General features: G+C 41.7%; 7 protein-coding genes across 15 annotated transcripts; 2 read left to right on the top strand and 5 right to left on the bottom strand.

The window, feature by feature from the left end:
- Positions 1 to 206: 206 nt before the first annotated feature.
- OSTC (oligosaccharyltransferase complex non-catalytic subunit) lies at positions 207 to 4,624 on the bottom strand. Its single transcript, XM_068403407.1, has 4 exons — positions 4,358 to 4,624; positions 4,008 to 4,101; positions 2,160 to 2,357; positions 207 to 850 (listed from the first exon to the last, which is right to left on the bottom strand). Exons 1-4 carry the CDS (start codon positions 4,494 to 4,496, stop codon positions 832 to 834), a joined length of 450 nt encoding a protein of 149 aa, XP_068259508.1. The 5' UTR covers positions 4,497 to 4,624; the 3' UTR covers positions 207 to 831.
- Positions 4,625 to 8,458: 3,834 nt separating this feature from the next.
- Positions 8,459 to 191,065, bottom strand: RPL34 (ribosomal protein L34). 4 transcript variants are annotated; one of them, XM_068403311.1, is made up of 5 exons: positions 191,055 to 191,065; positions 11,713 to 11,788; positions 11,515 to 11,614; positions 10,649 to 10,752; positions 8,459 to 8,585 (listed from the first exon to the last, which is right to left on the bottom strand). In XM_068403311.1, the coding sequence occupies exons 2-5, from the start codon at positions 11,775 to 11,777 to the stop codon at positions 8,501 to 8,503; spliced, it is 354 nt and encodes a 117-aa protein (XP_068259412.1). In that variant the 5' UTR covers positions 11,778 to 11,788; positions 191,055 to 191,065; the 3' UTR covers positions 8,459 to 8,500. The 4 variants fall into 4 exon arrangements, with proteins under 4 accessions (XP_068259412.1, XP_068259409.1, XP_068259410.1 ...); XM_068403308.1 differs by lacking the exon at positions 191,055 to 191,065 and adding an exon at positions 12,793 to 12,802; XM_068403309.1 differs by lacking the exon at positions 191,055 to 191,065 and adding an exon at positions 12,663 to 12,689 and having other exon boundaries at positions 11,713 to 11,786.
- Positions 191,066 to 194,463: 3,398 nt separating this feature from the next.
- On the top strand, positions 194,464 to 263,852 carry LEF1 (lymphoid enhancer binding factor 1). 2 transcript variants are annotated; one of them, XM_068402753.1, is made up of 11 exons: positions 194,464 to 194,673; positions 195,547 to 195,610; positions 197,093 to 197,226; positions 235,223 to 235,355; positions 239,369 to 239,459; positions 241,700 to 241,783; positions 243,661 to 243,783; positions 244,507 to 244,669; positions 247,327 to 247,434; positions 251,267 to 251,315; positions 263,773 to 263,852. In XM_068402753.1, exons 1-11 carry the CDS (start codon positions 194,464 to 194,466, stop codon positions 263,850 to 263,852), a joined length of 1,239 nt encoding a protein of 412 aa, XP_068258854.1. The 2 variants fall into 2 exon arrangements, with proteins under 2 accessions (XP_068258854.1, XP_068258855.1); XM_068402754.1 differs by lacking the exon at positions 241,700 to 241,783.
- A 14,473-nt stretch (positions 263,853 to 278,325) lies between these two features.
- Positions 278,326 to 304,760, bottom strand: HADH (hydroxyacyl-CoA dehydrogenase). Its single transcript, XM_068404124.1, has 8 exons — positions 304,564 to 304,760; positions 293,809 to 293,937; positions 292,142 to 292,299; positions 288,275 to 288,401; positions 285,343 to 285,432; positions 283,724 to 283,796; positions 280,658 to 280,774; positions 278,326 to 279,614 (listed from the first exon to the last, which is right to left on the bottom strand). The coding sequence occupies exons 1-8, from the start codon at positions 304,690 to 304,692 to the stop codon at positions 279,496 to 279,498; spliced, it is 942 nt and encodes a 313-aa protein (XP_068260225.1). The 5' UTR covers positions 304,693 to 304,760; the 3' UTR covers positions 278,326 to 279,495.
- A 4,330-nt stretch (positions 304,761 to 309,090) lies between these two features.
- Positions 309,091 to 320,197, bottom strand: CYP2U1 (cytochrome P450 family 2 subfamily U member 1). Its single transcript, XM_068402996.1, has 5 exons — positions 319,774 to 320,197; positions 316,225 to 316,857; positions 310,892 to 311,053; positions 309,731 to 309,898; positions 309,091 to 309,306 (listed from the first exon to the last, which is right to left on the bottom strand). Exons 1-5 carry the CDS (start codon positions 320,195 to 320,197, stop codon positions 309,128 to 309,130), a joined length of 1,566 nt encoding a protein of 521 aa, XP_068259097.1. The 3' UTR covers positions 309,091 to 309,127.
- Positions 320,198 to 321,036: 839 nt separating this feature from the next.
- Positions 321,037 to 363,737, bottom strand: SGMS2 (sphingomyelin synthase 2). Of its 4 annotated transcripts, none has more exons than XM_068402789.1 (6): positions 363,695 to 363,737; positions 339,834 to 340,495; positions 338,928 to 339,045; positions 336,945 to 337,098; positions 332,987 to 333,153; positions 321,037 to 332,156 (listed from the first exon to the last, which is right to left on the bottom strand). In XM_068402789.1, exons 2-6 carry the CDS (start codon positions 340,286 to 340,288, stop codon positions 331,953 to 331,955), a joined length of 1,098 nt encoding a protein of 365 aa, XP_068258890.1. In that variant the 5' UTR covers positions 340,289 to 340,495; positions 363,695 to 363,737; the 3' UTR covers positions 321,037 to 331,952. The 4 variants fall into 4 exon arrangements, with proteins under 4 accessions (XP_068258890.1, XP_068258891.1, XP_068258889.1 ...); XM_068402790.1 differs by lacking the exon at positions 363,695 to 363,737 and adding an exon at positions 363,494 to 363,523; XM_068402788.1 differs by lacking the exon at positions 363,695 to 363,737 and adding an exon at positions 359,378 to 359,880.
- Positions 363,738 to 400,585: 36,848 nt separating this feature from the next.
- Positions 400,586 to 450,508, top strand: PAPSS1 (3'-phosphoadenosine 5'-phosphosulfate synthase 1). Of its 2 annotated transcripts, none has more exons than XM_068403087.1 (12): positions 400,586 to 400,794; positions 407,761 to 407,875; positions 411,380 to 411,615; positions 412,958 to 413,096; positions 417,263 to 417,381; positions 425,237 to 425,350; positions 427,303 to 427,414; positions 430,477 to 430,682; positions 432,929 to 433,064; positions 434,525 to 434,793; positions 438,373 to 438,602; positions 449,547 to 450,508. In XM_068403087.1, exons 1-12 carry the CDS (start codon positions 400,735 to 400,737, stop codon positions 449,683 to 449,685), a joined length of 1,875 nt encoding a protein of 624 aa, XP_068259188.1. In that variant the 5' UTR covers positions 400,586 to 400,734; the 3' UTR covers positions 449,686 to 450,508. The 2 variants fall into 2 exon arrangements, with proteins under 2 accessions (XP_068259188.1, XP_068259190.1); XM_068403089.1 differs by lacking the exon at positions 400,586 to 400,794 and adding an exon at positions 401,702 to 401,766.
- The last annotated feature ends 37,079 nt before the right edge of the window (positions 450,509 to 487,587 follow it).

The raw sequence follows: 487,587 nt of genomic DNA, 5'->3' as shown, positions 1-487,587 counted from the left end.
TGATAACAGTATGTCATTTGGATACAGTACAAGTTCATGGAAAATATGAGGTTTCTCATCCCTGATACTTTAAAAAAGAATCATTATCCAATAGTGAAAAATAAAGCTGAAATTATGTGGTCATGGTATGGTATGGCATCTCAAGCCTGGATGTAGAACAGGCCTTGCACACAAGAAAAAGCTTCAGAAACTGCATAGAATTCAAATAATTTTGTAGAAAATAAGTTTTATTTGGCTCCTTTCGTACACTTTTTCAAAAAGAAATGCACATTCATACAGTTTGCCTTTCCCAGTGCATGCCTGGATTTGCTCACATAGAGCCATTAATATCAAGGCAAAAGGTGCCTTTGAAATCATTTCAGACACATTGTATTTTGACTGTAAAGCATCCAAAGTTACTATTTTCTAACTATAAATTGGAAAGAAACGTTCCAGGTGTTTTTTCGATTCACACATATAACTGTCCCACAGAGGGAAGAGGAGGCAGACCTGCAACAAAGAACTGTCTAGCCAATGGCTAATACTCATTTCAGGTAGAGCTAAAGATAGGTTCTCTGTTCCGTACTGAGTTGGGATATAAAAGAAGAACCCAGCTAGGTAACTTCCTCTTTTTGAAAGCTCCAAAACAGAAATGATCAAACATTGCTTTAAAACTACAAATCAGCCATTGGTAGTGAGAGCTTGTTTGCAGAGAAAGCACTCTTTCCCTGGTTGTTTCTCATGGCCAGGTCTCTTTCCTGTTGATGGTGATGATGGAATTTGTATCTTCTTAAACACTTCACGAAGAGGAATAAATTCAGCTCATCAGGCTTCCATACAGCACAAGAGGTATTAACCCATCAAGTAGCCCCTACAGAAAAAAATTTAAGTTAGAAAAAAAAGTTAGCAAACACAGGCAGCACTCCTCAAAAATCAAGAGACGTAGCGTCTTAAAACAAGAACTTCAGACTGCCAAAAACTCTGCTGATCAAGGCTATTTAAAACAGTAAATCCTGTCCAAAGTACAAACTGGCCAGCTTAACTACATGCTCCTTCCTCAGTTGATTTTCTTCAAAGAACACTGAAAATGGATTAGCCTGTTTTCAGCCCAGCTTCAGTAATTGTTTGGAATTCTTGAAGCCCAGATTACACCCAAGGAAAGGTTCTTTATTTGTACCCTTTACACAAACTACCAGTGTTAAAATATTCAGTATAACCCAACATTTTCTGGTGCTCAACACAACTCTAGTCTCTTTTTCTCTTCCTTTCTCTGAAGTCCTGTTTCTTTAATGAGTTTAAGAAAGAGAACCGTTAAGACATCTGTGTATTCAATGAAACAAGAAAATACATAGCACGGATTAAGCAAAAAAATAGAGAGCAGGTCCCTATCCAGTTACCTGCTGCCAGGGAACCCATCACTTCTGTGTTAAGAAACATAATTTTTAACTACACTGAAGATGTTAAAAAAATATTTAAGAAAGGAGGAACGACTGTCATTGTTAAGTCAACACCTCATGGAGCTACTCCGGAAATTACCTACCAGTACCTCCAAACATCAGGCTTCAGCTATTCTAAATGAAATAGATGGACTGAGAAATAAAGAGGGGGAAAAAAATCGAAAATCCTGCATTTGGATTTTGCATAGCCTGAAAGCTCCATATCTTTCCTACTTTTTGATCTGTGAATACAGATGTATTAAAATGTCACATATATTGTATGCTTCAATGTTATGTTCAGTTTTCCAGCAACGAAAAAACCTGAGACATCAGCTTTACTTTAGGACTGCTTTGGATGTTTCTGCACACTTGTCATCACTGTCATCAGTTCTAGTTATGATCTCTCACGTACACTGTCACTATAAAGAACTCATTTGCCTTTCTTCAAGTTCTTTGACACTCCTCAGTTACCTTGTAATTACTTTTACCTGACCCGTACATACTCAGTCTACCTTAAAATTCATTGTAAGTCAGACTCACTAATCACATCTTACAGTAGGTGGCCCCAAAAGCATCCCACCTCATTCAAGGTAGCTCGTTCCAAAAAAGCATTGAAAAAAGCAACTTATAGCCAAGCTGCAGATCTTTAGCATACCTCGTTGTATTTTCTGCACTCTTAAACTTAACATAGGCACACACGAGCCACAAAAGAGAGAAAAGCTGAAAGAGTATTAAATCACTTACGGCAATTTCATCCTCATGAAAACTCTGGCCATGAAGAAGCTCAAAAGCACGCTGACAAATCCAATAAAGAGCAAAAGAAACCTATTCAGCTTGGGGATATTTGGTGCATTGGATCGATCCAGAATTATGAATCCTAGGCCGCCCATTGTGAAGAGGAAGCTGGACGCGAGCCCCTCCATAATATATTGCCCATTTACTCTAAAGAAAAAAGAAGAGGGGAAAGGGAAGAAGAGTCAGCAAAAGATTAGTTTTAAAGAATCTATTTACATTTCAAACCCCATCTACTCAACCTGCTGTACCTGTACAAATATACAGGATGATTAACTTTGATGGCTGACTTTCTAACAAAAAGTAGGTATGGAAACTGATGTTATGCAATTACATCAAGGCTTTAATACGTAATTTATCTCCAGGACTGACAGTCTGCAAGGTGACCAGTCAAGCATACTAGGGTTTTTATACATAATAGTGTATACTAACGGCTACCACACAAGCTCATCAGTTTTCAGAAATATCTAGTCCAAAGTCGCACCTGGTTTCGTAGATGGAACCATGACCCCTGGGCCCCTGAGCTTTCCAACTCTTATTTCCATCCCAATGTTTAGGCAGCAGTGCCCGAATCTTCATCTTGCTACAAAACCCACTATGTCAGCGCATGAAGCACATCTACTGGTTCTAGCACACAGCAAAAGCAGTTCTTGCCTGCAGTATGTTTTGCTACCAGCTCACTGAGTCTGCACATAGACTGTGGGGACCCAGCCCAAAAGTGCGCCCCAGGGCTCTCTGTCAGTCCACACTGCTGGATTTCCTTCTTACAAAGCTTGGACTGAGAGAGGGGAAGCCAAGATGTAGAGAGAATATTGCACCTGGATCATGAGTCTCCTGCTTCCCACAGTCACTGAACCTTTTTCCTATCCTTGCATTAGCAATACTAGCAACTTCATAAAAGTGGCATGGATGAAGCTAATATGGATGCTAATACAGAAATGAAGATTATTGTTATCATCTCATATTCTGAAAACAAACAATTTCATCTTCTTTCATGTTATTTTCACTGAATTGTACTAAAGTGCTATCAACTCCCTGCAGTAGCCCGATTCATCTACATTGCAGCAATTCAAGCCAGTCTGAGACATACGCCACATCTAGTCCAAGGCAAAATCTGTATACAAAGCATGTCACAGACCTCACAGATTTAAAGAACTTTTTTGGTATTTGACAAATAACATTATTTGTTTCCATGCCAAAACAAAAACAAACAAACAAACAAAAAAATCCCTCCACCCCAAAAAAGTTACGAATGTAGATTGAACACTCTTCAGACCAATCTGTGACTAAGCAATCTCTAGCTTACTTTCAGTAAAAGAAGCGAAAGACTCAAAGAAGACACCGTTGTTACACACTTGTAATTATTTTTCCCACTCTCTGACACAAGTATCCCCATTACATTAGAGTTTAAAAGGCCAGAACTGAAAGCTCCACAAACATTATGTATGCTGCTATGAAATACGAACAAATGTGCCCACACCCACTATAAAACTCAACTTTAACAGTAAGGGTTTGGAAGAGAGATAAGTACTGCCAGCTCCAAACTTAATCCTACCAGACTTTCCATTTTTAAAAGCTTTAGAAGGACTGAGCTTTTCTATTTCCAGTGATTTCAATGCTTGGTTTTTTTTTTTAACATTTGCAAGCCAGGGACAGATATAGAACAGATCCTAACTTGCACAGAGAGCTGAAAAAAAAAAAAAGCAGATGCACAGCTCTGTAAGACAGGATTATTCACTTGTGCTTATTCATTTGCAGCACCTCGCTGGCGGGGGCAGAGCCCCGCTCCTACCCTTCTACCTGTACGCCAAGAAGGCCACCGGCCGCTGATGCCCGTGTTCGTCTGTCATCGACCCCACGCTGGGAGGTTCCACAATCACGTCGTAGATAATCCCTGTACGGAGAAGAGCAAGCATCGCCTTTGACTCATGAGCAGCAAACAGCGAGAACTACTTTAACACCTCAGGGACGCTCAGAGTCGGACGAGGTTCGTGTTTTAGGACAGATGTGGAGCCGGACAAGGGGTCAGCGTCAGCAGCGGCGGCTCCGCTACGCGGGGCAGGGGCCAGCAGCGCGCTCCGCACAGGGCGGGCTCCTCCGTAAGCGGGGTCTCCCACCCCCACCGCCCGCCCCACCAGTCCCGGCCTCACCTCCCGTGATGAGGAAGTAGGACACCACCACCAGCGCGTAAACCGTCATGGCCGAGGGCATGTGCACCCAGCTCGGCCGCTTCAGCTTGATGTTGGGGCACTCGAGCACGGCGAAGGGCAGGCGGTACAGCGTCTCCATGGCGGCGGTGCGGTGCGGCCCGGTCCGGCCCGGCCCAAGGGACAGCCGCGGCGCCCCTGCTCCCTGCCCGGCTCGCCCCGCCGCGGCCGCCCTCCACCACCGGACACGAAGGCGGAAACGGAAATTGTCTGCCGCGTCCTGACAGGCCTTAACTAGAAAATTTTTAAAAAGCCAACGTAAACGAAAAGCACACAAAAGTGACACCAGGCGGCAATAACAGACAAAAAGCAGACATTTTTATTCTGCACGAAAACTTCTGGAAACGCAGACCGCCGCCGCCGGGGGAATCTATCTGTCTTACTCACCTGCCAGGACCCTGCAGCCCTGACGTGTCGGTGCTGGGTAACGGCGAGGCGCTTGGGGCGGGGGCATGGGCGGGGCAAGCTGGGCGGGCCCCGCCCCCGGGCTGCGCAGCCACGTGGCCGCCCCGCCGGGTCCCGCCGCGCTGCGGGGCTAACGGCCGCGGACACGCGTGTGCGCCTACGGGTACACAGGCGCTCGCCCCCCGCCTCGCCTATGGAATACCCGCTACGGGCCGGGGCAACACGGGCTCTGCAGCCGCCCTCGAGCACTGCGGCGGAAGGAAAGCCCACATCCCGCGAGTGAGCTTGCACCGGCGGGCAGGGGAGACACGGGCCCGAGGACCGGAAAAGATCCAGAGTGGGTCTCACCCGAGTACCCGGGTTTGCAGGGGAGTGGGGCCGGGCTGCCCCTTGTCTGCCCAGCGGGATGTGGTGTCCATCCTGGCCTGCAGCTGGAGGAGACCCCAACAGCTGCACACTGAGACAGGGCGGGGGGAAGGACATCAGAGCAGTAACTGCTGAGAGCGAGCGGGGTACCTGGGTGCGCACAGACCGCCCAAGCGGGGTACCTGGGTGCGCACAGACCATCTGACACACTCCTGCAAGTGCTCAAACACCTCATTGGCCCAGGCCAGCAGCAGGGCCAACCTGCCACTGTCCTCAGCTCAGCTGAGGCTCAATATGGAAAGAAGCACCCAGGCAACATGTAAGGGAAAAAAATTCCCCATTTTGAGTGGAAACTTGTCTAGTTCCTCTTGCTTCATGAACAGGGATGGGGGGAGCCTTTCTCAAGCAGTTCCTGTCTTCTCTATAACTTTACTTGAGCTGAGGCCAAGTCTCCTGACAGCACGGGAAGTGTTTCCTTCAGAAAAGGCACCTGACAGCCAGGGAGTCAATCAGAGCATTAGCTGAAAAGAAGTAACAGGTCCATTAAAAAAAAAAAACCAAACACACACCCATACATAGGAAGACTGATGCCTTTCAGCAGACACAATTTAACACCGGAGAGAGGCAGTAAAAACCATCTTAATTCCAACCTTTCACTCCAGGTTACGCGTTTAAAAGCGCACGCTCCAGCTGAATATTCCCTGCCTCACTGAGCCGCCCAGCCTCCTACCCACTGCCCAGAGGGAGGGCACCGGCCCCCATGAGGGCTGTCATGCCCCTAACGACTGCCCCCACACCTATGGTGCAGCCATTTGGTCGGAGCATTACCTTTCAAAACTGTCTGAAAAAAAAAAATTAAAGGCTTTATTACCATTTCACTGACACTGCCTAATAACCGCTTCTATTTCTGCCTACAGTGGTGACACCACTTCTCCTCACTCATACCTCAGTTGCCTTGCAGTGCAATCATGTCATTATAATTAGCTGTTTTCAGTCCTAGCCCTCCTACTTGGAAAAATCTCCCTCTCCGTGAGATTTGCCTGTGACATTTCTCCTAATCATTCCAGAAGTATTCTCTCTCCATCTTGCCTCCTTTCCAAAAGACCCAGAGAAAACTCACAGCTTTTAATATAAAACAAGAGCACTTTTGAGGCAGGTTAGACCCACCTGCCCTACTTTCGGCTTCAGCTTTAAAACCATTTTTCCAGCATGCCAAAGTACTGAAGTTTGTACTAGCACAGTAAGGCAACAACTAATAGAATTTTAACCTTGTAAACTAACTACAGTAATAGCAACTAAAAATGTCAGGGAACTAACATTAGTCTTAGAACCTTCTCTCATTAGCTACAGCCTTTAGAACAAGTTTTAGCATAACCCAAGCTGAGGAGAAAGAAATGCTTCATACTTAAAGCTACACAAGTGAGCCACAATATTTATCCATTTTGAGAATACGGACAGAAATATTTTAACAACTTGGGACACTGTGAAGAAATTCTTGGCAGGGTACATCTCCTTACACCCTGTGTCATGTGAAGTCAGTTAGCCTGCATCATCACAGCCATCTCCTGCCATCACACCCAGGAAGCACCAACACCCAAGGTACTAGCTCACTGCCGCCAAAAGGGCAGGTCTTCTCATCAATGCACTTTTCTGTGACATGTTTCTTGGCTGACTGTACAGCCTGGAAAGCTTCAGAGGTAGGCACGGTGTGAACACACAGCATACAGTCAGGAGGAGGAATTTGCACACCTCTCGGAGCCACAGCCTGAGCAGTCTCTACAAGTGATCTTAAAAAACCTCTTCAAATGGCATCCTCACCATTCCCGGTAAGCCTGTAATCACTCAGTAATTATTTCTCCTCCTTCTTTATTCTGGTGGTGGGCTCACTACTTTTTGAAAAAATAGTTATTGGTAAAAAGAGACACCCACTTCTTGTCAGTTGAAGAGTAGTTCCAAAATTCAGAGCTGGGGGTGAAGAATACCACTGCACTCACAAGTAATGCAAGAGTTATCCTGTGTTAGAGCACTCCTGAGTAGCATTAGAGGCACATTTACAGTTGTCTTTACACAACAGAATGAAGCAAAGCATCAAAACAAGCCCATTTCCACCTTTTACAATTGCTCTTTACATTATCATTACATCCTCAGCAATAAAGAAACAGAACTTTGCTTCAAGTTCCAATACCAGAGACCTGAATTGCTACTCTAAAACCTAATTCTGGAAGCCATTAAAGGTCTATCCAGCTGGGCCCTGGAGCTCTGCTTGTGTGCTATCTGTAACTGCTGACCCAGGAAGTACCTAACAAACACACAGAACACAGCAGCTGCTGCTCTCTTCCAGGAGATCCAGATGTAGCAGTAACCTGTCTGGTGGATACAGCACTCGCTTCAAGAAGTCAGACTGTTGCCCCCACCCTCAGGCTCGAGTAACAGTAACTATAGCACATACTATTAAAAAAAAAAAAAATCTACCTTAGGCCTATACTAGCTCTCCTCTTCATCTGACATTCTCTCTTCCAGTCTTTAAAGTCTTCGTTTGCCTTTCTTTTTCAGATTCCCAACTTTCTTCTGAGCCAAGTCCTCTGATGACTTCATACACAGCTGTTGCCATGTGTCTTGATTTAGCCCACACTCAGGGCTGAACAGTAACAGTTCTCTCTCACCCAATGTCCCTTCCCCAAACGAGGAAGGGAATTGGGAAAAGGAAGGAGACTCATGGGTTAGAAGTTAAGCAGATTTAATAAAATAAAGAAACCAATAACAACAGAAAACACACAAAATTATATGTATCTATAGAGCACTTGCAAGTTGCTCCAGGAACAAGGGAGGAGAGAACAGAGGAGAGCAAAAAGAGTCCCACCTCTCCTCAGCAAGCCCTCCCTTTTATAGTGAACTTGATGTTAATGACATAGAACACACCTGTGGGCCAGCCTGGGTCAGCTGCACTGTATTTAACCGCTAAGGGCCTTGATCACCATGGCTGGCCACAAACTGAAACCAAATCCCAATGAAACCAAGACACCATGGAAAAAAAAACAACCTGCATTGCTCAGAGTTGCTCCAATCCCTCTACAGGATTGTGAGACAGAGCTGTGAGTCCTGTTTAACCAGACCTCCTTCCACCTGCTTGACTCCCCTTGACTGCAGGCAGCACAGAACACAGCATCCTGACTTACAGGGTTTGTTGCACCAAAACCAAATTCTGCGTTATACAAGCTGTGAGAAGCAGCTCCTACCAGCTTTGACTAGCACGAGGAATGACAGGACACAAGAAAAGTGGAGCTTTCATTTATTTGGCTGAAACTGCAAATAGATTCACTTTGACTTCTGGCTCTGTGCTTGTGCCTTCAACACTTTCACAACAATCTTCTGCTCCTCAATAAGAAAAGCTCGTTTGATTCTGGAAAGGAAAAACAACAACTTTAGGACATGTATCCACTTAAGTGAAAACACAAAAATAAGACAAAGTCACAATTAGTTTTGCTGTCTCCAACAGTCACTGTACACATGATGTTAGTTCCACAATTACACACAAAGACAAACCATTGATGTTCTTGTCAACATCAAAAGACGGGGACAGTGACACTGCATGAATGTAGAGGTTTGGGGAAGAAGGCCTAGCGTGCATGCAAATTTAGGGTGAGTGGCTTGTAGGCAAGGTAATACCTGATGGCTGAACACTGGAAAAGTTACCACCTTCATTAACTTCAAAGGCAAAAAGCAAAACTCCTCACTAGCAAACTCATTTAGCTGTTCTTAAAGTCAGAACTGGTGAGAACATGGACCCGTTGGAGGGAGTCCGTAGGAGGGCCACGAAGATGATCAGAGGCCTGGAGCACCTCTCCTATGAAGAGAGGTTGAGAGAGTTGGGGCTCTTCAGCCTGGAGAAGAGAAGGCTCCAGTGAGACCTTCTAGCAGCCTTCCAGTACCTGAAGGGGGCCTACAGGAAAGCTGGAGAGGGGCTTTTTACAAGGGCAAGTAGTGACAGAACGAGGGATAATGGTTTTAAACCGGAAGAGGGTAGATTTAGATTAATATTAGGAAGAAATTCTTTACTGTGAGGGTGGTGAGACACTGGAACAGGTTGCCCAGCGAAACTGTGGATGCCCCCTCCCTGGCAGTGTTCAAGGCCAGGTTGGATGGGGCTTTGAGCAACCTGGTCTAGTGGAAAGGTGTCCCTGCCTGTGGCAGGGGGGCTGGAACTAGATGATCTTTAAGATCCCTTCCAACCCCAACCATTCTATGATTCTATGAAGCCAGCTGTGGTCAGTTCTCTTCCTTAGAACTACAGAAAACTTTATGTGAGTCCAGTTATGAAAACAAGAACAGCTCCCCTCCCAGGATTAAAGATTCTTTGCACATCAACAGAGAAAACCCTGACAGGTCAAGTCATGCCTAAGTACGAGCATTTCTGGAAGACACCTAGAGCCACCATGCAGATGGACCTACGTGATGGTACTCACACATCAACAACCCATTTGACAATTTCAAGTTAAAAGCACAAATATACCACACACTTTTCTACCTTGAAACATTAAAACACCATTCCATATGCATTTGGTATATAGAGCTACTGCCACAGTACACAAAACCTACCGAAGATGCCTAAATAGATGCAGGAGAAAACTTGCCAATTACATGGAAGGAGGTGACTGTATTTTTTGTTTTAGGCAGAATAAATTATACATTAAAAACAACCTACCAAGCTCATGAAGTGTTTGGGAAAACTCAAAAAGAAACTGGCTTTTAACACAGAAAAGTTATGCTACAGATCTGCAGCTGTAACAACCTGTCTTCAGCAGCACCTAATGCGACTGAACTTACAACTCAAAAAAAAAAATGCTGCACTACATACGAAAAAACTGGCATTAGATTGCTAATTCCGGAGATCTGCTTTGATTACCATTCATAGAGATGACGTATTCTCTGTAACACACATTTTTTCCTCAAACTTGCCAAGGAAGTATAGTATGTACAATCGTTACCCAACAAAACAATTCAGTGAGGCCCATCAAAGGTCATCTTAAAGCTTAACCACAATAAAGATACTTAACATGAAACAAATTAATATCTTTTAATCCCCAAACACCACAAAGAAGCCAAAAGCTCAACTGATCTTACACGAGCATCTTTGCATTAGACAAAAGAATAGGACAACAGAAGAGAAAACCTTTACTATGAGGGTTCAATTACCATTTAGCACCAAAGCAACAGTGCAGTAAGAAAACATGCAGAACATAAGCTCTCTACAAAGGAGCTCCACATGAAGTAACTAGCTCAAATCCAAGGGACAAAATCGCACACATCATTGCTAATGTGCCTCGTGCTTACCCCCTCCATTTTATTACACTAATGTCAGACAAGAGTCTTCAAAGTTTTTGCCCACATTGTGAAAACACAACGAGATGTAAAAATCTCGTATGAAGTAACCTCAAGAATAAAGTTAACTTTCTGTAAGCTTACCTGTCACGGACACACTTCGCACACATGGAACCACCATAAGCTCTGCTAACATGCTTCTTCGTTTTTGACAGCCTCATAAGAACTTTAGGACGCACAGCACGAACCTACAGAAAGCAAAAATGAGAAGTGTATCATAAGACAATAATTTAGGATAACAGCCATATCAAGACAATTCACTTTGATAGTTTAAAAAAGCAGCAACACCTGAAGTTGACTATTCAAGATGCAAAAAAGTGATGGAAGTCGCGGTTTGTTGTATGTGCCATCTTCAGCATTCCTAAGCTGATCTTTTCATTCTACCACAGGGGTTCACCAATCCATTAGTTAAAAAAATTGTTTATAAAAGAGATTGTTTTCCCAAGAGCAGGAACTGTTCAAAGATTGACATTACTCAAGCATTCCTATCACTGTTAAGAGCAACGGTGTTACACCCAGAAAACAGTTTGGAGAAAAATATGTTAAAAACATTCATTCCTTTTTTCTAAAACTGAAAGTCAAACCTGGCTTACGGTTTTTTTTTTGAAAGCCCAACTAATAGGTCCAATTTAGACTTTCAAACCTGTTACAGAATCACCTCGGTCTAGCTCTTAAAATTTCCATCAGTTACATCTTATAAAACAAGAGGGTTCAGATATAACAGCAATGAGAACCACAAGCATTAAAAACGCACTTACTCTCTAAGCTTTCAAAGCTTACTTTACCAGTTAAACTTTACAACATTTGGATAAGAATACTTTAAAAAAGAAAGTTGTTCAAACAAGAATTCATCAATAAACAGGCAGATTATACTAATTGAAAAGGCTCTTTGTACTGAAAATCACTGCTGTAAAAAAAAAAAATCTTATGCCAGTAAGGCTAATACTTACACCACGAAGTCTGCCTGGGCATATACCACATGCTGACTTTGGTGCCTTTCCCACTTTCTTAGTGTAAAGGTAAACAATCCTGTTCCCGGGTGTTCGGGACCTAAGTACAGCAGAAAAATATTCAGTTAATGTAACAATCAAAACTTAAACTTAGCTTTCTTAAACAGTAAGTTTTCTTAGAAACTATGTCTTACTTACAGTCTGGTCTTGTTGGAAGCTGTGTTGTAGGACAACCTACGGCGGTAGGTCAGGCGCTGAACCATTTTTTACACCTAAAGTAGTCAAAACCAAAGCAGCACTAGTTTAAGGTCTCGATGTCCACGTGGAAGTTCACATATCACAGCATCACCGGCACTTAAGCACTAAGCTAGATCTGAATCAGCAGCTGCTGAGTCTGTATTAGTATTAACAAAATTAAAGCATTTCCTCATCAATGACAACCAACACAACTTCATTTAAAAAACCAAAACAAAACAAAACACGTGACAGTGGATAGAACGTGATTTGCAATCAAGATTCATCCGAGCTAACTTAAATGCAGTTCAACATCCTGGTCTTGCTTGTATGATGTCATGCTCCTCTAGAAAAGCGTTTAAAGCTTTACCAGCTGCATATTTTCTAGTCAAGGTAAGCTTCGCTGGCAAGGCTGAAAACTGAGCTGAAGCAAATGCTATCTTTTCCTATCTCATCTGACAGCAAACCGCATCAGCCACACTCTAAGCCCAGACCGGAGACTTCTGCGGGCCCAGCACAAGGCGATGAGGGCAGCTACACCCGCAATGCTCCGCTTCTGCGGGGAGCAACGCCCCAGCGAGGCGCTGGCCGCCTTCAGAGCTCCTCAGGGCCACCCCCGCCGCCGGGACTGGCACCCCTCGGGCGCTGGGCCGGGGACAGGCGGAGCCCAGCGCCGCAGGCCCCGGCACCGGCTCGCTGCGGCCCGGGAGACGCGGGCCCCTCTCGGGAGCCCCGCCGCGGAGGCACAGCCCCTCCGCCGCGCAGCTCTGCCCCCGCCGCCAGCCCGAGCGCGGGCAGCAGGGCCGCCGGTCCCTCACCACAGCCCCCCGGGGTCCCTGGCCACCCCCACCGCCCGCCGGGCCGCGGATGAGGGCGGATGGGTGCTGACGGCCCTCAGCCACCCGTCGCCATACCTGGCGCCGCCGGACCCGGAAAAGGAAGCGGAAAGGCACGGGTCAACATTGAAATAGTGGCTCTCTTGAACCCGGAAGAAATAGCGGCGCCTGCGCGCTGCACCTCGTCTCCTGGTCGCAGTGGGGCGTGGGCGCCGCCATGTTGTACGGCAGCGGAGGTGCATGGGTGGCGCCATGTTGTACGGCTGAAGCGAGGCGGGCGCCGCTCAGCGGCAGGAGCGGGGCAGCCCCGGCGGGCGGGGGCAGTGGCGGGGCTGGAGGGGGGGAACTGGGGCGGGGGGACGTGGTGAAGCGCGACAAGGTCCCCTCTGCTGCAGATGCCTCACTTTTCCCAGGGATTCTATGCACATGCTCTCTCCCTCTACCACCACTTTTTTTAATTTTTTGTTTGTTTTACTGAAAAACTATTTTTCTAAAAGATCGGGTTCTTCCCTCAGAAAGAACATTTTGTTCTTCATTATGGTAGTTACACAGCTGTAGGCCCATACGCCATTTCTCAGTCTGCTCTTCTAAGCTCTGAGTTACAAGTCACTCATACACTTTGGCTTTTCCACGCCAAACAAGCAGACAACACACCTGGAAACTGTGTAGCGGCAGAACTTACGCGGGGAAAAGGCTGGTCCCCGCTGAAGACTGCGCCCCTTCTCCTGCCAGCCTCAGCGGGGGTAGGGTTGCACCGTCCCCCTTTTTGCAGCATTCATGTTGTTCAAGCACACCTTGCCCTGAGCACCGAAGTGCTGCCCTCGCTGCGCTCCCTTCCTCTCGAGAGGCCCTCGCTGCCGCCCAACACCCGCCTTCCCGGGCGCCACACCAGCCTGATGGGCTGATCCCGAAACTGGGCTCTGTGGAGAGCAGTGCAATACCAACACTTCCCTAACACCTCCACGCTCTGCCGGCAGCTGCACTGGCAGTCTTGGACAGAAAATCCTCTTGCCTGTTAACCAAGGCAAGTACTCTCTCTCACGTGCTCCTGAGTAGGCACTCAGGCAGGAATTTGAGGACATAAAACTTTCTCTGCTGGTCAGGTCAAAGGTCCACCTGATCCAAAATCCCATTTCCAAGCCATAGGTACCTAGGAAAAGCATAGGGGAAACAGGACACGGCTAGTTGATCTTTTCCCTTAATACATCCTCCCCATGTTAAGCAGTCGGCATCTTACAAGCTTCCTGAGATGGGTCATGTTTTCTGACTTTCGTATTTAATAGTTTCTGGTAGATCCCCGAGAAAAGAAAAGGAAGGAAACTGAAAGAACTAAGGGAGCGTAAGATGGCTTCTCAGCAGCCAGAAACAGCGTTCCAGTGGTGCCAGATCTGCTGAATCTGCAGTTATTAAAAAATAAACACACAAAAGCTACCTTTATCAGCCCCTTGCAATTGCATTAAGCACCGGTTTTGTGGGAAGGAAAGGAGGAACGCTCGCTGGAAGGAGCCTCCTTGGATTACACTTCTCCCAGACATTTGTTTCAGCTGCCATCCCATGTACGCAACTCCCTGGCAAGCTGAGAATCACACTGACAAGCAGAGCTGGCCTCTCTGATCTGAAATCAGCAGCTGGCTGGCAATATGAAGGCCCCTGCTACCCACTGTGGCCTCCCTAATGGATCCTGCTCCCACCCCGCCACGTGGCACTGACGCACCAAAGGCCAAGAGATATTAAAGCACGTTTCCATCCCTTCCACTCCCCAGCCTCTGCTGCCAGTGGTGGTCCCGCTCTGCCCCACAAAGTCCGTCCCCTCCTTCTCGCGGCGCGCATGAACGCGTCGTGGCTGCTTCCGCAACTGATGCTGACTGTTACGGGCAAAGTCTTTGTATAGCATCAATGGGAAATCGCCACCTGCAAGGAGCCCAGGATCGGGCCCAGTGGCGGTAAGCCCCGAAATGCTCTTGTGCACCACTGGCCTGAGCAATGTTCTGCAGTGATAACCAGTGACCTGCGCATTAAATGTGTAAGATGCTGCTGCCATTGTTAGTGGCTTCAGCTTTGCTTTTGGAGAGTGGCGGGTGCTCAGAAAGCTTTGATGTGTGCTCCTGGCCTTATTTAAGGATTTGTAACTCACAGTTCATTGTACTGCAGCCTCCCTGTTTTCAATCTATAATTATTATTTTGCTTAATTATTGACTCTTTTTAAGTGCAAATTATGGACACCAGAATTTTTCTAATTCATGAAAGAAGAGAAAATACGTATGAACTAGATTTTAGGGTATATTTAAAATAGGAGCATATTTCAGGCTACAAGTAAATTTCAGAGCAATTAGAGTATTTAATATGAACTTTCTAGGCCCAGAACCCTGAGGGGAATAAGAAAGCCAATTAAATTAGATTAAATAATCATGCCTAAATATAAAAGCGTAACAGAACCCAATTGTTAAAGAACAACACTATTAAATTATGATGGGATAGTTTAGTTTAGATGTTGTCAGTGCAACAGGTTACTATTTTATTATTGAACAACAGTATCAGTATTTTTCTGAACTTACCCAATTTGGGCTCTAAACTCAACTGGTGTAAATTTTAGGAGCTTTCAATTAAATTCCAGTTGTTTGCTTCTGCTGATGCGCTGGCCTAGTTTTTCAAATATTTTCAGTTTATTTTGTAAGAGGCACAGGGCTGTCAGGCAAATGGCTCGCCAGAGCATCTCAAAATGTTAGCTTTATGACCACTGGTTTAATGCTATCTAATGTGGGGATAAGATTTGAAGCAGGAGCTCACTAAGCCCATTTTGTACAGATTGGTGCTAGTCAAGTGATTCTCCCATGTCCTCTGCTTCTCCTACCTCTTCACAGGACCGAACCATCTCTTTTGGGAGCAGTTATTTCCCATGTCCGACATGTCTCATTAACTCTTTCTGCACTTTCTTCTTGTCTTGAATACAACAAAGGGGCATGGATTAGCAAACACACAAAACATTGACTTGGAAAAGTAACAGTGGCATCCTACAAAACCCTTTTTTTTCCCTTCTAGGATGTCAGTGGAAGCATAGGGCCTGAGGATGTGGGCTTTTTTCCTTAAGAAAACTGGAGGTTGGCTTCCAGGGTGTATTTGCTTATGGGCAATGTATAACTGGAAACCTCTTTTCCACCAGAGATGATTAGGAAGATAATCATCTCTGATGGCAGATTAGTAATGTGGTACATTTTGCACAGATCATCAAGTTGTCACCATATTCTGTTTACTGCACCAGAAGAACGCTTTGTTCACAGTTTAAGACTGGTTCTTGACATGTTGACCATCCTTGCTTTCTTTTCCACATGGTCTTTTTCTTATCTCTCTTTTTCTGAAAGTCCCTACCTATGTGCACAACTGTTCACTTGGTTGCATGGGAAGTTCCACCAGAATGAGAGTGCCCAAATAAGTAAGGCTCGATAAACGTGGCTGGACCCTTGGAAAGCATCCCCCTTTACTTTCATACCCTCCTGTCCCACTTCCAGGGATCTCCCAGGCCCCATGAGGACTCTGCTGCTCCATCAACCTCTCTTCACAAATCCTTCTAAGGCTCTCCTGCACCATAAGCTTCAACTAAAAAATGAGAGATTGTTTTCACTCATATTCACTTGCTTTTGTACTGACCTAGGCTGGCAAATTCTAAGACGCATGGGAAGGCAAGCGAACCTGTGTGCAAGCACATGCTGGGTACTGCAGAGAGGACAAAAAAGTGATAGCTGAGGGATATACTGCTTCCATTAAGCCACAGCCACAATACCATTTATACGAACAGCGGATGGATATGTGGTTTAGAAAAGTCTCATTGAAATCAGAATCCAGCCTCAGGTGCTGCTTGGATACAGCCAGCAGGATTCGGTCTGTAAATGATGGAAGGAAGCAAGAAACCTTGGAAGAGTACTAGCAACTGCCAGAAAAGGCAGAAAGAAGAGGTCCTGTGGTCCACTGTCTCTCCAGAGCTACTTTTTTCCTTAAAAATCACATTCCCTTTCCTCATTAACTATGTGGCATGCGTCACAACCTGATTATATTCATTTATATCAACATAACCTTCCACAACACGGACCTGTGCAAATTACATTATGAGAAACTGTAGTTCATTTCCATTTCAGTGGAGCTTGTTAAACAAGCAAAATTATTTTGTAGCAAAGGGAAAAACAATTTAGCGTAATGCACTCCTGGCATAGGAAGTACATAACATCGTATTTGGGTTGAAACTTTTTCTGTCAGAAATGTCATAACCCTGTAAGAAAGAGAATTAAAATCCCGTTATTTTAATTTACATCTAGCCATGAGATAAGTAAAGTTATCATTGAAATTCTAATTAAATGGGATGATTGACTAAGGTAGGACATCAAAGAAGAGACGTGAATATGATAAGTCAAAGTCTTATTAATTAGTCCGCGTGGAAGAAATTCCAGGGACGTCAAGCTGAGGCTGCTGCAAGGAGAAAAAAAGCAGACAAGAAAATGTGTGTTTCTTTGAAGTTAGGAACCGAGATAGTGATGGAGGTAATTGTGTCTGACTGGATCCAGTAATGAAGAGCCGTAAATCAGACCTCGGAATCGGAGGAAAGATTCTAGTAACGAATGTGGCTGCCCCCCTGCTGCGAAGAAACAGAATGCAGAGCTGACTAATTGACCCAGTCTATCTCCCAGTAGCTCTCTGTTATTATTTATTAATTTTTAATTTCTGAATTATTTACGTTCTGGGAAATTATTTTTGACAGCCTGTTAGGCGTGCCAAAGTTAATGGAGGATGAAAGGACCGGTACTAGAATTAGCAGGGATGTAGTCACAGGCTACTGAATTTAATGATTTTGGAAGGGAAAATTGATTTCACACAGCATGTCACTTCATACTACTTTAGGGATACACCAGCTATTTGATTAATTGAGGAATAACCAACTCAAAGTATATTTGAAGTGTAAATGAATCACAGTGCTCAGCTGTTTATTTTTCCCCTTTTCTGATGAGAACACTCAGTTTGCTTAAAGTTGCTGATTAAAACCAATACAGGTAGGCCCCATACTCACACCTGCTTACTTTCTCCTGCCTTAGAAAAAAAAAAATAATAATCCCACCATCTGGAGGAGATGTGCAATCCTCCATCTCACTCGGGATGGAGTTCGTCCTTCCTACACAACGCCTAATTAAACAGGTTTTGTGCGCACTCCCCCTCCCGATGCGGGAAGTGTTTAAGAGGGAGCAGGGTGCCCAGCCTGCGGGCAGAGCACGCAGCTGAGATGTGCATTCTGCACGGTGGCGGCTCATGGCTGCTGTTCATCCAGTCCCCGAGATGAAGTAGGGGTCCCTGGCCTATGACACCTCCCGGGTCAGTCCTCCTGGTGCAGCGGTGTTATGTCAGTCCACCCATCTATGGTGTGGAGCAATGAAAAATAAAGGAGTTCTGCACAGCTCTTCCAGGCTGTGAAAACTGTATGTCATCCTTGGTGTCAAATGCAAGGTAAATCCTGTCTGCTGATCACGTCTAAGCCTTCTGGCCATCCAGCATTAAGGGCACGGAGGCAATCTTTTCCCAGCAATGTGCGTAATGCTGTAGGCAGCTCACATCTCCAGAAAGACTCACACTGGAAATGTCCCCAGAGCTGCTCGGGATTGTCACCTCGCTGCTCCTTCCCCCGACAACAGCTGCCTGAGGTGAGGGGTATGACCATGTTTCTCCTGACTTACGGGAAGGATGTGCCTCCCAGTGTCCTGCGCCCAGGATCAAAGGGGCAAAGCACCCTTGCTGACACGGTTGCCTACGGCTGACAGGGGTAAATCACTTCATTAATGGCAGTTTAATCAGCCGTGTGGGCACTGATGGTGGTTACCATGATTTTGGGTGTCCGTAATGTATTGTCTTTGTGTGGCTCAGTGTGATTTCCCAAACACCTTGACAATCGAATTACCTAAGTGCTAGTCCTAACTGGTCTAAGGCCATCTTTCCCAGTTTTAAAATAAGAGTAATTAATGTTACTATTTAATAAAATCTCAGGGATTGTACGAAAAGAATTAGTGTGCAATTTCTTATTTGCAGAAGTTTTGGGAGAGTAGTAAACACCAAATACTAGGAGTAGCTGCTCCTTTCCGCAGAGCTGCTTACCACAAGAAATGACTCAAAAACATCTGCCATAAATTGATATGGATCCCATGAACAGGTGAGAAAGGTACAGGCTAGACTCCATTTTGAGTTCAATAAACAGTGAAACTCCTTTAAATTGACTGGGACCAAACTATTGAGTGAGAGGTTAAGTGTAAAAGGGATCTGGCGTTTTGCACGTTTTGCTGTTGCTTTGTTCTTTAAAGTAGGAAGGGCTACCTACTACGGCAAATGTTGACCATACCGGCATGACGGGAGAGGTAAAGAATAATGAAAGGTCAATCATGCATCAGTGTACCTTTCAAAAATGTATTCGTGTTCATGATTTAAAGATACATAAAGAGGTACAAGAAGGTTTTGCTGCTTAGGTTCTCTAAGGGGTTTATAATTCATTCAAACATCTCTCTAGGTTATTTTTCTGCGCTCTTCAGGAGCACTAGGAACATTTCTTTGTGTTGTTTTACTGATGGGAACATGCAAGGCTAGCCTGGGTTTTTCTGTTACCTTTTGGGTTATATCAGTGGCAATTCGCTATGGAAGGAGGATCAGCTACAACAGGGTGTTAAAGGAGATGTGTGACCTGTGACCTCTGCACCAGGCACTGCTACTTCATCACTTTTTTTCAGCATGTGCAGACTGGACTGGATCCTAGAACAAAAGCCTGAAGCAAAAACTATTTTTTCTGGGTCTCCCGAATCTGTGAGAGATCTTTAGTTTTATTTTGTGATTGTTATTAAAACTTTCTAAAGAACAAATACTGTGCATGCTGTTGATAAACAACACAAAATACAATTTTCGAGATTGCACTTTTTGCCTGTAATAAAATTATATCACTGAAACTACACTCACTGCCATGCAATTCTGAAGAGTTCAATTCGCCAGTGGCAGAATCGAGTGCCCCGAATTCCATAGAAAATGTTTTATATATTTAGATGATGGCTTAGCAAGCAGCGAGCCATATCTTCAGGTGTTACAGAACAATTAGGCAATTTATGCTACTTGAAGATCTGCCTTACAGTTTTAAAATGGTCAATGGAAAACCAAATACCTTCTACAGCACATGTAGAAACTAACCCTAAAATATTTACATTCAACAAATGCAACTAAGTATTTGGATGAAGATGATTTAGCGTGCTCTGCTGTTCTAAACTGGAATGAATCCATCACAGAGCTGGCTTCTCCCTGTTTCAATATTAAAACAAAACGGGTATGCTTGCAGTGCAGCACCCTGGGAATTCAGTTCAGAAGTCCAATTAACAACAACTAATTCCCCATACTGCCTATTTACCCCTAAGTGTTGGCTAGATATAGTAAGTCATGCATTTTGCATTTAAGCTTTTAATGCCCAGAGGATAACAAAAATCTATCCTGATCACTTTTTATTTTCATCATATGAAGACAGAAGAAATCATCCCCCCTTCCACCTTCAGTTAAGTGTATCCATATCTCAGTGCTAGGTCTATGAAAGGAGCTGTCTCCTGCCTTCTCCCTGTGCCTCCCTACCCTACTTTCCATAAATGCCTTCCTTCTTCAAGAAGACAGGGAGGTAACAATCCCTTTGGATGTGTTTTCTGTATAGATAAGTACATCTTAAAACAACGCAGAATTATTCACCTTCGAACGATCTACTACTCATTCACTGGACCAAGTTTACTACCCTTTAGACTGTCACACAGTGTTGTATGCAGCGTATGCTCCCCTCACACTGGTTTTCACTACAGAAGCTATCAAAGTAGTGCCCTGCTGTGAACGTATTTTAAAAGCTATAACTGTAACATACTGTAAATGGTAATGACCATCCTATAATCTATAAAGATTAGGCAAATACTTTCAGTAATTAGAATGATCTTCTGCAACTCAATTTTGCTTACAATGTAAGTCAGATTTGAACCAAATTCTCCAAAGATAAAAGTCCAGCACGTTGCTATACACTTTAAATGCAAAAGGAAGAGAAGCAGAGAGAGAGAACACGCACGTGTGCACATGAGGCTTTGGATATTCCTCACTAGGTACAACCTAAACTGTACATTAAAATCAGGCACATACTAAAATATCTAGCTACCTGTCCAGATACACTTTTACTGGTGTTTAACAGAAAAAATTGAGGCCTAGAGGTGCCCATATACATCTGTATTTATGAAGTTTTGCAACAAAGAAATAATGCCATATAACACAAGATCGCTGTGATTGAAGGGAATTTGGAAGAAAAAAGAAGTGTTTTTAGAAGAAAACAACAGAGCATATTAAAACATAAAGCATATCACACTGCTTGATAGCAACACAAAATGTGATGCTGTGCTGAAAAAAATGCCTAGATCAATGTTAGGTAGCTGTGCCTGCAGAGCAGCAGGCTACTGTACAGAAAGCTGCCTACAAAATATTTCTGCAACACTGTACTTTGCTGTGCATGGCAAAAACCCCAGAAGGTGTTATTTTTTCATGAAGCTGTGATGAACTTGGCTTATGCTTGGGGTCAGACTGGCTGCTCCTTACAGGTGTTTTTGGGTTGCATATTTGCAGATTCAAGGCCAAATTTTCTGAGGGGCTCACAGCCAGCTTTCCAAGTGCTCAGCTGCCAAGCTGCAAGCCAGGCTTCTCACAGGTCCAGGAATCAGAACGACTGAACAGGAACTGAGCTCTTATGAACATCCCAGACTAACTGGCTGATTTCTCTCTTAGCAGATATGCCTGTGACAGAAGCTGGGACAGCTGATTGCAGTATTTCTGACATACTCGGATGTGAATTTTAGTACCTGCCTGTACAGAGCTGGCAGGTGCAAGGGGCCTCCTCTGAACTTCTGAGGAAAAGTGTCGGCTGCATCTCATTCTTGAGCAGATTTTTAGATCACTCTGCACCCTCCTCCCTGCGAGCAGCAAAAAGAGCAAAAGTCTGACAGGCTTATCCCGAAACAGGGCTCTGTGGAGAGCAGCACAATACCCACATTTGTGTAACACCCCATGGTCAAACTTCCCGCTCACTGGGAAGCAGAGGAGGACGGCGGCACTAATGATTCTCTCCCTTCTAAAGCCTCTAGATTTTAAGTGCTTTGAGGAGACTGAAGATAAGCATTAAATTTTGATTAAAGGGACGCTGCCAGCTTACATTAAGCTTAGAATTTAGGGTTTTGTAACAGGCAGGCATAGGATGGGAGCTTGCATTTTGAGTGTAAATATTTCTTTGCAACAGGGCAAGACAAGTATCTTATCTTTGAGGTGAGAAGAGAAGGTATCAAAAATTAACTTGATTAGAAACAAAAGTAACATGGTCCACTCTAGTTTTGCTGCTGAGGAAGAAAGAAATGCAGATGGGAGGTACGATGCAGCTTCCCAAATGTATTACAGCTCACCAGTTAAGTTTGGTGTGTAAGAAGCATGTTTGTTTGTTTCTTTGTTGTTTAATGTGGTTTTAACAGTTATAAAAAGCCACAGTAACGTCCTATTTTAAAGAACTGACTAGGGACTACAGTGAAAGGAAAGGTTACTGCAGGTAAGCTGGCACAGGGACTAAGCTGCACCTAGTAAATGCTTTCGTGTCTGCTTTTACTTTATAGTGAATACATATAGGTGAAACTATCTTGTGTTTAATGTATGGTCCACTGCAGCTGACAAGGGAGTAGCTAATTACTTTCAGCGATCAGAGAGATTTCCTGCAACTCATTGTGCCTGTGATGGGAGCCAGATCTGAACCAAATTTTCCAAGGGGAGAGCCTAAAAGACAGCATCTCACTGTAGCTTTTATGTATACTAACTCTATAGAAAGAGTATTACCCAGAAATGCTCATCCTCAGAGAAATGATGGGAATGTGAATCCAGATCTTCATCTGATAAAAACCAGCTCCCTGAACAGAGCCATGCTGATTTATAATAGCCAAAGGTCTGACCCCACATCCCAACACGAATTAGCTGCAGCCACAGAAATCTTCTGCAGCAAAGATATAGCTCAGTTTGGTCTTGGCTCGACCAAAAGCTGGGTTTCTGCTGCAGATTTCTCTGCTCTCTTTGCAATAGTCACTTGAACAAGCCTTTCAAGGGAACAGGCCAAAGAAATCAAAGTGAAAGGCAACGATGGCTGTGATTTTCATTTTGTTCTTCATAGAGCACAAAAGAGCAAAGCAGACCTCAGATAACCAGCCCTGTGGCTTCAGATACATTTTGAGTGCCTTGCCCCAGGGTCCGTGCAGCAGGTGAGAGGTGCTTCCCAAAGCTGTAGCATTAAGTATACATGGTGTGTAACAGGAAGGATGAAATAAGACCATGCTACTGCACTGGAGATGGCAGAGTATGGAAGAGAGCTGGAACACAAATTGAAAACTACTTGTTAAACAAGGTTAATTTGTTCTCCTTCCACAGTGTAAAATGGCTTCAAACACTTCTAAACTAGGTCATTTGACTGCTCAAGAAATACATGGTGCTAGGCAGCTGTCTTTAGCAACAAGTTTATTGGAGAGTTTGATTGCATCCCAAAAGCATGCTAGATATTTCTGACCATATCAAAGAAAGCTCAACTATATTATCAAGGCACACTAATGAGGCAGTTTGTTTAATTGAAATACTTTAAGTTTCCATGTAGTACAGCATGAAAAAATCATTATTTTCAGTAGATGAGCTACTCGTTAGCTGAAAATCTAAGTTACAAAATATCACAGTGTGAGATAATAAATACATTGTAAAATGCATTAAATCCAGGTTATTAAAAGGAATTTCTATTTAAAATATATAGCCATGTAATTTGAGCATACTTCCTAGTGTTAGGAATCAGGTTTGGTTCTTTGAAAAATATAGCCCAACCCAAAGGACCTCATCATGCTCTCATTGCAATCACTGTCAAAACTCTGACCCTTTATAGCCTGGGTAAATGATTATTCTGTATCACAGTTCTGTAGTAATGGGTTTTGTGTGTAGCAGCTAGAAGTTTTCGGACTCATCTAAAGGGTTCAATTTTGACCTTGAATTCATCACTTCTCTGTTTGATGCAAACATTAGCAGCAAGTCAGGAAGCACTTTATAGCTTGTATTTTTAGGGGCAATTGTTTACCTAAAAGTGTAAGACTTGAAGAATTTGTGAGTTTTATGTAAGAGCATGCATCTTCATGGGGCATCTCCCATGTCTTTGGTGAGAAGCTGTTTAAGAACTGTACTGATCTCCTCAAGAGGCTGCAATTTGAGTCCATGATGAGTTTCGGTGAAAAAGGAAAAATGGCTGGAAGGGACCTCTGGAGCTCATCCAGTCCAACCCCTCTGCTCAAAGCAGGGTCAGCTGGAGCAGTTTGCCCAGGACTGTGTTGAGTTGGGTTTTGAATATCTATCTCCAGGGATGGTGACTCCACAACCTCTCTGAGCAACCTGTTCCAGTGTTTGACCACCTTCATAGTAAATAAGTTTTATCTTATGTTTAAATTGAATTTCCTGTATTTCAGTATTTCCTGTATTTTTGGCTCTGTGTTCCTTACTCCCCCTCGCTCAATACTTATACATATTGATAAGATTCCCCTCGAGCCTTCTCTTCTTGAGGCTAAACAAGCTCAGGGTCCTAATCTGCATACCAAGAGCTCTTCCTGATCACTACCATATAAACATTGATCTGAGATGAGCAGGAAATAGTATTTTGGTTACTGATTCACAGATGGGCTTGGTCCGTGTGAGAAACAGAGTAAGGTAAGACTCTGGTGCAACTATTGTTTGTGTAGTTTTACAGCGGGGCCAGGTCTTATCCTTCTTCCCTGCACACACACACTGCTCTCCATCTTTTCTATGTTTTAGGCTAATGAGGGTATTTTGCCCTCAATTATCATATCAGTGGTTCATTCCTAACTTATTGCTATACATACGCCAAGGGATCTTCTGCCTCCTCTCACTTGTGCTTTCTCTCCCTCTCATCCTTTGCTGAAGGATTAGTCCATCAACACTGTGAAGGTGTCCTTACAGCATTACTCTGTCACTAATCTAGCTGGCACAGGTCACCACGGTTGTGCAGAAACAGCCTCAAGGTTTAGCAGCCACATCTTAATTCCTGAGAAGTCCTGGGCATGAATTCAAGTTGCCTCCACATGTTGGCATCCAGTGATGTTGACACATCTTCACAGCTATTGCTCTCCCTGCCAGCTAGAGTCGAATCAGTGACACTGAACTGTGCCACCAAGAGCACATGGACATGGGAGGAGATACAGCAGGACTGCTGAAAGATCGCCTTAGCCAGCAAGCCAGCCAGCGATTCAGGAGAGCATAAAGATTACAGATGGTGCAATAATCTCACAACTGGCCAAATTTGGAGCAATACTTATATGGAGATGAGCATATATTAAAGGCTGCCAGTGTGACAGCAGAGAGGGCCAATATCGAGACTTGCCCAGGAATGGGCACGCTGCCCCCACATAGCCACCTGCTGAGCTCATTCATGCCAGAAATGCAAGTAATCCTGGCAAGGCAGGTGCCTAGGGGGATCAAGTTCTTACTCAAAAACAAAAAAGAAATGCAAAACCCCAAGCCCAGGCCACCTTCATACACCTGGCAAGAGCCCCTCTGGAGTCAGCCTGCAGACTGTAAACTCCAGAGGTTAGAGCGCAAGGGATGAGAGCCGCACACCACACTCCTGCCTCTTCCCTCAGTTATGAAAACAGACTTTTCTTCCTTCGCAGAGACAAAGTTGCACATCTTTGAGTTATCTCTTGCTCCTCCCATTTTGTGTGGGTTTTGTTAAGCATTTTTAGAAGCCTTTGTTTTTTTTTCTTACTGGGGCCAACAGGGATGCGGCTTGCAGATTAGTACTACTGTTAGCTCCCTTTAATAGGGCTTTTCTTACCCCACTTAAGTAGAATAAAGAAACTTCATTTGTTAGCTTAAAAAAAAATCAAGACTTTAATTCTTGATTATTGCTCTCAAGAGAACCCAGTTGGAGTTCTCTCATCCTCACTGATCAAGTCTGAAATTTTTTTGTTTGCTATTCAATTTCATTTGCTTTCATCATTTCAGAGCACTAACAGTCTTTCAGCCCCGCTGAAACAGAGGATGGGGCTTTGACGATATTGCGGTGAAGTCCCTGTAGCAATGGAAAACCGCTACATAGCATTTAGCTATGTACTCTCCCTTCCATAAAACCTGCATTTGCATTGAATTAAAATTAACCTGCTGACTATTTTAATCATAATAATAAATATTCCGTATGGCTCACCTCCTTTTATATTATTTATTTGTTGTAGAAAGGCTGTCAGTCAATTTCTCTGATTTCAGACCAGAGGGAGATTTTGTCTCAGGCCACTGTAAAAATCTTTCTGATTACTAAACTGCTGTAGATCACCACCTGGATCCACTGCTAAAATTATATCCATGGAATGAAGCTTACTTATGCTACTTATAAACCCGCTCTGATGTTTTATAAATGGCATTTTTTTCTTAAGAGATCCCAAGGATGAGTTTGCAACGGAGATCAGTGTAGAAAGCAAGACCGCAAAGCAGTTTTCCAGTTAGCATACAATCCATCCAGGCCCTTTCTCTGGTTGCTTGTGCTTACCATCTCCTAAGTGAGGAGAGGCCAGAGCAGGCTTTTAATGAGTAAAACCTTTCCTAGATTTGCTCTGTGAGTGCTCCTTGAGGGTGAATGTTACCCAAGCTGTTAACCCTTGCGTAGGGAGAAAGCTGTTGTGATAAACTGATTGAGTATAAGTCACTGTTGGACCATTCCCAGTAAGAGCAACATAACACCTATCTAACAGCTATCAGCTTTGTTCTTCAGGATCCTTGTGATTTTCTGTATGGGCAAAACCCCTGTTTCCAGAGAGGGTCTGAGTAAGACAGCAAGGCCCTGAAGTAGTCTTATCTGCTCAGCCTCTGCTGCTTTTCAGCTTAGTTTCTGTGCTCAGAGTGCTCGTCTGTGTTCCTAGGTTTCTCTTAGGTGTTTCATGGCTCACATGCCTGAAGAAAGTCATCAGCATCAGTTTGGGGGCATTAAATGTGTTTACCTGTCAGAAACAACACAAAATACGTGTTCCTTCAACCACAGCTGGCAGAGAGAAGGAGACTCTCTGATGAAGACTTGAAGGCAGGAGTGCACCCAGCAGGTAGTCCTTTGCTGAAGAGAAAACAGGCACACTGCTCCTTCTAGTGAGGAGCAGTACGTGGCTCCACCTCCGTCCAGCTGATACCACCCAAATGCTCCAGATTTTCAGTGCTCAAGGTCTGCAGCCAGCTTGTTGTTTCTCTTTGGAGGGCTGGACTGTGGGAAGAGCGCTCTCTGCACCTTGCCAGTGCATGGGAACAACTGCAATTTGAAACTTATACATACTTTTTTACCCCAAGCAGTTTCCAATTAATGTGCAGATGGAAACCACATAGATGGTCTGTGGGAGAGAATCCTTACTTGGCAAAGGACGGATTATTGCTTTTATGAAATGCGGTAAGAGCTGTAGCAGAGTGCCTTGTTTTTTAAGATCCCAGCTCCCTGTTCAGGGAGCTCAGATTTGTACCAAAGGACTTATGTTGCTGGAATGTAAACCTGTCAATTCATGGAACTGGGATGCAGAAGACAGACAGGAAAAAACAACTTCTGTAAAAATTACACTATTTTGTATAAAAGGGAGGGAAAAGTAAATTTTGCAGGGGGGAGCTGTCACAGTTTAGCTGTCAGGGGCAGGACAGAACTTAGAAACATCCGTTGGCAACTAGAAAAATAGTGAGGACATGAGGAAAGCCCAAAAAAGTGCACCTTCCCTCACTCTTATTTGGAATCAGCATCCAGAATAGGTGGCATTTGCTTGCAAATTCATTTTCAAGTCCTCACAGCTTTATCTAGAACACGTAATTTTTCAGCCTTAAACTCCACAATGAAGAAGATGTTACAGTGGGACACTTTCACTTCAAATAATGTTAGGTCCTGCAGTGTACCTGTGTGAATCCCCTGCCATCCCTTACGTAGCTGGAAGTGCTACACATCTCTGAGTATAAAAATTTTTATTTTGAAAGGACAAGAGGAGACTGGAGAATCCTAGTTTTAGGCACCTTGGATTTAAACACTTTAGACTTTAATTTTTTCTCAAATTTTCCAGTCTGTAAAACAAAAACAAGTTCAATCTTTGCTCGCCTGTTGTGATTTTTGAGATAATTACCTGCACATAATTACTTTGCAAATAATTACTTTGTAAACAATAACTTGTAAAGCCTTTAGACATCTTCGGATGACAAATGATAGCAAAATACAGGACATTATCATCTTTTCTACTTTTTTCTCTTAATATCACTGTAACTCATTCTGTTCCTCTACATTTTTCCACGAATACTGCCAAAGAAGGAATGATATTGCCAAGGAATCACATTGCCAGAGAGTGTTTTTAAAGTCAAGAGGCAGATTTTCTTCTCAGTTCTTTTTTTATTAGATGAATGCATTGTCATTCTAGTTTCCAAGCATGACTAGTACGGCTAATTGCTCTTTCATCCACTGAAATTTCAGCTGAAAGTAAAGGTCCTTTGCCATATCGTATGCGGAACACTTTGTATGCGGAACCTATAGGGCAGCTTCCACGTGGCATCGTGATGTCCCAGATGGGTTATTTTGGGTTATCAAAACAGGTCGGTTATTAATTGGATTATTAATATAACAGGTTCTTCCTAAGCATATCCAGGGGATTGGATGGTTAATCCATGACTATTTTGCCTTCATGTATGGAACCTGCAAATAATGCATATAGTAAATAGGTCAAAAAGCACACTAATAAGCTTTTCAAATGAAAATGCCTTCTGAATTGAACATAGGGGCTAAAAAAAGTTATGATTTTCGTGGTGACAAAACTCTAAACTGAATTGTGTTGTGTTGTGAATAACTGCAGTCTAGATTTTCTTCTGCAGATGGACCCATCCTCAATAGAGGGCAGTAGAGGATGAAAATGTAACTGTTGATCAATTCACTTTGTTGTGTTCAGATCAATTTTCTGATATTCTTTTAACTGGCTTTAAAATGGACTTTTTTATCTTGAAAAAGGAGGAAGTAAGAGTGTTGGCCATCTGGGAGACACACTACCAACACCCAGATGTTAGCATCCTTCTGTATCATTTACTCGATCGACGCAACATCAAGTCGTGCTGGGTGGGTGGGTGGGGGAAAGAAAGCATGGGAAGAAGGGAAGTTAGGGTTTTCCTGGAAGGGGAAAATCACTGGTCCTGTGCCTTCACAAGGGAAAAATCCTAGCATTGCTTCATGAGTGCACTCTATTAGCTTGTAGCGGTGCTGGGAAATAGCACTAAATTATCTCAGTGGAAACAAATGAAAAGGTAGAAACTTCCCTGTGCGTGTGTCAGTATAATTATTCTGCCAGAAACAGTAGCAGACTTCAACTACCTAGAGGCTTTGCTTACAGCTGGTAAACTCTGTTGGCTTCAGCTGGGTGCTGGGAGGAGATGGCACTGCCCCTTGCAAGCAGGTGGGAGCTCTGGCAGCAGTAGCCTTTGGCCTTGGCAGGGTGACCGCTGTTCTCAGGGCACAGAGAGCAAGGCACTGAGATAGAGCTGGGAGAGGAAGCCAAAGCCTGACTGAGGGAAGAGCTGGAACATCAAGGAGCTGGGGCACAGCTGGGATGGGAAAGGCCAAGGTGGAGCAAAAGCAGGGCAAAGCTTTGAGCAGCCATCTGAAGGTATTCAAGTCTAGACCTAAATACCATGCTGGAGACCATGTCTTTTGCTTGAATCTGCAAGCACCTCTGTGGGGAGGCCTTGGCACATGTTAGGCTCTGTTGGGTACAAGGCTAGGCCTGCATATATGCTTGGTTGTTTTATGATGCATGTCACAAAAGCATAATTTGGTGCCAAGTGTTACAAACAGCATGGTCCTTTCCACAACGTTCACCGGGCAAGGCAATGATGGGATGTAAACACACTTGTAACATTTAACACAAGTCTACCTTTTTCTACCTGCCAAGCATGGATATGTTTGGCATCTCAGTGTCCTCTTCTCCATCTCCCAGCTTGCTCCCACAGCTTCATTCCCTGCTTTGCCAGGGCCCTTCCCATCACCGCTGTCCCAGATCTGCTGATTCTCTTAGTTCTGCCACAGACAGCTCCAGCGCTGATGGCCACATTACCCTCTCTGTACTATCACCATGTCATGCCTGATCTATCGTCCCTGACCATGCCATCTTCGGTTAGATCCCCACCACTCCGTTAGCTATCATGAAAGACCCAGGTATTTTAATCAGCTATAGTAATTAAAGCTTGCTAAAAATCAGGTAGGTTCTTACATAATGTAGCTTTCTGCCTCTTCTCCTTGTTCCGATACAGAACAGCAGACAGCGCCTGAGGTAGCCCACAGTGCTACCTCAGTACAGGCCGTACATTCAAGTTCCTCTTCCTCAGTATTGACTGAGAAATGCAGCAAGTCTACTCCAGCTGACAACAAAAAGCAAGAGTCTGCTCAAAGAGAAGGACAGGGAGGAAGAGTCTGTTGTGAATTTAACTGGGGAGTTCAAAGAATTTGAGGTTTCAAGGGGAAGGTCTTTTTGGTCCAGAACATGTTATGCAGAAGCCAGAAATCTTGGATCTGAACTCAGTTTAGAGGCAGATTATGAAAGGCCCTTGGAAGACAGATAAGAAGGAGAGGGAAAGAGTTGCTTCAAAAGGATGAGAAACAGGATATCCATATAGAAGAGTTTCCAGTGGGATCTGACAGCAACATAAGGTGGGGTAGAGTGAGAGTGAGTCCTAATCCCCTAAATCTCTCACAGCAGTCACCACAGCTGGGCACCTTTCCATAAGAAGCAAACAAGCAAATAAACAGAAAGGCAGAGCCACCACTCAGGGAAGATTTTTTTGGATGGGCATCTGTCTGCATCAGCCAGAATTCTTCTGGTCCTTCTTTTCCATAATATCCTATGTACGAAGCTTACATGGGCTGCACTTAAAAAAAAAAAACCACAATCTTTCCCTAAATAGCTCACTCTTCTGTAAATGCCAATATCAAGATGGCCAGAAGGTTCACTAGGGAGAGAAGCAAGACATTGCTGTCTTCCCACTCCCCGGTGGCTGAGCTCCACTGCCTTATAGCTAACCTGCTGCAGCAGCTCTGTTCAAAGCTGAAAAACTCCCACTGGTGATGCTAGTACACTTGGGTCCCAGCGATGAGGGCTGCTTTCTGCAGATGTATCGGTGCAGCCAGCTCAACAGCACATTTTTCCGGGAGGCTATAAGACTGGTTGGGACAGTAAATAATTAGCTTTTCTGCCTTTGGCTATAGAAATTATTATGAATTTTTAAGCAATGATAGTGATTGAAGCCATTTCTGTTTGCTTTCTTTTAGTTGTGTTGCAAAGTTTGGCTTCAAGAAGAAAAATACCCTCAGAGGAGGTTGACAGACAGGTGGGAAAATACAAAGATGCCAAGAGATCAGAGGTAAGTCAGTAAGCATTAAAAGCTGGGGGAGGTCTTGATAAAAGGGGGTGGTTTTCATAACAAAGGAATTATCTTTCTTGTTCAGTCCTTCCTTTATCTGATAACAGGCTATTCCCCAAGAAAGGTGGCTCCTGGAAAGTCAGTTTCAAGCAGAAGTTGAACATGAAAGTTCATTTTTTGGCAGAAGTTACTTTCTCTTTAATTTATTTATTTTTGTAAATTTATCTTAACCCTTTTTTTTTTAATTAACAGGATGCTGAAAGATACAGTGGAGAGGAGTTGTCTCTATTAAGCCTCAGATAGGATTTAATCTCAGAATTATATTACCTCCCCCATGGCCTGCTCAAGGCTGCCTGGTTATGCCTCCTCTGCTGACAGCAGTTCTGCCTGCAGGACTTGTTCTCTCTGTCAGACTGGCAGTAAAGGGTCCCCTGATGCCACATATTGCCATGTTGGCTCTTGATCAACCTACTTGGTACAGCAATGAACCTGGAGGTACTTCAGGTGTTGCATACATGTCTCATACTTATTAACTTTATGTTTTGCCTTGTCAACTGAAATTAATATTGATAATAATAAATACATTAGCAATTAATTATAAATTAATTATTATTCCCTGGAAAATGCTTCTAAGGTAAAAACATGGGAGGACATTTTCTGAAGGTTCCCCGTTTACCTCCTCTATTGCCTAAACATATTAACCTTGCAATTTTCTAGGGGTTTTAAAATACTTACTGAAACATTCAGGTTTTTTGAGCTGCTCCTCCACTTTGTCCTTAGCCCACCATCTGGCTGTGCCAGAAAGCACATTTCCCCAGCTTGGATGTAATCTCGCTGTTATATAGGCACAGCAAATACCACACCTGCTGCTGTTGCAAACGGGACTGCAAATCAGACCATGCAATGGTTGTTGATGTGCACCAAGGAGCCCAATACTGTCACATCAGATGAACGTACATTGAAAACTTCCTCAAGGTGGCAGTGAGGGCCCAGAACAATTGGCCTAAGGTGTGATGGCTCCTAAAATATGCAACTCTATTATCGCACCATGGCACATGAGCCGTTTGTCCTGCTGGAAAGACTGGAATTGGTTGTGACTGCAGATTGGGCATTTCTTTCAAACCAGTGGGAGAAGCTGAACAAGGCTCCTCCAAGTCCTGCAAGAGGCAGATCAAGAAATATTTCCCAAAAGGATTTTCTGCCTCATGGAGGAAAGTTAAGAGGCTGAACAAAGAGGAAGGAATTGGAGCTTCTGCTAAACAGAGTAGCTGTAAGACTTTAAAATGCTGTTCCCAAAATGATCACATCACTGTCCAGCTGCCACAAAGAAGACATAATTTCTTACTGTTCAAGTGGCATCAGGGTGACTGCAGTGACCAATTAGAAAATGCAACTACATGTTTACCCAGTCAAAACCATTTCCCTTCAAAGTCCTCCTTCAAGAATTTATAAAGACATAAGGCTTGGAAAGAATCTCCTGCAATCACCTTGTCCCACACCTTCCTGTTAGCCAGGATCAGGTTTAGCTACCTCCTCCCTGTAAGGTGTTAGTCTAACCTGTTCTCAAATCTGCCAGTGAAAGGCCTCAACATCCAGAGAAAACCTAATTCCCAAAGTGTAGCTCAAAATTTCTTTGCTGCTTATGTTGATTTATTTTTGTCCTTCTCACAGTGGCCATGGAGAACAAATGATGGCTGTCCTCTTTAAAGCGACTGTTTACATATTGGAAAACTCATACGTTTTCCCCCATAGTCTTTTTCCTCTAGACTAAACAAACACAGTTTCTTCAACATTTCCTGATCACTCATGTTTTATAAACCTTTTATCATTCCTGTTGCTTTCTTCTGGACAGTCTCCAATTTATCTACATCCTCAGTTCTGCTAGGCCTTGCTTAGCCACGGCTGACTGTCCCTAAGAAAAATGCCACACTTCTGACTGAGACATTAGATATCTGTTTCCAGATTCAGCATTTTTCCATGGTAGGCATAAGCATTTTAGCTTCTGTTAGTACCAATAAAAATATATAAAATAAAACAAACAAACCAAAACAAAGTCTAGTATTCTTGAAGGTGATAGGTCAATTTTGCACTTCAGTAGCTGTTGTCTTTATAAAACACTTACAGGTGTTCCTTCACACTTTCTCCACCTAGCAGCATGGCTACTGAGGCAGTCAGGGTCCTTGCAGTTAGCAACCCTTGTAGAAGAGCCTCTTACAAGGCAGTGTAATTAAAGTCAGCATTCAAAGCATTTCAAATAATCAAAAGACTAACCAGCCCCTGAATAGAGGCAGAATCAAAGAGCCTGGTGTGGAAAGAAACCCAGTGACCCTGAAGGCATAAGCAACCAACCCAAAGAGATTAAATGCCAACTGAGGGAAATGGGGGAGGAACTAATGACATCAACAGTGGAATAACAAACAAATTGAGGAGACTTCAAAAAGTGAATAACTGGGCTACTAAATTACATATGTTTTGTAAGTATTTGAGATAAGGAGAAGTCTGTGTGGTTAGAGTGCCCAGGCTTGGTTTAATTCCCCACCATGGAAGTCATTGGGTGTTTCCTCCTTGGTATCTATCAGTCATGGCTACCAGCAAGCACTTGTGTAGTTTTGCATGGTCTCACACTCACAGTCAAATCAGAAACTTTCTTGTCTTCTCACTAAGCTTGAAAAAGGGATTGTGCACTCAAAAGCTCACCTGTATCAGCTACAAACCTCATCACATCAGTATCCTTAAGCCATGATAACTGCTATCACGAAGCTTGCAACTTTTGCTTGTAGGTTGTTTACTCAAGAGGCACACTCAACTCAGGAGCAGTTTCATTTCCAAAGATTTCTTTTCCTTCTGTGGGCTGACTGAGGTTGCACAAAATGCTCAGCAAAATACAGAGTCAGCAGCTCATCTCTGATCAGAGCTTTTATTGAGGAAACCTCATTGACTTCAACTTCCAAATACATGGATCCCTTCTGTCTGTTCACTAAACTAAACAACAGCTTTATCACCCATACATTGGTTCCTTTTGTGTTTCTAATAACTTTAGGAAAGAAGTAGAAACTCCACGTTGTCTGCATCATGGAGTTCTTTTAAATGGTAGAACTGGGAGCAAATCATCCTAAGGGTGAGACCAGCAAAAAAAGAATTTGGTGCAATTAATTTAGCAAGATTTCAGCCTGATGTTTGTTTAACCAATGTGGATGAGAGCAAAATTCCCCCACAGCCCCTTTTAAACACCTCAACTAAGAAAATAAGCTTGAGTGTGGTAAAGAGCATGTTGATATCCCAAGGGACCAGAGAAAGTGCAGCAACAGAGCGCCTTATACAGAAGGGGGAGTGTTAAGCATATTTAAACCAAACATTTCTTTCCCTTTCCTTTGGGATAAAACTATTTCCCATAGAAACTAAGGCTGTGCCCCTACATGTGTAGCCCGGGGAGAGATGCTTTGATGTGAAAGAGAATCCTGGTAAAGTACCGGATGCAGAAGCCAGTGTGGAAATAGGAGGGACTTCCAGAAGAAGGAAAAAGCATTGTCCCAGAGGGGCTTCCATCACCCCCCCCAGGTTGTCACTCAGACTGTCTGGCTAGTTTCCTCCTGAGAGTCACTTTGCCATAAGGAAAGTCTTGTCTTAGACATGGGGCAAAAGTTTTTTTTTTCCCTTACTTCAGACAGCTGACAAAATGAAAATGTGAGATTTTATGGCATAATCTAGATAAAAAAAATAAAGCGAATATTTCATGAGTTATAAACCAAACTCTGCTTTCATGTGTACCACAGAAAACTTGGAGAAGCCATAAGTATTTCAGAAAAGCAGGAGTGCCACAAATTGGATTTAATCTAGGGAAAAGGAAACAGTGATTTAGCTATGTAAGTTTTTTGGAGGAAAACAAAGAAAGGAATGTGAGTATTGGCATTGAATTCTTAGGAGTGTGTGCACTCATATGCTGTTGGAACTACACAGTAGGATGAAGTGAACCTTCACACAAAGCACAGAGGTTTGCTTTAGGTTATTGGTAGGACAGTCTCAAAGGCACATGGTGTGGGGAATCTGTGTGTAAACACCTACCTGTTATTGCAGGACTGACAGCCCATGGGGAGCCTGTTCTAGAAAAAAAAAATCTATGGTGCTTTTTCCATCTTGTTCTTTAAAAGAACCCAACATTACTCTCTCCTTTCTTCACTCCTCACTGAGATTAGGGCTAGTCGCGGCCCTAAACTCCAACAGTGAGCTTACACAGAGAGCACTGCTAGTGCCATCGCATGACATACAAAGAGCAGAAGTCCTCCTGCATGCTCATGAGCAGATTCTGATCATGTGGAGTCTGTTCAGCAGCAGCAAAAGAGAGTATGAAACATGATAACTTGTTATTGTACAATAAGTCCCTCCCCACCCTCCAAGTATTCACCATTATCAAGGTTCTTGTTGGTGCTGGTTCTGAAACAGCTGATAGGCAACTGAAGTATGACTTGATCAGAAGGCCCTATCTAGGCAAATGGCCTTATGATGGTAATGGGTGAGTTTTGTTTCTGTAAGTATTTCAGCACAAGGCTCACAGATAATAAACCATGTCATCATTTCTTTGTATGCTCTGGCTTGCGATGACACATCAAGTGGGGCATTCTGCAACAAAGAGTTTGTCAGCACTCCTACTAGAAAGCTGTGAAGGTTTAACACTGCATCCCAGAGTAAAATCCGACACATTGTTTTACACCCAGAACAATGTATTTGTTTAACTACTTAACTGAATTTGTTGAGTTATTTCTTTGGTGACTAGAGAGTACTTCCTATCAGTGATCTCCAAGGCTAATGATTCAGGTATACTTGTTAGTAAATTAGCACTTAGTGCCTATCTCACATAGATGAAGTACACTCCCTATCTTCAACATCTTCTTGTACTGACTGTCTACTAAATAGATTACTGCTCTACTTGATGTTCTTAAAGCTAAACAGAATATTGGCATATGGATCTCTAAAGCACCAACACCTCTGCCTGAAGATATGGGGAGCTGAAGGAGGTCAGAACTCCTGAAAATCGAGCTGCAGGATCAGCATCACAGCTAAATCTTCAACGCCACAGCAAATCTTCAGCATCACAGCTAAATCTGATCAACATTTCCGTGGATGTCCAGTTGGCAACTCAAAGTCCTTTGAAATAGAACCCAGAGGTGGAGGAAGATCCAAGCCCTCCTGTACAAGGACTGGTTTCCTCTCTCTCTTTAATGGGAGTAAAAGTATTTTGCTCTTGCAGAGGGAGCCCTGCGGTGTATTTAATTAATGCTCATTATGAACTCCGAGAGGAGCTTGAGACATAAATATTATTATAGCTTCAAAGCCTAGGGGATCACTCAGGTTTTACTTAACTCTCTTACACTGGCAGAGTTCTTACTGACCTCCAGAAAATCCAAGTAGATAGAATAAAGTCTTCAGCATTTGGCCCATAATGTACCTGTGTCTCATTCCTGGGCTGGACTTTGCTCTAACCCATCCTACGTTCTTTGAGCCTCATCTATTCATTGTCTTGAGCAGCCATTCAGAGGTGTTACTCCACCAGTAATGGTTCTCATACAAATGCTTGCTCACTATCAAACAGTCTGGCCCTATTAATAATAACTTTAAAGGGAACAGAGAAAGAGGAGATGAGAAGTAGATTCTGTTTAATAAGATTTTTCTTTCACCCAAGTTTTATGTTCTTTTCTTTTATCTTTTTATCAAGGCAACTGTATTCTGAAAAGCCTCAGGGTACAATAAACAACAGAAGGTGATGCAATGGCTGCTCGTTATTGCTTGATGGGTGAATCATCCTACTAGCTGTTATCTGCGTTATTGGAATAGATCACTCGAAGGCTGCATTGAACATGGGCCACAAAGTGTAACACTGTACTAATGTCATGATGTGACATGTCAGCCTCTGTTTCTAGACGAGTTTCCTTTCAATTGTGCATAGATAAAATCATAAGAAAGGGTGACCATGGGGTATATAAGAATTATACCTGGGCCTTATTTTTATCAAAGCTCAGTTGGTACCGACTGGCCAAATCCTGCAGCCCATGCTCACGCCAGTGAGCAGCTGTTCAGGCAAAAAATTCCACTGATTCAGCAGGGCATCTCAAGCGAGCGAGTGCTCCCTTTTCAGAATTAGTACTGAGGTTTTTCCTACCCCACCCTGCTGTTTTACACAAAATGCCACATCCTACGTAGTTTTTAGGTATACCAGGGTACTCTTTTTTTTTTCTGGGTTTTATGAATATTGTATTACTGGGACCAAACTGAGAATGCAATGTTTCCACAAGCAATATCTGATCATTAAAAAATGCCAATGTAAGCATACTCTACCAAAAGCAAAATGACCTCTTTTATCTTCCTCATAACACAATGCCTAGTCTACATCAGGACCTCATGTATATAATTAAGATCCTAAAACCTGACCTGCCTGGCAGAGGAGGCTGTTCTGTTTGTATCCGAGGTCCTCTAACCAAATGACACTTTTGATGTACGAAGCCTAACTCTTGGTGTTAACTACAGAATTTAGCATCTGTGATATGCTTTTGCTTTGGGTATTTAATGATACTGACCTATTGTCTTACATCTGGACTCCATGAAAACACTTCAGTCCTTCAGGAAGCAGGCACAGAGGCAGCACAGAAAATTTGTGACTTTAGGAAGTGCCTCTGCCAAGCTGTCTCTAGTTAGCCCCTGCAAACCAGATCTTGTTTACTCCACAGTGTTTCGCAGCATTTTCTCCCCACGTTTCTTGCAAGTCTATGTACGTCATTTCCAAACCCAAAGATTTCAGTGTCTGAACTAACAACTGTAGTACCGTCAGCTGTCCCCTGGGAGTGGGACATGGCTATAATCAGACCACATAGTGCCTAGAGCAGAAAGAGATGCTTATACTTTATGCTGAGTTACCTGTGCAGAAGAAGACATCAGGACAGGGTGGGCTGCAATAAAGTTATATTATTGTTTAGAAATAAAACAAAAACCACAGTATTCACATAAGGACATCTTCCGCCTTTGCACTGGGGAAGAGATATGTAACAGCAAAGGGGTCTAAAAGCCTTTGTTAGGCATGTCACCGATGAAGGAATTCAAGGTGACAAACGTACAGTTGCCTGGCCAGAACCAGCCATGCGGTGGTAGAGCAACGCAGGGTCACAGCACTAAGGCTGTAGCAACCTCAGGCAGTACAGCAGCCCACAGGTAAAAGAGATGGCTGTCCCAGCACCAGCAGATCTCCCCATGCAGCCATCCAGACTAGGCTAGCAGAAAAGCCCAGGATGGGGTTAGGAGTGGTTGCTTGAAGCTCTGTTGGCCTCCTGTTCCCTCCTTGTGAATCACATGTCCTTAAAGGAGCAGCACAAAGTCCTAGCAGTAGCCTCAGTACCTACTTAAATATCAACATCCTTTACGAGTCTCACAGACAAATGAAGTTTGTCTAATCCCCCACCCCAGGCAGAAACACAATGGAGTAGTAAATAGAGGGGGATATGGTGATCATCTTCATTTGTATGGTACACCATAAACTATATTTGGAGGCCAGAATCTGGCTGTGAGCGTATGCCTACTACTAAGCTCATCTCAGCTGCATGTTTTGAAGACCAATTTGCCTCTTACATTTTGATTTGTTGTGCAGTGGAGAAAGAAATTTTTCAGAGATAAGCCCTTTCAACCTTTTGCCATTAACATTTATCATTGTCTTTTGATTTAAAAGATTTACAATGATGGCAATGAATGCTCAGGCGTTAGAAACAAGCGATGCCACTAAATTTTTACAAAACAGACCAGAAAGAGACATTGCCGTGATTTCTGTTCAGCTACACTTTCTTTACGAAGGAATGTTTACAAGATGAAAGAAGTAACTGTTATTGTAAAGTACTCTCCATTTTGAATCCAGAAAATACAGGAAGCCGAGCAGTCTCTTTGTTCATCCATCTACTGCTGCTGATGGAGACAAAGCAAGTCATGCATCTACATAGTCTTATGTTGATTTTGCTTTTCTTAGACAAAAGCTTTTCTAAGGGGTGGGGTTGGTCAACAAGAACGGAGGAAAAGGGATTTGCAGCTACAGCTGTGCTGCCTTCTGCGTGCCCTTGGTCAGCTTTCATCTATTTCATTGCTGTATACATTAGGCTATGGCGAAATCAGTCCAGAGAGAGAGGGAAGGAAATCGCAGTATAATGCCGACATCCTGGGAGAAACCTTGCCCATGGAGATTAGGAGCAGCAAAGACCCCCTAACCCAATACACCATCCAGCCTCACCAACTGCCGTGTGTTGGTTGTTAGTTAAACACAAAAAGAGATATTGATTGTTGATTCCCCCCCTCTGTTTTTTATGAAATTTCATATGGAAAATTGGAAAGCTGTTGACCAGCTCTATGGCTGGAGAAAATATTTCTGAAAATGCAGCCAAAGGTTTTCCTTGTTAATTTTTAAGAGTTCAAAGGTTAATCGAGACTTCAACCTATGATAAATTTCTATCAATTCTATTTTAAACCTATGGGTTTAAAATCTTCTGGAAGAAAATTTAAGAAAGATGAGTAGATTTGGTGGCAATTTGAGAAAGAAAGTGAAATCTCACTTGCTCAGAACAGTCATATGCTAGAGAGGTATTTATTTTTCCTAAATTTCAGCATTTTTTACATCTACTTGAAAAATAAAATAAAGTAGAATGAATTGTACAAATTGCATTGTATTTACATTAAATATAGCTTTAGAGTCTTCTAAGAGAAAAGGATTTTGCCCTTCTGGATTTTGCATTGTTACACTTCAATTAAGGGTAATAATATCAAGCTAAGGAGACTCATAGTCATGGGCTAAATCTTCAGCAGCTGGAAATCAGCACGACTTAGCAGAAGTCAGTACTATAGATGAGGTCTTCACACCATGTACTATTTCTCTCTTTGGTGCCTACTTGAGCTAAAAGGTGGAGTAGCTATATATGTTGTGCGGTAGGCAAAAGAAAAAGGCTAAAAGCAGAATGAGGCAAATTAATTGCATAACAAGAAAAGACAGGAAAGTCCCATGAAAACAGAAGCAATGCAATGCTGTCCCTGCGCTCACTGACCTGAGTCCGGAGACATGTGTTAACAGCACACACCACAGCCCGAGGCAGAAAAATGTGATGTGGTTGACAAAACTGTGGCATGACTAAAGATAGAGCATGTGAATTGTATTTATGTACTAGTCTCTGAAGTGGAGAGCATATTGTCAAGCAGCCTGAGGGAACTGTATCATATGCAGCTCCGTGTGCAGCATAGTATAGTTGTATCCCATTAAGATGCTAGTACCGGAATATATTAAATATCCTCTTGGAGGCTAAGGGTCCAATCCTCCTGCACTGAAATCAATACAATTTTTACAATTTATTTTTAATGAGAAGAGAACCAAACCCTTTCAGCTGTTACTCATCTGAAGGATTCACGTGCATACACAGCAATCAGTAAGACTAGCAGAGAGCTATGTGACTTGCACTCCCAAAAATGCCCTTCCGTAGTCACATCAGAATGACTAGGGGTAGGCTTGCATGGTATATGGGGACAGACCTATGACTGCTCTGCCTCTACACTGCCCAAAAGCCAAGCAATCCATTCACTGAGCCAAAGCTATCAAACGCTGTCTTTCAGAGTAACTAGGCCAGCCTAGAGCAGAGAAACTTGTTTTTGGATTGTACACGTAGATGTATCCCAAAAGACAGTGGCATTGTATAGTCTGCTGTTACAGAAGCCATCACCTGCTATCTTCTTTCCTTCCCTCCACAACTTCTTTCTTTCCTTTTTTTTTTTTTAGCTTCATAGCTCACCTCCAGCTAAACAACTTGAGTATATGATTTTGTTTCCAGCTCTCTCAGGAAATATACAGAGTCAGAGAAATAATCAGAGCTTTAGTACACCGGCTTCCTGCTCTGCTTCTTGGGGAGAACAGGCTGGGTCCTGTTCTGCCTTCCCCTGGGCAAACAGAGAGGACTTTGCTGATGCTGGTGGAGCTAAACAAAGGTAAAACATCACAAACCAAGAAAGACTCACCCACAGAGGGGATCCTGGGCTAAAAATAAGCGGTAGTTTCTTAAAAAGCGAGCTGTTGGATTACATAGGAGTTTCCTTTAAGCGCAATACACGCTTAAGCTTTCCATTTGAAGTGAACTTGAAAATATAACTCAATGCATCCTGAGGCTCAGAAGCCCTGTTGGCAAATTTAAAAAAAAACAAAAATCCCACAATGCGTGTATATGTGGTGGCACATGACCAAGTGCTGGAGGTGGGCAAGTGGTCCTCTTCACAGGTGGTGGTGTCCTGCACCGTAGCTCTGCTTCAAAAGAGAGGCTAGGGAAGGAGCCAGTTCTGGGTCCTGCCGGACTTAGACCTCAGTGAGCCCCTCGGGAGACTGCTACAGCAGAACACACTGCTTCTGGCCACAGCACAGCAGGCAGGGACTGTGCTGTTTATTATATTGTCTTACTGCATTGCTACAGGGACATCTCCAGCTCTACATAGGTAAACCAGGATAAATTTCATGTGCAGGCTACGGGAGCAGATTTTAGGTGACTGCTTGTTAATCTCATCCCCTTAACCATCCATCATTCCATGCATCCCAATAGTAGCCCATAAAGGTGAGGCCACTTTGAGATTTTCATTGCACAGGCAGGCATTGTCATCTACTTGGAAAGAAGCAATCTGAGTTTTACGTGAAGTGCTGCACAGCAGTAGCAGGTTCAGCTTCTTACCAAGAAATCAGTTACTTCACAGTGGCTCTGGTATCTCTGGCTGCAGCCAGTTGTCTGAAGCAGAGAACTAAACCAAATTACCATACCTCAGATTGGTTTTTCTCTTGTCTACTTTGTAAAGACCTTACGGCAGTTTTCTTAACAGCTGAATATGCTACACTCAAGAACTTTACAAACAGGGGCAGGAAAATATGAACAGTTTGTACAGTCTGTTCAAATGGAGGCAGCTGCTTGTTCCTGCTGAGTCAATGGACAATTTCTACAACCCCACTGACGAACTTCCCCTTTTTAATTTGCTGATAGCATAAACCAAGCATAGACCCAGTGTGTAACAGGGCATGACTGAATAAAGAAAAGCTGGGTAGCATGTGGGCCAGTTACTGCATATGCTTCCTCTGCCCTGCCAGGGTTCAGAGGAAGGGCTTTGTCTCAGCCAGGCTTGAGGAAAGGTAGCAGATTGCACACAAGGCTTTCTCCTTGTTGGAGTGGTGGAAGGTGGAAGATGAATCTATGCAATAGGGGTACATGGAAAGCACACCTATCTGCAACTGCCTGCCATAACAGCCTTCATGCATGAAGTTATAGGACTAGGACGTACAAGACAGGTCATCTGAAGTATAGGTGCACTTATCCTCTCACCATTCACACCTCTGCTCCTGGGAAGAACAGGGAGGACTGGGTAGAGCTTAGGACCTGGCTCAGGAGAGCTGACTCCAAGAAGACCCTGGCTGGGCGCAGTGCGAGTGGACTGCAGTTCCTCACAGCCCACCTCCAAACCTGCCTGGAGCTGTTGCTGTTGCTGACAATCTGTGGTCTGGCTCCTCAATCTTTGCAAAGAACAACAGACTGCTCCATTTCTGCTACATAGTGATAGTGAACACACATTGTTTGCCCACAGTCTCCATAGTCTTGGAGATCCACTGCAAGGTCTCAGACAGGATCGTACCACTGTAGCCTGGATGTCTTGGTTTTATTGACATCCACACTTTTGAGATACCTTCTGAGAGGTGGATATATTGCCTGTAATTCAAGCAGATACAAAACCTGTAGCATGCTACGGAGATCACAGGAAGAAATGCAGCATAGAGGGGTCTCAAGATTTTGAGCTTTTGTCTGTGAAGCAGCAAAGGCCAAAACCCAGCACTTCAAGTCAGAAATGGCTTCGATTTATCAAGACAACTAAAGGACAAGAAACCACTGAGGTAAAGAGAATGGCTGACCTGAGAGCCTGCAGTGTCATGGGAAGTCCTCCAGTTTCCAAATGACAACAACAGGAAGGGATCACCTGTAAACAAATGCTGACCCACAGCATTAGAAAGCGTGGAGTGATGCCCTGGGTTCAACATCGCAGCAGGGTGACAAGACCTGCAGACTGAAAATGTTCACATTCAGACTCCCTGCTTAACACTAAATTCTCCTGAGCTACTGTTGGAGTGAAAAGTGTTTCATCCCCAGCTGGTGACATCAGCTGGATCTTCCCAACACTGAAGCAAAATATTGTCTGGATGCTCCCAACATAAAAGTGAAATATTTTCTAAATATTTCCATCTTTTCTGTGTCATTAGCAATACTTTTAAAATATTCACACTAATTTGATTCCAAAGAGACAAAATCATTCCTGAGTTATCCCTATCAGACATGTTTATTCTAGAAAGAATCCCTTTTCCCCTGTGTTTCTTAAATTTCCAGCTTCTAAGTTACACAGATTGCTATGAACTTTCTTAAGGTTTTTTTGACCCATCTCTCATATCTTCTTTAGGGTTTTTTTTTGTTTGTTTGTTTGAGTAATCATTGTTTTTACTTGCAGGTATTTTCTTTAAAACCAGTAGAATCCTCTTTTCCAAATGTGCAATTCTGGCTTTTGGCCACTTCAGAAAATGTTTCTACCCAGTTGTCAATTACAATTTTTACTTCCTTTTAAAAATTCTTTCCTCCAGCTGATTTGGCCCATAACCGTTCAGGAGAGGCACCCTCTATCCTCTCTCAGCGCTACTGATGGGGCTGGAAATACCGATGGGAAGCTTTGCTTTGTCATGCCACATTAAAATAAGCAGTGGTGTCCAGGCCACCAGGAACAGCTGGGCCTCCAGCCAGCTGGGGTTTCAACGCGTGTTTGAATGATGATGGAGAGGCCTCCATTTGAAGAATGTTTCTTGTGGCTTCCTATATATCTTACCTTTCCTCAGTGTAGTAAGAGAACAGACAACTGTATCAGACCACAAATATTTAATAAACAGCATTTTTGTCCACTAGAGTTGTGGCATTTTTAAAAAACAAGCATGCTTATATTTTGCATCAAAACACTGACTGTGATCTTGATGCTTGACTTTGTGGGATGCTGTTTCAACTAGGACTGAGCACAGAGGGCAGGTTTCAATTTGTTAAGCTCACACATAAGAAAACTGCTCCTACCACATCAGATCTCTGGCAGTACAGACTGTATCATACATCTAAGTGAGGAAGCAGAGGATGAGTCGGACTTTGCTTCTACAAATTGAGCTGTGCAGATGGCATAGTATTTACAAAGAGGCAGGAATATTGTCTTTTGATCTCAGTAGGAGGGTGGGGACAGAGGAGTGGGAAATGTGATATTACCCACAATCTGGGGAAAGTTTCAAATCTCTGGCTCAAACAGGCAGAATATTTGCTGCTGGGTTTCTGTTTTTATCCTTCTAATCACTGATATTAGCTCCTGATGCCCCTTTTTTATTCTCAATGAGTTTGTAGCAATTTATAAAGCAAAGTTTAAGATACGTTGGAAGATGTGCAAACTCAGTTCTTAAATTATAAACTCTACTAAAAAGAACCTTCCAAAAGCACTAGTCAATGAAACGTATTTTGCTAATGTTAAGAGTTCCTTTTCATGAATAACGGTCTTAAAAACCTAGAGCAGAGCAAAATTTCTGATAGGATAAATAGGAGATTTTTTTGGACTTGGCCAAAAATTTATGAATCAGCGATGCTGATTTAACTTAGTAAAAAGCAATAGATTTAAGATATGAATTTGATAAAACATCTGTTGGAAGAAGCATATACCGTCTCCACTCGGTTCAACTATACAATGAAATAGCCATGTTGAAGTCAGTAATATTACAGAGAAAATTACAACAAGAGTGGCAGGGATCATTTTATGCAGTTTTGTAATCTGTTGAAATTAGCATCCTGAAACAAAGTCAGACTGATAAATAAAGAAAACAAACAAACAAACAAAATCTCTGCATAGGGACAGATTCTTTTTTATGAAAAATACTGCTTTATATCTTCTTTTATTTTGATTGAAAACCTGAAAACAATTTCAAGAGCAAAAAAACCCTTATTTTTACTAGTTTTAAAACCCCTGAAATTTCCCAAGAAATTTTGAGATTTTTTTGTTTCTATTTCTTGTCAAATACTGTAGTGAAAATATCTTCTGATCTCAATATAGAACCTAGTAGTTTAAAAGAAGAGTTTGTTTATGTGTGCGTGTGTATCTCAGAGAAAGAAGGAAGCAACTTCTGAGAGCAATGCCGATTACTCAGCGGATGAGTAATTCCCACGCCCCACTAACATAAGAGCAAACTGAGAAGACTTGTGCTTGGCCCCCAGAGCAAGGTAGACAGGTGTTGCACTTTTTCATTACATATTTCCAGTCCTACCAGCTGTATCTACATTGTCATGGAAGAGAACATGATTTTTTTTCCTAACTCACACTGCAAAAGGTAGACGATAACTTAAAAGCGACCTCACTTGATTTATAGGGTCTCAAACCTTTTGGTCACATTCGTCACTTAAGAAAAAAGTCATTTAACTTCTGTGTAAAGTAACATGTTAGAAAGAGAGAGGGAAAGCAGGTTTTCATGTGGCACAAAGCCCTTTACATTTAAAGCAGAAGAAAACCTCATCAGTATTCAACATTTCTTCTGTGTGTACTGTAAACAGGATGATATTTATATAGCAAATCAGCAGAAGAGGTGGCAAAAGTTAAAGAACAGTGTGTGAAATGTTACCAGAAAGCCCATTCATATAGATAAAATAGGATGGATGAGCCAACTTTGTGGGGTTTTTGCATTAATTGGCAGTGACACTAGATACAAGGCTCAGAGACCAGTGTTGACTCTTCTAAAAGTTTGAATAATTAATCCAAATTCTCAAACAAGGAAGCTTTACACATGACCTGAACTTAGAACATACGAAAAATCCTGCATGCAAGTGTCTCTGGGTCCTGAATATTTTTGTAAAGGATTTCTCAATGAGTGAGAAACTAAGTAAGTGAAAGATGCATGAAAGCATTAGCAAATTGCAAAAACCTGCAATGTGTATTTATGGTGCAGAACGTCTCATTCTTTATGGAAAATAATAAACCAATTTTGATCTCTTGGGCTGGAACGCCTATCTGGGGATGATTCTCTCTTTCTCTTCACTGACTACAGAGGGAGCCAAGTTTCCTCAGTTAGGCAGCTCAGGTAGGTGCCTGAACTTTTGTGGCTTAAATAACTCTAAAGTTTCTAATGTGAAGAGCATAAGCAAACCAAAAGGCTGATTCCCTTCAATTTTACAATAATTTTGGTGAAACAACCTTTCTGGGTGGCAGCCAGGTCTTCAGTTATTCTGTTTCTCCTCTAAATGTGTTTCAGTGTTTTCAGCTCAGAATTTTGTATACTTGTCCTGTGCCTAACAAGAGCAATAGAAAAGACAATATCCTAATGTAGGCAGCAGCAGCAAGCAAAAGTCGTTACACAGGGTGAATATAGTAAATTAAAAGCAATGTAAGTATCAGCTAAAGCTGATTTTTGACCACAAATCTGAGAAAGTGGTAAATCTGTATTTATCTGGGGAGGCAGTTACTAAAGTTTCTGTGCTTGCTTTTCTCCAGGTGTACAGCTTCCAGGAGAGTATTAAGGATATTCTGCATGCAGGAAGCCATTTCTGAAGGGCATCAACAGAGGGACCATCGTGGTGGCAAACACCTCAGGCTGTGGCATTCTACATCTTCATGGAAAGCTCTGCTAGAGGAGACCTGCACTGCGTCATAATTGCCAAGAACTGTACAAGTTGCCAGTCAGCCACATCCTGGCGAGGAAGGACAAATGGGGCAGCCCCATTCCCAAACAACCAGAGGATCCCAACCCCCAAGACCACATAGGCTGCAAGTGTTACAAGACCAAATGCTCCAGACCTCTTGGGATATGGTGAAAGACGAATACCTCATCTGTCTCTCTCCTTAGTAGCACTTTGAATTCATACACTGGGGTGAGATCACGTTTGAGGAAACTGCAAAACCTGATGCAGTGAGTGCTTTGCTCCCAAGAAAGGAAGACATTTGGTGGACTGTTAACTATTTGCTGGACAGTTAACTATGTAGTTGACCTCGCTGCAAATAGGAATAATCACAGACTGATAATATTGATGTGGCTTCTTCCTAGATTTCTTGAGAGAGACAACTTTGTCACTCAGTTCCTTTAAATTTCACAATATTTTTCAGTGGTACAAAACTTTTTGATGGAAGTGAGGCTTTGTGAGAGCAAAGAACCTACTTAGATGTGAAACTTCTTTTCAACAAAAAGCACAATCAAAAATTAGCATACATCCACTGATATTTCAGACCTTCTGGCTCTGCATATTAATGACATAACAGTTTGTCACTAATTTCTGAGATGCTCTATGATAGTATGACTGACTCTGCATGAATAGTAAGAGTTCCCACCCAAGTACAGACCAATGTGACACAAAAAAGTGGTAAGAACCTGGTTCATACAGATTTTGACATCATGATTACATCAGAAAAGAAACACGTGTCACTGACAACACAAACTGTAGGAGGTCGACAAGATGCATGTGCCTAGGAAGAATGCTTGGTAGACATATTCGTATCAAACTTTACCCCATCAGTTTGCTGAGAATGAAAATTCAAAATTACATTTAGCCTTCTGTTGTGCGGAAGTTAACCAGAAGAAATATTATGTCAAAATCTATGCTCATGAAATAGAGTTGAGCATCCACCTGGTCTAATCAGGTACCATTCCTGCTGCTCATACTGTCTTGCCTGCAATTTGAAACACTGTGTATTTGGGAAAAGAGGTTAGTTTAACAAAGCCTTAAAGAAAAACTTTGGGAATAGTGACATCAGCGTCATCATCACAGAGTTCACCTTGCTGTACCTGCAGACTCTTAACAATTCTGCTTTCCTCTGGACTTTCTCATAAAGGTAAAGCAAGGTTGCCCACAGCCAAAAGCAAGCAATTCCAGGTCATGCTGTTCCATATGGCTGCATCAGACCTATTTCCATTTGACTAGCACTTCTGGCATTGTAAAAAGTAACGTGGGAAATCCCTGTTTTGAAGTAATGTGGAATCAGAGATAAGTGGCTCTGCAAAAACCTGAGGCTGGTGAGGTGAATTTGGATTAAGACCACAACCAAAATATTTTTGAAGCTGTTTTTTTCTGTAAAGATGAAGACGTGCACACATGTATATCATAATTATGCTTGACATCTGTTTACTATTTTGGTCTTCATACCTGTATGTGCATCTTTACAGACATTAGCAATTATACTACTTGCTATAGCAATGAACCAATGTGGGTGTGTGCAAAGGGGTAACTGATAGTATCTTTTCTGACAACATAAGTGTTCAGAGGATGTGGAAAAAATAAAAAGAAATTAGGTAACAATTGTGCACTAAACACCTCAATGCTCAGGGAGATGTAATGTTCCTGTAGACGGAGGAAAGCCCACCTAAGACAAAAGAGAGCTGCTGCAATTGCAAGCCCACAACAGCATGGGGCTCTGTCAGCGTTGGGTCTGAGCACTTATTTCTGCTGTCGACAAGCTACTGAAGAATTTCAAATGTGTTCCAGCTCACAGCCCTCCAGAAGAAGAAAGAGGCTTCTCTGCACGTATAATTACTCTTCTATTAATATTTCTTTCTTCCACTCAGGCCTGTGATTTATTTGGCTTATTTTTAAGGTAACCATGGATGCAATGCCCAGTGAACAGACTCTTTCCCTAAGTAGCTCTTTCAATCTATTGTTTACATTTCCTTGGATATGTTCTGAAGAACATAGTCAGTTCTGAAGAACTAGGTCAAACAGAAATTGGGCAGACCAAAAGCAGAGGAAGAGAGAGGACATCCCAGTCATTCCACATTTACCGGGGATTCAGAAGGGAGAAACCCGGAAACTAATTCTAGTTCCCTTGAAGGGTGGCAGGTGGGGCATGGGCAATAAAACATCTAGCAAAGCCAATGGAAGAAAAGATTTCCACTGATTTCAAAGGTTTGCACCAGGTCTTTGGTGGAATGGCTCATTGCCTTCAATTCCAGTTGGAGGAAGCAGAGAAGGCACCCCTGCAAAGGCACCAGAGGAGGAGAGGACCTCAAAAGAGAAAGTGCGTTGAGAACAAAGTGGCAGCAAGCTGGTGGGAAGGGAGCTGCAGGGGCTGTTCAAAGATGAAGGCTTGCGCACCTTTCATAATTTGGAATAAAATCTTATGATCCAGACAGACATATTTAAATAATTCTGACTCATCTGACAGCAAATACACCTCCATGGCAACTCCCTAAACCTAGCTAATCTAGAGAAACACCCAAGGAATATGTTTGGAAATGTTGTTAACTTAGTGGCATCCAGCTCAGTTCTCAATACACTGGAGCCCACTTAAACAAGGAAAGAGCTCTTGAAAGAAGCAACTTGTTCAAAGAATTGATTTCTTTTTGCTCCTGAAGATACACAGAAAATAACAAAATTGTGGAAGCATGGAAAAAATAAAATCCCCGTTGAAGAAATAAACCAATTAATAGAAAGAGAAGACTGAAGTGATTCTGCCAGTATGATCTGATCAAGCAGGGGGTTTTATAAAAATAATGAGGGCCAGTTCTTCACTGCTTTACGTGGATCTATCACAACCAACCACTGAAAAAAAACAAAAGTCATATAATGGCAAGACAGCACGCTTCTCACCCCTCATCCAGAGAACCCCAGCAAAATTCCCGTGCCCTGGGAAGACACGCAAGGAGCAGCTGCATCTGCAACCCCCCAGAGCTCAACAGGCTAGGAAAATCTCGAAGCAGGAGGGAAGGAGGCCACCGTAAAAATCTTTCTACCCTCAGCCCCTTTTAAACACTTTGAAAATTAAATAGATCCAGCCCAAGTCTACTGCTGACCGACCCTGTGGCCATGCAACTCACCAGCAGTCTTAACGTTCCTGCTGGGGTGGGATCTCCCCATCTCACTCATGTTCAGCGGGATGTGGACACAGATCCCAAGGAGTGAACTGGCGATGTTCTTTCCTCTCACATCCTCTGCGTTTTTTGTTATGCCTTTGCCCTGCTGGTGCCTTGCCTATTCAGGCTTCACAGGTGGATGGTCCCTCTATGCTCCCTGCCAGGGCAGAGCCTCACCCAAGCCTGCTGTCCCCACCGACTGCAGGCATGAGCACTGCGTGCACAGTTAAGGTGCATTAACCTCTGCCTGCTGGGTGAGCTCCTGCTGCAGCCACCACAAAACAAACACACAAGCAAATGGGCACAACGGGACGGAGGGATGCCTCCGTATTGCTGTGCTGCACCGACCAAAACCAGCTAAGTTTCAGAAAGAAGATTTTAAGCAAATAAGTCTTCCCTTTCAGACAGACGTGCCTAAAATATGACCCAACGTGGTGGGTTTTCTCATCACCCTCTGGTCTGTACTCTAACAGCCCAGAAAGAACTAGCCCTGTAAAACCAAAGCAGCTTCACTAAGAGTCAGTGGGTTTGGTTTGGGTTTGTAGTGCTATAATCCAAAGCAGTTCTAGTCTGTCTAGGTATTCGATATATCTTAACTCTCTAAACACTTACTCCCTCTATCTCATAGCATATCATATATAAATAGTGTGTTTCCTAAAAAGGCATGAAAAAAGCAAAGAAGCTCCTATCTCTTATACTTTTTCCCTGCAAAGCTAAATTGATAATGAGAATGAATTATGAATGCCTTTCAGTTCAGCTTCAAAAATACGAGGACAAAATTCCCCTTCAATAAGTGTCAATTAATATGGACATGCATGTATTCATTAGAAAACATAGTTCATCAAGATAGAGAGATAATATCGTGATTTATGCATTTAAGTAATAAAATATCTTTTCCTTTGAAAACAGGAAAAGAAGAGAGGCACAGATATTGCACAACTCTTCTACTTATTTTTGGACGTGGTGATGGGCTGATTTTTTTTTTTGTGGATTACCCAGCTCACTGAATTTTTACATCGTCTGGGACATGCTAAACATAGTAACACAATTTTTAATGCCAGCACCTTTGCCTATAAAGCTAATAAAACAGGGCCAGGGACCTTTTATGGCCTAACTACACGGTGTAGCACTTGCCAGAGTCTTTTGTAGGCTTCACAGATACCCTGCAGTCTAATACACAATTACTATTTTTCATGTGTTTATTTCAGTTCAAAGTGAGTGCAACAATGTGTTGCAGCTTACCAGATTTCATAGCAAGATGCTGAGGTTATATGTTGCATGCCCTGGGGTAGGTAGGCATGAGGGGGCCTCCTGAGGGTGCAAACCCTGGGAGGACAGTATTGTGGGTGGAGGTAAGCAAACTACAGACGCTGCAAGGAGCCAAATGGCATGGTGTTCCTCATACTCACAGCTGGGAATAGTCCTCGGGTACACTTTTCCTTGGCTCGTGTCAGGAGTGTGATAATAATTAGGCAGCAAAGGCAATCTGTGGTCCAGCTTGCTCCCTGGCCCTGTTTTATTTAGCTGCCTAGATGTACATATGATTTCATTGATACAGCACTCACAGAGACAAGAATCAGACCCTGCCTGGGAAGATCCTGCTGATAAAGACTGGAGACACATTCCCTCCTGGATCAAGATTAAAGAGACCCTTCGGGAGCTGGTTATAAATTCCTGACTCTCAGGTTGCTGCTATTTCCTGAACTAAGCTAGAGGAGTGCTATACTAGTTGGCTGTGGGTTATGGGGTATTTAGCATCACATATGGATTGGGGAAAGTGGTGATGAGCCTACCTTCTCACCACTCTGATGCATCCACTGATCCCCTTATTTTGGTGCTGGGTGAAATGGAGCTGGAGTAGCTGTACTGGCCAAGGAGCTCCACCTTCCTCCAGAGTGCAAATGGCAACTAAGCAGGTGTTGTTCCAGTTTCCATCTGTTATATTGCGAAGGGGTGCAGAGCTGGGGCAAGGAAACACGATGTTTCTCTAGATACGGTGCATTTGATTCTTAATACAGTTTCTAGAATAGTCATAATCGTGCAGTGTTCTGTGATTTTAGTGCTTTTGGGTATTAACATTTCTGAGGTCTCAGTGTGAGTCTCAATTATTGAAATGGCCAAGATTCTGGCAAGAAACCACAGGGAGGAAATCAGTTCTGTGCGGAAGATGCCAGGAGGCAAATGTTATTTACATAGAGTGCAGAACTACAGAAATATAACAGTATGTAAATTTCTTGACAGATGCCCTGTCTGGCAGCTGCTCAGATTCAGTTTTCACCCTCAGCCAGATCTGCAAAAACACAGACCAGTAATCCAGGGTAGATGTGATTTGGTAGAAATTCTGTGTGACAACTTACAACTCCCCAAACTACTACTGAATTTACAAAGAAATAGCAGGTCAGGGAACTGATAATGTCTGTGGGCCTGAAATAGGCAAGGTCCCTAAACATATGAGAAACCTCAGTGAAGTCAGAGAGATTGCTGCCTCTGTAACAAGATTATTTGCCTGACTCTCCAACACAAGACTATGCTGAGGAAGGTATGGCCTATTAACAGGGCTGGGGTGCTAAACCAGGGTACAAATCTGAGAACTATTTGAGACCTAATCCAGTAGTGAAACTAAGATCACGTCTGCTTGGTGCCCTCCAAAACATGAATTCGGATAGGTGTGCATCTGACATGGCAGCTGATGCTACCAGGCATGGTCACTGCCAATGCAGCAGAGACCCAGTGTGGAGCCTGCCTCAGATAGCAGGTGAGAGCTAAGGCATGTCTGTGGGGACGTTTGACTTGTTCACAACTGTATCTGTTCAGCAGTTAAACTTAAGCGCTTGTTTCTAATAATACACACTGAAAACTGAAATTTTATGAGACTTGGAAGAAAATTCTGAATTGTTCCTTTCTTAGGAGATGCAGCACAGAAAAGTGGCAGAATTGCAGTTTAAGGTGGTGGGTTTTTACAAGTTTTTAATCCTATCCTGAGGGCCTTTGAGTGTACTTAACCCAGGACCCAGTTATGACCAGTCTATTAGAAGACATCTTCATGTTATTAACAGGCTGACATGGTTCACTGGGAAGTTCTCTTTGAGCTACAACTAAAAATTCAACACACTAGTTGATTAGCAACCAGTGATTTAGGGGAAAGACATTTCTACTTTCACTCACCAGCAGGTCTCTGAGCTCTGCCTTACGCAAATACGCAGTGACTCTTATTTTTCTTTGAAACCAGCAGCTTCCTGCAGTGGAACATCAGTGTGATGATTTTGTGCACTCCTATCACGAGATGCTGGGCACACGGCCCGTGTCAAACGTCCCCATGGAGGCGTACTCCTAGCACCTACGTCCTATCCTGTCACAAGCCAGGCGAACTGCTCCCTCACATCTTTAAGCAACCTCTCACACCGCTATAGAAGCATCCTGCCCCAATCTGTTTCCCTCATCTCCCCTTCCCACCGGCCAAATGTTACTTTTTAACTCTAAATCAACCCTCCCTGCTCTGGCCAGGGCACACACAGCACAGCTCCCCGGGAACGCAGGCACAGCCTTCAGCTCAGTGTGCAGGGAGCAGGCCGGTAAAGCCGTGCGGAAAGCAATTCCGACATGAAGTAGCAAAACTTTATCAGAAGATCAGAGTTCAGGATTTCTTGGCCATTTGCCTTTATTTAGGGATTATTTATGCCTCCTATTAACCTTACTCAGCCATGGCACGTGTTAGACAGATGGGAAAGCCTAAGCACAAATAAGCTCAGCGGTTCTCCCAGCTCGCGCAGAAGAGCAGTAAAAGCCAAGAGGAAGCACTCGTGAGCCCTGCTATCTACATCTCCCTGGTCAAGCAGAGCGGATACCAACACAGGCTGGAAAAACTACAGTCAACGCAGAGGAACATATCCATGCTTTTTAGTAAGCCCAGCGGTGCGTCCCCCTGAGTCTCCAGCCCCCCTGGGGGGGTCCTGCTAGGCGGTGCTGGGGAGATGGAGAGAGTCCAGCCACTGGGGTGGCAGCCAGCACCCCCTGCACCCCTCCTTGGCTGCTGCTCTGAAAGCATCCCCTCCGGAATGCCTGCCTGGTGATAACAGAACCCCTTTCATATCTACTAGGCAAACACGGGCCAAGGTGGGTAAACACCATGAGCAGACTCATCTTTCTGCTCGATGCTGAGACGGTAAAAGCCCTGTTACGTGAAATAGGAGCTGCTGAGCTCTTTTCCTGGTCATCTCTTCAACAACAAAGCGGCTTTTGAAACACATGGGTTACAGGTTTGGGAAAAAAAAAAAAAATTACAAACCAGGCATCTGACTTGCCCTTTTGCAATAAATGTACAACTCAGTATCACCTGTAAAATCAATGACCTGCCTGCGCTAACCTGAACATTTATAAATGCAAAAAAGCATGTCTCTTATGTAAGGCTAAGAAATCATGCACACACATGAATAGTCCCTTGTAAAAATAAATAATTAAAAAGGCTGTGTCAGGATACTAAATGAATTTTCCTTTTCAGTTAAGACCTTTATATTTAGTTGTGTAAAAGTCCTCTTGGCAGCCTGTATATATCCTGTTTAAACAGGAGCTTGTACTCAATCACACTTCTTTTTTTGTTCTTTTTTTTTGGAACCCTATTCCCACTTAAGCCCCGGACAAAAAATATTGAGAAAGCAGAAAACAGGAATGAAGTCATCTTTGTTTCAACTTTTCCTGTCTCTTTTTAAAAAGTAAAAAAAAAAAAAAAACTTAAAAAAAAAGTACCTGATGAATGAGCAATCCTTACGTGTCATGGGAGAAGAGCTAAATGACCTACGGACTCGGGGACTATCGCCTGCTTTAGAACTCTTCTAAAGGCTGGGTGATGAAATGATATGAAGTTACTGAAGTAACTTTGTCAAAAAGAAAAATTTTTTATATGCTTTCAGTAAAGATCATTATTTTGTTAAACCACTAATTTACACAGACGTTCATAACACTAAACTCAAGTCCATTAGAAAATTGTTTCTTTCTCAAAGTCCAAAACAACTTTCAAGGGATGCTCTTCTTACCACTGCAGCCAGGAGAAAACCCAGACACTGTGAGTGCTGTGCTGTTTTCCTGCTGTGGCAGTCACAGTGTCAGGACCTCAGTGTCAGGACACCAGTGTGGGAGGCATTAGGGAGAGGAGGAGTAAGAAGAGAGAATACACAGAGCAACTGTGAAGAAAAAGGAGCAAGCTGGAGATGGAGAAGGTAGCTGGACATTCAGTGGGGGTTGCACGGCATTTCTCTGCGTGGAAGTCTTGGGCCTGAGTTTATTTACAGGGGGCAGGAAAAGTGGACTCGTATGTGTAGCACATGGGAGAGTGGTGGGGTGAGAAGAGCGTAGAAGCAAGCATGCTGAGCTGTGTCTGGACTGTGAGCATTTCATCCAAACTGCTATATTGTTGAGACTCTTGAGCAATAAAGCAAATTTTCATTCTAATTAAGGATTCAAGGGTTTTAGAACAATCACCAGAAGAGAGAAAAAAAGGCAAATCCTCAGAGAACTTGGTAATGAATAACAAAAACCATTCTTGTACATTGTCTAAAATGAATGGCATTCAGTATAACTGCAGAGAGAGGATTTAATGCTACAGTCCACTGTAGTGTTCTCTGTTAGTAGATGTGGGACGGCCCACGACCAACAGCAATGCTTAGCCCAGGACAATGTCTTCTGGCCAATATGTACCATAGATTATGCTTGGTATGCCTTATTGTAGTCGCTGGGGTGGCAAACATTGGAAGGGGCAGAGCCTGAGAGCAATTACCAACTGCTTAAAGCTTTTAGAGTGGGTTCACTTGCGCAACGTGAATCATATCGGCCATATGCAGGATGCTTCTCTGAGGACATTTGTAGCAGTGCATCAGCCCAGCCTGCAAAGCCACTGTGATGGTACAAGGGAACTAAACCCTGGGGAGCAAAAGAGGATCAGGTTGGAAGCTCAAGGATAAAGCACACATTGGAGGAGGAGGAGAAGCAGATATGTACACTTTGTAACTTCACTGTAGTCAGAGACGGGGTAAATCTGCTCAAGGTTCGTACGTAAGCTAAGTACAGGATGGAAAAAACGGTTTGGAGCAGTGTGGCAAAACTTACTGTGTTTACAACTCTTATTGAACTCTTTTAGGGGCAGAGCTACAAGACACAAAGACTGTACCTAAGATCATCCCCAGCTACTTTCTGGCCCACACTCCTACGACTCCTCTCGGTGGGTTTCATGCTTACCTTTCACTGCGATATGAAGTGAGAACACACCTGAGGCACTAACAGTGTCCCAGGTCCCTAGTTGAGACAATGTCAGTCAACAGAGCAGTGGATGGGAAGCCCTGGGCAAACTCTAAAGGCTGAATATGACGTCTCTCTGCACTCTCCATCACTTTAGCACCCAGGGGAGCAAAGAGAGCCGCCCCGGCACTAGCCCACGTCACCCCGCAGCTGAGAGCCTGCTCTGGCCAGCCCGTGCCAGCACCGTACCACCCTGGGCCATGTGCCGCTGCCTTCACCTGCCAGCCCTGCCAAAAGTGCTCTCATACCATGTACAGTTCAAGAGCTCAGATTAGTTATCGTTGCTCTAGTACGAAGGGCTCTGGCTTAGGACTCAGGAGGCTTAAATTCATTTGTCAGGTTAAGTACAGACTCTGTGTGCAACCTTGAGTAAGGTCTTTAATCTGCCTGAGTGCGGGCATCCTTTGGAAAGGGGCCTTAATTCTTCCCTAATCCCTCAGGGATCGGGAAATAAAATTGGTAAATAACAGAGCTGGGCTCCACTACTGACAGGATGGCTGGCACAGCTCTCCTGGCTGTACTGAGTTCCCTTTCTAACTACCTGCCGTACGTGTTGCAGACCTGGGGTGCTCACAGTTAGTATTTTCATGAAACAGAATATAAAATCAGAGGGAAGCAGCAGCTGCAGGGGAATTTTATGTCCCCTGAATAACACACCTTTACTCACCCTTCACCAACTTGAAGCAGTCACTAGGGAACCGTGCTCTCAAATTATATTTAATGCCTAAACTCAGTCTGATTGCTTAGATGCTGACAGCGCTTGGGTACTATCATTCACTCCACAGGCACACGTGGAAACTCTGATAACGATGTAGAAAATACCAATACCAGAGCAAGGCTGCTTTAGTGGTTCTTCCCAGAAAGAAAGTAAAAACTGAAGAAGACAGCGGGTCCCTCTTCCACCTAAGCACGTTTAGGTTGCCTCTTCCTTCTCTTTAACCTTCGCCTGCCTCCTTTTTAATATTTCCCTTTCACAAGTTTTCTGCACGCAGGTCTGCAGTTTTCCTTCCTGCTGAGCTACAAACCCGCTGCTGCTTTATTCCTCTGCTCGGCGCTTCCCTGCCCTGGCTTGGAGCACGTAGGCTTCATCCCCTTGATGATCAGCTGAGGAGCAGATGGAGGATCAGAAGAGCGGGATGGCTGCTTTATGAGGCACACCCGCAGCAGCACTGATGGAGACAACCAAAGAGCGACCACAAACTGGGATTTCAAATGCTGCAATATTCAAATCTGGGATACTGGGGAAGGTCAAAGCCATAGGTCATGGAGATCATGTAATTTCGGATTATTCTCAGCTTTCGTTTAAAGCTAAGTTTCCAGCTTTCGTTTAAAGCTAAGTTTCTAGTGTTCATATTCTCAGACAAAAGCTTGGAAATGGGAACCACCAAGGGCTTGAACATCAAAGGGTGAATAAAAGAATCCAGAACTGATTTTTTTTTTTTTTAAATCTCATGATCTTGCCATCTACCTCACATTATATTGGAGGGTAGCTCAGGATTTTTGAGCATGAAAGTCTGGCAGGACTACAGATGCCTCAAAATCTTAATGAATTGAGGCCATGGTCGTCTTTTGAGAAGGCTGCTCCCTTGCAACTAAGACAATGCCAGCGTTTTGCAGAATAGTTTGGTCCTCCCCGTGCAACCTTGCACTGGTAAGCATTGCTATCACTGGCAATTGCAGACATGGATACCTTCTTTTTTTATCCTACTTAAACAGGAGAGGTACATTTTAAGTCCAAAGTGACTTCCGCATCACCACTCAAGGTGGTGAAGACTGTAGGCTCATGAAGATGCCCAGAGGACATCTTCCAGGCTTGCTTTCAGGACCAGCACAGCTTCTAAAAGGACAAGAGTCCCACATAGTTGCAACCATATGTTGAACATAGTGAAGGCATATGGAGCTAATTATGTAAATAAACAACTCAGCCCATGATGATTCTAAATAATGCAAAACATAAAGAGGCAAAACACTAATGTTCTAACTAATGAAAATAGATTCTTAGGGTGATTAATTTACAATAAAAAGAAACTGCATATGTCAAAAATGGTACGTCATCATATGATTTAATATAATCAGGCGCAGCTGCATTGCTCTTGATGTTCGTTAACAATGGTCTTGTTCACCTCCTCGTGTATCTGTACCACAATATTAAAAGAGAAGAAAACTGCAAAGCAGAGCCAGCAAACACTTGCGAGAAAAGTATTTTTAAAGCATCTCTCAACAAATATTTACTAACCTTTGGGATTTTTGAATGCTGGAGTTTGTGTCAGGAAAGAAGCATATGCTGATATCCTCAAAAACAACACAAGTGGTCAACAGTCTCTGTACAAAAGGGAATAGCTCAATACAATAGGCCACTGTTGCTGTGGCTCTCAGCATTGTTTACCTCTGACAGAGCTTCCAAGTACAAACCACTTCAAACAAACTACAGTAAGACTTTAAACTGAATCCACCCAACAGGTTAATAAAACAAATATTGATTTGGTTTGAGAGTCATTACAGTAAACAAACCCTTTTGGATTAAAAGAGTTCCTTTGTTCAAGCAATATTGTCCAGAGCCTTCAAGCAACATAATACAATCTTAACTTAAATCCTCAGGCAATATTTCGCAGTGTTTGCCCTCAAATCTGCCTTTATTTGTAGCATATGTATAAATAAAGATACATGAAGATAGATGGGCAAGTATTTCATGCACGCAAAGAAAAGAAATCATGTCAAATTAAAAAATATGCTGGCAATTCTGACAATTAAGAGCAAACAAAAGTTTTCAAGTGCATATAATGATTTATACACCTAAATCTTATTCCAAAAAGTGCAACTTGTAGACACTTTTAGCTTCACTGCTCTAGTATCACCATCTCTGCAATGCAGACAAAAATCACATGAGCATGCAAATGCCCTTTCACAAGGTCTCCCACAACAGATCCGATGGACTAGGAAAGCATTTTGACATGGTCCAGCACAGGAGAGGCAACCCAGATGCTTAAGAGCACGGGCAGAAACAGCAAGGATGCAGTAACACAGGAAAGGTTTGCAGAGAATTATTGCCCCAGGTGCAGACTGATCTGGACCACTCAGACCTTATTGGCTGGTTACTTGACAGGGAGTGAAGACATCTAAATGGCTTTAGATCCTCACTCCACTTTCAAAAGCAGCTTGGGTGCCTAGAAACCTTTGTCAAGAGATGACATAGAACAAAAGGAGTGACCAGGATCTCCAGCTCCGCCACCTTTTGCAAATGCTTCAAGATGCAGATTGAGAACATCAAGCCATATTTAGGCACTTATCTTCCAAAAATAATAGATCCACTACATGATTTTGAAACTTTCATCCACAATCATATCAGATTTATTCCTGTAAGTAACCGAGCAGGCTACAAATTCAAACATAACCAGCCATGTGCATTTTCTTTTATTCCTGCAAACTTCTCTCTTTAAATGCAAAACACACATTAGAAACATAAGCATACACAGAGTGACCAGTTATCAGGTTTCAGTAACGTTATCCTAGCCTAGTAATGCCAAATCAGGGAATGGTTTACATTTGTCACAGAAGTGTGAAAATCAAAGGGAACAGTAAAAAGTATAAATACTGTCAGAACTTAACAAAGATGTTCAATATTCTCATGCAAATGGATAAGCCCAGTAGTGCTGACAACGTCTGCAAACCTGATTCAACCTGTGGACCAGGCTCACGGTGCGTTTGGGTTTATATGATACTCAGAGAGAAATGGCAAAAAAGCAATTAAATAGCGGAAGAGGGTGGTTATCCAGACATTTGAGTGAATGACGGTGCAAAAGCTTTAAACAGCATTCACTGCTTCTCATTATCTCCATACACACATCATTTAAATAATCATTTATTCTCTGTTCCTGGCCATGTAAAGCAAGTTGTGCTAAGTACATCAGCCCAGAGCAGACAGCTGGCCACTGCATGACTGCAAGGTGGGTACAAACTTTCTTGCACCCTGGATTTCTTCCTGGGCATCCAAACAAACCCCATCTAGCTTTTTCTCACTAATTCACAACATTTAGGTAATACTCGACAGAGAATTCTCAACAGAGCCCAGTCAGCAATGAAGACTGATGTGGCACTACAGTGAGTCCCTCTAACATGAGATATAGTTTCTAAGTGTCAGGGTAAGTTATTAAGAAACTACACAATCACTGAATGAAAGTTCAATGCATACCCAGTGCTCAGCATCTGCCTTAGCTTAAGGGCACAGCATTCTGCAAATCTTGTAAAATCAGGTGGTTGATCTGATAAGGTACTCGGCATCGCTGGGGCTCTCCCTATCTGGGGACAGAATCAAACCCTGTGAGCTTTGCTCAGAGTATCTCACTCACAGCTAGACTTCTTTGCTGGAAGAGTTATGCAATCTTAGCTTACATCTTATCACCAGCAGCACAACAGTCAGACTTCAGGGTTTGTTGTCTCGCAGGCATCCACTTTATTCTCATTGCTGGGTAGCAGCATTAGACACACAGCCTCAGAGTGAAAGAACAACAGGGAGGGAATGAGTGATAAGGAGCAGAAAGAGCTTGCAGAGTTAGCACCTGCACAGCAGACTTATGCTGAAGCTCACTTCATTGATGTGGGGCATTTCTTGCATCTGGAGCGTAATGATTAAGAGAATAAAATACATGTTCCACCACACTGAATGCCAGAAGTAACTGTCATGTTCACTCATGCTGCACTACCGAGAAGATAATATAGACTATTAATTAGGTTTGGGTAGAACAAAACATATTTGAAGAGATGATTCAAAAGACCAATGAAAGGCAGAGAGAAAATTTCTAAAATGGAGAATGGTATTATATATCCTTATAGAGGATATATATCCTTAATGAGTGAGAGGATCAATTAAGTGCTCCATCTTTTTACAATCGAGACAGGAGCTTCTTTAACAAGTCTCTGTCTGTGTCCAAATACAAACACATACACTGAAGCTTTTGCAGACTTTGGCACTCAAACTCCCTAAAGTTGTGGTTATTCTGTTCTAACCTTCTCTGTCCTTCATCACAGTGCTCAATAAACTACTTCAAGTTCTGAACCATTCACTACATTCCTTGATGACCAAAAATAGCTGAAATGCCCTTCGGTGAGGAGAGGGACCCCCCTTGCCTTGCCCTGCACCACTCCCACGTACCATTCCCAGATACGCGATCTGTCAAAGGTGGATCCTCAGCAATGCAGCGTTCTCCCCCACTCTTACTCTACATACTGCCAAGTCCTTCATGCTGTCTCTGCCTGTAGCTGAAACCCTGGCTGCAGTTATACCACAATTCATCTCCAAATTTTTAGAAAACACTACGATATTTTGAAAACAGAAACATATTTGCATAACCAGAAAATACTACGGAACTAGTTCTGTCTGCTGCTTTGCCTATGCTTGTCCTTCCAGTTTCCAGGCACTGGTTTCAGTGGGGATCTGAAGTGAAAATCTAAAGCAGGGGCTCTTTAACAGAATTGAACTTTATTGTCCTGATTTTTCCAAACCATGTCAAACCATCAAAAAACCAATGCTGAACAAACACAAACCTAGACCCCTGCGTAGCCATGAGAAACTGATAACCAGAGGAACTGAAAAGCATCAGAATAAAACATGAGGTTACATGTCAATAACAGAAAACAATGCATTGCACATAAATTTAGGATTTTTTCTTTCGTTACACATAGGAAAATAAAAAAATCTTTATTTTGATCAGATATGGAAATAAAGCGATTAAAAGAATCAGACGAGTGATTTGTAATTGGTCTCCAGACTGTACCTCTTCCTTTAGTAAAGTGCATGCAAGTGAATAAAACTGCATGGATGGATGTTATTAGCTGCAGCTTTCCTTCCTGACTCTGGGATTAGAGGAATACTTTAACCTTGACACATTCATCTTACACTCATAAAGCTCCACTCTTAACAGTCCCTTCCCCTTTCCTCTTCACTTGTCTGGTTCTGGTACATAATTTTCTAAATTAGAAGCTACTGTTCTGTCTTAAAAAGCAAAGGAATTCTCGCTTATCTTTGGTAGCAAGAGCGTGGAGAAATTCAAGATGTTTTTTTATTAATACATCCTAAAAGTCTATTGCAGATGGCAGAAATATGGCAAAAGCAGAGGTTTGTATAAATAAGGCTCTTGAGAGGATGCATTAGGCTGTCCTTTAAACATATGAAAGGAAAAATAGAAGGAGCATGGGTTTGTTTATCAGCTACCTGTTACTTATATATTAGTGAGAAATTGTATTTCTTTGAAACTTCCTTTACGCTAGAGAAGTTTGCGATGAGATTTTTCAAAAGCACTCAGCACTGCTCCAGCTCTGCGCTGAGCGGCGTGCACGAATACTGCACCCGCTGCTGTTCCCGAAGGCAGAACTGAGCCATTATGGAGCATTTGTGAGCAGTCCATAGCGAGGGGAATAACTGCCATGCGCAGCTGCTGGCACACCTATCATCCACAGACAGGACGAAAAGGGGAAATAAATACTTATTCAGAGGGCTGGGGAAAATGAAAGTGCAAGGAAGTTTTTGTATGTGTGTGTGGAAGGGGGTGATATTTAGCAAAACATTTGAAAATTAATTGCAGAATAAAAGAATATACCTCAAAGGTACACACTTCCTCAGTACACTGATTTATTGTAATTACAGAGCTTACCCTTACCTTTCTTCTTTATCCAGCCACATATTTGAGTTGTTTTAGATTAAAGTATAGCTCTTGTTAATCATGGCATTTAGTTCTCAAATCATAATTGGCGTCTGGTGCTAAGCTCCTATAACTCTTCTTGTCACTGTTTCAAGGGGGCCTGCTTGATTTGCCTGAGGTAAACGAAAATGGAAAGTACCGTCTTATTTGAGTAATGTGAGACACTTCTTGTGGCTTTAATGATTAAATACTGTACTGCTTATGTGGGGGGTACAGATGGGGGTGGGGGGTGACAATGGGCAGTCCCTACCTGCCAAGAGCTAATCAAGGTAGATGCTCCCATAATACTTTTAAGGGGTTTTATTACATCCTTTAAACAGATGAAAGTAATACTGCTTAGAATAAACAAACACCACTAGACATTGGATAAAAATCATTACAGTGAGCTACTGAGAACTTTCCTGCTACATCTTCCTTTAACATAAAAATCTCATAGGAGTGTGGTAGACAGAAACTTTTACCCCACCTAATCAAAATTTTCTCCTACCTTTTGGGAAATGCATCAGGGAGAAAAGCTGAAGAAACGACTTTGTGGGTATTTGGGAGGAGAGCAACTGACGACTGGCAGGTGCAGACCCGAACTGTCTGTCACATCCTGTTGTAAAAAAGAAATAAAACCACAATACCCAAAAGTGATGCATACAATCTTGCCCAAGGCTTTTCTTCAGGTGCTTTAGGTATTGTCTGGTAACTCTTCTTCAGATCAAGATAAATGGGTATCTTCAAATTAGACTCCAAAGCGGTATTTCAGCATCAGCCAGATTTACAAGACACTTAGGTAAAAAAATTTCTAAATTTGTTCTCCCAGTGGCAATTTACCTCAATAAGCATTTTCTCCCACAATTTCCCATTAAATTAAACAATTAGCCTGTTTTGTAGCTTTGAGGGCCTACTCTTTCTGCATAAATAAAGCATGTGCTTCTTCTGCTTCTATTTCCTCTGTTGGCAACATCCCCCACACTTTTTCTGTGCACCAACTTATCGGTATGGAGAGATGGTTAGGCAGTCTAGATAGCTGGTAAGTAAAGTCACTCCTGTGCTTTTCCCTAAGAAATGCATACCCAGAAGTGGTTGTTGCACACCACCTGTGTTTTCACAGTAGCTTTTTCTTCTTTTTAATGGATCTTCTTTCAGTGTTTAAAGATAACTAGATTGGTGGCCGTATGTTTGCTACATAGTTGTCCTGTGCCAGGCAGGAACCAAACCAGTTCACCTCACATTTACATGCAGAGGTTTTCCTGCTTTTGCTCCATCACAGTTTTGTGACTGAAAGGAGGTGACAGAAGCCCATGGTAGGTCCCTCTTCCTTTCATGGAAATGCTGAACCTGGCAGTTCCCTCCTTGCCTTTGGGCTTCCCTTTGGAAGGTGAGAGGTTAAAATCTCTCTCTCTAGCCTTTGGCTCTTGATGGCAAAGATCAATGTGACAAATTATGTCTAAATGTTTCTAGTCAGAAGGAGATTTCCAGAAGGCATTTCGAGCAGGCTCACACTTGAATTGCTCTAGTTTCAAAGAAGCAATAATCAATTCTTTGGTGCACAGTCTTTCCACATTGCCCTCAGGTGAACATATGTTTTGTACGCATTATAAGAGCACCTTAGTTTTGTGTGGCATTAATGCCTATCTATCTGAGATGCTCTGTTTCTTGTTCACACCAAAGGAAATCAAAAATCATATTGTATCCTGTTCCTTCCTGTCTTTCTTTATCCAGGGGAATGCAGGACAGCCATTCATTCACTACTGTAACTCCATAGTCCTGACAATGAAAAAGTTATATTTGCTTGCTGCTTCAAGTCTGTGCAATCTTTTTTGTAAATATGCCATCAAATTTCTGATAATCAGGACTAGATCCTGCTGAGGAATAGGGACAAGCAGCAAGACTTCTGGAGCCACTGAGAGGTGAACGGAGTCTTCAACCAGCAAGCACTTGCAATAAAAGCCCTGCCACTGCAGGAGACAAATGAAAGTGTCCTCCTGCAATTTGAGATGACAGCTCTGGGACACACTGAGGAATTCAAGCCGTATCATGGGATTGTTATGCATGACTTTTATATCATCTTGAAGCCAACTAGATAGGCAGTCCCAATCAGAAACAGACTATTCCCTTTGTAGTTCTGTGGGACTAAGACATTTGTCATCATAATGTTGCTCATAGTTCCCGCTTTGCCTCACATGCAGAGAGACAGTGAAATTGTAGTCTTGCTGAAGGCACATTTCTTGCCTACTACATCATTAGTCACTGGCCACAGATTTCAGTTTCACAAGCAAAATCAGTGAGATAATGAGGCCGTTGTCACCTGTGTTGCCTATTGGACTGCATCATATACGTGAACAATGAAACTTTAGCAACTTGTTGAGAAATTGCCTCCTCTGGAGATGGCAAGATGAGGGGGAGATGGAAGGAGATTTTTGTATCTCCTTCCTATGTGCAATTTACTTCACAGTCACCCAGGAAAAGGCCTTTTGCACTGAATGAACACAAATATGCATAAAGGAAATTCGTATTTTGGAAACCCCTACAAGCACACTTTGTCACCACAGTTTTCTTTGAGAAACTCACTGGAACTTTGGGAACTCAGCCACATCAGTTTCATCAATCAAGACCGATCACCCAAGTCTCTGCTCAGACTGGGGAGGACATCTGTGGTAGTCTTTATTTAGCAAGATACTCATTCCAAGACAGTGAGAATCATTTCTGGAAGGAAAAAGAAACATCGGAAACACAGAAGTCTGCTGATCCAAGGGCAACAACCATTCTTATTTTCTTCATCAAGAAGATGAGGAGACTTTTCCTACATGTCCATAGCAATGACGTGTACTGGTTAATGAAAAGCGCTGCAAAATGGAAGTCAGATCCAGCTGAGGGGTGACAATTGCCAATGGAGATACCTTAAATCTCCTTTTAGCATCATCCTGTATAGCAGGGTCCTAAATAGCATCCTAAAATACCTTTTAGCATCATCCTGTATAGTAGGGTCAATACCACCCTGTCCTGTCTCTGAGATTACAGGGGTCATGACAGCAACACCTTCAGAAGTTGCAAGGTGAAGTTTTCACTATGGCTCTGTTCAAAGAGGAATTCCTCCAGCAAGAACCTCCTTGCAGCCCAGAGTCCCCAAGAACAAACTTTAATTCCATCAAGTACTTTCTGAAAATGAGGATTTTATCAAGGAGGACTAGCACTCTTCCACTACAGTATCTTGCCTGTGCTGGTTCATGCAGAGCACCTCTTCCCCTTCAGCCAAAGACTGACAAAGAACTTGAGCATCTCGGCAAAGAAGCCCAAGAGCAAGCCTCACAAAGAAACATGCTACATAAGTCATACCAAGTTATAAGCCAAATGGTGTCATGCAATATGTGGTAATCATAAGTGCACTAATACCAATCTTAAGCGTACCTCCTATCAGCATCTGCTGTAAATCGGCTATGCACTGTTATTGCTGAGGAAAACTTGTCATGAAATTAGACCTAACTCAAGCATACAAATAGCTGATCATTGACAAGGACATCACAGGACATCAAGTGATGGTATTTAGGGAGAGCAGGTAATGCTAACCACTTTCTGTGGTCCCTTTCCCTCTTACCCTTCCAGGATTGTGCTAGAGGATATACCTTTGCCTGTTCCTTTTAATATCTGTTTATAGACTTCTTGTCTGTGAACCTGTCTAATCATTTTTTGAACCTGCTGATGCGGTGCCTCCAAAACATCCTGGATAAGAAAGTCCAAAAGTTCATCACCTGCCTTATCAAGGATTACTTCATGTCTTTTAAATGATCTCCTACTAGTTTCACAAAGTGCTTCCTAGTTCTACTATTACAGGATTTGCTGAGTAACAGTTCATCATTTAGTTTATACATCATCTTCATGTGATACAGACCTCAATCGTATCCCCCTTCAGCATTGTTGTTTCCAAACTGAAGAGTCTCAGCATTTTTAATCTCTCCTTATAAGAGAATTGCTCTCTTGCCTCGATCATTTTAGTGATTGTTTTCTGGGCATTCTCTAACTCCCCTATATGCTTCTTCAGATGCGGAGAGCAGAACTGTGCCCAGTTTTCAAGATGTGGACACACAAGTTTTACAAAGGAGCAAAATGCAGTCTTGTTCACAATATCATTTCTGCTGATGCTCATGATTTTGTTGACTTTTTATCTGCTTCAGCACATTAAGCCAAGAATTTCAGGGAACCACTAGTAATGACTTCAAGATTTCTATTATGAGTGATAACTTACAGGTCAGAGTCCAGCATAGTGTAGGCCTGGATAAGATCACTTTTTCCTGAATGAATTACCTCACATTTACCTAAAGCGAAGTGTATCCACCACCTTTTTGTTCATTCAGTTTTACGAGGTTCTTTGGATGCTCTTCACCATTGGTGTGGCATTTGATTTCCCAAAACTGCTTATTCAAAAATTAGCGATTTCAGTCTTTACTCACTGTTCTGTCATTGATGAAGATTTGGAATCAAACTGATCCCAATATTGATCCCAAAAGCATGCTACTGCTGACTTCTCTCCATCACAAAGAGTGGCCACTAAGTGACTCTCTGTTTCCTAACCCTTAATCAGTTTCAGTTTGGAAATGAATCTTTCCTCTATCCCTGAAGCTATTTTGTCTTCAAAAAGTTCTAGTGTGGAACGTCATCAAGGACCTTCTGAAAATTCTTTTTCAGTGGATTATGTTTATCCATGTACTCTTATCAATGTGACCTTATTCTTGAAGACTGACTCTACCATCTTGGTGGGGAGTCAGGTATCTCCAATTGGAATTTCTGCTGCATCCATAATTTTACAATGAATTCTGAAAAATCTGCTTTGCAGATATTCTTCAGCAATGTTTCTGTCAGGGAGGGTCCCATATTTTCTGAATAAATTCAAGAAATGTGGAGACTATTAAGAAACCAAGTATCTAAGTTATAAACGAAAAATGAAAAATTGGTGGGGCTAGGACCATCCTTCTTGGATTCCTGCATCATTGCAGCTGGCATCTGTCTCACAGATACTGATAGGGACAATCCATTAAGCCTCTGTGCCAAAACCTAGACAGGAATTTTAAGCGTTCCTTGGATTGCTCAGTTTCCACCACAGCTTTCTACCACAGAAAAAGGAAACAAGTGCTGAACTTCACCACCTTTTCTTCATGGGAGTTTCATGGCAATAGACCTGCCAGGATGTAGTGGCCTCCAAAAATATTTGACAAGTTACATGTAACTCTGTGCTTACTCACAGCAACAGAGACCATTTCTGGTTATTTGTGAAAAGTTGCCTTACTGCCTTGATGTAATTCTATCATGCATAGGAATGAAGCCCCTAATGCCTCATTCAAGGGATTTAATAGCAACAGATACAATTATGCATGAATTACAGAGAAGAGTTTCCTACTGTTGCAGGAATCAAAATTTTCCATAGTTAACATATACAGTTGTCCATTTGAGATTTGTGTAGGCCACAAGTCACTCTTGTGGTCCTCTTAAAATATTTCTTGTTACGTCCATATGAATGCAGAAGTGATATTTTGCTAAAACTTATAATTTTTGCAAGCCAGTAAGAACTCCTAACACAAGTGTACTGAGCAAACTGCTGCTGCAGATGTGGTCCCAGACTGTGCTATTTCACTGTCATTGCAAGGTTTCACACAGAATCACAGAATCACAGAATGTTAGGGATTGGAAGGGACCTCGAAAGATCATCTAGTCCAATCCCCCTGCCGGGGCAGGATTGCCTAGACCATATCACACAGGAACGCGTCCAGGCGGGTTTTAAATGTCTCCAGAGAAGGAGACTCCACAACCTCCCTGGGCAGCCTGTTCCAGTGTTCAGTCACCCTTACAGTAAAGAAGTTTTTCCTCAAATTTAAGTGGAACCTCCTGTGCTCCAGCTTGCACCCATTGCCCCTTGTCCTGTCAAGGGATGTCACTGAGAAGAGCCTGGCTCCATCCTCTTGACACTTGCCCTTTACATATTTATAAACATTAATGAGGTCACCCCTCAGTCTCCTCTTCTCTAAGCTAAAGAGACCCAGCTCCCTCAGCCTCTCCTCATAAGGGAGATGTTCCACTCCCTTAATCATCTTCGTGGCTCTGCGCTGGACTCTCTCTAGCAGTTCCCTGTCCTTCTTGAACTGAGGGGCCCAGAACTGGACACAATACTCCTGATGCGGCCTCACCAGGGCAGAGTAGAGGGGGAGGAGAACCTCTCTCGACCTGCTGACCACACCCCTTCTAATACACCCCAGGATGCCATTGGCCTTCTTGGCCACAAGGGCACACTGCTGGCTCATGGTCATCCTGTTGTCCACTAGGACCCCCAGGTCCCTTTCCCCTACGCTGGTCTCCAACAGCTCTGTCCCCAACTTGTACTGGTACATGGGGTTGTTCTTGCCCAGATGCAGGACTCTACACTTGCCCTTGTTATATTTCATTAAATTTCTCCCCGCCCAACTCTCCAGCCTGTCCAGGTCTCTCTGAATGGCTGTGCAGCCTTCCGGTGTGTCAGCCACTCCTCCCAGTTTTGTGTCATCAGCGAACTTGCTGACAGCGCACTCTAATCCCTCATCCAAGTCATTAATGAATATATTGAATAGAACTGGTCCCAGAACCGACCCTTGCGGGACTCCGCTAGACACAGACCTCTGTGGAGGACCTGCTGCTGGAATATTTCCTTGGTTTGTCTGTTCATCCTGACCAGGTAGCAAGACTGACTGCCAAGGAGCGAACACTGCCCTGTGTTTTCAACTGACATTAGTGGACAGCCAGCTAAGAAATTGCCTAAAAAGTTCAATCCATTTTTAACATGGCAAAATGAGCTGCCTGCTTGTAATGCATGGGGACACGATCCTGTTATTCTCAAGCAGAGTGGCTAACACTTTTGCTATCTTAATACATGTCCAAGAAAACACGGGCATGAAAGTGCTGGCCTGATGTTATATCTGATGGCCCAGAACTGACACCAACTGAGAAAGTCCTAGAGGAGTTAACCACTTGCCAAGATCCTTAACATAACCAAAAGCTCCAATATTATTTCTTTTAAAAATGCTCACAAAACCCTGATCCATATCCGATACTGACTATGTCTTGGAAATCACTTTTAAACTTTACCTAGACAAGGCTTCAGGTGATTTTGCTGTCCTCACAAACAGCTAGTGCAACTGTCTCTGCTCTTTCTCAACTATGAAGCAACAGACTTTTGGATACTGTCACGTCTGACCCTAGGATCTCCTTTTAACTCTGGTGATTTTAAGAGCTTCACCAAAAGCACACTAATTTGAGCTGTCACTATCATGCTGTGCTGTCTCCAAGCACATGGTTTGGTTGAATGTAAGGTGCAACCAGCCAAAGATTTAATCCTTTCAAGCTGTTATTAAGGGACACTGGCTGATGAAGCTTGCGGGGTTCCTCATTGTTCTGCATGTCACTCCTCATCTGACTATTGCACACAGCCCCCTGAAGCTGTCCCATTGGACAAGTTATCAAATCATGACTCACTCGTCGCAACCCCAATCTATATGAAGGATTGCAATACAAGCAGGAACAGGTTTTGGATTAATCTCTGACATCATCTACCTGGCATTCCTTTGCACTATGAGAGCGTATTTGCTCAAAGCTACGGAGCTGTGCCAAAGGCAGCCCCTTCTGTTATCAAGGCCACTGCACTTGACTCATTGGAAGTGCAGATTGCCAAAGGACAAGTTGGAACTGCTGTGTCAACCGCTTGACAAGACACCTGTTCTTCAGTTCTTCAGGGGCCTCTCTCCAGAGCCTGGGACTATTACCATATTCACAACTATAGTCCAAGCTCAGCAAAATCTTTACTCAAGTGTGTAATACTTCTTTCTTGCTCAGGGTTCATAGTGAGTCACAGACCTCACCACTCCTAAGAGGAAAGAGAGAAGACCACAGAGGAGTTAAATGTGTTTCCTTCAGATAGATAATTATATCACCTACAACATGCACAGAGGGCTTCATTGTTTCATGCAGTCTGAACACCTACTAGAGTTTGTTGTGTTGTACGTGGAGGATGCTGTTCCTTGTTTGTGCAAAAGGAATTCATGCCATGACCTGTTTCTCTACTTCTCCATTCAAGCAGAACCCAGAAAGATGCCGGGGGTGGGAGGGGGGGCGCTGTCTGTGGTGGTGTTTTATTCCTATCACTGAGAAGTTACATTCACATACCAGAAGCTGCTCCTAGCCTGTGTGTTCTGCTCCACAAACACAACAGTGTACATGCAGGAATCCACTGGCTCAAACATACGCAGAAAGCTGTTTTAGGGACAGCTTCTCTTTGCTTTACCCATGAATGACTTCTTAGTGGGATTATTCCACATGAATAAGGAAGGGTTATCTGGTCTGTAAGACCTGCTTTCTTTTGAGTCGTGCAAGGGAAACAGTGGAAACTCTATTGTTGAGTCAGATAAAACTAGAACAGACAAGTTGCTATGGTCAAGGCTGTGCCACTTAGACACAACCCTCTAGTGGGAGTTCCGTAGAAGGCTCTCTTGCTAGGGGCATTTTCCCTTCCAAGGCTTCACAGTTACTAATCCTGGTAAAGGATTGTCTCTGTCTCCCTGTGCAGCTGGCCAGCCAGACCAGGACAGAAGACAGCCTACTAGCTGCTTCTTATACCCCTTGGAGTGCTGAGCTCCCCGTGAGGAGCAGGCAGGGAATAGCCACCCTCCTCCTCCCATAAAGAACAAGTAGCATTGCAAGGGGACGAAGTTTTTATTCATCCCCATCCATTCCAGATAACCATGTATAGAAGAGGAAGAAGTGAGCCCTAAGAAGAGCATGGAAAAAAAGCTAAAGCCCTAGGCTCCTGCAGAAGGGACGGAGGCTAGGTGATGTACTGGGCAATTGTTTTCCGACTCTAATTCAAACAACATCGGCTTCAGTCGGCTGTCTAGCACCCTCACCCTCTTGGCTTTCGTTCTGCCTCCTTGCTCCTATCACAGGCCTTTGTGGTTTCAAAGAACAGCTTATCAGGCCGTATCTATTTTCTTTCTGAATGTGTCACAATCTCCTTCAATTAACCACTTCAGTTTCAAGGATCAGTCATACATTCACCACATACACAGACTTTGCTTTTTTCGTGACTAATCGCAGGCAGCATGCCCCTAAATGCTGACACCAGTATAATTTGTATAATAGGCACATGCAGAATTGTGCCCCACGCTTGTCCATACACCAGTGCAAACACTTTTCCCTGGGCTTATGGTAAGTTGGACTATGATGGTTTCAACACCAAGAAACGGGCCAGTTGTTGTCCTCAGCAGCCTGGTGGACCTGAGAGCCAGCCTGCAGGGAACAGTTTAAAGCAGCAGCGACAGCAAGGAGTTAAAAAACATTAAGCTCATTCTAAAGCCCTAGCTAAAGGGCTGGTGTATATTTGGGTTTGAATTAGTCACTTGACCTCTGTTTGTTTTATTCATCCCAGCTGGAGAACTGGGCATAAAAACAGACCCTTGCTGCAAATATATAGCAGATTAAAGGAGGGAAAATAGAGCACACTAAGAGGAAGAACAAAATCCAGCCCACGATATTTTCATCAGTATAACAACTGTGGGCTTCAGGTACAGTTTTAAGTGTCTCTCTGACTTAGGATACAGTTTCTCAAGCAACAGGGGTTACTGCAGATACTTGACCAGCATACACAAGGCAATCACGTGCAGAGGTACTAAATATTTCACCCTAGTCTTCCGGCTTACTCTGCGTTCAAACCTGAATCCCAACAATGTTAATGCAGGTCCAGATACACCATAGCCCAAGAAGCTAGGATGAAATGTGTAGCTCTGCTGGATACATCTACTTTTTGATCCTGGAAATTTTGTCAAGGTAGAATTTGAGAACTTTGGAAATTTGTCTGGGATTTCTAGATCTCCTACATCCCCCTCAGAGCAACACACCTCCTCCAGCGCTTTTTGGATACAAGTATTGTTGTCACAGAGCCATTGTTGGAACATACCAGATGTTTCTTGACCTAACTGTGCCTATTGTGAAAAACTGGACCCACGGCTTGCTTAGGAAATTCAGCTAAATCTGACTGACTGCATGTGCACTCCTCCACGTACTTCAGCTGTGATATACATGAGCCACAGCCAGAGACTCTTCTCTTATGAGATCTCGAGCCTCATTAGCTCTGGCTCAGTAGACATAACTATGGTAAAATACGACCTACAGAGCCAGATGTGGTCTCACTCTACTGCGTGCTGTCTTGCCTCAAGTTACCTCATATCAAGTCAGCTGGAGTATTTCTGCACCTAGGATGTACGTGTATCCCTAAGGACAAAAGGGCATTTGCAAAAGTATCTTCAAAGCTGTGGAAATTTCTCTCCTCTGCCTGCTGACCTTTGGATAACTAAAATAAGATCCCAAATCCTTTCTAGACAGTCAGCTTTCCCTGCAGTAAGGTTTTAAGAGATTTGTTTTGAAATCTGGAAAGCTTTGTCAGTTGGCGAACACAAACAGTGTGAGATCAAAAATGATACACAAATGTACTGAAGGATAGCTGGAGAAATTCCATTCAGAAGCAAAAACAAAGATGTAATGGAAGATTAATTCATGCAATATAGTTTATATCCACTTTTCATCTTTTCAAGGAGGTGAGCTTACCCTTGGTATTTTTCTTTTACTGCCATCTTCCTGTTTGGTCAGCACATGCGCTCACCTGTCTCTGTATATAGTATTGCTGTGGTAGCTGGGCAGAATTTGAGACCTCCAGAAGCCCTGTAGCCTTTTCAAGATTTGCAAGTCCAGTCTTTCCAGAGCAGGGACATGCATGTCCCAACAGTTTGTTCTGGGGTTTTGCTTTTATTCAAAGAGGTCGGATGAATTCAAATAAATAAATTTAAAAAATTATTAAACAAATATTCGGTGCAACTGTTATTGGGACATGTCATTATACTTAACTCTAAATAAACTTAGTTCTGACTGACCTCAGGATCTCTTTGAAGTCGATGACACACTGCTTACAACTGAACACTTGCTAATGCTGAAGAAGTAAAATCTGTCTCTGTGCAGTGGATCAGTATGTGGACCTAGCATCATTCAGAGTCCTCCTGAAGCCTACTCAGAAGGCTGACATGGAGTTTAGCCAAAGCTGATCCCCTGCACGAGGGAGAGTGCATCAACAACACTATCCGTAACAAAGACAGATAAAAACAAACTGGCAGGCAGACATCAAGTAAGGCTGAGAACTGATTTTTCTGTTTCTTTTGCACCAACATACAATGCCCTGATCCTGGCAAGCAACACGTGGTGCTATGGCACTGGAATACATATTACTAACATCAAAATCCTTTGTCTAAGAAAAAACAAGTATGGAATTCTTACTCATATGCGCGCAACAAAATTTTAAAGTTATAGCATAATAAAGTTACAGCAAGTCCTAACTGTTGAAAACCACCTTTTATATTTAATACAAAATAATTTTCTTATTACGTATGATGAAATTCAGGTAATCTGAGAAACCTAGAAAAGGATTCTTGAATTTCTCTCCCTCAGGCTACTCATAAACAAAATGATGTACAATTTTGGAAACTTTATTTCAGAATCATTACAGACCTTCATTTGTAAGAGCTGTTCGAAGGCAAATTCCAGCTGAAAACTTAGAAGCCTTCTTTTTGGCAAACTTTGTTTCAGAAGCTCTTTTCCTTCTACCACAGCTTTACCTATCCAGATATAAAACAATCTGCCAGGCATTGCCTTTACCTGGTGTATTCACACCTTTTTACAATTTACACTATGAGAGGACAGAAATAGAGCAAGACTATTATGGGTAGTATAAGAAGGACACATCTTTCAAGGAGTCTGCAGCTCTTGCAGACAGGTGGCAATGACTACAGAGCAGCCCACCAGTGCATGTGATTTGGGTGACTGCATACAAGTACGTGCACTCTGTTACTGGGTTTACACATGCAGAAGGAAGACATTTTCATAGATACATCTACTGAACCCATACCAGAAAATTTAGCCTCAAAATTTAGCCTCCCTGGCTAGGGAGGAAAACAAAAATCAATGTTTTTTTCAACTTTTGTTTTTAAAATTTTATGTTCAGAATAACGGATGATAATGCAACTTAAACATTGAAGTAACCTATTCCATGAAGCTTAACTGCACCTGATTTCTGTCAAGTTACAATGGTATCATTAATAACAGGTTAAAAATGGCAACTTACTCAGAGCCACTGTTGCTTTGCATTTGGAAACCCCATATTCAGCAAAAAACAACTCCAGCATGTATGCAAGTCTAGTCTTGAATTTCTCTGCTGAGTCAACCATGAAGGACCAATAAACACTCACTGGGAGGCAGACTCCAGACCACTATGGCTCAGTTACAACTCAAAAGAATAATTCTTTCTTCTCTTTCCCCCTTTATTACAGGTCTCACTGACAAGTTAGCCTGGAGTGCCCGTCCGGGTTACCACCCCCAGCTCTGGCCCCATCCTGTCCACACGGGTAACCCAGCAGCGCAGGAATCCGTTTCCAAAATCCTGCAGTTTTCATCACAAAGGAACCAACATGATCAGAACATGGTGGTAGAAATCCCTTATCAGCGCTGTTAATCTTAACAGTTCTTAGAGTGATTCAGGAGCAGCCCAAGACCAAGAAGGGCAGATAGCTTGGGCCAGTGACAACACCTGCTCCCCAGTCTGAATTGTCCCCATCATTCTATCACTCTCCTGAGATTTGTAACCATCCATCTTTCCCTCAAGCCTACATACATCTGAGGTGATCCTGTTCTCACATCAGCTAAACTTCAAGCAAGATCCATTGAGGCCACATAAAAACAAGACCTGATGATTAAGGGAACACAACCTATTGCATCTGTGTTGGGGTAAATGACAGGAACCTCTTCCACCTCTTCTTCCATGGTAGCTTTACCAAAGTGCAACTCCTAAAATCCAAGGCACAGAGTCTAATGCATCTATTTCCAAAGCCATGGCATTTTAAACATAATGATTTCCCTAAACTTCAATCAATCACGAAAAATTACAAGCAAATATAAACAAGATAAATATGGCCCTGGATTGCCTCCAGAGGCCTGTGGTACACTGCAGGCAGAGGATAATGCAATTAAATATGGGCAGCCTGCCGACTACTCACTGTCGGTTTTGTCCGGATGTGAGCTGAAGAAGTTTGCCCTACTGCAAACATTTGTTTTACAGTGGTACAACTTAATTGAGCTCGGAAAGCTTCCACAGGCATTAACAATGGCTTACCTCACTAATGAGTAGGGATAATATGACCATTTTGACTCAGTGGGCAAAATCCACCCTCGTATCCATTTTGTACCCTTACAAGTGAAGGAGGCACTTACGGATATGTGTGCTTGAGGGGAAAAAAGTGATAAAATAGGCTGAAAATGTTTCCTTGTGTTGAAAACGTACTGCTGTGAAGAACAACTCATCTCTATGGTAAATGATACATGATACATGGAATATACTGGTGTAATTTGCCCAAAAATCAATGGGGAACCTCCTCTACACTGCTGACGCTCACCCCCTTTCTGAAGTTGCTAGTCAACTATGTCAGAGGAGATTTAGCCCAGGGAATCACAAAAGGGCTACTGAATTATCCTTTTGCAACAGGCCAGTTCGTACTCAGTGAAAGAAGCCACCTTTTGTTTCCTGACATCTTTCTTGTTGCCAAGGCAAGAAAGGGGGAGCCAAGCACTCTGGCACCAACATACTCAATTGACTTCTGAAAGCAGAGCAGGAATAGTTTCAGCAAAGGTTATTTGCTGGGTGGTGCTGTTTCTTTCTTTGGGTTATGAGGCAGCATTTTGATTTGAATGGGAAAACAAACTAATACATTGCCCAAGCCCCTTCTTCTGCCTGGGAATACAGACACTCTGCCCACAAGGTTTATCCCACACTAAGTCTGGAAGCCTCTTTTGAGGAAGCCCCATGTTAAAAGTATTGGCAGTTACTGCAAAAATGGAATGATGATACTCTGTCTTCCTGCATTTCATATTGCAAGATCTAGTTTAAAATACGCTGCCTAGAACAGCTGCAAAATACAGGGCAGGTATGAGCAGTCCGTGTGGAACAGTAAGCCAAATGAGATGGAATAGTTGCTTATCTGCTCTACAAAATCGAATCAAAATGCCTTCCTTAAAAAATCCCATGAAGGATGACAATTCCAGATAGTGGCTCAAGCTCCCTGAAGTATGACATTTTGCAAGACTATGGCTGGGTTTTGAAAAAAAAAACACCATGTTTGTCTCTCAGAAGGTCTTTTAACAATGCTCAGTCTTGAACACAGACAATGAAGGCGGGCATAGGAAGGAGACTTGGCTTGAGCTCAGGATTCCCTGGTGGTTGGGACTTTGGGGTTATTTTCATTCTGTCTGACTTGTACACTGTAATTGCACTGGGGCTGCAGATGACAAATTAACTTTTTTTTGGCCACTGTTTACAGGTATTTGTTTGGATTCAGGGGGTGATTCTTTTGCACACAAGGATGTGTCAAGCATGTGTGAACACTGAATTTAATAAGATTAGCATTAAGCAATGCACCTGGGAGATGACATAGCCTGCAGCCCATTGCCTGTAAAAAGAGGCTTCTGGAAAGCCATGTCTGTGTTATGTATAGAATATGGCATAAGGTTCACACATAAAATGCATCCTTAACAATACTGCCAAGACATATTTGGAATGAACAGTCATGTTTTCTCCCAAATGGGCAGACAGTTCAAAGCTAATTTGCTCGCCAGCATCACTCAAGAAGAACCTCCTTCTGTTTATATTTGTACATAAGAGATAGCAAGAACAGATAATGTCAGCACCTGGTTTGCTCCTGACTCTCCCAAGTGACTTCCCACATGACTCGTTTGGGTGGAGGATGGCAAGCAAACCATCAGTAAGATCCCTACAGGTGGGTGCAAAACCAAACAGCAGCCTTTTTACTCTTATACAAAAAAGGCGACCCACGTACAACTTTTACCTTGAATAACTGAAATAGGAAGACATTTGACTTTGTTTAGCCTCTCACAGGCAAGGAAGCTTTGCCCCCAGCTAAGGCCAGGGCTGGGGCCCTCTTGAGACCTCCTTGAGGCAGTAGCATCATGGGCAAGTAGAGTAGCAAGGCAAACCTATACATTGGGTCCCAGAGTAAAAAACATACCTGGCAGAAGGCCTTGGAGCATTTGGAGCAGGCAGGTCCAGATCAGAAGCCAAATGCCATTCCTGATTCTGTATCAAGTTTTAGAAAGAGCCTTTAGCAAGTTACTCTACCTGCATCTGCTACTTATGCACATATATACACACAAGAACAGCCATACCACATCTGGCTAGCAGCCTGACTTTGACAGTAGCCAACATCATCAGATATTTAAAAAAGAGTATAGCTACCCAGCATGGGAAGCTGACGCTTTTCTGGAGTACTTACCTAACCTCCGACACCTAGGATACACCCACGTTGCTGGCTAAACGCTGACTTCAGCAGCCTATCATACATTCCATTTGACACGTTTCTTGGTCGCTCTCCCAGCCTAGGACGCATGACGTAGAAGATCAAAAAGTTGCAGCAACCACGACTACACAGAGTACAAGCAAAAGGCATCCTTGGGGTTGATGCAGCAGGGCACTAAGTAGCTTTGAGATTAGAAAGGGAGAATAAGATGTGGCATAAAGCTCACTGTTTTCCATTGCCTTCCCAAAACCACACATGTCCAGCATTAAGTGTAACTGACTGAAATGAGAATTGATCTTTATTAGGTATTTCTTCCCCTATACTTCAAATAGGAATTTAATTCAGTAACTTAGGTGCTTTTAGTAAGTGCATGCTGCTGAGCCTCATCAGGACACCTGTATCTATCTAGGCATTCAAGAGTAGAGATAAGAAAGAGCGCGCCAAGGAAAAAAATGTTGTTTCCCAAATTGTCAAGAAACGTTCTGTTCAAATTTTGACGAAGGCTCAGTTCGGCTTTGTTTGAACACGCTGGTGATAATGGATGCTTCCTGCAACAGTGGGAACAACACTTCTCGTGAATTTAGACATGTATTTTTCCTTGCAATGATGACTTCTTTCAAGTCCCACAAAACTGGGGACTGCCATGCTTACTGTCTTAGAAGGTGATGACAGTTTTGTATTACATACTCATGCTACAGCAGCATATTCAGGCCTCAGCTGGACCCTTTGAGCTCAATACTACAGAGAAAAAGAGTAAATGATAGTTCCTGCCTGCCACAAACATCTTAGTAAGATCCAGCCTCTCCAGTTGTGCCTACTCGAGAGACAAGGGAAGGGCACATATTATGGGATCTCCTCTGCACATGCTTCTCACAAATTGTTGTACATACAATTTTCACAGATACGTTGCAGTAACTTTTCCTGCAGGAAAGAGAGACCAGGGTGGGTTGCTAGAATGAGAACAGCTCCTGCAGTTTGTCCCTGGTGCTGCATTTCACAAGAGTCCCAGTACACAGCTGTGGCTGAGTGAATTTTCATGGTTCATTTCTCATGGCCCAACAACTGTAATTTGGGCACCCTAGTCTAAGGCATCAGGAGTGACAAGAACAAAAAGATCTGTGCCATGGCAGAGGGATGGAAGAACAATAAGCCACTTCAGTATAAACTGGCAGTATACTTAGTCTACGTGGATGAGTATAAATCCAGATAACAGCAGCAGGGATCTTAACTCATCTACATGGATGAGTATAAATCCAGATAACAGCAGCAGGGATCTTAACTCATCACCAAACTATTACAAAAGGGCAATCTTATTTCCTCTCACCATCTTGTCTAATATTTCATTGTTTGCTCACTTCAGGGCTACTCACATGGGTTTCCAGGTTAGTAGACTAGGAGGGAAAAAAAAAGCTTCCCACAGAATATTGTTGTTGTTGTTGATAAATGAAGAAAGAGAAAAAACTAAGCACAAAGTTATAAGTCACCTGAATGCACTTAAGCCAGATGTAGAATTAAGGAACAGGCACTGACACGCACTCATGAGAAAATACAAAGTTGCTTTAGCCTCTCTTAAAAAGCAATGCTGCAGGGCAGTGGGAGTAAGGGGAGTTTAAAAAATAAAAAGAGAATGGGGGAGGGGGGAGGCTTCTTAACATATAAATCGTAGTGTCAAAATCCTTTTATCTTTTGGCGCCCAAATCTCTCATCTGCCTTAACAACTGCTAAACAAGTCACCAGCAATTCTTTGTGAATTTTTAATTGGTGTTTTCACAACCTTATTCTTGATATTTCTAAGAGAAATTAGCAGATGTTAACAAGAAGAGTTTTGCAGAGAAAAACCTCTCAGATAGGCTAGGGGTGAGCCTGAAAAAGAGCTGCATGTCCTCTACCTTAGCACTGGCTGCAACAAAAACTCCACGCTTTCGGCAGCTTCAGAGTATACTCTCCAGGACTGGAAAAGGTAGGCTGAAATTGCCTACGTTTGTGCGAGCATTAGGTTTTACGTACCAAGTCTGTGAGACTCGGTTAGCAGCATCTGGTCTCTAGTTCGCACATGGCGAGGTCACAGCAAGACAGACGTTTAACCCTTTTCCCTGGTGACAACACAAAACTGTTTTATATCGCTAGAACATGAAGGAAGAAGTGAAAACTTTAAGATGGGTAGTAAGTAGTCTGTAACAGGGTTCCAAAGGCTACATTTTCTGATCTGCCAGAAAGCTCCTTGAAGAGGGAGGTGCTTAGGTATGGAGTTGGAAATAGTTCATCAGATGGGTTGCAAATAGATAGGCAACACTTCCGTTAGTAAATCCTTCAAAAATTGCATTTCATTCAAAAGCCAGGGAACAAAACTTGACAAGATTCACACTTTCATTTCAAAGATGCCAAAAGTGTTTTGTTCAACATTTTTAAAACAAAATTTTCAATTGTCATTGTGCAATGCCATTTTCATTTAAAGGTTGATCTATGTAAGACTAGGAAAGAAAGCTAAACAGTTCAAAACTGAAATAAAACCTTTTGTTTGCAGCTGAATAAAATTGTCCAGGTTGACTCTTAACACAAATTTTCTCATTTTGCTGTTTGACCAAAAGAAGGAAAATATATGGTTTTGCTTGAGCTAACCCAATTTTAAGTCAGTCACTGAAACAAAATATCCATTATTGACCCAACTCGGCTAACGACTAAACCTCCTGTTGCTAGAACATCTTGGGTGCAAGAGAGTTTTAAGAAAAAGGGAGGGTGTGCAGTCAGTACATTTTTGAGGCTGGTGCTTTTTCCAAATACCGTATGGCTGAGCAGAAGTGTGAAAGGAGCCATTAAGCAGTTCACCATGCATGAGCCAGGGCTGGATTATGGCAGCTAGAAACTCGGCTCATCATGTTACTGTTTAAACTTCCCTGTTTCCCACTTTTACATTACAAACTCAAACAGTAAATTCCTCAGGACAGCAAGCAATGTTTTATTTTGTGTCTGGGCAGTATATACGTGGTCTATAGCAAAGGCTCCGCTGTACAAATCTGTACTGCCACAGGAAGAACAATTTTATCTCCCTTCCCTCAATGAAAATACAACTTTAAACAAAAGCAAAATCTTCGTTTTTTTACAAGTTGCACCTTCTAGCTCTCTAAAATGGAAGAGGACGCCCAAGTCTGCACTACTGAAGGCAGACACTATCAACCTGAGCCTGGACACACCTACTAGGTCTTAGAGTGGACTCTGGTCTTAGGAGAGGTAGAACAAAGACCCCAGCAAGAAAGTGTCCTCTTAGTCCGAGTGGGGTGTGGGAATTTCACAGGAGGGTGACTGCTGCTTGTCAGCTGTATCAGGAGCTACAGTGTCATCGCAGGCACACATAGTGCAGGATTAAGTTTCTATCTATCTCCTTTACTAATACATAGTCTCAAGTTGCAAATTATCCTCCCTGGGTCACAACCTTTCCATGAAAGCCCACGACAGGAACATTCAAAGTTGACCACAGGTTGTCATAAAAATAAGCTCTGGGATTGAAGAGGTATAAATCAGCTAAATAATTGGACCTATCTCATTTGGATTTCTTAGGCCTAGCTAGAATCTCTGAAACCACCGAATTTTGCAGAGGTGTTTTGGGCATGGTCAGTGAAAATCTAACTAGATAGGCTGTGATTTTCACCAGGTACCTATCACAGCTGCACCATCAAACCTCACTGAGTAAATCTGATTCTGAACAGTTAGTAATCCCTAAATCAACCAGCTTTCCCTCCCCTCACCCCCTACTCTTATCCAAGCTGTGCCTTAAATGGGCTCAAGAGAACCAAAAATAAATGTATTTGTAAAGTTTTTCTTCTTTTTCTTCATGCCAGATTGAGAGGAGGGAAAAAAAAGCATCCTGAAATATGAAAGAGCCTTTCTGTTTCTTACACATCTGTAGCTTATTAAGAAGACTATCATAACTGAAGGCACTCTGACCAAGCAACGCCAGGTTTCCTCTGGTAGGGCATGAGTAGCCTGTGGTATCAGAGGTTGACAAGATGCCAGGAATCACCAGCAAACCGGCAGCAAGAGTAGTAGCCAGCATGGTGTGAAGTGTGCTCTTCGGTGCAAACGCTCCTGGAGGACTGAGAAATTGCCCAAGAAGTCCAAGTCATTTGAAGAGATTGTGGTATGTTAGAACCCACAGAAAAATGTTTCTCCAATGCATTATTTATTGCTTTTCTGTATTTATATAATACCCAGCTTCCTGAGAGTAATTTGTTTTGGATTGTGTAACACTGGGCAGAACATCAAACGTATGTTAATCAGTGGTAATAAAACACTAAGTTTTATGGTCACTGAGGTATTAAATATTGCTAATAAATTACAGGGCTAGCATTTTAAATGAGCTATAATTTGGAGAAGAGCAGTAACACCATGTCTGAAAGCATTAATTGTCATTGCCCGACTTCCTAATTATAAAGAGTTTCAAATATGTTTTTAAACCAATATATCACTCTCTGTTATGCATGCAATGAAATACAGCTGCATTTGAAAAGCTTCAATAGTGCTAAGTACTTCACCCCTTCAAAGCACTCTACGGACATGAAAACACAGTACCTCTGTGAAACAGTTAATTATTACTATCCCCATTTTGTACACGGGGGAAGCAGAAGTGCAGAGAGGTTAAAAGTCTCCACTGAGACCACCCAGCTTGTCAGAGGCAGGGTTTGCATCAACAGGGGACACATACTCTCCAGTCTCACAGCGCAAGGAACAGGCAGTACTCCCTTTCCACAGACACAGCCCGACTGTGCAGCGGCAGCAATCCAGTCATAGCAATGGCATCCTGTCCCCACATTGTGTTTCTTCTTCTTGTGGACTGGCAGGGACTGGAAGAAGCAAGAGGCACTGATCTTTTCCTGGGATAATTCATAGAGAGGGAAATGGTGTTGTGTATGACAGTTTCTTCTGCTTTCCACGTGCTAGGACACATTTTAAAAGTAACATTTTTGTGAACTGCTGTCCTATCCGTTCACCATGGGATTGCATCGTCCCAACCTCCAGGACAAGTCATGCCTGTCACTTGAAATGACATTGCTGGTGCAGCACATGACGCATGTGGCACACAGGAACACCGCGGTGTTTTCCGGCATGCTGGTATAAGCATAAAGCCCAGATGGATCTGACAACTGTTCTGCTGCGGGCTTTTCTTAACTGAGGAGTGAGTCGTGCTCACTCCTCATGCACGCCATGAGTCGTGCTGGCAGGTGTGCTGCTAGTGAGGTGATCCAGGCGGTCTGGAATGGGCCTTGTACAGGGGTCACAAGACATTACCCTTAAACCAGGTAACAGCCCCACTAGTGGGATGGTCCTTACGGAGAATTGCACGAGGGTCAGGTTTCAAAGCAAAGCACTTTAGGAAAGCGAGAGCTGGGGAAGCCTGCCACACCCTTTCAAAAAACAGGGCTTACACTCATCTGCAGAGGACTGCTAGCCAAAAGGGCCGCAGACAGGCCACACACAGTAGGTTTGAGGAGCCTGGCAGCACTCAAGGATGAACACTGTTTGGCCTTTGCCTTCCATTCACCTTGTTTTAGCCCCGCTCCCTCTCAGTATGGAAAATATGAGCCATCTTTCTTCTATTACTGTCCATTAAATTATCCCCAAGCAGGCCCAACAAACAAGCCTCGTGCTGAAGTGCCCTCATCTGTACCCATGCCTCGAGCCTGCAGGGCACTTTCAGACAGCTCCAGGCACTTCGTTGCTGCTCACCAGACCATATGTTTTGAGGCAAGAGAGCACAAGAACAGCTAGCCCTGACTCACCTGTAAGACACAGGGGCTACAATCAAACATGCAATGTGACAGCAAGTCTGCAGGTGGGGAATGGCTCACATAACCCAGGATGGCTGTGTCTCATCCAGCATGGCCACGTCTGGGTGAGGGTGGGAGGACAGCTCGTGCTTGCCAACACAGCCCCCCTGGGAGCTGTAGGACGGGTTTGCTCTGCCGAGCTGCCTGCTGCACCCCTTCGGGCTGCTCCGCCAGCCCTGCTGCTCCTGCAGCTCTGCTACCTCCCTCCAAAACATGGAGGGGCACACAGCCCGGCTGTACATCCAGGTAGCTCCCTGCTCACCGCAGAGGGGGAGAGCAAGCCCTCACCTCACCCAGGGTTGGGCATTGGGTCCTGGTGTGGTGTAGGAGGCCACCGGCCCTGGCAGAAAACCTCTTGCTGATGTGGCAGGGCAATGAAAAGGCTGAATGCCGAGCCTGCGCTGCAGGGTTTCCAACGAGGCACGCAGAGCATAAGGACATGGTATTTGGCAGCAGGAGCCTGCTCCTCTGCTTTGTGGGCTCTTTGCTGGCTGCCTTGTGCCTCCTGACGCAGGCGCACTGCGTGTGGCACAGCCCAGACCGCCCTGGGGGCACCGAGGGGGCCCACTGGCCCCAGTGTCCCCTCCCTGGCACTGCCATTAATAACAGCGCTCCCGCTGCTCCAGGGCTCTGGTGCCACCACAGGGTGACCTGTCAAGGAGTCTGGCCTGCGGGATGAAGCAAAAGGACACAGCTAAAAAAGACATCTTTACTCCAGCAAGGCACTTGCTTTGCTGCCAAAAAAGAAAATTATTTAATTTCTCAGGACAAAAGGGAGCTGAAAATTGGGATGGGAAGAAAGACAGAACAGAAATAATGCAAATCAAAGCACATTGAGACATTTCACAATAGTATAGTAAGAAAGCATGAAGAGCATTCACAAACACGCAGGCACAGCCATCAGACGTGTCCCAGCCTCAAAATCAGAGATGACACAAAAATTGCATTTAAGGAAGAAACATTTATCAAATGAGGAGTTAGGTGGAAACTTCTGTGAGGGAAGATCCCTAAGCTTCCTTCAGAAAAGATATGCAAGCTCCTAAGATGTTTCCAATTTTTTTTCCTAGCCCTCTTATCTCCTGTTCCTTGCACAGACTTATTAAAGAAAATACAGCCTAGTATGTTGGTTTATAGTACTCTGAGCAATTCTGACACTAATGATCAATGGGGCCATGTGTCGAAAGATTATATTTTTAGTTTTAAAACCCATTTAAAGTAATGAAGAAGTTGTAGTCCATCCTGCCCTGTATTTCCCTGATCTTTTAACTGCTGATGACCATTGTATACTCTGTTAAAACACTGGCACCCACTTGGAAAAGTTCTGCAGGTGTTTCTTGCAAAGTCCTCCTCGGTTTTCTTGTGCAGCCAGAGCAGTGAACAGGATACGGACTCAGGTCGTAGTAACTGGGCTTGGATTTACAACAACGAATTCGAATGCTTTCCCAGAAGGCTGCAGCCTCAGCTGCACTACACAGCTGAACAGTAGTAGAGCACATCTGATTGCAAACAACTTAAAGCAGGGCATGAGCAATGCTTTGCTATCCATGTATCCTGCCAGCATGGGCAAGACCTAAAATCTTTGGGTAGCTTCTTCTGTCTGGTGGTCTGTTGCTTGCTCACTTGTGGCTGGATCTGCCGCTTCTCAGCTCAAAGAGACTTCAGAGGAACAGGGTCGGAGTGTGGTAGGGTAGCAAAATAAAGCCCATTGAATGCTCTGCTTGGGCTTGTGCTTACTGCCGTATTGACAGTGAGTCTAGTCATAGGCACAGAAACTGCCCTAGCAAACCAGCTTCATTTGAAGGGTCCTCACAGGCATGTGTTTCCTTGAATATTAAAATCCTGAAGATATTTTTCTCCCATAGGCCACCCTAAAACATATTTATTAAAGCTGATTTTGGAAACTACAAAACACATCAGTTCCACTACAGACCAGAACCACTTCCACATCAAAGCAATCCAATTCTTTTGCCAGATTCATAAAGTCTCAATTCTTATCCCTCCTGAAAACCAAAACACCACAAATATTTACTTTTCTGTCCAACACACACCTCGTTTCCTGCTCGAGTATTGCAGGCAACACCACTTTAGTCATGCAGCAAACAGACACGACTTCCTTTTTGCTCCCTCCCTCTTGCTCTCCCTTTGGTCCCTCTGGCTCCAGATTCAAGCATATCCAGCCATTTCACTTGCTCTCTTGCTGCCAAAAACTGCACATAAAATTCCTCTCTCATTCAGTCCGACCTGTTTCTCCTGAGTGGAATAGAAAGCGCCGAAGGGCCACTGAGGATGGGACTTTAGTACCTCTACCATTGGACACCATTAGTGACCTTGCCTCTGATGTTAACTGTTGTGAACAGAAGACACAGAAACAGTAAAATAATTTTGTCATGCTACTATGTAAGTCCCCTACCAAAAATTGATACTGCTGTTTTATAGCAAGCTCCGTAACCATCCTACATCACTCCTCAGCAGTTGGGGAACTGACATTGGGATCAAATTTGAACTGCCCCATAATTCAAAATGTACTTTGAAATGTTCAAGTCCAGCTCCCTACTCTTCTGATCTCAAAAGAAGAGGAGATGCATTTGGGCTTCTCTTTTCATAGCATTTTCTCTTGGCTTTGCACAGATTATTTCATTCATTTCTTGAATATTTATCTGGTCCCATTCTGGAAATACTTAAGACAGGCTTTCTGTCCATCCATTTTGTTCTCTTCACTACATGTCCTCACTAGATAATTGAGTGTCCACTGCTGGTTCAAACACTCCTGAAGAACTAAAGATGGAACTGCTTGAAACTTTCACTGTATACTCCAAGGGGACACACACACCTGTATATTTCAGTAATATGCCTGTATTTCTTGCAGCCTAAGACAAGGCTTGCAACTAGCAAGGATTAACCAACAATGCTTAAAAGCATACATGCATACTCCAAAATGGTGGCTATTAGAGATTTAATCAGAAATAATTTGAGAAGGAGAATCCCACATTTGGATTATTTATCACAAGGTGGGAGTTGGACTCAATGATCCATATGGGTCCCTTCCAACTCGAGATATTCTATGAAGTCATAAGAAAACTAGACTGTCAAATGTAAGAAGAGAAAGTTTTGGGAGTTTTCCCGTGATTATTGTTGTGAGGAAACCTTCTTGGTATCCACATGTTCAGCTTTTCTGTCCCACTTTATCCACAGTTCTCAGACAGTGCTAGTCTGTGCCATGCCCTAAAGGAGAAAAGTGCCAAAACCAGCACTGTAAAGCACGCAAATGCCTGAATAAAAATACTATAAGGATAAGAAAGCTATATTGGATTAATTTTAGTCTAATTTGAAATGTAGAGAGGTGCAAGGAGGAAAGAGAAACAGCTTTATCTAAAGTATTTATATGATCCCCAATACTGGAGCATCTTAATTCTTTACAATCTCTAATGTATTTATGCTAACAGTGCACTTGCGAGGGAGGGAAGTATTATCTTCTGCATTTTACAGATGAGGAACAGGGATTCAGGTTCTTAAAAATTATTTAGGAGTCAAACTCTCACTATTTCAGCTGAAGTTGGGTTCCTAAGTACTTCTGAAATCACAGTCCAAAGCAGATACAATATGCACAAGTAACCATGGGGTTAGGGACCTAACATCCTCTGAACTCAGCCACCCAGATGCCATGCAGAGCATGAAGTACGAGTCCCTCAGCACACTGCTCCCTACCCAGTTCTGCACTCCCTGTTCCTGCAGATGATTACTCCTGGTGCTGTGTTGTTCCTCTTCCTTGTCCCTGATGAAAATCGTCCTGCTCCCTTCAGACTGTGTCGCCAGTTCGTCAAGATCATTTGGACTCCAAAGCTCGTCTCTGAAGCACTTGGCTTACTGTCATTGCGGTAAGGACTCTCTCTACTCCATCACCTAACTGCCTGCTGTTAGTAATGAAAGCCATCAAGCAGAACGAGACTCATCTCAAATCTCAGCTATGCTTTAAATATTCTTTCATTTGACAGGGAACTGATCAACATTCCCTGAGAAAGTTTTGCCCACATTCGTTCATAGCATCATCTTGAGGCAATGACATTTATGCCCCCAAGAATGTCAAACACCTTACTAAAGTCAAGGTAAATTCAAATGGTTGTTCCTCTTACAAGGCATGTTATCTGGACTTAAGAGGAAATCAGATCAGTTTGACGTGATTTTGAGACAGAGCATGAGTAAACCTATGCTGTGCAAGCACTTATGGACCAGAAGAAGTTAACAGAGGAAGTCTATAGTAATAACAATGGGAGTCAACATCTGGGGACCCTAAATAGTCCCTGTCTTCTCCTAGAAATAGAAAAAAAAGTTTCTGAAGAACATTCACGTTGCTGCTTTCTCCCATAATTTGTTGACCTATGGTCAAATATATATACCTTCTCTTGTAATTCAGCCACAGACAAATCATTTATTTTTCCCAGGCCTTAATCCCTTTGTACTCTACAATCAAGCTAATACCTGCCTTTCAGGATTGCTAAGTAAGGCTTTGGTATTCTCCATTCAGTGTTTACAATAACTTCACGAAAGACATCCGGTAAAACTACTCTTTTTTTAATATCTGGGAGCAAAGTCACTCAAATGTAGACGCAACATGTCACTAAAATTACTCTTAAGGGAAGATTGATAATCTGCCTACTAAGTTACTCTACCTTCCTTCAGTATGTGCCATTCCGTTCAGTCTCTGGCATGCTCAACGCACATCGTGCAGATGTGCTTGTAGAAATGAATTTTTTCCATATTCAGTTCATTAGACCTAGGCAAACTGTTTTCTACTTTGGTCTTAGATTTTTGCTTTCCTCCACTGGTTCTGATGGCTCTCACACAGACTGCAGCGACAAAACTGTCAGCAGTTTGTAAGGCGGCCAAACCCTTTCAGATGTTGTGTACAAGTTTCAGAGCTGTTTTCAGATTTACTTCCTTTCTTGTTTCCTTGCAGATAAACCTTTGATGCCACTGAGTAGATTTGGACATCAGATACACAATCAGCATGTGGGACAATTTCCCTGCAAACTGGCCACATTCAGTCATGACTACTCTGTTGGATCTCCAGAGATCAAAATGAAATGCATCCAAAGCCTGTATTGTTTTTCTACGCCCTAGACTGTTACAGCAAAGTAGTCTTGGAGTCAAACTTCCTTAAAGTTGACAGGACACCAGACTAAGTCATCTGGGCACCAGACTGCATCCAGCTCCACTAGCTGGAGAAGAAGACGACAAATCTTTTTAATTTATCATAGGAGAGATTAAAAGGTGCTGATCAAAGTGTAAGCACTATCATCATTGTCTGGACTACTATGAATATTTCACTTAAGCTGCCACTCACTGGCACCTGAATATAACTCCTTTTTATTTCCTCTCTCTGAATACGCCTGCTCTATGCAATACACAAAAAGCAGAATTTGTACCAGGCCATAGGGTCTTTTGATTTATTTTTTGGTTTGATTTTTTTGTAAGAATACTAATTTAGAGAGTGGAGAGTTACAGCCTGTGTTTCTTACAGTCAATGGACAGGGGCTTCCTCTTTGCTCCAGTGCACTTTTTGGCCCATGCTCTTGCTTGGCAGGCAGGAGGGATTGGGAGATGCTCTGCTTTCAGGGCAGTGAGGAGGCTTGGCTCCCTCAAAGAGAAACCGCTACAGTCTGGGCCAGGACACATCCTACAGGAGGCCCTCACTGCCCTCCTGGCTGGAGGCAGTGGTGGAAGAGAGAAGGTCTACAGGGAGGAAAGGGAGGGGAAACCCTTTAATCACCCAAGCAAGAAGCAGTAAGGGCTATGGGGAATGGGATATCATGTCTTTACTGACTGTAGCTATTTTTCTTTAGTGATATGAACATATGTATGGCAAACACCATAAAGTATAGAGCAGAGACTGGAACAGCAAAGTGCTGTGCAAGGTATAGACAGGTGCAGTTCCTGTAGGAGACAGAAGGCTCAAGCCTGCAATCCCCGGTAGGACTCCAACAGGAGCACACAGTCAGGTGTAAGGAAGGCCAGGATGTTCAGGAAGCTTTCTTTATACCAGGCATAAAATAGAGAAGCAGATATAGCTGAGATTTGGGTATAAAGGCTTGACCTTCCCATGATCTTCTGTACTCTCATAGTTATTTCCAGCTCTTCAAGTTATTGCGCATCAAGAAGAAAAGCAGGTGCAACGATACAACAGCCAGAGCCACAACTAGAACAAAGCCTCAAAGAGGGAAGAGCTGGACCAGCATCTTCATGAGGAGTGGCTTTGAAGGGGGAAATATTTAAGCCACCTCATTTTGAAACTAGTTTCTCTCGGTTTGTTTGAAACATTTTACTAGCTTGAGAGATTCCTCGATTCCTGGGTTAAGAGGTTAGCAAAATTTACTCCAGCTTTCTTTTTTTATAATACAGCAGCGTGACATGAGAAACTGAGAACAAATCTTCTATAATTATGACAGGGAACCTCCTCAAACTCGTCAGGTTTTAAAAGCAAATATATGTTTAAGCACAATCACAGTATTTCAGGAAAATTTTAAAAGCTTTAATCAGAAGGAAAAGGTAAAGGCACTTTTATTTCAGGTGTAGTTCAAGCATCATCCATCTTCCTTCCCTTCCATAAAGGCAAACATTCTCAAGTTACCAGTTTTGAAAGATTTTTCCAAGTCTCCATTTTCCTTGGAGCTTAACGCTGTCTTTAATCAAGACTTCCTCCAGAAGCTCTACAGCTTATTCTACAGTCCTTTTAATCAGCATTATTTCTAGCTGTTCACTTTTCCATCCTTAGTAGTAGAAAGCAAGAATTATTTTCAAATTTATGATTGCATCAAAAATAATTTTAATTTTATATTATTTCTTTTTTTCATGCCAACTCAGTTAAATATTCCTAGCAAATACTGTAACCAAAGTTCAGCTACTAAGACTCTTTCCAGGAGGAAAGCTCTTCCAGTTCCTTTGCTGTAAGGATTTGTGGACAGGATTTTTTAGAAGGGAAAAAAAATTAACTCCTGAACCAGCTCCAGGTTGAAACTTAGTGATAGCTCTCTGGGAAATAGCAGTCAAAAACTCAAGGTTCCGAATAAACTAAAAAAGCATATAAATCCTACACACATTTGTTTAAGGGTAAATAAAATTAAATTGGTATAAGCTCCAGGAAAGGGAGCAAGAAACAGATGCGTTGAGTGCCTGGTAGAAATATTTGAAATACTATGAAACTTGTCCTAAGTTAATAAAACAGAGGAGTTTCTACAGTAAAGTGTCAGGGAAGTTTAATCATGACAAGTACAGTAGAATAAAGATAAACTATAAGCAATGCTGAATACAAAAAATGAGCAACGAGAGTGTTTGAAGCTACTTATGGTGAGGACAAGAGGTGGCCTCCCACGCCGCAGCCCCTGCGCCTGCCCTGAGCAGGTTGTCCTGTTTCAGAGCTGCATCTCAGAGGGACTGGAGTGAAACACCCTCCTGCCTCGTACCTGCAGCCCCATCCTGCTGAGGCTGCTGCCACAGTTTTCAGAGGTAGACAAGCCCTCATTAACCCTTTCCAGGCTGCTGCTGCCCTTCTGAATAAACCTATTATGAGCAGAGAAAATTGCATTTTTTTCCTGGACTCACTTTTAAATACTGTTAGTAAATTCAGTAATGTCTTGAGGATATTAAAACAATAACCAGTTGGAGACATGATAGTGATTTCCTGCTGTGCCTTCCTCTTCAGGAATCGTCAGCTGCTGACAATATTAATTCACTTGCTAATGTGGAAAAGACAATGTAGAGCCTTTTAAACAGATTTTTGAGCAAAACTGTGCGGAACACAGAAGGTATTTATGAAAATTAGAGTTTGGGGTGAATTTAGAGAAAAATCAGTGTGGAATCCCCACCAACAGCAGCTGTACATGGTCAGGCTGATAGACAAATTAGCGAGCTGGGGAGACTGTGTTTCCTAGAAGTAAAGTATAGCATCTTCCTCCTGTTCAGATAGGAAGAAAAGCTGAAAAGAGTTCAGCTGTCTTGTTTGGTCGTATCCATGCACTGTTACTTTTTTGTGTTACAACAGGAATATGTTACTCAAATATGAAGGAACACACCAAAATAATTGACAGATAACAAAGGGCAAGGAAGAATAAAACATACAAAGAGGTTTAGAAGAACGGTGTATGTTTTCTATCCTAAATGTCACTTATATCAAAACACAAGGAGATTTCAGAAAAGGATCTGAAGGACAGACAGGTGACGGAAGGGTTCAAGGAAAGTTTCCTGAATTTAAGTGATGGCCAGGGTACGTACAGGGAGGAGGAAGCAAAACAAATAGGGAAGATGACAAGCACAATCTGGTGATAGCTGTTGTCATGAAGCTGGGCTGAGTGGGTTCATGAGGCAGATTTTCTGAGGAGACAGTGAAGAAAGAGCTGCAGATCAAGGAAAGACTGAAGTGGAGGGAAGCAATGGCTGAGGTCACTTAAGAGAGCAGACAGCAGAGAGAGGATGCTGAGAGTGACAAAAAAGTGATAGACATTAACGGATTGGAGGTCTCAAGAGGGCAGGGTGAGGCAAGGGGCAGAGGGTAAATATGCTTTGTTGAAAGAAATGGAGAGGTGAGAGAGAAAGCGGTGCTCAAACGGATCAGAGAAGGACCAGTGTTTTGGGAAAACAGGAGCAAGGCTCTTTCAATGAGTGGGAGTGCTGCTCTGGGCTTGTAAGTCAAGTGAGGGGGTGAGGGAAAGGAGACAAGAGGCTAAGAGGTCGGGTAGGACATCAGTGAAGCAGGCAAAGTCAGCTTCAGATGAGATTCTAAAGAAAAAGCAGCTATCATTACAACTAGAGGGGCAGCGAGAGAGCAGCCATGACTCAGGGAGGATGCCTTGCTAGTACCTCCCTGCCATGGAAGAGGGTGGCCAAGGCTCTTAGACACAAACTGCAGGAATACTGCAGGGCCTTTACAAAATCTGGCAGGTCTTTTAGATCCCAGCCTCTCCCCACCCACACCCCACCGAAATGAATAGCTCCACTCATTTTGGCCAGGGTATTGATTTCAGAGTCTTCTCTAAGATGGAAATTCATCGAGGTCTCTTTTCCTTCGCTAAGCCATTTGCTGAGGGTTGCTCCGAGATCAGAGTGTGCCTCCTCCTGACCCCAGGGAGAGAGAGAGCCCAGCCCAGAGTGCTGGTGAGGCTGGTGAAAAAGTCACTAATCAGCAAATTAGCCCCCACCCACAAAGGCCAGCACCGCAGAGCCCTCCTCCTTCTTGCCAGCACAGACAATACGGCAAGGACCCACTATCCTTCCCTCTGCTCCAACGAGTCTGCACTTAGTTTAGACAAATCAAGGATCTTCAGTGTAGCCTGTATTTTTAGGGTATGAACATTCACATTTAAAACTCCTGCAGCAATTTGACATCAGTTTTTGATCTAACACCGCATGTCTTTGTGGAAGGAGCTGATACAACTGCCTTGAGATTATTATCATGGCACTGTGAGCAAAGCGGTAACGGTTTGACAGCTAAGTGCTTTTTGAGCACAGACTACTTTTTTGCTCTCATTTGGGGCATATCTAGCACAATACAGTCTGTCCAGCATGGAGGAGGACAACAATAACATAACATAAATAACAGCCATTCTGCTGAGATGCTAACTGCTCTTTATAGCCTGCATGCAAAAAATACACTTTGAATGTGTAATGTTTTTAACTTAAGACACCACAGGATTAAATGTACTAAAATAGATACTTCATACTACAGACAGCTGTTGCCAGCTGGGCCCTTTGAATAGAATTTCTAACAAAACTGGCCTTATGAAAATAAAAGAGGGTCATTAGTACCATCCCAGAGAGCAAATAGAAAATAATTTTCCATTCTGTCATCTTTTTGCTTCCTCTTAGTTGTTAGAGCAATTACATACAGTTTCCAGTGGTTCTAATAACCCCCTAAATGTTACACAATCCACATCTTCCTCCAACAGGTTGATGGTTCACTGGATGTTATTTCCGTGGGGTGTTTTGAGTCTGAGTGTTAGGCAGCTCAATTCAATAACAGCATCAGCTCTAGAACTGAAAGCAAAGGGTCAAGTGACCCTGGCAAAGCAATCAGCTTAATGAATCAATGTTTGTACAAAGCTTCTGAAGAAATAACGTGCTATAGAAGTGCCAAGAACACTATATGTAGGTTTTCTTCCTCCTAGTCCTTTTGCTTGCAGGGAAGTACGGATGATACATGACTCATTTTGAACTTTTGAATGAAATAGGTGTGACTCCTTTCTGGAAGGAGCAGGTAGCAGCTTTGTCCTCCAAACCCCCAAAAACAAGTTCACATACAGAACTGACTCTCAGCATTCTTTCTACTCTGAATCTCTCTCTACTATCCATAAGTTTACTTTTTACTGTACATAAAAAGTCTATATTTTTTTGCTATACATAAAACAACTTTTCATCAATTTTAAGCAAAGTAAAATGCCAAATGACAGACACAAGAATAAAGAACAGCCCAGGTGCCTACGCATGAAAGCAGAATGATTTAATAAAAATTCCTGCTGTTTTTTGGGGGGCATGTTGATCAGACTTTCAACCAATCTCAAAGAAGTTTTAAGACTTGTCTTAATGAGGCTCACGAGAGGTCTCTTGGTAGTTTTCAGTGTATGCATTACCAGCTTTATACAGTTACAAGCAATGAAAAAAAAAAAGAAAAAAAGGCACTGCAGGAAGGTAGATAGTAAGAGCTGGAGGATTTTCCATTCAGGCAGTCAGTATGTAGGTTCCTGTAGACAGCAGTCATATTTGTACTGGACGCTAAGCCCATCTAGGCTTTAATGTGTCTGAAGAGGCTAACAATTATAAGAGCTGGACTCCAACCCATCTTAAACTGAGCTACACTGAGAACGCAAATGCATGAGTCACAGTATCTTTGGGGGATTGCACAGAGCTGACCTGATTAGGCTGAGGATAAAAGAACAACCCGCAATAACACACTCCATGTTACAGATGCTGCAGAAAACCGCCAGCAAAGCACACATGCATTCTCTGACCAAGGCTGGCACGCTTCCTCTTCTAAAAGACAAATTTGCCCTGGCATCATACATATTGAATGAGGGCTACCTCACTGGGCTACAACAAAGATGTCAGTGCATATCACCCAGCCTTGTTACATGTCATTGCTCATTACCTAGCACAGGAGTGAGGTATACATGACTTTACAAGGGCCTTGTGCCCTTCTCTTCACATCATGGAGACAAAACTTGCAACCTGCTCTGCTTACATCTTGTTAAGATCAGCAGTGAGTAGATTCACACTGTATGTGGATAACTCCTGAAACTGACCTCCATCTTGCAACATAAACAGTGTGTGCTCCTTAGATTTCTAACTAGCTCACATTTCCGATAATTATTACCAGGTAGAAACGTATTTTATAATTGAAGGCAGGATTAACTTTTACCGATACTTGAAAATCAGAATTTAATAGAGAATGATATTCCCTATTTCAGACCACAGTTTAATTTTACAAACATGGACTTGTATTTAAAGAACCCACTTCAAAGGAGTCCTTTCAGTAAGTCTTTACTGGAATAACAATAGGATTGGATAATAGGACCCCTAGGTGTTACTGCATCATCCAGACTAGCACTAGATGAAAACGCAGACCAAATGTTCAGAAGACCTGACTGGCCAGATCGTTAGCTCATACCTTTCACATCCATTCTTTCTGAGATATATTATGAAAATAAAATTACTGAAATAAGTAGAAAGGAGATGAGAGAAGATGTAAACAGGGCTGGCAATGACCAATCATTAGTTAAAGTGAAACAAATTTTATTTTCAGAAACTTCTGCATCAATAGGATCCCTAAAGGAACACAATTTCCTGTCTTCCAACTTTATTCTCCAAGAGACCAAGAGATAAACACCATTTTCAAAAGAGACCAGAGAGCTGTGTGGCTGGCAAGAATCACAACAGCAAGAGTTAAAAATGAAATATCATTGTTACAATAAACAGACAGTTGGAGGGAGTACAAACCTTCCACGTTTTACGGAATAAGCCAACTTCTAAATTGTGATGTTAGAAAAAAAATCTCTACTGTCTATTTATCCTATAAACGTCTCTGTAAAGGTGTTTGCCAAAGCCTTCTGGAGGCAGTTCAGTACAGTTGAGCAGAACTGGCTGTTAAAATCACAGGTGGTTCCCAAACTAGTTTTTAAAACCCCTATTAGTCACAGAAGCGCACCTCTAATTGTGTCCATTCTCCTCCTCCTTTCCTCTTTCTCCCATCAGGCTCAGACCCAGAAGACCTTGGCTCTACCATCATCCTACACTCCTCATCCCACTTCTGGGACTTGTTGATGATGTGGCAGAACATCCTCAGGATTTGAAACATCTTCTGTATTTCACATCCCGGTTGATGGCAGAGAAAGGATACAAGAACAGGGGGTGGCTGAGCACCAAAGCTCTTGTGCTGCAGGGACATGGTCATGCTAGGAAGGCTGCAGACAAGCACATAATTTACAGCTGGTGTGAAGGCTACCAGAGTGGGGCATACCAAAACCATCTCACCCTCCAATCCAAAGTGTCACACTTCAGGTAAGAGCACAAATTAAATAATTTAAAAAAAACAAAACAACCACCAAACAAAAAACAACAACAAAAAAAAGCAAGAAACTGAAAACCTCATAAATCTCTTTACCACATAAAAGCTGAGGATAGAGAGAAAGTTAGGCAGAATGCCAGCTTCCTGCCACTTTTCAAACAAAGCATGTTGCACCTTTAGTTTGGACGTTCATAAATAGATTCAAATTGTTGATACTTCAGAGGCCAGTGAGCAGGAACAAGGAAATTTCTTTTTAAACTCTAATGACTATTCAACAGCGAGACTGCTGTGTTGGCAGCAGGTAAATAGTAGACTTTGGGAGACCACTTCTGGCCTCCCTCCCAATATTAGTGTCTGCTGTAAGCAGCAGCTTATACTGAAAGAGACATCTCTTTTTATATCTGCATGGATATTGAGGCAAGCTATTAACTTAATTCTTTCTTAAATTAGCTAAAAGATTAGCTAAGCCCTTATTTCACAATTGCCATGGAAATATATCCTACTACCTAAGCATGAGGGACATTGGCATCCAAGTTTGGGGATACGGAGGGCTAGTGGAAAATATTTAACACAGTCTTCTCCAGTGACTGTGTCTTGAAGAAAAACAAGTGCAGCCTCTACTGAGGACAGAAGATTAGAAAAACCACACTTATCAGAAGATGCTTCCCAGCCCTTTGTGGTTTCATATTCATATTTCTTACTCTTCAGTTCGCATTCTCTGCAACCAAGGAAAATCAGAGATGGGAAGAAAAGTGAGTATTGACATTTTTCAAGTGATCCCCAAAAGATGGTATATAAGAATGGAACATTTCATTAAACCGTCGTCACAATTCCTAGTTAGTTTGAGTATTCCTCCTGCCTGCCACCTCCAGTGCTGGTAAGCATATAATTTTGCACAGACACATCCAGCTGGCTTGGCTCACAAGTGGTCTGCATCACTGCGCATTAGCAGGCTGGTCTTACACAGCCCAAGCTCTGCATAGCCAGAACAGCTGCTGCCTAAAGGAGAGAGTAGGGTCTAGTACTCAAGATACCGGTTCAATTCCCTCTCCCTAACAAGTTACTTCATTATTCTGTCCTGCCATTCTCCACCTGAGAAATAATCCTCTTCTACTACATGGAAGCGTTGTAAGTATAAATAGAGACTGGTAGGCACTCAGATATTAGAAGAGCAGGAGGCATGCAAATCTCTAAGACGTAGTTGGCAGAGCAGAAGCAAATCTATAATGACTTTGTGAAGCGCTCTTGGGTCCTAAAGCTTAGGCTTAACTGCAGCAACTGCCCTTTGTGTATCTTCAGAACATGGTTTTCTGAATTTGCTGAAGACTTCAGGGAAGAATTTGGGTTTAATTCAAAGAACATGTCTGCTTAAACCTTGCTTCTGGGTGGAGTAATCAGAGGGGGGTTCAGTTATTTTATTTCTCCCATAACATAAATTATGTGAGGCTAATGTGTCAGTCTTAGAAGTTCCTCCATCTGGAGATGGGACTTCTGCCAATTATGTCATAATTTTTCTTGCCTGAAGTGCCTCATATTCATTGTATAGGAATCAAAATCCTAAGCACTTCAGGTGGTGAGTAGATTTCCCTGTGACAATGAAGTATATTTTATTTTAGATTTTAGGCCAGCTTCCTGCCACTTCATAACAAAAATATGATTAATGATACATAAAATCCATATTTTAGGATAGAAATAAATTGGGCCATTGCAGCATTTCTGTCTATCTGTAAAATTCTATTCTGTCATTACTTGACAACATAATTTTACAGAATAAAACAACGCTTTGTACTTAGGGAATTTCACTTCTGGGTTAAAATATATTTTTACTGCAAAATGGTGTAGGAAAGGCTTGAATTTAGGAAAAGATTAATAGATTAGATAAGCTCTTTCTAAAAGGATATGCCAAGAGACTTTCTACAGATGGAATTTTAGTAGGCATAATCTTACTTTAAATAAAAAAATAAATAAATGGATGAATAGAGTTTTATGAGGGACTATGAAGAGCAGATTTTTTTGGTGAATAGGAAAATACAGAGTTTTAGCAATTACAATGATTTCACAGAAATCTACAGTAAAGGAAATCATTAAAACATTATATCAGCCAAATATGTTTGACGAGTATGCATACATATAATAAAAAATACTTAGGACTTGATGAAGAGATTTTTACCCAGACATCTCAAAGAGCTTTCTGAAGATGGGAAATATCATTTTGCAAGAGAGCAAGGAGGCAGAAACCAGTGAAGTGACCTTTCAAGGGATCTGCTTGGTCAAAGAATAGCGGATGGAAAAGAGTTGTCCTAACTTACAGTCTAGCCTTATACATTGGATTTACCATACAGCTTACACTGAATACACAGTGTTCAGTGTGCGGAGCACCTGAATTCACAGTAATTCAGCACCTGAATTACACAGTATTCAGTGTGTGGAATTTTTTTGGCCACAAAACACTGATAGATTGCAATATAGAGACTCTTACCCTGGTTTCCAACTAATACTGCCTTTTCTGGGATTTGAAGCTGCTTCATTTTGCTGGAGGAATACTTCACATTCATAGGGAAAAAGGAGCGACTAATGAATGGTGATGAAAGGACAACAAATGAGCTTGCTTTGGGGAGCTTACTTTCGCCAGCCTTTGGACGGCCCTTCCAACTCTATTTCACACGATTTGATGGGATCACAGCAAGATTGACAGTTTCCTTTAGAATCAAACTCTGAAAGTGACAGCTCTCTGGACAGACTGCAATGCAGATGAACAATGCATGAAAACCATAAGTTGTTGCAAGGCTTTGCAATTTATCCTGTGACATATCCATTGCATTTCTCTTTGCTTCTCATGTTTCTCTTTTCTTGCTTCTCCTCTTCCCCTTTTGCCATCCCACTCTGTTATTTTCTTCCCTTTCTCAGCAGAAGATGCCCAGAGCCTAAGCCCAAAGGCAGCAGCCACATTGTGCTTGGTTAACCGGCAGCAATGGAAACCCACAGCCATTACCAGATTCAGCTGCAATCAGTAGCTTCTTCCTTCAAGCAGTAGCCCAGCAACTCAGGCACCCAGGGTGGGTGAGTGCAGCACCCTCATGCGAGATGAGGAAATTTGGATATTATTAACTGGTAGCATCGCTCCTAGAGCTGACTAGGCTACAAACTTAACACGCTCTCCTAAGCCGTAAGGCAGTGGTCTAACTACTACAATAGTTCTTCCAGATGTAATCAGAAGCCAAACTACAAATTCAGGCTAAGACCATGTGATTTTTCCACTTAATTTTGAACCCAATTGTGAACATACTGCCTCTCTTGTCATTCACTGTTAAGCAGGTTGTCCTCATCCACAGGTAATTTTGAGGTAACCTCCTGAACTATGACAAAGATTTTCAGTGCAGCAGAGACAAGGTAGTAAAACTGAAAATGCCACTGGAAGATTCAAGAAAGGAACTTGACTATCACATTCACAATCTTTCAAACATTGGCTATAATAAACTTTTTGGGGCTTAGGTTTTAGAGATGCCAATATTGCAAAAGATTTCTACCCATATGTGCATTAGAAGAACAAAAATAACTTTATAAAAACAAAATTTAAAAAAAAAAATGGCTATTTCAGGTTGAGAGTGTCCTTAAATCTTTTACTGGATAGAGAACTTAACAAGGTATTGTTAGAGACACCTACAGTCCTAACATCTCTTGCCTCTGCTCATACGCTGCTATACAGGGTCCTGGCAACCCTACAGCACTTTCACAGTGAGGTGTGAACTTCTTAAACCTTAACGCTGCATTGTAATTCTCATACTATACTCTAGTAAAACAATTACATGAGATCAAGAGTTTTCTAATACAGGCAATGCAAGCTGATGCCTTATGAAGGTACAATAAGCCTTGCGGTGAACTGGGCTGGGCAAAATATCAGCAGTAAAACATGGCCTCAGGTGTCATTACACATTTCAGAGTCAGCACTAACAAAAGGGACTATTGATCCTATTTCATATCCAAATTCAACGTTCTGGTGGGAAACGGGATGAAATTCTGTCGCCTGAGTTATGTTTTAATCAGTTTTGGGTGAATTTGGTAATTCCGTGCAAACTGAAACCAAGCTGAACACTAGGATGCTTTGCTGCCAACCCAGGCTTCTCACATTGCTCCAAATGGTCTGGTATCACAAGCGTAAATCACAGTTTTAACTGTAAATGGGAGGAAAATAAAAACGTAATAGGACATGAGTGTGCATGGGTAATAGCCTTGCAAAACTGAAAGGCAGCATACTAAGACTTCCATTTAAAAATATGCAAGTTTTCACTGACTCCAGTTGGTCGATCAGGTTGTGGAGTGGAACAGATGTCTGCCAAGCTTCTGGTCCCTGGCATTTCTGGTTTGCCAAACAAAACCAAGAAAAAGCAGTTGGAAGAGAGCAAAAGTTACTCAGCAACATTTATGCAGGGATTTCCACCTGGCAGTGGAACAGGGGAACCTGAGCTTACACATTCGGAAACAGCTCCAAAACCGCAAAGTGATTATTTATCAAGTTTGGCTGAAAAAAAACCAGAGGAAATCTGATGGCTTAGCTACACTTGCAAAATTCTTTTCCAGGTACCAAAACAGTTATATGAGCAGTTGGTGTTAGAAGACTTGTACCCTTCACATTAGCAGACAATCTTCTATCATCTTCTGACTGTATTCAAGAACCCGGCTCTAGCCAATGGGCACAAGGACAATTAAACATTTTGCTTGTATTGTACCTAAGCTCAAGTCCTAACTTGGCCTTGAATCTTAGCATAGGCTGATGTATATCCCAACCCCATAATTATCACCTGCCATGTTCTATTCTACTCTCTTTCTTTTTTCTGAATAGGAGAAGGAGACAAGAAGTCAGGAAAAGGGTTGTTTATAAAGAAACAGGAAAAAAATATCTTTTATAACCTAGGATGCTTATGGAACCCAGTAACTTTAATAAATTATACTCCTTACATGCCAGGATTACTGAGCAAATGAGAAGGCAGAATGGCATTTTGTGTTTATCTGTCTATTTCCTCTTACTTTTGGATTGTACGATAAAGCCCTGTGTCAGGCCAAAGCTACTGTACCCATCACAACATATCAGCAGCTGTGACTCAGTCAGAACACATTACATGCAGGAAGAGAAAGATGCAAAGATAAGATATTAGGACTGGAATCAATACAGGATTCTCTTTTACATATCCCAACAGTCTCATTAACTTCAAAGCAGCTGATATGAATGTAATTAAAGAGCAGAACAAACAGCAAAAGGGGAAAAAAAAACACAGGGCCCTGTTTCAAGATCCTCGCTAGAATGGCATAGCAAAGGCTGTACCATAAATCACAGGATACACTCTGTCAAACCTAGCAGAATTTTTTAAAAACAAATAATAGTGACATTTTAAACAACGCAAATTGTATAAACGCAGGCATCTGCAGTTTAAACACAAATAAGCACTGCCACGAGGGAGTAACATTAAACAACAACAAAGAAGTTCGTGGTGCTCTAATGTGCAAAACCCAAATTACAGCCGGCTGGTAGAACTAAACCTGTATGCTACTCACACAAAATAATCCTGTAAAAAAGGAGAACCAAATGCACCCTGATGGACCTGGCTACTGGAGACTTGGCAAGTTGTCTTTGCATGGTAACAACCAGAAAAGACACCACAACGCAGTGCTGAAACGCACACCGTTGCTAACGATTAACGCTAACTGTTAACCTGTTGGGCTGTTGTCAGGTTTGCAGGCTAATGTGTAAAATAAAATGAGAATGCTTTGGTGTCCCAGGGGTTGTCCCAGTCATGCTTAGAGAACACGGGTGTCCACGGGACAAAATCTAACCCCAAGGGCAGTAAATGGCAGCAACTGCAAAGAAGACGCTGGGCTGGTTGTATGTGCTTTCCACTTGCAGCGGGTAATGTGCTTGGCTGGGCAGTGTCTCACTTGGCTGGGAACCTGCACTGCTGCTGACCACAACGTCCCAGCCTGTGCAGAAACAGGACGGCTCAGTTCCCAGGCACCTCGAAGTTGACAGTGACACCTTGACAACAGGCAAAGCGCAGCTACAGAAAAAGGTGCAGAAGACTGGGGGAAAAAATGTCTTCTGGCAGTTTTCATGAGCTCTAAATTCCTAAATCCTCCCCCTCCTACTCACCCCACAAATATGAATCAAGGGATCAATGGATCAATGGGATAATCATATGGAATGTCTTTAATGGAGCGTCAGCCCCTATTTCTTACATACATTGCTGAATGCTCCTACCAAGTGCTAAATTAATATTTACGGTAGTGCTAATTGAAGTCACATTTCTGCGTGTGCTGCGTGCTGTTAGGCAGGAGCAGATTTCTTTTGCTGGAGATTAAAACTTCAGTAATGTCTTTTTGTGCTTATACCAGTTTAATGCAAAAGCAAAACATAATTATAGGAGGCTGTTAATGGATTAGATGGCCAGTGTTGCTGTCTAGCTGTGTTCCAGTTTTTCCTCTGTTGGCTTTGTACTGTCTGTTGTCATGTCCTAATTATCTGTTCCTTTTTCAGTTGGCAGTTTTAATAGTTTGGGGGTATTACTCAAACCCAAATTAATTTGTGATTTTGAGGAATTGCTTAAAGAGTAGGAGTTTTATCTGGAACTTGATATGGCAATAAAATTTTTATCAGATGCAAAAGAGAAACATTTTTTTTGGCTGACTTTCACTGCCATGAAACTATTCACATTGATCAGCAAGAGCAGAGAAAGCTCTGGTATTGCAAAATAAAACAAGAACTTCTGAAAGTGCTTGGCAGCTGATTTGTTTCCTCATGGCCTATCATCACTAGCTACCATCTACTGTAATTTCTGAGGGTAGAAAGCCATGGCACTTTCCAAAAAATTGGAGAGAGCATCTGCTGAGGTCTTAACTGACATTTGAAATGTTGATAATGATAAGTAAGTTCCAGAATACAAGGGAAGAAATCTGGCATTAAAATCTCAGGATCTTCATTCATGCAGCCAATGAATTAATAAATAATACTACTGCATAGCATCTATACAGTGACAAATCCTGCTACATGCTGCAAACCTGCATGTCCCTTTAGAGCACTGGACCATTAAATGCCATGCAGCCATTCTTCCTAATTTGTGCACTGTGTTGTCCCCATCCACAAAAATATACAATGAAAAATAATTAGTCATAGAAACCTACTGCAAGCATTCTAAGGAGAAAATAATCAATGAACGCACTTCCTAATAGAAACTGGGAAAACATGGTGTTTCCAGAATCTAATGTTCCAGGTGCACCAGCTTGCAGCATGCTCTATGTTTACAGGGAAGCAGGCTGCACTGAAGAGTTTATTGCAACAGTCCAGTACCACCTTTTAAAGTGGAAAACATCCTCTGTATTCTCTCTTGAAAACCATCTCTTGGGGAAAAGGGGGTCAGAAAGGGGAAGAGAGAAGGAGATGAAGGCAAAACAAACACAGAAAGAGTTAATTTCAAACCAATCAAATTCCATTTTCTTCCCCTGTATCAGAAATCTCTTTTATTCCAGTGCTGAATTCATTTTCAAAGACATGCCGATCTTTTTGAGGGGAATTCCACACCTTACAGCTGTGCAATCTGCCCTGCAGTGTATGCCTTGCTCGCCCACCTGCTTTCTGCAAAACACCCCGAACTTCCCAGCGCTGAGGCTGTGCCAGTAGAGCTGTGCTTTATACTTGGCCCGATCTCCGGCAAAGATGATGCCTAGCCCATTAGCTTTTAAAGTGAAAGTGGTAAAGTTCAAAACCGCCTAAGAATGAGCTAGCAGAACTATTGTTACCTTGCAGAGTGTTGTATTGTATTATGTATGGTTGTCTGTTAATAATGCATGGTTTTATACAGTTAAAAAGCAGTTTCATTAAACAGTTTCATTTTAAGAATAATTTGTTAAGAATGCAGCTTCTGAAAAAGGCTAAATTCTTGTTCCATATCCAAAGTCTAACCCACATGCTGAGAATAAAGGAACAGTCATATTTGAAACACATAATACAATTCGTGCTTTGAAACATCGTGTAAGTCTAGCCTTAAGTACTTCCCATTTGACAGCTATTTTATTTTTGCCTGCTTTTGTTTTCTTCTTCATTTGTGTTGATTCAACAGTATATAGTAAAATTTTAATTTCATCTCTTGCTGCGCATTCAGATGCCAACGAGTTGAACTCCACCCATTTAAAAGCTCATTTACTGGGGCAAAATTATGTCCCTTTGTTCTCACCAGGGCAAATGTAGTTTTATTATCGTGGAAGATTAAAAGACCTGACCTTTGGCACTGAGAAATATTGTGGTAACTCCTACAACTCCTGACTTAAATACTCTGTAGTATGGTCCCTTGGTAGCTGGCAGAGCACTAAAACGTATACTGTATCTGGCAGGGGTGTTTATTTTCAGCTTTCATCTTAACGTGTGCATTAGCTACTGAATTGACTGTATTGTTGGTAGAACAATGGGTCAAGTCCGACCTGGTGGATCCTATCTGATGGGCAGGTATATCAATGGGAAAGCACACATTCATTCTAACACCACCATCGAGATGAAGTCAGAGGCACGCTATTCCTTCTCCCTTGTTGGTGGAATTAAGCCATTCCCTCCTTGTGATGACAGCTAATGCACAACTGGCTCCAGGAGCACTTGCATTGTCACTGGGGAGAAAAACATGTTCAACACCCTGCCAAAATGGGGGGAGCAAGAACGCCTATAAAGAACACAGTCCCCATATACACAGACAAAAGATGGCGAGTGGAAAAAAATATCATTTTACCTGAGAAAGGCTGAGCAGCCTTTTTTTTCTTTCTTTTTTTTCTTTTTTTTTCTGTTTTTTTTTTTTTAACAGAAATCACAGTCCTTCCCAGATTCAGCCAATTGCTGCAGTGAGAGCAAACAGCATGGTCAACCTGCACCACTTTGTTATAAATGTTGTGATATTTGACATCTTTCAACGCCTCCTCCTTAGATTCCCTTAGTTATGAGACACTCTCTTCTTCACTCTAGAACAACTGCAATGACTTTCTAACCCTCGTGGTCACAGAAGTGACCTCAAGAACAGCTCCCAGGGTGACAATAAGGTTCCCACTGTGGATGTTCACCACACAGCCCTCCGGAACAGGGACCAGAGGGTCTTCCAATGCGTATCCCCTTTACAGTGCTGGAAAATAATACAGTCCAAGAAAATGGAAGACTGTCAATAGCAACACTTCACCAGGCAAAAAAATACCAATAACTGCCAGCTGCATCAGCAGGAGATGCCAGCATCTAATACCAGCCATTATCACCAGCAAGTTTTACGTAATCCATGCCAGAGGTCACAGAATCTGAAGCCAGCCCAACCTTTCTACTGCAAATGTATGGAAAAATACAGCTGGTGTTTCTATATGACAATTTTACTTAGAAGAACTTTTAATTACGTTACAAGAAATTTTAAGAAATCAAACCTTTTTCCTTCTTCCTCCCCCATTTGGACAAAAGAGCAACAGGAGAATAAGGCGGGGCTAAAAGAGAAAAGACTGATTTTCTGAACCAGACTGAATTTTCAAGGCCAGTATACTAGGGAAAGCATTTGTTTGCTTATGAACTCTGAAAGTGCAATAGATTAAAGCACAGAAGCATGGTTCTTCCTTATGTTCACAGCCTCTTTCCAATGCCTTTTTACAGTCATCTAAAAGACAAGGTACAATTTCTGTTCCTATATGCAGACCACTGAAGAAGTAGTCATGACTGAGCATTAGGAAAAGCTATGTTTTAAAATGCATATTTCAATTCCATTTACAGGTGATAACTTTTAAGGAGAGAGATTTTTGAGAAGTTTATTCATAAAATGAAATTTTAACCTTCTATCAGATGATTCTAAATTCTCTGTTTCTTTTTTTTGGCATCTCTATCATGAAAACCATGTTAACTGCACTCCAAAAAAATCCCGTTTCTTCTAAATTTTCTCTCCCATGTGTCTAGATTACCCCTCTTCTTGACCTCCCAAAACAAAATCATGAATGTCCCCTTACTAAACTTCTCCCATAAATACAGCTACTTTGAGATAAAAAGAAGTACTTCAGAATAATGTAGGGCAGGATTTTTCAGTTTGCTTTTTTTTCTCTTTTCTAAACGTCAGAATCTCATAATGGCCTTTCAACAAAAGACAACAGCAATAATCTTTCCCCCTGGCTGAAGATCCAGTGGGCAATACTGGCCACAGAGAGACACATACAGGACACATCTGAACCAAACTTCATGGTAGGGTTCTCACTGAAGCCCTATCGTAGTTCAATACTTCATGGTGGTAAGGCACAAAATACTCACAAACAACATGAATTCATTGAACAGTTATGGGAAATTTTAAGACACTAGATAACTTAGAGAAATAGCTACAACAAAATCCTCTTATTTTATATAATTTTGATCAAACTAAAGTAGCTCAGTTGAACAAGCATTCTTGTAAAACTGGAATGGGTCCCCTTTCTCACACAACAATACTCCCCTTAGTTTTGCTTCCATGGGAATGGTACCAGCTTTTTTTTTAAAAAAAAAAAAAGAAATTGCGTAGTCTGTAGATGTTTCTCAATTAAGAATACATGTTCCAATGCTTAATTACCCTCTGTGTTAGAAATACACACATTTTCTCTAGCTAAAATGATTTGCTTCAATTTCCAGCAATTACATCCTTTCCCAAACAGAATATATTTCCAAACTTTGTACTACATCAGGTCCTGGCAGACTCTGACCGAGATTATTCTTATTATTTACCTTTAGGTAAACTAGAATGAGTGAGTTTCAGATTTCCTACACACTCTGCAAGACTTTTTCTCCTTGAGCAATCACATCTCTTCCCCAATTTGTCTCCAACTTATCATTATTTTCTTTGAGTTGCCAATGGCAGAGTGTGACACTCAGTCCTAACCACAGAATTCCCACTTATATTTGCTATGACATTCTCTGCTTGTATTTTAAGTTTCCTTGCTCATATCTCCAACAATGGCTAACATCTTAAAAGGATGTCATTAAGTCAAATGGATGGTGGTACACTGGGAAATTGTTTTCTGCTGTTTATCTAAAAATTTTCCACCACGTTCTGTACTCACTGCTTCTCAGGTATAGTATCCCATTCTGTCATCATAGCTTTAAATATTTGTCCCTTCCTGTTCGATCCTATCTTGATTGTATAAACATTCAAATAATTAAGTTTCCCTTACCTTATCAATTCATGCAGAAAGGTCTATATCACTGGCCTCTTCATAATCCTTAGTTCTTCAAGTCCCGTGTCACTTGCAAAGGTAATCAGCGAGGATCTCCTGTGCTCCTTTGGGTCATCACTAAATATCTTAAATAGTGTAGAGTAGAAAGGAAATGGACAGAGTAACTATTCCAGTTACCATAGGCCTCAAAATGCAAAGTTGCAGAACCTCACTAGGCAGATAGATAACCACAAAAAAGCTTCAAATCATCCTTTGTAAATAGCGCATAGATATAATGCCATACTCTTAGCATCTGATCTAAAAACTTCTCCTAGGAAAAGCAGCCTTGGAAAAAGTCCATAGACTTGTCTCTGGTGTTTGGGTGTGATTGATAGATTTTCTCAGTATATTCAACCTGATATAAATGAGTGGGCACAAGGTTTCACAAGACAAAGTTTAAAGGTCTCCAAAAGTACAAGGAGTGCTATGGCATCAGGGAAGCACCTGAATTTGAAACATACACATAAAAATTTAAAATGGCACAGAACATATCATGTAAATACAAGTACACTTGCTGAATATTTATTATTGCGTGTTGATAGAATAATAGCATTGATATAAGAAATGTGAAAATGAAGGTCTGCAAGATGCACAAAGAACTGAAGTTCTAATTTAGTTGCCCTTGTTAATAACTTGTACTTTTCTTTCCTGGTCCTCTCTGCACAGGAAGACATGCACACTACATTAATTAGACATGTAAAAGACATTTCAAGACTGCCAACTTAACTACTTTGGGCAGTATTCCACCAGATTTCCAGACAATTAGCAGCTGGAACATCTGGAAATCTCCAACAAATGGCCACCAACCACGCAAAAATCAACTCCATATCACACAAGCGTCTGATGCATCCCAGGAGTTCAGAGGGACAGACATAACAGGAGGCACTTGAGTCTCCTGGAGTGCATGCACAGTGACTCTGGACACACTGGAGAAGCTGCACAGGCATCGGTCATGTATGTGTGCACGTGCTCACAGAGAGATGTCAGATTTGCTGTTCTGGGGCTTTAGAAGGCTGGAAGTTATGATATGGCAACCGTTTGTTTCATTGCTGAGATTTACAATATCATTCAGACTGTATCTTCCTATCCTCTAGGATCTCCAGAGCACCCACCTCAGTGGGAAGAGAACTGAACTTTTGTGTGTGTAATTATTTATCTTGTGGTGTCAAAGATCAAGTCTAAGGGACTCAAAACCAAAACCTGAATCTGTTTCTTTCCTTTCTTCCACTGGCCTAGAGGTTTTGTATCCTTGAAGACATCAGGAAGCAGGTAAATACAACTTGTATCCAATTGCCTTAACCATTGAAAAGGTAAGTCTGAGTGATGATACAAAATCCCGGTATTTTCCCAGCTGGATTCAGTATCCTGGCTGAGGTTTTCAAATCCTGATGCCCAGAGTTAGGCCCCTAAAATTTTTATGCACACTGCCTCATCTAAGTGCTGAACACCCAAACGTTGTTGCATGATGGTGCCTTTCCCAGTTAAACAGCCTGCTGTGTAAATAGTAAGTCTCCACGGTTCAGAGCTTACAGAGCTGGCTACTGGCTCTCACGCTATAACATTGCCTGAACCCTGTGCCTTTGCCTCCAGCTTGTTCCTGATACTGTATTACGGCACAAGAACTATGCACAAGCCCTCAGCAACTTGCTGTCTCAAAAGGAAAGGCATTCCTACAACCAATTAATCTGCCAAAAAAAAGCCAAAGGAGTCACATCTCTGACTAAAAGGGCTTTCCACTTCAAGCCTTGTTCCACAATTCAGTTCAGCTGACAAATGCAGAGACGAGGATTTCTCAGCTGAGCAGTTTCCAGTAAGGGATGACCCGCCCCTATTGTTAGGAAAACTGGGAATAGAGAAGCAATCCCCCAAAAAGGATACGACTCAGGGGGCACCATTGGGACACAGCACTGTGAAAAAGCTACCACTTGCCTACAAGAAGAGAGTCAGCATCATGCAGGATCAATTGCCGGTATTCCCAGAGTCAGCGTGCAGGGGCTGAGCATGACACAAAATTCTGGTGACACAGAGAAAAAGTACAGCCCCTCTGCCCTGACAGCCCCATGGGAACATTGCCTTGTACCACACTTGAAACAGTAGCTAGTGAAAAGGGGAGAAAGGAGAGTCTGCGGTGCCAACCTTGTGGTGCATTTACACCACAGGTTGCAATGCAGTTGAGTGGTGTCAGAGAGGACACGAAGGCTGCACAAAATGCTATAAATATAACGAGAAAAACATATAGACATGTGCTGAGTTCTGTCCGTATCCAAATCCAAACATTTACCACCCTGTTTATCCAATTACCATCCCATTTAGCTGAGCAGTGCTTAACTGAAATTCTTCAAGGTTAAGGCCCCAGGAAGAGTTGCTTTCCCAGTCAATTCTTTGATTGCCTTTACCTCCATCTCTCCAAATACCCTGGATGCCCCCAAACCATTTGGGATAAGTAAACTCATGCTGAGTTTTCTGTCTGTCTAGTTCATTCACTACTTAAGCAAGGAAAAAAAAACCCAACCTTTGCTTGTTCAGCTAGCTTAATATTGAGGTTAGGCAGTGATGTCCTTCTGCCATGAATATGCAAAAATTAATCCAATTTGCATGGGAACATTTAAGCAGCAAATATTTATTCATGATTGGGAGGGAACTGATCCAAGTATGTAAACTAAAGGTAGACATTAAAAAAAACCAGCATAAACATTGATCACTGTAACTTTCCTACAATTAGCTGCCAGGTATAATTAATTTGTGCTTCCAGTCATATTAAATCAGTAACAAGCATAAAATGTTTGAAATAAAGAAATAATTCAAATAAAATGCAATTAGGGAGATCCAGTTATTTCAATCTAGGCAAAGTGACCCTCACTCTAATAGCCCGATAGTTAATGAAGCTGACTTTAAAAGAATTCCTTTTTCTCCCCATGAACATTATCTTTATTTTTTCCTAAGCTTCATACTGAAGTTTCAAAATTTAATAAAATATGCTACACAGTCTGGAGGAGTAAAAAGCAAGAGATATGTCAGCAACAGAAATGGCAGACTTCTTGTTAGCAGTCTGCCAACTAAGGGAGTCATATGCTGGGTTATTGTTAAACTGAAGGAGAAGGAGATAAAAAACACATAGGCATGTATTTTTACACACTTTCAGTTGAGTATTGTGGAAGGTTGTGTTCCTTAGCTGAAACCATTCCTACTCTGACTAAGGATAAGATTTCAAGGGAGAGGCAAAATTGCCAGAATGCATTTTTTTACTAGAAGACATATTCCTAGTTTAGTATGGAGGATCTTTACTTCCAAGAGAGATCTCTGTTTTTCAAAAAAGATTCCTGGTTGGGGGCTTAAGATTGTGTTTGGTCAAAAACAGCTCAGAAGGATCAGTCAAAGTCAGCATCTCACTGTCTTGATGCTTTTCTGCTCAAGGCTCCCAAGAGGATTGCTGTGAACAGGGAGCACAGGAACATTGCTGTGAAAGCCTGTGTTACTTCCACAGCAGCTCTGAGCATTTGTGTGTAGGTGAACCATAAGCATTTTAGCAGTGACTGAGGACATGGACAAATGAATGCATCATTAATTAGCCCTTCTTTAGTTTGTTAGTGTTCCTCTGCTAGAGATTTGTAGCCTCTCCATCACAGCCATGAAAGTGGACTGTATGAATGTTCCTCATCTATGTCTCAAGCAAGGCTGGTTCTTTGACGGACAGTAGAGTTGGTTTGAGCTAAGCTCAGAAACTTGTCACCCAAATAGATGAGAAGCATTCATCTGATCTGATAGGGCCTCATTTCCATTGATCACCACATCAGGTTTAGGCAGCCGATAGGCAAACAAATGTTGGTGCATGAGTGGGAACAAAGATAAAAAATGAGAGCTTAATTAAAAAGAGACAAAATAATCTCACTAGCTTTTATGCTCATCTGATGCCCTGTTACCAAAATATTTAAGCACCTAGTAATTTATGCATCTATCATCTTGTGGAGAAAATACACTTTTATTCATTCTGTCTGTGCAGAGGTAAAAAGAGGATAGGATTTCAGCATGGCTGCACTTCTGAATCAGCAACTAAGATATTGGTAATTTGGTTCTGAGAAAGAAGAAATAAAAGAAAAAGAACTCCTGGAACAGGTGCAGTTAAAGGACACAGTGACTCTTTTCTTATTACTTCCACCCTGTTTTAGCAAAGAAGAACCTTGCATATTGTTTGTAAGTAAGCAAGACTCATGCAACAGAGAGAGGATGTCTTTTGCAATCTCAGAAAAACACAGCTTCAGAACCAACCAAGGCAGAGATGGCTGTACAAACGCACGTGGAAGGCAGGCAAAACCAGACTCTACTCTAGCAACTCTGCTCCTCACTATCCCTCAGTCCTGAAATGAGCAGTTGACCTCCATCTTACAAACCCCTCTAAGTGTTTCTGAACATAAGCTGGGAAAACAAGCACAAAAAGAAACTCCTTCAGCCTGTAGGAGTGATGGCATAAGTAGCCAAGGCACAGGATATTCAGAAGATTTTCTCAAGCTGTGACAGGACTTTCTCTATTAGCTGCTGACCAGGGACTTACTCTAATCCTTACACAAGCTTCACTCTTTCTTTACGGTGAGGGTGACCGAACACTGGAACGGGCTGCCCAGAGAGGTTGCGGAGTCTCCTTCTCTGGAGACATTCAAAACCCGCCTGGACGCGTTCCTGTGTGATATGGTCTAGGCAATCCTGCCCCGGCAGGGGGATTGGACTAGATGATCTTTCGAGGTCCCTTCCAATCCCTAACATTCTGTGATTCTGTGATTTCCATTGGTCTACATCACAGAATCAACTAGGTTGGAAGAGACCTCTGGGATCATCGAGCCCAACCTTTGACCTAACACCACTGTGTCAACCAGACCATGGCACTAAGTGCCACATCTAGTCTTTTCTTAAACACCTCCATGGATGGTGACTCCACCACCTCCCCGGGTAACCCATTCCAATGCCTCATAACCCTTTCTGTGAAGAAACTTTTCCTACTGTCTACCCTGAACCTCCCCTGGCACAGCTTGAGGCTATGTCAAGGGCAAGTGTAGAGTCCTGCATCTGGGCAAGAACAACCTCATGTATGAGTACAAGTTGGGGACAGACCTGCTGGAGAGCAGCATAGGGGAAAGGAACCTGGGGGTCCTAGTGGACAGCACGATGACCATGAGCCAGCAATGTGCCCTTGTGGCCAAGAGGCCAATGGCATCCTGGGGTGTATTAGAAGGGGTGTGGTTAGTAGATCAAGAGAGGTTCTCCTCCCCCTCTACTCTGCCCTGGTGAGGCCACATCTGGAATATTTTGTCCAGTTCTGGGCCCCTCAGTTCAAGAAGGACAGGGAACTACTAGAGAGAGTCCAGCGCAGAGCCACAAAGATGATTAAGGGAGTGGAACATCTCCCTTATGAGGAGAGGCTGAGGGAGCTGGGTCTCTTTAGCTTAGAGAAGAGGAGACTGAGGGGTGACCTCATTAATGTTTATAAATATGTAAAGGGCAAGTGTCAAGAGGATGGAGCCAGGCTCTTCTCAGTGACATCCCTTGACAGGACAAGGGGCAACAGGTGCAAGCTGGAACACAGGAGGTTCCACATAAATATGAGGAAAAACTTCTTTACAGTGAGGGTAACTGAACACTGGAACAGGCTGCCCAGGGAGGTTGTGGAGTCTCCTTCTCTGGAGACATTCAAAACCCGCCTGGATGTGTTTCTATGTGATATGATCTAGGTAATCCTGCTCTGGCAGGGGGATTGGACTAGATGATCTTTCGAGGTCCCTTCCAATCCCTAACATTCTGTGATTCTGTGATTCTATGTCCTTTAGTCCTGTTGCTAGTTGCCCGGGAGAAGAGGCCAATCCCCATCCCGCTACAACCTCCTTTCAGGTAGTTGTAGAGAGTGATAAGGTCTCCCGTCGGCCTCCTTTTCTCCAGGCTAAACAATCCCAGTTCCTCCAGCTGCTCCTCATAGGACATACCCTCCAGACCCTTCACCAGCTTCGTTGCCCTCCTCTGCACTCACTCCAGCACTTCGATGGTTTTCTTGAAGTGTGGGGCCCAGAATGGGACACAGTACTCGAGGTGCGACCTCACCAGTGCTGAGTACAGGGGGGACAATCAGTTCCCTAGTCCTGCTGGTCACACTATTCCTGATACAAGCCAGGATGCTGTTGGCCTTCTTGGCCACCTGGACACACTGCTGGCTCATGTTCAGATGGCTGTCCACCAATATCCCCAGGTCCTTTTCCACTGGGCCGCTTTCCAGCCACTCTTCCCCCAGCCTGTAGTGCGTATGGGGTTGTTATGGCCAAAGTGTAGGGCCCGGCACTTGGCCTTGTTGAACTTCGTATCATTGGTCTCAGCCCATCTATGTAACCTCTCCAGATCCCTCTGCAGAGCCTTCCTACCCTCAGGCAGACCAACACTCCCACACAACTTAGTGTCATCTGTGAATTTACTGAGGGTGCACTCGATACCCTCATCCAGATCATCAATAAAGATATTAAACAGGACTGGGCCCAGTACTGAGCCCTGGGGGACACCACTAGTGACCAGAAGCCAACTGGATGTGGTACCATTCACCACCACTCTCTGGGCCTGGCCATACAGCCAGTTCTTAACCCAGAGAAGAGTGCACCTGTCCAAGCTGTGGGCTGCCAGCTTATCCAGGAGAATGCTGTGGGAGACAGTATCAAAGGCTTTGCCGAAGTCCAAGTATACTACTTCCACAACCTTTCCCTTGCCCACTAGGCAGGTCACTTGGTGATAAAAAGAGACCAGGTTGGTCAGGCAGGACCTGCCTTTCCTAAACCCATGCTGACTGGACCTGATTCCCTGGTTGTCCTCTAGGTGCTGTGTAATTACACTCAAGATGATCTGTTCCATGACCTTGCTAGACACCAAGGTCAGGCTGACAGGCCTGTAGTTCCCAGGATCCTTCTTCCAGCCCTTCTTGTGGATGGGCATCACATTGCCCAGCCTCCAGTCATCTGGGACCTCCCTGGTTAGCCAGGACTGATAATAAATAATGGAGAGCAGCTTAGCAAGCTCTTCCGCCAACTCCCTCAGTACCCTTGGGTGGATACCGTCAGGTCCCATAGACTTGTGAGCATCCAAGGGGCACAGCAGGTCACTAACTACTTCTCTTGAATTACAGGGGGTCTATTCTGCTCCCCATCCCTGTCTACTGGCTCAGGGGGGCAGTTGCCCTGAGGATAACTAGTCTTACTGTGAAAGACTGAGGCAAAAAAGGCATTAAGCACCTCAGCCTTTTCCTCATCCCTGGTCACAATATTCCCCCCCTCATCCAATAAGGATGGAGATATTCGCTTGATCTCCTTTTGTTGCTTATGTATTTATAAAAACAGTTTTTATTATCTTTTACTGCAGTGACCAGATTGAGTTCTAGCTGAGCTTTTGCCTTTCTAATTTTCTTTCTACATGACCTAGCAACATCCTTGTACTCTTCCTGAGTTGCCTGCCCCTTTTTCCAAAAATCATAAACCTTCTTTTTTTCCCTAAGTTCCTGCAAAATCTCCCTGTTCAACCAAGCTGGAGTTCTTCCCCCACGGCTCATCTTTCAGCTCGTGGGGATGGCCTGCTCCTGCGCCCTTAAGATTTCTTTCTTAAAGTAAGTCCGGCATTCCTGGACCCCTTTGTTATCAAGAACTATTTCCCATGGGACTCTCTGAACCAGTGTCCCAAATAGGCCAAAGGCCACCCTCTGGAAGTCCACGGTAGAGGTTTTGTTGACCCCTGTCCTTCCTTCCCCAAGAATCGAAAACTGTATCATTTCATGGTCGCTGTGCCCAAGATGGCCTCCAACCATCACATCTCCCAGCAGACCTTCTCTGTTGTAAACAGCAGCTCTAGTGGGGCACCTCCCCTGGTGGGCTCACTAACCAGTTGTGTTAGGAATTTATCTTCCACACACTCCAGGAACCTCCTAGACTGCCTCCTTTCCGCTGAGTTGAGTTTCCAGCAGACATCCGGCAAATTAAAGTCTCCTACTAGAACAAGGGCTAGCGATCGTGAAACATCAGCCAGCTGCTTGTAGAATAGTTCATCTGCCTCTTCATCCTGGTTGGGTGGTCTATAACAGACTCCCACCAGGTAATCTGCCTTGCTGGCCTTCCCCCTGATTCTTACCCATAGGCACTCAACCTTATCATCACTATCCTTAAGCTCTATACAATCAAAACACTCCCTAATGTAAAGGACCACCTCACCTCCTCTCTTTCCTCTCCTGTCTGTTCTAAAAAGCTTGTAGCCCCATTTCTATCTGCTTCACCACTATGCTTTTGCTCCTCCTCTTAATGGTTCCTTCCATCCACACAACCTCTTCCTCACCAAACCCACCTACAAAAATACTTTTATTAAATAACATAAATTCAATAGAGAACTAAGCAAGATTATCTGTCAAAAAATAATTTATTTATTAAAGAACAGGCATTCATTTGCTCCATTAGGTTGCAATGGGTTATGCTCTATCCTATTGCCCATGCTGGGTCTGGTTTTTTCTGCTTGGGTTGCAAATACTGAGGACTACCTTTCCTAAATACCAGTTCAGTACTCAGGAACAGTAAAAAAAAAAAATGCTAACAGAATATTAGGAATTGCCACACTTCCTAGCAAAGAACATCGTTATGTCATGATGTATGCCACCTATAAATCCATGGTTTGCCCATACTTTATGTGCCCTGTGCCATGCTATGCCCTCATTGCAAAAACAATAGGTTCAACAGCTCAGACAAGGATAACAAGGATGAACCCAAGTGAAGAATCAGGGTGGCTTCTACCTTGAAGTCAGTGGGAAAGAAACTGGATCTTCAGAGCCTCTGTAACTTTTTTCTGAGCTTTGCTTGCCCTTGACACAGAGCACGAACATGCAGGTACCAGCACCAAGTCCAGCATCACAAGTTTACTGCATCTTGCACAGAAGCCTTCAGTGGACATTTCCCCAGCTGTCCTTAAAGCAATAGAGATGGACATGGTGTGCTCAGGCTGAGTGCACAAGCAGCATGCAGGAGAAAGTTAGAAGGTGCTGACACCCCACCTGACCTGTGATTTCGCTTGTGAGGTGAGTGGTGAGAAGTTATTGCGCAGTAGTGAGATTCAGCCTTCCTTTTCCCCAACAAGACCGAACAAAGTAGACCATCTATGTTAGAGATGTAACTTAGAGAAAATTACCAGGTCCTTTACAAGGTAACAGTTACTTTTTTCCTGTTTTCCAATGAATAACAATTAAATAGTCTCATCTTGTTAATGTTAGCTTCAGAATAAATATCCCATTACTATTCTTGTTTTGTACAATACTGCTCTCTTAAACCTTCCTTGTATCTTATATATAAAATATATAAATATATAAAATATATATCTGCACATGCATACGCAAAGACACAAGTTTGCTGCAAAATATTCTGTCAAGATCCCCAGTGGTGAAAAAGCATTAGAGCCACCACTGTATGCAATTGAAGGGACAGCTGAGCAGGCTCAGACTTATCAGCCTGCTTGGCTGATAAGTCTTGACTTACCAGACAACTTGGACAGGTGATACACGACAGAGGTCAGCAAATTAAAGTGTGTCTTCAAAAAGACAGATAAAAATTGATTGTATGTTGTGTCTTCCAGCATGAGAGCTAAGGGACACCCAATGAAACTTGCAAGAGCAAGGCTCAGGAAAAATAAAAGATGACAATTCTGTTTGCTGCAGAACTCCCTGCAAAAGGATATTGTGGATGGAAACAGTTTGCATGGGCTGACAGGGAACCTGTACAAGAACCTTGGAGAGACAGACATTTAAGCTTATTAAATAGAAAAAACCCTGCACATCAGGTTTATGAGATGTTGGGAATTGGGAGAGTACCTGGAGGAAGTATATTTCTTTCCTTATTTTCAGTCTTCCCTGTGCATCTGCTTGTAACCACCTGGATAGAGGCCACCCTTAGATCAAGCCAGGGCAGACGTTCTCAGGCTCTTGAATTTTGCATCTCTCACAAGAGGACCTATTTTGGGTTTGTGTTTATGTAGTGCCCTAACAACTAGTCATGCAGCAGTCAGTAGATGAGCATAAATTTTAACTTGGACCTCTCAAGCCTAGAACTCATGTTTCAACCACACCAGAGCTATCCTCTCTGATACAGAGCATACTGCTGTATCAAGTCTTTTTCTGGAGGACAAAGTATCCTGAGATGTGGCTCACAGATCCAACAGTTCACAGATTTACAGTACATTAACTATGGTCATGGGAAAATGTTGGGTTTATCTTCTATAAAGAGGGTCTTGTGTAATATGTAAATGCCACGAGGGATTAGCACAAGAAATTATTTTTGCAGCGTGTGAAAGTGTGCTGTGCCAATTCTCAGAAGGTCCAGCTCCAGCCAAGCCTCTTGTCAGACCCAGAGGCAATTGCACAGCTCTCAGTGCCATTGCCCTTTAGAGATGGGCAGGACCGGCTGAGAAGTCAGAGAGAAACATATGCAAAAACAGTAATTTACAATAGATAGTTTCATGCCCATTTTATCTGAACTAGCTCTGACAGAAAATAGTTCAAGCAGAAAATCCCCTTTTTTGATAACATAATATTTTACAGATACTCTATCCTTATAGAAAAGTCATACAAACTTCAAATCAGATGAAAGTTCATACACTTCCATAAAAATGGCTTTCATCACCTATAAAGCAGGAAGAATTTTATGTGTATTTTCATTATTCTGGGGCAGAGGTCTATGGAAAGGAAATAGCATTTTAATTCAAGTGGTTCAAAAAACCAGAACTCTAAATATTTTCCTGATTGTGTTACATGAGATTCTATATGAAGACAGTAGCATTTTTCAGACTGTGAAATAATTAAAGTAAGAGGAAATGAGCTGCTTATGAATAGCTTTTAAAAGTATATGCAACACTATCACAGCGTACATGAAATCATGTAGGCTCTCTGAGACTGATTGTAATGGGGTAATAGTTTTACCATGTTTGTCAATATACATGAGCTAATACTTTTTTCTAAAAGTACAAGTTTACCTGATGCACCTATTATGCAAATAACTTTCTCTTGGTATATTCTGATGAGTTAATTCTTATTGTTAGCTGTGGGAAGAACCATCTAATACACAGTCACATAAAGACCATGAGGCCTTTGTGAATATTGTTTTTTTGAGCCTGTTATGTATTCTGCACTTTATATAGCAAAGTAATATAAAGAGACTAGAAGATGCAGCCAGGTTAGGAATGAGCTTTTTATTATCTATGCACAAATGTGCCAGGGTAAGCTAAGTATACTTGCAAAGTTTGGACTCTTTTTGGTCAAAATATGGAAAGGAATGGCTGAGAGTAGACTGAGAAGTTATTTGAAGCAGAATCACCCTTTTTCATTTGCTAGAACAAAGGTTTTTAAGGACTGGCTTAAATGGGTCCCAGGCTGCCTATTCATTCCCAAAACAATGATGTAGCGGTTCTCCAAATTTAATCACCTGCTACCTGTTCATATTTATAAGTTGGGTTTGAGGTCTATAAAATGGTGTACTATGGATCAAACATTTCCCAAATGAAAAAATCCTAATCAGAAGAGTCAACCCTTTTGTATATTTGAAGTTACCAATGCATGCTAAAGGCTCCAAATAATTATGAAAGAGAGAGGAAAGTCCAGCAGACCACAAATGGCACAGAAGAAACTTGCAGGATTAGACACGGTTTAAATAACATTGTTGAAAACATACAGTAGGGTTTAAATAAAAAGCAAAATGTAGTGTGCATAAGAACTTGAACAGGAAGTGGACTGAAAAACAACTACAAGCAAAGAGGGAAATGAACAAGTCTATTTGATCTTTCCAGCTGACTTAAATGCGAACACTAAAAAAAATAAAAATAGTGACAACTAATTTGTGATGTAAAATTATTCCTGTTTTAATTAAAATAAATGAATGTGATTAATTATCTAGGTTGGGAGATGTGTCTACCCAGACAGAATTCCTCACTCAGACCCATTGAGGGGAAGCAGGTGGATCAGGCTGACCTAAATTTGGTTTAGTGTTGGAAACTAAGGGTAAGATTTTCAAAGCTGTTCAAGGGGTTTCAACTACATCCCACGTTCCTGGTTTCTTGGTTACAACCTCTAGAGCATTGCAATGACTTTTCTTCTACCTGTACTATTTTTTCCTGCTGCAATACATCAGGTAAAGTCCATATGACATGATTTTATTTGGGTTGTCTACTTTTCCTGTAAACATTAATGACTTTTTACAGAGTAAGTTGAGGGTCAGAAGTTACTCTTATGCTACTGCCCGCCATATTTTTTTGATTCGATCCTCAGTGTCCTTTTGAAAGTTCATGAAATGGGAGCAGGACAGCTTTCATTTCTCCTGGGTATATTCCCTACCCTGTATTAAAAATTCTAATACAGAGCTGCTGCTCTGGTTATGGAATAATAGCATTTCTGATATACTAAACAAAGACAGCAGACTTTCCAAGACTTTTTTTTTTATGTAATATCCTGGCCTGCCAAGTGGCCCAGCACATGGTGTATACAGATGCACTAGAAGACAGACAACTTTCATACCATAAATTCCTTTGCTGCTCTTCTGCTGTGAATGACAACAACATTTTCCACTCATTTCAGTGGCAATGATTCCAGCCTTATCAAAGATTGACAGTCCAGTTACTCAAGGCTTAACAGCAGTTTGCATTTTAGGATAACTTTTTCTGACCCTCTTTTCCTTTTTGCTTCTTCACTCCCTCCCCCCCCACCACTTACTTTTTTTAAGAAGCAATTTGCTTTCTGCCATTTGCTTTCTCAGCAGGGCTGTTATCAGCACTAGTCACTAAGGGAGGACAGCTGGTGAGGGAGAGAAAAAGTCAGAACCTTAAGAAAATAACCATGGATTTAAATATGTGAGCCTGCGCTGTAAATTGTTTTGTTATGCAATTCATATCAAACTCACTCCATAAGTCAGGAGTATAGCCTGCAGCATGTAAAGTTCATAGAAACAGTCAAATAAGACCAAGAAGCACCCACTCGTACAGATAAAGCAAACGAAGAGACCATTTGTTGTAGAGCAGCATTTGTAATTCTGAGAACTGGCCCTGCATTCTGAAGCAGATAAAGTGGTTTGCCAAAAAAAAAAAAGATGAGACTCACAGCTGGAGGAAACACAGGTGTCAAAGTCTGTTGTTGCTGCTTTTGTTGTGGCTCAAAACAGGCAGGCACACTTGATATGCAAGACAGACAAAAAAGAGATACTTGAGCAAATTCAGCCCAGGACTAAATTGGGTTCAGCAGCCAGGTGTGTTGTATTTTCCTTTTACTTACGTTTTGTGTGATGAAGTCTTTCCTGGTGAAGACAACCCAGATAGTGCAATGCAAGACAAAGATCTGGACCACTGGTTTCAACCTGTCTTCAGCAGCAGTTTCAGAACCGGCTTTAGTCAGAATTGCACTTACACTGGAGCTGAATTTGGCTCCATGCAAGGAAACATTTTAAAACCCTTCTGCTGGTTTAGCTGCCTGGGTATTATCTTGTTGGCTTCCTCTAATATATTCAGCAGCAAAGTTTCAAACTGAAGACAGCAGTCTGAAGGGGAGCTAGAGCTTACTGAAATCGCTACCCAAAAATCAGCTTGTCCCACTTACAAACCATTTGACACCACCACTGATTTTCCCCTCTGGTTCAAGCCCATACTAACTAGCAGACCTTGGCAGCTGCCTCTGTTCTTTCCTATTAAAAAACTCAGACATGACACCGGTTTTAGAGGAGAAAGTGGCAGGGAATCAGACTCTGCACTGGCATTCCAATGGTTTAATTGAAGATGAACACTTTGTTCAACTCTTGCCCCTTTCCCTGGGGTGGCCAGCATTGCTTCAAATGCCTGATGACTTAAATGGTGACAGCTGCAGGACACAGATTCATGTATCACAAGCTGTGTGCAACAGGAGATAACTGAAGGGCAGAACTTCAAAGCCACTGGTTGTAACCACCCGGACAGCACAGGGCTGCTGCCACTGCCAGCTGGTAGCTCCGAGCTCAAATGTGGGGATGTGGCCTTGCAAGCAACTGGACATTTGCCATATCTTGGAGGTGCTGTATGCATCCCAGAGAGAGGCCAGAAGACAGAGGTGAGGATAGTGCTGACTGCTTTAACATTTCTGTTGGGGTTGTTCGGCTACTCCAAAAACTTATGGCAGTACATCAATGTGTGGGGTTTTTCTCCTCTTTCAAGGAAAGGACTGCAATTAAGGTGAGGAAGAATTGAGCTGATTTTAGCTTGCTTCCTCCAGCACACCAGCTTCAAGCAATGTTTTGAAACTTTTGTGAAATAAGAACAAACACAGTTTAAATATTATTTCTTGGTACTTGAAGAGTATCTCACAATTATTCCACCTTCACAGGAAACTATCCACATCCTGATCCACATCAAAAGCCTCAGGTGGTATTGTCTGAGAAAGACATAGTGGCCTTTAACACTAATTTGGATGCATAGTTTATTTTCTGACTCATGCAGGAGAATCTAGTGTAGAAGACAATTCAGTGAATTCAAGTGAGAATGGTCTTTTAACTGAGGGATGTGTGAGCACAAAGGCCTTGCGCCTTATTTCTGCTGCCAATATCTGACATGGCATTGGCTGAGCTGCATGGTGTGACTGCAGTCTGGACTCAATGAGTCAATTTCAGACATGCTAAATGGGTCAATTTTAGACATGCCAAAACTCTGACCCACACACTAACCACTTCAGAAAGCAATAGAGCCAGTGTCACCAATTCACCATTTCAACCAAGCTTTACCAAATGCATAAATGGAGGAAAAGAGGAAAAGATTAAGCAAAATTCCTGCCCTTTGCTCACCCCTTTCATATTAGAACAGCCTCACTAACGTTAATTAGATCCAAAGAGGGACTCTGGCAACCAGAAAGAAATAGTGCAAGGCACTATATATTACTGGTTGTATGGTGGCAGGGTGAAAGAGCACATTGGACTGTCTGACCATGCTCAGAAAATGCCTTCATGGGGCTTGCCAGATCACTTTCCATGTTTCACTTGTTGCATATGAGATTTAGATCTCCTAACCCACATGCATTTTATGTTTCTGCAAGTTGGCACCAAGCCACTCTCTTGCTCTGTGACCTTTCGTGCTAGCTTCACGTGGCAAAAAGGGCCTCAGGAAAGGAGGCAATGATGCTCTGCAGCTAGAAATAGTTGAGCCCTACCTCAAAGGAGCTGGGTTGGAAAGCACACATTCCCCGACTGCAGCCTTATGCTCAAGTCCTTCCACCCCAAGACCAAGCCCATGAAGACAAATGTTAAGCAGCCTTCATCCTCGCTGCTGGAGCACAAAGGGACTACTGCAGGATGGAGAACTGACATTATGAACGCATTTTAACCGGAGAGACACAATCTTATGGTCTTATTTCCTTCCAAACTTCTGTTTGAGCTCACATCATTAACAATCATCCAGTGTTCCAAATTAAGAGCAAATGAAGGTATAACCACCAGAACTGATGGACTAGTGCTGTTGGATGTTCTGCTTAATTTACTAATCCCCTTTTTTTTCTTCCCCTGCTGAAAACAATAGGTTAATTCACTCAACTACATCGGGCCTGTAGCATTGTGGTCCAGGTGGAAGAGGTTCTCGGGAGTTTTCCACAGGTTCTTCACTTTGCAAACTATTTAAGCCTAATTTCTGCAGGAAACCACACAGCTTTATATCAGAGATACTATATAACAATGGACTGGCACTGATGCCACATTTTTTTGTGATCTAAAGATGGATGCTCTGGATAAGCACACCTGTATCATAATTTCTGTCACACTACACTTCAACCACTTCTCATCCATGCAACATACTGGGCAACTCTGTTTACTTATGATGTTTAAACTCAGTAAAACACTCTTCAGCGGGTGTAGCTGTCATAACTCATTAATGGATAGATTATAGCAGATCTGTCAATAGAAAATGAAATCCTTTCACTATTTCTGTCTGGTTAGGAAGACTTCTTTATTCAGGTAGTAAAGAACTATGATTGGATCATAGGCACCAAGAGTCCTCATCACAAAATCAGCATAAGTGATTTGGGTGAATGACACATTACTAGTGGAGCTTGAAGAACACAGATCTGCTGCACAGTACAAGGCACATTGGACTAAGTTTGTTTATCTCTTGCAAGGTGAAATTTTGCCTCCAATTACATGCATACAATGCTATTAATTTAGACAGCAGCTGGCCCACTAGCCTCATACTAACTGCTCAGGAACCTGTAGTGTGAAAAAACTTGTGCCTTGAGAGCACCACACACCTCAAGCCACAGAAGTGCACTACAGCAATAGGAGAAGCAGAGAAAGCCATGCAAAGATTTTTCATGACAAGGCAAGATATCTGGGAAGGAAACATCCCTGTGCTGCTGCTTTTGTCTTTCCAAAGAAATTTCCAACTGTCAGCTGTCTGCCAAATTCCACAAGGCTGGAAGCAAGCTGGTAACTGTACCACTACCACAACACTTGAGGCAAGACCTTATTTAAAACCTTACTATGATGAAGAAAATCCATCTACCAGTATTGATCACCAGTACACCAGCAAGTTCTGATTCTCAGTATGAGCAGCAGAAATTTGAAGGCATACTAGAAATTTTGAAGTGTGCTTGCTCACTTCTAGAACAGTGACAATGCAATGAGGAATAGTAAAAGAATGACTGCTGTACTTGCAAATGTTTTTCTGTCTTTTAAATATCTCTTTCATTCAACTGATGAGTAGGTACAGAATCCTTTTGGCCTCATGTGCTATGACACTGAAAAGATTTTTTTTCTTTAAAAGTGAGAGTTAGAGACCCAAATTTCAGAGAGCAAATTATGAGAAAAATGTATCTTTCAACCATGATTTTAAGGCAACTTATGATTGGGAGTAATTGGATCTGGTCATAATGCAAGCTACTGTAAGTACACATCATTCTGCATTCTGTCCTCAGGCAGCCATATCAGTAGGGAGGCATGGTACAGCTTATTTATTCTAACCTGCTTTGTTGTTTTATGTAGCATAGAGATCATTAAGAAAGAAGTTTTTCAGATACAGAAAAACATAACCCACATCTTTAATGACCTCTCTATCTCAGTTCCCTACTGCATACGCAGCTAATTATTTTTCACTTGCACATTTCCTGGGCCTTTCTTCATTCTGGTCAGTCAAGAAAACCTAAGAGCTACTATAAAAGCTGACCACTCCTCTAAATGTTCTGGTACCTGGGGAGAAGATGTACTATGCATCCAACCTTCTTCTGCTCTTAACCTTTGAAAGTTTTGAAGACAATGGAACGGAGCTGGCATCTCCTCTAAAATCAGACTTTCCTGTTTGGATTTGGATTCCAACCCAAGACAGGAAGAGCAGAAGAAACTACTCCTGGGATTTCTGAGCTGCACCTGGCTATGCCTCCTTTGGCATTCATTCCATACATGCAAATGAAGAGGACAGAACATGAGACAGAGAAGGCTCTTTCAGAGCAGGGGGGAATTTTGCAAGCGTTTGGGGGAATAAAAGTAAATCAGAAGCATTATAACTCTGTCAATAATGCATTATACTTGAAAGGGCCTGGGTATATCTATCACTTAGCAAGTTACAGTCTCCCTTTTAGGGGAGTTTATGAATATAAAACCCTTACCTGATTTGATGGACCAGTGCTTTCAAGCTAGTCAGCACCTGCTCTCAAACTTGATATACTCTCAAACTGTTTTAAGTGAAGCCAAAGGATCAAGACTTAATTAGCAGTGAAATACTTATACTGATCGGTTTGCTCCACATCTCCTGAGGGACATAGATTTGACTCTATCTGGAATCCCCACCCTACCCTCAGCTGCTCGTTAGGAGGTTTGCTTTTTGTCGTTTGGCAGACACCTACCTGTCGCGCGCCGCGATGGAAGAGTGCTTTTGGCAGCGGAGGCTGCACAGCTCCAGGAGCAGGGGAGGCAAGTCGTAGCAGCTTCGTCTGTTACGAGCGCTTCAGGTCTGCCAAGCCAAACAAGACAAGGTGACATGCTTTTCTTGCTGCTCCTCAGCAGACAGACTCATTAGTTATTTGTTGGTCCCATGAGTGTTTTTTCTTTTTTTTTTTCCTGCAGGGATAACAGTCATTCAGGTGTAACACTTCAGTTAAAAGGCTTTCCTTCTCTGGCAGTCACAGCAGTGAGAGTCACACCTCGGCTTAGGAAGAGAGCTTTGCTTCCAGTAGAAGCGCAGAGGTGAAGGTGTAGCTATTACAAGTGGGATTTTCCCAGGTGGTATCAGATGCCCAGTTCAGTCTCCCACAAGGCCTGAGCAAATGCTTTAGCATCTCAGGCAATACAAAGGTACAAAGTATTGTTATAAAGGAATGACACTGCAAGAATTCAGGCCATAAGGGTCTTAACACCTCTGCTGAACAGAGTCTATTACTAACAGAAAGAAAAAAACTCCACCACAGCCGAGACCAGCTGGGCCCTGATGTCTTGCTCACTTGCTGTGGCAATAACTCTCTTTTTTTGGTCACTCAGATAACACAAAGCTAACCTTGTCATTCCCTTAATTTTTGCAAATCTCTAAACACATCTGTCTAAATATCCATGACCTAGAGGGGAAAAATAATATATTTATAATACAAAATAGGTGCCAAATCTAACTCATCAGTCTCTGCTGGGATTCCTGAGAGTCTTGGGAGGTGGGACCTCGAGCAGTTTATTTTGGCGTCATTCTCAGCTAGGGAATCTTTTGATGGCAGTGACTCTGGAAGGGACCTATGCTTTGAGAAGAAAGCAGGGTAAGCATTAATGTGAGAGCAGAAGAAAGTCTTATAGTACAAAAGCAGGGAAAAAATTATAAAATTCATCTGACTTTCAGTGTTTTTCATTCCAGGAGAGTAAGGCGGTAAGTAAAGGAATAAAACACTGTTTAAAGATGTGAGAAAGTCCTTCTTATCTAGGTAATCCCTTTGACTACATAGGATTGCCCTTAAAACAATTTAGGTGTTCTGTCCCTCCTTCCCTTCAGTCTCCAGATGGAAGGAAACTGTCCCAATCTAGTGGTACTATCTTTGAGATATTTTCCTTTGAATAGAAATGTTTCCATGGCTAATATCATGCTACTTGCACTGCCTCTTGTAGCTGTGCCCCAAGATTCAGCCCCAGAAACAAGAGAAAGAGAAAAGTGATCCTGTAATTGGAAAGTTCATTTACCTTTTGTCTTCTGTATTCATTTTATAGTCCCAATGTTTTTTAGTACACTATGTGATCAGACAAGAGGGCCTAAGGTCTTGCTAAAGTTCAGTTTTCCTTTCTCAAACATACAACCAACCAAGTAATCAAGGTAACTATCAGTTATTATCTTTTTCAAGTTGTAGTTGTGACTAGGGTATCAAGAAAAGAACAGGGCAAAAGGTTTTTTGGCTGTGGTTTCTTATCTTCCCACAGCTATTTTTAACATCAGGCCAATATTTTTAGCTTTGTCTGGAAAAAGGGAAAAAAAAAAAGAGAGAGAGAGAAAATAAAGTTGTTGCTAGATTTATGAGTCTTCCAGAGTAGCTGGAGAGCTGTCATTCAGGCACTAGGCTGGACTGTGGCAGAGCTGAGTCCCATCTCTGCCTTTGCCTGGACAGCGTATGAGCCAGTGTTAGCCAGGTGTTAACCTACCTGCCAGGCTGTCTGCCCGGGGTCAGGCTGTCTCAGTCTCTCCTGCTCCATCTGTTATGTTTTACATAGAACAAATCACTCATTAGGGCTCAGAGTAACTTCATCGCTAAACGGTTAGAGGAGTCATGGGGGAAGCAAAACAGGATTGCAGTCCCTGCTCCAGGAGACATTTACACTCTTAAATTAAGTAGTCAGTGTAACGCAGCCTGAAGCACAGATCTCATTTCTCCTAGGTGAGTGCACTAAGCCACAAAATCATTCTCTCCATGGCCTCCAAAATATTTCAAGTATTTTCCCAATAAAAGTAGAAAAAAAAGAGGAGTTAAGAACTTCTCTCTCCTCCATCTAAAGCCCTAATATCTGAGTGATATCAATTCAAATGTCCTCAAGGTAAGGAAGGAATGTAATCCTGGCCTCCCACATACAGAATAAGTGCCCTAATCACTGAGTTCTTGGATGAAAGAGACTGCATCTACTTTGTCATCTCCTCTCCTTAAAAGCGCCATAAAACAAAATGTTACATCTGACATTGAGTATTTTGTCCTGAATGAGAAAAATCCATTCACATCCTAGTAGAAAAAAAAAATTTACTCAGCTGAAGTTAAATTTTTGTTCAAACTTTCGTTAAAACTTTCGTTAAAACTTTCAGTTAAACTGAGCTGAATTTCTTCTCTAGTTTTTCCCATTTAGTTGCCAATCCAACCTGTAATATCAGTGATTCACACAGGCATAGCCCAAATCCTTGTTAATCAGTGAGATGATTTCACTAAAACCTTCTGTAAATTATCTGTTTGAAAAGCCAACACATTTCTGTGTGGAATATCCAGCCCTCCTTTCTTAGGGACTGCTGTTTGAACACGGGAATTGAAAAAAAAGTAGTTCTTGATTGAATCTTGTCTTGTGCAGTCTCAGCTTGTAAGGAATTTTGTTTAATTAAATTGGCTATAAATATATATAAGTATGCATATACATGTGTGTGTACGCAGTTTGCTTTAAAAGGGAGAGACCAGCTAGGAGACCACCTGTTTTCCCTGCTTCCCACTGCTGGAACCAGGTTCTCACTGTTGTGCAGTCCTCATATGGATTGCTTGCACATGGTTCACTAGGGAACTGGGTTAAACCCCGGTCCCACCAGCCAGCTGGACTTGTACCATTAAGTATACCATGTCCAGGATTTCAACTGTCATGCTGGAAAACACATAAGTCTCTTTTTGAGAGATATGAGTTACTCCTTCACATTTTGTCTTTTATTTTTAGCATCTTCATCACAGCCTCTCATCTGCTTCTGCTGTTCAGCGACCCTACCTAGGATATGTCTCAATTATTCTCTGGCACTGACCAATCCAGCAAAACACTGAAATCCTCAGCCCACACTTCTAGATTCACCCACTGGAATGGCATCTTCAGAAAGATTGTTATTTATTCATAACCAGGCCAAAGGCTCTTGCTGTAGATATTGACAACATCCATCTCATTAGAAGTTTTGGACTTGGATATTGAAAGTTGCTGAAAACATTCTCAGTTATTAATTCAGGCAGGAATAGGGACTGGGACAATCAGTACCAGGACAAATACATGGGAAAACTTGCCTTTTTATGGCCTGATTTATAATCCTCCAGCTCTTATAGGAGTGGAGAGAATCTGGAAAGTCTTGAAAAATCTGCATCCTTTCCCAAAAACAAAGGAGGGTTTCTGAAAGAAGACTGGTATTTTTCTTGGTGTCCTCGGGTAGCCAAAACTAAAAGGAATTACTCAGCACTTAAAACAATTCGCCACAGTTTACAATGACTAAAAAGAACGAACTCGAGCTTATTGAAAATAGAACTTTCATTCAAAACCCTTTTCATCATTTAAAATACAAAAGAGAAGAAAAATGAAAAAGTTTCCTGTCCTTTCAGGAAGGTCGGAGCTCCAGGCAGGGACCTGACAACCCCATGGGCAGGCTGGTGGGAATCTGGGATGCCAGACACGCCAGCAAGCCTTCCTCCCCATCTGTCAATGAGCTCAATAGGTTCCCAAAAAACTGTTTGATTTTACCCAGCCAGCCCCTCCTCACAGCAAAGTGTTAAGTTTTAACATTTGGGCTGAATTTTTGAACCACTCTTGCTTCCCAAGTGCCCATTTCCACGTTCCTTACCTACCCCAGCTTCTCATGGGACATAGGAGACATTATACGGGGCTGGTAGATGCAATTCTGTGTGTTACTAGTACCTTTCAATACCACAAAACAGTACAGATGTGGTTCAAGGGGATGTTAGGTAGTTTATCTACGTTGTATTTTGGTGGCAGAAAAAATTAGAAATGTTATTGCATACATAGTCAATGAAATACGTTTTTCCTGAAAGGAATTATCTTTTATTTATCTAGAGACCTCGGTCAATATCTGGTTCAGGCTGTGCCTAGCACAACAGGTACGTGTGTGCGTGCAAGCAGATAGAGACTTGTTTGCATGTAAACAGAGCTGCAGCCTCTGCCCTGAAGAGCCTACATTCTTTTAAAGCTTTTAACATCCTTCATCACACCTATCGCATAACTCTCCCTCTTAGCATCCTGCTGACCTCTGCAAACTCACGAGAGCTAACCTGCTTCTTTACACCTGCTTGCTGTGATGACTTGTCCCTGTAGGACTGCTGTATCGGGCACAGATGAGGTCGGCGTGCTGTGGACCTCAGCAAACACAAAGACACCGGTGAGCTTGGGGTGTTACCAGAAAGACCTTTGAAACCTGCAGACAGGTCTGCCACTTTTTCCTAACCATACCTCCCTGTGGCCGATGGTTATTCACTATTTAGGCCCATTCAGCAGCAGAACTAAAACACAGAGGCAGTAAATCCCACTGCAATCCTCTCCATATACAACACACTTTATTATAACAGAATAAGGGGTTCATCTCTGCTGGACCAGATCAAGTTGGCCAGTGTTAAGTATCACATTCTGGATTCAAATCCCTGTTAAACCCTCTGCTTACGCTTGTGGTTTACATTATTTTTATAACTGTCTTCAGAAATGAAAGACAGCAGCAGTTCACACATAGCAGCAACAGCATCAGCAGCTTTTAAAGGCCAACTCCATAGATTAAAGGGTGATACACTGAGCACCGAAATCCCACCACCCCAGTGTCTACTGATTAGGTTGGGAGAAAAGCTGAGTGACAAACATGTTTCCAATCTGCCTAGCCCATGCAGTGAAATGGAGCAATCTGGCCTGAAAAGGGATTTAGACTTTTGTTGTGCACAAGGGGAGAAAAAGCTGATTTAAATCCATCAACAAAGCTCTCCCTCTTGGTGATCTCGGAGATAAGGAACAGAGTCTGGACACAGTTCATATCCTACCTCTCACCAGGCCTCACACTTCCACTCAAAGACAAAAGCTGGCAGATGAGGGCAAACGATGCTGCCTTGCTATTGAGCTGCCTGCTCACATAAAAACATGTTGTACAATGCATGGAGCCTGCCTGGGGCATTTGATCTAGCAGTTTTTAAAGGGTTTTTAAAGTTTTTAAAGGGTAAGTGAATCGCCAGACCATAGGAAGAGAAATACATGGCTTTTAGTTCATCAAGACCATTGCTATTAATTAATGTGTATAGCACTGCATGTGTAAAAAGGATCTTTACAGACAGAAAGGTCTTGCTCCAACCTGCTTACAGCCAGGTGTACATAGACAGGCATTTACACCATAGAATAACAGCCTACAGCTGGTACAAGTGGGGCACGCAAAGAAGAGACATGGCAAAATAAAAAAAAAAAAAAAAAAAGGAAAAGGAAATAAGGTTTCTAAGACAGAGCTATTAGATCCCCTTACAAGGAAAGCAGATCACATGGTTTCCTTTATCCTGGTTATTTAATATATGTCATCCCTGTGCATTTCAATGTGACTGCCATAAGGAGTGAGCCATTACATTCTCTGTTTATCTCTTGTCATAAGGACTTAGGATGAGGTGATAACCCATTTTTCTGAAACCTCTCTCAGACCCTTGGAAAAAAAAAAAAAGATTTTGCCTTGTTGTATCCAAAAGAGATGAAAAGATTAAAAAAAATACAATTCTGGTTGCCTATAAGCATATGCCCTTTGCTAATCTTTAATTGTACATTTTTTAAAATAAAAGTAAAATGAAACAGCCATGCAGGGATGCATGCTGGGAAAGTCAATCCGTGCAAAAAGCAGAGGCTTGTTTTCTTGTGGCAGAAATGCAGATTGTGCCCTACGACAGTTGTGAAGAACACTGACAAAATGGTTGCTGGAAAACAGCAGCAGCCATCACCTCCATTACTCTACAGACTCCCCTCGCCATAGGCATTAGTGCAGAGCTTCCTAGTTCACAATGATTAAAACAGACTTCAGCAAGCCCTTATTGCTACCATCTTTGGAGAGCAGTATTCAGATGCAGATTGCCTTAAATCCCATCAACCCATTCAGGCGATTGTACGCCAAGTGCGTCTGCCTCTGCGTGTGTGTATGCGTGTGTGTGTTTAGATGCATTTATACACATACACAATTCTCACTATGCGCTCACCTTCTCTCCACCCTCTCGTTCAGAAAGAGCAAAAATTGCCAAAGATGAGAATGTGTGTTTTCCAGGCTACTTTGTCAGATGTTCGTGTGTGCATCTTATAAATATTTCATACCAAATATTTAACATTATTCTTTCCCCAATCGGATCAGCTTTGAAATGCTCCTCAAAGTGAATTCTCCCCTAACAATGGCTTGACGCAAAAGCCTTTTTTCCTCTCTTAAGAAGAGGAGGCTGCACATGGTCTGCTACCATAGCAGCATGAATAGTTCTTATTTAATGGAAAATAAAAGATACTTTACATTAATTCAGTGGGGGATGGAAAGCTGGGCACATGCGTACCTTGTGCTTCAAACATGGAGGAGCATCATACCTTGACCTCCCCTCTCCTGGTCCCATGATTATTACCCAGCTTGCATTAGAACCGTAATGGGAAGTGACAAGTTTATGTAAATGATCCACACAAGGATTTTGCTCTTGTAAAACAGAGCAGTTACTCTGGGCTTTCTAATTATTTCATGCCTTGTGGTTCTGTGATGGGGTAGAGATGACTATTACTTGAAAAGTATATTGTGATTGACAAGCCACTGTCCCCCTGGAACTCATTAAGGCCTGTGCTTTGCAAGAGGGGGTAGAAAACCCTACCAGGCACACCACGCACACACTCACACACCCGCACACACACACACATCCTTACCCCAGTGCCAGTTGTTCTTTCAGATCATTTGTTGGGATTTTTGCGCTGGTAGAGAAAAGCATAATCTGCATGTATCTCAAACAAGTACCTCCTCCTGGCTACAAATTGACCAATTATCCTCTGCTTTCCCATTTTTATTTTAAAATCTGTAAGATTAGCAGCAACACACCTGTCAAACATGCAGCAGTCTTTGGATTTTAGCTCACTGGATGGAAAAGTCAGTTGTTGCACAGGATGCTATTCAACAGAACGAGGAGCAGAGAGGGGCTGGCACAGGGGACAAGGGCTACCACAACAGCTACCACCAGTGAATTTCTGCTGCTATGCGATTTGCGCCAAGTGCCTTCCAGTATGTACGTGGGACCGTTCTGCTGCCACTGCATGACCTGTTTGTCTGTCTTAATTGATTTTTCTGGCCTTCAAACTTGAAAACAAAATGACAATTTATTTGGCAAAAGTAGAGCCCCTGTCTTTTGAAACGTACACTGCACTCCAATCACGGAGAGGGGAAAAATCCTATTCAGGCAGCTGCATTAATGTTTCCCATTGCAGAAGTGGTTTTGAATTCTGCTGCTGGTTTGTGATGTAACACAGTTTAGCATAAAATCAATTCATTGTTAACTCCATTGTGGTTGGATCTTATGGGCATGCAGCATTTCTTACTTTTAGTTACGTTTGATTTGATTGAAGTAAATCGTCCAGAGATACTTATAAAAGGCACATGGCCCACTTCAATTCTTCCATTAGAAAACACTAACACTTTGATTGCCTCAGTCTTTGCAAACTATTTAAAAAAAAAAACCAACCAACTTTTCAGTTTACCAGTTTCAGTTTAACCAGGAGTTGCGTATTTAATTCACAACCTTCCCAGCAACCCTCTCGACTATGTCTGCAAAAATTCAGCAGGGGAAATTTATGATTTTACTATTATGTTCCATAATAGCATTGCATTGAAATAACAGCAACCCATCATCTCTAATACTTTTGTTGTGTCTAATTTTTTAGTAGATTTCCCCCAAAAACATCTGGGTCATGGATATTCAATAAACACACCAACTCCTCAAGATCCAAATCCTCAAGCTTAGGCCAAAAGCTGTATATCATTGATCATCAATCAGCATAAAGACAGAAATACATGAAGAGAGAAGCGGAAAAAAGGGAGGAAGACATAGAAGCGTCTCTGTGTCAGATACATTTTGGAGCAGTGAAAAGTGAATACACCAGGGACTGAGGAGGATTTTCAGGCACACTGAGCATTGGCTTGATTTGTCTTCGTTGAGATGGCTCCTATGTTATGAGTCTCATAAACACAGACATAGGTTAGTGCAAGGATTGTCAAGCTCTGCCTTTTGAGTATGTTCAGTTTGCAAGCAGCTCAAGTGTACTCTCAGGCTGAGGATGAATCACATGGCCAGGAACAAAGCTCAGGAATCACGTAACTCCTGTGCCAGTCTGAAATTGCAGCTGTAGAAGGAAGTGAGTTAGCAGGGAGGGCAGAGGCCAGTATTGCTCACTTTCTCTGGCATGCGGGTTTATGCCCTCTGTTCCTGCTTTTGCAGTGAGAGGCCACAATCATGTCCTGCTGGTGAACTGCACCCACTGCTTCCCCTTCCTTGGCTCTCCAAGATACAAGTCTGATGGCTCTCAGCCACTTGAGAAATTTGGCATGTGGCTCATTGGGAGAGGAAAGTTGCTGACCCTTGTTCAGTGTGCTCAGCTGGTGCATATCTCCTTTGAGTCAGAGTTCTTGGGAGTGACAGGAGGAACCTCATTTGACATCTCATCTGATTTGGAGGCCAGCAGCTAGAAAATACATAGTTTTACATGTAAGCTGATCAAGCACAAACTGAGGGACTCATTTTGTGTAAAGCAGAACTGTCCACTAATCATTCAGCACCAGCACAGTACTTTTCTACTAAGCGAATTTTATCTTATCTCTGTTCAACCCATTCAAGTTAACACTCCAGCAATAGCTCACTCTCTCTTTGAGTATCCTTCAGAGGCAGCAGTGGAGAGCTACTGGTTTTTCTTTTGGAACATTTGTATAGCAGCTGAGAATCTATTGTGTATGCATCATCAATAGCACAAAATACATGGGCTGCAGGTAAGCCTTCTGCTATGATTTCCATCCACAACTGGATTACAGGCCAGTTCTTAAATACCTGTTCTGAGACCCAAACTGAAAACAGAGGACTCCTTGAAACCGAATCTTTTGGGAGTTTGGACCTTCCTGGCTCCAGGGGATAAGCAGACACTTTTTCAGTTTTATTGAGAACCTTTTGTCACTGCTGTAACCATTAGCCTCTGACTGCAAAGATGTAGAAAGAGTGATGAGTAAAATATTTTAACAGACAAAAGCACCATAGTCACTTCTACAGACACTATCAAAAATGTGACAGATAGAAAAAGAGCTTAACAACAATTTGAAGAAAGCAAGCTCGACTAAGTTCACCAAGCAACTTAGAATAGGTCATTTACACTGAAAGGGCATTGAAAGGAACTGGCCAAAATCTATCAATTATGGTCATATTCACTGTGCCTTTATTTTAACAGCCCAATTGCTCTAATGAGGTTTCATTATCATTTGTAATCACGACATAAAGACTGAGCTCTGGGAACTCTTGATCATGAACTTGTAGCATCAGCCACAGCCACTAACTCTGTGGAAAACCAAACAGAGAAGAAACTAACAGTTTATTCAGAAAACATCTTGGAGAGTTTAGTCGTAAAGAAAGATTCAAAGAGGCTGAACCATTTGCTTCAGTGCTGGTGGTAATTGGGCATATTATGTTACACAGGAGAACTGTTGTCAATGAAAGGCATGACATAAGTGCCTACAGCCTATGCTTCACCGAGTCTATATGATTATCTATGGAAAAAGTTAAGATGGCTCAGTTCAAGTAAGTACACTAGTACAAATATTTATGTAAACTGTGCCTTTAAAATCATCTCAGTTAAAACTCAAGCTAGCATACTTCTGGCATGTTTATCTAGTCTTAGTGGAAGCGTCTGACCTTTACGTCGCTTTATGTGGATAATGCAAACTGCTGTTAATGACATACTTTAAGTTAAATTCTGCTTATTTTGGAACAGAGCAAGTCATATTGTGGAAGTCACATATTATACCTTCTCAGACTGGTCAAGACACAAACCCTGCTTTTTCCTGGAAAAAAGTGCGCTATTTTACTAAGTGCATCTGTAGATGCATAAGTATATATGCATGTATAGATTTATATTAGATAACTATTTTTATATATTAAACTATACGTCTATAACTAGATAAGATATTTAAGGTCTTTAGACCTGGCTACTTCAAGTTATGCAAGTTTGATGATCTTCCATAGGTTTTGAAGCTTGGGAATTTGACTTCCTTTTTCGATATTTAAGCAAACTGAAGGACTCATAACATAGGGAAAACTTCATTCTCTCAATTCCATAAAACTGGGTTGAAAGCCTCCCCAAGCTATTTCTACTTGTATTTTTTCTCATGTGCTTTTTCTGGTTTCTGAATTCCAGAAATAATAATCACAGCACATGCAAAAAAAACCTGAAGGCAGCAGAGCAAAATTTGATGTCAGCTCAGGAGGGCTGCACCCTTCAAAAACCACAGAGAACATGGCAGGGCTGCAAGGCTGAGGTGGTCAAAGCCTCTGCCTCTTGGAGGGGAAAGCTAAACTACTTCCGAGAGCTCAAACCATCCACACAGCACCACCATGAGACACAGTCACAGGAAGAATTTTAAACTTGAACTATCCAGTTCATTTAAATACATTATTAACAGCAGAGGCCACAGCTAAATGCATCAATAATCTAAACTCTACCTAGACATAACAAAACAAATTCTGTCAGCTTCATTTGCTGAAGGTTAGATGAGTTCAGTGTGAAATACAACTGCATCCTGAAGGTCTCAGTAAAGAACATTCACAAAATACCAGCCTAAGCACTTGAGAGCACAACAGAGATTGTTCCATTTCATCACAGAACAAAAATCATGGAAAGTTTCAAACCTAGCTGCAACTAAATCATCCGGATCTAAAATCTATAGCTGGCCTTTCCATATACATCTCTGTTCTTTACCTTGCCTCCATCCTGCTGTGAAATGTGCAATAATTGCACAGCAGATGACTTTTGTTTTCTAAGAACATGACATGGCCATTATTAATGTGGCCTGGTATTAGCCTGTTTTCCTTTTCATCTTTATCAGATGTCTATATCTCTCTCAGAGGTCTTGTTTACATAAAACAGTGCACTTGGATGCATGGTGCTTAATGAGTTTCTGTATAACCAGAACAGAGTGAGTAAAGTACACTACTCTTTCTAATTATGAATCATTTGACTGTGTTAAGAGAAAGAGAACTTCAGCAAATGGTGCCAGAATGCTTCTTTCCAATTTTTTTTATTGCTATAAAGAACAGCCATAAATTATGAGTTAGGACAATATTGCTTTCACTCCAAGCAGAAGCAGTAGGAAGAGAAAAATCCCCAGCTGTGCTCATATTTCGTGCTCCAGCATCAGTTACTGGTTTCTTCCTACATCTATAAGGCTCTGCCGAGGATGGTATAATGAAGTCGGTCAAACTCTGGTCTCAGTGGGCCTGACTACACTGGGAATCCTGAGAGCACTTCCCAGCTTCAGATTCGTATTTTCCCTTGCATGCTGATGAGCCTCGGGTGCACACAGTCCATCTGACCTTCTGTCAAAAGAAAACCCAGGTGAGGGGGCAGCAATGGAGTCCTGGTGTGCCAGTGCTCTGGCCTGCAGCCCACCGCAGAGCTTGCCGGCCTCACAGACAGAGGGACCCAGGGCATCCATGACATTTTGATGGCCCTGGGCATTTCACTGCATACTCCAAAAATTGAGGTTTTGGTATGAGAGTGAGACATGTTCACTCCATCATCCGCACACCTACCAGTGTAGGGAGATGTCCTAGCTTCATTGGGATTTTGTTTCAGTTTGTGGTGAGCCATGGTGATCGGGGCCATTAGCAGTTAAATGCAGGGCAGCTGACCCAGGCTGGCCCATGGGTGTGTTCTATATCATTAACAATCAAGTTTGCTATAAAAGGGAGGGCTTGGTAGGGAGATGGGGGGCTGTTTTTGCTCTCCTTTCTTCTGGTCTCCCTTTTTTCCTCATTGCTGACAATTGCTGTTCCTGGACAACCTGCAGCAACCTATAGCTAAGTATACTTTTGTGTGTTTTGTGTTAGCATTTATATTGGTTTCTTTATTTTATTAAATCTGTTTAATTTTATCCCACGAGTCTCCCTTTTTTTCCCCAATTTCCTTCCTCAGTTGGGAAAGGGACATTGGGTGAGAGGAAAAACTGTTATTGTTTAGTCCCGGGTGCGGGCTAAATGAAGACAGGAGAGATGCAGCATGGCTAAGGGACTCTATGCCCTTAGCAAACAACACAGTTTCTGCAAAAATCTGCGTCAGAGGACACGATTTAGCCCCTTTCTCTAAATTTTGCCAATCTAGTTATAAATGACTGAGTTCTTCCATCAGTAAGGTAAAAAAGTCACAATGTTTGTTACTGCTGATTCCCTTGGGTGAGCACTGGGTAGTATAACCACAGGCTGTCTTGTGCAAGCTCCCATGAAGCCCCAGCACAAAAGCATACCAGAGGCTGGAGGAGCAGAATCAAGGACCCATAGCACACGCTCTTCAAGACTACTCTGGGCCATCTCACCAGGACACAAAACATCCCGTTTCCCACAAGAGCGCAGGAGCAGCAGAGCAGCAGGAAAACGGAGGACATGAAGTTGCTTCGAGGACACATTTATCTCCCTCCACCCTCCTTTTCCCTTCCCCTACCCTGGGCTGCATCCCCCAGGCGAGCCAGCCTGGCTCTGCGGGATCTCTGATGGGTCCAGCAGTACTGGGATGGCCAGGGGCATACTTCTTTTGTGTATTTTGCAATACAGTAAAATGAATGTGTCAGATTAGCCAAAATTGACACCCTCAGCCTAGAAGCCCAAATTGGATTTAACAGTGAATAAGAATAGCGATATCATCCAGTAAATAATGGAAAGCCAACTTGCCTGAACCAGAAGATTATTTCAGAGTATTATGCTGATACTTACTTTGGGGTAATGGAAAACTCCCATTGCAAGTCAGCAATAAACTTTGCTTTTGTCATCAAAATAAAGTAGGAACATTCTCACATTTTGAATTTTTACAAGACTGTTAGGTAAGATATTCCTTCTTCCAGCAGAACTTCCTGTTAAAATCAAAGCCCTGGCTAGATGTGAGAATAAGGTAGATAAACTATCCTGACTTCCCATTTAACTTGTGGATCACTATGCCCTTGTTAAGAGGTCAGACTGTTGGGAATATTATAGGTCATGCTGCATGTAAGCACTCTGGAGTAAGAGACATATCATAAGATGTCAGAACAAATAATGGTCAACAGCAGAGAAAGAGTTAACCCAGTCATCTGTTAGAGAAATAAAATGCTCAGTTCTTTAGGAAATCTCTTTGGATCTGCTTGTAGGCGTAATTTGGCCAGGACAGCGTTGATCCCAGGCTGGAGAGACATCTTTTGATGCTAATTATTTTGGTTTATTTTTACATGCATCATCTTTTTCAGATTAAAAAGGTAATTTTTTAAATTAAATGATATCCAAGTTATTTCCCTGGCTGAAGACTGATACTTTGCAAGCATGCAGGATCACAAGGCACGATACACGCTTGATAAAATAGAAACATGTACATTAAAAGAATTCCAGGTAGTCAAAGAACAACATTAAACTGAACACTGTGTGCATTTAAAAGACGACTGATCTTGCCTTGTAAATAAGAGTGTCAACACAGTGCAGATAATTCTTAGTATTCTAACTGAGTGAGGAACATAAAACTGGCAGTTTCCTCAAGAAACAGTTTTCCTCAAGAAATTCCCCATTTTGAGGGCTTGGAGCTCTCGAGGACATCAGTCCAAAAGCATGGGAGAGCAAAAGCCTGTAACTGCTGCTACAGAAAGTCTAAGCTGATATAGGGAATATGGTAAAAAGCAGCAAAGTGTTCAGGTAAAAAAAAAAAAAAAGTCTTTCAAAAGTCAGAAGATTTTCAGAAACCCAACGTAGAAAAGAAAACAAATAATAGTAAACAATTAAAATGGTCATTCTTTTTTTAACCTACAGAAAGACTTATTTTGAGTATGAGCTAATGCTTATGGAGCAGGAGGAGGATGGGTCCTTTTTTATTTAGCTGATGGTTAAATTCAAAAGCAACTAGAAGAGAAAACTCAAGTGTGTTGAGTGTTTCACATGTTTATCTTAGATTCAAATGCTCCTGAGCAGTGCACTGCTCCATTTCAGTGCAGCAAAAACATCCCAGGCTTTCTAGTCAAAAAGGATATTTATTTCTGCAGCACACAGACTGATTATTATGGATCTGCTTCCAAAGGCTTCACGCAACCCCTTCCTTCCTTAAGACTATTTCCTGTAGCTCCATAATCCACAACGCTGTTCCACATAATAACAGGCTAGTCATTGCCCTACTTTTAAAAATGCTAAAAGTTTGACATGCTGCATACTGGTACTTCCCAAACAGCTCACAAACCTGTCCAGCAGATTCCTCCTCCATTTCCTTGCTTGGTGTTATCTCCCTCAGCATTTTGTCTTGTAGAGTTCAATTTAGATTATGATGTCTTTGGGACAGAGGCTGTGTAAATTACCTATGGCTCAACACAAATATTGAGTAAGAGCAGAATCTGACTTTGGAGCCGTAAAATGCCTTCCAGACTTTAAGTCCTAGAACTAGTGCCAAACTCTTAGGCATTCCTAGATGGACAACTGAAAGGCAATACTCCACAGGCTATCAAATAAGTGAGAATAAAAGGTGAGGGAAAAGGGACATTTTTCAGAGTCTTCCAGAGCATTTTTGCTACATTGCACAATTAAGTCTTCAAGGTATACATTTAGGTTCCTGATCACATGGGTATATATCAGTAACTCAGTTCCTAACTTCTTTTTGAAACTAAAACTTTAAATCCTGGCTCTGTTGAAGCTGAAGATAATTTTGTGCTGTCAGACTGCAGAGGTTTTGTGTCTGAGTGATGTAGGACTCCCACAAAGGGTTCCACCATGAACTGCCATCAAAACTACTGATGTTCATGCACTGAACTTGGACCTCTTTCACAGTTGCCTTCCTTTACATCATCAGGCTCTATAGGAGGTCCACATTTATCTGATAAAATCATACATTACATTACAAGAAGTGCTAAAAGTCCAAATTTTACCAGTGTCTTCAAAAAGCTGTGGCAGGGAAAAAGCTGCCTGAAGCAAGGAATGTGTAATCCAAGTATACAATAAGTGTTGGGATCTAAGAAGAAGGAAGGAAATTACTTACACTCCCATACCACCATGTGATACCCCAGTGCCCAATCACATGAAATAAAGTACATGTAAACAGGAAAAGAAAAAGGAGGTAGTTCCATCTTGAATGAAACATTTGTCTGGGGAAAAAATACATTCTGGGGTATTCAGACACCTCTTATCCATAAGGCAAGAAAAACTTGCTCTAGGAACTCCAGAGGACATAAGAGCAATAAAAGAAATTACAGAAGTTAGTTTTCAGATAGACTTGTGGAGCGCGTGCAATAACTTTTCCCTTTGATCAGCTTTATCCAAAAGATTTCCCTGGCATGAAACAAAGGTGTCATTCAGGGATGTGCCTCACTGGTCTAGGTCAGTATGCAATGATTGCCTGCAGTTGTGGCATGAACCAAAGCCCACTGATCCTGTTGTATCTGCTTCACTAAGCTTCTGATCAAGATTTTGCTATCTGTGAACGAAATGTAAGGACGAGGTTAGGAGTCCTGGCCCTAGCTTTTTTTTTTTGCTCTTCAGTCACAGTAAGAGAGTCAGCAACCCACACCCCAAGTACGAGTCACAGTACATGTACAACCATTGTTTTAAGCTATCCTAGGGCCTTGAATTGCAAAGTTCAGATTTTCCCCAAAATCGGAGTTGTTCAGATTTTCCCCAAAATCGGAGTTGTTCAGATGTGGAGTTTAATTTGGTTTGAAGCCTATGTAAGAGACGTTGGTCCTGGTACACCATAAAGGCCTTTTGTCTCCCTGGGGAGAATCCCACCCTTCAGACCATAATACACAGGAAATTAGGGGAAGAGAATGGAGAAAATCCCCCTTATTTTGCCTTGGGAAATTGTACATGTGCAAACTGTTCAGTCCTTGCCCTATGCTGCACCACATCAGGATGGGAGCCCAGTTTCTCCTGACTTTTATGGGCATGCTGGACACAAGCACTAAAGGCTGGTATAATGAAATGAGAACATGTATCAGGTAATTTACATCCTTCTGCTAGAGCACAAGTAACTTTATTACTGTCTCTTCTAGGCTCAGCCCTTTGTCTAGGGCAGTTCTGCTTTACACAGTCTGATCACACATAAAACACTTTTCATCAAAATGCAGTTAGGTTTATCAGCACATGCTGTATAGATATAAATCAAATAGTCTTTGTATAATAGGGTACCCAACTCCTAAATTCCTTGCTGCGAGATGGAAGTTACCTATTCACCCCAAATACGTTCAAGTATTCCAATATAAAAAGTGCTCTTATTACTAATGAAATATTCAATAGTACCTCAGTAATGTGTTATATGCTTGGGCTCTCCAGTTTGAGATAACTGACAAATATAGATGCACATGTTTTTCTTCTTAGCATTTTGAAGTGCCATGGATGTCTGGTTCATATAACAATGCCCCTTAAAGACAAACAGTGGCCAGAGAATATATCTCAGATACGAAGCACCTAGAAAGGGGTGCACGTGAACAGTGCTCAAAGAGGTGACATTTAGCTCCACAACTCCTATAAGTAACTGCAATTTTGATCTGCTCTGAAGAGCTGATACGGTGCCTGGCTGTCTTTGTTGTAAAAGTCTGGGAATTTCCTGCAAAGCATGTAATATGCTTGAGGCATCAAGTTTTTTACATTTATTTGCCAAAAAAAAAGGGTGTATTATTTGGCATTTTTCCATGGTGACTTAATTCAAGGGCTATGAACAAAATGGAAATGGAAAACACCTTTCAGTTACAAAATGCCACTCGTGCACTCTGAATCTTGATAACCACAATAAGCACCGTAAGAACCAAGATAAAGCCCCAAAGAGATTCATAGTAGTTAACTGTAAGCATCATTAAGTTAAGCACAGCATAGCCCTTCAGTTCAGTGGCCAATGCAATGGGGTCAGAGTTAGGAATAGTGGGGTTTGTCCTCACACTGTAATCCTGGGAGGAATACCACAACTGCACCTTGTCTCAGCTTCCCCACCACAGGCAGATGAAATGCATCTACCCTGTGGTCAGGGATGAGGCAGAATATAATACATAGTACTACAAACTTATTTTATCTCAAATCCTCTGTTTAAAGTTTCTTATTACCTTTTCTGGAGTTACAGAATTCTGTAAAAGTCCTCCTTTGCTTAAAAAAGGTTTCAGTCTTCCTTCATTATAAAGTGCAATGCCATGAGCCTTGAGTTTTCAGGAAGGCAACAGAGAGGTGGCCACATTATCTATGAACTAATCTGATTTAAGAGCTTGCCTTGCTTTGAACACAGAGATTGCAATACCACAGACAGGAAAAGTAGTTTTGAGATCCTAAATGAAACACTGTAGAACCAGGTCTTGCTTATTTTTTTATTTTGTCTGTGTTTGATTTCTTCATTCTGAACTTGAGATATCTGAAAGTACTAAGAGCAGCAACAACTGAGTGTTTAGCTATTTTCCTTTCATCATATTCCTTTAAACAGGCTCCACAGGTATGGAGGCATTGTTATTACTAGCAATTGCAAGAAAAGTCTTGGTCCCAACCTCAATTTGTGTTTTAACAGGCCTAAACATCACTAATCCAAATCTTGTGCTATCAGGATAACCTCAAGAATGCCTCCAGTTTGGTACAGAGTCACCTGTCCAGTCAGGCCAAATACGAAAGACTATCCTTGAACCCTTTCAGAGCCTCATTTTCTTTACCTTTTCAATTTTATAAGCAGGGGAAGTTCATTTCTCTCCTCTAGAAGGGCTACTTTTGCTAGACCACCAGAACAAATTGCTTTTTGTTTTTGTAGCATCCTTGAGGCTGGAATCAGGATATTTCACAGAAGAGTCTATGAATACAAACAAGATAAAGCTGAATTGATCATGTCCTTCTGCAGTGATGAGACTGCATAGATATTGGTGAAGTAAACCCAAAAGTCAGGGAAATGCTAAACATGATGTATCTCCACACTCCTGGGACCTGACTGTCTGTTCTTTCAACTTCAGTCTTGTTCCTATGCTGCTGGTCACTTCATGGTCAGAACCACTTGTTGGATTTACATAAAGTAACATTAATTTAACTAGCCACTTCTATCTAGAAGATATTTCAGCTTAGTTTTTTTTAAAAAAGTGAAGTGTAGGGAATAGGGTGGTCCCATAACACTTCTTCACCATGGAGACCTTGAACCCTCTTGTCTCTTCCCATCTTCTTTCTCAGATTGGGATTTCCTGCAAGTGATGGTGAAACCTGCTAGCTGCTTGAATCAACTACATGATCTGGTGAAACTTTCACGGACAAATTTTCACGTCTGAAACATCAAGCTATGGTCAACAGTTGTAAGTGTCATGAGATAGACACAATGCCAGTGGGACGATCAGAAGCAGACAGTAATCAGCTTTTTGGAAAGCCAGGATTTATCATGTGGTTATTGCCAGAATTTGTTTAAGAGTGATCCTTTAATGCAAATGTTGAGTGCAAATTTCCTTGAGGTAATGTATTTGTAAGATTAAGAGTTCACACATGTGGCAATAGTTAGACTGATCATTAGATAGCAAATGAGGGAAGAGCATCCTCAGACTTTTTGCAAAGTAATGCTCTTCCAGTTGCCGTTTAATTCCAAGTCTTGATATAAGGCAAACTATAGCACCCCATCACACACACAAGAATTTCAAAGCCTAGATCTCTACACAGTTTTGTAGCAAAATTCTACAGATTTTTAAATAAACTATTAAATTGCTGTTGTCATTGTCTTGACTTTCATTGTCTTTTATTTCATACAACCAGATGATGTTCAAATGTGTTTTGTGATTTTAATCTTCTCCCTTAGGCTTACCCACAAAAGTCTACCACATACTTATTCAGCAAATTAACTAAATTATTTCCTTCCCGAAGAAAAGCTTAGATCTTCATGGGGAAGGCTGATGGGTTTTGGCAGAAAAGTCTGGAATTATGGAGTCACTGACTAACTGTAAATCAGCTATAACCATGGATCAAGGAAGTGTGGATTCAAAGAAGGCCATAGTGAGACAAATCTTGATTTTGTTTATAATCTGTAACTTCACTGACATCAGCCGAACTGTGATCGGACTTGTTCAAATTCTCATGCCTACTGAGTTATACACATGCAACACAGTTTATATTCACCACAGCCAACCCACTAAACCAACTTCTTCCCTTTTGCATCTATTAAAGGTACAGATTATAAGTAATATATATTTCAGGGATACATAACTTGCAACTTATTTTTAAGAAGCATTGTTAAGTTCATTATGTACAAAAACCAGAGCAGGGCAAATTCTCACTCAACATGTCAGTTTTGAGGTGCTGTGTTTAAGCAGTAAGTAATCCTACAGCCACGACAGGCAGCACGTGAGTCACAGACAGACTTGGCAGAGACACACCTTGATGGTCAGACATGGACCTGCCAAGCTGGCTGCTTGCCTTCCAGACAGGAAAGTTTTATGTCCCTTATTTCCTGGGCACAACCTCACTGCCTGTCACACTTACACAACCTCAGCAGGATAACCTGTTCTTAGTCCTCTAGAAATAACATTGATCCATACTGCCCCCAAGTCAAAGGTGCAGAGCCTCTCAAGCTAAACCACTTCCCCTGTAATCCCCTTTTCCTCAGGCTACTGACAGCTTTGGGTAGGCCCTGTGGGTCTTGAAGGTGCCCAGCTGACAGAGTGGGGATCACCCTTCTTCTAGCAGTGGCAGGAGAGCTACCTCACTGCTGTCCATCCCTCACACACAGGCAAGGGAAGAAGAGGGATGGGGATGCTGGGGATCACAAAGCCCACGTGACCCCACGCAGTGCTCATCTCAGTGCTGTTTCAGGGGTTCTTGGCTGCTGGTTTGTGCCTCAACCAGAGCTTTCAGTGTCTATCACTCTCCAAACCATCACAGCTCCAGGGTGGTCTTTTAGGCAGGTGCTGGAGACCATCCCCCACCACATACTCCAGTGGAGAGATTGCCTCCCAGGGCAGGCTGTCTGCACCAGTGCTGTTGATGATGATGGAGGATCTCCGTTTCCTTCATTTGTAATGGAGGGATTTGAGTGGGAGCTGAATCCTGTCAAGAGCTTCCTGTCCGGCACACACCCTCATCAAAGAGCTCTTTGGAGAATACAGAAAGAGGATTAATGCTAATAGCTATCCGCCTGTCATTTGAAAATCTCAAGCAGCACTTGCTGGATTTTCCTCATGAATCTCTAATATACAATACTGCAAGGGCACCTGAAAGGAAGCTTGGCAGGGAGTATGCACAGCAAGCAACAAGGTGGACAGATGACTCTGCAGGGTACAAGCGCAAATCATAGCCTACACACCAGATGAGGTGAAGCTTTTGGAGTAGGAAAAAAGCATGCGTTTGAAGCCATTCTGCCATCAAAGTAGGTTTACCCAATTCATTCCTTTCAATCACGTGCTATAATTCATTCTGCTATGCATTTTAGAAATAGTCACCTTGGGACTGCGTTGACTTAGCATAGTTAGTAACATAACACTATCCAGGCAGCCCTCCTTATCCAGCATCAGCATGTAGACTTGCAACTGTGTAACAGACGTTAAATTTCTTGGAGCAGGCTAGCGGCTTCATTGGTCAGGCCCTAACAAAGGGTCCTATCTTAATCCCATAGGAACCTTCAATAAGAGTGATTTTTGACCCTCAGGAGCTCTGACTGTGTTTTACTTTAAAAAAAATCACCAGAGCAATGGCATAGCCTTTGGAGGTGCTGCATGTAATTCCTGGAACAAGGCAGCAGAAGAAAACACAAGGTGTAAAGAATTGATAAGAAGACCAAGAGCTCACCGGTTGATCATGCATATTAGCACTCAGCTCTCAAAGAATGAGACTGCCATCCAAAAGCCCTGTGGATTACTGACATTACAGGAGGGAAGGACACCCTTCCGCAGTGCGTTAGATTCGTTTCCTTTACTTGGCAAGGGAAGGACTGTAAGGACATTCATATCAACCTCTTTGAAGAACACCCTAATGACTCAGAAAGACAAGTTCCTTTGGCTCCAGAGACAATTCCCCTACAAACTGTACTCAGCATTCTCCTACCCAAAACTATCTTCCTTTCCCCATGCTCCTACCTCACTTTCTGCATGTTCTTCAGCAGCCTCGCAAAACGTGAAGCAAGGTGTGAAATTTGACTTCACAATCTCAGACCACGTGCCCTTTACTGATGATTCACATTAGTCAGGCTGCCAAAAACCCTACACCTACTCTTCCCTTGACATGCTTCCACCCTGCTGTTGGTTAGCTCTGGCAGGCAGCTGAGCCCCACACAGCCGCTTGCTCACCCCCACACCCCCAAGCTGGATGGGTAAGAGAATCAGAAGGGTAAGCGTGAAAAACATGGGTTAAGATAAAAACAGTTTATAGGGAAAGCAAAAGCTGCACACATAAGCAATACAAAATAAGGAATTCATTCACTACTTCCCACTTGCAGGCAGGTGTTCAGTCACCTCTAGGAAAGCAGGGCCCCATCATGCATAACAGTTATTTGGGAAGATGAACACCATAACTCTGACTGTTCCCCCTTCCTCCTTCTTTCTTTTATTACTGCGCATGATGTCACATGGTGTGGGAATATCCCTTCGGTCAGTTGGGGTGAGCTGTCCTGGCTGTGTTCCCTCCCTTCTTCTTGGGCATCCCCAGCCTACTTGCTGGTGTGGCATAGTAAGAAGAAAAGGCCTTGACACTGTGTAAGCACTGCTCAGCAGTGACTAAAACATTGATGTGTTATCAGCACTGTTTTGGTCACAGATCAAAAACTTAGCACCATACCAGCTACTACAAAGAAAATTAACTCTATCCCAGCTAGGCCCTATATGCATCCTTTTCACAACTGCAAAAGTAACACTAGGATTTGTATTACACCAACAGCAAACAGTTTCCCTTCATTTCATTAGGGGATATTTTTCAGTTTGAGTTTTTTGGGTTTTTTTTTAACCTACAGAAATGGAAAAATACAGCTTTTTCATTTTTTCCTTCTACCTTTGGTCATGCCCCTCGAAAGCAACAAAAAGGCCTGCAAGATACATGAGTGTTAAGCAGAATATGTTTTAAGATAGAGAAGTCACCAGCCACTGAGGTTCAGTGCTGTTCCTAGGCAATTACAAACCTTCTATGGCTTTTGCAGTTTATGCTTTATTTCCTTGCATGAATTTTAACAAAGAAATGCAAGAATTTTTACAAAATGAGCATTTTTACAAAGGTCAACGCTAGCCAGACTAGACGTCAGAAAGAAGCACCTGGATATATTTAAGACACTGCTGAAAGTACACATTGTATAAAGTATTTCAATTGGGTATGGGTGGGAAAAAAAGTGCGTCTGAACTTTAACTGTGAAAAAATGGACTATTCCAACAGTGTCTCTGTAAAAACAAAATAGAGAGCAGAGAAACTGGCTGGGCTTGTAGCTGTGAAGGCCAGTGCTCCCCACCAGCCCCAGGCCAGCAGGCTTTTACTTTTTAATGGCTTCATGCCCTCTAATTAAGGTTTCCAAGTACAATCCCTTTGAACAAATATTTACATTTGTCTTGTTAATTCCCATTACTTAACAATCAAAGGCCCCTACAGTTACCTCAACACATGGAAGATGAACCAAAGACATGATCATATCAGGGGTTTTGACATTTAAATACCTGATTTGCACAAACATAACAAAAGTGAACACCTGCAGATGTAAAAAATGGATGAGCAAAACTGACAACACACATTTAAACTCCAAGTAAAAGTCTGAAAACACAACTCATGGGATTATAAACTAAGGTATGACATGATAGTCTCATATAACATCTTATTTAGTGCTTTTAAAAAATATCTTGCCCCAATCTTTCTTTAAAAACAATAAGTTACAGAAAAGAAGTAAAGTTGCCTTTTCCTTATGACAGATTGGACTAAGTCATTTGTTGTCTGTGCTGCTGTCCTTTGGGCAAGTCATTAAATCTCATTTGGGCTATATTTAGTCAAACAAATGGGGGCAATAGCACTTCCCCATGTCACCAGAGTGCTGTAAATGAGCAGGCCCTTTAACAGATGTGAGACAGTCAAAGCTGAGTTGAGAGAACTACAGAAGCAGCTGGACAGCTGAGCTAGAGGCAGGAAAGTCAAGCAGATTAGAAAAGCTAACCAGGGAAAGACCTCCTTGTTCTGAATGATTTATCTCTCTTGAGAGGGCATTGAAAGCTGTGCCTCTAAGAAACCAAGCATAGAGCTATGGAAAAATGTATAGGTGTGTGGGAATTTGTAATGCTGGTTTGCTGAATTTTTCATTTGTGGGTTCTTGTGATGCTGGGAGACATCATTAAAAAAAATCATTGTTTTGCCTACTTTGAAAAAAGAAAGACAAACCCAAAAACAAAAACAAAAGATAAAAGCAGAGGAGAAAAACAAAAGAAGCTAAAGGGGATGGAAAATGTGTTATGTCATTCAATGCAAGAGTTGAGAATATGGCAGTTTAGTGGAGACATGAAATGACTTGGTCAGAGGGCTGTATCACAGCAGATGTGGTAACCACCAGTTCAACTGAGGGCTAGGAGACCAAATTAGGCAGTACTACAGCCAGCTGCCATCCTGCCCAGGACAGCTAATGCAAGCACCACACAACCCCACTGGGCAGTCATCAGCAAGGTGACAGACTCTCAGTTTTCCACTCAATCAGGAGAATGAGGTTCCTAGCTCTTCTCCACAGCAGGAATGCCTTTACTGCAAGTCTACTAGATAGGGCCAAGCTACAATATTTTCTTCAAAATCATGATGCCCACTTATAACTTAACTTGCAATGGATATTTACATTTTTCCTTCCTCCTATCTTATATATCATACCTGCCTAGAGCAATGTTTTATGGACAGATACAAAATTTAGATAATGAAGGTTTATTGTAAAAATGCTGGGACAACTGTTATGAACATGGGACAAGCTGGCACCACTATTATTAAGATGACATTTAAATGGGCAGTTGCTTGTTCAGTAGGATGACCATTCAGGTGCACAATGTCTAAGCCATTTCTCAACACCTCATGCTACCACCTTATCCAGACAGTTTTCACATAAATAAGTGCAGCAATTGTTTTTTGCAGTAGCAAAAAGGAAATACTGAAATCCTCATGTTCTCCTCACATGCTTCATTCCAGGAGCCACGTGCTCATCTTTACTAGAAGCAGCCCTACAAAATGGCTGTCTGTCCTTGGCACTTGAATCACAAAATTTTATGAGTCCTTCCTCTAACAGCAACCTGTGTTATGACTGTGGAAAGCTACACCTCCACCTATTTCCTGCACTTTCTCCAAGGGACTTGCTTATATCTTCTCAGGGCAGTATTTCTTGATTCTGATGCTTCCAGCAATGCCAGCTCAGCTGTGCCCACTTTGCCAGCTGTAACATGCCAGCAGTAATACCAAACAACTCCAGATCCAAACACATGGAGATCAAGGTGGGCTGTACAGGTCTGCCAAGAAATCCAGCTCTTGTTTGCAGCAGGAGCCACATCTCCACAGCTCCTGGGATATCAGGTAGCTGAGTGGCTTGCAGCCCAGTGCTGCCAGCATGGGCAACATGCACTATTCCACTGCAATTGCTGTACTGGGTGGAAGTACTTGATAAAGCCTTTGCTCTCATTTACCATGTCCAGTTCCTAGTTCTTCCATCAAAGTCAGACTGCAACTAGTCAGTGATCAGACAGGCTTAAAACAAAGTCTGTGAGGTTTTTCATTGGTAGCTTTTTCAGGAGGGGGGTTTTAAAGTACTGAACCAACTATAAACAGCTGTATGGACTGATTTTGTTAAGGCTTACTGGAAGATCCACAAGAGACCTTGCTCTGCATAAATCCCCGTATTTTTCTTACTGAAATTAAAAGCTGAGGCAGGAAAAAAGAAATTTACTGGCCTGAAACAATGTCTTGCCTGACTTGTCATTTCTTAAGCCTTTTGATACAAAAAAACTGAACAACAATGTTTTAAAATGGTCTTAGAAAAAAAACACAAATCCTTTTACAATGATTTTTTTAAACAACCAAAACAGTCAAAAATAAACCCCTGCAATACTAATTGGCATCACTGAATTCCCATTTTAACGCACGCTACGCACTTTACCTGGCTCTGCAGGTGACAGACGATAAGTTTGCTATATGCTTACATGCTTGCGTCCTCCAGATGCTAACACAGGTAAGGTCAGTTTCCTCAGACACCCATAGTCAGCCTTTTACCAGATTAGGTACTCTGGGAGTTCGAACAGCCAACCATTCCCCTGTCTTAAGACACTTTTTTCAAATGCCACTTCTGCATTTGCTTGTTTTTTTTGTTCTTAACGAGCTCTGCCCCTTTCTTGTTTTGGCATTGCCCCTTATTACTCAAACTTTTTGACAAGTAGCTTATCTTGCATCTTCTTCTCTCACCTATTTTTCTCCATCCCCCTATATTAAATTAAACAATACCATTATGCAGTAAACAGCCCAATAACCCAAGTCAGCTTATGGTATTCATAAGTTCTTACTGTGCAGCTCTAAATCTGTCAGGGCCTCCATTTAAATGTCCTGAACTTTGCAAAGGTCTGAACCATATGGTAAAAGATACAGCTTCAACAGCTGTAGAAAAACCATCCCATCAGAGCTGAACAGTCAGCCAACAGTCAGAGACTTCACATACAGACAAACTGTGAAGGGCATGCAGGAGAAGGGGTGTCCAACTTTACTGGAAAGCAGTGGGCCTTCCCTATGCATGTAAATGAAATCATACTGTGCACATGCATTAAATCTGCTCACACCACACAGAAGGTGGCCACAAAGCACAACCTGCTTCTGCTGGTAGGTGCAAGCTCTCCAGTCCCACCAGCCAGAAAAGCTGGGCACAACTGCTGTAAAGCACAAGACAGACACAACAGCAAGCGTCCCCTGTAGCAGAGCCTGCCCACCAGGTAACACAATCATGGGAGAAATCCTTCCTTTTCTCTCCTTTGCTCATCAGCAATGAAGGAGTATTGACAGTTCCCACCATAAGAATAATGCAAAGTGTTTTGTTATTGATCATTAGATGAAGGAATCCTCTCTCTAATGTGGCCATTGAGCCTGACAGCTAATTTTGCTGTATACATACAGAAAGCAACAAATATAGAAAGCAAGAAAAAACAAGAAGGCACAATCCACTCCTATGTTGTGCTTGGTGATGCTACACAGGTTACACTGGGAGCTGTATTAGCATATGACCTACATTTTAAAATTAATTTTGTTCTCAAGTTAGGTGTTCAGGGTTTTTTACTCCTGCAGGCAATTGGTGCTATTGTATGTGTATTAATATATCAGCTCCACCATGTGTTTCCCCTCCCCTCCAGTGTTTGCAAGGGAGGTTTTAAGTAGCAGGGGGAGGGTCTTCTCATAATCAAGGTCCAAGCATTGCTGACTCTCCCGTTCTGCATACTGCAACACTCATGTCAGCAAAGCAGCAGTAGCAACTGATGAGTTCTCACACGGGACCACTCAAAGCTCCAAGGACAAAGAATAATCTGTATTGGAAATGGAGGAGGAGGAAGAAATTAAATGAGAAGGCAGAGCCAGTTAAGGTTTGCAAGGAAGAAAAATAAAAGGGTACAAAAAAACAGAAGGAGAAAAGGGAAAAACAAGTTGATCTGAGCTGGAGGAAAGTTAGAAGAATGAAAGGTCTCTGCAAGTATTTGAAAGAGGTGATGCACACATTTTGAGATAAAGTTGATATAAATAACTAAAATTATTAATACAATAGATGCCTTTTTTGAAATTGCCTAACAAGAAACAGAAACTTTGAATAAGTGGGAGGTAGCATTTGATTTCTGTTCATTTATTTTACAGCAAGGTTACACATGGAAATGCTACAGGCTGGGATGACATTTACTTTAATGTGTTTGGGGAATTATGACACGTAGACAATTAGAGAACCTCTGAGAAACATTTTAAAAAAGCACTTGGGAAGTGGGAAAATATCAGGAGGAAAACAGATACACTACATTTGAAACAAAGAAGAATGAGTTATTATAGCAATTGTTACCCAGAGCACTTAAAAATTACTTAGCAATTTCAGACACAGAGAAAAAAATAGAAGAATTAATACTGGGGACCAGCCTTCAGAGACAGCATCATACCCACTGGATCAGTACTTCACAGGACACTACAGCAGCTAAGACAAACTGAAATAGGACATTTCCACAAGAACTAAGTCTTTTAGCTGAAGAAACCCCCCTTCCTTATCTGGGAAATTTTGCTCCATCTACTATGTTTCATGGCACCCTGTAGCATTTGCATTACCTGTAATCAGCTTTACAGAGCTCAAGTTCCTCACATTGCTGGAATTATTAAGTAGATGTTAAAATCTTCTTGTTTCCCTTTTTATTTGGTAGTGGTTTTGAGCAGAAGTTGTCTGGTTACTGTGCCTCATTCAGTGAGCCCTAGCCAATGCAAGTAACCTCTAGTTTCTGTTTGAACTAGCCCTTCAGTCCCTGGTGAGGCATTTCAAATCAGGTGAGGGAGGGCTTCAGAGTTGGCATTTTTAGGTGCTGTTTGCCTGGAGGACAATGTTCTCACCTGGGACTTGTGCGATATTTGCTTGTATTCCTGGCTGTCCTGCTGGAACAAGGACTTTTCACTTCTTTGACTTCTCCTTGTGAACTAGACAGATATACAGAGTTCAGTGAATTAGGAACAGTCCCATCTATGAAAACTTAAACAGAATAAGTAGCGATGTTGTTTGTAGTCTGTTTCTTGCAAAATTATTTAAGTTTAAGGAAAAGATTTTATCTTCCATTTACAAATTTACAATACAATTTTTTTCTCTCTCTGCATGGAATAGACTGAAATGTCAATGTTCTATTAGCATGAATGCTGAATTTAGTGGCTACCTACATCTGAGGTGGACAATTTGTTGAGACATACTGCCTCTGATAGTAACATTTGTGGGGTCTACATCACAAAACCTTTGTCATGATGTGGCTAGATATGTACTACTCACAATTAGAGGGATTCACTGGGTCCCACCTCAATCATTCCCTAGCCAGAGACAGGAAGGACTGTCATGCTACTCGGATTAGGCAACCTAATACAGAAGCACGTGCTCCATCATACAGCACCACTTGTGCTCCTCATGTAAACGATGCTGTCATTTTGATCAAAGAACAGGAGTAGATTCCCTTGCTGATGTGCTGGGACAGGAGGGGATTTGCACAGTTCTAAGGTTGGGGCAACAGGGAGTAGACAAGCAGGACCAGGGGACTGCTCGCCAGGGAGCTCTGGCACATCATACCCACCCCACAGGTACTTGGATACTATCCTCATTCTACACAATATCCTCTGCAAGTTGGGATGCCCTCTTGACCTACATGGTAGAATTGTTTATCTTTTTCATTCTTTTCTTGCCCTTTTTTTCCCCAATAAAGCTTGAATAATCTCCATGTTTTCCACACCTCTCATGGGAACTGTGGTATTCTTTAATTTTCTTTTCTCAGCTTGTATAACTCCAAGATAAATTTAACAAGAAACTCTTTCTGTAATGCCCTCAGGATAAAAAGAAGAAAAGTAAGGTTTAAAAGTAAATGAAAGATGACAGCTAAATCTTTAAAATCATAGAAACACTAATCTCTGTTAACTACGCTATCTCCAAATCACATAAGTTTACTGATGAGAGCACACTATTTGTCCTTCTAGGTAGAGAGAAGCATTTTGAAAAGCTCCAGTGTGAGCCAGTGGTATTGTACTTAGTGGAAATAATTAAAGTGATAACTGTAATCACTACCAAGAAATACTTACAATTTAATTAAAGGCAAGGATTCTTTGTCAGTGTCTAACTAGAGCTCTCTATGGATGTGATTTTCAGAAGCACTGAAATTTCAGAGGGAATAAAGTAATTTTGCTCTTTTTCTTTGCCAAGTTTCCAATTCATAAGAAAGGCTGACAATACACAAGCATATCTAGTTCTCAGAAGGATTTTTAGGTCATCAAATTCAGTCCCTTGTTCCAGAAACCAAACATATCATATATCCTTTTTTATAGATGCGTACCCAAACCAGTGCCAGCTACAGAAGTGTCCTTCAGCAGTACTGGAGATGTCTGCTGGCAGGTGGTGATGCTGGGTCACAGCTGGTCAGGTGCTGTAGGCACCTAGTGCCACAGAAGTAGGAAGCCGAAGCTCAAAAAGCTTGACTCTGAAGGTGCTCCTTGAAAGGTTTGAAACAAATGCCTTTCGTATTAAATATGCTCAGTGATGCAAACCAAGTAACTCAGCAGTGCTTGTCAACAGATGATCAGTATCATTCGTATATGGGAAGCCAAATGAGCATTAAACAAATTCAAGCTTTAGGGCTCTCTTTTTTGCAAGATAACATCAGATATTAGCCACCATTTCTTGCCTCATCACATGCTGATCCCCTCAGTAATCAGGATTTTAATTACACAAATCTGTCTCCGGGTATTTTCTTGCATAACTACTAAAAGGCATGAGTGTACTGAACTTGTGGCTATAGTAGAGATGTGCATTACAGACAAAATACAAATCGGGATAAGGTTTTCAAACTCTCCAAAGTTCAGTTGTGCTGAGATCTATGGTTTTATATCGGGGTGTTTAAAGATTTGGTTTTGTGGCTTGCTTTTTACTCCAACCCTGGAAGGAGTTTTGCTAATTAGACACATATGCATACATCTGCATATGCAGCCATTAGTCTGTATTATATGAAAGGAGATGTTTATGTTGGCAGTTTGCACAGTGCTGGCTCTCACCTTTGAAAGCTTGTTGTGGGGAAACCTGACAGAGCATCTGACCTGTGACCTTCAACCCCTGACAGGATAACTTCAAGCAGTTCAGAAGTCTGGTTACTTCTGATAAACACTCTCCAATTTGATTGCTTGATAACCCCCATCTGGTGAGCCTTCAGCCTGAACCAGGCAACCCCTTGGGTTCAGGCCCTCTCGCAGGTTTCAGCGTTTTCCCATTCACTCCCTCATCCCAAACAGAACCAAAAAGAGCCTGACATTGTAAAGATAAAAGTTAAAGATAAACTCAGCTCTATTGCAGGGGGAGAAGAGGCTGGGGTTTAATCCTTGTCCGAGCATAACGATTTTGCAAATCTCTCTCCAGGGCGTATGGTCCTATCTCTTCAAGGCAGAATATTTTTAGTGATACACGGTCAGCTGCTACTTAGCTTTTAGCAGGGTAACCAAAATCAGAACTTGACTTTGGGTATTGAGATTAAATTCCTTACCTGATATTTTCTCATGCTGTGTGACCATGACAAAACACACCATTCATTTCACATACTGCAAGTGTGAAAGCACTACTGTTCCCATGCTTCAGCGCCAGTTAAAATGCTTCTGCCAAGCAGCAGCATCTGCTTGCTTCTTTTATTTTTATGCCATAGGTGGATGCTGTACCAACTCATTTTCTTTCACATTAAGTATCCTATTAACTTACATTAACTTTTGCACAGATTTAAGTTACTGTGAAAAGAAACTAAATAATGTTTGCTAAGGCTAGAGCCAAAATGGTTTCAAGACCCTGAGACACAGAAAGCTCACTAGCATCCCATGCGAGCAGCTGACAGCAGCCTGTGCTAGGAAAAGCTTGGAACAGAGCAGGACTCCAAATGACCCAGTCCAGAAAAACATGTGATGGGACACAAGCCTCAAGCCCTTTCCACCACAGAAAAATTAGTTCACAGTTTAACTTCTTTCTTATTAGCCAGCTTTTACTGCCACTCAAAGACAATATATGGATTAAATTAAGATCTTTAACAAGATAGTTAAACATTACCAAAACCCTGGAACTGAATTAAGATTAAAAGATAGATTCGAGGGATGTGGGGAGGAAAAAACAGACAAAGATGTTTAGTAGAGGTAAATATCCATGGAGGCAACCAAGGAGAAAAGCTGGCCATCTTCCATTTTTGTGATATACCTTGGTGTGTTTGGAAGGCAGCATGTTGTGGTATAGGGAAAACAGAAGTTCCCAACCTACCTCTTCTTTGCCATTTGCAATTTTTTTACACTTTATTAGCTTCCATTATTGCTCTCTTCTCGTCAATGCTTTAGGCCCCATCTCTTTCAGTAGTTTCACAAGAGTTTTTCAGATCTTAATATCTTTAGCGGGGTGTTACAGATGCTGTAATTCCAAAACTCAGAAAAAATTTGGAAAGAGGTAGGTTTCTAGTCTGGGTACTCCGAGTCTCTCCTCAGAGGAGCCCGTCTCTGCATTCACTACAGGGAGATTAAGCTCCTAATCAAAGGACTTCCGATGCCTGAAGCCAGATGATGCAAAGCCTCCCTGCTCCAACACCGCTCCTTTTCCCCTTAGCGCATCCCGTGTGCAGCACTCCGTACGCCAACTTGGAAGGTCACAAGGAAGACATTCAGTTCACATCCAAAGCCACGACTTAGAGCAACACTGAGCACTTGCCAACTTAAATCTCTGAAGGCAAGGCAGAGGGACTGTTGGAGATCAAAGACAAAACTACAGGAAAAGTCTTTCACAGTAACAGAGTGCTGATGCAACTGCATTTTTCGAAACCAACTGAATGACACCTCCACTTCCATATTGCTAGAGCCAAGCGCTGAGCAATGCAGAAAACACAACTCCCATCAAAGCCAACTCTTCAGCAGTAGAGCAGAGCTCATGCAAAAAGACAGCCTTGGGTTGCTTTTCATTTGTACAATATACAGCTTGCCCTAGTTTATACACACTGCAGCATTAGACAATTAGACATGCTGAAGTATCATTATTCGCCTGACTCGCAACGGAGCATCCTCTGTCTCCACTCCTTCTCTCCCCCGAGTGTGGACCATTATCCTCATTTTTGCAACTCTCACGGAATAGCTGCCCCACAACTATAATTAGTCCACTGCTTGTTTGTTTTAATAGCTGTATTTCCTAAACAAAAAGTGGCATTCTTTTCTCAACAATCTTGATTATTTGCAAATTTTTGCCTAGGATATATCTTTCAATCTTTTTTCCTCTATTTTCACATCTTTGTGGGGAAATGAAAGGGCTTAGTTGAAGTTAAGATTGCCAAACTTAACTTCCAAGCTTAGGTATATTATAGGATTATGACGTTTTTCTTTTCAAAAATTACTAATCTGTTGCAGAAAGTGTCAAAAATCAGGGGCAAAAAAAGCAGGTTGGAGAAAAAGTATTTGCAGCTGTTGTTTTATAAAGAATTCTATTATGAGGTTTACAAGTTTTTCCCAAGACATAGAAACAATGCTTCCCCTGTGACCTTGAGTAAAATTAATGTAATGGAAGGATCACCCCCAGTAATGTATATACAGCCAGATACTTGTAAAATGTCTAACTGTTGATAAATTTTGCCAGAGAGGCAGTACATGTAAAATGCAAAAACATGTAGAAAAATATTGTGAAATGCAGTACATACAGAATGCTTGAGGATGGGCATTGGAAAACTTTTTACATTATTTTAAATTATATACTACTTCAAGGTAAAGATAGTATCCCATACTCATGCCAACAAATCAGGTCATGTGATCATGTATTCTTATTTATTTACAATATCAGATAATGTTTGAGAGTTTTAAAATTGCTTTCTGGGACTACTTTTTGTCTAAACCTACACTGCATTAGTTACCATTAATCCTCCTGTGTAGCTGCCAAATGGCAAGAAAAATAGCCACTTATTTTGAAAAATGCCTAAAAATGACACTACTTCAACATCCATCTTCCTTCTCCTTTCTAGCCCTAAGGAGTTCTTGTGCAGTCCTTTGGGAGGCTTAGAATACCTATCACTAATAGTAGAAATGCCCTATTTTTAGATCTACGTGCTTGTGACATATAGCTTCCCAAATCTAGTTTCAGTTTATCCCTAGATATTTTCTTTTTTTTTAATATATCGGGCATTTGTAGTATTTAGAGGCAAGCAGGAAACACTCAGGCTACAATTTCTTAGCTGGCTACGTAAGTGCTTTTCTGAAGATTTTCAGGTAATTTCTGTGGACTTTATTAATGCGATGGCAAAAGTGAAGCAAGTAAAAGTAAACTAAATGTAATTTATCACATGAAGTTTACTATGCCAAACACTGGAATCCATGGAACATTAAAACAGAGAAATAACTTAGCCTAAAAATTTAGTATCTTTTCCTATTCATTGAATAATATTAACTAGCAACTTCCTAATGCTGGGGTGAACATAATCTTTGTACATCTTTTCTGAAATGACCTACGTATTAAGGCTCTACCACTTCTGAGGATCAGTATTCCTGAAACTGGACAGACATAAGTTTCCAAGGTGCCAAAAGTAGAAAGAGTGAAGAGTAGTTCAGCACATCCAACCAAGTTCTGCTCAGGATCCTTTCAAAGACAGGACTGGATGAAACCGTGGGTTTATTTGGAGAGTTCAGAGCTTTCCTGTCTCAAGGGAGACGGAATAGCTCATGCTGTCTGTATAGCTCAAGGCAAAAACTGGCAAGTTTGCTGCAGCTGACCTTAACAGTTCAGAGCCTCCTTACTTCTTTACTCCATCCACCCAGACAAGACACAGGAGTACTGGGAGTTGAAATCTGCAGGGATTTTGTCTCCAAGCTGAACAATTGTGTTGCTCTGAAGATCTATTTCATTTTTACCAACACTTGCTCAGTAGAAGAGTCATATTTGAGCAGAGATATGGTCACCAGGGGTATATTTTTCTCCAAACAAAGCCATAAAAAAATTTCAAACAATGGACTAAAATGGTCAACCTCAGAAAACTGCAGCACTTGGTTAACAAAAAAAAAAACAAAACAAACAACCAAAAAAACCCCAGTCAGTCAGGTGCATCACCACTGAAAGTACTCAAGAATTACATGGCAGGCTCTTGTGCCATTCCCAGTTTCTTGGAGCTCAGCACAGTGCTGCCACTTGCAGCTTCTCAAGGGTGGGGAGGCAGTCAGCCTTGGTGGGGAGCCCAGCAGGCTCCTGGTGCATCTGTGCTCTTATTCCTCCTATGCGGACTTCCTGCAGCAGAAGGGAACAGGATGTTCATCATTAGTCAGCCACTATCTATAGCTAAAACATCAGATGGCATTGAAATAGGAAAGGAGAGTTGCTATTCTCTTCCAACCCTATTTTTTCAACAAGATGGAAGCAACACTCAAGAAGTAAAGAAGATGACCATAGCTGAGAGGAATTTCAGTCTACAGATTCAGGTGACCAAATGTAGCCAAAGCTCATAGATGGACAGTCTCAGAGATGCTCTAGAGCCTGTTCTTAAACACTTCTTGAGAACCAAATATCAAAAAGCTACATTTGTCTGCAACAGTGGTCACTGATTGAGGCAAAATATATTTTTATATTAGTCACATGCCAGAACAGAAATGCAGGCAAGAAAGGAATATTATGCAGAAGAGAAAGAAACTAATAGCCTATCAAATTGAAACACTATTTCAAAGTCCCACATCACTGAGGATCATGATAAAATACCAAAAACCTGCTCTGGCCCAAAAAGTGCACATTTTTTCCTTAAGGATCTCAGTAGCCAGTTCATGAAACTGTTTAGTTGCCATATGGGGTTAGTAACAGAGTTTAACCTTGGGACTATTTTACATGGAAAATTGTTTCAAAAGACCCACAGAGCAGAACAAACCTAGAGAAAGAAAATCTGAACTTGTTCATTTTACCCACAGCCCTTTTAGCAGAAGCAGTATGATCTGTGATTGTGACATGACTCAACGACTCATGCGAACGTGCACAAATATTAACAGAACCCTTCAGCCCCAAAATGAACCAGCAGGAAGATAAACAAGTATCCAGCAGCTTGAGCCCTGTATTCTTCCAACACGACGTCAGTGCTCAAGGAAGCTAACATGATTTGGATGGACGCCTTTCAAGTCTCAATCTCTCCCTGATGGATGATAGGCCAGCCTTTTTTTTTTTTTTTTTTTCAGATTCACAGACCTCAATATTCATGCACCACTCACTCACAACCAGTGGAGCAGAGCACCAATGATGGCCTGTTTACCTGACACAATAGCCTGTTTCACAAAAATGGACTGGCCCTAGTTAGTACAAAGATAATAAAAAAGTAAATTTGGAGGAATTGTGTCAACTCCAGGATTACACTGGACTGAGCAACTGAGAGGAGCGCATTAACAGAGACAAGAGAGAACTTTCATAGTACCTAAATCATTCCTTTACACCTTTCCTGTCTTTAAGTGTTATTCTTATACAAGTTTTAAATATCTCCAGCCAGGTCTCCAGCGTTTCTGGAATTTACTACAGCTTATTTAGAGCTCTCTCTAGCACGTCTGTCCCATACTGCAGTGTGAACAAACCTGGAGACAATGGGGCTTTTTCATATTCTTAGGAAGGCAGAAGCAACTTACGATGCTTTTAGGAATCTTTTTAGGAAAACCATCCCGCAAACACAGATTAGACTATGAGAAATCACCGGTATTGATCTCTGTTGTGTCATTTGGCTCATCTTCAATTATTTTTCCATGTTCTTCAATGAATACTAGAGGTTTATCAAGCATAAAAGGAATAATCATTAGAATTCCAGTATATTGGAATTTTATATATATGCAAAAGTACATACTAATGAAATAGAGAAACCAACACTGAGCAGAGACCATACATAACATCTAAAAATATTTCACTGCTGAATTGCAATGGAGATTAATAAAGATAGAGCTTTATATAGTATTTAGCTGTGGATAAATAATGAAATTTATCATGTGCATGTGAATTTGAAGAAGAGAGAAAAAGAATATTATCCCTTTGTGTTCTGTAACACTCGCAGCCTTAGGTTAAATATCATTTCAAAGTGTTTCTTGGCTGAATCTAGTATTCCACTCTTTTGAGGAAAGTTCTTGGATCCTACTTAAAAGACCAATAAACCTGCAAAGAGGAAGACCACATTACCAGAAGTGACTAAAAAACCCTCCGATTATCAATTATTAGACTATATTCACCAACAGGCCTGGCATGCTCTAAAATCAGTTAACATTATCTTATAGTAATTGCAGGATATGTTGCTGTTTAAATCACACACTAAGCACAAGAGATCAATTCTCCCAGCAAGAAAAGTCTCTTGGGTAGAAGCTCCAAAGCCCTCACTCACCACAGTAAGACACTTCATGATCTGTCCCTTACATGTTGACATTATGCCTGGAGTTGGGACTACAGGAATAACCAATTTTTCAGGTTGGGAACAAAACAGGGAGGACACGGGACGGTCCTGACTGCAACCCTTCTGAAATTTTCCTGTCTTTTCTCACAACAGTGAAAGCAAACCATGCCCCTGGGCACAAAACATGTTTTCAGTATGAAATATTTCATTTGTGGGCACTTGGAGGAGAATCAAATGAAGCAAAGGGTAAGTTACACAAAACTGCCACTGCATGTCCCACTTATTTAAAAGTGGATAGAGCACTCAGTCTCAAATCCCTTCTCTGCCCAAGAGGGCATGAATCCTCATCATGTACACAGGAGTATGCTGGCTAGGGGCCCTTAATGGTACCCTGACAATACAGGAGACAAGAACCCAGGAAGGTGGTGCTGGTGGGTACTGCACAGTCCGATATAAATCAGGAACCAATTCACAGATGCAGAGACCAGAACCTCTTTGCTGTGTCCTAACAGCCTCATAGCAGTTGGGGTGACTGCCTCTGAAATGCTTTGCTTGCAGCTTTCCCCAGCTTACAAGTCTCATATATAAAGTACTTGGATATCAGTTGAGAAATCAGTGGGGTCAGATATTTTTCCTCAGCCAGGGGTCAGGACAGTTCCTTCAGAGGTAGGACTTCTCAGCAATAGACCTCACTACACCCTCTTAGCAACAGGAGGGAGGACTGAGGGGTTCCCTTGCTTATCTTGCCTCCTCCTACCTGCATCTAGCAGGTTACTGGAAGGCTGCAGCTGTGGGTTCACATTTCCATCAGTAGGAACCCAATGGCTTCCACAGCCCCATCTCCTGCACCAAACAAGATGACTGAGACCAAAGCTTTCTGAGAGCGGCCCTCCCCTTACCACCTACCTCCACTGCCACCCCCACTACCACTCCCTCCCTCCATACACCCTGTCTACCCAAAAAAGTCCTTTATAAGCTGAATAACAAACTTTACCCAAGATATCAAAAGCCTGTAACTTGAGGGAAATACTATCTTTCCTCTACATTTCCTCCAGCCTGCTTTTGTTGCTCCCTTCTCTGAAGAGGCAACTAATTTGGAGGCTGACTCAGGCCACGAAACCTTCAGCTCTGCCTTCAGTGAAGGTGATACCCACACATTCACAAGCAAACCGGCTGCAGACTTGCCTGCTTGTGCAGTCATCCCAGCCTCCTGAGGTCTTTTGTGTCTGTTCTTACAGGAGAGGAGGGACCGGCCTCCATTTTCTACACTTGGGAGATTAAGCCTTAAGGACAGATCGTTGTATTATTGAAAATATCATCTTTCCAACTGCGTCGTTCATCACATTAACATGTTCCTGCTTTGGCCTTCCAGCAAGCTTTCTGTGACCCTCCCTCAGCACGCTCTGCACCCCAGTGCTCTGCAGCCACCAGATAGCATTGATGTCCCCTAATGAAAACAAGCCCTTCCTTTTCCTGGCTGTGAGGCAGGCACTGTGACTCAGCAGAAGCTACTGTATGAATAAACACGTTGGTCCAGATCTGCCTTAACACAAGCAGCACTTTGGCACCCTTCTGGCAATGCCAGAGAGCCCTGATGCAATTGCATATGTGCTTTATGCCCACTTCAAGGTATTTTTGCAGTGACAGGGACATGTAAAATAGCCTCAGAATAAATGAAATCAGGCCCAGCAAGGACAGAAATGCTACAATGGCATTTCTGTGGGAACTTTCCCAAAAGTCATCTCCCACTGAAACTCTACTCTAGTCTGATGCTTGTTCTGCTGGTCACATGTGGCTCCCAGATCTTTTCAGCTCATCAGTCTCTGAACATATGTGATGGCGTCTCTGTGTGGTGGAAAAAAAAAAGGAAAAAAGAAAAAAGGTGGGTCCGCTTCCAACTCCACAAAGGATATGAGCAAGCTGTGTATGCTTCTGCAGCCCATGTCAGTCAGTAAAATTAGATCCTTACAGCCCTCTCCCTTGAAGACATGTAACTAGCTACACACCCGGCTGTACAGGGCTCTGTTAGAGGCACGAGTGCAGCGGGAGAACGGTAAGAAGAATGCTGGCTTGGTTCTGCCGTTGCCAGGGTCTTTACGATAGCTGGTCATCTCAAAGAGAAAGCAGTGGTGAACAGGCTGCAAGGGTTATGTAGAGATATAATGGGCACTTGTCAAAGTATTACAGTATAAATATATAGTGGTTTCTTTTTATTATGACTATCTGATGAGCTTTCTTAGGTTAAACAGAGAAATAAAATATCTGCACATTTGTAATTATTTTAAATTATAGATTCATGGATTTGTTTTTCTTGCTTGCTTTTATTTGAGTTTTAAGATGAAAGCAGACAGTCCAAGGTTATTCTGAAGAGAATCTAGGTATGTGAAGCTCTTGTTAATTCTGCCTGTAGGGGAAAATAGGCTGCTTCTCTTCAAACCTTTAAAATAATGTTTCATACCAGTGCAATAGAATGAACTTCTTGATTGTTTGAGAAGGTCAAGAGGGGCTAATTTTCCACAGAGATGGCCGGTACTGTCTATGGCGTCTACACCAAAGATCATACTCACAAGCCTTTTACAGCACTGCTGCCATTCCATGCAAATTCCTCTGCTAACTGTATATTAGAAACATTCACAGTGATCTTTTTAACCTGTCTCTGTGTTCCCAGTAAGAGGGAAGTTGATGGAAAATGCAGATACCAATGAGCACTTCTATGAAATCTAAACTGAGGACACCCCAAAGATGTATGTAATTTTGGACATTTGCTTTTTTTCCCTTTAAATTAAGTCAAGCACTTTAAAAAAACAGAAAATAAATTAGGGAAAAGCCTCCTGAAAGGGTTAAATTTTTCCCCTACAGCTTCTCTAAGCGGAACTGATATTCTTAGTCTGACTTAAGGATATGGAATAGAAAGGCTGCCAACATCTGTTGTGGTCAGAGACAGATAAAAGAGACTAATTCAGAGCTGGAAGAACCCATGTACAGCATTCTGTGTTGCATTACCCTTTTCATAAAAGCACGCAAAATAGTATTTGATAGTATGGAAGATAGATGCTCACCTAAACTTCTTCTTTGTAGAGACCTAGGAGTTTCATATGTATATAGGTACCCTCATCAGCACACAGAGACAGAGAGCAAAACATGAAACATTTAATTTCTAACTGGGGAATTCCAGGCTGAGAATATTTCAGAAACACTGATTATATAATCATACTGCTATCTAATGGGAATGAAAGAAAGAAAGAAGAGACAGGTGATTTGTGAGCTTATAGGTATCAGGAGCAATATTGATTTAGCCTGCTGACCATGGAAAAAGTTAGCACAGAACAGATCTAAGATGCTAATTAAATTTGGATGTGGATTAGCCCAAACTCTATGAAGGCACTCAGAGCAAGAGTATCCACATACAGACTTGAAGAAAAGCTAATGTGATTTACATTCACACCCTAATTCAGTTATTAAACATACTTCATGTAGACAAGCCTTCAAATTACTGCAATCAGCAACTATTTCCAAGGAAGCCACTTGCATTATGACAGTATATAATAGGCATGCAGTCAAAACCGGGTCAAAACCTACAGACTGCAGAACTATTACATCCATCTATAATTACTTTTGCCAGAACTGATCTCACTATGGAAAGGGAACTTCAATATCTGCAGTGGATTTCGAATAACAGCTATTTTACTACAAGAAGGGAACATTTTACAGGCAGGCAGCTTAATTACACTACAAGGGAGACTGAAGTGACACCAAATGTTTAGTGTCTAAATGTTCTTTTGGTGCATGCTCTGCTGTCCTTATTCCAAGGAAGCACCCAGTGAACTCAGCAGAAACCGCCCAAGGAATGGCAGCCAGCCTGCCTCTCTTCTTGTTAAAGCAAGAATTATACCTCACCTTTGTTTGTATCAGTAAGTAAGATGCAGGCATGGAACTAAAACTCCCTGGCAGTGGGACCATGGCATGCACCGCTGCCAGGGGTAGAGAATAGAAGTGGTCCTAGGGACTTGGGCCTAGGGACTTACTGCCCACCTTCTGGGAAGGGTGGAGCTGCAGAAGTCTTGCCTTCTTTTCTTCTCCTAGGAGGTGGCCCCGTCCTCATTCCGTGGATGACTGAGCTTAGCAGTCTTTCTCTCTACCTCTTATACCCTGACATGCCCCTAAAAGCACACCCTGCAGAGGTGCAGAATGTTATTGGCACATATAATAACCAGTCAGAACCTCAACAGTTTAGAGAAATTCTCCTTTAGCTACCTCCATCCATTTTAAAATTCACTTTGCACTTCTTGGTCTTAATAGCCTGGAAAGCCTCTCTGAATATTTCTCACTTGATATTGAATAGTCCAGTTGGAAGGGATCTGCAACACTCATCCAGTCCACCTGCCTGATCACTTCAGGGCTGACCAAAAGTTAAATCACATTAAGAGAATTGTCCAAATGCCTCTTAAACACTGACAGGCTTGCATCATCGGCCACCTCTCTAGGAAGCCTTTTCCTGTGTCTGACCACCCTCACAGTAAAGAAAAACTTCCCAATATCAAGTCTGAACCTCCCCTGACACAGCTTTATCAGATTATGAAGCACTGGTTTGCACCTGCACTGGATCCATAATTAGGGATTCTTAACATAAACACCAGTTTCTTCTCATATACTTATACTTGTGCATGCACACAAAACAGGTGTAAACTTAGAAGCTGGCTTTGTGAACTCATCCCCCATTGCCACACTTCTAATTAAATCTGATTTTTTCTACTCAATAGCATGCTTATGTATTAAATATACAAAGAATTATTAAATCATATATATTGAGGTCTTACCACTGTTAGAGACACATATTTTGCAACATTAAGAGTCTCCAAATATGTTTTAAATTATTTATGAGTATTTATTTTGTCATACTGGGGGTTTTTTTTGCAAATATAAATGTTTTGAATAACTGATCTTTACTTTAGATGCATGAAAATCAATTATTTAAAATTATTTTGATGTTTAAGCAATTATACCATGTCTACCTCTTCCATAATCTCAGGCTGCATACATCAAAATCAAGATGCATGCTGCCACTTACTTAAAGACAACTTGCTAAAGCTAAATGAAGCATCTGATACACCTCTTGGATCCCACTGCATGTCTCCCAGTTGTTAAGCAATATGCCCAGGAGGCTAATAGCAGTCTTTGTGCAAAATGTGATCCAGTAGGATTTTGCCATCCAAAACCTGCCAGTCTCTACATCTGTATTTCTATGACTGCGATGGCAGCTCCCTGCAAAGAGACGGGGTTTGGGCAAGAAATAGGAGGCTTTAGTACACCACACAAGTTCTTCATGTTCCACAGTCCAAAATAGACTTATCTGGAGCCAATTTACCGAGTGTAATTTATACCAGACCCTTGCTGGAATGACTTGCACTCTTGCGGCTCTTCAGATGTATATCCAATAGGGAGCTGTCACTCTGTATGAGTTTTAATACAGAGGTCCAAGTACAAAATCCAGTACCCAGAGACACCATGCGGCTTTGTAGCTCTCCTTGAGAGAAGTTGAGCCAACAGCTGGGCTACACACATCCATGGAGTCCTCCTACTTGTGACAGGTATAATATGGGTTACTTTCTTCTTTTTAAGATTTGACAGTGTTCTTCAATAAATAATGAGGTCAAATAGTTATAACGAGGTTTTCAGCCTAAGACAGACCTTGTCCTTAGAGATGCTGAGCACTGGCTACACTTATTGGAAGAAATGCCTAAGGAATATACAATTTTCTTATGAAACTGTAAGGCCCTGGTAGCCTTTCACAGCGTTTATGAGCATGAATTCAAAAAGCACTGTATTACAGTCTTCTATATATCTCATGCTCAATCTATATATTACATGCAGAGAACCTGAACCACAGTTCATGAAGCAATAATAGTCATCAAGGAACATCTGCTGTACGTGAAGGAGCAGTGCTTTGGAAATAATGCGCTGAACATATGTCTACACTGCACCCTGCAATGCAGTGCAGACACCCAGCTTTCAGCAAGCCAGTTCCCGTAGCAGAAGCAGCCCAGGCTAGGCAGCATGAAGTTCGGCAGCTGACCTCTCTATGCTGAAAGAGACACAGGATAAGCAGAATTTAGTTAATTTTGTTGCAATTATACTGTCCAGAAGTCCTTAACTAAAAAGTAAAGTAACGGTTTTGTTACTTTTTCTTCAGAATGGTAGGAACAGCTTTTGTGCAACCCACTGCCAAGCTTTCTGGATATTAATATACAGAAAATAGATTATATTCACCTCCAAGTATGCCTTAGACCATAATACCTCTGTACTATGAGAAAAGGCAATTTTCAGCAGTCTCACACCACCGCTGTGTCCTTGCTATGTCTATTTTTCAACAGGGAGACGAGGTACAGGGGGGCTAAGCCTAGTATCACACAGACAGTCAGTAAGGGAACAGAGTGGTGAATATAAGCCTGCCATGCCCTAGATCACCACCTTAATTTCTAGAGCATCTTTAGCTTGGACAAAATGAAGGAGCTCCCTTGCACTGCAGGACCAGCAGTTCCAGAACTGCAAAGCAAGACACTGAGCTTGCGTGGAAGCAGAAACTTCACTGAAATTAAGATTTTCATTAGCTAAATATGCAAATGACTTATGCTAGCAACATGGCAGGTTCTTAGTCATTCATTTTAATAGACCACTCCCCTCTGGGAAAGGGCTAGAAATCTTTCCTGGATTTTTTTGCTAAAGTAGCTGAAATTGTTACAGCATCAAGTATAGGATCAGTATTTAAGGCTCTCATATTGCAAACCCTCAGCCACACACAGCAGTCTCACCAGCTTTGATATTTATAAGACAGTTCTTGCAGGCAAAACAGGGCAATGACCCCAACACCAGGGAAATGTAGTTACTGACCACGTAGGTAGTGTGGCCACCCAGCCCTGCCACCTGTGCCCCACCAGAGCAGGGGACCCACGAGCAAAGAAGGGCAGCAGCAACACCAGCATAGACGACCCCAGCCTCCTGCATCACCTTGCTGGGGCTGGTGTGGTGGCCCAAGCACAACCCACAACTAAAAGGCACTAAGCTGAGATGGGGAAGGGTGAGGGACAGTGTTTATGTAGGTGCTCATCTAATTAGGTATTGAGGAAAAGAAAGACACAAGCAAACTCCCAGGCTCATGATGCACCTCTGCCTCCTCCTGTGCTGGCAGTCTGCCACATGCAAGCTCAAGGTCGCCAGCCACTACCTGCCAAAACTGCTTGCTAGACTGCCGCAGCCATCTCATCTCTCCATCACAATGCAAACCATTAGACTCGCACTCAAGCGCTTATTTACAAGTAAGGAGCACAAGAGCAGGGTTACTTCAACATCTCACTCGGCGAGAGACAACACATGGTTGTCCATGCTGGGTCTTACTGCTGGTGGAGGGGGACACAGGCCATGGACAATGATGTGCCAAGCTTTAAGCACATCTTGAAATGCTATTCTGAACCCACAGGGATTTAAGCTTGTGTTTAAGATTAAAATTTGCCTAGTGCTTTACTGAATCAGACAAAAAAAAAAAAGACACCAAAAAAAACCCACCAGAGAAAGCCTGGAGGATGGAGATACCAAGGAGAAAGTACAAGGCTGGATTCATCATTATTTTAACAGCAGCCCACTCTTTCAAATTAGTCAATACTTCTGAACGCCATTTGAGTGGTAGGGACTGTTTCTAGGCTATTAAGTTGGTGTAAGTATTTACTCTGAATAATATTTTGTGATTCAGCTGCCAGATCTCTTTTATCTGTAGCAATTTCCAGTTCACAGGTGTCATTTGCACATTGCTTTACGTATATTTAAGTTTTTTACAGATTAGCCGTGTGCTTCCCATCTTTGTAACAGCTTTCCAAGCCTCTTGCAAGAGCTGATTCAGCAGTAGAACACCATAGGCTACAATATCATCAAATACATCTTGGGCAACATATACATATTTTGGCTTTATCCCTCAACACTGTATCAGAGGTGTGTAAACTCTTAGGAATACCAGCTTTAGGAAAATAGCTGATATCGTTGCTCTCATAAGACCCCACATTAAAGTATAAGTTAGTAATGGAGAACATGCCTACAGCTTTCTGTGGACTGACAACATTTTAAACAGCTAAAATAATGGAATGACTTTTCATTCTTTAGCCCTCATATCCAGTGATTTTAAAGCACTTTTTACAGCCTGCCTGTAACAACACCTCTGCTTGGCACCAAGCAGTCACAAAAGACAAGAATCCAATCTCAAAAGGCTTACAGTTAAAAACAAAAGAAAAAGTTATCTCAAAAAAAACCCTTGTGAGATCAATAAATATTATGCTCCCTTTTCATAGACAGATAGGTCTCTGTGCTACATTTAATGGACACACACAAGGCCTACAAAGTAAAACAGCACAGGCTCTAGCAAGGCTGGGGATTAGCACAAGTAGAAAACATGGAGAGCTTGCCTCAGTTCTTCAACTAAGCATTTCAGCAAAAAAAAAAAAATACTTCTAGCCATAACAGACTTATACCAGCTTAGACACCCCTTACCCTCACCTCCTTTAAAGCCTCAACTTTCTCCATGGTGCAAGGAGAAAGGCAGCAATTACACACAGCAGTCCCTACCCACAGCCCAGCAGGGAAGATAGAAGGCCCCAGCTCCAGCCCCTCAGCCCTTTATAGTTTGTTTTTCCACCTGGTGTGAGACACAGCTGGGATGAATCTTCCAGAATTGCTCCACCCAAAACACCAGGCTGTGTAATCCATGCAGGCCTCATGGCCGTCAGAGTGGGACCAGGAGTGAATCCATCTCCCAGCACAGCAGCAATTCTGTCTGCTAACCAGAGCAACAGCAAGTCCTGCAGAAGGCCCAGAATAAAAGTGTAGTGAGCTCCTTGCAAAGTTCCTGCAGAAATCTTTCCCATCTTCTGCAAAAAAAAAGCTACTTCCTCCCCTCCATCAGAAACACCTTCCCAACGGTGCGCTGCTCACAGTCAAAATGATACTGGTACTTTGTTGACACCGACCTTTCACGAACAAACAGAGACCACAAAAATAGTTGAGAGTTGTCAGATGATAGGGAAGTGCCAACGTTTCCCCATGGCAAGAAAAAAAGCTATCATCAGCAGCCTAAGAAAAGGGTTGATATTTATTTATGATACTTGAATGTGAGAGCAAACTGGGCCACCCATTTAGAGCTGGATCCTGCTCCCTGACTGCACAGCTATTTTTAACTTCTGTGTTTTTATAACAAGTCTGGCTACGAACTTTGCTACAGCTCCTCATACAAAGAGAATTCACAGACTTTCAGCAAGGCTGCCGTATTTTAGATTAGATGGCAATTTTATTTGAAATGTGACAAGGAAAAAAGTGGCTTCTCTTACTTGGCAGATCTGTGCCCTGTGTGTATTCGGTTATAATTTATTCATGCTGATGGTGAAATACATTCCCCTCATTTTCAATCATTCAGCCCCGTAGAGCTGGTGGAGCTCAGAGAGAGAATAGCATCCACATCTCAGGGCTTTCCAGAGCACATCTGTGTGAAACTTGAAGGGTTTGTGTTTTTCATTCTTTTTTTGTTTTAATTTGGCTGGAATTTCCATAGGTAGCAAGCACAGGTGGATCTCCCCTACATCTCAGACGAGCTACTGTGTGTCCAGATGCTTGTACCATCCAGGACCCACAAGACCTATTCAGCTAGCAGCAGGTAAAACATCATGAGATTCACCATGAAGTTAAACCTATGAGATTCTCACAAAAAGCCCTTGCCTCCAATAGCTAGGGCTTTGAACAAAGGTTGTGAAATTTATGATAAAAAACATGAAGCACATAAAAATGCCACTAAGGTTAAGCAAAAGCTTTACAAGAGGTGAGTCTGAAAAGGTAAGCAAGGGGGTATTTTGGCCACAGCACCACCTCTGTCCTCTGCGCCCATTGCCACAACAGCCAGCTTCGCCTCCTCCTGCCAGTAAAGCCCAGTACAAGCAAACGTGTCACAAAACTCATCGTGTTGACTAGCTACCACATATATCACATAACGTGTTGCTTGTAAGAAAAACTGTAAGAAATGGTAAATCCAGTCCCAACCTTTAAAAGCGTTCCTGCAAGAAGGCACATAGAGAGGGCAGAGGAGGAGCAGTCCTCCCTGTCCAGGCATGTGTGGGACAGCCTGGTTTTGAAGACAAGCAACACTCCCACAAGTTTTGTTACATGCATTTGTTTGGTGGCATGTACAAGTGGTATGTACCACTTGTCAGCCACCAGGTAAAGAACACAGGTGACACAGATGAAGCTGAAAAATGTATTCCTTCCTGGTGGCTCCCTCCAGAGTCAAGCTTTTAACTTCCTGAACTTTAGGGGAAAGTCTTATCTGGGGGAGGGTGGGGGTGTTGGTAATTTGTTTTTTATTAAATTTCTACATAATTTCAGTAGATTCCCTAAGATAGAGAACTTTAGAAATCGATCAGCCAAACATATAAATAAAAGGAGAGAAAAAAGAAAAAAAAATGATGTCACCCTCAAGCAGTTCCATCAAGGGATGACATTTTAAATCACATCATGTCTCACACCCATTTCTTAGTTCAAAATAAATCACTTGAACAGAGCGCAAGCCAATTTTTACTTTAAAAAATGTTGTGTCCTAAGGCTCTCTTCTTGAACTTCAAAAGTATGCTTCATAATTACTCTACCTATCAAAGGAAACTCAATATTTCACCTCCAACCTCCCTCTGCTTGTGTTATAATTTTTAATTGTTAATAAATTATATTAATTTTAAGCTGATTATTCTCTCTTGAAATTATGCAAACTTATTTTAAATTAACAAATTTACCTTAAAATTATATTCCAGTAATTTGTTTATTACTTTTCTTCCCTGTTAATTTTTGTATTAGAATTTCAATCTTGGGTTACCCCATTTAATTTTATTTGAATACTATTGTCTCAATTTAAGAGTTGAAACCTACTTCACAGAGCTTAAGATTTCTGGAAAGCAAATACTTTTCTTTTTTTAACACTTTTAAATATTTTTGTTTGAAGGCATCATTATGCACTGCACGGGCTTTTGTCATTGGAAGCCTAAGACACAGGAGGAAAATTTGGAGGTCTTGTTTACAATTTAAAATCTGCTTTTACACATGCATGCAGTCTTAAAGAACATACAATATCAGTATCATTCTTTGTAGAGTCCAGCAGTCAGCATTTAAGAGTTCTCACTGATTTTTCAAGGCTAGTCATGTGCTAAAATGGATGAATAACTATTGCAAAATGGTAGAAAAATGTCAGTACGCCAATGCCAGTGCTCTTAAAAACTCCAGCACGCAGAAATTACCCTCATGGCAGGGTCAACTGAAATAGGTTGCAAAGTCTTGTGCCTGAGAGCGACCTGAGCGGGGAAACAGGCAGAGAAGTTCACACCCAAGCAACACTCAGTTGGCTTTTGAGGCTCTCAGAGTGGATCAAGGCATGCTGGAGCACACTGCAAAGGGAAAAATGCATCCAGTTGGTGAACTCAACTACGTGGCTGAACAAACAATTCCCCTGTTGAAAGAAAAATCTTCCCAGAGATGCCTTTGGGATTCCTGGGCAGCACACAGGAAAGAAAAACAAAGCAGAGATTGTCCCTGGAGAACATGTTGCAAATGTTACTTTAAGATCAATGTCTACAGGACACTATTCAGTGCCAGGTGGGTACTCTTTAGTCTGCAAGGTGGTTTTTTTAATTAAAAAAAGACTACTAGGACTGTCTCACCATCCCAGTAAATTACACAGCCACATATGAAATTATTTTTTTCCAAAGTGTCGGTAGACACTGCAAATTGCCCAGGTCAGAACAACTCTGGCTGTCAAAGGTGTGAAACAAATTGTATCTCAGAGATTGCTACTCCCCAAACCTGCCACATTTTGTCATCTTGCCCTCATTATTTTTTATGCACAACAGTCTTCCTGTAGGAAACAAATCTGAGTTTTCCTCTTACTTCAGCCAAGCTCTCTGCTCATAATCAAATCCACAGAGTCAACAACTTCTTGCAAGTCCTGATGACACCCATCGCTGGTAGATCACAAGAGGACTAAATCACAGGAAGATGGAAGAAGTACAAGCACACCAAAGAAGAATAGCTTCAGACCAAATTCAGTCTTGCATAAATCTCAAGACATGCTCCCAAGTCCCAGCTCATCAAGATGAAAATGTAGCTCCTAATTCTTCCCATATGTTTCATACAAAATGTTATGAATGAAAGATGGATCTTCTTCCCAGTTGTTCCCTTCCAGCGCAACACACCCAGCTCCGGATTAACCCACTTCGTTCTAGTTCCATCTCCTCTGTGTGGTCAGAAGCAAAGCAAGGAGCTGCACCAACAGAGACACAGGACTTCTCCTCGCCAAAGGAGCAGGGGTGTGAGGTAGAAGGCAGCACGCGCTGGAAAACTCAGATGTCGAAACACGTGTTTTTCTCCAGTAAAATGAGAGAGGGAGGGGTTGTGTGGAGCGAGGCAGTGCAGTTGCTCTCTTTTATGTTGCGAGAACTTCCAAAAGAGAAGTGTCTTTCAAATAAAAGTGAGGCACAAGTAGCCTTCCAAATGTTCTCATTTATTTCTGATAGTTGTCTTCATTTAAGGAGCAACATGTTTTCTCTCGAGTCTGGCATAGCCACTGGGTGAAGCAACAGATGTACCACACTGATGATCCTGAAGAAGGAAACCACATCTGTCTGCAGTAGCTTTTTTGGACTCTGAGGACTGAGTGTGTAAGCCTGTGGGAACATCAGAGACACTTGAAGTCCTAATTTATTCATTGTTGATTTATTTATACACCTTTATGCAAGAGTTTCAGTGATACAGAGTAATGTATATAGAAAAGTTTTAACATATAAACTACATTTGTTCCCCATTTTAAGATATCAAGCAAAAAAAAAGAAGAGGCTTTAGGTATCTGTGAAGTGGCATGTCGTTAGATTCTTGCATATTGAGGCAAGCATTGGACGTTTTACAGTGTACACAATCGGCACACCTGGGAAAAAGCATACACTGCCAGCTAAAATACCTAATCTCTTCTTTAGCACATTTGTGGTTTAATTACAAAACCTAGTGAACAATTAAAATTCAGGTCACCACACAGCAGCAATACCAGCCTTTGATGTCGGGTCAGTCTTGGTCACAGTCCTGTACTCATTACATAGGTTAATCAACTTAGTGGAGTAAATATGACAGGACTGACCAAAAATCCATGTAATTACCATCGCTCTGAGAGCACTGGTGAGCAGGGCTGGTTTATTTGTTTGACACACGAGCATTATGTCTTCCTGATAAAACACAGATCCAAAGCTGTTAGTGTGAAGCAGATTTGTTTCTCCCACAGGCAGTCCCTCTCGTTGCTGCTGTCCATCTGCACGCGGCAGGGTGTGCACACCCACGTAGAAGCACCCACACACACACTCAATAGTCTCTTCATTAGATTTGCACAAGTGACTACTTCTGCCCCTGCAGCATCCCACCAGCTGCAGCTGATCATGTTCTGTGCTGGACTTGTAAAGCCACTGTGCACACCTCATTGCAGTAATTCCGTATGAAAAAACGCACATATTACTTTTCGCCTCAGAAACAGAAAGGCATCTGTGTGACAGAAGGTACTGAAATGGGCTGGAAATATATGGCAATATATGTTTGTGACTGCCCCAGCCATCTTCACCCCCTAGTCCAGCTCACTTTTTGTCAGTGCAAATTTTTGGGCACCCTTCAAACAGTAACTACTTAATAGAAATGGATCGCTACAACCAGATCAAATATTGCTTTCTCTTGCCTAGACATAGATTCTCCTTGATCCCTGAATAAAGGAAACCCCTCGCAAGCCTCAGACAGGTCATATTCCATCCAGCTTGAGCGATGTAGCTAAGGCCAAAATTTCAAAACCCCTCTGCACTAGAAAAGAGATATTCCTGCTGGCTTTCGGGTAGGATGCACAGTGCTCGCTTCCCGCCCTGAAAGCCAGGAGTTATCAGGCTGTTCAGCCTGGGATTTTCGCAACAGGCACCCAGTTCCCCCTGAAAGCAGAGTGACAGCTAGGAGGCTTGAGCTGGGATTTTTGCAACAGTCACCAAACTCCCAGGGAAATTCAGGGAGAGCTGAAGAGTTTTGATCCCTCACATGAAAGTTGATAGCAAATTAATACGCATTTCAATGGGGCTAGGAGCAGGTCTGGGTGCCACACTCCCATACGCACTTTTGAAAAGCACAGCCTGAAATGGTAATATTCTGATATTCCAAATATGTGGGGTTAGGTAATTTTTTTCTAATTCTTAAAAATATATTAGTCATAATTTTCTTCTGCCTTTCAGTCTCTATGAGATAAAGGAGTCTGGCTTTACAAGCATCAAGATTTACCAAAATAGCCCCAGTGAAGAATTAAACCATTTTCTACAATATTTCCAAATTATTTTCCTAGTTTTTCTTTCTGTAAAATGTGTGCCATACAGGGTGTAGGACTGCGGGCACTGTCCCAGCTGAGCATTTTTTGCTATGGGTATCATCTGAACCCTGTCGATTACCTTTGTGGCATCCTCCCCAGGAGCAGCCAGCCAGCCATAGTGAAAATTAACCAAGGGAAGAGGCTGCAGAAGCATGCCAGAGGGTACACACAGCCATAAAACACATGACAACAGAGTATAGCATGGCACTGCAGTGGCATGCTGTGTTTTCATTAGGGTGTGTCAAAATATTAAAATAGGACAATAAAGAATAAAATGTTTTGGTAATAAACCATGGGTCATCCCTTTGTAAAACAAAAGCTTAATTGATGTAGAGACAAGGTCTGTGTCTTCTTGCACTTGTTTTCTGGTGTCTATCTCGACGGCCTCTTTATATGCTATTGGAATAACAATAAACAACAGGAGCCTTTAAGTGCTGCTACAGTGTTAATGCTTACTACTAGTAATGGGTGTTGATGAACAGATCTTTACTGATGATTTTCTGTTTGAGTCCTACTCCCTACAACACTCTGCTCTCTCATTCTCCCCACCCACTGCACTTAAACTAACAAACCAGGTTTTCTTTATGTCATCTCCATCCATCCCAAGAGCTTTGATCACCAAAGGGAACATGTCAGAGCTGGCAGTGTTCTCATTCTGGGGGAAATGTTGATATTTCAAACTTATTTTTGCTGTGCATCTGAATGATGGCAAGTATTTTCAATCGTTTTAGTTTTCCAAGGAAAAAACACTCTGGTCAGGATACCTTATTTAGCTTATCTTTAACATATCATTTCTAGTTTGACTTATTTGATTTTTAAAAATGGCTTTTTAACTGCTTCCTAAAAAAATAAAAAACAAACCTTCAAGAAAAAACTGCTTGGAAACAAAACACTGAAGCTGCTTGTTGTGGCGTATTAATATCTTGCTTTTATATTTTCAAATAAAATTCACTAAAATGGTCACAAACCTGCTAGATGTTCGCTTTTTAAAATAAAAATGGCATTTTTGGTGAAAAACATTCTGAATTATTTTTCATAGACTAGTTGAAGCTACCAGGGACAAGCACAAAGTCATCTTGGTATTTCTCACCTCCCTATTACCGAGTTTTACTGCCAGTTATTCTGTGAACTTCAGCTGGGTCACCATGGAAATGTGGGAACAGAAAGTGTGTTACGACCCTCTTGAACTGAGTTAGTGGAGTACCAATACTCCATTAGGGACTGTATTAATATATATATTTGTAGCAGATTGGGTAGTGTCAGTCACCAGAGCCATCCCTATCACCATTCACAGCAGCAGAGCTGGTCCCACGCTGATCCTGTTCCTTTATCTCAAGAAACCTCGCTTGGCTTCCTTCCTTATTCCCAAGTCTGGAAAAGACGAGCAGTCCAAGGGCAGTGCAGTGCCGAGCCAGCAGGAGGTGCTCCTATAGCAAGAAAATCTGTCCAACAAAACAAATCATAGACACGTGGCACCAAATTTCCTTTCCGCTATAACATAAAAAACGTTTGGCATACTCAAAAAAGGGGTTTTGGCATAGCAGAGAAACCGGTTTGAGCTCTCCTACTACAGAAACCTAGACAGATGCAATATTTCTCTTGTTTTTAAGTTACTGTAATCAAGCAGATCGCAAAAGAGGAAAAAAATAAACAAAAATATGTTATTAGGTCCTAGTAGACTTGCAATTTCTGAATTTCTTTTACAAATGCCCATAGAGTATTCCATCTTTATCCTCCCAAGTCACTGAGAATAACACATCAAAGAGCATGTTTGCATTTCTATAATAGATAACAGCATTGACATAAGCTTCAGGGTTCATACAAACTATAAACTGAATTACCAATCTCCTATCTCACATATTTATAAACTGTAAGTCAAGCCTGGAGAAAAAATTCCAACTCCAGGTGCAATAATTATTCTGGAGCTTTTAAAGAGTCAGTTCTGAGGTGCAATATGAATTCCAGTGGACGTGAATTATCAGTTTGGTTTGTACCAGCCTCTGCTTGTGTAGCAAGTCAAATGGTAACTTGGACTCTGCTGGTCACTGCACCAGCAAGGTTGGCATTGCCATTTGAAGAAGAGATTTTGTAGAAGCTGTGATCGCTCAGCCTCCCCTGGCCGAGGAAAGAAATGATTTGCTGCTGCCATGTTCTTGCATTGCCTCCAAAGTCCGCGGACCCATGGGAGCCAGCTCTCCTGCAATCCTCCAAGATGCCAGAGCCTCAACAGAGCAAGCCCTGATAGCCCAGAGCTTCTGCTTATGAACCTGAAAGCATTACAAACTATGACATTTTTCTCCTCATACCTTAAGGAGGAAGAATATAATTCCCCTTATTTCTGTAAAACAGAAAGCTCCTACAGAAAGGGCCCATTTCTGGGGAAACTGGGCATCTTCGAAGCTCCTTTGGCACCAAAGCATCAATAAAGCCAGGGGACCCTGCTTAAGAGGCACAGGTCAGTGCAACAGATAGAGTGCTTCCATGAGACCACAGGTAACCCAGCGGTAAGTATGCCCTGACAAGGGCCAAACTGGGAAAAGTCAATGAAAGCTGCCTTTCTCCTATTGCCAGGTGCTGGGTTGAGCGTGAGTCACCTAAACCACAGGGCTGAGAGCATAGTTCTCAGATTAGGATGCATGTCGGTGAAATACAATGTCTAGAGACAGCGTGAGTCATTCATGCAGCAGCTCTCTGTACAACCACATTGAGGTTTTGTGCGCTATATTGTCAGAAAGAAAAACAAACTGAAAAGGAAAACATTGCTAAAAAAGGCTACCGTGCTGTCTCACGCAAGTATGTTAAAAGAGAAACCAAAACCCTGAAGCCAACACCACTTCTGGAACTCCAATACTGGTCCAAGCCACCAGCTCCTTCCTATAACTCCCCAAAGCATCTCTTGTCCTGCTGCTACTGTTCAGCATGCCCAAATGGAGAAGCAATAGGTGTCAGAGGAAATAATAGTGTGGGATTTGAGACAGGATGTTCTTTTACTGGGTAGTTTGACAAAGACCGACTGGAGTCGAAGGTGGACACGTTGTTTCTACATCGCACACAAAAACAGTAGGGCCGCTTTTTTTATGTGAACTTCTCAGTAGGACACAAGAGTATTTGGTTCTGGAATATATAACAGTATATAGATATTTAAGATACGCAAAATTAGGGGACTTTAATTAGGGGTTTTGTTTTCAGAATTCAGACCTCTCCTCTTAAGGTCTTAAGAAACTATGTTGTCAGAAATGGCTCTAATTTTTCATCTTAGAGATTTTACATTGTGGATCCTCACCACAATACAGATAGGAACAATCCTTTTCCTTGTACCATTCCCTATTACACTATGCAAACACTGGAAATCCATTAAGTCCAATGTTATTAACTACCTTGCAACTATTTTTATTTCAGTGATAGGACAAAGAGCTTTTCTCTAATGTGTTGCTAATTTACTGAGCATTTACTAATTTATAAACCTTTCCTGACATATAGGACCAATTCGAAACCAGACCAGGTGTAACACATCCAAAGTTTTGCCGCTTGGTGACAAAACCAACCTATAAAATGACTTTTTGGAGATTCTTTTAGCCTCGTCAGCATAATCAGTTCTTGTTCGCTTACTACCACACCAGTAAGTGCAGAGTTGGCATTAGGATTTGGGGTCAGATCAGCAAAAGGATTCTGGCGACAATAGCAGCATTCACAGGCTCTGTCAACGCGGCATGGTTTATTTAATTCAGCAAACACTTAGCTTTGGCGGCAGAGAAAGGCAAAGCAATGTAGACAAAAATATTAAGGTAGAAGTGTAGAGAAAAAAATTTCTCCTGGCTAGACCATGTCTAGATTCAAAGGAAAACTGAGGGGGGAGCAAGGGAGTGGGCTGGGGTTTTTTTGTTCCTGGGTTGTTTTTTTCTGAAACAGGGTCCTGTTCTTGTGCTGCAAGTGGCAGAAACATGAGGTGAGGATCATTAAATGATGAAGGCTCTGCAGCTGACAAATTACAGGACAAATTCAGCTCAGTCTCTTTAACTTTGCTCCTCTGCAAACTGAAACACTCTTATTTTTCTCATTGGAGACATTATCTAAGAGGATCAATACATGGGAGAAAAGCAAGTTCAGATTTCTGAGAAACAGGGATGTGGCACTGAAAAGACGCTCAAAAAGGCACTAAAAAGTACTTGACTGTTGAATAGGTTAGTATTCAAACAATTGGACTGTGTAAGTGAAAGATGAAAAACTGTTCCAGTAGAATATGCAACAACACTTTAAAATGGCAGTTTACAAACAAGAGCCCCTTTGTTCAGTGGTGCCATTTCGTTTGGGGTTTGGAGGCTTTTTTGTTCCTTTCTGTCTCCAAATTGCCTTAAAAGGAATTAAAAATAAATCTTGCTGAAAAAATATTTTTAGGTTAAAACACCCAAGAAAGCATATGAACATGATGGGGTGGTATGTTTGACTGACTCTCAGGTCAAATGATTTCCAAATTTGCTAGCAACAGAGAAGTGGATCAGATCCTCCTGTACATCAGGGAAATGGCCAACACCACCCCAAAACTGACGTTGCTCAATAACACACAGGTACAATTATTGAATGTCCCTGATAGCCCCACATGATGTCTTACTGTCAGGTGTCTTACTTTTTTTCTCCAAATGGCTTGCAGCTTTTCTGCTTGCGCTACTCCATAACCACCACAGCTGGCAGAGGTGCTTGAGACAGATACTATGAAGTTTGACGGAGGAAGGGCTCCAGGGTGCAGTATTTCCTGTGAGGCTCCTTCAGCTTTATGGAGAGCTCTCCCTGCCTTTCCCAGGACAACATCAGCAAAGGCTCTTCACGCACTGCAGAGAATATATATCCAGGCTGCAGTCAGCAGCAATGGGTTTCTGAGAGAGGAGCTGGGCTCACAGAGTTGAGTGAGCAGTTTTGTGTTCTAATAGTTTCATTTGGTTCAAGCATTTAAAGCCTTACAAACACAGAGAGTTGGCCTTATATTTTTTGTGTAAGTGAAATAAATCAGTATTCCTTCGAAATTCCTGCCAATAAAGCCTTCCTATCACACCGGTGTGTCTGAATGGGCAGACCTACTCACCATTACTAAACAGATGGTGGACTCTTTACAGAAACACTCCTAGGTTAAGTAAGTATGGTTAATGGTATAGGCCAGCCGCTCAGAGCAATAGATTATTTTCTTATACAGTAACTTGCACAGAAAAAAGCCTTTCACTGGAAAGGAAAAGCGTCGCCAACAAACTAGCCCGGCTAGGTGTACATGCATTGCCCCACAGCTTCGTGAACTAAACTCTGACAGGGCAACAGAGGTATTGATCATAAACTCTGACAGAGGTAACAACAGATAAAATGCCCTGGTTCGGCAGCCTCCCGCCTTTCCAGGGAAAGGGCTAAAAACTTCCCCTCAGGAAAATCCCTCACAGCTTCCCAGCTTGGCCATCTAGTTGAAATAAAGACATTTTAAATCCTCAAAACCAAACTGGTACCGCACACTGTGTCGTGCTGTGTGGCCGAAATGAGTGCTGTCACTCTGAGAGGCCCCCACCGGGCTGCCACCGCCCTCCACATGAGCTAATCGAAAAGCGTAAGCAGCACTTACAAATTAAAACACCTATATTTAGTATTTGCGACTATCACGGACCTGCAGTGTTACAATTGCTAAGAAAAAGAGTGCCAAGTATGCTTCACCTGAGCAAAGAAAGAGGGAGAGCCAGGCTTCTGCTGGGGCAAGGCAGGGAGCTGTGCTGCTGGCCCAGCAAAAGGAGGGCTAGCCTGGACCCTTTTGGGTCTCCTTGCCTGGGCCACTGCCCTGGCCACAGAGATGTTCACACCAAGGTGCTCTACGTATACAAACACATATATGCACATGCACATATAGGTGTATATCCAGACTCTAATTGGGATTGGAGTTCTGTTGTGTTCCTCACAGTACAAATGCAAAGGATACCACGGGCCTGCTCCAAGAGGCAAGTCTCTGAAACCCCAAGTAAGGATTAATTTTAAGCAACTGCTGCCAATACCGCTGAAAGTATGTGCCTGGAAACTCTTTCATTGTCCCTTGTGCTGGAGGCTGAGGGATTAGGAATGAGCAACCAACCTCCTTCAAATGACTTCTTACAGGACCCTAAGCCCAGCAGCACCACAGTGGCTCTGGCAATCTGCTCCTCGACTTCTTCCATGAAGAGTTCATGTTTTCTCCTCATTACCAAGGAACAATTGACATAAAATACTTCTAAGTATTGGTCAATGCTGTTTTCTTTTTCTTTTTTGGCCTCATGTCTGAGTCTCATAAAACTGAGACCAAGACACAGTAAGTTACCTTGGAGCAAATTTCAGACCATCCGTCTGTTGCATGTAGCTTCACAGGCAAAAGATCCTGCGCCCCCGATGCACCCAGCATGGAGGTAAAGACTCCCCAGAGGGCAATTGCGAAGGCTATGTCACGGCTTGTAGTCAGACCTAGGGCTGCTGTAAGCCTCTAACAAGCTATGCTTTCAGAGCTGAATACCTAGCAAGCTCTTCCAGCCTTGGGTTGTCCAGGGAGCCATTTTCAAGGATTTTCCCCCCATATTTCATCCATCTTCTTCCACATTGCTCGGTTTAGCCACCAGTTGTGCCTGAGAATTCCCACCTGCAGGAAAGCCACTGCCTCCTCTCCTCTCCCCTGCCCGGCTGGCGGCACGGCTCCCCAATTGCCTGCCCACCAGCCAGGCTCCTCTCCTGCACCTCTGCCAAGGACACCACTGTGCCGTACGGTCTCTGTCCTCAACCAGCCTGGCCCATCTTCCCTCGAAACAGCTTCCAACAATCCTATCAGGGCACGGGCATTTTCTTCCTGGGCCTGATGGTACCTCATACTTCTCTCTGGGATCCTCCAGCCACACAGTGATCTTGAAGGAAGCGGAGCATCTGGGTCAATCTCAAGTCGTGCTTTTTCCACATCACCCAAGTGATGGCCAACATTTAGGCTCCTGGCAGAACAAAAGGGGCAGAGAAGTTAAATGTTAACTATTGCATGCTTACTAAGTTATGTTATATTAATCTCTCCATTATCACAGGGGTGGATTTCAGAATCAGTGTGAAAACTGTTGCTGCTGCCATTTCCTCCTCTGCCATACAGCAAATGAGTATTGGCGCTTTTGACAGGAGCAAGATGCAAAGGATCCTCTGCTTGCGTGACAGACAATAGCCACAGCAGGCAGAAGCCCTTAGCCTGGGACTGAGGGTCCCCAGTGGGAGCTCTTGCATTTACGCAGAGGCCTGCTGAACCGACACGCAGATGTTGGCCCAAGCACAATAGTTACAGGCATTGCTCCACACCAAGTTATATTTAATGCAGGGCCTAAATTACACAGCAGATGAGGAGAACTCCCTTTGAAAAGGCTTACAAGGTGCCGCCTGTTCACAGGTCAGAGTCAAGACTTTTGAAGGCACATATGTTTTACAAGATCCAGATCAACTGAACATATAACATTAATAGGACCCCGTCCCTGGCTTGGGCACTGGGCATGAGGCAGCTGCCCTGGTGCCTGGCTTGAAATGAGCAGCAGCTCCCAGGGGATGTTGCAGGCTCCCCCCACTACGGGGAGAGCTCATAGGGAGGATGTGCAGCAACAACAAGGGACACAAAAGTGCAACTGAGGGGACGGGGAGCTTCTGAGAGGTGAGAAGGAGTCGAAGGACAATTCATTTCCCCAGATGAGGATAATTCAAATAAGTTCAAAGACAGGAGCTTCCTCCAAAGCAGAATCTCCCCTGGGGTAAAGACCTGCTAATTCGGAGAGCATCCTGTGCAGAGACTGCACAGCAGAGTCTTCACGGGCACCTCCATAAACTGGGGTGGGGGAAGCAGGTGGGGAGACATTCCTGCCTAAATCAGACCTTTGTTCGGACCCCCAACATCAAATCCACCAGCACAGGTCAAGGTGCAGATGAAATAAAACCAGCTCATTGCAACCCTGCGCAAGAGCTTGCATAAAGCAATGGACCTGAACACCCCCAAAAGCTGCTCTGCACCCTTCCTCTGGATCTGCACTGGAATTGTCTCCGCTGGGCCTGTTTTTCAAAACACCATAGTAGGTCCTAAAGCACCACCATTTTTATATCTACATACAAAACCTCCTAATGTGTTGGGTTTAGCAAACCACAAAATACCTTAAAAATGCAACATAAAATTAAAGAATTCACTGTTCATAGCTCCAAGTAGGGAACCGAGTAATTAATATATAGCTTAATCTATGGCTTCTGCTTCCTTATACAGCCCTAGCGCTTTGGCCTGCAGCCCCTTTGCTTTAATTGCTCTCGCTAAAGACAGCACTCTTCTAATGCAAAACAATCTGGTGAATTCTATGCCCGTATCCGGGCTAAATGCAGGGTGCATCAGAGGAAAAGAAGAGCGCTCAACATAACAAGGTGTTTGCTTGCATTCAAGGGAAAACAGAAAGGTTTACTGAAAGTGAAAATAATACAAATGAAATTAAATCCCATTAAAAGCTATTTTTTCTAGTTATTTAATATTATTTTTGTTATGGTGACTGTTTCATGGATGATCTTTTGTTAACATATAGTGTCGAGCCACAGCCTGTCTGCATACCAATAATACCCTCTTTAAAGAAATATAATAAATATTGGCTCTGCTAGGTTAATGGTTGGACTAGATGATCTTAAGGTCTGTTCCAATCAAACCAATTCTATGATTCTATAAATACCATGCAACACTTCTGGTCTTTCTCGTATAAAGATCTTTCTTTTATGAAACACTATTTAGATGCTTCATGGCCAGCAAACATAAATAAATGTTGTAAGAAGTAGTCTTGGCTGCGAGAGAGGTCTGAAAGACTGAATTCCTCAAGGGACAGACAAATAAACCAGGGAAAGTTTTATTTCATTATCAACGTAGTAGAGGCATACACACATCAGCTGGTATTAATCTTGGTTATAGCCAGAGGCCAGTGACTGACAGCATGCTGCAAATTCAAATTCTGAAGAAAAACAAAAGGTGATCCTCTTGATTGATATATTAAATCTCATTTTAAGTTAGATTGCATACATCTGACTTGTCCGCTACAGCACACGTTTGGGTCAGTTTCTGCAGTTTTCGGTTTCCCACTCTGCACTCCTCTGCTGTGTTACTTCCATGTGCCCAGAAGGACTGCCTGCAATTGGAGGTTCAGGGACCTTTTAAGCTGCAGGTTGTATCCGATCAGTCATGTTTCGTAGCCAAAATGAATTTGTCTAATCTTTTTCTGAATCCATTCATCATTTCAGCCTCCATAACATCTTACAGGAAGGAGCTTCATAATTTAATTACAAATTGTGTAAAAAGGTACTGAAATTAGTAAAAGTTATTGAAGTCTTTCAGCCAAAAAGAGTATTATGAGCTGGAGTCCCTTGTTTTGTTGAAAAGCCTTGCTGGGTGGGCAAGGACAGCCCATTCTGCTGCTGGAGGTTCACCCAGATATGCAAGTTTTGCAGCTATGCCTTCCTTCTGGCCAGCACAAAGCAGGAGAGGAGGTAAGGTAGAAATGTGAGAGAAAGCATGGCTTTCTGCATAGATATGCAAGCCAGAACACAGCTGATCAATCATGGCGTAACGGCCCGACCTGGCAGATGAGCAACAACAGCCATGATCTGGACCCTATCTCGCTTCAACCCTCCACAAGTCGCCTGGCTGGTCACAACAGGTCCCTCTCTCTCATTACCCTTCTCCAGTGGGGTAGAAACCATCCTCCTCATGAGGTAGGGCTTATTCCCACGAGGGCTGAGAACCCACAGCTCTGGCTGAACTCAGCAGGAACCGCAAGTGGTCCAAGAGACTCAGACCAGCACCACACAGGGAATTTTGTGACGATAAGCACAACCATTCACTTACTGTTGCTTCAAGTTTTCTCCTCTACCCCATGCTGTCCTTAATGTCATCACCCTCTTTTTCAGCTCAGGGTCTCATCTGTAGGGCCCTGCTCCAGCACAATTATGAGTCAAGGACTGCAGAATTTGACCCGAACCCCCTCGTGTGTGGTGTTCGCCCTCCTTCAACAACCCAACCATGCCTGCAGGACTTTTGCTCACATCCCTTTACTTCCCTCAGCCTTAGGGAGCATTTCTGAAATTCTGAATCACAAACCAAAGCCACCCATTTTCCCAGAACGTGGACACAGCAACCCATGAGACCCACGTAAAGGAGAACGGAGCTAAGGGTGAAGTGGGCAGCTGCAACTCAGACTGATCTCGCTCTTTGTTGAAAGGTGAGTCCTAACTGCTGTCCCATACACTGTGCCTCTCTGCTTTCCAGTCACCATGAAGACACATATTTTTGGATCATTATCAGACCTGAAACCATGAAGCTGTGATGCTGAGATGACAAGGCTCTGAACAATACCCCAGACTCCTGCAAACTCTTAAGTGTCTTCTCCTGGCGCTTCCCCGGCAAACAGCACTGCCTTTGACTGGCATTCAGCTGTTACTGTTTAATACCTCTGTCGGGCAAATTAATGGCAGGTACTTCCCTGGGAAGCAAGAGATGGTACTTTAAAATAAGACCCACCTCCAAATAACTTCCTCAGCAAGAAGGAAAATTCACCATCTTGTTACTTGCTTCAAAATCTTCCCCTGGGGGAGCGCCACGTGTCTCCCCAAGCGCAGCGAGATCCCTGGTACAGCCCAGCTGCTGTTCCCCCTCCCCATCCAGCTGCGTACGGGTGACAGACTTGGTCAGACAGAGGTCAGAGAAATAGAAAAAAGCAAATAGGAGTCATGCACTGGGAGCACACATTCGCTGCGTTGCTGAGCTGTCTTACTAACCCGGGAGAAGCCTCCCACACTCCCATGCCGTTAGTGCACAGCTGCCGCTGGAAAGCTGCCCGCAGAGCCTCCCTCCCCTCCCACCTCTCTCAAAGGACCTTGTCTGGAGCTACCAGGCTTCTGCCGGCAATATTTGTCAGGGCACAGAGGACTACTGTCACTTAAAAACAAGCGAGGGATTACAAGATGCTTTGATTTCATTGGGAGCACGGAAAGGGAAGGGTTGCCATTTCAAAAGCTAGGAGGAAATGCTGGTGCACAGTCAGCTCTGCATGTTCATTACATGTTTGGCAGAATATAAAAATTGGTTTATGCTAAATTCCAAAACAGGCCTAGCTATAGCCATGCCAAGGGCTTTTGTAGAAGGATGACTTCTCCGCAAAGCACCTCACATACTTCAGGGGTTAGAGATACTAATTTTGCACTGTACAAGCAAGTACCAACAGAAATCAACATTTTCAGCGTAAGGCTTCCAATGGTGCGTGCACAAAACCCCTAGCAAAAGCCCCGCAGTGCCTTTCCCTGGTGCATCCAAGAAGTCTCAGTGTGAGACACGCACCGGCACCTCTAAGTGCAAAGCTAGAGGAGCAGAAGCAGGACTCGGTCGGAGGGGCCTTTGAAAACCTGCCACGGACACTGCCCCCAGGTGCGGCATCCTGGCTCTCAGGGATGGAGAAAATCTCATCCGTTCTGGGCCACGTATAACATTTATTTATTCAGGAGCAGAACTTCCCCCTCTAAGAAAGTAGGAAACGTTGACGTAAACGGGCAAAACTGCTACTCCGCAATTAAAACACCCTTCTTCAGCCAGAACCTCTCATAAATGTAGTGTCCAACAAAGCTACTAAAGTTTGGATTTTCAAAGGCCCCCTTGGGGATGTAGGACTCTGGTCCCTTTGAACATCTCTTTGGTCCTTTCCTAAAGGACCTAAAATCCCAGCCTAAAAATCCCTGCTGCGGGGCAGCACGTTGCTGTGCTCTTTTCAGGTCTTACCTTTAATACATCAACCTCACATTTTGCGTTCTCCCATGCATGGCTTTCTGGGTTTAGTTCCGACCCCGAGTCCTGCCTCCCCTTGTATCCACACGCTGTGGATTATCTGATCAGATGAGTCACCAGAAATAATCCTGCAATGGCACTGCTCGATGTCAGGGTTAGTTAGCAAGCTACTTTGTGTCACCATTTATTTGAATAAACCATGCTACTTCCCCCGTATTTTATCTTGTGCTTAAAGAACGAAGAAGAAAGCAGCCCCTGAACTGCTAACTATTTTAATCTCAAAATAAGATAGCTTAACATATTCGTGAGATCTGAGCCGCCAATGCCTTCCTCTAAACAAAAGCTCTTACAGTAAAAACGCACTGGTGAGATTTGCCCACTCAAATCTCATAAAGTCCATGTTGTCGCAAGGGCTAAGAAAACCTAGCTCTCTAAATAGAGTAATTCTGTGCTAAGAACATTAATGGCATCCTAGAACTGGAAAGCTGGATGTGTAAATTAAAAAGCAAAAAGCACATATACACTCTTAATATCCTAATACCTATTACACGTGATCTCTTTCAAAGTAGCTTTAAATGAGAAGTGCAGTTACTCTTTGATATAGCTGCTAGAAACACAGCCAGGATGCCCTTTGTTATAATTTAAAAAAATGAGTCCTCATTTCATAAAGACTCATAATAACTGCGTTTTCAAAACCAGCACACACTATCCCCTTTTTGTTTTTTCCTCCATCCAAACCACAAATCTGCAGCAAATATGGAGCTCTTCCCTTCACTCGGCAGCATCCTCTTCGCCCAACCACAGACGGTCGGGAAGAAGCCCTTTTAGCCACTGTGAGGGAAATGATGATGCGCGCAGTGAGAAATCCTCCCCGCACGACCCCTGCCTAAGTCCCCCTGAGGCTGCCAGGGACAGGCATCGCTGCTTCATCATCCAGGACCCCACAGCCCCAGCAGCGTCTGGAGACAACAGCAGGCGACCCACACCAATGAGCAGCTGGATGTGGGCCACGGGGCTGTAAGGCCACAGTGTCTGCAAGCCAAACCTGGACCCAAATCCAAAGCCACACCAGCTATCTGGACCCTGCATTATTAAAAGCACTGAAAGAGGACTGCGCTGCCAAAGGGACCATCTCCTTGGTACAACACAAGAGTTGAGGGCACTTCGGTTTTTGCCCCAAAAGCATCCAGGTCTGCTATTTACAGCTTTTCCTGCAGCATTCATCAGATGAGCAGACAGCCTCTTACACACAACATTGCATTTATTCTCACAGGGTGAAAAAGAGACTTAGAAGTACTATCCCTGTTTCAGAAGCAAGGAACAGTCCGTATTTCTAAATACGTTCATACATTCTGAGACAGGCCGGGGCCGTCTCCCTTGCGGTGCTGTGCAGCAGCGGCACATGCAGGAGACCACAGCCATAATGCTGCAGAGCCCAGGGTTAATTGTCGCATCCCTGCTCAGGCCCTGCTCACCCCACATCTTGACAGAGGAGGTTTTATTTGCTTCAGAAGGAATTTGGGAATTTGGCCTATATATTCAACTTGCACATAAATCACGGATGTTATCTAGAGTGGCAAACGCAGACCCAGGGAACACGCACAACTCAGTCACATTGCCTTGAAACGGCACTGTAAAAGCTTGATTTGAGAGATTTTGAAATCCAACGTCCTTTTTTGTGCATTGCAGTCCTGGGGGAGCAGGGGGAGCCCAGAGGTGGGTGGCTCTCCCCACGGGCCCAGGGCAGGCAGGGTGTGCAGGGCGGTGGTGGGGCCCCCCGGGGCTCCCCTCCTGCACCCCAGCTCTGCCACCCATGCACCTCACAGCTCATAAAAAAGTCGTGCTGCAGCACAGCAGCGGGGTGCACGCCTGTCCCATCGGGGATCCGCAGGGCACAGCGTGGGCTGCCGCCAAGGGCGCCCGCCCCCCAGCACACCCACCCCTCGGGGGGGGCCACCCTCGACGTTTCCCCCCCGGGTGAGAAAACCCCGCGGAGGGTTTGCCTACAGAGACTCGCTCGAAATTGGCATTGGCCTCTCGTGAGGGGAGAGGGTTGCTGCTGTTTGCCCGTTTGTCCGTCAATACAACGGAGTTTTCCCCTCGCGGCCGCGCAGCCCCAGCCCGGCCGGGCGCTGGGACGCGCCGTCGGGCGGCACTTCCAGGGGGAGCCCGCTTGGCTCCACGGCCCGGCGGTTCTAAACAAAAGGGTCGGGTCTTTGGGTTTGTTTTGTGGGGTTTTTTTTTCCTCAGAAAATAACTGCAACTCGCGTTGCAAAAATATATTTTATTTATATTTTTTTTTCCCCTCCTGGGGAAAACTAGCTCCTTCCCGCCGGTCCCTCCCCACCATGTGCGCGGCCCTCCCCCCTCTCCCCCGTGCCTCCGGGCTGGCATGCGTCCAGGCCGGAGGAATTTTTTTTCTTTTTTTTTTTAATTATTTTATTTTATTTCCACTGCACATTTCGGCTCCAGCTCCCCAAACTCTTTGATCTCCCCCGCTGTCTCCTTACCCGGAAGAAAACCCTTGCCCGCTCAGCTGGGAGCTCGGCGCACACGTGGGCGCCCTGGCGCGCCTCCATGCTCCTGCCAAATTTAGTCACACAAAGGGCCCGGGGGGGACCGGGGTGGGGGATGAAAGGGGCCGCCGGCGGGACATCAAAGGCGCCGCCGCCCCGCCCCGCTCCCGCCCTCCCCTATATAGGGGGCGCCGGCGGCGGACGGCGCTTCGCACGCGAGGGTGTCCCCCCACCCCGCTTATTGCGCGCGGGGCGGGGGGTCGGCCTTGGGACCCCAGTTCCCCCCCCTCTTTCCAGTCAGCCCCCCTGAAACTCTGCGGGGCTCGTCCCGCTGCCCCGACCGCTGATGATCGGCCCGCCCGGGTGCCGGCGGCGGGTTTCCCCTCCCCGTTCTCCCCCCTCCCACGGGGAAGGGCGAACCGGGCTGGCCGTCGGGGAGTGCTCCAAGTGCGGACCCCCCAAAGCTGAAACGGAAAAAAAAAAAAAAAAAAAAAAAAAAAAAAAAAAGGGAAAAAAACACCTCTAAAACGCCAAAACCCGCACAAAGGACCAAAAAAAGCTAAAATGCAAAAATGCCCAAAATGAAAAAAAAAAACCACGCGAAAATACAAAACCATGCTAAAATGAAAAGGGAAAAAAAAACACCTAAAACGCAAACATAAACCCTGTTAAAGCACTAAACCGCGCGGCAGCCGGTGCGGAGCCGGGTGCCGGCAGGCAGCGGGCACGGCCGCGGGCGCGCTCGCGGCGGCCGGGTCCTGCGGGCGTCAGCGGGGGCACGGCGGGGCGCCCCCCCGCCCCGCGCCGTGCCCCCTCCCAGCCGTGCCCCCCCTCCCCAGCCCCACGAGTAAAGCGACAGCCTTGTGTTGTCTCCAGTCAAATCTGGCGTTGGAGTTGAGGTTTCCTGAGTTTATCCTCTTGTCGTAAATCATTACGGTCTCCACCTCCGCCTCCCCGTCCTGCCTCCCCCACCCCGGCCCTTTTCTGCCTTCAAAACCCGTCCACCAAAAACTGATCAGGGAAAAACTCCAGCCCACATGAAGGGGGAGACCCCGGGACGGCGGAGGGGCGGGGGGAGGCTGCTTTTCCAGAGGGACTCGGTAACGGAAAAGAAGGGTGGCCGCGCTGCCGGGTCCTCCGGCGGGGACCCCTGCCTGCCCCCGAGCCGGGCCGGGCCGCCCCGTCGGGGGGAGCGGTCTGCAACGCTCAGGCACTCGCTGCAGGGTTTTTTTTCCGAAAGGGACCGATCCGGGGCACCTTCCCCCGGCCCGGGTGCGCGGTGCCCGCTGAGCCCCGGGAAAGGGAAGAGAGGCGGGAGGGATGCGGCGGCATCTCCGCGCACAAACCATCCCCGAGTTGCCGTTTTGCAAACAACCGCTTCCCAATCGCTTCTGCAGCCGCCTTTGGGAGAGGGGGGCTTTCCCTCCACCCGGCGAGCGCTGCACAATTAAACACCTTCCCAGGGTTTACATTTATAATTTATTTCTTTCTCGATTATTTATTTTGCGCACTTGTTAGACTTGACAAATCCATCCCCCCTTTCCAACTACCTGCTCCCTTTCTCGGGGTTTCTCTGGTCTCATTTCTCAGCTGGATTTTAATTACTCGTTCGTGGGCAGCAAAGATGCAGAGCCCGGAGCGGAGGTGCGGGCAGCCGGGCTCAGCGCCCCCCCGTGCCCCAGCCAGCCGTGCCGCCGCGCCGGCACCGGCATCTGCTGAAAACGGATTGAGCATCCACGTGTTCCCGTTTCTCCGTCTCCTGGCGCTTGGAGGTTTAGCAACCTCGCGGGGCACGTGCAAAGCACGAACCGCACTTTTCCGATGCCAAAATCGGGGGAAGTTGTTTCCTGCAAAATGCGCGCCCATCGCGTTCGCAAAATAAAAGAAGTTACGGATCCTGACGTTTCCCAAACGCAGCGCCTGCTTTTGTTTGGATGGGATATAAATATATATTTTAATGTACTTGTACGCTGCACCGGGGCGATGCCGTGTCACCCGGGAGCTAACGGGACTGCCCGACTGCTGAAGGAATGGGATGGGGCGCGGGGGTGAATCTCTGTTGCTGCTCTGGCTCCAGCTACCGGTCTGAAACCGGGGCGAGCTCACCCCGGCCGGTTTGCTCCCTGTCGCTCGGAGGCTACTCGGCATTCCTGCCCGGCACTTGCTGGATTTAATGGCCATGTGTTAATTCTGCCCTTCGTCCGAAGCGGGCGCAGGCAGCGCCCGGGCAAATCCTCGCACACTGCCCCCTCTCCCCTTCCCCGAGCAGCGCCATGTGGCCGCAGCCCCCCCCGCCCCCCTCAAAGTCTCAACAAAGCAGCCCTAAAAACTCAGGTCTGTCTGTCTGCCTGGGGACGCGGCGGGCTCCTGGCTGGGGAGGGAGAGGAGCGGCGGTGCCCCGGCGCAGTCCCCCCGCTGCGACACGCACACACGCACACACACATGTACATGTAGACACACGCGCACACACATGTACACGCACACACAGACTCGCACACACAGAAGCTGCTCGGCGCAGCCTGAGCAAAGTTTGCCCGGGGGCAGCCCCGCACCCGCTCCCTCCCGGAGCCGCCGGCCCCGGCCCCGGCCCCGGCCCCCTCCCCGCCCCCGCCGCCCGGTGTCAGTCACGGCGGCGGCTCCTTTCATCTCCGCCGCCCCCGCCCCGCCCCGCTCGGCGGAGGGAGGGCGGGCGCGATGCTGAAGTTGCGCCGCCGCCGCCGCCCCGCGCCCCACCGCCGCCCCCCGCGGGGCGCCGCGCCCCCCGGCTGCGGCAGGCGGCCCCCGCCGGGCGCGGAGCGCGGAGGCGGCCGGGGGCGCGGAGGCGCCGCGGCGGCAACTTTTTCTCCTGCCCGCGGGTGCAGAGGGAAGCGGGGGGGCGCCTCCCCGCCCGCTCCCTCCTCCCCCTCGGGGCTGTTTCTTCCTCGCCCCCCCGCCGTGCCGCCGAGCCGAGCCCAGCCGTGCCCGGAGCCGCGGGCGAAGCGGTGGACAAAGGCCCGGTGGGTGCGCGCCGCGGGCAGCGCCGTCCCCGTCCCCGTCCCCCGGAGCGCCCCCTCCCCCTGCCCGCCCCCCCCAGCCATTTTAACTCGGGCCCGCCCGGGTGGCGGCAACTTCACTCGGAGGCGAAAGTCGGGCGGGCTGCGCTCCCCTCCGCGTCCCCTCACCCCCAGGGTGAGCCCTGGCCCCGGGGGGGACGAGGCTCCTGGGGGGCGGTCCCCGGCGCGGTCCCCGGGGGCGGGCGGGACACAAGTGGGTGTATTTCGACTTATTCCGGCGGTGCGGCGCGGCGGGGCGAGGCTCCCCGCGGGGCCGGTGCCGTGCGGGAGCGGGGGTACCTCGGCCCCGAGAGGGCGGGCGGGCAGGGATCTCCAGCTGCCGAGAGCAACCCCGAGGACTTCACGGGATTTTTGCTTCTTCTCTCCTCCTCCTCCCTCCTTCTCCTCCTCCTCCCTCCTCCTCCTCCTCCTCCTCCTCCCCCCCCCCGCTGCTCCTCCCGCTCCCGCTCCCCTTCCCACGGCGGGCCGGCGGCCGCAGCAGACGCCGCGCTGCCGTGAGGATGCCGCAGCTGCCGGGGGCCGGGGGTGGTGGGGGGGACCCGGAGCTCTGCGCCACCGACGAGATGATCCCCTTCAAGGACGAAGGGGACCCCCAGAAGGAGAAGATCTTCGCCGAGATCAGCCACCCCGAGGAGGAGGGCGACCTGGCCGACATCAAGTCTTCCCTCGTCAACGAGTCCGAGATCGCCCCCGGTGCTAACGGGCACGAGGTGCGCGGCCGCGGGGGCTCCGCGGGGCAGCGCGGAGCCGGGGCGCGGGATGCCGGCGGGCTCCGGACGCCGCCACCGGCGCCGCCAGGAGGGAGGGAGCTTCGGCGGGGCACCGGGGAAATCCCTATTTTCCGTATTTCCCAAAAAAACCCCATCATCCCACCCCAACGCCCGTTCCCGGAGGGGCGGCGGGCAGAGCCGGGCGGGCTCCGCGCCCCTCCGCGCCCTGGGGTGGGCTGGGGCGAGGGGCGGCCCCCTCCGCACTTCGGCCCGGGACGAGAAGGTTCCCGCGAGTCTCTCGACGGTGCGGTGGTTTTAGACCTCAAGCAGACATGAAATTTCCTCGGTAAAATCAGCGGGGTCGCAGCATTAGCCGTGAACTCTTTAAGGGATTTGCAGAAAACTGTTTGGGAAGAAATTCCTGACGCTAAAACAACTTCAGGGCGAGCGAGGGACCTACTTTTTTATTATTTTTTTGTTGTTGTTTTGTCTTCTTTTACTAAAGATCTGGTAATGAGGGCAACCTGATTTCCGTTATTATTTTTGGTATCTTTTTACCAAGAGTGTTTTGACCGCCGAAGCTCCAAATATTTTCCAGAAATAAGACCCTTTTAAATGTAGGGCGCTTCTGCTAGAAACGCTTCGCAAAGCCCCATAGTTGTTAACATTGTCATAAAACGATCGTTTACACAAACGTTTCTGGTACAGTTGCCTTCCAAGCGACTTAAGAGGGAAAAGAAAGATGCTTATCTCTTGCCCTAACTTTTTTCTTTCTACAAGAAGCTGTAGCGCTGTGATTGATAAATGAGCATCCATACAATGACTTTTTTTCTTTTTCTTCTTATTTTCTGATGGTGGATTCCCTGTCGTCAGGTTTCCAGGCAGACTCAAGCACAGGATTCCTACCATGATAAAGGCAGAGAGCACCCCGAGGAAGGTGAGAAACGCACCGTCCTGTCTTGTCATATTGTCCCTCTTAGTCCCCTGGTGAGCCTCCGCACGGGCCTCAAACTGGAGCTTGGTTTCTTTTGGGAAACATAAATTTAGTACCTTTTGGGGAAGGGGGATGCCAGGGTGCTTTCAAAGCACATTTAAAAAGGAGATGAATGTTCAGCACGTTTATCTTGAGTGACCAAATGGTATTTCAGTTGTTTAGAAACTGATAAGTAGGCCAAATGGATCTTCGCTGAAGAAATAACTATTTTTAGGATATCAGCTTAAACACATCTCTCTCTTCACTTGTACAGTGCAGCTGAGTTGTGTGTGTTCGGAAACTCTTGTGCTTTTTTCCCCATAGCCAAAGTCTGTCGCTTAAATCTCCTCTTCCAAATCTCGGCATGAACAGACCTCTTGCTTTTTTTTTAATGTACCAGCTGGTTAATTTTGATTGAGGAGGACAGAAGAAATAAGAGAGTTCGTTGAGTATCACTTAGGAAGCTGGACACGTATACAAAGAATGTGTGCTGTGAAGGATGGGAGAATATGTTTAAAATGAAATGCTTACCATCACGAACTAAACCAGATGATAAATTCCCTATGAAGATGGACACAGTTCAGTGCTGGTGCTTTCGGGGACTCTGTGGCAGTCTTTCTCCGAACTGGTCATTAAACAGCCTAAAAGCAGTCATGGCCATGCTCGTAGCGTTTTGGCAGTGAGGGGGAAGAGATCAGCTCTGTATAGTTTTCTTTTCAGCCTTGAATCCTCTTAAATCTCACCTTCGAGTAGGATCCTTGTCAACAGTCGTATAGGTGGGAGACTTGTTCCCCCCTCTTTGCAGGACCTGGACCCAAATTCTTTATTTTCCTACAGAATAGCCTCCCTCACTTGGCTTCCCTCTTGACTCTAGTGCCATGTGTGTTCAACGGCACCCCCCCCAAATCGTTAGGATCTCCTTCCAAGCCAGCCCCTGCCCTCTAATTGTTCCTGATGAGCGTGGCCAGAGTGAACTGTTTGCTGCTCAGGGAGAGAAGGAAATGGTTATATCTAGTTATCATTGCCCTGTTCCTCCCTTTCCTAACAATGATGTTGGAAACCAGTGCTGGCAATACTTCTGAATCCACAAATCCTAGAGGGATGTATAAAATGGGGGAAAACTGCTACTTGAGAAATGTGGTGTCATTGCTGATGTTTCTGCCTATTTGAACAGGGACGAGCAAAATAAATTTACTCTGAGGCTATTCCGTATTTTAAGCATAAACTCCTCACTGCGAGTACTTATTTCTTTAAGCATTAATTCTTCTTAAAAAAATGTTATTACAAATTGCTGCGGACCACTTCCTGTCAGAGGTAATTTCCAGGAGTAAGGAAACATTTGCATGCAGAACATTTTTGTGAATGCACAGTACCTGTTTAAGTGCTCTAACTTACAAGAAATGCGTTATGTGGGGAATAATGTAATCATTGTTTCCTCTTCCGTAGGAAAGCATCCAGACAGTGGCTTATACAGCAAGGGACCATCGTACTCTGGTTATTCTGGGTATATCATGATGCCAAATATGAATAACGACCCGTACATGCCTAATGGATCTCTGTCGCCGCCCATCCCCAGAACAGTGAGTTATCTCTTCCAAAGACTGATTTTGGCGAGCTGAGTTTCCTCCTCTTCGGTCTGCAATGCACATTCACGCCAGGGTTTCTTTAGGTAGCTTCACTTACAGTGAAGGTTGCAGCTCTGCTGTTCAGAGCCTCCGTCCAGTGGAGTTTGAGAGCTGTTAGAGGTGTTGGTCGCGAGCGCAGTGGAAAAGCTGAGATAAACGTCTGTGGTGTCTGACGACCTTTGAACAGGGCTGGGGGCTTTGGGGGAGGGAGCCCTGGTTTATGACTGTGGGATAATGTATGGCAGAATGATGTAAATGCCGTCTTTGTAGTGACTGGGACAGATGTGAATTTTCTGACTTTAACTCTTCATTTGTTGAGCTAAATCGAGGGCTGGAAGCCGAACTGCTCAAGTTGCTTGTCAGTAAGATGAAAAGATTGGATTCTGTTTTTTTTGGCTTTCAGATATGGCATTGCTCTTTGATATTTATTTCTGCCATCAGTTGCTCTGCATGGAGGCTTCATGTATCTGGCGGTACAGATTTGAAACATACTCTGTATCTTTAGCCACAAATTGTGAAATGGTCGTTTAGGAATTAATATCAACTGTGACGCAGTAGTTACAGCTTTCCTTTACGTTGTGGCGGGCACTGATTCTTCCAGGTTGGTCCCTCTGTTTCCATTGGTGTAGGTGCACATTTGATGGATTTTAATGTACTTCTAATTTTGGATAGTCAATTCCCATTTATTTTTATGAACCTCTTGGTATACGTATAGAGCGATGGGGAGGCAATGTTAAAATGAGCTGTGGAAATTATATTAGTAGAACCAGAGTGGAGTGGGAAACAAATTTGCTTGTAGACATCCTGCTGAAAAAATGCCACGGCAGTTATGTGTGCTGTGATATGAGAAGTTGGATGCTGTTATTTCCCTGTGATAAAGCACTTTTCCGTCTTACTGGCTTTTAGATTTTTGCTTGACGATCTCTGTCAAACAACTGGCATTATTTTGCTCTCTGATATTCTTGATTTTTCTTCAGGGTTGTGGCTTTTGCCTTCAAAAACAAAAAAGAGGAGGCCTAATCTGTATTGGTAATTTGACAGGAGCAAAGCGTGTTAAATTAGCGGATGTTCGGATTCAGAATGACAAGGCGGTTTGGCACTGGGAAACACACGGATCTGCCCTTTTTACATGTCACCGTTTGCATTTGAAAGATGCAAAAACTAGTACAAGGTATTGCTCTCTATAGCTCTGTTTTTAAAAAGGATCTTGTTTGTATATTAATTACAGTTCAGAGGCCTACAGCCATTTAGGGTGAAACATGATGACCACTGTCTGTTGATATTTGTTGTTATAAATGCTGCTCTGTGGAAAACTTCAGTTCGGATGCATCGTGGGGGAAAGGATGCAGCTTCTCAAGGGGGCACTGAGACTCAAACTTGTCCCTTTGAGGACCGGGAAACTTCAGACCTTTTTTACCCGCTTTTTCCCACGTTACATTCCTAAGAAGGTCCCTAGTGCTGGTGCGAGGCTTTGAACAACAAAATCCAGTTTAATTATTCACTGAGGATTTTCTCCACGTATATGTGCCGTGGGGCTGCCGCTCTTTACCGCATCAATGCCCCCAGAATATCAGCTGCCTGGGGAGGCTGTCTGCTCAGGTGCTTGAGGAGCCGTCCTGCGTGGGTACGTTGGAGGGGAGGAGGGGGTGAAACGCATCTGCTTTCTAATTGTACAGCTGCCTGCCGAACATCTGAGGGGCTCATTTAGTTCAGTGTTCTCTTGCGTGTTGGAGCAGCACCACTGTTTCGGTAAAATAGTGCTGTTGCAGGGCTGCAATGTTGACATAAGCCTGGAGTTCTTTCAGTTTAACCACAAGGCTACACGCTTGAGTTATTAAATAATTTTTTTGTTTAATTGAACTGTAATCTTTGTTAGTCTCCTAGCTGACAACCAGGTTTTAATGCGCGCGAGATCAAAACGCCGCATCCAGGAGATGACACGCTCGCTCGCTCCGGCTCCGTGGCTAACCACCGCGCCAGCGCCGCGCGCTGCTGCCTGTTCACCTTCGTGGGGTCCCAGCCGCCGCCCCGCAGGTTTGCTCTTGCTCCCCTTTTTGGGGGGACATGCCAGGGCTGGGGGGCAAGGAGCAGGCAAGGTCAGCAAGCTCTGGAGGTAGAGGTCTCCCCTGGGGTGTCAGTCCCTGGCCATTTGTGCGCGGAGCAGCCCTTCAGTGTGTACCTTCGCCCTGCCATTTGCATGACAAAGCTGCTTCTTGTTGATGCATCTGTTGCCTGGAGGTGTTAGGCAGGATTAAAAAGCTGCCCTGGGGCTCTGAATCTTTTTTCCCCCCCAGTGCAAACCCTTGGAAGGACCCAGCTGCCTGCAAAGTGCCTGGGGGGGCAGCCCCAGGGAAAAGCGGCCGGACCCAGGACGGGGACCATCTCTGACAGAGGTGGCTTCGGCTCGTTACACCAGCGCAGAGAGAGCAAAGATTTCTTGGAATGGGAAAAATGTTACTTTCACCAACATATGTAGGAAAAAAATACCTTTTTTTAAAAAAAAAAGACAAACGCTTTACATTCTTCCTCTGTAAAATTAAAAATACAAATCCGTAGTCAGACACAACGTGTCTAATAAGCCTTAAAAGAAGGAAACTGAAGTCTAATTTCAGGGCAGCTTTTGGAGGGGTGAGGGTGCATGAGGAAGATTTCAAATCTTCCAAAATCTGCTATTGTTAGAGTGGTCTCATCTTCCCTTCTCCTCCTTTTTTTTTTTCCTTTTGTTTTTTTATTTTACTGGAAACTGATTTGCCTTTTGCAAGTTGGATTTGTAGGAGCAGGAGAGTGTCAATTAGAAGTTCAGGTACAAGCCTTGCGCTGCAGTATGTATTCTTATCAGATAGCTGGGTAAGTGAAAAAGCAAAGCAGTTCGTTTGGGGGCCTGCAGGAGAAGTGGCATGTGATGGTACTAAAACCGCAGTAACACCTGGTGATAGTGCATCCTGTGTGCTCGAGATATCTTTTGGTGGTTTCTCAGCATCGTGGCGGTACTGAAGATGGGAGATGGAGACAGCGGTTTGCTTTCTAACACGTGTGGGTTTTTTCTTACTTTTTCCTTAACAAGACTAGTTTTGGGGTAGCAAACCTTTCTTGTCTGTGTGATGGGAACGTGGGTACAAAGGAGGTGACTGAGGAAGAGTCATTTCTCTGTGTCTTAAATTCATCCAGAAAATAGTTTTGTCTTTGTTCCTCCCTCTTTCCCAATGAATTAAACTTTCTGTGGGAAGAGAAAGGATTTCTACAACCTCCCTTTTGCCTGTTCTTATCTGTTCTTGGGATCTGGATTTATTTCTTTGTGGATAAACTGTCTCTTTGTAGCAGCTGGAGGTGTTAAATAGATCGGAGGATACAATCTATAAACACCTTACAGTGACTTGCAAAACACAGCATATCCATTTGAAAATGATGAGGAATTCTGCTAAGAGAGTTTGAACGCAAGGAACAATGTTTATACACAGGAGCCCCCTGCCTTGCCCAAGTTTTGGATATTCCTTGTCTGCTTCTGCATGGCCGGGGGTATGAAGAGAGCTCCTGTCTTGAACAGCCAATGCTTCAGGAAAAATTGTGCAGATAGTATCAACAGGGGGAGGGATGAGGGTAGAAATGGCAAGAAAGAGTGGCTACAAAGCCTCGGTAAGAGGGGTTTGTTTCCCTAGCTGCACCTTGCTGTCCCTCTGAAAGCAGGCTGGTTCACTTGCTTGTGGGGAATTTTTGGGACCCCCTAGGGGAATGTACAGGAGTGTTAGAGCTAGCATATCCAGCTGCAGAAGGACACGAACCTGGTTTTTCATAATACTGTATTTTCCTGAGAGTCAGCTTCTGCTGACTGTGCAGTTGCAGGCATGTGCTGGGAGCCGTGGTCAGCTGAAAGCTCCCTGGCCCAATATGAAATGGGCTTCGTGGCACAGATGTTGGGGCTCAGCTCCTGCTCCCGGCTCACCCATCAGAAAGCTTTGCACTAATTCCCAAGTTGGCATCGGAGCAGGATGCTCCGAGGGCCGTAGGCAGCTGTGGTCCTGTCTCACGTCTCTTTCTTCTCCCTGCAACCTCAGATCCGTGCCTGAAGAAACAGGTTGCATGGGCAGCTGAGGGGCTCGACAAGCCCGAGCTGCTCACCCAGCACTGAGGCTCTGCCTCTTTACCCTGCGTGGCACATATCTTCTCAGTGAGCTCGAATGGTGCCGATTAGCTCCTTGAATAACTTCGAAACCAGGTACAGAGGAGCACAAAGCTTCCCGACTCTGTGGAAGCAGAACTTGCCAGGGTTTATTCGGGTTTGCATGGAGGGGAATTTTAGCACTATTTGCTGAGGGGCTTGGCGAGTCATGCCAAATGCCAGCACCACGGGAGAAGAGGAACCTGCTCAGCACTGATGGAGGGGCCTCGCTGCTGCAAACGCGTCTGTCAGCTGCTCTGACTCAGGCATCACAGCTGATCAGTCTAAGGTACGAGCCAGGTCTCTGTGAAACACAAATCCAAGCCATGAATGGTTGTGGGCTGAGTTTGGGTGGTGCTTTCTTTCTCTCTCTTAGTAAAATGAATTCTCCATTTGGAAAAGGGGGCAGAAGAAGTTACTGCGGTGCCTCTAGGTTGGCTTTTGTCCGAAGCTTGATCTGGTTGCTCGTGATAAGATGGCATGATCCAGGCAGAGTCTTATATATGTATGTCCATCATGAGCGTGGTCCTTGGGCACTTACTGGTGAAGAAAACAGCCTTTCTGCTTTTGCTGCCTTCTCCTTGTCAGAGTGATGCAATTAGCATATCTGTGTAATTGTGGATGGGCAAGGGGGAAAGAAAATTTCTCCTGATGTCTCAGTCCAGAGGCAGCAATTGCATGTGTGTGGCTTCAACGGAGGCATGATCAAAAACCCCACCCATTACAAATCATCAAAGTTGGAGCTTTGTGTATCAAGGTGTGTGTATGCTTACGTCCTAAATCTCCCTTTTCCTATATATCTAGGAGCTAATTCAGTATCAACTGTAAACAGGGGAGCTGCTGCTTACATTTTAAGGTGGTTTAAAAGCAAAATGTCATTCCTGTTGTTTTGGTGCTGTGCCACCTCTTCTCCAACTTAATCCCAGCCCAGAAAAAATGTTAATAAGAATAGCTTGTTACGGGCTCCAAGTGCCAGGGAGGATATGACTCAAGAAGAAAGCCTGAAGATCCACAGGTTCAGGCATCAAAAGAGGAAAAGGCTTTTTCCAGATACTTGCAACGCTGCATGGCTGCAGGCATTGAAAAGCCTGGGTACCGCAGGCCTGGCTCCTCCCGAGTACTTAACTTCTGTTTATAGTTAGGCAAAACTCCTGATACGAGAAGGAAATAACCCACACAAAAGCATTTTAGTGCTGCTGTAATATTGCTGAAGTCCTATTAGAGGCATGTGCTTTTTTTGCTAGTAGTAAAACACTGTTTCTCAGAAGAAGACACACGTGCCAGAGTCTGCTTTAATACAGACGCTGAACATTTTGCAGCCCGAGGTCTGTGCGTCTTGTGGCCCGCTGTGATCTCCCGTGTTGCTCTCGCATGGATGGACACCGATCCAGCATGTGGCCAGTCTGAGGGAAACGCTGCTGCGAGCCCGGCAGTCTGCGGGTCCTCGACCTGATGGAAGCAGGTTGTCCTCGGTGTGTGTGTCCCCTGCTGCTGCAGGGGAGCCATGTGCCGTGATACTCCAGTTGTGCATAAATGACTCCCATTTACCCCAAACTGCCCCCGTCCTGGTTAGCAGGCATTTATCTCTAAACTGGTTTTGGCTGTAGGGCATGTTTGGCCTGAAGACTGTCCTCATCTGGCCGTCGGGTTTGGTCCCTTGTTGCAGGATGCTGGGGGTAAGGCAGCGCAGCTGCTTGGCGTGCTGCTCCTGCCTGGGCATTTGGGGATTAGTGTCTCTGCCACTCCGGCCCTTTTTAAGTATTAGATTCACTTAAGAAAACTGCATTCAGAATAACTTAATCTAGCAACCAAATGGCTTCTATTTTGAGACTTGGATCTTGTGGATATGTTTATTTAGTTTGGGTTTCCCACTTCAAAGGAATCTGTCATCTCAGCAAGAAAGTGACTGAGCACTTAAATAAAAATGTATTCATTGAATCTCTGGGATTGAGCTAAAAGTGCAGTAGGGAGTTAACGTGTGTGCCAACTGTGCAAAACAACCAGGGATTGCCTTTTCTCCTAAAGGGGAAGAAAAGTGGTCTGAACTGCCAGAGGAGAAGTGGCATGCCTTCCCCTGGCTTCTGGCCGTGGTGTTGCTTGCTGGTGCTTCAGGCTGAGATGAAGGACCTAGAATATATTCATCTGTGATCTTCAAAGATACCAAATCTCTCGTCTAGAAGAGCATTTTCATGGAGCTGAAAGGTTGACTCGACGTTTGTTTTTTTTCTGTAAGTGTCTGGGGGTATAGGTAAGGTTGAGGCATAAAATCAATAGGATGAGCTTAGTCAGCAAAAATTACAAGTGTAAAGTTACGAGGCTTTGATTGAATATTTATAAAATGGGCAGTTTAACTTACTTTTTTAAGTGTACTGCTGTCACCAGCTGTAACACATAAACCAGAGAATTGCTTTGGTTAGGAGTTATTAGGCAAGCCAGAGAGCAGTTAATTCCCGAAGGCGTCTGTCTATCCACGTGCTTTCAGTACTCCAGCCCTGTACTTCACACAGCACTGCATGAGTCGGTGGGCAGGTCTGCTTTACCCAGGCCAGTGCACGGGGGAGAAGTCTCCTTGGGAGCCTGTGGTTTCATGCACGTGTTTGCCGTGAAGTACCTTCTGAAAATGCTGGCGCTTCGAATGAGGAGGGGTGCGCAGGAGCTCTAGTAATGCTGCTTGGGCAAAGAACAGAAGAAATCTGTTTGCTAGACCTTTTTTTTTTTTTTTTTTTTTCCCCTCCTTGCTTTCTGAGTAGGGAAGCTTTAAAGTGGATTGAAGCGGGCTGCTGCTGCACTTCCAGCGCAGTGCCAGGCACTGCACATACTCGACAGTCCTGCTCTAAGAAGCCTGCAACCGTGACTCACGGGAGCTGCAACAGACCCCACGGTGTCGGCATGGGGAGTGAGATTTCACAGAACTGAAAGGCGTGATGATGAAATCCCGGTGATACTGATGGCAGCTCAGCTTCCCCCTTAGCTGACTTGAGCAGAGGTCTGGATGGGGATGCAGGCATTATTGAAAGAAAACCAGTCTGGAAATGGTCTGATTTGTCAAGTACATTCAAAAAACTGGGAAAGGGAACATGGGGCTTTTATCGAGCAGTTTTGTTGGCTCAGAGGTGGAGAGTGATGAGCTCTAAAAAGCTATCCCTGTAGGCCCTGTATTTCTGGGTTGGGCTCCTAGTGACATCAGCTGCTCAGAGCCAACGCTCTGTCTCAGTAACTGGTCACTTTGCTATGCTATAAAGCTCTATTTCTTCCATTTTCTGCCTCTCTCTGTATTTCAGAACTGCCTCAGAGATATATCTTTGTGACCGTCTGTTGTCTCTCCACACTTTTGGCATATCTTCTTGCCTTGATCTTTCTTCATCCCTCCCAAACCTTGCATTGGCAAGCTTTGTCTACCGTAAAAAAAGTACAATATGGAGGTGACGATTAAAGGTGTCAACGCTTGTCAAATGCAGACTGCGCTTGGGGAGAAGGCCTTTTCCCTGCCGATGTGCTAAAATGCAGATAAACTGTGTCTAGCGATGCAAATGTGTTTACTTTGTTAAAATGCCACAATCCAGCGATTTCTTTAGGGTCTCTGGTTTCTGAAGTTTGACCGGTGCTGTATGAGGTTTAAGAAGCTGCAGTTACAAGTGGTAATTGTGGTTTTGGTTGTGCTCTATCCCCCCCACCCCCAGTCCTGTGCTGCCCGCATTGCAGTTTTGTATAACTCCCGCGTACCCCCAACGGTGAGCAAGGTTCCTGCCACTGACCCGTGTTACATCCCATGCCGCCATGCTGCAGAACGGCTCCCCGCCACGCAGCTTTCCGAATGCATTTTTACGAAGTGGCTTCTTTCTCACATCCGTGCCCTCTCCTCAATTTAGGGTTTGTGGCAGCTTGTTTCATCGTGTGGCACTCCTTGCAGCCTGGTTGGTGGCATTTCTGGTTCCTAATCTGAAGAAACACTTGTTGTAGAAAAGTTGCAGTGAGGCGGGAGAATAGTCGGGCTTGGCACAGTGCAAGGACCCCTCCAAATTGGGGGACACTCCGATTTCTCCCCTCAACGTCTGCATGTGAATTAGTCCCTGCAAAGAGTAAAAATTGTCCCAAGGTTCACGTAGAGGTCGTCCTCTCTCAAATATAAATGCACGTGCAGGTTCAGCCTCGTGAGGAGCTTTTAGGAGCCGGGGGGGGCGAGCAGGTGGGTGACGGTCAGGTGTAGGAGCCCGGGTGGTGGGGCAGGCTGCAGCGTGCCCGAGTCCCCTCCGGGCTGCTGGGGACCGACAAAGAAAGGAAAGACAAGCTCTGGTGCTGGGAGAGCTTTTGAGGATATTGAGGAAATAAGCCGTGTATTGGACATACTAAAATATGTTTTGAAAAACATAAGTAATTAAAACAATTTACTCTATAGAACACCCCTAAAGCTTATTGTTTCGCTGCCCTTCGATGCTAACGTGCTGGGTTGTATTTGTGTCTGTTCTTTACTGCCCGATTGCCTCCTGCACACAACTGAAATTCAGCTTAAAAAGTAAGTTTGAACTGAGTTGGATTTGAAAAATTTGTTACTCAAAAGCCCTCTCTCTCACACATTGTTTCATGTCTTAAATACCTCTGGTACAGGAAGAAAAGGAAGCTGTGCTGCATTTAAAGGAAGAAAAATAAAATTTTAAAGACCTTAGCTCTTTAAGCGTATGGATTTTTCTGGTTTTGTTGTGAATTTTTTTCCCCCTCTCTGTTGATTTGAGGATATTTCTAAGATAATAATGCAGAGATTCTGTTTTAGATGTAAATCTTCAAAAGGAAAACTCGGAATAGGAGAACCACAAAAAAATGCTAATTTATTAGGCAACTCCCCAGACAGTTTGACAGCACTATTGCAAACGTTTTTTTTTTAAACTGGCAACTACTAAGCTTCTTATTGAGTGACCTGTAAAAGATGACTTCATACTTTGTGATAAGGAAATATTAAGAGACTCTAGGAGAACTGGTCAAAATGCTGTTTTGCTTGAAACTTTTTAAATTCTTGCGCCCTCCTAAAATAACTTGTGTGGAAAGCTTTCCCTCTTCCTTTGAAACTTTAAATTCTTCCTCATTTTTTTCTTTTTCTTTCCAGGGATATGTGTGTAAATGAGAATATTACAGGCTAATGGGGCAGAACAATAAATATTCAGTTGGGAAATGTGGTTTGATCAAAGCCGGTTCAGAAACCCCGGTGTCTGAGGCAGAGGCAGACTTCTTAGGAGAAGGAGATTTCAGACGGGGTTTTGTGGAGCTTGTCTTCCAGCTCTGGCTCTAGGACTGCATGTAAATACGTTCTGCTAGTTAAACAGTTGTGCTCACTGCACAAAAAATGCCCTCCTCCATTAAATGACTCTTTCTGGCTAACAGCTTCTGGACAAAGCATTTTTTCAGGTTCAGTCAGCAGAAGAGCCTGCGCGTGGGTCTCGTGTTTCTCTCCTGGAGGCAGCATTTCCCAGCCCAGGAGCCCGTAGCTCACAAGGCAGCCGTGGGCTGACGTTGGCCTTTTGTGCATTACCTGCATCTCCTCTCTTCTGCTGGGCTTGGTGGGTTCTCCCGGGAAGGGATGGCTGGTTAAGACAGTGGCTGAGGTTAGAGCCCATGGGGGTTAAGCCAAGGCTGCCAGAGCTGCCTGTAGTAATGCAAGTGCCGCTAGTAGGTTATAGCTGGTTTGGGGGTGGAGCAAAAGTTTGTGCCTGTGCAATTAAGCATGAACTAGGTAAATTCTGTGTATAATTACCCAACATAGAGTCTAGCGTGAGGACGTGACCCGTGGAAATGGCAGTGCATCGGTGGCTGCAGGCAGATTCCCGGGAGGTATCCCTGGTGCCCATGCCGGCATGGGAGGGGTCATGTCCCCTCCCTCCCCCCACCCCACTCCCAAAAGCAGAGGCACAGTTCTGCAAATGGGGACCTGAAAAAGCAACATTTCTTAACAGACTTTAGAGGAATATGATGGCAGAGGCGGGAACAAAATGCATGTTTCCTGAGTTTGCTTCAGGAACCCACCTGAAAGACAGCTTGCTTATCAAGATATGTTTCGTGGGTTGTTTTGGTTTTTTTTCATGAAAACAAACCAGAAGTCTGAGAAAGTAAAAACTAGGATGTGCATGGAGGGTGGAATAAGAGGATTAAAACCAGTGCAGGTAAGAAAGTTGGTGGCAGTGCAGGCTGTGGCTGTGTTTCATACCCAGCCTTTCAATTAAGGACCAAACAATCCTACTGAAGTTTCTACGTAAAAGCAAGGAGGGGCTTAAAAAAAAATAACTTAAAAACTTTTTGTCCAAAAGCAGACGTTGTTTTTTCCCATTTTCTGCCCCTGCCATCGCAGCAGCGCCCGTGTCTTCCCACTCTTTTTCCTGTTTGCTCTCCCTCTGCAGCGGGGGGCAGGCTGGTTGCCCTCAGCATTGTTATTTGCACCCCCCACTTTTGTCTCAGCCCCTCTCAGAAACTCAGCCCAAATGCAGTTAGATAACCAACACAGTGTGCTCCCTCTCCCAGGAAGCTGCCATTGGTTTGTGGCTCTTGCAGACGATGCACCAGGGATGGCCGACCAGGGTCAGTTTGTTGCAGTCATGCAGATCGTCACTTCACAGGGATCAGGATTTAAGGAACTGGTGAGGTTTGTTGTCAGGTCCCCTGGCCCTCCCTGACGTGAGCACTGAAAAATCCTGCAGGAGAAGAAGCTGTGCCTTTGCTTGGGCACCAAGAGCTGCCTGTGTGGGTCATGTGGTGGGCTACGCATGGTGAAAAGCTGGCCAACAGCCTTCGCGTGCCTCTTGTGGGCTAAATGGTCTCTTAAATTTCAGCGAATAGCTGCAAAAAAGTTGCAAGCTTTCAAGCAAAAGTATGAAGTAGCCAGTGAATGAATCCTCTGAAAATTAACAAAAAAGTCCCTGGAAGGGAAAATAAGCAGTAATTACAGTAAAACATACTTTTTCATCACACTAATGGTTTGATGCTGAAAGGCAGGGTTGCAGCATCATATAGAAGTGACTTCTTTGCTGCTCTTTCTTCATAGTGGCGAGTGTTTTGGAGACCTTTGCAATGCTATGCATGTTGCCTGCTCAGTTTCTGGAGGCTGGCATTCATTTCCAGGTACTTGGGACTTCTTGTGGGACAGGCAGAAGTTGAATTAGCTGCCCTGCCAACATGGCAGCAGATACCTCTGCTTACAGGGACTGCTCCAGCTCTCTGTATCTTGCTGCTCTTTCCTCAGTGTTGCTTTATGAGCATCCCTCTGTTTATCAGAGTGGACACCAGAACCGCAAAGAGTTAGTCCTGATTTGAGAAAGCAGGCTGAGCAGTAAATGTGCTGGCGATGGTAGGAGAATGAGGAGGGGGGAAATCCCCAAATCCTTGGATTAACACAGAAAAGACTTCTGTCTTAATACTACTAAAAAATATAAGCTTTTACATCTTGGTAAAGACCTTTCTACGTTTGGCTCTAGTTTCAGCCTCAGTATGGTTAGTGTGTGTTAAGGAACAGTGAAAGTAAAACCGAGACAGTTTCCCAGCCTTGAAATGACATGGATGTAAGCTCTGTGTCCACAGGGAAGGAGAGCAGATCCTTTTGCTGTTGTCTTTGAGTCGGAGTTGTAATGACTACAGTGAAAAAAGGAGTGTTAGCACAGCAGAAGAAAAATGATACAGCGAAGAGGAAATTATTTTTATTGCTAATACATGGGTGCTCATAATGTTTAATTCTTTGCAGCTTATAATGTTTAATTCTTTACAGCTTATGCTTTATTTGCACATTCTTCCTTCCTCACCACTCTGCGTGCTGTAGTGGCAGCTACCATATTTCAAAATTACTGCTCTTAAAAGCCCCTATTCAGTGGTTTTAGAATGAATAAAAATACTTGTTGAAGTAGCAGTACTGCTCAGACTGGTCAGCATACGGAAACAGAGCGGTTCAGCTGCTGCACTCTCCCGGGCTCTCGCTTTTTACATTCTCCTTATCCCCTCTCCTTTCCACTGATAAGTTTTAAAAGTTCCCTGGAAATATTTTTTCAGGGCAGTGTAGACATATGTTTAATCAAAGTTCAGGGCAGTCTTTCTCGACAGGGATTTAGTTTTGTTTTCACCAGCGAAGCCAGAGGAGGAGAGAGGAGGAGCTTGGGAGTGTTTGACGCCCCTGAAAACAGTATTGTGGCAAGCGTAGTTTTAAGGCAGCCTAAGCGTTGTCTGTATGACTGGAAGAGAGGGAATCTTGAAGGAAGCTTTGTAATATTTTACACTTTTAGATCTTTTTTAATCTTTTTAGATAACTAATGGGGATTTAGCGTTCGTTTGCTATGTGCTGGGTATCTGGTTTAGTGTGAGTGAACCGCTGTCAGTTTACTACAAGGAGCTGCAGAGGGGAGGCAACAGCCTGGGCATCTGCATTATTTTGCCTTGCATCAGGTGCTAAAAGTCATTGAACGTACTGTGAGTCACAATATTTTTTGCCAATTTGACTCGCCCGATCGTATTTTTACTTCAGCCTTTAGGCTTGAAAGAGCATGTGCATAATCAGTTCATTTTGTGTGGTCTAGGCTATAAAAATGCCCCCTCTGTTCTTTCCATATGAAAAACGTGTTTTTAATTTTGAGGAACTTATATAATTTTCTGTGCTTTCTTTTGTATCTCAGATTAAAAACAAATGCTCCCTTCCCCTAACTTTGCATGTTCCAATTACGGAGTTGTGAAAATAAGTCATCCTTCAGCTTTTGTTACTTTAAAACAGCTATCGGTGATGTCAGAGTCAATACTAAAAGCATTAAGAATGCTGGCAGAATGTAATGCAGCTGCAATCCAACATGATGTTGGAAATGGGGTTGAGAGCATAAAGGCTTTCCATATTCCCAGGGCGCACAACTGCTCGCGGCCTTGGCTTTGATCTCTTCAAAGGCTGCTGCCTCCTCCTAGATGGAGAGACTTGGCTGCCACTCGCTCGCATTGAAAAAAGGCAGAGGTCTCTATTCAGGCAGAAATCAATCACTGTGCAGAAACAATTATGTGTAATTCAACCATCATGAAAACAGGGCGAGATTATGGGTTTGTTACCTGAGTGACTGCGTGGAGATGGGGAGCAGTGGACGCGGGAGTCCTGCTGACATGCCACATCTTGATGACAATTATAGACACATGAATGATGTGGCGGGCGGGGGCGGTGAGATGACAAATGCTGGTCACGCTGTCCAGCAGAGCAGAAAATGAGGTTACAATTGGGAGATAATGTTTGCATATGTAACCATATTTCAGCAAGCTGGGCAACTTCAGGGAATAGCGGGGACGGGCGATCGTAAACAAAGTCGGTGTGTGCCACGGCTGTTGGCTTTCTGTGATACAGAAATGCGTATGTGCGGTGAGAAACCTGGGTGCCACGTCCTGACGAACTCCTTGTTTAAAACAGCCTAGCAGCATTTTTTGGGGGAGGAGGGAAGAATTGCCCGGGAAAGGGAGAAACCTCCCGAGTTCGGCCCTCAGAAGGCAGAGGAAGCAAACAAAAATCCTTCTCTGTCCCTCCATAGCTCGGGACAGGGTGGTATTGACTTGGCAACGAGAGATCGCTGTTTACGAACGGCATTGACGAGCACGTCTCGCGTCTCCTGCCTTCCCCTCCCAGCGGGGATTTAGGCTAGCCTCGTGGTAGCGCATCTCTTGAGCGAGAGCGCTTTTGGATTTGCATGGTAACATTTTGGCTGCAGTAGGCTGTCGGTAGCGTGACATGGTGCTCAGAATATCTTCTGATGTATAATGGCCTCCTTTAATTAGGAACTTTTTTTTTTTAATTCCCCTGAGTGGTAAGCAATAGCTGACTGTCTTTAAAAAGAAAACTGGCATCTGTAGTATCTGCCATGAGAATATTTATTTAAAGTGTTATTGCCTATAAAGTCTTAAAATAGTTTTCCTCCCAAAAAGGCAAAATAAAACACAGATGACTGATTATAAAATGGTATCCCCGCTCAGTTCGGTACACAGGACGAGCTTTACCTTTTATACTGCTCAGGCTTAGACATCAGAGGCGCAAGAAGCTGCTTTGAGTTACAGATCTTCAAACAATAAGTCAAAACAAAAAATCAATCCCTCCAGTCCCTGGGTGCAGTTAGCTAAAGATAAAAGAGAAAAATAAAGTTATGCTAAAGCAGACAGAGGAAAGGAACAGATATGCCAAGGAAACACAGAGGACAAGTGCAGAGTTGAAGTGGGCCTAGTGTGAGCCAACATCAATGAATTTTTATCTTATCAAAAAGTTTTAGGGTTGCCAATTCTTTTCAAACTGGATCCACTCTGCTCTGGGGCTGCCTGAAGCATTGTCTTCAATAAAAGTTGCTTCTCCCTACCCTCCGCACACCTCCCTCTCGCTCCTAAATGTAATCACAAACAGGGATTAGGCTGCACCTCACTCAAGGTACAAAACTTCTCTGCAGACTTCAGCAGTAAATTAAGGACTCTGATAATCCCTTGTTGTTACAAATATGAACTGAGATTTCTTTTTAAGTATTTGGTGAAAGATGTGTAATGTCAAAAAAAGTAAAACCATTTCCTTCTGGTGATATTTCCCCCCCCTCTCTGCATCCCAATAAATTTAAATTGCAAAGGAATTTTAAAAATAGATTTTTTTTTGTAAAATAATGGAATTTTTTAACCCTTTTTCACAGCTGATTCAAGAAATTTTTAGTGCCAGTTAACTGTCTTGATGGAATCAAATACACAGCTTAAGGCTTAACCTGCAAAGAAGAGAGCATCGCGCCCCTAAGTTGTGATACTTAAGTTAAACTCCTCTGTGTCCCTCTTCAGAATCAACATCTTGGGGTGCAGTCAAACCAAAAAAGCCTTCTTTGGAAAGAGGTCTGTTGGCTTTGAGCTTCTGTTTCTGTTGCGTCTTTAAAGGTGTTCATAATGGGGCCAGCGCGTGTGTTTGAGTCCCATCCGGAGGAGCTCAAGGCGGCTGTCAGCATCCCTGGCTCAGGGGGGCTGGTGCAGGTACCTGCCCATGGGCACATGAGAGGCAGGCAGGAGCGGATATTGCTTCACGTAATAGCTACTCCAACAGCAGAAAACACGTTTATCCAACCAAAAGTGATTAATAGACATGGATTGTACATTGTGTGCAAGAATACCTGGAATGCACTAATATTCGAAGGATTTGAGAAAGTCTAGTTGATGTATGACTTCAGCCCAGTAGCTGATGTCTCAGGGCCTGTTTCCCATCTGCAGTGCAGCATAATACCCATTTCATAGGTGGGACAACAGAGCAGAAGAGGAAGAATAAAGGATTCACGATATGCAGATGCAGGTAAGGTGTGGCAAGGGTATTGATGTTAGGTCTTACTCTTCATTGAGAATTTGAGGAGGGAATTTCAGAGAGCTGCCTGGTAACCTGGGGCTGGCTCTTCTCACTTCAAGCTGAGGAACTGCTGCCTTCGTTGCATTGAGAAAAACATAAATCACACTTTTCTATGTAAACAATTACATTAGCTGCTACAGAGGTGTTTATGGGATTACAAACTGAACGGGAAAAGGGTTAGTGAGTATAGATGTTACTGTGAGATACAGTAAGGAAGATGTGGCCCACAATGTGAAAAAAATGATACTTCCAGTCTCTCATTTCGATAAGGTAGAAGATACTGTAGGTAACTCCACTCAGAAGAAACGTTCAGCCAGTTATTGCCTTAAAAAAACCATAAAAATCTGCAGCTTGATAATTATTCCCATTCATCTCTGGGTAGATTGCATCTTAAAGATAATTTTTTTTAATTGCTTTAATAGTTCTCCTTACGGTTGTCTTCTTTGAAGTGAAGAGCAGCATGGCATGAAACCTTTCATCAGGAGCGGCTGCACGAGGGGCTGAGCTGAAGCTGGAGGCTGCCCAGCTACAGCTGGGTGGTGCGGAGCCGCTTTCATCCTGTACCAGTTTTGGTTTCCTCCAGTCCCAGCTATAGGTGAAGTCTTGTCAGCAGTAATCGTCAGTCTCTCAAAAGAAACATTTTATGTTTTGTGGGGGCAAAAACAGGCCCAGGGCTTGGTACTCAAAACGCTGGGTATGGGACGTGCTGCTTACCAACCGGTGTAGTTTTGCAAAAGTCAGTGGGAAGAAGAGCAGTAGTCCTTGGGACAGCTGAGGCAGAGCAAAGATTACTGGAAAATAATAAATCCTGCCCAGAGAAGGGGGGCATGCGAGGCACGTGGTACGTTGTGAGCTTTTCTGTGTCCTTCCTGAAGGCTGCTAAGCACAAGCTCCAAAACATGCTGTTTTGAATAAGGGTGAACTAGGAGGCTTACAGGGCTTAAACAACCCGATCTGAAATGGAAAGTGCCTTAATTGAACTCACAAGAGTATTTTGCTTTTTTTTTGTTTGTTTGAAGTGTGTGTTGAATGGAAACAAAGGACGGAGCAGAGGTGAATGGAAGCTGCAGCGCTCTGCCTGTCCTCCCTGCCCCTCCTGCCCTAGGGAAGCAAGCCCGCACCTTGTCACTTTGGGAAGCATCAGCTGTCTCCCTTTCCCATTTCAAATATGTTGATTAAAGTATTGGAGATAAAAGTGTTGACTGGGCCTGGTTCCTCTTGGCATGGGGCTTTTCTTTGTGGCTTTTGATCTGGCCTAGCTGAGCATCCCAGCAATAGCAGCTAATTGATTTAGCCTGTGTCAGCTCACTGCGGTACAGAGGCTCGGTTATTTCAACTCTCCCGGTACAGCAGGCAGGGAGCAAAACCAGCAGCCAAACGCTGCGTCAGGCTGGTACGGAGCAGGGGCTAAACGCAGAGCAAAGGCAAGGTGTGGAGGTGCGTGGCGAGGGGCCGGTGCTCCATCCTGTGGCCTCAGGGAGCCCTCGGGAAGCCAGAGCTTGCGGGATGGCGGGACGAGCGCCATTTCTCAAAGCTGGCCTGCTTAGCCTCTGAAGTAAACACCAATTTGTGGTCTCTTAGTAGGGAGGGAGCAGTCCAATAATGTAACTTTCTTGCCAGCAGCGCTCCTCATTCAGTGCAGCGATTAACTTCATCTAATTGGGACACTCAGGTTTCGACAGTCGGCTTGCAAAAACGGCAGACAACCTGAAGGTGCCAAATCATTTGTCGGACGCCCGTGATACATAGCCCGTGTCTCTCTGGGAAGGATAACCCTGGCTGGGTCCTCCTGCGGGTGGCACAGGCTCTGGGGGCTGGTCGGTGGTGTGGGCAGGTACTTGTGGCAAAGAAGGGGGCAGAGCCCTCTTGTGATGGGAGCAGGAGCATCGGCAGCGCATGGGCAAAACTGCAGAAACGTGAAGTCAGTTGTGGCCATGGGAGTGAGGAGTGACCACCCTGACCTCCCCGCAGGCACGTTTCTGCTCCAGCAGCAAGGAGCTGGCTCAGAGGTCTGCCCTGTTCAACTTGTGTCCCGGTGGAGCCGAGCCTTAAATAACAGGCAGATGTTTGCAGAGCGTGTATTATGGAAATCAGGCCAGTCATAACTTGACTGCTCTAAAATAATGCGTGTCTCTTTAGAAGAGTGGCGACTCAGTTTTTTTTGGCTGGAGGCAGAGACAAATTTGTGTGTGCAAGGCAGTGGCCTGTGTGGGGCGGCCGGGGGCCAAGCTGTGCCATTCCCACCCCTCAGGGCGCTCAGGCTGTCCCCGGGTGGCCCCAGTGGCACATCCCCTGCTCCGGCGGGAGGGTTTCGCTCCTTCCTGTTCCTCCTGGCTCCCCCCCGGCCCCCGCCCCAACAGAATGGCAGGCCTGTGGCAATTAGGAGGTTGCCATCGCCGCAATGAGGAGGTTGCCAGTGCGGCCGCGCAGCTGCTGATTTGTGTGTCTGGCTACGTTGGGCAACTGTCCTGTCGCTCCACTTTCCTCCCTGGGGCTGGCAGCGTGCGGCTGTCTCCCGCGGGCTCCTTCCCAGGCCCCGGCAGGCACTACCTGGCAGCACGTGACACGTCTCCGGCCTCCGGTGTCCCAGATCGGTGTGTCCAGCTTGGCAGGGCGGCTCAGCAGGGTGGAAACCTGCAGCTGCCTCGCAGGGCTTTGCTTTGCCTCGTCCTGGCAGGTAGTCGCAGAAAGCACTGCTTTGTCGCCAGCGCTTGCACAGCGTCACCTGCAAGAGTAATTAAATTTTAAAAATAAGCCTTAGTCTCGTTATTGGAAACTTACTTTATTTTTCACATTTCCTGCCTTTCTAACCCTCCATCCATTCATGCTGCCCTCTCCTCCAGAGGAGGTGTTGGCGCGGCGGGAGGAACACTGTCTCCTCCTCTCCTGTGGCAGCCTCACTAGCTGGACCTGGAGAAGTATTGAATTAGCTTTATTATGCCGCTGATTTGAAGTCATTACTGGTGTAAGCCGATGCAGTTCCATTATTGTTGATGGGATTGGGGCTCTTTATGTCACAGGTGAATTGGACTCAATTAACCGAAGCCGTGATCTTAATTAGAAGCTCGGCTTTCAGTGGCTCCTCCCAGGTGCCGGAGGTGGGATGCCCCCCACCTTGCATCGCTGCCCTGTGGGGCTCTGCGAGTCAACGGGGGAAGGTGCCATTTTGTCCTGTGCAGCATCCACAGGGACCACGCAGCATCCTCTCCTCCTCATGCTGCGCATCCCCTCGGCTTTGCTCTGGGGGAGAGGAAACCCAGCACAAGCCGTGGAAAGTGCAAACCACCCCTTTGGGCTTGCCGAGGTGGAGCTCAGTTGGTGCTGCCCGTGTCACGTTGGCTCTGGATCTGCCCCCGTAGTCTAAGCAGTCCAGTCAGTAGACGAGTGTTTTGCTGTTTCCTTGGGGGATGGTTAGTCAAGGGTTTTGACAGATGCTTGGCTTGACAAGCTAAGTAGGAGATTTTGTGTTTTCACTAGCTGACACATTTTCAGTGGCCCTTATTAAATACTACTTCCTAGAGCCATGCCTGGCTCTCCTGTGTGCCTGGATGAAGCAACGTGTCTGTAAGTGCTTTATGAAGAACACGATGCTCATTATCCCACTTACACAGGTAGAAAAACCCAGGCACGGGGAAAGAAGCATCCACTCGTGGGTCAGGTCAGCGGCACAGCTCCCAGGGGAGATTGGGCTCCTGCCTCCCACTCGTCTGCTCTGGAGCAGGGACCACTACCCAGTGAGCTTGCAAATGGTCTCCTGCAGCCTGCTTTCACCTTCCCATAAGAAAATGTGACTGTCCCGAGGCACACGCGTGCTGGGTGCCAGTATGAGGGACCATCCCGAGGACATGCCCGTCTGCCTCGCCCCTGCTGCTGGAGGGGACAACAGCCCTTCCGAAAGCGTGCACCCTCCAGCTAAATATAGCATCAGCGTGGGCTCTATTTTTAGCATGCATTTTAAGTGTGCTTTTCAGCGGGAGCCCTGCAGGATTTCGGCAGCAGACCCCGCAGCTGGGCTTCCCGGGGGTTTGTGTCCTTTCCTGGCAAGGAAGGATGTGCCGGGGACAGAGAACTCACGTGGTGCTTGCCGGCGGCTCTGCACGCCACGTGCTCGCTGGACCGGCGGCTGCAAAACAGGCGGTGTAGCAGCTGATTGCTGCCTCCTGCTAATGAAAAGCTTCTTCCTCTGCCTGGTCGATGGGTTTTTTGTCCTTTCTCTCCACTCCAAAAGCTGGTAGGAGTGTAGCTGCTTGGAGACCTCTACCCCCTGCTCAGGTGTGGCCGCGGTTGGCGAGCATGCTCCAGAGTTAAGAGGGACTAAGCCGTAAGCTTGGGCGAAGGTTGGTTTAACCTGCTTTCAGTAAATCGCTTTCAGACCACTTCCCCCATTCACGTTAGGATTTGGTACCATTGCTGTTGCACCCTGTCGTGTGTCTAGCTGTGGATTGGCGCTCCCTCTAGATGGCAAGGAGAGGGTGAGAAGATGAAGACTTGGGCAGCAGGGAAAGGCTCAGCGTGGTTTGGGCTTGTTGCATGGGACTGAACTGTTTTGAACTGTTGCTGTGGGTGCACACTCACCTGGTTGTACTGAAGGTGACAGCTTTCCTCGGGCCAAGCTGGAGATTGTGCCCACTAGCAGCCTGGGGGTCCCTCCCTGCTCCACAGCTGTGTGGGAAGGGCTGTTCTTTCTGGTAGCCATCAGGAAGAACTCTGCGGTTCCCTAATCAGTGTCTGGGTGCAAGGTGATGACGGGACATCCATGCTTAGCACCTCTGAGTTTGTGATCTGCAAAATATACTTGTAGCTGCACATGCTGGCAGTACCATCCTGCATGTGGCCCCTGCTCAGGGGAGTCGGAAGAGAGAAGTGCTGCTATTTTTGTTCCAGCGGTGGTTTATGATGGTTGTTTCATTGCCTAGATAGCTTATGGTGGGTGGCATTCACATCAGACGCTACCTCACACCTGAAAAACAGAAAACAAACAAAAGCTGAGGTAAGCGATACTTTAAGGAAGATCAAAAACTTGTCTGTGTGTTTCTACTTCTTGGGGGAACCTATGGTCCTACTGACAGATCAAATGCAGGTTTATGTGTGTATACACAGGGCTCTCAGTGGGCCCTGTTGTTCCTCTCTAAAAGTAGCAAATGAGCAGTATTACTGAGTGAATATGACAGGTTAGGTATGAATCACCTCATCAACACACAAAAAAAGTGTTCTCTGAAAAGGTTACTTTTGTCCCAACATAGATGTTCAAATGTTGCCTCGCAGTGTTGCTGGGACAGCGTAGCGTATGGTGAGGGACGGTAAAATGGCTGCTTTACAGGTGGTAATAGCACAAAACGCACTTCTTGTTGCTTTGTCTCCCTAACAAACTTGCAGCAGTGCGCGTCGTCACTTTCTAAGCTTGCTTCATTCTCGTTTCAGCTCAGCTGTACTGGAGCAGCCCTTGCTTGTGCTCAGCATACCACGTACCTGCCTGTGTATTTTCAGATAGGTCAAAACCTGATGGCCGAATAAAACGCGTAACGTTGTTGAGCTGCATTTTCTTGCTGAAGGTTTACATGCATCTTCATTTCACTTGCATAACTTGCATATGTAGGGGCTGCTCTCTGCTGCTATTGCTATGCAAGAAGTCAGCCTCTAAACTTAGCTCTGATCTGAGCCACCTTCCCCTGAAGACGCATAGCGCTTCTTCTCACCGTCATTGCTGACAGGCGGGTTTTATTTGATTCACATCAAAGATCTTCTTTCAGTGCTCTTTGGTGTCTGTGTTTCTTTGGGTTTGACCCTCCGCATCCCTCGCGCGGTGGCCCTTCTGCCACAGTGGTGCATGCAGCGGGGGCCAGTGGGTGCCTGGCACGCGTGGCTGTGGGAGCTGCCACTGGTGTTTTGGAGGGCACGGAGCTGACTCTCCTCCGATCTAAGCAAAATCCTGTGCCAGCTGGGTAATGGGGAAAGATTAATGACTGCCTTGGAAGCCAGTTTTCCAGCATACTGGCCAGAGGGCAAGCATCAGGATAGTTGTAGCAGCTGGTTTGGAGAGGAGGGAAATGAGGGGAAGATAAAATTGCACGCCCAGAATGCCAGGGTAGCCTGTGTCCACGCTTTGATGTCTTCTCCCTCCACACCCTCCCGTGGGTTAAAAATGAAACTAGACTGCATTTATAATGGGTGTGTGAATATCTGTATTTAGCTCCAGCGAGCAAGCTCCTGGACTGGATCCTCGTATGTGGAGAGATACAGTTCAGCCAAATGCAGGAATGGGTATTTTCTGTGTGCTCATTGTGGGGACAGATGGACGCACATACACACACACACGTCGTCTCCTCAATTCAGGCATTGCAGCCTAACACATTCTGACATACATGTGCATACTGGATTATGAAAGGGAGATTAAACACCCTTTTATTCCTCGTTAATGGTCCTGAAGGGTGTAGGTCAGGGTGTGGGTTCCCCCTGCCCACCATTGCTGCCACTTTGGGGTTAGGGCTGTGGGGAGATGGCCCTGTTTGGGTCTGCAGTGAGGACGTGGGCACCGTGCAATAAGCAACTGTAGCTGTGGACCAGCCTCCAAATCTCTAAAATCCATTTGTGCAACTGGAGAAGTGGGGGTGAGCATCCTCTCCACAACGCCCGTTGGAGGGGGCAGGAGCTGTCCTCGCACCCTCGGGAAGGCCAGGGCAAAAGATGGGGTTCCTCCAAAGTGGCAGGCAGGGTGCATGCGTGAAGGCAGGTAGCTCGGAGGAATTCAGTCTCGCTCCTGTTACTGTGCAACACTTCTGCATCCACTTCTGCACCGTGTGCTTTAATCAGCAGCCCTCCCCCCTTGGCCCCCAGGCCTCGAAATTCCACAAAACCCAATTAACAGAGATGAGAGAGCTCTAGCATGTATACATATGAAATTTCAGAAGGCTGAAAAAGAGACTCTTAATACCATAAAGCCTGCCCTAAAGTAAAATTTGCATCTGAAATCTACATAGTTAACCCCCGTGAGGAAGACAGCATAGCTGAGCACAACTTTTTTCCCTCCCCAGAGGGGTAGCTTCTCCAGGTCTGCTCAGTTTGGCATCAGCCTGCTTGCAGCTGAGGAGTGCTGCAGAGCAAGCCCTGCGCCTCGTGTACAACCTGCAGGGAGCACCCAGGAATTGTGCCTCCAACTTAAGAGACCATACTGCAGCAGCCCAAACGAAACAAAACAAAGCAAAGCAACCCTAACCTGAGAAGATCACACAAACTTCTCAAGGCTGGTTACCAAAAGCAGGCTGTGTGGATGTGGTGTTTGTGTAGACGACTCATTAAAGGAAGTGTTCAAGACTGATCTAATTATCACTTACAGATTCAGCACATTCAACGCAGGGCTCCAGGTGTTTCATGCTTTACTAACCTGGTACTACACTGGCTTGTTTAAATTGCCTGTCATGAGCTGCCCTGAGAAAGACACCCTCCCTTTAAAATAGTTACAAACAAACAAAAAACCCTCAGCAGTTCCAGTCTTTTCTGTATGGGTTCAGTGTTCAGAGGGGAACTGGGGATAAAGCTTTATTCCCCTTCTGTGCTTTTATCTATCTCTTTTGCTATCATCTTGTTTGTGTAAGATACAGAATTTCTCCTCCTATTATCCTGCTTACAATTTAATCGCATACTAATTGGAGACCATACTTCTGTTGCTCTGTTCTTTTTTGAGTCTCTGTACGTGCATCTTCCCTAAGAGCGATACACAAGTACCCTCTTCAATTAAGAGAAATTAAATGAGAGCTAAAAACTCTCACCTGAATGCTTTACGTGATTCCCCTAGTTGACAGTGATGAGTTTGGCTGGTATCTGAGGAGGGTGGCGGTGGGGACTTGAGTGGTGTGCTGGAAACACAGGTAAGTATTTCCCTGCAAAAACACGAGGCCTCAAAGCTGCTTTTTTTATTACCTCCGGATTCTGCAAAGGGCTGGTTATCTCACGCTGCGAGCCAGCATGATCAAAGCCCCGGGAAAGGTCAGGCATTCCTCCAGGAGTGACACTCAGCTGCCTGCAGCACTCCTCCAGCCCACGGCTCCCACAGCCCAGGCTGCGGCACCGCACTGAAATCCTTTATCTCGTTAACGAGTGAACCTACAGATTAGCCAGCCTGGCCTTAGCTTGATGTCGAGAACATGTAACACCTGGCCTGGGTTTTCTGAAGAGGAAAGGTGTTTTTTTTTTAAAAAAAAAACAAACTGTGGGGGAGGCAGCATTTCCTTCCTCTAACTTAGTACAAGAGGGCTCAGTGCTGAGAAAAACTGTGCTCCATCTCTGTGCTGCACTGAAGGAGCTGCTTTCCTCATGTTCTCAGCTCCTAGTTTTGTGCAAGTGATACAAATGGTGAGTTCCAAAATATTGGGCATATGAGAAATTATCCACAGTATTTTCCTGCGAGAGGATGTTGTTTTCTCACTGTTTTGATAGACTGGCATTTAATTACTCATTTTGAGCTTGTTATCCCCTGTGAGCAGCTTGTGTGTGGACAGGGAGGTCTGGGGAGGGTGAGCGGAAGGAGGACATGTTCAAGATGAGCAAATCCCGTCTCCGCTTCCGCACATTAGATGCCATATTTTTGCATCTGTGCTAGTTCGGTGGTGTAAGGGGCTGTACCCCTCGAGCTGGGGTGACGTGGGTTCACCCCATGGCTCACGGTCCCATCTCTGGCTGTGGCTGGGGGCTGACTGTCCTGAGCCCGGTTGGTTGGTGTGGTGGTTTTGCCAGCTTTGTCTTCAGGCACGGGTGCTGAAACTGCATGAAAGGCAGGGGGGACTTCTGCCTGTGCTTCATGGTGTGATAGTGTCTTGGCTGTGACCCAGCACCTATGAAATGGTGGAAGCATGTTAACAGCCTGATATTTGGGGTAGTTTTTATCTTTAAATGAGCTTAAGGTATCCTTATCCTAGGTATAGGATAGGAATAAGAGAGACCTAGACATGCTTTCTCTCCGGCAGCATGCGATATTACACAGCAAGGGCACTTATTGCCATGAAAGGGGAAAACTAATTTTTTTTTTTTTTTGAACAGAGCACTTGATTCCTTGTTTAAAGCTCTGAAATAGATGCCCCTGAATCTATCTCCCGGCTTGTTTCTTGAATAAAGGGGCAGTAAAAATTCGTCTCATACACAAATAAATGTGGCAAACTGTGCAACTGGCCGCGGACATGCTGCCTCTTGAGCAAACTGAAAATGTGTCTGCGTGTAGCATCCACGGGGCCTGCAGCAGGAGCGCCCGTCTCTGCCACCCAGCCTCCAGATGATCCTCAGATCCCGGAGCATCAAGCTAAAAAGCGTGCTCCCTCTGTAGGGGAGAGGGGAGGGCCTGGTCCTGACCTCCAAAATGCCATGCTGGGAATGGGGAAGGAGTGTGCTGGGAGCAAGGGAAAGAGAGTGACTGGGAAGGAGCGGGGAAATAAATTAAAAAATTATTAAAAATGTCTCCAATGTGTGGTTGCAGACCTTGACCACGTTCCTGGCTGGTGGTGGCAGCTGGAGGGGTTGCTGGGTGGGAGCGTCGCTGGCTGGGTTTGCCCAGCCCCAGTGCCAGCCCGCGCCGGGCGCTGCAGCAGTTCTGGGGTTCACTGCCCCGCGGCAGCGTGCGTGCAACGGGCAGGGATCGTGTAGGTACCTCATGTGTCCACCCCAAAAAAGAAAGGGGTTGGTGTTGCATTTGGGCATCTCTGGCGCTGTCGACCGTCCGCCCTGTTGGCAGTGGGGGGGGGAGGCTGAATGCTTCCCCAAGCTGTCCTGGCATAAGCTAATTTTTTGCCTGATAAATTGTTTAGTGGTGTTTTGCAGAGTCTAACGTGGCTGTATTTCTCCCAAGCACGGCCCTTATTGCAATGAAAAGTACTGAGGAGGGATGCGGTTATGATAAGAAATATTCCACCTCTTCCCCTGCCATGCTTCAGGGGGAGATAATCACACAAGGAAGCACTAATTGCATGAAAAAACAAACTGTTTGTGATGACGGAGCGTCGGGAAACTTCAGAAGTGCCTCTATAATGAAATCGAGCATAACTCTCATATAATGTTTGTTGAGTTTAGTAGGATTTAAATATAATTGCCAGGTGACCCATTACTACTAGCAGGGCTCTGTGTGCAGCCATAAGCCCATCTGGAAGGGTGATTTACTGGAGGCTTGGGCAATCTGGCAATTTAGGCTCTTTTTTTACAATGTTTAGACTTCTACCAGTGTTATAAAGTGCATCCCAAGGTTTTTATGAGGATGTAGGTGCCTGCTGCACAAAACTTAGGTTGTGGACTGGGTGTGGTTTTCTCATTTTTTAAGAGTGATTTTTAAATTTTAAAGGGCAGCTCTTGAATTAAAAAAAAAAGTCTAGCAGCAGGCAGAGATATCCTACGCAGGATTTAAAAGGCATCACGTGTGTTGTGCGTACCAGCAACCTTTTTTTAAGCCCTGTGGCCAACTGCGGGAAGGAGCTTAGTAGTAACAGACCAAATCAAGTGGGGTGGGAAGGGGGAGCAGGTGAGCCCCACATTTCTCCCAGTCTTCCCCCATCTCATGGGCTGCCCAAGCTGGGGCCGCCCCAGCCACTGGAGAGCCTTTGGGTCAGTGCCCAGGATGGCCATGTGCCTGCATGGGCAACGCTTGAAAACTGAGGGAATTGCCTGGTTTTGGGGAGCCCGAGGGTGCTGTGCGGTGCAGTAACACGATCTGAGCGGGGCCAGTGGGATCCAGGCAGCTTCCCCGAGGCGAGTGCAGGGTAGTGGGGCAGAGGCGAGGATGGGCGGTGAATGGGGCTGGAGCAAAGCCGGAGGAGAGCCAATGCCACCAACACTGGGAAAGATGCATTTTGGGTCCTGAGGACACCCTGGGTCACGAGGGTGCATTTCAGCAGGGATGGGCAGCTCTCGGAGGCTGATCTAGCCCCAAAGCCGAAGTAGGAGCGTCCCTCCAGGGCTCCTTCGTTGGCTTCTCTCTGCAGCTGGAGGCAAGGCTTGCCATGAGGTTGCCACATCTGCTTTTTAGGAAGGGGAAAAATATCTTTCCTAAGCTGCCCTGGGAGACAGCAGGCATGAAGATGGGGTGTTCCATCTTTTCTGGGTACCCCTTTTCCCTTCCTTTTTCTGCTTCTCTTGTAAACAGGCTGGCAGTTTGCACAGGCCTGTTATAATTGCAGTACTCCCCTGACCTGAGTAATCTCCCACCAGCAGCCTGTGGCTGGGCGGCGTCAGTCCCTTTTTTTCTGAGATGCCGATTGGCAAACAGGACTAAAAATACGGAGCATTTCGATTATGCATCGGTAGCTCAACATCCAGTGGTGTTTTGCAGTAGGTTTATTGGTCCTATTTATGCCAAGAGTCCAAATGAAACAGTCAGCGTCGACGGTTTGGACCAAAAAAAGTGTTTGCAGCCCTGCTCCTTTGAGCCTGTGTCTTGTTCGAGTAATTCTTTGCTCGTCCTTAGCTGTGTGCTGTGATTTTCATATTTTTAGCTACATGTAAACGTAACTTTAGAGCATGTTTTTGTGTCTCATTGATGTGACGAACCCTCGTGGGACTGATCCATAAAATTAAGTTTGTAGCTTTTCAACACTTCTGTTTGTTCTGAAATCATTTTACACAATGTGGTTGAGAAATAATTCCTGTTGTGACCTTCTACTGATGGTTCACATAACCTGTCTAAGAGACATCCTGTTTCTGGTGGGCCCCATTGCTTTAATTCCTGTTAAAATTGGTTTTGCCTTCTGTGGAACAGTGCTGCAGGAATTAAGTACTTGCAAATGCGTTTTACCTCCAGATAAACGTTGCAGTTTGCATTTTCAATCCTAGTGAAGCTTTAGCAGACTGCTACTTTTCGCTAATCGTTTGTACATTTTTAGGTTTTTTTTTTTTTTTTTTAGTTTAAAAATGAATATTTTATTTTAAGCCTTTGGACCATCTTGCCACATCCAATGATGGATGTCTAATGAGATGACTTTTTACCTCCACTAAATGGTTATATTGTTTGCACTGATGTATGCTAAGACTTGATGCATTAAATCTTTGGTCATTAGCAGATGCCATTAGCAGAAAAGTCCAAATCACTTAGAGCTGGGACTTAAGACTTTTCATTAAAACCTGAATTTGCATGTTATTGGATAAATCTGTTAATACGGTTTAGCTGGACTCAGGGAAGTTTCATGAAAACTTTTTCCAGTGCGTACGCAGGGTCAGCAGTGCCTGGGAGCCTCAAATGTGGAGAAACTGGCCCCTCTGGTGCTTCCTTCATACCCCATCATACATCGAGCAACCCCTGCATCGATCCCACCCAGCCCTGCCTGCCCCCGCCACCCTTAACGCCACACATGCGGCCCTGGCTGTCAGCTTTCGGCTTCCAGCTGGGCATGGGTCTGCTCCGGTTCTGCCAGCAAATCCCCCTGAAGCGGCTAAAATCCGGCAGCAGGGGCTCCTCACCTCCTGGTAAAGTGTGGGCAGCCCTTCCCACCACTTCGGGGCCGGAGGGGGCCAGTCTCAGCAGCAATTTCCCTGCAGGAGCCTTCTGGCAGCGATGGCGTGGTGAGGAGGGGGGCTTGCCAGGAGCAAGGACCAGCTGAGAAGTCATCAATGTCGTCAAATTCGTCACTACTCCTTCTTCGCATCTGTTTCTATCTTCCCCCTGCCCCGGCCTGTTGTTTAGAAGGCAGATAAGGCAGGAGCACTTCCAAAAACATCAGTCATGTTGGGTAGCGTGGCCAGCACAGCTTGATCTCTGTTTTGCTAGAAGTACACAGTTGCTGCCTGGTCCACCTCTAAGCTGCAAATCCGGGCGTGGTGAACAGAGGTTTTGGACACGTAAAGGTGTGTCAGGTGCTTGCACAGGCGTCTGAGCCCTTGTCCTTACCTTCTATGAGACAGAGCTCAGATGTCTTCCTGATGTGTGTCATGCTCTTGTATTTTGTTAATCAAGAACATTTTGATTTAGTGTACCTTAAAAATTGCTGCTCAAAGATAAGTTGACCCATTTCTCAGTCTTCTGGGCCTCTGATGATCTTTGTTATGGCATGTGGTGTTGAATAGGCTATAACATAGCCTTAATGTAAATACATTTAGTGGAGGTCTTATTTCAAGCACTTTTGATCCATTGCCTGTGCAATGCCGAAAGGCATCTTCCTGTCACCAGGGTGCAGGGCGGCGTTTTTGCTTGGTTTCCCTGAGGAGCCTTGGTCCGTATCCTGTGGGACGTGCGGAGGCCAATGAGGAAAAGTTGTCCCATCCTGTGACGCATGTTGTCTGCCAGAACAGGAACGCCAGGCTTCAGAGGCTGCCGTCGGACCGCCTGCTTTCACATAAGACTTGTATACTTATGTAGTAGATGGCATTTCACTTGCCTGAGTGGTTTCCCTGCTTGATTTAAGTGGGTGCTTGAGGGTGCAGAGGAGTCCCCAGTTTGAATATTGGACTGAAGCATATCTTCTTTCCTGGGAGAGGCACATTAGCTCACAGGACTGTGTACCCTGGAGAAGATGCCAAGGCAGATGTGAGCGGGGATGCTGATAAACTCAAGGCAAGCAAAACAAGCTTGTATCTTTGTCTTAACTCAGCAGACGGCTGTGGTGACAGAAACCAGAGCAGTGTCGTCCCTAGAGAAGAGCTGAAGATTGCACAAGAGGTGACACCAGGATGGGCCCCAGTATCTTTCCCCCCACCCAAAAGCCCCGGGGCTCCCTGGCACATAGAGCCCCTGCTGATCATCCCCCTCCTGGCAAGGGGCCGGGCTGCAGGCTCTGGTTCCTCAGATGTCCCGCGGGCTTCCTCTGCTGGTTTAGGGCAGTGGTCCTTATTGGCAAAGTAATTACTAAGTCAGACCCCTGCGACTCAGAGGCTTGAGCTTGGGCTTGTTAAAACAGTGCGGTGCCTGTGTTCCCCTTGGCCAATAAAGAACAGAAAGGGCACTGGGCAGGTCAGGAAATGACGGGGGGAAAACGCCTTTTCAGCTGAAGGGACCGGCTTGTGTGTGACAAGGATGGACAAGGCAGAAGCAAGGATGCTACATGGGGTAAAGGCTGGGGAGCTGCAGCCGTGGGACATGATGCCATCTGGAGAGTTAAGTATTTCCAGCACTGGCGGTCCCATTTACCAGGTTTTGGGACTGCTTAGTGACCTGTGGGGTCGAGTGTGATTTGATACTGCAGGTTGCTGCTTGTTGGGTGTGGGCTCCTTGGTGCATGTATTTACATCAGGAAAAAAAACCAAACTGTTCAGGATGGGCAAAGTTAAAATGAAGAGCATGTGGGAACTGGGGCTTAAAAAGAGCATTGGCTGGCAAATTGCAGAACGTTTGCTGGCAATTAATGGCCATCAGAGAGGACCCTGTGCTGAGTTTGGAGAACGAAAGAAAACGTTGGAAGATATTTTAACGGGGAAACCCTTCCCTGCAAGCATGTGGCTTTGCTGGTGACTTAATGCCCTATCAGTCATTAGTACATATTTCTAAAACTAATGGACTGTGCAACATGAAGCATATGTGAACTGGCAGTATGTAAATAGAAATGGGCTTGTCCTCCCCAGATCAGAGCCTTGCAAGACCTGCCTGGCTCCCCGCGTGGTTCACTAGCACTCCAGCTCTCCCGACAGCCTTCCTGAGCAGGCGAGAACAAACAAATTAAGAAGTCACGGGAGAGAAGAAAACGAAGATAGCAGGGGATTTCTAATCAAGCTATTTTAATACTGGGTGTGCTTTAATCACTTACTTAATGGCAGTGCTTAATGAACACTTGAAATAAAGCATGTTTCTGTCAGAGATTCAACACCCGTGTTTTTAAAGCTGTCTTGAGGGAACTCTTAATGTTTATTACAACTTTTCAACAAAAACCTGTCACAGTTGTGCTATATTAATTTCCAAGACTGAAGGGGAGGAGGAGAAAAAAAGTTGGGAAAAGACAAGAAAGTAGACAAGCTATTAGCGTGGTGGTTGCTCACTAACATTGCAATTAACCTGAATCCAGTTACTGATTGTAATCCGTCTAGATAGATGCTTATCCCAGGCTTTATCAAATCGCATTTACTCTTTTCTCTGCAATGCTCCCCTGGCTATTGTACTGAAGTTTTCGTTGCGCGCCGACCCTTCGAGCTGCAGCAGAGCAGTTTGCTCCAACTCCTCTCACCTCTCCTTGGATGCTGCCTGCGTTTCCAGCCATGACCTCCCCTTTGCTTTGGGTGCTGATCTTTGTGCCTGCAGACTGTGGCATGGCAACATGGGCTGTGAAGCTGCCTTTCCCATGCATTGCAGCCACAGTTGCTTGCTGCTGAGCTTTCCAAAAAGGAAGGCGGTCTGGGCAGCTGGAAAATGGTCACAAACTTCTCCTGCTCCCAAATAACCACAGGAAGCTCTAGCAAGGATCCTGCCCACTGATGTGCTGGCAGCTTCTTCTCTCCATCTCCGGGGAATCTCCTGGGCTGCTGCAGCTCTGTGGTCACCTGATGCATCGTGTCCTGCGGATGGGGGGAAGCTTTCAATGACTGACTGAAAGTAACTTTCTTGTTCTCCCCTTCCCTAGCTCCCAGCACTAAATACAACTTAATTACGTGGTGAAGTGCTGAAGCACAGAACGTGAGGAAAAAGGGGCCAGGAGGACTTTTTTCTGGCCTCAGCAAGCCATCAGTTTACTCCCGACACGTGCGATTTTGATTCGTTCTGAATAAGTGTTAGCAGTTGCAAAGCCAAAAAGCTTTGCGTCGGAGTGGATACAGCATTTCACTTTGCCTCCTTACCATGGCAAGTCCCTGGGCTGTCACCCCCGCTGTTTGTAAGCACGAAAGGTCAGTGAGATAAATGGCCTCCTGTTGCTGAGTTGTGAAGCAGGGTAAAAAGACTGTGCTTTTTTTATTTGGCTTTCATAAATCACAGTATTCCTAAGCCCCTGTTTCCTGTGAGTGGGGTGTTCCTGTGGGTGTGCTTTCCCATCCCTGCTCATTTTAGTTTCAGGTGAGGCTAAAAGTAAGGCTACAAATCCACCACCCCCATACCTGCTGTGTCATTTTCCCAGCTGTACTGTCTGAGGATTGGAGAAAGTTTTGAAAATCAAGCATAAAACGATCTCTGGTGTCAAGAGTGTAGAAGGAGGTTGGCTTTGGACACAAAACTATTTGCTCTAAATAAATGGTTTAGGGATGAGGGGGAGTAACCTGAGCTCTCTATATATCGAGCTTGCTGCATCTCTGCAAAGTTGTCTATGGAAAGGGATTGTATGATAGCTCCCAGGGAGGTGACAAATTGTAATTGCAATTATTACTGGTGTTGATGAGCTTGTTTCATCTGTCGGTAACTAGTTCTATCCAAAACACTTCACTGTTACATCCTCTTCTTCCACCTCTCATCCCCCTGTGCTAAAGCTTCTCCATGATGAACCCGGTAATGGGCCTGGTTTTGACATTGCTCCAAAACTACGTTCTTCTTGGTCTTGGATTTTTGTTGCAACAGCTGGTCAGCAAAGATGTAAATGCAGAGTTAGTTTAGCCATTAAAATGCTAACGCTATTTTGAGAGGACAACTGAAACTGCCGTCTTCTAGATTTGCGAAAACCTTCTGCCTAAGGATGATTTCAGGGCTCTAGAAACTAGAAATTAAATAGTCTAAAAAAGGGATCAATTTCTCTTCTCTGTTCAGGTCAAGGTATCCTCAAATCCTCCAACAAGTCATTGATCCTTTTATTTTGAGATACTGCTATAGCAGTAGTAGAAGGGTTTGGGGTTGGTTTGGGTGGTTTTTTGGAGGAGCTACCTGTTGGTGTGTTTTTCCCCTGAATTTAACATTTACTGTCAAAAACTTGAAGCCATGTTTTTTCAGAATTACTCTCTCTTTCAGGAACAAAAGGGAATGCATGCTTTTCTCCATCCTTAAGTTTGTTTTTTTTTTTTAATTGGCTTATTTTAGTCTGAATTGAGAAGACCATCTGCTAGTGCCTGTACCCAGCGTACAACTTGTTGACAGGAGAGGGAAAGTAGACAGTCTAGGGCCTTTTTTGGCATTTTAGAAGCAGCTTTGTGTTTAAAGAAAAGAGGAAAAACAAAACAAAACAACACAGCACCTTTTTGGTTGTTGACCTAGGGATGCTTGAGTCTTGTCTGCACGGGCTGGCTTGCTTGCAGTTCTCTGCGAACCTCCCTGCCCGTCTGCAGCCTCCTTTGTAGATGTGCGTCCTTTGAAGGGTCGTTAGTTTAATATTATTCTCTGTGCAGCAGCTGAACCAAATGGTCCCCTCAGCTTCAGCGGGAGCTCCCAGCCGCCTGCCTCACCCAGTAATGACCTACAGGCATTTTTGCCTTGGCTGTCTTGGGCTTTTTATAGTGTTTACACACTTGTTGGGTATAGGATACCTTACTGGTGTGGGCCTTTGCTGAAGTGTTAGCTAGCTGTTTGCGGAGGGCTTGGTTTTGTTTTTTTTCTGGCTTGCTTATCAAAAGTCAGGGAAATCTTCCTGGATTCAGACTGAATCCGAGATGCAGCATTTCACCATCGACTCACTGGAGGTTAATTTGTACTGTCTCAAAGTGTACTCCTCAGATGAAAGTGCTCATTTAAAATGGTGAGTAACGCTGCTGCGTTCGTGTGCTGGTAGAGGAGCTGTGCTGCCGGCACTGGGTGCTGCGTGTAGCACAGGAGCTGCTTCCCATGGGGAGGCAGCAGCTGTGCCAGTGCCGCGGTGGGGGCTCTGCCCAATCCTTGCTCTGCCCAAAATCATAGAATCATAGAATAGTTTTGGTTGGAAAGGACCTTTAAGATCATTGAGTCCAACTCTTAACTTAATACTGCCAAGTCCACCACTAAACCATATCCCTAAGCACTGCATCTACTCATCTTTTAAATACCTTCAGGGATGGTTCAAGCCTGATGCTTGCAGACCGTGGTTGATGTTTGCAAGGGAAACATTTGCTCTTGTACCAACTTGGGCGGTTGTTCTGGTGTTACTTTCAAGCAGCAATAGTTTTAAACCAGTGTCTGGTGCATGGTGAAGCTCCTGCCAGGGTAATGCCTACTGCTGGGTCAGGGTCCTTGTCCCTGCGAGCTCTTATCCTTTGCCCACTAACATTTCATTGGGGATTTTGTTGTTTTTTTTTTCAAGTGGGTCATAAAACTGAATAGCAGCTTAATCTGTTCACTAACTGGCAAAATAATTCAGCTCCTGCTATTTCCAATAGATGTATTTTCTCCCAGCCCTGCCTGTTTGCCCTGTTGGTATCTCTTCGGGGGTCCGTCCCCTGCCTGCACTGCCTCACCACAGCCTGAGCTCATGCTCGGGAGAAATAAAAGATACCGGCTCTGAAGGCCAAGCTGATGAGCAAACGTCCAACCAGCAGAAGTGCCCCAGGGAGGGCTGGGGAAAGGTCCTTGGGTGCAAGGGTTCCCAAAGGATGCTGCCATAGGCTGCGCTGCAAGACTGTGCAGTGGGACTGCAGCCCTCATGGGCCAGCGGCCTTCAAGCAGGAGCCCACCAAGGTTTAGTCGCTCAGGAGCGAGTGTCCATTTGAGCTGGGTCCTGTGGGGCACAACTGGGTGTCCCCAGGCCAACAGGCATGGGTGATCCCTTCGCTGTTAACCTTTAATGTTCATAACAGGTTACGACACCCACGTGACAAGGTGCTTTAAAGCCTTATGCCTTTGTAAGCCACAGGTCCTCATTTTTAGCTATTTATTTGTTTTTTCCAAATTTCAAATCTTGAGCTAGGCTGTATGTTCAATTGTCTTTACTTTCCAGGGCTTGCGAAGAAGTAACGAAGTTCAATGAAGGCGATGAAACTGATGTGGTGTGTAAGTACATCACATACGCTGCATGGGAGCTGTGTTAGGAACTGTATCAGTGAACGTCCAACTTCTTCAGATTATCTTGGAAATGAGAATTGCATTCTCGTCTGCTTTATTGTGTTTCTAGAAGCTGCTTAGGTACCAACTCTCACCAAAATATTACATTTTGGTGGGTGGATGAAGTATAATTTCTGTACTGAAATATTGGAGAACCTCATGTAGGACAATGGGTAATTATGTACTTGTCTCATCAAAGGCGATCACGTTTTGCAGGAGAAGATTTTTAAGGTTGTATTGAGGAGAAAAGGTCCTCCGCGAACTGTGCCTATATTAGATGTAAATGTCACCAGGATGCTGGGGAGAGCTGTGGTGGTTGCTAGCTTGGTTAGCAGGGGCTGAGCGAAGCATAGGGGACCGAGTTCCCCCTGCATGGAGATCATGTTGATCCAGATCAGCAGTCCCTGGGTTCAGGTCTCTGTCAATCGCTCAAGTGTTTCTGCAGCCGTACGCACCATCTTTGGAGGATTTAGGAGGACAGACGTAGTAGGGGTGGCACATTTGTGGGAGGAGGAGGAAGCCTATGGGCAAAGAAATTGTGCTGCAGTGGGAGGAATCTAATTAGAGCCATCTTGTACCTCAGCGTGAGGTAGGATTCTGGCCATGTTGCTCAGCCCTGAAAGGCCTCTGGGCAGTAATGCCCACCACAAGCAGTAGGCGGTGGAAGGGGCTTCGGTATCGTCCCCAGTCCAGATGTCCCTGAGACTTGAAGGGTGCAGGCCGGCATCTGTGGGGCCGGCTGGGGTGCTTGAGGCCAACCTGCTCCTCCCCTCGCCCTGGCTTGGGAGTGGGAGGGTTGAGAGGGCAGCGAGAAGGGCATCCAGGTCTGCATACAAGATCTTGGTCTCCTGCTCTGAACCCTCTCTGGGAGGAGGGTCCATATAACCCATCTGGGCTGACTTGTAGGGCAGGTGCCATAGCAGAACTGAGTTAGTCTGTAGGGCTTTTGGAAAATATGTCATCAGGCCTTTCTCATCCTGGTTTCGTTTCGCACATGTTGCCCTGCATTTTCTCCCCCTGTCAATCACTGTGGTCATCTTGGTGGGACCACAGGGAATGAGGACGCTCAGCCTGTGCCCACCGAGCCCCCGTCCAGTGGTGTGTCTGTGTGTCCAGCAGGATTTAGGTGGCCAGAGCTCCCTAGGTCCTCCCAAAGCCGTGTGGGGCAGGCAGGCTGGAGAGCTTCTTATTATTGTTATTATTTATTATTACTATATTTTTTTTCCAGTTTCTGGCTCTGCAGAGCCCCAAATGCTCTTAATGGAGATATGGCCCGTTTGTATGTTAATTTTAAGCCCTCTGACAAGCGGTTTGCTTTTCTCCTGACTTCTCACGGTTCCTTTGCCCATTGAAAGCCGCTGCCGTGGGCTTAGGGGATAAGGTGCTGAGAATTAGAAAATAAAATAAAATCTGCAGGATGCTGGAGAGCGAGGGGTATGGGGATTGGCTTGCTCCAAGTACAAACGGGTGATTTCTGAAAGCAAGTATCCCTGATACCAGGGGCGTGCATGACAATTACATCCAGTATAATACAAAATGTTAATTACTAAATTTTGAGAAATTAATGCTGATTAGCAGCTGCATGTGTGTGACCTAAATACATCTATTGCTTGATCTTTATTCATAATATACAGTTTATTGTTGATAAAGTAATTGCTGAATGGTGGGCTGGCCCACAAGTCTCGTAGCTAAAGACTGAGGCCTGATTTGTAAATCGACTGAAATTTGTTGACATCTGTATTTTTTTGAATTTATACAGACACGGAAGATGAATAGCAGTCTGAGCTATCCCCTTTACAACTCAACTCATATATATTATTGAGAATTCATATTGCTTTTATTATTTGGTCACAAAAATGGACCTAATGCTTGTTGGCTTTAAAACACCTACTAGCGCTGCTTTCTCTCTCCATCTTGCAAAATATAAGACAAGGCCGAAGCTTAAATTAAAATCCTCAGGTTCTTATCTCTTTCCCACAGGAAAGCAAATCTGTGTTGAAAACCGTAAAATTAAGAGGAGAGCAAGGATAGCATAATTTAGCAAAAATTCATGGCACCAGATTCTGAGCTATATGACTGGAGGGATAGGTCAGACATTAAGAAGATACTGCCTGCTAATGCAAGTTCCTTAAGGTGGTGCTCTGGAAACAAGGCAAGCAGAAAATGATGCACTGGTTCCCATTTGCTCCGTTTCCTCTGCTCCTATCGGCCTTAACAATAAGTCGAGTTGCCCATTTAAAAACCCTTCTGCTTCTAGAAGTCCAGAGAAATCCTGGGTTTGTACTTGGAGTATTGTCCTAACATCTGTTTGTGCTGGGATTTCAGTCGTGAGCTCAAAGAAAGTTAATTTAATTGGGCTTTTACATTATTTTTTTCTTAATTTCTGGTATTTGACAGGCTGTCATTTCTGAGTTTATCAGCGTTTCTTTCTGAAGGACTATTACATTTTTTTTTTCCTCTTTTTTTTTTTTTTATTTTAATAAAAACCTGTTTGGGCCATAATTATTTTTGCTAAGGGGCAGGGTACAGAGCGGCAGGGTACAGATGAGGAGTGCCTGTTACACGCTGGCATCATTGCTACAGCTCATCCCACCATGGGAAGAGCAGCTCATGTTTCAAGCAGCATTAATACGGCAGCATTTTGTCGGGATGGACGAGACCCGTTGTCTTGCAGCCTTGATCCAAGAGCGTGATTTCGGGCGGTGTCCCTCCATCACGCTGAGTGCCCCCTCCCCTGCGCCTCTGCGGGAAGGGCCGGCGGGAAGCGTGCATCTCTGCCTGCATGGACATCTCTATACCCACCCATTTCGGAACCTTCTCAGGTGTTTGTAGCACTTTTGATTTCTTCTTGGCATGATGCGACGAGAGGCCTCCCAGCCGTGCCCGGGCGGTCAGCAGGTTTCCTCCCTAACTGACCCCTTCTGAGAGGCCACTGACAACTGCTTATATATGAAATTAGGCTTTTAAGCGTGGCTTTTCAGCTACTTGCTCCCGAGACCAGGAGATTTCAAATGATGTTTGTAAAATTGCTAGGGGAAGAGCCCGCCGTACCTTCTTGCAAGGCTGAAGGCTTGTCCCCGCTGCACCGTGCCACAGTCGCGCAGGAGAGCGATGGAGAGGGGGAGTGAAGTCGATGAAGCTCGTGTTGCTCTTAAGGCTGGAGATGTGGCAAACCTGCACTTTAAACCTTTTTTTTTTTTTAATGCTGAACCCATAACTGAAGGGTTTCTTCAGCGCTGCTGCTGGCTTTGCCATCCTTCGGTCGCAGCCCTCGGTGCACGGTGCCTGCCTGTCCGGCCTGCTGCTCCTCCTGCCCTGCGGCTCTCCGGCCACCGCTTCCCCAACTCCATCTCCATGTCTCCCAAACGCCTTTCCTCCTGCTCCCGGCCCCCACCCATTTCCCTGTGTTTCCTCAACACCCACATCCCTCCTCAGGCACCAGTGGTTCAAGGATGCCGATTCTGGCAGCAAATCTGGTTGCTGTCCACCAGCCCCAGTGTCACGTCTGTCCATCTGTTCCTCCCCTTCAATAATACAAATATGTAAAAATTGCATTTTGGAAGTGTCTTTTTTTTTTTTTTTTTTTAATGCAGAAGCCCCACCTTGCTAACACAATTTAATTTAAATTTTTTTTTTTCTTTTGCAGTCAAACAAGGTGCCAGTGGTACAGCCTTCTCATGCGGTTCACCCCCTCACCCCTCTTATCACCTACAGCGATGAGCACTTTTCCCCGGGGTCGCACCCATCTCACATCCCCTCCGACGTCAGCTCCAAACAAGGTGAGCCTGTCCCGTCCCGGTGCGGTGGGGATGCAGAGTGGTCCCGCTGCCCCCCATGCTGCTGATAGAGCTTTATTTGTAATATTTTAGAGGGAGGGTTCTAGGTGCACATGCCCGCTTTCAGAGGTGCTAATTCTGCCATGATGCTGCTATTTAACTTGGCTGTTTAAATCTTCATGCTCTTTCTAATGTGATAATTTGGGCTTGCTTTACTCGTCAAAATCTTTTAAAATCTCAATAAGCAGCAGCCAGCCCTCACCACCCCCTGTGGTGCCCGAGGCTTGCAGTGTGCAGATGCAGAAATGACAGTCATCCCTCACCTTCCCAAAAGTGGGGGAAAAGTACTTCAGTAGTGGTGTTATTGAAACCTTTTCTTTCTCCCTTTTACTCAAAATTATATTTTATGTCCTTGTGTTCTGGCTGTCCAAATTATTCTATACGTCAGTTGGCATAACTGAAGCGTAGCCCATAAAATACAGTTTTGAGCCTATGCAGGCAGGTTAAGGCTTTGTAAACATGACATTTTTTTTACCTTCTGATGCCCATTGCCTTCTGCAGAAAGCATCGTTTTAGATGCCTGAGTCATGGGTGTCAGTTTTCTCTGTGCCCCTAGGACTTCTTAAAACAAACAAAAAAGCCCCCCAGATCCTCATCTGGGAGCGTCAGACCAGCCCTGCTCCGGGTCAGTCTGTGGAGAAGCACCGACAACCTCCGAGGTGTCGAGCCCAGCCTGCACCGAGAGCTCCCGCCCAGCGCCTCGGCGAACCCTCCCTGGGAAATGCCTGGGTGTGTTTGCTTGCATTGGGGTGCAGGAGCTGGGGGGATGTAATGGTTGTTGGGGGGGTGCAAGGGGAGGACCAACGCCAGATGGCACGGGTCTGAGATGAGGTTTGGGTAAGCAGCCTGAGGAGGAGAAGCCTGCGCAGGAGAGCTGGTGGCGAGGGGGGAAGGAGAGGGAGCAGAGGGTTTACGAAAGCGTTCGCTGTAGTTGAGACGTCAGTGCGTGGGTGTGAAGCCTGTCCGTGCCAGGACTGGTCCTGGAGGGTGCCTCACCATGCCTCTTTCTGCACTTGCATGTCCCACCACGTGGTGTGACACCCCGTTGACAAGATCGTGAAGCTTTGCTTTACCTGGGCACACATCCACATGCACAGTTGCCCCATTTATCTGGAGAGGTGTCTAGCCACCATCGTTCAGGGAGAGAGACTTTTTTTAGTTCTGACTTCCCCTGCATGCCTAGTCATTATTTTGGCCTTGCTATGCAGATAATAACATGGGCTACATCCAGAAGATACCGTGGCCTTGTGGCTCTGTGTGTTTTTTGCTGTTTGTTGGTTAGTTGGTGGGGTTTTTTTTTTAGGGAGGGAGAACACAAAAAGCACTCTGCCTGCAAAGCCTGGCCTGTAAATACATGTATAATATCTTTTTCAGAGTTGGAAGAAGCAAATGGAGACCTCCTGTCCTCATTTGTCTTCCTCCTTTGCATCAGTGCCCAGGAGGATATTCATACTCGTTCCTTGAAATCCCAGGGGTGCTGTGCGTTAGAGAACGGGATTTTGACCTCTTACCCAAGCTGTCTGCGATGGCTGGGGCACATCCCGCTGCTGCAGTTTGTGAGCTGAAGAGGTTTTCATTTACTGCATGATGGGTTTGCGCTCCTGCGCCCCAGTTCTTTGCCTTTACCCCTGGTTTATTTTTGTACTCCTCTCCTGCAGACCCAAACTGAACATCTGGTTTGTTCTTTCTGCTGCCTGTCCTCCCTTCTGCCTCTTCTGGCCCTCTCCCCTGTCCAGCCCCAGTGCATCCCACCACTCACATCCCTGTCCCCGAGCACAAGCCCAGAGAGGGGCTCTGCTGGGGGGCAGCGGGGAGCATCTCTGGTGCAGAGCTTGTGCCCCTCCAGTGTTCCTGAACAGGCTCTCAATCCCTTTGCTCAGCATCTGGTGAAGATGGGGACGGATAACACAGACTGGAGACTTCTGGTTTTGGCTGTGACGGTCTTCTTGATGTGTGTGGTCCTTCCATGCTCCCCGTCTCAAGTGCCGCTGGCAAGTGGGAGCAGCCCCAGTGAAGTGGCCCATGTAGTTGCTGCAAAGAGAAGATTTTTTTCCCTCAGGTCCTCTGCCAAACGCCTCCAACCATTGTTTCTGTCCTTGCCTCCCACCATGGGTCTGGAGCAAGGCACTGCCCTGGCGCCCCAGCCCTGATGCCAGGGTACTCTCCTCCTGCTGAAATCCCCCGACAAGGGGGTCCACAGCAGCTTGCCCGCAGCACTGCCTCTTGCACCCCAGACACTTTGGGATGGACGTGCAGCCACTGCCTTTCTAAAGGCGGTCACTTCTTTCTCCCCTTTAATTTATTTTGTTTTATTTCTTTTTCTTAACCCTCCCATGAGCAAGAGCTTGCTTTAGAGAACGCTGACCGTGCGTTAGCTGCGTATGTTCCTGCCGGTGTTAGGTAGCTGACAGCCCCCTGTAAGGGGCCATGAGTTTTGGACTAGCGGTAACCACTGTGCATTAGTGCAGAGAGAGCATTGTCATCTCTGTGGGTCAGAAATGTGGATTCTGGGGAAGGAGTGGCCCAGCTCCTTGCACAGAACTTAGTCTGGCAGGGGCAAGGTTGTGTCATCACTCCCAGGAGCATCAACCATCACCAGAGATGAGAGGCTGGGCTTGTTTTTCACCTTTTCTTTTTTTTTTTTAATTTAAACTGCTGTAAAAGAGCATTCCCCATCACATAAAATGCCTGGGATACATAAAGTGTTCCCCTTCCTGTCAGCCACCAGCTGTTTTACACCTTTGAGAAGACAACTGGCCAAAAATATGATCCTCAGGTTGTGGTCGCAAGTCTGAGAATTTAGCTTTTTTGAGACAGTAACACCACCAGTATTGTTTTCCATCCTTTTCTGTGCACAATCCCAAAAGATATTCTTCAAATCTTATAATTAAATTCAGAAGATTTAAATACAAACTAGAGGGGGATAATAAATCAGTAGCATCAATCTATAAACCAAGTCTCAAGGTAGCACACACTCAGTCTTGGACCTTTGGAGTGTCACCACATAAATATTTAATGCCCTTTTAAAGCAGCTGATTTAACATGTGAAGTAGACTTAACAATTCTTTCTGCTTCAGCCCCCTCTTCCCCAAACACATTTAAATAAACCGATGTCTTTGTGGCCTCTGCAACCATAATTCCATGTCTCCTGGGGGCACGAGGTTTAGGTGAAGAATGGAGACAGCGGACCCTTTTGGGACAAGGATTAGCTTTAATCTTGAGGTGATTCTTGCAGTTGTAGGACTCTGTGTTCTGGGGAATGTGAGCTGATGGATCATTTCTGATGGGACTCTTATTTTTCCATGAAATACTACCAATGCAAAACAGATTGACCTTGGAGCCCACAGGAGTCAACTTGATGAAGAGCTTAGTTGGAGCTGGAGTGACAATTGGAAGCCAAATGAATCATATCAAGTGTGACCATTACAGGCCTGAAAATGATTCTTAATTAACCACTGATCCTCTGTGGTAGCAAGTTTCCAAAATCTGTGAATCCATAAGGGAACCCGCAAAAATGTACAAGTAGCAATTTACCTAATCTAATAGCTCTGCTGTGCTGCCTCTTTGACAATGCTTTATTTTCCTCTTGTTTCATGCTGTGTTAGAAGAGGGCCTCGGGATCTGATCAGGTTTGGTGAAGCCATTGAGAGGACAGCATTACCTAACGTGCTTGACAGGAGATCTAAACTTGCACGGGCCCTTACCTATGCATTTATTCCCTCCTTCCACTTTGTTTGTTCCAGTATTTCCCTTTGAAATGCAATATCGCGTGCAAGTTATTTATTATTTTAAAGGTGGCATGAGTAGCCTTTTGCTTTTAACACTAACCAAGAAGGTGATTATTTCTTATCCAGAGCACTAATTCCATTGTAGATTTGGCTGTGTTAGCTGTGAACTGTAGCTCACGTGTAGTATTTTGAGGAGAAAGTCATTCATTCTTCTGTGCTCTTTAACAGGCATGTCCAGGCATCCTCCAGCTCCTGATCTCCCTACCTTCTATCCCTTGTCTCCAGGGGGGGTTGGACAGATAACACCACCTCTTGGCTGGTAAGATCTTTTAGCTTCTTTTCAGACAAAGATGCATGTTCACACCATTCACTGTTGTTGAATCAGTCGCAGCATTTACAACATAAGAATGTTGCTGCAGTAAGAAATTACTACGTTATTTTAGTTGAAAAGATCAAAAATTGTCGATCTTTGAAATGAATTTAATCTGGTTTTTGAACACGTACAGAAATTGAAGTGTGTAGATTTCACTTTGAAGTCTCTGTATTTCTTATGGCTCAGATTTGTGGCTCTTGGCATTTGGAAAGATAGCAGAAAACAGTTCTCAATGAATTAAACGTAAATTTTTAATAAACAAAATTGCAATTACTGAGGGGAGGGGAGGTAAGAAGGAACTTTGAAGTGTGTGTGTGGCAGGAAATCTTGAAACTGCACCAAAACGGAGAACAAACTTCGGTAGTCTGCTGCTTTTTACAGTTTCTGTATAGAGAGAAGCCTCTGTCATTGGGAGATTTTGCTGCTTTTGCCAATACTAGCCCTCTCAGGATCCCTCTCTGCAGCTCAGGGTGTCATTTTCCTTTTGGAGGAGACACGTGGTATTTTCAGAGCAATCAATTTGGCAGGATGCTTCATGTGTGCTTGGGGTAGATAGGTGCTTGCCCTCAGTTCTGTTGGAGCAGGGAATAAGGAAACTCAGCAACAATTTCAGTGCTTTAGAATCTGTATCTTGACTTGTCTGTGCCCACACAATGAGCGATGCAGATTTTTTGGTTTTATTTTTAAATGTGTCAATGGGAGGGAAACATGATCCAGATGACAACAGGTACAGAGCAGAAGATGGTGAAATGCTGTATTGCTGGCAAATCTTTCAGGAAGTGCCACATGCCTTTTTGGAACAAATTATTGTCAGATACCAAACTAAAATATGGAAGTATCTGACTCTATTTTTTTATTATTATTTTCCCCACCCCCCTCCTCCCCGTTCATTGCTGCTCTGCTGACTCCCCACCTCCACCACTACCAGGCAGTTCCTGGCATTCGTTTTCCAGATGTGGCTGATCTTTTCTTCTGAATGGTTTCTCATTGCAGAGGCTGGGGGGAGGGAAGAGGGAAAAGAGAAAGAAGAGAAGAGACAAGATCCAATCTTACAAGGCTTGGAGATGTGTTCAGCGGTGCTCACTGACAGCAGGACGTACCCAGCCGTCCCTTATGCTATACGGCTTCCAGCTGCCTTCTGTGCAGTAGCACTGCTGAGACTTCCTCCACCTTTTTCCCTTCCCTTTGAGCACTGCTCATTTCCAATAACGTACTCCAACTGTGAAACCTGTATCCTGAACCTTACAAAGGCCGATATCCCCCTTTTTCCCCTCTGAAATGCTGATCTGCCAGTCAATAAGTACCTGTTTGAATAGGATTGATGCGTGCAGTGGCCTTTCTGGGCTGGTGCAGGTATTTGGGCTGAACTGGTATTTGTTTGCATTACCATAGCGTGCTACCTCAGAGTGTTAATTGTAGCCACCACCTGAACCGGTGCTAACTGAAAGTAAACAAAATGTAGTGATGAACTAGAGAGTCCAAATGACAGGCTGGTGACAAAATATTCCGTATATGTGGGAGTCTAAAGGAGGTAAGAATTTCACACAAGCTTCTCTTAATGGATTGCAAAGTTTGAACTTCAAGTGTTGAGATGGACCTGTGTTGCTGTGGGCTTTGAGATGATAGTGGTTTTTTTTTTTTATCAAATAAACTTCTACTTTCTTAGAAAAGTTGGCCACTTGTACTTCACTATAGAAGATGCAAATGGAGAGAGACCTAAGTTTTCAAAGACTTCATAAAACTGTTCAAAAGGTTTTCTAGCCTAATAATTCACAGTCTGGTGCTGATCTACAGTAGAACTATTTGGAATAAGATACCTCTTTCCTAAGAGCTAGTTAACCAAATCTGATTCCAGTGCTTTTGAAACTAGGTGAGAGAGGGATAGAGGAGTGTGCATGCGTGCGTGCGGGTGTGGGGGTGCACGTGTGCTTTGCGGGGAGGAAGGCTGGTTGTTTTGCTTTCCTTCCCAGTGGAAACCTAGACTGGGAATCTTTCAATAGCAAGGGAGAAAGTCCAAAGTGTTCCAAGTATTCATTAGCTTTGAATACAGCAGAATTCCTGAAAGTTTTACCTATTACTATTTATTTGTGACTAATACTGAGTTCCCATCAAGTGCTTGTAACTCTAGAGTAACTATTGAATACCATATCGTATGATTGATGGGTTCCTTTCTTCTGTGACCTCAGGCAAGGTCAGCCTGTATATCCCATCTCGAGTGGATTCAGGCAGCCCTATCCATCCTCACTCTCAGTCGACCCTTCCATGTCCAGGTAGGTGTAGGAGGTGAATGACTGACTGGGGAGTAATTGCTGGCATTAGAGGGCAAGTTGCTCTTCTGCTTGCATCTTGGTCTGCCTTTGCTTGCTTTTCAGCCAGCTAAAACTTTATGCGTACATTTTTATTTAACTTATTTGTGTATATACAGTTTGCCTGGATCCCACACTGGTCTCATTCAGCATTTCCTTGGCAGTCTCTGAAGTATTGCAATTAGGAGCACCAGTGAAGTGTCAACAATTAATTGAGTTGTTTCATCTGAAATGAGTCATTAGTTCATTTCGAGATGCAACATATACTGTGCATCCTTGGGTTTTGTTCATGCAAGTATGCTACCAGGTAGATTGTCGCTCTAGTCTGCATTCTCTAGTTCTAATTTCAAAGTTGTTGGTAATTAGTCTGGAATCGTTTAGGTATCACTCTGTGTGGAAACTTGCTCGCAAGTAGGTATTTCATAGCCCAAAGCCACTAATGGCAAGGGATGCCAGCGCAGTGTATTTGTACTGGTGTGTGAATCAGGCACTGTGTCTTTATGTCTAAGTGCAAGCAAGCAATGCTAATTGAGACTTGGCCATGACACACTCCAGACCTCCTCTCCTCTGCTTTTGCACTCTAAAGACAGCTTCTGCATCCTGTGCTTGGTGTACACCAGGTTGCAATATACCATTCTTGGGGTTTTTTTGTGTGACCTGTAGAAGACACATCCTCTTCCATGGGGATTTAAGACAGGCCATTTGATAAGTGGTGGGTCCGCTTGCCTCTATTTGTGTGGGCTCGCTCCTTTGGATTGTCACTGTCCCTTTACTTCTTTACAGGGGAATGATAAGCATGTGCCTGTCAGGGTGATTGGGAAGAAAACCCATTCTTTCTCCTTAATAAAATGACTTGATTTGGTTACAAGGCTTTGTGTTTGCTTTATTTTGATGGCATGAAGGAAAAGGGCAAGGGGCCTATGGAATGGAGAAAGGAGAGGCTGGATGCTGTTCCTTAACCAGTACTCATTCAGCAAGCCTTTGGAGCATGAGCTTGCTTTTGATGTTAATGGTACTTTCCACCAGTTCAAAATAAAGCATGCAGGTTTTCTGCTGCACTTGAGCTTGCAATGCTCAGCACCTTCAAGATCCATCTCAGCTGTCCTTGAGGATGACCTGAGTTAATAGGGTGAGATGATTGAGTTAATGGTACTTTGGTTTTCTTTTCCTTTTTCCTTCTAATACAAACAAAAGGAAGCTTCATTTAGGACAAAAGTCTCTCTCTCTGTCTTTCTGCCTCCCTCCCTTCTTCCAGGATGCAGGATTTTTTAAATGTATTTTTATTTTAAACATTTGAGGGAAGGATAGTGAGTTCAGGTGAAGTGATGTTAAAATCTTCTGGCTTAAGTACCTTGAAAAGTAAGAGATTCCTTAGAGAGCCATCAGGGACTTCTTGAAAAGACTACTCTTCTTTTATTTTATTTGTTTCTGCATGGCAGTTCCCTCCTTTGCATTGGCTGGTGGTGGATATTTTAAGAATGTTTATATCTTGGTGTGGAAATACAGGTTTTGGTTAAGAAAAGTGTATTTTTATTGCTAGTCAGTGCAACAGTACAACCATTAAATGTTTTTTGTTTGCATTGCTAAAACTGTTTGCCTGAAAGGTAATAAAATAACTTCTTTACAACCAAAATGTTGACTGATTTTGTGTGTTTGTTTTTCGTGAATAAATGGGCTACAATGCACAAATCTTCGCCAAATATTTTTCATGCACTGTTAAAGAATCGTCTTCCATTGCAAGCTCCGTAGCATTTGCATTCTTGGAGCATCCCGCTGCTGTCATACGTGTTTGATGCCTGTCTTCAGTAGGGTTACAGACCTTGCTTTGTTTTCTCTTTTAGGTTTTCACATCACATGATTCCTGGTCCTCCAGGCCCTCACACAACTGGAATCCCTCACCCAGCTATTGTAACACCTCAAGTAAAACAAGAACATCCGCACAACGACAGTGAGCTAATGCATGTGTGAGTCTGCCTTTCTGCACTAGCCTGTAATCTGTAAATGTTTGAGAACGCTCTCTATATGAAGAAGAGTCAAGGACATTAAAAAAGTGCCTTTCATGACCTCTTTGAATTTTAACTCTTATATAACTAAAATGGGAGATGTGGACTACTCTTTGTGACGAGTAATGAGACATGAAGCCATTTTTCATTCCAGTCCCAGCACTTTTTAGCTATCGGCAACAGTCATCTTGATTCGGACATGATCATGGACCTGTCTACCTGTGAATGTTGCTTGAGTGTGAACTCACTGACCTTCTGCTGGAAAAGGTCTTACTGCAAAATTTACTAGTAAAAAGCAGCCTTATTGCTTAGTACTAGAAGGCAAAAGGCCTACGAAAGAAGTGGATGAGGAGGTATCCTCCTGCCTGTAGCAGTGGTCTTCTAGGGTACTATGGATAGCCTTTCAAAAAGAGAATTGAGACAAGTGATGAATTTGAAGCGGATTCACAGATCAAATGTTATTTGCTAGATAATGTCAACCTGACATCCTCCCTGAGTATTAAATTAAGTCAATTCTTTGAAAAGATACGAAAGTGGATGGGACATGACCACTGAAACTCTCATTCTTACCACTTAAATGCTACCGTAACAAGAGGTTGGTAATTTTCCATTGGGTTTTTTTTAGGCTGAAGGTAAATGGATGCTTTTTTTCCCCTCCTTTCCCTTTCCCCCACCACGTTTTAGGAAGCCTCAGCACGAACAGAGAAAAGAACAAGAGCCAAAAAGACCTCATATTAAGAAACCTCTGAATGCTTTCATGTTGTACATGAAAGAAATGAGAGCGAACGTTGTAGCAGAGTGTACTCTGAAAGAAAGCGCAGCTATCAACCAGATTCTTGGCAGAAGGGTATGTACAGGAGGGGGTGTGTGTACTCACGTGTGCTGCTCATTTGTGTGTGTTTCCTTTTAGTTGGGTGTGATGGCTCACTTTCTGCTTGAGGTGCTAAGTAATGTGCAACCATCAAATTAGCTACAGAAGATAAAACATGCAGCTAAAAATAAAAGCAGTGTCTTGATTTTCTTTTTTCAGCATTAGCAACATCATCACACTGGTGTCTGTTCCACTCATGTTATGCTGTCAGTACCTCAGGCGTGAAATATCCTCATTCACACATGGAAGGAGCATTCAAATCACCTTCTGGGTCCTCCCTTAGGCTGGCATCCATCAGAGCAGGAGGGGATCATTCAAAGATGAACCCTGGATGCCACTGGAGATTAAAACTTAAATATAACATGGTCCAATTGTAAAGTCATGTAGGTTGAGAGGGACCTGTGGAGGTCGTTTAGTCCAACACCTGCTCAAAGCAGGTCCAGTTCCATTGGGTTGCTCAGGGACTTGTCCAGTCAAGTTTTGAATGTCTCTAAAATCACCAGCCAAGTACTGATGATCCCAGTACACGTCCCAGAGCCTTGCTGAGAGCCATTTGCTTCTGTGGCATTGTAGGCATGTTTTGTTCTTTCCATGCTCCAAAAAAAAAAAAATAATGCAGGCCAACCCACAATTACAAACTTCATGTTGACTGTCAGTTTTGTTTTTCTAAGGGAAAGCAGCAGAGGTAAATGCCCATTTTGCCCTTGACTGTCCCAGAAATGAGAAAAGGGATGACTTTTGTGTCAGTCTGAGTTTGAGTAGGCATTATTCAAATCCCTGTGCTCGGTGAACCTCTCTTCTTGACCACTGGCTAAGGCAGTATTGAAAGGCACTGCAACTCTCTGAAAACCCTGTGCTTTTAAGTGGGAAGTCAGTACATGACCTTAACTGCTACTTCTCTGTTACAATCTGAAGACTTCCACCCCCTCAGAGCAGAAATCTATTGGTACTTGTCCTGGTTCCTGCAGCCTTCTGCCTTCTCTGATGTTCTGGTTACCTCCTCTTAAAGGACATCTCAGTGCTTGCCTTTTCCGTTCTTTCATGCAAGTCTCTAGGATCAGGTTTTCATTCTCACTCCCTCAGTAATTGATGTTAGTTGCTTAGCATGTCAGCCTTGTTTTCTTGGCCTGAATGGGGGGTAGTAGCTTATTTATCTCCATTTTGGTAATGAATCAAGCCTCAGTGCTCTATTGCCTGCTTTTTCCACAGCTTGGACTCCTCCTTTCAAGTTACTATTCTCCATGACAGTACCTCAAATTCCACTTTTACTGTGGTATAAACAATGCATGAGTTATCCAATATAATTGCTTGGAGATTAATTACTATCCAATTTTGTGTTCAGTCATCTTGGTCACTATTTACTATACCCTCTGCCACTCCGGAACAGGAACCACCTCTGTTCTCAAGAGCTGATGCTTTGTGTGCTGCTGGGCTCTCTGATGCCACAGCATAATCTTCACTACCTTCCAGTTTTGGAATGCACGTGTGGAGTTTGAGAGTTGCAAACAGGCCGAACTGCTGTGCTCTCAGTAACACATCAAACTTGCCAAGGCAAGACACACAGGCGCTTTAGTTCACATCTTCTGACGTGTAACAAAACAACATATTAAATCATACAAATGTGATCTGATCTGAAATGCTGGTTCTGTAAATTGTTCTTGCATGAATATCTTAATGATTTCATGTCAGTCTTTTTTTTTTTTTTGTAATATCTTCTTCTCCCCTTGGCCCCCTGTGCATGGTGTCAAAGTCAAACAAGAAGACACATCTAATGCTGCAGCAGTGGAACCTGATTCTAAATAAAAGTCCTTTACTCTTTTTTGGTTCAGGTCTATGATAGGTGTTTCAACAAGAACAAAATGATTAGATACTGATGTAGCTGGTGCCTTTTCAAATGTGCACGTTGTGAGGGTTGTTTTCTTTGTTTCTTTTTTGAAAGTACATAAAAGCAGGAAGTTTATCCCTACTTGGCTACAGAGTACAACTCATGTAATTTGGAAGACTACAGTTCTGTGGTTTCTGTATCTTAGAAACTTTTTTGCAGTTGCCATTTTCTTTTCTTCTATTACAACAAGAAGAAATCAGAAAGCAGGTACCTTGAAGCTCAATACTTAGAGGTTGATCTTGGAACAGGAGCCTGCTGGTGCTCAGAAAGCCCTTTGTGTTGGCATTGAAAACCCGTGTGTAGCTGCTGCTTAAAACCAAGACAGCACACCCTTCTGTGATGGGGAGCTTGCTGCCCTCTAAAAGCAGGACAAAATCTTTCTGTTTTGTCAGGAGCTAAAGGAGGGGGTGGCTGTTGATATTTTTTGTTGGATATTTTTGGTGGTTTGTTTTTTGTTGTTGTTTTTTTTTTTGTAAGTAGTGTTGGGAGAGCATGGTTCTGTGAGCAGATTATTTGGTGAGCCCTGTTTCCATAAATGATTTTTGTCTTGCTCAAGGCATTTGGCAGTTGGAGAGCTGACAAAAGTGTGAAAGCTGGTTAATAAACATGGGTGCTTGTAATTGCTAATGAATTTCATTTTTGCAGTGGGGAAGGACTGAATCAAAGTCACAAAAACACTTGCTCATGTCATCTCTTGGCTGGGTATGAGTTATTTCCTAGTCTAATGCTATGTTTATTTTGTTTCCAGTGGCATGCTCTCTCCCGTGAAGAACAAGCGAAATATTATGAACTAGCTCGTAAAGAAAGGCAGCTACACATGCAGCTTTATCCAGGCTGGTCTGCAAGAGACAACTATGTAAGTCGCTCACTTGAAGGCTTTTTTAAAATTAACTTCCTTTACTTAATTTTTTTCTTTCTTCTTTTTCTATTTAACTTGTAGAAAGTTCTGGATGGAGGGATGGTGAACAAACATGTAACGTAAGCCTTATGTTTGTTTGCACTTCAAGCATCCAGAAAATTTGAGATTTTGTTGTTGTTGAGTTGCTTCTTATGAAGGTCACGGTTTTTGAGGGGAAAAAATTAACATGGAACCTTTTTTTTTCTATGATAACAACCAGTACTGTCTGAAAGCTTGTGTTCTACTGTACAACTGTGAATTTTCCATAATTTTATATTTGATCACTTGCTATCCAGAAATTTTCTTTAGACCTGAGCAAAAAAGGAGTGCCTCTCTTTCAAGAGAACCAAAAGCTCAGGGGTCTTAATGCAAACTGAACTTTAGCTGAAAGTAATTTCAGAATGGTCTGTCTCCGAATTAAAGCCTGCAAAATTTGTATGAGTAAACTTAATGATAGATCCTGTTTTTATACCATTTGGTGAAGCTAAGAAGCTAAAAAGTTTTCTTACAATTACTCTTATTTTATAATATCAAACAAGTGCTAATAGCACGTTGCACAGCTTGCACTAAATATCAAACAAATGTTAATAGCACGTTGCACAGCTTGCACTGCACAATTATACTATAGTGCTTACAATGAGCTCTCAGTGTAGACATATGTTACGTTATGACACTTGCAAGCTGCAGTCCTGAGAGACTGATCCTAGACTGAGATCCTTTCCATCCCTCCATCAGGTGTGACATTATTTTCTGTGATAGGAAGTGTACATGCTATACCTGGCTCAGTTTTTCATCTGTATTAGGTGGACAGTAGTATTTATCTACTTCAGTGATGTCTTGTGGACATTAACAAGTATGAGGCACCTAAATACAGTGTTAACAGAAACTGTAGAACTACCCAACATTTCCAATCCAGCACAGCTACTGTTAAGCTTAAACTAAATTTTCATTGTAAGCTGGAGTCTCTTAGGGAGATCTTAGGCATGGAAGGCATTGACACAGAAACTACATGATCATCTCCGAAGCAACTGCCTTGGTTTTGCTGACATCCATGCCCAGTTTTCTAAGCACAGACACTACTGTAAGCCCTAGCAGCTTGTTTCTGCCTGTTTTATACAGCCATCTTCCCTAGCAGATGAGCTGTCATGACCTTACACAGCTAGGGTTTATTTCCAGTAACCAGACCATGTCAACAGAGATGAGAACAAATAAGGCTTTAGTGATATACTCCCTAAAAACAAGGGGATTTCACTTGTCCTGAACTTACATGCTGGAAAATCAAACCGCTTTGGAGCCATGTTAGCTCATGCTTACTGGATGTCAGCCTTCAAGATTGTCCTGTGATGCTCAGTCATGTTGACTTTGAGAACCTGATGTGTTTTGCCATAGCCTACTGTGACACAGCACAAGCAGTGGACCTGTGGTTTTTTAAACACCTTGAAGACATTCGGAGCTTGTAAGGTGGCACGTATGAGTTCTCTCTTTGATATGCTTCCAACCTACATCCTATGTGGAAGTATAGCTCTGACATAATCCAGTCCTGTACGTTACAATGGAGAACTCTGCTAGCTTCCTCCTGCAGTCCTTCTCTCTGCCTCACCAGGAATGCACGCATTTGTTGCAAGGGTAGTAAGAAGGTGATCATAGTAGATCACAGTTTATCACTGAAACCTTTTCAGGTATATGTAATCTTTTTTTTTTTTCTTTTTTCTCTTTTTTTTTCTAACTTGAGCTGTCAAAAAAATGAAATTGTATTCATTTAGCGCAGATACTACTGCACTATTTCGAGAGTTGGAAGTGACTTAGGGGTGACTCTTGTGTTTCACGTGGCTGAATTTCACAAAACAGTGCAATCAAAAAAGATGTTCTACTTGGTTTTAATTCTTCTATTTTGGTTTGCCTGGTTATTCAGGATTTCAGAAATTTCAAGAAAATGTTAAGCATTACTGTTCAACTGTTGACAATATCTATGTGCTTTTTATTATGTTTTTATTACTGACACACAAAGTAGTCGTGCAAAGTTGTGTGATAGTCATGAGGAGGACAGTGTTTTCATAATGTGGTAGTGTCTGCATGTGCTGGAGTTGTCAGAAACTACCTCATTTGGGAATGCTGACGACTAGTTTTCAGCCCAACCTTTTCCTTTTGTTCCTTCACTCCTAGTATCTCATAGATGGAGCTCAGATCAGCTTTCAGTATGTTCTAGCACTTGAAGTCAGCCTGTCATAGAGAGTAAAACATAATTTTCCTCACATGATTTTTCCATGTTAACATCCGCACTAATGCAGAAGTATCGCTTTGGTGCCTAAGTGACAAAGAACGTCACTCTGAATTTTCCAGAGCCCTGGAAATCTGCTTTCCAGCTTCTAGTCTTGGTCCCGTATCTGGGAGCTCATTTAAAAGGCATTGCTCAGCCCTGTTGCCAGCCTCAGGATACATAAGGACAGGAGCTGAAGAGTCAGGCGGGCCCACACTGTCAGAGCAGACTGGAGACTATGTAAATTCATCTGCTATAGCTTCAGCATAGCCTGTATTTGGGGCCTCACTTGCTGTCCATCAGTGAGCACTGCAGTGGTTTGAGGTGATTTCTCACATCACCTGCTGTCCATCCTGTCGCCTTGCAGAGCTCACTAATGGAAAGATGTGTCCCTCCACCTCAGCCCTTCCAGTGTGTGACCACCATGCATGGCACGGTCTACATTGGGACATGCGTTGGTGGCTGCCAGCCGTGCTGAGTGGGGTAACCTCTGGCTGGGGGGCAGAAGAATGGACAGCGGGCTGCAGTCCTGCTTACAGCAACTGCGCCAAGGTTTGCCAGAGCTCATCTGTTAGAGCCTGTCCTGGCAGCTTGAAGGCTTCTTTAAAATATAAACAGATGTGTCCCTTTTTTTCAAAAAACAAAAATAAAAGCTTTGACTGACAATACAGGATGATAAAGAGAAGTCATATGGAGGAATATCAAGGTGGTAATTAGGGTGATGCAAGATGATTGACATTTAAAATTGTGGGTCCAAACTGACCTTTTGTTTCCTGAAAGACTCTGAACCGGGAGCTCTGGCTTTTTCCATAGATGGGTGTGCAGGAGAAGGCTGAGTGTGTGGGTTGGCGCGATGAGCCTGCATTGGCACGCTGGTGCCAGTGTGGTGTCCAAGAAAGACAGCTGCCTGACATCCATTTCTGTCCTGCACCTCGGTCACGTTAAGGGTGCTCCGCTGTACAGCAGTCTGCTATTTGCTTATTGTACAGCACGTTCTCCAGGCGCAGCCATATGAGACTTGGCTTTTGTTAAGGTATGAGCATTATCAGAACAGTTTTAGTTGGCTGGTTTGTACCCTGGGGACAAGTCATGGTTGTCCTAGGTACTTTCAACACCCTGTCTGCTGTTGCCATGTATGACAGTGTAAGTATCTGAATGTGTGAAGAGTTCTTGTAAGAGCCATAAATTATGATATCAACATATATGTCATCAGATTATTAAGCGTGAGAAGTCTTGTAGATGCTTGCGGCTGCCAGTGTTGAAAAACTGCCAGAAGTTGTAATTCCATGTGGATATAAAAATGTGTATTGCTCATGTGCATGTTTCTCCGTGGATGCTGAGAGCAAACCTTGTTACCATTGAAACAGTTGGATGTGGGTTAGAAAAGGTTTTAGTTACCCTGAAAACAATTGTTTTTTTTCCTAACCGCTTTCTCAGTGTCCAGATGGCTTTTGTTTCTATGCTGTGAGGTGGGGGAGTGACAAAAAAAAGTTCTGTGCATGTAATGGTATGGTAAAATTGCCTATTTTTCAGGGGAAGAAAAAGAAGAGGAAGAGAGAAAAGTTGCAGGAATCAGCATCAGGTAGGCCATGACCAACTCTTACTTACCATTCACCTCGGGTATATTTTAGAAACCAGGGCTTGTGCTATTTAGTTTTTACATGCTTTTCTCTAACACTTGCTTCTGATGGATGTTTTAAGATACTTCGCTTTGAATGCAAGCTTGTGAAAATGCACACAATACATGTCTCCTTTCTGTGCAGCAGTCCTGACTGCATCAACGTCTTTGGCTGAACTTACGCATTGCTGTAATCACTGTCCTGCTTTACCTTTACTTTTCTCCTCAATCAATGTTGTGTCATCCTTAGACTTACTATGTCTCAAATACTATGTAGGATTATTGGACACTGGAAACTTTACAGTGACCTTTTTGTAGTCACTGTATTTGTTATTGCTGTATTTTACATTTCTGTGTACACTAACAGCTGCCTAGTAGGTTGGCTAAAAGCATCAGTGAGGTCTCCTCTTTGCCTGTAAAATATATACAAAGAAACACCCTGTTTTCCCCAACAAAAATGGCTGGTATAAGAACCATAAAAAAAAAAAAAACAAACAACAAAACCAAAAACACACCAAAAAATCCATGTGATACTGTAGCAAACAAACTTATTTGGAATGTGCAAAAACTCTGTAACAGAAATTTGTTAAAGGAAAACAATCTTCTACAGGTACAGGCCCCAGAATGACAGCTGCCTACATCTGAAGCATGGTAAGAACATCTCTAAAGCTTTCCTGATGATAAAACTGAATTGTAAAATAAGCTTTCTTATAAATTTTATGCAATGATATGAATTTAGCAAAAATTGCAGACGTATCATATCCCAAAGCTAATGTTACTTTGACTACTGATGGTTTTTATACCGGCTATCTATTAAGTGTTCACCACTTCACTTCTTAACCTTAATATTTTCAAATTGACCGTACCTCACTGACTCGCTGCAAGTCTGCCTGTCAAGCACAGGGATGGGTTTATTAAGCAGTGCAAACCCTCCCAGCCAGCAGACTGTCACAGATCATAAGAGCAGGTTAGATGCTGGCTTCAGAGTACATTTTACGTGCTGACATCTACAAGATGCTGGGCACACTTTTTAAAAATTTATTCACCTGTATACTAACAAAACATCTGCTAAGAAAATGGGACTGTATTTCAGTTATAGCAAGAATTTCTCCCTCAACTGTACAGTGGTATTTCACATGTGGTGTGGATTGGGGTTTTTGTTGTTGTTGTATTTCCAGCATGTGTTTTCTCTCTTCATATCACATCATCTGCACAGAAGGTGGAATGACTAGTGATTACACATATCCAATAACACCATCTAGTCTGCTTGTGAGTGCCCACAGTACCACAGTGAGATCCTCCTTTCTCAGTGTTTGTGTTGGAAGGCTGGTTCCTTCTCTTCCTTGCAGTGTGGTATGTTTTCTAGTAGGAATGGCATTCATTTGACATAATAGTTGCTTCTACACTGTGATCACCCCAGACTGCTCTCAGAAGATCTCTGAGAATTCCAGGAACCATGCAAAAGATAACACCTTCTAAACTCACCTATGCATTGTAACAGAAATGGGCTCTTTATCCCCTCTCCCTCTGCCTGTTTGGCCACGTTGATCCCCTTGGCACTCAGAGTGGTCAGCAAAGTGGCTTGCTGTTGGCCCTCTGCTCTGCTTGGACTTTCAGCTGGAGAAAGCCAAGTTCAGTTTGCTCTGTGCAGTGTGTCAGTCATCAGTCAGTCAGCATGATTCAAGCCTCTTCTGTAGTTATGCCATTATGCTGGTTAGTCTAAACTTGGTTGGGTTTAAGACTGTTTTTTTTTTAAAGCTGAAGTAAAGCGAAAAGGCAAATGCATGCTCTTTTTTTCTTCCTGCTACGCAAAAGTTTTTCAGGCAGACAGTCTTGCCCTTTGCAATATGCCTGAGTCATGCCGATTTTAGACGTGGATTGCATCATTTGGGTTCTGTAGCCTGCACAACAAACGTAGCTTTAAAGTATCATTAGTTACAGTGACTGCCATAAGCATTATACCTATTAAAAAGAAAAGCAAGTGCTTTAACCTTGAGTTTTGTAATTGATATTTCAGCTTAGTTGCCCAGGTCCATGATTGCTGTGAGTGGTTTTCCCTTTGATGTTAACACAGTACCAGTAAGCAAAACACACATAATTTTATCTGAATTGATGCAGAGCACTCAGTTAGGATCAGAATACAACTAAGGTCCAAGTGACAGTTAAAAACTGGGGGATATTTGGTTTCTTGGATGTGTTACAACTTAAGGATGACTGCCTTGCCTTCACTGATCTACTTCTGTTGGAGTTTCTCTGTTTGTGTTTTCCATAGTAGAGGATGAGTTGAAATAGAAGAGGATGAATGTTCTGAGTATGTGGGTTTTCTCTCTTTCCCTTTTACCTCTACACCCTTTCCTTCCTTCCTTCCTTCCCCTTAAGCTCTGTAACAGTGTGAAAACTGTTGGTCATACCTGCCTCTCTGTCCTCGTGCAATTTATAACATGGAGTATGAGAACAGTAGGTATCTTCTTCCACTGAAGGGAGAGCGTGCTGTTGGCTCCATATATGTGCATGCAGGCAGCCTAACTAGATGTTGCGTGCCGAGTGAATGCTTTCCACTGGAGATGTACAGATGTGCTCTAGCTGGAAGTAAATGCACAGAATGATTTAGGGAACCTGAATCAGCCAGACTTCAAAGTAAACTTCTGAAGGTTAAGACTCTTGCCCTTTGCAAGCCTAATCCAAAGAATGTTTTGCCCACAAGCATAATATCTTATGAGGCCCACAGCAGAGCTGTTGTAGTCTTTACTGGATGGAGATTATAAGTTTGGGAATGCCTTTCAGTGAGTGCTGCAAAGAGCTCTTGATGACAGGAAAACACTAGCTTTCTTGCTCCTACGGATGGTGCAAGTAAGAGGGGGAAGGAGGGTGGGAGGTCTGGGAAGGAGACAAGCCTTCTGTTATCTGAGAAGAATCAGAAATGAGTAGGTGGCAAGACCAAAGAAAGAATCTCGGTATCAGCACAAAGGAGATCAGCCAGGGCTGTAATTACGGTGATGTAAGTGAGAAGGATGAAATGGTGGGAGGGTTGTGTGGTGGGATGTTCAGAGGAAAGTAACGGAAGAGACATGCAAACAGAAATGATTTAAGATACTGTGAAAGTTTTGGGTGTGTTTTTTTTTGTCCATGAACACTTCAGCACATAAATGATTTTTAAGGCGGCCCTCTAACCTGCTTTTTGGCTTGGACATCATTTGGGAGGTGAAGTCAAGGTGGTAGCATTAAGTTGCTCCTCTTCCCAGGGTTGTACATAGCAGCAGGCTTCTTATGGCTTCACTGCTTAGGATTTAGCCGAGTTCTGCTATCTCGTCCAGCCTGCTGAATGGCCAATTAATATTAGAGTGCTTTAGGAATACTGTGACCTGGTGCTCTAGTCTTTGCTAAATTATCCTGGGGTACTCCAAAGCATGTTGCCATTCTTGAAGAGTTGTGGAACTGTCCTCAAGCAGGATTTTGTTTTCAGTTGACATGGCTCAACAAAATGTTTGAAATAACTTTTATTTGTTGAAGAAATAACTCATATTTATTCTCTCCTTTTGAAATCAACCGAGAGTGACATGCTAAAAAAGAGTCTGGGAGAGGCCAAGGGGGAAGGGGAAATGAGGAAAGCTAAGATTAAGGACAATGTAGAGATCATCTGTTGAGCACCTTTCAGAAAGGTGGGTGTTTTCTTGTTACTTTAAGCACAACCTTCTAGAAGACTTGTAAACGGGAGCAATTCTGTGACTGAAGTGGAGATTCCTGATTTCCTATCTGATTTGACCTTTGGAAGCAAAAAAAAGCGCTGATTTTTAGCATCTCATGAGTATTTTTAAATCAGCAATGAAATAGAAGGGTACTAAAGAAAAATTCCTCCTGATTGTTCTGCACCGTGGAAATAGTTAACTGCTTCTGACTTGCTACGCACAGTAATTGTAAAAGGCACATCATTTGACATATGGCAGGATGCAATTGGGAAGTCCTCATGAGCTACATAATTTAATATTGTGTTTTGGCATGTCTTCAAGGGCTAAAAAGAGTGATAGAGATGCTTCACAGACATTTGAAAACCTGTGAGAAGTGTATTTGTGGCTTGCAAAATTCCATGACAATTAGCATTTAGATTAGCAAAGCTTTCAAAAATGAGAAAACTTCACTAATACTGATTTACAATCAGAAGCACTTAAAAGGATGAGATGAAGACTGTTTAACTTTAAACAATGGATTATCTATAACCTTTCAAACTTCCTACATGGAAATCAGAGCCCAATTTCAGTGCAGAAGTGATTTTTTGACAGTGGTGTAACACACCATCTATGACTGGATTATCTTTTCCTTATTACTTAGAAATTAAATGGAGTGAGGTTGTGAAAGCAGACTATAAAGTCGACCAGTCTACAGCCAGAATACTGTGGAAAAGAACCGTCTGATGACTGTGGTCATGGTTGACCATGGGTTTCTGGCCAGCATCCTAGAAAGGAGATGCAAAGAGGATGGCGTACCTTGCTTTCTGAGGCACGTGTTTTCTAACCTGTCTTGTCCAGCGCTCTTGAAGTTGCTGCTGGAGCAGCTGAAAACGAAACAAAGCTCCACCCCTTTCCATACCCCTTGACTGCTCAGAAGCTTTAAACAGAGCCTGGAGGGCTTGCACAGAAGTTATTGTGTATGAGAATTTGTGTGGTGATGGTGGTGCAGGGACATGTCCTTATTTGCTTTAAAAATTATGTTTCCCATGTGACCCATGTTTCCCTGTTCCTTGTTTTGCCTATGAACGGTGGCCTTCAACATAAGCAAGAGGGACAGAATGAACAGAAGAGAATTTGGTGGATTGAAGCATTTATATTATTGAATACTTTGGTGAACTTCATCCTTTTTCAGATAGGCATAGAAATTTCCAAAGACAAAGGGTATAGCCTTCAGACAGATGCCCTCCTGCAACTTCATTCTGACCTGACATTGATCTTGCAGGGGTGAAAGATAGAAAACCTTCTCTCTTTCAGGCTCTCTGACATGAAGAGAAATGTCAAAAGAGCAAACTTGAAGGAGAGCCGCCTCCGTGTGGGTGGCAGGTACAGAAGGGCCCCAACACTTGCTGGGGGAGGTGCAGCAGAGCAGACCGGGTTCCCCAATTTCCTTTACCAGCATGGCAGAGGAGCCTTGTGGAGGGCAGGAGGGAAGGAAGGAAGGGTATAAAAGCTATTTTGGGTGTAATCAGAGACTGCAGGAGAGAGAGGGATAAGTCAGGGTAGGGGCCAAGCATAGGTTTTCTAAATAAAAAAACAGCAGAACACTTTCAACTGGACAGCATAGATACAGGATTAGGGGAAACAAGCCAATTTTGTAAGTATTTACAAAACGTTAGTTTTTGCAACCAAAGGGTGTAGCTTCATAGCTGACCTTCAGCATTTCATGTGTTAAACTGACACTGACAAAGGGCAAAAGCGGATAATTCGGCAGGTGAATGTCTAGAACCTATTTTGAAATATGAGGAGAAACTTCTTTACGGTGAGGGTGACCGAACACTGGAACAGGCTGCCCAGAGAGGTTGTGGAGTCTCCTTCTCTGAAGACATTCAAAACCCGCCTGGACGCGTTCCTGTGTGATATGGTCTAGGTAATCCTGCTCCGGCAGGGGGATTGGACTAGATGATCTTTCGAGGTCCCTTCCAATCCCTAACATTCTGTGATTCTGTCAGAGATGCTCCAGTTGCAGATGCTGCTGTGAAGTTAGAGATGCCTAATGAAGTTTGAACTCAGCCACATTTACAAGTGATTAAAAAAAAAAAAAAATCGTTTCACTTCTGAGGTGTTAGCAGTAGGTGGCTTGGGCTAGAACGAAGAGTGAGACGGCTATTGTTCTAACTCTTCCTGTGGGATAGGGTGGGGACAGGGAGTTGACGCCTGGTGCACCATTCTTCTCTGGATGAAAATGGTATATCTTAGCGGATCTAGTAAACTTACCACCAGACTGAGAATTCTGAGGTCATGAGGAAAAAACTCTGTAGAAACAAACTGTTTCATAAGGAAAACGTAAGATTTTGAAATGTGGTTTCATTCCCAATTGGGAGAAAACCTCAACATTTTAGTGTTCATCTCAGGTCTGTATTGCATTTTCATTTTGTAGTGTTATTTACATGAAAAAATTCAAAATAAGAAATTGATACCATATGCCTGAACAGCTAGAAAGCAAGTTGTTATGACATTGTCTAAGTCTTTCCAATTTGTTTCTGGAGACTTAAGGGTGGGTGAAATCTGTCTTATAATTTCAACAGAATTGTATGCAAATGCAATTCTGTCAAAGCCTAGCAAACTCTAGCACTGAGTTTTGTTTCTGTTTGCCTCTGACTTTTAGAGATTGTGATTGGATTGAAGAGGTCTTCTGATATACATGAATACAAACCCAGCCATTCTGAAGACTAAAAACCAAACCAAAACAACAAACCCAAAAAGCCTAAATTTGATGTTGCAGAAGTCTGTGCTAATAGAGCCAACCTCATACCAGTCAGTTCCTTAATCCGCTACTTTAAGACTTTTTATGCCAGTCATCTTTTAAATCTCTGATCCTTTACCCCCTTGTTAAGACTGTACCATATAAACAAATTTGAAAGTGTGCAGATTGGAAAGCTGTACAAGGAAGGCAGCTCACAGCAGAGCCAGCTGAAGCACCGCTGTCTAGCCAGTTAAACGTGAGGCTGGCAGCCAGTTAGGCAGTACGTGTTTTAGTCTGACCTTTCAGGACACCAGCTTTCTGCCATTGGTTCCAGCGGTAGGACCAAATGTTGGAAGCATTTGTGCAGTGAAGGTGTCCTTGGGGTGTAGTGTGTGAGCAGGGTTAGATGCAGTGAGGGAAATGGTACCAGCGACCATCTCTCTGAACTACTGGTCTTGCCACAGGCATCAGTAGAGTGGGATCAGGGGGGTGAGAAAACTAAGGAGGCTTAACTGAGCAGAGACACATGATTTCTGAAGTTCCTTCCTCCTTGCAAAAGTAAGGTATGAGTTTCCTCATGACTATTAAGTTGCATCAGAATTAAACTTGGGAGTTTTGAGAGCCCTCTGTCCTTCATCTCTGGGATACTTGAAATTGCATGAGGTGAAATGTTACTGCCAAAGTAACGACATAAAATTAGTTTTATGGTGCGTACATTTGCTTGACAGTAGGTGAGATTACGTTTTGATGAATAGTTGGGTTTCTTCCCATATGTATGTCTTCTGAGATGCACAACATGAGGCTTGTGTATTTCAGACCTGTAGAGATTTTGTGCTGAGATGACTTAATTGTATCAAAGTGAAGCTGACTTGTTTGAGTTCTGTAGTGGTTTCTGTGTACCGCTGTCTTACACTGCTAGTGTTGCTCTGTGGATGCATGTGTGTAGAAGAGTTCATGAAGCTCAACTAGATATTCAGGTTACATCTGATTTACCTTTGCATGAAAGCAACTATTTAAATTATTCCATGTATTAGAAGATTTAAATGTTGAGATTGTCTTTCAAAGTACAGTGTAAATTCTAACCTATGCTTAATTGTGGCAGAAAAGATGATATACAAAGGAAACTTTACCTAAGTTCGTTCTTTCTTTTGAAAGAATTTTCACTTACTACTTTACCAGTGCCTCATGTCTTTTCTGTTACAGCAGGTGAAAACTGAAGTAGCAATTTCAGTGCCCCTAGAACTGATGGATCTTTCTTCACAGCTCAGTCTATAAAATGAATCATTTTAAAAATAGTCTTCTAAATATTTATTACATGCCATAAAGATACAAAAAGGAGACAAGCCTATTTCTTCCTCCCTTGCAGATCACTTTTAGTATGTTATTCCTCTTTAAGTAGCTGCTAGAGATGGCTGTCTAGAGGTAATCTGGTTTTTATTATAAACATGGAATGTCTCTCCCCTCCCACACCTAACAGGAAAAATACATCCCGGGTCTTCCAGGTGGATCATTTTAAAGATTGTAGCTCAGTGATAGAGTTCGTAGTTTTATACAGCCTACACTGGTGGCCTTTGATAAGAGCCACACCTGCTTTGGCATCACTGACTTCAGCCGCATAAAGCGGGAGCCCTAAAATACCTGGGCGTTCCCCGTGCCAACACTAACCTGCTCTGGAAGAGGTCTCTGACTCATGGTGGGGCAGGCAGAGGTGTTCCTGCTGTTCACCTGATGCACCTAGCTTAGGCCAAACTAAGGACACCAGACTCCACAGGCAGTCAATGGAGAGGTATTTTCAGGGGTAGCTATTTCAGGGCGTCTAAAACACCAGTGGATGATTTGTTACTGGAGACTTGGTTCACAGTGACCCGCAATGGGCTGAGGCTAACAGTAGCAAGGGGGGAAAAAAAAGAAAAAAAAGAAAAAATTACCGGTGACACAGCTTCAGCCAGTTTTAGGGTACAATTTTCTGTAATTTCTTTGGCAGCAAAGGCAGCTTAAAAGGTTTCCTCTGCTGCCTGCTGGTATCCAGCTCTTGCACAGAAGGCTTTTTCCTGTCTCCCGTAGGTCCCTCCATCCATGTGCTGTAACAGCTTGTGGACCCTGCAGCAACTTGGATTACTAAAATGACTGGGGTTTTGTTGGGAGGTGTTTTTTTTTTTTTTATTTAGAAACAACAAAGGTTGTGGAATGTTTGTTTTTGTTTGCCCAGAACATTTCAAGGATCTGGTTTAGGCTAACCCCACAAACCATGGCACAGCTGGGCAGGAAGAGGAGCAGACTGCAGCGCCGGCATCTATCTGCTTGTGCCTGAAACTCGCTCCAGCTCCGCTGCTAAACAAAATACAAAGGGGCCTCACAAACAGTGTGAACCTTTCTTTGCATACCCATTTCTGGAGTATTGGATAAACCCTAGCAGTAAGTTGAACATGTTCATTTTGGACTTTAAAAGAAAATGACAGTTTCAGCTGCTGGGTCCCTGAGTTTGCAGTGTTGTTTGAAGTACTGGATTAAAAGCCAGGTTTGGAGACTTTTTTAAAAAAAAAAAAAAAAAACAAACATATCACTACCATTATATGTTGTCTTGTCTCTTCTTACAACTGTATGAAAACAGCCTATGGTGGGGAAAGGTGTAGAAAAAAAGCACCTGGTTTAAAATTTTTACTTTCTCTTGCCTTCTGTGAAGGGTTAGCTATCTCTTCTACACTGTACTTACTCCTGTACTGACCCAGACACTCTTGACGTTCTTCCATAACCTCTTCCGATTAGCACGACCTGGATGAAGCTGCATAATCCTCACTCTTGTTCTAGCAAAATGGAGATGAGTTAAAGACTAGAGGAGGAACACAAGGCCTTTGTGGACCCACCCTTCAATCCATCTCATTCCCAAGTGTGGGAGCCCCCTCTGATGCTCTTGCCCTCAGCTGTTGAGCCCAGGCTTGTTAGGAGGCTTTAGTTTGACTGTAGTGATTGCTGAAATACAGTTCTGTCACTTCAATAGTAAGGCTTTTCTTTTTGCACTGAATTACTGTTGAATTTTATTTCTTACTTGAGGTGGTGGGTTTTTTTTCCCTTCCTCCTGCAGTCAGATGTACACTGCAAATGGCACAGACAGTGCCTCCTATTGTGGCTCAGGCTCAAGACTTCACATATGTAAAATGTGACTTGCAGCACTTTCTTTGAAGCCTAACCACAGCCAGGGAGCTGTAATTGCAGCCTTTGATTGCGCCGACTTCGCTTGTGGATTGGGCTTTGCTAGGGCATGCCTCGCTTGGCGAGACTTCAGCTACAGCCCCCCAGTGAAGCCTTAGATGTGGGAAGTCTTCAGTCTCCTTAGCACATGCCTGTGGTTTCTTGAAAAGAATCCTGATTTGACCTGTTTTATATCTGTAAGGCAACACCAACGTAGTTTGTATTTTTTTAGGTAGTATTTGGTTTATCAGGAGTAGAAGCGATTTCCAGTGCATAGCCTCAACGTGCAGCTGGGGAAAGGCTGGGTTCTGGATACTAGTTTCAGGATAGCTACTGTGTAATTTGCTGTGCTGCAGTACTCGCTTAGAAATAAACATATTTGGGGCTTCACTGCGCCTGACCCCTTGCAGAATTACAGTAGCATCTGCAGCCTCTCCACTGGAGCAGGGGATGCTGAGGTTGCAGGCAGGTGCTGGCAACGCTGCATCCCAATCGAGAGAAGCGATGGCTGCTGTTTGAAAAAGCTGAGGGCCAGAGCAAGGCCCCGGTCGTTATTTTAACCTCCTGACTTCAAAGACAGCTTGCTGGTAAGGGACGGGGGGGAGGAGGCAGGGAACCATCTCAACAGAAGAGCATTTCATTTCCTTCAGTGAAGTAGACATTCCTGGCTGCTAATGGGGAGTAGCTCTGAATCACAGCGCTTGTGTCAGGCTGCTGTGAACTACTGGCCTGGCGCCTCAAGGCCATTCCTCAACAGGAAGCTGAATGTTTTCATGTAAGACTGAGAGGAAAACCTTCCCAGGAAGAGCAACCTGGACCAAACCTTTGAAAATCTGGGATGAAAAGGCACAAAATAAATATAAAGCTGCAGGGTGCTCTCCCCAGTGTTCCTCTGCTGTTTGCTTGGCCTCTCTTTTCGTGCTTCTTGGAAAGGTAGAGCCCTTCGTAGCTCTTTGATCCGCATGTGTTACGGAGCACTGTGCTACTTTATTTAAAAAAAAAAAAAAGGCAGGAAGCTCAGGCGGCTTTTTTTAGTTGGGACTTGGGCTGGTTTTATGAGGAAATAGGAACTGAATTAGTCAATACAGACCACCTCTGTTGAAACCACTGGTTTGCCAGTGGACCTTCAGCTGTTCTGTTTAAGAGGCCGCAGTGGCTTTAAACGTCCTTTTGTGGCTACCAGCAGCAGGTGAAAACTATTCATTGTGTATGAATAAGGTATGTATTACAGCTATGAAGTACAGTTTAATATAAATTTGTGCGTGTTCTTTCTCCCTTACTTCGTCTGTAGCCAAACTTCTTCAGTGTCCTCTTCTCAACCTTCCACTAAAACAATGGTCTTGTGGGTGGGGTCTGTTGAGGAGTCAACTCGTTTAGTAAGATTCTGGGGCCTCAGCTTGCGCTCACTAAAATCAAAGGGTCCAAAATCAGTTTTGGAGGCTTTCTACCCTGGAGTACCTTAGCCTGTGTAACTCCTTCTTCAGGAGCTGTACTCAGCCAGTACGGGCAAAATGCTTTGTGTTGTAATGGCTTACATGGAAGCTGCAGCGTTTATAAACGGCCCTGGTTTAAATATTACTGCCATAATATTTGCTGATTAATTCTACTTGTGGCTCTTACAGGCTCAAGCAGTCTATCTGTTATGATTAGTCTAACAGAAGTCTGATTTGTGGTTTCAACGGCTCCATTTCTTCATAAACTTGTTCTGTCTTGCCTTGCGTGTTTCAAGGTGCTGGCAGTGTATCTTCTTCGTGTGACGAAGTATTTTGTGATTCTTCCAGTGAAAATTCACTCACGTTCTCCACTGAACTGCATTCCTGTGCCAATTTTGGTCATTCTTAAAAGCTCTGCTCACTGAACCCTCTGCTTCTTTGGCAGCTGAGTAGTACCTGGAGGCCTAGAGGTTAACACAGATTTTTTTGAGATACCAATAATCCTGAGACCATTACTGGAGAGCATGTGTGTGTCTGTGGAAAAACGCCTGACTCATTAGACAGTCTTTGGGTGGAGTCCCTGTTATAACCCAGTTGTCTGGATCAGAAGGGCAGGGGTGATGGTTGAGCTAGCAATTGCGTAAGTCAGCTGATGTAACCCAGAGACCTAATGATGAAGAACTGTTCCCCTCTGGATGAGCAATAAGGCTTGCACTGTTGGCATTTTCACATGCTAGAAGAACATAAATCCTTCCAAGATCCTAGTGAACTTTACTGCTAGGTAAGAGGCCCATGGCTCATATGCAACGGGAAGATGTACTCTATCCCGCTAAAGAGCAGAATGAATCCTCCCCAGTCGTGTGGATGCATGGTAGGGTCAGTGTTCACACAAGCCTCACCTACCACGTTCCTCTGCCCCGATGCTTACAGCAAACAGCATTTCTTCGTTGCTGCAGGGAGTAGAGCTTGAGGCTCTGAGGTAGAGGTTTAATTGACTTCAACCACTGTAGTACCAAAGCCTGAGGATGTCTAGGTTTGTAACAGATATCCGGGTCAAATGTTGTACATAAATGAAATCCACTACAAAAGGGAATTACTTCTGTAATACGTTGAACATCTAAATAGCTTAAAAACCCACCTTTCTAGTTGGTGTGGACATCTATTTACAATCCAAAGTACGCTCCATAAATATTCTTGCAAACTTCAAGCAAGAGCAAATAGCAATACTCTGCACTTTTAACTTTGACATTGCAAGTGGACGTTCCACTAATTACAGTTGTGTCATAGAGTTACAGTGACCCATCACCAGCCTCTTTGAAGGATTTAAAACAAAAAAAAAAAAAGGCTTCATGTAGTCTTTATCACTTTCTCTCTCTCTCCCCTCCCTGTAGGTGGGAAAAGAAATGCCTTCTCAACTTGCAAAGCAAAGGCGGCGACACCAGGACCCCTTCTGGAGATGGAAGCTTGTTAAACCCTAGGTGTGTCCTTCATCCACACAGACCACCCCAAGGAGTCTGTCTAGGATGTCATTCACCCTGATGTCACTGCTAGAGACACTGAATCATAAAGACAATCACTGCCAAAATCCTTCACTATCACGAGGGTCCAGCCCCAATATAAATAGAGCAAATGAGCTCCTGGGTCAGCAGAGCAGTTTGTGTCTTCACTCCACCTCTGCCTTGCACTCTTAAGCCCCCATCTCATCTGTGTCCATATCGAGTCAGCAAACAAAGTAGTGTGGCTGTCTCTGCCTGCTTCAGCCAACAGAATAACGTAGACCACAGCTGCCCCATACAGCACATCGAGGAACGGAATTTGCCTGGACCAGGATGACACACTCAACCTTCTTTTTATTTAATGGTGCGACAGGATCAATTTTGGTTTTAGCTTTTTTAAGAAACTTGAATGCTTTTATATTTTAACTTTTAGTTTGTAATTTCTTTGGTGTATATTTTACTAGGTATGAGCTTTTAAACAAGTGTCAGAAATCTGAAATACTTTTTAAATAAAAAGAGGTTTTCTTTTTTTTTTTTTTCTGCCAGAGGAAAAACCTGTATGGAAAAAAGGTGGCTTTTTTGTTAAACTATTTGTAACAAATAGTGGCCTCTCAGTCTATATAATACAGTGTCCTATAGAACTAAACAAATGTAACAACAGTCAGCTGGTCAGTAGACACATCAGTCTTGCATCATCTACTCTGTAAACATAAGCAATACATCCAGCAAATCTGACTGCAGTGAGTTCTCCTTCTCACCCATTCCCCTTCTCCTTGTAAAAAGCCCAGCACTTGAATTATTACTTCAATTGTTCTGTATTTGTATCTGTTTTTGTTAGCCTGTTAGTGGGATTTTATGCCAGTTGTTGAAATGAGCATTGATGTACCCATTTTTTAAAATAGTAAGGCACAGCCTTTGCCAAAAAATACTGTCAACCGATTTTTTTTTTTGTCATTCCAGTTTGAGTTAATGTGCTGAGCATTTGTTTTTTAATAAAAGCTTTGTAATAAAACTAAAGTCAATTGTCTGGCTTAAAAAAACTGAGACTGGCTTGCCCTTCATGGAGTAGAATCCCTCGAAGGTAGAGGCAAGCCCAGGAAGGCACAGTCACTTCTAAGGCTGAAGACTTTTGGGTAAGTCTTCCCTTTTAGGAAGTGGATTGTGTATGTTCGGCTGTTTGCTCACCTGAAGTAAAGTCATTTTGGAAGATGTCTTTCTTTTTCTTCCTAAAGAGAGTAGAAGTCTCTTGTCATTCCTTCCTCCTGGTATGAAAACAGGTTCAGTGCTCCCTTATGCTTCTCAGTTAGATTTGGCCCAAGGGGAAGTACCAGGATCTGTGATCCCTCTCCCTGTCTTCAGTTTCCTACTAAAATCTCAGTGAACGAAGCAGTGATTTTAAGCTGATGATTAGGAGTATGGATTCCCTTCCTTCTGGATGCAGTCCATGCCCACACAAGGGGTAGGAGCCTACAGTTAAATTCCTTATAGCTGTATAAATTATCCATCAGTCAGTGACTGGAGCTGACTGCAGAATCAGCTGTGGAGGGTCTGGTTTCACGGTGTCAGATCCATACAGTGGGCACGGCCTGCCTACTGCCAGCGGTGCCCATGAGACGTTCCTGCAATAGCAAGCAGCTCCTCTGCATGCTTCAACACTGAAAATGCAGGCGTTTGAGTCTTTCAAGCCCCAAACACTACCAGCAACTTCTCTGACACCTTTCCCCTTCTGTTCAGGGACTGGTATTCCACAGCGCTGAAAAACAGACACAGCTGCCTGACTTCTCCTAAAGGACTTCAAAAGGAAAAAAATCACTGTAACCATAGATAAACTATTCCAGTGGTTTGTAAGCACCACTGCAGAAGAAGTATTATGAACTGTACATTGAATCAGCAGCCCTTGTATTCTAGCTCCTGAATCTTGTTTGGTGTGAGACTGGACTGAGTCAAGCTTGAGCTACAAGAAATGACATAGGTGAGTTAGTGCCTAAGGAAGCTTTGTGATTAGATTGTTTATAACTGACCCTTAAACTCTGTTGCATAAGAAATTTCATAATCAAAGATGTTATAAAACAGCTTCCCTTAAACCAGCATGCACTGGACACAAACCCAATTGTAAGAATGTAACCAGCATATTAGATCTTGCAATATTTATTTCTAGAAAAACAAGTGACCAGGCAAGGGAATGCTCTCAGATGGCAGGAGAAAAGACCTCTGAAAGAACAGCAGCTGTATACTGGAGTTTTGCAAGACCTGGCTGTGTTTCCATTCCAGTCAATTATCCCAGCCTTTGCTGGAAACCTGTCTGGCGTTTGGTTTGGGGTTTGGTTTTGTTTTTAAAGGGAAAAAAAGCAAGTACTTTAGTGCAGTAATTGTTCTAAATCAAGGATTACTGCAGTGAGTTCTGTAAATTACATGTTCCAAAGATAACAGTTCTTTTTAAAACTTTTTAAAATATGACTACTTCATTTAGATTTTTTAATGGCTATTTAAAAAGCCACTTACCCATTTTGCAAAAAAAAAAAATTGTTCCCAATAGAGGTGGTAGCCTTACGTAGCACGTTGTCCCAAATACACTGTGTAGTGAACAGTTGCCTGTCTTAAGGATGAAAGGTCTTTCAGCTCTAATAGCGAAGGAGGAAAAGGATTCAGGAGCTAAAAATAACATCTCTGCTGTTAACATACAGTAAGCAAGCACCATGTGTTGGGCTCATTCATAGATCAAAGACCTTTCACATACAGCAACTATGGGAAAGGTTAACTAATATGCAAGGCTTAGGATGCTCCCACGAGAGTACCTGAAACAGAGTAACCATGCTACCCTGGAATACCCTCTGTGACTTGGGTCAGTGTCCGCTCCTGCTCCCACAGCTAATTGGCATTTGTTCCTGCGGGACTGAAAGAGCAAATTGACCCGGGCTGTCACTGTACTGCATCAGCTTGTCAGTGGAGACAGATGAGCTAGTAAAAATGGCCTAGTGATGATGGTGCTATCCTGGCAGTAAAACTAGGTTTAAATCCTTGTGATACCGTATAAATAGTTCCAGGTGAGACTCAAAAACAACGCCTAAATTCCTGATGTGCAATTTAGGCAGAAGTCAGCATCTAACCGTGTCTCTCTTGAGTGCCTGAGGAGATGACTACCCTGTATTTCCCACAGAAAATGTCTTTAAGGATTTAAATGCTCCTACCTAATGGCTGAGTTAATTACCCAGATGCTTCTGTACAAGCATTCATAAACCCACTCTCTCTCTCCCTCCATACTTCGTTCCATGTATGCGCCAAAACCAGTTCTGCACAGACTGCAGTACAGGTAGTCCCATTCATAAACACAGGAGATACCCCAGTAGCGAGGAAACACACGTCCTTCTCCCTCCCCTCACCAAAAAAGCAGCAAAGGGCAAAGACACAGAACAGGGCAGCTGAGCCAGGATTATTCACAGCTAATCAGGCCGGCATCGCAGGACAGTCTGGCTCCTCAGGCTTCTGGATCACCTGGACCAGAGCCATTTCCCCTCTGTTACATAAAAGAACAATGCTCCAGGCTAACTTTGGCTTCTTACACAGCAAGTGAGGACAGATTCACTAGTTGTGCTTATAGGGACTCACCAGCTCCAGAGAATTATCTTCTGTTGTAGTTTCCGCTTTGGATTAGCTAACAGAAAAGGCAGTAAGTTAGTTACACAAGTGACAGCTCAATGGTTAGGTCAATTTGCAGCAAATGTGGTATCTTAAGGACCCAATCCTTGCTCCAGGCTGTAGGACAGCAGAATCCAAGAGCATCAGTCATCTGCTCTCCTTTGAAACCACTACGGTGCACAAGGTTTTGAAGCAAGGATTCCTTGTTTCCTGATGGCCTCCTGCTCTCATCTACTTGGCAGCTAATTAGGCTAAAGCAAGACAGGCAGAAAATGAAGGGCACTGCAGAGACTAAGAAATACACACTGACCTCTCCGATAACCCAACTGCAGTTTGTTCCCTTGCCTTCACAAGAGGGCTAATGTGCCAGGAAGCCTCTCCTCCAGCATAAGGACCTAATACAAAGTAGAACATCACGGTGGAAAGAAGCGACTCCACAAACAGCCAGAAGCCTGTCAGCTATGAACACATTTCTCCTAAGTCGGGTCAGTGACATCACTACTGGGCTAAGAAGGAGGTTAGCCAAAAGGAGAGCAGCTGTAACAGGAAAATGGCCTGCTGTAAACACAGACGTTCTGAGATGAAGCCCAAAACCTAGAAAGTGTGCCTGAACACATTCATTTTTCCACATGATAGGCCAGGAAGAGAACCTCTGGATTAATGTATGAATTTGCCCTGCGAGTCTCCTCACGGATATAAAGAAAGCAAGCAAGCAAACAAGCATCTGCAGCCCCAGGAAAAGGGACATATCTGCCAGAAATATGGGAAATGAACTTCTTAACCACCAGCTTTCAGCCAGGTCAAAGCAAGGACTAGAATTCTGCTCCCCATCCTCCCAGGTAAATACTCATACCTTCAGGCCATGGGCTTTAGATGATGTCTTCTCTCTGTCTGGCACACTCCTCCTGCAACAACCATGACTTCACTGAGCCACAGAAGCAGCGTCTGCTTGCCTGAGATAACGGTCACGGCTTACGTGGTCTGGGATACTAAGATTTTCTTCCCATGAATGATGTTCTACAAAACACATTTCAATAAACTCACCCATCCCACCTTGCAGAAACCCAACACATACAAGTAACAGGTTTGTTCATCCCTCTCAGCTACGGAAAACCAACATGAACCAGCAAAGCTAGGAGAAAAATGCCCATCTGCTTCACAACACAAGAGCAACTCAGCCAAGAACTGGTCTGTCGCGTTCACTGTGCTGAGAAAAGGTAATGACAACAAAATAAAATCTTCAGCAGAGTAAGAAAAATAACATACTCCACAACTTAATGGTGGTCAAGACACTTATTTGGAGTGGCAATTCTTTGAATTGGGACTAACCTACAGCTAAGAAAACTGACTAAAAAATCCTGCAGGATATCGATTAGGCTGAGGTAGGACTATCTCTGTGTCTTCCTTTAAGAGAGAGAGAACAAGCCACAGAAAGAAGGACTCAGATCTTGACAAAGCAAAATGCTATGTAAGGGTTAGTTTTCCTCAGCACCTGCCTGTGAAAGTGAAGTGCTTGGGTAATAAAAGAGGAGACAGGACACACCAGAACACGGCAGAGGGTACACCCTTAGACTGAGAAAAAGTTTCAAAGCCCGAAATGGAAAAGATTCTTAAAACTGAGTTGCTGCTTTTGCTACCCTGAAATGTATTTCCTTCTTAGTCTTCTCCTGTGAGATCTCTTTTATTTTGTCATGACTAACATCATCAGCAACAACTTCTTCCTCGCCACTCAATCCCAAATTAGATAGGCAGCGATCACATTTGCAAACAAACCACGTGGCAGAACAGCCACTGCTTTTTTTCCTGTAAAAAACTGCTAGCTCAAACTCTACTCAACTTCTTAGTACAATGTCCTGAAAGAATTCACAATTGAAACACCTTAATCTAAGGTCCTTCAACAAATTTAACAATGAGTGGGTTTTAGTCACTGTTTGAAAAATCAGATTTTATAAGGAAGATTTGGACATACGGTCTAAAAGCTTCCCTTTGTATGGGACTGGTATAACTGCATGACTCAGAAATAAAACCACGCACAGCACTCAGTTAACCACTGAGCAGTCTAGTTCTGCCTATGCTGGTATTCTAAAGCAGTTACTCCCCACATTTTTTAAAAATTTTATTATTTTAAAATGTGAATTTAAGTGTGAATTTACTGAAATCACATACTGAAACAGAATAGCAAGCAATTTCTCAATATCCAAGCAGTCTATTCCCTTCTTCCTCTGGTCCGTTCAATTTCACTCCTGCTCTAGGGTTTCTGTGTCCTCCCACTTCTCTCTTGGTTTGACTGACCACTCTGCTCTGCCCTGTCCTCATGGGCAGCCGGGGCTTCCCTTGATGGAGCAGCACTGCTAAGTGCTCTCGCCCACTGGGAAGCAGTCTCCCCTTTCCGACCTGATGCTGGATTTCCTATGAACATAAAAAGATGGACTTAAATCCAGCACAGGTCTAACACCTATACCGTATATCTCCATTCAGTCCAGTTTGGAAATAAATACCGTTTGAAGAAAGGATGGGTGAAAAGACTATTTTCAAGTCAATTTGAGGAAGAATTTCCCTGTATATCCATTCTCCAAATGCATTCCAAGGATGGTACTTCCTTAGCTCACAGATCGTTGTGAGGATCAGATACGATTATACATCGCTAGTGTAAACCACAGACTGAAGAACTAAGGGATATCTTAAATGAGATGCATACAACTACACTACAGGTATAGTTATTATAACTGCTACTACAGAATTACATAAACATGGAATATACTGTACTTGGCAACCAACGTTCAAAGAATTCTTCAGATCACCTTACTCCAACAGCTGTCTCACTAGCTTAATCCCTTGTCATTTTTGTTTGGGAGTTACCTCACTTCCAGAGCCAATGGTAACAACTCAGGGAAAAGTAAAAGAACAGAGTAAGTTGATGGGTGTGGATTTAAGTGTTTCATCCGAACTATTTTCTGTTGTGCACTATTGTAGCATTACCCTTCCATGATCCCAGGGAAGCGAGGAGAGACACTTAGGCCGAGGGTTGTAACTAAGGAGAAGTAACGGCTCACAGAAGAGACAAAATGGAAAAGCGTTAACACCAGTCCCAACTACCCACCGCTACTATGATTGCTGAATACTGAAGACTAGGCAGTACTTTCTCACCTGTCCCTTTACCAGATTTCATCCATTTTTTTTCAGATATTACAGTCAATACTTAGTTAAATTAGGTAATTTATAGACATTACAACTCCTAAACAGGACAGGAAAGCCTGCAAAGTTCTTCGGAGCATACACTAGTTGGGGTTGAAGGATGTCCTTGCTAATTCACATCTTGAAATCAGTTCTGTTCAAAGTTATCTAAAATCCTTCAACACATGCTGGATTTTTGGTTGCCATGTCAAATACCAAATTTTGTTACTTCTTTCTCTATTCCTCAGCAGATCCAGCAAGTTCTCCAAAAGAACTTACTTCCACACAGAAGACAGAGAAAGTGGCTCTCCTTCCCTGCCAGTAGCCAAAAATCTACATGGAATATTAGTTAAAAGAAAGCTTTGTGGGCAAGCGAGCCTTAGCAAACTGCTATACTTAAAAGCAGGATAACCTGCTGTACAGCCACTGATTTGTTTAGACTGATTTAATTTTTTAGATTGATTTTTAGATTTTAATCCCCAATTTCAATATAAATCAGTTGTAAGCTGAGCTAGGTGCCTGCAGGTTTGCACTACTCTCATAACATGAATTAAAATGAAATTCTAAGTCAAACTGATACCAGCCATAGCTAAGCCCAGTCTTATCTGTCACTGCAACAGTTGATTCCCTAAAAACACAAAAGCGATTTTTCAAAACCACAGTCTTCACTGTAAACTTTCCTCCTTGTAAAGTTAGCTGCTGCTGTAGACAAGCTCTGCCCTTTGCCAAAAAGCAGCGAGCCTGCGGGTGACGATCGTGCCCATTGTACGATCATTTGCCATATTCGTCATGATTTGCCATTCTTCTTCCCTTCCATCAGCATGCTACTTTAAATGTCACATGTCAATAAGCTAAGCAACGTTTTCAGCTGTAAGCCTGTGCAAATAATCTTTAGAGTATAACTCTGCCCTTGAGGTAAACTATATGCTCAACGTTTATTCTAAGACAACCAAATGTCCTTACAAATTTAGATCCAAGTAACAATACTGGCTTCAGTTCATAGATTTGCCAGTTTAGCGTCAACTTAGACAACAATAGCTTTCAGTCTTAGCCAAAAACAAAATGCCCAATCTCTTAAGAAAGAGAAAGACTACTTCTTCAGTTCCAATTAATGTTTGTCAAGAAACAAAAAATATGGTATCAGGAAAACCACTTATGTGAAATTAACAGCATCTTTCCCCCCTGCCCCATTCTCACTCTTTTTTAAAAGAAAAATTTATCACTTTAAAAACCTCATCTCTCTAGTACTGAACAAATTAAATTCTCCAAGTATCTTCTGTCTCCTACTCTAAAGTAAGCTATTTAAATGCGTATCTCAGATCTCACTATTCACAGACACTGCCATTTTCCTAAAAGCACCGAGTGGGTTTTAGAATCCACAGCCTCATTCAAATCAGCTCACTCTCAATGAAGTATTTCCCTGTAGCCTATTTCACCCACGCTCCTTCCGCAAAGGACTCACATGAGGTTTTTTAGGCACTTAAAATATTTGGGTGCCTAACTTTCCCTGCTTGCTCTCTGACACTAATGTCATGATAGCACCTAGAAATCAGTCTGTAAGTGGTTGTGATAACCATTTGGCTCAAAAGAAAGTGAAGCAAGAGGGTGAAGAAATCAGGAGGCAGTATTTTTTCTGACTGTTAGAAGCACAGTCTGATTGCTACTGTCTGAAATTACTAATTAGCAGCAAGAGCAGAGTTTTGTTCCTGCAACTGATTCTGCTCAAGAAAGTAGATAAACAGCAAACAGAGAAGGAAAAGGCTGAAAATTGCTGTTTTCTTTCATATTCTCTCAAGAAGTGAAGGGAGGTGGGAGAACTTGTCATTAAAATCCATGCCAGTTCTCCTCTAATGTTCCCCATTCTTTTGAAAATTAAATTCAAGATTTAAATACAACTAGGACCCCCAAAATCAGGCTCTTCCATAAATACTTCTTTAAGTTCTGAGAGGCATTTCAGTGCTCAAAAGAAATCATTGGAAGCTAGATGCCTCACCTGCTTAGACATTCTGGAAAACATCACTAGGCTTCCAACTGAAACAGGCTTTTAGAAATCTCACCTTAAATTACAAAGAAGAAAGAATTGCAACATCAGCTGTAAGGAACCCATCAGCCCTCTTGTCGCCTTCAGAGAAATAAGGACTTCAAGCAGTTGTCAGAAACGTTTTACCTTTTACAACCTCTTTAGAGAAAACCAACCACTAAAAAGCCTGTGAAATATAAATGCAGTGTATCTTACAGCTGCTTATGCTTGAAGCTTTGTAGGATTCAAAACAGCAGGTCTCAAACAAAGTTAATGTAAAGTAGTTGAAGATTCAGAGTTGAAGCAAGGGCTTCCAATGGCTGCAGTGCTGCAGTCCGGCTCAGGGCATCCCTGCGCACCGAGGAGGAGTCAGGGAACAGAGTGGTCCCTCCATCAGACCATAGACCACTCTGTTACCTACACAGGCCCTGCCACCAGCAGAGCAGACAAATCTCAGTCTGTGCACAATCAAAACCCACTTACTGTAAATGTGTGGCTTTACCAATTTCTATTGCACAAACATTTAATAGATCCATTTGAGTACGCAAGGGTAATGAAGCAAAAAAAAAAGGGGGATTTTATTTGGTGCTAATTCACCACATGCAAATTCCAGCTGTTTACTGTAGACCTACCACCAAGCATACACTTCTTCCCACAGCTCATCAGAAAGCCTCTTGCTGGTCAAAGTGGTTAATCCGCAAGATTTTTGTTGCTGAAGCCAAGACTCCAAATGGGGGGTTTAGGTTACTAATGACAAAAATTTTGCATTCTTTAACTAGCGAATACTGTAAGAGTTTGTCCATTTACAGAAAACCACCCTAGAAGTGGTTGCTGGCAGAAAAATGGGACCAGAATAGAAGAAGCTGTTACCAGGCAGGACAGAGATGCACCAAGCAAAGCAGCAGTGAACAACAGGCTAGGAAAAAATCCCGTTATCTGGCAGCATGAAACAGCCAAAGTAAGCGACAAGTTCCTCAGTGCCCGCCAAGCAAAAGCCTTGTGCTAAAATATCCTCCTGTGCCCTGGCCAACTTACAGCATTTGACCCAAGGCTGGAAACCAAACTTGGCCTTACGCCTCACTGCGATGCCTCATGCCACCACATGACAAAAGAAATGGCTCCTTTAATAACTGGGTTTGGTGTTTTGTATTTTTCCTACCCTAGAAGCAACCAAAACATCCAGCCAGCATTAGAGCTTTAGGGTGCTAGTTTCTCTGCAGAGAATGCACTGCTGCGAGTTATTTGCAATTTACAGAAAACCAAACAGAAAACCTCTACAGGAATAAAAGAGTGAATTGAACAAGCGCAAGCTGCTCCATGGGCATACAAACCTAAATCTGATTAATATATTATCAGTAACAACCCCAGACCTCATTACATACTGTTCTGTGATCATATACATTTAATTTAAGACTCTGCATAGCACTGCATTTATAAATGGAAAAGTATACTGGGTAGCAAATGGTACATAAAAAGGGATTTCAGTTTTAACATGAACTTTTGAGAAGATCATAGAATTCAAGACAGATCATTCTACAAATCATCTTTACAGTTACCAGGTTGTGGCTCTATTTAACCCTTCTCTAAGAGAGTTCGTTCAGCAGAAGCACTTCCCTCTGGCTGTGAACAACAGGAAAAGCTACTAAAGGAACATACAACATGAAAAGATCTAGCTCTCAAAAGAATGATAGCATCTGCTTTTACTCCTGGTCTCAGCTTTTCCAAAAAGGACAGGGAAATAGGCATCATTCAGGTCAGTTTTATAATTGCTCACATGCTTGCAAACTGTAGTGAATAAAAATACTGAGATGTGGGTCACTGCTGTGGCACTAGTTAGAAAAGTAAGAACGTAGCACCATAGCTACAGGTGCAAGAAGACTACTGCCTCTCTTGAAAAAAACAATTTCAAAACTGGCAGCAGTAAGTTTTTAGGGAAAGTTGGTCACTACAAACTACAAAAACTGCTTCTGGTTTGCCCACACCTTTAAAGTCACTTAGCATTGTGAAGTGGCTTTCTCTAGATATAAGAATAACAAGTATGCATTAAACTTTGGCAATTATGTATTGATAGCTTAATAAAAATTATTAGTATGAACATTTGCAGTAACCATCTCGTATATATCTATTAAAACAGACACAGGCTTGAAGAGCAATACTCTGAGACATGGAAAACATTTTGTATCTCATGATGCTACGCAGTGGATGCTTAAACAAAGAATTCACTAGACAACAGCAAGCATCTGTAGTTTCACACAAGTTCTCCAATCTCTCTGCAAGTAGAAGAATTTTTCATGAAAAATAAAATGTCAGAAGTGCTTTCGCAAAGCAGCAGCAGAAATAGCACATGCTTTCTCACGGCTGATCATACTCTCCTCCCTAGGAACAATGCAATCCCATCACCTTTATGCTACTACACTGCACACACTCAAATGACACTGTCCTCAAGGATCGCAGACCTCAGTCCTACACTGCAATTAAAGTACAAAGTAACACAACAGAGACCGTTTGCTAGTACCTACATCCTCTAGCACTTAACCTTTTTGACCACCGGAGTATGTTACATGGAGTTAGCTTACACCTAAGTTATTTGCAGACTTTACTGACCAAAGCCTGGCACAAAGTCAGGAACACACAAGACCTTTTCACACCAAGACAACCTTTTGGGTGTGCAAATGGGAAATACCTCTTTTTCTGATGCCCTTCTCTTTCTAATAACAAGTACAGATTAACCAGACAATCACATCTTGCTACACTTCGCTTTATACAGCAAGTTTCTTATTTTTTTCTTCTCCAGTCTGATAAACATTCACTAATTTATAGTAAGTCCATTTACAGAAGAGATCGATTGACAAACCTCAAAAGTTTCACAGATATCTGAAAGTGTGATAAGAGCCTTATCCACAGAACAAACATGGGGAGAAAAAGAACCACCAAATACAGCATTAACAAAACAAAACCAAAACAAACCTCTGAATCTCATTTTGAAGCCACTACCATGCTTTTCAGAGACCTGATTCCCTGCTGGAGCACTAGGCTGGTCATACTGGATCTCATGGCTCTGAAGAGCCCATGCTAGATGCTGGAGTTAACTCCTGTCTTGTCAATAGCCTGCCATTTATAACAACTGGTTTTTGAAGGACATTTGCATTGTCACTTCAAAACCCTTAGGACAGATTGTTTGAGGGAAAAATACAACTTGCCTAGGAAAGAAAAAAACCATACTTTTTCAAGTTGTTTTATGCAGTTGCTAAGTCAGCCCTCCCTCCTACTGTGTACAATAAGGCACAGGTTCACAAAATTCCCATCTGGACAGAGCTGTGCTATTCACTTCAAGGGAGCAACTCATTTCCAAGGGGTAAACTTCATCGACAGACAATTAGCATACACCAAATTATTTGGCAATGCTGTTTTCCCAACTAAATTCCTACTAAGGTGATGTTCTGCAAATCCCCACAATGAAGGAAGGAGGAAGCAACAAACTCCACTCTCCATTCCAGATTCAAATCCAAATTGTAAGTTGATATCCGTATCTTCTAAGAAAATTAATCTCCTACAGTAATATACTGGAAAAGCTCAATGACTTTTGCAAACACAGACGGAGATTTAGAACTACAGGCCATCTGCATTCAACAAACAGGCAGTTGTTTCTATTGACCCACATACAAGTATTATTGTGCTCAGTGCCATTAATGGAGAACATTTCATTTGTTACAGCAAAGCCAAATTTTAACTTCTACACATTTAATTCCTCTTTGGATCAAACTTTATTGCTGCCTCTTGCACTTCATACTCCATAAGCCACTCATGCAGAGCATCCTCCTTCAGTCCAATTAAGATTCTGCTTTCAACTCCCTCTGTAAAATTTGCTGTGCTCCCGTCTTCTCCCCAGCTGCGTCAGCAGCAAGGACGACAATAGATGGAGCATGTTTGGCAGCTGAAATGACCCAGATGCTGAATCTGGAGGCATCTTCCCAGCTGCAGTATCTGGGCTCATGTCCGGCTCCTCATGTGTTGGCTGTCAAGCTGCCCTCAAGCTGTGCCAAGCGTATATCTCAAAGCTTTGACCAAAGCAGGGCAAAGACTCTAAATCTGTGAGGCCTCCTGACAAAAAGGATAACTAAGACTAAAGGTTTTAAAAGTAGGCAGTGAGGGAAAACAAACATTCTTCCTCCTTTCTCGTCTATCCCTCATTTTTTTCACAATCTCTTTTCTCTGATTAAGAAAAATTCAGGAAGAGCTGACTGGTGAGAGCAGGTCTAATGTACCATATCCTAGTCTGAGGTACTGAGTAGCAGGAGAGTCCACTTCACTCGTCAACACTCATGAAATGGAAGGTGGCTCACGTACCTCTGCATCAAGTCACAGGCATAGCAAGGGCTGGGAAATAATCTTCATTGAGGGAAAGGTGGAGACAGACAATTCCTTTATTTCTTTACTCATTCTTTAAGCCTCCTAGACAGCTTTAAACTGTCAAAGCTGCAGAAATTCTTGCACAAATCAGGAGCGACTATTTAATATCCTACTTCTGACCAACTTCATCATGATCTTGAACCCAAGAAGGGACTTCTACATCCTGCAGGTCTCCCTCACTGAGGAGCAAAAGAAAAGGCTTACCTTGATTCAATGGCCTCAGTCATTCAATTCCCACTCTGCGTTCTGATCTAGATTTAAGGGAGAGCATTTGAAGTTTTGGCCCTTTACCTCATCTCTGCTCATCCTGGTACAGCACTCCACATGCTGATAAAATAAACCATCCCCACCCACCAGTAAAGTGCCTCCACATGGCCTATATGCTACTGAGAAAAAGAAGTCTCTTCTGAAATAGCAAGCCAAACTTACAAATGCCTTGTTCAGGTTTCTTGTATGTATTACATGTATGCATACTGTACCTGTTACAGCTCCTGAAAGGAATACACTGTTTTAGAGAAAGTTTGTTTTTCTAAAATATTACATTTAATAGTGAAAAATATTTTGCACATTTAATATTAAATAGCCTATGCCTTGCTATAAACCTAAGCATTTCCGAACTAAAAATAAAGATGATCTTCTGAGTAAAGGGAGCAGCATCAAATTAATTCTGCCTAAATGTTTTTGTAAAAAACAAATAGCATTTTTTAAGACACAAGAGTAATACACGTTCCCATTTTTAATTACTACTAAAAACAGTAGTTCTGAAGCTAACTTCACCCTGGAGCACTTAAAAGTCACTAAACTGAATTACAGGTACTAAGAACCTTCAAGTGAAACAGACTTCAGATGCAAGAAGTGGACTGTATTTTAGGAAAACCAATTCAATTTAACAATATATTAGTAAAGGAAAGAGACTGTCTACAGTACCATTTCTTTTCTTTAACCCTCTTCGTTCAAGACAAGCGACTCAAAATGAGAAGATCTGTAATTAGGAACCAGGATCCAATAAACCAACAATTTTTATTCTCACAGAATCAATCAGGTTGGAAGAGACCTCTGGGATCATCAAGTCCAACCATGACTTCTCCACTCGGAGATTTCTTGTGTGATTGTGTGCAAGAAAATCATCATCTGTCAGCCTCGGTTTCTTTATATGCAATCTGAATTAGATGTTGGGGGAGGAAGGATGAGGCAACTTAACAGTTAAATAATTATTCATAATTTCTTTAATTAAAAAATATATATAAGCACTCAGTTTGCAGATCCAAAATACACAAAGTATAAGGTGACTACTACTCAGTTGAACTGGAACTCCAACCCTCATGCCCGCTTGCTCTGCAGTATTTGGAGAAAAGGCAGGATTTGCAGCACTCCCACCATGAACAGATCCAGGCTCTGCTAAGCCCCAAGGAAGTAAGTTGCAAAATAGAAGGTGCCTCACGCAGCCAGACACACCCATTTGTTTACACAGCACAGAGTGCGATTTCAGTCCCCCGAAGTACTCAACTACAGCAGCAGTGTAGTGTGTAAAAATGACACTTAAAATGCATAGCCAGTAAATAAAGCCAATTTACAGGACTCGAGGAAGCATATGGAAGCTCTCACCAGCTTCCTAGCTGAGTTAATAAAAACCAAATCTATGTATTAGGCCCTCCAGAATAGAAACCACCTCTTAATTATGTTTCTACAGCACCTAGCAAAAGGAGGCCTTCAACCGGTCATTGAAAATGCCAGAAAATCCCAACACAAATCATGATTTCTGCTTTTAAATGCTGTATTGGGAACCTTCTGTCCAGGTGACAGCCTGCCATTGCAGGATTTCATTTTTTTTTTTTTTAAAAATATGACATTCAAAAAATTATTGTTCAAGGCACTGTAATTTACACCTACAGATTAGCACTGCACTTAAGAAAAATCCTAACTTAACAATTTACTGCCTTTCCGTCGCTACGTTTGCCAGGGTGAAAAGAGACTGCCACCCAGTGGGCTACAACCAAGTACATCAACTGCAAGCCATGACATTCAATACAGAATTGCTGAAAATTTTATTTTTAAGGAAGTGCAGTTATTTTTAGTATTTTTCCCGTTAATATAATAATGTTTTGAATACATAAATTCACTTGACATTCTGTCCTGCACCTGAAAAATCAACATTTGCATGAAGGCACTGTACATATAAAGATTTTTAGAATTACAATCTACCAAATCAAGCTTTCACCAGAGAAATAGTTAACTAGTGCAATCACTCAGTTCAGAGGTGGGATATGTTCTAAATGCAGCTTGTGCCATCCTTGGGAAGGTTTAAACAGAATTCACCTGTAATACGGCAATGCTGAATAGCATACACAGATAGTTTAACACCTCTCAAGGTTTGGAGTTCATTTGTATTTGTAAAATCCTTCTCCAGTCTTCTTACCCAGCTTCTTTTCTTCTACCAGTTTATTCAGGAGTGGGCTGGGTGCAAAAAGAGGATTGTTGGGCTCTAACGAATGCCATCCTGGTGGAAGAAAAGAAGTGGATGAATTAGTAACAGTTCTGTTTATATGCAAAGATAACAGAGATCTGCATCTCCTTAGGAAAACATTAAGAGGTCAGAAAACTTGAAGGAGGTTTGGAACTTATTCTAGATTCTCTTAAGACCCTTCAATACAGCTTCATAAAGCACAGATCAGTATTGATAATTACAAACAAATCTAGCAATTAGTCTTTAGGCATAGTCTACTCTAAACACTTTATATAATCTCCGTGAATGAGGATTTTTAGTACTTTAAAAAAAATTAAGAATAACTTAAAATATAGTTAAGTACAAGGAAATAAAACAAAGGCTATGCTGAAAAGAAATTCAAGCCAAAAAAAATTCCAAGTTGAATTTTTACCTGTGAAATACACGGTCAGTTAGAACAATATAACACTACTCCAAAGTACTGGCTAAAAGCAAAAGAGGCTTCACGGAAGATGCCATTTGGAAAGTGACATTCTACCTCGGAGAATATTTAAGCTGCTCATTCAAAATAATACAACCACCATCAAAAAAACATCACCAATTATGTCTTTTTTTGTTGTTGTACTGATATTCATCCACTTATCAACTGGAGTGAAAGAGAGATAGTATACTTGCATCTTTTAAGGTATTTACTGGGTTTCCTATTAATTGAGAATGAAAACATGGCTGGCAGAAAAAGGATAGGGAGTCTCTACATTTGTTGCTTTTCATCAGAATTTCTTACCTCCAGTACATGCGTCTCCTCCCACTGATTCTTTTATAAAGTTCCACTAATATTATTATTATTTTCCACTGTAACTTGATGAAGTCAGCAAAACCACCACAGTTCTGCCCCCATGTACATACGGTACAGGCATACCATACAAATGCTGTATTCATACAGCATTCTGAGCTGAATTCTCATTCCTTTCTCCTCAACAGTTAAAAGGCTACGCCATAAACATTTAGTTTAAACTAAGACTCAGATTTTCATTAGAACATTCATCTACAATTTAGCTAAAAAAGGGGAAAACCAGAAGAAAATAAGCATGCAATACCATCTATAATGTATTTACTGGTATCCAACCCAACATAGTCCAGCAGTTCAAATGGACCCATGGGATAGCCAGCCCCAAGCTTCATAGCAACATCAATATCTTCCTTTGATGCATCTCCTAGAGAAAAGATTGACAGTTTGATGAACAGAGAAGATTCCGCATCTACTTGGCACCACTAATAAATAATTAACAGGGTGTTATTTCACCCTGGTGCAGCTCTTCACAGAAATCTCTACACGTTTCAGAACCACAAAAAACAGAGTCAGCATACACATGCTGAAGTATGAAGCTGAATCTCTCACAAAAAAAAAAAAAAAGCCCATCAGGCCTGCTTTCCATTTTTCTATCTTCCTCTTGCATTTCAATATACATCACTACACTATTGATGGAGCCACAGCTACTGTGATCAACCTATCAGAAAGACTAGAGGAAGAATTGGTCGCTATGAAGAATCAAGAGCTTCTTTTAGAGGCAGCTGAATAGAGTAAGTAAGGAAAGATCTCAATTTCAGCTCCATGAGATCAGCAGCAGCTTTTGAATGATGCACAGGACAGAGCTGCCCTTACACTACAACAGGCAAGGGATATCCAGCTGATGGACAAGGTAGGCATGGGGAGGGGAGCAGTAGCAGCTGAGTAACATGCTTAGTTACAGCAGCTTTCACTGGAGGATATCTATCAGCATCACAGACGGAACATAGGACCCGAAGAGACTGTGCAGGTGCAGTTAAATTTATGAATTCCAAAATTCTTAAAAAAACAACTTACCAGAAATCTGTTACTTCTACTTCAGTCTGTGCCTATAAAAATATAAATCCTGCATTGCTACATTATCACAGTTAATATTCATCTAATTCTTTTGCTGGGAATGCGTATTTTATGCTGTCACGAAAGCAGATGCACCTCTACTGCTTATTTCTAACACTTATTTTGATAAAGGCAGTGCCTTTATCAGAAGGAACAAAGTTAAACAAACTCCAGAGGTACTTGTTAAGTAACCTCCATGCTCGATGCACACAGGCACTCAGGGTGTCCAAAAGCTTGGCAGACATAGCCTGTGCAATTTATACATCCAAGATCAGAGAATTTTAGAAATAAATTTTCAAAATCTCTTGTAAAGGCAACAACTTCAGTGAAAGTTCTGTATGAAGAACACATGTAAATCTTCAGCTCATTTGAAGTTGATGCAGATGTACATACTTCTTTTATCAACAGATTTGTTCCACTTTGTCAAACTCGGGACTTGGCCACCTGACAGTGTACAGTTGCGTTACAATACAATTCAAACTAGTAAAAGGGCAAACAAGGGTTGTACCCCCTCATTCATATTAGCCTCCTAGTAAAAAGCAGACTTCCATAGAAACTTGACTTTGTTGGGGTTTCCACTAAGAATAGGGCAGTACAGACCACCATACGTTAATATTTATAATATTCCCCCTGTTTAAATCACTGTTAATATACTAAAGGTATTTTGCCTATGCAAAAATGTACATTTAACCCAAGGAGATTTTGTATAAATAAAGACTCAAGGGCTGACCCAATACAATGGTATTTCAGTGCTTGGGGTTGCCAGGAAAGAGACCCAATTTCATACTAATGGGGATGACAATCTGGCTGAAGTGTTACTCTGAGAATTAACGCAAAGGATATGATAAAAATTTAACCTGATTCAATGGAAAATACGAATTAGAAGACAGCCATCAGGCTTTTCAAAACATTAACCAGCTTTTTAAATAGATTTCATGAGAGTTAAAAATTTATAAATGAACTTTAACAAGTTTGGAAATATCATACTGTTGAACAAAATACAAACAGAATAAAGATTTAATCAAAATATTCTTTTGCTTAGGCAGAAAACAGTCAATTTTAACATACAACCTCAGTGACTGTTTTCTTCTACATTTAATTAGAAGTTCTATTGTCTCCTGAAATATGCATAATGATATACATCACTTAACAAAGGCACCTCTTTTACACACACTGGAATATCCATACACTTTATTTAAAATTGTGACTTTTCTCTAAGAGAATAATGCCCCCTTGCAACCATGCCTTTGCCTTTCAAGTCACTAAATTTGCTCTTTTCTCCCTTTGAGATGCAATTAGGTACATCTGTTGATGGATAAACAAGTAGTGTTGGTTTATATTTTTTTTCAGGAGATCAAACCATCCCTTCCATGTGCTATAAAAGAGAGTTTTAATATTTAAAGCATATTTGGTGGAATACTGATAACGGAGTGCTTTCATCTGTAAAAAAGCAGCTATTTCAAAACTAAAATGTTTCAAATTACATTCTTAGTAGCATGGAGCTATGAGCAGAGCACTTGAAATAAAAGCAATTATACTCCATGATCTCCTCTTTATCCACTACCTTATTGGCTTGTTTCCTTTTCAAAACAATTATCAATGCTTTGAAAAATTTAGTGGTCTTTTGGGGATTTGTGCTTATTTCTACCTACCCTCAGTATTAACGTAAAAGGGACAAGCAGTGAGATGGGAGCTCCTGAAGAACCCGTGTCTAAAAAAGGACATAGAAGAGGAACAGGAGGTTTTATGGGGCAATAGTTGAGCCCAAATCACTTGTATGGCAGTACTGTAGTGTGACACTGAATATTATACTACTTACCTCATCTGAAAATTGGTGGTTTATTTCACAAGCCCAATATAAGTGAACTCAGGAGAGCTTTGCTAATGGTTCCATTATGGGATTTTCAATCACTTTCATTAATGTCTCTTTGGATGGAGAGAGGGAGGTTCCTGATTATTTGGCAGAGGATATTTTTACATTGCACTACACTCACCCTGTCATCTCCAAACCAGAAACATTTTCCACCACAAATTTCCCAGACAAGTAACCAGTACCTTCTGACTCTGCACACACTGACATTTTAAAGTGAAGACAAGGTCTTTCCAACTACACATATTGGCTTATATTTGATGTTCACTATTCACTTCCAGCCTTTAAGTTCTGAAACTTTTGAGGGAATCCCAAAGCTTTTCTGAAGGGATATAACATTTAGCAGTGTTATATGTCAACATTCCCTGAAGTCAATATCCCAACGAGTACCTCTCTCAAAAAGTCGAACAGCTTCCATCATATATGGCACCAAGAGACGGTTTACAATAAACCCTGGAGTATCCTATGAAAAGAAAAAAAGGGATTCTAAATAAACATTCTTTACCAGTACTACACTTAAACGCTACATGACAAATTAAACAAGTGGATGAAGACACTTATTGAATCATCAACTTCTGGTACTCTCTAAACTGTATTTTTCATGTGATTTACCTGCTCAGTATTAAAACACAAAGGATGAATTTCACAAACAAGGAATGGCACATAAACATTCATCATGACTGAGAACAATAAGACTACTACAAGCCCAACTCAATTATCTTAAAACAATTTAATGTGGCCAGCTGGCAAATGCCTTTTCTTTAGCAAAATTCTGCTGATACAATTTCCTGAAGGATACGAGAAGAGCAGTTCTTCCCTAGCAGTTTTTCGTGTGTGTTCACTACTAGAAATACTCCTGGCTAAATAGTCTACTTCTCCCCCACTGCTCACTGGTAAACCATGCTTTTGAAAGTTAGGATCACTTCAACAGCAAGCACCAATGCTATCAATGAAAAGATAAGATACATGCTGCCAGAAGATAACGAACTGATACAGAACTTCCTTTACACAAGCTTTAATCAAAATCAGAAATACAAAGAAAAGAGAAAGAGATTTGCAAATATAGTATTATTTCATATACTACTACTCTTTCAGATGTTTATTTTTCATTCCCTTTTATCTCAGTATTTAATTCAGGGAATTCCAAGCAACTTTTCTTCTACAAACAGGAATTTTAAAAAAAAAAAAAAAAAAAAAGAAAGAAAGAAAAAAAGGTTCAGATATGGAGACTGCATTACCCTCTACCCAAGCTAATTTATAACAATAATTCATCATATATTCTGCACATTACATACTGAAAAACTGTGACAGAAACAGGAAAAAAGTCAACTAAGGCCACAGAGCAATTTAGCAGTACAGCCAGAATTAGAGTCCAGCATCTAGACACTGAATTACTGGTAACTACCAGATTGCAGGCCCTTCTTTTTATGACCAAATGTCTCCTGGGGGTGTGAAACTCAAGGCAATAGCTTGCATAAAGCTACCCAGACCACAACTTAATGGATTCAGAAAAAGTGTGCTTAGGAAGTAGGGTGTTCCTCTAGAGAAAAAAAAACAAAGCTGCAAAGCAACGAAGATTAATGTGGGTCTAGTTACTGCAGTCTTAAGAAAAACTTGCAATGAGCCCACACCACGAAGGATTCATCCAACTGCCTCACAGTACAAGAGGTAGCAGTCTTGCCTCTAGCATGGCTGAAGATGTGCTTCTGCTTAAGCTTTCCAGTCCAGGCTTCTGCAGGACTGGAAAAGAAAAACCAAAAACAGTAAATCCTGATACTTGTGAGTTTTGCTGCTCTAGACAAGACATCTAGAGTCACTCTACTTTGAGGAATTTGTGGTAACTGTGTGTTTTTTCTTTGTCAAAATGCTTTTAACAGGGAAGAGAAACTGGACAAAAAGCAGCCTGGAAATACTTGAAGTGCTCTTACATCTGCTAAAACCTACCACCTTAAAATTAACAGTTTTCAAGAACAGACCTTCTGAACACTACACAATCAAAACATACTCACCTTACAACTGACGGGACTCTTTCCTACCGCTTTACTGAAATCCACAAGTGATTCAAAAGTCTTTTGGCTAGTCATTGGAGTCTTGATGACCTGGGCAGAAGGAAGGTAGGGAGAGCGTAAGCACATTTATGAGCAGAATCTCTCTCATGTCCCAGTACAGCAATGATTAAACTGTAATCCAGAACACAATTCCAGAAATTCACAAAACATTTGTGGATATACATGTAACAGACACAGAAGTCTATTTTAAAGATAGATATAGCATTTTGCACATTTTGAAAGTATGTGTTTCTTTAAGATACTTTCCCACTCAGTCAGTATGGATGGTAAAAGGGACCATCCCTGGAATCACATTTAGAGATTACAGTATAACAGAACAACTTTAAAAGATACATAGTCTCTGTTGCCTTGGGAAACATTATGGCATCACTCTAGAGAACCATATTAGCAGACTTATAGTTCCTTATATAAATGGTTGTAATATCTACCCTGTGCCCAATGTAAACACAACAGACATTTAATTCTAAAGAAAATTTAAAATCTATCTTTCAAATTTGTGACAGCCTCTTAGCTTTTGAGTAGTATGTTTCCATGTTGATTTTCTTCACAACCGAGTCTTTTGTCACATGTAGTATTTTCTATACTTCATTGGAGTTGGATGCATTAAGTCATTTATTAGAGACCTAACTCCTGCCCCCCTCCAAAAAAAGAAGAAAAAGAAGACTTGCAGAAGCTGAACTGGTTGTGGTATTTGTGTTGAAATTGACCTCCATGTGCCGTAACCAAAAACTGCTATAGCTAAGCAGTTAAGGCGGACGTCCCTGTTCATACAGTTAAGTCATACAGAGATTTCCCCGCATCCTAATGACTGACATAAGGCCAATATAAAAAAAACCCACCGTTAGGACTGAGGAAAAGGCTTGTTTCTCAGCAGAAAAAATAGTGTTCTTTTACTTTGCTATTAGATAAAAATATCTGAGATACTTACATAAGATTGCAACAGTTTCAAGAATGAGTTTTTAACATACACTTCTGAATTTTGAAACACTAGCACTAGCCTTTTGGATTATTAGAGAAAGAAATCCCCTCAAAGCTATGTGCTTCTGAGCATGAGATCAACAATCTATGAAAAGAGCAGGTAAGACTCAAAGGCACTGCAGATTTGTGACCCATGAAGGACAGTTTCCATGACAGACGACTGGCAATTTCAGTAATATCTTCCATAGTTTTGGCGATTCTCTTGATTTTCCCCTCAATTATTTCAAACTGAAACATCTGTTTTTACATAGAAAATGTTCTACAATGTTTGTCAATGCCAATCCTGATTTACAGCAGCAGATCTGAAACAAAAGCAAAGCTTTAAAAAGTGTATTTATTTACTAATACTGCCGCCTTTCAAGATCAAGTCACTAAAAGCACAGCTTCTGTGTTTTAAAGTTCTTCAAATACTACTCGCTAACTGGAGTGACTCTGAGGTAGGACACTCATAAATCAGGTGAAAAAAAACACAAATTATAAAGATTGACCACAGCAGTCAGACAGGGATTGCTCTGTTTTGTTTTTTACAAACAATGACAGATACCTTCTGTATTTTTCAAATCTCACAGAGGATTAGTTTAGATTTCTAAGACTATCACTTGTTTTAGGCTTGAGACAAGGCATAGAACATTTCATCCATAGAAATAAATTACTGCCAACAAGTAATTCTTAGCACAGAAATCAATAAAGCCTATGTTAGCCTAAGGAATTATGCTAAAGATTTCTGTTATCTCTGACAACACCTACAAAATTCCTCCCTTTCCTTCTTAGAACATTTCCCCAGAGCATATTAGACTAAAAAAAAAAAAAAAAAAATGCACGTGGGTATAGAAGTTAGTGAGAGAGAATTTGCAAATGTCCCAGCCCTCATCAGACAACCATACTCTGAATCAAATGTGTTCATTTCAGCCAAAAGGTACAAACATTTCAAAAGGGGGAGGAAGACACAGAGCAAGCAACTGCATAACATGTATTTTAATGGGAAACAAGCAAAAAATATAATGAAGTGAATCTCAGGAGTTCAAAAGGCAGACAGAACATATTTGAAGTGCTTGTCGCCAAAGCAATACTAGAACTAATCACTCATGGGACAGAGGAAAAAGATTTACAGCATTTAAGGGCACAAAGTACATGAAACTTTGGGGCAGAGTGGCCAAAATGCAAAGTTTATTTTCACTGACTTAAGAGTTTATAAATTCTGTCTGATCAAGGTCAGCCATGAGGGAAGGTGAGAAAAAGGAGAAGAGAGACCTGTCATTTTTACTGCAACGTGACCTTTACTTTGGAGGCTCAGATAAACTCTTATATCAGATTATTTCTTATTCTGCTCTACACTGCAGTATTATTAAAATTGCGTGACGTAGCCAAAGAGTATGTTTAGAAAAGACGTCTGAAGAGTTATGTAAAAACTTCTTTTTACACTTCCTTAAAGGCTGGGAAATAATGTAATGCTTCCAGACAAATCACCTGGAACATTGAAACAAACATGACTAACTTTGTATCAAAAGCCATAAGGGCAGTAACATTTCATCTCACATCATTTTGTATCGATTTCCACACTGGTAACAATTAAATTCCTCTGTCAGTCACGAGATGATTTTGTTTAAGCTGTCAGTAGTTCTTACTAATCAGCTTGCCTGCATGCCTGAAATGATCACTGTAAACAGCAGTTCAGTGGAGAACTTCGGAGCCTCGAGACTGAAGGAGTTACCTCTGTCTCTTCAACCTGCCCCTCAACAGAGACTGCACCACCTGCTTATCACTAGAGGTAGCTTATTCCATCTCGGAAGAGCTGCAGACTGAGATCTGCTCTTCCATCTAACTGAATCGTCAGTGATGACAACTGCATTGCTGTGCTGCAGTGGTTATTATGCTGATGTTATGAGACACTTACCTCCACAAGCTTCATCATAGGCACAGGGTTGAAGAAATGGAGACCACCAAATCGGTCCTGCCTGGTGGTTGAGTTAGCCAGCTGCGTGATTTGCAAGGATGAAGTGTTGCTTGCAAATATCGTATGCCTGGAAAAAAGAAACATAGGGATTGCATAAATGACAGCTATTTTTCTGTAATTTGTTACGAAAAAGGAAATAAAAAATCCTGAAAATTCCTGTTTACACTTCTTCCAAATATTCTTTTATTATTTCCCCACCATAAAGTGGGCCTTATATTGTTCTGAGGTGGGGTACTAAAAAGAGTATTCTACATTTCATAGTTTTGACCTTGCAAGGTCAATGCATCCAGAAGACACTTATCTTCACTGAAAATCTGCTATTCATATAAAAATTAAGCACATTGATTTGTGAGATGTAATCATTGCTAAGTTTATATCTGGACTCACTTAAAATGAGATTTATTTTACCTCAGCATCACTTCTGCAGGTGAATACTGTAGCCTCACACAACATAAAGCCTTGGGAAAAAAAAAGCATTAAATTTGGATTGTATACAAGGGCATTTTATTCACATCTTCTGCTCTCAACAACCAATTGTTTTAAATTGGGTTTAAAATAGAATTTACATGCCTCTGTGACTTAGAATTACACAATCCACGCTTCAGGTGACAGCAGAGTTGGAAGACTTTTGAACACAACAGTACTAGTGAAGCCCTAGTGATGCTTTTCCAGGCGCCAGTGTGCTTTTGCTTGGTGCCATGTAGTGGGTGCGGGGAAGACATAAAAAAACAGAGTCCAACACAAGAGAAACATACCATTTCAATAAAACATTTCAAAAAAGTCCAGCTCCATTACACAGTGAACACTGAACAACACACCTTTCCACATCTAAAGATAAATCCTAGACCAAGAGATGCTGACAGGCATTCCCACCACCCAGAAATAAACAGAAAGCAAGTAGGCAAGATCTCTTAAAGGGGATACCTAAAAATTATTTTGTCATGTTCATTATGTTCCTGTTTGGAAAAGTGCTGCAGTGTTTAAATGCCTAAAAGCCATAAAGAGCGTGGGGATATTCTACAAAAACCCTGGCCTGACCTTTTCAAAATGGAAAGGTGAGACTGACTCAATTTGAGAAAAGGAAAACAGAACTGAAGAGTGGGTAGCAATGTTTTATTGTCTGCTCTGAAGACTATGAGCGTGGAACACAGTAACGATTACCATATTAGGAAGACAAGTATGACACTGAGAGGAATATAACATACACAAGCGATTTTGCAAAGCTCTAAGAACGTGAACTAGTATGCTGTCAGACTGATGGCATCCAAGAAACAGCATTACCATTTCACCTGGACAGCTACCCAGATGAGGGATACCCTGAGTTCCCAATACTCTCTGGGATTGCCAAACTATCCCAGCTCATTACATTTTCTCTGAAAACTTAAAAGAAATTCACTCCCCACCCCCAAATAAAACTTCTCTCAACAAAGAATAACTTTCCCACCCCCCTCCATTTACAGATCCACTTTCAGAGAATTATAGTTCTTTTATAAGAAAAAAGGAAGAGGAATTAAGTTAATTGTGTTTTGTTTTTTTAATGCAACACTTCGGTGTTGTGCTGTCCCCAGGCTTATCTTCATTGGAGAGGTCATTATAGTGCAAAAATGGGAGACGAACATGTAGCTGTTGCATCTGAGAAAACACATGAGACACGGGATACAGTACAAAAGAAGAAAAATGCAAGGTTTCACACAGCTTACGTTCCAAAGGCATAATTCATCATCTTGTCTGAGCAACTGTAATACATTGTCCCTTACGTTTCAGTCAGCTATCAGCTACCCCTGCGGTACATCCTGAGATTTGAACCACGACAGGTCCTCTCTCCTCAGAAGCCTGGTCTTTTATGATCTCTGCCTATAACACACCCCCTACAGTGCCATCAACGCCCAGGGCCTCACAGAAGCAGAGCTTCTCCCGAGACTCAAAGCTATCTTTAAACAAATCTTGTCTTTGTTACCAATCACCCACAAGTCCACCACCCCCATTAAGCTGACACAACAGTTAGTCCATATAATAGTTTTAGAAATTTTGAAACATTGAATCTTCGCAAAGGCTGTAGGACGCGTGCACTGACAAGGAGAGCTTTCCATTCCACCGCAGTGCCGCGCAGGGTGAATAAACCCTACTGCTTCCTTCTGACGCACAGAAAAACACTAGACGTTTCTGCCTTTCCCCATGCTACTCACACTATCTGCAACTCCATATTCCTCACATAATTACAAACTACACTTTGTATCTAATAGCCCATATTTTAAACACTTGGCTAGTATGTTTCACTATTTTACTGGCTTTTCTTTCTTTTCATCTAGACTTTCTACACTGCAACTCATATTCTTCACCATTCACTTCCCTCTTCTTTCTCCTACATGTAAGGTATCTGTATGTTTATCATCATTTCCAATTCTCCTCTTAAAAAGGAAGGCTTCTTGTCTAACGTCATTTTTCCTAACCCTGCAAAATCATGTCTTTTGCCACAGGAAGGAGCATATCTGAACAACTCCCAGTACCTTTTAATGTTCTGTAATGTAAAATTTGATGTTTCAAGGCAGCTATGCCCACAAACAGCTCAGTCTTATGAAAAACAGCCTCAGGTGTTCCAAATATACATATTATTAAATGAGGCTCCAAGTCCCTGTGCCCACTTTTCTTTGCTGATGGTTTCTAGACAGTTTGCCATTTAGTACATTCTAATTTGTTCTTTAGCTTTCTCTGATGAATATCGACAAAGACTCAGGCAACCAATGGTCTGTTTTCACCAAATAAGCACAATCTAATCATGACAAGGTACCCTGGTAATTGCCAAAGGCAGCTACCGACTTTTGTCTGTCAGGCTACGGGTAACGGCAAGTTACCCTGTGCTCAGTGCGTGGCTGTGATCATTTATTGTTTTCAGAAGTACCAGGTAATTTTCATTACCAACCATATGAGACAGCCTGAAAACCTCCCCAGGCTGAAATCGACTAATGATAACATCTTTTCTCCTTTGACACTATATGCAAGACACAGCTTGCCTAGTTCTTAGTCAAAACCCCCAGATTTAGCTATACCAGTTAAAACCTCAACCTGCAAGCAGTCAAGGCCCTGTGATCCTGAGTCATCCATTACCAGGATCAAGCTTCTGAGACTGCACGCTCATCTTAACAGCATTTTTGGGTTTGGACACAATTCAACAGTAACTTCCAACAGTTATCAAATATAGTCCAAAGAGTTCCGGGGACTGTAAGTAACTGAGTGAGTGCCTGCTAAGAAATTATTTACACTTTTACCTCACACACAATTACCAGCAATGAGCTATTTCCAAACTCTCGTAATACAAAGTAAACTTTGTTCACTTAACCTGACTGTGACTTACGGCTAAGATGCCGAGACTTCTGAAAACTTGTTCATGTCAGGCATGCTGAAAACAAATATTTTGTCATCCCAATTCCCTGTTTAAATATGGGAACACGTACGTTAACCATACTCCATGTGCACCAGGACAAGCTTATTCTGCTGTTGTGCATTTGGATTTAGATTTGAACTTGTTAAGTAGATGGACAAACTTTACGACTACATACCCAGAAGCACATCAAATGAAGCAACGTAACAAGCAAATAAACCTGGTGAATACACCTGAAAGTATCTGTAACATATGCATCTGGCACAACAACTATTGCATACCACATGAGAGTCTGGAGTTAGTCTAAGGCAGAAAAACTCCTGTTTTTAAAAAAAGCAGCTAAGAAAATGCAGAGCCAACGGTGTAAGAATAAAAACACAAGACACAAAGGTCTAAGTTTCAAAATGTAACAGGAAAAATACACATACTCTGGAGCAAACTTATCCAGCCTCTTGAAGAGTTCATTTTTGATTTCCTGGTTCTCCACAATGGCTTCTATCACCAGATCCGTGCTGTGGACCACTGCTACTGCATCTGTGCTTGTTGTGAGGTTCTTTAAGGTCTTCTCAATGAACTCAGCACCAGCCTGAAACATTTCCAAGAAGTTGCAATGTCTATTTACAACAATTTAATTTATTTTTACACGAAAATCCCCTTATGTACTCTCAAGTATTTTTAAGCCCTCAAAAATTCAGGCAGTCTGCCACATTTCCAAACCAGTGAGAAAGTTCTAAGTATGTACAGATACAATGTTTTCACTGACAAAATTTTCCTAGCCAATCAAATCTGCTTTGAAACAAATAGGAGGCCTTTGAATTCATTCTTTTAGGAAGACTATTTGCTGCAGTCCAACCTTCAGCATAAAAGTCTGAGTGAACAACTGGTTGGTCGATCAGTAGTTTCTGAGACAACCTGGACTTGCCCTCCATAAAGAGGAACTTTTCCAGTTTCAAACCTTTGCATTGTTTTCATTCAGTGATTATCTGGTTTCACTCCTAGGAACAGATATGTACTAGTTCATGAATACTTCAGTAAATGAAATGGCCTACACTCACTATAGTTTCAGTGCAAATGTGGGGAAAAAATATTCTGTTTTCTGAATAGTAAATCTGCCAATGACTGACTCGGTTTGTGAGGACAGAAATCAAACAGAACTGCAAGACTTTCAACCAAGGGTAAATGGAGACATAGCACAAGTAAAAACATGCCTGCACGCTAGAATATAATGTCATAAAGTACAAGCATCACGTGGACAATTTTCTTTTGGATTAAAAGACTCCCCATAACTATGCATGTATGCTCTGGTTATCCTGGTTATTACTATAATTTTTCTTCTGTACTCCCTCATGCAAACAAGCCCTTTTTCATTTCCTTTGTCTGCTGCATCATTCATGCTGGTAATCATCAATACCAGTATACGTTATACATCTTAATATGTATCAAAAGAAGAATTGAATCTGCTGTGGAATTCAGAGAAACAAGCATAGCAACAAATAACCCTTAGGATATAAATCTCGATGCATCAACTGCTCCACAGTGACTTGCTGTATGCAAGTCTTACTCAGTGATGTAAATGTATCTTATACATCTAATTCATGTTACTCCAGGGTAGTTAAACATACACTCTCATTTCCTTTGCAGTAATCCTGCAAAGACTGTGGCCAAGTCTTGGGGGGGGCGGGGGGGGTGGGGGAAGATTCCTTACTAAGGTATTAAGAAAATTTTGTTACTATTTGCTTTTGGACAGAATTGGCGCGTGCCCAGGTAAGTGCTCAAAAATAGCTTGCTATTAAGTTAGGATGAATAATTTGGCACAATTTCACATTTAGCATCTGTTTTAAAAGGTCACCAAGTTGTTTTAAATCTTTATCTCAAGGCTGAAGTCTACAAAGGAAAGAAAATAAGGTAAGACATGTTTCAACCGCCCTGAATCAAAAAAATAAAATCCAAGTTCTTCAGCACACTGGAAAAAGTTTTCTTTTTAAGCCAGTGTATTAACATGCTCTATAATGCATAACTGTAAACAATATCAGAACTTCAGTATGGTAGTTTTTATTCTCCTAAGTTTTCCTAGAAGAATAAAGAAGACGTCAACCTCAGGCTTATCTGCAAACTTCTTCTTTGTCACTCTCTTCAAACTCTCTTCAATTCCTTTTGTAGACTTTTTAAGGATTTCATCTGACTGGTCTACTAACACCACAGTGTGACCACTGGCTGCTGCAACCTGTAAGTTAGGAAAAAAAAAAATTCAACATCAATCTCATAAAACAACCAACCATACTGATTTGTGTCGGGGCTGACAACACACTAGGCAATGAATTAGGCAAAAGAGAGCTAAACAACATTGAATCAAGACTTACACACTTTACTAGAAAAATCATAAAAACTTGCACACAGTTGGCGTGGAGGGGAAGGGATAAAGGACTCAAGCAACTTGAGGGAAACGGAAAAAGAAATCCATTTTTCCCCCAAGCTGTCTGCAGAACGCTACCTGTGCCTGGAGGCAGCTGAATTCTGCTGCTATGGCTAAAGAACAAACAGCTGTCTTGAAAAACAGCAAGTGGCTTAGCTGTGATCCTTGCATCTTGTAAGGGAAAAGGGCTGTGGAGACCGAAACTGGAATATTGGCAGGGTGAGCGGGTGGCATAAGGGATGGCTATCCCTGTGTTCCCAGGATGCAGTGTAACACAACTCTGCTGTTAGGCCACCAGCCTGTCCCTGCAACAGCAGGAAGGTGAGAGTGGAGCTGGGAGTAGCAGAGAAATGTTTGCCACTCCAGGACTCTGCACAGACCTGAACGGCCTGCAAACTCTCCTTACTATGTACTTGGTACAAACACTGGCTCAGCTACGGGCAGCACTACTGGGTTGTCTTTTTGGTTGGTACTCAATTAATTTCAAACATATAATGTCACTTTCTCACATTGCAACAGCCTATTAAAAATCAGCTGTTCATTATCTGTTACTTCACTATTCATTAATTTATGTTTCTCTTGTTAGTTAGCAACAGCCTATCTTCATTTTCAGAATTCTTCAACTAACAGAGTTAGTTATCATAATTGTGGAAAACAGATGTTAAAACATGATTCCACTAACTGTTTTTAAAGTCACACAACTTAGGAGCTTCCCTTCTGCAAACTTTTACCTTACATCTAACCTTGCACCTGGAGACTAAAGATTCTCCTGTGCCCCCAAGACCTACTCCAACAAAGCTAGCTAAAATGAAAAACACAGAGATCTCTCCTGAAGAAATGCATGGTGCTATTCTCATCCGAACTGCCTCACTAACCCAGCAAATAACGAAATGCCAGACTGCCTCTGGACAGCAGCAGTATAGCTTTAACAAGGTGTCAGTATGCGGCTTGACATTTCTTTACCCACCTTTTTTATATTTTTTTTTTATTTTCACTATGGCCATTTCATAAAAACAACTGAATCATAACAAACGTTTACACCAAGCTTGGACTCACACTCCTAACACTTCATCTGTTGCTGATCATTTGCAATGGCAAAGCAAGACCATTCACTCTTCAGAAGAAAATACCAAGAATCAATATCAAGCACATTTATAAGAGATGCTTCACTGATTATCCATTTATGATTACACCATCACTGACCAGCTGGCAAAAAATCCTAAAAAAATTAACATCTCCCTTTTCCTACCTCATTCTTACCATATTTGCATGGACAGGTGTCCTGGTTTGGCCCAAACCAGGCCAATTAGTCTTAGAGAAACCAAGGTCACTGCTAAATTCCTCACTGCTTACGAGTGAAGAGCCGAAGGGGGTTGTACCTGCAGGGAGGAGTGGACGGGGCAGGTGACCCAGGATTGACCGGCAAGGTTGATGACATCCCATACATGTCATTCTCACTTTCCTGCTTATCACTAACCCACTGCCTCCTGGAGGTGGGGCCCAGGAGGGAGGGGCCCTCCTGTCTCCCACTGATTGGTACCAGCTTTGCCAAATCTCCAGTTAAAAGCCTGCAGGTGTGATAGCAGGGGAGCTACTGCATTTTCCCCTCTGCCCGTGCTGGGGAGAGCTACTACATTTTCCCCTCTGCCTGTGCTGGGGGGAGCAACTCTGCCTGAGGAGGATTTCCAAGCTCTTGATCTTGGTTTTGTACATATTTGTATATATTTGGTTATTTCTATTATTATTGTTATTATATTCTTTTTCATTATTATAGTTTATTAAAACTGTTTTAACTTTCCAACCCATAAGTCTCTCTCCCTTTTCCCTTTCCCTTGGGGGGGGGGGAGAGGGTTAACAGAGAGCATCTGCCACCTGGTTAATAGCTGGCCCAGCTTTAAACCGTGACAGATTAATTGGTGCCCAACGTGGGGCTCGAGAGAAGCTCCAACAGGTTGCTCTGATAAGTTGAATCCTGGCTCTGGTGGGAGGAGACCTGGAGAGCTCAGCTGAGAAAATATCAGATTTCTTCCTTTGAGATTTACAAGGGGTTGGAAAGTTAAAACAGATAGTGAAGATGGTGATGTCATTTTTGAATGCTGTGTTATCTCATCTTTTTATGGAGTTTCTTTCACAATTGAGTATTGCAATGATGCCTTACCTGCCGTGGGCACTGTGTTATTGCTTGCTTCTTATGAATGTTTACATGCAGTTTAGCAGTGGGCGCTGGTCGAAATGTATTGTTTTGGTATGGGGTTTGATACTGATTTATGCTGTGATAAACTGGGCAGTTAATATTCCGATCTCTTATCTCTATGACACAATGATGGGCAGCTTTAATCGCGAATCAGTAGCAGCGACTTCATCTGCACACTCCAGGCGTCCTTTAGCAGATTCTGTTAATGATTACACTTCCAGTTTTACTTTGGGAAATAGTACCTTCTCCTTTTCTGCCAAGCTGATTCCACTAGATTTTGCGAAATTAGGATGGTGCTGTCTAGGTGGCATGTTTTTATTTTTGGTTGTCCTGAATGTGTTTCTGATGTGGGATAAGATTAAATATCGGTGCAGGGACAGTTGTAGGTGTTATGCAGCCACCTCAGATCCTACAGTGTGTACTGCCGCTACAGCCACTAAACCCACTGAAACCTTGGCAGCCTGTACCACAGCTGCTACAGCCCCCAAGATGGCCACTGTAGCTACTCAGACTCTCAGCACTCCCAAGACAGCCACTGCATCTACTCGGACTCCAGCATCTATCGAATCTCTACCAATTGCTCCTGTAACCAGGAAGAAATACCAAAAGAAATCAGCTCGTGAAGTGAAGGATGATGACTCAGAGCCTTCTAAGGCAGAGCCATTATATGACCCAGGTGAGGGCCCTTCTCAGGCAGAGTTAGGGCCTGACACAGATGGGGGTTTCCTCGATCGTCCTTTTAAAGCAGACCCATCACAGAAGAAAGGTCCTTCTAAAGCAGAACTATCACAAGAGGAGGACTCGGACGTAGAGATAACCTACCACTCCTTATCCCTGAAGGACCTGAGAAATATAAGGAAAGACTTCAGCCGTTATGACAGTGAACCTATTATTACCTGGCTGCTCCGATGCTGGGATAATGGGGCAGACAGCATGCAATTAGATGGCAGAGAAGCCAGACAGTTGGGATCCCTGTCCAGAGATGGTGGTATTGATAAGGCGCTCGCAAGAAAGTCAAACACTATCAGTCTCTGGAGGCGACTCTTGTCAGCTGTAAAGAGCAGGTATCCCTATAAAGATGATGTTATGAGTCACCTAAGCAAATGGACCACTATAGAAAAAGGTATTAACTACCTTAGAGAACTGGCTGTGCAAGAGATCATTTATAGACACCCACGGGACATTGTAGATCCTGTAGATCCTGATGAAGTGGAATGCAACCGATCCATGTTTCGGAAGGTTGTGAAGAATGCTCCACCGACATATACCCATACATTATCAATATTAGTATGGGGAGAAGATGATATGGCACATTCTACTGTGGGCGAAATGGCTAACTGTATGCGACAGTATGAAGATAGTATTTTTTCCCCACTGCAGGCACGCATCTCGGCTGTGGAAAAACTGACTAAGGAGAACAAGGACTCATTTAAACAACTGTCAGACAAACTGTCCATGATCGAGAATAAACTTGACTCTCTACCTACACAGGCGCGCGTTGCAGCCGTTAGGAGAAAACGCTCTCCTACAGGACCAGCTCAAAGGAAACAGAACACATCACGAGGTATCCTGTGGTTTGCCCTGCGTGGTTATGGGGAGGACATGAGCAGATGGCATGGACAACCTACCAGTACCCTACAGGCACGAGTACGTGAGTTGCAAGCTAAAAGAAATACCAGAGAGAATTTTTCTAGAAGAATGGCTGCTCCAGTTACCAGTGAGCAGGACCCCAGTCAGGGTAGATGGGCCTCAAATTCCTTTTTCCCAAGTGTGAATAGGAGAAATGAAGGTCCAGTCCCTGTGAGCTGCATGAATCCATTTCTTAATTAGGGGGGCCCTGCCTCCAGCCAGGTGGAGGAGAGGGACAACCGAGTTTATTGGACTGTGTGGATTCGATGGCCTGGCACATTAAAACCACAAAGGTATCGAGCCCTGGTAGACACTGGTGCACAGTGCACCCTAATGCCATCGGATCATAAAGGGGCAGAACCTATCAGCATTTCAGGAGTAACAGGAGGATCTCAAGTGTTATCTGTATTGGAGGCCGAAGTGAGCCTAACTAAAAATGAATGGAAAAAGCACCCCATTGTGACTGGTCCAGATGCTCCGTGCATCCTTGGCATAGACTACCTCAAGAGAGGGTATTTGAAGGACCCAAAAGGGTATAGATGGGCCTTTGGTATAGCAGCTGTAGACACTGAGGACATTAGACAGCTGTCTACCTTGCCTGGCCTCTCAGAAGATCCTTCTGTTGTGGGGTTGCTGAAGGTTGAAGAACAACAGGTGCCAATTGTTACAACGACAGTGCACCGACGACAATATCGCACCAATTGAGACTCCCTGATCCCCATTCATAAACTGATTAGACAATTAGAAAATCAAGGAGTGATTGGCAAGACTCGCTCACCCTTTAATAGTCCTATATGGCCAGTGCGAAAGTCTGATGGAGAATGGAGATTAACTGTGGACTATCGTGGCCTAAATGAAGTTACGCCACCGCTGAGTGCTGCCCTGCCAGACATGCTAGAACTTCAATACGAACTGGAGTCAAAGGCAGCCAAGTGGTATGCCACCATAGACATTGCTAATGCATTTTTCTCTATTCCCTTGGCACCAAAGTGCAGGCCACAGTTTGCTTTTACCTGGAGAGGTATCCAGTACACCTGGAATCGACTGCCCCAGGGGTGGAAACACAGTCCTACTATTTGCCATGGACTGATCCAGACTGCACTAGAAAAGGGTGGAGCTCCAGAACATTTTCAATACATTGATGACATCATTGTGTGGGGAGATACAGCAGCAGAAGTTTTTGACAAAGGGTAGAAAATAATCCAAATTCTTCTGCAAGCTGGTTTTGCCATAAAAAGGGGCAAGGTCAAGGGACCTGCCCGGGAGATCCAGTTTTTAGGGATTAAATGGCAAGATGGGCGTCGCCAGATCCCGATAGAGGTGATCAACAAAATAACAGCCATGTCCCCACCAACTAACAAAAAGGAAACACAAGCCTTCTTAGGCGTTGTGGGTTTCTGGAGAATGCATATTCCAGATTAAAGCCAGATTGTACGCCCTCTTTATCAAGTGACCAGAAAGAAGAATGATTTTCAGTGGGGCCCTGAACAACGACAGGCTTTTGAACAGATTAAACAAGAGATTGTGCATGCAGTAGCCCTTGGACCAGTCCGTACGGGACAAGATGTTAAAAATGTGCTCTACACCTCAGCTGGGGACAATGGTCCTACCTGGAGCCTCTGGCAGAAAGTACCAGGGGAGACTCGAGGTCGACCCCTAGGATTTTGGAGTCGAGGATACAAGGGCTCCGAGGCCAATTACACTCCAACTGAAAAAGAGATACTGGCAGCATATGAAAGAGTTAGAGCTGCTTCAGAGGTAATTGGTACTGAAGCACAGCTTCTCCTGGCACCCCGATTACCAGTACTAGGCTGGATGTTCAAGGGTAAGGTTCCCACTACCCATCATGCAACTGATGCGACGTGGAGTAAATGGATTGCATTAATTACACAGAGGGCTCGAATAGGAAACCCTAATCGCCCAGGAATCTTAGAAGTGATCATGGACTGGCCAGAAGGCAAAGACTTCGGAATGCCACCAGAAAAGGAGGTGACACGTGCTGAAGAAGCCCCACCATATAATGAACTACCAGAGGATGAGAAGCAGTATGCCCTGTTCACCGATGGATCCTGCCGTCTTGTAGGAAAGCATCGGAAGTGGAAAGCTGCTGTATGGAGTCCTATACGACGAGTCACAGAAGCCACAGAAGGACAAGGTGAATCAAGTCAATTTGCAGAGGTAAAAGCCATCCAGCTGGCTCTAGACATTGCTGAACGAGAAAAGTGGCCAAGGCTGTATCTTTATACTGACTCATGGATGGTGGCAAATGCCTTGTGGGGGTGGTTAAAGCAGTGGAAGCGAAGCAACTGGCAGCGCAAAGGGAAACCTATTTGGGCTGCTGAATTGTGGCAAGATATTGCTGCTCAGCTAGAGGAACTAGTCGTGAAGGTACGTCATGTAGATGCTCACGTACCTAAAAGTCGGGCAACTGAGGAACATCGAAACAACCAACAAGCGGATCAAGCTGCTAAAGTGTTCCAAATAGATTTGGACTGGGAACATAAAGGTGAACTATTTTTAGCTCGGTGGGCTCATGACACTTCAGGTCATCAAGGGAGAGACGCAACATACAGATGGGCTCGTGACCGAGGGGTGGACTTAACCATGGACTCTATTGCACAGGTTATCCATGATTGTGAAACATGCGCCGCAATTAAGCAAGCCAAACGGTTAAAACCTCTGTGGTATGGGGGGCGGTGGTTGAAATATAAATATGGGGAGGCCTGGCAAATTGACTATATCACACTCCCTCAAACCCGCCAGGGTAAACGCTATGTGCTTACCATGGTGGAGGCGACCACCGGATGGTTGGAAACATACTCTGTGCCCCATGCCACTGCCCGGAACACTATTCTGGGCCTTGAAAAGCAAATCTTGTGGCGACACGGCACGCCAGAGAGAATTGAGTCGGACAATGGGACTCATTTCAGAAACAGTCTTATAGACAACTGGGCCAAAGAGCATGGCATCGAATGGGTATATCACATCCCCTATCATGCACCAGCCTCTGGGAAAATTGAACGGTATAATGGGCTGTTAAAAACTACCCTGAAAGCAATGGGGGGTGGAACCTTTAAAAACTGGGATAAGCATCTGGCACAAGCTACCTGGTTAGTTAACACCAGGGGATCTATCAATTGAGCTGGCCCTGCTCAGTCAGACCTTCTACATACAGTAGAAGGAGATAAAGTCCCGGTGGTGCATGAAAGGAATCTATTGGGAAAAACTGTCTGGATTCTTCCTGTAACGGGCAAAGGTAAACCCATTCGTGGGATTGCTTTTGCTCAGGGACCTGGATGTACTTGGTGGGTGATGTTGCAAGATGGTGAAGTCCGATGTGTCCCTGAAGGTGATCTGATTCTGGGTGAGACTACTTAATTCTGAACTGTATGTTGTTGCTGCATAAGTGTCTTTCAGGTTAAGACAGTGGTGATGAGACCGGAGCTAGCTTCATCAAGTGGCGTCCAGTAACCTCCTCGAGTCTGACATCTTTAACCTGCAACCCGTGGGCACGAACCATGACAAAAGAGAGACTGCTAGCCAGAAAGACTGCTGAGAGACTGCTAACCAGATGGAAACCCACAATCCTGAACCAAATGAACTTGATGGACTTTTTGCATAAAGATGAATCATAAACTAGTGATATGTATATCTATATTTGAAAATGAAAAGGTAGTGGTGATCTGAGTATGACATGAATGGTATGGAATAAGGGGTGGAATGTCCTGGTTTGGCCCAAACCAGGCCAATTAGTCTTAGAGAAACCAAGGTCACTGCTAAATTCCTCACTGCTTACGAGTGAAGAGCCGAAGGGGGTTGTACCTGCAGGGAGGAGTGGACGGGGCAGGTGACCCAGGATTGACCGGCAAGGTATTCCATCCCATACATGTCATTCTCACTTTCCTGCTTATCACTAACCCACCACCTCCTGGAGGTGGGGCCCAGGAGGGAGGGGCCCTCCTGTCTCCCACTGATTGGTACCAGCTTTGCCAAATCTCCAGTTAAAAGCCTGCAGGTGTGATGGCAGGGAGAGCTACTGTATTTTCCCCTCTGCCCGTGCTGGGGAGAGCTACTACATTTTCCCCTCTGCCTGTACTGGGGGGAGCAACTCTGCCTGAGGAGGATTTCCAAGCTCTTGATCTTGGTTTTGTACATATTTGTATATATTTGGTTATTTCTATTATTATTGTTATTATATTCTTTTTCATTATTATAGTTTATTAAAACTGTTTTAACTTTCCAACCCATAAGTCTCTCTCCCTTTTCCCTTTCCCTTGGCGGGGGGGGGGGGAGAGGGTTAACAGAGAGCATCTGCCACCTGGTTAATAGCTGGCCCAGCTTTAAACCGTGACAACAGGAAAGAAGAAAAATGGCAAAAGGTCATACCATCTCCTTGCAATTCAAACACACACTTGCTCAGACTCTACTATCCAATAATCTTGAGAATACCAAATAAGAAACACAAGAGTGCTAGGGAGTCAGTTGAGGTTTTTCTCAAACAGAAGTGCTTTTCACATGGCAGAATCAGAAATTATAAACTCCTGGCTCTCGGCCACACATTTTAACAAAGGTTACCTTCTCCTAACAGTATGAGAAAGCAAGGAAAGGGGAGAGACAACTTCTTAAGTCTTCTAAAAGGAAGGAAAAGCTTTATTAATAGGGTGCAGAGGAGACCCCACTCAGTGTTATAATCATCTCTGCTTTGAGATAATTTTGGATTGATAAATCAGAGGCAGATGGTCAGCAAAACAACCCTTGGTCCTTAACAGTGGTAGAAGACTGCAACCCCTGTTACTGCCAAATACCAAACATGCTTCTCTTGACAAGCTGTCCTCTGAAAATGTGCAGTCTAACAGTATATGCAGATCAGTTCACTTTCCTTGCAGAATTATAACCTTTGCATAGTGTTCCTCTTCCTCAAACATGTTCTTTGATGGTTCTTTCAGTGGAAACCTCAAGCTCTAGTATCAAGGTACAAAGGAGTGTTTTTATCAGACAAGTTAATAAACAACTAGCCAATTCCTTAGCAAAAAATATAGCCCCTGTATTCCTCCTGCTAGAGATTTGCCAGGAATATGAGTAATCTTCAGTTCTGAGAAAGAAACCCATTAATACATTAAAATGGAGAACTGCTACTTATGAACATCAGCCTCCCTGTCAGTTTCCACTTGGGGATGCCTGCATGCTCCAGTTACTCCTTGTGAAGTTTGTGAACTACCCTGGTATCTTGGGCAACAGACTCTTTCTGTGAATTAAGTAAATACCTAAATCTTAAATCACTGACAGGACTGTTCAGTCTTCTGTTCCAAAGCTATCAAGTTAAAGATGAACTTGAAAGCCAAAGGCCTGAGATTAAACACTGGGAAAATAAGTCCTATTTAAATATAAACCACTTCCTAATTCTGCAGATGACTGACAGCTAAATGTTCATTTTAGCTGCTGTATTCTACTTTACTAACTTGTAAAATGTCACCTGATCTGCTCCCTTAGCAAGTCAGAAGCAGCTTCTTTCTTGGACCAACATTTTCCAAATATTCTTACACACCGTCTGGTTTATAAATAGTCCACACACTGTCTTAAGAACCACCTTAAACGATTTAAAACATTGACCTTGGCTCTTCTTGCCCACCCGTCTGACCCGGAGATGTGTGGATTAGCAAGAGAACAAAAAGGTTAGAAGTTGAGCCCCGGGACAGCAGCGGTGCAGCAATACTTTCTACTCCGCCGCAGCAATAAAAGCGAACTTGGCAGCAGCCTGCTCACCCGGCAGGACGGGTGGGCCCCTCCACGCCCCAGCAGCCCTCCTCCTCGGGCCGGGCTGCGCACACGCGGCCCACGCCGGCTCCCCGACGGCCCTGCGCGGGGCAGGCGGACGGGGCGAGCCCCAGGCGCACTCCGGCAGGTGCGCCCGTCCGGCTGCGTCGTGGACCAGCACTGTCGGGCACGGCTGAGCGTAGGCCCCTCCAGTGCAAGAACTGCCGCTGGTTCTGACACAACACAGGCTGAAAAAAGGACAGCGTGAAATAATTCGAACACGAACTATGATGTAGTTTGAGAAGTTTTGTTTTGTGTTTGAAATATCGCTCCTGCCTTGCAACTCACAGAGAACACTTGAGCAGCAACTCGACCCGTGCAGGTCGGCGAGGCCGGGCCGGCGGGTGGCACCGACACGTGACGCTCCCCCAGGGAGCCGGGGCGGAGGCCGCCGCCTTCGCCTCCCCCTGCGCCCTCGCCTCCCCGCTCGGGGCAGGGCAGAGCGCTACGGCGGAGCCGGGCTCAACTTCAAGTCAAACACCTACGCGCAAAGCAAGAAGCGAAGGGGACGCGAGGAGCAGCGGCGCGCTTGGAGCCGGGGCTGCCCCGCCGCCTCTGGCCGGGAAGGGGCCCGGTCTCGCCGCAGAGCACGAACCGCGGCCCCTGCCAGCGCAGCCTTCAGGGGAGCGGAGCGCCAGCGCGATCGCCACCTCAGCCGACGCGCCGCGGCCAGGCCTGCCCCAGCCCCAGCCCCAGCCCCGAGCGAGAGGCGAAGGGCCCTCCAGCTGCACGCACCGAGGAACGGCCGCCATGGCGGGGCCGCCTCCCCTCGCCCCACCGCCGGGCCGGGCCGCGCTCACCTGGGCGATACCGGCGCCCATGAGGCCGCCGCCAATGACCGTCACATGCTTGACGATCAGCTTCTTGGCGGCCGCCGTGGCGGAAGCGGAGGAGGCGGCGCGCACGAAGTGGCGGGTGGCGAAGGCCATGGCGAAGGCGCGCGGCGGGGAGCGCGGAGCTGAAGGCGGCCGCGGCGGGGCCGGGCCGGGTTTGGCCGGGCCGAGGCGGGCGGGGCGAGCACTGCGCTCCGCCCCGGGAAGCGGCGGCCGATCCCGGGCCCGGCTGCCCGCCGCGGGGCGAGACGGCTTGAGTCCTTCGCCTTCGCTGCTTTTGACCCCCCTGAAGAGGAGCCGGGTGGCCCCACCAAGGTCAGCACCACAGAAACACCGCCGCGCACAGCTAAAGTTCCCTGCTAGTCCCTGGCCGGCGTTTGGCCAGCAGCGGGCTCGGTGCGAAGGCTGCTCTAATGACTGCCCTTCGCAGCGGAGGTCACTGCATTGCCTTCATCATGTTCACGTTTCTGTGGTAGCAACTCAATTTCTCAACGTTAGAAGCACTCTGTAATAAGAGTATTTCCCAACTAGAAGGGGATTTCATTTTCAGGCTAGCACAAACTACATAGTAAACAAACAAAAAAAAATCAGATCCTTCCTTTATAAATACTAATGGTTGACTCCTGTCAGATGCAGACCACCACCATTTTCCATCTCATTCCTTTATCGCCAGAACAACCAGCACTTCAAGTCAGCAACAGCTGACATGGCAATTGCAGCGTATTCTACTTGAGTCAGCATTGGGGTAAACATTAAGCAACTTGTTTTCTTCAAACAAAAGCAGCAGAGTATTCTCATATCTGTGCACTTTGTACCAAAAGCACAAGGCAAAAAATTCCCCCTTTCCTCACTCAGCCTCATCTGATGGCAGATTAGTCAGGAGCAGTATGTGGCTGCTGGAAACAGCTTTACCCAGAGACTCAGTTACTGTTCTTTGCGTATACAAATGACAGCTGAGCAGGTAATTAATGACATTCCCTCAAAAAATAACACCATACCAAGTTACCTGCAACCTAACTCCAGGGTGTAAGACAAGGATTTCCACGTACAGCTGCTGCTCCCAAGCGCCCAGCTCTCCACACACACCAGCGCTCGCACCCGTTCGGTCCCCACAAGTGCTTCAGTTGTCTCCTGCTCAGCCCTCCCCTTCTGTGTGCAAGGATCTCCTGCCTCTCCCTGGGCTCCATCTGGGCCAGAGGCCCCAGGTCTCTGCCCCCACGCCAGGCTTTCCCTGGGCACCCCCTTCCCTCCACTCTCTGACCCCCTCTATGCCAGGAGTCCAACAAAACTACACCTTGACTCTGCCCGCGGTTTTCTTTCCCACCTCATTCCTCAGACTGCGCATCTCCTCCTGGTGGCAACTCAGTCGCCATCTTCCTCATCTCTACTCTTCCCTCTTCTTTTATTCCGAGTAACTGTTTTTAAAACTGCATTGAGAGAATGAGCAGACATACCCTTTCTATCATTTGATCATAACATGCTTGGCATTGTATTTTCCCAATATCACTTTATCCCCCCCCACCTCCTTCACTCCTCATCCAAAACATTTCGTAACATCTTCCCACTCAAAAGCTTTCTTTGTAAGATGTAAAACTCCAAACACCACAAGCTTCATAAAAAAGTGGAACTCATTAAAACGACTATGCGAAGCTGTCAAACACTTATTTGGGAATTACTTTATTAAAAATAGAATTACACTGAAGCAAAGTCTGAAGTCATTTTTAGAAATAAAGACATTTTCAGCATTCAGAAACAGACAGCCACTTATATAAACAAGAACATTTTTCAATAAGGCATTTGAGATGCTTCCTCAGCAGCGGAAAAAAAAAAAAGGGAGGAGAAGGATACATTTACAAATACAAATCAAATCTGCTACCACTTTAATTACAGTTTACCAAAGATGGCAACACATTTTTAAAACCACAAACATTTTGTTGCTTTTATGCTATTGATTAGCGTCTTTCATGGCATCCTGTGAAAATTTCAGTGCATCTGGAAGGCATGAAAGGCAGGTCTTTGTTGTCATTTCCAACAGCATTTCTCATTCTGGCAGACATCGACACGGTTGCACCTTCACATCAGTATTTTTAGCTTGTTGCACTATGCAGCATTTGATTATAGGTATCATCAAAAAACGCATCTCAAAGTACTATTTGTAGGAGGATCATTTTCAAAGGATAGTTTCCAAAGGTGATATTTTAAACTAAACCCAGCAGGCAAAACAAGCACAAATATGTACAATTCCACATACTAGGGAATTATGTGAATTGTGTCTTCTTTGGAATCTGTAAAAAAAAATTCTAAAGTGCTTTTCAAACGTGTCCTTATTGATTAAAAGGACAGGTATTTTATATAAGTGATCAGTTGCACACCGACATCATTATGTTGCTTAAAGAAGCATTTCAACAGAAAGATAAATATTATCAGCACTTCATTTTAGCTTTGCAGTTAAGCATATATTATTTTAAGAACTTCCAGACAAAAATCCCAGCTATATAGAATCTATTTATTCATTGGAAAATATAAAGTTAAAGAAATAAATGCTTATTACTCCCATACGGACAGCTCTTAGGGCAAGTTTACTAGCATTGGCACCAAACTCAACTTTTTATTGTGCTATGGGATTTTCAAAAATTTCATAGAAAGAAAAAATTTAACATGAGCATGGGCTAACCTATTAAGTCAAAAGTTAGCCTAACTGCAAGTTCTCACACAAACAGTGGGGTACCTGACCAACCAAATATATCATACAGAAATGAAGCCACTCTGTTATTCAAAACAGCTAACAGAAAACCTTCATTTAAATCCAAAATAACTCTCTTACAGTCTTTGCTACGCACTGCCTGGCTTTTAAAACTTCAAGTTAAAAAGTGACAAAAACAGAGGTTAACTTAAAGCTGAAGAGTAGACTCTTCTTTCACAATTTAGGTTTAGTTTCTGCTACAGAATACCCAATTCCACTTCACAGTCAATTTCACATTCCAGTCTTGTACACTTGACATTATGAGGACTGCTAGTGTATTCTAGATCTCCAATGAGGGGAAAAAAATGTCCTTAGAAGAGTACATATGTACTTATTTCATCTGATATGACATTCTGCTAGATCAAAAGGTGTATAAAGAGATTTAAGGATAATTAAGAACAATTATTTACAAGTTAATTGTTACATGTCCTCCAAAAGATCACTTCCTATGTTTGAAAGATCTTTTGAATAAAAGGCAAGATTGAGTGCCCCTTCTGAAACACCTAACAACACATTTCCCTGGCAATTGGTTTGATAGTGGTAAACTGCACTAAAATTTTGCATGTGAAAAGAGTAAAGTACTGATACACTAATATTGTATGAACTACAGATCTTTTTACTCCATGTGGAAGATAACAAGAGAGAAAGCCTTTATACTCAAACCTCAGGTTTGTCAGATTCCTCACATTCCATGCCTACACGTGCAAGACCTACACCTGCAGTGCCCTATTGATGCCGTATTTGCAGTAAGACTCCAGTTCCCAAAGCCAAACAGGTTGTGGCAGTACTGTCCACAGTGCCTGTACATGAAAAACCTGAGTGCAAGCCCCAACTCCAGGATAATGCACATAGAGTTTTCTCCGATGAGCGGGCTGTTGGTCTCATCCAGACTGCAGCCAGAGAACAAGATGCCACTGCTGACGTGGGGAGAACAGTGAACGTGAAGTGGCAGCACAGATGTTTTGAATATCTGCTTGGCACCAGAGAGAACAGACGTCTGCTGTTTCTTGTTAGAGAAATCTGCTCTCGTTTATATTCTGAGATAAAACATCTGCATCCAGACACTGCGCACTCCTTTCATGTTAAGAGCATGTATATTCAAGGATTCACTTGGCCTCCAAGCCTGGGTTTTCAGTTGGTACCTGCTTGTTTATCGTGAGCCCTGGTAGTCAAGAATGTTTGGATCCAGGAACCCAGACTGATTCGATACAATCTACACCTATGAGCTACTCGCAAGAAAGAACCCTCCAAGGTTAAAAGAAGTGTCATTTAGTCATTTCCAAAAAGCATTTGTCATTATTTAAGCTCAGTTATAATGTTTCTTTACACAGAAGATGATAATATCCTCTCCTTCATTAATTGTTTTGGTATTAGATGATGTCCTTCACTCACTGGGTGAATTAAATGTTTACATACTGCTTTTACCCAAATAACAACTACTATTTGCTAAAGCATTAACAGATGTTTTGGACCATTCTCCCATAATTAATATTGGACAAACTGACAGTAATAGCTTATAGACAGAGGGCTGTAGACAAAGGGGTTAAGCCCAAGAAGTTTTAATATCAAATTGCAAACTATGCTGTCAGTTTATTTGTGGAATGCAACAGCTGACAAAAAAAGAAATCTTCTCTTTCCAGAAGTGTAAATGGATCATTCTCACTGACTATGAAAGCCTATGCAATTGGTGTTTTTCCAGAAAGAAAGTAACAAAATAAGCTGGAAACAAAATAAAGCTGGATTTTTCGAAGTGCAGTATTTCTTTGTTTAATCTTTTTTGATGTTACATCATTTCTTCAAAGCTATTATATTGAATGGACATGGAGCTAAAGTTAGACCAAACCTTCCCTCCATAGATGGCTTTGCAGCATTTTCAGGATACAAAAAGGTAAAACTTTGCATTAGACTTGTAAAAATTAGGAACAGCTCCATTTTTGCCAACTGCTCTCCCATGCACACACGTTTACCTAAAGAACAGTTAGAAGAGACATATTACTGTTTTTATACTCTCGATGCATTTGTTAACACACATGCAATACCTATGCTAGCATAGTCCAAGCACAGAAAGGCTCAAGTTATTAAGCTATGAACTCTGAAGCTTTGGTCTCCCATATTTGAGTAAAAGCCTTGCTCAGCTGTACTGCTTCATATTAACAGCATTTACATCCACAGCAAAAGTATTATCAAAGGAGAATTCATCATTTCTCATTTCTGCCTGGCAACTGGAGCTTTTAGGAACCCAACTTGTTTTGCAAGCCACCAACTGTAATAATAAAACAAGTTCTGTAGTTGGTCCTGTGCACGACTTTTACATCTCATGCCTCCAAGGCCCTCCACTTCAAACACCACCACCCTTCCCAACCAGCTACTGACTGCATGTGGATATCTTACCCATTCCAAAAGGAATGAATGACTCTTTCTTAATTAGCTGGCCATTTTCATCCAGAAATCTTGACGGTTGAAATTCATCTGGTTTCTCCCAAATGTTAGGATCTCTGTGTACTGACCACAAGTTGGGCACAATCACACTGCCCTTAGGAATAGTATATCCCTGCAGCACTTTAAACAAAAGCACAGAGACAGAGGATCTGACAAATTGCTAGAAGTAACCATGGGAGACTTATTAAAAAGACAACTAGAAGACGTCACAAAAATGATACGGATCCCTAGCTGTGGGCTGCAAACACATGAGGAGCTTAAGGCAAAGGTGATCTCTGCTAGCCTGCCTGGGTCAGAATCACACAGGCCAGAGAAGCTAGAAAGACATCACGTTACACCAACAGCTCCCTGTGGGGAAAAGGCAGCAGTGATCATTAGAAATGCGCGCTGCTGCATGGAAGTGCTGTGACCCAGTTTCCTCCTGTTCCTGTGCTGTCACAGAACCCCACCATATTGAAGGTGGAGGTAAGGAAGAAGGACAGGTTTTGAACTGTTATCACAAAAGGGTTTTGAAGTGACCAGTCTCATTTCAGCTTGTTGCACCTCACTGTCCTGCAAGCCAAAACATTTAAAAAAGCAGATCAATTCAGTACTGGGTTTGAAAGCCAAGTATTGCTGCCTCCCACTCACTTTAACCAGTGTTCAGCTATGTTTATGAAAACATATAGCCCACAAGATGACTTGGGAAAGGATATTTATTATCGTTTTCTGTAGATGTGGAGCTCAATGGTATAAGCCTTTCAAGCTTTAGCAAACCAATTGCTCCAAATTAATGTTTTCAGACCTTTGTGTCAGATGGCCAAAACCAGATGGTTGTTTCAGGTACAAAGGTGGAGTCTCAGCTGCCAACTACCACTAAGCACATCAGTCAACACAAGCTGACCCCCAGAAAATAAATCACTCTAAATTAGAGGACTTCTGGATGTTAGGTCAGACATGCTGCTTAAATAGAGGAGTATCTCAAGCCTACCTGCTCTCTATAAATGGCATTTTACATATTTGGATTACATGTCTAATACATAAATGAGGTCTTTGTAAATTCTCACTAGATATCCCATCAGATCCTCATCCACAAAAGAAACGCTGTATTAACAAGTCTCCACAAATGCTTACCAGCAGTTTCTGAGGCCATTCGAGGAATAGAAAGGGGAACGACCGCAGTCATCCTCTGTACTTCCATAATGGTCGCCTCTGTGAAGGGCATTTGAGCCTTGTGGGTAAGAGAGGGAACTTTGTCACGTCCTAGAACTGCTTCAACTTCTTTGTGAACCTTCTCTATTCAAAGGGAGTAAGAAAAGTAAATTAAAAAAAAATAAAAAAAGATGCACAATATGTGAGAAAACATCTCAATTTCATTTGCCTACGCTTCATTGTTTACACAATTTGTCAAAAATGACTGCAAGACGTGGTCCCTAGCTGAAAAAATTATGCCAACATAAGCCTTAAGAATCGACTCAGCTAAGAAGAAAACCAAGTGCAATCTTGACAACTGTCAAGAGTAAAGCTACTGAGACGACAGAAATTGCTAGCACTTCTGTATTGGAAAAGTACATGAAAAGCTCTGTTCCAGTTCCAAATGTATTCATAATCTTAGTTTAACAGTTTAACTATACAGTAATTTGAATGGTGAAAACATCAAGCTTCTGGCCTGCATTAAAAGAAAAAAACAAAAAGAGACTGGCATGCAGTGTATGCCAGAGCCGGCCTCTGTCCCTGGAGAGATCCAGCTCTCGGAACTGGGAAAGGTGGTGAAGAGGTGGGAAAGCTTTTCATGCAGCTGCTTTAGAGACTTCATTCTGGAGCAGGAATTCTGGTGCTGTTCTGCAAGCATTGAAGCCATTTAACTTGTTCTTACTGTTTCCTACTTTCTATTCACAGAACCTAAACTCAGCTATTTCCCAGTTCCCTCAAAAGGCAGCAGCAGATGCTCCTTCCCCCACACAGCCCTTCTGCAAAGGAAAAACAGAAGTTAACAAGCTTATCTCCTTTCTCATTCATGTAAGGCACAAAGCACCAAAATATTTCTTTGCCCCTTTCATCTCACTAAAGGCTCAGCATACAAGTAATTCTCTTCATGGAAGTTTCCAAGATACAAGATTTGCTTCACTCATGTACAAGATGATGCTTTTCTTCCAGCTAACTTTGAATCTGGCTACACAGCAAAAGACAACTGTGAAAAAGGAGACCTCAAAATTAACCTTTAATCAAAAATAATAAAAGTCAGTGTTCAGTTTTTACCCTTGATATCCTGAATATTTTGTGGTTGTCCTGCTTGTCTCTTCCAAGATTCAGAATCCAGGCTGCTGATACTCTTGAGTTTTTGCTCTTCTCTCTCCTTAGCACTGATCCAAGATTAAATAAAAGCTCAATGCAAAAAAAGTGTCTGTTTTCAGAGCAGCATTCAGAGACACCGAACCAACTGCCTCCCATGAACAGTTGCTGCCACCTACTGAGTTTGCCAGGAAAACAAGTTTTCGAACGAGGAGCACTGTGCTGGTTTTGGCTGAGATAAGAGTTAATTTTCTTCATAGTAGTTGGCATGGGGCTGTGTTTTGGATTTGTGCTGAAGAGAGTGTTGATAACACAGGGATGTTTCGCTATCGCTGAGCAGTGCTTACACAGAGTCAAGGCCTTTTCTGCTCCTCACACCACCCCACCAGGAAGTAGGCTGGGGGTGCACAAGAAGTGGGGAGGGGACACAGCTGGGACAGCTGACCCCAACTGATCAAAGGGATATTCCATACCATACGACATCATGCTCAGCATATAGAGCTGGGGGAAGAAGGAGGAAGGGGAGGATGTTCGGAGTGATGGCGTTTGTCTTCCCAAGTAACCATTACACGTGATGGAGCCCTGCTGTCCTGGAGATGGCTGAACACCTGCCTGCCCATGGGAAGTAGTGAAGGAATTCCTTGTTTTGCTTTGCTTGTGCACAGCTTTTGCTTTACCTATTAAACTGTCTTTATCTCAACCCAGGAGTTTTCTCACTTTTACCCTTCCCGTTCTCTCCCCCATCCCACCAGGTGGGGGAAGTGAGCGATCAGCTGTGTGGGGGGGCTAAGTTGCCAGCTGGCAACTAAACCATGACAAACACACAGTTAAAGATACCTTGACGGCAAGAGATTTGCTAATGGAGTACTTGCTTTATGGGCTTTTGCTACTTTGTTTAATGACATATTATAGCACTGTATTCAGGTATGCATGTCCACAGTTTTGTTTAAACGAGTGAAGTTTTCAATATAAAAAAAATAGAAAATAAAAAATTAAGGAGACTGCCTCATGCCAAATGTCACACCAGCATTTTATCTTGAACAACGTTTCTTAGGAGTTCGTAAAGATATGTGGAACTATATAGAAAGCAGCCAAACTGCTGCTCACATTACCAACTGCAAAAACAGGGACTTCAAGAGTCCTCCACTAACAGCACGTTATTTGAACTGCTCCACTACATTTCACATATTTAAAAATCTCACAGACCTTCAGAAGTCAAGGACTAAAACCAAGTCAGGGAACAGACCAAACCAAATACTCCCCACTGCCTCCCTATATGTGCACACGCACATACACATGCACACCCACCCTTCTCCTTTTCCATGTAAAAAGCAAAACTGGCTTCCACAGACAAATACATTCTTTCTGGTTTTTCCCTCTGATAGCCCTTCATTTGCCTTTCCAGAAAGTGTCTGCAACATTTGCTACTGCTAAAACTTATGTGATTCAGGTATTTCCTTTAGGGGATAAGAGAAACATATTACCAGGGAAATAAAAAAAAAAAAAAAAAGACCCATACATAACTCCCAGGCAATCAGGATATATAAGGAATGGGATACTAGAAGAGAATCACATTAAATAGCCAAGGGATACACTCTGGACTACTAAGCATATTTATATTGTTTGACAACAGCCACAGCATAAGGAAAGGGAAAATAAGAGAGAGGCAATAAAACTGTTAGAGATCAGCAGAAGAGAGAAAACTGACTAGCACATACATGTACAGTACCAGGCAGTAGGGAAAGGGGTTAACCCCCCTCCCCCCCCAAAACTCTTCTAGATCTCTTTTGTGTAATTTAGAACATATCCAGCTCATGAAACTGCATATCAAGTCAAGCAGTGATAACACACAACCATTAAAAATAGAAGAATAAGCCTATGCAATAAAATTTTGTTTTACATTTGTCTCCGGTGGACTCTCTCCCCTATACTGGACCAATGCCCTATTTTGCAATCTTTGCTCAACAATTTGGTTGACTTTGTGCAATAAACTATGATCTTGACCTATCTAAAGAGATTATTCCAGACAGATAGGTAATGTAAACAAGTATCTATTTGCTTATGTGCAAAGTAGTTGCATCACATGAAAATCTCAAAATCTCAAATACTTGATGAAAGTATTATTCCAGGTTTACACTGTTCTTAGGTAACTTGTGGTTTACCCTTCTTCACTCCAAGTTAGCAAGAAGTCTGAGCAAAGCAGTGGTCTCTCAGGGAAATGTCTCACTACTATAAACTGAGGTAGAATTACCTAAGTAGAATCTGTCCATCCTGCCAGTCTGCATATACTTCACAGTCTTTCTAGTGGAAATCAGCTGCTATGTAGGACTTTAGGAGAAGCTGCTAATAAATTAATAAATCAATTGCTTTATTTTTCTTAAATTCAACCATCTAAATTTGCTAAATAGAAAATGCTAGCTTTGCAACCACATGTACTGTAACAAGACTCAGTATAGAAAAATATTTAACCAAAATTAATTTTAAGTCTTTGGTGATGGAAATTTATCCCATGAAGTCCTGAAATATAACTCTAGCAAGTACTATTTTTATATTGTAACCTCTCCAACACCACTGGCATTTTTTATATCCATAAAAAAACAGAAGTAATTTTCTAGAACTTTATCACAAACCGTAACTAGATCACAGCACTATCAAATAATTTGGGTTGCAAGGAATCTCTGGAGGTCACCTGATCTAAAACCTCACTCAAAGCAAAGTCATCTTCCAAGCTAGATCCAACTCTGAGGGTAGACCAGACTACTCAGGGTCATACCCCATGGAGTTCTGAATACTTCCAAAGTTGGAGATTCTGTTAATTCTCATGGCAATCTGTTGCACTCCTTGCTGTCTTCATAGGGAAATTTTTTTTTTCCCAGTATCTGATCAGAATTTTCTTGTTGTAGACTACCTCTGCTGCCTCTCTCCCTCCACTGCACACCTCAGAGGATATTGCCTCCATCTTCTTAGCATCTTCCGAGCAGGTAGTTGTAGACAGCATAAGGTCTTCCCTCAGTCACCTTTCCCTAACACTGAACAAACCCTGTTCCTTCTCCTTTGGGGCCATGTGCTCCATGTGTCTTTTTCCCTCCCGTCACCATCAACCTACCCAAGTGCCATGACAGTTCAAGACTAATGGGGAGAGGCCTTGCAATGACATTGACCAGCTGGCACTGTGGACTTGTGTAAGTCCTATTTGCTTAAGCTGTCTCCAATTCGTTCTTCCTCTACAGTGGGTAGCGTTTCACTTCCACAAACCCTGCCTCTAGGCTCAAGAACCTCCCTGTTCAGGGAGGCATAAAAGCAGACCTTACCACTACGTATCTCACATATCTTATATCACTACTATAGGCCTGGAACGCCACAACTGCCAAAGCTTTTGAAACACGCTAAGGTTCCCTGAATTGCTTAGGAAAGATACAGTTGTCCCAAAACAGAAAAAATGCACAGACTAAAGGGCCATTTAGACAGTTAATATATAGCACTAACCTAGAGATCAACATAGCTGAACAGGATAGAAGATGTCTGATTACGTATCAGCCTTTCAAATTACAAGTACCCATGTACTATTTGCATTCCAAATGATTTCTCTACCATCGCTATTTGCTTCTGTTCCTGAAGGTCACAGAATCACAGAATCAACCAGGTTGGAAGAGACCTCAGGGATCATCGAGTCCAACCATTGCCCTTACACCACCCTGTCAACTAGACCATGGCACTAAGTGCCATGTCCAGTCTTTTCTCAAACACATCCAGAGATGGTGACTCCACCACCTCCCTGCGCAGCCCATTCCAATGTCTAATAACCCTTTCTGAAAAGAAATTCTTCCTAATGTCCAACCTGAACCTCCCCTGGCAAAGTTTGAGGCTGTGTCCTCTTGTCCTATAGCTAGTTGCCCGGGAGAAGAGGCCAACTCCCACTTCACTACAACCTCCCTTCAGGTAGTTGTAGACTGCAATAAGGTCACCTCTGAGCCTCCTCTTCTCCAGGCTAAACAAACCCAGCTCCCTCAGCCATTCCTCGTAGGTCAGACCCTCCAGACCCTTCACCACCTTGGTCGCCCTCCTCTGGACTCGCTCCAACACCTCAACATCTTTCTTGAAGTGCGGGGCCCAGAACTGGGTCATCTACAGCTTTACAGTTTGGAATAAAACACCTAGAATAAAAACAGTCCTACCTTGTACTTCTGGGTAGAGAGACATGTAGAGCAGGCACCACAGTAATGTGTTGGAAGTAGTGTCTGTGCCTGCGATGAAGAGGTCGCCAATGATAAAAAATAGGTAGTCTTCATTAAAGCTGCTCTCCTTGTTGTTCTTTTCTTCTTCTGCATGGATGAAGTACATATCAATGAAGTCCCTGGGATTTGCTGCATCCAGTGTATCCTTGTGCTGTGCAATTATTTTCTTTAGAAAAGCAGTAATATCTAGTTCTGTTTTCCTAAGTTCCCTGAAAGGCCCGAAGGGAAGGTAGTACAGCCAAGGGCAGATATTGACCAGGATCATATAGCTGTTCACGCTTAGCTCTAGTGCACGGGCCATGTTCTTCAGCATCGTCTTGAACTCAACATCTTCGTAGTTAAAACGCCTGCCAAAGGCCATGGAACAGATAACATTGGACACTGCGTTGCGAATGATTGGAAAGGGATTAAATGAATCCTTTCCATGCTTCAGCATTTCCTCCTTTATAAACTTCAGCTCCTCAATGATTTTAGGCTCTAAGCTGTATCTTCCTACTCCAAAATGACGCAGTGTTGAGAGGGAGAATTTCCTCTGTTGCTTCCAGACAGGACCATAAGGTGCAAAAATAACACCTGGAAGAGAAAGGGGGAGTCTGAAACCAAAATGCTCTACTTTGAAGAAGAAATAGTTAGACAGGCCTGCAACTCAAGAGCCAGAAGAGAGGGAAACAATATATAGCAAATCTATCCCAAGCAGTGGGCTAGAAGCTAAGGGAAGAACACAAGGTTCTTTATAACAGCTTTGGGAAATCCTGTCCCTCCTTTTCCCAATCGGTAAAATAAATACAACAACTACATCAATAGTTTTATTAGTCTTTGCAAGACACTAATAGATGGAGATGCTTTATTACAAATCATAACAATTTTGTAGGAATTGCTAACTCTGGGACATACGTTAGCTACAGCCTTTTCTCCTCAATGTCCTGAGACACAAATTCCTTCAGTGAGACAAAATAGAAGATAATAAAACACAAACCGGTTTGCATTTCTTCCCCCCTTCACGTTATATAAACTTCTCAATACTGTTTGCATGTGTACATACTTCTATTACCAGCAAAGTTTTTCTTTAACTATAATCAAAATACAGGATACACATGCTGCAAACAAACTGGGAAGACAAGACAGGTGCAGAGCCACTTGGCAAAAACCTACTTGATTTGCATCTCAACAGTTTTGATGCCTGTAGGCACATGTTCTGCATGATTGTGTCACTATGAAACACAATTTAAATTCAATCCCTCAGCTTCCAATATAAATATTGCTCACTTACAAACATCTCTTCTGTTGAATTAACAGACCACACCAGTGAGACCACAGCATAACAAAATACACAACCTGCTATTTCTAATGCGCTCCATGGTTAACCTGAGAAAGTTTAAAGTCATCAAAACACAGGCTAGTTCTGCTTTTGCGCAGGGGCCAGGCAGGCCCACACTGCCCATGTTCACTGATTTTTTCCCTTTGTGTACTCAAAATACACTACCCCTGTGGTTCATTCTGCAATACTCTTGCACCTGCAGCAATACAACTTGTTGCACCAGCTAACGTAAGCAATACATAACAGCTTGGTATGTTTTATAGACAGCTGAGCAACCCTCACATAACAGTCCTCATACCTGTGGTGACCTTCCAGAGAAAACTAAATCTAAAGCAATGTAAAGTCACTGCTGCAGCACAGCGCAACACAGGCGGGCACGGTCTCTGCACTTGGCCACAGCACGCTCCAGACAACAGGCTCCTGACACTTCCAACTCCCCTGGAGCATCCAACCATGGAGCATCCAACTAACTTGGTTATCAGGGTTTTTATTCAGGCATTTACACGAATTCTTTGTAAGTGGCATACATTGACTGCCCTGGCTACTCCTGTGTCACTGTGTTCAAAGAAGTCTTAACAGGCAGCTGTCTGCAGAAAACAAGAAACATACAAAATTCACAGCATTCAAGGAAAAATAAATCCACCATGAGCCTGAACATGCGGTTTTACACCACCGATAAAATTGATCTAATGTCTAACTGCTCATCCCCTTTCCTCCTTCAGTCCTTGCTAGGTGTACTGTACCTAAAAATATTCACACACTATAACAACAACTACATGCCAGTAAGATCTGTCTCAGACCAGTACCATTAAACCAGTATCATTAATAGTTTTTTTTTTATCCTTTAAATCAATTACAGCAATGGTACCTGAGTGCTTTTTAACAAACACGACCTAGGTCCCGCGGTTTCCTCTTATCTCTACTGGGGTAATTCTGGTACAGTAAAAAATTTAAGATAAAAAGTTTCAGGCACTTAACCAATACATTTTCCTGGCCTCGAAAAAAAAAAGACAAACAACTTTCACAATACAGGCAGCACATTAACAAGCCTCCTGGGCTACAACTCCTAAACTGAAAAAGGAAAGGCAGTTTTCCATAAACACTGAGATCTGCAACGGCCCTGAAGACTAAAAATGAAGAAATTCTGAGATATTGCCATCACGTGCTTAAACTCCCCATGCCCTGTTTTTTGCGAAAGCTAGTAAACTCCCCTTTGACCTACTAAAAAAAAACCCAAACACGCTCAGTAAGTTTTGACAAGCAGAGTAACACACCCACAGACATCTCAGCAACAGTAGCTCACATGGAGGCAGCACAGACTGCACAGCTATGGGGCTCCACAGAAGCCTGCTCTCAGCCATCCTTACCTTGGTAAGAACAGGGCAAGCGCACAATTTCACAGAATCACAGAATCAACCAGGTTGGAAGAGACCTCTGGGATCATCGAGTCCAACCGTTGCCCTTACACCACCCTGTCAACTAGACCACGGCACTAAGTGCCATGTCCAGTCTTTTCTTAAACACATCCAGAGATGGTGACTCCACCACCTCCCTGGGCAGCCCGTTGCAATGTCTAATGAAATGTTTTATAGACATAAAAACATTTCATTACATAGCGTAACGTTATTTCGTTACGCTGCCAAAGCATTCGAAATTTCTCCTCCCGATATAGCTAAAATCAGAAAGCCCTTAGGTGACAGACAGCTGTTCCTCAGGTCCCTGCCCCAACGCCATTCCCTGTGCTGTAAGGAGAGGTAACGGGACCAGGCACTCCTGCCGGCGGGACGGCGCCTGCCGTGCGCACCGCAGCGCTGCGAAGGTCACCGGGATGCTGCGCGCTCCCCTGAAGGCAGGGCGCGTCCCTCTCCGCGTGCTCTCCGCCACCGGCGGGGCAAGGGACGCACACGATGAGCAAGAAGCAAGCAGACGGCTCAGTCTGCAATTCACAACAGTTATTCGCAAAGTTCGCCACAGCCGCCAAGGAAGCGAACAGCTCCCGCTCGATCCTCTCGCTAGGCGCGGCTCTGGCAGTTCATTCATGCGCGGCAGCTCACCAAGCGGGACCCGCCGGGTGCCCTCCCGCCCGCCGGGCACCCCAGCAGCCTGCCCGCCCCGCCCGAGCTCGGGCTGCGCCGCCGGCCCGGCAGCCGCCCCCCTGGGGGGGCCCTTACCCTTCTTGTGGGTGATCATGAGGACGATGGGGACGGTGGGCCGGTCGCTGAACACCTCCGCCTTCTGCACCAGCGCCTCCCGCACCGCCCCGAAGGTGTTGAGGACGATGAAGGGGCGGCTGCCCACGAAGAGCCGGAAGACGCTGCCGTACATCTTGGTGAGGCCGGTGAGGAAGACGTGGGGGGAGAAGGCGATGGAGCCTCCGCCGCCGCCCCGCACCTCCAGCGCCCACCTCCTCAGCAGCGGCGGGGGCAGCAGGGCGAAGCCGAAGTTGCCCACCAGCGGCCAGGGCGCCGGGCCCGGCGGCAGCCCCGGCAGCGCCCGCTGCCGCCGCAGCAGCCAGTAGCAGCCCAGCCAGCACAGGGCCGCCAGCAGCAGCTCGGTGGCGGTGGGGGCCCGCAGCAGCCACGTCCAAGCGGCCATGCCCGTCGCCGCCATCCCCTCAGGCGGCGTCGCGCCCCGCCGCGGGCCCGCCGCTCTCCTCTCCTCTCCTCCCCTCCCCTCTCCCCGCCCTCGCCCCCCTCCCGGCGCGTAGCGGCTTAAGATGGCGGGGGCGGGCAGGAGGCGAGGCCTGCCGGCGCCCTGACCCCGTCGCCGGCGGGGGCGTGGGCGGGTAGCGGTCCGCCCCGGGGCCGGGCTCCGCTCCCGCCGCGCCCGCAAAGCGGTGCGGATTTGACGGGGACTGTTCACAACCCGCCGCCAGCCCCACGCCGGAGAGCGGCGGCGGCAGCGGGCAGAGGTGCTGCGCGGGGCCAGCGGCTGGAGCATCCAGGCATGTGGGGGGGGTTTGTTACACACGGTGAAGGGCAAAATGAGGTCGGGAGGAGGGTGGTTGTTGGGGGGGGTTGGGTGGGGGTGTCAGAAGCTGACTCTGCACTTGGACTTGGTCCAAGTTTAATGATACACCTTAGTGCACTTTCTCCAGCTGATCAACCTAAAATTTATTCCCTACAAAGGTAATTAGATGTTGAAAAATACTACTGCATGGTCTTCCAAACCCTTTGCTGCAGCATCAGTGATTTTAGTAAGTGCTCGATACTCCCCTCACTAAAAGAGAAAAGCACTGTGGGCAAAACACAGTTACCTTTAAATTGACACACACCCCCCCCCACCCCCAAAATGAAAACAACAAACAGTGCTTACCCATTAAAACATGTTGGTTTAGGGTTTTTTTGTTTTGTTTTGTTGTTTTGGATTTTTTTTTAAATAGTTGAACATTCAGTAAAGATAGTGACAAGTGGCTCTTAAAATAGCAGCTGGGCTCTATTAAAAAGGTTTTATTGCAATTATACAGAAGTTACAGGAATTTTAGAAATACATAAAGCTTCAAAGGTTTAAGGTCAGTTTTCCACCAAGCAATTACAGCAACTGGATGCAATCTCTCTTTAATCTAATATAAACAGAAAATGGATATTTTACTAGCCATGAATGAAACAAAGTATGAAAACTAAGATCACAGATTTAAATCAGCAGAACAGAATCCAGCTTTTTTTTTGTCCATATTTGGCAGTTCAGTGGTTAATTACAATGTACACCAATAAAATGCATCTATTAGAAAAATACAGAAAAAACAAGTGAAAACTTATCTGATCCAAAGACGTTTTAAATCTGAGTCTCAAGGAAAGTTTAAGTTCTGCAGTCTGAAAATAAGAAGCTAAGCTATTCAGCACAGCTGAAACACATTACCATTTTTGCCTCTTTTCTTTACAGAAGAGTAATCTAGCCTGACTTCCTTCTCAGTCTAACTTGAAAAGTAGGGCTAGATAAAGAAATTCTCTCCTTGCCTCCATATGCAGTCGAGAGATTGGTTTCAGTGGCATATGGCCGATTCTAGGTTGCCCAGAGATTAAACTTCACATTAATTTTGATAAAAATGAAACTACTTTGATTAAGTTGTTGATAAAATGTAAACTTTGCTCTGACGTATCATTAAATGGATGTTTCTACTTAAAAATAACAAGTTGTTGCAACATTAAAGTTAGATTTTCCAATTAAAATTAGAACCAAATACACTCTTTTTAAAGCATAAAATTAACAGCAAAATATAACCAAGTACTTTACTAATATTCTGCCTACTCCAAATAACTACACATACAAGCTTTAGCACTATAATGCTTTCCTTTGAAATCATTCCTCCTCAGTCCTAGTATCAGTGTCATAAAAACCACCCCCATTTAATTCTGCACTTCAGGAAAATCCATTCCTCAAACTGTTTTGCCCTAAACTGAGGAATCAAAGCATTTGGTGACTCTACTTTTAACAGGGAAAAAAATCTACATGTAACAAGCAAACAAAAACACCACCAAAGACTCATCAAAATGAATGTTTTTAAAAAAATAGAATAGTCCAAATTAACTCATTTTTCTTTAAAGATAACCAGGTTACAGAGTTAAGGCCCAAGCAGAAACATTGGAAGTTTAATTAACATAGTAAACTCTCAAAAGCATACAATATTCCTTTCTCAAACTTTATCTTAGCCTTTGAATCCTACCAACACCTACAACTGCTGACCAGTTATTCTATACACTTGTTGAGTCAGCACCCATTCTCTTCAAGTATGGGCTGTGTTTTCATATGCTTTACTTAAGCTTGCAGGCAACTTTTGGATTTTTATTTCCACAGGCACTTTATTCACAAAAAAAAACACTCTCCTTGTCAAAAGAATATAGAAAATATTTGAAAATTCTGACTTAGACTAGTGCACTGACAAACATGTTTCTGTAACTCACAGCAGATGCTAATGCTGAAAATCTGCTTTCAGTCGAGTGTGTCACATGCTCACAAAGGTTTCATTTTTGAGGACATTTAAACATGCAGACATTTATCTCAATATTTCTGTAAATATTGCACTTTTTTGGTAAATTAAGAGACAAACAGTTTTCTCTGAAGCATCTAGTAATTAAAAGATAGGAAAGTTATATTTCAACATGGCTTAGAACTGTTACGGATGACTTTGCTCTATCTCTGGCTCTTTCAAGTGTCCTACTATGAAAGAAAGCACCGAGAGAAGTAGCAAGACACAATACAGACCATTGCCACTAGACTATCCACCTTCACTCAACAAAAACCCCAGCCAGGTCTGCTTTTATCCTAGATGGTGGGTTTGTTTCTGCCTTAAATGAAATTACTCTAGACCTGGAATATTCTTTGCAGAGACACAGAAGTTCCATAAAATAGACTTTAGAGAAGCCTGTTTATTTCTTTAAGTACTAGGTGCAGGTGATTCAAGAGAACTTATTCCTGTATATGAAAGATAGCGCTTTAGTGACCAAAACCTCAGGGTGCAATTACTTCAGAGCAGAGGAAGTGTGCCACAGTGTTCCAGACTGTGCACCCTTATATGTGCACCCTGCTCACTTGCCAGTTTGTACCTGGACATGGCACCCACCTCCCATGTTCACATGTCCATATCAATTAAGAGCATCAGACTTATTTCAGAGTTGACTATGGTAGGATTTCCAAATGTGTTACACGCAGACACTTTTACAACTGCAATTTGAGAAGGGGCCTTTCACAATAACTAAAGGCTTTGTATTCTCCATGGAGAGAAAAATGTAGGTACTGCTGCCCAAAGGTGACTCTTGAAAAGATTTGGAAGTGCATTGTCCTTCATTAGGTGCAACAAAATCATAACCAAAGGGGGGGGAAAAAAGCAACAATATCTTCTTCAACAAAAGGCACAAGACAGTTTTTCCATCTTAAGAGAAGGTTGCTTGTGAAGCTTCAAAACAAAGTTAAAAATTACTTTGCTGTTTCACAATCTAAACAATCCTAATTTAAGGCTCTTTCATGTGTTTTTACAATGTCCTACTATGAATTGCCTTGATAATTACGTCAAGTTTCACCTCTGCTCTTTAGATATAGTTACATGGTCATGTTCCTTCACAAGTTTGTTTTTCAGAAGTTTCAGCACAAGATGGACCTACACCGCATAATCAGTGTTCTCCTAGTACTAATGATCATCATTAGCAACAACAGTGATGAAGCCAGAGAAGTATTTTTTTTTTTTTTTTTACTATTAGCCTATGCCTTAATCCTACCCATTACAATTCTTATATTTTAGACCAAGTTTCAGAAGATTAGCTATCCTGAGCATGTATGAAAATTTAATCTTGGATGTGTAAGTCTAGACCCATACACACTGCTAATGTGTTCCCGCATTAAAAATACTTACACTGGTATTTTGCAGCTGTTATATAAAACAAATAGAAAAGGATCATATTTATATAAAAAGCATTTGGAACAGACTTAAAATGTCGAGAAATTTTGCTTTATTGAAAAGGTGTCACAACAGCTTTCCTTCATGTTCATGGGTAAGAAGAGAATACCAGCTCTAGATAATTTTTAAGAGATCATTAGCACCATAAATGGACACAGGTTTTTGATTTTTAAAGATGTGTGTGGTCATGTAAGTAGTCCAAAAAAAGTATTGCATTTGTTAATATACAGGCTAACTATAAAAAGTTTCAACTTGTATGTGCTGAGTAAACCACATAGGACAATTTCTTTAACATGTTTTCACCAAATTCATGGTCACCAGTGCAAGTCATCATGACAGATAGCACCTTCGGAGAAAAAAGCTACAAGATGCTCGCATTATTGCTTTTTTTAAAGTACAGCTAGTGCAATAGTTTGGGGTTTTTTTTCTTTTTTTTTGTTGTTTTTGTGTTGTTGGTTTTTTTTTGTTTGGGTTTTTTTTGTTTTGTTTTTGTTTGTTTTTTTTTTTTTAAACACAGTGAACATGGATTGCAACATCTTACAAATCACAACTCTAGTACCTCACAGCATACAGCAAACCACAACACGGAGTTCTCATCCACTTAACCAAAACAGCTGATGTGCTAGGAAGTGTCATCCTGAAAGTTTTGCAACATAAAAGCCAACCCTTGCTAATTATGAACAATTTATGTAAAAATGAGGCCCAGTTTGCAAACGTTAGTAGAAACTACAGCACAAGAGGTCTCTAAGTAGTATCATTTGTTGTTGTAGCGTTATGTTGTACAGTGTTTGCAGATCTGGACCCTGTATTAGCTCCTTATCATGCAAGCATTACAGCCATCTAGGGTTCCTCAGCAGCCAATGGCTTTTCTTGCCTAGTTTTTGCCAGCTTGGATACATAGCTCCAATTAATGTACAGAGTGACAGATTCAACAGAAATCATGCAAGAAAAGCTGTCAGCCAATGAGGATGAAACTGTTGCAGTTAAAAGTGACATCCTGTACTGTTTTTACAGAAGGCTTTAGAGTTCTCAAAGTCACATGGAAAACACGAGAACCACAGCCATCAAACCATCATTTCCTCTTTTACTTTCAGGTTCCTTGGTGTGACCCTGATCTCACAAAACACCCAGAATTTATCCTTTTTCACATCCCACACATGCTCTCCTGAAAATAAACAGAAATGAAAGTACTAAACATTTAAAGAACAAGAATTGATTCCTGAGATAAAAAGCATGCCCTATGATGTTAGGTTTTGTACTTGAAGATAATTCCAAGTTTCAAAGTGTGCAAAGATGTGTCTCTCACAAGAACACCTTTTGACTTCAGTGTTAATTTTGGAGCCTTCTCAAATGTAAATCCTACTGTTCTGTATTGAGCCATTTAGAAAAGGCAGTTAAAACAAGCAGATAAAGTAAGATAGAAGCCCAAAGCAGCCTAGGCTGAAGTGTAAGCAGCATTTTGAGTAGCAACAAACTATGAAAAAAGTGGAATGCAAAACCAGTTTTTACAGAAGTAACAAAGCACTGATTAACAGGTTCCTCAAAATGGAAGCGGGGTTGGAGTTTAGCAATATTGTTTAAGGTCCATATACAAATACTTCACTGGTAGAGGTCAAAGTAAGCAGAGAGATAAATTTTCTCTTGATACTCTCAGCACTCCTGCCATCTCTAATTAAAAAAAACCCACAACAATAATAAGAAAAATTAAGAAGAAAACAGACCCACTCATTTGAAATGCAACTCACATGCTTGAAGCAACACCAGATTATATACTCCACTGAATTAGAATACAGCTTTCTGATGACTGGTTTTACAGTGGTCTGCCTTTTCAGCCCCATAGTTTTCTGGTTTGTAAGTGATCTTCACTACACTTTTTAGCAATTGCCACCTTTGGTACTGTGCCCTCAGCCTGAAAGAAGCTCAAAAGGACAAGCAAAGATGCCTCACAGCCTACTATGTAAGTACAACCTAGTTTATCTTCCCAGAGAAGCCTCTTTGTACTGCATCCAATATTGGGTATGCCACAGAGACCCTTCTCTGCACACACGTGCCTGCATGGTGCCTGGGTCCCCAACTGCTCAAGATGCCCTTACTTCAGAATAGTTTCTGACCACTTTTTCTTTTAATTTTTTTTTTAAAAAAAAAGGAAAAGTTACCTTCAAACACATTTCAGCAAAGTTATTTTGTGAAAATTAATCTCAGCTGTCACAAAGGAGATTCTTCTGTAATAACTCTTTGCAGTTTCACAAATGCTAACCTCCTAAAGACCTTATTATGCAGAGGGCAAATACAAGAGCTGAAATTTATATTATATACACATAGCTTGAAAGAAGAGTATTTCTGCTAGAAGAAACCCAGGCACAGAGACTTTAAAAACACCTTAGGCACTGTATACAATGGATCTACATTGATATTTACCAGAACTAAATAAAACCAGTTATGACTAACCATACAGCAAGTAAAGGACAAAAACACTCACTCCTAATCTAGGGGAAGGACTGGGCCAACCAACACAGAATTGTTTGAAAAAGAGTGAACACTAAGTATACTGGTATAATACAGCATTTTTTTTCCGCTAGAGTATGGATAAGACTGCCTCTAACATGCAGCCAGTATCATTCGAATTCAGAGAGTCACAAACTACCGCTTCCAGCAAGAGCTGGTTTGCCTTCTCCTCCTACCTGGGTTCCCTCTTTAAATTAAAGGTTAGCGCACAGCAAACAGCCACAGAAAACAAACTTCTCATGGTATTTACTAAACTCCAAGCCCTTACGAATTAAAATATTTTCACTGAAAGCAAGTTAAACCTTCCTGAGGTTTTAAGCACTGATTTTCACCAGGAGAGAAGGTCTCCTCAACACCAGTATTTTAGATACACACTAGAGACTGCACAATATCATTACTTCATCTTAAAAGATCATTCAGGGATTCTAAGTTTTTTGTTAGGAAAGATTATCTACTGAAACAAGATTAGTTCAGAAGCAGAACTTTTCCCTATAATATTTATGTTACCTGTACCTAGCCTGAAATTCTGATGTGCTACTTTCTAGGTTAATAAGATTTAACCAAATGGTTAAAATCCATGGAAACTTGAGCCAACTAGAAAAAGCTTTAGTATGTTTTAAGCATTGCAGCACTTTGTTTTAGAAACTATTAGTGACAGGTTGGAGGAACAGCTTACGAAAATTTGCTAATCATATTTAAATATTTTAAAATTTCCAAGCATCTCCCTGAGTTGGGTTTTATTTTTATATTGTAAGTTATGGATGAGAACCAGCACAGTCCACAGCACAAGACACAGATCTGTACTGTAGAATGACATGCTTAGCACTACCTGTTTCCTTATAGTTTTTTTTGCAGCACTATTATACATAAACAATTTATTTCTACCTTACTTAGAAGTTAGGTGTAGTTGTAGCTCAATTTCATGTAAAAAGCAATATATGATCACCATCTACTTCAATGTTTTCATCTTCCTTTTTCTTGTAAGGCCTTTGCCTTCATTCTCAGTTTCTTGGCACAATTTTTTTTTAGACACTGGGAAGCATCATAAAGTAGCATACAAAAGCTAACTTACAAGCAAAGTTACTTCAGTGGCACACTAGGGTATTTTTCTCATGTGCACTTAACCAGCAACACTCACTTGAATGGTGTCCAACAGAAGTATTTATTTTAAGACACCTTTTTTCAGTAACTGAAGATATGAATTTACAATGCCTGGTATAGAACAGCTAAATTCAGAAGTGTCCCATCTTACAGTATCACTCTAATTTTATATGCCTATAGAAGCCTTCTAGGTAAGTCCAAAACACACATATTGTTAAAAAAAAAAAAAAAAAGATGACAATGGAGCTTTACAGCTGTTAAGTCTGCCAGCAAGGAAAAATGGTTCCACTACATCTGATTGGACATATTTTCAAGATTACTCCATGAATCTTTAAGATATTTTATTTTTTAACTTAAAAAAAACCAAGAGCTGTGGGAAAGTTCATTTAAAGTAAATGGAAATACTTCAGCCTGCACTGAAGTTAATGGATCTGGTCTCTAGAACTGCAAATCATACTTCATATCTACTGAAATGAGATTAATAATTTGGGTAACTACCAAACAACTTAGGATAAATTGTCCAGCCAGACACTACTGATGGGAGAAAGCCAGAGTTTGAACAGATTCCGATTTAAGATACAGATAAGTGGATTTGCAGTAATCTAATTAAGAGAATTCTCTCTCATCTCTTTAAAATACTTCCCAGCTCTGTCTCTGTTACTGAGGTTTATTTCTCTATGACATGAAGGTAGTATATCTTAACGTATAAATACAGTTGTGATTTTTTTTTCCTTCCGTCTCTCCCACCTCTTTTTTTAAGGAGGTAAGCAAATCCAGTACTACAGTTCATAGCAACATTTAGCACAGCTCTTTTTGCTACTACCCCCACCTGTACCTATCTTTCCAAGAACAGCAGTGAAGAATGATAAACGTTCAGTACCACTTACGTCCACATGGGAGTGCTAAGCACATACCATAAAGATGTCAGTTGAGCAGTGGTTTCAAGTGTATGTTAATCATTTCTGGCATTGGAATTAAGCATCTGTAGCATGACCATGTAGCAGCACATTTCTTTAAAAGCTCAAGTTAACCTTTTAAATCCAGGTTTAAATTTAGGTTAGGCATTTAAGAAAGCTTGTTTCATAAATGCAAAGCACCCAACATCATTTAAGTCATACTGATACGCCAGGTGGACAAGTGCCTTTTTTTTTTTTTAAAGTGTCTCTGAAGTTCAACATGTAAATGCTCTTCAGTAGAGAGAAGGAGCATTTTATTTATCATTATCATCACAGTACAGGTGCAGCTCATGTGTCATCTGTAAGAAAGATTATTATTATAACTCCAGAAAAAAATAATTACAGTCACATACTGCAAAACATTGGGCATATACAACCCAAATAAGCCTACAATCAAGTGATCAGTACATTTAATGAAGTCTAACTTTCTCCTGTGGTGTTGTGGTTTTGTTTTTTGGGGTTTTTTTTGTTTGTTTTTGTTTTTGTTTTTTTTTTTTTTACACACTGCAATCCTTTTTCTCTTGGATGAAACTATGTTTTCAGCTTCATAGTATTTATAGACGATGATCACTGAGTTCTTAAAATTAATAATTTTTATGTACCAGCTGTGGTTTTTATTGGATAAACTACTACAGCATTAAGCACTAGCATATACCATTACTTACCCCATTTCATTACCTCACATATAGGCCTAAGGAGTCTTCAAATACATCTGTACCATCCAAGTTTGCAAAAGCAACTTAAAGCTATAGAGATAGTAGAGAAGTGGGGTTCTCTGATAATTAAACACACACACATCATTTTGAGGGCTTGGATACAACGGAGAAAGTTTAAGCACTTCAGGGAGGGCTGCGCCAGCACACGAATCAAGTATTTTGAGCTTTTGTATTACAATAGAAGCATCTATCAAATTCAGCAGTAGAATGAAAGCTCACACTGCCGAACAAATCTTTACTTGTTCTACTTCATCACTTGTGTATTTTTTCCTTCCAGAAATAGGAAAAAGTGTAAAAAAAACACCAAACACCTCATCCTGCATGACAAAATTCTACTTTGTAGATATATTACAGAAATCCCACTGAGACATGGTGGTGGTTATGCAGACAATTAGCTACCTAAACTATCAAAGTATTTATTATTCAGCCACCAGATGAAAACCACTGTTTAAGCTCCTTACTGGAACGCTTTTTCATCATGTTTTTTTCAAGGCATGGTTACCACTAATGAAATTCATTCATGATTTCTAAAAGAGAGTATTACTACAAGTGGCTTAACATGACTGTATTTAAGATATCACAAATCTTACAATTCAGCCTCAAAAAAAAAAGATATTATGCTCTATGAAGTAGTTTTGATATAACAAGTTATCGTGGGAGATTTACAGACTGCCATCGAATAGATTCATTTATATGATACAGAAAAGGGGCTTTTATATAAATGTTTTGATACTGGCTTTTTAGCTGCTCAAGGTCTGCCAGGAGCAAGCAAATGAGAACATAGGTATGCCCATACACACACAACTTCCGGGGGCACGTCAGAAGATTCTAAGGAGCTTATTTTAAGTAACAAAACCAAACATCAGCACAATTTCTTTCTTAGCTAAGTTTTACCAAGGATGTATTGTAAGGAACATTGTTTATTGTATTACTTTGATAATGCACAAAAATATTTGAAATGCACATTAATAATATTCTCATGTACAACTCACAGCAATTGATCCCCTTAACTGAAAAGAATCACATTTGAATAGTCTGTATTGCATTTTATAACTTTAACTGGAATTTTTAAAAACAAGTTGTCATTATTTAAACTGTGTTCACACTCGTCACTCGGTTCAAGACATTCTTAAAATAAGCAGCATTTCCTTTATATTAGTATCACTTCAACACTTAATGCAGTTTTATCTTTGCTATCAGGTTTTACTGAAGATTTGAAAATAAAATTGAGCTAACTGCAGAAATTAATACAGAACATAAATGGTTAAACATGGTATGCTAATTTTCTACTTTGCTTTCCCAACAATACAAAACAATAAAAACCAACAAGAACCAGGTAGCTGTTAATTTGTGGTTTTGTTACATGTTTGCCATGGTAATTTCCCACATTCTCAGCCAACCTGCTTAAATAGCCATTTTAGTTGGACTGAAACCCTGGGGGAAAAAAAAGGAATCCACATGTGAGTTCTACCACAGTGTCATTTAATATGAAATGGTTTTAGGTAATAATTGAAGAAATGCTACTATTGTAGGTATTCACCTTGGCACTTTTTTGTTTTTTTGAAGTAAGTCACAGAAACACATGCCAACAGGTAAAAAAAATTCAATACAGAACTATGACTCCCAAGCAAACTTGCTACATAGTTTCAGCAAGAAATAGCTACTAAAATTAAAAAGTTTATTTTAAATATAATTTGGACCTGGCCTTGCATTCCTCAAGCAGGTGAGATCTGTAGGACTTTTGCCTGAATTAAGGACTGTATGATCACTCTTTCCAGTAAGTACTTTTGTTTAATGTGTTTAACTACACAGCAGTGTGTGCTTTTCTGTGTATATGCACATACAGACACTGATAGGCACTGTATAGCTCTATACACAAGGCCAAATTGCAATTAAAGATTTACTTTGAAAATGTGTCCTTTTTTAAAAATAAAATTTTAGGCTCCTTGAGCTCTGATGTTAACAGCTATTCCTAACCTGCAAAGTCATCAAGTAGCACAACAGTTTAAATATAAAATTACTAATAAAAATGTAAAAATCGGTATATAGTAGAATATGTGGGAGATAATGGTGGTAAGTAGTATTTTAGGGTTGTAAGATATTCATACCCACAGAGTGTAAAAAAAGTCAAGACTCACTTCCAGCTGTACCAGTCACACAAAGGCCTTACCTTCATTAGCAAGAATAATGCAGCAAACCACTTCCCACAATTGTGTTGGTTTTTTGTTTTTGTTTTTGTTTTTTTTTTATATATATCTCAACACGCCGATATTGTGCCTTTACATTTTAGCATGTTTTTGCCCATATGCACTCCAGAACTCTGAAGATGAGATTTTTGGGTGCTTCTGTGTACGAGTGATAGTTAGTAATGAAAGTGTTAATGTAGTCTTTGGCACCTCTATCTCATTAGTAAAGCAAAGTCCTGCTCCATTTTTTCTTTAATAAAAAAAATCCCATCAGCAGTGCATTCTATTAGCACTGAAGAGTAGAATAGGCCTCTACAGCCCGATGATAGGAAAACATATGAAATGGCAATGTGTGTGTCTACAATTGTCTTTCCAATCAATTGCACAGAAGCTTGGTCCTCTTCTTCAGTTACAGTGTAGTCCTCAAGAACTTTGGTTACAGCATTAATGTTTTGGTAAAAAAAAAAAAAACAACAGTTGCTTTCCTTCTTTTCTTCAGGTAGATTTTTCGTTGTCCTCTCCTGTTTTCTGAACCCGTGAATACTTTTTGCATGAAGACTTGAAGCAGCTGGGAGGCCAAGATATCGGCCAGGAAAAGCTGCAAGGAACAGAGCCTTGCACATTCTTCTCAAAGAAATAAAATATTGGATACCACCATGCTCGAGAGAGAAAATTTGTCTGCGAAGAGACCTTTAAAGTCTGCATTGGCACAAACAGGTAAAGAGGAAAAGGAAACAGTCAGTTTAAAGCATTATAATCAATTATGCTGAGTCAAGACAACTACAAAAGTGCAATATATCTGCATGCATTTCTGCAAAGACAAGGTGCATTTAGCCTAGAAAAAGAGAGTACTGAGACACTGTGTACATCATAGGCCAGATGCATACTACAAACTGAACATCTTTAACACAAAGGGATGCTTCATTGCCGTACAGAGTTTAGGGAGACGAAGCACTCAAATCTTTTTGAACTTAAGTCCTTGCAGGCATGTCATGTTTCCATTGATGACTAATAGTTGAAAACTAGATTAAAATGGCTTGAGAGCTATGCTCCTACTTGAAAGTGTTATTGAAACAACTGGAGCAGATACCTTCTGAACAATGTACTTTTAGTGACATTTACATAAGAACTGTCACTAGAATTTTAGTATGGTCTAGGTAATTTAGGTTGGTCAGAAGTTTTATTATTAAACTACTGTTTATTCATAAGCTTAGACAAACAAGGGCTATTCTATACATCTACTAGAGCAATAAAACCTTGAAGTTCAAAAAACTGTTTTTAAGCCAAACTATCCAGAATTTCAAAAATAACTTTATAAAAAATAAATTTTGAAATAAATAGGCACAAATCAAAAAAATCTTAAGCCATTAAATATTTAAACCACAGTAAAGTGAAACTCCTTGCTCAATTTGTTTAAACTTCAATATGGAACCTCTATTTTTATTTCAAAATTAAGAACTAATTTCAACCTTTGAGCAGTATTAACAAATGCAGGCCATAGATTGATTCTAAAAGTATTTGCTACTCACCTTTTCATTAGCCATTGAGTGGTACCACCAGAAAAGCCGTGTAGTGATATAGTAAGCAATGATGACATCTATGGTATAGTGTTCATGAGCAACAAGGATACATATTATGCCAGCGGCACTCATTAGCCAGCAGATTAAGTGATACCACCAGAAATGACGTGGTGAATCTATGAAATAGGAAGGTGATGGGAAAACACAAAAAAAGCCATATACATTATTACAGCAATCCACAAAGGGAAGGGGAAAAGATAAAAAAAGATGATTTAATTAAGGCTACTAAATTTTAAAACATAACTCATTTATACCTCACTGGTACAAGAACCCTGTTTTGACACAGAAAACAAGACTAAAGAATTACAGAATCACAGAATCAATCAAGCTGGAAGAGACCTCTGGGATCATTGAGTCCAACCATTGCCCTGACACCATCATGTCAACTAGACCATGGCACTAAGTGCCATGTCCAGTCTTTTCTCAAACACATCCAGAGATGGTGACTCCACCACCTCCCTGGGCAGCCCATTCCAATGTCTAATAACCCTTTCTGAAAAGAAATTCTTCCTAATGTCCAACCTGAACCTCCCCTGGCAAAGCTTGAGGCTGTGTCCTCTTGTCCTATTGCTAGTTGCCCGGGAGAAGAGGCCGACTCCCACTTCACTACAACCTCCCTTCAGGTAGTTGTAGATGGCAATAAGGTCACCTCGGAGCCTCCTCTTCTCCAGGCTAAACAACCCCAGCTCCCTCAGCCGTTCCTCATAGGTCAGACCCTCCAGACCCTTCACCAGCTTGGTCGCCCTCCTCTGGACTCGCTCCAACACCTCAACATCTTTCTTGAAGTGCGGGGCCCAGAACTGGACACAGTATTCAAGGTGCGGCCTCACCAGTGCCGAGTACAGAGGGACGATCACTTCCCTAGACCAGCTAGCTACACTGTTCCTAATAGAGGCCAGGATGCCATTGGCCTTCTTGGCCACCTGGGCACACTGCTGGCTCATGTTTAGCCGGCTGTTGATCAGCAGCCCTAAGTCTCTTTGTGACAGGCTGCTCTCTAACTACTCTTCCCCCAGCCTATAGCGCTGCATGGGGTTGTTGTGGCCAAAGTGTAAGACCCGCCACTTGTTCTTGTTGAACCTCATGCCGTTGGTCTCGGCCCATCTATCTAACCTGTCCAGATCCCTCTGTAGGGCCTTCCTACCCTCCAGCAGATCGACACTCCCATCTGCAAATTTACTGAGGGTGCACTCAATCCCCACGTCTAGATCATCTATAAAAATATTGCACAGCAGCGGCCCCAGAACTTTGCCCTGGGGAACACCGCTAGTGACCGGCCGCCAGTTGGACTTTGTTCCATTCACCATCACTCTCTGGGCTCGGCCATCCAGCCAGTTTTTAACCCATTTAAGAGTCCACCCATCCAAGCCCTGGGCAGCCAGTTTGTCTAGGAGGATGCTGTGGGAGACAGTGTCGAATGCCTTACTGAAGTCTAGATAGACTACATCCACAGCCCTGCCCTCATCTACTGAGCAGGTCACTTGGTCATAGAAGGAGAATTACACAAACTTACTGAGGTGTTATTACTTTGTAAAATGAACCCAAGATGAGCTTGCAGTTAGAGGCAGACAGCACTGTCCCCCATTTTCTAGTCAAATTAAGTTTTCCACTTAAATCACTTCTAGGGTATGGGGTGCAGGGGAAGAGACAGAATTGAGGCAAGACATGCACCTTGATTATTTTACTTTGGTGTATTGAATCTCTGCTCTTTTTACAGTCTATGCTCAAGTAAACTTACACTCAAGTAAAATGCCTAGAATTTGCATAACCTGAGCAGAGGTCACAGATTAAACAGGAAAAGACACTCTTATTTTAATTCCTAGGTTGTAACTACTTTGCATGAAACCTCTGTTCTGTGAAACAGAATACACTGTACAGGGAAGTACAGTCTGTGAATTTCTACCCTTTCATTAAAGATTAACAAATGGGATTGAAGCTATTCTTCAAAATGCATTTAAGTCACTTCAGTGGAAGAGTTCCCCTGCCCTTCTTTCCTCATTTAAAAATGCCTTGGGTGTCACAATGACCATTCATAACTTCTGACAGGCTAATGGGCTTCATTTCACTCGCAGTGGGAGGTTTTGGCACCCCTTGCCTTGTGGGGCAATGGTCAGCCTTTACTTTCACACAATACCAGCAGAAAAGTTACTGTCTCAACAAGCCTACCCAGTAGCAGTTTGAGAGGCCTGTGTAAAATAGTTACTGTAGGAGGACTTACATTTTGGTGCAAGTGTCAAAACACTAAGTTCTCTTAACTTTCCCCAAAACATTGCAGACAAATCTGTATCTACTAATTTTTTAAAAAAATAAAATTATAAAGGAGCCAAGTCATCTCAAGAAGTTGGTGAAAACAGCCCCAGGCAAGACAGACATACCAAGGCTAAAAATGTAAATAATTATTCTGGGTAAAAAAGCTGGAGTGCAGGGGAATAAGTAAAGAAGGAGCAAAGGATGAAAGGAAAAGATGAGCAGAGCATAAAATCCACTAAGCCAGAAATAATAAAAACCTCAGAATGCATCTTGTATTGAAGACGTGCCACCAAAAGAGCAGAAAAGAACATCATAAGCAACCTCTAACTCAGAGCAACTATAGGGCTTAAGCCCTTGCTCAGATAACATTTTGCTAAATATATGGGAGGCAGAAAAAGGAAAGCATTACTCATTCATAGAGCACAACTCCACTGAAATATATGCCTAACAATTAGGCAGCAAAGAGCTTATTACAAGAATTTGTACAACACAATTCCTCCAACCTCTTATGATAAAAGTATGAGTTACACCAGCCCCAAAAATATTGGGTTATTGGCATCTTTCCTGGTACTAAAAGACTACCACCATCATCTTGAATCACTGTTTGAAGAAGAATGTCTCGCATCCACAGATTTGAAGTTTGTCATATTAAACGGGTGTTTTTATATCATGTTTTTTGTTTAAGGCAGAATGTAGCACTGCCACACTTCCTTCCCGCAATGTTTTAATAAAAGGAAGGCATTCAACTGATGCTGGCTAGTCTTATTTTCGTTTACGTGAGAATTACCCATTCCTGTGAGCCAAGCTAGCATTTGCATAGTTTGGGACACAACAGCAGGAGAGAAGATTCCAATTCCAAACATGTCAACTGGAAAGGGAACTCCCCACTATGCATTCACGAGCAGCCAAGTTCCCAGGGTAGAAGCATTGCTTACCATGTATCAGATTTAGAAGTTGGTGCTTAGTTCTCCAAAGCTTCAATTGATGCTGTGTGTGCAGCACAGATTTTCCCCCCATGTCCCATAGCAATGTAAAGCAAAGGGGGAAACCATAACCCCAACTATATCTTCTGCATGCTTGCCAAATTCTTATCAACTTCAAGAGGCATAAGTGGGAGACTCTAGCAGAAGACACCCAAGGAGCATGAATCAGCTTTCCATTGTCTGGAGTAACTGATGTACAGCACACTTAAATAACTTTGCTTCTGGATGTAGTATAAGTGTGCAATGGCACTGTGCTCAAGCCACAAAAACTCCTTAACATCTAAGGTATATCAGCCAACCTGCACAGAGCTAATCTGCATAATTAACTACAGTATGTTTTACCCCAAATTTGAGTAACTTGTCAATGAATAATGAAAAGCTAGCTTGCTTCAACCAACCAGTAAACACTCTGTATAAAGACAGAAGTAACATGTCTAGTCACATTAAGCCCTTAACTAAAGCCCACACCACTTTTACTACACCATTTTTGTTCCATTGTTCCATTATTGCTCAGCAATCAAAGTCATGTTTTTTATTTCAAACCCATACACGTACAGTCTGTGTACAGCTGACCATTAACTTTTGGAAGGCAATAGTTTTTACATGCACTTTTATCATGTGTTTTCCCAGTACAACAGATTTGAACGAGAGTGCATTGAAATACCATCACTTACACTCTTTGATGAACAGGTAGATCAGCGTTAATACCACAGTGTGACCACTAAACAGGAAGTCTCCGCATAGGATATGTGATCCAGTTATGGATAAACCACCACCAGAAATCAGTCGCAGGATCCTCTGAAGCTTTGCCTGAGAATCTCCATTCAACTAGAACACCAGAAAATAAGTACAAAAAAGTTTAAGATATACCATAAGTGACTTGAGTAAACTTCTTGCCCAGACATGTGGATTCAGGGAGATAGGGAGAAAAAGGACACAAGTTATCTTCATTTTCTTTGGCTTTCTTTCACATATTCTTAAATAAATAAGCATGCATGTCAACTTCGACAGGTGCTAAAGATCAGCTTGATAATACTAGCATTCTGTCTATGCTTTCCCAGGCTATTTTACAATATGCATTGTATGAGAATGAGATGCAGAATATACTGGAAAGGTAGACACTGAAAATTTGTAAGGTGAGGTATCTCATGATAGCCATTGATGGAACAGATAAAACCCATTCAAAACCAGTTCCAATACAGTACAACCTGTGTACTGCTTCTGCCATTCTGTTCAGAGCTGAGCAACATTTCTACAGGACAAAAACCTCAAACTCACTTAATTTTAGATTTGGTTACAAACTCAGTCAGGACTTACTCAGATTTAGAGGATTTATTCTTTTTAAGCACGCATTAGGATCAGCTTTTGATTTCTCATAAAAACAAGGCAAATACTCAGTTTCACCTTGCTGTTTAAAGATTAACTCTGGAAATAAACCAAACAAGATAAAGGGATAACTTGAGTTTTTCATAATCAGAAAAATATTCACATGGGACAAAAAGAGAAATCCAGAAAAGCTATCAAGTTTTTCCAGAGTTCAAGTAATTCATCCTGTTTTAATGCTAGCAAAATGCACTTTCAGCAGACATTTACATTTTCTTTTGTTTACCCTTTCCCATTCCTCAATACACAGTCTACTACACACAAAGTAATTTCCTAAGTTACTAAAACAAAACAGTTGAGTCTTTACAATAGTGGTATGTAAATAAAGCTTTTTCAAATAGATCCTGATTCATAGGAAAAGTAGTTCATCTACTATGTTCCTAAGCTGTCCCAATGTAAAAAAGTAAGACTGAACAGACATGATGCTGTACTTCAAGACTGAGGAGATCCTACACAAGAAGTGACAAATTTACCCCTCAAGCAAATTTACAATATTTTTAGATTTCAAAATGCTTATCTTCTCAGTGCACAACCAAACTTTCTTACTCTCTCAAGTGCACTGTTCTTTCAGTGCAGCCAACACGATACAATTTGTTCCAAGGCAATTATATGTCTACAACTTTGTATTAGTAACCTAAAATGGCAGTAACAGGATTCCTTCGTGTCACCATCTAAACACTGCCACAATTTTTTTTTTAATATTCTTGTAGAGATATTAGCATGTACATGTTTCTATATGTATCAGCTCATTTAAATAGCTGAACTTGTTTTAGTCACATTTATATACATTTTGGAAGCAGGGACATGTAGCTGACTTCAGGTATTGCTACAGCTCTTGACAAAAGTGTGAGAAACAGGACAAAGCATATTATAACATTGTGGTTTTTCTAAAAGCATACTGCAACACAAGCTTGTGTGTGAGCCTGTGAATTACAATATTAACCTTAGGTATCCCACCATGTAAGAAAAGATATCAGTGCAGTACTAGAGTGATTAGCTTGAGCCTCGGAAGCAAGCTTATTAAAATTTGGTAGCAGCGCTATTTCAACATAGGTACTCTCCTTTAAAGCATCGTAACTACAGCAAACAGCTTGAGGCTCTTTCTGTGTCACACAACTTTTGGTTTATCACTACGTTTCTGAAGACATCAACTGAAAGTAATTTGTGTTATTTAATAACACCTGAAACATTATCTTCTATTTGCTCTAATGAGCCATGAGCCATAAGGACTGAGGCAGAGACTAAGGCAAGAATTAGGGAGCAAAGGCGCTTACCTTTGGTGCACACTGAAAATGCATTCCAGGCACAGGTAAGGTGGTAACGTACATAGTAATACAGCGGTACAGATACAAAGTTCCTATTATAAAAAAGAACCTGCGTCCCACTATTGATCTGAAAGTAAGGGAAGGGGGAAAAAAAGACTGAGTACAAAGTTCACATTCAGGATATACATAATGCTGGTTATGGAGCTCTAGCTTTACTATATAGCTAAATCCCTAGAACTACAGAGCAGCTCTACCCCCTGCTCTTCACACACTCTAAATCTAATACTAAAAAAAATTAAAAAAAAATCTTTCTTCAGGTTTAGGCTTGCTGGCTCATAAGAGTACATAGCTAGCACAAAGCTCCCACCAAAGCTATTTAACCAATTTAATGTGGCCTCAGACTAACTTAGGTGTGCAGTCAGGTATAGTTTTCCTTGACTCAGTGACCTTCCGTTTTTAGTCCCATATTATAATCACATACTTGACTCAAATATGTATAGCTCAAGCAAATGAAGACACAGGAAAAAGCTTCTAGTCTAGCTGTAGAGGACAGCAGGTTCCTCCTCAAATTTGGATGAGAATTTTTACATCACCATGATTTCCTCTGTTTAAACATTGCCACATCAGTAAACACACTTTAAAACGCCCAATCACAGAATAAAATTCACTAGTACAATGTAGGTGTCAGAAATTCAAATTTAAAAAATATTCTTCAGTAATCAGGAGAAGCCCATATTTCCTTATCCAGCATGGATGCTGGAACTTTCTAAAGAAGTCACCCCTTTGTCATTTTGCTCCCAGCCCTATTCTACAATATTGCTACAGATGCTACCATAAGATTTCTTCTACCCAAAGCGAAGAAGGGAAAACAACATTCTGAAAACATACAGCAGAGAAAAAAATATAGCTACTTACTTGTATCTAAGAAACAACCACTGGAATATCCATAATCCAACTAGTATCATTCCATTTATTTCTGATACAGAAAAAGCCCATTTCACACGATCAATGTAATCAAAAAATTTGTCAGGCAAGGGAGGGCTTAGCTCCTTTGGAGGTACTCTCTCATGGACCACAGTGATCATGACAGTTGTTAGAATCAAGTTGAAGAGAGCATAGACAAAGGCAATGCCTGTTTTCCACCATTCCAGAGGAAATTTGTTCCTAGACTCAGCAGGCATAGCAATCTGGATGTAATCAGGATATTTCTTTGTTGTTTTTCGCAAGCCATTAGACAAGCCCTTTGGTTTGCTAGTGCCATTTTTATTCTCTTCACTGACTGAGAGTGTAGGTCGTGAGTAGCCATTAGAAGTGTCATTGTTTGGACCCTCCATATGCTCTTCAAGCTTTGCTGTCTCAATGGTATTCATTCCCAAGCCGTATCGCCAAATCAGGTTTATCAGTGACCAATTTCTGGGCTCTCTAAAGTCTGTTATTCCTTGAAGTCCAGCGTTCTTATTCCTAGATGATTCTGGATTTCTGTAAAACTCTAAAAAGTGTCCATTGTGCTTTCACTATTCAGATACTGTAAATCAAGTGGTGAAGACAAATCTTTCTTTCCTCTAGAGCTGTATCATCTGCAAAAAAAAACCAAAACAGATATTGAAAGCCTCCAGAACTAGTAATGTGACACTGAACAAATATCTTAAAAATGCTTATTCTACGCTCCATCCAAGTCTACTTACACATACAGTCAAAAGGCAAACTAGAGACAGGTGGTTACTGTGAAATAATTCAAGCCAGTTCCTACTGAGTAACTTGATAAATCTCTGATCAGTTTAGGAACTAGTAACAATTTAGGCTTTTTTTTTTTTTAAAAGGACAAGATCCAAGACTTCAATGATCATGGCAGCACTTGCTTTATCAGTTGTCAGAATTAAGACTAATCCATGTTTGCAGCAATATTGAATTTTATTGCTTAGGGGCATTCCATACAAAATAACTGCTTTTTGACCCTAGGGTTGCTGCATATATTAACATGGTTTGTCCATATAGATCAAGTAATCTTGTTACTCCAGGTGACAGGACAAAACACAGAAGGGCACTACAGCATTTGATTTTGTAAGGCATAAAGTAATTTAGATTCATCTAGAAAATCTACTCAGTGGATAGCTCCATTAAATTTTCGTGGAACTAAATGAGTATTTCAACCAAAACAGTACAAAATGTGTCTACATAGCTACTGTAGTACTCACTAAATAACATCTGAAGTTTCAGAGAACTGAGAAATATACTTCTAGATTAGATTCTTAGTTATGGTAACCTATACGTAGAACAGACTACAAATGGATCTGTGTTTGGCCTTTAGTTACTTAAAAATGGTCTAGATTTTTTTTTAAACAGCAAAACTCATTATTGCACAGGATTTATTTCAGGCTGCATTTGTCAATTCAGTAAAATCTGATTCGATAAAAAAAATTAGATAAGTGTATACATTTTATAACAGTATTTTCTACAAAGAGGAAAGAATGCGGTTCAACTCTACAGAACTGACATTGCTCTAGTTGAAACAAAGGCCATTTTCCCCCATCTTTAAAGTTCTGTGAAACCACTTATCATAGTTGTGATGCACCTATTTTTATTACTCTGTTCAGCTCCTACAGGAAAAGTAGTATTATCATATACAAAGTGCTCACTATCTACCAGCAAATTATAATTCTCTTTTTTTTTTCCAATTGTTCCTCTAAGAGATGTTCAACAGTACCACCACCTCAAGTCTCTGCATGCCAACATAGGCTGCCACAGTTTGCCACCTATATGTACAATTAAGTCATCACGATGGAAACCAGAGCTGCCAGTCTCCCTAACCGTACATTACAGAATGTGGCTTAACAGAAAACAATCTGCTTAGGAAAAACCTGTCCAGTAACCGATCTCTTGATAGTAAGGACAATCTAAAACCAAATCAGCCTGGAAAGTTGGGTGTTTGTGTTTTGGTCCTTCCCCTCTCACTCCCCCAAACAGAGAAGACATTTAACATGGCCAGCATGTAAATCCCACTGATTTCCTAGCTGCAGCTCTTACTGCTGCAAGAGAGAAGAGGTAAAGGTTCAGATCACAAATATGTGAGATTCATACAAATAACACTGAAATAGTCAATAAACATTTCCAAATTAACCTCTCAGTGTTTCCAAAATTCACTGTGACTGGTTGACCTTTTCTAAATCCCTAATCAATAAGTGTATGAGAACTGAAACACACACACAACACTAAACAACTCTCCACCCTCCAAAAAACCCAACACCCAAGAAAACAAGTGGTGATTTCAGATGCCTTTTCTCCCTCCTACTAACCAGACTGTAAACTCTGCTTCACTGAGAGAAGGGGATGTTTAACCCAGCAGCCAGGCAACGACCTCTCTGATGCTTCCTACAACTAAGAATATTCTTTTAGAGCAGCTGCAAAAGCAACAGACTTACTTAAAACTGTAGTAGAACAACATTTCAACTTTCACAAGTCCTTTTCTTAACACACACATTCTTCTATTCCCCCTGTCTACTAAAGATGTGCATAAGACAGAACACTTAAGTGAAAGTATAGAAAAAAATCTGAACCTAATTGCTTAAGTTTTGGAACACAAGCCTACCTAGCACTCACCTAAGTCAAGACCCTTCTCCTCAACACAACATTACACATAGCAGTCACTGGTGTAGAGATCAGCAATCAAAACTTGATACATTTTATATCTCGCACAGTTGAAACATTTTTAGAATTATGCATTTACTGAAGAACACTGAGCCATCACAGTAAGTAGCAACCTGAGTTATTTCCTTCTCTTCCCCACAGGCACATAACACCACTACTACCAAAAGGAAGATTTTTTTTTTTCCAGGTATTTAATGACATCAAGTAAACCTTAAAGACCAAAGAGCATCTAAACTACAGATGAACAATAACCTAACAACCTAGAAGTAAAGCAGCACTCAGGTTTTTATAATAACTTATTAAGCAAAGCAGTTATACCTACAGCTTTGCAGGAAAAAGTTGTGTTCCTTCCTGCTACTTTTAAATGGATCGTAAGGCATATTGATCCACCACTTCTGATGGCTCATCAAGATTATTTCAAGCAGAGTGCATACTGTGGTCAAACCTTTGTTTACATTGATAGTTCAAGGTGCTATATATCACCTGATCAGTGACCTGTAAGAACATAAGGGCTTTCCTTTATAGTACCTTTTCAACCTCTTTCTCTCATATTCTAAAAGAAAGCAGAAATTCTATTGATGAAGATGATAAAAACACTCTGCTTGAAGCTTTCAGTCCCTTGCTGCCAATCTGACTGGTCAGAGAAGTGATAGATAACCCGACTGCTCTAAGCTCTGGAACATTCACTCGGGGAGTCTCAAAGACTCACACAAAATTGGCCAAGTAACCCAAAAGGATAAACAAAATTCCTCTAAGGGATACACTCAGGTTTTAGGAAAGTTTTCTTTTTGGAACCACTTCAGTACTTCTAAAAATAGACACGTACCCTCATCAAGGAACAGAGCTTCTTAACCAGCAATATTACAGCAGAAGTCCTAATTGTCACAAGGAACAACATATTTCAAGGAAAATCTTACAAGTGAAAAAGACGCAAAAAGAGCAGAGGTCCCAGCTGTTTATCCTGAGCTTCTACTTGCTCCCATGCAAATAGCTCTTTTAGTTTTCTGCATCCCCATTTGACTGTTGTTCAAAAGAAAATAGTTTTGAGACAAGTGTAAGAAAGCACATCTACATTTGGCCCTTTACGCTACAACCTAAGAATAACAAGCAGTTTTATTCAGCTTGTTAGTCATCCAGTTTTCACATAAAGGTCATTTTCACATGAAGTTAGCTCACCATTGGTGTTTCTCATCCAGTATTTGGAACTTCTGTAACATTTCTCAAAGTATTTCAACTTCTCTAACTTAGCAAGGACTGAATAGACACAATTTGCACAGGCCTTCCAAAGAAGTAGTTCTTAACCTGCTGTTCCAAATATGAACAATGCTATTGGAACAAGAGCCTCCAAAACAGTCAGACCGATCTACTCTGACATTAAAGAAAGCTACACACTCATATACAAGATGGAAAAGGTTTCTAGGCAGTAGTATTTTTAAACCTCATTAACTTTCATTAAGGTTGGCTCAAACATTTGATACAGCTGTAATATATTATTGTATTTGGTAGTTGCAGAAAAAGGGTCTGTAAATAACGTAATGCAGAAAAAAACCTACATAATTGAAGATAACATGAGAGAAAGTTATAGTATCGTATTGTTATCTACATCACTATTAGCAGGAAATAACTGTTAGCTAGTTTGTATTTTCTTCAGTCAAATTTTTAGGACTACCTATGGGACCCGAAACTAGAGAAGAAGCTGGGTAGCCTCTGCTGCCTTGACAGCAATGAATAAAAACTGGCTTTTTGGGGTTTCTCTATTTTTAAAAGCATTTCAGGTCTCAGTTTGTTTTTATAGTATCCCTTCTTCCATGCTGTATGTATGCCTCACAGCATGTAGACCATTGGGAAAAAAAACACCCAAACCACACACAAACAAGAAAAAACCCCCCAAACCAAAAAACAACTGCTAAACCAGATTTGAGCAAAGTACATTTAGGTATGCAGAAAGAGGACAGAGTTTAATAGGTTTGCTTATCATTTCTATTCCCCTACAGTAAAATAATTTCCGAGCTGTGTTCATCTTTCAGCTGTGCAATGTTTATGCTTACAATATATAAATTCATGCACAAAGTGAATTGCAGTTTATCTAAAAGTTACAAGTTTATCTACATTCTCTAATAGGCTTCCAACACACTTCTTGCTCATGTGATGCTAAAGAAATGCAAGTAAGATAAAGCTGTATTACAGAAGTACCGTTCATTCAAACGCTGTCAGAACTGAGATTATCATCATATTGTCACTTGCAATAAATTTTAACTTTTATAAAAAGCATTAACTACTTACCCTGTACAAAATTATTTTCGGCAGTGGAAATAGAGCAGATACTCCCTCTACCTCTTCAGAGAGGGATTTTGCAATTCTCATTTCAGATTACTAATGTAGCAACAAAAGCTGTCTTTAAAAGACTAAATCCCTGCACTTACCCATACAGAGGGGAAAAGCTTCAAGGTTACTTGTTATCTGTTTGTACAATCCAAGTTTTACCATTCTGTGGAATTCTGTTTCTTCACACCTCTTAATAGTAAAAACAATGTCAGTTTCCATTTTCCTGGCATGTAGTATTCACTGTGTTCCACAGCAGTGCCAGGTTTCTGAAACATGTATCAAAAAGTACAAAAATATCCATACCCATGTACGTGTAAATATGTAGATTATAAATACAGGTAAATTTTTCCTTAACAGTACTCACCAGACTCCAGTGATTACCTAAGCAACGAAAAAAAAAAAAGTATCTTTGAGCTCTCTTATCACTCTGAACACTGCTGAATAGGTTTTGCCTTAATCATATGAAGGCATCTTCAGACTCTTCAACTGTTTGGTCCCCAGACTCCAGAGGATCATGTTTGGTAACTAAGAGTCTGATGCCCTTTAAAGGTGCTTCATCTCCTGATGCCCTGACAGGCTTAGATTTTCCTCCCTGTTATTTACCCTTATCTTGTAAGAACCAAGGTCACAATATCTGTTAAATGGCAATTATTTGTTAACTTTTAGTACTAGAGTAACTCATTCTGGCAATAATCCACATCTATATGGCATAAACAAAGGCAGTTTTATTTACAGGTTAACAGTCTTTCCTAAAACAAAGGTTTTGAGAATGGCCAGTCATATCTGTAGAATCAGAAGCGTTAACAGAATAATTCAGGTTAGAAGAAACCTCAAGGAGGTCTCTAGGCCTCTGGCCAGGATCAGCTATGATGTCAGATTAGATTGCTCACTGCTTCATCCAGCTGTACCTTTAACACCTCCAAAGATGCACAACCTCTTCAGGCAGCCTGTTCCACTGCATGGTTCTCACAGGGAAAGTTTTGGGGTTTTTTTAATCTGCTTTTTTTTTGTATCTATTTCTTATTACAAATTATTCCCCCTTATGTCTCAGCCTCCCACCACTCTGAAAAGCCTGGCCTCCAGGTTCCTGATGACCTCCGTGTAGGTATAAAGGGGCTGCTAAATCCCCCTGAGCCTTCTTTTCTTCAAGCTAAAGCAATCCAGCTCCCCCAGCCTGCCCTCACAGGGCCTGTGCTCCAGCCTCCCGACCACCCTGACTGTCCCTCTGCGGGGCTTGCTTCCAGTTTATGTTTTTCCTGGATCAAGGACCCGAAACCAGACACAGTATTCTAGATACAGCTAAGACATACAGAGCAGAGAGGAATAATCACTTCCCTATAAATACTGGCTATGCTCCTATTAAATACAGCTCAGGATAGCGTTGGCTGCCTTCACTGCCAATGCACATTGCTAAATCCCTTTTCAACAGAGCTGAAAGAAATATTGACCTTTTTCCAAGAGGCTAAAGACTCCCTGACAACTTCTTCACTCCAGAAAAATAAGATTAAGTCTTCTTCCTACTTAATCCATCCTCTCCAAAATGAGCCTGTTTCAGTATTTCAGATCAGGACAGGAAAGTCTGCTAACCTGAACTGATACTTAAGCTCCGAATCGCTTGCTTTTGAATAAAGGCAAAAAAAGATTCTCTATCACTGCATATTTTGGAACATGGCAAAGAAATGTTGGGCTTACGTCCTTTCTTCCATTCATTAAAAATGACTGTTATAAACACTCTACAAAGAGTGGAACTCACTGTACTACCTCAGTCTTATCACGCAAAATAATTCTGAGAGACTGCCAAAAGAAACCTCTGGATCACCAGGCTTTTAAGTAGTTTGCTGTCTGAGCATCTCAGGCTTCTCACTGCTAATTGCTTTCATTCTATTAATAGCTTTGCAGACGCTGTTGAAGAACCACTTTCCAACTCAAGAGTCTTCTCAAAGAGACAGCAAGGTTTAAAGATTTGTTAAGAGCCTAGCAGCACATCTGATGCCCCACATCCCTTCTAGCTTACACAGAAGTTGCAGATTACTGGCGGTGGGGTAGGGGGGTCAGCACAGAAGGCAGGAATGTTTTACACTGTTTTGTGAAATCCTCCACCTAGTTACCAAGGGTAAAGGTTGCGCTTTGTAATGGTAAGTCAGACCCAGAGCTTAGTCACCACTTTCAGTACAGGGTGGTGAGGAATCACACAGTGACTAATGTGTGCTTTAAAGTGGCTCTGCTGCAGCTTATCAGCCATCAGGCAGCTAGAAGAGGAAGTCACATATTTAGAGTAAATTTATCAGTGATACACTCTAAAAATATTTGGGTAATTATTAAGAAGATAATGCCTGTCAAATTTTTCCCCTGTGCTACTCCCAAAAAGCATCAGTGACAACTCCAAAATAAGAGGTCACATATATGAGAACATTCTCAAATATTTCCTGCAGCAATAAGAACCTTCTTCCTAAAAGCTTAAAGTGAGGACAATAATTGCTTAAATCTGCAGAGTATTTTACAAAATTAGCAGGTAATAAGGAACACATGCACAAGTTGTACAACCCAGACAAAAGCTATTTTAGCACTGAAGTATATACGGAAGTTCATACTTCATAACACACATTTAACAGAAGTTTAATAGACATTAGTACTTGCAAGGCATACAACATTAAAGAGGCAACCATTAACTGTAATCCTCATCTAGTGACAGCAGAAAGCCACCACAGCCACCTTCGGACAGGGCATATTTTAAACTGATTAGTATCACACTATAAGATAGCTTCACATACCCCTCAGTTCAATTAGCATGTTACAAATTATGGATCTCTACATAGGAGCAACACCTGCTGTGTTCAAAGGCTCAAGAAATGAAAACATCTCATTTTGGAAACACTAGTATCTCCTTCTCCCGCTTCTCTCCCTCCCTTATCTTAGGGTATCCCATATACATATCCTGATCTACGCTTTACCCCCTGTGCCAACACTAAAAATCTGGCACACTAGACACTGACAAACAAATCGGGCAAGAGTCACTGAATACCTTCTCCTCTCTCCCTCCCCAAAACTCCTAGACAGTTTTTTAGCTTGCTCAACTCTGACGTAGCTGCCTGGAAAGCTTCATGAGCATTAGTTAAGAGGGACCATACGGACACAATACATCTTCTGTCATTGACGGTAAACACACAGATTGGCTGAAACCGATCATGAAACATGATCTGCTCCCTGGTTTGGTCTTCCCCTCTACCTTCCTGCCACAACTACTAGTTCCTAACCCCACCTACTGCCAAGCAGCAACAGCATGAGGCTCTCGCATCGTAACCAACACCCTGGTAAAATAGAGATGGGAATACTCACACCTCTTTTTCAAGCTGTTTGCTCACACCCAAATCTACATCCAGCTCACACACCGAATGTTTCCCCTCTCACTTTTGTTTTTTTTGCAGCTTTCCATGCCCCACTTCCAGAAGTAAAACCAGGTAAGTTTAATTCTAACACCAAGAAGTTAAGTCTACTGAGCAATTTCAGTGACTACCATGATCAACGCACACAGATGTTTATGTAGGGGATTAGAACAACAGCACAGAATCCTTTCATAATATATTACTCAAGCTTCCAGTCTGCAATAACCAAAATTATATCAAGTTTCCTATATGTAACTGGGTTTTTCACTGAAATTCTACCCATCAAGTTTAAGCACTACACAGTTAAAACTGTTCAAAAAAAAAAGTCATCGCAACCTAAGCTTCCAATGCAGTCCCATGGTCTTCCTTAAACTTGTTCAAGTGTTCCATTAGCTCAAGATTTTCTATTAATAGAAGAAAATACTTTCCACATTATGCTGACAAGAAAAAAACATTTCGTTTTTATATTATTTAATTAGTCAGGGAAGACAACACTGTTTAAATACTAAACACTTAAGTACTATGCACTTCAACACTTCCTTCTTCATTTTTGTTTCTGCCACAGTTTGATGAACAGAATACACATTTTCTTAGACTTATCTCTTCTCCTGCCTGGCATGCTATCTCCCCACAACACTGGGTATCATTGTTAAATAAAGTTTCAAGAGGATGGTAACAGTGGGACAGCAGTAGAAAATAATTACAAATATCACCCAAATTCTTTCTGTAATGCCTTTCCCAGACATTTTGCTGTCTCCATTTGAGCCTCCCTACATGTCAGAAGAGGCCAATAATACTATTAACGTGTTTTTACTGCCCCTCACACAGCTACTATTTACCCCAGTACCAAACTAAACATCTCCAAAATAATCCAAACCTCTCTTCATTATTCCCTGCCTTTGGCAAGAAATATTTCCTATCCTCTAGCATTTAACAGCCATGCACTGAACATCACCACAATAACAAAATCTTTTTATGCCAAGCCTCTCATGAGGCTCAACATAGAGGCTTTTACCATTCAAAACAATCCTTTTATTTATTTTCTTTCCCCTTCTCACCTAGTAGTTTGAGAAGTTTATTTGCTTTTTTAAAGCTTTTAAAAGGGATTTAAAGAACCAAGTTAGTCAGAAAGGATTTAAAGAAAAAAGTTGGTGATGGTCATCCCAAATTCCCATTTACTAAAACTGCAAGATTAAAACTATTTCTGCAAGAAGACAGTCAAGTACTATCTTCACCATTGCTCCTAGAAAAGCCATCATGAGATTCTCTCATTGTAGCATTAGACTTCATAACATTTACATCTTGGCCATGCACACACAGCATGACTAAAAATGTACAAATGAAATTAATAATCTAATCACTGGAGTTATACTGATCTTATCCTACCAATTCATAAAATCTGGTGTGAAAGTACTGAGGTTACTCTGAATCTACATAGAATGCTTTTATAATACACTGTACCCCATATCTCAGGTAGCAACTTCCACTCTGTAAGCTACCTGTTATGCCCAAGGAAGGCTTCTAGTCATCATTGAACCTGTTATCTTTAGAAGTATAGGAAAACAAATGATCAAACTAATAAAGCATGAATGTGAGGTGGAAATACAAGCTGCCCAAACTGCCTGCTAAATGGCATTTGTACCAGTTGCACAGTGTGCTGCAGCTGAATATTGTTTATTTTCCATTTCTTTGTTTAAAGACTTGAACAGTAACACTGCTATCACTTAAAGTTTTGAGTCAAGATACTATCTCCACAGTAAAAAACACAAGCTGGAACCCAAGTACAGTTCTGACATTTGTCATACTGTTCATGAAAGATTTAGGGGAACAGGGAGCAGAAAAGAATGTGTGATCAAACAAGATGTTTCCGAAAGCATATTTGGAAAAAGTTATTTCCATATATATTTCATAGCTCTTGATCGCATTTTCACATGAGGTCCTAGAGCTCGAAAACATCTTTCTAAATAGAAAGCATTTTAAAGCATTCTTATCCCATGTCCAGCCAGACATCTATATACACACTGATCTGGAAGAGGAAATGGAGGACATAAAGAGGCGTCACGTAGACTAGCTGAAATGCAGAAAGACTGTAACTGCAAGATGACAAACAGATTCTATAAACTGTTCCTCCAAAACACACTGCAGCAGCCAGAACTGCAGATGACAAAACTGTTTAAAAGAATAAAGTTAAGTCTCATCTCTAGACTCACCAAGACCAGCGACATTGTGAGTGTGTGCTAAGTAACCATGGTGTACAGTAAATAAGTGGTGAATCAACTAATTCCACGTGATCAGTTACAGAAGTCAAAGGAAAGAACTAAGTGTTCAACTGGAAATAGTGTAATCACTTTTAAAAGAAGAGAATGCAGAACTCAGCAAAATTAGGGCACAGTGAAAACAATTATTCTGGTCTACCAACTGGTGTCATCTCATGAAGAAGCACATCTGATTACATATTGCTATTTCTGCTGTGCTCCTGCAAGAATCTTCCTCAAAATACCAATTATGCCAAAAGATATTTGCATGTATCAGCAAGGACAGTTCACATACTGGCTTCAGAAGTGACCTTCTAACTTTAGGGCAAATTGACATAATCTAATAGAATTATTGTGTAGAGCAGAACTTGAAAGTGGCTTGGATTTCAAGAGCTTGCATCAACATAGCACTACAGCAATCCAGGCCACTTTTTAAGGTACCTACCTAGCTAAACACAGGCCAGCACAAGGGCTTGCAGAATCTAGCCCCTGCTAAAATCAGCTGTTCCAGGAACTGTTGCTGCTGCATGGCCATTTTGCAGCTAGAGCCACTGCACATGCCTCTGTTGTTAACTACTCACCTCTTCTTGCACAAGTAGGACAGTGCATCCAGTTATCAGTGGCACAAATAACTACCTTAAGAACTCACATCTATTCTAGAGAGACAGCAAAGGGCATGCAGGGAAGTCTCATAGGGACTTAATCTACATGGTCAACCATATTAATTTCACTTGATAGTCACTACTTTAAACAGTAAATAACTTCACAATTTCAGAGCTGTGTAACTAAAGCTCAGAAGATAACACTTTCCCTCACAACATGACAAGGACAATAACAAATATGTGAATACCAACTGCCTTGTGTGACAGATATTGTATAATAAGGAACATCTGCACAGTAGCAATTACAGGACTGCAAAGGAGAGAGAGAAAAGCTGCCTAGACTAATGCAAACCAATTGGAAAGAAAACGAAAGATCCATGTACGTTAGGCTACAACTCTAACATCTGAGTGGTACTAAGATGTTAATGACAGCTGGGGCAGCCCATGAAGGTGGCCCAAAACATTCAACACTAATCCCAGCTCACATGATCTCTTAAAACTGCTTTGTCAAGACAAAATACAAACATGGGGCTGGTTCAGGACTTGCCATACAAGCTGCCACCCAGAAGGACATCTTTTATTCAGCTGGAAGTAGAAGTCAAGCTGGGATACTAGCAAATTCCATCCCATGTTAAGCTGCTCCACTCCCCTCAGTGCAGCAGTAATAATTAGAGTTAGTTCATGCAAACAGTCTAGGCCATGCAGTTTTAACTCATATTGCAGGTCAACGTTAATTTTATTTAACTGCATGAAGTACAGTTACCCCTTTTGTATATCTGTATAAACAAAGATAGTGGATCACAAATTACCCATGTATTGGGTGGTTTTTGTTGTCTTGGATAATTACAGAAGGAATTTTTATCTGAAGTCCCAGATCCAATCTATTTTTTCCCCTTCCTAATACTTTGACTTTTAAGAAGTCAAAGAGTCTTTCTGTTGTTTGTTTTGGTTTTGTTTTTTTTTGTTTTTTTTTGTTTTTTCTTAAACAACCAGAAGTTCTTTTAATAGTATGCACATGTGAAAAAAGTTTAAAGAAACTGTCTAAAACAGTCTTTACACCACAAGGAATGCAAAATGCTGCTCTAGTATAAGATACAAATTGAGTTAGAATTTCATAGCTTAAGTCCTTCAGAAAGCAGGATCTATGCCCTACAACAGATATATTATCCTTTCCTAAAACTTCCCAGATGAGTTCCCATCATTATCTCACTCAAGACAATGAACACACAAGAAACAGGTTTTCTATACAGTAGTGTTAGCATTCCAGCAAAGACTGGGAAAGAAATCAGCCCAAAAATCACATCCAACCTCTGAGCAAATCTGTTTTCCTTTTATTTAAGATAATGCACATTGTGAGCGCCTTAAGTACTGAATACTCAGATGTGTGGATCATAAGCAGAAAAGGGGTGTCGCATCTTTTGAATAAAGACATCTTCCAAAGCCAAAAGTGTTTCTTCCTACATTCCCAGGATAGCTATACTAAAGCATACACTCAAAAAAGTTGTATCATCATCTTCAACTCTGAAATAGTTCAATTCCAACAGAGTAATTAACTATCCTAGTCTAAAAAGGACTATTCAGAGAAAGCTCTCGGCTTCCCAAAGTTTCCTCATGTCTGACAGTAAGATTTATGAAACATATTTGGACAGAATTGAGACCTATTCACCTCTGCTTCTATGGGGCAACAGCACAAGCCCTACGATGGCACAAGTTGCGATCTCTTATTCTGCAAGGAATCAGTCAGGGCAGTCACCTCAAGTGTCCAGGGTCAGAATTCACAGTAAAATTTCTTAAGCATGTTCAGAAACCGGAACACTAAATATTCATACACACATATTAAGACACTTTCCAGCAAGAACCCAGGCTTCCACTAATTTCATGGTGGTAAATACTGATAAGATTATGAATTTTAATTAGTGCCTGCAAATTCAGGATACAATCACTACAGTGGACAGAAGTTTAAATCCATAACAATCCAATATAGTAAGTTGTCTTCTTAGTGAACTTGGAAGTTAATATGGCACCTTAGAAGGAACAATGCCTTTAATACTTCTTGCTTCAGAGCCAAACAGGATGCCACAGCCCTTCCTCTCAAGACTGGAGTTCATCAGTTCATTGTGGAAGTCAACAGATTTCTAGGAAAACAAAAACACTGAAAAGAGTTGTTTTTCTATTTTAGTGCATGATTGCTTTTAATAGTCAATACAGGATTCAAACCATTTCAGTCAATCCTCCTTCTCACAGGACAAAGAAACACAACATTATTTTGGAGGACCACCTTTAGCTCTCTGGCACGTTTTCCACATCAAGTGGAGTTGTTTTTTTCCAAAAAATTTCAAAATCACTCCCTATAGCTGCCTGCAAAGTATACTATGCAGTGAAACAAAACAATTCTGTGACAGCACAGCAGACTGAGCATCTGCGCTTCTTCAGTAACTGCAGCTGAGCAAGCGTCTTAAGCTGGCCTTGTTACTTATTAAGTAGAGCCAAGTTTTGTGCTCATGAGCCTCTACAAGACCAAGGTGGTATGCCAGAAGACAGGAATGAACTCTTGTCAAGTGACATACTCAAAATGGTATACAAAATCAGAGTGAAATCAAATGAAGACAAGTTCATGCTTCCGAGAATGGCACTGTAAAGAACTCTTACATAGCATCCTTACAGATTAGTACAGTATTACAAAAATAGAAAAAACCACAAGCTTTGGTAGGAATTTTGTCAGGTTCTTAATACACAGGAACTAAAAGTAACGAGTTTACTTTTTAAGCTACAACATATTGATAGTTTCTATACACTCCTGAAATAGGTAAGTTACCAGAAAAGCTATTAAGTATGAACTAATCTAAAGTAGATCCATAGCAATTAGTTTCTCTCAGCATTAAACAAAAAAAACACACATAAAAAAATTGCTTTCAGAAGTTCAGTTTAAATGCTCTTGGTTTTATATTGAAGTTCTAATACATACATTTGAACCAGAAAATTAGCAGAGGATGAAATGACAGAATTCTATATTAAATGTGTTTTTAGCACTGTTAAGACAGTAACACAGATCTCCAGTTTTTAAAATGTCCTTTTGAGGTAGCAGCAGTGATGGGAACTGTTGGCTTCAATACAGTCTGTGTTCAGTCTCAAACCAAGACATGGGCAGTGGTATCTGGCACCCTTATAAAGCACCTACAACCAGCAAATGCTGCTTCCCATTTACAAGGTTGATGGGGGAGAAGTACAAAAAAGAAATCAGACGAGCTGTAATTACTATAGAAATGTATTAAAACTATCAACGAACTATAGGATTATACTGTGCCCTCCATATGAAAGACAGAATTAACGACTATGAGGCATGACCTTCTCTACTGCTGTTTCTCTTCAGTAAATTATGTCACCTAAATAGGGAGACGGTCTCCTTACTTAGGTCTGCTCCACTAACCAACTGTTCAACACTAGAGTGAACATAAACAGGAACTTGGGTGTGTGCATAGGTAAACATTTTGTCACTGCTATGTACATTTTGCATAACTGAAACCAATTGTAAGAAGTCATTCAGCACTCATCACACAACAGTTTAAGATCTTACGAGGCTAAGCAGAATAAGAGCTCTAAAAAGAAAAACTAAGAAATGCAAACATATTTCAACAGGGAAAAACAATCAATGAGAGCAGGTGACTTCTTAATAAAGGACTTTTACAGATACAAGTGTTCTATTAAAGATATATTGGGGAGGTGACATATGCCAAAACACTTGTAATAACACTTCAGTAAAGGAAAACCATTACCTTTTGCTTAGAGCTTTAAGCTAGGTCTTAAGAGATCCAGGTTCTAGACAGGCTCTGCGAGAGGCTTGTTCTTTGAGGCTGGACAGATTCCTGCACTACGATAAGGTCACAAACTCCCACTTATTTTACAGTTAACCAAGATTTGAAAGAGAAAAAAACCCAACCAACCAAATTCAAGTTCTAGTATTAGAGGCATGAACACCAGAGACCTACGATTAGACAAAACAAAGAACACCTCCCATAAGTTACACTCTACAAATGCAAACTCCAGTAAGTTTTGCTGCTTCAGAGACAATTTGCCATCAGAAGTTGCATAAAGACAAAACCTGAACAGACACACTAGTATGGTTTGACCCATATTAGTACTTAAAACTTCACTCTTTGAACTGTTGAGTTGATGATATGACTGACCTGGGCCTAAGACATCAACAGAGACAAGAGGCAAAAAGACCTCTCCCAAATGAATAGAAGTTACGTAACTTTACATGGGACATACTGGTTTACAAGAAGTAACAGGTAAACCTGCCTCTGAAACACCATATTCACTAAAAACACTATGAACAGCCTGGGGAGTTCCTAAAAAACAGTGATTACAAACTGTTGCAGGCAGTTTGTAAATTCTCAGATGGGCGATCAGAATGAACAGCTTAAATATATTTAGCTTCCTGGTTTTGTTTTGCTCGCTTTGTTCGATTTCTTCCAGATTACTGCCAAATTAAAAATAATCCTGAATTTATTTTAAATTTAGCCATTCTTAAGCAAAAGCATCCATAAGTGCTCTGCATCAGTTCAGCTTAAATCACCCAAGATAAGCTGATGCAACTTTCCAAAACATTCAGTGCTTCACCCAAGAGGCTCAGCATCTTTTCCTCAAGGAAAACCAGGTGTACAACCCTGCATCAGTAACCACAGACACATAAAAACACTGCAAAGCTTAGTGTGAAGCTTACTGCATTGCACAGGATTCCAGTAAGATTCAGCCTAAGGAAATATGAATATATAAAGAAAAGTAAACAGAAAACTACAGAAGGGAACGGCAAGAAATTAAAAGCCAGGAATAGTAAGACATTGCTTTGTATGGTGGCAAAGCTCACCCTTTGGAAGCCTCACAGTTTCACTGATAGCAGCAACTTAGTTTGTTTATGAAGTTTATAAAGAATAAGAGGCAGTTGCAGGTTAACTTACATAAACTGGGGAAGGTAAGTGAAAGCAAGACATGTGCTTTTTTGTTCATGTACTTTCAAGTGAGCAGGATGTTCTCCTTTTCTAGGGTTACACATCAGAGAAAAAGTATTTTCTCTGGAAAACTAAACAGTTAAATATTGAAAACATGCTTTTTTACTATAAAACTGTCTAGTCAGAGTGAACGCAATGAAGTTTTCCTGTGTAATCATGCTCAAGAATTTTCTTTGAGGATTTAGACCTGAAGACTGTTTTATTAAGAACCATTCTATTTGCAATGATTAACTCAACAGCTTCAGATACTCTGACAAACTATTTTAATTTCTTCATCTCTACAACAGACTAGACTTCAATATTTTTTTTAATGCCATCAGACTGCAAACAACAAGAGGACACACAGCTGACAGCACATATTTTGAAAGGGACTTAACACACAGTAAGGCAGTAAGTTTTACTCAGCAACCACAAGCATGACCTCAAGGCACAGCAGTCCCCTTGTATTACAGATACTACATACATGTTAGTTAAAGGGTAAGTAACAGGTTTTCCTGAAGCTGATTTAGTTTTAGTATACAGTTTAGTCCTATTAAAATTCATATCAACAGCTATAAAGTAGACTTCCAAAACCACCTCTATCAGTAAGACATACAACTATATTGTTAAGATATACACATTCAGAAGGCAGACTTCCAAACCCAACTACATTGGTACTTGTGTGGAGATACGTAATTCTTCGTTTTACATATCTCCACACAAGAGCTATTCTGGGGAAGAGCAACAGTGATAACATAAGCAAATGTCCTTATATAGGAGACATTTGTGGTTATTAAAGTTCTGGAGTCAGGTTCAGTATAGTTAAGAAATATTTCAAACAGGGGCAGAATGGACAAGACAGAGCTATCTGTGTTACAGAAAACTTTCCCATCAGCAGCTCTTAAGGTCTTCAGCATCTGCTGGCACATTGGTGCCTGGATGCCTGATACTCTCAGTGTCTGCAGCATCTTTGGGGACAGTGGTGTGCATGGTACACAAACAATTCTCCCCACAGACAGAGATCTCTGAAGACAGTGGACCTAGTGTTACATTAATCTTCCCAGCATCTGTTGGGACTACTGCAATACCATATCCATACTAAATAAAATGTCACAGCATCTGTATTGTCAACTCCCCACAAACAGTATAAAAGAACATTGCAGGCCAACAGCCCATCAAGATTAGAAAAAAATCCAAATAGATGTATGCAATTTTGTTAGATATCTGCATCTTCAAAGTCCATTTCTGTACTAGAAGACTTAACTGTAACAAGTAATTTCTTCGAAAACCTTATTTTACATTCCCTGGTCCTTAAGAAAAAACTACTCATTTTTTAAATCCATCACTTGTTTCAATTTTTTTTATTTTATTAATCCTTAAAATCAATACACTACTTTCCAGTCTTCATACTTCTATTTGGTATACTAATACACTGTAAATAAAGAATTCTCTGCTTTTTAGAATGAGAAATATTTGAGATGAAGTCTCTTATTCAGCTTTCCCAGAGATAGGGAGGTATGTATGCGGGGGGTGGTGGTTTTGGTTTTTTTTAACTGATAAGGAAATATGAAGTTTTTCACAATACTGCATCTACGATTTAATACTTCGGATGTCTACTTAGAACATTAAGTTTTGAATTCAGAAGAAAACTAGTTTATGAAAACAGGATTGTTAAGCCCTATCATTTTTGTGTCTTAAAATATTACAGTCACGTGATGCTTTTATGATCCAGAAAAATAGATGCTCAGCAACCTGTCAACCATAGCTCAATATTTAAAATTTAGCGGTGCATAAAGTCATTCTAGATTCAGATTACCAACCTAAGAGTAGGGGAAAAAAATCCACCTTTGCTCTCCTCAAGTTCTCATTTCTCCATTGTATAAATTCACTTCAAGGACAGTACAGAAATCAATCTCATTAGGGGCCTTTATCTGTATACTACTGTCATCACCTTACAATTTCACCTAAAGTGCCCATCACCACCATTTCGAGTTATTGAAATACCCCTTGTGACTGTACATACTACACAGGGTACACTTGAAGAATATTTTTCTGAAGGACAGAGACACAAGTATATGTTTTTCTAAAATCAGACCTGGATTATAAATTTTTACTGGAAAGCAATGTAAATCCTATCTAAAAGGGAAAAAAAATATGGAAGCAAGCACATTGACCTTTCTAGTAAATTAAGCCCTAGACCATTTAAGTTAGGTTAAAATAAAAAGTAAGTTATTGGTTTCACAGAGAAAAAGTATCTAAGGCTATACAGCCTCCAAAAACGTGCCTTGTCCAATAATAATACACATAAGCAACTACATTAAATATAATTTAAAAAAGCACTTTGTTTTTTAGGCAAACCATTTAATAAATGGAACTTAAAGTGAAGCTTACCAAAACTCCTGTAAGGCCCACTGACTCAGAAAATATTGTGCACCTGCTCGGTTTATGCTAATACCTCTATGGAACCATTCACCTCTATAATTAACTGTGTATAAATTAATAGCTGTTAAGTGGTTTGAGGATAGATAGATACCTGATTTGCTAAGGTCTTAAAAAAGATAAAATAAAAATATTAGAAATGGACTAAACTGAACAACAGCTAGTCTACATTGTATTCTAGAGTTTTATTATCTTGCCAGAAGATTATGCATTAACGACTTCACAAGGACTTTGAGCTAAATTTAAGCCAGAAACCATTCAACGTTAACAGAAACGTACTCTGCCAGTAAGTCAAGAAGTTTACTTTAGCAGCACTTCAAGAAGTTTAAGAGTGGCCTCAACAGAGCAGACTTACAGCAACAAAAAAACCCAAATGAACCCTACAGCAACACACCTTTACAACACCATTATGATCCTTATAGTAATCCTTTATCTTCCTGAGCAGAAAACAGGCATTTTGAAGTCCCCTCCTGTTCAGCTAGGTATGTTGTACTGCTCTACGTGGTATGCACACATTGCCCGCACCAAGAACATACAATTTTACTAGCAAACGAAGTATGTTCCATGCATTACATATTTGCAAGAGAAATCAAAACAGCAGCTGCCCTTCCTAATTAGAGGGACCTCTTCAAGAGTAAAATTAAGACTATTTTACAGATAAAACATACATACTCTAGAAATGGAAGAGACCACCCAAGTGTAGGATTGCTCTTCCCAGTCTGTGCCCAGTTCACCTGTACAGGTCTTCTGTGACAGAGGGTCTGTAAGTGTGTACCTGTGGTATGCCACGCTTTTAATCCACCTGTGCCGTTCCCAACTTACCTACTCAGCCGTATACGCAAAAGCTCGCGCTGCTGGCAGTTCCTCCTCTAACGGCAGCTGGAAGTCTTTTTTGGAGCCTCAGGGCTCTTAGGTTTGGGCTTTGCAGTTCCTTATGGCCAGACACTCCCACCACTGAGGTAGCAACACGCAGAAGCAGCTAGAAAGTTTGCCACAATCTCTACCTTCCCCTGCAATTAGCTCCTCTCACAGCCTCAGACTCTTCTCCTTCCTGGCGAGAGGGACTGGCTTTAAGGGCGTCAGCGGAGGCGACACTTCTCGGAGAGGTTTCCTGCCCGCGGCGCCACCTCAGCAGTGCCGCGGCTGGAAGCTCTGCCCCGCCGGAGGGCGGCTGCGGGCCGGGGGCAGCGCTCGCTCGGGGCTGCCGCCGCGTTTACCGCGGGTCTCATGCTGGCCGCGAGAGCCGCCGTCCTGCCTGACATCATTCATGCTCTTACACACACACCCGCCCACTCCATTTCCAAACAGTGACTCACCCCGGCGCTGCTGCTATTCACAGGCAGGGCTAGAAAAACCGGCAGGACCTCTGCCGAGCCCCCGCCCGCCGCTAAAGGTGGCGGCGCGGCCCCGCCCGTCCCCGGCCCCCCCACCGCAGCCCCCGCCTCTGCGCGCGCGCTCTGCCCGCCGCCCCGCGCGGCCGGGCCCGGCCGTTGCTCCCGGCCCTGCAGAGCCGCCTTAACTGCGCCGGGGTCGGCAGCTCCTCCGGGGTACGCGAGGTCTTGGCAGATGCAGAGATGCCGGTGCCCTTCCGCGGCTCCCCCGGCCTCCCCTCCCTGCCTGGGTCCCATCTGCCGTGCCCACAGCCGCCTTCTCCTCCTCAAACCACATACGTCTCCTCCCGGGGGGCGGCTCAGCCCCGCTGCCGCGGGGGAAGGGTTAAGTCAGCTCGCAAAACGGGACACCGAGATCTATACTGCACCCATAAAGCGGTGGTTAAGAGAGAAGGTTGCCCTGCCCAGCCGGGTGGCAGAGGCGCGGCTCCGGCCGCGGCGCAGGTGCTCGGGGCCGCCCCGCTGCCCGCCCGGCGGGCCCTGCGCCGCACCCCCGCAGGGGCTTCCCGGTTTTGCCGGGGCGTTTAATTCCCCGAACCCTGTTCTCAAATGAAGGATGACTGTCGCTGAAAGCCCCTGCTTCTCACGTGTTTCACCCCTGTCTTCGGACTTGGCTTCGTTTGGGATTTTTTTTTTTTGGGGGGGGGTGGGGGGGAGGGGTTTTTTTCCCCCCCACCTTTTGTTTTTTAAAGAGTTCCCCATCATTATGTAGCAACCAGATTTTTGTTGAGTCTCCCAGTGTAACAACCATGGGATTGGCGGGGGGAAGGAAGGGGAAGGTGTCAACTCATCCACACAAACGAAACTCGCTTTGGCCGAGGCAGACCTGTCCTGCCTTAAACTCCAACGGCTTCAGCAACGCGCGCAGTCACAGCAAGGAAGGAAAACCTGGTTCACAGCCCTGGATTCAAGGAAGGCACCTGACCCTGTATGTGTCGCATCCCGGGAAAGCCCCCTTCACCCAGCTATTGGCCATTCTGCTTGGGTTGCTCACACTTTGTTTTTTTCCACAAAAGCCTGGGGGAAGGGAAGGGGGAATCTGATTTATTCCAGCACAGGGTGGAAACATTTTCTGCACTCTCAGAGTTCTGCGGGACAGGGAAGCTCTACCCTGATCTAATAGCGACAGGCAGAGTGGTATAGACAAGATGCCAGGATTTTAAGTTTTCATCTCCTGCAGGCTTAACACAAATAGTATATTATAACCAGATAAACACATCAGCTAGACTACTGCCCTTCCTGTTGCTAGGTGAATGCATATACACACCTGTAGTGCTGAATCAAAGAAATCTGTTGGAACCTCACAGCATTCTTCACCACCTGCTCTGACACACCCCCTCCCCCACTCCTATAACTGAGTAATGTATGTTTTAAAATGAAATCTGAAAAAACGGTAGTGGTACCAGGAGCAGGGTAGGATGTTTGCTTTTAACTGGTTACAAAGACATACACATAATGCTTAATTGCATACAATTACATGCAAGTCTTTGCAGAATTGGATTTTACTTGAAGATGTTATACAAAGATGATAATGACTGATGGAGTAACAGTTCAAGAGTAGAAATAGTAATGAGAGTAAAAAAATGTTTCTATAGGCAAACATACATATAGATATCGCAAATACTAGACAGAGGCCCCCCCTTTTTTTTTTAAATTAAAAAAGGCCATTTAAGGAAGGAAGGTTAAAAGGAAAGAAGGTAAAGTTACTGGCATTTTTCTAAAATATTTAGATACAAGTCATCTGAAACACTGTCCTTTCTTTAGTTTTAAATATTATTCTTTGAAGCACTGCATTTGAGAGAGCAAATGAGAACAGAGCTCATTCTGTTCAAGGCTACACTTCACATCCAACCCTACAAGCCCGTTCTCACAGGTGACCTTTTGAAGAAGCATAGAACTTGGTCACAGAGCTCCAGTTGAGCTCAGAGGTGCATCTAGGAAGAGTAGCTTGCAGGAAATGGTCTGTAACTAATTTGGTAACTACTGTTTGCAAGTCTTGCATAGCAACACGCTTTGGAGAGCAAGTGGCATATTTGTGAAGTCACAAAACTTGGCAGAGGAATTAGCAGGACACCTCTTGATCATTACTTTAAACTAGATTAACTTCACGACGTCCTTTTCAGACAGGAATTATGAGGGAGAGAACTTAAGACCTGCAGAATGATGACTTATTTTATGTGGAAAAAGAAACCTCTCACACACATACAAAATTCCATGGGGAAACCAACATACAAGTCACATTCCCTCTCACCTCCCAAGGAGGTGGATGGGAGTGAGGAGAGAAGAGTTTTGAGGTAAAAAAAAAAACTACTGTTCCTTTCAGCTGGAACAAACCCAGCATCTTTTTCACTACTGTTTATTTTTTCCCCCCTTTCATGAGATCAGCAGGGATATTATTGGAAACAGTAATTCTATAAATGAACACAGCCAGCCTGTGCATTAAAATTCTGACTATTTCCAAAGAGACACACGGGCAGTTTTCAAAGGCAGCTACCATCAGGATCCTGCTTAGCTCTGCCGTGGGACAGAACTACAGCTGCAAGATGGGGTTTGTTGGGGGGGAAGCAAGAACTGTATAGGAATTTCTAGTTATAGACAGAGTAAACAGTAGTACAAAAAAATAGCCTACTTATGTAGCCAAGCCATAACAGACTTCTATGCAGAAATTTGATGGGGAAGAACTAATAGGCTCACATGTATTCTAATAAGTTCATACATACTTGTAGCCTTTATTACAGCTGTGTTAAGGGCAGATAGAAACATACATAGTTTGTTTTTTTTTTTACACTGAAGTGTCCTGTACCCCCCCATAAGTACAGTACCTCATAATTCTTCCTTGCTTTTTCTTCAAGTAGCATATAAATCAGGCCTAACATTATATTCTATACAGGCCTAACATTATATTCTATACTTCGGTTCTCGCAGCAGCCCTATTATATCTATGAAGGTGCTAGTTGATACTCCTACCTTGAAACAGATTAAGTAATTCCAGAATTATTTATTATTCCCAGCCAATTATGAAAGAATAAAATACACTAAAGCCAAATGCATATAGACTATCAATTCATAAGGAGATTCTTCAGCAGCATACACTCACTAGTTACTTGATACCTAACAAAAATAAGTTTCACAATTTTAGCATTATATGCATTTCAGTGATGACATGAATTCTATGTCTCCAGCTAATTATTTTCATTGATTCACTAGTTCTTTTTCATCATCAAGGGCTTTAGAACAAGGAAAAGAGCTTACCTTATAGGTTCACCATTAATGTCACTATTTTTTGGCAACTGAACAAGTAGATGAAAAGATAATGCACAAAATTAATTCTAAGACAAGTTTTTCCATTATTACTTCATAAGCATCAAGGTTCAAAAGCACATAGTACTGTCCTAGTATTGTAGGAGTTAGGACCTTAAGAAACACATTTATAAATCATCACAGCAAGCGCAACCACAAGTTCAGCTGCTTAGATAGCAAGACTACCTTAACAAGTCAGTAGAAGCTGAACCCAAATAAACATGCAAAGAGAAAGAATACTACCTACTGTAGAGCACTCAGCTGTCCAGACAAGCACTGCTATACTAAGCAACCTTCGAAGACTTTCTGTAGTGCTACCACTTTGTAAGAAGAGAAGCGAGCAAAGAAACCTCAGCGAGGTTCACTAAAGCCAACTGAACCCGCCTTCAAGCCTCACGATGAAAAACTCTGGGTGCAGAAAGCCGCCCTGTGACCGCCCGGGCATTACCTGCGGCCTCCCTCTCTGGCCCGGCGCTCCCGTCCCGGCCCCGCCGCCCGAGTACCGAGGCGCCGCTGCCGCCCGCCCTTCTCAAGCTTTCAAAGGAGGCGGGAAGCGGGGCCGGCCAATGGCGGCGGCGGCCGCAGGGAGCCGGCCCGCCGCAGGGAGCCAGCCCGCCGCGGCCCGCAGGTGCCGGCTGTGGCTGTGGCTGTGGCTGCGGCGGGCGGCATCTCTGCCCGCTGCCGGGGGCGGGGACGGGCTCCCCCCTGCCTCCTGCGGCCCTTGTCAGCGAGGCTGCTCTTCAGAACAGCCTGACCTGCCTGGGGCTGGTGGAAGCACCTCGGAAGGGTAGGAGCTTCCTCCGGCTACTCTCTTAATTTCCGAGACTTACAAAACCTGCGATTATTGTTTCCCGTTTGTCTAATCTTAGTACTTTATACAGTTTACATACCTCAAAAGTTGCTATATTAGCTGTTTTCATAACCAAAAGCTGAGCAGAGATACTAAGTTTTCCAAACTGTTTTTCCAAAAGTTTACATGTTGTTGAGAACATCCTTGGATAATTTAAGGAAAAAAATGCTAAAGCTTTGTGGAATTTATACTCCCTGCTACAGCTCATGGGAGAGAGAAAAACTGATTTAGACTACAGTGATTTTTATTTTTTGTTTTAACAAAGCAATAACTGGAAACAAACTTCGCACTTTCTCCTCAGTATTTCACGTACATAAGCAGAAAAAGATGTACCGCAGTTACCCTATTTTTTCCCTTGGATACTACTGCGAGGTGGGGTTTGGGGTGGGGGGACTGTTTGCTTGTTTGATTTTGGTAATGCTTTTAGTATTCAAACTATCTGAAATCAGACGTGCTTTAGAGGCTGTGAAATAAGAGAACTGGTTCAGTTTCTTTAAACCAGTTTCCTTTATGACTGAAGCCAAACATTGATTTTTCTATCTAAAAATATAGGCATCCGAAATCAGTGACTCCAGCTTCAGAGCTCTTTCTGTACACAACAGCAGCATTTGAAGAAATGCTTTTCTTGTATGAAACAAGGCTTCGGAAGAACTAGTAAGAGTGTGGGTACTTACTTGACAGAGGGTGTAGGGGGGAAACAGGAGATCGGGAACAATAAAAATTATCCTCTCTATCTGCAAGTTTGAAAATCAAGGTGATACTAGGAAACTGCATCAAGCAGAAGTATGGGAAATATTCTCAACCTCTTTAGGAAAAGAGGTAACATTTTTGGAAAAAACTAGTAGATCAGAAGAATGATGCCAGACAGCTGAAAAGGCTTAATAAGGCTTTTCTGTAACATCATAAGAATTTCTGGATATGACATTAAATGCATGAAAATTAAGAGAAGACTGCTTAGCTGTAACAATTATCACAAAGTCAACTGACAGCTGAATTAGCCCATTTTTCTTTGCTACTCAGCCTTATCTACCTTATCTGCTCTTCATGCTCCTGAGTAGTTTTCCTCTGTAACTTCTCTGATCCCATCTCTCCCATGTAGCTTCCTTTTAATTTCTCAGCCTTAGGATTTTTTGCAGCAGGCCCATCTGAAGCAGAATAGTTGTGCTAATGCTTTGACTGCTAGCAACCGTCCTCTTCAACGTTTATAGGGCTTTTCACAGGTAATGCAAAACAAAAGTCCCTAAATTTTAATACAAACTAACGGTAGCTGAATAGGAGTTGCTAGATGATCCCTTTTTGTCTCTGTGTGGTTTTTTTTTCTATGAAGGAGAATTTTATCTTATTCAACTGGGAAAGGAGAAAAAAAAATAGAGGGAAAGGGATGTGAATGAGCAATCCAAAACTGCTGAGATTTACCCCTCCCCATTGAAGTTTATAAGCAATATAATTTTTATCTCATTATCTTACATTTTAGGATTCTATTAGTATGAAGACTTTTTTTTAGCAAAAATTATTTTTAAACCGAAGCAGCTGACACAATTGCATGAGGGACAGGTGGCCTACTTAAAAAAAAATGTGACTGCTGTTATCATCTGAATGTAAATTCAGTATGAAACATATGGAGAGATCTGTCATACTAGGGTAACCTCCTATCTAATCTACTGTTCTGACTCTGGTAGCAGGCATTGCAAGAAGCTGCAGAAGAGGCACAATGGCAATAATAATAAAAGCTGGGAAAAGGACAGAAAGGAGTAAAGGATCCTTCTATTCTAGCTGCTTATCTACTTACCCTTCCAAAGTACTCGCTTTTTGTTTTCTTTCTGGCTAGCATAACAGGAGATGCTTTTTCTCCTTTTAAATAAAAGGACCAGCAACTACCAAGGAAGGCTTAATGAAGTTATGCATGGAACACCGAAAGATTGCTGCTTTTAGTGCATTTTTTTTTGTGTGTGTATGGTGTGATGCTCATCAAATATGTAAGATCTTAATACAATCCCATGCCTATTTCTCTAAGAGTTTAAAAAGGTTTGAGGAAAAATACTGGAAGATATACAAAATAGTCTCAAATTAAATCTTGCTATTACTTTGTGCAAGACTGTAGAATAAAGTCTGTCTGTGAAATAACAGCTAAAGACATTATGGCAGATACCCTTCAAGTAAGTGAAAGAGTCATGAACCTCAGAGAAATTAAGAAGCAAAAGACAGAGCTGACTCATATATCAGTTCTGAATTTCAAGTATGACATGCTTCTTTTCATATTCTGTGTATTAGCAGGGCTTTAACATATCTTCTTTTTCAGAGGACTCAAATGAGTTTGGTGAAAAGATGCATATAGACCTTTGTTCCACTGTATTTGAAATGTATGCAGAACTAATTTTGGGTTTATTCTTATGTGGAAGCAAAATGCCCTAGTTCTACTTATGGAAAGTCATGGCCAAGAAATTTGATGCAAAGGCCCCAGTTGAGAAAATATTGATTAATGGATGATTTTTTAGACTGAAAAGCACTTCCTGATGAGTCTTTATGCCAGTTGGTATGTATCATCACACAGATGTGACTAGATGGCTTCTGATGGCATGAAGCCAAAGTAAAGGGATCTGGGTAATGTTATGTCCTGCCATATGTACTCTTACTATCGTAAAAACGTGTTCTAAAGTGTCTTTTCCTTTGATTCATATTTTTAAATTGGTTTGGAGGAGGATGCAGAAAGGGTAAGTCGTAATACAGGGAGAAGGGTTCTTCCTATAACCTGTTAAGAAAAAAGATGAAGTGTCTTCTAAAGCCTCTAGCTTGAGAAGAGGGGCAGATCTCAGAAGACATGAGGAGGCTGACAGTTTTCCATGAAACGTGTCGATGGAAAACACCATAGCATAATCTTAACTTAGGGTACTACAAGTTTATACGTAGGCAGACCTTTGAGATGTCTTAATTGTTAAGAGTGGAGATTCTTGTTCTGCTTTTATAAATAAATCACAAGGAGTTGTAAATATAGATGTCTCCAAGGTTGCACACACTAGGAAAGGCAATAGAAAGTAAGATGGTAATGGAAGAGTATTCTGCAATCTGAAGCTGATGCGAATATTGTACCTGCTATGCATACAATCGATACTGATTAATTATGTGCGGAGCTGAATTGGCATTGTGCCAGTTCAGGGATAGGCATAAAAAGTATGAAAGTATGAAAGATCTACAGGGTGATAGGCTTTGAAGAAGGAACTATACTGGAACCAGAAACATGAAGATCCTTAGCTTCCTTTCAGAGTATGAAGAAAGGCAAAGCATATTATGCTCTGACTGGAGAGTAGTGCTCCTTTCTGACTCAGGAATAACTGAGTGACTTGTGGAAACACTGCTGATCATATAACTGCTATAAGAAAGTGTTGGCATCTGCAGCCCTGACAGTAATATCCCTAGTGAGCTACTGATCAAATGTAGTTAATGAAAAGAAGCAGCTTTTTAACATGTTTCACTGAAACAAAAGCAGCCTTTGTCCATCACCTAATAGAAATAACTCCAGGCAAGCATTTTTCCAGTCCATATGGAAAACCTGAAGTACCTGTGGTCTTTTCTAAGGCAAAAAAAATCTTCACTGTAAATATCCAATATGGACTGTCACTCAAATCTCTTATTCCTACTCTGCTCAATACTTGTATTTTCTAAACATTATTTTATAACTTTTAATTTCCTCACAAAAGTGTTGGGGAAAAGGCTAATGAGAATAACAGAAAAATACTTCAACAGAGAACTACGCCATAGTAGGCAGTCATGGCTAAACTGGATATTGTGGCAACTGGGAGTTAGTTTATTAGGACCTCATTCTTCTATGCCTTTCTGCTGGGGCCTGGGACAGATGCAGGTTGGGGATGGCACAATCCACAATACAGTGGAAAAGTGTTTTCACATCACCTAAAAGCCATAAAGTGGCGTCTATGTAATGATTCCTGAAGACCTCATGCTCCAATGATTATGTAAGTTAGTTAAACATCATATTTAGAGGTAATGAGATTTTTTAAAATCTCTTTTAAAAACCTATTGTTACTTAATACAAAATGCCTTTCTTTCCTTCTTAAGGACTTGTTATGTTGCTGCCATATGGAGACAAGGAGAAGGACAAAGTAGAAACAGCCCCTGGTACACATGTCCTTGTTTGTGCTTCTGACTCGTGTTACAGACAGAAAGAGGGGGAAAACAGATTTTTAGAGTAGGCACCAGGATACATCCTACAGCAAAAAATATCTGAACTATAAAATCTGGGAAGTAAGGTGGAATACGTGTGTCTTATACTCCTTACAGCTCTGGAATAATTTGGGTATTAATTGCCTTTGAACCAGAGAGCTCTTCCCTAGGAGATCATGATCTAGCTTACACTGGGCATTCTGAGAACAGAAGAAGAACTGGAACCCACCAGTGGCCAGTGTTAATCACTTCCATTCCACTCTTTCCTATACATCACTACAGTCCACATGCTGATGCTAACAGGTTTATGATCATGCAGTCCTTTTATGCAGACATCAAATCCTGGGATAGTTTTTGCTTCCTGTATATTTCTCTTAAACAGTTGCAGTACTTAAAGGTCACTAGTAGAATTATGTTTTAGTCCTTATAATGGATTTATGGAAATTACTTTCTCACATGGTGAATTTTTTATGCAACTATCTTTTCAAAAGTACCAGGCAGACTAGGGCATAAATGGGATGCATGCAAATACTGCTGACTAGGACTGCCCAAAGAGGCTTAAAGGAAACCTGTAACATGTTCATTGGTTTTCACTTCAGTTACTGGGAGCAAAGTGGACTGCAATTTGCCTACATTTGTTGTACTTAGCTAAATTTTCCTTGAGAGTATCAGAGTTATATCTTGCTTTCTGTCCTAAACTCTTAAGCAGTGCTGCATGCTGCCTGTTAAAAAGTTGCCCCATTCAGTGCCAGGGTTAGCTGCAAATCGAATCAGAGGCTTGATCAGGCAGGAATGGACCTCTGGGGGTCACCTAGTGCAACCCCCTCCTCGAAGCCAGGACAACACTGAATTCAGGCCAGGCTGCCCAGGACTTTGTCCAGTTGGATCTTGAAAACCTCTGAGGCCTCACAGTCTCTCTAGGAAACCTGCTCCAATGCTTAAATCTCATGATACTGGAATATGTTTTCTTCATATCTAGCTGGAACTCCCTTTCTCAATTTCTGATTGCGATCTCTCATTCTGTTTTCCTGCCTCCCTGTAGAGAGCCTGGCATCAGACTCGTGGTTGGTAACTTTCTTTTAAGCATTGGAAGACTGCTGCTAGGTCCTCACTAAGGCTTCTCTTCTGACAAATTTATTCTCTGCTCTCACTCACCATCTACTAAATCTGTAAAGTGTTTAGGGAGGTACTGCATTAAAAGTTTTGGTATTAATGGAAATCCATGAAGTTCTGCAGGTCACCGATAAAATCCTAGAAAGTCCACTATATTTCTGTGAGATAAAATATTCAGAAATATTTTTGTGGACTTTGCATTTTTAAGAGAAATCCAGTATCACATTTATTTCAGTCCTTAGCACCCAAGTAGGTGATGGGTCCTAATCGCCAGCTCTTTCTTTGTATTGATCTAGGAGGGAGTGTCCAAAATAAAATGAAAGAAAGCCCTATATCCCTCTCTCTGTAATTTGGGATAACATGTGAAAAAGGTTGAGAATAACAACAATTTCTGTTCTGCAAGACTTAAAATTACTACTTAAATTTTCTTTCTTATGAATAGAAGCTGTAGTGTGAGAATAATATATTTGTCAAGATTAGGTATAGTTATAAATTTTTCATTTTCACAGTGACTATTCAGTTGTAAAAAACTTTAATTCTTACTGATGGTAGAATCCAAGCCAGTCAAGGTCTTGAGGCATATACACTATGACTGCTTCTCTTCTGCCTAAATTTACTGTAACTTTCCCTGTTCATTATTATTTTCATGATCCTCCTCTGCTACTCCTTCCCTGTGCTCTGCAAATTTTCTGATGACTGCAGTGCTTTCTGTATATTCTTACTTTCATTCAAGGTTTGTATGACCTGCCTTCTTTTCTTTATATGATTCTCAAGGTGACGAAAAGTTAAGACTTTATTGAAGAATAACAACTTAAACACTTAAGTCGGTAAGAAAATAAAGATATGGTTATTTTTTACACACTGTAAGGGTGTTTAAGTGTTAACGTAAGTTTGAAATAATTTTAATGTTTTCAATCCATGAAATATTAATATGTAACGGATATTCAGTTGATTTTTCTAAGCGTTTATTATTAGTAATATCATATTCAGTATTTTTTATCCATATGCCTCCAGGCTTTTTTAGAAAGGAAGGTATGTATGATTTTCCCAGTTATTAGATAAAAATAAGATTGTACAGTGGTGACTTCTCCAAGGTTCAGCTGCACATCAGAAACAGGATGAGGATTGCTGACTTCAGCTCACTGATCCATATACTGTAAGCCAATGGCACACCATTTTTTATCAGTTGGAAATCTATTGTGTCTAGAATAAATAAATCTGGGAAATTTGAAATAAGCCCAGAATTAAAACGTATTAGTAACAGAGGGAGTGGCTGTATGTGTGCTTGCACAGATGTGAGACAGATCAGGCTCCTAGTACACAAAATATGAGAAAATGAACTGTAGAATCAGAAAGTGCTGGAAAAATCCTTTTAACTTGACCATATTACAACATCATTCTAAGAATACTAGAGAGGGAAAGAAGGCCACATAAGCCCACAGTGTTATGCTAAACTTTGATAGCCTGGCAAAAAAAAAAAAATCCCAAACTGTATAGAAAATGGGGAACACTGTAAATCTAGTGTTTGCCTTAGGATTTTTAAATAGAAGACTGGAATTCTATTTCCAGCTCTGCATTGTGATGTTGGGCAAGTCGCTTCTAATTGTATTTTATGAGTGTTCACTGTTTTTTGACAGCCCGGTTACAAGGGACCTGTGACCAGCCTCCTCTATCAAAGATTTTGGTGGGTTGGGACTGTATTTTGAAACCCTCAAATAATTTTATACATATATTTTTGGGGAAAAAAACCCTAATTTTTCTCCCTATTTATTTGCCCCTTTTTTTAAATACTTTTGAGATCCTCACCTAAAAGTGAAAACCTGGAAAACTGACTGTATATCTGCACTTGTATTACCAAGTATGGGTGAAAAGTTGTTTGTCTGTATTAGATATTTATTGACTACCCAGGGTTTTGCATGATTATATACTAAATAGGTTGGGTTTTTTTGTTTATACAAGTATATTGCTTGTATTAAGTACTGCTAATGTTAGCTCAGTTAATATATGGGCCATAGCATCCTAAGCCCTAATGGATGTACACTTGTATTAGTTGCAACCATTTCACCTTTTAGATAACGCCTTCTTAATCTACAGAAATTAACTGTGTAAGAGAAACTGCAGGGACCTCTTTATGTTTCAACAATATAACCCATACAGTTTCTGAAAAAAAAATCTTGACATCCCTTATACCAAATACAAAAAACATCAATAACAGTAATGGTAAAAATGTGGACTAAAATACTGTTTCTTTAACTATTTGAAAATTTCATAGGTTTCCATCTGAAATCTTGTATTGTACAGCAGTTGTGTGTATTTCCTAAAATTATATTGACAGAAGCACTAAAAAAACAGAGATTCACCTTGCTAATGACCCTGGTTTTGGCAAGATAATGAGTATGAGGAAAAGAGAAGATCTGTTCTTACCATAAACAGGAAAAGAGGCTTTAAAACAGCAGCATTTGCTAACACCTCTAAAATTAACGCTGGGTCAAGCTTTCCATGATGAGTACCTTTTTTAGAGTTAATACAGAGCAGCTCAGCCTATAAACACATTAAAAAATATATTCCAAACAAGTCAGTCTGGAAAGTAGAGTTTTAAAATAGTACAAGTGGAAACAAAAACATAGATTTATACTGAGTATCCATTTTCTATTATAAATTGTCTGGCCCACAGTATTTCCATCTTTTCCTGTGATAAGGTAATTGAGGGCACAGACAGTTGACTGTAAATCATAGCAGGGGTTAGGTTAGAAGGCACCTCTGGAGGTCATGCAGTCCAACCCTTTATCAAAACAGGGCTAAATGTAAAGCTCTGTCAGGTTGCTTAGGACTGTCCAGTCAAGTTTTGAGTATCTCCAAGGATGTAGATTCCATAGGGGTTTGGTCAAGAAATTCCAGTGCTTAACCTCTCCAACGGAACATTTTTCTCCTTCTGTCTATTTGGCATTTCCTTCTTCTACTTCTAACAATCCCCATTTGTAATCATCACCAGACAATTACAGTGTGAAGGAAAAATTATTTTACAACACCTTCCATAGTATTTTACGTAAACACATTTTACTAAACATTGCAGCAAGCCAGGAATGCAGTAACCCCTCAGACCGCATTAACCAATGTCAAATCTCTAGTAACCATCTGATCAAAATGTTAATCACTTTTGATAACAAATTTATTTGTGTTAGATGATATAAAATATTGTCAGGTAGTTAAAGCTGAGAAAAGAGTTCTGATAGACAATTTTGACATTTAATAACTGATATGCTTTCTTATTAAAATTGAAAATATTTGTTTGGATTCTAAGTTATCCTGAAGTGGGCATACACCAAACACCAGGAGAAAATGTTAATTCATGGCAAAAAAGAAACAGAAAGCACACTAACTCTGTGTACTTTGAGTATACTTTGCATAACACATCAAGTGTGGATAACAGATAGTACAGGTAGGGAAAGGCAATTTAACTTTTTTAACTGTTCAGTTTTAACAGTATTATTACCTTATATATGTGACCAATAAGGAAGTTTGCTGGGCTTTGTCAAGTTTTCTCAAGTTTTGTCAATTGCTAAAGACATTCTCATCGCTAAAAACTGGATGCAACATAAGGGTAGATATGTTTTTATTCTGAAGAACTAGCATTTTATACCATCAACTAAATTTGACATTACAGATTCCTTGAATGGCAAAGCCAATTAAAGAGGTTGTTCCTACCCTCCTACCCTCTGTCCCCAAACCCCTCCTCGCTGGTACTCATTCCTACCTAAGTGCTACAATTTAATGCTTCCTTTGCTATGAGAATAAAACTATTTGTGTCTGTACTTTAAATCAGCTCAGTGAAATGATCCAAGTTAAAAAAAACCCTTTTAAACTGGATTAAACCCTTTTAAACTGGATTAAACTCTTAAGAAAACCCCTAAGAGTAGGGTGAAAGAAGAACATTATATTCATGTTGTGTTCTCTTTGTGTGAGAGTGATTGATGACAATGGGTAAAAATGAGGCAAGAAAGAAGCTCCTTTCTTTAATAAATTGAGACTACTTTTTGTGCTATCCAAGCTAAGTTCACAGAAAGAAGATTCACATTGGCAGAGAACAAGCAACATTACTAATTTTTTTTTCTAAATTATCAACTTCTACAGTGTTTAATGCAAGGGTATGAGTGGCTGAATCAACTCCAATTTGCCCCAGAGTGTGGAAACCCTCCTTCCACCCATTGCTTTTGGCTAGTGTTTGGCAAGTGACATGTTGACCACTTCTGTCCACCTGATCCTCACAAGCAGTGACCAGGTGCTTTTGGGCTGACAGAAACACTGCCACAAATGTATGTCCATTACAGTTTAGGATGCTATAGCACACTTCTGAAGCTGAGCTACCACTAGCACTGCATTTTGAGGTATGTAGAAGTTAGCTAAGTATTAGAGATGTGTGCCACAGGGCCTAAAAAGCGTGGTTCCTGAGATGCTAATCTGCATATATTGATATAGAAACAGAAAGCATAGTATGTTAGAACAAAATGAGGCAATAATTTATAAAGACAGACAAGCATGGAAAGGAAATCAACTATGAAAAGATTAAAATATCACAACAGAACAGACACAGGAGAATCCAACTTCAAGACAACTAAAAGACGTGTTAGTCTGTGCAAGAATTGTCCATTTGCCTAATAATGATTAAACATGTCCCTCTATATTTCAGGTACCAGTGCAATTAGAAAATGTAGGATTTTTTTTATCCCTGATATACAAGAAACAATAATCAACAAGCTTATAGGCATCCTATTTAACTATCAGTAACTAGTAGAAGGTGGTTTAGCACACTGCAGCAGTAGAGATATTTAATACATTTTATCATAGCTCAAGTGAAATGCAAGGAACTTCTTGAACGTCTACCAGACTATGGCAGTGTAAATTGAAGACTTTTCTAGTCTTATCCTATCTAATATTTTAAAATATTTAGTCTTTGTAGTAGGAAAAAAAGGTAGCATTCTTTATTTTGGTGTGACACATTGCAAGGCATACTTTCTGCTCTGTCCTTAGAACAGGAGTTTCCAATGGGAATTTCTGTGGTATGTGCACTGCTCTTAGTCAGTGAATGATTTAAAAATGATGCAGAATCTACCACGGGGACAAGAGCTGCCACTGCCAGTGGTGGCCTGCTATCACTGCAGCTGTTGCTACAGCTGCTGCTGTCTCTGAACCCCTAACATTAAAAAGTTAACAAATACCTTCCAAAGCCATGCACTTCTCTGCTGACATTGCAAATGAACTATTCCAAGTGAAGAGAAGTGAGGATGGGATTTTTAAATTTTTCCCTCCGCTATAGATAATGGGAATGGGGAGAGGTAAAATTGACAAATGATTCTGAAGGATATTTTTAAGTTTTAAAGGAAAAAGTACAAGTTAGACACATCATTAGATCCTAACGGTAGCTGCCTTGGTTTTTAGACCCTGCACAGGGAGTGCTGAGTCATTCTGATATTATACAGAAGAATACCTGCCACAATGGCAGCTGGGTAACATTAGTTTTAATCCAGAATATAAAATGCACTAGAGAATCTCTCAGGAGAAGAGGCACTAGAGGAATGTGGTTTAAAACACTGACAGCAGCCAAGGTCAAATGAAAGTGTAGGTGCATATTACTTTGTTATTTATATTTTAACAATAATGGCCAGACTTGGAGAAGGGTAAGTTTGTATTATACTCCATATAGTCACATATTAGACATTATATAAACAGTTTACCCCAAGGGTAAATCCTGTGTTGGTTCATCATTGAAACTTGAAGATAAGAACTAGTAAAACCTGTCAGACCTGGGAGTTTGGCAAAATGTATGTTTTGATTATAAACTAAGAGTAGCTTCTAAATATTTATTTTCTCCAAACCTAAAGAAGTTAAAATATATATATTTTATGCTATCTTTGGAACCAGGCAAATCTTGACTACAATGTTATCTTGTATTGGTGGGTGGTAAACTCTGCATATACATATTCTAGAAAAAAATTTTGAGGTTTCACAGTAAAAACCATGAATGCTGGGTGTGTGGTAAATGTAATCTATCTTAAGATGTTGCTGTTTACAGCAGCTAACCACTTACACTGGTTTCTGTCCACTTTTTGAGATTAACGAGCTAGATTCCAGTTAGGTATTAACGTCAATTACATTTTCAGGTTATATACTAGGGCATTTCTATATACTAGGGTATTCGAGATTCTCCTGAACTCTGTTTATGTGAATTGCTTCAGTTACAAAACTTACAGCTCACATATAGAACTTTCAAATCAGATCCAAATCATTCTAGACAGAGCCAGCTGTCATCTTTCACATCAATGTTAATTTTTGAAGCCTAGTTGTAACAGTATGAAGACTGATCTATGTACTTTGTAGAACTTAGATGTTCACAGACAAAGGCATTTCTGTGCATTTTTCTGCCTATTTGTAACTGTAGAGTCAAATAAGTATAGCCCATCTAAATAACCGCATTTCCTAATGTCCACTTTTCTTTTATGCATGAGTACATAAAAGCATAAATATGACAAAATATGTATCAAACACCTTGCTACCCCCATTATGGAAACACAGTTCTAACTATTAGCATATGTACACAGATTTAAAATAGAAAGAAACCTTGAGAAACAAATAGCCATTATTGTTCCCTAAGCTGAGCACTGAAAAGCAACTTTTTTTGTTGTTGGTATCTGACTTTGTAATTAGAAGAAAGATAAAAGAACTAAAAATCAGTATTAGCTACTGAATTAATGGATACCTTGTATGATTTAAAGAAAATAATCTGTATTGAATTGGTGCATATGTTTGCAGTTTGTTCTGCAAAAAGAACAGCGTGGCATTTTGCAATAGCTGGCATATACAGTAGTGGGTATGTTTTATATCTGTATTGATCCTTTGTGGTGTCTTGTAAAAGAAGCCTGTAAATTATTCATGTCTAAACCAAATTAGATTCTAGAAAAAAACCTTTACTGAAATCCATTTTAAAGGCAGCAGAATTGTAAAGTCAGATGGCTTAGCTATAGTGATTTCTAACAATCATTCGGTTACTAATAACATGTCAATCACCACGTAACAATCACCCTCAGACACTGAATATAAAAGCAGTGGTGCAAAGTAAGTTTAGATAACAGGCCTCAAAAGGCACCTTAATGCGATGTCTCTTTGCCCCAGAAGTGCTAGCCCGCCTGTGTTGTTTCAGGGTAGGAAACAAGAACATGTGGATATTAAATGATCAGTCCTAGAGGCTTGAGACTAACACTCTTCAACACATTGAATAGTGTCTCACCACGTGTATATTCCCCTGAATAGAGGCTGCATTATAAAGCAACTTAGTGAAATGATGCAGGTTTGCAGTTTTCAGGAGGAATAGAATCAGGCCTTCAATGGGCACCCTGAAACAGTACTGGCTAAAGTCACTAGTCTTCTTGGACTCCTCAGTTTAACAGTGCAGAAACAAAAATAAGTTTGTAAAGTGATCATCTGAATAATTAGATGAATATGTAAACATATTGTTTATAGAAAACATATACATACAAGAACTGGTAGTATTCGTTGGATACACTGATAATTATTATCACTTCCTCTATAATGTGGGACACTTGAGTACTGGGGAGGGAAAAGGTACTGAAAGCTCAAGACTAAGAATAAGCATGTTACAGTCTCACAATTTTGACTAAGAGATTACTACACAGATATTCATAAAAAACTGGTATAGTTTTTCATTTATTTTTTTCATTTCATGAGCTCTTCCAAGCCTGTTGTGCAAGGCATTGAGCAGCCCACAGGTACAGTTATGCTGTCGTCTTAGGCTGAGGTCATCCTGAGCTGCATATAAAATAGCTAAGTAGTGTAACTGTTGTAGCACAGAACTCTGTGCCAGCAAGTTGTCCAAATATTTGCTTACCTTTACAAGCAGATTTTACAGCTGACACTGAACTGCTTGCTGCCATGGCTATGCTGCTTCCAGTAGGTGAGCTAGTTCATTTGAATCTAGCTTGAGTTTCTCTTCAAAACACTGCAGACATAACTCTACAGCTCTACAACGTATGTGACTTCAGTCACCAATATACAAATTTTTCTGTTCACTTTCTATAGTGTATAAGACATTGGAGGATTAGGTTAAGTATATTAATGAGAAAAAATCTTACATATAAAGCACAATTACTCCATGACGACTGTAAGGGGATTACATGCTAAAGCATATAAAACCAGCTGGATTTAAAGGTGTTTCTCAAGATGCCTTAACACCATTAACTTACCAGAAAACACTCTAGGCATTCCAGGGTTTTAATTTGTGCAATGGAGAGTCTTTTGGAGTTTAGAGTCTGCAAGTAAAACCTGCATTGTTCCTTTATTTTTTTTTACTTTCTTGTTATGTATTGCTCCAGATCTAGCATAGCCTTTCCTACTGCTTTAACATATTACAAATCATGTTACTATAATTAAAGCTGAACTGTTGAACTGTTAAATGGATTAGATGGAGGAAAATGAAGTTCAGCTTAGACTGTTTGATTTCAGTTTACTACTCTGTACCAAATACAGATGTATTTACTCACCCTCCATTTCAGTGAAGCATGTCCGGAAAGACCTGTAAAGAGGGAGGAGACAAATAAAATCTATGTTAATAATTATAATACAAAGCCCACTGTTTTTCAGTTGCCCCCATAAACTCCCATGTAACTTGCCTTTAGATAGATCACATTTATAAAGATAAAAATAGATCAACCTTATTCAAATAGTTATAGTTTATCATTTGACTTAAATGGCCTATTGCAATCTTCCCTTGTATTGTCTGATTCCACATATTCTTCACTATAAAGCCCTAAATATTTACATATTAAATATTTATTATTTATTAATAAATATTTACATACATACACACACATATTCATGCGGCTAACTCTTGAAGGATTAAAGTTGTGCTCCAAAATTGTTAATCTTTATATGAAAGAGATGCAGCCAAGTTGCAGACTATGAAATTCATCTTGTCTGGTTTGGCTTTCTAAAACTTTGGTGTTTACTGTAAGTCATGTAGGCTTTCTTTAGCCGATCTAAAAAGACAGAAATTAACACATCCCATTCAAAAGCAGCTCAGATAAATAATTTATCTTTCTTATAACTATAGAAGAAGAGCAGTCAACTAGCGTAGTTCTGATACATACCCAGCTAAAGTTAAATGAGATGAATCTTACCCTATCAGACAGATCTGGGTTCTCTGAAGAACATGTTAAAAGTAGTTTATTTTCTGCGTCCTGAAAGAGGCAATGAGGTACAGCTTCAAATTAAAATAATCTGACACTGAGATTAGTGAACAGTATTGAACAATCTCTCATTTCAGATTTAGTCTTATATTTTTCTTCACAGTCTGTAGCACCCAGTCAATTTTTGGTATTGGGAGGAGGCTCTTATGATCTGGATTGCTGTCAGTGGTGTTTTTCGAAGAACCAACACAAAGCATTTCTCTTGACTGTTCTTAAAGTGGTGCAGCCTGCACATACACACCACATAATGTTTTGGCTGCACTGATGATTAAGTCAAGAAGTTTTTAGGCAGGATCAGTATTTGAGGGAGTATTACATCTCAAAAAACTACCTTCTTTGACTATCTAATAAGGAACATTGAAAGATATAAGGATGATATTGTTCCTGAAGCCTTTCTTTCCACTTCATGGAGGGTCTTCTTCCTTTCATCTTCATTGCTACAGTTGTAAAAGTTCAAATATTCCTCAATAATTTTAGGTAGTGAACAGATATGAAGTATTAGTAGCATGCCATAATTCCATTAAGCCAGTGTTGAGCCTAATACATACATGGTATAGGGAAAGCAATACTATTGGAAAATTCTACTCTCTTCTTTGGAAACTGAGAGCTGAGGTGAGAACTCCTCATGGGCATGATAAATCCTATGGCACATTCACAAGTACACAAACTGAGGCTCTTGAGTAATCTCAGTAAATTACTTGAGTAATTGCAGTTGGCTTAGTGGTTTTAACTGGTTTAGTATTACCCCCTTCTTGTCTAAAATTACAGAAGAGACAAGTTGTGTGCTCTTTGCTAGCTGCAACTTTCCATTGCAGAAATGCTAAATTTTAGGTTAGCTTGCCTATAAATACCTCCTTTTAAAAAACGGTTGTAGCATGTTCACAAAACTTACATGTTACAATTTCAATTATCTCACAGTGTACAGGGATGCCTGGAGCACATATCTATCAATGCTGCTGCACACCTATGCACATAGCACTAGGATTTTAATGATTTTAGATGCATAATACAAATTTTAGATGCATAGACAATTGAGTAATTGTCAGAACAGTTTAAAATGAGGCAACGTAGCTTCTATTAATATAAGAAGAACTTATTATATAGTCCTGTAGAATCATTTGCACTAAGAATCCCATCCATGCATAATAGCCATCTGATGGAAACACTTGAAATTTTCTGTTAATGCATTTCTGTAGACACAAAAGTTCAAACAGGCATCACAGACTCAGTGTAGTTTCTCCTGTAATTAAAAATATTTTCATTTAATGGCAAAATATTTTTGTTCTTGTTTCAAGAACACACCACTGAAACCCAGTACTTAAACCAAATGTTTTCATTTAGCTTTCCTCAAATCCTTAGCAGCCAAACTACACAGCTTCAGTGGATTCTACTCAAGCTTTCCCATATTAACCAAATGGCTTTCTTATAAACGTGGCAAAGAAGAGAAGCTGCATTACATGGTAAATATCAAGTCCACTCCTTTTTTACCATTTGTTCCTGAGATATAAGCATCCTGATCCTTCAGCCAGCACCTGGCTGAGATAACTCACATCCATTAAGGTGTTGCCATAAGCTTCAGTAGACCAAACTGTATGAGAAGAGATCTGAGATTTTAAAAGGGCAAGTAGTGACAGGATGAGGGGGAATGGTTTTAAACTGAAAGAGGGGAGATTTAGATTAGATATTAGGAAGAAATTCTTTACTGTGAGGGTGGTGAGACACTGACAGGTTGCCCAGAGAAGTTGTGGCTGCTCCCTTCCTGGCAGTGTTCAAGGCCAGGTTGGATGAGGCTTTGAGCAACCTGGTCTAGAGGAAAGGTGTCCCTGCCTGTGGCAGGGGGGTTGGAACTAGATGATCTTTAAGGTCCCTTCCAACCCAAACCGTTCTGTGATTCTATGATTCTATGATTTAACTCATACTAAATATGCTGATAGTGTTCTAAAGTGAATCACAATGTAGGATGTCTATCTGAAGCAAGAGTGCAATTTTACTTAGGTTGGGAACATCACAGAGAACTGCAAATGAGATACGCTTTGGAAAAAAACTGATCAAAACACAAAGTAGGCAGTGCAACCTGACGAATTCCTAACGCAAAAAAAATCTGGTCTTCAGATATAATTCTATCAGTTGCAATAATAGAATCTGATTTTGGAAGGCATGAGGCACTATAATCCAGATGACAGAGAATTTACATAGGGAAAGGAAATCTTCCTAATCCTTACTATTGCTTTATTACATCATTCGGTTAAATTAGATCATCTGTACCAACTGCTGCCTTCAATGTGTTCCCAAAAGAGCACAAATACTACTACTAATTTGTCTTTTTGTGTTCTGTTTTGTTTATTTAATGGGATCCAAGGTCAAAATTGCTTTTAAAAAGGTTTCTTACTAGAATCATAGGAAAAACATTCAGTGGGAGGAAAATAATTAAAGAGAAAATAGTTGTATCAGATCAAAGGCTTCCTCACCCCTCCAAAATAGATTAAAAGCAGATCTTGATTTTATTATGCAAGTACAAGTCAAAGATACATTGTTAGCATGAATTTGCTTTCATTTAATGTTTTTGTAATACAAATAAATTGAAAATACAACTCCCCTTAATATTGTTTTTCTATACAGCAAACAAATGGATTTAAAAACTTGGTGAGGGAGTGGTAGGCAGCTAAATAAATACATAGAAACCCCAGTGTTTTGTTATATAACAAACTATAATAGCACTTCAAAGTTTTGGACAGATTTCCATATATTATTGGTTTAGGGTGTAGCTGTGTGGAAAATTGTAAATGTTGTCTTTTGGTATTTACTTTACAACCCTTTGTAATCTTCAGCTATATTTATAGCTTAAAGTGGGAAGAAATCAAAATTAAAGAGGCCTCTTGAGCATCCTTTGTAATCAAATGCTTTTCCCATTTTTCCTTAAAATAAAAGCACAGCCTGCATGTTTAGCTGCCTGAGGAGACCACCCAAAGAGTTTACAAGTCATGACCTTACAGTGAAATGTCTTTGTGGAAAAGCGTAAGTTGCAGGAACACACAGAGAGGAGTCATGGATAAACTAGCTGATTTTTGTGGGGAGAAGGGGGCTACTTTGTTTTGAATTGGAGGGTTTAACTAGGAATAAGAGGGGAAAGGTGAGGTTTTCTTGCCCAGGAACAACATACGAGCAATGAGAGTTGTTTCTGAGGTGCTGGTATTGCCACTCACCCTAGTTCACCGGCACACCGAGGTGGTCCATCCCCACAGACCACTCAGGCAGCAGTTTTAGGCCCCTGTCAAGGCCGTGGCGGCCCCAGGCCCCTCCACCCTGGTTCCTGCTCTCCACCTGGGCTGCCCCCACCGAGCGGCTCCGTGGCGCCGGCTGCCAGCCCTTGGCTCCTGCCCCAACAGCCACTGCTAACGGTCGCCCGTGCTGGGGAGATGGGAGAAAAGAGTGTCCAAGGGGAGGTTGCTCCAGAGAGCATGTGGCTATTGCAAAGGAATGAATCCAGTTACTGGCAGCACAACTGTGGCAGTCGGTTATAACCAGAGATGAGCATCCAGCCAAACAAGGGCACCAAAATGCAGAGCCCAAGACTGGGGGTGGAAAATTGGCAATGAGTTACTTTATTTAGACTTTTGAAACTTGTTTCCATTGTAAATAAGGTGGTCCAAGAACCACTTTTAGGTTTTGACTTTCCCCTCTTGTTTACAAGATGCTCAAGGCAAGGTTTGTAAAGAGAATTGCTTTTTATTGGACTAACTGTTCTTTTGGCAACACCAGCTAAGCTTTATGGCAAACAAAACCTTTAGGTTTGTGCAGCTGTAGAAAGGTGTTTTAGGTACAGAAATTACAGGAACTCCTTTCCATTCTGCCAAACACTCTCAAACTAAGACTTGAAAGCTGTTGCTCCATAGGAAGTATCCTTGGGGAGGAAAGTGGTTTTTTTTGAGATGCATACAGGAGCCTTACCAAAAGAGGTTCTGGCTCTGGACTATCAGTATGGTGAAAACAGGCCCTCATTTGGTGTAACTGCTCAGAGAAGACACAAATCTATCTATCTCCTGTAGCAGCTTTGGAAACATCCCAGAACTGTACTTGTAAGAGCAGCTCAGTATGCTGTAAAAGAAACAGAATGGTAATGTTTTCCAAAATTTCAAGTAAAAGACTTTGCCTTATTGCCAACTAACCTACATCCAGGTGATCAGATCACAGCTGCATTTCATTTAAATTTTGTTCCCGTGTATTTGGACTGAAATCTTCTTTTTGCCTTTTGCTTCCTTCATTGCTTAAGCCTTCTCATCTGCTTTTTTCAACAGAACACAGGATCAGAAGAGATTTCATGGACTATGGAGTCTAGTTCCATCCTGCAACGATTAAACAGGTCATCCCATTTGTAAATTTATCAAGCTTTCATCTTGAAACAGGTTTGGGTTTTTGCCTCCATACACCTATTGGGAAGCTGTTGCAGTACTTTATGTCCCTGACAGTTGGAAACTTTTCTAATCTCCAAGATAAATTTTCATGGCAATTTACTCAGGTGATGTTATGCTGGTGCTTAGTTCTACTTTTAAGTATCTTTTCTTTTGGTGTTTGTCTTATCCTTCTTTATCCTCAGTATATTTGGAAAGCAATAATAAACCTTTTCTCAGATTTTCTTTAAATAAGGTAATAAGTTAAATAAGGTAAATCCTTTTAATCTGCTCTATCAAGACTGTAACCCATTTTACATTATTTTGGAAAAGATCATAACAAATTCTTACATAATAGGTTGTACACTTGCCTGCCTATACAAAAACTCTGGGGAGAGTTTCATAGCTTCATCTCCCCGGTAGTACATAGTTCTGATGCAAGAGATGACTATACTAGTTTTTTTTACCGAAGTGTCTTTTCTAAACTATAAACTATTATCTGGTAATAGAAAATTCCTGTTATTAAGTCCAAAGTGTACAACCTTGCACTTTGTACGTATTAACCTCATCCCCTTTCAGTAACTGAAGTTCAATGACCTTTGTGATATTCCAAGCCTTTTCTTGTTTGACACTGCCTCCAGACTTCGTCATCAGAAAATGTCATAAGCACACACGCTCTGCCCAAATTAGCTATGATACTATGCACTATTTTTAGTCTCCAGACTAATCCTAGAGAATTCTGCTGGTAACTTTCCTCCAAACATACACTTCCCCTTTCAACGCAACAGGTTGAATCTTTGTATTTTTGCGCAGGTAGTGAAGATAGTGCAATCCATCCAACACCAAGGAATTTTTGTTTTTCTCTGTAATTTTGGTCTGATTCCAGTTCATTTCCTACCTCTAAATTCTTATTTTCTCTCACAGTGAAGCCTTTTTCCCATTGTGGACTAATTTTTGATGGGCTAATGTGTAAATGGTTTAATAAGGTACATCAAAATTAGTCTTATTTGGCTTATTTTAGCTAGAAAAAGTAGTTGTTTTTATCTGAAAAAAAGGCAGTTAGGTAGATCTCATATAGTCTGCTTTGCATAAAATGATTTTTTACTCTTCACTGTTTTTCAAATTTCCATTTACCTTCATGTGTTAATTGTTCTTTCCTGTGCTCTGCATTTTAAAACCTTGTGTACTATTAAAGTCAGTTTAATGGGGTTGTAGTTTAGTTACTTCCTCTTCTCTCCCTGTAACTCCATTTGCTAATCTTTAGTAATATGATACAATAATTGCCTCATTCTCTTAGTTAACTAACCCTCTGCTTTTCAGTTCACCATTTCAGGCAAAGTAACAGATTTTTATAATTTTGTAATTCCAAAGCTTGGTAAGGAGTACTGTGCTACTAGGAGCAGAACTGAGGTGCCTAAAGCAACAACTATGCAGGACTCAGTTGGCTGTCTGCCCAATGGTCAGCGAATCCACAGGGCTTGTATCTAAACTAGGAATAAAAGGAGGAGCCTCGCTGTAACTGTATCTCATTTAAGTCAATCGCTGAAATGCCTGTTTTTCCTTGTCTTTGTTATTAGAAGTCACTGTGATTTACCATAATGATTACTGATGAGTTTGGTCTGAATCATTCTTCTCTGTCACATGCTATATTCTTAAAAAGTGAGACTTTTTTTCAGTTGTTTCTATTATCTTGAGCTTCTCAGATATATTTCCCAATTAACACGTAGTATTTTATCCTGTATCTACACCAAAATGGGAAAGATGCATCAACTGCACAGTATTCTGACTGACCAGCATTCTGGAGAACGTTGTCAGAATTTGCAAAGGGCACAAGAAAAAACAAAGATCAGGGTATTCCCATAAGCAATGGTACAAATCCTACTGCGTAACAGATATCTGAAATTTAATTTTTCCATTTGACAGAGCGCTGTAGAGCTGAAATCTCTACGGCATCTGAAACCGTCGTCCTTATATCCTTTATTTTAATGTGAAAAATAAAATTAACGTTTAGATCCTTACAACATCCATCTCAAACTCACTTAAAAAATACCATTCCAGGATGAAACAATAATTTCATTGTTTGCCCTATGCTGTAGAAAGGGATCATGAAAGAGAATTGCAAAAAATTCAAGAAGGAATCTGAACTCCTGCTCCTTACGTAAGGGACTGTATATTTCTTTGCAATATCCACTGTAAATGAAGCCATTCAGCATACTCAATAATGACTCCAGAGAAATCTGATTTTTGTTTAGTAAAGAAAGCACTTCTACTTAGAATTTCTGTAAAGCATGGGTTTAAAGTTTGACCATTTATCTGGAAATATGGAAGGCTTTAATATTTCCCAGTAGGTTCTGACTCTCCCATATTTGCCTGTCTTACTCTCTTAGCACTCATAGTACAAATCCTTGGCTGCAGATACTTTCGAGCTGTTTCTCCTGAAGCCAGTGCATCAGAAAAGAAAGCTCTCCTTGTCTGATGCCTTCCTTTTTTAACAGTGGTATTCAAGGAAATGCAATAGCTTATTCTTCATCTTTGAAAACAATGTCTCCTGGTTGTTGGGTTCTTTTGGTTAATGTCCTCCTGAAATGTAAATAGGTGGTCAATGTGTACCATGTCTGCTATTTCAAGGGACATGCCTATTAAGATGGAGGAAGGCCTCTGCTTTCCTAGGCATCAGACAGATTGATTAAAAAGGCCAGAAGCCTGTGGGTTTCCTTATTGCCAAAGAGTGCATTTTGCTTCCAAGTTATTTTAAACCACAGTGAATCAAGGACTTCAAATATGAGCTCTGAAGTGAGAGACTACGGGTTCTGGAGAGAGGCCAGTCTTGGCTAGATATATCACAAGAGTTGTTATAAATTTTAGGTCTGCAATAGAGCCTTTCAAGCCAGTGGCCTGAAAATTGCAGTCTTAGATGGAAAGGGTGAGGCTGAAGTGAGGAGCAAAAGAAATTATTCAAATCTGCCAAATTCTGTACATTCTGACAAGCATGGAGTGTGGAGGAGTGTGTTTCAGTTACTTTGTATGGGACTGTCGATCCCATGTTTTCCTTCAGTCAGAAGATACATCACTGTGTCATCTCAGAACAAGATGGTTGCTCTTTTTTTTTTTTCTTTGAGCTGCAAATCTTATGCAGTGTGAAGCTGTGGAAAACCACCTGCTGGATCTCAATTACATTTTTCTGAATAAATAACATGAAAAGTTTGCATTGTTTAAAGTGCAGGGGAAAGTCTGTGACAAGTTTGTTTGTGTTCTACATGTCGAACAAATTGTTCTTCTGTATGAAAGATCTGGCAGCCAACATTGTGCCTTGAGCCTTCTCATGACAGGGTATCTGTAGAGAAGAAATGACTGGTTTTATAGTTTGGTTTAATACAAAGGTTCAGGTTCTACACTTCCCTGATACACGCAGACAGACACAGATTATTTAAAAGATAAAAGTTTCTTATCTTGGTTTTCTCTTTTTTCTCTTTTTTCTCTTCTTCTGTTTTTGACAGGTTAGCCCATCCCTCCTTAGTTATATCTCTGGAAAATTTCCCAAGAAATCTACAAAATTCTCTGAGAAGAATGTGTTCTCTGAGCTAAAAACGAAACATTAAACTGTACTTCTACAATTTCAAATTACACAGGGAGATTATAGAGGACATACTCATATGTCAGATCAGAATAAAACTTTAGAGGCTGCTGTGTAAATATACATACAGTGGTTCTTGATGTGGTCTCCCACAATAGTTGCTCTAGGCTTTCATCTGGTGCAATTTTCACTGAGTGCCATAATGATAGGTTCTACAAAGCCCCCCTCACTCATTTTTAGCTCTACCAAACTAAAACAGAAAAAATCAGAAGAGAACAGCCAGTAGCTAAAACCAGACTCAAACAAAAAATTCTGCTGGTAAATACTGTCTCCACAGGGGACTGTTCGCTATAACTCTGCTGAAAAACTGTATGTATAGACAAATATTTAGGATCCAAGTAGATGCAGATGGTTCCAGGCACATGAGGCAAAGTGAATGTGAGTTGCGGCAAGGTATGAAGTAATTTTATGGTACAGGTCAGTTTAACCAGGTCAAAGGGACTAAGCACACAGGCTCAGGATCACATGGAGCTACCCCCACAGCAGGTAGCCAGCTGTTTGTGTGCAGCTTTGAAACCATGTTTTGGATTAAGTCAAGTAACAACTTTACCAAGCTAAGGGACTAAAATCAATGTGAGTTGAAACCAAATCTAAGGAGTTTTCTGCGAAGATGCTATCCCTAATTCAAAGAATTTTAATAAAGCGGTAAAGATGCTCTAAAGGATAAAGAAAAACTTAATAAGCAAAATCTAATTGATTCAGTTAGAAGGAACTTCATTTCCATCTCTGTCCGAGCTGTATTTTTGGTTAATTGGAGGAGTTTGAAATCATAAATAGTAACATAAACAAAAAATAATTGTATTTCCTGTCATGACCCTTCTCCTGATCATTGCAGGTTACCTTTCTATGACAAAATTCTACACGACAACCTCCCTGCCCCCCTCCCCGCCCCAAACCCATATTTCTTGAAATATGGATAAAATTGTCCTTTGGCACTATTCCATCTTGTTCTAGTAACAAGACCGTGCTCTTCACTCTACTCAACTGCCCAGCTCCTACAGAGAGGGAATTTAAAGCTGCCTTACCTCAAGGTAGTCAAAGTAATTATTTAGGTAAATTATTGAAGTCAGAGCTCTATGTAGAAACATTTTGGCTTAGAACTAACCAACTAAATCCTCATGCTTCTTCCCCCCTGTACTGCAGATTGACTTTAGGTAGCACTCTGTTGATTGACTGCCAGTTGAGGTATATAGATTGTGTTTACATGTGGTAAGTTAAACCTAGATGTAACCATTTCTTCTAGTCAAAACAACCATGGTGTTTATTACCCTAAATCATCAGTGAATATGTACACACTGGAAGCGTTGTAAACACTGGAAGTGATGTTTATGGAGCACTGACGTATGTCTCTAAAATTTACTTGGGAAGAACAATTTTCTTGAAAGGATGACTCTGTATACGAATGCATGCATTTCAAGTAATTTCATCTTGGTATCTGCTTTGATTTCCAGACTAACAGAAATTGAAATGGGAGGCTTGGTATAAAGGAAAATTTGGATATGAATACAGTGATGATTCTGCCAGAGGTACACCTCACTTTACAAATTCAAAGCTTCCTTTGTTTTCTACCTCATTTAACTTCTTCCGTTCTGCTTCTTTGTCCTTCCTATTCAGATGTTCTCTTTTTTTTGAATTACTGTGAGCTTTATTTTTCATTCTCTCATAACATCTTGAAAGATGATTCTGCAGCACAATTTTCTAGAGAACAAAAGCACATTGTTGAAACATTCTTTTTCCTGCATAGCTGTGTTTTATATAATTACAATCCAACTCTGAGTAAGACTGTTAATATGAAAAAATTATTCATCACAATAATACATTTCCTAAGATTTCTCTAATTACTATTAGGCATTCTCTGGAACATTACTTGAGTCCTTTGTGTGAATTAACATGTAAGAGAATACATATTAAACCATGGATTTTAAAGGCCATATACAGACATAACCTTTATAAGGATTTAGAAATGCCAAACAAACTGCAGCCACCTCTGTCATGACTAAATGAAACACAATGTAATACCTGAGTTAATGCTGCCACAAACCAGGTCAGTCTGCCCCTCGGACACTTGCCAGATTATGCTGTTTTCTCCCAGTCCACTGGGCCTGGTATGTGTTAAGCTTCTGGAGTCTGAAGAGACTCCAGTTGCTTCATTTGTATTTGTATTGTGAGGTGCAAACTTTAATGCTCCCTTCTGAAACCGAACATACAGTTAAACAGATTGACTCCTGGGCCTGTTGTTGACTCTTCAGACTCCTTTGTTGTTTAAGCACACTTTCAAGAAGAATTCAATTTGCATGGACATTTTAGGCTATGTTTTAGTTCTTTGGGCACACATAGATGTGAAAGCAAGGACTTAGTGATTTGCAGAAGAACTAAAATATGATCTGTCTTTACTTAAAAGAAAGCAGATTTATTGGTTAGAAAACAGTAGCTAAATGCAATGCGCTTTTTTCTTTCAAATCACTAGAAGTCTATCTGTTCAATGTGACAGGACTCCTTCCTGCAATTGCTCTACCTGCTTGGGGTGAAAATGCCCAAGTAAATTAGTTCTTATTATTTTTAAGTTCTCAGCCCCTCTTCCATAAGACTTCTTTATCTTTGTCATCACCTTCTGGAACTAGGTGATATGTAGCTTAAATGCCCCATCCTTTTCTCCTGCTGCAGACTAGAGAGGGTGTGTTGTAATACAAGCATCTCCTTGTCCAAAAGATAATAGCCCAAATGTTACGATCTTATGCCAACTTCTCTTGGAATTCTGCTTCAAAATGAAGGTAAAGAGATGACATATGGGCTCATGATCAATATTTTAAGTCCAAGGTAAACGCAGTTTATAATCAGATTACTCAAATCCTTATAACAGGTATATGAGTACAAATGTGTTCCACATAGACACAGTATATTCATAACAATGTTTAACAGTCATCCAATTTATCTGATTGGATTCTATATTAAATGAACCATTTGACATTGGGGAGAAAGCCTGATATGATTAGAAGTGTTTATGGCAGAAAGATATTACAACAAAGAAAGATTCATGATAAGGACACATGCTTACAGTGCTCATGAAGTAATGATTCATTCTTGCTGAGACATTTTACAGGCTGACATTTCAGAAAAACTTTTCCACCAGACATATAGCTGCTCTCCTACTTTCTTTGCCTCCTTTTCTCTCTCCATTCTTCACATGATGGTGAAAGGAGCTCTTTTTACTCTTCTCCCACCTCAATATGTCCTGTTCTGAAGGCCTCCAAGGCATCATTCTTGGGGATATGTTTTTCATGATTTCTTCCCCCAATTCAAAATTGAAGCTTTGCTGAACAAACACGTACCAGCCTGGAAACATTATCTGCTGTCACGGAATGGAATGTCAGATTCTGGATGCAATCCCATCTGGTCTGCTCACTGAAGAGTCTGCCCAAGAGATTGCATGGTCTTTTCCAGACAGAAACAACAATTCCAGACCTTTTTTGAGGGGTGACTCTTGTGATCTCGTTTAGCTCTATGGTTAGGAACTCTAGGGACTCAAAGGATTACTCCAATGAGACTGCAAAGTTGAAAAGGTTTGAAAAGTCTATGTTTCAGAGACCTTTATAAAGCTCTCCCTCCCATTTTTTACATTGTTTATAGCCATAAGAGAGAACTTTTGAGAAGACAGAGACAAGTTGAAGTGACTAGGTAAGTGGGTCTGACCAAACTGACTGTGCTCCCAGGAAAGAACAGTTGAACTGCTAGCATTTTTTTGTTGTTCTCTATTTCAATTTCACTGGTGTTTTTCAGCATAGGAAAGAATATTGTTCCCAGACATCAAAAGGAATTAAAGGAAAGAAATGATTAGCATTTAGAGATTGATCCTGTTAGCTACTGGGCTAAAACCTTCAGCTCCTTTTGATTTGATTAAGTGCACTAATAACCTGTTCTAACTTAAGTCAGTGAGAGATCTGGGTACAAACACTTCACAGGCTGTTCTCTGTATCGCTCTGACCAAAGCCACAGTAAAGTCAGGCTGAGACAAGCAACTGTCCAAGGCACTGATTGCTACTTGGGAACCAAGTTAGCTGTTAGTTAACTAACCAACCAACCAACTGTTGCCTCTGCCACTATTAACCAGAAGGGGGGACACAAGAAGTGACCCATTCTGGGTGTGGAGTATCACCAAGACAGCTTGCAACAACAGCTCTGCTCATAACTGTGGTTGGTAATGCGTCCCATTGAAGACTAAAGCAGTTATTCTGGGAAAACATGAATTCTAAGTTCCCTAGAGATGTCTTTAAGAAAGTCTTTCAGTTAAAGCTGCTTCTGACTTGCACATCTGGCAAATAATTCCATATTTTTAACCTTTAGGAAAATGTCTGTAGTTTGATTAAATATTTCAGATTAGAGTTTTTCCTGGTTTGAGTCACTGGATTTAAGCACCTTATGAACTGAAGTAGGAATGTGTTTTGAGTCTCAGTTAGCCTTGGATGTTCTCCACCAAATACATTTTATAATACTATACTAGTAAATGCCAACATGGTAGAATAACTTTATTTAATGTATGTGACATAGTAATATTTAGGGTGTATAAAAAGTCTTCAGTTTCAAAGCATTTTCCTCAAATTAAGTAGCTACAGTAAAAAGAATGATTATTCATGTTACAGAATGGGAAACTGAAACACAGAATGACAAGCCAAAAATCTTTAGGGTCAAGTAGTAATTTTGCAGACTTATTTTAAGGTACTTGTTTTTCAAGGATGGTTAGCATCTACGTGGCTTTAGTAGTTCTGGGTATTCCTCCAAAACTTATGTCAAAAGGTCTCATACTGAACAACAAATAACGGAGGTATAATGTATAAATGACTTTTCCTATTCCCGCATGCATTTCATGATCCTTATCCTGTTTTCTAACAAGCAGACCATACTCTTCTGGAAGCCTTTAGTACTTCTTCAGTGGTGGTTCTTATGAAGCTACCTTTCAAAGTTTAGTGATTCTGTGGTAACTCGCCAATCTATCTTTTAGTATCCTTGTGTACAACACTTGTAGCTTGTAACACTTTCATACAGAATGTTTTTTTCCATCTTTTAAAGTTGTTGTGGGCAGCATTCTATTTATGAATTATCTTGGAACTTGGTATTTCCATTTAGAAAAAAATAGAGCTTGAAATTCTCTGTATTTGCCAAAACTGCTAAAGACAACTAATATAATTTTTCTTAAAATTTCTTTAGAAGAAATAATTCCTGGGGTAAACATCAGTTACCTTCTTAAAATGTGCCATGTTTTTTTTTCGAAAAGAATAGAATAGAATGGAATGGAATAGACTATTTCAGTTGGAAGGGACCTACAATGATCATTTAGTCCAACTGCCTGACCACTTTAGGGCTGACCAAAAGTTAAAGCATGTTGTTAAGGGCGTTGTCCAAATGCCTCTTAAACACTGACAGGTTTGGGGCATCGACCACCTCTCTAGGAAGCCTATTCCAGTGTCTGATCACCCTTGCGGTGAAGAAATGCTTCCTAATGTCCAGACTAAACCTACCCTGGCCCAGCTTTGAACCGTTCCCACATGTCCTATCACTGGATACCAGGGAAAAAAGCTCAGCACCTCCCTCTCCTCAGGAAGCTGTAGAGAGCAATTAGGTCGCCCCTCAGCCTCCTTTTCTCCAAACTAGACAAACCCATAGTCCTCAGCTGCTATTCATAGGACATGTCTTCCAGCCCTTTCGCCAGCTTTGTTGCCCTCCTCTGGATGCCTTCAAGGACCTTCACATCCTTCTTAAATTGCAGAGCTCAGAACTGCACACAGTACTCAAGGTGAGGGTGCACCAACACTAAATACAGCAGGATAATCACCTCTTTTGGCTGGCTGGTTATGCTGTGTTTGATGCACCCCAGGATGCGGTTTGCCCCCTTGGCTGCCAGGGCACACTGCTGACTCACGTTGATCCTGCTGATGGACAGCACCCCCAGACCCCTTTCTGCGGGGCTGCTCTCCAGCCACTGCTCTCCCAATTTATACTTATGCCCAGCGTTACTCTGTCCTAGGAGCAGAATCCGGCATTTGGTCTTGTTAAATTTATTCCCATTAATCATAGCAAACAGATAGCCAGGCTGCTACAGTTGTTTCCAACAGGTGGGTATGCTTGTGATACAGCCCTCTATTTAGCTGTCCAAAAATCTTTTCAAGATGAGATAGATATTTTTCTCCTAAACATGTTATTCTTAGAAGGTAGATTTGCATGTTGAGAGCAATGAATTATTGAAAAGCACTCTAATGGCTCACTTTCCATTTGCAACAGATCAAATGACTGAAGAAGAAATTGTATTACAAATATTTCGGAGAAAGGGCTTTCCTCATTAAAGAAAATTTCTTTGTGTTCTAATGACAAAACCTATTACTAAGCTAAATGATGTACGTAGTTAGTAGCAAACAGAAAGTGGTAGACTACCACTGGTATTCTGGTAGCTGGTGAGAAAGCAACTCAATAGCACAGTGACATTAGAAATTACTTTGCAAATCTTTATGTACAATTTATTTACTTTAGTTGAAAACCATCTACTCTCTCGGAAGGAACTTCCCTTTCAACAGTTGTGATTTGGCAAAAACAGTCCTAGGGACATTATGTCCTGGGATTGTTGACAAGTGTGAAAGTCCTCTGTATGTCCTCATCCCTAAGAAAACAAAGTGTAGTCCACATTCACTTTCGTTCTCAGCTTGTCTCTCCTACTAGGATCATAGCTAAGAAGAGCTGGTCCTTCTTTGGCTTTAGGGTAAGAACTGTTGCATGTCTCTTCTTAATCTTTTGCTCACCTGACAGGAGCTGTAACTGCTCATCCTTAGTTTTCTTCTCTACCTTCCTGCCTGATAACCTTCTTCTGTTCCATTCCTAATCCCAGAGTTCCCACCAGGTTTAGCTTATTTACAGGATTGATGCAAGATTTCTTTTTCCACAGAATGTCACATCCAGAGATGTGGAAAAAGAAAGAAAAAAAAGTAGTTTTCTTCAAATGTTGAACAAAGACTTTAATAGGAACAGAGAAGTCACCTTGAAAGTTATCCTGTCTTTAGTTTTGCTTCACTAGAGTTCCCTCTGTCTAGAGTTTCTCAGTCTTGCTCCTCTCCTTGTATCTGTGAAAGACTGATACAAGATGAAATTATATAGTACCTAAATTTAAAATAAACAAAGTTATATGGAAAATAGACATTTGTCATATAGATAAATATTTTTGAAATTTTGAACATTGGAATTAGGACCAGATTTTTTTAAGGGTGTTAATTACCTAAAGACACAGAGAAGCATGCAACAAATTATTGAGGTTTCTCGGTGTATGTCTAATTCCCAATCAAATTAACAAACACTCCTGAAAATGTCAGCAGGCACCTGCGTCTACCTACAGTCACTACATACCTATAGAGTACATAGATAGTCAGTTATCTTCAGAAATACAGTACTTAGCTCTCTTGTAAAGTTAATTTTTTGTGCTGTTAATGACAAAGAACAAAATAAAACAAATAAACCACAAACGGGATAATCACCAAACTGAAAGGCAGGAGCCTGAATTATTTCTTATTCATTGAATGACCTCTAGTGGTCGTCACAGCTTTTACAGCAGTTGACATGCCAGCACTCGGAACATTCTAGAGGAGCTGTGCATTTTTTTGCAAAATATGGAGCATGAAGATCAACTTTTTCAAAACTGTGCACTGTGCACTTTTGATGTACACCTGGAAGGCTACCTTGTTTCACTATTAAAGTCATATTATTTCATTTTACAAAGTGAGCACCCTGTGAACTCTGCAGCAGTTTTGAGCCACAGTTCTAGTATCTGCACTTGCCCCTTGCTGTCTCTCTTTGCTAGCCAGTACCTCCCTCAATCTACCTCTCTTGAACTTTTGGCAGAGACAGCCTTCCATTGGACAACACAGTGTTGCTGTGTATCCTGTTACCTTGTACGACATCTATTCAGCTTTTCAAAACATCATTGTATTACCTGGAACTGGCCACCAACCGTCGTCTCTCACTTCTGAACACTGACGGCACATGGAATATGTTTATCTGTCTAAAGAGCAAACTCAGCAGATGGAATACTGGCAACATAATTGGGAAGAGAGCTCTAATCCTCAGTATTGTGGGACATGAAAAGAAATCTGAGTTGAACATTCAGCAGTATGTCAGAAAACAAATGGTATTCTCATCACCCGGGGTTTTTATTAGCATTTCTGCTGATCTTTCTGTGGCTTCTTTAAACAGCTGGGCCAGATTGTTCTTCTGCTGGATGTACATATCAGTCCAAATATTAAAGAATTTATTAAAAACTTTTGCCAAAGACAGAGAATGGGTTCCCAGAAATATCTCCTCTATTCCCATCTTTCTCAAATATAGGAGTTATACAGGACTTCCTGCATTTGCGTATTTTGAATGTAGATGAGCATATCTTGCCTGCAAACCCAAGCTGCATTACAGGTGAAGTATCCACATGTTAATTTCATTTACCTCAGGTAGCTTTTGGTGGTCATCTTTTCCACTACACAAACTTGGTGACAAAAGAAAAATAGCATCTCCAACAGGAGACCACTGAATAAAGTAATTTATGGTGAAGAGCCATTAGAGATTGCTTCATGGTCCTTCTTCCAGTGTTGAAAAATACTTGAGAAGAGCTTGAACAAAATGCTTAATCTGTTTAAAAGGCATTCTCAAGTTCTCACTTACCAGAATGGTGTCACAGAAGAATGATTTATGTGAGAAATAAAGTTCGGAAACAATCCTGACAGAACAGCGATGAGTGTTTTCTATGTAGGCAGCATTCAACATTGAAGATGGTATCTTTCTCAAAAAAAAAAAAAAGCAAAACTGCAGACAGCCTGCATGACTACCTGAGTTACACTGCTATGGGTATTTTTCAAGAAAAATAAAATTGAATACATGCCTCTTTACATGACCATGTCATGACATGAGAATTTGATCAGCATGCTTACCAGAGGAGCAATTCCAGTATTAAAGGAATTTCTACCCTAACTTCTCATTTTATTGAAAGTGACTACAGCTGGTGGATTCTAGAGAATGCTTCATTAATACTGTTTTTATTCCTACAGATAAGAGAACATGCATCTTAAAGACAATATTTATAGATAAGGCATTCCTGGGTTTGTATATCAGTCATATACAAGTAGATGGTCAGTCTTTTAAGAGCAGAATAGTTTGACTCCAGTCTTTGTTCAAGTCTAATTCAGACATTCCTTTTGTGTTATAATTGATGCCTGGAAGCTACTCAAATAATCTTGTCTATTTTTTAACATCCTAAAGCTTGATTTAGCTCTGTTGTTTCAATTGACATCTTGGGGCAGATTGCCTGGTGAAACACTATATTAAAAAGTAAATATCAGACATCATAATTTCTAATATTATAATTAAATGAATAAATTTTCTTAAAAAGCTGATTATTCCCCTGCAAATTTGTACATTTCTTTGGAACATAACCTAAGATGAAATCTTCTCATCTTTTTCCAAATGCGGTCAGTAGCTCAGATTTTACTGGAGACTGAAACTGTATGGTACCCTGTATCTCTCTGTTTGATAATGTTAAATAATGCACATTGGGACTCTTACTATATGTTTAGGGTTGATTGGTATTAGATAGTATAACTGGCTATGCAGAAGCTAGCTCAGTAGAGAATTATTTTCTATGGCATTATCCCTGTGTAGAACTGAAAGGATTTCCCTATGAGTCAGTCTGGTCAGCATTTCCAGATGTATAATTTCCTCTGGGCTCTCGGTCCTTCTTCAGAGATATTATGTGGGGGCAGGCTGCTCTGCTTAAGACTTTATCTGTGCTCAAAGCCTGTTTTTCTCAACCTTCAAATCAGAATCCAACAGTTTCTTTAACTAGTCCCCATGCTGCCTATAAAGATTCTAGTAATTTCTTTTTAACAAGTACCTCAATTTTTATGTAATTTCCCTTTTTTCAAATTAAGCACAACAGTCGTGGACGTTTTGGTTTTGTTGCTCCTGCAAGAACGCTACATGCAAATTTATTATGGTCATGTTACAGAGTAGCTCTTTGACAGAAGTATTCAGCATCACAATCAACTCAAGAATACTAAATCCTGGTGGTTATTCCAGAGGTAGAACGGGTCCTCTTCTTGGGGGCTCAGACTAGCCAAAGATTTCACTCATAATACAGTTTCTGCCGTCATTCTCTTACCAGACCTTAACGTTTAGTTAGGGCACAGGCATACAGCACATTAGCTCCATAGAGAAGGGTTGCAGGAGCACCTGCTGTCATGAGAACAGTTTTTGATCTGAGGTTGGAAGCAGATTAAGAAATAACAGCAATTCATCAGGGATTGTTTATTGATTTGATTTCACTAAGGGCTCCCACAGAAATTTGCTTTTCAAGTTCAGAAAACACCTGGCTTGGATATCTAAATCAATCCATCATGAAAGATTTCAGGAAAGTGGAATTGGAACTTGCCCCTTAATAGCCACACAGAACTTACACATTACCTTACAAAGAATTTGTAGGCTGTTAATTTTCCCCAAATATTTGTATAAATTAACATATCTTTGCTTCCTATATTTAAAGAATGCTTTTCTCATCTCCCTTTTTAATAGTTTAAGGAGGTTAAGTTGTTAGAGAGGAAAACTGCATGGGCGGGTCTGGATGGACTTATATGTCGAACTTCTGAACACCAAAAATACACTTACATTTTCACTGAAACAGCATTGACAAGAACGGATTAAATATGACCTATGCTTGTGACATTAGCCTCTGTAAAATATGTAAATATTGGTTATTGCCTGATATACCTCATCTACAAATGTGGCTTTACAATATACTTAATATTTCACCATACTATATATGCATACGTATGTATACATTATGTTAGTGTAATCATAAAAGGTGATCTGTTTTAGGAATTGCTGTTCAGAAATGGTTTTTTATTACCTCTTAAGATTATGTCATCTCTCTGACCACCAGTGTCCATGCAGTCAGATTTCACTAGTATATAATCCATTCATCAGGCTTTTAGCAATATTTTGTGGAAGGAATCATGCAGCTCCCTGCCTTCAGTGCGTTTGGGCAGGATTGTGCATACATCTTGATTAATACAACTGCATTTTCTTCTCTTGTGATTTTCCAAACTGTAAATACCATTGCCTAAAACTTCACCTGTGCTCAAAGCCTCATTTTCTGAACCTTCAAATCAGAATCCATCACAGTTTCTTTAGAAACTAGGTGGCAAAAAAAATCCCACGATAAGATGGAACTTCTTGCTGGCAGACAGCTGACCAAGGCAAAACTCCTATGCAGACCGTTTAAAAAAATCCAGTGTGTGTTGCTCCCAGTGTGTATTAGAAGGGAGCCAAATGTACCTGTAAGAAGTCACTTGCATAGTTAAGTGGGCTGCCTGTGTTTTTTGATTTAATTTACAACTCTTGCAAACTACAGTCTTCCCACTATTGTCTCTCAGACTGCAGAATGAACAGTACCAATCTGTATCAATACACTTAGAATAAAGTAACAGTAGAACTTTAAAAAGAATGTGATCACAAATAACATTTAGAATTACTCTTAAGCCACATAAAACAATGTTGTGCAAAGCACAGTTAACCAAGCGTGCCCTAGACATAACTGAATAGTCAACAGGGGGAAGCCCTCAACCCACTGTTCCATGGCAGTATGCTGGTTCTCTTTCCATGCTTGGGAGAGCATTGTGTGAGAGATATTGCTAATTAAAATCCAGGCCCTGCCTCTGTCACTGTTAGTCATGGTCACAATGTCTGTATACAGCCAGGGACCATCTGTTGAACAGTTACTTGCAGGGCAGCATGCTGTACAACCTTGTCATTCAAGTCAAGCCTAAATAAATAACTGCAATTGTTGTATTTCTTAGTTACGTTGCATTAATTCTGACCTTCAAATTGCCTGAGGGCATTTCTAATTATTTTCTCTGATTTCAGAGAGGTCATCTACTTTGTGTAAGGATTTTAAGTTTTTAATCTGAATTTCAAAATATGCTTTAAAACCAACACCTTAGTATCTTTGGAAGGATGCCTTTCTGATATATCAGGAGTAAATATTCATCCACAAAGAGGGCCTTTTTATTTCCTGTTTAAACTGTCAGAGAACAAACAATCTACACACAGATTGTAAATGGGCTAATATTTTTACAGTAAATGCAACTCATGTTAGTACAGCACCATTTCCACCTTAAGATTAGCACTTAAGCGCTAAAGCAATTCCTTTCTTGAACCAATATGAGTGGACTAATATTTATACAGGAAATGTAACTCCTGTTAGTATGGCATCAACTCCACCTTAAGATTAGCACCCGAGTGCTAAAGCACTTCCTTTCTGGAAGTAAGAATCCAAGAACTTCTGGTTCTAAATTCACAATACATTTATTCACAAGACATTTCCTAGAAGGCAGCATAGGATTAGCTTTGTTTGTTGGGGAAATCCTTGCAAGGTAGGCGATTTAAATGAAACAATCCTTGCCTTCCAAGTCACTCATGACTACATCACCACCAGTGCCCACTGTGCTGCTTCTAGGAGGGTCATCACCTCCAAGCTCAAGCTTTGCAGCAAAGCCCTTGTTACCAGAAAATAGTAACCAAGAAAACTCTCCAAACCAAATGATAGTTTAGAAAGCTGACATTGTGTTTATTGCAGCGCTGGGTGCATGGGGGATCTCTCCTCCTAACATGCACACCTAAGAACAAAAGCACACTCATTATATACATTATAGAAAAATGAATATTCATACAATTCCAAGAAAAGCCCACCTATTTCAAGGAACCTTATGCATATGCTAATATATTATGTAATTGTCTTTGCGCATGCGTACTAAATTGGGGAAGGGGTCTTGGGTGGTCTCTGGGGGTCTCTAGTGGTCATAATCCCCCCATAGCGATGCTGTCCGCTGTATAACCCTGCTTCTGTGCAAGCGTGGTCGATGCCTTTTTGTTGACACATGCAGGTGGCTCCAAGGAGAAGATACTGTTCTGATTCTTACAGGATTTATCTCTTCTCCTGGCACCAGAGCTTGTGAATCAAGTCAATCTAGACACTACAAAGATGTTGTTCAGAGTCGTGTTTATCTCTGTCCCTTCTTTATAATTAGCGAGGAATTTAACAGAGACCTTGGATTCTCTAAGACTAAGCACAAGCAAGAATCTGTGACGACTAGAACTCTGTTATCAGTCCCAGAAGCAGACCCTATCTACAAAACATGCAGTTAGCTTCAGAACGTACTGTTATTTTACATGAAAGGAAAACTAATGACAGGAAAGTTGATTCTGTCTAAAGGTTACACAGGGTAGGCCTCCTAGGGCCTGTAGGCCTTTCAGGGCCTACTCTGAGGCCTGCTTTTACTAAACCGTCTGGTATCACCCTGTCTTTCTTCAAAGGCAGGGGAAGGAGCGCTCTGCTTTGCCTATGTCTTTAGCTTGCCACGTCACCGTAAAACGAGACAGCCACTTCGCCCCCCCTCCCCAACTTTTCCTGATGGCTTCAGGGGCAGGACAGCCTCTCCTCCACCTCTGTGCCGTAGCTGGAGAAGGCGAGGAGCTGCTGGGTTACTGGTGCCAGCTGCGCGATCCTGGCAGCAGCAGCAGCAGGCAAACGGCCTCTTATTGCTGCAGTCGACTTCACTTCCAAACGCGTAGGACTGACTGCGCAATCCACAGCACCGCAGGCAAGAGAGAATACCTCCATAACGCCGCCCGAGTGTAACGCTGTAGCGCTGAGTGGCCGGGAATGAAGCGCGCTGCCCGGTAGCCGAGCGCCGGGCCCGCCGCCCAGCAGGGGCAGCAGCGGGCTGCAGCGGCAGCGGCAGCGGCGGAAGTGGCTGTCCGGCATCGGCGCACGCGCGTGGCCGGGCTCCGATCCCCCCCCTCCCTCCCCCACCTCCCTGTCTCCCTCCCTCCCTCCCTCCCGGCGGGCTCCTCCCTGCACCACCTTGGGCCAAGCCGCGGGCGGGGACGCGCGCACAGCACAGTTCCCCGGCGGCAGCGGCGGCTGCATCCGCGTCAAGCATCAGTGGGGAAGGCGCGTTCTCCTCCTCCCTTCCTCCTCGCACTGCCCCCGCGGCCATGGAGCTGCCCGAGAGCCAGTGCAAGAAAGTCAAGCTGAGCAACAGGGTGCCGAGCTGGGTGAGCGGGCGGGCGGGGAGCGGTGCGCCCCTGGGTAGGTGGGCGTAGGGCGCGGGCGGGGGAGAGGAGAGGGAAGGAAGGAAGGAGCGGCTGAGCTCCGTGGTGATGTGGCAGTGGGCGGCAGCCGGGACGGCGGGTGCTCCCTGCCCCGCTCGCTGCCGCCCGCCCGGGGCCGGGAGGGATGCGGGGCGGAGGGCGCGCGCGGGCTCCCTGAGGGCAGCGTCGCCATGGAGCCCGGCAGGGCCGGCCCGGGGGCGGCTGCGCCCGGTGCCGGTGTGCTGGTTTTCCGTCGCTGCCCTCGGGAAGGCGGGGGCTGCCTGTGGGGAAGGGCAGGAAGCCCCTCGGAGGGGACCGGGGGTCTGGGAGTTTCATCCCATCCTGAGCCCTCAGCTTCCAGCGTTCTGGAAGAAGGAAGACTTAAGAATGCGATGTACAATGTGGCCATTCATAAACCTGGGTTGGCCGAAGACTGAGGTTCTTTGTATGGTGGGTGTTATGTGGAAAACTGTCGAGACAGGGCTTAAAAAAATCTAACTAAAGCTTCATTCTTGTTCATAAAGATGGGGAAAGATCAGTTTGCAGTGAAGACCAAAATGCAGCTATTTAGAAGGTACACTGCAGGCCTTTGAGAACATTTGATACTTTTGATGATGCATGACAAGTGAAAAAAAAAAAAAAAGCATGATTTCTTTCAAACAATGCTGAACTGAAGCAGATGAGAGATAGGGCCCAGAAAACATTTGATATGAAAGTAACAGTGTAAAACAGTCTTTGAAGTCTTGCTGTGAGTAGTACAGGCCACAACTTTCTTATTAAAATGACAGGTCTATTAAAGAAGAAGAAAAGAGTCTCACAGTTGCCTGGAAAACAGGCGAGTTGGTGTTGTACTAAAGAGCGTTCAGTAGATGTTGTGCCTGTCCGAGCCTCTTCCCTGTGTACAAGTTCAAACTTGTTTACATAAGAGAGTAATTGGTAAGTTACATTCTTTCAATTTCTATGAGGAAAAGACAAAATCAGATGTTGCAAAGATAGTGAAATAGATCCTGTCTGGGTGGGGGTAACAAAGTATTCAAAAGTTATTCTGTATCATTTAATTTGTCAGAAGCAAAGCCAAGATGGATTTGTCCAAACCAGGGAAATTATATGTTAAAAAAAGTTAACTGACATTAGCTGTTCGCTAAGTTCAGTTGAGGTTAGCAACCCCCTCTATGTTACGTGGCAAGCAGAGGAAGTCTTCCGCTTCTCGCTTTTTCTTCCAAAGACCTCAGCTGAAATGCTCTTTATAACCCAATAAGCTTCACCAGGAAAAAAAATGCTGCTGATTCACATGCTCCACAGCCAAATGTTCTGGCACTTCCGACTATGCGTCTGTTCAGCTGAGAGCAAAGTCAAAGCAGCCTATTATACCCTGATGGAACTGGCAGCAGCTAGGAGAGTAGGCAGAGCCTTGTCCTCCAGACTTTCTCTGGGCATCCAGCAGTATCCAAAATACACCTCTGTCTGTGGAAATCGCCTTGCCAAGCCCACCTCTGAGCACAGTAAACTCCAAGTTATAGAGCAGCACACAACATGGACACAAATATTGCCATTACACTAGCTTGTTATGAAGTCTTGTGGAACACTTTCTTTAGTGTAGCTCGAAGTCCTAATACGACTGAGGTGTTGCATCATTTTGCATGTAACTCCTAACAAGAACTCGCTCCAGTTCTTGTTTCTGAGAGCACATTCAGCAGAGACATTTCTGACTTCGTTTTTGTCTGTTCCTTCTGATGCCAGCCAATGACTCCACTCCAGCACTGGTGAATAAGCTGTCTCTGCTTTTGGTCATGCTGTTACTGCAGAAAGTGTCAAGTGAAGATATATTCCTTATAGTATGGTTATTACTGACTTGCTTGTATCCATGGTACTGTAGAAGATTATGGCTGCTTTCTGCTGATGTGATTTTTGAAACTGTCCCAGCATTAGAACATCTGGCAAAGATGAGCTAGTCTGTAAGTGGCAGGAGAGCATGCATTTGGCAGATCGGGTGGTGCTACATGCAAAGGTGTTTAGATGCCTTATGGTATCAGTATCACTGTGGCAAACTGGGTTCTGGAGGGCAGTAGTAAGGATAAAAGTAAGAATTTTTGTTGTAAGTAGGAGAAAATGCTCTAAGCTATGGCAAAATATGGATTGGTCAATTGTTAGGTTTTTAATAACTGTAAAGCATCTTGTTCAGATGTAATTTCTGGGCTTGCCCTTCTTTCCCAAGCACACTTGTCCAAATCAAAGCACAAATTTTCAAACCAGAGTTTGAGAAAGTAGCTATTGGAAGGCATTCCTGGCAGATCTTTTGATGAACAGGTCCTGAAACCTCATTTAAATATGCGAACAAACGAACTCTCAGGTGAAGTGCTATTGTTTTAGCTTCCATGGTAGTTGAATTTTTATGTTAGAATTGTGTCTGTTCTCCTTGCTTGTTTTTGTATGTAGACAAAGAAAATGGGCAATGTTCAGTCTGCTTGAGTTGATGTTTGGCTATTGGGGGGAAAAAGAAACTTATCATTTGGTTGAGTTATCAGTGCTGAAGAATGAATGTCATAAAAATGTGTTGTTATTGGGGTATCCCTGGCTTATAAGAGGCACATGGTGAGCAAGTTAGCAAATGGCCTAGCAAATATCTGAGATGACTTGGAAATAGGAAAGGCATTAAAGATAAGACTGCATTTCAGAGGTGATGCTGGATATGTTACTATTGTTAGCTCATGGGAGTTGTTAGCTTGGAGTATCAACACTGTCGTCTTGGAGCAGAAGAATATGGAATTAGTCACAGCTTCTTGAGTATATATAGAATCATAGAATCATTTTGGTTGGAAAGGATCTGTAAGATCATCAAGTCCAACCATTAACCTAACACTACCAACTCTATCACTAAACCATATCCCTAAGCACCACATCTACTCATCTTTTAAATACCTCCAGGGATGGTGACTCAACCACTTCCCTGGGGCAGCCTGTTCCAATGCTTGACAACCCTTTCGGTGAAGAAATTTTTCCTAATATCCAATCCAAACCTCCCCTAGCACAAGTTGAGGCCATTTCCTCTCATCCTATCACTTGTTACCCGGGAGAAGACACTGTCTGTTAACGCTGAAACAAATAAGCAATAATCTTTCTTTTTTTTTTTTTTTCTGCTGTCTTTTGATCTTGGCATTGCAACTTGGGTTTGCTCTTCTTCATCTGGATATCTGATCTGAGTTCTTAACATCAAAGGTGTTTGGCACTGATAGTCAGATTTGGCTTTGGAAAAAATTATAGTTGCAATTGGGCAAAACATCAAGAATAAGATAAAAAAAAAAATATGGTTCAGGCCTATCTCAGCAAATCTTTGCATAGAGAAATTGACAGAGTTAGTATTTCCTTTTGGCCCCCATCTTCTTTGTTTCTTCTGTTCCCATAGTTCTTAGATGTCTGTATTCGTTTCCTGAGTCAACTACCTGCAAAGCTAAAAGGTTACCTTTATGCCAAACCAAGTAAGCTGCTAAGTCATCCTTCCTTGCTCGCTTATCATTACAGCTTTTCAGTGCAGATCTGTGAAAGGCTTGTTACTTTAATAATCCATTTTTTTTATCTTCAGTACAAAGATATTAGCCTATTATGGCACTTCAGATTTCACGTGAGAAACAAACTAGCGTAGTTGAGGAGAAGAAAGGAAGGGTATGTCGGCATTCTCAGTTGACATTACTGTTATGATGAAACACAGTGGACTGAAGCATTATTTCTATTTAACGTGGTGAGTAGGAGGGAGAATATTAAAATGCAGTGTTTGTATAAGTAGTGCGGAAGCACTTAATATGTAACACAGGGTGGAAGAAATATTTTTGCGAGCAAGTCAGAGAGGAAATTTCTGATTGCTGTAAAAAAAGCAGATAAATAGGCCTTCGAGATTAATGCCCTTTTTTTCATTAGCTCGTTTATGAAAATCTAGTGTGTCCTTTCAGTAGCGACTATTATAGTGAATGTAATTAGGCTAAGAAGTTTAAAATAGCTTTTTTTAACGAGTACTTGCTCATCACACTGAGTTTTTCTGTTACTCATTTTCTTATGTTTCATTTCTTTTAACATTGATAAATGGATCTTCAAGGTGAGCGATGCTTTGATATAGCATAAAAGGAAATGACTGTTCTTTATTTCTGCTATCATGTTGGATGGTCATTTAATTTCATCAGTTGATACTCAACAAATTTTATGTACAGGAATTTGAGGACTGGCTAAATAATTTAAGAGCACAACCAATGTGAGCCACTGTTTTCTGCTCCTGAGTATTTTTCTGTGCCACATCAATATTTGTAGTAAGTGTATATATCAGGCATAGTAATTAAAAACTTATGTTGCTGAGGAGCCAATGTTCAGCTTTTGGTGCTCTGTGGTGGCAGTGAATCATCTAGTAGCAAAGTGGACGTGATTAGGAAACATTACTAGGTTTTTTTTTGCGGCAAGAGAGAATGACTTGCTAAATTATTAACTCTTTAGAGCACCTCTATAAAAAGCTGTTTTCTATTGGAAGATAAGGAGGATTTTGCTACTACTTTGCCCAGGAGTTGTACTGAGCTGTCTTGTTTGTGTGCATGCGCACATAAACAAAAGGTGGGGCTGCTGGGGACGGGTGTGTTTTTGAATGCATGTAGACTGTTTGGGCACTTTAACCTTTAGTCTTAGATGCCTGCTTCTGAAGTACAGGTGGATTATTGTCCTACCACTATGCTTGCTGGCTGCGCTGTTGCACTTGTGTGCCTGTACTCTAGCAATCTGTTGGCCTTCTCGTTGCTGTGATTTGTCATCTCTGCTAATTCGTTACTTTTATGGTTTTTCTTTTTTAAAGTTGTGTCTTTTTCATCATTTAGGAATCCCTCTTGCCTGCTTCCTCAGGGTTTCATGTGTTTTGTAAGCCTAGTGCAATACCCTGATCAGTTTCATTGCCGCTTTGCTAGTTCTGGAAAACAAAGAAAACTGATGTAACTTACTGAATATGGACTGGAAGAAATCTCCTTGGATGAGACATTTGACCTCCAAAGTATTTGAGTCTGATAATAGACTCATTGACAGGAGTCAAAAGCAAAGCGTGTGTGGTTTTATGTTTTAACGTAAAAGAGATTCCTGAGACAGTGGCATGGGCACTGTGCTTTGAGACTGTATTCTGTTTATCCAGTGTCTGGTACAATACAGTACAACTGGAATTAATGAGAAAGAACGTTGCTATTAATGTAGTGGTTTGAATTGCTGCGTACGTTCATTATGCACAGTGTATCTTTCTTTTATTTGAAGGCTAAGTGCTGAAATCTTTTGTTGTTTTTAATGCCACAGTTTATGCGTTTGCTCGCTGAGATCTCTGATTTTATGTAGCGCATAACTGTTTCTACTATAAGAAGAAAGACTTTGATTTTTTGACTTTCTGACTTCTGGTTTTAGTTAGCTGTATTTCACCAACTTTGTGTGTGAAACAGCTTTGTTTTAGGAGAGAAATTATTTGAAGATAACACGATCAACAAGTGTAACTTCATTTTGTATGTTTATAACCTGTTTGCATGTGGTAGTTTCTTATGGGTTGGTATTCAGTTTTCATCTAATTTTAGATGCTGGACTGTCACCTCTAATTATGGAGTTGTATTTAAAAATTTGAACATCTGTTCCTACCTTGAGTTTCTGTCTGTATTAACTATGACCCCAGCTGTGTATAGAAGTGGGGACATAAAGTCACAAAAGTTCATAACTTCCAATTAAGTTATAGATAAACTTTTGAAGTGTTTTTCTACAGAAGGATGATGTAGCAGCAGTTCTCGAAGCCACAAGTAGAACCATTTTCCTGTTAACCCCGCTTTGTGGTGTCTCTCTCTAAAACTATGAACAGCTCTCTGCTAGTAATCGGTAGATGAATATCCTCCCTTCTTTTTTTGATTAAATGTCATAAGTGCTTTACTTTCCAGGTAGCACTGATACAATGATGAAAGAGAAGATAGTGCAAATCTCTTGCACTATGTTTATAAGCAAGAGAAGTCAAAGCAGCATTACATATACCACTAATTCCCCCCCCCCTTTTTTTGTAAGCCTTCTCTTTTGTTTGATTGTTCGTGCTCTATATGGTTATCTAAGGTCTTGATCTTTTATGAATAAAGTTCATATAACTAGATACCATTAAAGCTTAAGGGAATGCTGAGACCGATCTTCCTGTGGGTTCCCTCGCCTTTGATCGTGAGACGTGTTTGACAGCAGTGTCATCTTACTTAAGATATTTGTACAGCAGCTTATTATGATGAATAAATAGTTTTAAGAAAGTCTGTAACTATCTTTGTTTTAATTAAAATTATTTTACAAAAATCCCATCTTTTAAAATAGATTCTTTAATAAGTCGCTTAGACATAGTACTTTCTTTAAACACTCAGAATATATGATAACTGTCTCAATTCTGGAGACTGAAGATATCATAGTTAAAGGCAGAGTGGTTTGGAGATGTGTCTGCTGAACTGGAAGTTGGACCAGACATGCATAGTTTGCAATGAAAAGGTCTCTTAAGAGTTAAAAATGAGCCAGTGTTTGGCTGGTTTATGACAAAAACCTTTAGCTCAGAGAGAATCCATTTGAACTTCTTAGATTTAAATGGCTTGAATAGAAGTCAAGTCTAGCAGCTCTAGCAGTTCATCTATGTTTTTATAGTTGATTTTTCTTAAACAAGTTGTATCTGAAAGTAGTAGTTGACTAACCTGGCAATCCCAAGTTTCACAGAAGGAGCACAAGGGCTGTGGTTTGCTATGGGTGGCTTTTCTAATTTCCTTTGTGTCCTTTGATCTATGCTGCAGTTGATGAATTGGGTATTGTTTTTACTTCCATTGGTCTGTCTCCAAGTCTTTCTTTGTGCCTGTGAGTAAGTTTTAGTATGCTTTGCCAGCTCACTCTCTCAGAAGTTAAAGACCTAATCAACTTCTTTTACAGGGAATGCAGAGGGCAACCAATGTTACCTATCAAGCTCATCATGTCAGCAGGAATAAGAGAGGCCAAGTGGTAGGAACAAGAAGTGGTTTTCGTGGATGCACAGTCTGGTTAACAGGTACAGTCACAGATTTCTGAGGATCCTTTTGTTTTAGTTAGTCTTCCGAAAAGCTACTTAGCTGTACCTCCTTTTTTTCATGCAAAGTTGAATGTTTGTGGAATCCAAGACTTTGATGCAGTTTTATTGCTATTTTTAGGTAGACTAGCAAGAAATTGCTCTGGGACAGATAGTAACTTGAGAACATATTTTGTTCAGTGCTCTAGGAGCATTGTTTATTTGGCACTGTCTGCTGCTTAATTCCGGTTGAGTTTTAGAGTGTATGGGTATTTTTTTTTGTGTTTTAACCAATTCTGGCTCTTCTTACTTTCCCTTTTACCTATTAACAAGTGAAACCTAACTTTTTTAGAGTCTGTGTTTCTGAATCTTTTCTGTAAAGGTCTCTTCTCTTTGGAATGCTCTTGTCTCCTTGGACTGAAATAACATTTCAACATAAACCTATGCCTTTGGACAGCACTTGCATGTTGAGGCAATGCATACAGGGAGTTATTTTTGAAATCAGCACCATGTTTTTTTCACTGGTTTGTTTTGATTGTAAAAAGAGGGGGTAAGTAAATTCTGGAAGACAGCTTCATTTCATAACCGTGAGGGGAGTTTTTTGTTCTGTCTTTCGAAGTTTCTGGAAGCTTTAACATATTTCCTTTGGAGTTTTTTTCAGTTAAAACTGAAAAAAATAAAATAAAATAAAATGTGTTATTTAATTAGCTTGTAAACCATTTAGAACACTGTGGTATTGTGATACAAAACATCTTCACAGAGTATTAGAGAAACTTACTACACTAAGTAAAATTTGTTTCCACTAGTGTTAATGAGTGTGTGTGAAAGGTAAAGCAGTAGTTGATAACAAATTGCTGAGAGCTATTCCAAACAGATTTGGTACAGTAGCTTGCTGTCGTATATTTCTTTGGTAAAAGAATGGAGCCCTTTCTCTCCCTGTTTCTGTCACGTAGCTCCAGCCTGTCTCTCAATGCTCAAATGATCTGGTAGGCTGCCTTTCTGTTTCTCCTGGTAATTCATTAATATCCTTTTGAAAAAGGTCATGATAAAAATGTTTTCTCAGTTATCTACATGGCAACATTCTCCAATCATCATTCTTTTTAAACAAATGTAATCTTAATGCTCAATTTCCTTTTTTTCAGGAGGAAGAAGGGTGGTAGTAGAATACAGAAAAGTAGGCTGTAAGGCATTAAGAAGAGTGTGTTGGGGAAGCTAGGTTATTGAAGATGTTTGAGCATTAATGTTAGGGAGTGAAATGGACTGTAAATATTGAAGTAAGTAATACTACCCATTCTAGAACTGCGCAAACATGACTCTTGAAAACTCTGCTAGGTTTTAGAATAAAAGCTGAAATGGTGGTATATTCCTTTCAAGATTCTCTCATCTCACCAGCGCTCATGGGGTGAGAGTGTATGGAGAGTAATTTCAGAGATCACTTTTCATTTTTAAGCTAAGTTTTATTTGACAGCTAAATTCTAATGAGTGTCATGTGCTATCGAGTACCAAAAATATGGAAAAGCATTACTTTCATGTGTAAAACAATATGCAATTTTGAGAGTGTAAGTTACTTTAAAGACTTGTCAACTCAAAAGCTGTTTTTAAAATTCATTATTATATAACCTTAACTTTTGCATTTCATTACACGTTGGAGACCAAATGATGTGTGAAAAGCTAGAACATTTGAGTGAATAGCAAGCTAGATGTGGGGACAAAAATGGCAAGTCAAAGACTGCATCAAGTGAAGAGTAAATGGTGAAGTTGCTGAAATCTTAGTTTGGACTGCCATGCTTATTTTCTAGGATGGAGGTGTGCTTAATGGCTGCCAAAAGAAGACTGTTCTGTTTCCAGCATTGCTTTTCTTCTCTTGTCTTGCACAAGCTTTAGTGCTTGCCCAACCCAACCGTGAGCTGATTCAACTTGCTAAATCATCAGTGAACTTAACACAGCCTCCCCACACACACAGAAAAGGTGGGGGGGAAGGTGAGGGGGGGGGAGATTAGCAAACTGAGTTGGCTAATGGGCACCAGAGGTGGCAGAATAATAGAGGTAGGATGGTGTAAGTGGAGAGGGGAGAGGGCGAGAGAGGAGGACATCCCCTTTTGGAAGCTGGTTCTGGCCTAAGTCATAACATTCAGCTTTATCCTGTAGACAGGTAAGCACTGACACCAGAAACTTCAGTTGTCCAAGAAAATGTAGATATTTTTTGTAGATGGTGATACGTCATTATTCACAACTCTGCAATTTTTTGAGAGTTTTGAGTGTGAGCCAAACCATACTGAAATCTGTGAGATGGATGTGGGGGCTTTTCTTGAGAGAGAGAGGTGTTGACTTAAGTTCTTATGCAGGACTCATCCTGGGATACACATTTTCTTATGTTTTCAGTAGACTGCTCTGGATCTTCTGGATATTTAACTGAGTGAAGGAGGAACCAATGCAATGACTCCTCTTCTTTAAATTACCCTAAAGTATTGCAGGTGTCAAGGTTTCCTTTGCACTTTGTGTTTTCTTAGAACATGCTTGTTAGCATGATTGTAATCCTTTGCTGTAAAGGTCTTAGAAGTAATACTAAACTGCTGGTTTTTGTGATTTTTTTTTTGCTTCTTTCTCTGAAAGCTAGAATAAATCTTAACTACCACTAATAAAGGTTAAAACATTTTTTCTTCGCCCACTAGTGCTATTTTTTTAGACTACCATTGCCCTTATTTTTTTTTTCTTACTCAAAGGATTAATGTCATCTTATGAAGATTTGAGTTTTGTCTCATTTAGGAATTGATTGCTCTGTATAAGCTGAAGCATGTGCTCCAGATAAACTGAAACCTAGTCTGGAAAATTATTTAAATGTATTTCCCATTTAAAGGAAACAGTAGACTTTTTAGTGCCAGCAAGACTTCTCAATTGTTTAAAGGTTTGTTGCAGAAGATTCTGAACTGGCCTAAAGTTTAATCTTAAAATTGTCTTTGCTTGTTGCTAATGCTCTCTTGTTAGTGGAGCATGACTGCTGTGTGTGAGTCTTGAGTGAGTTTTGTTGTGTGTGTGGTGTCTAATTCAGTGCTGTTATTCTGCAAGGAGTAAGAACAGAGTGTGTTTTGATCTGATCCCATTTCTTTTGTTGACTGAAATTCACTTCAGTGTGAGGTCTTCCTCTTCTGATGTAAATGTAACATCTTAACTCTCTGTTGGGTTTCTGAATTTAATTTGCTCAGGTAAGAACAACTGCAAGCAGCAGCACTGGGGAGTGTGCACCACCTCTCTAAGCAGCAGCAGCTCTCAAGGCCCTACTCTTTTATCTGCTCCTAATTGCACACTTAACTTTGTGCCTTACTCTCCCTATACCTTTTATCTGTGTAAAAGGCACTTGGCTTATATTGCAGGTAAGCATCTCCAAAAGGCATTGCTGCTGATGCCTGGCACTTTGGGCTTTTCATACTAGCAGTGGTACATGTACTACAATTTGCCCTAACTTGTTTCTGTGCTTATAATATATATTTATATTATTGAATATTCTAGGTCTATCTGGTGCTGGGAAGACTACAGTGAGCATGGCACTGGAGGAGTATTTAGTATGCCATGGCATTCCATGCTACACATTGGATGGTGACAATATTCGCCAAGGCCTTAATAAAAATCTGGGTTTCACACCAGAAGACAGAGAAGAAAATGTCCGTCGTATTGCTGAGGTTGCTAAACTGTTTGCAGATGCTGGTTTGGTGTGCATTACTAGTTTCATCTCTCCTTATACTCAGGTAAATGTGAAAACCCTCTAGATAAAGTATAGGGAAAATACAAAATGCTAAATGATTTTAGTTACAGAAATCCCTTGCTGAACTCAGCCAGAATCAAATGCTTGCTTGTTTTTTTAATGACATTGTGCTTTCCAGAGATGATTACTCAAACTTCAGAAACATTAATCTCAAATATAAAAAAGTTTACATTAGTCCTATAACTGGAACTGTCTTTCAGTCTATTAGGCAGAATTATTAGCCTAATATTGGGAACAAACCCAAATGATACTCCAAGAAAGAGTCTTAAAATTAGTGTCTTGTTTGATCCATGTAAATTCCAGTACTTTATAAATATGAAGACTAGGTATACGCTTAACCTGAAGACTCGGTTAAACTGTTTTTAAAAGCGACTTTTTCTTCAGTGAATGGATGGTGTGAGCAGTATTTTTACCAAGTGACGTAAGGGAAAAATGTTTAATTGCCCATAGCTCTGTTTACTTTATTTCATGCTGTGTATTCAGCATGACATTAGATAATACTGAAAATTAAGCTAAATCCATGTTCACATTGTTTTGTGAAGACTTTTTTCATCTGTGTATGAGAACATGTATGGGAGAGACAAAAAGGATGTGTGAGCACCAACTAACTTGAAGAATGACCCACAGGCTGTAGCTCAAATGTTTCACAGCGTGAGAAGGTGCTATTTCTTTTGTTATAGTGGTACAAACAGTGCTTCTGATAATAATTTGGGGAACTCAAGATCGTGCAGTAAAATAGGAATCTTTAGATATGAGGAAAAATAACCATATTTAGTAAGAGATGGTGTTAGTGGATTTTTTTGAAAGTTTTTTGTTCTCTAAATGAAATTCACCAATTGTTTCAATGCTTGGCAAGCCATACAAATAAAATAATATTTGGAGTATGCAAGTCTTGTCAGATTAATTAATGTAGAGAAACCTGGTGCTCTGGAGAGAAGGGTGATCATGTCAGGAGCAGCAGGTAATACCTCCTCTGACTTTAGTGAGCTGGGCAGATGTAACTGTTGGGGATGTAACTCCTAAGATAGAGGCAGGTATAGAAAATTCAACACTCTATGCCTGGGTTTGTGTTGTTTTTTTTTTTAATAAATCAGGTTAATGTAAAATATCTCAGATCTTCATGTCAGCTTTTACCATGTGATGGACTTTAGCCAAACTGATGTAGCTTGCAGGGCATCAGTTGATCAAATCGTGTTTATTTTTTCAAACTTGGAAAACTTGTTTACATTTTACTATCAGCTTCTTTAAAATGAACTTCAAAAGTGGAAAGACAATAATAATATGTGGGTGCAACCTTTTAGGGTTTTTCTTCTGTTTTCTTTCAGGATCGTAATAATGCCAGACGAATTCATGAAGGGGCAAGTTTGCCTTTTTTTGAAGTATTTGTGGATGCTCCATTGCATGTCTGTGAGCAGAGAGATGTTAAAGGACTCTATAAGAAAGCCAGGGCTGGAGAAATTAAAGGTGAACCTAGATGTAGTCACATCCTTTCTACATAAGTGAAACATTGGTGTAATTTGACTCCACATAAATGGGTATGCTCAGGTCTGTGAGTATACCACCCTTAAAAGCAGCATGGACTGGGGACGGGACCAAGCAGAAAATTGGGACCGACTCCTAGCTCATGCAACTGACTAGTTAAATGCACAGGACAGTAAAAGGGCAAAACTGGCTATCCTCACATCGAAAAACCTTGAGCAGATTACATGGCTTGTATTGCAAGCTCTTATGGTTGAGATTAGTCTCTCTCCTTTGTGTGTCCATTGACTAGTTAAAAGAAGAGCCCGATTCTCTCTAAACTCTATAAAGACTTTAGAGCATTAGTAAGAGTTACTAACTTCTTCCAAAAAGTAAAACATGATCACCATCTTTCTGTAAAGACCATTAAGAACACTTCTGAAGAGACTAACTTTTACTTTGAAATTAGGGTTCTATGCTAATGCCTCTGTAAATGTCCTATCCCCACACTCAGGTCGAGATTTAAGTACAGCCCGCAATAAAAAAAGCTTAAATATGTGGTCACTCATTGCAAATATTGTTTCAAGTGCTTCCTTGCTCTGTTATTTTATAGTTTGTAGAGGCTGATGGTAGCACTTTTTACCTGTATTAAGAAGCAAAGCAGTTTTTAAAGTAATCACTTTCAGGGGCTGAGTTTGCAGATGCTGTAATGATGAACTCACCATTAATCAAAAGTGATATAAAATTCAAGAAATCTAAGACATTCCACATGACTGGTTGCTTGATACTTCTAGTACTACCAAATATATCACGTGAAGACCAGGAATAAATAAGGCCGAACTAAGGTTTGGTCAGAATCAAAGCAAGATGGCTTGAGATGGCATGATACAAAGATACAGTTCTGTACAGAATCTTTTTGTGCTATATAACTTCCTTAATATTTTGTTAATTTTACAAGCCCCATAATGGAATTGTGTTACTTTAGAAGTGGTAGTCAGGTATACAGTGCCTGAGTAAGCTACAAGTGGGTCTAGCAGTGGCTCTATCTTATGACCTATCTGGTATATGAAGGATGAAAATTAAATGAACTTGCCTGTTCACAAGGAATGTCAGCAACTGTTATCTTCGTTTTCTCTGGCAATAGTAATGGGACACTTTCTTTGCCCCCTATTCCCACTGGTCCAGTAATTAGATACTTATAAAGTATACAGTTTTTGGAACAGATGCCAGCCTTTCTTTATCACATGGGGTAATGCAGCAATTGACCTTTTTCTTAGATGGGGAATTAAGCTACTAATTTTGAGAGTATTTGTCTGAAGTGAAAAACTCGAATTTCAATGTTTGCATTTGCAATTTTAGGGGATACAGATATTTAGTTGCTGTAGCCCAGCTGATATTTCTGCTGTAGATCTGACTTGTAGTGCCTACATACTTTGCCTTTGAGCTTGATTTTTTCCTTCTCATTCATGCATGGTTAGTTAGAATCTCCTCTGTTTCAAAGCAGATAGCTACCTAAGTAGGCCAGAACAAGTGTCACTAGTAGCTTGTACAGTCTGTGACAATAGTTGTTATAACTATAATAAACACACACATCTACCTTACATTAACAGCTATCTTAAGATTTTTCAAGAAGGAAATCTTAAAGGCGCAGGGGCAGGCTGTCCCCATGTACCAAAAGACGAGCTGGTGTGGAAGACCGGCCTGGCTGAACAGAGAGCTTTGGCTGGAACTCAGGAAAAAAAGGAGAGTTTATGACCTTAGGAAGAAGGGGCAGGTGACTCAGGAGGACTACAAAGATGTCGTGAGGTTATGCAGGGAAAAAATTAGAAGGGCCAAAGCCCAACTAGAACTTAATCTGGCGACTGCCATAAAAGACAATAAAAATTATTTCTATAAATACATTAGCCACAAAAGGAGGGCTAAGGAGAATCTCCATCCTTTATTGGATGTGAGGGGAAACATAGTGGCAAAGGATGAGGAAAAAAGCTGAGGTACTTAATGCCTTCTTTGCCTCATTCTTTAGCAGTAAAACCAGTTGTTATCAGGGTACCCAGCTCCCTGATCTGAAAGACAGGGATGGGGAGCAGAACGAAGCTCCCATAATCCAAGGGGAAATGGTTAGTGACCTGCTATGCCACTTAGACACACACAAGTCTATGGGGCCGGATGGGATCTACCCAAGGGTACTGAGGGAGCTGGCAGAAGTGCTCACCAAGCCACTTTCCATCATTTATCAGCAGTCCTGGCTAACTAGAGAGGTCCCAGTTGCCTGGAAGTTAGCAAATGTGACGCCCATCTACAAGAAGGGCCAGAAGGAGGATCCCAGGAACTACAGGCCTGTCAGTCTGACCTTGGAGCCGGGGCAGGTTATGGAGCAGATCATCTTGAGTGCCATCACGTGGCACGTACAGGACAACCAGGTGATCAGGCTCAGTCAGCATGGGTTTATGAAAGGCAGGTCCTGCTTGGCTAACCTGATCTCCTTCTATGACGAGGTGACCTGCTTAGTGGATGAGGGAAAGGCTGTGGATATTGTCTACCTAGACTTTAGTAAAGCCTTTGACACCATTTCCCACAGCATTCTCCTGGAGAAACTGGCTGCTCGTGGCTTGGATGGGTGTGCTTTTCACTGGGTAAAAAACTGGCTGGATGGCCGGGCCCAAAGGGTGGTGGTGAAGGGAGTTAAATCCAGTTGGTAGCCAGTCACGAGGGGTATTCCCCAGGGCTCATTATTGGGGCCAGTTCTCTTTAATATCTTTATCAATGATCTGGACAAGGGGACCGAGTGCACCCTCAGTAAGTTCGCAGATGACATGAAGTTGGTCAGGAGTGTTGATCTGCTTGAGGGTAGGAATGTTCTGCAGAGGGATCTGGACAGGCTGGATTGATGGGCTGAGGCCAGTTGTGTGAGGTTCAACAAGGCCAAGTGTTGGGTCCTGCACTTGGGTCACAACAACCCCAGGGGAAGAGTGGCTGAAAAGCTGCCTGGTGGAAAAGGACCTGGGGGTTTTGATCGATAGCTGGCTGAATATGAGCCAGCAGTGTGCCCAGGTGGCCAAGGCGGCCAACAGCATCCTGGCTTGTATCAGAAACAGTGTGGCCAGCAGGACTAGGGAACTGATTGTCCCCTCTGTACTCGGCACTGGTGAGGCCACATCTCGAATCCTGTGTTCAGTTTTGGGCCCCTCACTATGAGAAAGTCGTTGAGGTTCTGGAGCGTGTCCAAAGAAGGGTAACAAAGCTAGTGAAGGGTCTAGAGCACAAGTCTTATGAGGAGTGGCTGAGGGAACTGGGGTTGTTTAGCCTGGAGAAAAGGAGGCTCAGGGGAGACCTCATCGCTCCCTACAACTACCTGAAAGGAGGTTGTAGCGAGGAGGGTGTTGGTCTCTTCTCCCAAGTAACAAATGATAGGATGAGAGGAAACAGCCTCAAGTTGTGCCAGGGGAAGTTTAGATTGGATATTAGGAAAAATTTCACCAAAAGGGTTATCAAGCATTGGAATAGGCTGCCCAGGGAAGTGGTGGAGTCATCATCCCTGGAGGTATTTAAAAGATGTGTAGACGTGGCACTTAAGGACATGGTTTAGTGGTGGACTTGGCAGTGCTAGGTTAACAGTTGGACCTGATGATATTGACACTCCTTTCCAACCAAAGCCATTCTATGATTCTATAAGATGGGTATATTAGCTAAACTAATGTAATAGGTGTTGGAATTCCTTACTCTTCAGAGTACTGCTTGGTGGCATGAGTAAATTTACATATATACTGGTTGTTCAACATCAAGCCTTGTGTTTCAAAAAAAAAACCAAAGCCAACAATCACAGCTAATAATGGACAGCTGATGGCTGACTAACTGGGTTGATGTGCACAATTCTTCTGCCAGTGCTTCTTTCTTTATTCACAGTATAAAACAAATAGCACATTTTTGTTGGTGAAGTTATATATGCGCTGCAGAATGCTGAAGTTTGATGCAGTCATGTAGTAGGATTAGCAGATGGTCTGATGAAGAAAAAAACTGTTGATTTCCCTAAGAAATCCTTTATTAAGGGAGCTAAAACTCTGTGCGCTTTCCTGTTGTGTTGGTTTACATCTAGAAAACTGTCTGTGAACAATGCTAAAATGGAGTCATCTTTTGAAAAAAGTCACTTAAGGTTTTTGTCTTGTGTTCTGTAGGTTTTACTGGGATTGACTCTGAGTATGAAAAACCAGAAGCCCCAGAGCTTGTGCTGAAAACTGATTCCTGTGATGTGAATGATTGTATACAACAAGTTGTGGAACTTCTTCAAGAGAGGGTGAGCAGAAAGGCAGATACATCTTAGGAACTTTTTAAAGCATTTGTGCCTGCAATCTGAATGTATGTGCTGGGAAAAGCAGAGACAGTTTTTAAGAGTTAAAAGCTTATACATCTTTAAATTCTAGCTTTTAAACTTGTTCTACTGTGTGTTTCCTTTCAGAACCTAAACATTGCAACAACATTGATCTCTAAGTGAAATAAGATTTGGACGAGTGGAAAATCAATTTATATTAATTATCATAACTGATAATTATATATCATAATTGTGAGAATATCATAACTGTGAGAGAAGGCTGTCTCAGTTGTTACAGAACCAATGATGAATGCGACTTTAAAATTGGTTGCTAGCGTTTGTAAGAGTCTGAAATTTTTTACTGAACTCTATAGCGTACAAATTAATATATACTGCAGATGTGAAGAGACAAGGATGCACTTACACAGTAATTTGAGCTGGCTTAAATAGGGGCTGCTGTCTGGTTTCCCTTGTTTCCGTTATTTTTCTTGCACTAGTAAAAGTTGTCCTGAATTGTGTAATGACCAGTTCAGGAAGCTGATCTTGACATGCCTGAGTTGAGTTTAATGGTTCATAGCTTCTAAAAAGGTAGATCTCTTTCCTCATTCATGCCTGCAATCTATACCATCCCTTTTGAAGCCTCTGGGCCTCCTCCTGTTGTCTGATAAGTGGATTCAGCTCATTACTCAATCAAAAAAAAAACGCCACTAAGAAACAAACAAAAAAACCCCAACAAACCACCCACAGAAAACAAAACAGACAAAAAAAACCGAAACCCAAAACTCACTAAAAGTGAAGGTAGCTATGAGATGGCTTTATGCTCTTGAAACCATACCCCCATAATTTGCTAATCTTCATGTAGAAGAAATGTGTCTCCTTATATTCTTATCTATAGTCAGTGGGTAGTGGGATGAAATTTCAGACAATTATTTTAATTTAGATGCTCTAGCAGACAATTATTCATGTTTTTTTGTGAGGTGGATGTTCTTGGAAATTTAGGATGTAAGCAGTAGCTACAGTAAAGCTCCACCAACTGTTGAAGTTGGTACAAGCAAAAGACCTCATCATGTAGCCAGCATGGAGTTAATTTTAACACTCTGTGCCAGTACAGCTCTGGATAGATTTAGTCTTTGTATCTGAATTTTCAAGAAAACTCTTTTAATAGATCACTACTTGCTCAAGGTTGCTCAGGAGATAAGACAGGGCCGAAAACCACAGCAGAATTCTAGATTTTTACCCTAATGCTCATCTGAATATTTTTTGAAGAAAAAAGGAGCACTCTATGTAAGAGTCCTACCTATGGGAGGTGGCAGTTCCTGATTGTCAGAGTCCCTGCACCTCCTGATCAGAAGAACAGTTCATTACGTTTCATAATTGTAGAAACCAATGTCACATGTGCCACATGATCCCCAAATTCTTGCATTAGTATGCTTGGTACACAGTGCTGACTGCTGGCTTCTGGCCCAGTCAGCTTTGCTCTGTCCTTTGCTTAAGGCACATTTTAGCATTTTTTTTCCTTCCTTTGTAGACAACAGTATCATGAATGCCAAGATATCTTAGTGGTTGCTTACTTTAATGAGAGGCAGTGAAACCAAGCCATGGCTGAACAGATGTGACTTGTTCTCGGGCCGTGTTAATACAGTGATATCTTGAGAATATAATTTCTGTAGGTTTCCTTTAGTTGGAACAAGCCATGTCTGTGTTCTTCTTTAATAATCCATTGTGATTAATAAAGACCATAGGCCAGCAGCATTAAAAATAATTTGGGATATTTGTTTTGTTCCAGTAGCTGTGAAAAACTTTGGGAAGAAGTCTGCTCAAATTATTGGAAATCCTTGAATTTCAAGGGCTGTTTTTATACTAGTTCAGACAGTAATGGCCATAAAGAGAAGAGAGCTAGAACTGTATAGATGTGTGTTGAGACAGAGTTAGACAGATACACACACATATATTTATTAAACAAGAATTTGAAACTCTGTTCTTTTATAGGTAGTAGAATTATTTGGTTCTTATAATTTTTCACAATATTTGAAAAGAACTCTGACACAAATTTATTAGGTATTTCCAAACACATGTTCAGTCTTTTATGGAAGAAAAAGGGTGGTGAACACACAGAAATAGGAGTGATTAGCAGCTGTTGAATCTGGAAAGTTCTTGTGTGGTATGATTTGATTTTGAGGGTCACCTGGTTTGGTTTCTTTGCATGTAAATGCAATAGATACTTCAAAGTTCTTTTTAGGGACCTAGAATGCAAGGTACTGAAGAGTATCTCCTAAAGCTACCAAGTCTGGGCCATATGAAAACTTCTTTTTTTTTTTCCCCTCGACTGCTTTCAGTACTATACAAGTCAGTGCTTGCACACTTTTTTTTCCCCAGTCAGAAAGGTTTGTGTGGTTTTTGACCTTGATAAATTTGGCTTTCAATCTGCTGATATTTTCCAATGGAGTCAGACAAGCCTAGTGTGGGTATTTAGCTGTAAAGATTTCGTTGTTTTCATTCTTGTTTTTCCTGTCACCAAATATAGCTGATCTAGCCCATTGCACAAAGTTCATATTTTCTTACTGTGGAATAAGTTCAATATTTAGGCTGGAAAATATTTTCAGAAGAAGCCATAGCTCAGGAATGCCACCTTTATTGTTAAGGAAGTGCAAAAGTGTACAAGGAAAGAGTTGTGTTTCCAGTAGGTATCTTTTAAACTTTAAACTTCCTTTGTATAAATGCCCCATTCTTAGGGACATCAACTTAAGGCGGCTCTGCAAATACTACCCCCAAACTAGAATGTGATTATGCACTTCTACTACTATCTAGATCAATCCACTCTCAGTGTATGTATAAACTTTCTGTCCCTTCTTCCATTTCCAGCCCACCCTCTGACAGTTACAGCCAAGTTCTTACCTAAGCTTAGCATTATACCTGTATTGGGGAAGGTGGTCCGGATGGTATCTTATAGTACTGATTTCCTAGCTATATTCACACAATTCCTTGCAATTGTATTCACATTCTGTATTTTGGAATGGTGAGAATTTGGAGCAGAGTAGAAGTTAGGAGTTGTTCTTTGCTGTGGTTTATAAGGTCAGTCTCTTTTTTTCAAGATGTGAAGCGTGAGGCTGGTGATTCCTGGAAAATATGTAGAAATGGATTCTGCTGTTCTGTACATCTGTTTTGTTTTGTTTTTTACCTCAGATTATACTGCCAGCTATCACTGTAACAACACAATGATTCTTTCTGTCGCAAAGTTCTCAATCTTGTCTAGTTCCTCATTCAGTTATCAAAAATTTGATAATAAAGAATACCCTGTGTGATCACCTTGGTCATCGATGTGAATTACAGCACGCTCCAAAATATCTTTCAGTATTTTTTTTTTTGAGAAAGCTGCAAATGTAGGAGCTTAGTATTTTTAATATCTGTAACATTCATGTAGGGAAGGCATTACAGGTCTTCAGCCAACTTTTTCATTATTTGACTGTAAATTAGGCACTCAGTCGAGTATATTTGACACAATTGATTATACCCAGCTTCTAGCTGGGTGCTGAATCATTATTTCACATGAAACTTTATTTCCTGTCTCACTGCTTTCAAAATCATTTCAGCAGAAAATTTGTACGAATACAACTGTTACTTGTTTGGATGCAGTGTTCAAACCAAATACCTACAGTGAAAGGTGATTGGGTGGGACTAACTGGGAATCATAAGACAAAGTGCAGACCATGGGGATTGTATAAATAGTTTATAATGCTGGAAGTAAGCATTTGTATGAAATACAGTACGATGACATTAACTTGCAGCATACGTACCTTTTAACTTTGATATATGCTGACATTTTGTGGAATAACTCACCTTTTTGATAACTAAACGAAGTATCTCTCTTCCTAACACGAGGAGGATACAAGAGAACTGAAATAAATTGTTCAGCATTATAAAAACATTTGCCAGCTTTATGAAGACATGTGCCTGTGCAGCAAAGAAGGCCAACTGCACACTGTATTGTAATAGCAAGAGCATAGCCAGAATGTTGAGAGAAGCAATTCTGCTGCTTTATGTGGCACTTGTGAGATCTTATCTGGATACCATGTCCAGGTTTGTGCCTTCTCCCACACCCAATAGAAGATGGACTTTGATGTACTAGAGTGAGTTGAGCAGAAGTCCACCAAGATGGTCAGGGGCTGGAGCATATCGCCGTACAAGGAGAGGCTGAGGGGAGCTGGACTTGTTCAGCCTGGAGAAGGTTAAAGGAGGTGGTGTTGCTGTTTCTAGCACCCTGGTTGGAGGGTATAGAGATGACTGATGAAGACTTTTCTCAGAGGTGCACAAGGGTGGGGTGAGGGGCAACAGACATGAGATGAAACATGGGAAATTCAAACTAGACATAGGGGGAAAAAACCTTTCACTATAAAGATGGTCAAATATGAAAAACAAGTTGCCCGGAGAGTTTGTGGGTGCTCCATCCTTGGAGATATTCAAAACTTGATTGGCCAAGTTCCTGAGTAGCCTGCTGTACCGGGACCAGTTTTGAGCAGGAGGCTGGACTAGATGACAGTGAAGATTTAAACACACAACAGTAAAGATGTAAGCCAAAGTGAGCAGAAACCAATATAAGCTTTTAAGCATAATTTAAAAAAACTCCTCAGTATTCAACTTCTGTAATTCCCACATCAATAAAACATTGATTTCTTCTCATGCTTAGGAAAGTAAGCAGAACTTCATGTAGTTTAAATTATGGATTTCCTATTTTTGAGGTATGTGTGCTTTGCTTTGGTTGTGATTGTTTTCTTCGGAAAATATACTACTGGATGTTATAGAAATAGATTTCAGTAGCTCAAATTGGTAAAAAAGCATGTATAATTTTGGAGTTATTATTAACAAAGCTTCAGTTACTTTAAATTCCATAATCATTAAGTACTGTGATAGTGTAATTTTTGTTGCTTATTTCTTCTGCTTTTTTCTCTTTTTTTTTTTTTTTTCCTAACTTCTGTATTCTGGGAAAAAGCACAGACAAGGTTTTAGTTCAGAGTTGTTCTATGTTAATTGCAGATACTCTGGTTAGGCAACAATCATCCAGTTAGATCTGCTAACTGATAGGTTTGTATGAATATTTCCTAGATGTTTTTGGTCAAAATTATTTAGGTTGATATGGATGTACTATGTAAGCTAAAGATGACTTATTTTGACCAAAACAAATGTGTAAAGGGCGTCTTTACACGTTTGAGAGAAACAGCAGTTAATGGCTGGGGTCAGAAATTCTTCTTGTTGGCACAAGAGGATGAGTGTTTCTATGGCTCAAGTGAATTTAAAATGTGATAGAACACAACTGATGGGTAGAGAAGAGGCCCTTAGTCCAGTAAATTGTGCCCTTCTCTGTTAAGATCAGGGCTGTCATTGCACTTTTCAGTTTTCCCTGTACTTGGAAGTGCTGACAAACTTCCCTGCAAGCTGTCGCTACCAAAACTTCAGTGATTGTTATAGTCAAGTAAATACTTGTTTGTTTTTTCCGTATATAAATAATTCAGTGGCCTCACACCTCAATTAGTATGGACTTAGAAGACTAGTCATTCAGTAATGTAAATTGGATGTCACTTGTGAATGCCAATCTACCAGAAACTTGCCTGAAGGCCCTTTGTTTACAGACAGTTGAGGATATTAAGACAGCATCAGCGAAGAACCTACCACTGCAGTCTGAGGCGGCACATTCCCATAAAGCATCTAGTTTATTTTTTTATTATTTTGCTGTTATTTATATGAATGCATTGAGAAATAACAAATGTTGAGGAATATTGTGTAACTTGTCCTTTGGTAGAATGAACCTTTGGGTAAAGTTACTACATTAGAGTGGTCACTAGATGGCTTGCTAGCCTAGCATTTTCATGAAATTCACACAGCTTAAAGACTTGGGGATTCCTCTTGCTGCTGTTTTGGGCTTATTTTGTTTGGTTGTTTGTTTTTTTTTTTTAATCTAAGGTGTTGTTTTACATACCATTTTTTGTTTGCAAGGGACTCTAGATTTACTAGTCCTACAAATTCTCTAAATGTCTGACTCAGTGTTGCTAGAACTGTCTTCAAGCTGTTTACGTCCTTATAATGAGGTAGGTTGTTCACAGAAACTGCATTGTGAAACCTTTGTTTTCTCCATTGTTTTGCCCATTAGTGGGACACTAAAAACAGGATAATATTTGAAGATACCTTTTTAATAGGCACACTTATTTTAAGCTTTTAATGGTTTATAAAATTAGGACGTTCTAGCATGCTAACGAACTGGAGTCCAGAGGGAAATCTTCTGTGAAGCAGCATTATGTGTACTCAGTCATTATCCTTTGCTTGTAAGGTCTGCTGTTCTTTACAGCAGGCAATATCTTTATTTGATTCTGGTCTTATTGCTGTGGCAGGAGTCTGCTGCAGCTCTCCTGGGCTGTGATGCTGCTGCTCAGGAAGAGAAAATAGAAGGCAGGTTTTGCCTAACTTACTGTCTAATAAAATCAGCTTCCCAAATGATGTCTGATATGTAATGGACTGAGCTTTTCCTTCTAAAACACAATTTCTAAATGCTAGTTTAATTTGTTTTCCTTTTATTTGTCTTTAGAGATATGAATTATGTAACAGCCAGTGAGACTCACCACGTCTTTTTACTCCCACAGTCATTTTATCTCCCACTTGCTTTCATCATCCCACTCCCTTTGTTTTACTTTCCATGGAGGTAGTGCCTAATGTCTGATAAATGCTTGGATAAATGCTTGGGCAAACTTTGTGTTTCCTACAGGCCTATCTATTTACTCTGGGCTGCGTATACTGGAAAAATAATTTCTTTATTCTTGTTATGGGGCTGTATATACTTTGCCATATGGGTGAGCTTTTTTCCTCTCAAAAAGTAAAGCATTACTTTACAAAAGCTTCCAAAACTCTGAAAAACCTTTTTTGAAAAAGAACTGTCAGCTGCTTTTCACTGATTTTTTTGCTACTGAATATCACTGGAACATTTGACTGGGTTTTGACATTTTACACCATCCTTTGTCAGAGGAGATTCTTTAAAGTTTTATCATGATGGCCTTCTCCCCCCCCCTTTTTTTTTTTGAATTATTTTTTTATCCTTATATTCATATCTTATGAAAAGTTTAAGGTCTTGAGCAACGTGGAGTGATAAGAATGTCTTGTTTAAAACGCATGGAGGAAAACTGAATTTTTTTTCAAATAAAAATATTGATATTCTGTGGTATTCTGGTTATAAAACTAGATTTCAGTTCATTGCATATATATATATGCACAGATGGCCTCACGTTTAAATGTTCTAAGTGTTACTATATAGATTAGGACAGTGGTGTTATGTCATTAGCTGTAGGTAACACATGTAATTTGTACTTCTGTATTAATCACTTTCAGTTGAGAGATTTTTTTTTTTTACCTCTGTGTTACCACTTCTAATGTATGTAGTATAGTGAGTGACTTAAATTTAGAAATGCTCAGTCTCTCAAAACTTTTTTTAGTTCTTTAGCAAGTATAAAAGCATAGAGTCTTCCCTTCTGCTGTAGATAATGTTGGCATTAATAAATCATAAGAACTGCGCTTAATTCAGCAGTTAAATATTTACTAGGTAAATGTTATATGGAGTACTTCAGGTTTAGAAAAAATCTCTTGTCAGAAGATTTCACTTTAGTTACTCAAGCCAGCAGCTTGGCTAGCAATATATCATTATCTTGGAACAGTGCTGTTTTTTAAATGAGTAAAAATTGCTCAATGAATAATGTTGCACTACTATGTAGCAAGAGTTTAGAATTTTACTTTTTGACCACGTGTTCAGTGTCCAAGAAGCATTCTGAGCAAACGTTAAGCTCTGTTTGTTCCTTTTATACAGGACATTGTACCAGTGGATGCCTCTTATGAGGTGAAAGAGCTTTATGTGCCAGAAAACAAGCTACAGTTGGCCAAAACTGATGCTGAGTCTCTGTTAACCTTGGAAATAAATAAGGTATTTTGTGTTCAGTTGTCTCATTGCTGAAGTTGAAAGACAGTCTAATTTGTTGCTGTGGAAAGTAGATACAGTTGAAATACCTGTATTGGTTAGAAAATGTATCTTGATACATCACTTTTTCCCTCTTTTCTTGAGAGAAGTCACAGCATCTGTGTTTTCTTTGATCACTTACTAGAGATGACAATTGAATCTTCATAATTTCATAAATAATGTCTGATATAGTGTTACTTAGTTTATCCCAAGCCTGGAGATTAAATTTACAGTGACTTCCTCCCATGCCACCGCGCCACCCATCCGTGGACTAAACCATGCCTGGCATGTCTTGGATGAGTAGTTGTTTCTAGAAGAATTCAGAACTTTTTTTTTTTGACTGTACTTACACAAACCATTTTATTTTGAACTGCAATGACCTAGAAATATGAAGGAAATCAGTTACTGCTTCTTGATTCTCCTTGTTGGTAACCTTCATCTGGACAATCGTAACTGTATATACCAGGCTCAAACAGTTGCAAACTTAAGCCTACAGAGAGATGATCAGATCTACTTTATTGGGTTTTTTTCCTGGCTAGAACATATTCATGATACTTTTCTGGTTTCCAGCAGAGAAAATGCGGAAAGCATGGATCAGCTTGATCAACTCTGTTCTTATTTTGCTTAAATGCATTATTTTCCAACTCGGATAAATTAGACAAAGCTGCTTCTGGTTGTGTTTCTGTTCTGCCTCATCTTCTTTTTTTCTGAAGAGCTAAGACTAAACACGGATACAATGCATGAGTTTTTTCACTGGCTTTTTGACAGTATTACTAGAACTTAAAGCTAAGCATTTGATCTAGGAGCTGACTAAGCTCAGAGTTGAGCATCTGCATTGAAGGACTGAGATTACAGACTAAGCACTGAATTAAACAGTTTTAAAATTTGCCTAGCCTTCTACTACTAATAAATTTTAATACTTCATTTCACCACATCTGACTAGATTCTTTTCACATATATGTCTGTAAAACTATTTATTGCTTTGATGAGGAATAAATGTTTAAGGTCACCATTATTAGATTTCTGTAGCGTCCTGTTCTAAATTACTCCCTATCTAGAAAAACAAATCTCTTCCCCCTCCACCCCCGTGGTGTGTTAAAAGCTTGAGAAGAAAATGTGAGTTGTACTTGCCTCAGCATAAATTAAACAGTGTAATAAAAATGGTCATGCTCTTTGCGAAAGAGACTTGCACAAGCAAAGCCTGGCCTTGTCAAAGACTTGACCAAGTCTTAGTAATGCACATGCAGAAATAATAGAGGCCACACACTATGTCATAATGTGACTGTTTAAGTGCTAAGGAAGGAAATTCCCTGTAAGCTGATACCTATTAAACTAAACTAAGTACCAATCCCAAGAGAATTTTACTCCTGGATTGTCTCACTAGTTTCTGCAATAAAAAATTTATTTCTAATCTGTTTTAAGATTAGACCTCTTAATATTCACCCCTGTAATTCTGATATTTTTGTGGTAATTGCATGTGTTGGGTTTTTTTGGTTGTGTTTTTGTTTGTTTGGTTGGTTTTTTTTTAACCTTTTGGTTATCTTGCTTTGTTTAAAAAAAAACCGCAAGTGGTACTCTAATCGTGTTCAGTTGAACTTTATCAAACATTTACAAATAAAGTTTGTGTGGGGTGGGTTTTTTTGTTTGTTGGTTTGTTTTTAACACGTGGAAATTTGATCTAGTGTAAGGACTGGAAAATAGCCAAAATTATGAACAGTGAGGAAGAAGATGTTCTTTTTTTCTTACTTGTAGAAACTTTGAATTCTTTGTGATGAAAAACTGTAATACTGAGAAATCTTCCATTTATACTGTTATGCATTTTGTGGATAAATCATGATCTATTATGATTATTACCTGATGTCAATCATTAAGCAACAACTTTTATCTGCTCTAAGTCTATTTCTCCATTTCTTCACAAGGTGGACATGCAGTGGGTGCAAGTGCTAGCAGAAGGTTGGGCAACACCCTTGAATGGCTTTATGAGAGAGAGAGAATACCTGCAGTGCCTTCACTTCGACTGTCTCCTCGATGGTAAGGTAAAACTTACCATTTGTAAAACCGAACAAACTAACACTACTTCTAAATTATTGTTGGTGGTTTGCTTCTTAGTGGTGGTGGGGTAACATGTTATCAGGCTTGTGCGCAACCTGGAGTAAGAGAATAGGATATTATAATCATCAGTTTTAGACTTGATGGTTTTGTTCTTTTTATAACCACTGTCCAGTTAGAGTTTGAATGTCTTGTCTTTTTGCCTTTAGAAATTATATTTTTCAAATGTTTTCATTTTTGAAAAACATTTAAACCTAAAATCCACATTTCTAATTTGTTTTGAAGAAATTTATTTTAGAATTCAGAATTACCATTTAAATGCTGTTTAGCTCTGTGTGCCAAAAGATTTGTTTTGTAATAGTAATGAAGGAAAGGACAACAAACCGACTTGAGTGCTGGAGCTATTGCAAGTATGAAACCAGAATTTGAGGAAGTGGCTTGAGTATGGACAATTGTCACATGTAATTAAATTACTATGACTTAGTAATTATCCTGTGATGATTTAAACAAATATATTTTATTTTGCAAAAATTGGCTAAGAGCAAGCATTAGTTAAGGTAGTCAACGAGTGATAACATACTCAGGTTTTGGAATTTGATTGTGATCCTCTATCATTTTTCATTTATTCCTCTTTGAGGGCTCTGTTTCACTCAAGCCTTTTAGTTTTTTTTTTTTGTACTCTCTATATCAAAGAGGGATAGTAAAAATTCCTGTCTCCCCACTTCCTTCTGCATTACTCTTCTCTTGCTGGAGACAAAATAGCGGGGAAAAAAAAAGTCACTTGTCTTTCAATTCTATGATCCAGACATGTGTTGTCTCACTTACATTTTCTAGTTCCCTTTTCTAAAAGTCTCTTGGATACTATCCTAGGCAACATAATGTTGTCCTCTTATTTTGGAGTGTCTAAAGTTTGCAGAATCGTTTTGGACTGCTAGTTTGGTTTTCATTCCATTTGCTTTCTGTGTGTCCATCCAGATGAAACATACTCTGCAGATGGCATGCTATGCATTCAACTGCTAAAATAGCTTGTAGCTCCTTATTCTGCCCTGTAGTCTTCTGTAAATCAGAATTTTTATAAGGCTTTTAAGACTTTCTATAGGTGAGTGTTTCAAATATGGCAATATTACAAGTTTTTAAATTTCTCTTGCAATGTTTTTAGTACATCATGTATGCTGCAAAAAATGGGTAATGACAAATAATGAATAACTTACTGATGGAAACAATTTTCAGTCCTACGCTTGAATAGAACAGTCATGTTCCTCTAGATGCTAGCATATTTCCTCTTCTTAGATACCTACTGCAACATTTACATATAAGAACCTTTTTAGAAAAACGTGATTGACTTTAAGCTGCTTTACTACTTGAAGCAGTGGCAATGGTTAAGTCAAAACAACATCCTGAGAGATTCCTCCCTGCTTGGTATGTTAGCTCTGGCGTCTCACGGCAGCAGTTATTTTCCTGGGTTTTGATGTTGAAGAGAGGGAAATTGTGTAGTATATACAATGCATCTCATCCTTTGGGCTCTAAATGGGTTCTTACTGACTTCTACATTATGGAGATCAGTGCAGGTGTGTTGATATTCTCACTTTAAAGCTTAAGTTATCTGAAATAGTCTCAAGCTGACTCTGTGCTTATCTGTGACTTAAAAAACTCACTCCACTACCTTACCTCAGTTTATCATTTGTACAGTGACTGAAGACAGATGTCAAAGATATTATATATTTCTTATTGGTCACTGACAAAATTTTAATAATCAACAGGTTTGAGATCTCTTCCCAGTTTGAAATATTAATTTACTTGTTCACAAAGCAAAGGGATTTTTTTAATTATCAGGTTGGGGTGGCAAATCACCTTCTCTGTGACTGTTGCCAAGCTCAGTTTTATGACCTAGTTGCTTTGAAAATAACTCTGAGCACTAAGACTGAACTTAGGAGACGTGCAGCATGCTTTTCATTTTTCATTATGAAGGAAGGGGAGACCTATTTTCTCTTAAACTTTTCATCCAGCTTCATAATTTTTAACTTCCTACCACACTTAAGGTAAAATTGAGAGAAGGTTATAAAAATTTATTGCTCAAATAATGGGGAAATCAGCCTTGTTTAGAGTCTTGGCTCCACTAAAGCCAATAGCAAAACCCCCATTAGCTTCAAGGGGCCCATGACTTTTCTCCTGGAGACCACCCAAAAGTTTTGCACTCTTTCTGCAAGTGTATGCTCATTACAATTCAAGCCTTTGTATGAGATTTACGGTATTGGCTCCACTGGGTTTCTCAAATCTCACTCTTGTAGTCAAGAAAAACAAGACTTCCAACATCTAGCAGTGAAGTAAATGCTTAAAATGAGGGCCACACATAACCTTAAAATTCAGATACATTGGCTTAGTTTTAGAAGTAAAGTAGCTGGTAAGCTTTCAGCTGAATAAACTATACAAAATGTCTGCCTGACTCAACAGCTTTTTTTCTGAAATATGTATGCTTGAATCTGGATATAGTTTTAAGTAAACAGCAAAAGTCACCTTTTGAAATATTTGAATTATATATGCTAACTACTTGGGTACATTTGGCTGCTTCTATCACATTGAACTTTTCTTATGGACTGAAAGTATGGCTACTGAGAATGCTATTTCTTTTTTACTCAATATCCACTCCAGCAGCAATCTTGCCTAATATTTTAGATGATCTGTTTAAAAATGTCAATTGTGTATTTCTGCTTACTATATAGCTTCTTGAACAGGATATTCATTTGAGATCCCCAAAAAGTAGTATACTCACAGTCTAAATACTTGTATGCAGCTGTAAGTACTTGCTATTTTTGGTCATAGCTTTGCTCTTTCTCAAACCTTAGTGCTTGCACATTTTTATAGCACACGTATCTTATGCAAGAGTTCATTCTAAAAGTTGCTTTTAACCCCACTTAAAATAAATACTTGAACTACCTGTTGTGTGATATAGCCTGGACTGTAACTTGTTAGGAGGGTAGATTTTTATAGTATCATTGATGACCATTACTAAGGATAAGGGCTTTTTTTTTTCCTTCACTCTGCAGGAGGAGTTATTAATCTGTCAGTGCCTGTAGTGCTAACGGCTACTCAAGAAGACAAAGACAGACTGGATGGGTGTACAGCAATTGCACTGGTGTATGAAGGTCGCCGTGTGGCCATTCTCCGTAATCCTGAATTCTACGAGCACAGGAAAGAGGAACGCTGTGCTAGGCAATGGGGAACAACATGCAAGGAACATCCCTATATCAAGGTGTGTGTTTCAAAGTTGAAAATCTAGTCCTATTAGCTGTACTGTTTGTGGAGCTGCAAATTAAATGAAGCTGATGTCTGTGACTGGTGTATTTTGACAGCAAAATTAGTTTGAGAACTAATTAAAACATTTGAGCAGAAACAAAGGTGATTTTTTTTTTTTTGTTCTGTGCAGCTGTTGAATAGTCTGCACTTAGTGTGAAAATCTAATGTCAATATGTACACATGAAATGAATTTAGAATGTACTATAGAATCTGTGCTAAAGAAGAGGGAACTTTGCCCTCTAGTGTGCCTAGGAAACACACGCCTGTGTGTAGCCAGGTGGATCATCAAAGCTCATTAATCAGCGGATATATGCATTGTGAAGGCAAGAAAACTATTCTGCCTACATGTGGAGCACGTGAGAAGTGCCTGGTTTAGATGCTTTTGAAATAGGACCCATTCCTGGAGAGTTCATCATTTAACTCTCTGGGGAGTTATTTTCCATCCATTGCATTCAGTATTTTATTATCTTGAACTTATGTGCATGTCATACTGAAATATTCTAATTGTAACATACTCATCGCAACACTGTGTTTGGTTTTGCAAGCTGATGTAAATGTTGCATCTTAGCTCTGCAGAACCAAAATCTGTTTCTTTCCCCATTTGTCTGTATAGTATCTTTTTGTTTGCAACTGACTTAAAATCAGATAAAAAGAAATCAAACAAACCTCAAATTACAAGCTTGCTCTGAAAAAGGGAAAGCTTTCGATGTGGTCTAAAAGTGTATGACAGATAGTTATACATATGTGAAAACTATGGATTTTTTTTCCTTCTTTATTTTATTAACGTGTAATAATTTTTTTTTTATTAATGTTTAATGACATCCTTTTACTGACTGAAGTTGTATTCAGGAGTATATCTGAAAAAGGACATCTGCTAGGTACAAGTAAGAGTATTCTGGAAGATTTTCAAAGCCCTTGATATGTTCTGTGCTGATGAACATAAGATTACCCCTTTATTGAAAACTTAGCACAAATTTAAGACATTCTATGAAAATCTCATGCAGACAAGATCTGAATAACTTGTTATAATGCATTAGCAATTACAGAATGACATGGCTGAAACTAATGTAGAGGATGAGGAACTATGTTCTTATGTCTGTACTGGGGTGTATAGTAGTATCATGACAGCACATGAATATGTGCATAATAGTATCATGACAGCACATGAATATGGCCCTTTCAGAAATCTTCAGGTGCCTGAAAGTTACTGTAGTGCAGAGCTTTCTCATCTTCATATCTTTATGAGACCTTCCCCCCACCTTGCTAATATGTCAAAGTCTGACATTTTCTCTGGGAAGGGGGTGGTGACTGTAGCATCATTTAATTCCAGCAACTCCTCTGTCTCAAAGCAAAAATAAATTGAAAAATCCACACTTAATTTTAACATCTTGGCTTGTGGGTTTAGTGTGTAGTGTCTTATGTTATATCAACATTTGTTGTCATCTTTGAATTACATAAGGCTAAAAAATTGTCAGAAATGTGTATGAAACTTAGAAGTTTTTTGTGGTTCCATTTTCAAAAGCAAATGCATTCTCAGAAATTAACAATTTCTGTATGATTTCTATGGCCATTGCTAAAGTATGTTAAGCAGCTTGGCATAGTTGGTTTTTGATATAGGATGAGGTGATATTTGAAGATATCAAAAGAATTCTAGTGAGTGTACAATATATGTTGCCTTGATAAAGTGCTACTGTGAAACAAATCCAAAAGCTATCCTACTTCAAAGATTCTGATTTTATTTGTAAATTAAAGTGAGAAGCTAATCAGAATTGGTTTATTTGTTACTTTACTGCTGACCGGAATCTTGTAAACTGCAGGGTGATACTGGAACTGCGTTTGCTTTGACCAACAACTATGAAGTATGCAGCTTCATTGTCCTTAATATATTAGGCTTTCCAGCTGCTATCTCTTTTTGTCATGTAATAATGTTGGTTAAGAATATTGGCTACTTCCATTTCTAGATATTAAAAAAATCCTTTATTTTGGAAGATTTGTGCCTCTCTCCTGCACCATGGTATAACATGTCTGGACTATGTTCCAGTGATCTTTTTTTTTAAAAAAAAAAACCAACATTGATGCTTTAGACTGTCAAAATTAACCAGAAACTCTTTCCTTGGTAAAGATGTGCCCCTACTGCAATGCTCTAGATGCTCAGGAGAAGCTGACAACCAATCCTAAGAGGATTTTCCTTTCTTTTCTTAGATGGTTATGGAGCAAGGGAACTGGCTTGTAGGTGGAGATCTACAGGTCCTTGATCGTATTTATTGGAATGATGGACTTGATCAATACCGTCTCACTCCAGCTGAACTAAGGCAGAAATTCAAGGAAATGAATGCCGGTGAGTAAATTTTTCTTGTTCTGTTTCTTTCTGCAAAGATTTATCCAAATGCCTACTGCCTCAGTACCACAGGGGCTAGCATTGTTGCAAGGATGAAGACTTTGAATACTCTCTTAGGTGGCATTCTTTGCCTTTTACTGGTATTAATTTTTATGATCTCAGGCATTGCATTGCCTAAATACATAAGAGAAGCTGGTAATGCCTGAGGTTCTGCATTTTATCTTTCCAGGCACACTAGACATGTGACTAATGCAAGAAAAGATAATGTTAAAATGTGGTAGAACGTGATTTAAAAATTATCAGGTTCGGCTAAAACCTTAAAGGTGTGATAGAGTGCTGAGCTTTCATGCTCTTCTGTTTTAAGTCTGTTCCATGCTGCTTCTGGGGAGCAAAGCTTATGACAGTAATGCAAGTAGACTGGTGCAAAGTATCACAGTTAAATTGTGAGCTAACTGCTAGCTTTATATTGCAGAAGAAACAGAACAGTTTTTCTCATTAAGGCAGTTGTGTTAGGCAGATAAATAAGAGGCTGAGTAATGTCATAAAGCAGAGAGGAATCAAACACACTGCCTTCATTGTGGCAATGACTGGCAGGCAGCTGCTAAGCACTTCTAAGTGTAAGGGAAGAGATTAACATCAAGAATGCAAACCCAGATTGATCCTGAGCTCCTGTCTTTTCCTTTCAGTGTGGTCAGTATTTCCAGAATCTGCAGGTCTGAGATACCAGTCTTTGTTTTAGCTAGTCCCTAAATAAATATATTTGATACTTGAAAAAACCCTGTTTTCTAGATTTCATTGGTTCCTTGTTGGGAAACCTCAGTTACAGCGACTTTGCTGTCTTGCAGGGCGCCTTAGTTTGCCTTAATTTGCAGAAGGGAGAAACCCTGGTTGTGTCAGGGTTTTTTGTGGAAGGGTTTGTAATGCTTTGGAATAGCAGTTAGCCTTGCTTTGTTCTTACTGTGTGTAAACTCTAATCTGTTTGGGTAAAGGAAACTTAAGACACGTTAAATCCTCTTCTATTTGTTTTGTTGCAAATATGCCCATTTGTTCTCTTGATGATACATTGAGCCTTTAAGACAGGTAGCATAGCTTGATTTCCTCTTAGAATTTAACTTTGTATTATATGCTCATGCAAGTGAAAAATCCAAAGAGAACATTATAGCTGTTGGAGAAACTAGAGTAATTCTGCAGAAATCTCAAAAATGAAGGAAGCTGATTTATGGGGTTTTTAGTATGATTGTTTTTTATTACTTTTCTTATTGAGTATTATGATTTCATAATAATGCATAATGATTTTATAATAATTCATAGTCCTTTAATGACCTGTGACTACTGCTATTATACTTGTTTAATAGAGTTTACAGAAAAGATTGTGCTGTTTGAAGATTTTTCTGTGGTTGTATGACTCCTGGTAAAATAACTTGCTTTCGTTATATCTTTTGTCTGTTTTTTCTCCATAGATGCTGTCTTTGCATTCCAGTTACGCAACCCGGTGCACAATGGGCATGCTCTGTTAATGCAGGATACTCATAAACAGCTTTTGGAACGTGGCTACCGGCGCCCAGTTTTACTCTTGCATCCACTTGGAGGCTGGACAAAGGAGGATGACGTTCCTCTCATGTGGCGCATGAAGCAACATGCTGCAGTACTGGATGAGGGAATCTTGAATCCAGAAACAACGGTGGTGGCTATATTTCCTTCCCCCATGATGTATGCTGGACCAACTGAGGTAAATACGTCAAGAGTTTAAAACAAAACCCCTTTGATAGTGCGCTAAAGTACTTTGTGCTATGCCTGAAGTTTGTCCATTGTGGTTTTCTTAATGAAGAGAGGATACTAATTTTCCTTGGGAAATCAGACTGTAAAGGCTCCCTCTGTCATCAGCTAAAACATTCTTCTATGAAAAAACGTACATATTGGAGGATTTTGCTGCAAATGGTGGGAGACAATATTGGATTTATGTGCTCCTTTATTTACAGTTATAAGGGTATGATAATGAATTATTCCTTCCTCCTTTTTTACAGCCTTTTTCAGAAGGAATTATAAGATCTGTTAACATACCAAGCAGTTGTCCTGAATGTTAAGATACTGAAGTTTTATGACTGTTAAGCAAAAAGTTTGTATGTTGGAGGGCTATACACAAATTAGAAAAACTAAAAAGGGCTTTGTTTATTTTTTGGCAAACTTAATTCAGAGAAAATTGTTTCAAGGCTTTTGTATGAAATAATTCTTTGGCAACACTTGATTTAGAAGCCAGGTCTTGGGCTGGAATCCCTAGAGGTTTGTGGGAAGCAGCAGAGAGAATAAATGCTCTCATTTGAGTGCAATTCCTTTAGGGGATAGTGGTTCTCCATCTCAATACTTCCCCCCACCCCCGCCCTACTCCATGAGTCAGAGGAAGTTCAAATTCTGACCAGGCTCAAGAGGTTAACGCTGTGGTAGCTTTTTGATAGATAGGAGATCTCACCAGTGGAATTAAATTAGACAGGTGTCACTTATTTTCTGCTGTCCAGTTGACTGATCAAACAGAGCTTGCACTACCTTTCAGTCCAGAGAAAAAACTGTAGTCCAGATCCAGTTGAGGCATGTGAGTGAGTTACTGTAGGGAATGTTGTACTGTTCCCCATAGACCTTTTGCGAGAGTTAACAGAAATCTTCTACTTCAGTCTTGTATTCATGAGCATATGAGGAGGAACAAAATCCACAGTCCTTATTCTGAACAGAACAGGGTTTTCTCCTAACCTATATGGCATTTCCAGTGACCTCAGAGTACAGCCTGACAATAATGTTTGTAGCCAAGTAATAAAAGAGACTCTTTCTTTAATCATTTTCCATAGGTCATTTAAAAGACATTGGTACCAGATTTGTTTCTGTAGCACAAGTGCTTTACAGAACAACAAGCAGCTGTTAGTATGGTTATCTACAGGATGGGTGTGGCCTTTCAGTCTGTAAAGATTTTAATGAACATGTTTCATAAGCATCAACTAAGCATTTTTGTGTTTTTAACGTTCCTGATAATTACCTTGAAAGAAAAGAAACAGTTCTATAAGGGAAAATTCTGTATCAAAATGCAATAAATTCACCTGCTTAGGAAAGTAAATATGCTCTGAAGTAGTAATATGGATATATGGCTATGGGACAAGAGCTGCTAGTTTTATGTCTCAAACATGTGGTTTACATTATTCAAAATTGTCTTGATCAAATAGCTTCATTTATTCAAAATAGAGTTCTTGCTTGCTGTTACCCAAATGACAATATGAAACTGAAATTTCTTAACTATACTAGAATAGGTTCAGAAAATACACTGCCAGCTGCTGTGGTATGCTGGAATTTCATGTGTATAGCCCTCTCTGTGCTTGTAACATAAATACGAAAATTATTAGCATAGCTATCAGCATCCAGATGCTTCCATAGCACTCTGTATGCTTGAATAGTGGTGGAATCTGTCACGTGTAATGTCTGGCTGCAGTAAAGATGAAAACTGATACCAACGGTACTCCCATAACTCAATACTGGCTCCTAGTTTCATTATCTGACTACTGATTTACAGAACTCTGTCCATATTGACTGCTAAACTTCCTCCTTGAATGGTTTCTATAGCGATCAGTTATAGAACTATGTACAACTAACAGTTAGTTACTACTTTGAGAAATCACTTTTGAGCTTCTTGCCTAAAGCTTATTAACATAGAACAGCATGCACGGTGATTAAAATATGAAACACTGTGATTTTTGTTTTATGTAAAGATTTGCAGTAGGCACATGCAAATTTTTTGGTAATGGAAGGAAAATTTATCCATCACGTTGTCCATTTACTACAAGGTAGTGGCAGAAACTTTTGTCCTATGATTTGTAGGGTTTTTTTCCCTGCTGCCTCCCCTTCTTTTTTTTTCCCTTTTAGTGCTTGACAGATGTTTTGACAGATGTTTGTTACTGTTCAGTTTGTGAAGCTATTTTACACTGTGTAGTTACTGGGTAGGCTCTTTAGTTTTGTGTGAAGGTAAGGCTGCACATATAAGAAACTACTGTTAATACTTGCTGTTTTTTTAAACTCTTCTCCGAGTATCCTTTGGCAGATACTAAGCTATATAGATGGTATGAAAATTCTTTTAGGGGAATACTTCCCAATATGAGAACATATTGACATTTCCTGAAGTGGTGTGTCTTTGTTATCTAAGGTAATGTAATAGTTATTTTACTTTTCCTGTACTATACAGTTAAATTTTCTATTGAAAATATTACATATAAAAATGAATTAAGAAAATCCACCAACAGTCCTATAACATAAGAAGTCTAAAAACTGTCATAAGTGTAACATATCTAACAGTCTAAGATTTAGTAAATACTGCAAACAGTCTTTGGGAGGAAAAAAAAACCTCTCACCATATTTAGTAAGAGATGCATTTCTGAATAATTTGGTGCATCCAAGCAAAAATTCAGTAAAGCTAAAGTTTCTGATTTTGACATTGGTTCTTCCCCAGTTCGTATAGATGTGTTAGAATAAAATTATTTCAAAATGATCAGGGGAAAAGTGACTGAATATTTACCAAAGCTAGAGTTGTTTTATCAGTTTTCATCTTGGAAGCCTGTGGTATAAATAAGCTATCTTAGTGCTCTGAAAGCCTATTCCAAGCATTCATGTGCAGTATGTACCTAGTTTATATGTCCTTTGGGTCTTAATATTGATTCAGACTAAGTGTTAAAGTCCTGCATCAGACAACATCGTTGCCACGTGCACCAGGTGAAAATGCTGAGCATGGGTAATTTTTCTTTTTTAATGTGTAGATAGGTTGATTAGATCACTCGTGAACACTGTGTTTAAGTATGCTATCTTGTCTTTCTTCTGATGAGATGTTTGGCAGCTATCTACTGGTCAGTGTGTCTTTTTCGAGAAATTGCTGTGATTAAAATAGAACAATATATGGCTAGATCCCATGAAGCTTCCCAAAGCAGTTACTTTTGCATTAATCTTTTTATATAAAAGGAAAGGGGTGGAGGGTGACAACATCAGGAAGAACTGAGCTAAGAAATGGATGAGCTCCATCTTTCTTACCCTGATTATACTGTTCCAAAAACTGTGCTAAAGTAACTTTTAAAGTATCCTAATGTGCAAATGAAACAGGGGAATAGTATGTCTTAGCTGTAAGTTTGGTGGTGATTCACATAATTCATTCTTTGTTTGTGGTGGCTCCATAGGAAAAATCATGTATGATTAGGGAAAAAGTGGTAATTATACAATGCATGGACATTTTCAGGGTCAAATTTTGACCGTTTTCTTCTGTTAATTGTTTTTCCTGTCTTTGTTTTAGGTTCAGTGGCACTGTAGATCACGGATGGTTGCAGGAGCTAACTTCTACATTGTAGGGCGAGATCCAGCAGGGATGCCACACCCTGACACTGGGAAAGATCTGTATGAACCAACCCATGGTGCCAAAGTGTTGACAATGGCTCCAGGCCTCCGAGCACTGGAAATTGTACCCTTCAGAGTTGCAGCTTATAATAAGAAAAAGAAGTGCATGGATTATTATGACTCTGATCAGTAAGTTGTATTTTTGTTTTAAGACCTTTTGAGCAATAGATGCCTTTTACGCCCCGCCCACATAAAAAAAAAGTTTTTAATGAAATTCATATTGCTCAAAGACAGCAGTGTTTAGATGTGGTTTTAGATCACAAATGCAACTTGACTTCAGCAGGATTTGGGTGAGGTTTCACAGTGCAACTAACCTGATCCAACTTTAGCTGCCACTGGAAGCTCCCCTTTGCCTTCCAGGTATTGGAGTTTCTCTAATTCTGGAGCATGTTGGCACAGATTGCTAAATCCACAGAAAAATATTACTATTTCTTATAATGGTAAGATTAGCTTTCTGCTGGTTTATCTTTCTAAATATGCTTCTCAGGTGTCAGGTATGCATCAGATATGATAAAGAGAAACAGTGAGAGGGTGGAGCTGTGAGAGCATAGTGGACAAGAGAGTGTGACAAGTAGCTGTTTGATCTGTTTAACAATAATGCAAAATGATGTTCTAAGTCCCTTGTATGTCCCAGGGTTTTCAGCTGTTTGTGTTTTTGTTTTTTTGTTGTGGTTTTTTTTTTTTTGATCCAGTTACAGGACAGGTAATTTCACCTTATGCGTGTTCCAATATTATTTCTCACTACTGGGGCATAGCAGAGCCCAAAACTCACTGTATGTATTGCTGTGGTGCCAATGAGTGGGACTGGGAAGATGACTTGTCATTTTAGTTTCAACCTCTTTATTCAGATTATTGAACTGTACTTTTGTTTTTCATCAAACTGCAGTTGAAGTTAGTACTGAAATACAAACTGTCAAACGAGATGTTTTTCTAAAAAAAACCTTGTATTTTTTATATTCTATTTCCTGCTGCTTCTAACTGAAGAAGTATGTCTGTACAACACAGTTCACCTTTGAAAGCAGGGGATGGAATGATCTGTAAAAATGAACCCACCTCTTACCTCTTGTTCTTCAGCTGCTTATGCTGCAGTTACACTGAGTATAAAAGTCTCCAAGGATGTCACTATGGCTTGTGACAATCAACCAATAAGTTTTATTCAGCAGCTTGTGTCTTTCTTACCATGAATTATGTTTATAGATATTGTGCTGGCTTAACTTTGATTGTAAGTTATGTAACTGCTTTATATTTCAGCAGTAAATTCCAAGCACCTGAATTAGTATGCTTTTATTTTTAAAAGCTGCAAAGTGTTATTATCTCTTACATAACTAAGTATAACTTTATGGTATGTTCTTCTGTTGTTTGGAAATCATAAGCAGCATGATAAAGCCAAATCTGTTGAAACCTGACAAGAATTAAAATAGTTTCACTGTGTATTGCTCTACAGCATCCATATGTGTTTAGAAATTTGATGATTTGCTACATTGCAGATGTTTTAAAATTGAAGCTAATCAAGGAGGCTTATTTAGCAGTTGCAGTTTGCTGATGTTGTTCTTCCTTCCTCTTCTCTCCCATATAGGCAACATTCCAGCATAAGGTTCTCCTTAGTGCTGTGAAGCTTCTCTTTGGAGGGCATTGCAGCAGATTTTTTTTTTCTCAAGTGAAGCTATGGACGGTGGCATCAGATCAGACCTGTGCCCTGATACATATGGTATTTTCGTTAGGAGGAATAAAATCAGAGGGAAGGATACTCCTAGCATATATGACATGAAAATCTTTTCCTAAAATTATTGCCTCTTTGCTAGCTGTTGAACTCTTCACTACCTTTGTGCCTTTTGTTATTTGAGATGCATCTAGAAGTCCTTATTGCTTTTCACAGTAACTGCATTGTGATGTAACTATTGCAAGTTTTATGCAAACCTGTATACATTATAACATAAGGTTTCAAAGGCTGTTGTAGTAGATACTATGGGTATTTGTCCTGTTTTTTGTCCAAGTAATTCAGCAAGTTTTAAAGATAGTTGAAGAAAGATTAAAGTGAAAGAGTTATACTGGTGTGTCACTTCTTAGTAAGTTGGAATAGAAGGGGAGTAGCAATGTGAGAGGCCAGAATTCCCATTGCATGGAACAGAAAATCTTTGTAGAAGAATATTGATTCTGTGATCATTGATACCGTACTCTTAGCAGGATAGATTTGATTTAGATCAAGGGGAGTAAAATTGTACCTCTGTCATTAGCTGGAGCAAATGATAAAAAAAAAAATCTCTGTGGTAACAGGTTTTGCCTTTTGTTACAGACTGCATTATGCGCACTCTATTATCCTTTCGTCGTGCCTGTGGGGACCCTTTGGTTTGAGGCATTTTTTTTCTGTTTCTGTCACTGTCTTGGAAAAAAAGACCATGCTGCTATTAGTGTTCAGTTTTGCCCTGCTGCTGTCAGAATGTAAGACCATTTGTCCTGTCTTTTCCTAGATACTGTTTGTAAACTACAGGGCAGACTGGAGTGCGGCAGCAATCCTCTAGATGGCAATGTGGACACATGCAGACTCCCTGAAGAGAGAGCCATTATTGCTCCTGCTTGCCATAGACAGAACACTGTGGTAGGCTCCAGGAAGAGTTAGAGCTTGGGTGGGTGCAGCTGGCTGCATTTCAAGACAGTCTGTGTAATGCTGAAAATGTGGCAGACTACTGGACCATGTGGTATTTGACTCTGTGAGGAGGATGGCAGGGAACAGAGGGTTGTCTGGAAATATGAGAGGATCAGTACTGGTAGAAGACCCTTGGGTGTGAAATAATGATGTTCATGGAAATCTTTCCTGAGCTCACCACTTACCTGGTGAAAAATACTGCACGAAAGTGTGGGGAAGAGGGTTGTATGCATGGAAGCATTCCTCTGACTTGTTTTGGAAATGGGTAACTTGATTTCTATTGCACCTTTCTCAGTTCTTTGAGGCTTGGAGAGTTGACAGCCAACTAGGCAATTCAAGAATTTACATCACTAATGGATGCACAGAAGGTTACGGCAAGTGGGTTTCCCTTGGACTGAGCTATAGCTGAGCTGTGTGTCTTAGCTGCTGGAAGTAGTTATTCTCTCGCTGAGCGGTCATGTCTTCTATTCTTTCAGGCCTCCTAAACTGCTCTATATGGGAAGGTGCTTGTAAGAAGCCATAATGGACACCATCTGCTACCTTCGTGTCTCTCTAATTTGGCAGAGTTGGACCCAGTAGCAAAGACATGCAGAGGTTATTGCAGTTGGGCTCTTTGCTGATGTTAGTGAATTATCTTTCTGCTTCTGAAGGCAATCCCAAGCCATGGGGACGATGGGGGATGAATCTTTGGCTAGTGGTGAAAGGTAACCAAAAGCTTGATCCAGCTGCCAGAAAGATGTCTCACAAGTTGGGGCTGCAGTATTAGCAGTGGCAGAGAGTTGCTTTTGTTGTGACATCTCTAAACATTCATGCTCAGCTTTTATGAGAAAGACGTAACACTTGCTGATGGCATTCCATGTGTGCCTGTGGGGAGTAGGTTTTCACATGCTGGGTTGGTACTGGTCAGCTACATATCATAAGATAGTGGGCAACTATGTGATACTTTGCTGTGCCTAAGTTGCCCATGACCTGATGGTAAGCCTGGGAAGCCTCAAAAAGCCTACCACTGGCCCTGCCTCCAAATTAGTAACAAAGACCCTTACTTCTCAGGTGTGCTGCCTGTGATTCTGAGGTCAGTGTTCTTAAGGGCTTCAGCTGCCAAAGGTGTCCATGCAAGTGCAGTTTCATGGAGCTGATATAGTTTCTCAGTTCCATGAGCATCCTCCAGAACACGTGCTGCCCTTGGAGTTTCAGTAGACCTGGTACCTCTGCTTAGGAACAGTCTGTAGAACATGAATGTTAACTTTGAGTGTCAGGGCCTCACGCTGCTGGGTAACAATGTTGAGCTGTGGAGCTGTGTTGGAGCTGAAGTCACTTGGCAGCAGGTGTATCTCCATGTATCCCTGTTTATAAGGAAAGACAGAGATATCCTGGCTGAATTCAGGGATAATCATGGAGCATTGTGTGTGAGGAAAGGGGGTAAGAAAAGACTGATGTAAAGGCATTTATACTAGCTGCACAGCAATTGTAGTTGCAGAGTGGTGCGCAAAGTTTAACTTGTATAAATTGTTTGACTAAAGTTACCCTTTAAAATATTAAGACCTGTGAACAACCAATGACTTGAAACCGTATTTGTATTTTACCTCTTGAAGCCACCACAATTTTTAATTTGTTTCTTGTACATCTTAGAACTAGGTTTAGCACCTCATGGAACTGCAGTCTTAAAACATATTTTTGAAAAAGATGTGTTTAAAGATTTAGGAAAGGGATTTGAGGAATGCATTTGAAGTGATGTATAGCAGCACAGGTAGAGCTAACTTCATTTTATTTTCCCTTTGGTCAAAATGAAGATAATAAAGAAAAATTCCCTTTTTCTTGTTGTTGAATTCGGATAGCAAGCCTAACCTAAGTTTCTGTGGGAAGCTTGAGCATTTCCACTTGCATAGAATTCTGAAGAAATAATACATATAGAAACTAGTACGAATATTGGTACAGTCCTTTGCTTATCATATTTTTTACCCTTTTAGCTTTCATAGAATTTTGGATCAATAAATGAATATGTCCAAACATGTTTTGGATAAGTTTATAGAAAGAATTCTAGTTATAATGGAGAAATTCAAAATGAATGTCTAATCTGTGAACTATTAGACTGAAGTGTAAAGAAAAAACAACCAAAGAACCAAGAAACCAATAAAAACCACCACCACCCCCCAAAAAATCCCTACCTGATGGTGAGATCCCTTCAGAAAAACAGACAGTGTGTTTCTTCAGCCAAAAAGGCCTCTCAAGCAGTTACCACAGACAAGTGTAATTTGGGATTGGTAGCTTAATAATAGTAGTTGTTCGGGTGAGCAGAGATTCCCAATTCTTTACAGAAGATCAGTCCTATAAAATGCAGCCACAGACTGCGGCTGAGAAAAATCTCAATTAAGAAAGGAAATTAGTCTGGCAATTAAAAAAGCCACAGCAGTGTCTGGAAAAGTTGATTTTTTTCCCTCTCTCTTTTTTTTTTTTTTTTTTTTTTTGTCCTGAAAGAAAACTGATGAGATCATTTTGGCTAAAAGTAACCCATAAGTAAGGTTACTGGAGCAGACTGTTCATGCTTTCTGTGAAATGTGAATGAAGCATGGGTATCTGCGAAGAGGAGAGACTATATAGTATATTCTCAGGACCTTTAATATGGGTGTCATGACAGCTTTAATACTATCAAGTCATACTTACAGGACAGCTGTTCCAACTAAGTACATAGTGTTCCCAAATTTGTTTGGTCTGATACCTGATTTTTAAAGTGATAATAAGAGGCTGAGATAAGCACACTTGACTGTCCTCCTTAGTTTGGCTATCTGAAATATGGTTTCTCAATTAACATTAGTGCATAATTTGGGATACATTGAAACACTAAAGCAGCTCAGAAGACTTAAACCCTTCTGCCAGTCAGAAAGGAATTTCATTCACAGCATGAAAGGATTTGCTTTGCATATGTTAATATTAATCACGTTATTATGTTCTACTTTCACAAAGAGTTTGTTCATGTCCAGTTAGGTTTTGAACGTAGCTGATACTAGCTGGTTCATTCAGCATCATGGGGCATTCTCAAGGCATGACATAGACTGACATAACAAAGACTTGACACTGTAAGGGACAATGTTCTGTTCCTGTAGGAGTTATGGTATAAGTCATGACCTGATGCTGCAAAGGCAAATTTAAATTCAGTGAAAATTCTTCTGAAAAGGGTTGTAAGGTTAGATTTCACCTCATGACAGATCCTGTTCAGGAAGCATGAATTTGAAAAGGAGAACTGTTAAAGGACTGAACCCCAGATAAGGAGGCTGTGAATTTTACTAGGAATTAATCAGATCTAAAGTTTACCAGCTGACTAGAACACGGCAGTTGTTTCGAAGCCAGACCAGGTTGAATAAGTCATCTTATTGTTTTATTTCATAGAATCATAGAATCAATTTGGTTGGAAAGGACCTTTAAGATCATCGAGTCCAACCGTTAACCTAGCACTGCCAAGTCCACCACTAAACCATGTCCCTAAGCACCACATCTACTCATCTTTTAAATCCCTCCAGGGATGGTGATTCCACCACTTCCCTGGGCAGCCTATTCCAATGCTTGATAACCCTTTTGGTGAAGAAATTTTTCCTAATATCCAGTCTAAACCTCCCCTGGCACAACTTGAGGCTGTCTCCTCTCGTCCTATCACTTGTCCTGGGAAAAAGAGACTGACACCCACTTTGCTACAACCTCCTTTCAGGTGGATGTAGAAAGACCTCTTCCTGCAGCCTCAGTGATAAGGTCTTCCCTCAGCCTCCTTTTCTTCAGACTAAACAACCCCAGTTCCTTCAGCTACTTCTCGTAAGACTTTTTCTCTAGACCCTTCACCAACTTCGTTGCCCTTCTCTGGACACGCTCCATCACCTCAATGTCTTTCTTGTAGTGAGGGGCCCAAAACCGAACACAGGATTCGAGGTATGGCCTCACCAGTGCCGAGTACAGAGGGGACAATCAGTTCCCTAGTCCTGCTGGCCACACTGTTTCTGATACAAGCCAGGATGCCATTGGCCTTCTTGGCCACCTGGGCACACTGCTGGCTCATATTCAGCCAGCTATCGATCAAAACCCCCAGGTCCTTTTCCACCAGGCAGCTTTTCAGCCACTCTTCCCCTGGGGTTGTTGTGACCCAAGTGCAGGACCCAACACTTGGCCTTGTTGAACCTCACACAACTGGCCTCAGCCCATCAATCCAGCCTGTCCAGATCCCTCTGCAGAACCTTCCTACCCTCAAGCAGATCAACACTCCTGACCAACTTAGTGTCGTCTGTAAACTGAGGGTGCACTCGGTCCCCTTGTCCAGATCATTGATAAAGATATTAAAGAGAACTGGCCCCAATACTGAGCCAAGGGGATCACCACTTGTGACCGGCTGCCAACTGGGTTTAACTCCATTTACCACAACTCTTTGGGCTCAGTCATCCAACCAGTTTTTTGCCTAAAGAAGTGTACACCCATCCAAGCCATGAGCACTAATTATCATACATGTTTCCAAAAAACATATTTTTATGAATAGGCAAATCTATGAATGAATGATCTGTACTTTTATCATGAGTCTTGCATTTAAGAGTAATTTCTTAAGACTTTGAGAGCACCAGACATTGCCCTCCACAGAGAATGGGAATTCCAAGAAGTTCATTTGCACAGTGCCAGATACCCTAACAGAAGGTCGGGTTTCCCAAGATTATGATTGATGTTTATCGCTCCCAAATGAAAAATCAGTTATATAATATATTAGGTTAAATCTGTAGGGAATCATTGTTGAAGTGGAAAAAATATTCTCCTCAGTCACTCTAATAAGGTATTGTATGAACACCTCAGAGATACAGCAGAGGTTTCCTGTAGGACTGTGGGCATCTTCATGCAGCTGTTTCCCACTTGTCACAAGAACTGTAAGGTCTTTGAAATCTTAGCCTCACACACAGCTCTTAGAGTGTTTGAGCTCGTAACAAAGCATACAGAAATGTCCTTGTTGCTGAGGTCACTTGTGGGCTTATAGTAAAAAATAACTACTGAATGCACAAAAAAAAAAAAAGGGAAATCCATTTAGCAGATTAAAACATTAGTCTTTGTAAATGAAAGAAAGGAAAGAACTGGTGTATGAATTTTTAATTTTCTGTGCATGGTTTCTGGTGTCCTTTGAGTCTGATGCTCAGTTACTGTGGATAGTTTGAAGATTAATTAACAGCACAAATTTGTTCCCATGTTATTCTGAATAAATTGCTGAGTTCCAAATATAAAATATTATCTTGTGCACCTGTGGGTGTCTGTATGTATATCTGTGTGTGGAAGGAGGGCACAATCTGAAGTGTAAGAGAAGATTCCTTTCCTCCTTTTGCTAGATGTATGAGAGCACAGCAAAGTTATGTGTTTTCTGTCTGCCTAGCCCTGTGCTCCATAAGTAAGGAGATTTCACAGCAAGTGTATGTAAGGCTTTTTCTACACTGTGAGTGTCATAGGCTTCTAGGATGCTATTCCATGGAACAAACACCAGTCTGAATGTAATATGTTTCAAGACTGGTTTTCTTTTGACAAGTTTTTGTTGTGGATTTATTTCTGCCTTTTTTTTCTCTCTCTGTTGGAGAATGCTTTTAATTGCATTGGTACCAAATATTACGTCAATACTAGTCAAACTCAGTTGGTAGTTAAAGGCCAAAGCGATGTTACAAACATTTACCAACACGCACTGTGGCTCAAAAAAAGCTAATTCCAGCAGCCACTGAATAAAAATTTCAAAGGCACTTAAATCCCATGCTCAGAAAAGGCTTGGGTTAAGTTTCATTGAGAGTCATTCCAAATCTCACTTGAGAACAGAATTTGGATGGCTTTGGCATTTGTATTTCATAGCAGCTTTAATGGTCAAATGTTTCCCCCTCTCATGTACCGCTCAAATCCGTTTTATGAAGAGTAACTCCTAATATCCTCAAAATTCACAATGAACTAAATTACTTGACTCTTCTTTCTGGTTTCTTTTTCCACAAAAGCAAATCACTCATGCTGGTGTGTTGTATTTCAAAATGCTCGTGGTTCACATCACACCACAGTGCCAGTACTGATAAGGTATTTCTGCTTAGTGGAAATCTCAGTTTCTGATATTTGAGAGGTTTGATTTTTATCAACAATAATAAAATGTAAAGTATTTTTACATTAGTAAAAACAATGAGTAAAGACAATGAGTATTGAGTGGTTATTCAAATACTCTGTTTTAGGTATGAAAGTGGAGATTAAACTGGAAACAATAAAATTGCAAATGCGATGATTTTAAAAAAGACAAAAATTACTGTGTTGTTTCAACATACAGTATATATTGCCAAAGCTCCATTTGAGTCACTTTAGTGATTACTAATTAAGGTAATTTCCTTCTTTTGAAGAAAAACCCATTCAGAAGAGAAGCTGGGGATAATGAGAGGGCATCATTAGTACTTTTGTACTTTTTAATAGTATTTTTGAAACATTTCTAGAAATGTTGTGAGATGCTGAATGTAGTATGTTTCTTAAATGATCCTTACTCATGTTTTTCTTTCCTTTTGTTATAGTTTCTATAGATCTCCTTAGCTTCTTTTCATGTTTTTCTTTCTTGATATCTCCGATTCCTGGAGTGCTTTTTATTCAACTAGGGATAAGAAGAAGCTAAAGGAATTGGGGTCTTATTGAAGCAAACTTATATGGCATATCTAAATTTATTGTCTTAGTACCTTTATTTCGCTTGTAGGCCATGGAAGGAAGTTGAGTATTTTTCTGAAAACTTAACAGGCAAGGAGGGTATAAAGCAGCTAACATTTTATTTTAATGCTCAAACTTTGGTATTGCTACCACACTGTGGAGAAAACTACACATGGAGAAACTTAATAGCACTTGCTTTACTCTTCTCTTCCTGATCATCTGAAGACCTAGTATTTTTTTTCTAGAATTAACTAGGCTTATCAGTTCCCCACATATATTTTATAGAAATAGTTCTTTGGAAAGAACGCGAGTTACCTTCAAGCAGTGTTAGTGAACAGTGGGCATCTCTCTGCTAAGGAACAAAATTTTCAGGCATTATAAATAGCAGTGACATAACTTTTTCTCCCATGGGCTTACGTCAACTTTAAGTTTTCATTTTTATGTAATTTATATTTTGCAGAATTGAAGCACAGTAGGGTTTTTTGCCTTGTGACACTTCAGGAACCCACTGTCCCAAATTGAGAGCAGTAAGAAAAAAGCATGTATGGCAGTGCTGCTGTGTAAATGTATACAACGCAAATCAAAAAGTTACGGGGTTAGTGGTTTTGTGAAAGGGAACTGTGGAATGCTTTCTGCATCTTGCTAACTTCCATACCCTACTGAGCATAGCTGAGCACTTAGAGCCAAGTTCTGCCCTCTGATGCGCACACTTGGCTCTTGTTTCTAAGCCATGTGCATCTGAGATCAATACTTGGCTTTTATTTCAAACAGACAAGTAAAGAATGAGTAATGCATGCATGTTGCAAATTGAGCAAATGGTGTAAGTAAAATTGCATATTTAATTTAAGAATAAATTTTTTCATTGGAACATTTGGTAGAACTGTGACATTCTTGTCTTGCTTTTACTGTTTCAGTCCTGTGAGGAGTAAGAGTTTAATTTGTGGAGCTTTTGCTTCTTATGACCACATACCTGAGAAGCTAATATTAGTTTAGATTGTCATGTTAACAATGATTAACAATCCTGATCTGGGTTCATTTGTGCATTTGTCCAAATGAATTCTGATTTTTAGGGAGAAATGTCTTTAGGGGAAGGTGTTTTTATTATTCCTCTGCTTTATTTTGAACTGTATGTGCCACATTGCTGATATGCGTATATATGTATATGCATGCTCAGTGGCTTGCAGTGGCCCAGCTGCGGAAGCTGTGGAGCTTGCCTTTAGACTCCAAGGCTTTTACTTTGTTCTGCAAACTGTCCTTCACTAAGATTTTGTGCAAGGTTGTTTTTTCACATTCCCTAGTGGCACTGAAATGACCTTCTTCAACCAGCACTGGAACCTTCAACTAGCACATAGGGCTGGTCTACTGCCATGGCAGGGTGAGGTGCAGAATAGGATGGCTGCTGTTGCTTGGCAGAGGAGACGGAGGAGATGGTTGCTTGGTAGAGGAGATGGTTCTCTCAACAGCAGTTCACTGTTTCCTCATAGAGAGCGAGCCAGGCTAGATGGAAGCACAAACTCAATTCAGTCAGTTGGACCATGCTGCTAAACCTCAGGAGTTACCTAAGCTGAATATTGTAGATGGTGTATATTCTAGAGATTTACAGGCATTGTTGACCAAATGCCTGGAAATGACAGTTGCTATAAAGCGTTACACTCCCAAGAAGAAATTTATAAAGTATCAAGAAAGCAGAAGGAATATGAGCAACTTTGCCTGCTTTTAAAATGTGTTCTTTCTTTTCTCCCCCCTTGCCCCCACTCCTACTCCCTCAGCCATGAAGACTTTGAATTTATATCGGGGACCCGCATGCGCAAGCTGGCTCGAGAAGGACAAAACCCTCCAGAAGGCTTCATGGCTCCTAAGGCTTGGACTGTGCTGACAGAATACTACAAATCCTTGGAGAAGGTTTAGGCCTCTTATTAACTGCAGATCAACCTTTGACGCCTGATTTATTTACGAGAAGGGGACCACACAGTCACCGTTCATGTTGCTTTGTTGTGGTGTCTGTCAGGAAGTTCTTCTCTGAAAACAGACTCTTTCTCCCTAACTTAGCATCATTCTTTGCCTGTCCTTATGGGTTCTATTATGTCCTGGCACCTAACTAGCTGCTGGTTTTAATGTCTTCTCTTTTATTGCAGTTAATATTCTTGCAGGAGGATTTTTAACTCTTGTCTTCTTTTATATTTTACTGCCTCTGTCCTATGAGTTCTGCAGCTGTTAAATAGATACAGCTTTCTTCATATGTTATTTAAGCTGCTGGGTAGTGTTTGGTTTTAGTAGTTTGTAGGAGAAAATGTAATGGTTAGACCCTTAAGTATGGATAGATTATCTATAAATCAAAAAAGTAAATAAGTTTTAAAAAATTTGTAAAAGTGTCCTCATCTTTATCTCATTATCATCTCCGGAAGCACTTAACATTAATTTCTTACTACATGTAATCAAAAAGCAGAGTTTTTAATATAGCATAGTTAAACTTTGCTTTCTTTGTTTAGTTTTGGAGTTCATTGAGTTGCCTGGTGATTTTCTTCTGCTGTGGACCTGTAAAGATGGCTAAGTAATGAATAAAAGAAAAGATCTAGTTTTCTCTTTGGATTGCTAACTAATCCAGATTTTTTTTATGTGCTTGTTACCATAGGTGTCAGCAGGCAATCTTTTTTATTTCATTTGATATAACTTGCTAGTTTTTGATTCCAGATATACTTGTTCAGCATACTACAACTTTAAAAAAAGTATGGCAAACCAACCTTGAATTCATGTTTAATTATTAGAAGAAAAATTAAAAAAAAAAATCCTTAGATCTTGGCTTTCCTGTGGTACAAATGCGTAGTCCTGAGGTTAATTTTCTGGCTATTTTTCAAAGTCTCCAAAGAGTAATCTCCTCCTCTTGGTTCAGCTTTGCTTGCTTGAAAGGCTTGTTCTTCTAGGATTCTTCAAAAATCCTGAAGCTGGTTAATTCAGTATGTGAAACATTAACTGCTAAAGGAAAACACAAAGAATGAAAAGTAAAACACCTTTTTGAGTGTGAAGTAACACTGACCTATTGGGATCTTTTCAAGCATTTGCAGGTAATCAGTGGAACCATCATAACCCCTCGTGGTCTATTAGCTAGGAACTGTCTCATATCCTTCTCACGGAAACTTACTTTTCTGTTTGTCAAACAGTGTATACAGGAGGAACCAGCTCAAGATTGTTTTTAGAATGTTGATACTGGCCTGCTCCTGAGCCTGGATGAAGCATGTGTTCATCTAGATTTTTTTGGATGGGGGGAAGGTTGTGATGAGGGGACCTGTGAATGGGAAAAATGCTACTTGCAATCTTTGTTTACTTGTTCACAATAGTATTTAAGAATTACTTCCTTCTCTTTTCTTCCTCTGTCTCTTTAGAGAGATGTAGAAAGCGTCTTTTCTGGGATTCTTACCTCTGATAGAAAGTAAGGCAGAATTGGGAAAAGGCAAGAGATGTTTATTAGCGAACCACAACAATTACTTGAGACTGTGTTTTGGTAGCTTAAAGCTTATTTCTTCAGAATTGCTGAACAGATTTTCTTCAGACTTGGCTTTCTTTTTAGATTGTAGGATGTGTGAAATCCAGAAGAAAGAGTCAGTTCATCCATGTGCAGCTGTTCATGCAAAACTTCAAGTTTAACTATGAAGGTGAACAAGAGTTATCAGCTGCTAAAATGGGATTTGCTGTTGGAAGTTGGAGTTTGGACTCCTTGCTGTCAGGTTTGATTCTTCTGCTAGCTATGATGAAATATAATAAAAATATTTTGGCAGAATAGCAAACACAGGTGAAAGTCTACAGAAGTTAATGTCTACGTGTGCTATATGAAGTCCGGGAAATAAGTGGGAGTGCTGACCGTGAATATGAATCATCCTGTAAAGTTAATTTAGAAGCATGAATGCCTTCAAGCAAATTAATACAGTGATAACAACCAGATCTAGTTTTCATACTTAGCTGATTAGATGCGTAGGTCCTGTTGTTATAGTGCTTCTGGAAAGCATTCCTTGCAAGGCTCTGTATTAAAGAAGCTTTCAGGTTTATTCTAACTTTAAGCCAACAGCCACAGCATTCACAGCACAATGCTGATTAAGAACAGGAGCATCTGGTCCATTTGTGGGCAGGACTTGCTCTATACAACAACATTTTCCTGTATCATATGAGTTTTCACTGTAGAGTTCAAATTTTTCCTCTTATCTGCAGCTGCCTTATTTAAGGAAGCCATACTTACAGGAAAGGACTACCCCAGAGATTATTCTTTTGCCAGTGTTTCTCTTTCTTTAGCTTTTCTCTGCCTTATCTCAGTGGGTAGCGTTGTCAGTTGGCCAGTCCTAACATTCTGTTTTTAACAGTAGGTTCAGCTTCATTAATGGTGCTATGGCATTTAGGGCTCTTCAGAGACAACAGTTAGATGTCTTCCAGGAGGCAGCAACAGGACTAATGAGGTAATGGTTGTTGCACCCAACACCTGTCTTCCCACACCTGCTCTGTTGACAAAGAGCAATGACCTCAGGAACATGCCACACAAAAGTAATAATACTCTTGAACCATGTGATGGATGTGAGGACAAGCAGGACCTAACTTTCCAGCTGGGAAAATAAAAAGCTCCATTGTCTCGTTTCTTCAGTTCCTGAAACAAATCTTTTTTACTGGAAAAATACTGATGTGTACATGAATCACGAATCTAAGCAGTTATACAGGTGTATTCTTTTCTTACGAATAACAGCAAAATCAAACTTTCAAGTATGTTCTTTTTCTAAAGGTCGTTTTGCTTTAACAATCAAGAGGAGTTTCACTCTGTTCATTAGAATGAAAAATGTCAAAAAGTGCTCCCCCTGCCTCCCACCTTCTGCCTCTACATTGACCTACATTACAAATGGTTCTTTACCTGCTACTCTTGCACAGGATAGTTTATGGCTGCTCTTCTGTGCTTTTTGTACAGTCTCAGGATGATTATTCACTTCTAGCTGATCGTTCTGATGTATTGGGCATGTGATGTATTAAAGTAATTATGCCTTTGATCTGTATGGCTGATACAAGGACAATCTGGACCCAACTTTCCAAAATACAAGGATTAATGAGGTAGGTGGAGATTACCAGATCCTCATCCTTGGGGTTAAATAAATGGTACAAAATTACTACCTCTCCTAGGTGAAATGGTTAATTCCAGATGACTTTGATTCCTGCAGTACCTATGAGCAACTTAAGAAAAAGGCAAGTTTTTTGTAAAGAATCTCATGGCTGAGAATTCTGTTTTAGTATGTGAGCTCCTATATGCCTGTTTTTGACTAACATGAATATTCAGGGTAACTTTTCAAGTAAAGATCTATAGGTCGTGATGGAAAAAGAGTAGATTAATGCTGAGGATGCTGACTTCTGTCTGATTTTTTTCAGTGGGGAATCTGAGCACTAACAACTCCGTAATATATTAGAGATGCGAAATGAAAAATGTAGACTAGGTCACAGGTTTTTTTAGATGCAGCTTGGAGCTAATCAAGCTTCTACATCTGGAATAAGTCAGTAGAAATCAGGAGGGAGAGGAAATGAGTGGATGTCTTGGTGTGGTGGTGATGGTGTTGGTGGAAATAGAACAGGGCTACCATGAGCTGTGTAGCTAGTAGTGTAATTGGCTTGAGTGTGGACCTTCCTTGCATTTCGTATTTCCTTAATTTCAAGAAGTTCCACGGGTGAGTCACACACAGGGTTAAAGTTATTGTCTTTCCATGCTACGAAAAGAATAGAAGTTACTTTGAGCATCCTGACCAAGTACTAACAGAGTAGTCCAGATCCTTTTCCCTTCCTGACAGATTAAAGGTGCTAATCAATGTATTACTCCCTTTCCCTGTAAATGCTGACAGCTTCAAAAACAAGAGTATGTGTGTTTCAGTATTTACACACACAGCATCCCTTGTATCTCTGGTCATGAACCTTTAAGCTTTTGTGCTAGGCACTGTAGGAACACAGAAGAAAGCTCTAATCTCTGCTTCCCTGTTAGTCAGAAGATGTTTACTGTATCTATGGCACCATCTCCAAAGGCAGGAAAGGGAAAACTATTCCTTCACTTAATATAGGGGAATCCACAGGAAAAAATAAAATGGAACTTCTTTACAGTGAGGGTAACTGGACACTGGAACAGGCTGCCCAGAGAGGTTGTGGAGTCTCCTTCTTTGGAGACATTCAAAACCCACCTGGACGCGTTCCTGTGTGATATGATCTAGGTAATCCTGCTCCGGCAGGGGGATTGGACTAGATGATCTTTCGAGGTCCCTTCCAATCCCTAACATTCTGTGATTCTGTGAAACTGAATCTTCATTTAACTTTGCGTGCTGGTAAGAAATGTGTAGGAATGATATTCTACTCCTCAAACCTGACACAGAATCCTTCACCACCACCCATGAAATAATAAGGACATGAGGCTGTAGTGAGTTGGCTGAATTAAATGCTAGAATGAAAGCAACTGATAGCTCAGAATTAGTATTTTGTTGTTGTTTATGAATTGGTCTCTGAAACTTTCTTACCAAAACTCCTGATTTAAATGCTGTTAAAGAGGAGAGTGACACTAGTTCAATTTTTTTCATGTTTACAGCTTTTTACAAGATGGAACTGAGAAGCTAGATTGCCAAGGGTAAATTTAAAGTCTTCAATGGCCAATTCGTTGGATATGAGAGTTCCTTGCCAGCAGCCAAACATGTGTTGGGTAAACATGTGATTTAAAGGAAGACCGTGTTGAGGTTTCTGCTCGGTTGTGTTGTTTTACCTTGAAAAAAGCCTGAGGGCTGGAATAGCAGGGCCTCTTTTACGTTTGCTTTCTCATTTCACAAAAAACTTTTTTATTATGAATATAGCTGGATTTTTACTAGGCTTTTGAAGTGTCCATTGAAGGGTTTTCTTTGTGTCTCCTGCAAGCTCTGTGTCTGCTCTTGTGGTATTAGGATTTTTTTTTACCTGTATCCCTTTTCATTATTTAGTCTTTATTAAAATAACTTTTTTCTTCTTTATGGGAGAGTATATGTGTGCATGAGCCAGAATCATGCCTTCAACATTTCCAGAGCTGTTTGCCCTAGAAACCTCATCTTGATATCATTTTGAAGTTGAGGGGAGAAGGCAACTACACTGAAAGCTAGAAAACACTGCTTTAAAGCCACATCTGGAATTCTTAGACAGTAAATGACTTCAACTTAAAACTGAGAATACAGAGATTTTATATGCCATAAAACTCAAGGAGCCTTGGATTCAGTATAAGGACTGTCACACGACCTTCATGTTAAAATCCATCTACGCAATGCTTTGAAGTATGATTGTAGTCAGAACACTACCTGTCTATACATAAAAAGAGAAAAAAAAATCAGTTTCAATGTGAACTTCAGTGGGGTGGAAATAGTGCCCAAATCTTGCTTTTATCCTCTGCAAACAAAGCTGTTTTGTCTGTGGAGTCCTACACTCATCACTCTAAATTGCATCGTATGAGAAGATGACAAACATTTTGGCCGTATCCACCTATTTTCATCTCATAACAGCAGTTATGATTGCAAGTAAAAGACTTGCAGTCTAAGCTGTGTGTTTTCAGTTTCTGCTGAGCACCTGCAGATTTCCAGACTTTCCACCCAGATGACCTGTGTCTGAATTTTTGTGGTCTAAATCAATTATTTCTGTAATGATTGATAGCAAAGTTTGTTGCAATAATTGTGATGAGACAGATGAGACACACCAGTATCCATGTGTTAGTATTCCCTGAACATCGTTGGTGCATTTTATTTATTACAAAACAGGACATTTTATTCAGGAGGACAAACCCACTCCTCTAACATGGAAACATTTCTCTGATTTCAGGAGTGCTCCTCAGAGAAAGAGAAAACCTTTAGGCTTTTGTACTATTAATTTGATTTCATCAGTAGCTTTCTCAAAGGCTTAAGTGAAAGCAGAAGAGACTCCTTGACCCTTAAACATTGGGTTCAAATGAGTTTCCCACTGTAGAATGGAAAACTGCAGCCAGATAGTCCAGGGAAGGTTGTTTGCAGGATTGCTCACATGCCATTGAGTTCTGCCTTGTTTATAGTCCATCTACCACCTGTGAAAAACAGTATTTTGATAATTTGATTCAATTGTTTCCAGACAATGAAGACAATCATGAGACAAGATCGTGATTAAACATAACTTTCCACTAGGAAAAAGTTTAGCACTATTATAGTTTATATTTAAACTAGGATACAGTCTGAAAGATCCAGTGTTATAATTATATGAGCAAAAATTTCCTATCATACTATGTGACAGCAGAGCAATAAACATGCCATCAAAGTCAACATCAGAAGTACAGTGCAAAATGCTAAGTATCATTGACACTTCTTCATTAGAGACAGTTATTTATAACTCCTTTGTTCATTATTTCTTCAAGGAAAAATACTGCTTCTTTCTGAAAACTGAAAGTCTGTTTGCCTTACTTGGTAGTTAGAGACTCTCAGAATGGCAGTGATTCTTCGTAGTTTTTTCTGTTTTGCTGTGAGTATTTTTAAATATATGCACACTTCTGAGCTCCACAATGAGAAATGGCTTTGCAAAGACCATCAAAGTTTTAAAGTTGTTCTTTGTAAGTATTCTTGGCTATTTTACTTATAGTAGTTTAGTCGTTTTTCCCTCTGTACAAAGAAAAAAAGTATCATAAAGATCAATCTTACGTAGAGATTGGGTACAGAATTTTTACCAACTATTAAAACAAGTGTAGCTAGTTTCCTTTTCATACAAGCATTTGGTTCAGGGATGTCCTTCATTCATGTTGTAAGGATTTCTTGTCAAATACTTCATGTGCTGAAGAAAAGTGTAGATTGTGAGTTGATGGTGGAGAGTTCCAGGGTAGCCTCATTCAAGCACTAACAGTAAAAGACCACATCTCATAATATGTAATTCTTTCAAAAGAATATTGTGCCTTTTCTATAATCGTAGTTGGGATATAAATGCAAATTCAAAGCAGCATGTTCTGTCTAAAAGATGTGCAGAAAGAAATGAACCTTCTTCAGTCAGTGGTTTTCTGAAAAAAAAAAAAAAAGGCTTCCTTTTCACATTTTTAATGTACTTGAAAAATGAAACATAAATATCCTGACCTTTCAATTTCCGTACTTAAAGATGTGTATTGATGGGGGACCAACATGTTTTCTCTCTCTTATTCAAACAGTTGCATTGTCTTCAGTTTGAGGATTTGCTGAATATTGGCAATGAACTAAAAATCGTGGTCTATCTAGACCAATCCTACACTAGACAGTTTCAAACAAGCAAACTTATCTTTTCATTTAGACATACTTAGTTGACCTTTTTCACTTGTATAGAACTTGCAACAACTCTTCTTTTCAGATTTTTCTACATAACTGTGGAACTAATGAAATAAAATTCAGCCTCTTTACCCATTATTGGTTTGATTATTATCCTACATGTGTCTCTAGATCTTGAAACTAATGCTAAGGAAGTAGGAACCTTTCCACATTGTTTTTGTGATGTTAACTCTGGAAGACATCATTGATGATCATCAATGCGAACTTGAAGAAAGATCTGGCTGCCTGTGGAGAAATGAATCTGATTGTATTGACAGCCTGCAGAGTGTGTGCTAACTCTTCTCTCTAAGTCTGTGACTGAATGTTGCAATACACAGAGCCTTTTATTTTGACAGAAAAGGGGTAAGTCACTGTTTTCTTAAATGTGACACAATGGGGGTTTCCAAAGAAACAGATTTATCTTAACCAGCCAAATAAAGACAAAAACATAAGCTAGGAGCTTTTTAGCCAGTGGCTTACAAAATGATCAGTACAAATTAAAGAAGGCCCACCCACTAAACCCCAGAGATTTGTGTCTGTGTGTATCCCCAGGGAGACTAACACTAATGCAAAGAGTTCCAGCATTGAAGAGGATTTTATGCTGTATGAATTTATTATGCATCTCATGGTTCCTGTGGAATTTTCAATGTCTGCTCAATCTCCACATGCAATTTTAATATAATATGTGCTCGTAGTACATTCCGCTCTTGTATCTTTTCCTTCCTTTTCTCATAAAATGCTCTGTTATTGTTTCAGGATGAAAGTTTTCTCGACTTGGATGTGTCGAGGGAAGCATCGCAGTTTACAAGGGAACTCATGCAGTTTACAGTTTCATCAGTCAGCCGTGAAAACTATGAGAGAAGGGGCTGACAATGGAGTTTCTGATTTTGATCAGGGCCAGTATAACAGGGGCCTACAATCTTTTTTTTTTTTTTTTGGTTTGCAGACTACCACAGGTGTGTAGGGTTTTTTTGTTTCATCATTTTTTTTGTTTTAGTAAGCATTAGTCAGCCTATAATCTTGTTATCGTTTAGTTATCTTCTGAGATTCCTTTAATAGTAGTCTGTGAGCCTTTCTGGGAAGTGCATCTCACAAGTTTAAAACCATTGCTCTAGAATAACAGTTAATAAGTGTTCATGAATCTTGTCTATATGAAATTACAAAGTACAGAAGCATTCAAAGAAACAAGAATAAAAATTAAAAATAAAATATTATAAATCGAGTGGACAGTATTAGAGGGGTTAGCATGTTCCTGTGTAGGCCAAACTCCATTTTACATCCACCACACACAAGAAAGTCGCTGGTATATATTGACTGTCTGGGTTTGTACATTACCACACATGCAGGTAAGAACCCAGTGAAAGCTAAGACAACAGCTCCAAGCCAGCCAAGGCTTAGAAGGGAAGTGTCTGAAGGAAAGTCGGCTTTTGCCTTCCAGCTAAAGAAGTGTGGAGTGAAAGAGGAACTGAGACCCTGAACTTTGAGACTGGATCTCTTGTACATTAGATATGGAGTTGGAGCCAAGGCAAATACCACTGCTTTGTCTGGTGGAAAGTTCATCTAGAATAGTCTTGTGGACACAAAATGTTGAACCTTGTCGGTGTAAGAAGAAATCATGTAATGAGTACTAATGTTCTTGCACTTGCTTTTCTCATTAGAAAAGCAAGCATTGTCTGCCATGTGCTGCCTTAACCTTGGCTGCTTTGGTATTATTTGTCTTGGGCCTGATGGCCTTGACCTTTCATACTTAGGGTTTACCTGCACTCTAGCTATCTTTGTGGGGCTCCAGGAGCTGGTTCTCTTTGGACTTTCAGCTGCTTTCTCACTGTGGCAGATGCTGGATCTCTGACACAGCCAGATTTTTTGGGTTCCCTGAGCATGCTTTTCAGTGAGCTTTGCTATTTTTACTATCTCTGGAGCATGTTTTTGTGGGCTGTTGTTTTGGGGGTGTGGGGTTGTTTTTTTTTTTTGCTCCCCCCTTGTATTGGTGGAGCTGAAAGCAAGAGTTACTGTGATATGAACATAAGTGTCCTACTTCACCATCTCTTTATGCTTCTACTGCTGCTTTTCATGTCACAGCTTCCAGTCAAGAGCCTACTTGCTGAGAAACAGAGAAAGCCTTGATATTGTGCAAGCACTGTCCAGCAATAGCCAAAACATTGGTGTGTTACTAATACTGTTTTAGCCACAAATCCAAAATGGAGTGCTATATGGGCTGCTGTAAAGAAAGTTCACTCCATCCCAACCAAACCCAGCAAACCGTTGCTTCTTAGCTAGAGCTGTGAAGGCTGGAGCAGCTGCAGCTCCAGAAATCCTGAGATTTTTCCACATTGGGCAGAAACTGCTCTTCTGATGTAGTGAGAGAGACGGTAATGATAGTCGCAATTGCTTGTGACTGCTCTATTTCCATATGCTTTTATCTCAACTTCTATATGCTTCTATCTATGGAACACCAAATGGCAATGAAGCGTGAAGCCTGCTGAAAGAATTTGTGCCAGATCTGGAAGCAGAGCACTGCAGTTATTTCTAGGAGGTTATTTATTCTTGCCATGATATATCACTTTGTTAGTACAAAAATCAGAATCATTTCTCCTTAAAAATGACGAAAAACAATACAAGCTTAAGTGACATGGAAGCAACTGAAATTCTGAACTGAAATTAAGGAAGTGGGGAGCTCTGAAGTTACCTTTTTCTCTTAATAATGCATACTTTGTCTTTTGACCTCATCTTTCCAAGTTCTATATTTTGTTTTCTCTAATGCTTCCATGAGAGCAATATGGATCAGAGAGATTAAACCTTGTTTGCTACTAATCTGACATAAAGGCTGCGATTCTTCAATATTTCAAGGTAAAATGATAAATAATCATGGTAGCAAGGAAAGCCTCCTTGTTTGCAGTATGACACAATTAAACTGCATCTGGTAGCGCTTCATTTCGAAAATCTTCACAGAACTGTTTGAACACCATCCGTGGTACTGATGCACAAACTGGGAAATAATCAAAAAGACGTATTTGTTACAGGCTTCTTTGAAAACAAAGAACAAAAAACAAGCCCACTGTTCTCCAAGTAGAAACATACCAATCCTGCAAAGAATGGGGGGAATGGGGCAACATTAAAATTTCAAGTCAGCACAGACAAAATACTAAAGGAATTTGCTGTTTTCACTAATATTGGTCTTAAGCAGGGTTCTTTACTGAAGAGTTGATTGCATAAAATCTGCAAGATTAAGCTTGTTCAAAGAACTGAGTATCACCATTTCTTGTTTTTAAACTGACTTTCAATTATCCAAGAGCTGCTAAATTTGTTTTAATCAATAACACTTTTAAATTGTAGGAGGACAGAAAAGTGCACTTGGAAAGTGGTAAGTTTCTTGGTGTTTTAGATTTTTCCCTTGTCTCTGGTACCATGAGTGTTTTCAACCCAGCCTGAAAATATAAAGCTGAATCTGCAGATTTATGCTTATTACACACGAGCATGTCTATGAGCTCTGCCACAGCCTCTCTGTGGGCCTGTTGACCTTGCACTAATTAGAAGATGTCATTCCCAATGGGATAACAGCAGATCTGCCCTTACTGCTTACACTCTGGGATTAATTTAATGGGTGCAGTGCAAAATGCTGTGTAGACTTCTGTGAGAGCAGGCTGCTATGGGAACAGCTGGCTTAGCACGTTCTTGCCTTGGTAGACTTTCAAGCCACTTGGACCTTCTTTCTGTGGCAGCCAGTGCTGGCAGATGCCCTCTTATGTTCAGAGGTGAATCTTGTCCCTGGAAAAGTAATTTTCTAAGTGCAAAAAAAGGGCATTGCGGTTTCACTGCAGGAGTCAGTACTTGATCTTTTCCTGACACTGCTGAACAGGCCTTGCTGTCTTGTATATTAGAATGACTTAATTGGAAGATTGGAATATTGTTGAAAACTTCAGCGGTTGCTGAGGGATTTCTTTTTCCCTTTCTGTCCTACTCGGTAAAATTGAAAATTCTCTGTAAATACGTGTAGAAGAATAAAAGTCTTCCCTTTGCAGAGTTCTGCTGAACAAGCAGGACTGTATTGGTCTTCCTCAGAATTAAATACCAGCCAGACCTGCTGTTCATATGTGACACGCTTATTTGCATTTACTCTGATCTTTTGCCCAAATAAAAAAGCAGGAACTGAATAGGATTTAATTACGGGTTTATTTAAGCTTTCTTTCATGCACACAGTTGTGGAGTGTATATTTATCTGAGCAGAACTTTTGAAACATGGTCCTTTCTGCTGTCCATTTTCTCTTTTTAAGAAAGAGATATCTAGCCACTGATGTTTGTTGTTTTTTGTTTCATTTCCTTCTGACAGAAACTACACTATTTTTAGTGTAGTGACATCAGGCTACTTCTGTCATAAAGAAAATAATGAATTAAATTGTTAATTGTTTTCTCACTGTAAGTCCTAAGCAAAAATATTTGCATTTCTGGTTCTGGGGTATGTAGTTCTATAGGGTTCTGTTTCATCTTAAGGAATTCTTATTCATCAGAGTGTGAGGGGCATAAAATTACACTAGATTCATCTTTCTACTGTTTGATAGGGCATTTCATTACTTCTCAGAAGAACTTGCCAAATCTAACTTCTATCACTTTTGGTTTTTTGGTTTCTCTGGATTTATACTCAATGATACTTATCCTTATCGCCCATAAACCAAAGTGTATTACTTGTGGCTTAACCAGTTCAATTAACATTAAAACCAGACATAAATATTCAGCCATCTTTAGAAGTAAAATTTTTTTTAAACTAAATTTGTATTAATTTTTCATGTTCTGATGATTTTCTCATTTACTGGGAATGTGCGCTAGAAATGCTAGCCCATTTCCACAGGACCAGTTACTGATGTAATCAGTATGGTGAAATCGTGTTACTAGATGAGTTTTATCCTAACTTATGATCAAGAGGTGGGTTTGTTACTGATCCTTTCTGGCTTGCAGAATTAGTACCGTAGAGTTCTAGTGCTAAGTGTTATTTAGTAGGAATCACGTAATGAGAAATACAAGAGAGCTTTTTTAAAAAAAACTCTGCCTGTAATATAAAGATTTTTTTCATAATGAAGTCACAATTGGGAGGCATATTTTTTTTTCTTCAATGTTGTTCACATTCAAGAGATACTAAGGTGTTTGGAAGTGTTTGCATATATATGTATAGACATATAGAGAAAGAAATGTGAAAAGAAAGTATCTTAACCACAACATATGTTTCTATTTAGTTTCATCTGTTTTCTTCAGTGACAAAGCCACATGATTATCCCTGTTGGGATTGCAGGCTAATACAGATATGGAAGAATGTGCTGGATGCCATATTGCTTAATCAGCCAAGTGGTTGGTTGGTCTGGTTATTTTGTGCAGAGGACAGATACATAACCTCTGGCAGAAATAATACAACACCATATTTCAGATCCTGTCATTCTTTCTCTGCTGGTAGTTGGGAAAAAGATATATGCTATGCAGCCAAGCTTTGCATATTGAAAGTCAGTAGTATGAAAATCAGTGAGGAAGAGCAAACAGTATCTTTTGCAGTGTTGGAATGTTTCTTGGAGATTAAGAGAGTATACAGAATATTATTTTAAGCATTTTCAGGTTACTCACTTCAGTTGTAAAAGTTACCTAGACAAACCTCCTAGGCCTCTTAATATTGTCATTAGAGAACAAAGTCCACATATAACACATAAGGGAAGCTTTTTTAGAATTCAAGATGGTGTACCCCCTGCTCAGAGAAGCACACTCAGGGTGGTTTTGCAATACTTTGTTTTAACTTAATCGTGCATGTACAATGGCAAAGAAAGAATAATTAGTATCACTGAGAAAAGTTTTCCTCTTAAGCCAAAGGTAAAGAGACTTTCACTGCTATTAATTTTATTACTCTTCATGATTTCATAAAGGCCATTTTAGATTCAAGCAAAGCTCTTAATTTTTTTTTCTCTTGTAATACATAGAATAGAAAAATGATGGTTTGAATTAGCTTGATGTTCACTGAGAGTTTAGTAAGGAAAATGTTCACTATTAACTTTCATTTAATCACTTGGTAAAATTCAGTTTGGTGTCATTTTAAATGATTAATTCTACTTTATAACACTGAGGATTTCTGTGAGAATTAACTTTCCAAGTAGGTATAACTTTGTCCCATGCTTAGGAATTTTTTTCTATTTAAGCCAATGGCAAATCTTGAAGATATTATGTCCCTGATGATACAAGGGTATTTTTCTCCATGTCCAGTTTTTTAATTAAGTTGCAGCTCAAGATTTCGTAGGACTTGATTGTCCTTTTCTCTTATGCTAGAGAATATGCTGGTTATATTAATGAGAAAATGTTTCATACCTGGAAGCAGTAGTAAAGGAGAAAATGGGAGACTGATATGAAAGAAAATTCACAAATGTATGTATTTGTGCATACAAAAGAAAGCCTGTTCTATTGCTGTGTAACAGAAATGTCAGGAATCAAAAATAATCCATTATCTGAATTGGCAGATCATCCTGGAAAGAAAATGGTTACATAGAATAGTCTGTAACCTCTGGAAAAAGAAATCAAGATAGTTTCCTGAAATTAGTTTAGCTTGGGATCCTAATAGTACCCCTGGATAAATCCATCCATGGCACTTTTCTCTTGAGAGGGCATGAAGTAAATGCACACAGACCAATATGATCGTTAAGCAGATCTCCTTTATTCGCATATCTGAGGGTACATTTATACTATTCTATTAAGGGTACATTTATACTATTCTATTTTTGTACACGCTCTGTGTACATGTCATTTCTATTATGATTGGTTAGTATGCTTTGTTCACACGCCTCTATATTAGTTCTGATTGGCTTATGCTAAAAAGTTATATCTTGCAGGTGCAGCATTCTTTCTTATTTTTCAACTTCCCTATATCTTATTTTTCTCATAGCCAAGGTCCTCAACTTCCCTCATATCTTGTTGGTCTCATAGCCAAGGCCCTTGTTCTGTATTATGATTGGCTAGTTCATCACCACCCCATTACCACCCCCTGGACATGCCTGGACATAGCTCGTTCAGTACCTCGTTCCCACCATTGTCCGGTGGGAACCCCACACTTTTCCACTTTCTTTTGTTGTTACTCTTCTGTCAACTCCATTTCCCTCTCTATTTTGACCTTGTTGTATTTTGTTCTGATGTGTCCTATGATTCTGTGTTCGGAATTATTGTGGTTAAGAGGTACGAAACTTGTTATTGTGCATAAACTTAGTATTTGCCAAACTAAAGCCTTCTGCACTTGGTTATGTGCTAGCACTTAATGCCCTTGATTTTATTTAATACTTTAGACGATTAGAACACGTAATTTGAATACATTATTTTTGCAGCTATCTCATCCCCATTTTAATTTTTGTCTATATGTTAAACTTTGGAACTAGATAATCTCAGAGAAAACCTTATTTGTCTAGCAATGATGGCAACAGAACACTTTTGGAACCAAAGTGTAGCATGACTAATGGTTGTTAAAAGGGACCCTATGCTTTTCTAGCTTTAAGTGCAGTGGTAAAATCTATCCCTGTACAGAAGACTAATGAAGGCTTGCTTACTACTTCATCAGAAAATCCACACTGATGGAAATGGGTGTTGCTCTGCTGACTTCATGGGAGCAATGCAAATGTACACATTTGGATTTGGCTCAGAAACTTGAAGTGAGGTGGGTCCTTGAAGGTTCAAGTGGAGAACAGGCCTTTTAGCCTGGTCTTTGCATAAGAGTGAATTTTACCCTGGGTGTATGGATTATCCTACATAAAAGGCCTTCATCAGTTTTTACCATATGGTTAAAACACATATACATATTTTTTCTGTTACCTCCAGGCACTGTGAAGCAGCTGGTATTAATGAATAAAAATAGCCAGCAAAATCATGGCATGTGGTTGCTAGAAGGAACAATTTATAGCCAGGAGTCTTGTAGATTACTAAAAGAAGAAAAAAAGAACAACCCCAAAACGCATGACCTCTGAAAGCATGTGTGAACTCTAAGTTTCATCTGCATTTTGGGCACCTGTACTGCTCAAGGCAACAGAACATGGAACTGATTAGAAAATATTAATTCTATTCCTATTGCTAAAAATTGTAGGGAAGGGAATCAGACACAGTGTGGTGTTTTGTGTTTCTTTTTTTAAACACCATTGCTGTAGTTTGTCTTCTAGTTGATTCATAGCATCAAGATATTTGTAGCTTCATGCAGAGCTTTGGAAGCGATTATATGATTTTTGTCTCAGAATAAATGAAGTATAACTTACAAGGTGAGCCTTGGAAGGTGGTCTTCCTGTAATGCAAAACTATGAGCTCTAGTAATTTATTTCATAGCCCTGGTTTAAATTTTTACCCACTAAAAAATAAAGCTGACCTTCCTTCTACATAGAGCAATGACAAAATGCAAGATTCTTATGTTTCAGAAAGTTATTCTTTAGTAGCCCTGAGTGTTTCATAATTGATAGTTACCAAGCTCAGTGGATGAGCAGCGAACTTACTTTAAACCTTCACTGAGGCTCATCTCACGGGTTTTTCTGTTTGTTTGGTGATTGTTTTTTTCCCTTTTTTTCATGTGAGGCAGTGAATTCATCATTTATTTCTCATGAGGGCTGTGGTACAAACAGTGGGAAGATCAATACAGCATACAAATTCTGTAGGGTGTAAACACTAAAAGGGATTATGGCATTGCAGTGAGGAAAATGTTGAAACTTTATTTGCAGTGAAACTATAATGGCTACTGCAATTCTTAATTTTTACAAACAGGGAACAGGAGCAGCAGTAGGAAAGGGTGTGGAATTCTGTTCTACATAACTGGGAAGGTTGGGGTTGGATTCTATCTTAGGTTAGCACAGGAGGGAAGAGTACCAAAAAATCAGAATAAGATCAAAATAAATTTAGAACTGGAAAACATTTTACAGAAGGACATTTGAAATGCTCTGTCATTCATTCAATTCATTCAAAAAGGAACTGAGAAGTGCCCAAGTTAGGTTAAAGTTGGGTAGGAACAGAAATCCTTGATCTAGAGAGAGACACAGCAACAGTGTCTCAAAACTGGTCAAAGAAATTAAAACGAGAAATAAGGATGTATTTTGTAGTGAGCATGTTTATCAGTTGGAACAAATTACCTAGAGATGTGGTGGTTTCTCTTTCTCATGTTCCATAAAAGGGCCACATGCCTTTGAAAGGTGTTTTAGACAAAACTGGGCATTTCTATAGAAATACCGTAGGCAGGAGGAGGAACTATACAAAGGTATACAGTTGATCCACAGGAAGGTCCTTCTACAGAGAATATTCATCTGTACTATAATTTGTCCTGAATGAGAAGTCCCCAGATTGCATGTCACTCTGACTGCAGTGACAGAGGAATGTGACTTGCCAAAGCATTCAGCTGTGACCAAATTCTTCTTCCTTATAAGGTTGAGGGGAACATAAGCAGGATAATGATGTCAAAAGAGGAACAACGTATTTCCTGATTATGCTGCTTGGTGGATCTATGAACTCCAGAAAAGCCAGTAGGGGTAAATGCCTGGTGGTTTTGTGGCTTCATTACAGAAAAACTATTGGAATATGGAAATCATAAACAGCAGGCAGGCAATTCATGAGACCTTGTTTCACCATTGAAACTGCTAAACTGTTTTTTAGCTCTTTTAAATTTTTTCAGAAGACTATGCTGCTCACTGTTGTCAAGTTTAAATTTTCTTTTACCCACCATTGTTGGTAATGGCTTGTTAAAAGTTTGAAAATATGTGTATTATTAAACAGTGTTGTCCATTATGCACTTCTGTTTGGCAAGTGTGAAATGCACACATGTGGATGGTTCTAATACACCTCTTTGTGTTTGTGTTTGAAAGCTGATCACCTCTATTTTTTTTCTGATTTCCAGTGACTAGTGTCGGCAACCATTTGATGTGAATGTCAGGTGAACAAGAGTACCTAGGAGAGGCATACCTTGACTTCAGTAAGAAATGTATGAAGACGGAAGGTACCTTTAGTTTAGATCTTTACCTAATCCTAACAGAAGATGTAATTGCAAAGAAAAAAATTACTTTAGGACAATTAGTCTTCCTTGTAACAAGATATTAATACAATCCTTGAACAAAAAATAGTTCATTGTAGTTAATAAAGATGGAAATAAACATCTGTGGTAGTGAAGGACTTTAAAACCTCTTAGAACAGAAGTGTTTGTACACAGAATTGTTACATTTTTCCTAGGCAAATTCAATTCCTAAACTCCCACATGTGAGGCATTTCTAATTTTACCCAGCTGAAATTTAGCATGCCAGCTGCCAGCCCTGATTGCTGTGTTTTTTGTTGCTGGGAGAGGCTTGGAACTCTTAATTTTTGGAAAATTCTTGCTCATAAACTTCAAATTATTCTTCATTGTGGTTGAAAAAAAAATAAAAATCCCTGAGTGTTTTATGTCAAGTAGCATGACTGTCCTTCTTAACATATTCTTCTTACTTCTTTTTAAGTGGAACTGCTGCATGACAACTTGTAGTATACAAAGTGTCTTCAAGGGGAAATTGCTGATTCACTCACAGAGGTCAATGGTGCAAACTCACAAACTGATAGTGGAAAGCAGTGATGTTAACACAGAGAGGGCAAGCTTCCCTGTGGAAATTGCTTGTGTGTGCAAGTTCTTACTTCTACTGCCTCATGGTAAGTTACTTCTCTTTCAAAAGGGGTAACCCAAGTTAAGCGTGCACATCTGTGGTTCTTCTTGAGTAGTACGCTTGATGTAACCACACAGTCCAGCCCCTACCAAGGTAACTTTGTTATCTGGTGGTAGGAAAATGTGTAGAAAGTAAACAACTTTTATATAAAATCCTGGGCCGTAAGTACTCTGTTATGCCAGTGTGACAAATATTGTTTGTTACACAGAGAGTTGTAACAGTATAAAGTAGGTGTAAGTAGACAGAGATGGGGAATACAATAACTCCATAAATCCATGGGTCCTGATGGGATGCACCCGCGGGTGCTGAGGGAGCTGGCGGAAGTCATTGCTAGGCCACTCTCCACCATCTTTGCTAAGTCGTGGGCAACGGGAGAGGTGCCTGAGGACTGGAGGAAAGCGAATGTCACTCCAGTCTTCAAAAAGGGCAAGAAGGAGGACCCAGGTAACTATAGACGGTCAGCCTCACCTCCATCCCCGGAAAGGTGATGGAACAACTTGTTCTTGGTGCTGTCTCTAGACACATCAAGGATAGGGGGATCATTAGGGGCACTCAGCATGGCTTCACCAAGGGGAAGTCATGCTCAACCAACTTGATAGCCTTTTATGAGGATGTTACCCGGTGGATAGATGATGGTAAAGCTGTGGATGTGGTCTATCTCGATTTCAGTAAAGCGTTTGACACAGTCTCCCACAGCATCCTCGCAGCTAAACTGGGGAAGTGTGGTCTGGATGATCGGGTAGTGAGGTGGATTGTGAACTGGCTGAAGGAAAGAAGCCAGAGAGTGGTGATCAATGGGACAGAGTCCAGTTGGAGGCCTGTGTCTAGCGGAGTCCTGCAAGGGTCGGTACTGGGACCAGTTCTATTCAATATATTCATTAATGACTTGGATGAGGGATTAGAGTGCGCTGTCAGCAAGTTCGCTGATGACACAAAACTGGGAGGAGTGGCTGACGCGCCGGAAGGCTGTGCAGCCATTCAGAGAGACCTGGACAGGCTGGAGAGTTGGGGCGGGGAGAAATTTAATGAAATATAACAAGGGCAAGTGTAGAGTCCTGCATCCTGGGCAAGAACAACCCCAATGTACCAGTACAAGTTGGGGACAGACCTGTTGGAGAGCAGCGTAGGGGAAAGGGACCTGGGGGTCCTAGTGGACAGCAGGATGACCATGAGCCAGCAGTGTGCCCTTGTGGCCAAGAAGCCCAATGGCATCCTGGGCTGTATTAGAAGGGGTGTGGTCAGCAGGTCGAGAGAGGTTCTCCTCCCCCTCTACTCTGCCCTGGTGAGGCCGCATCTGGAGTATTGTGTCCAGTTCTGGGCCCCTCAGTTCAAGAAGGACAGGGAACTGCTAGAGAGAGTCCAGCGCAGAGCCACGAAGATGATTAAGGGAGTGGAACATCTCCCTTATGAGGACGAGGCTGAGGGAGCTGGGTCTCTTTAGCTTAGAGAAGAGGAGACTGAGGGGTGACCTCATTAATGTTTATAAATATGTAAAGGGGCAAGTGTCATGAGGATGGAGCCAGGCTCTTCTCAGTGACATCCCTTGAACAGGACAAAGAGGCAATGGGTGCAAGCTGGAACACAGGAGGTTCCACTTAAATATGAGGAAAAACTTCTTTACGGTGAGGGCGACCAAACACTGGAACAGGCTGCCCAGAGAGGTTGTGGAGTCTCCTTCTCTGGAGACATTCAAAACCCGCCTGGACGCGTTCCTGTGTGATATGGTCTAGGCAATCCTGCCCCGGCAGGGGGATTGGACTAGATGATCTCTCGAGGTCCCTTCCAATCCCTAACATTCTGTGATTCTGTGATTCTGTGAACTCCTGTCCCTGGCATGGTCAGAATAACTTCCCTGTTTGAGCAACACAAAATCTTTTTTTGCACTGCAAGCACTGTTCACAAGGAATTGAAGTGTTTCCATTGCTAACCTAACACTGTACTTTGAATAAATTCTCCGTTACAGCCCTTTATCAAAATCCTGCGACTTCTGAAGTATGGGTTTGGATGTCACCGTTAGTGCTACTAATAGGCTCAAAGGGGAAAGGCGGAGGGGAGTGCACTCCAAAACCACCCAAGTTTGAAGCTGGACATTTTTCAGACAGGTTCAAGGCTTTTGTATGTATTTGTATTCAGGCATACAGGCACACACACTCATAATCATAGGGTTGCCACTTGAAGAGTGGATCATTAGCTGGCTAAAAATGAAATATCTATAAAATCACATTGCTATTCATATCAAATGGATGTATGTATCACATCGTTGCCTACTATGTAGTCGTCTCTCACACAAATCAATATAAACTGTCCTGTATAGAATGCTACAGTTGTTTAAATGTGCTATTAATTCTATGAAACAAACATATTTTGCCACAGAATATTCTGTGCCATCTTCGAAATGTAGAGTGTTAAGATACATCTAAAAATCTCTACATTAAAAAATCTGAAAAAATAAAATCTATATAAAATCTCCCTAAAATTCTATATAAAAATACAGAGAAACTGTTGTATACTCTTGAAGTACATGAACTTAATTCCTCTCTTCTCTGTATTCAATATACTGGTAAGTCCATTCAGAGTGTATGGGATATTATACCCATTCATGCTTTTAAACTGACACCTGAAGATAACATTTAAAAATCTTATAGTTTATGTATGTATGATGTATCTTATGATGTAATAACTGTGCCGTTATTACATCAAATTGTTGAGGTGATAAGAATTATAGAGATCTCAATGGCTGTTTTATTGCTGACATACATTGCACATGCCTGCTGAAATGAACTCTGTATATTCGAGCTGACTGGGAAGCAGCCTGCTAAAGGCCTTACAGCCTTTCAGTATCATAGAAGAAAAAAACATTGCAAGATAGGAAAATATAATGGTAATAAGACATCCTGTGATGAAAAACAAATGCTGAGTACATTTGGTGCCCTGTTTTCAAATTTATAAACTTTTTGAATTCTTCTATTCTCTTTCCATGCTTGAAAGAAAACTGTACTGTTATTTACCCCAAGAACAAGGTCTGAGGAGGTGATTTGATTAATCTTCATAAGTAATGGTAGATACAGTTGTGGGAGGAGGTCAGAGATTTACATGAACACCACCTGGAACCATTAGTTTTACTACAAATAGCATAGTTTTGTTTGTTAATTAACTCTGGCAGAACTTACTTGCTCTATGACATGCAAAATTAAATAAGCAAACAAAATATGTAGTCTTCTCTGATACAGGAATTTCATACAATTAAAATGTTTAAAAAAGACATTGTAAAGGCTGCTTTAATCTTTTAATGAATAATAGAGATTTTATGTCTTTTTTTTTTTTCTTTTGTATGATGAGGACAGCATAATCCTTTCCCCAGAAGGCCTTTCTTTAAAAAGAGTTTTTTTGTAAATTCCTCTAGTGTCTTGGTATTATGTAAGCTAAAAGTCCCTTGGCTATAATAAATATTGGTTAGCTGACCTTTTTAAACAACAGTTTAAATAGTTTGGTTTCAGCCCAAAGTTATTTGTAAATGAAGCAAATGAAATTATTGCTTTTATTTATTACTCACTTTGAGTCAATTAATTTTTCCATTAAAATTAGATTATTAAGACACAACATTGGAGTGAGAAGTAAAGATACCTGATTTATTATTCATCATGAAAGGTTATGGTAGAATAGCCCCAATAACATGCAAGAGTGATATAAGTGTAGTTTTTATATTCTAAGGGCATTTGTAAGACTCTCTGAATCTTTGCCTAATCATCTTTTCACAATTTAAGACCAAATCCAAGCTCTTCAGGAAGAGAACTGGTAAGAGTTTCAGACCCTGGTAAAGTAAAACACTAGGATCTTTCACCAGAATCCCTTAAAATTATGAATATTAACTCCTTTTTTCACTTTACAGTTAAGTGACAACTATGCCAAAAAGGACCTGTGATTCCTGGGATACAAGGAGAACTGGAGTACATGAAATACAAGAGGAGGGTGAGAGAGCTGGCTTTGTTCAGCCTTTGAGAAGGCTAAAGGGAGACCTTGTGTCTGACTACAGCTATCTAATGGGAGGGTTTAGAGAAGACAAAGAGACACTTCTTGGAGGTACACAGCAAGAAATAAGAGGCAAGAGGCACAAGTGGCAACAAATGAAATTGTTGGTTATTAGAAAAAACGTATTCACAGCAAGGGTAGTCAAATATTAGAAAAAAGTTGCCCAGAGAGGAGGTGAAATCTTCATCCTTGGGGACATTCAAAACTCAACTGGACAAGATCCTGAGTAACCTGCTTTGAACAGCAGGTTGAATCAGATGAACTCTGGAGGTCCATTCTAACCTAAGTGGTTCTATGAACCCTGGGGGAGAAAAGGGAACAAAAGGTTTTATTACAAAAAAAACCCCAAGCCAACCCTTATTGCTCTGATGAAAATTGCTTGTTGCGATGTTAAAACTGACCCATGGAGAAAATCTGGACACTTTGAGGGACATGCTTTGGAATAAAAATACTTGCTTTTGTTTGTTCTAACAAAGCTCGATGTATGATTTTTTCCCCCTGTCTTGTAAGACAATGAAATTATTCATCTTTGTACTGTATCCTCTTCCTCAGCTGTAGAAGAACATGTTACATGGGAGCTACCATCTCTTTGTCAATCTATATTTTCAGGATGAAAAAAAAAAAAAGGGGAAAAAAAAAGGAAAGAAAATAAAATGTGAACTTCAGGAAAAACTAAGGAAAAATACTGTCTTCTCAATTGTTTTCTCACTGTAGTCTTTCTCTCACTTTAAGGAAGAAAGCTATCCTTGCAAACTCTAAGAAAAGGCTTTGAGGGCAATGATTGCTCAGTATTAGTGTGCCTTAGACCTCCTATGATTTCCATAAAATGGACTCAAATGCTTTTAAGCTCAAGGCTAGGTTTTACTACAATAAAAAGATAGAGTAATTAACTTTTTGAGTAATGTAAATTAAAAGTGATTGATAGGGAGAGGTGTGACAGATTTGAAGATTTCCCCTGCTCCCACTCACCCCAAGTTCTCCTGCCTGCTCTGTTTTTGTAGTCTCATCCTTACCATTGTCAATTCAGTGGCTCTGTCCCCTATATGAAGTTTCCTGCTGCAACTCTTTGGCCTGTTGCATCCTGTAATCCCTCTGGCCTTCTTCCATCAATCTTGCCGTGTGTTTACCAAGCACAGTCTTTTACATACCTCTCCAAGTTGTCCACCTAACTTCTTAGAGGAACAATGAAATGTAAAAAAAAAAACCACAAACAAACCCCATCTTGTCTGTCACAGAGGGTTTAGGCATAAATCCAGCTTCTCTTGGTATGAGCTTTTTCTGTAAAGAAGGGCTTGCAAGAGGGCACTGTACAGTTCCATGAAGAGGGAAAATGGACATCAAACTGCCATCTTGATTTGTGGCCAGCAAGACCCTGAATTTGACAAGGATTTACTTTGGTTGTTGGACAGCTGAGTTTCTGCACCTGTAAGTCAAAAAGTAATTAGTACTTTGCTACTTGTTTTCCACTATAAACTCATTGTATTCGGGAAGGGAAAGAACAGAAGTAACTCCTTTCACCTATATTCTTATTTTTACAGGAAAGGGAACATCAAGTGCATTTTGTACTAGAGCCCAATGGTGTTGAATAGCTGTATGCACAATGTTTTATGATTTCATTTTTCTCTTGGCTTTTTTATGATTCTATTGTTTCCAGATGTGTTCATTCCAAATAAATATCTTCCAACTTTCCTTGGAGCAGTCAGAAACCACTAATGAGCTGTTACATAGCAGCTGTGTCAGACTACTACCTGTTTTCAAACAAGTTCTCGGCTCTTGTTGCATTTCTTAAGAGTGTCTAATCCAAAGCAGCACTGGATATTTTTGATTTCCAATGAACTCAAGGGTGGCTAAAGCACTCAACATCATGCAAAATCAGCTTTATGAAGACATCCAAGATGGACCTTTGTTAATGTGTCTTCAAAATGTCAATTATGGACACATTTATTGCACAAAACAGCCAAAGGCTTAGGTCTTGTACCAGTTCATGTTATGGAACAATAGGCAAAATCAGAAAGATCGCATCTTAGGATGACTGTGCTGGGTTATTATGTGCTTTTCTTTTCTACTTATTTCTGTTGCTTTGAATGTCATAACTGGTCTCCTCGTTGGGCTGACTTTGACTAACTGCTGTCATGCATATGCTCTTTTCACTGCCACTTTCTTCTTCTCGTCCCACAAATGGCTGAACAAGTTGCGTGCCAGAAGCTTGGTGGGAGCTGGGAAGAGCATGAAAGTGTCCTTCCTGGCTTTATTACAATATCTTTGCCAGATCCTGATGTTGGGTGGAACCCCAAAAGTATTCACATAGAAAAACAATTAAGAAAATACCATGAACAGTATTAATTTGGTTTTTAATGTGAATTTATCTGATTCATTTGAACAATATTTATTTCAAAGACCCAGAAACACTTTTTTTTTTAAAAAAAAAAAATTAGCAATGAAAATGTACTACTTGCTCTTTTTTGTAGGTACTAAGCAAGCTGGATTCAGAGTAAAAACTTTATAATTCCTTAAATTTAGAAGGACAAAATTGTCTTCAGAAGAATGCAATTAGTCCTGTGTTGTAAATATTGTCCATTCTTGTTGCTTATAATAAGGATTATGTAGAATAATAAACTATATAACAATAATTATTCTGTAACAGTCTGTGGTTCAATAAATGCCTCATATGCATACTGACACAGGTGAATTGATAGTTCCAAAGGAAATCAAACAAGTTTGACTACTTTGACTAAGATTGACCAGCACTGGATGAATAATGCATCTGGATACACTGGGGACTGTAGAAGCCGAGTCTTATACCTTAAAATAGGTATAGAATTCTTCAGTGTAGGGCTTCCCCTTTTTCAGGTGTTGTTCATCTGCCTTTGTCTGTTTGACAGAGTTTTGTAAGTATTCCTTCCACATCTAGCTCCTCAGCCATTCATTTTCTTAACTTCAAATATGCTGTGTTTGCCTTCCAAAAAAGCACCTTCCACCAATTGTCTCACCTTTTAGGGAAGCAGCAATGTTGAGCAACAGTAATGCTTTTTGATTCCCTTATTCTATTTTGATCATGGTGAGTATAATTCTCTTTTAACTGGAGAGTTGAAGGTTGAATTTTGCATAAGAAGGCTTCTCTTGAAACAGGAGCAGCATGTCTGAGTAACGCTTCAGTCATGGGGTAAAAATAGATAATCAGATGTAACACTTATTGATACAGTTGTATGTACCTTTTCAAAATTCTTTATTTTTGTTATGAAAAGCATAGATGTGCATCGCAGTGCAGAGATTGGGAATTCTGAGACTAAAGGCAGACTTCAGTGCCAGACTTGACATCAGAGCATTTCCTCTCTTGCCAGCACTCATACTATCCAGTTTCCAACCTCTAAAGGTGACCGAGTGAACTAGAAACATTATCCGTTCAGGAATGAGTATGTAAGAGTCCATATTTCTACTGTTTTTCCAGAAAAGAGTGAAACCTTTCTCGAAAAGGTAAACCTGCTTGTTCATTTTTTCAGACAATTATGTTGTAGAAGCATGAAGTCCAAGTATGATCTCATCCCTTCCTCTGTCTTAGCATATATATGGTGATTAATCCATTTTCTTATACTTTAATGACCTGATCCTCTACTGTATAATTTGACTAAACATAGTCAAGTGGGGCCTAAATTTTGCTCTGGGGCAGATACACAGTTGTGCTTATGCTGAAATATTTACAGAGCCCAGGCCTTAAAAAAAGGGGAGGCAGGGTTAAACTCGAGAGCACCTTAAAACTTAGAGAAACGTTCAGTGAATTTGCAAAATAATTTTACTTTTGGTTTGACTGTTGTTTCCTTATTTTGAGTATTCTGATATATCATGTCCTTTACCTTTCTGCTTGAATTTTGGCTGATTGAGCCACAGTGTAAATTGTGTAATGAATCGAAACCACCTGTTCAGCATTTGGCATCTTTAAAGGAAGGCAAAACTAAATTCATATTACATATGAAGGCTCAGAATATAGCACTTCAGCTATCAATTATTCTGGAATTAAGTAAGGAAGCAATGAGAACAGGTTGGGAATGCTGTTGCAAACAATTTTAACCATCATTTTATTGAGAGGAAATTATAAAGACTGAACGTATGCTGCCAGTGGAGAAGGATTTAAATGTAGAAGTTATGCTGATAAACTTTTCAATATAGTTTAAAGGCAAGAAAGCTAAGGGCAAAGGGGTAGTGAAAAAAAGTAAATCATTTTCTGAGCAGTAAAGTACAGAATGATGTCAACAAGCTTTTCAGATCAGTGATGATATATCATTCCAAATGAAGTTATTAGGCTCATCTGGCAAAATCTCGCGCTTGTTCCACAGTGAGTCTTGGAAAGACATTTGCTTTTCTATTTTGCTGGGAAATCTATTCATCCCAAACTACTTCAAGTCGATCGAAAGATTATTTTTCTACTAACAGGAAGACACTGTCATTATCAGTTGCACTGAGTACCCTGTTACTTTGCAAGTGATAGGGAGGATTATTACATGAATAAAAGGATAGAATATAATAAGTCAGATATAGTTTATAAAGTTATTGTCCAAGTTACAGTTACAGGAGATTTTGTGCAATGCAATGTATATTGATAAATTAGTAACCCATTTTTTGGACAATGGACATTAAACCCCAGTGAACAGTTTGCATCAAGTGCCTGAATGGTTTGGTTTTTTCTGTGTAATGTCTGTGAATGTCTTGTGCATTTACCAGAACTGGTCCTTCTACAGTGATTTATTTCTGTGATGTGGGATACTTCTTGTTAACAAGTATCATCTGTTATTTGTGGCGTAGGAAATAAGAAGTCTAGAACTGGCTTGCTGTACCTTTTAATGCCTGAAACATTCCAGATCAGATGCATTAGTTAAAAAACAAATTAACAGCTTCCACCCACCCCTTCAACCTCCCTTCCCGACAACTAAACAAAAGCCCCAAAACAAAAGACCCCCAAACATTTTGACTGCAATTGCAAGTGCTTCAAGGGGAAAAAAAGTACATCTATGTCCTAGCACTCCTGTTTCATTCTTGTCTTAGTGTTCTGAGTACATTGTTCTTATTCTAAACATAGTAAATTCAATGCCAAAAAGAAGACCTCTCTTGTGATTAAGAGCTAGGCTGGATCTTAAAAGAAATGAATTTGGCTTCGCTGCCTCTTTCCCGTGTGACCTGGAGCAAGGCACTGTGGCCAGACGTTCAGAGGTGCCTGGCTGAGTGGGATGCAGCTGTCCCACAGGATGGAGAGCTCATGCTGCTCTGCCCCACCTCAGCTATTGCTTCTGCCTTGGTGAATCCACCCCTCCTTAGGTATCTACCTCCTACTGGTTTCATTGTCCCAAGCCTTGCATTATCTGTCTGTTGATCCTCTGTCTAGAAGGAATCTTTTCCTCTCTGTTTAAATGTTAAGTTTTCTGTGTAAGCGTGACCCCACTTTCCTGTAGCTGCTAGTGAATGCTGTCATACAAATAATCATCACAATGTAGTTGACTTAAAAGACACGTCTGGCAAAACTGATGCAGAGAATAAATGACAATACTATTCCTGCCTCCTCAACGGGTAATTTTTAACTCTTCTAGACACTATTTCATTAAATATACAAGATTATCAAGTGTCAACTAGTGATGAATAGTATATCAGTACCATAGTAGTATTGTGGCTTTAATGTAGTAGCTATGTAATAGTACAGTATTTACAACACATTTTGCTTTCTAGGGCTTCGTGTAGCCTTACTGTGCCCCTGCTCATCTCTGTGCCCATGCCCCAACCCTTCCAAAACTATGTGTGTTGATACTTTCCACATTTCTTTCTACGTCTACAGCTGGCATTGCTCCTGTCTCTTTGGCAAGAACTTGGAGCAGAGCTACTGCATTAGTGTGGTCAATGCAGTTCTGCTGGTGGGAGTTGTGTTCATGTAGGGGGTTGCATATGCCTAAGGGGCACAGGCTCAGCTCCCCCTGCCATCTTGAACTGCAGCCTTCAGAGGGGGGTGAAGCTGCTTAGGGACAGTTTTGGGGAACGGACATGGAGGAGGCAGTACAGAGAAAAAAGAAATTCCCTAACACGCCTGAAGCACCACTAATCCTGCCTTGGAAATCTTTAAAAGGGATAGAAAACTGTGGTATTAGTGTCAAAACAAGATTTCAGTGGTATCTTGCCTATCTTCAAGAATACATTTTGAATTTCTTAGAGGTTTTCCACTGACAGTAGTTGGTTGTTGGTTTATCAGGGTCAATATAAATTTTGTTAGCCTCTATAGTCAGCAATGCTGCTGTTATTTTTTAGAAACTTTTAAGTTCCTTGCTGAATGTATTCCCCACATAATTTCCCATCTTTTTATTGTATCTGGTGGCCATTACAAGCCAATGGCATGTAAAAATTACATTATTAGATCAAAACTGTTGTTAGCGCATTGTTGAGTATATCAGGTATATTTACTTCGGTATTGCTTCTATCTTGCTTCCTAATTAATATTTAACACATTTATTCAGAGGATCTCGTGAAAAACAGTAACCTGTAATCACTGTACCTAAATGCAGACAGTTTTCACAGAATCACAGAATCAATCAGGTTGGAAGAGACCTCTGGGATCATCGAGTCCAACCATTGCCCTGACACCACCATGTCAACTAGACCATGGCACTAAGTGCCATGTCCAGTCTTTTCTTAAACACATCCAGAGATGGTGACTCCACCACCTCCCTGAGCAGCCCGTTCCAATGTCTAATGACCCTTTCTGAGAAGAAATTCTTCCTAATGTCCAACCTGAACCTCCCCTGGCGAAGCTTGAGGCTATGTCCTCTTGTCCTATCGCTAGTTGACTGGGAGAAGAGGCTGACTCCCACTTCACTACAACCTCCCTTCAGGTAGTTGTAGACTGCAATAAGGTCACCTCTGAGCCTCCTCTTCTCCAGGCTAAACAACCCCAGCTCCCTCAGCCGTTCCTCATAGGTCATACCCACCAGACCCTTCACCAGCTTGGTCACCCTCCTCTGGACTCGCTCCAACACCTCAACATCTTTCTTGAAGTGCGGGGCCCAGAACTGGACACAGTATTCAAGGTGCGGCCTCACCAGTGCCGAGTACAGAGGGACAATCACTTCCCTAGGCCGGCTGGCTGCACTATTCTTAACAGAGGCCAGGATGCCATTGGCCTTCTTGGCCACCTGGGCACACTGCTGGCTCATGTTTAGCTGGCTGTCCATCAGCACCCCCAGGTCTCTTTCCACCGGGCCGCTTTCTAACCACTCTTCCCCCAGCCTGTAGCGCTGCATGGGGTTGTTGTGGCCAAAGTGTAAGACCCGCCACTTGTTCTTGTTGAACCTCATGCCATTGGTCTTGGCCTATCTATCTAACCTGTCCAGATCCCTCTGTAGGGCCTTCCTACCCTCCAGCAGATCAACACTCCCACCCAGCTTGGTGTCATCTGCAGTTTTACTGAGGGTACACTCAATCCCTACGTCTAGATCATCTGTAAAGATATTGCACAGCACCGGCCCCAGAACTGAGCCCTGGGGAACACCGCTAGTGACCGGCCACCAGTTGGACTTTGCCCCATTCACCACCACTCTCTGGGCTCGGCCATCCAGCCAGTTTTTAACCCATTTAAGAGTCCACCCATCCAAGCCCTGGGCAGCCAATTTGTCTAGGAGGATGCTGTGGGAGACAGTGTCGAATGCCTTACTGAAGTCTAGATAGAAACCTGCACAGGGGTTTTCACTGACTCACATTGGAATATGAGGCTATTGGGGCTATGTTGGCTCTTGTTTAAGCAGAGACAAATCATAAACAACAGTATGCAAATTCAGAGACATCTTCAACAATGTCACTGTGTAACAATACAATGCAGATGACCAGAGCCAAACTAAAACCCTGCCATACAAATGTATTAAGAATCTGAAATTTCATCAGATATTAAAAAGCTGTTCAGTAAGTTGACTATCTGCAACCCCAAAAAGCCATAGATAGTGGTGTCAGTGTTTGAGACAAAGCAGATAATCCTCACTAGTTTTTTACTTGATACAGAGTTTAAGACCAGTAATAAACCCAATCATGAACTTCTTTCTCAGGCAAAACTTCCACTGAGGTTTCTTTGTCCTGAGTGAAGACCAGAGGATGTCACATCCTTTTGTGATTAAAGTCAATATTAAAAAAATCTCTTCCCCTAGTTTCTGATGGTGACTTCAGAGTTGGATCTGACAGATTTTCCTTTTAATAGTTTGTCTGCAACATCATGTCAGCTGCTCTTGGATAATTTGTAGTATTCATGAAAGTTTATAGCAGTGGATGGACCTCACTGAAGTGTTTTGAATCATTGGCGATTCAGAAAACAATCATGTTTTTTTCATTCAGTCCAGATCCAAACTGTTGGAGTAAACAGTGCTCTTTTTGTTGGAATGCACTTTTCATAAAGACACTCAACTAGCCAACAGTGCACCAAAACTATGTTTAAAAAAATTCAATGTCAGTGGTTTGTGTTTTAAAAATACTGTAAAAATAATCTGTGGCCAAAAAAACCGCACTCAGCTGTAGCACAAGAACAATTTGCCAAACAATCAGCTGAAGCAGGAGGTTCCAATTTTGCAGAGCTTTAGGGGCTCCTGGCAGAGAGGAAAGCTGTGTTATATACATGCTGACAAGTACAAGATAAGCAAGCTTTCCACTTGCTGCAATCTTGTTGGTTTAATTACCCTCCAGTGCCTATTTGTGGTAGCCACTTGGGAAGTCAGTACTGGGGATACAATTTTAAGTCAGATTCTGCTAGTTATCAAGTAATTGTGCATTTTGGCAGAAAAACAGGGCCTGGCTTAAATGGGGTGAAAACTACCACAGCAGTAAAACTCAAAAGAAACATCTCTCTTTGAATCAGTTTCCAAACCTATGATCAGCAAAATTCCAAAACCAAAATACCTCTTTGCAAAGTGAATCAAAGCTACTTAAGCGTTAAACAGTACTGTCATTTCCAAAATAGACAACTAACAGCAAAGCTTCTTGCTCTCTGCTTTAAAACACATAAATATACTGGAAGGGATCTATAGTATGGGTTGAAAAATGCGATTTTCTATTAACATAACCTAATTTCTGCTTGATGTCATGTGGGATTGAGGCAGACTCTGTAACAGTTTGGTGATTTTTTTTTTTTGTTCCAATGATGAAGTCATATGAGGAAATGCTACCTATCTGGTATAACAGTTATAATTTCCTACACTTGTATATGAAGTAGTTGATCTTTTACACAAGGAAAAAGCAACCTAACCACTTTGTGATATGCTAGGCTGTAGTTTGGCCCTTGAGGGTGACATTCTGTTCATGTTAATAATGCATAACTGTTTTCTCTCTGGCTTTCAAAAGTACTTCTGATATTTATTTCAGTTCAAATTCCCAAGTTTACACTGTCAATATTTCAAAAAACCTTTTAATCATACCCTACTTATAATATTTAGCACTCTGAATTTTTCATTATAAATTAGCCCCAAATTATTTGTAATTCTCATATTTGAATTTCTTTCCCATTTCATTGATTTTTTTCCAGTAGTGTAACTCTAAAGGGCACAGTATAAGAGCGCATTGTTAACAGCTGTGACTTCATACATAATTAACAGCAGAGGACCACCTCCTTGGTCCATGACATGATGTAACTTCAATCCATGCTTTCCTGATTTGCTGTCAGAGAAAGAAGTCTTTGGGGACTGGACTCAAGCTATTTTTTTGTTTGTTTTTGTTTTGTTTTGTTTTGTTTTTACACAACTCCTAATACAGTAGGGCCACATTTTCAGCAGGTTTTCCAGGCACTGTTGCAATATAGATATGCAATAACATTAAATCTCTTGGACAATACCTTCTTCTTCCAGTTGACTATTGGTGTTATCAATTATTTTTTCTCCAGCTGTACTGTGTTAGCTTCCATCCCCCTCCCTCCCCCCTTCCATATTTATTTCATCATTTGTAACCCTGCTAGGTCTTCTGTAGATGATTTCTCTGTTGTTAATGAAGTTCAGACTATGTCCCAGATCAATATAATATTCCATTTTTTTCTTTGTTGTTGTTAGCAAGTTCAAAGACAAATAGATTATTAAATGTAAAATTGAGATATAAAACATTCTTATCCACTGTGATACTTTATGTGGTTGCACTTTTTATTTTTCTTCTGCTTCCTTGAAAACTTCTGATTACAGTGATAGAGAAGGATGTCATTTAGGTTGGTGGTTATGTGCCTGAGAGTAACCATACTCTCTCAATATGGAAGAAGCTACCTCAAATCCATGCCTGTGAAGTCTGTACCATGTGAGTTATACAGGACAAAATTTTTCTTGGCATGGTCACAGAGCAGATTACTTATATTAGTCAAGAGTGCCAGTGAGTCTTCACTAGCTGCTGTAAACCATAATTTAACATACTATGAAGATACCGCCCGTGAAGTCTCTGAAGTTGAGAAGTGTTAGCAGCTGAAAGCATACTCTGGAACAATGTCCCCAGCTGCTTGCTGTATTCTTGTACTGTTCCCTCATCATGTGTCTGACCACTTTTGGAGACAGAGTACAAGGCTCAATAGACTGTTGATGTGACCCTATATGGCCTCTTTTACATTTTGCCAGTGTCATAAATTTCCAGCATCTGCTTATCTCTGCAAAGGAGGGAGAGGAGGAGTTTAAGAGATAGTATAGGCAAGTTTCCCAAGAGTATACTTTTCTTAGCTTGCATCAAAGTTCATGTGAAACAAAGGGATAAAAGCAAGAAAGAAAATAGAAATGAGGATATAGAAGCTGCCATAATGAAAGAAAAGTGAAAGTCAGATCTTAACAAACTGAGAGAAGGAGAATTAGATTATATCTTTCCAACAGTTTTGAAAAAGCTTATATTAAAACTTTAGGTATAATATCAAGTACTTTTAGTATGTCTATCTAGTCAGGTTGTCCCTCAAGAATATCTCAAATAGTATGCATATTTAAGGCAAAGCAGAAAGGAAACTTGGGATGATTAGGAGCTTTATTGCAATATTTTTCAGGACTTTGGAACAAATTTCAAAGGAAAGGATAGTTTGAAGGTAAGTGGCGTATGGAATTAAGTACAAAATGGGTTTACTGAATGTGGGTCAGAGTCAACTAACCTGATAGTGTTTCTTTTAAATTGTAATAACTGTCAATGCTACACACTCAGATCCCAATAATGATCTTCCTGAAGTCAAACACTGAAATTAAGTAGACACTAGACTGAGTTGGATCAGCCCGAGAGCTTGTTTGACAATGATTATGCAGTTCTTTCTGTTTGTCATTAACAAAAATAAAGTTGTCAAGACAGTTTGCTCTTTTGCTGCTGTTGGTTTCATTGGCTTTCCAGTGTTATGCTAATAAAACCCTTTGTCAGCAGATGCAAACAAGACCTCATTTAACAAGAGCAGATCTTTTTAACAAAACTTTAGGGTTTTTTTCATGCAGTTACATTTTAAGTGCCGAATGGAAACCACATGAAGAAGGCATATATAAAAGTTCTTAATGCAAATCTGCAATGCTGTTTTTGCTGACTTTTTTTCCCCCTGCTTTCATATCCAGCCAGGTATGTCCTATTAATGTAAGACTCTAACCTTCCACAGATTCTTAGAAAAATCAGATAGGGTCTGAGGGATAAAAAGTTTGATTGTAATTTCATTAAGGGCAATTGGGAAGAAAATGCAAATGAATCTAAACAAAATACCAGATCTTCCTTCACTGAAGATCCAAACTTAATTGCTTAGGTCCTTATTAAATGCCTTGAGACAGACTTTGAAGATTATTTTTTTTATGTTAAGCAAACAAACAAAAGTTTCCTCCTTTATATGAATAATAAAATCTATTTTATTATGTCCATCAAGACACAGCATTACTGATATTTGAGACTGAAGTTCTATTGAACAGGAGGAAATCATGGCTGGGTTTGGTTACAACGGTATAGCTGTCATAGGCTGCCAGGGATTCTTCATTAGCTGGAGTAGTAAAGGCTTGTGCTTTGAAGAAGAAAGTCTTACATACTATTACCATTTCATTATGAAGTTCTTAGTCATAACTCATTTATTGCAATAAATACGTTTACCAACATGGGTTCAATATAATATGCAGAAAACTGTCATAAATGGCCTGTTCTGTAAATGAAGGCATGGTAGAAAGAATAACAATTCCCCTTAAATGTCAGAAACTGAGCTGATAATGAGAAGAAACATAAAAAATGAAGAGCTGGACTGCAGTCACTCCTGCTTCCTTCACTTCATCCAGGCAGAAAAAAAAAGGAACCTTTGTATCTCGCTTTCCTTTAATTATCTTTGTAATCTGTGATACATACTGAAAGTACTGGGTGTATTCCTTGGAAGACCACCAGAATTATATGAATGTATTTCTGTTAACAGAATATGAAATTAAAAAGTAACAGGCTCAAAAGAGAACATCAGAGAAGCTGAAAAATGGCAAGAATTGCCACTAATCCTGTTTGAATGCAGACATAATGGCATATCCTAACACAAGTCAGGCCATAGCTTGGAAAAAATTATGCCAACCAGCATATATGATCTGCAACCCACTAATATTTTGTATTTTATGGTGGAAAATCTGTCCACTCTATAGACTAAAAATTAATCTAGAAAATAAGAATGTCTCTGTTAAACCCCAGACAATTTATCGTTCCTCAATTAGGATGTTCTTTATTTGGTAGATCTTTAATCAGAAATGAGACTCCTGTTCTTATTACCTTTGCTTTCTTGATATCAGAAATCAGGCCTTTTAGGGAAAAAATAAAATTTAAAAGCAAATCCTGAGGTAGGAGAAGACTTCTGTGTTCCTTAAGATTCTTATATTTTAAGTACCTACAGGAAATGCTTTTCATTAGATGAAGAATAAAAGAAGCAAATGTTATTCTGCATGCCCATGTTTGGCATTTGATGATAAGTAGCCAAAAAGTCAATGATGTGACCCATATGTCCAAACAATATGCTGCTGGGCATATTTTCTCTAATGTACTGCAAATGAGGTCATGCATTGTATAGCTAGCATATGCATTTATTCTCTCATTTTGGAGAACATTATAAAAGAATAGTTTGCAGAGTAATGTAATAATATTTTCTTCTTTATCTTTATTAGTCTTTTGCACGGAGGACGGAGGTAATGTGATTGGTCCCCTTCCTTACAGCCATTGTCAGCAAGATGGATGAGAAGTGATTGTTGTGAATTATTATCTTGTTTCATATTCTAGATCACTTGTGAAAATGGAAGCAGATGGTGGATAGCAGAAGGGATGTTCTAAGTGTGGCAGTGTCTGTGATGTCACATGATACATGACTTTTCCTCTTAGTCATTATCTGTGTCATGAGTGTTTCTCGGGAAGACCTCACTTCTTAAAAGAGCTTGCTGATACCTGCTTGCAGGAAAAGTTTGAGCCTTCAAACTACAGGAGAATGTGAGGGAATTTCTAGGTGGGTTGTTTGACAGAAGCACCTTTTATTTCATTTTAGTAGCTGTTCCCTTGCAATCCAGCCATGTTCAACAGCTGTAGTGCAGGTAGAGAGGCAACCCTAACCTTGTCTGATACTGTGATCTATGCCTCATCATGGCTTAGTACTAAAGGTAAACCATACTCACCTAAAAATCACCTTTGGTTTGAGAAAGGAAAATACTTTTTTTTTTGAGTGTTCTAATTGGAAATGTTCAAATTTTTCTATGATAACACCAACCAATAAAGCAATCACTGAGCTGGAGATACAGTGAAAAGCTGCTTGTTTTTCCATACCCTGTGTGCTGCTAAGTTGAAGTTTTATTTTATTCATTATCCAAGAGTCATAGCAGAACTATGCTTGAGATATTTAGGTAACCTGCTTTCTGTTTCACAAATGTGTGTGAAATACACCTGTTTGCAGAAACAGTGGCCATTTTTTTCTCAAATAAATGAATGACATTGTATGCTGTGTTGTTTTCAGGGGTCTTACTTTTTGCTCTTCCATTAGTGAGATTTTAATCTAGTTCAAGGTTAGATTATTTAGAGAGTAAGGAAATAATTATTCTATGTGTACAGGAGAAAATAATAAATCTGGAAACCTGTAATTCTTTAGTGAATGAGTTGTGGCAGTTGTTACTAATGCTGTTTACGAAGTTTATAGTGGCAGTATGTATTTTCTTTTCGTATCGGAAGTCATAAAGTTTACTTACTATTTTTGTTTGTCTTGGATGATAAACAGAGTCTCTGTGACAACTTTATGAAGGGCAAGTCCTGCTTGACTAACCCTATTTCCTTCTATGACAAGGTGACTCAGTGGATGAGGGAAAGGCTGTGGATGTTGTCTACCCAGACTTTAGTGAAGCCGTTGACACAGTTTCCCACAGCATTCTCCTGGAGAAACTGGCTGCTTATGGCTTGGACGGGCATATGCTTCACTGGGTAAAAAACTGGCTGGATGGCCGGGCCCAAAGAGTTGTGGTGAATGGAGTTAAATCCAGTTTGCAGCTGGTCATAAGTGGCTCAGTACTGGGGATGGTTCTCTTTAATATCTTTATCAGTGATCTGGACAAGGGGATCGAGCAAACCCTCAGTAAGTTGGTCAGGAGTGTTGATCTGCTTGAGGGTAAGAAGGCTCTGCAGAGGTATCTGGACAGCCTGGATCAATGGACCGAGGCCAACTGTATGAGGTTCAATAAAGCTAAGTGCCAGGTCCTGCACTTGGGGCACAACCACCCCACGGAACCCTACAGGCTTGGGGAAGAGTGGCTGGAAAGCAGCCTGGCAAAAAGGACCTTGGGGTGTTGATCGATAGCCAGCTGAATATGAGCCAGCAGTGTGCCCAGGTGGCCCAGAAGGCCAACAGCATCCTGGCTTGTATCAGAAGCTGTGTGGCCAGCAGGACTAGGGAAGTGATCGTCCCCCTGTACTCAGCACTGGTGAGGCTGCACCTCAGATACTGTGTTCAGTTTTGGGCCCCTCACTACAAGAAACATGTTGAGGTGCTGGAGCATGTCCAGAGAAGGGCAACTAAGCTGGTGAAGGGTCTAGAGCACAAGTCCTACAAGGAATGGCTGAGGGACCTGGAGTTGTTTAGTCTGGAGAAAAGGAGGCTCAGCGGAGACCTTATCGCTGTCTACAACTACCTGAAAGGAGGTTGTAGCGAGGTGTGTGTTAGTCTCTTCTCCAAAGTAGCAAGTGATAGGATGAGAGGAAATGGCCTCAAGTTGCACCAGGGGAGGATTAGATCGGATATCAGGAAAAATTTCTTCACATGAAGGGTTATCAAGCATTGGAACTGGCTGCCCAGGGAAGCGGTGGAGTCACCATCCCTGGAGGTATTTAAGTGACTTAGACGTGGTGCTCAGGGACATTGTTTAGTGGTGGACTTGATATTGTTAGGTTTACGGTTGGACTCGATGATCTTAAGGGTCTTTTCCAAAATAAATGTTTCTATGACCACATATAGGTAACTGATTAAGAGGCTTAATTTTAATTTAATTTAATTTTACTCAGTGGATTTGAAAAGTGAACCTTTTAATTAGGTGCCTTAACAATGATTTGAACAAACAGCTTTTTTTTTCATTCTTGATCAAAGTTTGATGGGCATTATTGAACTTTGTCTTCTGGCACTTTGTGTTATTTCACAAATATATGTAGATGTGTACCTATACATCTGTGTATATAAGCTGTCCCCTGTGTAATCTCTTACAGTCTTGCAAAAGTTAAACATGAGAATCCCTCATCAGGGGCATGGATGGGGAGGATTGAAGGTCGGTAAGTCATTCACATAGTCAGCAGCTTTCAAACTCACACTGAGAAAAGCTTAGAGTGGGATGGAGTGAGATCTCAGGGGACAGTGGCTGGAAATATTGTAT

This window comes from Nyctibius grandis, chromosome 6 (genome assembly GCF_013368605.1).
Source record: "Nyctibius grandis isolate bNycGra1 chromosome 6, bNycGra1.pri, whole genome shotgun sequence".
NCBI classification, from domain to species: Eukaryota; Metazoa; Chordata; class Aves; order Nyctibiiformes; family Nyctibiidae; genus Nyctibius; species Nyctibius grandis.
The sequence above is the reverse complement of the archived record's forward strand: the minus strand, read 5'-3'. Positions and strand labels throughout refer to the sequence as shown.

Bases quoted from the DNA above. Each gene is read 5' to 3' on its own strand.
- OSTC (XM_068403407.1), bottom strand. From the start codon at position 4,496: ATGGAGACGCTGTACCGCCTGCCCTTCGCCGTGCTCGAGTGCCCCAAC. The intron at 4,102-4,357 runs GTGAGGCCGGGA...TTCTCCGTACAG, and splicing joins CTACTTCCTCATCACGGGAG to GGATTATCTACGACGTGATT. The intron at 2,358-4,007 runs GTAGAAGGGTAG...TTTTTTCTTTAG, and splicing joins GTGGCCTTCTTGGCGTACAG to AGTAAATGGGCAATATATTA.
- RPL34 (XM_068403311.1), bottom strand. From the start codon at position 11,777: ATGGTTCAGCGCCTGACCTACCGCCGTAGGTTGTCCTACAACACAGCT. The intron at 11,615-11,712 runs GTAAGTAAGACA...TGCTGTACTTAG, and splicing joins GCTTCCAACAAGACCAGACT to GTCCCGAACACCCGGGAACA. The intron at 10,753-11,514 runs GTAAGTATTAGC...TGCTTTCTGTAG, and splicing joins GCCCAGGCAGACTTCGTGGT to GTTCGTGCTGTGCGTCCTAA.
- LEF1 (XM_068402753.1), top strand. From the start codon at position 194,464: ATGCCGCAGCTGCCGGGGGCCGGGGGTGGTGGGGGGGACCCGGAGCTC. The intron at 197,227-235,222 runs GTGAGTTATCTC...TTTCTTTTGCAG, and splicing joins CGCCGCCCATCCCCAGAACA to TCAAACAAGGTGCCAGTGGT. The intron at 251,316-263,772 runs GTAGGCCATGAC...CCCTCCCTGTAG, and splicing joins GTTGCAGGAATCAGCATCAG to GTGGGAAAAGAAATGCCTTC.
- HADH (XM_068404124.1), bottom strand. From the start codon at position 304,692: ATGGCCTTCGCCACCCGCCACTTCGTGCGCGCCGCCTCCTCCGCTTCC. The intron at 293,938-304,563 runs GTGAGCGCGGCC...CCTAACTTACAG, and splicing joins TGGGCGCCGGTATCGCCCAG to GTTGCAGCAGCCAGTGGTCA. The intron at 288,402-292,141 runs GTATGTGTATTT...TCTTTTTTCCAG, and splicing joins CTGGATAAGTTTGCTCCAGA to GCATACGATATTTGCAAGCA.
- CYP2U1 (XM_068402996.1), bottom strand. From the start codon at position 320,197: ATGGCCGCTTGGACGTGGCTGCTGCGGGCCCCCACCGCCACCGAGCTG. The intron at 311,054-316,224 runs GTAGGACTGTTT...CCCTTTGAATAG, and splicing joins TCTCTACCCAGAAGTACAAG to AGAAGGTTCACAAAGAAGTT. The intron at 309,899-310,891 runs GTAAGCATTTGT...TTTTGTTTAAAG, and splicing joins AATGGCCTCAGAAACTGCTG to TGCTGCAGGGATATACTATT.
- SGMS2 (XM_068402789.1), bottom strand. From the start codon at position 340,288: ATGAATACCATTGAGACAGCAAAGCTTGAAGAGCATATGGAGGGTCCA. The intron at 339,046-339,833 runs GTAAGTAGCTAT...CCTTACTTTCAG, and splicing joins TGGTTGTTTCTTAGATACAA to ATCAATAGTGGGACGCAGGT. The intron at 333,154-336,944 runs GTAAGTGATGGT...CCTATTTCATAG, and splicing joins CTACCTGTTCATCAAAGAGT to ATTCACCACGTCATTTCTGG.
- PAPSS1 (XM_068403087.1), top strand. From the start codon at position 400,735: ATGGAGCTGCCCGAGAGCCAGTGCAAGAAAGTCAAGCTGAGCAACAGG. The intron at 400,795-407,760 runs GTGAGCGGGCGG...CTTCTTTTACAG, and splicing joins GCAACAGGGTGCCGAGCTGG to GGAATGCAGAGGGCAACCAA. The intron at 407,876-411,379 runs GTACAGTCACAG...TGAATATTCTAG, and splicing joins ATGCACAGTCTGGTTAACAG to GTCTATCTGGTGCTGGGAAG.